Here is a 456,484-nt window from a genome sequence, read left to right on the forward strand (position 1 = left end):
TGCTCTTCTTTGAGTATTTTTGTTCATTGAAAATTGTATTGTGTTTCGACATAACTTTTTGAATGTCTGATAGTGTAAAAATGCTGTTCATTGTGCTCAATTCGGGGGATTAAAGGAAGAAGAGCCAAAATGCTCAATATCTTTTTAGATATTGAGAACTGTTTATGCAATTTATGTGTCTACTGTTTCTATTTGCATGGCTTCTTTTCTTAATAATCCTGTTTCATCCTTTACTACCTTTCTTTTTCACAAGATTGCCAGGCAGTTCTGAGATTCAGGCAGATTTGAGAAATAGATGCTCCTGCTGCATGAGCTTAGGCAACACACAAACACATAAAATTTCCCTGTTGCCTCAATTTTCACATTCGTAAATTCAATTTTTTGAGTTCCTGCTATGTTCCAGCAACTAGGCTTGGATATTCACAAATATCATTTGATTTCATCCTCAAAAGAATTATATAGAATAGTCATTCTTATTTTAATTTTATAGAAGAGAAAACTGGGGCTAACAGGGCTGAAGTTACTTCAAGAACACATGACTAGCAAGTGAAGAATCGGGATAAAAAAAATAGAGCTGCAGGATTCCCAAGCACATGCGTTTGCCACTAAACATACTGCTACCTTTCAGGAAAAATGGTAGTGTGAGTGCTGTCCATAAAACTGACGAAAATGGATAAAAATGAGGAAAAATAAGGAAGCTATTGTTAATCCTGAGTCCAAACAGAGATCCCTGCCTCATGCTACAGACTTCGATTGCTATTATTTATATAAAAAACACCAGTCACCCAAGCTAAAAATTTGGGAGTCATCCCGGTATTCTCCACCTCCCCCACCCCCCATATTCAACGTAGGTGTCTGATGATACATCCCATTTTAAGAAAATTTTATGTACAAGATTCAGTCATACAAAAAAGTTACAGATCCAGAACTGTAATGAACCTTTCCTCCAGTTCAACTGCTTCATTTCTCAGATGAGTAAACTGAAATTCAGGAAGTTTAAATGACCTGCCAAGGTCATCTAACAAGGAACTAGAACAGAGCTTTCCTGATGGTCTATTAGCACTCCTTTCTTTATATCATGCTGTCACCTTTGCAAGGGATGGGATAGTGCTATCAAATGATACAGTCATCAAATATTTACTGAGCACCTATTATGTATCAAGTACTATGACATCATGGTAAGTAAAAGGATGTAGTGGTAAGCAAGACAATCATAATCTCTGTCCTCCTGGGTCTTACAGTTTAGTAGGAGTTAGAGTTATTTATCAAATAGTTACACAAATATATAAGTACATATTATGATAAGTGCTATAAGAAAGTACATGGTGCTCCCATGAGGATGTAGTCAATCTGATCTGACAGGTAGATTAGATTTGTGGGAGCTCAGGTTAAACTTCTCCAAGGATGTGATGTTTGAACTAAAATCTGAGTGGTGGGATCACAGAACAAGGAAAAGCAAAATGTCTTCTACCTGCAGCAACCATGGAGACTTGGTTTTCAAAAGTCTAAAGGATTAACAAAACCAAGTTCAAGCATACAAATCAACTGGTTCAGTCCAGAAACATGGTTCTCCAACCTAGTATATGTTCTGAAAAGTAAAGTTAAAACATCCTGGAATCGAATGCTGAGCAGTTACTTTTGGAAGTTTCACTAATGCCAGAAAGGGTGTTCAAAAGCAGACTGAAGTCAAGCGAGAAAGTATTGAAACACCAAGGTTGTTATAGGTGGCAAAGTTTGATAATAGAGATTCATAAATAATTGTAAAATTGACGAGTGTGCTGCATTTGTTGCTGCCAATTTCGTACCATCACCAGCAGTCCCTTTTAAAGCCTGAGAACTACATTACCCAGAATCCCCTTCTCTGTAAATTTCTGTGTTTGGATTTGCCAATGAAGGAATTTACATGAGATTTGGAAAGCCGAAGCGAAGCAGAAGGTATTATATTTGGAGTATTGTGACAGTCATACATGGCAGGCTTCCAAACTTCTTCTGAAGTTCTTACTTTTAAGTTGCAGACTTTTAATGGTTTGCAGACTTCCCGTAAGTAGCAGGGTTTTTGTTTGTTTTCTCTCTGTTCCACAGCTTTCATCGATGTCACAGTGAAAATTTCTCCAATCCTTCAGCCTCAGCCTGCCAGATATCTCACACTCCCCAGATTTTTCCAATTTGTAAGCTCTAATTTCTATATTAATGTACTTATTTTCATAATATTACTTGTTATGATTTTATTTCCTGACCAAACCCAAACTAATGTAACTTTTGGTATTGAAAGTAGCGTCAGGGACACAGAAACTTGTGGATGGGAGTCTTGTATTGGTTCTCTAACCTGATTAGATTTAAAGGTATTCATAACCTTCATTTTCAGTTGTAATGAATCATTGGTATTTTATGTTATTGGTAGTTTATGACAGGCAGTGACAAAACAGTTACTTAAATTATTACTGTAGTCAGCTGGACTCAAGTACCCATAGCAGTCAAGGCTGTAAGCTGCTGCAATAGAACATTACAATGGAAATTACAATTACAATGTGTATAAGAACTGTCAGATGGATTGGTTGCTTCTAAATGTAATAGATAACTTGGAGTGGAAAAATACATTTAGGGCTCTACATTTCCAGCTCAAGGCTAGATAAATCATGAGATAACTTCTATGACTGTCCTTAAAGAAATCCTATTACCTGTAGCCTCTGAGTTGACATTTCTGACAGCAAAATCCAGTCTTACGCGCTCACATTAATTTTAGAGCATTGACTGGGGAAGAGCAGGACCCTAAAATTGAAATGAGGATATCTGGCCAGATTTTAATTAATGTGAGGACCTGGAATCTCCAAATTCCCCTCAGTCTCCCCTACCAGTAGAAGGAGACTTTCCTTGCCTGTTAGATGCCTCTTGTCTGTAGAACCTGTAATTACCACTCGAGAGATAGTTTCCTTGTAGATGGATGTTGAGACCAACCCCTACCATCTCTATTGATTCTAGTCTTCTAATGTGACTTAACATCCAGTATAACCCAGATGGACAGGTACTGAATGTAAATTGTTACTAATTTGTATCAGCTGAAATTTGGGGATTATGAATAAGAAGAGATCTTCAGGGTGATGGATCAGGGTGGGAGGAATATAATTTTGGGTCAGACTGAATTTATTAATATGGATGCATTAACTAATGATTCTGAATTCAATGTTTGAGCAACTGGGGAGCTAGATTGGTTGACTGAAATTGGTGATCAATAGTGATCTATAATTAATGAAGCTAAGATATCAGAATGCTCTTGGTATAGTGTAGAGCAGGGTTTTTAATTTTGGTACTATTAACATTTAGAATCATGTAATTCTTTGTTGGATGTTAGAAGAGACTGGATTGTAGAATGTTTAACAGTATTCCTAGCCACTACTTAATATTCATAGATGTCAGTAGCACCTCCCACAATTTATGACAACCCAAAATGTCTCTAGATATTGTCAAATGTCTCCGGAAGGAGCAAAATTGGCCCCAGTTGAGAACCATTGCTATAGAGGAAATTATCCTAAGGCTTATGGAGATATAATACTGAATGGATTTATTATGAATGACCTGCTTACCCACCTGCTAGTTATGTCACCTGGGAGGGTCTCAAGGCATTGAGAAATAAATTGGGGAAGGCAGAATTAGCATTCTTGAAGGCTCCATAGTGGCAGTTGTCTGCAAAGAAAGCAAGAGATACTGCCGTGGAAATGGGTTCTCTGAATTTAGTGGGTGATGAGACCCCCAAGTGACAGGATCCAAGAAGTAATCAGAATGATTTGGTCTGTAGAAATCTTTCATGGTGAGTTATTTATCATGGGGTCCCTAGGACCATGGTGAACAACCTACTAAAGTCTTACTTTATTTGTATAAGCAAAACCAATAAACAGGAAAAATAAAACTTGACCTCGTAGCAGAAATCTGAAATTAGTCCATGCAATAGACAGTCATGTACTCTCAACAAATTTCCAGACTTGAGCCAATTCAGAGAGCTAGAGCCTTTTTTAAAGGGGGAGGTTAAGTGTGATAGAAAAAATAATGACCCTCTCCAAAGACATCCACATTCTAATCCCCAGAATTTGTAACTATAGCAAAATGTTACATAGCAAAGAGGAAACTAAAATTGCAGATGGAATTAAGGTTTCTAATAAACTGAATTTTAAAAAAGGAGGTTATCCTGGATTATCTGAGTGGGCCCAATGTAATCACAAGGATCTTTAAAAGATGAAAGAAGGAAGATTCAGAACCAAAGACAAGGCATTGTGAGAAAGATTCCAGTAGTCACTGCTAAATGTGAAGAGATTAGGGGATGATGGGCCAATACAAATAGGCACTAGAATCTGGAAAAGGCAAGAAAACAGACTGTCCCCTAGAGCTTCTAGAAAGGGACATAGCCCTACAAACACCTTAATTTTGGTGCAGCAAGACCCATTTTGGACTTCAGACCTCCAAAACTATAAGTTAATAAATTTGTATTTCTATTTTTTAAAGCCACTGCATTTGTGGTAATTTATTACAGCAGCCATGGGAAACTAATACGCTAGGTCATTCTAAGTAAAGGATCTGCTATACTTATAAAAATTGTACTGTAAATCTCCCTCTCCACCTTTCTCAAGGGACTTGTGTTCATTTGCTGGGGTAAGTATGTACTGAGAAAAGAGAACTAGCCAAACTTTACAAGGATTAACAGAAATTGCCTGTAAACTATGCTCATTCTTGAAGACCCAGATGCCACTGTGGTTCAGTAGTCTAATAGGGACTTTTGCAGGTCAGGTGGTTAATACCGTGTTTCCCCAGGTCTTATATTAATTTCCATTAGGGTTTATTTTCAGGAGATATGATGTCTTATTTTTTTCATGTACAGCAATCTACATTTATTCAATTACAGTCATGTCATCTTCTTCTGGAACATCATCATAACGTACTAAATGTGTCCGTCTGGCTGAGATCTTAACTGGGACTTATTTTTGGGGTAGGTTGTGTTTTCAGGGAAACACAGTAGAGTTTTGGTTCATATCTGTTTCACTGTAAGTCCATTCAGTCTCCAAGCCTCTGGTTCTTTTCCTAGTTCTGGCATGCATAGTTCAAATAGGCATATTCAGGCTTCCTATATTAGTTTCTGGTGCCTCATGGTGAGTTTCCTATGACCAGTTCTTTGACAAAAACAAAGTTTGTTTATAGATGATTCTACACTATATTCTAGTAACAACTGAAAATGAGCACACCACTCAGGTGTGAGCCTAAAGAATGGTAGTGAGGGGAAATCCTCCCAGGAAAAACAACTCTGAGCAATGCACCTTGTTATTCATTTTCCTTGGAGGGAAATATGGGCAGAGGTATGGACCTTGACTGTTGTATGGGCAGTGGTTAAATTTAACTAGATGGTCATGGAGTTGGAAGGTACAAAATTGGAAAATTGTTTACAAGGAGGTCTTGAGAAGAGATAAATGAATATAACTTTCCAAATTGGCACAGAATAGAAGCATGTTTCTGTCCCATGTAAATGCTCACCAAAGAGCTGCCACAGCAGGGGAGACGCTCAGTCATCAGAGGGACAAAATGATCCTGGGTGTAGGTGTCAGTCGGTCTCTTTCTCCAGGTACACCTTGACCAATATGCTTATGATAAAAATGGCCACAGCAGCACCGAGAAAACGGTGCACTCATTAAGGCTGCTGGCTATCTAGCCTTTGCAGAGTGACCAACCTGCCCCAAACAAAGATCCGTACTGACTCCCCCAAATGGCACCATTCACTGGGAGGGCCAGTCAGCTGCCTGGTGGCAGTAATTTGTTCTTACTGAAACAAACATTATTCTGGGTATAGATTTGCCTTCCCTGTCTGTAGTGCTTCAGCTAAAACCATGATCTGTGCACTTACAGAATGTCTTACTCACTGTCAGGTTATTCCACACAGACATTGCTTTTAACCAAGGAAATAACTTCATAGCAGATATAATGTGGCAGTCAACTCTTGCACTCAGAATGCACGTCTCTCACCATATCTCCCATCACCCTGAAGCAGCTGGTCTGATATAACAGTGGCATAGCCTTCTTAAGATATAGAGCTTTAGCTGCTTGACAAACTTTACAAGACTGGAGAAGTATCCTCATGATACTGCAGATGCTCTGAATTAGCAACCAGTATATGATGTTATTTCACCCGGAGCCAGGATGCGTGGATTTAGGAACCACAGGGTGGAAATGGAACTGTCTCCAATCGTTATTACCTTTAATATATGGATACGAGCAGTTTTCTATTCCCATCATTACACCTTGGGCTTTCTGCTTTTAAGATCTTAATTCCTAGAATCAGGGGATACACAATAGTTACGAACTAGAAACTGCAATTGCTCTCTGGCTACTAGGGGTAACTCATGCCACTGAATCAAGAGCAAAGTAGGGTGTGGCTAGAATGGTTGGGGTAATTCATTCTAATTATAAAAGGGGGAAATTAGGTTACTGGTACACAATGTAAGTACAAGGGGTATGAGTAAAACCCAGAATATTCTATGGGGGGTTTCTTAGTACTCCAATGTCCTGTGGCAAAAGATAATAGGAAACTAAAAACCCGATACAGACAGGACTGCTAATGACAGAAATCCTCCAGGAGGGTTTGGATAGTTCCAATGAGCAAAGAAACACAACCAACTGAACCACTTTCAGAAGACAAAGAGACTAAGGAAAGTGTAGTGGAATAAAAAAGACATAAATACCAACTGTGGCCAAATCATCACTTATAGAAATAATGACTGTAGTAATTACACTCATTTTCTTTATTGCTTTGATTTGTTTATATTTAAATACATTAGTGAATATCCTTTTTTCTCTCTCTTCATTGTCATATTATCTAACATTAGGTATTTTAATCATGATTACCTGTCTATTTCAGTACTTATATCACAAGATTTCAAAGGGGTAAGTGTAACCCAGCTAAAGACATCACCTAGAGATTCTTAAAATGACATATTGGATTTGAGTCTCTTCTTTGAGGAGATAGTTTGGTTGTTAAGGAGATTAGTTTGGTTGGTCTTTGGTTGTTAAATGGTGGTTGCATAGTGCTGATTAAAAGAATGATGTTGTGATTTCTTTCTTAATTGAGGAATTAAAGTGTGGTTAAAGGGAATGTGATATAGATGTCAAATTTCCAAAGGGGTCAACTCTGCTAGGTTGTTTCTTAATAGCATCTTGACAATCCCCTTTGAGCCTGGAAAATATGTTTCCTAAAATCTTCCCTATGTGGTTCTGGATTAGAGTTTTTCAATGAGAACAAATTTGTTTAGATTTGGAAAGTAGAAGTGAAGCAAGTGTGGTTTTGGAAAGTCGTTGCAATCCCCTGTGGTAGTCCTCCAGACTTCCTCATGAGCTGTCACCTAGCAGTCATAAAGGTTTGAAAACTTCCCCATAAGTTGTACCTTCCCTTCCCTAGTCTTTTGCTTCAGTCTGACATATGTGGCTCTTGCCTGATTCTCTAGCTTCAGCCCTCCAGATTGATACTCCCCCAGCTCTTTCCACATTTGTGTAAGTCCTGTCTTCATTATTAAACATCAATTAGATGCATTAATACTTGCAGTGTCTCAATTTTCTGACAAAGTCAGGCTGATACAGTGAGTGATCTTCTGTTGCTGCTTTATATTCAATACTCGTGGCCTCTTTAGCAGTTATATCCAGTGATAGAAAACTGCAAGTGGAAGATGGACACCAGGGAAATCGTTTGGTGAAACCAGAAAAGGTGTCAGAGTCCCTGGTAAGCATGTCCTGTGAAGAAGCCAGGAGAAAAACTAAGGGAAAAACTATGTGGAGCAGGATAAAATGATGGAGGGCACTCAGGCATCCAGAGTTCTCCCTCAGCACATGGATACCACCCTGGAAACACAAATGATTCTAGGCTTCACCTGCAATTACAAACGTTCCTTCCAACTTTTGTCAGAGAAGGTTCACAGGAAGTGTGGTTGAAGCTACAACTAAAAGGTATCAGTGGTGCTGAGTCAAAGGGACTGAAAGAGACCTGGTTTGAAAATGGGGTTACAAATACATCCAGGGCTATAGATCAGAACTGGAACGAGGGCAAATCTTATCAACTATAATATTAAGTTAACACACTGAATTATAATCAGTTAATGCCATAATGACATTAGCAACAACTACGTTACTTTGGTTCACAAAGCAAATATATTTCTTATCTCAAATCCATTCCTCAGGTCCACCGTGTACATCCAATTTGGAGTGTAGAGTTTTTCACTTGATAGAATTTATATTCCTGTCACTATTTATCAAGCAACCCTGAAATGGAAAATGATTTATTCAGCAAGACCCTTCTGTTATTTCATTTTATGGGTATAATAATTTGGTTTAATTGTCAACTATAAAAGGGATAAGATTTAGAGAACTTAGTAATTTGTCTTTTTTATGGTAGAAACCTTTCACCATAGTCTATTTCTAGGGAAGTAACTAAATAGGGCACAACCATTTTCTTAAAGAGAGAGACAAAAAAAACACACATTGCATTCAGCATCTCTGGTGTGTGTGTGTGTGTGTGTGTGTGTGTGTGTGTGTGTGTGTGTGTGTAAATCCTAAGCCACTCTCAAACTTTAAAGTCTTCAGTGAAAAAGTTGAATAATTAATATTGTAGCTTGGGTACACATTCATACATTTAAATTAGCAGCCCTCAAACGTTTTTGGTCATATTACTTGACTGTATTGGTGGTAGATTTGGCAATAAGTTAATTTGGATACTGTTCTTATTCCAGACAATAATCACAAAACCCACAATAAGCAACTGGAAATCCAACAATTTTTACTGGACTGTGCACTATGTGAAAACACTGCCCAGTTTCACTGATAAACACTTGCATGTATCTCTGCACACATATACACACACATCACAAAACAGAAAATGAGTCAAACAATGTCATTTACTTCCAGCTGAAAAACCTAAGCAATTTTCAATTCACGTGACAGGACTGATTGTAGCAGAAGCTCCCAAGTCTCCTCCCATTTATGTCTGCTCCCAGCCATGCTCCCCTCTAATGGGATCTTTTGATAAGACATCTCCTGGATGCTTGTTGACAGGGACAAGGAGCTTATGTGTTTTGAATGGAAAGGATTTGCTAAATACAGCTTTAGTCTCTCAATCTCACCCCTTTCCCAGAGGTCAGGGTGCTGAAGTCCTTGGTCGCTACGGAAATTACAAGGTGAACCAGTGAATTTTACATTTTACCGCTTGTTGCTTGACATTGATTCCCAGTTAAACCCAGTTAGGAAATTAAGTCCAAGCAATCATATTTTTAAATGAAAATGCAGAGTGATAAAACTTCTTTTTTACAGCCAGATAATTAGTGGTTTGTGTGCCTCTCTGGTCCATTCATGAAGATTGATGCTCACCTAATCTAAAACTCAACACATCATCCTGGTGAAATTAAGTCCACCAAGAGCCAAGGCTCTTTTTCTTCTGGGAGTAAATTTTATGTGATTCTAGCCCTTTGGCTAATATAACATGTTACATATTCAAATGTCTTTGATTTCTTTTTGATGCCTTCCTTGGGTCTAGCATATGATTTATTTAGATTGTAGCCGATACCAGTGAAAAACATGATTTTAAGGAGAGGATGGCTTTATTTGGGCTTGATTCTTTAAAAGACTGATTTTATCTTTTGAAATTCTGGTTATTGCTCTTACTTCATCGATGTCTTTGAGCTAAGACCTACTGACTTATTTTGGCTAGTGACCTTTAAAGAGAGCTCCAGGTCTCATAGAGCTTTTTCAGAGTAAGTGGTCTTAGATGACTTCACTTCCATTGTCTCTCACTCCCTAATCCACTTTGGGTACCATCTGAATTGGAACTTCTTGGCTTTGTCTTCTGGTTCCAACATTTCATTTGCTTCTTGAATATGGTAACAGGTCTTACTGTTACTGTTGTTGTGTTTTTTTTTGTTGTTTTTTTTTTTTCCCACTTTCAGCACTTCATGCAGTGAGCTGAAGCATTTAGGATTCCTTTGCAAGTGACAGACAGCCAACCTGAATTTGCTTGAGCAACATGGGGAAGTTATTGGTTCCTCTAATCATGGGAAAATCAGAAGCAGAAGGGGGGCAAAAAGAGCTCACAAGCCGATAGGACTGGCTCTCTCTCCCTCTCCCTTCCTGTCACTTTCATGGTCTCCCCCACAGAGGCTTTTTCCTGCAGGTGAAGGACGTGGCTGCCACAGCTTCAGGTTTACATGCTTACAGCTTGAGAACCTAGCAGGAAAAGGTTCCTCACTCACGGGTCTAGTGTCTAGACTTTCAGGGAAGAATTCTAATTGGGCCAGCTTGGGTTGTGACCTGGGAAATAAGGTATTTTACTGGCTCAGCTTGGAGCAGATAGCTCTCCCTTGATCAAACATTGTGGGTAAGAAAGTATAATCATGTTGGGAGATGACCGCAAACAGGTCTTGTTGATGATAGAGTATAGTGGGGAAAAGAAGGTAATTTCTCCCCAAAGGAGGGGCGTTGCGTTACCTGAGGAAAGGAGAAATATTAAACCTCCAAATAATGAATACTCACAGGACAAATTTGTAATCTAATTGCAAGGTCAAATCATAGGCTTTAGAGTCAGACAGAGCTGACTTCCAACACCAGCTCTGACATTTGCTGTTTCCTTGGACATGTCATTTACTACTTTTGAGGCTTTATTTCCTCATATGTAAAATGGGAATAGAATACCCAACTCATAGGTTTGGGGGAAGTACATGAAATAATCGTCACAAAGTAACAGATTACCCTTAGAATGTGCAATAAAACACCGAACGTTTCAAAATGCTAAATAAACTCTGGCTATTATGGTGCTCCGTGGTTTTGGTTTCTGGCTGCTCTAATAACAATACCATTCAACCAGGTCTGGCTTCTGGACCCAATCTGATAAGTAATCTGCTGGGATTATATTCCTACTGGGATTTCCTCAGACCTCTCTGGAGAGATCAAACAAGAAACATTTGTTTTGTCCTCAAATTTCTTCACTCCCAAAGAAATTATGAGAATAAGCAAAACACTATTTCTGTTACTGGATTTATATAACAAAATAAAAATTAATGTATTTGTCTATCAAATAATTATTGAGCACCAAATATGCATCTAGCATTGTGTTATTTGTTGTAGAAAATGTCACAAAAAAATAATAAAAGGTATGGTTCCTTCCTTATGGATTTCTGTTAGGGTGGTGACTTAATTAGAAGATGACTTAAGCTATTTAATCAAAAGCTGATTTAGTACATGCAGTAGGAGTTACGAGAACGAAAGATCCATGTGTTTAGTTTCCTGGAGAGGATTTGGGTTTGAACTTGAAGAAAGGATGACATTTATCAAGAGAAAAGTAGGCCTTCTGGGTTACGTTAGTGCCCGGAGAAAATGGCTACAGCGAATGAAGCAAGTATTGTATTGTGAGGGAAGCATTGCTCTCCAGCTTCCTCCCTCCCACCTTACCATACATATACACAGATTTTACTCCCAAGGCTATGACAACTGGATAAGGAAAATTAGCAGCCCCAGGAGTCACAATATGAAGCAAAAGCGGGTTCAGGCGGTGTTAAGGCACATGTATGGTATGTGGAGGGTGGAGACAGATGGATAAATAGCTTAGGCTGTAGGGAAATATACCATATGAAATATTAAAGATAAACAAAGATGAGGTCCAAAATGTAGCTGTACTTTTAGTGACTAAGACACAACAGAAATTAAGGCCCTTGGAATGGAGAGAGTGAAAGAACTGTGAGATCGGTATGTTGGATCATGGAAGGGACGCTGATGTCACAAATAATGAGGACAAGTGGTGAGATAAAGAGGAGGACTATGATACAATTGCTGAAGTCATAGAGGAAAGTTTGACCTGAAGTTGGTCTTGGGGGGACAAGGCAGGATGAACCCTAGAAGGTATTTTTGGCAATAGCCTAAATAAATGACACAGAAGCTGAAATGGGGAAATAAAAAAATGTCAACCCCTTCTGTTCCCCTACTGAGTTGGGGAAGAAGGGTAGGGCATGGGAAAAGAAGATGGCCTCTAGTAGAGTAGATAGAAGAAAGAGAAAATATGTAATTAAAGGAAAACCAGGACTGAGTATACACAGGTTGATGCTAAAGTTTGATGATAGGTGTTTTTGTCCACCATTGAATAGGAGATCCAGACAGAACACTTAAAAGCTGTCAGTGGAGAAATGGAAGGAGGGGAGAGATGAAGGTGGAGGTAGGGCTGGAAAAGGAGGGATCTGTAAGAGTATCTTAGTTGCCCTTGAAAGAGCAGCTCAAGCTGTACCTCTTCTGGGAAGATTACTTTGCTCCCCTTTACTTCAGGTATCCCTCCTTTGTGCCCTCTTAGCTCTGAACATTTATAAATCTCTATTGTAATTCTTGGTTTGCTCATCTGTCTTCTGTGTTGTATAAGAATCTTGAAAGGGTTATGCCTCTGTCATCTTTGTGTCCCAAAACCTGACACAGTGCCTGAATAGACAATTGTTCACGTGTCACTGTTGGATGAAAAAAATAATGAATATGGGTATGGTAGTGATATCCACCATTAGTACATAACCTCTTAAACTTGCCCACAGCGTTTGTTGGGTTGGTTTTCTGTCAGTATCTAGAAGCAGCGCTATCCAACAGAAATGTAATATGAGCCACAAATATGAACCACATGTGCAAGTGAAAAATTTCAAGTACATGCATTAAAAAGAAACGAGTGAAATTAATAATATAATTTATTTAACCAAATATATGAAAATATCATTTCAACATGTGATTGATATAAATATTATGAATGAGATATTTTAGATTCTCTTTGTCTGGTACTCTCTTTGAAACTGGGTATATACATTTTATACTTACAGCACATATCAATTTGGGCTAAGCACATTTCAAGTGCTAAACAGCCATATGTAGACAGTGACTACCATATTGGACAGTGCAGTTTTAGATTCTATAACATGCCTACTTCTTTCCCCTTTGATGGCCTCTATACTTGGAGTTTACTCTGTTTAAATTATTCTTCCTCTATCTCTTTAAAAATACGAATATATTTGATTATATCATCCATTGGAGAGTATACACACATATAATGTACAAACATGTAAATATTTATACACAAAATGTATATAAATAGTATAAAGATTCACACAAGGAAAGTTTATTTCTTACATATTCAAAGTCTAATGAAGATCAAGTAGCTCTCCACCATTTGGAAGGGAAAATGAGGTATGTATAGTGTATTGGATGTTCATAAATGCCAGGCCTGGAAAATTCCATTGTCTAATTAAGTCATATAATTCCATCCAGATGTAAGGAAGGTCAACAATACAGTCTTCCCATGTATCCAGATAAAGAAAATGATATGTGATGACAACATATTTTATATCTGATACAATTTTATTATCTTTTTCTTCCAAATTTTTTGGCTGGTATCTGTAGAACAGTATTGCATATTAAAGCAATGATGACAAAGGACATTTAAATCTTATTCCTGATTTTAATGAAGATTTTTCTCATTGTGTCTCCATTTAATAAGATGGCAGATTTGGGGAAGAAATGTGTATATTTTATCATACTGAGGAAGTTTTTATGTCTTTCTTTGTTAATAAGATTTTTATTTATTTAATGAGTGATATAAGTTAAATTTATCAGATTTTTTTCAGTAACTATAGGGATAATATAATTTTCTTTTCAATAGCTTAATATTGTGAATATATTTATAGATTTCTTAATGCTGAACTAATTTTTCTTCTAAAACAGCCTAATTTATTATGCTATATAATGTTTTTGAAAAGCTGGATTATGTTTACTGTTATTTTATTTAAAATTTTGCATCAATATTCATAAATGAGACTGAGCTATAGTCTCCTTTTTATTTTTATTATTTTTGACACACTTTGTAATTCATAAAGTGAAGTTTAGCTTTTTCTCTTTCTCTAGTTTTGTGAACTAGAGTTAACTGATTCTTCAAAGAGAAAAAGAATTCCACAGTGTTTGGGCCAGTTATTGTCGTTGTGGGTCTATGCTTTAAGCACAGTGCCACTGGGTCGATGAATGTTTCCTCTTGGCAGTATCCATTATATTCTTGATTACAGCTATAACATTTTAAAAATGTTAATAAAAATGTTTTCAATACTTCCATGCACTTTCTGGCTCTCAGTATGCTTTTTTATCATAGCAGTCTGTTTTTATTTATTGCTGCTACATCCCTGAAATTACTGTATTTTGCCATGTATAATGAGCACTTTTCTGCCCACATTTGTGAGGGAAAAATAAGGATGTGCCTTACACCTGGGTAGTACTAATTCCATAACTATATTAATGTTTTTAATTCTTTTATTTATACTTGTGAGTTAAAAGTGTAACTAACTCTAGAAATCAATAATGATATCTGTATGCAAAATAATACCCTAGAATATGATAATTGGTTTTGTTGAACTTACAACGAACTTGCAACAACAAAGAGTTCTTGACCTTCTGTGAGGTGTAAATTTCGTAAATTTGTTACCACTACATAAAATTTCTTGTACCATAATGTGTTAAAAAATGAATGCTAAAATTCCTTCATAATACAAAAAACAAGTACCTAAATGTAAACAAATAAAAATTTGAATTAAAATATTAAAATGAAAGATTTTCTTTCCCCTGAAAGTTTGGGCCAAAAACGTGGGTGCACATTATACACGAGAGCACATTATACACTGCAAAATGTGGTATATCCAAAGTGAAAAAATAGATTTTTTTTTTTAATGCCTCTCCAGTTTTCTGCATTTCCTCTGCTTTTAGTGAGGATGTTTCCTCTACTTCAGTGAGTTGTAATTTTTTACTTTCTCTTTTGAAATTGCTAATTCTTCTCATGTATTCAGTCTTTATTGCTTATCTTTGTCAGAGTAGGTCTTGATTAAGCAGTACTTCCCAGCTGATATACGTTCCTTCTGCACTTGTGTAGTTCTGGATACGTGGCTCTCTGGGCAGGGATGGACCAATGGGTGGCAAGCATACCCAGGGCATGTCTTATCTTTGGTGTAAGTGGGCTAACAAGTAGGGTCTGCTTCCCCCTTTCCTCCTCCCTTCCCACAGTGAGGAGGAGGATCACTACAGGCTCTGCAAATTTCTCTCTAGTTGTAATGAGTGAGAATATCTAAGTAACCTCTCAGATATGCGGAATGGGATTATTGTGGCACTCTGAGTCCCTCTGCAATCATGAATCCTTTTGTAAGTTTTACCTTAGGTGCACTGAGTAATGTCTAAGTGGTGGATGGCTTTTGTTTCATAGTTTCTCTTCCCACATTTATTCTGGCAATAGCTCCTTCTCTTCCTTTGACAATGTCTTTTCTACCCCTCCAGTTATATTAGGGGGTGCATACTATGGAGGGTTGTTTGTCATAGAAACTTACCTAGCTCCCTCTCTATGTTTAGTCACAATAGTGGGCATGTGACTAAGTCCAATGTAAGTTTTAGTTTAAATAAGGCCATCATGAGACCTCATCAACTAGGACCCATTGATTGGTCCAAAGGGGGAGCAGTGATCCAAGCCAGGTCAATTAGAGTTCTTCCTGGGAAGTATTTTTGTAGTAGATCTGGTATAGTCCAGCTGTGGAGATGTAAGCTTAAAGGGTGCAAATGATCAGCTCTTTGATCACATGGAGAAAAACTTGTAAGAGGAAAGAAGCTGACATGCTAGAAGAAGCAGAGTTCTGAGTACTTGGTTCTGGTATCAAAGTTTCCTGGAGCATTCTGGTTCTTGGTTTCCCTCAGCTGTGTTGTTCTTCAAATAATTCTGCAAGCTACCCAAATAAATCCTGTTTTTGCCCATGTCAGTGTCATTTGTTCTTCATTTTAACTAATAGTATTATGAATAAAGGGTTATATGTATATTTCTCTTTTTAACTATTTTATCCCATAGAAATCTAACTTTTCAATTGGATCCTCTGTTAATTTTCAGGGGGATTGGACAATATTTTCCTTTCTATATTCATTTGAATTGCCTCAGTGGGATTAGCAAGAGGGTTATTGGATGCATTATTTAAACTTCCTCTCTGTGTTAATTTTCTTTCCTTTTCCGTTGTGACTCTGTTTTCATTATTTTTCTTCTCTTCCTCAACTATGAACTGATTTCCTCCCCAAAACATTAAAATTGAGGAATAGTGAGAAAATTCAACTATTACAGTTAGAATCTATTTTTTTAAAAAATCATGTGTAATGGCATCACCATTAGAAACTAATTTTAAATGTCTAGTGACTTTAGCAATTACGTTTTTCGTCTTGATAGTTTCAGGCACTATCTGAGCACCTGGTGTGATCTGGGCACACACTTACAATCCTGAACTACACTCCTAGACAGTTTGGAAACTTTGGTACAAGTTAATAATTTACCCAATCTTTTCCACAGATCTTTGACTTCTACTTAAGGCTTGTGAAAAAATATTCCGTTATTTTAGCAACTAGAACTTGTCCTTTGCACTTGTTCATAAGCAAAAACTGTACTGGGTAGCGATGATATTTGAGCCACAATCTAAAGTATTGTCTTTGTTCCTGAGAAAACCATTTTTTTCCCCAAAACCTATGAAAAGACAAAATTAGGATGTTCAATCTTTTCTGATAACATACTGAAAGCATTTTTTTATTTGAAGCTGGACTTTGTTCATCAGATGTTCTTATCATTGGTAATAGCATCTTCTCAATAAAGTTACACAAAGTTTCGCCATTCTTGGGACTGGCCTTGCCACCTTTAACTACACATCCCTTTGTTGGTCCTTCTCTGGCAATTGTATCTAGACACTTGTTTTTCTTACAAACACTCACTGATCAAAAGAATCTTTGAGCTATATTTCTGTCTCTAGCTAGTTGCCTTGCTGCAATTCTAAAACAAAACTGATGTGTGCTGTATTAAATCTATCTGAAAGGTTTGCTCTAACACACTGTAAAACTTCATGAGGGGAGGGAAGGCACGCAGCCAGGGTTTCTCTGGCTTTCTGACAATGCCTCCTATCCCGGCATCTTGGTACTTGCTCTTACCTCCAGATTTTATATAAACCATTTTTCTTATTTAGAACTCCCTCTCCAAGCCCATTCCAATTTTCTCTGAACTCTAAAATTCCATCTCTGTAAGAGGACCTTCCCTAACCTCATTTGGTTCTAATCGAAATTATCTAGCAGCATCTCAGAATCTCTCCAACATGTTATATCTCCAGATGCATCACCTAGTCTTCCACTAAGTTATTCTCTGTGCATGTCATGTAACTCTCACTTGGCTGTAAACTTCTTTGATGACTCTCGCAGCCCTTTGGTGGTAATAATACTAATATTCAAAAGCAAACATAGAGGGTTTGTTATGCTCCAGGTATAATACTAATTCACTGGCAAGGTATTAGGACTGCTTAGCACATAGTAAGCCATTAATAAAGGTTTGTTGTTAGTACTAGTTATAGCCCTATGAAGCTGGTATTATCTTCATTTCACATATAGGTAAACTGAGGCACAGAGAAGTACATAACTTGGACTGGGTCACATAGCTCATTAAGTGGCAGAGACAGAACTCGCTTCCAGTGTGTTTGGCACCATTAGCTATCCATGTTCTTAACCATTACAAAAATTTTGGCTAAGTACACACCCACCCACCCACCCACCCACACACACACACACACACACACACAGGCACACGCACATCAATCTTTTTTTTTTTTTTTTAAATAATATCCTTGCTGTTTTCAGAGCAGTGTAAGTTGTACTCAAGACAGGTTTTCCTTTGAAATTCTTTTCTCTTTTAAAATACAACTGCCTCATAGATATGAGGAAAAAGACACAAGTATTTGTATCTCCCTGGAGAATTTCACTTTGAAATTTAGAGGACATTGATACATGTGTCTTTAGGGAGAACAATAATTTTTTTTAAAACTTCTAAGTTGTTAAGGAACTGAGTTTTTGTTTTTTAACTGTTAATATGCTACTCCAGTCAGCTTATTTAGCCATATTTTCTTGAGTAGTTCTGGCCACAAATACCTCATATTTGCTCTGGTGGAAAGAACTAGACTGTATGTAAAGGGTTGAGCAATGTTAAATGTTCATGGGTATATTTATACCATACACGATTAATAGTGGTATTAGAGGCTGAATTCTGACCATGTAATGCATCTTACTTCTTAAAGTTATTTCAGCTGATGCTTTCACAATGGCTCTGTGATGAAATGACTTTTTTCCTAGTTACATTGTTAGATCATAGGAGAAATGTCCCCTTATGTTGTTGTCCCATAGGGCTCTAAAGAAGCCTTTCCCTTCCTTCCCATGTCCCTTCCTTCTCCTTTCCCTCCCACATGCCACCTGCCTTCTTAGCCTCCAGAGCCTGCTTGAAAGGAACGGAGGATCGCAGGACCCAGGGGCCTGGGCCCCTCTGAAAGGCTCCCGGGGTCACTGGGGACAAGTCAGGTGACAGATTCTCAAGCCAAGCAGCCCCAGTGCCATAGCCCTTCCCACTTAGGCAGCAGCACGGCATCCAGATCGCATCCCTGGAAGCTGAGGAACCCTGGGCTCCACCCATCTAGCAAGCACAATTGCCTCTCTCTGGATTTCCACTGGGGTGAACCAAGGGGCTTGAAGGCGCTTACAGACGCCAGTGGCGCGATATGAAAAATGTGTCATTTAGAAGAAAGTTGCTTTCCTACCGGGACTGCACTTGGCAGCATCAGCCACATTCCACCTGGAGCAGCCAGGCCACTTGTGAACACAGAGCGGGTAGCGGGGTGGGACGCGTTGGCTGCTGGACTCGAACTCCGAGCGAAGCCGGGCTCCGCGGGGTCTGGTCCGAGGCCGGCTGGCTGCCCAGGTTGCAGTGGGAGGAAGGGCGTGCACAGCTGTCTTCCGTTGGGCTATGGCCACCCCTGCCTGCCTACTCCCCTCTCTCCCGCCTCCCGCCCCAGAAACTATCTCAAGCGTTTCCAGTTTGATTCCAGAGCCCCACTCGGGTGGGTTCTTTTGTTTCTTTGTTTTAATGACAGTTCCCAGCCGTTGGCATGTCATGCGCGATTAATTCTCTGGCTCTCTTGAAGGCAGCTGGGGTGAAATTTCTTCTGCATCATCCTTTTGGGGATAATTGTTTATGATGTGACGTCAGCCGGATTGATTTTGAGAGAGAGAGAGAGAGAGAGAGAGAGAGAGAGAGAGAGAGAGAGAGAGAGAGAGAGAGAGAGGTGTGCGGGGAACAGGGGGACAGAGACTGACATTTGGAATTCCTTCAGGGCAAAAGGAGATGGGAATGGAGCTTAAATGTGTGCAGCTAAGAATTTAGGCTGCACGGAATTAAGAAGTTTCTTTTTTAAAAAAATCCCCTTTGCAGCCAGCCACTTAGGTGAACCTTTCATGCCAGAGTCCCCTGTTAGGGTGGCAGCGTCTAATAATTAATCTGGGTACCCAGCCGCTGCAATAGGTTTAATAAGACGAAGAGGAGGGGCGGGGGAAGTGCGTCACCAGGTGGGGAAGGGGCTGTGCAGTTGTCGACAGGCGGCAGGGGGTGGGGGTGGAGGGGAATGGGAACGGGAAATAGGTTCTGGGAGCTCTCCGGGGGTATTGTGTCAGGAGATGCGGGCTGGCTACCATGTGACGCGGTCCAGAGCTGAAGGGATTGGCGGAGGCAGCGCAGGCGGTGCAGCTCGCCGGCTTGCTGTTCCTCTCCCTTTCTCTCGCAGCATCTTCCTGGGAGCCTGTAGGTGAAGCAGCACCAGCAGCATCCATGGCCTATCTTTGGGGTTAACACTTGTCTCCTTCCTTTGGCTTCAGCAACAGCGGACAGAGCAGATTTCTCTGCAGCGGCAGCAGTGTTATGAGGGCTTAGCTGGAACCTGGAATCGTATCCTCCTGTATTTTTTTCAGACTCCTTGGAATTGAGGAATGCTATTCTGCCACCATGATGGAAGGTAGGATGCTTTCCGCTGTGGTTGTCTGGCTTCAGGCAACGTTTGGGCAAAACAGCGTTGAAGAATGTCTACAGCCTGTTTGTGGCTGGTCTAGAACCTAGTTGCCAGGATTTGCAAGCAGAAATGCTGCAGTTTCCTTGCAGTGGACCAGGACTCAGACTCATGGAATCAAATCACAGGGCTTCTGTTTAGCTCAGAACCTACACAGCTCCCAGCTCTTTTGAGAGAGAAAAACCTAAAGTGCTTGCAGGGAGCTGAGATAGAGCTACTCAAGAGCTTGCAGAGCAAATAAGTTGGGAGAGAAGATAAGGTTGTCTGCTCTGGGTTCCTGGGACTACACTGATTAAACATTTACAATGGAAACTTGTTTTCTGAAATTGACATTAGACAGAAGAGGTCATTGACAGAGTTATCCATGCTGTCATTTTCAATAAACTGTTTAATGTTTTTTAATTCTTCTAAGATATTTATATCTCTTAATGCAATTTGCGTTATTGTTGGGGTGAGAGGTGCAGCAAATTTGGTCCATAAACTATAGTTTTACGGGAATGTCATTGCAACAGAATGAGCAATATAAGGAAAATATCTAGGCCTCTTGGCTCCCGGTTCAGGGTCTTAGCAGGTTTAAAAAAAAAAAAAAAAAAAAAAAAAAAAAAGAATCTCATGCTTCCTAAATGCATTGCCTGTGCAACGGTTCTTAGCCAAGCATCAAATGATTACTTACTGATTACCTTTTTCATTCAATGTAAGTGTAAGGAGGAACTTTTCATGGGGAGATGTTGTTTAAACTATATTTTATTCTACTAAATTACCTTCTCAATTCTGAGAGAGTGACAGCCAAGATTACTTCAAAAAAAGCAGCAAACTGATTAAAAAAGAAACAGGCAGTCCAAACCTGGCTTTGATTTTCTGTGTTCATACTACAGGATGGTGCTAAACTCCTGGCCTTTCCTAAGATGACAGGCAGAAATTTGTCCCCAGCCTGGATTCACAATGCAGAATCGGGTACATAATGGGTCTTAAATCAGCCATAAAAATGGCAGAGAGGCCACCTCTTAAACCAAGGTCTGTCCTACAGATTTTAAACATTCCTTAGAAATTTTCCAAAATGGAATAAGAAGAGGATGGTTTCCAAAAAAACAGCAGTGTAGCCTGTACTTATTTGTCAGAAATGAATTCTTTTTGCTGTCTCTTCCATCATGTCAAATATTATTAATGTGATTTGGGGGAATGAAGGATTGTATCGTCATGGCTCACATATTTTAGAGACTATCTTTAAAAGAGAAATTGGGTATCATTTTTTATGGAGCCAGGTCTTGTTTGCAAAGGGGTCTTAAGCAGTTCTTTAAATACAGGCCTAAATAAACTGAGATTACGAATGCTCTAAGATTAAATCATTTCCATTAATTAAAGATGGATTTAATCTCTGGATAACAAGGTAAGACAAACAGAAAGAGTATTATTGATGTCCTTTTCAATTAAAAGCTCATGTGGGTTACCCTTTTCAGAAAAAAAAAAGAAATCTTGCCTATAGAGGTACTGTAGTTCTCCTGCTAAATCTTATATAGCAATTCTTAAAAATAAATCTGCACACATTCTGATTAAATTTTAATCTTATACAGGGAAGTGGAACATCTTTCATTTTACTTCTTGCCTTGCAAACAACGGAGTTAAAGTGCCTTCTTTGAAGGAAGTAACATTTACTGATGCTCATTAATGATTCTCCTGCTAATATTGTCTATTGTGCCATGCCAGAATGTCATTTCAAAGCCCTGTGATAAGCTTATTTGAGCTGCCTAAACTGAAATGAGAACTGTAACAAAGACTTATGTTGGAGCTGAATTAGCACTATTACTCTGGGTTTGCCAAATGCATCTAATGAAGGGTGATATTTTAGCACTGTTAAGAATTAGAGGTAACACCATAGATGCAGTTACTGTCTGTCAAATCCTTGCAAAAACAATTGGACGGGTGTTACCATTGGCTTAAAAATTTTAATGAAACTAATAATTTTATCTACCCATAGCTCTTACATACTTTTCAAGACTTGTTATCTTAATAGCTCAGTGACCTTAGAAGGGCAGGAAGGAATCTTAACTAGAAATCAATTGGCTTATCAATGGCCTTGCAACTTAGTTGCCAGTTTTTTGGGAAATATATAAACACATGTTTCTGATATTGCATCCTAGAATTTCACTTCTGAATTTCTCTTACTCTGAAGGTGTGGTATAGCAGTTATTATTTTCACTTACATCATTCCTGGTGGGCTCTGAGAATGTGTCACCAAACATCTAGACAGTTAAAATGATGTCTCTTCTCAGCTAGTACATGTATCGTGCACACCACACACACACAGTTACACACACATGCACACTGTTCTAGAAATGGAGAGAACAGTATATATTCTCTCCCATTCTATATATATTTCTATATTCAGTAAAGCGTTTGCGTCTGCTGCTCAGGAAAAGCATGGCCATGGCAACTTTTCAAAGCTGCTTCTCTAGTTTGTGCAAAACAGGAGTAAACAAATGTTCATCAGGATGGCTCATAGTCTGGTTTTGTGTCCTCATTTTGATGGAGCAGCATATAGGTTCCATTAATTTGATGCCTCCTGGAAATCCTTGTCATAGATAAGAAATATTACTACCTCCCCAGTGATCCTACTATCGCAGAAGGCAGTGAACCAATTCTATAGGGACCTCAAGCAAGTTACCAGTAGTTTGTGGCTCCATGGTTTAATTCAAATATTTTTATTTAAAAATATATTTTTAAAGGACTTGATTTGTTGACTCCTGCTTTGTATATTTTTTGAGCAGTGGTTGGTATTGAGTTGTGTCTTTCCTAAAAGAAGGCCACATGATATGGAATGTTATGTAGTATGAATGTGCAGGGAAAGACGATAAGCAAGGCGAATCATGTGCTAACTGTTGTATGTATTGGCTAAGCTTACAATGCAGTCTATGTGATTAGGGCGACTGTTCAAGGAGTCTATTGTTTTTCACATATTGTCATTAAAATTTGAAAATGGTGTTTTAGGTACCCTTCTATGGATGATAAGTGAAACTGAATCAGAGTTTCTTAGCACATCTGTGTATTTGTAAGACAATCTGAGAAGTTTCCCCTTGTCTCTGCAGAACTGCACTGAAAGCACTTGTGTTTTAGTTCCGTATTCAGGGTCTCAGGTATTACACTGGGAAGATAAGTTTTTGGGTGCCAATGGTTCATCTTATGTAACAATTTTTTTTTTCTAATTAACAAGCATATTTTTAAGGGATTACTGGGTGTAATGAATTTCATTATATTTACTATTCACAATAAATAAGTGTATTCTGTATACAGTGTATTATAAATAAGTATATTCTGTATACAGTAGTTTTGTAATACTTTTTCTAAATGGCAAAAATAAAAGATAATACATTGAGGCAGAAATATGGTGGAATGGAATTTGAACCCAAGGTCATTAAACAACAGCACTCATATTTTTTATCCTCATAACAATTTAAATAGGAACTTTTTTTTTTTTTCACTTTGCATCAAGATGGTCATGTTAACCTAATTGAAAAAAGTAGGACTTAGTCTCTTTGGTGGCATATTCTGTCTCTCTTTTGAATATGAGTACTCACAGAACCATGACTTTTAACTCCTACTAGTTAATGCCTTTTATCTCCAAAATCATGATTTAGAAAATTTTGAACAATTCTAGATTGATTGTTGCAATTGACCTTCTAACAGTAAAGGCTCCCTCTTCCTCCTCCTCTTCTTCTTCTTCTTCTTCTTCTTCTTCTTCTTCTTCTTCTTCTTCTTCTTCTTCTTCTTCTTCTTCTTCTTCTTCTTCTTCTTTTCTATCTAGAAATGGAGTTTTATTTACTTGGAAAATTCTTTGATATGAAATTCTTTGAAGCTGGAACTATTCATTTTCTAGTTAGCTAAGAAGTTTTCAAAGGGATGCTTCTAACTGTCCTACCGATGCCCTTCCCAGAAATGATGAAGTTATTTTGAAAAATCTTTTTTTCTTTTTTTTTTTTAAGAAGGTCACAGCTCACAGTGGCCCATGTGGGCATCGAACCAGCAGCCTTGGTGTTATTAGCACCACGCTCTAACCAACTGAGCTAACCGGCCACCCCTTTATTTTGAAAAATCTTAAGCATGCAAACAAGATTCTAATATATGTTGCATCACATATGTGATTTCTCTCCTTCAAGGCTCTGTCAGAAAGAGCCTCCTTATATGTATGTATAAGTTCCCATCCAACTCCAGGGATCAACTCTAAATCTCCAAGAAGAACAGTTAGTCTTTTAAAAAAATTAACTTAGATAAACCATGTTAGAAGACTATGGATAATTCTTTCTGTTGAATTTGGCACATACAACTATCCATGTTTCAAATAAACAAGTTGCGGGAAGTCACCAACTCACAATTTTTGTGTTCCTGAAAGTTTGTTTGTGAATTGCTCTCTTGATACAAGTTTTCCCATAGGAATAGTGATACAAATGGTGGTTAGATTCTAACACAAGTCCATCAAAGGCTATTAAAACCATTACCTATTTGAAATACTAAATATTTGCTATGAAATGTGTCAAGAACAGGACGGTTACTACAGTAATTAGCCAGAAGGGAACAATGGAATTAAATGTGTTTTCAATTTCTAATGTTGCTATTTGAGAGAAAGAAGGTTTAGTCAGAGGACACTGAGGAGATGGAGAGAAAATTTCAAGGGGATTTTTAGGTATATTTTCAGAAATTTTAGAGACTCATGACACTGGGTTTTTCAATTATGTTCAATTTTACTTCCATACTTGTGGTTTACCTTTTCGTGATTTGATTTTATATCTACTGCTGTTGAATTGTGATTACTTTCATTATGTAAAGTGACAAATGGAATTAAGAAAGGTGGAGAGAATTTACTGAGATGAGTGTAAAGGAGTTGGAAGGTTGAAGAAGCTTAAGTGATTATAATGGATTTGGGTTCACGTATCTGAAAAAGTCTCTGAGGAGAAATTAACTGAAAAAGAAGAGGTCATAAGTAAATAGAAGGGAATTGGGGAGCATGTGAAGGGCAGAATCCCTTTGAGAAGAAAGTGGGGTGTGAGGGAGAGGTATTGGGTCCAACTCATTTATATGCTGACTTCCAAATAATTCTATGAGCACAGGATGGCTTGCTTACCAGTAAGAGACCTAGTGGGGAAGGTTTATCTTAGAGAGGAGTGAGTTTTTGGAACAGGTATCAGTTAAGGGCATCTGCAGAATATTATAAACATATTTAGTATTTTATTTGAGTACCTATTTCATGTCACTTCCTTGTTTAACTAAACTTCTGTACCTTCTCATTTCTCTTAAAACCCACAGCATAAAAGAGCCTGCACACTCCAGCCTGCTGTGCCTCTTCAAGCTCATCTAATGCCTCACTTAGACTGACAGCTTTGCTGCCTGTCTCAGAGTGTTTAGGACAAATACTTTCCTGCCTCAGGTCTCTTGCTCTGTCTAGAATGGTCTTTTGGCAACTCACAGAGTAACTGATTTCTCTTGTGGTACTAGCAACACTGCCACCTCTTCAGGAGGCCTTTCCTGTCATCTTTGTCATCCCAAACTCCCAAGCACACACCCTGGGTCACTGAGTCCATCTCAGCCCCCTCTCTCGCCTCAGAGCTGTATTTACCATTCATGGTTATTTAGTGGTATATGGGTTGACTCTTTCATTCAGCGGTAGCTCCTTGAGGGCAGGAATCTGGTCTATCATTGTCACCTCTGTATCCTTAGCTCTCGACACACAGTGAACGCTTAGCATGTTTATTTATTGAATAAATGAGTGAAACCAGTTGCAAATGACTCTGATGACTTTTAAGCTATTGTGGGGTATTATTTTGGGCGTTATGGTGAATATAAAAAAATACATGCTCAGATATATTCTGACTGAAGAAACAAAAGCTATAAACATGAAATAATTAGGGACAAGATAATGTATTATGGAGTGCTAAATTGTGAGATACAGATAATACATTTTGAGAAGCAAAAGAAAAGAAAGTCCATTTCAAAATGTGTACTTGAACTTCAATGATTTTGATGATTAACTCCAAGGAAATGATTTCATAATGGAAAGAGACACGTTATAGCACAGCTAGTCAAAGAAATTTCCAGAAATATCAAAGGCAGTGTTGTCAATATTCTGTACATTTTTTTTTCTTTTGCCTTTCTGCTTGCCTTGTATTTCTGCCTTCACTTTCTCTACTTTTATCATTCTTTCTTCCCACCTTTCCCTTCCTAGTCTCTCTTTCCTTTTGTCTGGTTTATGACCAAATCTGAAAATGGTGGCTTAGAGAACTAGAAAGTTGGACTTGGAATTTGGGAAAGTATTTTTAAATAAATAAATGAATTTAAATGAGTGTAATGTTGTATGCTGTATTTGTGCATACAGTGGCAATGTGATAGTATATGAGATTTTTAAGACACCAAATTATTCCTAATTGGAGAATTTCTTAATCTTAGAAATCCAATACATTTGCTGAATTTATGCAGTTTGGATTTTTTTGATCGAAAGCATGGACCCAGAAGTCAAAGTTAGGTTTGAGTCTAAGTGTTGTGACTGCTTGGCCATATGCCTTGAGAAGGTTACTTTACCTTCCCGGGGTTCTGTTTCCTTGCAAACAAAATGAGAGAATTGATCCTCCATACCTTTGGAACTTCCAGCTCTAAGCGTCTCTAGTACTTGCTGAATAATTTGCATTCCTCATATCTACTCCCTCCAAAGTTTGAATCCAAACGATTGACTCCTCTCCCTCCTACCTCAAAATATATTTGTCTTTGACCTCAAAATAATTCAAATGTATTACCAGCTGCCTAATATTGGTTTAATTTTCCTCTACTGGTCTTTCGCATGTATGCCACAAGTTAGGTTTGCATCTTTGTTGTACTGGAAGACAAAAGTGCATTTATGCAACCTTCCTTTACAGCTTCTAGCATAGAACTGTTTATGTAGTCATCAAAAAACGTATACCGAATGCTTATTAGGTGTTAGGCATGATTCCAGGTGTTAGCAGTTCAATAGTGAACGAAACAGATAAAAATTATTGCCTATATGGCACTTCCTGTTTGGTGCAGGAGAGAGATGATAAAATAAAATAAGATAAAATGCTGAGTACATTAGATGCAGATAAGGACTTTGAATAAGAATCCAGTGGAGGAAGTAGTGGAAGGAGCAGAGTAGATAGGAATGCAGTTGTAAAGAGGGTGGTGATAGAAGGCCTCACTGAGAAAACATTGGAGCACACTTGAGGGACGGGAGGGCGTGAACAGCCATGTGATAATTTGGAGCAAGAGTCTAAAGAGGCAGGGGAAAGAGCAAGTACAAAGGCTCAGAATGTGGGCAGAAAGCATGGAGGCCAGTGCATCTGGTGCAAAAGACAGGAGTGTTCGAGAGAGGGACTCAAAGCTGATATTCAGACAGGCACCTATGAGTCCCTTTCAGTGGTAGGAAAGCCAGTTTCCTTTTGCTGAAGTCAGTCACCATGAGCCTGCGCTATCCATTGTCAAGCAACAAGTGGGCATTCAGCAGCCTGACATTCTGATACTGGTTCTGTCAGGCGACGGTGCTTCTTGGACTCATTCTTCCCGCATATTTAAGTAAATGGATGAATAGCATGCTCTTGCCTTAGCATCTGGTCCCAAGCACAAAGTTGGAGTGGAGAGTTTAGCTACAACTCCAGGCTCGAGCATTTCCATGCAAGAGATATGGCCCCATGATAAGGGTGATTTCAGGATCAGAGTTATACATCAACTCACAAATGTTTTGACTATATACTAAAGACCTTTATTTTTGGTTTTGGTTCATATCAACTTCTGTTATGCCTCAGGACTAGTATTTTTGGATTTTTTTTAAAGGCCACACAGAGAGACTCATGTTACAGATCTTTAACACACAGTATGATAAGGAAACTATTGTGTGACATTTGCACACACTTCAAAGTTTCCAAAATGTTTCATTCATTCAACAGCTACATCTGGAGCTTTTTCCTTTGTCTCAAGTGCTGTTCTCTGCACTGTGAATATGACAGCAAGGAAACGGCAGCTGTGTTCTGTGTCCTCAGAAACTTTGAGTCCAGCATATGTTCTCACACACTCGTGCACATATTTTATTCTCACATCGTTTCTGTGTGATGGAAAGCATAGGTATTACTAACCTACTTTCAAATAGGAGGCAACTAGGGCCCAGTGATGTCAAGTGACTTGTTCAAGTTGACCCCCTTACCACATGGCAGAAACAGCATTTATTATACAAACTTGACTCCTGATCAAGTGCTCTTTATTGGCCTATTAGTATAACTGGGAAGTCCTGCTCATATCTGAAATTGTTTGGCCTGAGTTTCTGGCTGACAAGCAAACAACAGATCATCTAAATTTAACATGGTATTTCAAAAGCCGTCTTCAGAACTAAGCAGGTTAATTTTATTATCAGGTCCTGATTCTTCAGACCAGCCATGAGCCTGAAGAAGGCTATCTAATACAGAAGTGTTTTTATCCCAGTGGGCTCCTTCCAGGGGCATCCACTAGTTTCCTAGAATTTTATGATGAAAAGGGACATGTGATACCACCAGGCCAGTGGACGCTAAACTTTCACAGCTTACATTCTACAAAGCATTTTATCAGCAATCCTGGCTCCCACTATGAACAAAAGCCCTTTCTCCCTGAGAAGGACAGCTAGGTGTTCACTGACATTTGTGAAAGCCTTGGCTATTATCACGAAAACATGATGGTGTGGGCTACCAATCTAGTCCAACCTCATTTTGCAGTTGTGGAAACCAAAGCCAAATGAAATAACTTATCCAAGGATTTTTGTTCTCTCTATAAGAGGACAAGTCAAAGTTTATTTTAGTAATGACTCCAAAAATGTGAATAGACAAAGACTTGGAACTCATGGTGTCTCTAACGTTCAAAGGTGCTGAGGCTGGTTGGGTGACTGCCCAAAGAGGCACAAATGAATGTGTCCCCAGGGTCATCCCTCTACTGCGTACACATACAATGTGGCCATTTATAGCTCTCTCCTGTGTTCCATGGCTTATGCATCTGCTGTCAGTGAGTCAGTACTGTTTGGAGGGAAGGACCTGGACTTGAAGGGTCTGTACCTCCTGAGTAGCTCTGTGACCTTGGGTGAGTTCTGGAACGACTTTGGCTTCAGCTTCCCCATTTGCAAGGTAATAATGCTGGCTCCCTTCCTCATAGAGTTATTGTGAAGATCAGATAAGGTAATAAATACAAAAGCATCTGCAAATGTGGCACAAATGCTACTTATTTTCTCAGATGACTCTCAGTTTGATTGTGGCATGTGGGTTTCTTAGCATCCAGTGGCTAAGCATTATGACTTGCTGTTTTGGTTTTCAAGTACATTATAGCTGCATCTCTTCTGCAGATAGGCCTTACAGATGTCCTACTTCTCTTCATCATACTGTTAATTGCTGGCATATTCTGTCATCCTTATTCCCAATGTCCAGGTGCTACACTGCCCCTTTTTAACCATGGAAGGCATCGCTAATCAATCATAGTTGTCTTTCTCTCTAGCCTTGGCCTCTATCTCAACATTGCATACCAGGCCACCTCTGCCAGTTGATTTAGAGTTAGCACATGAGATAATATCAGTTTGCCTTCCTACCGTGAGCAGTTTCCCAAAGTTGAAATGCAATGAATATAACTAAATCGTAGGTGGTCTAGCTGTGCATCCAGTCTGTACAAATGTCCTTAATGAATCACTGAAAAATAACATTGTGAAAAATTGCTCCCAGTACCAGTTACGGGAGCAATGGTAGTAAACGGTCTGTAAGCCCTGTAGCAGGTAGGACCTTACTCCTGTGCTATTGACTTTAACCATCAAGTTTCTCTCAACCACCTTATGCCTCCAATTCAAAGAATTGTGTCTACCAGCAAAGCCAGACTCAGTGTTTAGTGTTTAGATTCATTCCTGATCCCTCATTCCTTCCTGCTTCACATCAGTAGGTCCTCAGGAGCTATAGATTATCCTTATTAAATAGCTCTTGACTCTGTTCTCTCCATGATATCCCCCCACACCTGGTCAGACCTTGTGGCTTCCACCTTCCAGTCCATTCTCCTCACCGCCATCAAAGAGATCACTTTCCTCTTCTGCCTTTGATTATTCCTCATCCTTTTAAGATAAAGTCCGAATGCTTCAATGTGCTAGGAAACACTTGCACACATGGGCTGCCTTCTACCCTCACAGCCGACCGCCCCAGCCAGACAGGAGCTCCTTGCTTTTCTCCTCCCCTTGCATATGATACTCCTTCCCTTTTCTGTATAGTAACAGTCTGTTTGATGATTCAAAGCCAAACAAAGGTGTGTTTTTTTTTAAAAAGTCTTCCCATATTCCCCCATGTTGAATGAGGTGCTCCTTTTCCTGTGCTTATTTAGCTCTCAATTCTCACCACCCCCCCTTACCCCCAAGGGTGCAAAAGCAGAAGGTTTTAGAGCACTGGCTTTGCAGTCAGATTGACCTGGGTTAAACCCCATCTGTGTGACCTTGGGAAGCTAGTGAACCTTTCCTCCTCTGGAAAGTGAGAGTGATAATCACAGTCTCTTCTTCATGGATAATTTAATAGTGTGAGGTTGTAAGGATTAATCCGAAACTGTACTTGTAGCACTCAGAGATCTCCAGAGATACAGAACCAATAGGGAAGAGGGTCTGAGAGAGAGAGAGAGAGAGAGAGAGAGAGAGAGAGAGAGAGAGAGAGATTTTTAAGAAATTGGTTTACTTGATTGTGGGAACCCACATGGAAAGTCTATAATCTGTAGGGCAGGCAGGCAGGCCGGACACGGAAGTAGGGCTGGATGCTGCCATCTCGAGGCAAAGTGTTAAGCTTTCCATAGATCTTGGCTGCTAGTTCCTGTTCTTCTACCTACTTTGTTCCTCCCTCAAGGACCGAGGACTCTGCCAGAGTAGGGGCCATGTCTTACTCATTTTTGTATTCCTAATGTGTGGCATGTGTGAGTGCTCAATAAATATCCAGTGAATGAATACAATCCTGTTGAGGCATCACATACTTCGGGGGGAATATTCAAGCTGCCCAGTATACGGTTATCATGAGAATTAAATGAATTAATAACATTTAAACAGTATTTGGTCCACAGTAAAGCTTATTAAATGGTACTCTGCTGAGCACATCAAAGGCTCCAGCATAATCCTGGGATGTCAGGCAGGACCCAGGACTGTGCTCTCCCGACTGTCCCCAAAGCACCCTTCTGCTGTGTAGGAACACTCTGGCTGAGAGCCCTCTGCTTCCAGGAGCATGCAGTTAATCTAGCATCTCACACATTCTGCCTGACTCCTTTAATTGTTTTCCTCTCATTTTAAGAGAGACCAGATGTCATCACAGAAAACTTGGAAAATAGGGAACTACAGAGAAGAAATTGAAATCACATTATTATGAAATAACCAACCACTGCTGCGATTTGTTGAGGTAGAACATGGGCTTTGGCGATAGACAATCTGAAGCCCTTTAAGCTTCAGCAATATCATGAGTAAAGTGGGTGAAATAATACCCACCACATCAGATTGTAGGGAAATGAAATAAGACAGTGTATGGACTGCACTTAGCACTTACCTGGCATATTAAGTAAGCACTCGATGAATGCTAGCTCTTAATGCTTTATAGTCAAAATATATATCTGTGTCAAAGAACCCAATTTTATTATAACATAACATGCACATATGTTCATATATGTATAATATATATACATACACACATAACTTTATCACTTTACATTAGATTGTAACCATTATCCTAGGCAAAATGCATATTTATTAAAAGCATGGGATCAGGAGATAAACTTCCTAGATTTAAATCCTGATCTCTCTACCCTGGCCAAACGTGTGAGATTAGACAAGTTATTTAACCCCTTTGTGCCTCAGTTTCTTCTTCTGTATGAGATAATCTCTATCTGAAATTATTATAAGGATTAAAGGAGGTGTTTTTTTTTTCAGTTTTTTATAAACTTTTATTTATTTGAAGTGTGTTTTTCTAGGACCCATCAGCTCCAATCAAGTAGTTGTTTCAATCTAGTTGTGGAGGGCGTAGCTCACAGTGGCTCATGTGGGGATTGAACCTGCAACCTTGTTAAGAGCACCACACTATAACCAACTGAGCTAACCGGCTGCCCCTAAATGAGTTTTAATATGTTATACACATAGTTATTATTTTATTATTATATATTATATATATAATATATAAAATAAAGAAAGAACAGTTCTTGGTACAGAGTAAATAATCAAGAAATGTTAGCTGTCATCATCGTCATGAAACAGTCTCCAAAGCATTATTTTTACTGATTGTATAATATTCCATTACATCTTAATTTGTTTTACTATTCTCCTTTTCAACATTTAGACTGTTGGCTGGAGCTTGATTTATGTGCTGAACTAGAATGGCTCATAATGAGTCACATGGTAGGGTAGGAATTCTCGATTCACATGTAATAAGACAGCTGGGTGAGGTGGTAAGAGTTCCAGGTTTTGGGTTCTAGTCCTGGCACTGCCCCAGCCAACTGAATGACCTTGAACAAGCCATTTTAACATTGGGAAGGGAAAGCAAGATAGTAGATAAAGAAATTGATTTTAATTCAAAAAATCCTAACATCTCTTGGCACTATTCTTTATTAGCTCTTAAGAGAATGAGGCCAAGAGTTTGCCAGGTGGGTAGTAATTGATTTTTATGTCCTCTTTGAAGGCCCGGCTGTGTATCTTGGGCAAGTTACCATCTCTTTATTTTCCCATGTGTAGCATTGTAAATGATGTGAGCTTTCTTGCCTTCTCACTTGGTTGTAAATATCAAAGCACAAAATGTATATGAAAGTATTTTTAAAGCTATAAATATTTCTATAAATGTAATGTAGTATTAGGGCTATTATTATATTTAGCATCTTGGAAACTCTGTTTTCAAGTGAAGGATTAGGTTAGATAATTTTGTAGGTGCTAACTAGTTTTACGATTCTGTAATCTAATCCTAGACTTTTAGGATGCGTCCACAGTACAGTTAACCCCTCTCCCCATACCTTCCACCTTTCATGTCTACAAATGATTTTCCTTGTTTCTGGATACCAGGAGAGAAACACCTTTCCTAATTTGATGAATTATTTATTTGAATGGGGAATGCTATATACATCATTTTGTTCAACTGGAATAAATATTGTTTCAATAATGAACATGTAGTAAGACAATTTTAAAATACACTTTAAAGTGTGTTCAACTGAAACCTATTTTGGCCTAGATTTACAAATCCAAATATAGTTCTTTATACAACTGCAGCAGTACCTAGTCCACTCAATCTAATTGCCGGCTCAAATGATTTAATCTCAATTTCTTCTCTTGAGTTTTCTGCTATCTTCTATCTTCGTAGCAACCCACCTCAAGGTGGCATATTGAAGAATCGAGTTTGTTGTTCTCTTGAGAAAGTTTGACTAAGATACAGAGGAAGATTTTTGTGTGTGTGACAGTAGAATGCAATGAACTAGCTACGGTTCTAGTTATGGGATACAAGTGAGCAGAACACATAGAGTTCTTGCTTTCAGGGAGCTTACATTCTATTATGAGATGACAAAACTAACAAACCAAATAAATAAAAAAGAGTTTCAGATGGTGGTAAAATCAATGAAAAAAATAAATAAAAATCACATGGGAGACAATGAGGAGTGGTGGTGAAAGCTACTTTTGGTGGTCAGGAAAGGCATTTAAGCTGAGACGGCAACACATTGTGACATGGAAAGATCTGGAAACAGTATTTCGGGAGTGAGAATTGCAGAGGTGAGGATTTGGAACTTGGTAAGGTCAAAAAACAAAAGGAAAGCCTGTGTGGCTACAGACCAGTGAAGGAGGAGGAAAGAGACAGGAGAGAAGGAAGGCAGGATTCAAGTTAGGTAGGGTTTTCTGAGCAAAGGAAATGAATCTGGAATTTTTTCAGAGGGAATGGAAAGCCACTGGAAGGGTTTAAGGAGAAGTCATGCTTCCATTTGCATCTTCAAACAATTACTTTAGATGTTGGATGGACTTGAGTAGCTACAGATGGCATTGCTTTATTTTTTCTCCTTTTGTGAGGAGGTTGTCTTGAATCTGTGTTTGAGTAATAAATGCTCTGCTTTTATTTATTTATGTTTATTTTCGGGAAAGCTAAGAAAGATTGGAAAGGATTGTGGTGCCCTTCCCAAAGCCCTTTGGCATTGTCACTACTGAGGTCTGAGGGCTCGAAGTGAAGGTTTAATTCAGCTGTTGAATAAACTCTTTTTCTAACCCAAAGGTACCGATATTATACTTCTTCCAATGCATGTGGACAGGTGAAAAAAAGAGAAGATATTAGAGATCTCAGGATATGTTTTTTTTCCTCATGTATTTGTTTTGAAATGGCTTTGAAGCACTTCAATTCTTTGACAATCATTTTGATACTGAATCAGTTAGTTTATTAGGCTGGCTTTCATCACTAGAGCTCTTTCTCTCTAGTCCAGATCAGAAAGATAGAAGTATGTAGGAGGTCTTGCTGTTGACAGAGGTTGATCTCTCTGTGTTCCATTTTTCTCCCCAAATGTTTCCATTAAACCCTCTTGTGTCCTCTCTGAATTTCATTGACAGAGATCTCTACTGTCTCCTTTCACTAGATGTACCTGTAGCTCCTCTCTTCCCACCTGCAGATGCTGTAACCTGCTCTAAAATGTATTTGTAATCTAGAAGAAAATATATGAGGCTTCTCATAGGTGAGATTTGTTCCTTTTCCAGTCTTCTCTATATCAGGGACTCTGGTTTTCTTTTTTAATTACTCGTGTGAAATAGCAGGTAAGTGCACAGGCTTGAAAGTCAACACAGACCTGGTTTCAAATCCTGCCTCTGCCACTTACTGCTGTATGTATGCCTTTAGGCAGGCCTGAGCTTCTGGGGTTTGTTGTTTGTTTATATGTTTATTTCTTTCTTTGCTTTTTAATCTATTAGAAATTCACAAAATTGTCAGCTAGTATTTATTGAGGCTGCAAACATTGTGCTGGGTACTAGGTGTATATGGTGAGCAAACATCATGAACAACCCCCCTTGTGGAACTAACAGTATGGTGACAAATACAATAAATTAATACAGATAACGAAATGACTATAAGTGAGAAAAGTGCTGTGAAGGAAGCACTGAATGTGATTCTCAAAGAGCTTTTTAAATATGAGACCAAACCTGGTAAGGTGGGGATGTGTCAAAGTGGTGGTGATCATTACATGACACTGTGTTTTGAACATATTTCTTGAGATCTTTGCATTCAATTGATCATCACTGTTCTTATTGTTAGTATTCCCATTGCCATTGTCACTGTTAGAATTCCACACACTTCATGCCCGTGTATACCCTTGCTTCAGGGAGCTTTCCAGAACTTGATACATGGTGCTCCAAAAACGTCTATTGACTATGTTCTTGATTACTTGCCGAGAACTGCCCCCCATCTGTGCTTCCTGACTCCTGGCAGCTTACCTACTTTCTGACCTGGTATCTGAGCAGTTTCTGGGGCTAGCCACTCACATTTTGGGTTCCATCCATATTCTGACTCTCCCAGGTTCCTTAGAAGGCTTCCGATCTTATTGCTCTATTTTCTAGATGAATGTTAACCAAATCCCAACATGACAACTGCCTTGTTGCTACACAGTTCCAGAAGGAAGAAGGAACACTTGAGGAAATTTTCTGAAAGAAAAAGAGAGCGCCTCTCTCTCTGTTTATGCCCTTTTGAAGAACCCATTCCTATACCCACTCTGCACAATAAGCATCTGTTGTGGCTCAATGATGAGCTTGAGGGATATTTCTTCCCACTGTTTTCCAGAGTCTTTCTTATTCACCATTTACCTAGCACCTGGACCATAAATCTAATGCTCAGATTTTTCCATTTCTCTATACCACAGTCTGTAAAAATGTGATTTTAAAATTTTGATATCATCAGTGCATATGTGAAGCATACATCTATGCACAGTGAACTCTTGATTTTCCCAGCTGATTGATGGGAGGAGTAACTCCTTATGGCCAGTCTCTCTGAGTCACCTCTTCTTCTGAGGTTGTTCATAACTGATTTTAATTCTTCCTTCCTTTTCTTCCTCTTCTCTAATTAGACCTTACTAGAAGATAGCTGCCCCAGAACAACCCTAGATCTTTGGATATTGCATACTAAGAAACACTAAGAGTAACATCCCTGAAATGCTCCATCAGTTCTCTTAACAAATTGGTCCGCTATAACCAACCCTGCCCCTCTCCAAGAGGAGGAAATGTTCAAGCAGAGTTCAGATTTATTAACATAAAAGTAGCTACCATTTCCTGAGTTCCTGCTTTGTGCCAGAAACTATTCTTAAATTTTCTATACACATTTATCTCATTTAATCTTCACGACAATTTTATGAGGTTGGTACTATGATAATCATCCCCATTACACAGATGAGAAAACTGAGAATCAGAGAGTTTATGACTTGCCCAAATATGTAGGACTTGAACCTGATCTACCTGACACTCAAACTTACATGTGAACCATTAAGTAATATAGTCTCTCAGTTTTCACCTTTAAGAAATTATATATTTAATATATTCCCACATAGGGGCAACACAGTGACATCATTCACACCACAACATTTATAATATTACAGCATACCTACCTATTTCTTCTCACCAGATAAAAATTAAATTTGGGGAGATTCCAGTCCACTTCCTATAATTCTATGAAACATCCATAATACCTCACATAAAAGTTTCTGGTTAACAAACAAATGAGCAGATGCTTATAGAAGTAGCACAAGTATTCTCCAGAATGTCTTTGTTCTGATTGTTTTTAATCAAATTGATCTGTAGTTTCTCACATTTTACTTTAGAGGTTTCTATGGGCACTGTATTTTAAAACAAACTTTAATAAACTATGTTGGATGTTTCAGAAAAATTTGCAATGTCTTCTAAGCTAGAATGAGAAATCTATTACCCCTTTTTGCTTAACAATCTATTGGACACATCCAGTTTCAGTTATAATAAAAGCTTTATTTTATAGCATTTCAGAGGCAATTCAATCATCAGTTCACTTTTGTTTAACATGAGAAATAAAGTTATTCCGACTGTTTGTTTTGGAAAGTGTTATAGCTTCCAATTGTATATTAATACCTTCATCATAGTTAAGGCTTAACACTGTTTTTGATTTTAATATTCCTACTAGATGCTCAGTCCTCAATAACTGTAATAAAATGTGTATTTTAGAAATGCATCAAAATATGTAGATCCTCTCCAAGCTTATTTATAAACCCAAAATACAGCATTTAGACTATTTACTCTGCAGTAAATAGAAATACAGCCAGCCCTTAGGTTTTGCCTTTTTACCTGCATGCTGCATTTCTCATTCTCATCACAAGTTCTATAGTCAGAGCAGGAAAAAAGCAATATAGATGAACTCTGTATATAAGGCACATGCCCCCAAAGGGTGTAAAAGTACTTTGTAGGTTCTCTGAGGGTGTAATTGATTCATAGAAAGGTGGGCTGCGTTCACTCAGGGTTGGTAGTAATCATTGCCTTTATTATTACTATTTATAATGTGTCAGTGTTCGAGGCTCTGAGTGAGCCACTATATAAATGACATATACCTGTCTCTCGCCATAACCCTATGAGTATTTTTCTGAATCCCATCTGATAAATGAGGGAAAAGGCCCAAGGTCACATGCATAACTAGGAAGTGGCAGAGCAGGAGGGAACCACTTCGTCCCTGATGCTGTGATCTCTGAACCACTGTGTTTTATGACTGCCAACTGTACTCACAGGCTGGTCTGAGGAAGCTGGGATGCTGAGGCTCTTGTCCATTGTCAAGGGCAGTCTAAGACTTCACATGGGACCTCCTTATTCCCACACATCTCCCCAACGGAGCTCTGGAGTGTGCTCGTTTTTTCAGGCCGTGCATTTTAAAGAGCCTGTACTGATTTCGGCAAATTCATTTAGCAACACCATTTGCAGGCTGTGCTAGGCTTGGTTCCTCCACCGAGTCCTGCTTTTCTGCACTGTGTGCTGTTTGCCGCTGTTACACTACTCCCTCTTCTCTCTTCCCTTCTCGTGTTCTCTTACCTGGTTTGCACTGTGCTGCTGCTTCCTGTGTTCCTGTCCCGCGGTCTCTGCCCTTCCTGCCCCCCTCATTCTGTCGGGTTTCGATAACAATAGAGCAGCAGCGTGGATAAGGGAAGCAAGCAGCCTTTTGAGCGAGGCTGCTTGGGTCCAATCCCGACCCCTTCACTTATTAGCTGTGCAATCTCAGCTAATTTACTTCTCTGTGCCTCTGTTTTTTCAGCTTTAAAATCAATATTACTATACCAATCTCCTACAATTATGATGACGAATGAATGAGCTGACACATATAAAGCGCTTAGCTTAATGTCTGGCACAGAGCAATCGCTCACCTAATCAGTTTCTTTTCTAACATTTGCATGATGGCAGGTTATTTATATCAGGAAATCTCATCATTTGGTTCAACCACTACAAGGAAAACCCTTCCCCCAGGAAGAAAACAAAACAAGTTCTCCCTTTAAAGTGCTTCCCATTCCTTCGTTTTCAAGTTCCCCTTGGCCACAAGAAAGCATGTTGGCTGACTGCCACGGGGACCTCAGAGACCAATACATCAGCCAAGTTTTGTTTTTCTCTTAACTCTTGCGTTTCTTGTCTCACCAAAACCCTACCACTCATATTTATAATGCAGGGGGGTGTGGGCAATAGCTCCATTCTTGGCTCATGGTTGACCTGGGTCTTGTGGTCTTAGGAGGCTGGGCAGAAAGCTGAGGGAACAATGGCTTCTGTTCACTTGTCCCACAACAGTCATGCATCAGAGCACATCTGATAGCTTTGTGTGCAGGTGAGGAGGGGTTAGTCTAAAGAAGAATTCAGAATGACCCTTAGAGCCAGCTGTGCCCAGTACTTTTCATAAAGCATTTTGTTTGATGCTTACAGCCTCCTCTTACAGATGGTACTATATTTTCTGTTGTAAAAATGAGATCGTCGACTTGTATGACCAAGAGAGTTAAGTAATTTGACTAAGCTCTACCTGGTTCTAACATCTGTGCTACCAAATCACAGTCCCGTTCCCTTCACTTTGCCATACACCCTCCTTCCTATACTAACCCTCTTCGGTTTACTTGTCTGTAAAAGGATAGGGTTTGGCCCGCCACCTTGGAGTTCCCTTCCTGCTCTGACATTCTGGTTCCCTGGGTCGGCATCTGAGTTTAGAAGCACTATTGTGCTTCTATTTCATGCTCTCTGAGTGTCTATATGAATGTGCACGGACGGACTTCATTTGCTCACTGCTGTGTGGTTTATGCTGCAACTGTCTGTGACTGTCTCTGAATCACATTATAGCTCCCATCATCGTGTGTCCTGTATCCACCACACACACTTTGTTCCACTACTGCTGAGCAAATCCTCTTAGAAACCCAACAGAGCTTCAAGAATTCTCTTCCGGTAGTTGCTGAATATGTTACCTTGATCCATAATTTTACACAATTTCAGGGGGACAAAAAGTGCTCCTAAGAGTTTAAATAAGGTTGTAGTCGAGTGTAGAAGAGAAGGAAGCCAACCACCATGGAACTCTGCTGAGTTAAGTGTCTTTTGCTTTGTTTCCTTAGTTTTGTAAGATTAGGCACTTCCTTCAAAGGCTCAGACAGAATAAGGCTCCATAGCTTGTGCAGAGAATTCAAATCTGAGTCTGTATATATATATATATATATATATATATATATATATATATATATATATTTATTTATTTATTTATTTATTTTTATTTTTTTTTTATTTTTTTTTTACTACTCCACCAAGGGAAAGGTCACAGTATCATTTGATACTATAGGCATCTTCATGGACTATGTAGGTGCCTATATTTTTAAATGACACTGTTACCTTTCCCTTGGTGGAGTGGTCAAAATAGACACAAATAGACACCAGATCAGAAATTTTATTCCAGTTTTGTTGCTAGTTTTCCATGTGCTGTTTTGAGACACTCTTTATTGATAAAATCAATCTATAAAATTGATTTTCTTTAAACTGAGTAATCTTAGGGATTCTATACTTTAAGCCATGTTAATGCTTTAATCTTCTCAACTGGTTAGGAGAACATGGAATCACCTTTTCTTCTTCTTTCTCTTTTATCTCATAGGTTCAATCACCAAGTGCTATCAGCTATTCTTCTCTGTATTCTTCTTTCCTATTTCTGTTCCCCACAGACTGTAAATCTGGACCTTATTTCACTCCTGGAACCCTGAAATAGATTGCAAGCTGTCCATACTCCTAGGCTCTACCCAATTTTATTTTCCCTCCCAGTCTTTCATGAGTGTCATACATACATATATATATATATATATATATATATATATATATATATATATATATATATACATATATATATTTGCTCACCTCTTGCTCTTGTTCAAAACCTCAATTATACCTTGTTTAATGTCTGTGATATCTAGTATTCTAGGCTCCCATAAACAGGCTCCAAAATAAACATTCTGTTCTCTCATGTCCCCATATTTATCTTATCTCTGAAACTTTGTCAAGGCTATTTTTACAACTCTCTTCATAGAACTCTTCAGTCCTTCAAGTTCTAGCCCAAGTACAAAAAAAAAGAACCCTGTGCCTCCTGTTCATCAAGAAGCAAATATCCTGAGCAAAGCACAATGCCAGGCACATAATGAGCACTTAGTAACTATTTTTTGAATTAATGTATGACTGCCACAAAGGTATCCTTGACTACGTCCCACATGCATATCAAGATTCTTTAAATTCCAGGGGCACCAATTTAGCAACTCTATGGTCTTACAGTGTCAGAGAGTTGCTTTGTGTTCATACACTTAAAGAAGAATAAGATCAATGAAATCAAAGAAGGATTTTGAATTGGCCAAAGCCTAGCCCTCTCTCTTATAAACTGGAAGAAGAGGAGATTCTTCCTATGTGTCAGGCCCTGTTCTGAGTGCTCTGTCAATATTTTACTCACTGTACTATTACAATATTGTGAGGTAGATGCTATATTATCCCCATTACATTCATTTGAAAACCCAGGTCCAGAGAGGTTAAGTAAGTTAAGAAAGTTAGAGCATGGTTAAACCAGGATTCAAACCCAGAGACTCTGGCTACAAAGTGTGCAGTCACCAGCTTTATACTATGCTATGTCTCACACCACTGCAAAATATAGGAGAATATTGAATAAATCACCAGACTAAACCTAAAAATAAAAAAAACAACCAAACTCCGAGTCAGACTCTACAGCCAATGCAACACAATATAATCTTATTAGGAATGGATAGCCCTTTAGATTCAGCTCTTGTTGATTCATAATCCCCAGTAAGATGTTCTCCTAGTTGTTTATAAATAACTGTACTCTTGTATTTTGGCATTAAATCATAACAACCTTGCCCTAGCTGGAGCTCTTTTTTTTTCCTCTGAAAGATCTTCTGTGGCCCTCTGAAATGCCACATGGCTAAGGGCAAAATGTGCCTTCTTTAAGGAAGCCACTTCCTGGAGCTGCTCTGGCATGCTGTCCTAGGAAGCTCTGCACTGCAAGCCTCCGATCAGCTGAATAAAAATGAAGTGGGCATTTGTATTTCCCCACTGATTGAGTTGGCTCAACCTGATGTAGGTTCAGATTCACAAAAGCATAGACAGGCTTGCTTCCAGGCTTGCAATGGAGATGGAGGAAGGCAGGCTGTGTGCCCGACTTCTTTGCAAAGCATGGCATTGGATATGTGTCACTGGTACCCTTTAAACCAAGGCTCCAGCGCTCCCCCTCCCCCATCAGTCACAGGATGATTTGTGCAAGATGCCCTACTTCTGATGCCAACTGGACCCAGTTCAAATGAGCTTTGCAGATCAGAAAGCGTTTTTTAAAGGGTGAGTGCATTTATCATGGATAAAATGCTCTCTAACGCAAGATGTCTTAAACTGTCCCCCTCTTGGTTTTTCAAGCTTAATATTTACTCTGCTTGAAAAGATTTCCTCAGAAAAGCTGAGATCTTTATCATGTATGTTCCAGTTGTTTGAGAGAATGTCAACCTTATTAAATTATGTTTTCTGAATCCATGCTTGACCAACAACAATTATAGTAGTACCTTGAAATTTACAAGTTTAACATTCAGGCTTCCGGTATTTATAAAATGCATTTCAGGTTCACAACAAGGCACAATTTGTAGGTTTCCTGACGGGATGAATATGAATTGCTCACTTAGGGATTCAGGGTTTTAGATGGGAGTCAATTAGAAAATATACCTAGCTGAGTGTCCAGCAACTGCGTGACAACATGCACTGTTATTCTCTGGAGTAGTAATTATAATTTAAGAATTCTCGTCCAAAGCTCAAGGGTCAATTCTACACATGAATCAGTGAAATAGCATTAGATTTTTCTACAATTGGTTGTAACATAAGGCTGTTGAATTTCCCATTCCATACTCATGGCCAGTGTTGCTAATCAATCAAGTGTCCTGGCCAAATGCAGCCTGCATCAAATTCCTCTACAAAAGGTTAATTGGATTGGGTGTTTGAAACTGTGGACATTGCTCACTATTTCTGGGCTTTGGAAGGTCTAAAATAAGCTGTCTCTTTTTTTTGTTCTTTCTAATTTGGGCCTGACATTAAATACAGATTTCTCCATTCTCTGCTGCACATGTTTGGGTCTCTTAGTCCTTGCCAAGCCCTCTCCAAGCACATCAGTAAAATGGGTCACTTCATGTGGTCTGCCCATCTCTGCCAATGAGATGGGGGTAGATGTTTTGGGAAGACATGGAAAAGGAAAGGAGGAGTAGGGGCCAGATTTCATGCAGGAGAAAAATAGGTGGGAACACACTAGATAACATTTCTATGTAGGCAAAATGTGCCTCATCTCAACCAGAAACTCACGTATGGTACCCTAGAACAGCCTACTTCTTGGCTTATATGTTTGCCACTCACACAAATAGCTTTTATTAGGAAGGGAACTTTACCAATCTATAGAAACACAGATTTTGTACCTTTGTGATTCAATTTCAAATTCTTAATACTTTTGGATTTTTCCATTATAACTACCTGTGATCTCAGACTATAGGCCTATTTTTTATTATTATTAATTTCAAGTGTCCAAAACAGCATAATGATAACCCCAATAAAGTGATAACCCCAACAAGTCTACTACCCGTCTCACACCATATGTTATAGCTATTACAACACCTGTCAGAATGGCCATCATCAATAAATCAATGAACAGTAAAAGTTGGTAAAGATGTAAAAAAAAGGGAACACTTGTGCACTGTTAGTGAGATTGCAAATTGGTGCAGCCACTATGGAAAACAGTATGGAGATTCTTCAAAAAGTAAAAATATAACCCAACAATTTCACTCCTGGGTATTTATCCAAAGAAATCCAAAACACTAATTTGAAAAAATATATGCACCCCTATGTTTACTACCACACTATTCAGAATAGCCAAAATATGAAAACAACCAAAATGCCCATCAGTAGACAATTGGGTAAAGCAGAAGTGGTGCATTTATATAATGGAGTATTACTCTGCCATAAAAAAGAATGAAATCTTACCATTTGCAACAACATGGATGGACCTAGAGGATATTATGCTAAGTGAAATAAGTCAGACTGAGAAAGACAAATACCTGCAATGCAGGACAGGAACAATTGTGTGACTACAAAATAAGTACCAGATTGATTTTGTTGTTGACTTTACTTGATTGCATGAGCTCCATTAGTAATGTCATCTCACATATATGGAATCTAAAGAGCAGAATAAATGAACAAACAAAACATAAATAGACACATAAACACAGAGAACAAACTGATGGTTGCCAGAAGGAAGGGAAGGGGCTTGGGGAGCTGGGTGAAAAAGGTGAAGGGATTAAGAAATACAAATTGGTAGTTACAAAATAGTCACAGGGATATAAAGTACATAATAGAGAATATAGTCAATAATGTTATAAAAACTATGTGTGGTGCCAGGTGGGTACTAGATTAATCAGGGGGATCACTGCATAAATTATATAAACGTCTAACATATGTTGTGCACCTGAAACTAATACGAAATAATATTGAATGTCAACTGCAACTGAAAAATAATTTAAAAAACAAATCTATATGCAATCTAAAAACAAACAAATAAATAAGTAAAAGCAGTCTGGTTTACCCTATCTTCCTAATACACATACTGACAGAGCCTGGACAAAGTGCCAGCATGCATGCTATGGCTTAGAATGCTTCAAATAAGAGAAGAATCTGATTCAAACTGCCTTAAACAATGAAGAGATTGATTATCTTACACAATTGAAAAAGCAGTGTGTCAAAAACAGACTCCAGGAGCAGTAATGTACATGACTTCATAGTTTCATCCAAGATCCACGCTTTCTTTACTTTCTTCTGCCATCCCGAGTGTGGCAAAATGGCTATGAGGGTTACAGGCATTACTTTCAAATAAAACAAAGTCCAGAGGCAAAAAGAAGCTGTCTCCGGTGTGTCTCTATGTAGAACCCAGATACATTTCCCAGAAGCCCCAAGCAAAAGCCTCACATTTAAGTTCAGGAGTCTATTCCTAACCCAGTGATTTAGCCAGGGAAATGAAATGACTGTGATTGGCTGAGCTTAATCAGGATAATCAGAGTCCACTTGCTGGAGCCAGGGAGGAGGGGTTAGCATTCCTTGAAACACATGGATGCGTGGAGTAGTGGCTATCTGATAAAATCCAGGTTATGTTGGAAAGAGGAAATGTGTTATGACTGGGGAAGGAGGGAATGGGTACTAGGCTGGCAATGAACCAAATGTATACTCACACGCACACTCCCCAACAAAAGGTCCATTCCAAGAAGGGCAATAGGCCATCTCATTGCAGATCTGCAGCAGGGAGCCTGGAGGTCCAAATCATCTTTTTTCCTTCACTGAATTAGCCACCCCTGAAGCTGACCTCTAAATGTTTGGTTTGATTTTAGAAAAATGATTTTAACTGCAGGGTTTTACTGGGCAGCCAATTATTGATGCTTAATTACAATGCAGGACAGGAACAATTGTGTGACTACAAAATAAGTACCAGATTGATTTTGTTGTTGACTTTACTTGATTGCATGAGCTCCATTAGTAATGTCATCCTTGTAGCTTATACACCTAAACAAATAGAAGGGGAACTCTGAAATCCAACACTTTCTTGATCCAGTTGTTGAAGTCTCACGATTTTTGCTAGCATTGTGTAGCATGGTTCTGTTTAGACACTAGATGGATTTTACAGTAAACATTTTCTTTTTAAAAAAGGAAGCAAGAATATACATTGGGATAAAGATAGTTATTCAATAAATGCTGCTGGGAAAACTGAACAGATACTTGAAAAAAATGAAACTGGACCACCTTCTCACTCCCCATACAAGAAAAAACTCAAAATGGATTAAAAAAACAGATTTCTTGATAACATCCCTAGAAGACCTAGTAAACTGCCAAAAAGTACTTCTAAAAGTATGTTAAGAGAATTTGTCCTTGATATAAATTCCTGTAGTTAGAATATGCATTGAATGAAACTTCTGTCCTCATGTATTTATGAATGCTACTAAAAAAAATTAAAAGGCAGAACAACATGTGGATGAAAACATAGACCGGAAGTCCAAATGCCTGAGTTTAATCTTAGTTATGCCACTAACTAGCTGTGTAACCTTAGGCAAGTTATTTAACGCACCTCTTTTTGCTTCGGTTTCCTCATCCATAAAATGAGGATAAGAATAGCACCTACCTCTCTTGGCTGTTGTGAATATTAAATGTGCATAAATAGAAGAGTGCTTGGTATAGAGTAAACCCTCTGTAAATATTAACATATTTACATGTTTTTATACGCCTTCCGTGAGGCCAGCCCTGTATTATACACTTTGTCTCTAATCCTTAAAGAAAAAATTCTAAAAGATTATCTAGTATTGCAAAATAGCTAATAATAGCTAACATTAAACCGAACACCTACTGTGACTATGTATCAGGCACTGTCTGGGGTACCAAACAGGCATTATCTCATTGAAGCGTCACGTGGGCAGCCAATTATAACCCACAGGAATATGATTTTTCCCATTTTACAGGAAATGAAAGCACAGAGAGATCAAGTAGAAAAAATACTTTGGCCTTTCCTAGCTGTGGAAAAGTAGCCTCAGGGCACGGCCAAGGAGAATCTTTAGGAAAAAAAGAGAGAGCTGAATTCCTTTCTAAAATGAAGTTTGAAACACTGTAAATATCTTGGAATTGCCCAGAAGGGGACTTAGAAAGAATGGGAGTGAGCAAGGCTCTCTAAGAGAGTAAAGGGCGTGGGGCAATGAAGAAATTTGGCAGGTGAGAAGTTCTCTGTGATAATACGGACCTGCAATTTTTAAGAATAGAAATATTTACGATTCAGTTTCAAGTCACCCGTTTTGCTGTAATGTAACCCTTCCTTTGTTATTCCCTATGTGTTGTTATTGTTTAAGATTTTTTACTCACTAGTCTTTAATATATGATATTTAGGGGAAATTGGGGGTTGGGGGCAAGGAAGGAAGAAGTCCTGAAATATTGGCATGAAGTACAGAGAAAAATGAAAAATCAGAAAAATAAAAATGTTGGCAATGAAAGGAAAAACACCAGGAATTCAGTGTACATAGATCATCTGAACAAGATATGCCTAAGAGGAATCTAACTCACCTGGTAAACCTTAGACGTACTGAGAGAACGGTTGGTGGGTGTATCATGGTCTACAGGATTGGAGCTTGAGGCCTTTCTACTTCAATACTGCGAAGTATAACACAGGCCAGAGGACTTGCGGCTATCCACTTAGCTGACCACTGGGTTATTTGGAGGAACACACTACCTTGTAGCAAGAAGGGACTTTAGTAACACATACCTAGTCCAGAATCATCCTTTAACAGATTTGGATACCAAGACCAGAGAAGAAAGTGACTTGCTCGATTCCAAATAAGGAGAGGCAGAAGGAAGATCACAATCAGATCCCCTGACTGTGAGTCCGGCGGGCCGTCCATCTGCCGCTGCCTCTTTCACAAGAGATGCTTCTGTGACTTGAGGATGCTTTGGGAGAGTCCTCATGATTTAGAGCTCTCCAGTGGGCTGACTGGCTTAGCATCTGGGAAATTCTGAATCACCTCGGATGGAATGTTTTGTTTACTTCCTCCCCACAGTGCTAAAGGGGAGAAAGGGTTCTTTTTTCCCCTCCAGCTAATTTGCTGGAAGCAGTAAATAAGTTCCCAGTTCATCTGGTCTCGCTTGCAACCAATGTCTTCCTTTAGCCATCTATTTGCTCCTTTTAGAGAAGGAATATTGTTTGAAATATTTTATTTCTTTTCAGAAGTTAGCAAAGAGTTAAAGAAGAGACTTACTTCCTTAATTCCTCTCTTAGTAAATACGCTACACCTACTACCAGTGGCAAACTATACACAGCGGTCCCACGGAAGGCGGTCAGTACAGCCAGGAATGGATGTGCATTCAGAGATTGTTAAACTAGCGATCACCTAGATTGAACTAGCAATCACCTAGTTCAATGGGTCAGAAGCCCCTTTTTAAACCAAATTTAAGTCAACACCCAGTAATAAAACCCAATAAAACTAGAGCTGCCCAAGTCTAAGTTAGGGGTCGAAAACATCTTAATCTCCTCCTTACCCAGGGGTAGCAGTCCCAGAGACCAGTCCCTAAAGAAGTAATCAGATAATTACTAAGCTTGTCCAGTTTATTCACTCTATCAAGTGACTCTCATTTCAGAATGACCTTCACAAGGTCCAGTGGCTAAAGAGTGACATGTGTGGACTTGAACTCATGTCTCTTCAATCTCTGCCCATAGACTCTCCTGTAACTCACTAAGGTGGTAAATGCTCCTTTGACTTCTGCCTCACCTGCAACTAAGATCTCCTTGGAGGCAGCAAGTGTGGGATGAAGCTGGAGGCAATGTGTTACTGTGTCCAGTTAACCAGGGAAAATTCAGTGAGACTGAGTCAGAGGCAGCTATGGTTTGACCCGACTGATCTAATGCATACAAACATCAAAGAAGGCACACAGAAAATTATTTAGTGTAATTCTGAAGAGTCTTGAGACTTTGGTGTCACCTCCCATTTCCTCTTTACATTGGTCCAAATATGGTCCAAGAATGTTTAAAACAACAACAAAAATTCCCCAAAGTCCCGAGGAAAAGATACATGTAGGAAATCAAGCTGTATCGGTCATTTTTGTTGTAAAAATGTGGTGGTGGGAGACACTCTCCAGGCCACACAAGGAAAAGTGCCTTGACTTTGATCCAGTGCCCTCTGACAGTCACACAGTAGGCTAGCTATGGAACCTCACAGCAGTTACTTCATCTCACTACTTCAGTCACCTCCCTCACAAGGAAGGAAGAAGAGGCTAAATGAGCTATTACACATACAGCCCTCAGCACAGTGCTTGGTGTAGTGAGAATGTAATAGTATTGGCAAAGATGATGGTGAGGGGGAGGATATAATTAGCTTAATATTAACACTTCTTGCCATAACCCTGTGGTATTTAGGTATCAAACTCCTCATTTTTCAAATGAAGACACTGAGATCTGGAGAGTTTTAATGCCCTGCCCAAAGTCACACATTAAAAAAGGACAGAAAACGTGACATAAAACCAGGACCACCTGATTCCAATGCCCATTTGCTTTCTATTACAGTGACCCCTGGTAAACTTCTACTTGGGTTTAATTTCTGGCAGGAGGTGGAATGTTTCTGCCAACGCATAGTCATATGACTTGTAATTTAGGGATCTTCCTTTTTGTTTTTATGCTAAAAAAAAAAAAATGGAACCAATTTACTGCCCAAGTATAATTATCTAATTAAATCTGAAATAATCAGTCCCTTCCTTCTGTTTTCATGGACTCTTATTTTCCGTGGACTGGTTTTTATCTATTTTTTTGATTTGAACATCATACTGTATTTCTCTTGGGTGTGTCTTTTAAAAAAATATCCAGGTTATCAGAAACTAATGGAAATTCAGACTTAAGTGTTTGAGGGCTATGTTAGGTTGTAGGGGGTGTGAAAAGGATAAACCTAGGTTTCTGACATCAAGAAACTTACAGTAAAATTGAAGATAATAAGATATGTACATGAAAATGAGGAGGCAGTAAATAAATTCTAAGTGAGCGGGATATGGGCAGACAATATACGATGACTCAGAAGAAGGAGAGAGATTTCTACAATTGAAGGTTACAGTGGGAAGAGCTTTCTGAAATTTGGGCTTAAGGTTCTAGAAAACAAAATCACAGTGGAATTCAAAAGCTGGAAGTTAAATAAATCATTTACTTGCTCATTCATTCAACACAGTTTATTTACTTCCCCTATGCTAGTCTGTGTAGATGCCAGGCAGTGAGTACAATAGGAATGGTCTTTGCTCTTGTAGACTCTAAACTTTAGCTTGTCAAGAAAAACGAATTAGTCCTACCCTGGTGTACTTCTAAGAAAAAACAAAGAGTGGGAGGTACTGAAATGGAATAGTATATTCTGAATTTTAACTATTCATCTAATTTCCATTAGCCAGTGCTTTTTTTATTTAAAAGCAAATTTTATTTCAGGTAAATTATTCTAGGTTGTATGGCTTCAGTTAGGTTCAACCCAGACCAGTCATTACACTGAGGGAAAGTTGTATTCATTTTAACATCTCCCTTTTATTGGGGGGAATTAATTATTCAGCTAGAATATGTTGGAACTTAAAACAGAAACTAAGTAAATATTATTAAAAGGGCACTAGGATGATTTATCTAATGGTAAGCAACCCACCTCAACATACTCTGCCAGCTACTTTTCTGTATGAATCATGAAATCTTTTTAAGATCAATGTGAATAATGAGCAATTGTTGTCCCTTGGGGCCATCAACTTTCTTAGGAGCTGGTTCGTATTCCATTCATCACTTTGATTTCAGAGACATTTGGAATAACAACTGATAATTTGAAAAAAATGAACTTTTATATTTGCCTTCAAAGCTTTTATTTTATCCAGCAAGAAAAAAGTAAACCTTTTTTCTGGGGGGAGAGTTTTTTTATTCATTTTCTGAATAACAAATCCTTTTCCTAGAATGTAGCACAATTTAGTGCAATGGAATAACATCAAGCTAAGAGAGAGAGATCTGAGTTTTATTTTGGTCCTAACCACAGCACTCTGTGGGTTTCAGTTTTTCATCTGTGAGATGGGGATGATAGTGACAACAGGATAACTATGATTGCATACTACGAAGTAGAGAATGTTTTATTGTTTTAGTCATCCTAGAATGCATTTACTCTTTTTCTAGTAAGAGTATGCTGAATGTCCTTTAGGAACTAGTCATTGCTGTTCATGGCACAGAGCATGTGGCACAGACCTGGCCTATCAGAACACTAAATGATGATGCTTATAATAATAAAATTACCACAGTGATTGAATCAAATTTGAATGAAATATCCAAATTGGTTGAATCAGAATGAATTCTGGGAATTATGTGGGAGCTAGTGGGATGTGGTACTTTTCTCTGTTCTTTTGAACTTAAACCTGGGAATATATGAGCCTGAGGCTATAGTCTCTAAATAGTGGAGCTCAAAAGGGAAGTCTCTACAGAGAAAGAAGAATTGGTTGCTAAACATTATGGTGCCCTGATTGTGTGGTTTGAATCCCTGAAACAGACTGTCTGAAGTCAGTGCCGTTCCTGAATTTTCACTTATGTGAACTGATGTATTTTCACTGAAGCATTTTGAATCAGATTTTCTAATTAGGAAAAAAAAAAGGGGGGGATGGGATATTTTTAAAATAAGCATTGGTAAAACATATATGAACCTTTCACTTTTTAAGCCATTGAAAGGTAGCTATTAATGGCAATAAATACTGTCAATTTTGAATATTGTAAGGAACGAGTATGATAATACAAACATTCTTATCTTACTAACAAGAATACCACAAGATGTTTGTAAACATTTAGACAGAAGAGATAGTCATTTGTGGGATAGAAAAATATGTTATTTGAAGAAAGTAAAGGGGAAAATACCACCATCATGTCTGTGAACAAAGACAGTTTTATTTCTTCCTTCACAATCTATATACCTTTTATTTCCTTTTCTTGTCTTACTGCATTAGCTAAGGTTTCCAGTACAATACTGAAAAGCCGTGGTGACAGAGGACATCCTTATCTTGTTCCTAACCTTAGTGGGAAAGTTTCGTGTTTCTCATCAGTAACTTTAATATTAGCTGTAGGTTTTTTGTAGACGTTCTTTATCAAGTACAGAAATTACCCCTCTATTTTTAGTTTCCTGAGAGTTTTGTCATGAATGGGGTGTTGGCTTTTGTCAAGTACTGTTTTCTGCATCTAGTGATATGATTATGTGATTGTTCTTCTTTAGCCTATTGATGTGATTGCATTAATTGATTTTTGAATGTTGAACCAGACTTGCATACCTGGGACAAATCCCACTTGGTCATAGTGTATAATTCTTTACATACATTATTGGATTCAGTTTGCTAATATTTTGTTAAGAATGTTTGCATATATGTTCATGAGACATTGGTCTGTAGTTTTCTTTTTATATAATGTCTTTGTCTGGTTTTGGTATTAGGGTAAATGCTGCCCTCATAGAATGAGTTAAAAAGTATTCCCTCTACTTCTTTCTTCTGGAAAAAAATTATAGAGAATTGGTATAATTTCTTCCTTAAATGTTTGGCAAAATTCACCATTAAACCATCTGAGCCTAATGCTGTTTTGGAAGGTTATTAATTATTGGTTCAAGTTCTTTAACAGATATAGGCCTGTTCGGATTCTCTATTTGTTCTTGTGAGTTTTGGTAGATTGTGCCTTGCAAGAAATTGGTACATTTCATATAGGTTATCAAATTTGTAGGTATAATATTTCTTTATTATTCTTTTAATGTCCAAGAGATCTGTAGTAATGTCCCCTCTTCATTTTTGATATTAGTAATTTGTCTTCTCTCTTTTTTATTAGCTAGCTTAGCTGCAGGTTTATTGATTTTATTGATCTCTTCAAATAATCAGATTTTGGGTTTTTTTCAACATATTATTATTTTTAATGGTCTTGACTTTACCATGTGAAATGCCATCAGTTGGGAATGCATAAATTCTCACATTATCATCATCCTAGGAACTTTCTTAAACTTCTGTATGATTCGAAGCCAAAAAAATCACAATGTTTTTTCTTACTTTCCCATAATCCAGATATGCATTCTAAGGAATAAATTTAGATTCATTTGAGTCTTTCTTTATATCCCTGGGCGTTGCAATTTGAATAAACTTCATAATGTTAAGCCTTTTGGGGGAGGTACTAATAATCCATACACAAATATCCTGAATGCAAGTCAAATTTGAAAGATGTTTCATGTTCTCTCCCCAGCTATTAGTAATAGTGTGAACATCCAACTAGTTTTCTATTTTAGAGGTTTCAGCACCATCTGTGCATCTATCTAACCATCCAACCATACATTCATATATTCATTTAACAAATATTTATTGAACACCTACTGCATGCCAACCACCGTGCTAAGCATTAATGTTTAGTATTGAGCAACATACACGTAGTTCTTCACTGTCATGGGACTTAAATGCTTTTGTCTCACTACTTGCTTACCTGCCCCAATTCTCATCTCCCATTCAAACCTGTAGTAAGTTTCCAATCTTTTAACAATTTTACTTCAGAATTATTTCTTGAATATGGCATTCTCTCTGTTTATCTACTATTTCTCCCTTAGGTCACATCTACTTCATTTCTTCTGTAATATACAATACCTGATCTCCCTGCTACCAAAGTGGTTTCACCATAGTCGATCTTTCCCACAGTACTAGTAAAGTCATCTTCTTGAAAGCAATCTGATCGTGAATCTTAGCATCACAGTGAGTGGAGCACCAGATATTAAGTACCTCTCAATTGGGTACAATATAAAGTATGCAATACCACCTATTATGTACTGTTGCCTTATAAAAGAAAAAAATTGAAGCTGAATATAATTAAGCTTTTCAGAGTAAACTTCCAGTTAAAGGAAACAGGAAAAATACAAGATAAAGGTAAATTATACCAATAAGGAAGCAAACAGATAAATGATATATGTGGGACAGACTGCAGGACATTATATTAGGTTTCTTTGGTAAGTCAATGGCATAGAGATAAATAAGGGTGGGACAAAGAGGAAGTGATCTAAATTAAGATATGTAAGAATCATCACAGTTTATTGCAGCATGGGAAATTAATTGGTGTCCTCATTTGAGCAAACCCACTATAAAAAATATAATTATGAGACAATTAAGGACATTTCAGTTTATAAATGGTTAAATGATGCCAATACAATATTATTAATTCGGTTAGGTGTGAAAATGCATTGTGATTAAGTAAGAACATATCCATACGTAGAGAAGTAGGGGTGAAATGAAATCAGGTGGGGAGCTTGTTTTAAAATCCTTCATTTAAATAAGATAAAGCAAAAGTAGAAAAATCTTGACAATTGTTAAGTACTGATGTGTTTATGGTAATTTTTATATTCTTTGTGTGTGTTTGTGTTGTCATAGAAAAATTCTAAAAATAGTCCAACCATGTAACTGTTTCTTTTTTTTTAAATACGCTAATGCTCTGGTGGCTGAAGGATAAAATCTGAATTCATAAGCTTGCAGTACAGGCTCCTTTATCGATTGAACCCAAACTAATTTTCAACCTACTTCTGCATTCCCTATAAATCTGCCTTGCATAACAACCTTTTTCCTAAACCTTCCGTGCCCTTTCATGACTCCAAATCTTTGTGCTTCCCATTCTCACTACCCAGAATTCCCTTGCTCTCCTTCTCACATAGCAAATGTACTTATCCTTAAAGATCCAAAACAAAGTATTTACCATTGAGTCAGGGAGCTCAGTTAGAATTAGTTATTCTTTCCAAGTTTCCCCTTAATCCATGACTCTTACAGGTCTTACTATATTCTGTGTCTGTATCTCTGTATTCTTAGCACCACCACAGTGCCTGGGAAACAAGGGGTGCTTGATAAGGGTCTATCAAATGAATGCAATGCATGCAGAGTCAATCCTTTCTTTGTGAATGTCCTCCTCATGACCTAAAGAGAGCAAATACAGAAGCAGCATTTTTCTGTCTTCCAGCATTTTTCTCCTGTCTTGTAAATCTTCTTAGAAATTTGACTTCTCTAACATGGACAGGCCATCACAATTCTAAACTTACAGGCTACAGATATATGTTAATATTTCATTTATAAACAGCACCAATAAACTGACTCTGTCATTAAGATTTAATGATTTTTAGACTAGCTGGGATTTATTGTTAGAAAAACATGGAGACTTGATTCCTTTAATGAATTTTTTTTCCTGACCCAGCAATCCTAATTTCTACTTAATTGCTTTGTGTTGATATTAGGTTTAGTTCCTTGGGTTCCTCCCCAAAGTACATCCTCATGGAAGCTGCTGCCAGACAGTGTGGCTGCAATGCATTGTTTTTCCTTTATATTTCTTGAATTAAAAGGTATGAAACCATGTGCTTTCTTCGTATTTATTTCTCTCTTGGGGACTTGGTATGTTATCACTCTAACAGGAGTTTTGAGTCTTGTCAGTGAGTTTAAGTCCAATAAACCATTTTCTGGTAAAAATCTTGATAGTTTTAAACCACAGGACTTAGAATGTGTGTGTGCATCCTCTAGGTAAATGAATCTTTCCTCCAGTATGTTGATAGGATATTTTAAAGGACCTACGGTAAAGTTAAGAAAAGCTTGGTCATGAGGCCTCAACTAATGAATGCACAAGTACAATACGGTCTATCTATACAATGGAATGTTATTCAGCAATAAAAAGAAATGAAATAATGATACATGCTACATGGATGAACCTTGAAAGCACTGTGCTAAGTAAAATGAGCTAGTCACAAAAGGCCATGTATTGTATTATTCCATTTATAGGAAATGTGCAGAACAGGCAAATCTATAGAGACAGAAAGAAATTAGTGGTTGTTTAGGGCTGGAAGGGTTGGAGAGAAATGGGGAGAGACTGCTAAGGGGTATAGGGAATGATTAAAATGTTCTGGAATTTGATAGCAGTAATGGCTGTACAACTCTGTGAACATACTAAAAACCATTGAATTTTAAAGTTATTGTACATAAATTACATCTCAATAAAAACCTTACTTTTCTTGAAAACTTAGGCATGGGAATTTGATGCATTATCTTTAGGGTAATGCTGGCTGGTGTAACAAACAAACACTAGAGTAACTTCACACTAGCAAATTTGTTTTCTCATTCACGTAATAGGTATCCCTGCTAGGTGAGTAGCCTTCCATGCATTCAGAGACTCAGGTACTTTCCATCTTACGTGTCTACCCATCTCTAGGGCCTCAGCGTCCTCTGCATTCAACTGGCAGATGAGGAAAAATCATAATAGAAAGAGGTACATCCATTCCCCTGCTCTCTCAGCTACAAGTATCCACTATTGCGTCTACTCAAGTTCCATTGTGCCACATAGCACAACTAATTGCGAGGGACTCTTGGAAATGTAGTTTAGTTGTTTGTCCAGGAAGAAGAGAAAACTCTTCTTCCTAAACTCTGGTTTAGCAAATGGCTACCCACTCACTGCTTCGGTGTTCCCACTCTTCCCACTCTTCTCTTCCCTTCTCCCATCTCCCCAACTTATTTGTGTTTATCTTTAGTTGTTTGTCATGTTTTATTCATCACCTAATATAATTCTGTATTATATGCATTCTCAAGCTTTAATTAGTCACATGTAATATACATCTATTAGAAAAACTGGATTGTTTTTAATTCTTTGATGGGGAAGGAAAGTATGGTTTGCTTTAAATGCAGCACATGGAAAATTATCAACCTGTCCCTTCACTCCTTAATCCATTATCTTTGTCATCAGACATGTCTTTCTTTAAGAAATCTATTTCTATACTCCTCTTCTGAGAATAGTCAGTGGCTTCCATTGCTTACAGATATGTTTCTCAAATGTCAGTCTATAGATTGCTACTAGGCCATAGTGAAGTGATCAAAATTAAGAATGTAGTGTGTGTGTGTGTGTGTGTGTGTGTGTGTGTGTGTGTGTGTGTGATTTGAGCTTTCCAACTGTCCTTGCTCAACAAATTTATTTGAAGATTATATCCTTTTGATCTTTTTGGATATTAAAATATTTTCTGACATGAAGCCACGGTCCTAGTTGGCTTCTTTTTTAAATGTCCTTTCATGTTAAAATAGATTGAACCTTATAGTATTATACTTTGTCAAAATGCGGGTTTTGAGAGCCACAGAGCTTTTAAAGAAGATGTCTTTTGAGGGAAAAGTTTATAAGAGTTGCCATTCACAGAACATTTGGAAGATATGTCATCATCCTAGTCCTGATGACATGCTTGCTATATGAGTATAATTTTGACCTACCGCTTAGAAGGCTTGTGTCTATACGTGGTTCATGGGGATAAGAGCGAAGGATCTTCCAGGACTTTAGGGAGTGTTGTGAAGAGGGTAGGAGGTCTTATACTACGTCATATATGAATTTCCTGTAAGCCTGATAATGATGGAAGAACAGCGTATGGCCCTAACTGCAGTCTGTAGAGGAGGAAATACTTCCCTCTACCCTCTTAGGCCCTGCAGGTGGCCTAAGAATTAAACTGACACAACACAGATTAATAGGAGAAAAGCATGCGTATTTATTTAATATCTTTATGTGTACACAGTAGTCTTCAAAAGAATAATGAAGACCCTAAGAAGACATTACGCCTAAAGGCTTATGTGCCTTTTTCATAAAGAATAATAAATTATGGGGATGTAACAAGACAAAGCAGCTTGGGATAGTAAACTGTGGGGCAGTGACTGGGAAATATATGGGGGAACCCAATGGAAGATCAGGGTTGTTTTAGTAGGTTTGTTAGTACAGGCTCATTTTGGTGCTGACTCCCAGTCTCTGACAAAAGTGTTCTTCTCTTCCTGGAATAGAGATGGTACCTTTTTCATGGGAAATATTATGACGTGCTTTTAGGTGGAAAAGGAGTGGGAAGAGACCTCTTCCTGCATCTGCTGTTTCTCAAGTGCCCATAGCTCAAAATAATCAATATGCCAAAGTGGCATATTTTGGGGCAGCATGTCGCGAACCCTTTCAAGCCCATAATATGCACTTGAAACACCCATTTCATTTGGCCAACTGTCTCATTCTTAGATTCAAGTTGGCCTTCTATTACTCGTAGACACTGCCCCCCCCCCAATTTTCTGTACTTGCTGTTGTTTTAGAAATGAGCCACTTAAAAATAACAGTCAAAACCCTAAAAATTGGACCCAAGTATCCATAGCAGAAATGTAGTAAATGTCTATTCTATGAAACCCATGTGTGTTGACCTCCTGTACGTGGCTCAGTGTGGGTCCTCATGCAAAGCATGCCAGCCCTTTGGGCCTCAGTTTTCATCAATAGAAAATGAAAGAGTGGGCCAATCTCATTTCTAATTTCTAACACTGTATAAACTGAATTACTCATGCCTGATGCATATGTACTTTGTGGTAAAATCCTATCAAGGGCTTTGCTTTCTGTCCATGGTTAGATTCTGATAAACTTCAAATAAATAAAATACATGTTGTGCGTTTAAAGTTTAAATAGAAACCACCTGTCATTTGGGTGTCTTGGAAAGACAACTAGAGACAGAGTTAGCCTTTGTTATCAGTTACTCATACTCCAAGCAGACCCAGGCTTCTCCTGATGGTGGCAGTTTTATTATTACACCAAGAGCAATGTGCAACTTATTTAGTTTCTAGGACTTTTCTTCCAGGACCATGTGGGCCCTGGAGCTGGGAGTGAAGGTGCAGAGATACAAAGTGGGCCAATATTTAATCATACATTGTAGCAAGAAGTCAAAAAATGACAATTGACAGTAATATGGGGATGAGACTTGGGATTGGGTTCTTCTGGAGCCATAAAGATAAATATTGTGTTAAAGTTGTTGTTAACAAGGAAGGAGGTGCTATGTTAGCATTAGCATGTCTTCTTGAAAAGGAAGTGCTAATGTGTATGTATCAGTTCAGATCACTAAAGATGAGGAGGAATGAGAAAGCCTGTCTTTGTTAGGAGAACTCAAATAATTGTAACCAAGTAGCAGCCCATTGCTGAATGTAAGTGGTTTATCTCATTATAATGTGGGGTGAGGGACATGGGTTTCTGTAGTCAGTAACCTGGGTCCTGTCTGTCTCAGCCACTTAAAATCTGTGCCAGTTATTTACCCTCAAAAACCTCAGTGTCCTCATCTGTAAAATGGACACAAGAGTATAGGGTCGTGGTAAGGATTTAAAGAGATCTGAGCCCAATGTCCATGGTAAGCATTCAAGGGATTGACAACTATTTTTATTATAACACCAACCTTTAATATGTATCCCGAGGTCTCCTTTCTGCTTTCTACCATTTTTGCTCCCCAAATCCATCTGTTTAAATTTTCTGAAACTATTTGTGGTTTTGGATTTTTACTTCTCCCCTCCCCTTCCTCTTTTCTCCTCCTCTTTTGTTGTCCCTCTTCTCTAAGTAGGTAGGAATGGGTAGTGGCCATATGCCAAACTCTTCTTGAAAGAGGACACCTTCACATTAGCCATGTGTCATCTGAAGTTTGGGGTCTGGAAATTATCCTTCAGTGATTACAAACTAGACAAGGAGTGTGTTGTCTTATTTCCCCTCCCACCGCCTCCCCAGGCAGAGCTGCTGCCAGCTCAAGGCTGCAGCCTCAGCTGGGTCGTGCCTGGTGCTTGGCGTGCAGCTGAGCAGTCAGAATGGGGAAAGCCCCATTTTATTTTTTGAGAAGGGCAACTGCCAGTGGGTCAGGACACCCTCGAATGTCCTGGATAACTACTGAGCTGCTATACGCTAGCAGGGTCGGTTTTCTCCCAGATAAAGCTCAAGCTGCCACTGGGACTGCCCTCCTCCCATCTCTGCTTATTAAATGTTTTTCTCATTCTGCAAAGTCCATTGCAAATATGAATTCCTCCATAAAGGCCTTTCTTGGTCTCCCTTCTGGACTTACCCTTTCAGCTCATAACATATGCTTATAGCAGAGACTTGCGTCTTTTAGTCTCCTTGATTGATTTTGTGAAGGATTCCAGGGCCTCCTCACGTCAAGAAACCCTTTAAATAATGCTTGTCATTCCTAAGCAGACCCTAGGATCATGGAAGAAGGCAGACTTCAAATGAGAAGAACTTTAAAGTTATGTATCCAGACCATGGTTCTCAAATTCTTTGCATCTGTCAAGGTACCTATAGAATAAAGTACACACACGAAAGGCTCTTCGTGTTGGGTCGTGCTAACCTCCCAGTCTTACACCTTCTGTTCCAGTCCTAACACACTACTTGTTCTCACAACAGTCTTACTTTCTTATCTGCCTTTCCCTTGGCTCATGGTACCCATTCTGATGGAAATAAGAATCATCGTGTTCATGCTCCCTGAACAACCGTCCCTGACTTTATAATACCTATTCAAGTGTTACTTCTTCCTGCAAAGCCTTTTTTTTTGGCATCACCTCTACTCAGATACAAGTGGCCATTCTCCACTCTTCCCCATCTTAGTAAATGCCGACCTTGTTCTTGTAGTGGGTTTGACCAAAAATTTTGAGTCATCCTGGCTCCTCTCTGTTTTTCACACACCATCTCCAATAAACCAACTATACCATTATCTCTATGGTCAGAATATCTCCCAAATACAATCACTCTTCACCATCTCCAAAGCTTTCACCCTGGTGGAAGCCACAATCTGCTCTCAAATGGTTTACTGTAATAGTCTCCTAATTATCGTCTCTGTTTTAATCTTAGCTTCACTTTTATCTGTCTTCTACATGACAGGGTGATCCCTTTAAAATGGAAGGCAGATCATGTCACCACTCTTTAATATTCCTGAATGGCTTTCCCTCGGACTCAGAAAAGAGCCAAATTCCTAACAGTTGCTTACAAGGCCCTGTGTAATCTAGAGCCCCACTGTATTCCTGACTGCCTTTTCTACCTTTCTTTCTCTGCCACGTTAGGGTCCTTGCTGTTTCCTGTACCTTCAAGCCTGTTCCTGACTCGGAATCTTTGCATTTGTTCTTCCTCCTGCTTAGAACCCACTTCCCCTAATCACTACATGGTACGTTCCTTGACTTCCTTTAGGACTCTGCTTAGTTATTTATTACCTAACCCAAGAGGCCGTTCTTAAGCATACCACATAAAATAGCACTACCATCTCAAAAATCCCTATCACCTGAATCCGCTTTTTCCTATCCATAGTGATTCTCTTCACCCAACACAAGATATATTCTTTTTTTGTTCATTGTCTACCTTTCATTATACAGTGAGATTTTGTTTGTTATTATGTCTTCCATACTTACTATAGTGCTCGGTGCATTTCTTGTGCTCTGCCAGCTCTGACCTGCAGAAAAGCCATCATAGATACCAAAAGCTTAAAAAAAAAAAAAAGTATGGAAAAAAGTGGAGAAACTTTATTCTGTAACTTTTTACTTGTTTTAGTAGCAGGCAAAAACTCAAGACCTTCTCACTATACTAAAACACTCTGCAACATAAGAATAAATGATGAAGCCTCACTACTATAGAAGAATAAAAGTCCAATCTGTTGAAGTTGCCAATTAGTTCATTTAAGGCAGTATAAAATAGTGACTTCAGAGTCAAGGCTCTGGAGTTAGGCTATGTATTTTTAAATTCTAGCTTAGTTACTAGTTGTGTGACCTTGAAAAGATTCTTAACATCTCTGCTTCTGTACATGAATGGGGATAATAATTTATTACCTCATCATGTTACTGAGCAAATTTAATGACATATATCCATAAAACAATAAAAATTGTGCCTTGCAAATAGTAAAAGTTTGATCTTTCCTATTATTATTATAGAACATAGTTTTAATTACTTTTAATTGCATATAATAACTGTCAACATGGTATTTCCTAGTAGATCCTACTGGTCTTAATTCAAAGAATAAATTAAAACTATTTATGATTAACATCCATTCTATAAAAATAATTAAAAAATTATTCTAAAAATAAAAATATGTTAAAATCCATACATTCTCTTAAGTTTAAAATGCTTTGCCTGACACATCCTCAGCTCAACCCAAGCCAAGTTATTATACATTCTTCAGTAAAAAACTCTAAACTAGTGGGGTTTTATTTTGTGTTCTCTGCTGAAGACTAAAGAATGATTGTCTTAGCCATTCATAGCATCAAACGTAAGTTTGGTCCTGATGTAGTTAACACTTTACCATTATAAAAAGAAGATTGGAGACTTTTTACCAAATCTTACTTCAGCAAATGAAGAAAAACACAGGGGATTAATTAGACACAAGAAAGTAGATTATAATTCTGCTAATCCTTTTGTATTGTGATCTTATTTACCTCACAAAGTATCAGTTGCCCACCTATCACGGAGGATCCACATGAGCTCACAAGAGATAACCTCTCATTCAGTGTGTGAGGTGCTGGTAAAGAGATGGGGAACCTGGTGGCCTTGAAGAGCTGCTGCCTTCCCACTATGTCTTAGTAGAAAACAAGGCTAAGTCACCAACTACCTTGACATCAGGAGAATCGCACAAAAAGAAAATAAGAAACATTGAACCATAGCTCAGAGAGGAAGCTGATGAATTCGGAATCTCTCACCTCACAGAAAGGAGAGGGGACTGCCCAGTTAGTGGTGATAACAGGACTGGATTCCATGTCTCCCCAAGTCCATTCAATGCTCCTTCCACTCTGCCATGCTCATAGGCTGTGAGCTATCTAGACATCTGGGAAAAGGTCATCTTTCCTAAAAGGGCTTATACATTCTGAATGAGAATAAGTGGACTAGACTAATAACGTAGCAGTACATGAAACATTACTTATTGTGTAATGTTGCCTTTGAAAGTGAATGGCTTTGCTTTGAGATATTTTTTCTCAGGGGAAGTGGCCATATGAACTGGCAAATGAAGATAGAAGGACTTTACTGTTCATCATCCCTTCCAGGAATACTTTGTATGAAAACGGGTCAGGTCCCAGGCCTACAAATATGAATGGAGAGTCATTGTTCTCTGAGATCCGGGGAAAGGCATCTACCTCTAAGTTTTTTATTAAATGAGGGAAAAACACATTTCACAAGCTGAACATGATTTTTTGTTGTTGCTGTTAAGGGTTTTGCCAATTTATGTCAGTGGAAAAGCAGTTAACTCTTTCCAGTCAAAGACATAGGCAGCGATTAGAGTTATCAGTGCATAAAATAAGCTAAAATGATGATCTACCTTGAATAATATAAGATTATGTTAAAATAAGTTAGCCTCCAGATTCATTCTTAAATCCTCAGCTTTTTGGCTAACAGAGTGGCAATTAGTTGTACTATGCTGGAAAAAAGATTATTAACCTATATGTACATGTTACTTTAAAACAAATCCAACTTAAATTCAGATTTGTGAAAAAATATTATTAGGAATTGATTTTATTGTACATGTATTTTAAAAATTCTTTGCTACATCAAGTCTGTAATGTGTTTGACATTAATTGATTTATAAATATTTGAATTACACATGGCTTTTTACACACTGACTTAAAGTTATTTATCAAGAAGATGAGACAGATTTGCCTATTAAGTACCTCAAATTATATAGGGTTTCTCAAATAAAATACCCAGTTATAATGGTATGCCAGAGAAGTCTAAGTGGTTTTGATGAGATCTGAAGATGGATTTGTGTAAGAGATGACCTATCATCTCTAGAAAGTAGTAGGAAGGTGGGAGTATTCTCAAAGTATAGTCCATGAACTACTTGCACTAGAATTCCCTAACATGCTTATAATAAATTCAAATTGACTCCATTCAACTAAATCTCAGAGAATGGGCCACAGTAACTGCATTCAATGAATCCCTTAGTTTGTTCTAATGTACCCTAAAATATGGCGACCATTGGGACTGACCATTCGCTTAGAGGCTGCGTTTCACCTTTGCAGAAATCGATGCTCCTAATTTGTATTTTAATAAACAAAAATCCAACTTCCTCAGTTTGTGATTAAATGCACATAAGCATAATTCTCTGAGCCCCAGTACCCTTTCACTAGGCAAACTAAAGAGGAAACTCTGTATATCTCAGCTGCATTTTGTTTTACATCCTTGGTTAAAGCACCCCCTCCATTTCCCATCAAATAGAGACTAAAGGTGTCTTTCTTCTGTGTATTCCTTGGTCACATGGTATTACTTTTGTTTACATAGGTAGCTCCTGTCTGCCCCACTATGATCCCCATGAAGGAATAAAATTTTTGCTAAGGGATCAACTTTTATTATCACTAACTAAAGAAAAATGGAATCCTAAATATATATTTGTTCCCTTGAAGCATTAGTTTGAAATAATAAAATAATGTGCAAATTCTATCACTTGCAAGTTGTCCCTGACGCACTATAGTCTCTTAGAAGGTACTTGCCCTCTCTCTCCTTCAGTGTCTTCATGTGTAAAATGTGACAATGTTAGAACATCTCCTACTTCATTTAATTGTTAGAGAGATGTGGAACAATAGTGTTTCAATGTTCTATGAAGGACAGATTTATTAATATGTAGAATTGGTCAATATTTGAGGCCAAGTGATCCAAGGCAGAGAGATATTCAGTCTAATAATATATGGTAATTTGATTTTTACAGTAAAAGAAAAGAAATAAGAATTAATTGAAGAGAGTTCATTTTTCACTGTTTCTAGCTGTTCTTCCTTCCTGTATTTTCCATTTCACTCTAGGCCGTGATTTAGAAAGCTCTCATTTCAGTTAATGGTGCAGTTAACCTACACAGTGTTCCATTCCCATTCTTATTCTTATCTCTCTTTTGATGTCACATTTAATTTGTGTTTTATTCTTTGCAGACCATTAGCAATAGATGCTCAGTTGAACATTTTCTTAGAAGTAACCAAAACACTGTTATTAAATGTCCTTTAAGTTTTTGAAATAAGGGGACTATACTAACTACCTCCTTGGTTCTGGCACTTAAATGAGCAAAATTTGCCAGGAATGTGATAAGAAAAAAGAAATTCTTCTATCTAACACAAGAAACAGAAGCAGAACCCGTGCCTTCTTAATCTTTTTTTCCCAGCAGTAAAACACAGGCCTGCTTTAATCAATTTGAAATCATGTCTTATGTTGTTTAGCATCTAAACGTGCCATCGTTAATCCTCTTCACTAAAATTCCTAAGACCTACTTGGTATTTATTTATTTATTTATTTATTTATTTATTTATTTATTGGATGGGGATGAGGGTAAAGAAAAGGAAACGGTTCAGGGATTTCTCATGACTGGAAGGAAACAGAATGAATTAATTTCATGTTTGCTGAAGAGGCTAAGATCTGCCTATTTTAGACTTTGTTTTCTTAAATCATTTGGATACAAAACTTTCCTCTGTCATTAACCCCAATTTTTCTTCTTTTCTTAAAACAAAACAAAACAAATTTCCTAAACACTGGACTAGAGGGTCAAGCATCCTTAAAGCAAATTTAAACTGTAGGTCATTTTAGGCCATGAATTCCCTGAAGATGAGTTTTCCCAGGAGCTCTTGAGCTTGGGATGGGAGCTGATGCCTTCCCACCATCTAGCTTCCAAAGGATACCTGTGGTGAAAACTCAAATGCCCATGAAAACACTCTCCTGATGCTACGTCCCCTTACGTCTAATGACCCTGCATCCAGAAGACTCAGCAGGTGAGGGTGTTGGACAACAAATTTCTAAAACATGAGCTATAAGTAAAGACTCCTTAAAGAAATGGAAATGGCTGGCTATTTAAACTCTACCTGGCTGTATAAAAATTCTACATCTCCTTCTGAACATCAAGGTCCTACCCAGTCCATATGGCCTTGCTTAAGTCTTATCTTTTCTTTAAAATTATTTCCCAGTGTCTCATAAAATTTCTACTGTGTATATAGACAGAGACACACAATTTGCCCCGTGATGATAGAACACTGTGTACTCTTCTTTGTTTCCTGTGTGTTTTTACCTCCCCATCCTCCCCATCGAGTTTTTAAATTCCTTGGAGACAGAAATTAGATTAATAACTCGAGAGAACCTAGGTACTGAAAAGATCTTGGCATCCCTCTACCACCACATCTAATTTAAAATAAAAATGATGTTATTCAGTCAAATAACGATAAGAAAATTTGACAAATTTCAAAAATTTCTAAACTTATGTGGGGAAATGTCATTAATTAATTTTTTTTTCCATTTTTGGTACCCTAAGCAAATGCATACATGGCCTTTTGAGTAATCCTAATCTGTTTGAAGATAAAAACAAACATTAACCTCCTTGTGTGTTCCTAGGAATATTTCGATTCTGTCAACATCTGTTAGTTTGATTAACAGAATCCTGTAGAAAATCTCTTTAAAATTAGAAAATAATTTTCGTTGGAATTATTGGCTTTAAGTGTGTTCTGTATACCTGATTTTTTTTTAAATAAGAAAGACATTGATTTCTGAAGCCCAGATGTCAACGGCCCACTTGTCTTTCTTTTCAAATTGCCCCATCCAAAAATTCCATTCTCACTAATGCTTCTGTAGTAGCAAGCAGTGTAAAATTTGCTAAATATTTTTATGGCAATGGAGACATTTTAATGACCAGATAAACTTGAACTCTTCTGTGTTCATTGATATTTCTCTAAAATGGAGCATCAACCATACATACTACTTCAGGGAGGGGAAAAGGTCTCTGATACTTTTCTCTGTCCTGCAGCCTCTCTCCACATTCTGAATTTGGTATTCAAGTCCTGAAGCATCTTCTCCAACCATTTTCCAAACAATATTATATTCCTCTTTACAAGTAGTTTTGGCCCAAATTGTTAAGCAATAAAAATTCTTAGATAACTATACCCTGTTAAGGCTAAGAGTGTGATTTTCAGGCCAACATAAACCTGTGAGAATGATAACGTCCAGGTGATAGGCACAGATTCTCCTGCACCCCCATTTTGAAAAAGTCCCTTTCATTGCCAGTTCTACTCATTTTTTTTTTCTGTTTAATAGATCTTATTTTTTAGAGAAGTTTTAGGTTCACAGCAAAATTGAGTGCACAGCACAATTTCCATATCCTACCATCCTGCACACAATTACAGCCTCCCCCATCATCCACATCTCCCAACAGTCTGGTACATTTGTTATCATTGTTGAACCTACACTTGACCCTTCGTTATCACCCAAAGTTCACAGTTTACATTAGGGTTCACGCTCAGTGTTGTACATTCTATGGATCTGGACAAATGCACAATGATATGTATCTATCATTATACTATCTTACGGAGTAGTTTCACTGCCCTAAAAATCCACTGTGTTCCACCTATTCATCCCCCCGAAACCCTGGCAACCACTAATCTTTTTGCTGTCTCCATAGTTTTGCCTTTATCTAGAATGTTATATAGTTGGAATCCTATAGTATGTAGCTTTTCATATTGGTTTCTTTCCCTTAGTAATATGCATTTAAGTTTCCTCCACGTCGTCTTCATACTGTTTCTCCGAAAATAAGACCTAATCGGAAAATAAGCCCTAGCATGGTTTTTCAGAATGACATCCCCTGAACGTAAGCCCTAATGTGTCTTTTGAAGCAAAAATTAATAAAAGACCCAGTCTTATTTTCGGGGAAACACAGTAGCTTGATATGTTATTTCTTTTTAGTACTAAATAGTATTTCATTATCCGGCAATTCCACAGTTTATCCATTTACCTACATCTCGGTTGTTTCCAAGTTTTGGCGATTATGAATAAAGCTGCTCTAAACATCTGTGTACATTTTGTGTGGACATAAGTTTTCAACTCCTTTGTGTAAATACTCAGGAGCTCAGTTGCTAGATCATATGGTAAAAGTATGTTTCATCTTGGAAGAAACTGCCAAACTGGCTGTACCATTGTGCGTTCCCTCCGGCAATGAGTGAGAGTTTCTCTTTCTCCACAGTTGTGTTCACTTTTCACATGCATTGATAGAGTCATTTGGCTCATGACATTTACTACTATATGTGACTGATTAGGCACATGGTTCCTTTATAAGAATGGCTTCTAGTTGAAGAGTATTTGTGGGATGATCTAATGGAAATCAAAACATGTAAAAGAAAAACGTAGAAACATTTTTTTTTTTTTTGCTTAGATGTAAAGGTTTGTACCCAATAAATTCTTAACACTTATTTAGTCCTCAAAATTATTTATTTATCCTCTCTTGTAGGTCTCATTGAGAAATTTGTCCCAATCTTTTAGAACAGTTATTACCATAATTTCTTACTTTGTAGGTGGTAAGAAAATAATGACAGCATTATTTCTCCCCAAATTCTATCATTTATAATGAGATCTGTGTTGTGGTTTGTTAGTGTGATAAGGAAGGGTGTGGCTTGGGAAGGCTGGCACCGGGCTAAACGAAGTGGCTTCAGAAAACTCCCTTGAGTCTCCATTTCCAGGTCCTGTACTTAACCTCGAGGATCCAGGGTTTTGATTTTGCCAGTGCCCAGAAGTGAGCAAGCTTCAGTAATGTGGGAACAATCATGCAGCCCAGACTCACCAGACAATCGTATAATAAGCATAACTCCACTTTATTAATTTATAATAGAAAGAAAAGGTCCAGGGGAAAGAAAGGCAGTGGAGACAGACACCAAATGCCCCCTTTTCCTTGTGTGGATGGGTTATTAAACTTCTCTAAGCCTCAGTCCTCATCTGTAAATGGGAATAATAATAGGACCCAAATTCCCAGGATTGTGTGAGAATGGGAGTAGGTATATAAAATGCATCAGCACCCTGCTTGTCACTTACTAAACACTAAAATATTAAGGAAAGGGAACAGTTTTAGCTCCTTTGGTCAGTGCTTTCTCTCTCAAAACGAGCTATTTCATTGATGTGTATAGAGTTGAAATAAAAAGAAATCAGGCCATTTTAATGAAGGTGTTCCTGGCTTGAACTATCCTTTTCTACTACAGGGATAAATTTGCCAATGAAACCCTGCTTGCTGAGAGCTGCTTGCCTGAACGATGCTAGAGACAAACTGCCTAGATGCGTTTTTCTGACCATTGTTTTTGTATACTTCATGTTGGTCCTTGACCTTTCAGATAATGTGGGCTTTCTTCAGCTGATGACAAACAACTGGCACAGATTTGACAGGATTTTGATCTTCACCCACTAGATTCTGCTCCTGCTGAGCTTGAACTCATCCTCTGAATTCTTCTCCCTTCCCTCCAGACAGCCACTATCAATAGCTCATAGTTTTTACTGGAAGTGAAACCTATCTGCAGTCCTGGAAACAGGCCACAGTGAAGCCACTAGTCCCTGTTTTTAGCTGGAAACACATTATTTCTCATCACTGAGTGCTGTTTTCATTAATTAGATTTTCGTTATGCTAAGGGATACCCCTTCCCAAATGCCTTCTACAACCTCACAAGATATGAGAAGATAAAGATACAATTTATATTGGTGATCTCCTGAGTTCCACCATCAGGTTTTGTGCATGTAAAAGAGTTGGCAGTTTTCACATTTCCATTTGCTGGCTTTCCTAACCTCTTCATAAAATTTATGATGAGGGTAAATGGTGAAACCATTTTATGGAATCCGCATTATAGAATACTACTCAGTGACAAAAGGAATGAACTACTGAGACACACACAAACTGGATGGGTCTCAGGGGAATTACGCTGTGTATTTACGCTGTGTGAAAAGCCAGTCTTGAAAGGTTTTATAATGTATGATCCCATTTGTATGATATTCCTGAAATGACAAAATTATAGAGGTGGAAAAGAGATCAGTGGTTACCAGAGGTCAGGAAGAAGGGAGGGAGGTTGGTGGCTGTGGCTATTAAAGGGTTTAGTGCAAGGGATCCTTGTAATAGAACTGTACTGTACCTTGACAGTGGTGGCAGTTGCAAGAATCTACGTGTTATAAAAGTGCATTAAGAAAACACAAATACACACACACACCCACACACACACGAGTGAATGTAAAACTGGGGAAATCTGAGTTGTTGGGTGGACTGTAGCAATGTCAATTTCTTGGTTTTGATATTGTATAATAGTCATACAAGATTTACCGTCAGAATAGGAAGCTGGGTGAAGAGTACACAGGGTCTCTCTTTATTATTTCTTACAAATGTTTGTGAATCTACAATTATCTCAAAAGACATTTGAAAAACATCTGTGATGGGTATTTTGGGATTGCAACTGTATCTTATAGCAATTAAGTATCAAATAAAGGGAGTTATTCCTTCAGGATACTAGGAGAGAATGATGTTCAGGTGTTCTCTTGACTGCGTCCGTAATATTTCCTAATATTTCTACTTTGGGGACTGTTTCCAAAGATGTATATGCTCCCTCATCTGACCTGAGGCATCTGTATTATAGCAGAAAGCTGTTGATTCTATCAAATGGAGAACTTTATTTAAAACTTGAGAGAGAGTTGCTTTAGAGTTATTTCTTTTCGTTTCTTTTTTTTTTTTAATTTTTTACTTTAAACACTCCCCTCTTGTTTTGGTTATAATTTCTAGATTCTGAAATGACTTCCAAAAGTAAAACAATATGGGTTTTTAATATAAAACAGTAAAACAAGTAAGCATAATGAGATCTGGCCTTTTTCCCCCCTAAAAAGTGGGAGAAAGAACATGTTCTGGAGTTCTACATATTCAGTCATAAATGGCAAACATGTGGCACATATGCAGCCTGTCTCTGCTCCGGAGTGTCTGATAAATATCCCATTTAATTTTTTAAAGAGTCTAAATTTTCCTCAGAATCCTTCTTAACATAATACCTCAGGCAGCCATTAACAGTAAATTGCCACCGACACAAGGTGCAGCCTCGGAGTCAACACTGATGTGCTAATTATCCTTCCCGGAGGATGAATTTTCCAGCTGCTTCTATGCTCTATCCATGCCAAATAAAAAGGATTTTATACATTAACATTTTGCTTCCTCCCCCACCGTGACCTCATCCAAGTGTGACTCACTTTGACGTTTCATAAATAAAAATTCCCCAAATTGAGTATTTTTGCATTTAAATACAACATTCCTTACAAAGTAGTGCCATGTGTATCTGGTAAATTCTCAGCAGAGTTTACTTCCTTTATGGCTCAAGCAGAGAAAGATCACAACTGGCCAGTGTAGGGGAAAGTTAAGTTCTCTTGGGCATGTGTGTATTTTAAAAAAAATATTTGCCCCTTTTTGCAATAATCAATACATACTTGCAACCTTCAGAGTCAAACATTATTGGTATATGGATGCTGACACAAGTAACTTGTTTTGATGCTAAAGGTAACTTTTAATCCAGAAAAAAAGAGGGAAGTGGGAGATTTACATTCATTTTCTTTACATAAACTATCCAGACTAGTACGAGTAAAGTAATAAAAACTAACAAATCATAGAATTATTTACTTGAAGGAGATCATTCAAATGGTTCAGATGTCTCCTTAATACCTACTAGGTGCTAGGGCTGTAGTTCCCAAACTGTGTGCCAAGGCACCCCAGGGTACCATGGGCACCATGGAATACTTTAAATTTTCAAGGGAAACAGTAATATCTGTCAGACACAGAACGAGCTTCAGGTACTTCACACTTTCAACCTTGGACCATGCTATGTTCCTTCAGATGATTTCATATCTTCACAAAGCTGGATTTTAGACAGTTACTGTGATAATAAAGCAAGTGTAGCATTAAAATCATTGTGGAACAGGAAATGAAGGAGGCAGTGTCCTGTGCAGGGCTCAACAAGCACACATATCCCCTTAGTAAGTAATTGTGGTTATTTACAAATACAATAAAATTATTAATTTTTTGTGTGTCAATTTATGTGTATTTTTTTCATACTATTACTAAATTGTTAAGGACAAAACATACGTATCAAGTTATTCGTACCGAACTACTTAATGAGTGAAACTGTTAGGTATTTCTATCTTGTGAAAATATTACTTAGACATCAAATGAGTTTGGGAACCTCTGCCCTAGGGCATTGGGGAACATACTTCATCCATGTTACCTCATTTATTCCTCATGAATTCCCTAAGGTAGGTGTGACCAGCCCAATTTTATACCCAAGTCACAAGTTTTAGTGACTTGTCAAAATCTAAGTCACTGGTAAGTGACTGAGGCTGCAAGGGCGAAGGGACTTGCCTAAAAATTTATAGCAAATAAGAGGCAGAACTGAAACAAAATCCTGGCATCCTGATTCCCTTCCCAGGATGCCTTTTACAAAGCCATGCTTTCTCTCCAAATCCTCGTTTGTCTTCTTTCCCAGTTTGAATTTACAGTAGAAAGAGATGGACTTCCATTCTGTGTATCTTTAACTGCAAGAATATTTGTGCTGACTTAAAATTGTTGACCCTCTTGATTTTGAGTCTGTGAGGAAAATGTACAAGATATAATAGCATGAGGATTTGTGTTCTGTCTGAATAAACACTAAAGCAATATGAAAACAACTTTTGGCTCCTGTAACCGATGAGACCCTGAGGTCTTTCAGAGGACATTGTTCTCTCCTCGGGTTTCCTGTAGTTAAATGGCTGATCCTGTCTTTCAGGGAATTAGACACTTGGGATCTGTTTTCAACTTGCTGAGCTCCAATTTAACACTGAAGAGAGTCTGGATTTCCCATCAGCCTTCACAGAAACAATCCCAGATACCATCTTTTTAGTCCAGAGGGGCAGGTGATATTAAAACCCAAAGTCCAATGAATGCTGATAGAACCTTTATAAGATTTGACACATTGGCCTCTATTGTAACGGGTATTTTACAGCTTTCCGAGCTTCAGTGAGCTCTGGCTTTCCCTTTGTTCAGTGGCATTTAATGTGCAGCCTTAAGAACAGCGCATTAAACAGCCAGTCTTTGTGCCTTTGAGTTCATTTAAATACACAGAAATTTAATTTTTTAAAAAAGATTCATTACAAAGCTGTGTGATTATGACTCACATCTAGACAAAAACTTGTTGGGGAACGTTAATCATTCTTGGATTTAATAGCTTCCATTCAGATACGTATCAAATAGATATTATTTGCCAATCATTCTGCTAGAAACTGGAGATGCAAATGGGGTAGCAAGCAGAGAGGCCCCCTCCTATAAATGTAAGTCATGAAAATGAAAAGTCATACTCATGAGGCAATAAGGAGGTACTAATAATAAGGCCATCCTAAGGCGTTCGGGTCCCGATGGGAGCAGCAAGGAAAGAGGAAGAGCTTTCATCTCGATGGTGCTGCCAAAGCAACCTTGACGGAGGAGGTGATGATTAAGTTTTACCCTGAAGCTGAAGTAGGAGCTGGGTGAACATGTTGAGAAAGGAAATTCAAGGCAGAACAAAAGAGTGTGCTCAGAAACCAGGGGCTGAAATGATGGGTTGTTAGGGAGGATGCACGTAGTTGAGTATTTCTGAGCAGAAGATAAAGCCAGTGAGTAGATGAGATTGTTGTGTCAAATGGTCTTGTATATCATGCAAGGGTATAGATTTATGAGGAAACGAACCTAACGAATTTTAGGCAGGAACATGACATGATCAGATGTGAGGATTTGAAGAGCCACTGTGCCAATAATATAGAGAATAGCTTGGAACAGGTAAGATGCCAAAACCAGGAAGGCCTACTCCAGGATCTTGTTGTCCCTCGTGGGGATAACTGTGAACACCACTTGTCACTGAATAAAACATGAATAACTAGGCTGAATTTATAGGATGGCCTTACTGGAAATTGCATTTTAGAGCAAATCTGTGAATTTAAATGTTATGAAGAATAATTTGTTTCACTGATATGTGGTATACAAAACGGAAAACAGCAAAAGAACAAAACAAACAAATGAAGAAACAAAAACTCATAGACACAGACAATAGTTTAGTGGTTACCAGGAGGTAAAAGGGATCAAATATATGGTGATGGAAAGAAAACTGACTCTGGGTGGTGAACATACAATGTGATATATAGATGATGTATTACAGAATTTTACACCTGAAACCTGCGTAACTTTACTAACAATTGTCACCCCAATAAACTCTAATTTATATAAAAAACACACACACAGTAATTTGTTTTAAGGCATTATGGACTAACTTCACCAGCTTCAACTTGCTCAAGGCTTTATCTTGTTTAGACTTAGTGACCACTTTCTGCATGCCTGGTTCTAATGCCTTCACTATGCTTCACCTGGAAGGCCATAGGTATGGTGCAAAGTGGAAAGGCCGTGGAATTAGAGTCTAGCACTCATTAGCTAGAATACCTTCTATCTGTGTCTTTTTTTTTTTTTTTTCAGTGAGCTTTTTAACTCCCCCAAGCTTTGGTGTCCTCTTCTGCAAAAGGCCAATAATAATTAACCATATTTCATAGAGTGGTGGGAATTATCTGAGATTGTTCGATCTTGTATAGAGTACAATTCCTTAGGTTGAGTCATTGCTCAGCAAGAGTTAGTTCCCTTCTCACATTTTACTGCAAAAGATGTTTCAGATATTATATTAAGAAATCCCGGTGGCCATTGCCATATTTGCAACATTTTCCTTGCAGCGTTCTCCTTTATAGGGCTCCAGAAACATGATCAGTCTTTCAAGGTGGCAGCGCAAATACCATAGCTCTTCCTCCTATGTCCACCTTTCAAGTATCAAGACCCCCCCCCCGCCCAGGGTATAGCTCTTTCCCTGACTGTCTTCTCAAGAGTTACCACAGCATAGTGGGAAGACTTTAGGATGGGAAGTCAGACTTGGAGTAGAGTTCTACTCTGCTACTTACTGTGGGACCTTGGGCAAGTTATTTAACCTCTTTGGGCCTCAGATTTTCTATTTCTTAAATAAAGGTTAGATGGCCTATTTCATGTAGTTGTTGTAAAGACTAACAGGTACTCATTTCGGGATAGGCTCTCATCTACCATGATGGTCCAAGCACAACTAATATTCTGACATTCTTATCCCTGAGCTTCAGAGTGGTATGCCCAAATGCCAACTGGATATTTCCATTTGCATAGCACTCTAGCATTGTGAAAGTTAACCGGTTAACAGTGCAACTCTCTGTTAAACTTAGTCTCCTGTTTTCCTTACTTATTCCACAGCACAATACATGACACCATTATTTTTTTTCTTCTTTCCATTCTTCTTTATTCTGTAAACACCTAGCTACAAGTTGCACAAATCAAAAAATAAAGGCAGAGGACATAGGGAAGATTTTTGTGATGTAGGTAGGGGTGGGAAGGGAGAAAGGCTTGGGAACCAGTCCTCTCCCTCCACACACAGCCCTGGATAAGGGCTATGGCCCCTGCAAGCGGGGGCAAAGATTCAGGGTAGCTGAGGGATGGAGGAGGCCCCTAAACCCAGAGCTTCTCCCCAGAGCCTTCAGTGCATGGCAGGGGTAGAATGCAGAACATAAGGAGGTTGAAAGATGGAGCGACAACATGAAAAATCAAGTTAGCAGATGCAGGAGAAGTGGAGTCATCATGGTAAGGGGATTAGAGAAGGAAAAAGTACGTAAAGGGGCAGTGAAAGGTTCTCCCTGTAACCCCCAAGGAGAGGTGGGGGCCAGCTTGCCTGCTAATTTAATATTAAAGTGGGAGTGGGAGTAGGAGAGGAAAAAAATATTTCAGGGGATGATTTCTCAGCCTCTCAGCCTGTACAAGAGACTTGCACCAGGCACTCTCGGGAGGGGAACGCCTTAGGTCCCTGTATGGCCTGTCCGGGCTGTCCCTCAGACCTTCATCCCCCACCCCCTGAAACCTCATGCACTCCAAATTCCAGAGGACTCTGCTGCTGGACTCGGGGAGTCCCCCTCCGCCACTCATTATCCATTGCTGCAGCCTCACTCTCATCCAGGCTAATACAGTCCTGCTGCTCCTCCTGCTGCATGTGTGGTGGTTTTGGAAGCTCTGGAGCATGTCAGCTGGGTCTCAGATGTGATGCCCAATGGACATCTGCTCTAGTCCACTGTCTGAGTCCTGTAAGGTTCTCTGAGTCTCCCAGATTCTGCCTGGGGCCGAGCATGTCTCTGACGCCTCCTAGTAGACCTTGGAGGCACCTGTGTTGAGTAGGAGATGACAGCGGAGGATCAAAAGGTATGGCAGTTGCCTCCAGTGGTCATAGGTTCCATGTTCCCCATCATGTCATTCATCATCGCAAACATGTCCATGAAGCCACTTGATATTCTCAGCATCCTGTAGGAGGAGACCGCCCCAGGCTGCATCCTGCCGCCGGTGGGCCTGGTCCCTGGCATGTTGCCATCTGTGATACTGAGGAAGGACCCACCCGACAACGTTTGGTTCATATGCTGACACTATAGCAAAGGGATCCATCAGGAATGTGGGATCCTGAGGCTTCACGTCCCTCATGAAGCAGAACATCCCGATTTTAATTCCAGGGGGCCTCAACACAGTGCCCAACTCACGCTCGGGGGCCCATCCGGTCTCACCTTTTGGTGAACTGCAAGATCAGAGCTTGTAGCCCAGGATGTGGGATTGGTCCGAGCTCTTCGAACTTCCGCACCACCTCCTTCCACGACTGCCACCTCTGCAAACCCCTCGGCCCACGGAGCCCGCACCTGTGGCTAGTCCCAGACCCGTGGTGCCATTCTTTATTCTAGTTCCTTAAAATGGAAATCTATAAGTCCATCCTCTGCCTCCATTCAATGAGATCCTGTGAACTTGAGTTGTAATTTTCCTTTTTTATATAATCACTTCATCTCCATTCCAACGATCTTTGTCATCCACTCTCATTCGGATCATTGTAAAGTCCCATCCATTTGGTCTTCAGACCTCTAGTCTTTCCCTCAGTTCCTTCCTCCACAGGGTCACCAGAGCTGCCTATCAAATAACACAGCTGATGATAATCAGTCCCTGCTTCAAACCCTTCAGTGGCTTCCCACTGATTCCAGGATAATATCCAAATTATTTAACAGGTGACATAAAAATGGCTATGACATTAGCCATTTCTTTCAGTCTTATTTCCTGGTTTTCTTTACATGCCAGATGCTTCGACTTGCTTTTAGGCTCCTATACACACCATGCCATTTCTCACCTTCACGTCTGTGTTTATGCTGCCCCCTCTGCCTGGTATGCCCTCTCACCAGTTCTTCATCCCCTCACTAACGTCTATTGATGTACACTACCACCACCACCATCACCCTGGCACACCTGGATGCGGGGGAGATCCTGGACGGATACCTCTAAACATAATACAATGTGACAAGTGTCCTTGTAACTCTCTGTTTGCCTTCTCAAGCCCAGGCAGCAGGGACTCGTCCTCACTAAATGCTTCCTGAACTTTTATACGTCTTTAACAAAACTCATACAGATTTCTCTTTTTTTTACTATTTTTGTCAGTTTTTCTTTTCTTGGGCAGGGAGGGGTGGTTGCTTTTTAATCCTGTGTGTGTGTATGTGTGTGTGTGTGTGTGAGAGAGACAGAGAGAGAGAGAGAGAGAGAGAGAGAGAGAGAGAGAGAGAGAGAGAGAGAATAGAATACTAAAATCTACAAATGGAAGGAAGTCAAATGATCTAGTCCAGTGTTTTTAAAATATTTTTTTTACCCTACCCTGACCCCCACAGTAATATTGGACTCAGACATACACATGTATGTATACATATAGATTAAAAGTAACAGATTTCACAAAAAACAAAAACCAATTCTTCTCTATGAGAGGCACTCTATTTTTTACTCTATTTCATTTTTAAAACGATTGTCAAAACCCAGTAAACTGATTTCCTGACCTACTAATAAGTGATTGCCTATAGTTTGAAAAGTACTGATCTAGTTCAACTTCCATCCTGGTGTAGAAAAGCTTTACTTATAATAGATTGATAATGCAATATTTCTAATTAGTGCACGGATCCCTTTCTCTGTAAAGGGATCCTTCCTGATGCAATGTCCCAAGCATATCTGTGTAATTCCTTTACGTACAGACAGGATTTCCTCATGTCAGGTGAACATACAGGAGATTTGATTGAGCCAATAATCAGAGGTCTGGAGAAACCAGAATCTCAGCATTTCAGATCACAGAGATTCCTACTAGAGGGACTTGACGGTCCAAATAACTCTGAAGGGCTCAAAGCAGGGGTAATGGAAAGAAACTTGCAGTAGGGTTTGAGGGCTCGTAGATTCTGTTCATGTGACCTGAGCTTCCCAGATACTGAGCCATGGACTAGTACATCAGAATCACGTGGGAAACATTTTAATGCATAAATTCCTAAGCCTCAAACCTAGAGTTCTGAGTACTGGAGTGAGGACTCGGAATGTGAACATGTTAAAAGCTCCCTGTGTGACCAAGACTGGAAATCTCTGATTTGGGCTCTATGAACCCTGGTTCTTTTTCCAGAGAATAGCCATGAGGTCTTCCTCCCTGTCATGGTTGTTATGGGGGAACAAATGAAATAGTGTGTAAAAGCCCCCAAAACAGCCAAAAGCCCTCCATGTACCAGGCAATATGAAGGTCTTCCAGTCTTTCCTGCCAATCTGGGCAAATTAGCAATTTGTTTCTGAATTTTGAAATTCCAGAATCAACTGCAATGTTTAAACTGAGCATAATTAATAAACCCAAATAGCCAAAGTGTAGAACAGAAAGTATCATCAATGTGCAAAAAGAGATTCTTTTCATATAATACATTTGAATATTTTGCTTGTGGTAACACCAGAAATTTCCTAGAACTTAAAAAAATTTCACATACATTTTTAGAAGTGTTACATAATTAAACCCTCAATTAAAACTGGCCTCTCTGAAATAAAGTAACATAATGAGCTATAGTTATTTCCTGTGGGGGGGGGAATGATTTGTTTGTGTGTGTACTTGTTTTCTCCCCTTTTACAAATGTATATTTGAAGAAAGAGATGAGAAAATTCACCTATTTTAATTGCAGGTGAAGCCTAAATGAATCGTTCCTAAAATACATAATAAATGTTAAGCTAATGCTATTTGACAATGGCTTGTCTTGGAAAATGAGGTGGGAATAGAGTGTTCAGTCTTTGAGGAGAAGGTATTAAAGATTTTTCAGGCTATTTATGAAAAAACCTTCAGTTATTTTACGGTGCTTCTCAAGTAAAGATTTTTTACTCACTAATATTGGACGTATAATAGGATTTATATATAAAATCATATCCTTTGTGGGATTTATATATTAACTCTGGGTGGGTGAATTCAGAGACTATACTTAGTGGCCCACAAGAGTTAAATTTCCATTTTAAAAAGAAGCAACTCACGCTTTTGCAATGGTTTAAGACATAATAAGGAGATTTTTAAAACTGAAGCTAAAGGAGTGGAATTGGAATGTTTACTTGTATGGCTTCTGATAGAGCATCTGAAGGATAAATCTATGCATGAAAAAAAATAAGAAGAACCAATCACAGACCACACTGTACTGGGGCTATGAAACACATTGAGAGACCTTTTATTAAAAACTCAATATAAATTTTCAGGGTAGAAAAACCTAATCTTTTTAGGCAAAATATTATGGTAGGGTCTAGAAAGGAATGAAAAATGAAATAGAAAAAGAGAACACTATTCAGGTTGGTTAAGAGTATCTCTGGTGGACCTCTACCTAGGTAATTGCTTTCAACTCTCCCCCAATATCTTAATAAGTGGCTATGGAGTTTTGTTTTGTTTTTTCCTATGGCTAGATATAATCAAGACCCAGCTGCCTGAACCTCAGATTAATGTTGGAATGTGCTGATGTGGAGAATATACTCAGAATCAGAAAGGAGTCTGAAGGACATTGACTATAAAGTATTATCCTCCCTTTTATTCCATTTCTAACAAGAGAATAACAACACAGTACTATGTGTTGGGCAATACTTTATTAATCCCCTTTACATGTACTATCTTATTTGACCTTCATGCAAACCTGGTGAGATAGCTAGAACATGGCCCTGGAAACCTATCTCGAAGGTGAGTTAAATATGATGAGATGCATAAGCAAGGCAAGTGCTAGGGAAAGAAGCCACTTTTCTACAAATCAAAGAAATTACTAGGACTATAAAGCTTACTCTTTGGATGTATTCCCAGGGTTCTGAATTTCATCTCACATGTCACAGAATAGTCTGTGAAGATTCTGACATGATGGATGAAGGAAAAACCTGCATTTCTGTCATGGAGATCTTAGAAAATGAAAGTCACCCATTGAAGAACATAGCGTAGTGTTAGGTCTAACCCTATGACGTTGCCAGAATAGTCCAAATGGTCCAATATGGATACTTTGATATGGTATCACTTAAAAAGAAAGATTATTTTCTAGATTTCTAGTGTAAACCTGAGTCTGAGACCTCACTCTACTACTGCCTTTTTATGTGACCTTTACCAAGTCCGTTTAACTTTCCCTGAACCTATTTCCTCATCTGTGACAAAATAATGTGTTTGGTTTTTTTTTTGTTTTTTCCATAGGACAGTTGGGAGGATCAAAATATGTGATGTGATGAATATCCAATTCATAAATGATCACTACTGTGCAATTAAGTGTGAATGATTGCATTCAGTCAGCCATGGGTTAGGTGGTTGTATAGTCTAAGACATTTGAGTTTTCCCTGGTCAACTTTTAGTCCCTTACTTCTAACTATGAGTTATCTTGGGTTCTTCCTACCTCTCAATCCAACATCTAGTCAGTCACTAAATTTTTCCTTCCTTATTTCCTAAATAAATTCTTTAATCCAGTCTTTTTGTCTTCATTCCTATAATCCTGCCCAATTTCAGGCCCCCATCATATCTCTTGACAAGCTTGTTGCAGTGGTTTCTAAAATGGTTTCCTGCTTCTAATCTTTACTTCTCAATCCATCTTCCTCACTGTATACAAATCTAAACAGGCATGTAATGCTTTGCTAAAAGCTTACATTTGCTTCTTAATAATCCAAGAAATGAAATTCTAGTCACTTGGTTTAGGAGAAAGGGCCCCCATGACCTGATCCTTGCCAACCTTTTCAGCCCCATCTCCTGTCACTGTCTCCTTCTTACTTAGTTTTAGTAACAAATAGAAAATTGATTTTAGTTGTCCACAAATGACGTCCATTTCCTCCTTCTGTGTCTATGTTTGTGTGGTTTTCTCAGTCTAGAATGCTCATCCCACATTTCTGTTCCCAACAAAGTAAACTTTACTCATCATTTGAGACTCATATTATACATGTCAGATGGGACTCTTCCCTGAGTCCCTAGGTTGGAATGGATGTCCTTTCCTCTCTGCAGTCATAGACTCTAACTACTGCACATAAGTATAAGCTAATATCATGCTATATTGAAAATTTATATTTATAAATTTCTCTTCCCAACTCAGTAGTGCTCCCCAAAGGCAAAAGCTCTACTTTATCTGTCTCAGTAGTCTAATATCTAGAGTAATGTCCAGCCTATAGTAGGTGCTCAATAAGCATTTGCCAAAAGTTTTCAGGTGGGTTACAGGAGGCAGTCACCAAGGGAGAAACCAGAGTTAGTTCTGAGCATGACTTTGGAAGACATCATCTGGACAGACATTAAAGCCTTTCTTATCTGACTGCAATTGCTTTATGGCAGTAGTTCCCTAGGTGGAACCCCATGAACAGGGTTTTCTGGACCCACAGGCCCCCAGACTGGCTGATAAACTCATCTCAGTGACCTTGTCTAAGAGGTAGAGTATCAAAAGGAGTTATAGAAATGAGAAGCTGTCAAAGAAGGGTGACAAGATGTGACACCTCTAAGACAGCTCCCTAAAGAATTGTAATGTGGCTTCATTTTCAACCAGGATATTTGAATTTAAGGAGACTGGTGCGACGGTCATTATGCCAGACTATGTCATAATAGATGGGGAGGAAGGCGATCAGTCTAGATTGTTACAAAACGACTGTTACCTGGTAATCCCAGAGCTCTTAACAAATGTAGCAAACCAATGACTCATGACTGTTTTACAGCCCCAAACAAGCTGATATGTCTGCCATGACCGTTCATAAAGGCTTTTACTTTTGATCTAGAATGAAATACAGCTGAAGGCTAATTTGGTGTCTGAGGATGAATGGAAAGAAGAGGATATGAAGCGTCACCATTACTGCCTAATACCACTGATTGTCTCTGTGGTTCAATTAGCCACGTGTTGAGAGAAAAGACAGTACAGTAGTTCCCCCTTATCTGCAGTTTCACTTTCCATGGTTTTAAGTTACCCCCAGTCAACCATAGTCTGAAAATACGAAATGAAAAATTCCAGAAATAAACAATTCATAAGTTTTAAATTCCACACCCTTCTGAGTAGCGTGATGAGATCTTGCAGCATCCCGCTCCCTCTCTCCCGTTGTCCAGCATACCCATGATGTATATGCCACCTCTACCTGCCCGCTAGTCACTTAATAGTCATCTGAGTTATCAGAGAGAGAGAGAGATCACAGTCGAGTAACTTTTAGTACAGCATATTGTTATGATCATTTCATTTTATTATTAAGTATTGTTGTTAATCTCTTACTGTGCCTAACTTATCAATTAAGCTTTATGAGGTATGTATGTAAGGAAAAATAATGGTATATATAGTGTTGGGTGCTATCTGTGGGTTCAGGCAGCCAGTAGCGGTCTTGTACCCTATTTCCTGTGGATAAGGGGGACTATCTGAGAAAATTTTGAGGTCTCTCAGACCTACATAATTGCAAGATACTAGGAGCATGGAGTTAGATCTCAAACTTTTTAGTAAGTATTTTTAAAAGCATTATATAGTAGGAAAAGATACTAGACTTGGAGTCAGACACACATATATTTAAATATTAGTGCAATTTATTAACCATGGGGTTTTACAGGAGTCACATAATCTCTTAGAGCCTCTGGCTACCCAAATGTAGAAAGTATATGGATGATAGCTACCCAGCAGAACTGATTTATGGATTAAATGAGATAAAATATGTGACAGGGCCTCACATTGTAATTAACACACAGTAGGAATTATGTTTATTTTTTCTGCCGTTCTTGTTGCTAGTTACCAAGCTTTTTAGTTTCCATTTCTGCTTCTGAAGTAACTCCCCCACCGCCCACCCCCGCTACTCAGTTTTGAAAGCTGCAGGTCCAGCAAAAAGCTGTGGCTGTTTGTAATAGAAACAGATGATGACTAGACTCGCTGGAAGAAAAATAGGGAGGCTCCATGAGCAAGCCGTGACAGAGGACTCGGCTGGTGGACTACAAATTAGAACATCCATCATCAAGGGTCCAGGCACAGATACTATGAATTCTAAGCCTGACTCCGGCTCTGATTCCTTGTGAAGTGTTAAGAAACTCATTTAACTTCCGATGAAGATTCACCATAACACTCAGCAGAGCTGTGTTGTCTCTGCCCAGATCATTTATGACACACTATTTTTACACATTAATGCCAACAAATAATTGAGTTCCTACAGAGGAAGGAACTTAACTAGGGATCTGAGATACATCTAGGTCGTCTATAAACTCCCAAGAATAGTGCACACAGGTTGCTAGATACATCTGAGTGTGAATATTTCATGGGAAAAGGATCCATAGCTTTGATTAGATTCTCAATGGAATCTGTGACCAAAAAGAAGAGCCAGTGCCATATAGTAAAAGACCTAATTTGTTATAGCTGTAGAGACCATTTTCCTGAGTGTGTTTTTCCTGGAATTCTAAAACATATGCCCTGACGAAAACAGGATTGGAGCCATGTATTGTGTTTGTGAAGTGCACTACCTTGTAATGGGGTTTTTACTACATTTGTTTCTCTACAGAATTCAAACAGACATTCCAAGTTTCATTTTGTTTATGAAACATGCTTGAGTTTACAGTCTTCCTCTAACCATGAACTTTCTCTATCACTCTCTCGTATTTCAAAACAAAATACTGTTTGGTTATCTTACATGATAAGTTCTTTTAGGATGAGGGTCTAAGTCTTGGAGATTTATCACACACAGTGGCCGGGTAGCCTAACATCCCTGAATATGCATTACTTATAAATAAAACCTGCTCAATACTGGAGAGCACCCTTAAGTAGATGAGAAACAGCACGCTAATTGTTTCCAGCAGGGCCATACCGTTGGTTATAGCTGAGTGGCCCAGCGTGTACCATAGCAGTGGGGTGGGTTTTGCTGGCAATTGATGGCTGAGAGTATTTGAAATGAAGAAGCTGAAATTACTGTCTCTATCACTAAAATTAAAACTGGTGATTCAGAGCTAGAAATGGTACATTCTTTCCCCCTTGCCTTCTGATTGTGTGGCTGAATTGCTTCTATCATAGGAAAGTCCTGAAAAGCCTAGAGTGATGCCCCCCTTTCCCCAACTAGGGGACACCCTGTCACAAAGATGCCTGTTCAACCTCTTCAATTTCTTCAGAGGTGAGGCCTATTCAAAAGGTTAGGACTTTGTGGCAAAGAAAATATTTCACTCCTACCTGCCAACCACTTATGTAGTTCTTGCTATTGCCTTTGATTTTCCGGAATTTAAACTTTTCTTTTTTTTCCTGTAATAATGCTAGCAAGAGAATGGAGCAGACCACAGAGAGTAGATATTGTCCAGGGTGCTGGGAGAAGAGACTAGGGAAGCATGTGGAGAATCAACTGGAGATCTCATGAGCGAGAGCCGGTACCTGGTCAGGGCACAGTTTGCATGGCCCACTTTCCCCAGCCACTCAGCAGACATGGGCACATGGGCCAAGAACACGTGCCCTGGGTTCCAACAAGCTCTAATGCGACAACTGGCCCACAACTTACTATCCATGCTGTGTTGACAAATTGTGGAGCTTCGTATGTAAAGTGGAGATGATTATACCCATAGCACAGTGTGATGCTATGAATTCTAATGAGATAATGCGTGAAAAGTCCATGGGGGGCATTTAACAAATTCTAGCTTAAGGTCGCCTCGTCTCAGTCCACAGAATTTAATTTTATAAAAAAAAAAAAATATTGTTTTACCTATAATACATGTAAAATGTAATGTGCCTTACATTTTAAAAATATAAAAAGTGAGGTTTTAATATATATTATGCTTATATATTACAGGTATGTATTACTATATATTTAATACATATATATTTACATATATAATATATATTTTGATGTCTCAATATTTTATATTTCTTAAGCAAAGTTCAGCGAACATAATTTAGCCCATTTTTTGATGGTGGAAAATAACATTTTTGTAACTACTTAAAACAAATTAAAAAGTGCTTTTTGTATTTATTATTGTTTAGAACACCAATTAAATGCCAGATGCTGTAATTCAGTTAAGCTATCAGGCACTGTTATCACGCATTGGGCTGGTAGTTGGAAGATAAAAGCCCTCTTTTTCTGAAGAGTGTCATTTTCTCTCCAGCAGCCATCATTACTACTTATGTTTAACTTTGCCTCTGACCTACTCTAATTAGCTCCCGCCCTTCTGGTCTGGAAAAAGAGATGAATAATGTTGTTATCTCTGTCCTTAAAACAAGAGGGAACAGGCAGTGAGAGAGTCTGAGATCCCTTCTGTGTTGTACACACACGTGTTAGTATGCCTTATTTGTGTATACACACTTCTCTAGACAAGTGTGACATCTTTCACCTTTCCTTCTACTTCTTCATTTGCTTTGCTGTCTTTTTAGGATGTTGGCTGTATTTATGATACACGCTCTTGTGTAAGTGAAGATTACAAGTATTTAGTGGGGGTTCTTTTCTCAGTGACAGAAGTCTTAACTTGAAAGCTCTCCGTTTGGTCCTCCCTGCCCCGCCCCGAGCAGGGATGGGGAATCCGGTCAGTTTTGTCTCTTGAGACTTTGCCTGACTTGGAACTTTTTTCTCAGTTCAGTGAATGTTAACTATCTGCTGCATGCAGGGCACTGAATTAGGTTCACTGATGGGGCACAAGATGAATGAGAAGTGAGTCCTCTCCTCAAGCACCTAAATTCTAAAAGAAAAAGACAATGTAAGTTGTAATATGAGGCAAAATTTGATAAGTTCTATCATGAAGTCTTAAGTAAAGTTTGGAAGAAACGAAGAGGGAAAAATTGTGAAGGAAAACCTCCTCCAGGAATGGTGGGTCATTTCTGAGTCAGCTTGAGGATGGGCGGGTTTCCATGGTTCTCAGTTGAAGAGAAGGTCGTGCAAAGACAGTCCTCCAAACAGAAGCTAATACATCAGTCACAAATATGCACGGCTTTTTAGGGAACGAGGAGAATTTTCGTTTGGTTGCAAAGCGAAGTGTTTAAAGAGTAATAGTGACAGATAAAACCAAAGAAATATGATAGATCAGGTCCTAAACGCCACATTAAGTTGGGAGTTTTGTCTTCTGGTAACTTCAGAGCAAATTGAATTTTGTTGAAATCACTGAGAGGGACTCTACAGAAACCAAGTGGCAGACGTGAAGAAGGTGTGTGTATGTGTTTAGGTGACTATAACAGAGAAGGAACTAGAATTAGCTTCAGTTTTCAAAGAAGTTTCAGGGGAGAAATATCTGGGGCAGCTCAACTAGGATGCTAACAAACATTTGAAGTAAGCGTACAACTTCTCTTGTAACTGCGACTGTTCCAGGAAGAACAAAATAGATTTGTGGAAAGTACCACATAATTAGCGTAGTTCAGACTCAGCTATCAGACTCAGGATCTTGATGTTTCTGCTGACCCCATTTCTAATGATTTTTTTTCTGTTTTGTTTTGCTTTTTATCATTATTAAAGTCACCTTTCATTTTCCTTCTGATTTTGAGGTTACAGATTCATAAATTAAAAAGTATTTTTAGAGTACTTAACAGCAAATTTGACCAAAATAGGAAGCCTAACCTCCGCTTAAAAAGATATTTATTAGTGTCACTGGAAATATGATTCAGATTGTTGAAGTGATGCTATTCAGCCAAATAGGGGTTCATGACACATTGTAGACATTTAGAAAGTAGTAAGATATATTCAGCATAGAAGTGGAAACAGAAACCAAACTCAAACCTAAAACTACTTGGTATTCTAGAGCACTACAGGAGATACACAGTTTGTGTTCGCTCTCTCTCTTTCTCATTATATATAGATATTATATATATATTACATATATACACATATATGTGTATATATGTAATATATACACACGCATGTACATATGTGTATATATAATATAGTATATATATTTTTATATTTATCACACACACACGTATATATATGCCCACTCATATTTAATGAAGCAATGTGGTAAACTATATTGGGTTGAAGTAACAGGATCATTTGAGTCCAACTTTCTCTATGATGTTCTGTGTGGCTATGGGCCTATTGCTTTAATCTCCCTGTACTTCTGTTTTGCTCATCTGTTGCCAAACCAGATGTTGATCTCTACCCTGATATTCTGTGATGTAGCTACCTATTAGTTGTGCCTTGTTATTTCCCCTTTTGAGTTCTTATAATGGAGGCTGATTTAAAACCCTTTCCAAAGACAAGAATTTTTTACTTAAGCTGTGATTTTACGGCGGGGGGAGGAACCAAAAATCTCCTAAGTCTTCTTCAACCACTACCTTTAGGAGAAAAAGGTAATTCAGTAAACCAGTAATTCAGACTTTTTAAATTCAACAATTTTAAGAATTTATCCTGGGGTTTTTATATTCAGATTCAATTTCTAGAGAATATTGATTATGATAAGCCATTGATTTTGCTAAGCACATTACATGCATGATCTATTTAGTTTTCGTAGCAATCCTATACGATCCATTTGATGGATGAGAATACTGAGGCTGAGGTATAAATTTATTCACAGTGACACAAGTAGCAGCAAGTGGCAGAACAGTTAATTATGTAGGAGTAGAGCTCAGGGCTGCAGAGACATGATAATGGAAGGTATGCTCATCCACGCAGGGATTAGAAGAGACAGCTAGTTGATTTCCAAAGAGCCAAGCTCCCTTTCCATAGCACTGAGCTGTTGCTAGGAGTGCCTCCACAACTAGGGACTTCATTTTCCAGCATATCTTACATCCAGGTGAGGCCATGTAGTATATAAACCAAATTCCTTCTGGTCTGTTGTATATAAGCAGAACTTTGTTTCTTCCTGGCCGAGGTGGTAAAATATGTGAGGCTCCTTCCATGCCAATTTTAGAGGCCATGTTTTTTTTGTTGTTTGTTTGTTTTCTCTTTTTAAATTGATTGAATTTTTAAAAAATTTATTGGGGTGACATTGGTTAGTAAAATTATATAGGTTTCAAGTGCACTATGTTTTGAAGTTGACAGCTTCATGAAAGAGAAGGAGCCTAAATGAATAGATTGGATGTATATAAGAAAGAGTGCTAACAATACTTCCTGATAGATTGTCTGTGGAGAGGGAGGGAAAGGAGGAGTCAAAGTTGCTCCTTAGGTTCCTGGATGGAGCATCTTCAGGGATGATGGTACCATTTTACCTAGAGATGGAACCTTGGCAAAGGAACTGGCTTGGAAGGGAGTTCAACTTTAGATTATTCATGTCTCATATGAACACTTGTCATTAGCTTTGCAGATTATTAAAAATTAAGCAAGATTTCATAGAATCTTAAAGTTAATATTATTCCACAGAAAAAAATTGGAAAATATACTCTTAGATGGTTTGTGAGAGAAAATATGTTTTCCTCCCCTTTTCATATTAATGAGGAAAGAGAGAAACCTTACTATCTGCACTGGATTGGATACTTTACTTTCATATGATATATACTATTCCAGTTTACTGTTTTTCAACCCTCAATTAAAATGGCAATAATAATAGTACAAATAAATAATGATAATACTTTTTGCTTGGAAAACATTTTATTTTCATATCCAAATCCATTTTCTCATTTAAAACTTGGAATCAGCATGTGAAGCAGGTATTTTACAGTTCAGGAAGATGAATTCTTGAGAGATTAACTGATGTTTTCAACATCACACAGCTGGTTAGTGGTAAAGCTAGAGTCTGATTTTGGGAACTGACTGCAAAGGTAATAGAACTCTATGAAGAGTTTGAGTTCAGGAGTTATGGGTGTTTAAACAGAAAGCTCTTAATTAGTTTGAGTCTCAATTAGGATTGTCCAAATTGACATATTTATATACTATTATAAATGGTAAACTCTTAAGCGGTGAGAAAGGCTTGGGTGTTCAGCTGTTCTAGTAAATTAAATATTTTAGTTAGAGAGCCTTTCTATATGAAACCTAACTCAAGTGTTAGTTTTCAAATATTAGTACAGCATAATACTTTCAACACTAAAACAATATTCAATATAATTTTACCATTTAACGATATAAAAAGAGACAATTTATTTATGTATTTAGCACTTCATAGTGACCATTATAGAAATTAATTACTATTGGCTCTTTCTGGTACTAGTTAATAAATATTGCTGGTGGCAAAAAAAGGTATTCAGATGATGTTACTTTCCTGCTCTGCTGCTTTCAATGACCGCCTATTACATTTAAAATCTAAAGTCCTTAACTTGACCTTCAAGAACTTGCATGATCTGGCCCCTGACATCCTCATATCATGTCACGCTTCACCTCAACACCACACAATGATGTATATATGCCCCATTAATGAGTAAGAAAGGAGAAGCTGAAGTGGGTGACAGCTACTTAATTAAGGGTGGGTGTTTTAGGGTTTTAGTAACTGATCTCTGATCTCACATAATTCAAGGGTAATATTAGATATTGTATCTCTCGCCCAGAAGATGTTCCACTGTTTCCTATTCCATCACCCACTGAATGAGAAGATAAGAAGATCTTCTGATCGTGATCCCAAATACTCAGGAGTTTGCATGACTCTAGACATTGAATAAAAGGCTGGAATTATCTCTCTGCCCAGTATTGAGAGACTGGTGAAAAGAATACTGACCAGTGATGGGAAAAGTTGCCATCTCAGCTTTCTAGGAAAATATGAGGACCTAGAATCAGAGAATCATTAGCGGAGTAACAAACGTGAATTTGAATGTTTCAATTAATTTAAGATCTGTATTAAAGAAAAGGAAAAATAATATGACCATTTAGCCTAAGTAAGTGCTTGAGGAGATGGCTTAATAAATGTGCAAGCCTACTAAGGGGTAGCTTTCCAAGACAGTTGACTTGATATTTTCTACCTCCAATGAGAATAGACTAAAGAAAAGCAGGTTTGTACTGTAACTTGATAGAGTTATATTGTCCAATGGAATAATTTTATGACCATGAACTTTGTGACCTATTGGAATTCATAGCCAAAGGATAGATGGGTGGGTGGGTAGTGAGTGGGTGGGAGGATGGATGGCTGGAGGACAGGTAAACAGACAATCAGCATTATTATTATAAATCTTGCTAACAGGATCAATACACATGCATCCCAGAGGCTTCTAAGGCCTCTCAAAAAAACTTAGAGCAAAAGTCTGTACTTAGCTCCTTTTAAACCTTTATTTTGTGTGTGTTTATCTGATAATTGATCTTCTTTATATATAAAAAAAAAACCCTCCATGTTCATATACTTTTAACTTTTAAGTCATTTCTATTTCATTTTGGAAGTAGACTTCATGGATTCTTACTAAATAAAGTTGGCTAATAGCCCGTTTTGTGTTGGGTCAGGAGTGCCCTGAAAAATCTCCTTTTCCCTTGTTCACTTCTTCACATCCATGTAGTAAGTTAGAATTAAACCAAAAGAATTCTATGTAGGACATGTTCCAGCTTTCTTGTTTAACTCAACACTGAAGAATTTAACTGCCAGCACTAAAAGGTACATGTAATGACAATTTAGAGATTTTTACCACAGGACTTGCTCCTTTCTCTCTGGATGTTATATAAAAAGGCAAGGGCATATGAAATGCATTTCTGCTACCCAGTTTTCTTTCTTTTAGATTTATTTTCTCGTTGAAAATGGGATGTTTTGAAAATGAGATTTGGTGAATTATGATTCAATTGAATTTTACTATTTATGCCTGAAAACCAGAGTCCATCAGAGCAGGATCATTAACTTCAATTCTATCTACACGTCACTGTCAGGCCGAGGAGGGTCTGGAGACGGAGGGGCGAGAAGAGAATCCATGAATGTGGGGAGGGAGAATGACAGAGAGAAATCATTTTATGGAATAATGTTCTCATGGGGCAGGTCTAATTAATGTCACTAGTGTTTAAAGTGTTCTCCAAGCAAGACGATATGTCTCCGCACTAGGATGGGAGCTGGAAACTCCAAATTCTATATACCACCAATTTGAGTAGAAGTATTATAAACTGGCTTCCTTTCCAATCACTCTGTGAAGACCAGCTGATAAAAATTTGTAATAGACTTGCATATAGTAAAGGCTTCATCAGTGCTATGTTTTCCTGCTATAGGAGATTGTTGTGTATCTTACTGAGTCGTAATCCCTGCTTATCTTTTACGGTAGATGTTAGTAAATTGTGCTTCTTGAGACTAAGTCTTGTTTTGGGATTATCACTGTAACCAAGAGAAGCTTGAGATTTTGAAAATGTGATTATATTCAAATTTTGATGTCGTATTTTTATTTCCAAAGGAATAGTACTATGGAGTACTATATGGAGATGCTCTAAGTGCTGAAATCAGGCATTTAGTTGCTCTTAAATAATCAGTTAAAATAGTTGACTTCTAGTTGTTTTATAACCATCAAAACTACAAGAAAGGCAAGAGAAATCTGCATAAAGTGACGCACAATATATTTTAGGTGTTATACAAGGCTTTTATGCCCCTTTAAACTCTACAAAACTTTTTATGATACATAGCTCAGAAAACTGAGATTCGGAGAGGTTATAGGTAACTTGCAGGAGTAACGAATTTGAGATTAGGACCCGTCCTTCAGAGCTCAAAGCTCCTTCTTTCTTTACAGCTAGCGTATTCTTCCCATGGATCTTGCTATGTACTTAAAGCATAACAGAAGTTGTTCATCTGCTTAAAATTCTTCCTAATTCCACTCAGCTGCTTCATTACATTAACATTGGCTTAGCAAACACTAAGAAGAAAACCTGTTCCACAACCATCTTCTCTGACATTTTCTTCCATGTCACCAAAAGGTTAAATATTTCTTTAAAAAAAAAAAAATTACTATTTTTAGCTCTTGACTTTCTTAATTGGCTTCTAGCAATCTCCATTTTATTTAGTGCACTGTCATGCGGAGTGGCCTGCGGGGTCTCTAGTCCCGCTCCCCACATAAGAACGCAGGATATGGTGAGGCCAAAAAGGAACACCCACGGAGCCATAGGTAGGGGAGTCACACCACTATAGTCTTGCTGGTGGCTGGGTTGGAGACACAGGAAGCAGGAGCCCCACATCTGCAACCCGCCATCCACTTCTCTGCCAACCAACCTCACTTGCTAACTGCAATCTGCCTCTCTGCAATCTGCAATCCTCACTCTGCCCCCTGCTAGTTTAGCCACGGCAGTTATATCAGTGGCTAATGGCTAATGGGTAACAGCCAATGGCCAACTAGTCACAGCCGATGACCACCTACTACCTGAGCCAGCACCTTTTCACGTGAGGCTGAGAGCCTGGAAACTGTTCTCTGGGACTCTGTCCCCACATGCACTAACATGAACTCCCGTACATCAAATCTGATCTTCCAGGTGCTGTCTGTATTAGACCCTTTTGCAATTTAGTGCTAATGGAGTGTATCATTATGATGCACATTTCCCTCAATAAGCTTATCTCCTCAGAATGATGGGGTACCAACGTGTAAAAAGGCTTTTTGCTTACTAGATCATCTGGATTTCCTTTGAGTCACATAAATAGGAAGGAATAGCATTCAGACCAAAGAGGACATACCCACCAATTCAGAACAATTTTGGTTAAAATTGCAAATATGGAGAGCAACCAACAAACATTTGTTGCATGACTACCATGTGCCAGGTACTGCTAGACACTGGACTTAACGTTTTGGATTTCCTGTTACTCACCTTTATTAAGCACTTCCCTTATCTTAGCCACTGGAAATCATAAACACCATTTAAAAAAATTAAGGGAGGAACAGGCTTCCATCTTACTTAACTGGTCTTACATCTTTCTGTAAAACCATCTTATGACAATGAATCTGAATTGGATTAGAGTCTCTATATTTAAAACTTAGAGGAAGAGCTGATATGCAAAGCATCTGAATCTTTCCTGCAGAAATACAGTGGACATCATAATGAATAGATATTGTCAGTCTAGAGTTGCTGTCAATATGCAGCATTACGCCCAGGACAATTAAATTTGCCTGGTTTTTTATTACTGAGACCAAATGTTTAGCCTGGGTTCTTGCAGAAAATAAGTAATGCCATTAGATGTGATTCACCTTTGACTAACCCTCCAAGTTGATGAAGACTCTTGCTGAATATTTATATTGATTACAGAAATAATCCATTTAACCAACATTGATTGGGTCTCCTTATGTTCACTGGTCAGCATGAAAAGATTTAAACACACATAACACAGTCTTTGTATTTAAGAAATGTGCAGCCTAATTTTCCTAAAAATGTCTTTCAATTAAAAAAAAATCAAGGTTTTTGTTTTATTTTTCAATAAGAGGGCAACATGAATTGTGATGAGTAACAAAAAGATATTCCACAGACCTGAAGGGCATGGACTCTGGAGTCAGGCAGAGAGGATTCCGAAATGTGGTCTGTCAATTACTACTGGTGTGACCTGGCACAAGTCACACCCCCTGCCACATGGTGTATAATCAATACAATAACAGCTACCACCTCATAAGGTTGTGTTGGGTTAAGATAAGGAAGTTACTGACATATTTCCTGAAATATCTTAAGTAGTACTTAACAAATTACATCTATTAGTTTTTATTTATGATATGTGTTTTGGAATAAATTAAGCTTTCCAATGTGCCATTGTGCACATTCTTCACCTAAAACTAGGGTGAGATCATGGCACACCCCTCCCCCTGGGTCTCTGTTCCCTGTCCTGACTACACCTGTGCTTTCAGCTGGGTCCATACTGTGCAGTTTGGGATGCCTTCTCCTTCCCTAATACTTCTATGTACATTAATAAATATCCCCAAACTGGACATCCATGGAATGTAGATTGCAAACATCAGGAGAAGTCGTTAGTTTTTTTTTTGTTGTTGTTGTTGTTTTAATTGTACTATAAACATTGAGTGGATTTTTAAAAAAATTTGTTAGGTAAACATTAATGGTGTTTCCATGTGTACCAGGCATCGCTCGGGATACTGTAAGTTGCTTAGCTTGGAGCCAAACAGACCCGGCTCCAAAATCTTGGTCCTACCACTTGTTTTAGTGATTTGGAAGAGGAACTTAATCACCTTCAGTCTGTTTCTTAATCCATAAAATAAGGGGTTAGTAATACCTTCTGGGTAATACCTAAGGGTTCGTTTGTCTAACGTGCTTAGCACACATAGTACCTGGCACAGATGAGGTATTCAGTGAACAAGCACGGACTTCCCCTTGCTCTCCAGAGAGAGAGACTGAGGCTGTCCCTCCACACCTCGTCCCTGTGAGAACATGAAGCTTATATTGAAAGTAACGTGGTGCCTCTTCGATTCTCTATCAATGTTGCTGCAAATGACAGTCAGCAAGAGTTGGGATTTGATCTCAGGTCTTTGGATTCCTAAGAAGGCCATGCATTCTGCTCCCTTCCACATGGCTCCTGCTTCTGATTCTTTTCTTCTCTACTCTCTCCCATCTTTTCTCCTTCTGGTCACAGAATAACCTGGCTTGAACTATTCCTTTTTTTTTTTTTTAATTGTGATAAAATGCATCTAACATAAAATGTCCCATTGGGGCCATTTAAAGTACACAATTCAGGGGTATTTAGTACATTGCTAACGTTGCGCAGCCAGGACCACTATCCAGTTCCAGCATTTTTAATCACCCTTGTACCTATTAAGCATTCACTCCCTACTCCCCTCTCCCCAGCCCCTCACAACTCTAATTTTCTTGCTGTATCAATGAAATATCCTACTTTGGACATTTCATATAAGTGAAATCATACAATATGAAGCTTTTGGTATTTGGTTTCTTTCACTCAGCATAATGTTTTCAAGGTTCATTTAAGTCATAGCATGTATCAGTACCTCAGTCCTTTTTATGACTGAATAATATTCCATTGCGTGGGTATATGACCTTTTGTTTATCCATCCATTGGTCAGTGGAGAGCTATTTCATTTTAAGGAAATTTTATTCAGAAAAAAATATTAAACTGAATGATTGGGCATATTATAGTTTTGAATATATATATATATATATATATATATATATATATATATATATATATAATATATATTATATGTATAAAATTAAATGGAGCCTAAAGGCTTTTGAAGAAATCGAATGTCTCTTTGTAGAAGCCTGACTATAAAAAGAAGTACTATATGTTCAGAAGCTCATGAAATAGTACTGGCTCTCACCTACAGATTTATGATTTATCTACATACAGATAACAAATGAAACCATACAAGTGAATGAAATCACCCCCGGGAGAGGTTGTAAAGGAACTTAGAAAAAGTCCTAAAGAACTCTAAGATTTGGGGGAACAGTGGAGGAAGAGGAGCCTCAGTTTCCTCCCTGAGATGATGATAATAAAACCTAACTTAGGTTCATAACTCGAGACAAAAACACCTTCTACTTTGTCACAAGGTTTGTAAGAGAATTAAATGAAACAACATATGCAATACAACTGGTACCCGGCCAATAGGTAGGATCTCAGTAATAATAGCTAGTAGTATTATAATAATGAGACTTCTTCGTACTGTGTGTGTGTGTGTGTGTGTGTGTGTGTGTGTGTGTGTGTGTGTGTGAGAGAGAGAGAGAGAGAGAGAGAGAGAGAGAGAGAGACATTGCTGTTGTCAGTTTCTATATTTGTTGCTTTATTTCATTATCTTGTAGCATCATATCCAGGACTGCCTATTTTGAAATAAGCTTTCCTACCCTCTTAAAAATCATTCTATTTTTAATTTTGTTGTGGTTGTCGTTCCCAGACATGACTAGCTTCTCCCATAATACCAAAGGAAGCTACAAGAATATAAATTAGGTGAAGAGAAGCTAAAGGCACAGGCGAAACTTCCTGTGTTACTGATCTAAAACGCCAGTTCTGGATGCATACAGGAAGATGTTCTCAATTCCACAGCTTGGGAGCAAACTGTTTTAATCACAGATCTTCAGGACAATAAAACTCTTTCCCTTTAAGGCTCCCTATTTTGATATTGGCAAGGGAAAAGTCACTTCATTTCTCAAAAACACTTAATTTTTCCCCCCTCCCATTTTGGGTAAAAAATAGTTGACAAAAATTCATAACACAGTTCAGAAACAGTTACACTATAAAAATTGACTCTAAAATTTTCATGGAACTCTGGAGTCAGAAGTGGGAAATCATTAAATATACTGTTTTTTTAAGTTTATCAGATTATCAGATATAGTATATTCAACTTGTTATTCCTATAAGATTTTTGACTATCATTGATTTTTGAAGAATTTCTCTGAATTTTCTAAATAAACTCTCAAAAGATATGACCACACCTTTCCATTCACTTTAAATTTTTTTAATTTTTTAATCATAGTTGACAACAATATTATATAGAATTGTACACTTGAAACCTATGCAATTTTGTTGACCATTGTCACTCCAATAATTTTAATGAAAAAATATTATATCAGTTTCAGGTATACAACATAGTGATTAGATATTTATATAAGTTATGAAATGATCACCCTGATAAGTCTGGTACCCATCTGACACCATATATAGTTATTACAATATTATTGACTATATTCCCTATGCTGTACTTTACATCCTCATAACTGTTTTTACAGCTAGTAATTTGTACATCTTAATTCTTTCCCCTTTTTCACCCTTCATTCACTTTTAACAGTTGGTATAATTGTTTCTTCTTGCATCTTCTTAAAGAGCTACTAAGATATGAATAACTTTTACATTTCATAACTTTGTTTGCTTCAGTCTTTCAGAGTTTTCTTCACATTTTCCTAAACTTCTCAAATCTTTCCACCTTTTAAGGAGGAAAAAGTTTTCAATGATTTTTTTTTCTTATTCAATAATTGCATTAGTTTTTATTTTCTAGAATGTCACATCTTTGGTGCATTTCTGTATACATTTCATGTATGGCTGTGTTCTATGTATGGGAAATACGACTTTCAATGAAACTGAAGCTATGGATTAGCATAACATTTTGTGAACATGTGCATGTTCTTTCCTTTATTATTGGCTGATTTGTTATAGACTAAGAGATCAAAATACAAAAAGAATATAACTTGGACTCAGCTATACAATTAAAAATGATACTTGGAATGGATTCTGTCTCCTGAATCCTGATCCAGTGCACTTTTCACTGGCAAATGGACAACTTACGACGTTCATGACCCAGCTCATATTGACTGTTGTCCAAATTTGGTGGTCAAAAACAGGACAGTCTATGGAAAACTACTATTGCCTGATCTGTTACTAATTTAATACAAAATTACTGAAATTTGCATGTATTCTCTTATCTATTTGGTAGGGCATAATATTTCTTAATCATGGGCAAGTTGCAGAAAATAAAGTGATTTGAAAACATAAGACAATAATAGCATTTGTTTTATGGTCCTATAAAAACCGGTAGTGATTGATGAATATAGCATTCCTGGTGAACCCAAAGCTAAATTAGAAGCATGGAGAAGCCAATTAAGAGACTTGAAGCCCAAGGAAAATTATAGGGAGAAAATGATTTTAACTCACTTTTTCGTCCCTATAAGGAGATAAGGCAATTAGAGGTGAGAAGGAAGAAAGTTTTTAACAATCAAAGTTAAAAATGAATGAAGGGAAGGTGTTCCTAAATATTATGAGTGGGTAGTGTTTTAAATGTCAGGAAGTTTGTTTTCCTGTAAACTCAGGTGGAGAGAAATGGAGAATCGTTTTACATGGGAGGAGTTTTTGTTTTTCAAACAAACATTGACATTTTGAAGACTTAAATGTCTTAAATGGAATGACTATGAAAATGCAAAATTAGACTGAACAGAAGCATTTTGGAGAGTATATCTGAGTAGTACCCTAAGAGCCAAATAACGAATGACTCAGATAATCTGAGCAGTTTGAGCTGACTCACATGTTTTGGAAGATGGTGTCATCAAATCATTGATTCTGTCAGTGTTTTCCCCTTTGTTCCACCTGGTAGTGCCAAACAAATCATGAAACTCAGTGACATTTCCACTCCAATTTGTGAAGAAGACTTTCCAAACCACCAGTAAAAAGTCTTAAGGTTTTGAATATATAGGCGTTTAGCATGTTTGAATAATACGAACATAAGAAGCACAAGTCACAGATATAACTATGGGACATGCAGGAAATAGGAATCTCAAACAAAGTCTTTACAGGAGAATGGAAGAATCAAGACTGGGTTTGGTTTTGTCCAGGAAGGAAGAAAAGCGACTTCTTACCCCCAGTGCTGCCTGAATGATGCTTCCTGGAAGATATTTTAAATCAACATATATTATCTGGTACTTGTACTAGGTATATGTCCCAAATGCAGGATCCTTGGCCTCTGTCCTAGAAAAGTTGACAGCCAATCAGAGAAACTGACATAAGAACTACTAAGTGGAAGAGTTGATATATTACAACACATATAAAAGCAACATTTTGGGGAATCAAAGAATAGTTGGTTTCTTACACCACTAGGACAGACACCTTCACTGAAGAGGTGGCTAAGTACATTTGGCTAAGTAGGCCTTGAAAAATGAATTAAAATTCTAAGTATCATCAAAATAGGAAAAGCATTTTAACCAGAGATAAGGATCACATAAAAAAGAATAGTGAGACACCGGAATACAGATGTTGAAGTATGTCCAGGAATTGGTTAATAATCCATTTGAGCCACAGACCTGAGGAAGTAGGAAAAGATGAGATGGGAATATGGGATAAAAAGATGACTCAGGTCACTGTAGGTCTCTTGGTATGGTTTACATAATCTGTGTCTCAGAATTATCCAATTCTCAAGAACATAGAAATTATTATTCTTCTAATTCCATAATTTGGGTTGTTTTATTTTTGGCAGAGTGCCAATTTGGGTAATGAATAACAATATTCTAAATTTTCAATTTTTTTTTATACCTGGCCCCCATCTCTTTTCCATTCTTTTACATTCTTATGTTGCTTATGATACTAAGAACTTAAATAGTGCTGACTCTTTGATAAACATTTGTTAAAAAAATGTAAAAGTGAATCATATGTGCATATACACACAACTGGGGAAATTTTCTTTGCTGTTTGAACATTCAAATTTAAGTGATGTGTTGCAACTTTAAAAATATGTTCACTTAAATGTTGCCAAGAACATTCAAACAGAAAATAGATTTCTTTGACCCTTGTCGTTTTCCCACAGGATTGAAAAAACGTACAAGGAAGGCCTTTGGAATACGGAAGAAAGAAAAGGACACTGATTCTACGTATGTATTTTAAAAGTTTGACTCCATAAGAGCTGCTGTTGTCATTGTCATTTTTAGAGCACACAGAGTTTTCTTGGACATTGTGTATTCTGTTATTCTTCTTTTGTCTGGGTAAACTGCAGTTGTTTGGCATAAACAGTTCACAGATTTATACTAAAAAGATGAAGACTTTTCATCGCATGTTCAATTTTTCATCATGTGTTATTATTACTTTATAACCTGATAACCACATTTCCCAGAAGTCCTGGGAGGCAGGAAATGTGACTGTTACATTTGTGGGAACTAAAACTAGTCATTTCCACCTCTGGGACTGCCTGAGTAACTGAAATGAAGAAGCAAACACCTGTTTAAGTAGATTAGACCTAGCCAGCCAAAAACAGAAATCAGTCTAGATAACATCCCAAAGCTGTTACTTGAGATGCCAAGATTTTGAACAAGCAGAACTGCAAATCAACCAATAGAATTTACAGGAACGATAGGCTATTTGGCTGTGAATAACAAACCAATGCCAGAAACCACCCTGTGGATACTTTTACATGTTTAAATGATCATACACAAGATAATCAATTGCCCACAGACACTAATAAACTCTTCTTGGAAATGTGTCGCCACGCAGCAGCTTAACCATTTTGTTTCCTTCTACCTGCCCCCAAAGAAAGGAGAGTCTGTAAGACGGATCCTTTCAGGGACTTTGCTAAACCTTTGTGTTTGCACCTTATGCCTCCCTGTTTGGTCCCAGAAAGATGATGGACAGTCAATGACGAGTAAGATTCCTCACGGGAGGAACAACTCAAGCCAGACGCAGTAGCTTGGGGACCAACAGGAGAACCCATGGGGTTCACAGGTGGGCACAGCCCCCCACTTTCCTCAGGCTAAGGAAAGCCTCAGCCTCTGTGGCTGCAGTCCTTCCAAAAATCTGCAAGGGAAGTGATTCAATGAGGTGCTCTCCTTCTATTCATATGCATATAGGTTTTGTACCTTGGGGAAGTTGAAACTTAGGGTCCAGCTGTCTGCAGGCAAGGGTGATTGACTTGAATCAGTTTTCTATTATGATGTATGAGATTCACAGATCTTGAGATTGACAAGCTTTATCTGCTTTACTTCCCCACCGAACTAATAAAAGCTGATGTAAGGCTCAATTCGGGGCTTCCAGTCCTTGAGATTGGGGGTCCCTTGGTCTGCTTAAACTCTATTCATGACTACTGTCTTTTCTTAACCCTGCTCCACCCTCCTCGCTCCCCACAACTCTCGTGGCGCGGGGATGCAACAGAAATGTCCAGCGATGTAAGTTTTATCCCATTTATTTGATCATTTTAAATTCTCTTTCAGAGTCATTATCTCTGACGCAAAATCTCAGGTGGCTTTTTGAGCCAGGCAGATAAATTACATATGGGAAGTCAGGTGGCCAGGAACTCAGAACTCCACTCCAAGACCAGTACAAGGAGAGCACCACTATTCTGCTGCCCCTACCTGTGACCCTGGAGAAATGCAGACCTGATGTGATCTATCAGTTATATATCAGAACAATGAGCCCATTAAACCCATCGTTTGGCTAGAATCCCTGAAAGAAAGTTAGAAAACGGGAGAATCGATAGTTGTATGGGCACAGGTGCAAATGAAGAAGCTACATTTATTTCTCACCTTTAGCTTTTCATTCTGTACATTTTTGTCATGCATGTTTTAGCACAAGGTGCTGAGCATTGCCCTGTCCTTGTCCTCCAAGACTTTATAATTCTTAGGATAAAATATCTACTATGCAAGTTAAAATACCTTTCGTATAACAAAATGAGATAAAACATTTGAAATGACTAGTATACTTTCTAGTACTTAGTAAATGCTCAGTAAATGGCAGCAGCCACTACTCTTACTATTACTTATACAAACTGATGTGTGGTAAGTTCCCTCTGGGCAATTAAAAATCGTATTTCATGGGAATTTGAGGGAAAGCTCGCATGTGGACAGCTGATCAGTGAAGCTTTAAAGAGGGAGGAAGTTTGAGTTTGTTTTTCAAGAAGATGAGGACAGGCGTTTCATGCAGAAGGAAAAATAACAGCCAGAGAAGAGCAGTAGAGAAGTCAAGCAGGTATTCAGGACAAGATAAATAGAGCAGTTTGTCTACCTGTTAGCGACAGGTAAAGCTGATAATGGGAGGCAAGACTGGAAAGGAGGTCAGAGCCAGACAGGAAGTGCCAGGTTGCAGTGGGCTTTCTTCCCTAGGCAGCGGGCAACCTTGATACCGTGGAGGCTTTTAAGCCTGCGAGTATAAAGGATTGGGGGTGGGGAGAGGGAATGAAAGGTAACATTTAACTAGATACAAATATTAAGTTACCAGGTCTTGCATTTTATTTGGGATTGTTTATTTATTTATTTATTTATTTATTTATTTATTTATTTATTTAGGTTAAATAATTATTTCATGGAAATTACTCTAGTCTTGCAAATTGTTCTAAATGATTGAATTAGGACTATTTTTCTGAGGACCACATAATTACCATTATTTCGTAAGAAACTGTCATTTTCTACACATTCACCACCTGGAACAAGTGATGGATGCTTCTTTCACTGGAGTCAGAAGACCTGGGCTTTAGCGCCAGCATTGCCAGCATTCCCACAGCCTTTTTCCCACTTTCCTTTTCTGGGCCTCAGTGTACACTAGATGGAAACTGATTCCCCTAAAGAGCCAGACACTAGACCAGTCAGTCTGTCAGCAACATCTATTGTCACCTACAATATGCCACGAGTCATGCAGGACACTATTAGACACATCACAGGAAAACATCATTAGCAGAAACCAAATCTATTTTTCTTTGAAGACAGAGTCTCTGTAACTAACCATACATAATCTCTGGTGTGTGAAGAAAATTAAAGAGGTCCCTCAAAAGGGAAAAGAAGTCAAACAACCTCCTCAGAACAGGCTGAGCTAGTTTAGTTCGCATGTGGCCAAAGCGCTGCTCATCCATCACCATTTCTAAAGGTATGAAAATAAGGAAGTTTTCCTCACAGCTTTGGGTAGATGCTCAATATCTCTCTGAAGTACTCCGATAAGACATTTGCTTGTAGAATCCCAAGCATCTCTCCTTAACTTCTTATCATTGGCGTGCCCCAGAATAGTTACATGACAGCAAATTAGTCATAAATTCATTCCACCGGCAATGATGGTCAAAGGACCAGCCTTTGCTGTTCATGAACCTCTGCTCTCTAATTGGGTCAATATCATTCTTGCAAAAGTTTGCAAAAATGCTCTGGCAATTTAGCTTTAGGTAATGATTATGTTAGTCTGCCATCATTGAAGCCCTTGTTGATGCAAACTGTTTCCAGGGCTGTTGCCATTCCCTCCAGGTTGCCAAGCCATTTGCTACTATAGCCACCAGCCCCAACTGCAGCTGACTGAACCTCGTTAGATAGCAAGTGGGGCGAGGATAGAACTTCCCGATTTAACTATCCATATAGAGGAAAGGAGAGAGCTTGTGCCAAGTGTCAGGCCCTCTGCAGGTACTGATATCCTTTTTTTATCATCACAGTAATTCAATAAGGTTAGAAGCCATGTCTCAATTTTAGAGATGAGAAATCAGTTCCAAAAGGGGTTAGGGAACTGACTGCAGGTTACCCAGAAAATAAGGCTTGAAGCCAGTGTTCTAGTCCAGGATCAAGTGCCTCAGCCTTTATCGCCCAGAAGAATAGGTAGGCAAAATTAGAATCAAGACCAACCGGAGGGTAACAGAAATGGCAGTACTTGCTAGAGGTAACTGGCACTTTTTAAAATAGAGGCAAAGGGTCCATGATAGATGATTAATTTTAAAATAGAAATCAGTAAATACAATGGGTCTACTGTTAAAACATTTTTTTTAAATCATTTAAAAATAAAATGGAAAACTTCATAAGAAGAGGTTAGGAGATGAATTGAGAACACATGCCCAAGTGTCTGGGCCTGCTAAAAGCTCTCTACTTGCCATCGTAGGTCAGATTATATAATCATTATATTCTAGATAACATTAAATGAGTATATACTATGTTCTAGGCGCTACTCCAAGTTCTTCACTTCTGTTAACTCGTTGAATCCTCTAATTGTCCTACGAGGTGTATGCTATTATCATGGCCATTTTGTAGATGAGGAAACTGAGGCACAAAGGGATGAAGTGACTTGCCCAAGATTATGCAGCTAGGAAACCCAGGTAGTCTGGCACTATAGCCAGTGCTCTTAACTGCCATGCTTGCTGCCACCACACTAGCAACCACCAGCCCATTTCTGTTAATGGATTAAGACAAAGGATTGGAATAGGACAACAACACTGCTATGTATGATTACAGGTTTTTTAATTAAAATTTTTGAAATGCCATCCCTATAGCTGTAATATGCATGCGATCAAGTGGCCTCTCTTTTAATATTCCTCTCTACGTATGTCCTTATATCAGGACCAGTGGTGGGAAATACCACAGCCAGGCCTATCTCCAGAGCCTGGTCTTCTCCACGCCATTACTTGCTGTCCCCAAAGACATTCCCATAAGGATCAGTGCCTGGATATACCCTACACAAAAGTTCATAAAATTACCTCTCTCTCAATTCCATTAGCAGAGGCTGAAATCCTAGTAAGAAATGCTCATTTTTTGCAATGTATAGATGTGAAAAGGAAAGTTGGTTTTGATGAGTGTGGGTTGGTACCTTTCCCCTATGCCAACCTGGGCTTATTGTGGCCATGATAATTCACTGGATTTATTTGCCTTTCTCATTGTCCCTATGATAAGCCTGTCTTCATTACTTTTTATCCCCATATCCTAGCGTAGTGCCTGTCCCATAATAAGCACTCACTATTTGTTCAATGAATTATAACTTTTATCAGCTAAGACTCTTCCTATACTTCTATTTTAGATGAAATTCCTTTAAACCAACGAATTCCTATAGCCAGGGAATGTCCAAAGACCCTAAGATTTCTGTTAACTCCCGTGGTCTTTCAGGATCACGGTCTTCTCTGCTTCCAGCCGTGGTATCACTGATTCACCCTCCATCCATGTGGATGCAGAACTGGTTATGAAAAATGATGTACCCTCCTCAAGTATTTTGTAATCCAAGTAGTATATTCTACGCTAATTTTGAAGTGGTGTGTTATTGGGGAAAGGGAGTCACATCTTGGAGTCCAGAAGATGTCCCACAACGCTCTGCATTTCTCTCTCTGCCCCACCCTATGAAGAAATTACCCGGCCCCACCTCCTAAAGAACAGTTCCAACCACACCAAACAAGATTTCACAGTCCACCCCAAGCACTTTTTATCTTCCAAATAATACTAGTCCCCATCTAAGCATAATTTGGTCTCTATGTCAATAGAATAACATTTTCCTAGTTCCTGACGGAGTGAGTTAAAATAGAAAGTTATAATGTGGCAGTGACTGCCCTCCTGCCTCTCCCATCCTTTGGCTCCACCAGTTCACTTTTCCAAACTAACAATAATACCCTTCCTTTATCGCTACAAAGTCTAATGTGGCTCCAAGTGGGCATGTTTGTGTTCCTAGTGAAGAGACATCATGGAAGAGAAAAAAAATAACAAACGTGTTTCAACGATTATACTATGTCAGGAACTAGTATAAATTCTTTATAGAGATTATCTTCTTTAAATTGGCTTACAGAGCTTAAGTAATGTGTTCAAGGTCACCGACCTAATAAGTGGTGGAGCCTGGACACTCAGATTTGTCCTCTTCTAAAGCCGTTACCCCTAAGCACTGGGGTATAGTGCCACAGTGGATTAACTGTGCTGGACTCTAGTCCCCAGGGGGAGCCCTTGGCAAACGTTACCCTCCATTTCCTGCTTTCCTATAATCAGAGGAGCAGTAAATATAGAAATGTGGAAGAAAAATACGTTGTAAAATACCATAAAAGTTCCCTCTGATAGAGGAACTATAATTCACGACCACTCACAGGGGAGAAGATAAGAGAGCAAATCGGTTTCCATTCGTTGTGGTAGTTTGACGTGGAGCCAGCTAGACTGGGACAGACGCTTAATAAGCTCTCCTCTCAAAAGTGGACCCAGCAACTGGTGCCTTTTGGACTTCAGGTGTTCATGACAATCTCCCTCCCACACACCGGCACACACACCCCGCACTCAAATATCACTTGACCAATTTGTTTTGGTTTAGTTTTCATTAGCTGGGTTTATTGGGATTGGGAACCAGGGAGAAGGGGAGAGTGGTGGGTAATGTTTCTTCTTATTATACTTTAGTCTATGTAGCAAGAATTATTCATTTTCCTAATAGCTACCTATTTCTTTTTGTTACAGAGGTTCACCTGATAGAGATGGAATTGTAAGTATTTAAATGACCATTTTTACTAGTAGGTTTGCACACCAGGATATGCTATGTTTAACTTTCTTAAAGCCCCTCATTTTTTTTTTTTTCCATACGGGAAAAAAATAGCTTAAATGACTTTTCAGCCTTCTCACTGTTAAACTTTTCTGTAGTAATTCCATGGGACATAAATGCAGTCTTGGTCAAGTTAAACTTCTTTATAGCGTTCACCTAAAACCCTGTCCCAGATTAGTCAAGCAAACTAGTTATCAATATGGTGGGTCAAAAGCCAGACAGGGGCTGCTACCATCAACTGTTATTTCATTTCCAATTTAATGATATATAAAGCTCATTATGTGAGAATGTTTTTCTCCAACAGAGGCCACAAAGTCATAATGGAGCTGAGATCCAATAAAATTGAAAAAAGCTTTTCCCTTTTCACAGTTGAGCTGCAGATACATTTTCTATATTAAATTCACAAGTAGGGAATGGTCTTAAAACTACTTATGTCTGAATTTACAGCCTGAAGGAAGAAAATGTGTCCACTGGGTTTAGATTTAACAGTAACTCTGTCTCCTTGCTAGTCGCCAGATTTCTTGATTTTTAAAGAAGTCTGTGGTGCACTGGCTTGGATTTATCCGAGTTGTACTTACGGGAGTCTGCACCAATTTCTAAAATGACTTCCTTCAAACCTAAATCAGATGCCTATTCAGAAGGTTCAAAAGAACAGCTGTTACTGAAAAAAAACAAAAACTGACATTAGGCTCATTGGGCTGGAGTGGGAACTAAAATAAATCTGGTGGTTGAAAATACTTTTTTTGAAAAATCACCCTTTATAATATTATACCTAAATTGGGGTGTTAATTGCAGCTATAGCAGGAGTTTTTCTCCCACACTTGATTCAAGGTTTTAGCTTTCGGGTGCCTTTTGCATTCAGGTAGTTCTCGCCATGAAATGTTAAGAAAGTAGACTGAAATTTATCAGACATTGGGTAACACTATAATCAAGGCTCTATTCAGCAGGGGAAAAAAAAGACCCAGAAGACTCAGCTTCTCCTCACCTCTTGCTTCTGGCTCAGAGCCCTCTCGTTAACTCTGTCTCAGGTACTCTCTGCTTCTGTGTCTTCTCTTTGCTTCTGTCTGGGTCCCCCTCCCTGGGTTGTCTTATTCCCTCCATTCTGACCTCTGCAGGGCTCTGTGAGCTAGTCTTTGCTTTCTCTCCCTGCTGCTTCCAGGCTGGATTGCTGTTTCTTGCTTCTTTCCCTCTGCCACCCTCAGTCTTGTCCTTTTTCCTTTTTCTAAAGCCCCTCCCACCCACCCACTCATTGTCCGTGAGGCCTTATTGCTACCTCCGTGTTCTCTGCTCTCCTAGGGACCACCCGTTTAAATCTCTGGTAGAATATGCATCCACGTGCCTGGTATGGTGCTGGCATGGAGCAGGCAGCTCTCTGTACGTGCTGTGTGGAGCCTAGCCGTGATTCTGCAGATTTGTCCTCTCTGGCTCAGGGCTATATACCCGAGTTGCCTGAGTCCTCTTTTACCACCACCATCCCAAGTCATATAAAGTTATTGATTAGTAGTTATGCCCTCTTTGTTCTTAATGGGAAGTGCCATAAATATCACTGGTCATGATTATTAGGAAACGGGAATTATTTCGTTTCATTTTCTCAGGAACTAACGCAGACCTGAAAAAGGCTACATTCAAAATAAATGCATGTTGTCAGAAACAGGGTGTACAGCTTTGTAGGTTATTGGAAATTATTATCCAGCTGCTAGTTCCCTGAGTTTCCCCCACTAACTGTGCTCACTGAATATGAGAACTCATAGAGGTCCAACTTTCTGTTTGCATCCAGTCCTTAGAGATCTCAACCCAATTTTCTTTCAAATTCACACTGATTTCTTTAAGGCCTTGTGTCTGTAGACCCCGTCCACATTTACATGGCTGATTTAGCTTCCAAATCATTGTCTTTTGAAATTTATGGTTTCACTAAAGTAGTTATACAAAGTATAGGTGGTTTGTAATACTTATAAATGACTTTGTCAACACAGGACCTACATAATAGGCTTAATGTACTGATGCTTATTTAATTTCAGTTTCTCAAAATCCAATGAAGTCCACTTCTGGGGACAATTCTTTTGAAATTAGTCTACAGAGCCTTCGTGGCAGGGCTCCATGTATGAAAGTGGGCTTGCATTGCTCCCCACTTGGCTCCCCATCCTCTGCAGAGCTGTCTGTCTTGGTGTCTGAGACTTTAGGCAGCTGTGTGTGATGATGCCTTCTAACCCAGGGACAAACTCTAATTCATGCAGGATACACTTGAACTTTTCCCTAAGCAGTTCAGATTTCCCTCTCCGCGTAGACTGGGGGCATTGTCTCTGCTCATCCTGAACAGTGGTGCAGGAAAGATCCCAGGTGTGGAGCTGTCAGCTACGTGCACTGTGTGTATCGATCCCCAGCAAGGCTTTGATCCAGAGAACTACACTGTTCATACTGCCATTAGAAATGCAACCATTTTTTTCAGTCTCTCTTAGACACCAGTCCTGGTGTCTGTTCTCCTGTAAATTAAGTGTTGGCTGAATGAGGACTGGATCCACATAATGCCTAATGCCTGGGATGTAGCTTCCTCCTTCTTCCTTCTTCGCCTGACCTGGCTACACTGGCCTGCTGAATAGAGCCTCATTATGGGCCCCAAGTCCACTCTTTATTTCATGAACCCTGCCGAGATTGGTAGGCCCTGCAATTTGGCCTAGAAATGGTTTCTTCTATGGTATGTTTGCTGACTCCATGTGATTCTTTATATGTGTCTTGAAGAACAAACAGATTCTTTAACAACTTTTTCTACATGAAAACAATCAATTCCAGCAGCGCAGCCCACATGAACCACCCTACAATAACAAAGCAGAGTGCGCGCGTGAAGGAGGAAAAAAAGTTTCGGTAAGGAAACAGATTTGAGTTTAAAATTTCCAAGGGGTTGTAGAAACAGTGAGTAAAATCCCAATCTGCAACTTGAAAAAACAAAAACAGTAGCATTTATTTATGCCATTTAAGAAGACTTTTTTCTTAGGTATTTTCAAATTACTTTTTGAACACCTGGGACCAATTTTTAAATCAACCATGTAGACTCTATATATTGATGTCTGAATACACTTTTAAAGAGTGATCAGGCAAAAAAGATGTGTGTTTCCTTTGTCTTAGACAAAGGAAAGGTATTCAGATTTTAAAAAGAATCTGCTGTTTGTAAGAGCTCTTTGGCTGTAATATCAGCTTTGAGCCAAATCATTTGTTAGGATAAGCATTATCTCAGTAACATCAGGAATATGGCAGGACCTTGGCTTGTACTGTACTTGACCAAAGGATGTCACGTCAGGGATGCTGATTTCGGCCCAGACTATGCAACAACTCCAACTGTGTTGTTCAATATGGTAGCCACATGTGGCTATTTAAAATCCAGTTTCTCAGTCACACGGCCACATTTCAAGTATTCCATAGTCACTTGTGGCTACCACATGGGACAGCACACGCAGGACCATTTCCATCTTCACGGTCAGTCATATTAGACAGCGCTATTCTATAGGATTATTTACAAAGTGAGTCAAATCTACCTTAGTGGCAAAAATACATGTAGGCAGTACATCCTGTGTCTTTAACACTTCTCACCTGACGATCACTAAGTGGTTAGTGGCTGACCTTGGAAAACAGGAGTTTTCCCAGTCAAAATTGACTACTTTGATAAATGTATAATTAAACACAATTGCCACGACATTTATTGATTTAGCCCATCATATGGTATAAGAACAGATAATAATCCTGACCAAAGTGAAATACCTATTAAAATAAGATTAACATTTCCATGAGCCTCGGTTATCTTTCAACAACAATCATATATTCAAGTTATAAAAGTTACTTATACAAAATGTAGAATTTTGGAAAACACAGAAAAGATAAAAGTAAATAATGTATAACTCCAACTCCAAGGGAAAAATCATTGTTTATGTGTTGGTGAATAGCCAATATTGCTTGTACTATTAAGCTTAGCTTTTAAATGATAGTTTCCCACTTAACTTCTTCCCTGCTTCTTCAAAGTTTTCCAGCTGAAAATCAGTAGAGGCATTCATTCCTTTCACTATTACCACTATGAGCACCTTGCTTAAGTGGTTAAACCAGAAGAATTTCTTTCTTGGGCTTTGACCAGAAGAATGTCAGCCAGGCTCTGGTTAGCTTCAACTTGATAATTTCCACTGGTGAGACCAAATATATTTGTAAGAATTCACTAGTGTGAATGAGGCCAAATTGCCAATTCCTCTAATAAAGCTCTCTGTGGGTGTGTGTATACATGTATGTGTTTTGAATATCTGCCCAAAAGAATGTATTGTTATGATTTGTTGTTTGTGTTTAGTATTTGTGTTTCTATTTCAAATGTTCCTATTTTAAAATAAAATGTCTTTGTATAGGTTTTGCTTTCTCTTTATTTCCATCTTCCATTGATTTCCATATAAACTGGGAAGTTTTCACTTAGCCTAGATCTAGAAAATTCAGGAAATTTTTTTTATCCGTGATGTTAGATATACGTTGTCGGGAAAGAAACACACACATACACATTTGTTCAGCTGTAATTTATTGTATATATGCTTTCTAAGAAGGATTTGGAGAATTGTACAAAGAAGACTTATGCAAACAGATTGAAAAAGTGAGAATTAAAATAGCAAGCAAACATGACAAAAAAAAAAAGTAGGAATCATGCCCTTTCCCCATGGAAGAGATTTTTTTGTTATTAGCTGGCACATTATTTAACGGATCATGTCCTCAACAGTAGCCCATGCAAGAGTTGCTATGACAGATGTTTTTAAACAACCTTTGTTCAAAGTAGAAAGGATATTAGTGAAGCACTAATTCAATGAAGATAATTACGTGAAAACGTTAGAATGATGTAGTCTGAGTATATAATCTTTGTCAGGAGCAAGAAAAAGAGGAAGAGAGACACAGGACCTCTGTTTCTGGGTGTTGGTCTGTGGAGGCATTAGCTTGCTCTTGCATTTATAAATTCCAGGGCAGTGGTAGCGGCTAGGAAGAGAGAGGCCGTGAACGTATTATCTATTCCTTACATACTATTCACCCTTACTAAGCTGTTGTTAGTTCTATAGACTGCCCAGTCAACATGCAGTATGCATTTTTCAGCAAGATGGTTACTGGGTTATCTCTAATTTGGTTATCTAGTGGTCCTACGTGCATATGTGAGAAAGCTTACGTCTCGTACCCATTTGTCAAATTGAATGTTAGCTGTTCCCATTGTAGTTCAAGTGGCCTTCATTGTGACTGCACAATTAGAGGTCCTATCCTCAAGCCTCATGCGTCACCATTTGATATGTGTTGTTCTGAGACCTACTAGTGCTCAGTGACGTACCATTGCTATATGTGCTACATACAGGAATGCCGTTGGATGAATCCTGTATCACCAGTTTAATTTGTGTGTTTGTCCTTTGCTCCTAGTAATGTCTCTTTGAATGATGCCACATCCTTGCTCAAGTGCTTGTGGCCAAATATCATGGTTGTATTAGAAGCCAAAACAGAACTTGAAGTTAACCTAGACAGAGTAATGCTGATATCCACCCTGTCATCTTGCAGTGCTATGTGCTCATGGAAGCATAGGACACGTGGATAACAGAAATCCATGATTAATCCTCAGGCTTGACTCCAATAATTTGCTAAGAAAAGCCACTTGAAAAGACTATCAATACTATTTTTAATACCTAGAAGCCGAATTCTTTCATTTGGAGCTGATTCCCTTTACAGTCTATCAAGGGGTTGGTTAGGAAAAAATAGAGCCAGTGTTAGAAAACCTAAAACATGAGTTAACTATCAGGCTGAATATGCTTTGGATATGTTGGAACTAATTTTATACAAGAGCAACATGGAAGTCAAAGTGTTCCCATTTAAATTCATATATATACATTTGATTTTATCCCCTGACGGTATAGAAGATTAAATTAACATGTAAGTGCTTCTAATTCTTCAGTAATTGAATAACATTTGAACAGCTAGTTATTAATATCCTTATGCTTACGTATCCTACAGTCTTTTGTGAAATCAGTAAACTCCATCATGCAGGGTCATGGCAGCTCAATTTCCCACTCAGTTACACCAGTGCAGTTGCTTACCAGGCTGCTCTAATTTGTCTTTTCAGTCCTGGATTTTGATAGCTCTTGCTAAATACAGATAAGAGTTAAATGTTCTTTGTTCCTTCTTTTTCATTCAAATATTTCTCTTCTGAATTTATTTTCAAATTTATTACAGAAGAAAAGCAATGGGGCGCCAAATGGATTTTATGCAGAAATTGATTGGGAAAGATACGTGAGTATCAGAAGATTGTTTTTTCTTTATTAAGTATTTCAGAACTTGAGCATGCGTTGAGGCATTCCTCTATGTAAAATAGGACGTAGAAATAAGTGATACACTCCATTTCATGAGGATGTGTCTGCCACGGTTAACATAGCATGGAAGGTTAAGAGCACTAGAGTCTGTTAGGTCTGGGTTCAAGAACTAGCCCCTTCACATATCAGCTGTGCGTGGCTTTGGGATAGTTATTTGCTGAGTAGCAAAAATGAAGTTAGTCATTACACTGTAGCATTGTTGCAAGGATTCAGTGAGCTAATTATTTGCAGAATATTTCAGCAGAGTGCCTAGCCTGTCATATGTGTTCAAAAATGTTTTTATAAAATATTAACTCCAGATGATTCAGTCCTGGTTCTCTTTCTAAGCTGCTTTGAAAATGGAGGCAATTCAATTAACATCTAGGCCTTGGTTTCATAATGTCTTCGTCCCTTTGGGCTGCTACAATAAAAATACCACAAACTGAGTGGCTTGTGAACCACCAACATTTATTTCTAACAGTACTGGCAGCTGGGATGTCTGAGGTCACGATGCCCACAGGTTGGGGGTCTGGTGTGTGTAGCTGAGGGCCACTTTCTTATTCGCAGACACACTTCTAGCTGTAACCTCACTGGGGCTCTTCTAGAAGGGCACTAATCCCAATCGCGAGGGTTCCTTCCTCATGACTTACTCACCTCCCACAGGCCCCACCTCCTGATACCGTCACCTGGAGGTTAGGATTCCAACATATGAATTTTGGAGGAACACAAACATTCAGACCATAGCACCTAACAATTATTATAGCCTCATGGTACGGATTTTTCCCAGATCAAATGACAATCACTTGTTATTTCTAAAAGAGTGAGGGTGAGTCCCCTCATAACTCTCCTGATAATTTCCCCAGAAATGGATTATCATCATCACCACACACTTCACCAACCACAACAGAATGGCCACAATCACTCTTAAATTTCTAATCATATTAAACATGTAGACCATATATACATTAAAAAAATCACGTCTATTGCATAGGCAGTGCCCAAATTCACAATCCCTACAAAATGCCTTTGCACTTATCCTTTAGGTGACTATCTGGCCCAACTTCCCTTTCATAAAAGTTAAGCTTGATGTTACAACTTTTGCATATTTGTTAAACTGAAGAATTTCATTTTTATAATAAATAATATTATCATGTATTGAATATTCTCTCAGTCATAATATTAAATTTTATTGGCTCTTTACTACCTTAAAAGGTCAATACTACATTATCTGCAGAAAAGAGATTAAATTCTTCACGCTTCCCACCGCTACGCCATGTCACTCTGCCGACTTTATTACCTGGTCCTCTCTTATATCTGTTTTTGAGATCTCTTTGATATTTTCAGCAGTTCAGTTCCCTGGAATCTATGAAAGCCTCTGTGTTACTCTAAATACAAATTGCTAATAAATAATGTTATAAGGGCAGCTACTGGATATTAAGAAAGGATGATTTTAGGAAATTAATTCTTTTTTGCCTAGAAAGACTTTTGTGACATTTTCTAGGATTCTTAAATATGAATTCATGTGATAATTTAAGCAAACAAGAAGTATGATCATTAAAATACCAAATGACTCATCAAGTACTACTTACTACCCTCCACCGAGCACATAAAGCTTAAACTCTAGTGCTGTCCCTGGCTAGCATGCACATGCTTAAATGAATCGTAATTTTCCTCAAATTTGTTTAGTCCTAAAAACTAATCAGGTCACATGGGAATTGCTATTGTAATTCTATATTAGACACCACTTTGTCTAAGTACTAATAAGACAGGTTTTATCATCTAATTGGGCAAGGACCGGGTAAGAGCCTGGAAGCCTCAGGGAGGATATGAGCTTTAAGGAAAGCCCTAAAGTATGAGTAGGGGTTAACCGGCTGAACGTTTGAGGGAAGAGAATTCTAGGCAGAGAGAAGGGCATTTATGAGGGCTCTGAAATGGGAAAGAACTCACTCACAGCATTCAAATCATAAAAGTTAACGATGGGAAGACGGCCTTAAGGCTGAGGGTGTTCAGGAAAGAGAATCTCAGGCCTGAGGCTAAAGAGAGGGCTGAGCCCAGTCAAGCGGGAACTTATGGGCTACACAGATGCCTGGGCTGTTATTCTAAGTGCAGGGAGAAGCCAGGGACAGGATTTTAACAGGGAAGTGACCTTAATACACTTGCATTTTTTTTAAAAGTAAGTTTGAGTCCTGAAGAAGGACAAGAAGGAGACAATACATGCTCAATAAATGATGGTTTTCCCAGGGCATTCAGGCCCTCTTCTCCCCCCATGGTCACGGCACTTTTACTGCTTTAGTGACTCAAAAATGTATCACTCCACTCCCACTCTGTCCTATCTGACTTCCAGACCTATAACCTCAACTTCAAAAGGACTACCCTTGAACTCCTCACCTTCTTCCCCTCTGCAGGGTGTAGTCTCAAATACCTGGGGTCAAGGTGCAGGTCTGCCTCTTGCTGGGTGGGTTTCCATGAGAAATAGCACTGGATTTCTCTTAGTTTCCTCCTTGGTGAATGGGATAATTCTTTCCACAAATGATTGTTATGAAGGTTCAGTGAAATAAAGGGTGGGTCACTGTGCTTACCATATAATAGCAACAAAAATATTATAACTAATTCCAATTATGCAAATTGTCTTTTATCTTTCCCATCTTTTCCTAAAAATGTTAGTTGTCTGCTGTTTCCATTAGTTCAGCCAGGAGTACCAGCAGTCACCCAGGATTTGAGGGTACAAATCTTAGCATTTTCCTGATGCTTTCCCTCTCCTTTTTCTCCCAAGATAAATCTGTTACTGAGAACTAACAATTTGTCCTTCCAAAGGTCCTTAATTCATCCCTTCCCACCACCAACAATTTAGTCCATATTCTTAGTACAACTTACCTGAATTATGCAATTATTTTGAATTAGTTTTCCTTTCTCCATTTCCTTTTGCCCCCAATCTATCCTGAAGCATACTTCCAAAACAGCATGTCCAACCCTAATTGGGAAGCTTCGGTAGCTATATCAAGTCTGAACTCCACTCCCAGTATGCTGGCCCCCATGGTCTTAGCTCCCATGCTCTCCCACTGTACAGTTTCCTTTCCAGTCATGTCATCTTCAGTGTGATTTTCTCTTTCCCCACCTGAATGATACTGTCCATTTCTGCCTTGGGGTGTCAATATAGGTTCTGTCCTCCCCATCTATCCCAAAAAGCACGTGCAGATCCCCGGTTCTTTCAAACCTCACTAACTTCCTCTTCCATCAAACTCCTATCACTGATGTCTTGTGTTTTTCAGTTTGGTGAGGTTTTATTTTTGTTTTTTTTCCTACCAAAATACATTTGAATTTTCCGAAGGACAAATAATTTTCATTTTGTATCCCCACCCCATGTTGCTTAGCACAGTGCTTGGCTTACAGAAAATGCATGATAAATTCTCTTTGAATGTTTTTTTTTCATTGACAGTTGTTGACCCCTACTTTGTTTTCCCAATAGAAAGACTCCCCAAGTCTCCTTGAGTAAATATCTAAGTATGTTCTGCTCGGCATTCACTTCCAAAAGTTAAAATCCTCGCCTTCAAAAATGAGAAACATGTTTATATCCTTAAGTAAAAGGCTCTAGAAGGAAAGTGAATAATTCCTTGATTATTGTCAGGATACTAATTGCATCATGGGCCCTTGTATTTTATAGAACTCACCTGAGCTGGATGAAGAAGGCTACAGCATCAGACCCGAGGAACCTGGCTATATCCTTTCTTTATTTTTTTTATTTTAATGTTTATTTTCTCTCATAAAACAGTATGATCCATTCAGGTTTTGAAAAGGTGCTGAAATAACCCAAGCTTCCTAAGTCCTCTTGTCCCTAATATTAGAGATGAATAAACAGCCCAAAGAACACCCTGATCACTAACAAGCAGGCATTCTGCCTTGATCTATCTATTCATAGACAAGAGAGACGAGAAAGAGGAAATGGGCTGAAAAACAATTGCACGAATTGTGGGTACTGGGTTGTCTGCTAAAACCTGATATGACAATGTCACCATCATGACTGGAAAATAGCTGTTTCTTGTGCTCTCCCCACCAATCATCTCTGGGCAGAACAGGTCACGCTCTGAAGCACTTAAACTTCATCACAAAATCGTCCACTGGAATGGTCTTCCTCTCTCCATAGACAAGTAAGCTCATGTGGGCCCATCAGTGTGTGTACTGAGTGTGACACACCACATGGCCAATGCAGCCAAAATGTAGGACGTTACCACTCTTGCTCCCTGATATTCACCATCCTTAATCATGTTCCAAGGAAAGGTGATTGCATGCTCACCCTTTCCTGATTCACTCCTTTATTTGTTTGTTTTGCTTTGGCTTTTTTTGCCATCTTAAGGATACTTTTGCTGCCTCTATGTGTAATCACTCTGGTCTTAAACTCATCATTGCCTCCCAGTAGAAAAAAAGAGTTATGTATCTTTAACTGTGTTCTACCTACCAAAGGAAAGCACTTTTATTCTTCAAGTGAGTCAGAAGAGGAAGAAGAATCACACAAGAAATTTAATATCAAGATTAAGCCATTGCAATCTAAAGACATTCTTAAGAATACTGCAACTGTAGATGAACTGAAGGCATCGATAGGCAACATTGCACTTTCCCCATCACCGGTGGTGAGTGGTTTTTCTATGTCAAGCTTGAGTGGGGTTGGACAGAGAGCTGTGTTCTACCCATCCCCATTAAGTACAGCAGAAACTCCTTAAACGGAAGGCTACATATAGTCACCATTTTATGAACGCTATACACCTTAAGCAGCTCATTCTAGCTTTAGAAAGTTATGTTCACTGTATATTGCAGCTCTTGTGCTTTTCAAAATAGTAAAAGTGCATAGGACCACATTTCATTTTTCACTTACTTTCATGCAAGCATTTTCAAAAGAAAAAAACAATAACAAAAAAATTATCTAGACTTACTTCTGAAGCAATTAAAAACAATATGAAATTTACAGACTTACTAACAATAATTTTTTAAACATATCTTAGTGTCCTATTTTATGATACAACACATAGAAACTCATGTGTTGTATCCTTTTTAAGAAAATTTCTTTAAAAAAAAAACTTTTTTATTGCTATGCTCCAAAAAATATATTAATCTAATATCATAAATCATAGTTTAAAACTCATAATCTTCATTATATTTTATTATGAAATTGTCTTAAATGCTCTTATCTTTTAGGCACCTCAAATACAGGTATGCCTTATTTATATTATTCAAATCGGTATTTTTCCACACACAGTTTGTAATTCCTCCAATTCCCATCTACTAAATTTCTTTAGCTGTTGAATTTTAAGTTCCAACATTTACAGTATTTTCTCTGGGTGTGTGATAAATGCTACAATTGTTTTCTATAAACAGCTGTGAAGAGCAGATGAAGGCTCTCAAACTAGCAGCTAATATGTTCTTGGCATCTTCTTCAGAGAGATGTGATCTCCCTACAGCATTCCCCCTAAATGAAGTAGTTAATAAATGCTGACCTGCTTTTGAGATGCTTCTGGAAATATCTCAACTAACCATTCTAAGGAGTTGTAATCATCTGTCCTTTGATAGACGCCTGCCTGGCATGAATAGAGTCTATAATGATGACTTCTTTAGTGTTTACTGCTTATAATGGCCTTTATCACTACTGTTAGTGACAGCTAAAATGATTGCTAATAGTAATCGACCACCGCAAATGATATTTCAGGTAATTTTAAATCATATATTTACTTGTTATCTTAAGATGTCTTCCTGAAAAGGGAGACATGAAATATATTAGTTTTCTTTTCCTTCTGCAATGGAAGGTACAGGTTTTAAACTCACGTATTGGTCTGTAATAATACTCACATATTGGTCTGCAGTACTAGTGATTTCTAGTAATGGGGGCATTGTAAATGCACTTGCTTTCACTTTGCAGTTGGCATCTTTCAAATAATTTCTCACTTCTGAATCTTTTTTTTTAACCAATTGTAAAAATTCGTTTAAATACCTGGAACCAGTTTGTATCCACTTCTCTGTAGAATGTAATAAGCTTAGTGGGCATTTTAAAACTACTTGGGATAAGTGTAAGGATGTAAGTTCACGGGATTAAATGAACAAATTTATATGAAAGAAAACTCACTAGAACATCCAAGCACATGATAGATATTTGCTGAAAACTGGTTGGGTCTAGGTAAAAAGAAATGCTCTTTATCAAAAAGAATATGTATGCTCGGGTCTTCTGGTAGTTATTCCTCCAGCCAGATATGCTGCTGGGAATGCAGCAAGAAAAGTGATTGTTTACTCTGAGCTCTTCCCAACTCCTATTCTTAAGGTGTTATATTGACATGATATGGTTAAGACTCTCATAAAAAGATATTAGGGAAAGCAATGTGAAAACAAGATGGAGACACTCAGAAAAAGTAATCACAGAGTTAGGCTGTTTCTGCACTGCCTCTTAGCAACACCACAAAGCAAAAAGATCCTGCGGACCGGTCCCCCTGCCACCACCATCCCCACTCCCCCAGCTTGTTCCCTCTAATGTGAAAAGCTGACTCTGCCATTACTATGATTTACAAATGTTTCTGATTTTTTATATTTAGTATAGGAAAGTGAGCTCTTAATGCTACTTTAGGGAAAGGTAAGCACTTCTGGATATAGATAAGTATAAAGACAAATTGTAACTGAAAGCATATTCTTGGCTTTAGCGTCCTTATTCTCTTCAAGATAGCCTATATGTACCTATATTTCACAAATTATGTATCCATTACATTATGTCCGAGACGTGTAGAAATAACCTTCTGAAATCCAGTTCGTACCATGATAAAAATAACAAATGATTTGTACAACTTTAGATGTTCCCAGCCAAACAGTCAGACATTTATATATTTATAATTAATTCAGGTATAAAAATAGAAATAAAGCCTACGCCAGTTAATGATAGATTAGAATATTTCATTTAGGCTATGGTTCTTATGCTACAAAAGCATCAATCATTATACTAAGAGAAATAGAGGAGATTCCATATGGTAAGTTATTCATAACAATAGCTTATGTTGGATTTATAATTTCTATTTCTTTTGAAGAATGTTAAGGTAAACTCACAGGTAAAGGAGGTTAATTTCTATTCTTATCATGCTGGTAGGAATGACCATCACCCAGGTTTTACTTGTTGATTTGGCATTTGTACGAGTGAGAATATTGGTAGAGCTGTTTTAACTGAGACCAAAACGGTAATAGCTTACGCAAAATAGGTGTTTTACTTTCTCCCATATAAAAGTCAAAATTGTAGACAAATCCAGATAAGTAATAGAGTCCTACTCTAGGCGTTGTGCAAGAATCCAGGGACTTTCTGTATTACTGCTCCACCTTTCCTAGGATGCTGCTGCCTTACCACCATCAATCAACTCCATGTCCGAGCCGTGACATGGAGGGACTAGAAAATAAAAGGCGATAGGTTTCCTTTAAGGGTTTAACTCAGAGATTGCACACAACACTACCACTTAGATCCCATCAGCCATAATTTAGTCACATGGTCACATTAGCTGGAAGGAAGTCTGGGAAATGTAGTCTTTGTCTGGATAGACATGTAACCAGCTAAAATTCTGGGTTCTGTTCTAAAAGTCAAAGGAAAGAATGGATATTGGTGGATATTGATAGTTTCTGCCTTGATGTCTTAAATAATCTCAAATTACTTTGAGGAGCTCATTAGGAAATGGAATTATTTTCCCATTTACTTTCAAATTGTTCCCAGAACCTATTGCATCTAGGAAGTTTTCTTTAAATTTTTTTCTCATTATTAATATCTAAATAACAGTGATTCTGTGCTGTATGCTAGCCAGCAGCAGGATGAACAGAAACAAATTTAATTAAACTGCCAAATTTTTTGGTTAATAAATTGCCCTTCCAACAGTAATAGTGCTCCCTCTGTCTTACAAAGTTTACTGCTTTTTGAGGCAGGCTGTTTCATTTTTGAAAGAAAATTATTAAACCCACATTAAACTCAAATGCTGCCTCTGTGTAAATTTTGTCCTTGGTTGTAGTTGTGCTCCTTAGAGGATAAGCAAAGGACAAAGCCCTCCTTTCCCCAGTGGGTTTTCCATGAAGTAGACTGATTTCAACTCCAACTTTAAGATCAGTGTGCAAAATGTTTTTTAAGGAGTGACCTTGTACTCGACATCTAGGGGTAGGGTGAGCAGAAGGAGAAGTTAAGTTGTTTTGCATGTCTGACAACAGCATGAGCTGACCACATGGGGCCCTCTAAAGATGGAATGACCCTTCAGAGCTAGTCCTGAGATGAATAACCTTTATACCGCTGTATCAACCCATACTTCAACATGGACGGGCCAAAAGGAGGTGTGACCTCGGGTGAGGTGGCTCGCTGCTGCTGAGGCAGATACTGAAATACTGACAGCTGAAGGCTGTCTTTCAGTAGCAGTCTCAGCAACTGGAGTGAGAAGCCCTTCTGAAGAGAAATCTACATGGTACATTTTGGTGTCCCCCACAAATCCCTTGGGCCTGACATAGGGTCTTTTATAAGTGCACAGTGGAAAGTTCACGAACTTAATTGTCCGACCTTTTCATATATCATCACCATTCAATAAATGCTTGTGTGTGTGAGTGAATGAGTGAGTTAAGTGAGTGAGTGAACAAATATGTGAATGGGACCTGGCCAAGGATAGAGCACTGTGGCATGTCACCACCACCTAGTTTTATATCCATCTATCGATAACCTACCTCAGCTTCTCTTGTTTGCCCTATGAAGATTCACTCATCTCTGCCCTCATCCTGGCCATATATTTCCATTTTGTTCAAACACACCAGTGATGAAAATGTGATTAAACACAATGCTGAATTTGAGAGACATGGAATGGCTATAGCTTTACCTGGATCTATCAGATCAGAAGCCCCATGAGATTGATGGATTTAGTTTGACTATATCTTTGCTGTGGCACCTAGGGTTACTACCCTCTTTTCCCAGTGCTTTGAGGCCATATGCTTAAATAATTTGATCTAGAATTTTGGGTTAATAGGAAGCAGCTGTGTAGTAACAGAAAGAGCATAACACAAAAATTCAGACAGACCTGGGCACCCAGCCCAGATTTACCATGTTCTATCTGTGTATCCTTGCATAAGCCCTATTACTGTTCTGAGTATCTGTTTCTTCTTCCCTAACGTGAGGACATAATGATTCTTATGGACTTTTTGTGCAGTTACTTTTGGTCTCCGGCAGGGTCAAATCTTTGACTTTTGTCTCTTGTGATTAGCTTAGCACAGTGCACGGTACATATTAGGCATTCAGATTGTTATTCAATAACTGACTGAATAAATAAAGCATGCAGAAGATTCTACTAACAGTACTTGATGCATAATTGGTGCTTTGAAGCTGTTCATTTTTTCGTTGCTAGTTACATTAGTGTTTTTCAGAGAAACTGAACAAAACAGAGGGTGCCAAAAAATGTATACATATTTTAAGAAAGGAAAAAAACTATTAAAATTATAATACTCAATATATGCCAATAACAGAAGATGAATACAAGTCACATTTGACTTCTGCAATTGTAAGAGGTGCTCAAAGTGGTTACCATCAGCGTCCAGACACTTCTGATTACAGCGAGCTACTGCTTAAGCAACACTGCCCAAAGTGTCCACTTGTATACATAGTTTTGGCACCCCCGGTACATCAAGAGCTGTGTTATGAAAAATTGGCTCACAGGATTATGGAGGCTGAGAAGCCCCCCACTCTGTCATCTGCAAACAGGAGACCCATAAAAGCTGGTGGTGTAATTCAGTTTGAGTCCAAAAGCCTGAGAAACAGGGTGGCTGAGGGTGTAAATCCCAGTCTGAGGACAGGAGATGAGATGGCCCATCTCAAATAGTCAGGCAGGAAAAGGGGGTAAATTCCTCCTTCCTCTGCCTTTTGTTCTATTAAGACCCTCAATAGATTTGGATAATGCTCACCCAAATATGGGAGGCAATTTACTTTAAAGAGTCCACCAAATCAAATGCTGATCTCATCAGAAAACACCCTCACAGACACAAGCAGAAATATTTAATTTGAGTACCACGTGGCCAGTCAAGTCAACAGGAAAAATGAACTATCACAATAACATATATATGTATATATATATTAATATATATAAAATGTATATTTAAAAAAAACTTTTTTGTCCATATTGAGTTATAGCTTTGCTTCCCCATTTCCAACCTCCTGCCCTGAAAACATTCTGTGTTTTTGTGTCCTGAATTATAATACATCTTCATCTCAAGGTTTGAATGCGGTTAAAGGAGTTTGGGCTCTCTTGCTATCTTAGACTTTAATTCTGAACCAAATCTGATCCACCTTTTAGGTGAACTATTTTTAAGTCAGTTTTTTATTTTATACTGGACATTTGTAATGATATTTCTTTAAGCAAATAGAAACTTTGTGTTTATCCACTGTAAGAACTGGTGTATAGTGGGAAAGATGTTGGAATCAAGTTTCTTAAATGTATTTGAGTCTCCGAATCTTCATATCTAAAACGGGAATAACAAGCACTTACCTGCCTTACAAGGTGGTTGTTGGGATGTCCATCTCTTTCTGTGAGTACAGTGTAAAGATCATTTCACCTAAAGAAGAAAATAAAACCGGAGACATGAGCTGAGTGCTTCTGCCACTTGCTTCTCTTTGTAGCACATTCCCTCCATAAAGAGTAGAAGAAAACCTCCCTTACAACTTCCAACAATGCCTTTATTCTTGAAAAGTAAATTTATTTTCTGAAATGGGCTAAATAAAATAATGGTATAAGACTGAACTATAAGGAAATATGCCCTTACAAAAACAACAAAATGAGAATTTGACATACAATTGAATATAATTCCATTTAAGATAATTTGAGGGAGGGGCGGCTGGATGGCTCAGTTGGTTAGAGCACGAGCTCTCAACAGCAAGGTTGCTGGTTCAATTCCCCCATGGGATGGTGGGCTGTGTCCCCTGCAACTAAATATTGAAAATGGCAACTGGACTTGGAGCAGAGCTGCGCCCTCCACAACTATATTAAAGGACAACTACTTGGAGCTGATGGGCCCTGGAGAAACACACTGTTCCCCAATATTCCCCAATAAAATAAAATAAAAAAAGATAATTTGAGGGAGATGGAGATGGAAATAGACACTTATTCCAATGATGTCACGATTACCCAAACAACTGGGTTCTACCTCTTAACTGGGTTGCCTAGGGCAAGTTACAAAACCTATGTCATGGTTTCTTCATCTATAAATCAAGATAATCCCCATAGCTACTTCATAGGGCTATTGTAAAGATTGAGTTTATATTATATATATATATATATATATATATATATATATATATATATATATATATATATATAATACTTATTATCAATACTGCATTTGGAGATTATTTTATTGTTATTGTTAGAATTATCTGCAAAGCCTAAGGTAGATTTTAAAGAATATCATTAATAGTGATAAATGAGAAAATCCAGATAGCCAGAACTCATTTAGAGCCAAGACCAGTAATTATCCTGAGCATGAAACTGGGAAAATTAATAAAATAACATTTTTTGTGTGATGCCTATGAACTGGTTTTGGAGATAATTCCAGAAGTATTCCTAAATTTTTCTGAGTAACATTAAAATTCCCTGAACAAATATGGAGACTGTATTGAAGGTTAAAAGTCACAGTGGGATACTGCATTGTGTGTCCCCCACTAAATATATTGCATTGAGAACTGACATCGTTTCTCACTGCTGCTCCCCCCACCCCCCACCAAATCAATTTACCAGATATTTGTTAAGCACCTTCCGTGTAGCAGGTACTGACAGCTAATATCAGAAATTGGATAGATTTTGTCCAACCTTCTTGCTAACACTGTCTACAAATTTATCAGAAAACAACATATAACAAACAACATTGCTAGCAGCACGCAGAAGCTGAAATTCCCCTTGTGGTCCAAACTTCTGCCTGTCTTCAGTTTCCTGATTAAAAATATGGTGGTCTGTGCTCAGCTTCCCCTCTGGCCTCTATTTCAGTCTCCTGGTTTCCTCACCTCCCACGCCTGCCCAGGGTGTCCGACATAGACATCTCCATTTCTCCAGACCCACAGGGAGCCCAGTCTCTGACACATCTTTAGCCATGTGTTTTGCTCACTAGGCACCTTGAAACTTGTGCTCCCTTAGCTTTCATGGAAATGAGAAAACAAATGCTATGATTTAATTCTTGATGCAATATCCTTTTCTCATGTACTGCCATTGATTCAATTACTTTTGTTTTTTGGTGAGCCAAGACTCACTGCTGACTTACCCTGAGAAGTTGTCCTTGACAACAAGTGTTTAGTTCTGTACTCAATAAATTTTTTTTTGTTCTGGAGCAAGTCAGAACTAAGTTTGCATTCTGGCTCTGCATTCATTATCCATGTGACTGTGGGTAAGTTACTTAAGCCTCAGTCAAGGCTTAATCAAGTGTAAAATGAGGCTAATAATACTACCTAATTCACAGGATCCTTGTAAGAATTAAGGAAGCGAAGCATGTGAAGTGCTTAGTACTTTGTAAGTTTATGTAAGTAGGGCCCAAAGGAGGTGCTTAGTAAATGATAGCTGTTGTTAATCAGAACAATGGAGTATCTCATGGTGAATACACCCAAGCATCCTTGAAGATCATGGACCACTTCAAGAATTTATGATGATGTTGGTGGTGGCAGCTGTGAAAATTTGTGTGCTGTGTGTCAGATACTTCATGTGTATTAAGTCATTTATCTTCACAACCCTATGAGATAGGTATTATTAATTTCCCCATTTTACAGATGGGAAAGTTGAGGCATAGAATGATTAATTAGCTCACCTAAGGTGCCACAGCTACCATCTTTCCCCATAAATAAGATCTATCCGGACAATCAGCTCTAATGCATCTTTTGGAGCAAAAATTAATATAAGAACCGGTCTTAGGGTCTTATAATATAATATATAATATAGTATAATATAGTATAGTATAATATAATATAATATAATATAATATAATATAATATAATATAATATAATATAATATAATATAATATAATATAATATAATATAAATACTGGGAATACTATAATATAATACCCGGTCTTATGTTAATTTTTGCTCCAAAAGACGCTTTATAGCTGATTGTCCAGCTAGGTCTTATTTTCGGGCAAACAGGGTAGTAAGTGAAGTTCCTGAGATTTAAACTCAGAAGGTCTAATTGCTAACTTGGAACGCTTAACCACTATATTACACTACTTTTAATGAAAGCTATTGGCTCTCTCTTCAGAGGAAAAAAACAAAAAGCTTATTAGCTCATTCAAAACATTTTACATATAATTTCTGAATACTCACAATTTCTGAAGGCTATCACTGTGATGATACCTACAGGGCCCAAGATCCCAGATGGGAAGCCCACCTCCCAAGCTTTCTTCCCACTCAATCTATAGATACTCCTTTCTATGGCATTTCACGTGTCATTTCATGTGACACGTGATAGCAAGGCTGAGCTGAGGTCAGTCAGGCTTAATTGCTGCTGTGTCATATGTGATTTCTAGTTTATTAAAATTCTCTCATTTTATATTAAGACTTCATGAACCTTTGCTTTAAATGTTGAGGAATGACACCTCATTTTTACATGACTCATCTATTTCAGTTTCCCTAATCAGTCAATCAGCAAGTATTTTTTGTATCAACCGTGCATTATAATACTGGCTTACATGTTATAAATAACCTCATGACCAGAAAGATGACATGAGCAGCAGCACTATCAAGCATGGACTGAGGTGATGATCACCCCACTTTAGAGAAGAAACCAACTCAGAAAGATCCAGAGGCTGCTGCTGCAGGTTCAAAGGGCCAGGACTCCAGTATCTGCCTCCTTTCTGCCAAGCCAAACATAGTCTGTTTTCTCATCTCCAAATGTAAGGGTCCATGATTCAGTTATCTTTAAAATTCCTCTCAGCTTTAATACTCAGCTGTGCATTCTAGTCTAAGGCTTTGTGGGAAGTCCTCTGATTTAGAGGCAGGTTGGGGATAGAGCAAAGGGGCTAAGAAAGAGAATGTTTCCTTGAAGCACACTGGTCAAGTAGGAAGAACACAGGCTTGTGAGTCTGTATCTTATTAATGTGGATCCTCAGATCCCAAGTCTGTAAAATGGGAACAAGAATATCTACCTTCTCGGGACTGATGTAAAGATAACACGACATAATGTTGTAAAATGCCCAGTTTGGTGCCTGTCACTCAGGAGAGGTTCTAGAAGTATCAGTTCTCAAGGAAAGGGGTTCTGTTGCCTGTTTCCTTGAGTTAAGAGACCTGTGGGAGGAAGAGGGAAAAAAAAAAATTGCCAGGGAAGACTTGCTCAAAGTCAAGGAGAAGACAGATGATAGAAATGATGTGAGAGTAGGTGTCGCCCTACCCTGGCTTGTATGCTAATGTCTCCTCTCTTCCCCCGTAAAATTCAGTAATACAAAGAACGAAAGAATTTGACATGGTGTTATGAAGGACCAATTAGTTTCCTCTTGTTCCTGGAGATTTGCAATCCATAACAGAGTTATTTCATCCAAAAATGTGAGGAGGGGGAGATAGCTTCGAACCAGAGACAATCTGGTGCTCCTTTCTATTCCAGGTGGCCCACCCAGCCTCCCACCCCCCAAATTAGCCTGCCAGAGAGTAAAATCCATGAATTTGTTGCTGCTTGGTAACACCACCCCCTTTCCTTTCTACTCTTGGCAGAAGGTTCAGCACCCCATTGAGTTTTGTAAAAGCCGAGTCATCAGAGGGGGAGGAGAGCTCCAGTCTCCTACACACTGGCTTTTGCTCCTGGTAGGAAGGCTGCGTGGTACAAAGGGAAGCTAAAGACGGTGTGCATTCTGATGCTAAGTGCTCAGCCAAGACCTCAAGTGCAGTGAGTTGGAGGGAAGAGGCTCCGCTTGGGTTCTGCTCATCCACAAGAGCTTCACAGGGCACACCGAATTTGGGTTGGGTCTAGACCCAGGATATCAGTCGTGAGGCATATACGCCGCCATTGCCCCTTTCAAAGCCTCAGCAGACATTGCGACTTCATTCCAGGTTCTGGATGTAGTTTGAGAAGCCCCCTCGAGACAGAGCTGCAGGCAGCCTGACCAAAATCATCCGGACTTGGCACATGAGATGTAACTCTTTTTTCCCGGGCCTTACAGAGAAACAGATGGGGAAATGGATGGGACCTAATGTTTTCAAAATATATTGTTCTCTTTCCTCTATTATAACAAGCCATGGGCTATCGGCAGAAGAATTAGTTTCATATCTGATATGTTTGTTCTTTCCTTCATTACTAATTATTTTGTCCTAGGGAATTCTCTGTTGCTTCTGTTTTCTGACCTTTAAAATAAAAATATCATTTTTTCCAAACTCTTTATGCCCACCCTACTCTGGTAAGAAGAAATTCTGAGTTGTTGTATGTTTTGATCTCCTTAAATTTGGCAGAATATGAATTCGATCTGGATTGCCTTTGTCTTACTTCCCCAATTAATGTTGGTTGTACCCTCTGCGTATAGGGTATTTTGCTTCCTTTGTGACGTGTAAGAGTTAGAATTTCCTTGCATAACTCCAAATTGTTTAATTATGTTCTGCTGTCCCAGACACCCTGCTCTGACACATGATCAACCAGGGTTAGAGACTTCAAACCCTCAATCTCTGTTACCAACTTCAAATCTAATTGGCTGAGACAACACACCCACCATACTGAAACAAAATGTTAGGATGTCCTCAACCAGCGGAAGCAAATATAAGAATTGCATGCTTTTAATTACAATGCTAATTACAATCGAGGCTAATTTTTATATATCTTTAGCATCTCCTGTCTTGATTGTGTTAGTCCTACTGGTGTAGAGTTTAGAATTTAAAACTAGTTTTATTAGCTAATGTCCATAATGAGGGTATAATGAGTTCTATAAAGAAGCAGTCGATTTTGAAAATAAGTTTGTAATACGAGTAGAAGCATCATTTGTGAACAATTCAGGAAGGGTGTGTTTATGACAACTAATCCTGTGTGCAGAAGTTGCAGTTCTTACTCCTTCCTTAATGAGGCCTTTCCTCGAGAGCCTACAACACCGAATGACACACAGTAGGTACTTAGAAAATATTTGTTGGTTGGTTAGACTGATGGATGCTCTTCACTGTGGGAAATTTTATGGAACTTGGTGATTCACTGCAATATAATGTAACTTATATCCCTCACATTATTTTATAGAGAGAACAAATTGATGGTTCTCAATTTCTTTGGTCTTTTCCCCTTCAAGTCAACTGAGTTTTTCTCCATTTTTAGATGGATGAACAATATGAATAATAACTCCATTTCTTCTCTTAGAGTTTGCACAGTTTTTTGAAGTTTATTAATGTGTTTTCTTTCTGTGAGTGCTAGCTTTCTGTCACAATTCTCTTCCAAGTGAGATGTCTGTTTTCTCATTTAAAGTCTCAGGTTTCAGTCAGTGGTCCTTAACCCTGAGGATAACTTGATTATCTTTCTTATCCTATTATATTTATTTTTATACTAAGGAGTTTCTATAAATGCATTAATAATAGTATAAAAGTAAGTATAACAGCATAAGAAAAAAAAGTGTCCCTTTGTCCTTTGAAGGAGAATTTTTTTTAGTGCCAGAAATAATCTCCAGCAATGAATGTATTTTTTAATTGTTTTAGAAAAAACAGTCTTAGAATGTGAATCACTCACATGAATTATGTCAGAAAATGTTTCCTCAGCGACTGGGGGAAATGTAATTTTTAAACAGAATAAAGGCGAGATTTTTTTCTGTCTAAAGAATAGCCACTCACTGCCCGTGGACCTAAGGAACTACCATTTGGAATCAGCTACCAGCACAGCCGTGGTACAGAGCCATGCATGCCATCTGAGCCCCTTATCCTGAAGTGACCAACAGAGGGAAGGCAAGGTGGACTGGCCTCACTCCATTTTGCCAAATTGAAACTCCCTTTCCACCTCCTAACCTATTTTAATCCCATCTCTATTTTATTTTTTAAACGTGGTGCTTGAGGAATCAAAATCAGCTCCAAAGAGAAACGAAAAACGACAGTGTATGTCACATCCAGGCATTGTCTGATGTTGTTTCATCCATGCCTCTTCTCAGCAACCGAGCTTACTGACCAGCCACAGCTGAGAACTCCTGATAGGTAACAGCCATAAGCTGCACTGGAACAGAGAGGAGCCAAACCTTTACAGTGGCCTTCAAGCGCCGCAGGATGGAAACACCCTCAACCTCCAGGCTCACACCTGCCACTCCCACTCCTCCAGGACTCCCTGGCCATGCCCTGTCCCCCCAGCCTGCTGCACTGTGACTTCCTTCTCAACTGCAAGAGTTTGCTCAAGTCACTTTCTCACCATGGCCTACCTTGACCACCTTATTTAAAATTGCAAAACTCTCTATCTTGGCATTCCCAAACCCTCTTTATTTGCTCTACTTTTGAAAACTGCATTTGTCTCAAATACTTTGCATATTTATGATATTTCTTATCTGTCTCCTTCCTCTACTCCCCAAAATAAGCTCTATTGTTTCTATTGTTTTGTTCACTCATATGCCTAGAATAGTTAGCTGGTCTTTATTAGTGCTCAGTAAATATCTGTTAATGGTTTAATAAATTAATAAATAATCCTTTTGCTCCTCATTGTGACTAGTCATAAATAACAGATAGGAAATGTTTATATTTAAAACAACATTTCATTAATTAAAATATAGTCATCCTATTTTTAAAGCTAACCAATTATAGACTCTTAAAAGACTTATAGATTAGACCTGGCTTTTTATTTCTTGATCCCACTCTAGAAAGCTGGATGCCAAAAATTCCCATGGCAGCTCAGTTCCTTGTTAAGATTCAGGAATGTATTTAGAGCACAAAACTTCCATGTAAGGATCATTGCAACTCTGGTGTATATTTTCTCCATTCACCTGTTAGCTTTGGCTCTAATTCAGTTTTAAATGTTGCTGATTTCTAGCCTCTCATACAGAAATGTAGACTTCAACAAGACCTAACGAATGACTCCTGTCATTAGCAAGTGACTAGAGGTCATCACAGCCAGAGAGAGAGTCTCCATCTGCAGAGGCAGGGGCTACGTATTCCTTGGAATCTTGATTATAAGGATGAGCTGCCTTTCAACAAGGCTTGCAAATTAGAGGCTTATACTTTCTCAGGCCATGGGATGAGAAAATCCCTTCACTTAGAGATGATTCACTGGTTATATTTTAGGTACGTGTTTTGTCCAGCCCAAAAATTCACTTACTCTAAGTACAAGTGCACCTGGGGGTTACATGTTTTTCCGGTGCTCTTATTATCTTTTCCATAATTAAAAGTCAACTCTGATACTATTAGCTCTAAAAAAAAAAAAAAGAGAGTTATCTTATCATGATCTTTTATTTGTTTTATTTGAAGAAAAAAAAAAGGCTGAGACATTTACCTTAAAATCAGAGTTTAATTCCAAGATCTGAAAGCATGCCTAGAAACACAAGTTCACTCTCTAAAAAGCTCATTCTTTGAGACCTGCTAGGATGGACGGCCTTGATCTTATATTTAACTCTTTCCACTGGAAAGATCCAAGATTATTTTCCAGGCCCTGTGATCTGGGAGCTTTTTAGCTCTGTTGTTTCTAGACCTCCACAATGATAAGGGCCTGAAAGCAAATTCAATCTGTTTAGGGTACTTGGGCTGTGCCACAAGCCCAACCTTGCCCAGGCTCTCTGGAGTTAGACAACCTGGATTCTAGTCCCAACTCTTCTCTTTTGTAACCATGTGACCTAGGAACTCATCTGAGCCTCCTTTTCCTCATTGGTAAATTAGAGATAATAATGACACCTGCCACATAAGGTAAAACAGTAACAGAAAGTTCTCAATAAATTTTGGTTGTCAGTATCATCCTTTTACTCCTCACCACAATTCTGCAAGGTAATAATCATCTTTGCTCTACAAATTATGGAATTGAGGCCCAGTGTAACTTGCTCAGAGTCTTTCAGAAAATAGTGGTTAAGCTAATTTGAATATGTAAAAGTGCATGTTCTTCCTTCTACCAAGACAACCCCTTTGAAACTGTTTGATGTTAACCCCAAAATGACTTTGGTCTGTAGATGGAGAACCTGAACCTTAATAATTTTTCATTTCTCTGTGCTACTTACCAAGAATCTGGCTCTGAAAGCAGCACCCAGGCTGTGGTCCCTATCTTGACCCTCCGTCATTCCGAGAGCATTCGTTTTTGCTATCGGAAAAAATTCCATCCTAGAGATCTGATCACATAGCACAACACTACTGTTTGTGCAAAGCTGTGCCATTTCCTTGGAGCCTTTGTAACCTGTGCTAGCACCTGAGGTCACTACTGGGTAGAGAGATCAACGGCTCAGTGGGAGCTAAGTAAAACATTTATGGGATCTGGTGAAGGAACCATTACAACTGGGGCCACATCTCTTGGTCCATCTATGATTCAGTTTTATTTCAGAGAGCAATTCATCTCTCCCTGTTTTAAAAGACACCATGCTTCAAACATTTTATAGTGTTTTAATGGCCCCCCAAAAGGGAGTTCCTAAACATATTTTGAGTGCCTACTATGTGTCTAGCATTATGCTTGGAGCTACAGAGAGTCATTCATAACCATTACTGTGAGCTAATAATCAAGTGGAAATATCTAAATAACACGGAACAAAATAAGAACTGCAAAAAAATATACTCCCAATGTGTACCTTTGTTTTCCTTGAGGCAATGAAATGCCAGGCAAATAGAAAGGCCTTCAATATGGGTTTATTATTTTGAAGAAAACAATGTGCTGTGATGAAATAAAAGAAGGGAAAAATTTATTCTGACCGGGAGGCTCAGGGTAGGCCATGGGGAAGAAATGTTACTGGCCTTGAAGAATGAATGTGAATGTAATAAAAGGAGAAGGAGAAGGCCTTGAAGGTGGAAGAAGCAGCTTGAGTACAGGCTGGGAAGTGTGTGTGCTACACTTTCAGATGTCAAGGAGAGTCTGCCACTAAGTGCAGGTTTCCCACAGATAATAGTGGAAGATGAGGGCGTGAAGGTAAGCTGGAGCCCATCCCAAAGGCATGAAATGACAAAATGGAGTTTGCATTCTATTTCCTGAATAATAGGCAGGTTGATAAAGAGTGGAGTAATATATTCACTTCACTATTTTTGGAAATTATTCTGAGGATAGTGCAAAGGATGAATTTAGGAGATGAAACTGAAAAGAGGACCATAAGCTAGGAAGCACATACAGGAAGCTCATGGCATATTACTGTCAGCAAGAAATGAGGCCCTCACTTAAGACAGTTGCTGAGAAAATAAAAGAGCATTCCAGGGAACCAGGGACCACTCCCCAGGAAAATCATTTGTAACTGTTCACAGGGAGTGGGCGGGACTAAAAGATGGGATGAAAGAACTGATTGATGCAGCCAGGTATCTTGGGAGAAGATGATAGGTACCTGATTCCCTGACAAGACTGAAGTTCTAGAAAATCTCATGTTTCAGTTTCATGACCATGCCTGGCTGCAATGCATTAATGGTATTTTCCAACTCCTTTCAGTATTACAAAGCATGATTCTCTATTTTCAAGGCACTAATCTATTTGATGAAAGTGAACCATTCAAAAGAGAGCTTAGAATGTGCTCAAACAGAGTCCACACCTATGCCCTCCATAGCTTGAATTTATAGGGAAGGCAAAATTTTACCACCACCTGTCTTAGGTTTTCAGTTGGACCTCAAACAAAATGACAAATTAACAAGAAAAAAAGCACACAGAAGTTTATTAATATGTATACTTCATGTGAGTACGGGAGACATCCAGGAAAAGTAAGTAACTCAAAGAGGTAGCTTTAGAATTCAGGATTAAATACCATTTTTATAGCAAGGTGGAGGGGATGGAGGCCTTTTAGGGAAGAGTACATGATTTTTAGGAAAGATGAATGGTCCCTTAGAAGAATAGATGGGAGGTGTGAGAGTCTGTGACACAGTTTGTCTGGGTATGGTATGGACTTCTGGTCTCTCCTATGATGAAACTCCTAGGAAGGTACTTAATGACAAGTGGGTTCCTTATGGAGGATTTATCTTTAGGCAGATTAGTGAGTTCAGAGAAAGTCTCTTGGTACATTTGTTGTTTTCACGGGCCTACAGCTCAAAACAGTCAATATGCCAAAGTGGCATACTTTGGGTTGGTCTATTCTGCAGCCCTTAAAACTAAAGCCAGCAGCCTAAGAATGACCATCTCAGACAGTCATAGGAAGTATTTATAGGATCAGTGCCTTGGGGAGCTGCTTTAAGTAAGGTTATTCTGCACCTTGAACTTTTTCTTCATGAAAATACATTTTACCTCTCTCATCTCTTTCTTTTTCCTCCCCATGCTTACGCTTTTAGAGGAAAAGTCCGGTAAGAAATAACAATTCCTTTCCATTTTGGCCAAACATTATTTATTCTGTTCATTTTCATTATCTGCATATTTAATGACTGACTGTGTTTAACATCTAAACAAGATTTTGAATTTTAAAAACAAACCTTTGTGAATCAAGACAAGGCCTAATTATGCCGTTTGGGGAAAAAGGAAGTTGGTTGCTAAGTGATTTCACCAGCCTGTTATTAAGGGACATGGGGTAATTTTTGCAAAGATTCATCTCTGCCTCAATCACAGGCATATGACCAAATATTTTAGGTACTGAGTTTCATTTATTGTAGCTTCCACTTGAATTAGTCAAGCTACATGTAGATAGCATGAACGAGGCAAACAATTTTTTAAGTTCTTTTTTTTTAATCTACAACATGAGAGCATCCATCCTGAATGAATTCTTATGAAGCTTGCCTAGAAAAAGGAAGTTGTCTCTTTTAATTTTTTCAGTTAATCAGAAAAATATTTCCTGGAGTTGTCAGTGTCAGAAAAAGCGGATCTTCATAAAGTGTAAATCACCTCTAATATGCTACTTTTTAGTACAAGTGGGTGATTTTTAGTGGCAGCCCAAATCCGACATGATGTACCTACATTTTTTTTTTTTTTTAAGTAAAATTGAAAAAGAATTTATTCTGAGAATTATTTTCTTCAGAAAAGAAAAAAAAAAATAGAATCAATGTTCTCTTCTCGGCTGTCTGGCTTATTGGGAACATGTTCCCAAAGATGCTGATGTGAGGCTGACACAGGTGACCTCACCACTGGAAAATATAAAAATATTGTATTTCCATGTTAACAAGCACCAGAAGTGGTTGCTTGGTTTTATTTAACTCACCTCAGCGTATGATGCAATGAGTGCTAAAACCTCTTATCCTACCCATTGACCCAAACCCAGAAGTCTCTGTACCACGCACAAGATAGCACTTATAGCAAGTCCATGATAGGAGGGAGGAGGAACAAAAGACACAGAAAAACAAAAAAAAATGGGATAAAAATATTACTTTGTCAAAATATGAGCCCAATGTCTTTTTGTTTCCCCAAATAAAATAAACACCTATTATTAGTATTATTACTAACAACTGATTATTAATTACTGATAAACTAAATGTCCCACTTCTGAGTAGAGTCAACTATGTATCACATGCTATGCAGCATACATCATTGGTGCACTTTAGTAGCCTTTTTTATATTTTGCCAATTTCACTTATTCTCCTTGACCCTGAATCTTTCTCTGAATCATCCACATTTGGCCACTTCAAATATTGACAAGACCGTGTGACCTGAAGTTGACCCAAGGTGCTTCAAAAATTCTGTTTCTCATTGGTTTTCCTCTTGTTGTCCTTACAGCAATTCTAACCACAAGTACAAGTACGCCTTTTCATTTTCAGTTGTGTGTCATTAAGAATGAGTCTTAAAAAAAAAAAAAAAAAGAAAAGAAAAGAATGAGTCTTCTTCTTCCCACTCCCTTGCCTCCTTTTTCTTTGGAAATGTCATCTTGATTGGGCAACCTGGTCCACTCTTAATAATAACTTGGTTAGTAACAGGCTCTCTGCTTCTCTTGCCAAATGGAATTTCAGATCATCCCAACCAAGGCCTATTGGACATGACAGGTATTCACCGTCATCTGACTTGTAACAGATATACAAATTTAAATATAGACAAACACCAACCATGGGGGTGGGGGGGTGGCAAATGGGTGCTTGCCAGATAGTTTGTTTTCACCCTAAAGCATTAAAAATAAATAGGAATATCGGTTAGGATCAAAATAATAAACATAATGATCATATATCCTAATTCTTTCCTAGGAAATTCTCTAACATGGATCACTGAATGTGCTATGACTAGAGAGTATAAAAATACCTGTTTGGTGCTTTATAGCCTTTCCTGGATTTTTCCCTGTTCCTATAGCACTGAATTTAGCAAATAAGTGTGTTGTAAAGCTTCAAAACCTGAGGCTAGTTATTTAGTGATTTTGATGAACATACAGATTATATTTGGTTACTTTCTTTTTTAAAAATATCCTAAAACACTTACTTGCATTGGCTAAGACTAAGATATCCCAGTGAACTGAATTTAAATTCCTCCTTTCGTGCAAAAAATAACAAAACAAAGCAGGTGTGGAGTAAAAACCCTGTGTGGACTGCAAGGATATGGATAGACTCAAGTATTTTCTTTAGGGAGGCATATTCATGGGGCAAATTTAAGAAATATAAATGCACAAATACAAATATATCCAAGATCTTCATTCTAGTGACCAAATCGTAAATTAGTAGTACCATGTTTCCCCAAAAATAAGACCTAGTCAGACCATCAGCTCTACTGCGTCTTTTGGATCAAAAATTAATATAAGACCCATTATTATATTACATTATACTATACTATATTATATTATACTATGTTATACTATATGACTCAGTCTTATAGTAAACTAAGACCGGATCTTATATTAATTTTTGTTTCAAAAGACACATTGGAACTGATGGTCTGGCTAGGTCTTATTTTCAGGGAAACATGGTATTTACCTACGTTGAAAACAGCCTCAAAACACAAAGAATTGTCTCCAAGTTCAACACCAAGATAAAAGCGGAGGGAAAAATAAAATGTTTTCAAACATCCCAAATTCATCAGAAGATCAAGAGAAATCTAGGAACGGAACAATTAATGTTTCATTAGGAATGCAGGAAATTGAATGTTCAGAAAGTGAGTAGACCCATTGCAAAGTCCCTGTTTGAGTAATCAGGTGGAGTAATAACAACAGCAGCTAAAACTTACCGAGAGCGTATTTTATGTGATACAAATGCCTGCCATCAGAGACAAATTGGCCACCTGCAGATTCGAGCAACTGCATAAGTGTTTTGTTTGGTAGTGCAGTAAAAAACAATTTTAATCTGCATTGAAACACCAGATCGTTTGAAATTTTAAAAAAATCAGATAAGGCATCTTTTTTTCAACAACTCTGAAGATCTGGCAGCACGAGGCCCATATTTTTTCAGGGCAGGCACAGGTGCGTGCACCTGAGTAGTGGCCAGTTCACCAAAGCTTGGTGAAACACACATGCCCTTATACCTGGCACGCCTGCTCCTGGCCCTGCACACATTTGAGTTTGCAGCCCCACACTTAGAGAGTGCAGCTTATAGAATATATCCACACCACATCCTGAATGGGTTTCCTTCCACCTTTGAAGCCAATGTATTGGCAGAACGAAGACAGAATGCTAAGGGCTTCAAAGGTAATGGGAAATGAAGGGAGAAAGAGTAAAATAAAACTTTCAACAGGGAACGCCTCCTCCTCTTTGGCTGATAATGACTTTGCTGTCCAGTTTGTGCTCCTTCATGGTGATAATTAAGAGAGATAAAGCCCTTCCATTGACTTCTGGAGTTCGTCTTTCTAAGGTTTCAGATTGCTCTTCCTTATGGACCTTGAGACTTTCTGGGCCTGACCTTTCTACAGCTTCTAGTGGGTCTTCTGGGTTCTGGTTAATGAACTTATGACTACACGAACTTAGCTGTTCCTTGGTGAAGGCAATCAATATAGGGTCTATTGATTAAAATTTAGTGGTTTTTTTTTTAACTCACTGGAAATTAAGATACGATTTAAGTTAGGTGGATTAACATATTGAAATTATTTTGAAAAGTATTCTTTATAATCTTATATTAATAAAATTTCTTGAATTTGAGTTTCTGTTTCTGTATGGCTACAATCTGCATTTTACATTGCATTATTTCTCATAATTTCATCTTGGGGATACTTGTGTCACTTTTCATCCCCTCTTCACTGTATTTTATGACACTTTTAAGAATGAATTGTTTGCCATATAAGTGAAGCTAAAATCATAAATTGCCACATTTCTTTCTTTGGAAGAGTCTGGTCATTAAAGAATTATAAAGCCTAAATCTTCTTATAAAATAGTATTTGAACTTCCCTCAAAACACAGTGTGAGTTAATAAAAGAATTTAAGCCCAGAAATACATATTCATCAGTGTCCTTTTTTCTAATTTTACTTCAATTGCATCCATGCACATAGACAGACTTATAAGAAAGATGGGATCTGTATGGAGCAGTGCCTGGAAAATAAGGCAAATGATAAAGTTTAAGTTATTACAAGTAAAATTGACTGGAGCAAATATATCTAAAGTCCTGGCTACTTACAAAACTCATCTGAGAAGAAACCGTTCCCGCATATTAACCACACATGTTCTTTGCTTAGGAGTGCGACAATGTCACACTTGGTGTCCTAGAAAGAACATGAGAATAAGAGACCAGAGATCTCAAATCTCTCTAACTCTACCCATTTACTAGGTATGTGTCTCAGAGCCTCACGTTCCCCTTTCTTATAAAGGCAGCTGGACTAGATAGTCATGGAGGCCTCCCAGATATGAAAGACTATAGGTTTCCATTTCCTGGCTATGTTCTGGAGAGTAGAACCATCCTCTTTCTTTGAACAACTTTCTAGTTACCTTTGTGTCTGTGCTCCTGGCCTGGATTTGGGGATTTGGCCAATACTTGGTCCCAGCAGCCTTTGGTGAATTCATGGGTTAGCCCATAGCCTAAAAGTGAGACTCTGAGCAACATCTCTTTTCCCACTCACATCATAGTCATGCTTGTTACCGCAGGAAAAAATCCTAAAAAGGGAGTGCCATCAAAGATTATTGACGGGTAAATTGATAACAGCCATAATCCTGGTTTGAGGAGTGCAAGAGAAAAGTCGTATATCTGCTTGTGTTTTTCCAGACATCATCTGGTCTTCTATTGGTATCCTATTGGTGCCGGACAGTTTCATTATTCCCAACTGTGTTTGGCAGGGGCAGCTCATCTTCCCCATCACATTCCTACCTAGAGATAGAGGCTGTGCAAATCACCAGGCCAAAAAAAAGATACTTGCAAAATAACGTTCTCATCAGCACTCATTCCACAGAACACTAAAGAGAACAGCCAGGTAAAGAAGAGGTCGCTCTAATTCTGGTCTCTGGTTTTTGGAGGCTCCAATTTAGGCCCTCATTATGTGGGAAATGCATGATGCCGATGATGTTTGCTAACACCCTATTGTTGGGGAAACAGTTTTCCCTGTATTGCCTGTTATCTCAAAATCTCCCCTCCCCAAATAATTCAAAGAAAACTCCTTGTGACAAGACATTAACAGCTGTCAGTAAAGTTTCTTGTACATTTCTGCTTTGTTCTATGTATACATAACTGAAACCAGTATATCCCCAGGAGCAAAGCTATACCAAACAATGGATAAATTCTCTTTAGTGTTCTCCAAAGCCTCCTAATGGTTTAAATAAGCCGCAAACATGATGCCTGCCTGTCTTCCTTTGGCTGATAACGATGGGTTGGCTGGTTATGAAGTCTTCTATTACCCAGGCCTGTTGACTGATCCATCATTCTCTGACTAGGTGTCTGTTCTCTCTTCCTTTTTGCTGATCACAGAGGCGCAGCCCGGTAAGAACTCTCAACATTTTTACCTTAAACGTGTGTAGAGAAAATTGTTGCCAAGGCCAGGTGACCAGGTTGGCTTCTCATTAAATTTATGATAACCCAGTATAAATGAGGTGGACGAATTAGGTTTACTGGTTGGAAATCTCTGATCCCATAAGTGTCAAGAGCATATTTTAGGATTATCAGAGCATTTTTCCATAACAAACTAAATGCATATATAGGTATCCCAATGCCTAGTACTAAATTTCAAAAGTGTGTGTGTGTATGTGAGTGTGTGTGTGTGGGGGGGGGCGCGCAAGATCTGGAGATTGGCCAGAAAGCATCATAGAAGCTTATAACAAAGTGATAATGAAGAATAAGAAAACCATAAGGAAATTAAAGAAGCAATATTTAAATCACATAATTTTTAAGCCTGAATTTAAAATAAATCCCTGGACCATTAGTTACGTTGGTTAGTATATGCTAATACATAATAATACATAATTATAGTTTCCATCTTGGAGAAGATATGCTTTCAAGTCAATATGCCTCAGCTGTCACATGATTCTATATTTCAAGACAAATCAGCATTAATTTTAGTGTTCAAAGTGAAATTTCAGGCATTTTCCTCAGGTTGAAGAGTGTAATGAATTTAAAGCAACAAAAAGAAGGGTCTTTGCTATGTTTGAAGTGATCCCCCATCTATCTGGTCAGCCCCTGGACAGAAGAACTGGAACTGAAAACAATGCCCTCTAAAATATCCCTAGCACTATGCCAAGTCTATTGATCCGTTATTATTTGAGGCAAATATTCTGCCCCAGCTGACAAGCTGGTAGTCCTCTGTTTAAACCACTTGGCTGAGGATCAAAGATCGCAGTGCAGGGATTGCTATTCAGGTGTGGATGATTCCAACCCAGTGGTTAGGTGACATCTCAGAGTTTGGCAAATTACTCTTTTTTTTAAAGGGGGGGCGGGGAGGGTGCTTTAACGAATCCAAAATGAAGAAAATTTATTCACAACCTACGTACAAGAGTAATCATTGAAAGGAGAAAAACATGGTCACTTGGTGAAGAGAAGGTTTTTTTCATTCAACAGGCTTTTCTCCTGAATACAATTTGTGTGGTCAACATCATCTCAACCTTGTTCTATTAGATTAGTGCAAAAGTAATCGCGGTTTTTGCAATTATTTTTCACCTTTTAAACCGCGATTACTTTTACTTTTGCACCAACCTAATTGATTTACCATGCTGCGACGTGAAGGCCATCAAAATCTGTGTGCTGGAGCCAGCTAACAAAGAGACTTTTCTGTTGTTGCTGATTTGCTGCTGCTCATTCAAATATCTGTTCCTTTCTAAATTCATATTATTTTATTCTTTCTAATTCCTAAACAACAGCATTTGCTACAATATTTCTGCCGTGTCTTGCTTGCACTTAGCTGGTGATTGTTCATTCATGAGGAGTATAGAATAAAAATGTTACAGGGGCTTCTTGTTCAGTGCCTCCTCCCAACAGTAACTATGTATTGAATGAATTGGTACACCAGGAATCAATGAATACAAAAGAAACTTTGTACTTTTCGTGGTTTCATAAATATTACATTTTTAATAAAAGGGGTAAGACAGACCAAAAGGTCTTCAATACAGCCTTTGGGTCCCCTAACTCCTGGATTTCAGGTCTCCTAATACTGGGGGCCGGGGGTCCCATTCCCTCAATGCCAATCTTGCAATTGACTGCTTGAAACTAGAGCCCCTGTGTCTCTTCTTCAGACCTTATTAATAAAAATCTGACTAGCTGAGCCTCCATAACCTAGAAAAACATTTCAATTTAACTCCATTTAAACAATTTGTTCTCTTATTATTTTTGTCGCCAATCTGATTTTCCAAAAGCCAACCTGTATCCAAACTCCCATACAGAGGTAGCTAATTTAAATTACCATATTTATTTAAAATGTTTATTTATACATTTAAATATGTGTTCATGTAATTAAATATATTAACTTAAAATGTTTATTGAAACAAATAAATATTTATTTTTAAAGTTTTTACTAATAACGTAAAAATTCTCTATATGACACACACAGAGATTGCATTATTAGGCAAAACAAAACAGAAAATATAGTTTGAGGGATTGCGCCACCCACTAGAAAGCACCTAGTGGATCTTTGTTCAGATTGAAACTGCTTCTCTATCGTAAATGAGTTCAAAATGAGACAAAAAATTCTGAGAACTCCCTAGGAAAGAGGGAAAGAAGCTTCTCACAGTGCTATATCTTGTCCTGAGTTATTAGTGTTATCAATTGAGAGAAGAAAACATATGTGATCACTAAGTTGAACTTTCCCCAAAGTAGGAAAGTAGAAAAAAATGTATGTTTGGTGACACCCACCAAGCTCGTGGTCACACCCTTTATAATACCTTCCTATACTTCCACTTCCCTCACCCCAGCTCTGCCCTGTCATTCTCCTAACAGCCCTGACAAGCCAAGCCCCACCCATGGTGCCACCCTTCCAGTGGTCTACTTTTCTAGAAGCACCTCATGCTAAGAATCTTTTACAGTGGTTTTGAATAGAAGCTTTTATCTAATCAATCTTTCTGTTATCAAAATATGTTTCTCTTAGGGCATTATAAAAACTAGAAATGGCCTTCTCAGATTATTCCTGCCAGGGCTATTTGCATTCCAAAGGAATGACTCCCAAGTGGTGGGTCAGGTAGCAAGCAAGGGGGAGAAATTGGGGTAGGAGGCCTGGTGGGGAGGATGGAATTCTCTGGCTCCCTGAATAAAACAGCCCATCCCATGGCAATGCTTCCAAGTTTTCCTTCTCTTTAACATTTGCCACTTACATCTTTTAAAATAGCATTAGTAAACTAATTACAACTGTTTTTACCAACAACTTATGGACCCCATCTGATAAAAGCAGACAATACTCCTAATACAGGCTAAGATTTTCAAACATCAAATGTAAGTTTAACTTGGATTTAGTTTCTTGTCTGCTAGACTTCGGAGTTGTTTTGTTTTTGTTTGTTTGTTTGTTTTTAAGAGACTATTCAATAGTTGCTTTAATGTACCAAATCTACCCAGGTAAGGGAGTTTTCTGGTTCAGAATACTTATGATTTAACTTGTCTTCCTCTCTATAACCTTTGAGTAAAATGAAAAACTGATTTATATGTGTGTCAACAATTTCTAACTTAAATGCCATTGTGAGAAAAATTGCATTTTTCCCCATCTGCATTTCTTTGAGTTTAGTTTAATTGCAATGACAAAAATATACATATTGTACATAACATATATGTGGTCTTAAACCTTATAGTTTCTATTTCTAATTCTAGGGTGCAATTAAAAGGAACTTATCCAGTAAGTATATCTTAGCTACCAGAAATAGAGTGCAATTTAAAAGAAGGAATAGTTCCTTGGATCTAGCATATATGCATTTGACTTATATACTTTTGGGCTTGATTTTTAAGGTTACAAATGTCTTACTTTTACAGCAAAGAAATCTTGTAATAATAAAAGGGCTTGGTAGGATCTGAATGGTTAATGTTTAAATTCTGAAAGTGAATGTATTTTTGAAAAAACATTGCTATTTTCTTTCTAAATTTGTCAACTCTTGCTGTATCATTTGACTTTAGACATTAGGTTAATCAAGTATGTGCTTGGTGTTGGGGGTGGGGAGAGGAGGACTGAAAGTAGGTGGAACTCACTCGTTCTTGTGTTATTCAATATTAAAATTTTAGTCAACCAAAGTGATACGAAATAGGTTATAATATACATAAAGCATGGCTCTCCCTTGCTGTGGATAGCACATTCTAGGGAATTCTAAATTCATGGTTGCTAGTTAAAGGTATAACATTTTCTTGGCATTTCAAGAAAAGAACAGGCAGAGAATGCTGGATTCATGTACTATGTACATATGGGCTGGTTTAATCTTCTCTTATGGTAATTGGGAAGCAGAACAGATCAAGGCAGCAGACATTCGAAGAATGGTATGTTATTCCACTAGCTCTGCAGTTTACAAGTCTTCTATTCAATGTCGTATCATAGTAGTTCCTGGTTAATTAGGTTTTACAAATGCCAGAGAAAAATGTTACCACATATGCTTAATATATGACTGTTGCATTGCCAGGGGAGGGGATTTGTTTTCAGGGTTTGTTTTGCAAAGTTTTCATATTGAGTTGCTTATTGACGGAACTTACATCTCTAAGTGTTTCCAAACATAGCTCATAAGACACACAAGTAAGGAATAGCAAAAGTATGCCTTAAAAGTTCCTCTGTCCTGTGCATCAGGTGAAGAAGTGGCCAGACCCAGGCGTTCCACACCAACCCCAGAACTTATAAGGTGAGTGTGAAAGACATTGGTTGTGTTTTAGGCAAAGTACCACCATCGTTAACAATTAAGCAAGTCTCCTTTGAGCTAAACTCTCAGTTCCTGTTAACAAAGGGCCTGCCCATATGTTTACATCCATAGCATGGTTCAAATATGTTATCATTTCTCATAGTACCCGAAGCCTGAGGGAGACCTTCATGGAAGTACTCTGTGGTCATCTACAGCAGCTGTCTCTCAGGATGTACAATCCCCTCATTAATGGGAGAGTCGAAGGTCTATACGAAAAGGTCTTTTGGGGTCTGCAATGCTAATCTGAAATATGATGATACTATCCGACGAAGAGTACCCTATTTAGTTGGATACAGTCTCATGATACATTTCGTCTGCTGTACACCAAAGGAATCTTCTGTTTTGGTTTTGGTTTTGGCAAAATATTGTATTTTACACTGTGTATTCATTGGATTCAGCAAGTATTGTACAAATGGGTCTTGTTTTCCAAAAAGACTCCTATTTCTATTTAAAAACTGAATCTTTTTAATTTCCCCCCTTCTCTAACCCTTCCGCTCTCCTCTTCATCTCTCACCTCCCACTGCACACACAGAACCCATTAGGATCAAGAGGGAATCAGGTCTGGGAAAGAAATGGAGAAGATTTACACTATCTTTTGTTAATCAGTTTAAGCATAATTGGGAGAAAGGATGAGAGTTTAACTTATCACCCTCCTTTCCCCCCTGATTTTTCAGTACTCATTTTCTCTTTCTGAGATGTGCTGTACTGAGTTATTTGGAGGCTAGAACTAGTCTACTGGGTGGGCGGGAAGGATGGAATTAGAAGCCGGTAGACCCAGTTTCTTATTCAAACTTCCTGGGTGGCTTATCATTTAGCCTCCCTATGCCTGACTTTCATGAATTATAAACCATATTAACTATAACACAGAGATGTGGTGAAGACAAATATCAATGGTTTTTGAGATCTTCAGAGAGCAAGGGGCTTTGCAATAAACTATTACCTCTAGTGTTATCCTTTTTAGAGAATCAGGATGCTTTGAAAGAGTTTCTCTCCTTCAACATATTGAACGAGCACCTTGGTCCCTCATTGAGAAGCAGGGATCTTGTCTCCTACCAATTCTTTTGTCCACAATATTCGTACATTTGACATCCTTATATGTACTTTCCAGCCCTACAGAAGTTTATGTAAATGCATACATGCGTACATATGTATACAAGTGCACACACAAACATCTGCCTTACTGTGAAAAATATTTGAAAACTTGTGTATCTTTTTTAGCATTAATAATCCCTTTCTCTATGTTTTGCTTTAATGCATGTGATTTAGCAAAAAACCTCCAGATGACACTATGGCCCTAGCTCCCCTCTTTGGACCACCATTAGAATCAGCTTTTGATGAACAGAAGACAGAAGGTAGGAAAAATGTGTATATCTGTAGATTTGTTTTCACTGAAGTGTAACTTACATGGTATAAATATATGTTTTGAGACACGCATATTTCTAATGTATCATCAGATCTGCAGTAGCTGTTTTTGATAATATAAAATGCTTTTATAAAAATGATGTAATTTAAGAGTACAATGGTATATGTATAATAAAATGTTATTTTTCTAGGATCCATTGGTGAAGGGAATAAATGTAAATGTTAAGGACGACAAAACTTGAAAGCATAATGAGGACACTAAGTTACAGTAACAAAGTAGAGTGAACGCAACAAGATAGAATTTTATTTCTGTTTCACCTTAACAGTCTCAAAGTAAACAATATACGTAGGACTGGTAGGGTGGTGCTTCTATTCTCAACATGTGGCCTTCATCTCTGGGTCCAAGGGGGCTGCCCCAGCTCTCATCACCTCCCAGTCAGAAGAAAGAGGGATGGGGGTGGAGAAGGAACAATGGACCTTACTGCCAATTCTTGAAAAAGCAAAATCTGGAAGAGACACCATCACTTCCAACCAGAGCCATCAGAGAGCATTTAGTGCCATGTAGCTAGCTAAAACTCTTTAACTATGAAGAAATGGAGAATGTGCTAGAAGGCAGGCTAGCAGTCAGCCACCTCTGAATATTTTTTCAATGATTTAGTTAGGAAAGTGTACACAGAGCATCCCTAAATGCTCCTGCAGTGATTTGTCTGCAATTGAAGTCCTGCAGTGAGGTTATCAGTTGTTTTATTAACTGATCTGCGATCACATTTAAGACATAATTGTGCAGTCACTGAAGGTGGGATTTGTGTCATTTGAATCTACCTATTAAAGGAATTCCGTACCTGTATAGAAAGCTGATATACAAAATAGAAAAGAGTTCTTAAAAATCAAGATGGTGCCCCACATGGAGTCTATGATAAAAAAAAAAAAAAAAAAAAAAAAAAAATGCTGCTTCACATCTTTAAAAAAAAGGTTGCTGTGATGTTCAAACACAACAGAAATAAGACCATCTTTGAGGTTTGTGATGAAGAGGACTTGTCAGTGAGCCTGGCTTGCTTGTTCTTTAGGTGGTGTTAGCCCCTGAAGTTCTGTGAAGTTCCACATATGCACCAAGAACACTGATTCTTCCACTGCCCACACTTACGTGTCATGTCTACATACTCTCACTTCTTTTGATTGAGTTTTTTATCTCTAGTTTAAAAAGCTTGGGGAAAAACTATGTATTTTGGACTCAGATATGCATTCCTGGGATCAGCTCTGAGGTCCTGTTCTTTCACTATGTCTGCTCTTGGGCAAGGTATTTAATCACTCTAATCTTTGGTTTCCTCTCCTGAAAATGGTACTAATATCAACCACATGGTGGTGAAGTAAGGATTAAATACATATAATAACAGCTATGGGCCTTGTAATAAGTGTCTTATACACATTTTTTCTTATATATATTTTATTTACATTTTTCATGTATGTATTATATTTATATCATCCTTTAATTCTTTTAGTACCTCTCTGAGATTGCCCTTATTATTCCTGCTTTACACTGAAGGAAGGGAAGCTCAGAGCTTAAATGCCTTGCCCGAGGTCCTATGGTAAGTGCGAAGGCTGGATTCAAATTTCATATTTAACTAGCTTCCCAGCTTGTTTTACAGCCTAATGAATTACAAGCATTATGCACATAGACCCTGGCACATGATAGGTGCTGGGCAGAGCTAGTTATTTACATCATTACCATAGTAATAAAAAACATCAAAAAGGGGAGATAAAAGAAATAGAAGACACCTTAGAGTCAATGTCCTTAGGTTCAATACCTAATTGCCCTGATTTACTTTAGATGTCTAAGCACTTATTTATTTTTCTGGTTCTCTTAAGATATTCACCACACATTTTTAGAATAATCTAATTTCTCTATATGAAGCTGTAAAAGGTTTATCTAAAGACCCTATAAGATCCTTTAAAGATACGAACCACTGTGCACAACCAGGCATTTTCATTTCTGAAGCATATGCACAACAAACTTTAAATAAGCCAATTTAAAGCAAATGTCAAGTGGGTACCAGAAATTCACCCAGCACGTGTACTGACATTCAGAATGTCCTGAAGTGACCACGCAGGAAGAAAACGCAGTTTTTATTTAGCTATATGTAAACACACAGACAGCCCGTGGCACACACACACAAACGCATACCCAGTCCTATTCCCATTCTCTGCTTGAAAAGAAGGAGGCAGCAGCGCATTTGTAAATTCATCTGCTGGTACTGAGTCAACGGGGAAATGATTTTGTGAAGCTCAACTTTAAATTGAAATGTTAAGTTCTAAAATCCAGGGGCGTTTCTTTTTTGAACTCACTCTGGAAAATTTTTTCTTTTCTTTTATGTTTCCAGTTCTTTTAGATCAGCCTGAGATATGGGGTTCAGGCCAACCAATTAATCCAAGTATCGAGTCGCCAAAGTTAACAAGACCTTTTCCCACTGGAAGTAAGTTATGTGCCTGGTCTGTCTGGAAAAATAAGTGACTCATTTTACTGTCTGTCTGCACAGTGAAATTAGGCAACTCGTAGAAAGTCTACGTAAGCAACATTTGGACTGTATAATATTCAGAAGAGATGTTATTCTAACAGGATTTAGAGTTAAAGGAACCTAGGACACATTGTAAAAGCAGGAATAGCATAAAGTAAAATTATTAACTTTGAATCATAGTCTCTTCTGACATCCCACAGGCTTACTCATTCGTTCGTTCGTTCGTTCGTTCGTTCGTTCGTTCGTTCATTACCTATATGTAAGAGTGAGAAGCAAATGAGCTAAAGAACCTACTACACTCTGGGCATGGGCTATTGCACAACACAGAGGTGACCAAATCAGATATAGTCACCTCTGCTAGTCCTACAAAACAACTGAGGCTACACATGATACAAAGGACACGTTGAGAGGAAAGAATGATGATTGGAGAGCAAGAGACATGATGGTATATGGTAGAGAGAAGCTGAGATGAGAGATCAGGGCAAATGTACCTCAAAGCTGGGCCATCCACTCCAGGTGGCTGGGGAAGGAAGTCCTAAAGATCTTTATAGTCATTCACCTGCCGGTGGGTTGCTATTTGGACTGAATGAATTTCTCATTCTGTCAAGCCACCTGGTAGATGAATACACTGAGTTCTCATTTCAGTAGACTTCCCATAGCCGATGTGCATGTGGAAAGCACTCCTTAAAATGCCCATGGAAGGAAGATTGGATCTCAGATAAAGGTGTTGGGGGTGGGGGGTGATGCAGAGGGTATTGTCATTCTGTGAGGCTCACATACAGACCAATTAATACCTTTTCCAGTTCAGCATCCCCAGGGCTCTGCTTTTTGGTGCCTAAAAATAATCATAGGAATTAATCAAGAGGACTCCTAATTAAAGGCCCATGAAATTATTTGTTGGGAATATTGCTATAAAGCTATGTGATCCAGTCTTTTCAAGACTATTTCCTTTATAAAAATAGGATAGGAAAAAACATCAACACCTTTTTTTATAACTTCTGAACATTCAAAAATGTGTTTTGAAAGGATTAGAACCCCAGTGGCATGATTTTGAATATTTCTCCATGCTACTGTGAAACAAAGCCAGTTGAAAAGCTCTAACTTCCTTGGAAAGCTTTCTTTAGAGACCTGATCTGTCCAGATTATTCCTAGAAAACACTTCCCATATGCTAAGAAAGTAAACAAGTTATATGTTTATGTAGCTAACATACTGATTTTTAAGTCCAACTATTGGTATTTTATAGTTGTATGAGTTTTATGTGCTGGGGTTATGCCCAGCACAAGAGATATTATTGTATACTTGATGTGTAGTATATAATCCTGCTTATTTCATGATTACAGCATAAATTTGCTCTTTTAAGTTATTAGGCTTTTATGGTATTTTATTTTGTTTTATGATATTTTGTAGATTGTGACCTGAATTTTTGCAGAGATCCTTAATAAGAAATAGAGCCCCTGGTTGACTCTTAACTTCTATGGGAAAACGAGATCCCTTTGAGGTGTCGTTTTCAGAAGCTCATCCCTAAGATTAGGAACCACATATTCCCGGGCTTTAGGATGACAGGTGCTGTCAGGCCCATTGTGTGGAAGGATGGGATGCTCTCTAAAAATGAATCATTAAACTTGGTTGGGGAGGAATGACAGAAGGGGGCTCTTTCTAATGCACGCAGGTAGAGGCGACTGGCAAGGGCTCTCCAGTGAGCAGCCAGCCGGCCCTCTCGTCTTTTAGCTTATGAAAGACTGGGCCACATTCAGATTCACAAATGAATCTTGGGGCTGGTTTATGAGAATAGCTGGTTTATGAACTCGTGATATACCAAATATGGCCAGTGAATAGAAAACATTCATTTCAAAGAAGAATAAGGGGGGAAATGTACCTGTTGAAACAGTAATTCCTAACTTTGTCTATAAAATGACAAGTCCAGTTCAGAAGGGTGAATCTCTGGGTTGGGGCCATAGTACAATACTTGTTCTATTTTAGGGGGTTTTTTAGCCATAATTTTTATCTAAAGAATCTGTTCATTCTTCCTTGATGCAAATTATTTTGCCTTAGACTTTCAAAAATATACTACAATTTAAGACATATAACTTAGAGAAATCTTTCTAGACTCAATCCAGATAAAGCCATGTAATCCAGTCTTTCAAAGACTGACTGTATTAAAAATCCCTCACCTGAGTCCCCACCCAGCTGTTCTCAGAGTGCCTCTATCACTCTCTGGATTGAAACGGTGTGTTAACATGATTCTCAATCATTCAGTCATAAATTCCTTGAAGGCAGAAGCTTCTTTTATTCAACCCTGTGTTCCTAGTTCCTAATAGAGGACATAGGGGGTTTGTCTAATAAAGAAATGAATGAGTAAAATGATGATATTATTATGGTTATTATCTGACATTCTTTTGGCAAATTCTTATTATCACAAAGCAGAAAGTCTGAATGGGTCCTGCATTAGTCCCTTCATTTTGAACTTAAAAAAAAAAATTAGACCATTCATGGGCTATTCCATTAATAGCAGGAATATGGAGGAAAGCCAAAACCTTGCTTATCTACAGAATATTGTGTAACTTAGGGAGAAAGTAATCAATAATGCTTTGCATCTCATCTTTTTGCAGCACCTCCACCACTGCCTCCAAAAAATATACCAGCCACTCCACCCCGAACAAGCTCCCCCCTCACAGTTGGACCAGGTAAGCTTACTTTTTTCTGTTCGGGGATGATGTGGCAGTCAGAACAGTGGCCCTACACCTCAACCTGCCCTTGATGTATTGAAAGCCTTAGACTAGACTAAACATGAAAATGTTTGTATTTAGTTTTGCTTCCATTACTATGAAGACTTATTTTTTTAAAAAATCACTCTCGGGTTTCACAAAACGGTTCACTTTCTCAATTAATTTTTCCTCTGTATATTGTTGCTAAATGAGGGCCACATTTACTTGTAAAATGAAGGGGGGAATATCTCAATATCCTGAATTGACACCTCACTTCATAGGATCTTGTTTAAATGATTTACAAATTAGTAGTCTCAAGGTACAATTTGTATTTTTCCAAAATGGGTAAAATTTTTGCTAGAATTAAAACCGTTTAGTCTATAAAGACATAAAATGGTTCCCAGGGTGTACACCATACTGGTAAGCATGGGTGATGGGGAATTTTTTCCCAGTAGTCATAAAAGTATTTAGTATCCATCCTATCGCAAAAAGGTGTAAAAGATGTAAAGATGATGAAATATGGCAAGGAATGGCTGCATGCCTTTAGACAGATCATTTCTAAGGCACATCTTTATCTTCTAGTAAAATCTATACTACGTATTCATACAATTTATAATCTACCTAATCTTATTCGGCTAGCAAATCAAAAGCAGTAATAGTTATTTTATGTGTCTGGGCCTTTAGAATGTGGTTCTTTATCACCTTTGGAATTCTATTGCAGCTTCATCCTTTGTTACTTATGCAGCCAGGTGAATTAGATAGTTACAGAGGGGGATATTTATCAATAAGAGCAAAATGCAAGACATAGTCACTCATGAAATTTATATTGACTCAGATCCAAAAGGGAGTCATCCAGAGTGTCTGTCACAGGTAAAGGTGTTTGCAAGTTCAAATCATTTTGGCCCCTTGTATTTCCATAAATATGTTAGCTATAAATAAATCTACCAGCAACAAAATTATAAATATTGTGGGCCATACAAAATGCTACCCCATTTATTGGTAGCCTTGGAACCTTGAATGTTAACTCCTTTCAAATGTGAAATATGGATGTACTAAGCTGGTTCCTGTAGCCAAAGGGTTATTAAAAGGTAAAGGGCCTTTTTCTCATGCCTTGTAATTATTTAGGTATCAGTTTCTAATTTGAATAACCTCAGTTTTTAAAAAGTACACTTCCTCACATTGTAGTTATGAAATATTTCCTGCCAAGCTGTAGAAGATAGTTTTAATTTTTTTCTCACATTACTAACAAGAATTTGAAAGAATAGCTGATGCTACTTTTTAAGCAAGAAAGAGACTTTTCTGTTTCATGATTTCAGATAGATTATATATCACAGTTACGCCTACAATGTTAACAGGTTAGAGACTTGACGAGAAAAGAAATTATAAAGATATTTTTTATAATTTTCTTCACTATTAAACAAGTATATATGTAAAAGTTCTAATCAGTAGTAAATATCTTCTCTATAACCTATGTGTATGTTGTTTGTGGGGTGTATATGTGTGTGTTTGTAAATATACATGTGGGGATATCCCTTTAAATAATCTTTGTACTGTGTTTCTGGTGTATTTAAGGTGGATGACATACAGCCAATTACGATGTGCTATTTTTTTAAACTAACAGATATTTTAATTAGTTTCACCAAACATTTCATTTAATACGCTAGAGTAGATAATCTTTATCAAATATGAGGGTGATTTTCAGCTATCATTTTTTTTTTTTCTGTTGTGTTGTATACATTTCAGTAGGCCACATTTTCACAAGGGACCTCCCTTGTGGAATTTGCAGTTCCTGAGCTTGTACGTCTCTGTGAACTTACCTGTGCCTTTTCAATGTGATCACACTTTTCACTCTTGTGAGCAGGCTTTGGAGAGCGCTGAGCATCAAAAGCGTGCTCAGCGTTTTTCATGACGGTAAAAATAGCTAACCGGGGTCACCCTGCAAAAGGGTAAATAAGCGCATAAAAAGATGACGCTCACATTCTGGTGGCAGGAAACTCTCTCCTCCCCCTTCTGCTCTGATCACAGTATTTTTACATCATGAAATATGCCTACTGAGGCACCTCACAAGGCAATCTATTTACCAGGCTTTGCCTTACCCTTCACGTCCTGCCTGCCCCCGAGACAAATAATACTCAAAAAGTCAATTAAAGTTTAAAATCAACTACTTTAACTACAGGAAATGACCAGTCAGCCACAGAGGTCAAAACTGAAAAACCACCATCAATCAATGACATGGACAGCATTTTTGGCCCAGTGTTGTCCCCCAAGTCTGTTGCTGTTAATGCTGAAGAAAAGTGGGTCCATTTTTCTGATACATCCCCGGAACATGTTACTCCAGAGTTGACTCCAAGGGAAAAGGTGGTGTCCCCACCAGCTACACCAGACAACCCAGCTGACTCCCCAGCTCTGGGCCCCCCAGGCCCCCCTGGCCCCCCAGGACCCCCTCCAGGGCCCCCTGGTCCTCCTCGCAATGTACCGTCGCCGCTTAATTTAGAAGAAGTCCAGAAGAAAGCCGCTGAGCAGACCTTCGTTAAAGACGATTACTTAGAAACAGTCTCATCTCCTAAAGATTTTGGGTTGGGCCAGAGAGCAACTCCGCCTCCCCCACCACCACCCACCTACAGGACTGTGGTTTCGTCCCCCGGACCTGGCTCGGGCAGTGGTACGGGGACCACCAGTGGTACGTCTTACTGTTTGAGTGTGCTCGTGTGACCCGGAATGGCCATAGCTGCTGCAGTGTGAGCAACGCCTTCCTCCTGCTTGGCAGTTGGCTTTAGAGCTGTCATCCCTCCTTTGGTTTGGGTGTCCTGTGGCCGCGTGGCATGTCTTAGTCCATCAAATGCTCGCAGTCATAATGCAAGTCTGTGGATGTGAGCCGCCCCGCGCTCCCAGCCCTTAGGAGTGCCCTCCCTTACACCCTGCCGTTAGGAAGTGTATGTATTTTTAAAGAAAGCTGTAATGTCATTGTTCAGATTCAGGAAAGTTCTAGAAAGACAGATGTCATAGCCAATGAGTTTCATGTTAAATGTCTGATTTCCTCCTCAGGTGCCTCCACAAGGGCCCTAGTTTGTTAGTTTGTTTTGTTTTCAGCTTTATTGGGGTATAATTGACAAAGAAAATTGTAAGATATTTAAACTGCACAACATAATGATTTGACATACGTACGCATTGTGAAAGGATTCCTTACATTGAGCTAATTAACACATCCATCACTTCACAGGTTTATCGTTTTTTGGGTTTTTTTTTTATGAGAACATTGAAGTTCTACTCTTTTAGCAAATTTAAATTACACAATGCCGTGTTATCGACTATACAATATAGTTACCATGTTATAGATTAGGTCCTCAGACTATATTCCTATAACTGAGAGTTTGTATTTCTTTTTCCCAAGGGTCATAGTTTTTATAAGTCAATGTGATTTTTTTTTCTTCTTCTATTTTCCCCCCCTTTCTTTTGTTGTGGAGGAAGAACCATGTTAACCCCCCTAATTTACTTCAGAAAAAAAGGAGTTTGAAAAGGAGATCTTAGGGGAAAGCAAAAAGAAGATGCCTTTTTGCACCTCAATCCAATCAAGCTGCCATTAAGTATTCTTGATTTCATTTTGACATGCTCATCAGCCTATGAAGTTCACTCTAAGTATGGTGACGGGTGATGGGAAAGACTATCAGAAATGTACTTTTTGAAATGATAAATACAAATGTTGACATTGAATCTGTTTTTTGTTTTCCTTATTTGAAGCTTCATTTTGTATTCTCTAATTTTGAAAGGATGGGAACACCTGCCAAGCATACCAAAAAATAATAATAATAATAATATTTTGCTAATGTATCTTCTTCCGTATCATTTATTCCACTGGTGCTCACATTTGTCTGGCAAGACCCTCTAGTGCCTTCCCTTCTGTACCTGTGGGTTCAGTTTAGGCATTTTCCTGAGGGTGTCATGAATTAAGTTGGTGCAAAAGTAATTGCGGTTTTTGCAATTATTTTTAACCTTTTAAATTGCAATTACTTTTGCACCAACCTAATACTATTTGTTTTTCATTTGCTTTGAAAGAGGATACCAAGTTTAAGTTATTTAATCTAGTAAGAGACAGAAAGGAAAGGCATTACCTTTATTAGTCAGTCATCAGTGCTGTCTTTTCAATAGAGTATCTTCCATGCTTGCTCTATGTATGCAAATCCCTCTGTGCTGTAAAGTTAGAGCATCCAGGCTGATCAAGGAGAGGGCTGTACTGCGCAAAAAACTGATGTTATGGATCCTTAGGTGTGCCCTCTGTCCCCTCCTCCACCAAAAAAAGAAAAGTATTCAATACTCAAATAAGTTTAGGGAACATTGTGTTAAAAGAAAATCAGCAGATTTCTTTACCATAGGACTTTTGAGAGCCTTTGTTTTGCTAATAATAACAACTATGGTTTCTTGACTTGGCACCATGCTGTGCTTTATGTACATTCCTTTATCCTCACAACAACACATATGGTAGATGTTCTTATTTCCCCCATTTTACGGATGGGAAAACTGAGGCTCAGAGATGTCCAGTAATTTGCCCAACTTTACAGAGCTACAGGTGATAGACTTGGGTCTGTCTAATCCTAAACTTGTATTCCTAACCACTGCTATCTGCAGGCCCTCTTGTAAGGTTTAGTTACAAAATCTCCAAACTTACTTGATGACTGACACCCACCTATACTGCACTGTTTCAACAAGATCACCGAAGTTTTCCGAAAACCTGCTCCTCAGTGCTACTCTCTATACTTCTAGAAGTTTAGAGCACCCATCTCCATCCCCTGTTGCTTCTTTAGGTCTTTTTGGGGATATAAGCTCCTTACTTCTCTGTAAAGATAATACGATAAGGGCCTCTAAGTAAAGCCTTCGCTTCAGACCTCAAACCCAAAGAAGCGGGCTGTTCATTGTCAAAGATGGGCGTGTTTCCGCTGTCTTCCACAAGGAGGCTCTCTTTCCTGAGCCCGGCTCTCAGTCTTTCGAAAGGACTTTTCAAGGAATAATGCCCTCTCGCGAAGCTCTCATGGTGAAAGCGAAGGGCAGGACAGCTTTGTTATTCATCTGTGTTTCTTCCATCACCTTCCACAAAGCTCTGGGAGATGTCTGTTTAATTGAATTAACCAATGATCTAATGAGTAGAGAGAGGAGCTTTGGCTTTCTTTCTGGAATCTTGGGGAGTTCTGTTGTTTTTCTGTTTAGCTTCCATGCCCTTATTTGAAAGTACTTTAAAAATGTTACCAGTAAAGACTATTGATTCTTAATAATTGAGCCGGAAAAAAGAAAATACTTTGCTGGTATTAAAGGATTGAATTTCTAAGTGGAAGATTGAACTGGGCCAATGAAGCTCATGAATAAATAAAACTTTGCACCATTAACTCCTTAATTAAGTCCCAGTTTATTTGCTGTTTAATGTTTTATTGATGGAATATACACAGACTGGCAGAAATGTAAATTTAGGATTACAGCGATTGGATATGTCCTCATGTTTTAAAGATTAGCAATGCTTCTCACTCCCTGCTTTTTATAACCCTTGCCTGATGAGACTTTCTGTACTTCTCCAACTCTATTAAATTGGATACCATTAAGCTCACTTTTAAAATTTCATTCACAGCAAGGTGTCACCCACCAACTTTAGACAGTGCTTACAGCTTTGTAAATCAAAAGAGTTACCTGATATTCAAACACAGTTGGAAGTTAAGAATTTGCTCCAAGAACTTTAATTTCCTCATGGAAAAAGTTAAAAATACCTAGTTTAGCCAAAACATTGCTTTCCTGGAAGGCAGACTCTGATTCTTGGCAGAGGCTATCTCTTCTCCTGTGTGGGTTGTGTGACAAGAGATGGGAAGGAAAAAGAGTTTTATTGGCCTGCAGCAAGTTTGGAAGCCAGGGAAAGAGAGGTGTTAGTAAAGGTAGAATGTTTGGTGCAACATTTTCCAACTTGGAATATTAGAATAATCTTAAAAGATGTTAGACATGGATACACACACACACCTACACGCATACACATCCATAAATGAGTGAGCTTGAGTTACCTGGGATTGAATTAACAAAATATATTTCCTAACTGCAGATCTTTTTAGAGCGACAATGTTCAATATGGGAGCCATTAGCCTCATGTGGCTATTTTAATCTTCATTGTAATTAATTAAAGTTAAAAATAACTTCTTTAGAGGCAGTAGCCATAATTCAAGTGCTCACAGGCCACATGTGTCTATCTCATTCTAGGACATTTTCATCACGGCAGAAAGCTCTATTGGACAGTACTGTTTTAGGGCTTATAATGTGCTGGCCGCCAAAAAAGAAACATAGGCTCTATAACCATTCCCACACATATTTAATACTTTCTTCAAAGAAATGGTGAAATTGTGTTCTAAGAAACACAATTGGGAAAGGCTACTTAGTTCCTTACATGTTTCGAAGTGCTTTTTTTTTTTTTTTCACTTGATTCTCCCCACCGCATTGTGGTGTACTAGCGCCATTTTACAGATAGGACACAGAAGCTCAAAGATGGAACTTGGCCATAGTCACAAAGCTAATAAGCAGCAGAGCCAGAATCTGAGCTCAGATCTGTTGGATTCCATTTACCACTTCTCCCCAGCGGCCCACACAAACAAAAAGAGAGATGAAAGTTGAAGCTACAGTTACGCTGTGTCAGGGGTTACCAAAGAAACTATGATGAAACTTCAGGGTGAGAGCAGCACATGGATTGAGCATATGTTAATGATTGCCAATTTTTTTTGAACTCATGAAACTCAAATAATGTATGCGTGATTTTTAAAGTTAAACCTTAACTGGTGATGTTATCCAATTATTTTCCAGCATTGCTCTTGGAAATAAACACTGCTTGAAGGGAAAATGAAAGTACAATTAAACATCGAAGAATGATAGAGATGTACAAATAATAACCTTCTACTCTCCTATAATACGAAACAATTGTGTAATCACACAAAAGCATGTGAAGCCTTACTTTTGTTGTGAAATGTCCCCTCAGGCCCTGAATATCCTCTGCTGAACCTCAGGGGTCTGTCAAGTAGGTTTTGGTTCTTAAACACTCCTTTAGTGTCTTCCAACTGCACAACAAATCAATTAAATCAATTCAGTAAGGAAAAAAATGAGTTAAATCACGTGTCCATAAAGGAAAAGGAAAACAGTCAACTAGACACTTTTTTCTTTGTTTTTAGTTCTAACTGTATCAAAAGACACATCTTAACCATCAGCATCAACATCTATTGATTGCCTTTCATTTTTGTAGCATATTATAGTTTAGTAAAACACCTTCATAAGCATTTTCCATTTTGATTGTTACAACTACCTTGTAAGGTAGAAACAATTCTCATTTTTAAAAAACAGGAAACTGATAAGAGGCTGGCAGAGCCAGAACTCAGATCATCTGACTTTTCATCCAGTTTTTTCAGTATTCTACACTGCCTTGATGATGGATAACCTATTACTACTTTCCTAAGCACTACTGAAACTGGTTTTTAAAATTTCCCCTCTGGAACATGTAGGAAAAGGATAAGCAGCTGACCTTTACCTGAGATTGATTCAGAAGAGTAATTCTTGGAAATAGACCCATGGATACACATTTTGAAGTACTCCTATGGCATGATTTTCCAATGAACTAGAACCCCCCAAAAAGCCCCAGGAAACTTCCTGATAAAGACTGTTGTTTGAAAGCTTATTTCCAATCTCTGTGCTGTCACTTTTGTTTACTGAACACATCCTGTATGTAAATCTATTGACTTGAAATAAAACTTTGTTGTGGGACCTGTCCAAACATACCCCATTTTTTTTTGTTCAAGAGAAGATTTGCCAAAAAACTAAGAATATTTATACTGAGAAAGGTATTTGCAAGCTGTCCTTGCAAAAATACAACCAAGCTCTACGCAAAATGTGGAACTCTACCTAAAACTATAAGTCCATCTTAAACTATGAGACACTGCATTTGAGCTTGGGTTTTGGAGTTAAGTAGATCATTTGTGCTGTGTGACTTTGAGAAAGTTACTGAACAGCTCTGAGCTTTAATTTCCACTGAGATAGTAAGAGCACCTTCCTCTGAAGCTTACTGTGGAGATAAAATAAGATAATGCATGTAAAGTACCTAGGATAGATTCTGGTCCAAAAAAAAATAAAAAGTAAGAATACAGTAAAAAAGTGGTAGTGATAGAGAGGAGGTGGAGGTAGGGATGGAGGTGGCGGTAATAATTAGTAGGGTTTCCCACTAATGAAATTACACTTAGAATAAACAGCAGAGAGAAACACAACATACTCAAGATTGCAAGATGTTTAAACAAGAGTAGCAAGGTTTAGCCCCACGGACTCTCCTAAGATGAGAGCAGATGCTGAGATGATGGGTTTGCTGCTCTACTTCTTCGAGAATCTGAAAATCTGGAGACAGCTGCTGCTCTAGGGTTCTCCAGGAAACAGTGTTGTGTTGGTTGGGTGGGGGAGGGGCAGGTATTTTCCTTGGGCAGGATTTCTTAAAATTTTCTTGGAATGATTTGATACCTATGCTTCAAAGTGACAAAACATCTGGAGTAGTTGAAACTTTTCTGAACAAGAACTATTTGGAATGTTAATTTGACTTTCCTAAGGATTTTGGCCAAGTAGTTTACCCATGTATCCGAGACATGTAACTGCCAATAGGCAGACCCCTGAGTCTAGAGACCCCACTGGTGTGCTGATTGGTGTGCATGCCAGCCTCTGTGTGTCTTCTGTGTTTCACATGCTTGTCATTGACAGCCAGAAAAGTAAATCCAGGAGGCTCTTTTAAAAATCATCACAAAAATCATCATGGGCAAACCACGTACAACAGATTCCTTCAAAACATAAAATCCTCTAAACTCCATGTGTTCCTGTTATCAAGATTCTAAACACAAAGTATTTATGCAACATTGAATTTACCTTCTTATAGTTTGTCCTTGGCTTACCAGCAAATGTTTGCTTACATTTATAAAGTCAGCACTCATATTTTGAAGCATAGTAAAAAGGGAAAGCTACTCTCCACTCAGCCAAGAGTCTTAAGAACATATTTTCTGTCACAGAGACTAATAAAAGGATTTACCTTTCACTGGGTGTCACATGACAACAAAGACAATGAGCTTCAGCTTTTGCCATCAACCATAGTTCAACTGAGTGATTTTTTTTTCTTAAGTGAAAAACAAAGAAACAAAAAACACCACGTGCTACAGCATTGAATATACTAACTGCGGAGGTGACAAAAAGTGTCCAGGACTGGCATTGCACTGTGAGGGAATGGGGAAGGAGGGTTTAAGTGATGATTGCGCTTTGGCCACCTGTGCTTACAGCCATTTTTTTTCCCCTCAGATACCCTGTTTTTTAACACCAGCTTGTTTTTCAGGTGCATCATCCCCTGCTCGGCCTGCCACTCCCTTGGGTCCCGGCAGCAGCACGACCCCACCGCCACCTCCTCCCCGGCCTCCATCTCGGCCAAAGCTACCTCCAGGAAAACCTGGACTCGGAGATGTGGTATGTTCCCTTCTGCTTTGGCTTGCTCAGAAACTCACAGTGAGAATGACAAACAGAAGTCAAAAGCCTTAACACAGACTATCTCAACTTCAGGTCTAAGCCTTAGATCACTTATACAAATGGCTCTGACAGGTAGCATTCAAAAGACGGTCACTGCAGTATGGGTGTACATTTCAACCCTCCTCAAATCTCTACCATCTTTCAAGCCAGGATCTAAAATAGGGATGCTGGGGCCCTCAGTTCTGCTACAGGGGGTTTGATGCAAAGTAAGACAGTCATACTCAGTTATGCTAAATCTTTTAGAAAGGGAGGCATTTCTTTTCATTATATTTATCTGGTTTTGAAAGACCCCAAGAGAGGGCAAGTCCTGATTTCTGTCCCCAGACTGCACAGAGAAGTTATTGGTGATAGGCATAGTATGTAGATATAAAGGAGAGTGGTGGCCTGATGAATTTGTTCTGGAAGTTTCTTACATTGTGTTTTAAGGGTAAGGGGTAGAGAACATTCTGTGTGAAAAATAAAGAGACTTCTGGCAGAGGTAAATTCTTTTGGCATCCACACACAGGAGCGACAAACTGGTGATGTTCATAATATTTAGTTTGGCTAGTACAGCCTACTGTTTTGCATGTAAATTGCATTAAACGGGGTTAAGCTCTCATATTATATTAGCTGCTTAGTCCCTGAAGGCATGTGAGTTCCCAGTTCTGAAACCACTGACCGCATCACAGATCTCAGCTTCTCTAACTCAGATGTACCTAGTGAGTGTAGCACACTGTGGTTTATGGTTCTTCTAGCTCCATCCACAAGTTTCTGTATAGATACAATCAATTTCAGTATACAAGTGGTGTCACCTATACTCTCTAAGAACCTGAATTGTTAGAGCTTGGGCTGGGAGACATTTAAAATATGGAAAAAAAGTGTTATGGCCTGTGTATCTAACTTTCCATGTCTTTTCTTCTCCCCACAGCCCAGACCTTTCAGCCCTCCCATACATTCCTCCAGCCCTCCTCCGATAGCACCCCTAGCCCGGGCTGAAAGCACTTCGTCAATATCGTCTACCAATTCCTTGAGTGCAGCCACCACTCCCACAGTTGGTAAAAATTATCTCCTCTCTTTTCATCCATTTGTGGTTTTGACTGGCTATTTTTATGATCTGAAACCCCCGAGGCCCAATTTCTGGTCAAAATTGTTTTGCTGTGTGTTTTGCTACTATCCTCTGACTCTTCTTTTAAAAGCACCTTCTCAGCAAAGCAGGCAAAGTGCTTTAAAAGCAAATAAACAAATAAAAGAATATTAACACCTGTGTTTTGCAGGAATTTTCTTATGCTATTCTATACAGAGCTATTTATAGAGTCAAGGAATAAATGGTCAAATAAGGTTTTGTGATTTAGATATTATTTCTTAAAATCAAAATAGTCTCCTTTGAGGGGGAATGTTTATTTAAATTCCAACCATGTACCACATCAGAAATCACAAATTTACAACTTTTACTTTCTTGAAGCTTTCGTTTCTTCATCACTTTTGGTTGTTCTTATGTTGAGAGGTGGTATACACATTGGCACTGTGGGACTTGAGCAAACTTTCTGACATTTTTTACTAGTGCTTTTCAGTGATATGTGGCCAATTTTCCCCGAGAAATAAGTCATTGCTGGCATTTTCAGTAAATGTCTTTGTGCCTCTTTCCTTATGGTGTGATGAAAGTGAAGAGTTGAGAATGGATGCTCAACTGGATGGTTTTCCCAGGTTTAAATGCCTCATTTTGCCTGGAGCATCTTCCCTCTTCCCACGGCTGGTCTCTCTCTATACCTCTTCACCCGTCTTTCATAGGCTCCTGCCGCCTCTGTCATATTTGCATGGTGTCTCTGACCTGGAGCTTTCCCATTCCATTTTTCCCCCCATTGTCTTCCTTTATTGTCAGAACTCCCCTCCAAGTCTGCCATATTATAAACCAGCTGGCCATCGTGCATTGCTTCGGATACTCATTAACCAAAGCTAAATAAATTACTGCTACTTACCAAGAGCACACTACAGAGTTGCTTGTGTGAGAAGTAGAGTTTGATCAAAACCTAAAGCTCATCTGGAAAAGAACTCCATGTTTTCCAGGGGAATAAGGTGTGTCTCTTAGGGTTCCCAAAGAGAAGTTCAGCACAGTTCATGTACTCTATGTTATTAATTAGACCAGCCCCAAAGAATCCTTCAAATTTGGTGAAAATATAGCCAGCTATCCAATTTTATATGATGCTGTAACGGACAGATATTTAACATTATATATGTATAGCCAAGTCTATTCTTTATCTGCATCATCAATTGGGGCAGTTTGGGGCTTTCTATTTTTATATACCTATTAGTTCATTTCTTTTTGGCTTTTTTTGATTGTTTGTTTGTTTGTTCTGTAACATCCCAACTTTATTTTTGAACTCTCTTTAATACTCTTGATTGCTACAGCCATTCCCCCCACTCCTGCTCTGGTTTTTTGTTCTTTGTTTTTCTGAATATCATAAGTACCACCCACTCCATATTACTTTCCTGGTTTGTCAAAGAGGAAAAGTAAGAATAAACTGACACTCGGAAAGCAATCCTCAAGTGACCTCAGATGACTGTCTAACAAGTTCTTTCAACTCACTGAGACTCACAGAGAAAATCGCACACACGGGGAATTTGAGCTGTGTCCATGTTTTGTATGATGTGTTTTTCTACTCCCTGCCGCAGAAATCTCAAATACTGGCCAGTGACTCTGATTCTTAACAAAGCTAGTATGCATTCTTTCAAGATGAACCACAGAGGGTTTTTTTAACAAAACCACCTGAGAGGATGGTCACATTGCTTCATTGATGAGGAACATTCTGATTTAATCTGTTTGGTTTTGTTCATTTTAATTTTATTTCCATCTTCTCCCTACATTCCTCACTGTCCTGTTCTTTATTTCCTGCTGCTGGAGGTCACCTGACAACCACTTCTCACTGAAGTAAATACATTGTCAAATGACAGACTGCCCAGCAGCTTCTGGTGTATTGCTGTTTATCTCTTTTTGGAGAAGATGTGCTTTGGCTGCTTGGTTACCAAAGGGCTGACTATTCAATGACTGACTTGGAATGTCAACTTAATGGAGTCAAATGGCTCAGGAAACTAGCAAATTTCAGCAACAAATTCTCTGAAGTTGGTGCCTCAACATTTCCCTTGCACCACCATAGTATTTTTTGACATTTCCTATGTAACTTGGGCCAAATTTGGGGCAAGTGTGGTGAGAATAAATAAGCAAAGTTTAATGTAATTCAAAGACTAAATTTTTTAAGAGCATACTTAGTCTTCCTACATGACAATTCATATAAGAAAATGCCCCTCTAAGACTTTGGACATAAACTCTTTCATGAGAGCTGTGATTATAAAGTAGTAAATCTGATGCCACATCTGAGAATAGGACTTTCTGTACATCGTCACACTCGAATGAAGAGCTTCTAGGCAACAGTACTTCACCAAATTTAAGACACCCTCAATTAGAAGATTCACTATTGTTTCATATATGACTAAGAAAGAGAGGGGAAAGCTGCCAACTGAGCGAAGATACAATGCTTTCTTATCACAGTGATTTTCAGACACATCCCAATTTCAGAGAGATTAAAGTGTGGTGAACAAGTGCACATTTTACAATTAATGAAATGCAATAAACTCCTTTTGTATTCGATAAAGCTCACTGGAACTTCACTGTATGATTTTGGGGGGAAATCTATTAATATGGTAATATAGAAAGTGTTTAAAGTTATTATATTCTAAGAGACAAAATCCTAGACATTTAGAGACAGAGATAAATATGGAATGATCTCTAATTGTAAATATCCATTTTTATTACGTTTTCTTATTTCTATGGATGGTTATCAGTTTTTTTTAGTTTTTTTTAGATGTTTACAGAATCTTCCTTTCGGACCCTAATGCAAAAAGACCACCATAAAGACAATTTTTGTTCATTGTTAAATTTACTGTTAATTATATTCCTTCACTGTTAATTATGCATTTTCAATTGCTTTTTTAACATCCCAGGAATCTGTAATGAATGAAAAGTAATCATTAATGGGCACCACAGGAAGCATCACCTGGACGTTGATGTTTCCTTTGGTGTAGTACTTTGAGCAAAAGTGATTGGTATGCAATACTGGAATGTTAACCATAGCATCTAAAACTTCAAATAGTCCCTCCAAGCCTTTGTCTCTTAACGCTGAGAGGTAATTCTGAACTGGATAAGCTTTCTTTGAAAAATACCTGTATTAATGTCAATTATTCTGCACAAAAAGAAAGACATTTGGAGGTGGATATACTTGATCCTAATTAAAAATTCCCACATATAATTTCAGTCTTTTTTTTTTTTTTGAAAAGCCTATCTCCATTACTGGCTTCCCCCTCCCAGATCAATTTGAGGCAATTTCCATGGTTCTCAAAGGAAATTTTTTCTTCTGTATTTAATTTGAATGTTGCCCTTATTTAAATGAAGTACAGAGCTATCCAATAACTCATTTTTTTAAGTGCTTTGATTTATTTAGGATATTTTCTTCTAAGCCTTCAATGTCCACAACCACTATAAAACATACACACACACACACACACGCGCGCGCGCGCACGAGCTATTCAACCCTTATGAACTACTCTTTTGTTAACTTCAGCTCAAAGAACAAATGGCAATATTGGAATCTCCTCATTTTGAGGAGATTGTGAATAGCAAATAAGTTCTTTAAAAGACAGGACTATCCTCCATTATTTCCCACTATTAGGTATAAAAAGGCACTGATACATTCAGTTTACTGCCAATGTAACTGTTTTTCTTCCTATTTTTTCTAGATACTATGGAGTGTCCTCCTTAGGGCCAGTTCCATTCGTCCTGTTTCTCTCCCATAGATATTACAGGAGTTGCATTAGCTTGTTCTAGCCACCAAGGAAGCCACATGTATAATAAAAACTGATTGACAGGTGATATCCTAGAACCTTAAGAATTGACAAAGAAATAGTTTCCCTGCCTTACTCCCTAAATCTAGGAGGCAAGCTAGTAGAATATTTTGCAAGAAACATTGTTTATGGACTAATTTTACTACCCTCATTCATTTCCTTATCTTCTCTATATTGTAGAAAAGATTCTCCTTTACTGGTCTTTGTATAGATTTTATTCAATTTTCTGTTAAAGTTGTAATAATACCCTTAGGACCTGTGGCATTAGGTACTTTTTTTTTTAATCACATAGAGTAAAATTCCAATTACCTGCATTTGTTAGTTGGTGATAAGGGAGACCATGTGCAAAGATCTGGAACGGTTGGAGTCCAGAGCCAACTGTTGAGACCAATTTACAAAGACATTTGGCCATAGCTGGATACTATAGCCAAAGATGGAATTACAGTAATGCTGTTCAAAATTAACAGTCCATAACTACCAAAGACAGGTGCAAGGCAATTGAATTTGGATTTTGATGAAGGTGAAATGGGATACTTCATTCATGGACCTCAGATTTAGATGGTTTCTTTTTTATGGTCTCCTTAAAAGCTTCCTCTTTCCCCTGGTGGAGGGGAGGGGAGGTGCATGCTGGGTGATTCTGTTGAGCTGTCAGTGATGTCAGGAGGTTCTATTGATAGACATATGTCTGGCCACTTGAGAATTGTGTCTGAGTGAACTAGGCTTACGTGAGTCAATTATTAATGGTAGAGCCTTTAACAACTCCCTGAAAAGGTGGGGGCGTGATTTCTTCCATGAAACTGACTTCAGCCAAATTCACAGATGCTAACACCTGTCACTTTTAAAATTTTAATTTCTTGTTGGAATCATCATGAAATCAGCACATCATTTTTTTCACATCCTAGTCATAATCCCAGTTTCTTAGGTTTTGTTTCCTTTTTCCATTAAAATCATTCCTGTGTTTTGATCAGTAAAGTGTGCTGCTTAATTTTATTTGAGATTTGTATCTGTGTTTTTGTTTTCCATTCCTTTATATTTCTTTGGTTCGTAGTGTCAGAAGATGATGTTTTTTATGACAAACTGCCCTCATTTGAAAGGCGCTGTGAAACCCCTGCAGGTATGGTGCTAGCCAAGTGACCTCTAGATACCTAGACTTTAAAATCCAAGCCATTATGCCATCTGAATGCTATGAACTTCATGGACTTGCTACTCACCTCATGAGTGTCCAGTGCCTCTCAGATACACCCTGTCTATTGACTGTTCATTGTGGAACTCATGCCATTGAAAAATGTTTAAGTAAACCTATGAAAAAGCAGCAGGTTGCATGACAGTTTCTCAGTGAAAAGGTTCGAAAAAGGTGAGCTGCTATTGCTTTGTGAATTCACAAAGGAAGGAATAATTTAACTGCTCAGAATTACATGTCCAGGGACTGTTTTTTAATGAAAGGAAAAAAAAAAAGAGAGCACCATTAGTAATCTTGTTTTCTCTTTGGCACGTAGGTAAAGGGTGTTTTGTGTCTGGATGCCTAAGGTGATTCCAAGGGAGGGGATGGAAGATATATGATGTCTTCCAAGAACGTTAAATTGATGTGCAATGCTATTGTCATTTAAAACCTAAGCTAAGTTTCTATAGCCCATTAACTCCGAGTATCTCTTTTTTGAAAGTATAGAAGGGGATGGCATTGAAGATGAAATGGTTACAGCAATTGCTGAATGACAGTTTGCCCAAACTAGCGCAGTTAAAATATGCTGACGCCCCCTGCATGGCCAGGAAGACTTCCGCTCCATGCGCCCACGCACCGAGTATCAAGCTACCAAACACACGCCCATCCCTTTAGGCCTCCATAGCTTTGCTTTGCTTTCTGTTTCCTGAACTAAAATAAATAAATAAATAAACAAAAACCCCGTAGATTGCCAGCCTTCCCTTTTTCCTGCACGATAATGGCATGCAGTGCCTCTGCCCTCCCCTCATAGTGAGATTAATGACCTGCTCTGTAACTCATACTGTGTCCTTCTCTCTCCCTCTCCTTAACCTTTCCCATCCCGCTTCAACTCCTGGCCATACAGAGAATGAACAGCCTTCCCTCGTTTGGTTTGACAGAGGAAAGTTTTATTTGACTTTTGAAGGTAAGTAGTACATAGCATACCAGATTCTGATTTATACTCCCCTCATCCTTTATCTCCATCTGCATTTCAAAATCCCAGTTCTCTTCAAAAGACCTGGTCTTTCTCTATAAAGATGCTATGGCTACTTAGAAAATATTAAATACTAAAGAAATACCACATGAATTTGGTTTGTATGGGATCTTCAATTTTTCATATTCAAAAATTAAAGCTAATTTGCAGTTAATATTGGTTACTTAATTAACTGTTAAATTGAAAAAAGAAAAAAAAACAAAACATTTTTTTGGCCAAGGAACTTAACTCTGTCAACCAGGGCTCTTTCCTAACTCTATTGCAAATGCAATGCAACAAATATAAGGACATTTTTGGTTGGAATTGGCATTTAACTGATTTGGATAATTAATATTTCAGCTATAACATCCATTATTGTGTAATGTAAATATGCGTATATATTCTTATGACAAGGAATGCTGCATAGGAGATCAGAAAAATGAGGAAAAGTAAAAAGTATTGAAGTAAGTTCTAGTTACATCTGAAATTGCAACTGGAATGACTATAGTAAAATGGACAACTATCACTGGACTTGCCATTTTAGAAGATGAAGAAAAATATACATAAATATAATGTCAGGTATCTAACCTCAGTGTTGGATAACTGGTTATATTTTGCATTAAGGATTAGCATTCTTATGTTTTATATTAAACTGTAAATCATTTTAATAGTCCAATTTGATAAAATGGCCCATTTAAATTAAGTGGCAGAGGAAATTTAAGTCCTTTAAACTAATTAATGGGCCATCTTACACATAAATATTTATCACTCAAGCCCCAACTTTCTATGATTTTAAATAGCTGCATTTATCCTGGGATCAAAAGTTGGCCAAATAATATTATACTCTAGAACTGAGTCTAAATATTAAACTTGTCTTTGTGTTTCGTGATAACAAAAAGACCTTTCCAAACTTGAATGTGTGTTTTAACACAATTTTTAAAATCATAATGAGTAATACAGATTTTTAAGTAGTTCGTGTGGTGTGGCTTTTTTCTCTCAACAGTGAATTTTCCTTGTGAGATGGTTCTAGACATGGGAGTCCTTAGCTTGGAGTAGTTTGGAGTGCAGCAGAAAATATTGTCTAATTTAAAACTTTCCAAATACCTGATATCTTGTCCTGGCTCACATAGAGGACAGGTAGATGGGCAGTTTTCAGGAGAGGGTCCATATTTTCTACATCATGTCGGAAGCTTTCATTGTTTCAGGTCATTAATTTTGTAATAACCAAGATGCAAAGTCCACAGACTTACAATCTTCTATACTTTCTCTTTGAATCAGATGGAATTAAAAAGTGCCCAGGTGTCCTTTTACTGATCAGCACATCTCAATAGGAGAAGTTGTGATTGAATAGGTTGGTAATCCTGAAGTACAGCAAAGCAAATACATACCTCTGTGAAGGCCCTTTCTTGGCTTCAGTCTGGCCACAGCAGGAGCTGTAGTGTGCCCTGTTTTAACCAGGAAATTAAGCCGTCAGTATAACCCTCGGTAACTGTCTGGAGCTCCAAAAAGAAAAAAAAAACGAAATAAAACAAAACACTTTGGCAAGGTTTTGTTGTTGCAGTTTGCTTTGGCTTCAGACTGTCTATTGGCTCCTTCGCTTGTATTTTAGCTTCGTTGTCTCTTTAAACAGAGAGAGATCATGTTTTTTTGAAGATACCAATCTAAAGACAATTTTTGGTTGTTGGTTTGTCTTTAAAAAAAACATATATGTATATATATATATATATATATATATATATATATATATATATACATATATATATATATTATCAATCAAATATAAGTGTTAATAAATGTGTGGAATAACATAATGTGAACCACATTTTTTGTGTGTGTTAGGAAAATATATTTGTTAGTAGATTTCTGGATATCTAAACGTGGTAACTGGCATTCTAATTAGTAAGAGCCAAATTCTTTAAGCACCTCAATTTGGGCCGAGAGGAGTTATGCAAGAAAGAGTTGTAATAGACATTATTTGGAATCTCTGGTACTGTTATCTTGGACTTTGCACAAGTCTGGGAAGTACAGATAAGGCTTCCCAAGGGACTGTGGAGCAGCCATATAATGCATGTGTGTCTCTCCTTATATCATCAAGAAATGCTTATGGAGATAAAAGAACATTAAAATCAGTTTCAAGGGACAACTTAGGAGAAGCTAAAAATGACACCTTGCCACCTGAGCAAGAATGGCTTTGTTTTAAGAAAGTATTTTTAGTTAGTACAACCTGAAAGGAGTTTTTTTTTTTTTAATTTTCTGCTGTGATGACATAGAAATAGTGACATGTTAAATTGCTTTGAGAACAGTGCTCCTACTCTACTTTTTATAATTCAAAAAGTCTGTCATTCACCGTTTTATTAAATAGAACTTCTAGAATATTCTTCTAATGCACTCTGGTTTTACCCACATTTGTTACTATGAATATTGATTATCATTAGCTTCAGTTCTTCATTCAGGGAATGTAGAAGAGGAGAAAGAGTCCCATGTCAAAATATTAATTGTTTTACATATTTTTAAATTATTATATTGACATCTAAATAGTGTTTTTATAGTTCAAAACTTTACCCTGTCTTATTCATTACTTTGTTCTTATAGTGCTTTAGGCATCATAGTCACTCAGTAAGTGTTTGAGCCACTGACTGACCAACTAACTAAATAATGAACATTGGCTTATGAGTTTCTTCGGAGATAACATGAGGTGCGTCACACTTCCAAATTGAATTTAACTAGAGACATAAGAAAGTTAGACAGTGGTTCTAATTCACAAGAGTTCCAAAGCATTTCCTAGTGTTTTACTTTTATAAAAAATGTCACTGAAATCTTAACCTATTTAAATTGAGCTAATAAAAAAAGTAAAGGTTACAAAAGGTAAGAACTTTTTCAATTCATTTACCCAAGAGTATTCTTCTGAGATGGCAGAAAGGGAAAGATATTTCTATGACAAGTAGAAGATGTGACTGTTAGATATTTGAACAGTTCCCTAGAGCATTTTAACATCAGAATGTTTCCAGAAATATTGCTGTCCCTCTCGTTGGTTAACTTATTTAACTACAGAATCATCTTGTATCTGGTACTGGGGGGAAAAAACAAACAAACCTACAACCATACATTCTTGAGTGTCCTTGTGTCTGAATATCATCTCTATGTTCTGTGCATACAGCCTCTTGCACATTCATCTCTGGACTGGTCTGTGCTCCTGTTTACTGCTCTTACTCTCATCCTGCATTCGGGAATTTCACCTCCTTAGCAATACCCTTCTCTACATTCTAGGACTCTGTGCCAAACTCGCCCACCTGTTTCCATAACTGAATCCCATCTCTTCCCAGGGACCATTTCTTCTCCTGTGGCACTCTCCGTGGAAAGCTCTTCAATCCTGTGGGTCATATGTCATGGGACTAGGAGACAATGTTTGAATCCTCCCAACTCCCTATTGCCACTTCCAAGCTACCCCCCTACAACCCCGCAAATATGAAAAACCGCCACCTGATAATGTCACCTTCTACCACTCCTTATTGCTATCCACTACTGTCCTGCAGCACTTTCTCCTCTGTGTTAATCTATGGCCTTAGAGATGCTGGCAGCTGCTTTTCATCCTCTTCTCTACCTCACTTCCTAGCTTCATCCTGTGACATGGACTTGATATGGATGACCCATCCAATACACTGGCCCCAGGACCTCTCTGACTTCTTCAGCTCCCACAAACTTCCCTCCCTTCTACTCAGTAACCCCCACTTTTGGCCATATCTTGGAAATGATCCCCACTGGCAAGGGTCATTTTGGCCATTTCATAATTAACAATTTTTTACCCATCCTATACAAAGACAACATTAGGCAATGATTCTTTCATTCAGCAAATATTTATTGTATTGAGTACTATTGTATGCTAGCACTGCCCTAGGCACTCCCCAGTAATGACCAGAACAGAAAACATTTCCTGTTGCCATGGAGCTTACCTTCTAATGTAGAGAGTCAAACCTAAGAATATGAATCAGTAAAATATATAGCATGAAGATGGTTATAAGTTCTATAGGAAAAAATAAAATAGAAAAGTAGAATGGAGCATACTGGGGTTGCAATTTTAAATAGGGAACCTGAGATAATACGAGCAATGAATTATAATAAGATCTTAGTGTTTACTAGTGCAAAATACATCACATGTGTTATCTCATTGAATCTGCACAACTCACTAATGAAGAAATTAAGATTCAGATAATGGAAGTAACTTTTGTAGATCACTCAGCCAGGAAGAGGCCGAGTACAAACTTAAAGTCACGCCGCCTATGTGGAGATTAAGACGATGCTGTGTTCCACATACATGATCTCGTTCAGTCTTTGCAACAGCCTCTTGAGGCAGGTGGTGCTGGTGGTTTTCCCTAATCTCCTATCCTTGTACTTCTCCAATCCCTGATTATACCTTATCTTGAACCTCACTGGGACCTATATCCATCCCATTCTCATTCAGCCCTCTATGTAACCTCATGGAGGAAAAAAAGTATGGACTTTAATCATCTATACAATGGGAGTTACATTTTCCTCTTTGGAATTATGTTGTCTACTGTGTTTCCCCAAAAATAAGACCTAGCCGGACCATCAGCTTTAATGAGTCCTTTGGAGCCAAAATTAATATAAGACCCGGTATTATATTATATTATATTATATTATATTATATTATATTATATTATACCTGCTCTTATATTATATAAGACTGGGTCTTATATTATAGTAAAATAAGACTGGGTCTTATATTAATTTTTGCTCCAAAAGACTCATTAGAGTTGATGGTCCAGCTAGGTCTTACTTTCAGGGAAACATGGTATGCCCAAGAATTAACTCTTGGGCATTTTAAACTTCTGACCTCTTTCAGCAGCTTATTAAATATCCCTATTTAGTAAATGGTAAGACACAATCACAGTCATGAACCACTGAACTGTCCATATTACTATGCCAGGGCATAGTAATAACATCCTGTAAAAAGTAAACAGGTCCAATTCTTTACATGTAGCCAGAAAGATATTAATTAGTTCATTACCAGAGAGTCACTAGAGAATGGAAAATTGGAAGGTGTGACGAATTTTCGGGGAAGAAACTGTTTTACTAAATTCACAATATTTTTCAAGTGGAAAGTGTCCACTAATTGTACCGACCCCACTGTAGGCCCTTATCAATCAATCACACAGAAAGTTATTCAGTACGCACTCTGTAAATCACAGAGTTAAGTACAACCAGGTTTGGAAAAATATATAGAAATGTAGAAAGCAGTTATGATACAAGACTGTCTTTGCTAACATTAAAATCATACTTCCTAGTTATTCCTGATTTTTATATGTGAACTATATTATAAATATAAAATGTAAAATCCTTTTTATTAAAACAACTGAAGGTCACAGATAGTTTGTTTTTTGGGGGGTTTTTTTGTGTGTTTTTTTAATAGCCTAAACCCATTAAGAAGATTCAAGTGGAGTGGAACCTGAAAAGTATTCTACCAGGCAGACCTACTGAGGGTTTTAGAATTCACTTTGATTTTTCATAAGAAATGAGTTGCCTCGCTCTGAAATCTTTGGCATTGACCAACATGCTGATATTTCACTTGGTTTCCTGCTCTTTGAAGCAGTTGCCCTGTTTCAGTCATGTTTACTGGGTGACTGTCACGATGTGATAGAACAGAAAGCCAGTAAAAGAGAAACCCTTTTTCTCTATACTACTCAAAACACTTCTGACAATGAAATGTGTGGATTTCCCCCCTATATTAAACAATTCTGACACTATCTGAAGTTAGCACAGACCCCACAGATTAAGGGCTCAATCCCACAAGACTTCCCCCTCGCCCCATGTCTGACACTAATCACAAGTCCTAGGTTGTCACCTGTACTTCTGATTGACCAGCTCTGGGTTCCCACAACCCCCATCTTGGGTCTAATAATTTGCTAAAATGGCTCACAGAACTCAGGAAAGTCCTTTACTTTCTACTGCCTATTTATTATAAAGGCTACAACTCAGGAACAGCCAAATGAGATGCGTAGAGCAAGGTATGGGGGAAGGAACACGAGTTTCCATGCACTCTCTCGATATGCCACTTTTCCAATACCTTGATGCTCACCAACCTAGATGCTCTCCAAATCCCATTCTTTAGGGTTTCTGTAGAGGTCCATTACATAGGTATGATTGATTCAATCATTGACCTTTGGTGAATAAATCAACCTCCCCTTCTCAAAGGTCTGGGGATGGGACAGAAAGTTCCAGGGTTCTAATCACAAAGTTGGTTCCTCTGGGAACCAGCTCCCATCCTCCAAGAGTCACCTCATTAGTATAAAGTCAGGGATGGTTGAAAGAGGCTGATTATGAGTAACAAAAGACTCCCCTCTTACCTTTATCACGCAGGAAATTATAAGAGTTTTGGGAGCTCTCTGCCAGGAACTAAGGATAGAGACCAAATATATACTTCTTATTATCATAGTCAGCAAGGTGCTCCCTGTTTCTGGCCTCTATCTAGGCCAGATTGTGTGAATGGGCTGCTAGGGAGGGCATGACATAGAATTCATATCAGAATTCTATCTAATTAAATGTTTGTGGGAAAGCGTAAGAGTAGGTGGCAGCTTCTATCCTGAATCACCAAGCAAGGGGTAGGTACCTGGTTACTGAAAAGATCATTTTTATTTGGATTCAGCATATCCAGGTGCTAAAGCTAACACTAATACTTCTTATGCAATGTCACTGAAGAGCTCTTACCATCGGCCACATTCTGTGCTATTTACTCTATATCCACAAGCTCACGTAATCCACAAAGCAACTGTGTGAAGCGGGCTCTACTATCATTCACATTTTACAGATATGTAGAGGCTTTGAGAATTTAGGTTAATTTCACAAGATAACACAGATCATCAGTGGGTAAGTTAGTGTTACGTGATAGAACTGATGATGTCCCTAACCACTATAATATTCAAATCTGCCTGTGCCACTCAATAATCATATGATCTTGAGAATTTAATGTCTCTGAGTCTCTGTCTTATCATCTTTAAAGTGGAAGGTGTAATACCCATCTGACAGGATCATTAGGAAAATCAAATTAGATTTTCTTTTGTTTATTAACGTTCTACACAACATGAAAGGTTTTTTTGTTTTTGTCTTGTTTTTAGTAAGACTATGTTTTTCAGAGCAGACTATGTTTTTAGAGCATATAATTGAGGGGAAGGTACAGAGATTTCCCCTTTACCCCTGCCCCACACATGCATAACCTCTCCCATTATTAACATCCTCCACCAGAGGGGTGCATTTGTTACAACTGATGAGCCTACACTGACACATCATAATCACCCAAAGTTTGTAGTTGACATTAGGGTTCGCTCTTGGTGTTGTATATTCTATGGGTTTGGGCAAATGTATAATAACATGTATCCACCTTTAAAGTATCATATAGAGTATGATATGCTCTAAAAATCCTCTGTGCTCTGCCTTTTCACCCCTCCCCAACCTTCAACTCCTGGCAACAACTGATCTTTTTACTGGCTCCATAGTTTTGCCCTTTCCAGAATTCCATACAGTTGGAATTATATAATATGTAGCCTTTCAGATTGACTTCTTTCACCTAGTAATATGCATTTAAGAATACTCCATATCTTTTCATGACTTGATAGCGCTGAAAGGATTTTTTTATTCATACTTTGAGGTTGCATCCAAACTGAAAGAGGAGACTTGAGAGAAGGGACCAAGAAAGTGCTGTACCCAAGATGCATTTGTTTCTTATTTCTGGTATCTTTCCTGGCCTCTGAAGTCTCTGGTAGTTATTAAACCCAGGAGCTTCTTCTTATATCTCTATCAGACTCGCTGATGGTATATTTTCTTCCTTTATGGCCATAACAGTCCAAAATATATAATTGTGTCCAAATGTGTCCCTCACTCAAAAGAAAAAGAGCACAGTTCATCAACTTTAAAATACATAAATGTTGGACAGCTTTTGCTTTGCTCAAGATGGAAGCTTTTACTCCCCAGCAAAGGAGATGAAACCTGAGTTTGAGTCCCATTTGCCTGAGTGCAAAAGTCGAATATAAAACAGTCTTTCTCATCTGACTGGAGCTACCAAATGGAGAACTAACAAGAATAGCACAAAGCCTTAAGCTCTGAAAAACAGGGTTGTTTTGTGTAGACAATTTCAAAACCCGAAACATAAGCGAAATAGTTCCCTCAAGCCAGAAAAGGGAATGAGGGTCATTATGAATAGAATAGAAAAGTTAAAGAATATTCACTCATTTATTTCTTTATTCAGTGATTCACAAGCATTCCATGAGCTCCACTTAGCTATAAGCCCCTGTGTAGGAATTATGAATGTGGAATGGTATGGCTTCTGCCTTTTAGGAATTCACAAGAAATAGAAGAGATAGGCATTTCCTATCAAAGACCTGCTGTAGTAAAGGCCACGACAGAATTGTAAGCACCTGCTGGAAAACTATGAACAATGGATAGATTTTTCATTGGGAAGAATTTGGAGAACTTCTTGGAGGTATAGGGACTTGAGCTGAGTGACAGAGGCAAAGAGGATTTCAGACAGCTAAGAGTGTTCCAATTGGAATAAATAACTTGAACACAAAGGGTGAGTGGTATCTAGGCTGTATGCAGGGACGGTAAACACTGGGAGAGGCAAGGAATGTTTTAAGGATGATTTGGAAAAGGAAGTAGAGATTATATTCTAAAGGGCTTTAAATACAGAGAGAAGAAATTGGAATTACAATCCCTATGCACAGTGGAATTTTGAGAAGTTTTTGAGACAGGAAGTGGTATAATCATCTTTGGTTTTTAGGATTAGAGGCAGAGAGAAATTTGGGAATTTACTAAAGCAGTTTGAGAGAAGTAGTAAGGGGCTGGCAGTACCATTTTCATCTGGAGATTTGAATCACACTACTGAGAGGGAAACATTTGACATCTAATAAGGTGTGGTAAGGAGTGAAATCTTCCATCCTGAGACGCAGGGAGAAGGGTGCTGTTGTCAACCAGGGAAAGGGAGTCCCCAATAGTATTAGATTTGGTCAGGACAAATGAGTCACGGTTGAGACTTCTCAGCTTTGAGGTCCTGCATGCTATGCCGGTAGTATGTGTCTAGGAGTTAACAGACTGTGGAAATTTGGGAGTCATTTGCTTAGAGATAAGGGCTGCATCAATGCAGGTCAGGGTTTAACCTTGGGGCATGCCTGCATTCAGGAGCCAGACTGGAAAAAAAATGCATTATGACTTAGAACTTGCTCCATTGTATTTTTTTCTTTAAATAACCATATAAATATTAGTGCTTAATTTTGAATGCATGATATTCGATGGATATGTTTTTGTGGACTATATTAAGTATAATTTTAAAATAAATCACATGTATATAAACATAGAAACATTAGATATCCTTTGCTGCTCTGTTGTCTCTCAGTTGTTCATGCCTGGGGGAATGTTTAACTGGTTAACCCAGTTACGCTCTGAGTATGACTCTTAACCTAGGTACCAGATAGGAAAGTGGCAGACATCAAGCCTAGAAGAAAAGTACTAGCTTCTCTATAGCTACTACTGCAAATACCAATTAACATAGAGATAATGCCCTATCTCTTTTCCCTAAGCGCTGCCTGTCAAAGCCTTTCATCCTCTCAGGTGTGTGTCCTTCTTTCCTGTCTTGCAATCTTTTATTTCTTTCTCCTTTTTCTTCCTTCTGGCACATAAATATAAGCACGAAAAACTGAACGTAATGTAAGACTGAAGGGATTTTTAGTGTTTGTACATCAAATAAAAATGAAATGACTTGTATAAATCTTAAAAATAATTGAGGAATAAATTTTGTATTTCTTTGCTTTGGAATAGAAAGAAAATTGTGTTTTTTTATAGGACACTTCATTTTTCTTCTTTTCACGCAGTAGTAGCTCTTGAGAAAGACTGTAAAGTTACCTACCTACACCTGCAGTAAACTTCTAGACACATAAGTTATGTTCAAAAGAAGGAATTTGTTGTCCATTATGATATTATAGAGTTTGACTTGAAATATTCCTCATGGTAGCTTCAATATGCATATGCCTAGATATAGTCATAGTTAATATTCTTTAGAAGTCAAAACTATCTCTCTTTCTATATATATACATATATATACAAAATTAATTATGATGGATGCACAGTAAAATGATAAGGTTTTCCACATTTACCAATTCTCCAATAGGTAGGTATCTGATAGGAAAAACAGTGAACACATTCGTAGAATAAGGCCTTGATAATATTGCTATAAAGACAGATATTGTTATGACTGTATTCATTCAATCAGCAAGTATTTGTTGAGTGCCTACTATGTGCATGGTACTATGGAAGATATTGGGGTTACAGTAGTGAATAAGAGAGGCATGTTCCTGTCTTCATGGAGCATAGAAGCCAGATATTAAACAATTATTCACAATAATACTAAAGCAGGTTATAATTCAGGAGATGAGGTGCTTTGAAGGCATCCAACAGGGAAACCTAACTTGTCCTAGAAGTTAGGGATAGTTTCCAAAGAAAGAGATGGGAGTGACATTTAAACCTACAGAGTCTGCTTTGAAGAAATTTAAAATGTTGCTAAGTTAGAGATCTAATATAAATACTTACGTGTATGTAATGTGTAAATGTTAACCTAAAGGTATATTGGGTATTATTTTATATATTAGCAATAAAGAGTCACCAATTAATTTATATCAGTTTACTGTCAGTATACACACACGCACACATACATACTACATATAGATAGAAAGATATGGAATATATATATATATATACACACACATATATACACACACACACACATAGATATGAAAGAGGAAAAGTGTGTGTGTGTGTGTGTGTGTGTGCATTTTGGCTCCGGAATTAGCCTTTTGGGTCTGAATTGTAGCCCTAGCACGATGTGTGACATTAGGTAAATTATTTATTTAACCTCTCTAAGTCTTAGTTTCATCCTCTGGAAACTGGAATAGTGGCACCTATTTCACAAGATCATAGTCAAGGTTAAATAGTTAACTACTGAGATCCGAGCACGCAAGGAGCTCCATAACAATTATCTATTACCACTATAGTCCAACTTCACCCCCCCTTACTTGTAACATGGCTGTGTTTTATTTAAGTTGTTGCCTGCTTTGGAGAAGGTTGGGTTGTAGCATTCTAGTCTTTTTCCACATAAAACATCTGGCAACTTGATCTGCTGCTGTGAGTTGCTACATGGCCTCTCTGCTTGTCATCAGGGACACAGAGCCATCTTTTCTTGGCTGCTTGTGGAGCAGAATGATTTGGAAGCAGAATGCCTCCTCTCTGCCGTACACTCCCACCTCCAAGGGAGTCTATCATTAAAGCTGACTTGTTGAGACTAATGATCTGCCTGGTGATACTTTCCTTGGGGTGGGCTGTATTAAGGCTGATGGGAGATGTGGCAAAATCTTTTATTAAAGGATTTGTAAATCGTGGCATTTCAGCAGATTTGACAAGGAATTTCAAACTTCCTGAGAAAAGAATGGAGAAGCTGAGGATCACAGTAGTGGGGGGGGGGGGGGGGGGGAGGCTGCTTTACCTTTTGCGTGGTTGTGAGCCTTCCTCATGCAATAGCTTTTTATTATGTGCTTTCTAAGAAAAGCTGTCCACAGACAGAGGCTGTCCATTCCATTGCCCTGTTGACTCTGACTACCTCACACAGAGAGGAGAACCTCTGACTCTGTCAGAACCCTTCATAGGAGAACTGACATAATGGATAAAGAAGAAGTGATTCAAAGAGGTGATGTGAAGACTCAGGAGAATCTCCCATTCCTAAGCCCTTTTAATGTGTGTGGGATGGATATATATTAATCAATACCATATATACCCCTAACAGATTTTAATCAGTTACTTGTGAAAGGCCTCTGTAAACTATAAAGCACTATACAAATGTAATTATTTCCTAAAGTAATCATTATCATTAATAAATACTTAATATGTGGTAAGAATTTTATATTCATTGCTTCACGTATTAAATCAAAGATAGATTTGGGGTCATCAAGAGATGGCATTTAAGATAAGACATTAAGATAAGTCCTGGCCCTTAAGATTTTAACCCTTTTGTGTCTTCAACTATTTTGCAATATGCATGTGGTAATAATTTCTGTTAGAGCATGGATTTTTAGCAGACAGGTTTTCATGGACTTTTTCTTCTTCTGCGGGCACTGCTGTACTAAGTCACCAGGACATGAGTGTATATCGCTTGGGGCTTCATTTCCTGCTGGGACACATTCGCACAGACAGGGTGTGCTATTTATAATTGTGATTCCTGGTTTATATTCAGAATAATTAGAGCATGGCTTCCCTAAGATCTGATTTAGATGTTTGAAATAGCCTCTGAGAAAACATAAAAGGTTATTCTGGAGAAGTGTTGCAAGGAGCAAGGGCAATGCTAATTTTTCAAGGATGTTTTGGTGACTTTCACGAGTTGCAGACGCCATTGTAAAGGGGACGTGCAGGAAGAGGCAGAATGACTATTTAATGTTGATTACTCCTCTCCTTAGACTTTGCCTTTTTTTGGACTGTGCTCACAGCTCAAATCCCCATGAAACTGACAGCTCAAATAGCAGGTTTCAGGCAGTCAGACCACAACAGACAACGTTCTTCATGAATAGAGATTCATGAATCTCAGCCCCTCGGGTAATAACTTTCAGTAGTGTTGAATATTGCCGGCGTCCACTTTTTAACTGTAAGAACAGGAACCATTCAAGAAATAAATAAAGGAAAAATGTAGAAACCTCCATGTTATTAAGATCCCAAGATAGCTCCCAATTTCTATTTATAATATTCTGTGCCACGATATCAAAATATCATGCATGCTCATTATAGAAAATTTAGAAAAAGAGAAAAATTTAAAGACAATGAAATAACCTATTACCTAATAACCAGATAATCACTATTATCATTTTGGTGTATTTCATGTCTAAGATTTATCATGTGTATGTAACCGTGTGTGTGTGTGTGTGGTTTATATTTTCATACGGTATATAATTATGCATTCTTTTATGATACTGTCCCCCATGCCATTAAAACATATTTAAAAATAGCTCATAGTTTGCTGTCTTCTGATCATGAAATTGATTTAAGCATATTACTTTTAAAAATTCAAACAATATGGGAAAATAGAGATTAAAGGGTAAATACAGAGAAAACAGGAAATCCTGCCACGTGCGACAACATGGATGGATCTTGAGGGCATCATACAAAGTGAAATTAGCCAGAGAGAGAAAGACAAATATTGCATAAGTGATATAAGTGATATGGAGCATCTATAAAAGTAAAACAAAACATACGAGTCTACCTCATAGAAACAGAGAGTAGAAAAGTGGTTGCTAGGGGCTAAAGGGTGGGGGGAATAGGGAGAGTTGGTAAAGGGTACAGACTTTCAGCTATAAGATGGATAAGGTCTGAGGATCTAATGTATAATGTGGTGACCATAGTTATTGTACAATTGAAATTTGCTAAGAGAGCAGAACTTTAATGTTCTCACAAAAACAATGGAAAATTAAAATAAGTGAGGTGACAGATGTGTTAACTAAATGGGAGGAATCCTTTCCCAATGTATATGTATATCAAATCATCACAATGAAAAAGAGAGTAAATATAAGCCTGAAATCACACTGTTGAGAGATTAGTTGAGATAACATTTTTAACATTTGGTGAAAAATCTTGAAGAAAATTCTCTCTTTATACGTGTATATCTATACACACACACACACACACACACACACACACACACACACACACACTACATTTATTTGATTCCAAGAAGTCACGCACTGAAATATGCCCCTTTGGCTTAATAACAACTTTTCAGGTGCAAAATAAACTACATTAAATATAGAAAAGCATTTCTTTTCTGACCAACAATAACAGACAAAAACACATGCCACTATCTTCAGTATAACTATCAGAAATGGAGTCTAAACCTATTTCATATTCAGAAATATAGAACTAAATCACTTCTGGCCATCAGCAGTTTTCTTTAGTATCACAGTGACTTGATGCTTTTTATTCCACATATTCATAATCTTGACCTCTTTATTCTTTTTGACATTGATAGTTTAATCTTGAAAGTCAGTTAGAAGTTTTTGACAGACAGAGTTTTAGCACCTGAGTTATATATTCTTTCATGATGCATAATTCAGTCATAACCTACTTATCTCATCTTTCAAAATTTTGTGGTTTAGGTTTCAGAGAATGTGGCAGTTTCTCCTGCCTGAGGTTGCACAGCCTGGCATGTGACAGTTTATCTTCTGTGTAAAAATAACTTCTCACTTTATTACTGCATCAGATGGAATCTTTTAAAAAACATTTTAAGAAATAAGTGTCCTCCAAATATAAGTTAAAATTCAATCAGATGAGAGGCTATCAATTCAAGTAACTAAACTCAACTGAGGAGACCATGAGATGAGCTGATAACTGTACTAGTGGTTACATTCCCACAAGTACAAAGACAACAGTGGAACCTGCTCTGTTAGCAGCTGCCAGGTTTCTTTTGACATTGGTTACAAGATGCATCTCAATTTCAGAAATGTTCAAATGTTTTCAAAAGTATGTTTCTTATAATCAAGGAAATAGGTTATGTACAATTTTCTGCAAATAGCATATATAGTCTGTTCTGTAACAGTCAGTAGTAGTCATTTAAATTTAGTATATGCTGTGTGTGTGCATATATACATTGCATTTATATAACCATGTTAATGTTTCCATAGTGTTATATTATATGCGTATACCTATCTTTTATTAAAGGATATTTAGATTTGTACCCTTTTTTGCTATTAGGTAAAATGGTGCAATGAGCAACCTCATGTACTTGTCTGAATTTATCCTAAAAATAGAATTGCTATGCCAAAGAGAATGCACATTTTGAATATTACTACATATTACCAAATGTCTCTCCCAAAAGTTCATACCAACAATATGATTTACAATTTTTCCATGCTCTTATGAACACTGAGTTATGTTAATTGTTTTTACCTTTTCCAATCTAATAGGGAAAATGTGATATGCAATTGTTTTTAGCTCCGTTTTAAATTACTGAGAACTTATAAATATCTACATAACATTTCCTTCTGTCATGAATCATGATTTCTTTCCACTTCAATTATTAGGTATTTAAATTGCTCCAAGTTGTCCCACATACAATGAATGTCTTTTCACATAATTTTTTGGCCTTAAGATATTTTCTTAGAATAGACTCTTAAAATTGAAATTATGAGCTAAAATTATGAAACTTTTAAAGGTTCAAGGTACACAGTGGCCAGCAGTTTTCTAAAAAGATTACATCAATTTTTACTTCCACCAGCATTATATTACAGTGTCTATTTTATTATATGCTCACAAGCATGAAGTACTGGTGTTTTTTTTCAGATCTTTTCTAATCTGAAAAGTTAAAAAATCCAGTCTCTCTTCCTGTTGCATTTCTTGGATTACTAGTGAGGCTGAACTTGTTTTCATACATTTTTAGTCATTTATGGTTCTTCAGTGGATATTTTATTCCTTTTTAAAAGTCTTTATTTCTCCCACTTGGACTTGAGAAAGACTCTAACCAGCTAGTAACATGCTAGTGTTGTCAACTCCAAGGCTATCTATATCTTCAAGTAGCAGGCACTTCTCTGAAAACATACACCAGACTTTTCACAGAAAAGCATACTCCACCTGCCCACCTTGCTTGGATTCTTTTTTGGAACCTCAATTCTCCCCATTCCTTAAACAGACTCCTTGTTCCTTCTCTTAGTGCTCTTGGACCCATGCCACTGTCCCCTACCGTTGTATTCTGCCCTTACGCCTGTTTCGTTTTAAACCTCACCCAGTCTCTCTCTAGCTTCTCTGACTATATCGAATCCTCTGGCCATATTCTCCTCTCTCCTGCCTCAGCTCAGGGTCTGCCCATGTGGCTCATGGGAGAAGACCTGTCCTGGCTGGAGCAAGCTCTCGAGCTTCCCTTCCCTTTCCAGTACTCTGTTCCTTTGGATGGGCCGTACTAGATATTTTCCCAAGTATCATGATTAGATCACCTGTAATTATGGAACCACAGATAGTACTCACTCAGTGTAAGTTTGAAGAAAGAAAAACTATTATCCTTCAGCAAAAGCAGTGCCTTAAAATTTTTTTCTAAGAGTTGTGTGAGGTGTGTGACGTCATTCACAACCATGGCCCTTTAAAACTATAAACCAGTGCTTCTCAAACTTTTTTTCTTTTATCCATCCTCTGTTACCCAGGAAGCCTTTTTTAGACCTACATGTTCCTATAATTGCTCCCCAGAATTTTAATATCACAGATGTACTATACATCTGGTTATGTACTATATGTATGTATCGGTGTTCTTTATATGTAAACAAGTAAGATTTCTTTCACCTTCCCCCAAGAACCAATTCTCAACTCCTTTGAAGGTGACACTGTCCACTGACTGCATCCAGGTGTACGTTGGAGCAAAGCTTGCTAACATGAATGGGCAAACATTGATAATACAGGGCAAGGCTTGAGAATACAATTGAAGATAGATGGTTTTCAGCCCTTCTACTTACTGCAGAGCAAGTTTCCTTGAGCAAATTATTTAATTACACTAAACTTCAATTTCCTCACTGGTAAAATGTACATAATATTGGTTTGTACCTCGAAGACATGTCTTGAGAGTAGAAGACGTAATGCATATAAAGTATTCAGTACAGGGGCCACCACATATAAGTGTTCTACATAAATCTTGATACCGTTATTCATATTCTTTGTGGCTCCATGTTCTATCTGGCCCCGCTTCAAATGCTTGATGAAAAATGCTCAGTGCTGTCTATATGAAATTGTCTAGGACTTGGTCATGTGAGTCCTCGCACCAACGACATTTCATTATGGCTTTTTCTCCTCCCTTATGTTCATTTTTAATAATAGTCCTTGTGTTGAATATGTTTGATGTGACTTTTTGATCAAAGCAAAGTATAATTTTCCCATTTTCTGAGTCAAACATTATTTTCGGATGTTAATTGGTGCATTAATTTTGGATAATGGTTTCGAAACTATAGGCAAAGACCCAGTTTGAAGAAAATTCTTTGTAAACCACAATAAAAATCTCAGCTGATCATGTTTCTGGACAGAGTGGAATTTGAAAAGCAAGAAATATATGCCCATGAAATACATATATATATATATATATATATATATATATATATATATATATATATATATATAGAGAGAGAGAGAGAGAGAGAGAGAGAGAGAGAACAGGAAAGCAGGGACTTATGAAGAGGAAGACCAAAAATAACTCTAATCCTATTTACATACTCAAAAATTCAGTATCCTTAATTTTACTTTATGATAATTGACTTTCTTAAGTGTTCCACCCTCCTTTCCATGAAGGCCAATGTCTTGCTCACTGAAAAGCATGTAACAAGTCTACCTCACCCAGTGCCACAGTGGGTCGAGGTGGGACCTAAGCTGCTCCTTGTGGAAAGAGCAGAGTTAAGTGGACCTACATTTGAATCCAGACTTCAGCACTTACTATCGGTGAGGATGTGCGCAAATGACTATCTTTCAGACTTCGTTTCTTGATCTGTACTTGTCAGTTGAGGATTTAGCAGAAATAAAATATTAATAAATGAAGAAGAAGGAAAAAAAGAAAGCTTACATCATGGCCACCTCAAAGAAAATCAAGAAATTGAGAGGCCCTTAGGAAAATTTGTAAAACTCTCAATTAGTTCTGCAACAATGGCTTGCCTTATGATCATGAATCAAAGCCAAATCTGAGCCTAGATTGGTGTGTAGAGCTACCGTAGAATTCTATCAGAAAAATATGCCCTTCCTCAAAATGTCAACACAAGTCATTTTTGTTCATTCTAAAACCCCATTAATTATTTGATTGCGTGTTAATAAAATATTATTTTTCACTAATGTAGTTAATAAGAATTTAGAGTCCCAAATCAAGCCTTTTATCACTACATACTATGAAATTTTAGGAACCATTTAAACACATTTATTTTTAGGTGACTTTTTCCCCAATATTGACTATTCTCTGATAACAAGAATATCCCATATATCATCATATTTAATCCTCACAATATCTGTAGAAAGTACTATCTTCATTTTACAAAATGATGAATCTGAACTTCAGAGAGATTAAGTAATTTGCCCAAGGTCACACAGTAAGTGATAAAGTCAGGATTCAAATTTAATTCAATCTGACTTATTTGTCTTTATCACTGCATTATACAGAATGTACTCTATAAATTATCATTGAATATATATATTTTTTTACTAATTCCAACTAATATGATCTGCTTCTTTTAGAAAAAGCTAACCCAAATTCCACTCTCTGCTGCTTCATACAGCTTCTGTAATTTCTGCTCTCTTCTTTTGTGCATGCTGAGACTTTCTGTTGCTTCCATCTGCTTGTTTCATCTCCTGCACTCTCGTTCCTGGAGGCGCAGGTCATTTTCCACCTTGATTAGATGCTTCAATTCTATGCAAACCAGCAATGGTGAGAGATGGGACATCTCTGTTGAACGCAGGATGCAAACATTCGTTCATTTGTAAACTTTCTTGTACTTTTACTCAATTTCTGTACCTGAGTATTTTGCTTCCTTTTTACATTGTTTTGGTATCTTTCCCTTTGTCTTTTAAAATCTCACTCTCCCTTCCCCTTTTTCCTTTAACCTTTTATGTACACAGTCTATACTTCATACCCATATTCATGTTTCAATTAACTACTCAGGAAATACTTTCACAAATTAAGGACCTTATCTTTTAAAGATGTCATACTAAAAATTTTTTTAACCTTAAGGGGTGTGTGTATGTGTGTGTGTGTGTGTCCCCTTGATTGGTAATAAGAGTAAAACCGCCTTTCAGAAAACATCATCATGCCCTGGTGACCTCGGTGTGCCTTTTTTCATTTCTCAGAACTCCCTAAGTGTGTGTGCCAATGGCTTTTCAGGACTCTGGAATTACTATTTTGTCATAACTCCACAAGCTGATGGCAGCAACTTGTCCTGGGCTACGTACCACAAATGTGTCATCAGATGCCTAACATAATTTTGTTCTGACTTCTATGCTCCTAGAGCAGAGTAGGGAAGCGTGTGGGATGCAGATCAGGCAGTCCTATTCAGAATTTGCATCCCAGTTCTGTTCTTACTGCTTACTAACTGGGTGACTATGGGCAAGGCTACTAATGACTCGCAACCGCAGTTTGCGCATCTGTAAAACAGGGGTAATAATGGTAGTTTCCTGATAGAGGTATTATCTGGATTAAGAGTTAATATAAGTAAAGCCCCTTGAATAGTTCTTGGTATACAGTAAGAACTGCAGGAGTCTTCGTTGTTGCTACCACTGCTTTTGTTAGAGTCAGGAGACCTAAGATTGAATTTCAGCTTTACCACCTATTAGCAAAGTGACCTTGAGCTAATGAAATAGAGATAATTATAGTGAACCTCTGTATTCTTTCAATGTATACAGAACATGAAGCCATATTAGTGTTTGATATTTTATTTTATTGGACATACATAATAAATACTGTGTCTACCTTGAATTCTGTAAAAATGATCATTAATAGTAATACAAAAATTATAATCTTAAACTATTTTCTAACTTTATGTAGTGCTTTGTCTTTCATTTGTATCTAATATTATGGCTCCCTCCCATACTATAAGCTCTGCGAAGGGAGGGGCATGTCTTTATGCTTTTCTGTGTATCCTTCAGCATCTAGTACAATATCTATTGCAAAAACTCACGTTCGAATAAATCAAGACAAACATGCACTTAACCAACTTTTATCTCCTCTTAGTCTAAGAGTTACATCAAGCAACTTAAGCAGATATAATTGCCACCTAGGTAATGCAAAAAATGAAGCATGCATACACAGAATTCACTGTTCTTATGAGAACAGAGCTTTAGTGATGGAAGGAACCTGAAGATTCTGGTCTATCTTCATGCTCAACGAAGAATACCATTTGGGGTATCATTTCCCTTCAATTTTTTGCTGAAATAACTACTCAGCTTCAAAGAACCAACTCTAATTCAACAACCTGAGTAAAGCTCACCCTGACAAAATAGCAGCAACACACACAAACAATACTAATATGTTTTTCGAGTACGATGCCATGCTTAGGACTTCATAAGTATTATTCCATTTGATGTTTACCACAAGCCTTTAACGTAGATATTATTATTATCTATTCTATTTTAAAGATAAGGAAACTAAGTCGCGGAGATTAAATAACTTGCCCCTGTTCATGCAGATTAAGTGGAGGAGGCAAGACTCACCTTCAAGTCTGTATGACTCTAGAGCCCAGGCTTCCTTTTGTTGAATCATGGAACAGTACCCCTGTACTGCTTATTTGGCCATTAGTCTTGCAACGAAATGATCTCATAGTTCCTTCACTTTATTATCTTCAGTGCTTGTTTGCATATGTTATTGTTACTAAGTTTTCCATGTGTTCATGTCTTATTTCCTGAGAGGTTACATATTTATGTCTCCACAGCTTATTTTCCTATTAGAAAGTTGTTCCCACTGTTTAAAAATTTGTAAATACCTTAAACAACTTGAAATCATAGAATTCTAGCACAGAGGTATCATGTGTTCTATCGCCTTCATTTTATAGTTAAGAAAACCTAAAGTGAATTGACTTGCCCAAGGTCACAAAGCTATGAACTTGCAGGTCCACGAGCATGAACTCTGGTCCCGTGCGTCAATGTCTGGTAATATTACTTCAGATATTTGGAAATAGTTTCCAGGACACTCTTAGTCCTCGTAGGCTATGAGGTTTGAGTTTTTCACCATTTTAGACACTCTTCTGGTTTTAACCAGTTTTCCAATAATCGCGTTAACAAAGATTCTCTAAGGTACTGCAGGAGAACAGAAATGTTCATTTATTACTGATGGCATTTTCACTGAGTATAATCTTTATGTAAAATAATCTGGCATTCTTAGCAGTCAGAAATTTATATGCCTTATGGTTTGGTTACCCACTTTGTAATAATAAAACTATATCTTAAATAAATAATTAGAAAGGAAAAGAAATTATACAAAGATGGATTTAAAATAGTTACTATCTAGAAATGGCTGTACATTTGGAGAATGTTTGTAGAATAATATATACTTATCAAAATGATATGTCAACCAGATAAAAATAAAGAAAATTATGTAATAAATGAAAAAATAAAATAAACATGACATATTAATTGCACTGTATAGGAATAAGAAATAAGAATTATAAATTGTGGCTCCTTTAAGGTAAAAAAAGTTCTTGTTAAAGTTTTGATATTATTGATTAAAACTACTTTCCTTTCCTGATATTATTGATTAAAACTACTAAAAGGACCATAGCGCCCAGAGGTGAACATAGCTAGAGTATAGGGTCATTGGAGGGAGTGGGAAGAGATGTGTCATAAAGGATAGATGTCTTAGTCCATTCTGGCTGCTATAAAAAATACCACAAACTGGGTGGCTTATAAGCAACACAACTGTATTTCTCACAGTTCTGGAGGTTATAGATTCAAGGTCAGGATGCCAGCACGGTCGCATTCTGGCGAAAGCCCTCTTCCAGGTTGCAGCCTGCCAAAGTCTAGATGTGTCCTCACATCGTGGAAGGGACAAGCTAGTTCTCTGGGGCTTCTTTTGTAAGGACACTAATCCCATTCATGAGTGCTCTTGCTTCGTGAGCTAATCACCTCCCAAAGACCCCACTGCCTAATACCATCACCCTGGGCATTAGGTTTTCAACATAGGAATTTCGGAGGTATGTAAACATTCAAGCTATAACAATGCAGATGGTCTTATACATCATTACACTGAGGAGTTTGGTCTTTAGCTTGTGCATAAGTGTTTTGATTGCCATCTGATGAGCTTTAAAACAAAGCACACCAACAAGAAGCAGTAAAACCATCATTTCTAGTGATCTATTACTCATCCACTGATGTAGCCCAATCAGCAAAATATTTGGACCCCAACAATAGAACTTTGAGTATCAACTAAACCCCAAAATATTTTTTCACCTGTTCTTCCACCAAACTGGTTTTCCCCACACCACAGTTGTATGATAACATTTTAATCTTGATACATAACAATTTCACATTTGTTTTTGCTGATTTTTCTTGTCAATTCCAACCCAGAGTGCTAAAATTTTGAGATAATTTTGAGCACTTTCAATGAGTCCGTCATTATTTAAGGTAACTTCTGTAGTATCTTAAATTGTGATAATAATCATAAAAAGTAGCTAACCATTGGTAAGTGCTTACTATGAACCAAGCACTGGGCTAAATACTTTACCTCATTTTGTCCTCAGAACAGGCCTACAAAGTGGGCGTTATTACACCATCCCTGCCTAAGATCATATAGATTAAAAGGGTCAGAAACAGGACTCAGTCCCGGGTATTTCTGATGCCAAATACATGCTCCCAGCCATTACAATGTACCATTTCTGAGAATCTTTTCCAGTCTTATCCAAGGCACGGAAGGACCCAGACTAAGATCTCTGAGATGGTATGTTAGAGACTTCCTTCCCCGTGCATGTTAAACCTCTGATTCATGTTCATTGGATGTTGTGACTTATCTAATTGTCAATTCACTTGATAAGACTATTGCCTACCCAATTTCACTATTTTATCCACAAGACTCTCGTGGATGACTATTAAATGCTTTGCAGAACTGAAAAATATTGCACCTGACATTCCCTTTATCTACTAACATCTGCATTTCTTACCAATTTTATCTTTTTCTTTCTAAGAGGTCTTCTCACCTACATTATTGTCTCCCTCACTAAATTATACACTACACTATAGCTAGAGTGATCTACGCATAAACGCAAGTCACATTATAATTGCCCTATTTAGAATACATCCAAGTCCTCTCATCTTACACAGAGTGTTCTTAACTTCAGTTCCAGCACCCCCAAGGACTTCAAGAAATTTATAATTGTGTTTCAATATGTATATGCACTCTGCTCTGAAAAGCATCCATAGTTTTGTATTAGATGATCAAAACGCAATTATGATTTTAGTGCTTATAAATTACTTATAAAATAAAGACAAATTTTCCTAAAGACCTATACAAACGTTTTCATGACCTAATTCCTACCCCTGCAGCTTCATCTCCTTTCATGTCTTACCTTTCAATACCCACCTCATCATCACACACACACACACACACACACACACAATGCCAGCCATGCTTCCTGTGGTTTCTCCAAACACCTTGTGCTCGCCCCGCTCCACGCCTGTGTACATGCCGGGCCATTTCCCTTCTCCCCATCCTGAGGTCCTATTCATCGTCAAACCTCAGCTACCATATCACCTTCTCCATGAAACCTTCCCTGACCTATCTAAGCAGCATGAAGTGCTTCCCTAAAGCTTTGTCCGTACCATTCTTAAAACATGTATCAAATTGTCTAATTATTTGATTACAGATCTAGCTATTCCTTCACAACTCAAGTTCCAGTCATATGGTGACTAGATATGATCTTGATATAATGGTGAGAGGCCAGACCTCTCACCCAGTTTTAACTAACAGTTAGGGAACCTGTTCTACTTCAGGAGAGTGGCCTAGCAGGTGTTCAAGAAATATGCGAACTAATGAGTGAACAAATAAAGAGAGCAACACTGTTATGAAATAATGGCCTTTGTTTAGTGTGCCTTTATTTATAAATATGCATAAACTTTACCTTTTTAAGATACAAAAATGGATAATTCAACATGTATTTAAGAAAGGTCAATGTAATTCTGGCTCTGTTTTAATGACTATGGAGGTCCCATAAAAGAATTTCATGTCATAGTTTCTTCTTTCTAAATGTTGAGAGTCTTCTGGGCAGCAAAGTCTTAGGCGTGCTCCATCTTAAGACTCATTGTTGGTACTTTAATTATTTACTTGCCCTCCCATGGTGCTGTAATTCACTATTATGGCAGCAAAATAATATAGTCCTCAGAGGCTAAACTTTGAACTGATACACACCTGAGTACCAATCTTAAATATTCTGTGTACCAGCTGTGCAAGATTGAGCAAGTTGTATAAACTCTGGGCCTTGGATCTATCATCTACAACATGAAGATAAGGCTTACTTCATGTTTACATAGCTAACATGCAACACGTGTAGTGAGTATGCAGAAGTAAGAGTGATGCAGGTAATGCTGGTAGTGAAAGCTGATGATGTTGATGCTGACGATATTAGCATGTTGAACTGTACCTCCATGAGGACAAGGATTATGTTTAATTTACCTTTGAATCCCCAGCACCTACCACAGCACATGTTACGTAGCAGATGGTAAGCAGATGCTTGTTAATGATCAGTTACCAAGTACTAGATGTTGAATGCCAGGAAAGACAAAGAAGAGACTAGCGCGAACTAGAATTACCAAGAAAAACTTTACGGAGGACAGAGATAGACAAAGGGTAGATTTATTTTTTCATAGCCAGAGAAGAGGACAGAAGGTACTGAAGGTAAAAGAAAAGAAACATGACATGTGATCTGTGGTGGGGTAGGAAAGAGCAAGTGTTTTTGTTTGATAGTAACAGAAGCAGTGAGCATGGGACATAATCAAGTACTTTGTGATGAATCTTTGAAACTTTAAAGCTTTACTGTTCAGTACCAGGCTCAGGAATGAATAACAAAGACAGCAATCCTAAATCTTGCTTTTTTTGGAAACCTCAAGTTATATAAAAACCATACAAGAAAATGTTTCATTTAAACAAACCGTAGTATATCATAGGAAAAACTTGAAGTTTATAGGGTGGCAAATCTAGGTTTGAATTTTATCTTTGCCACTTAACTAACTGTATTGTCTTGGACAAGTCACTTACCTCTTTGAGCTTCAGTTTTCTCTCCTGTAAAATGGGAATACTAATGCTTATCCCACAGAGCTGACGTGGGGTTGAATGAGATCATTCTTGTAAGGTATCCAGTGAAGCAGCAGGTGTTCAATAAGATGAGAACTGCTGCTGTTTTTAATAGCGTGCTGTGATGCATTTATGTGTTTCTGCCAAGTTGAGGTGTACGTTTTGGTTGTGTATTTTTTGGACATGTAAGCTTGAGCCTACTCAATCTGAGTGTAATTGGGAAATTATCCAGAATTGTTGAAATGGAAATAATCCAGGAAAGGACAATGTGTGACATAGTACCCCATGGCTGTTTGTCTCTTTAAAATGAAGAAACGATAAACATTTTATGGACAATTGTATAGGGTGGATGCTCAAATAGGAAGCTGATGATTTTCTTTATTAAACTACCTGCTATACAAACTGTCATGCAAATACTGCCTTATGCTTTATACAAAATCATGAAAACCCCTGTGACTTTATTCTTCTGCTTGGATTTTTTTTTTCTGTGGTAAAATACATAGTTGAATTAATTTCAGTTGTGTTTGTCTGTAAACCAGCCAAATATTTCTTTTTAAATACTTGAGCTCTATGTTGAATATACAGTTATTGTTCTGAGCATATTTTTATTTTCAGTAATAGATTTCATTCTTTAATCCTTTAGTATAATTCCACATATGCTAAAATGTCTTTTATGCCCATAATAAATGAAAGTTCTCCATTTCGTGCAGGTTCTTCCCGGGGACCCAGCCCCCTAACCATGGGAGCCCAGGACACCCTCCCTGTTGCAGCAGCATTTACAGAAACGGTCAATGCCTACTTCAAAGGAGCAGATCCAAGCAAGTAAGCCTGGGGGTTGGTCCACTGTATTCTCCAAGCTCTATCTTATTCAGTGGAGGACACCCTAAATATAATTATTTCATTCTGTACCCTAAAACCAAAAAAAGTCCAGCTAACAATAACAAGTGTCATTCCTAGAATGGAGGAGAAGTTTTAATTAGGAGTACTAATTCACTGCTTTTTTAAAAAACTGTACCAAAATATCCAATAATCTGGGTAGTATCTTACTACCCAGAATCTCTGGTTCAGTTTTGGTTGCAAGTGACAGAAAACCCTGACTCAACTATGTCAACAGTGAGAAAATGTATTATCTCACAAAAGTAAATGTCCAAATCATGTCTTTTACTGTCTTCGTCTTTCCTGAATGGGAATCACCTACATATAAACTGAAACAATGAGCATTGGAATAAGAATGTGGGGAAAATAATCTTCCCATAACACTCAGATTAGTAAAAGGACAAGTTATATGTCATCCTCACTAAGGGAGAACTGGCCCCCCCAAAAAAAAAAATTATAATCACAACAAATTAAACATTCTAGGTAAAAAAATGTGCTACTCTCTATTTACAAGAACTTGATTTCACTTATATCAGTACAAACTGACAATGGACTTGACATGAATGTATATGTAATATGATTAAACATTTTGCCTCTCTATGTGGAGTTCCATGGAAAGGATTCAAGAAACGGATTCCCTGAAATTATATTGTATATCTTTTGTGTGTGTGTGTGTGTGTGTGTGTGTGTGTGTGTGTGCGCGCGCGCGCGCATATGTGCACTTATCCATAGAAAGGGTCTACAATATTCATCAGTTTCACAAAAGGGTTCATCACACACACACACACACACACACACACACACACACACACGTTAAAAGTGATTTTTGGTCTACACTAAAAACTGAATACCTAAGTCAAACTGGGTTTCATGTATATAAGTTCACGTCTGAGTTTGATGGGTAAACAATAAAAGATAAACCTAGGTGAGAAAAGAATTGCTCTTTGTTTTTTACTTGCAAGGCATAGGGCTTAGAAAACCATAGTATCTATAGAAATAATAATGAGAGAAAAAATGTGCATATAGAACACTAGGCTATTTTATAAAAGTTTTTGAAATAGTGACAAGTGTAATTAGAACTTAAATTCCCACATATATTTTAAGTGGGAATCTGTATGACTAATCATGAATTCTCTTTACACTTCAGAAACACTAGTTTTTAAAAGTCTAAAGCTAACAATATTTTGCTGGGAAACTGATATAATTAGTAACTCCACCTTTAAGTGTCCTACCCAGCCCCTGGGATCTATCAGCCATCCTAAGTGTCATGTCCTTTTAAATGTCTATGTTTTATTCTAAGCCCGGAGATTTGTAGAGAAACAAACACTGTGGACTGTGGTGTCTTAGTCCACTTGGGCTGCTGTAATAGAATACCATAGACTGAGTAGCTTGTTTCTCAGAGTTCTGGAGGTTAGGAAGCCCAGGGAGCTGGTAGATTCAGTGTCTGATGACAGCTGGCTTCCTGTTTCATAGACAGCCTTTTACCATGTAACTTCACATGGTAGGTGGAGCTAGGGAGCTGCGTGGGGTCTCTTTATAAGGGCACTAATCTCATTTTTGAGGGCTCCACCCTCATGATCTAATCACCTCCCAAAGGCCCCACCTCCAAATACCATCACATTGGGGATTAGGTTTCAATCTATAGCACTCAGGTTTATCCCATGTCCTTTATCTTTCATCTTCAGGACAGGAAGTGCATTTGCCACATCCACATGTCAATAGACATCAAAAGCTACCTAGTACAGAGGTATGAGTTTGAACTGTTAGAGCAAATAACCACCATGAGCTTAGGTTGTACATATACTACGTGGTATAAACCATAATGCTATAAACTGAATATTTGTGTCCCCTCCCCTCTCTTTCTCAGTTCCTATATTGGCGCTTGAGCCAAATTAATATTAGTGCTGTTCCAATGCCTTTCCAAATTAACTGAGGCTTTGACTTGTGGATGCCTGCATATATTGAGTCTGTTTTCAGTTATACTGCCATAAACAGTTGACGTATATACTGTCTTGGTAGACAGGAGATTCAATATATTTCATTGAAATTATGAGATCTAAAATTTATGAACAGATCATGAAGTGACAGTCTTCTAAATTTAATTTCACCTCCAGGCAGTGAATCATTTGATTGCTGTTCCTTTGTTATTCACTTTCAAGGAAAGAACTCAAGTACAAAAGTTCAATCATGGGGTGAGGAAGGAAGGAGGAGGATAAAGTCAAACACACAGCACCACATAGAGAAATAATGCGGAAAAGGCGTGTGGATGGAGTTGCTTTTGCCAGTGGTTCCCTCTCATCCTGGCTTCCCCATTTGTGTTCAGACGACGCATTGGAAAGAGAAATCTATTACTCCAATTATTTTGCACTATGATATATAATCCATTCAACTATAGGTATATTTTTCCCTTCAGTATTCAGACACCTGTAACCAGTGTCTGTAGGCCCTTTGAAGCCAGGGGTTGTGTTGCTCATTTTTTAATTGCCTTCCCACTCAAATAAAACAATTTACATAGTTAGGAGTCAGTAAATGTTTATTGACTTGAGAAATACCACCTCCTCCCCTTGCTGACTTGCTTTCAAAAGAGAAACTCTATCTCCCACCAAAATACCACTTAGATCTCATTTTGAGCAACCTGGAAAAGAAACTGAGCAGATTCCCTCCCAATTAAAAAGAGAGAGCCAACATTGCTAACAATGTGCAGAGTGATGGTACATACTGAAGTCTAATTAACAACTGCACTAATTGTTTTCTTCTAGAGTTGTCAAATAATATTCTGCATATCCACATATTGAAAAACATGAAGCGTAGACTCAGCTTGAGGGGAAATCCAGACTCAGCACCAGTTCAGCACTAGTAAATCAAGCAAGGTTTATGGATCTAAAAGATAGAGGAGGAAAACTGGGAGATGAGCAACATTCTTCAGAAGAGATAGAGGTGCAAACTTCCAGAAACCAAAATTCCATTCAGAGCAGTGCAGAGTTATGGATAACAAATCTGAGGGGAAGAGGGAGCATATGGCAACTTTAGGAAGCTCACCTGCCTCCAGCTCTATCCCAAGCCAGCTTTATACATACAAGCCTATAGCAGTTCTTCACATAAACTACTTTGAATGTGTACCCAAGACCATCTCACCTGAGCCACATGGCCCTCATTAACCACAGTTACATAGTCTACAAGGTGCTGTGGGGCAAAGAGAGTTCCCTATGCTCAGACGTGAGCAACATTTTCATTTATTAACCTCAGTTTCCTCAGAATGTGCAAAACTGAACTTAAAGTTGTAGAACTAGTACAAGGGTCAGTTATCGAGATGAATGGAGAAGTCATAAAGAGGTTCACTCATTTTAAATATATACTGTTTCCCAAAGAAGATTCCTTTTGCGATTTCTGCTTCTGGCCAAAGTGGAGTGACAGGGACTTATTGACCCCTGCACCTGAAAACTCCTCAAAAGCTGACAAAATATAGGAAATAATGATTTGCAAGACACTGGACCTCGGGTGAAGGACAGTGACCCTGAGAGGTCAGGTGTGCCATATGATCGCCCCAGCTTACTTTCTTGAGAGTTGCCACACCGTGGCGTGGGGAGAGCCCAGCAGACTACCAGCTGTTCGTGGGGAGGTGTCTCCCCGAGGCACACTCCACTACAAAACTGGCTGAGGGGGTGTCAAAGGAAGCTCGTGGCCGGTAGGTACTTCTGTACACTGTGCACTGCAGAAGCTGGCTGTGGAGAAGGTGAGCACATGGCAGGAGCTGGAAAACGTATATGCATTGCAGGATCGAGGCGCTGGGGCAGCCCAGCCACATGCACTGCAGGAGCCAGATGCTAGGGAAGCTCCTGTGCTTCTGGGAACTAGCAAAGCCACATGGGCTGCAATGCCCACATACTGAGAGTGCCACATGCACTGCAGGAGCTACCGTGTTTCCCTGAAAACAAGACCTAGCCAGACCCTCAGCTCTAATGCATCTTTTGGAGCAAAAATTAATATAAGACCTGGTATTATATTATATTATATTATATTATATTATACCCAGTCTTATAGTAAAATAAGATAGGGTCTTATATTAATTTTTGCTCCAAAAGACGCATAAGAGCTGATGGTCTGGCTAGGTCTTGTTTTCGGGGAAACACGGCAGCTACACACAAGCTTGGAGCCTGCCTGGCAAGCACATTGGAACCAGAAAGGAAAATGCCTTCTTCCCACAGTGTCTTCTAGCGCCCTCTACTGGCAAAGCTTAATATGGTTCCTGTTACCAAAGGGAAAAAATATATAAGGGGCCCATTATTAATTTTCTCAGAGCAGGCAGTAAAGGGTGAAGTGGAGTTACACTGATGTTATGTAAAAATTGATACAGTGGTTCTAAATTTCATATGGAAATGCAAAGGCCCTACAATAGTCAAAACAACTTTGAAAAGGGACAACATTGATGGACTAGTACTACTTGATTTCAGAACTATTATAAAGCTTGATTTATAAAGCAATAAATCAAGATAGTGTGGTATTGGTGTAAAGACAGACAAAATAGATGAATGGAACAGAACAGAGAATCCAGAAATAGATCCACACATATATGGACAACTGAATTTCAACAAAATTGCCAAGTGGAGAAAGAACAGTCTTTTTCTCAACAAATGGTGCTACAGCAATTAGCTATCCATACCCACACACTAAAAAAAATGAACGGGGATCCGTACCTCACACCCAATACAAAAATTAACTAAAACATAGATCATAAAGCTAAATGTAAAACTAAAAATAGAAAACTTCTAGAAGAACATATAGGTGAAATTTCTGTGACCTTGGGTTTGTCAAAGATTTCTTAGATAGGATTCCAAAAGAATAAATTGATTAGATACAACCCATAAAAAATAAATGGATGAATTAAAAACTTATGCTCTTCAAAAATACTCTGAAGACAAAGGAGTAAAACCGAGACACAGACTGGAGAAAAAATCTTGGCAAAGCATGTATCTGATAAATGATTTGTGTCCAGAATATATGAAGAACTCTCAAAACCCAATAAGAAAACAGAAAACTCAATTTAAAAACTTGGCAGAAAATTTGAGCAGACACTTCACCAAGGTAGATAACTGATGACAAATAAGCTCATGAAAAGATGCTTAAGATCATTAGCCATTAGGGAAATTAAAACAACAGGGAGATACTACTGCTCACCTGTTAGAATGGCCAAAGTTAAAAAGACAAATCCTACCAAATGTGGCCAAGGATGTGGAAGAACTGAAACTCTCATACACAGCTATTTTTTCCACTTTAGAAAACAGTCTGACGGTCTCTTAAAAAGTTAAAGATGCATCTACCATGTGATCCAGTGACTCCACTGCTGTACATTTATCCAAGAGAAATGAGAGCCTATGTCCATACAATGACTTGGTCACTCATATTCATCACAGATTTATTTGTAATAGGCAAAATAGGCAAAATCTGGAAAGAATTCAAATGTTCTCCAACAGGTGCATGAACTTAAAAAAAAAAAAAAAAAAAAAAACCTATGGTATATCCATGTGCTACCCAGCAATAAAAAGATATGAACTATTATTGATGCTCATACTACATGAATGACTCTGAAAATAATTACGCTAAGTGAAAGAAGCCAGACTCCTCACCCACAGCACATACTTTCTGCTTCGTTTTATGTAAAATTCTAGGAAGTACAAACTAATGCATAGTGTTGGAAAGCATATTAGCAATTGCCTAGGGATGGGCAGTAGAAAGAGGGATTACAGAGACCCAGGAGGAAATATTTAGGGATGCTGGGTATGTTCATAATCTTGAATGTGTGATGGTTTTACAGGTGTATGCTATGTCAAAACTCATGGAATTTTATACTATAAATAAGTGTCATTTATTGTATGTCAATTATACCTCAATATAGGCCTTTTTTAAAGAAAGGATTATTCTTGCTTCCAAATTATCACCCTATTGTGTTGCCTTATGTGTTAACTGATTTTACGATTTCAACCAAATAGACAAGTTAATGGAATGAAGATCTAGTTAAGAGGGAAGCAAGAAATTTGCCTCAGGGGTACATAAAAGAACATGCTCCAGGCATCACTCAGAAAACTAAAATAAGTCCCAGTGAATAGTGTGATAACATTGTGCAATTTAATACCTTCAAATATGTTGCCCAAATTCAGAAATCAAAGAGAGAGAGAGAGAACCATCAGAATAGATGATTCTGTTTGTGAGCTGAACATACAGACTTTTCTACAGAAAGAGAAAAGCTGCACTTTTCTTCTTGTAGTTCAAAAACACGTTCAACAAAATAGCTGCTTTTTTGGGATGTGTTGAACCATTGAGTCTAAGAAATGATTTAGTAGTTGAAAGCATCTCTTCTGCTGTGTGATACTGTTACGTAAATCTTTTCTTTTCCACAGCTGTTTTGATTCACAGCATACTGACCTGGGCTTCCTCTCTTTCCTCTCATGTGTTTTGATATGCCAGATGTATCGTGAAGATTACTGGAGAAATGGTGTTGTCCTTTCCTGCTGGCATCACCAGACACTTTGCCAACAACCCATCGCCAGCTGCCCTGACTTTCCGGGTGATAAATTTCAGCAGGTTAGAACACGTCCTGCCAAATCCCCAACTTCTCTGCTGGTAAATATATTTTGCACAAATTTTTTAGAATAGTGTTTAGCTTAGCACTTTATGTTTAGATGAGGGAGGGATATACCTTAGCAAGGGAGTAGCGCTATAGAGAAATTACCGCTGCTCAGATAGGTGGGTAGATTCAAACCCAGAACTTTGATCATCTGTCCAAGATTTTTGTGGGTGATTGTATGTGGCTAACTATCTCAAGTGACTAAAGAGACATTTAGAGCAATAAAATCTGTATTAGTGACAATTTATTTATTGTTTGCTTTACTTATCAGTAGACAATGGAAGAGAATGGTGGGAAGTGAGCCCATAAAAGGAATAAAATTCATTTGTTGTATTAGCATCTTTTAAAGGCAAATGATATGTAAACTGCGAGTTACTCTTCGTATAAGCTTGAAAATCTTTTCTGTGAAACACATAATTTTATTGTAATGGTAATTGCTTTGATAGAACTTTACGTATGTGACATCAAAGAAGCTTTTGATTTATGTAATTTTACTTCACATTTTCTGTTAAATCTGAATATGATGTTTTTATCATACATATGTACATGTATGTTCACACAAACATACACATATGCATGCTATTAAAAATGATCAACTGTACAAGTTAATTATTAGCAATGGATGAAACTAAAGGAGTTACTTGTTTTGTTTGTTCATTCATTGTTTTATTTAGAATCCACATATAAATGAGATCATATGGTATTTGTCTTTCTCAGTCTGACTTATTTCACTTAGCATAATACACTCTATGTCCACCCATGTTGTCACAAATCATAAGATTACATTCTTTTTAATGGCTGAATAATATTCCATTGTATGTATGTACCACTTCTTTATCCAATTGTCTGTTGATGGGCACTTAGGTCGCTTCCATATCTTGGCTATTGTAAATAATGCTGCAGTGAACATAGGGGTGCACATATCTTTTCAAATTAATGCTTTAGATTTCTTCAGATAAATACCCAAAAGTATTTGTTAGGTCATGTGGTAGTTCTATTTTTAATTTTTTAAGGAGCCTCCAAACTGTTTTCCATAGTTGCTGCACCAATTCGCAATCCCACCACCAGTGCATGAGGGTTCCTTTTTCTCCACATCCTCGCCAACACTTGTTTGTTGATGTATTGATGATAGTCATCCTGACAGAAGTGAGGTGATATCTCATTGAAGTTTTAATTTTCGTTCTCTGATGATTAATGATGTTGAGCATCTTGCCATATGTCTATTGACCACCTGTATGTCCCCTTTGGAGAAATGTCTATTTAGATCCTCTGCCCATTTTTAAATGGGATTGTTTGTTTTCTTGGTGTTAATTTGTATGAATTCTTTATAAATTTTGAATATTAACCCTTTATTAGATGCCTCATTGGTGAATATCTTCTCCCATTCAGTAGGCTGTCCTTTTGTTTTGTTGATGGTTTACCTTGATGTGCAAAAACTTTTTAGTTTGATGTAGTCCCATTTGTTTTTCTTTTGTTTCCCTTGTCTAAGAAGATAGATAAATATATATATAACTAACAGCAATGTCAGAGAGTTTACTGCCTATGTTTTCTTCTAAGTGTTTCATGGTTTTGCGTCTTACGTCCAAGTCTTTAGTCCATTTTGAGTTTATTAATGTATATGGCATTAGAAGGGGTCTGGTTTCATTTTTTGCATGTATTTCTCCAGTTTTTTCGACACCATTATTGAATAGACTGTCTTTACCCCATTGTATATTCTTGCCTCCTTTGTCAGATTAAATGACCATCTAGGCATGGGTTTATTTCTGTATTCAGTTCCATTGATCTATGTGTCTGTTTTTAGGCCAATACAATACTGCTTTTATTACTACAGCCTTGTAGTACAGCTTGATATCAAACCGTGTGATACTTCTAACTTTGTTCTTCTTTCTGAAGATTGCTGTGGCTATTCAGGGTCTTTTGTGGTTCCATCTAAACTTTAAGATTACTTGTTCTAGTTCTGTGAAAAATGTCATTGGTATTTTGATAGAGATTTCATTGAATCTATAGATTGCTTTGGATAGTATGGACATTGTAATGATGTTAATTCTTCCTATCAAAAGAAGTCACTCTTGACAGCTTTCTCTCCATCATCAAGTCCTAGCATTCCATTTAAAAGTTCTTGTCTAAAGTGGCTGCTTTTTACCTTTATCGTGACCTTCCTTGTCCAAGTGATCTCTGGGCCACTGCAATTGCTTTCCTCCTTCCTATCCTGCATGCAATCTTGCCCCACTACTACATTTTTCACACAGCAGCTGAATGACCTTTTAGGAGGTAAATCAGGTTATCCTTGCTCATCACTTTCTGGTGGCTCCACAATGCATCTGTAGCAGAATCCAAACTTGTTACCATTGCCTTTGAGTTTCTGTGTCATCCACCCTTGCCTGTTTCTCTGTCCTCATCTCCCACCATCTTGCATCAGAATCCTTATAGCTTCCGCCAGACCTACCAGTCTCAGACTGAGTCCTTTCCCACAAAAAGGCTTTGTGTGCTTGTTTCCTCTGCCTCCAGTACTTTTTCCACCCTTCTTCCCCTGAATCCTACTCATCCTTCAGATCTCAACTCCGCTCAGCTTCCTCCAACCATCCCACTCTCCTCCCCACCACCCACCATTCCTAAATTAAATCATGTCCCCTTGTTATTCTTTCTCCAGGTACCTTTTGTCACACTTACTAAAATTAACAATTATATATCTATTTGTGTTTCTTCACTCATTCATCTCCCCTACTAGACTGTAAAACCCATGAGGGAATGGAATACAACTATTAGTTCACCACTGTATCTTCAGTACCTTCCTCTGTGCCTGGCATCTAATAAGGACTTGAGTAATATTTGTTGAATGAATGAACAACTCAACCATAACTTAAATAATTTAGTCAAGCCGGATATTTATTCAGAATAACTGAAGGTTCTTGGTATTTGGAATTTGAGGACCTATATAGTCACTCACTTTCTTGACTGAGTGGGACTTTCATTCCAGTGGTGAACAAAACAGGTCTTTCAGGAGATTACCAGGATTATTTTCTCCTCTTTGGTCCTTGCATTGGCTTAACTGGCAAACTTGATTCCAGGTTTAAAAGTGTAACAGAAACAATCACTCATTAAATGAAAAATAAATATGAAATGATCCAGATTGGAAATCAGAAACTTCTTATTTCAGTTTCCCTTCATGTTTTTAGTGTGCACATTAAGCCAGTAGATTTAATGAAATAGTTCATAATGTATCTAACAGAGTGGCTAGCACAGAACAAGTGCTCAAAAAATTATAGCTACTATGATAGTATTTATATGGGATATACTGAAAGTGAAATGTCAGTAAACGAGTTATGTGTCAAGTTACCGAATTACTTCCATTCTCAGTTCCCTCATTATGTGGGAAGTAAGCAGATGTTTTTCACACTCTTGCCTGATTCTTTTTGTCACTGAGATGAGTATTTTCAAGATACATTGAGTGAGTGGCCTGTGGACAGGCCTTTTGAGCAAAGCTAACACCTCTTATAAATTACAAAACTCCTTAGTTCGTTAAAGTTGTACTTGTCAGTTGTAACTACCATGATCATTATCATTTAAATTCCAGGGTCATCTTGTAAGAGAAGTGACTTTTTTATGATTTAGATGCTCTTAGATGAAATATTGTAGCATGAAATACTGTCCCTACCTAAAAAGGTAATTTTAGTCTTGCCCTTTTCTCCTCAATTGGAGATCAAGGCCATGTTTACATTTGGCCAAATATTGAACTCAGTAATTTCTGAGAAACTATTGTTCATGTCAGTACAAAAGAAAAAAATGTACTCAGCTCCTTGATTGCATTAACTAAGAGGAAACGGTGCTGATGTAGAAAGAGCTATTCCATTTGGGTTAATAAATAATTAATTCTTTAAAGTAACAAATTATCATCATGATTGGTTAATACCTCTAGGTACTCACTGAGATTTATAACAATACAATAATGCATCCCTATGGGTATTAGTCTATTAATACCATTCAGAAGTGCAATTGTACTAAAACCATACTACTGTTAGTCATATAATCTCTACAAATTGTGAAAGATGAATATAGAAATCAGATGACAATTTGCTAAGATGCCTCTTTGTGTGGTTTATATTTGTAACCAGATGCTACTCAATCATTTTTCTTCCCAATTGAATAGCGATAATTCCCAAAATGATGCCAATACAAAGGAATTCTGGGTAAACATGCCAAATTTGATGACTCACCTAAAGAAAGTGTCGGAACAAAAACCCCAGGCTACATATTATAACGTGGACATGCTCAAATATCAGGTAAGCCTATTTATATGGTCAGGGTACCTCTTTCACATTACAAATATTCTAATGTAACTAACATTAAATAAAAGTAAATAAAGTAACATTTCTTGTAATATTATTTAAAAGCTACAAGTTATAAGAAAACTGAAATTTTAAAAGACTAGTTGGGGACTTAGTGACAAGAATATTCATACATATCCTTATTAGTTTAAACTTACAAGTAAAATATTTTATTTAAAAATTAGAGAAACATACCACAAAAATAAAGTCGAGAAACTTACATCAATTAAGTTTATAAATATTGATAAACTTCTTCACTGTAATTTTGTTAATAACATTAGTGTACTAAAAAAAAAAAAAACCTCTCATTTTCAGTTATTAAATATAAGTAATCTGGTGTTTTTTTCTGAATGTGATAGTCCTCTGAAATAAATTCTAATAAATGATTTCTTATGTTAAGTATAATTTAATGTTAAAAGAATGTTTGGCACAACACAATGTAGTACATGAGAAATTTCTTTTTTTATCTAAGGCTGTCCTTACCCCAAATAAGGATTCTATAGAGCCCTGAGTATCTTACTGATTCCCAGCCACTTAATCGACTAGGTTATTTTCAACGCATTGTAATTTTTGTGATTAAATATGTTCAAATTATTTTTCTTAAGATAAGGAAAAAAATTATATTTTAAAGTTGGACTTTACTAAAAATCAATGCATCTCAAACATGACTATACTTTACAGTTACCAGGAAACTTGTAAACAAATGCTAGTTCTGAACTAGTGCTAATTGTAGATAGATAGAGATAGATACCTATGTTAAAATCTATTTACAGATAGATATGGACAAAGGTACAGGTACAGGTATAAAAACCGATACCTGCTGGGCCTGAAACTCCCAGAGATTTTGACATAATTGGTTCTGGATAAGACCCAGTATGTATATTTATTACAAGTCCTCCAACTGATTATAATACACCCTACGGGTTGAAAACTACTTATTTATATTGTTATAAGAAAACCATTGAAGGTGAAGTATCTATATGATGGTACATTTTATAAAAATGAAATTAAACAGAATGTTTTTCCTGAAAGAATAGTATCATCAAAGCTTTGGACATTACCGATAATACTGAACAAACACATGATATGACAGAAATTCATCACTTTCATAATTAAAATACAACAGAAAAACGCATTTTTATTTAACGGTTATTTTTTCCCAAAAAAACATTTAAACACATTTAGTGATTGCTTTAAGCTTCTGAGAGAAATGAAATGGGGTAAGAAAAAGAAACTCCAGTGCAATATTTCCCTGAGTGAGAAGTTAAATTTCGGGGCACATGCATGGTTCTTATGCCCAAAAGGGTAAAACTAAAACTGTAGTTGTTTTCTTTCATGAAATTTCATTAGAAACCCTGTATCTATATTTTCACTTCAGATTACAATTTTCTTTGAAATTTTAAATCCTGTGAGATTTTTTTTTAGTCTCCGCATTTGTCATTAAGTGAACCTAGAAAGTAGAAAGAACTCACCTATCACTATATGAGCTTGGTGTAAAGTATTAAAGTGTAGGCAAGAGACTGAACTCTGGAATTAAGTCAGCTTCCTACCCGCCACTGACCTCGGGCACTTCATCTCCCTAAACCTCAGTTTCCTCAGCTGCAAATAAGGATAACAATGATTCCTACCTAGATATTTTATAGGTTATTGTGAGGAGCTAGTAGCCCAATATATTTCGCAGTACTTTGTAAAATGTAAGTAGGCCTGTCATTCTGTGTTTAAGTGTGCTCCGCGGACTGTCTTTTGCCTGTTTCGTGGTGGTGGTGTTTTTCAACAATATAAGAAACTAGTATTTTTTGGGATTGCCCTCAAATCTCAGCATGTTAGTTTCTGGCCACGAGCAGCATCCCCCAGTAATCAGGACAACCAAAAACACACCCTCACATATCCCCTCGCTGGGTAAGACAGCTCCTATCAAGTTATGAACTCCTGCTGAGGATATGGTGCAGAAAGGAGAGGGCGGACTAGACTGCTCTGCCTTTGATCTACCTTCAATAATAGATTTCCAAATAAAAGTTCCTTGCAGAGGACTGTGCTGCTAATATTTAAAGTTTAAAAACTATTATAATGGTTATCTAACTAAAATTGTCATCAAAAGCCACGTCTGTCATTTTATAAAAGAACCCATTACTGGGCTTGTTCCTGCAGCAGCCATTCCTGCCTTGTGAGCTCAGCCTGCCCTCAGGCCCCCACCCTGTGGTGTCCATATGTGCAGACATTGCTCGGCCAATAGAGAGCTGTTTATATTCTTCAACACCAGCAAGACTCATACTCCATGAATAAAATTGCAAAGGCATAAACACCACCTACACAGCCCCTGCAGTGTGCATTATCACAGTGAACAATCGAGAAATAATTTTTTACTGTGGACCCAGCACTCAAGTTGATATCATTGTCTTTAGATAAGATATGTTTTTATTGCTTCTTCAGTCCTGGCTTTTTCTTGGACAAACTCACAGTTGATTCTAACTAGAATGGACAGTAGACAGTTGAACACAGCACTTCCAGTTAGAAGACCTTGAGTTGAGCTCTTACTTTGGCAAATCCCAAAAGAGTAACAATAACCTGCTCTGTTTAATTAACTGGTTTGTTGTAAAGAGAAGTATGATCAGAATATGAATAAGTAGCATGGATTTATATGTTAATTCCTTCTTATGTGCTAAGCAGTATGCTGAGTGTTTCGCATAAAACATCTCCTTCAATCTGCCTGACAACTCTACGGGTAAATATTGTTCTTATAATTCCCATTTGGCAGATGAGGAAATAGTGAGTCTCAAACAGATTGAGTGCCTGGTCCAAGATGACTCAGCTTGTAAGTGACAATCAGAACTCACACCCAGGACTGTCTAACTCCTTGGCCTCAGCTCCTAACCAGTGTGCTACCACCTCTTGATTGTAAACTCGAATGTGCTAGGGAGATATTAGTCATTGATTGTATGTTTTTAACCTGCAACAATTTACCCGAAGCACCAGCTCTCTCTCACATGGCCCCCGTCCTGGTGATTTTCACTGAGCGCTCCTCAGTGAGCAGCACCAACAACATAAAGACGTTTCGATATCTAAGAACATTCCTATGGGAGATACTCACAGCCGCTGGTTTTGTTTCAGATTAACAGTCGAGCCTTAAATATTGTCTTTCCTGTCGTTTGGCAAGGTGTCTGCCCAGGGCATTCAGTCCACGCCTCTGAACCTGGCAGTGAACTGGCGGTGTGAGCCAGCAAGCACGGACCTGCGCATTGACTACAAATACAATACGGATGCAATGACAACCGCTGTAGCCCTCAACAACGTGCAGTTCCTGGTCCCCATAGACGGAGGAGTAACCAAGCTCCAAGCTGTGCTCCCCCCAGCAGTCTGGTAAGTAGCCCTAGTCCCCATCTGCTTCCCCAAAGAGCTCCTTCTGGGCAAGGGCATCACAGAATTAGCGCTTGTGTTTCCTACCAGAGGAGATCACAGCAGGCCTACGTGTCAGGGTTCAGGGCAGGAAACAGAAACCACTTAAGCAGAAATTGATTTAACACAGATTTAGCTGCTCACACAATGGTAGACGTGCTAGAAGAACAAGCTTTAGCCTGTATCTCCAAGAATGTTTCTCAGAAGACCATAGAACTGGCTGACCAGAGGAGCTGCTACCTCTGCCTTAACCAAGAAGAAACATTAGAAGGCTGCTTGTGGGGCCATTGAATTCAAGAACTCACCACTGTCACACTGATTCAAGGATGACAAAGCTATGACTGCCACTGCCTTAACTGCTTCTCAACACCCACAAAACTGGAGACTGGATTGGCGCACTCCTGTTAGAAGATTCCCACATCTCAATTATGTTGCTGGGAGCAGAAAATAGCCAAGAATGCAACAGAACAATGGCCTCTCCCTCCCTCCTATCCTCCAAATCTCACGGAGTGTATGTAATTGGTGCGTCTAATTTTCATCTAGGGCTCTAAGTGCAGGGGACTCTAAGAAGTGTAGGTTTTAATTGTGTAGCCTCTGGATTATAAAAAAAGCACACTAGAGAAGTTATGGTAAGAGATATTGAATAGACACCAAGTACAATAGCAGCTGCTAAAAAGAACTTATTTTCTTAGAAAAAAATACTCTAGTTTTCCCATATGATTGTCAGAAGCAAAAAAAAAATAGAACATTAAAAAAAAAAAGAATGTCAGCCATTTGACAGCTCCAGTTTAAATTACCTGAATTAGCGGGTGGCTGGTTGGCACAATTGGTCTGAGTATGGTGCTGATAACACCAACGTTGCCAGTTTGATCCATGCATGGGCCACTGTGAGCTGTGCCTTCCTTAAAAAATAGAAAAAAATAAATTAATAAAAAACAAATTACCTGAATTAGGAGAGATCCAACATGGCAGAGTAGATAAACACTGTGCTTGCCTCCTCCCATGAGCACATTACATTTACAACTAAATTATAGAACAATCAACCTGGAAAACCATCTGAAGTCAGGCTGAGCAGAAGTTTTATAACTAATGTTATAAAGAAGAAGCCACGTTGACACTGGTAGAAGGGGCAGAGATGCGAAGCGGGGTTGGCCCCAAACCTCCGTTTGGCAGTTGAGAATCAGGAGGGATATCTTGGCCATGGAGTTTCCCCCCCAGAGGTGCTAGGAACCCCAGCCCAGAGTAGCGGTGCCTGGAAGAGATGCCCAAAATCTGGCTGTGAAAAACAGTGGGGATTCTGACCATTGGGTGAGATGGAAGGCTGTGGGAAACCCAGACATCCTCATAAATGGCCCACACACAGACTCACTGGCTTGCAGACACCCACCCTGGGCTCTAGTGGAGGGTGAATGAGGGACGGGGGGGCATCAGAGGCATTCAGAGGTCAGGCTGAGGTATGTGTGGCTTCAAGGCAAAGCCTGAAGGGATAGTCACCATTTTCCCTATGTGGGGTCCTTGTCCCATGAATCCAGCAGGCAGTCACCATCTTTCCTATTTTGAGCCTTCCCCCTACACTTATGGCCAAATCTGAATCTGATTGGCCTGGTGACCTCTACTGCTTCACCCTGCTGACTCACTGGGATCCCACCTTACCCAATTCCCCCATCATAAGAGGCACTTTCTCTAGAGCAGCCAGCCCCACCCACATTGCATTTTCTTGGAAAACTTATCAGAGTCCATGGGCCCCAGGTGAATGGTGACTGGCCTCGGTGTGCTCTGAGACGTTTGCTGATTAGCTGCAGGCTCATCACTGGCACAAACCAGAATTAACATTAAACTGCTGATCACAACTCTTCCACTCTAGTGACTCCCTGAGACCCTGCCTTTCACACCCAACTTATGTACTGCACGAGGCTTTATCAGCGGCTGAACCTTACAGGAGCCAGCAGGTGGCAGCAGACCTTAGGGTTTCCTGGCTTTTTGCAAAGCTATCCCTGGTACTGGTGGCAGCCACCCTCGGTGCACAGCATGGCCTCTCCCACATGTTTCCAACTTTAGCACAGGCAGCAAACAACCATGGGTCACTTGATAGTTCCTACCAGGTAGTCACTGGGCTGGTTACAAGCAGTGGACGACCTGGCCTCCCCTGGAGTCCCTCCCAATTGGCCCCAGAACCAAAATACTTGGAGGTTGGCTTCAGACCATAGCAGAGCACTGCACAATTAACCCTACAAGTGGCACACACAAAGGATGGTCTCAACAGGTGCAGAGCCCACTGGGGTGAATCCCACTCAGTGGGGTAATTTCCCCTGCACAGCAGTCTATAAGTTGTGGACATGGCCAAACCCCACAGCCAGTAAGCCTGAGGGTCAATCCCACCTACTGGTATGCCAATAGCAATCAAGGTTCAACTCTAAAAGGAGGGCACACACAACCCACACAAGAGACACTCCTGGAGCACCCAAAGCAGGTGACCTTGGAGATTGCTCCATGCGTCCACACAGGATAATTGCTGCATAAGTCCACCTGGCCAAGACTGGGAGACATAGGAGCCCTATTAATACATAGAAACAAACACAGAGAGGTAGCCAAAACAAAGAGACAAAGAAACATGTCCCATATGAAAGAACAGGAGAAAACTCCCCCGAAAAACTAAACGAAATGGAGGCAAGCAATCTACCAGATGCAGAGTTCAAAACATTGGTTGTAAGGATGCTCAAGAAACTTAGTGAGAATCTCAACAAAAAGATAGAAAGCATTAAAAAGGACATAGAAACCATAAAAGAGAACTAATCGGAAATGAAAAATACAATAACTGAAATAAAGGATGCACTAGAAGGAATCATCAGCAGACTAGATGAAGCAGAGAATCGAATCAGCAATTTAGAAGACAAGGTAGCAGAAAAAAAACCAATCAGAACAGCAAAAAGAAAAAAGAGTTTTTAAAAATTGAGGATAGCTTAAATCTCTGGGACAACATCAAGTGCACCAACATTCGCATCGTAGGGGTACCAGCAGGAGAAGAGAGAAAACAAGGGATTGAGGACCTAATTGAGGAAATAATGACTGAAAACTTCCCTAACCCAGTGAAGGAAATAGACATACAAGCCCAGCAAGTGCAGAGAGTCCCAAACAAGATGAACCCAAACAGACCCACACCAAGATACATCATAATTAAAATGGCAAAGATTAGAGACAAAGAGAGAATCCTAAAAGCAGCAAAAGAAAAGCAACTAGTAACTTATAAGAGAGCTCCCATAAGATTGTCAGCTGACTTCTCAACAGAAACTTTAAAGGCCAGAAGGAATTGGCATGAAATATGCAAAGTGATGAAAAGCAAGAACTTATAACTAAGATTAAGGCTACCATTTAAAACTGAAGGACGGATAAAGAGCTTCCCAGACAAGAAAAAGCTAAAGGAGCTCATCACCACCAAACGAGTACTACAAGAAATGTTAGAGGTAATTCTTGACAGAGAAAGAGTAGGAGAAGAAGGAGAAAAGATCAAAAATATGAATAATAAAATGACAATAGCTACATATCTATCAACAATTGCAGTCAAACTAAATGTATTAAATGCTCCAATCAAAAGACATAGAGTGGCTGAATGAATAAGAAAACAAAACCCTTACATACGAGTATGCTGCCTACAAGAGACTCACTTCAGATCGAAAGACACACACAGATTGAAAGTGAAGGGATGGGAAAAGATATTTCATGAAAATGGAAACAAACAAAAAAGCTGGGGTAGCAATACTTATACAAGACAAAATACACTTTAAAACAAAGGTTATAACAAGAGACAAAGAAAGACCCAGTAATCCCACTTCTGGGGATTTAGCTGAAGAAACCTACAATGCTATTTCGAGGGGACATGTATATCTATATGTTCATTACAGCATTGTTTACAAAGGCCAAGATGTGGGGGTGTCCATCAATGGAAGAATGAATAAAGAGGAGGTGGTACATATATACAATGGAACATTGCCTGCCATGGGAAAAAAAATGGATTTTTGCCATCTTGGCAGCATGGTTGGGCCTGGAGGGTATTGTGCTGAGTGCAGAATGTCAGACAGAGAAAGACAGATGCAATGTGATTTCACTTATATGTGGAATCTAAAGAACAAAATGTACAAATAAAACACAAACAAACTCATAGATACAGAGAACAGTTTGATGGTTGCCACATGGGAGGGGGGTTGAGGGAGAGGGTAAAAAAGGGAAGGGATTAAGAAGTACAAATGGATTGTTACAAAGTAGTCATGGGGACGTAGGGTATAGCAGAAGGAATATAATCAGTAATATTGTAATAACTATGTATGGTGTCAGATGGATACTAGATTTATCAGGGTGATACATGGGATGGGAGGTGGGCGTTGGGTGAAAAAAGTGAAGGGATTAAAAATACAAGTCGGTAGTTACAAAACAGTCATTGGTATGTAAAGTAAAGCATAGGGAATATAGTCAGTAATATGGTAATAGCTATGTGTAGTGCCAGGTGGGGGATCATTTCTTAAATTATGTAAATGTCTAACCACTATGCTGTACACATGAAAATAAGATAAAGCAATATTGAATGTCAACTGTAATTGAAAATTTGAAAAGTGGGCAGAAGGTGAAGGGAAATATGAGGTCCAAATTTCCAGGCATAAAACAAATAAGTCATGGGATGTAGTGCACAGCATACGGAATATAGTCAATACTGTGACAGCAGGGACGGTATCAGGTGGTTGCTGGACTTAATCATGTGATCAGTTCTTTAGGTATATAAATATTGAGTAACTATGGTGTACCCCTGAAAGTAATATAAAATTGTGTTAGCTATATTTTTAATAAAAATCTTTTTAAAAATAAATTACCAGAATTAATTAATACTTCCCATCTATTCTTCTCAGTGGATGTGTTTTTTAAAAATTAGCTGCATTGTCCTCTAAATATTTATCTATCTAGTAGTGTTGTGGCTAGTTACAATAAAGAACAGGAAAGGAGAGAACTTATGTACGTATGCATGGATGAATGGATAGATGATAGCTAGCTAGCTAGATAAATAGATAGATAGATAGATAGATAGATAGATAGATAGATAGATAGATAATGCTTAAATTGTAGCTATCAGGATCCCTTTTTATTTTAATTAACACTATCTGGAAAATATGACATCCATTAAACCAAAAACCTTGTGTACACAAAGATCTTTTACCTATTTTATTTTTAGGAATGCTGAACAACAAAGAATATTGTGGAAGATTCCTGATATTTCTCAGAAGTCAGAAAATGGAGGTAATGTAATCATAGGCTTACTTTGTTTGGCTGAGATAGCTTTCGGGTATCAGGCAACTATTAACCCAAAGATACTTAAGCACTAAAAGCAAGCAAAATATTTCACTTTGTTTTGACATATACTTACTTCAGTCAATAAAAGCAAATAATTCTTCAATGACTCCTCCACTTCCCCTTTTCTGCCCAAGGCCCCACATCAAACAGATAATACTTTAAGCAGAGAAGAGATTTCAATGAGGCACGTTTCCACTCTGTATCAGATCTCACACTCTTTGATAGTTTAGACGTTTTTCACTTTGCTCTGATAATAATGATAGGTTTAGAAAATACATTGCCTTCTAAGTAGCATGCTCCCAAAGTACCATCTGGCTAAATTACACTTGCATCAGTGTGCAAAAGGAGTCATTCATAATATTTAATGATACTAAATTTTATTCATCACCATTTTGTCACTGAAACGTCTACTATTTTCTAAGTTAGATTTTTGTATGTTAACTTTGGAATGCAATTTCTAAAATTATCTCCAGAATGTTGTGTTATTATCTTGTAATACATAATACTCTTTTTATAGGGGTGGGTTCTTTATTGGCAAGATTTCAGTTATCTGAGGGCCCAAGCAAACCTTCCCCATTGGTTGTGCAGTTCACAAGTGAAGGAAGCACCCTTTCTGGCTGTGACATTGAACTTGTGGGAGCAGGCTATCGATTTTCACTCATCAAGAAAAGGTTTGCTGCAGGTAAGTGTGTATCTTTTGAATTTCATTTGCAAAAACAATGTTGCTTTAGCTACTCTTCCTTAAGAAGCAATAGGCTGTGATTTTCTTATCTTCTTCGTCCTCCTCTTCCCCGCTCCCAACCCCCATTTCCCATCCCAATTAGAAAGCAAACCAATTGTCGAATGAAGTAAAACTAGGACAGTGACCTGGAAATCAGGAATTAGGAAAGCCCTGACTACTTATTATGGCTCTGGCTCTGTTCCTTAGATGGGGCTGACCTGTCATTCCCATTATGTAGATGTGAACACTAAGGTTAATGGAATAAATCCTACTTTATTATATTGACTAAGAAGATAAATGTTATTTGCCTTTGAATTTATCTTTTACCTGAAAACTTTTGTTCTCCAACAGGACTTTATAGATTTTAGACTTCTCTGACTTAGCTGAGATCTAAAAGGATCCATCTTTCACTTTAATAGCAACCTTAAAGAATCTAGGCCAAAGATTGGAACGGGTTGTCCGTGAACTGAATGTAGCCACGAGTCAGGTTTTTCTGGCACACACAATCATTTGTAGGTGGGGGATTCCCCAATACTAGGATGATCATACTTGTCAATGATTTGTTGGGATAAGCCCTGGCTTTTATGCTGCTGTATGATGTAATTATTCATCATACTCCTTTCACTCTCAGAATTGACCCATATTGCCAAGTAATTATATGACCACTCTTCCTAAAATAAGTTGGATTCTCACATCCAGGAACAAATCTCCCTATTCTGGTCAAAATCCAAACCTCTGCAAAATGTTTATATATGGAAATGTGAAAAGGCAACTTGCAGGTCTGGAAAATTGAAAACTCGAAATACATTATGTGCTTTATATGAGTAGTGCATCCCTCCAGTATGCAGTATTTGGCACCTAAGGGTAAGGCAGGAGGAATAGAAATGTTAGTCATTTAATAATCACATTGTCGAATTAGCAGGTCATCTGTTGATATGTTGTTTTGTTTTGCAGGAAAATATTTGGCAGATAACTAATATAATCTTATGCAAGGATTTGGAGGAAACATATAATGAAGAACTGTTGTATGAGAAACAGGTTTCAATTTGGGTTTGATAAAAGCAAATCAAAATCTGCACTTGGGACCTATCTGCTGGAAATGCCTATGACTTTTCAGCAATGATTTCCCTCACACAATACCATGATGACCAGTCCTACAGTATTTACTTCTAGGTGTAATATTGTTATGGTTTTAAAATGTAATTATTGTATTTGTAAATTGTACTCATTCCAGTAAGGCGGTTAGACACTTGAGTTTTAGTATTTTACCATTCCTGAAATGGATGTAATTTAAACTGTGGTATGTAAATTTAATAGTAGTACTGTTGAATGGCACAGTGCTTACAGAGGTAGATTGCATTTTGTCAATATATAAAATTTAAATATAATATTGATAGGTATCATAAAGGGGGTGCCACATACAAAGAAAATTAAGTGGAACCAGAAAAAACACTGTTTTTTTCTTCATTCCTTAGTATGTTTTACTCTAGTGCTAAATAAAAATTCTATCTTCAAATGGTTAGTGGGTTAAATTCAGAAACTATTTCAGAAAATAGAATTCTAAGGTTACAGCATATTCAAAGAAAAGCATTAATTACCACTTTTTAAAAAGCTTTTTTTTCAAACTGCAATTTCATAAAAATGCAAACTGTGTAAACAGGGCCTCTTATTTTTATAACTTGTGTAAAAAGGGAAAGCAATTCATATTTAAAGTTTAAGTATATGAAATTATAATCAAGAGTAAAGAAGATGTTGAAGTCTTAACTACTTCCCCCTCTCTACAGTTTAGCAAATGTAAAGATTACTGAACAGTCAGTCAGACTAAAACCAAAACAGTGATTTTAAAATTTCAAGACTTTCTATAGTCAAACTGGTTAACAACTTATGCACAATTACTCTAAACAGAGAGTTTCTCCCATCTAGCATGGAGAATGGCTCCATGTATGTTCCTCTTTACCCGCAGGAATCAAAATACTGGTACTGAAAATCTCAGAAAAAAATATTTCAGTTCCCAGTTTAAATCCTAAAGGAAATTTTAATTGTCATCATTTATATCATTTGGGAAGGAGAAAAATAAGCTTTATAAATTAAATTCTATCCATATAATTGTGCAATAAATTTCCTTTTAGATAAGATTCATTCTACATAGCCATAAATCTTTGCCATTCTCGGGGAATCAAAAAGAAAAGTTATCAAAAATTTGTCACGATTTCATTGTTGCAACATGTAGTAAAAACTTTAATTACTCAGTCTGGCCTCACGAATTGGGAATTCAGAATAGAGAAGCACTTCTTCAGGGATCTCAGTTGTAAAACCTTCCTCCGTTATGATCTGAAAACATGAATCTTTCTTTAAGTCATAGAACTTATTTTAAACGTAAGCAAATTTTTATTCTAGTTTATATTGTTAAATAACTAATTATTAAGTTGTTCTGTTTATCATGAGTTGCTAAATTTTATTTTACATTCACTCATATGACAAAGAATCTTTAGCCCCTTTAAATTTTAGAATCAAATTAAATTTTGTAAGTCTTATTCTTAAAATGAGATTGTGACTGGCAGTTGTTTATAGTGGAACTTTTTAAATTAATATTTGTACTTCTCAATCAGTGCTAGAACAGAAAATGTTCAAAATGATCTGTTTTACCTTAGAAGAATTCTTACTATTCAAACAAAATCTCGATTGGCTCCCAATCTTGTGTTGAAGTTTTTTGAACAAATAATTAATGTACTCATTTGAAGTAAAGATATTCAATTTGATTTTGAAACCAAAATAGAAAATAAAAACTTTTAAATCCGATGAAACGTGGGGAAATTTCAAACACTGAAATCAATCGAAAGTAAGCAGCTGAAAATTGGGAATTATCCAGCATATGAATATAAAACTGTGTTTTTAAATAATCAATTCATGAAAATGTATTGAATATTAACAGAAAGTATATTAAAATGTGTAAATATTACTGTTCTCATGTTTTTCTCTTTATATTTTATTTTATATGGTTCTGGAGTGAATTGGTAATTACACATAAGGATGTTTTTGTCAAAGAATAATTTTGTTGATATTGTAAAAATGTAATTTAAAACATAGATTACAACAGTCCCTAATGTATGTTACTCAAATGTTTCTAGGAACTAAAATTTGAAACTATGAAAATATACTATGATCCCTTAATTGGTCTTTGTGAAACAGAATTGAAGTCAGTGATTTCAAAAATTACTAAACTTTGAATAACCAGATCCTCAATAAAGAATATATCACTCTTCCTTTCAGAAAATAGGTCACAATAAACTCATATCAGGGCGATTAGGGGTTTGTTTTTTCTTTAATCTTGTAGTTTATAATCTGTTACACTCGTACCCACATAACTGTGCAATAAGAATTCATGTTAGAAAAAATGATTCCAGACCAATGCAAGAGTCTCAGTATAGAAGAAACATTAAGTCAGGTTCATTATCAATTCCTAAAACAGAACAAAATGTACATTTTAAGATTTTCAAAACTAGGGGTTAATATAAAAAGAAAGGGGTCTCATTAACCAGAACACCATTTCCTGAGCATTATGGTTAAAAAAGGTTCTGTTCCAATAGATAGAAATTATGAATGATACTGCTTTATTTTGGCAACATGAAAAGTATGTTTTCAAATAAATTCCATATTTTCATGATATTTTTTTAGAAATAAATTCTTATTACAAATTAGTCTGAATTTTATCATAATTGGAATTTATAATTTCTTAGAATTAAATTTTTAATTATTTTTAAAGCTCTATTCTTTGCTACAACTACAGCCAAAATGAAAATTCACCATATGGCATTTGGGAGTATAGCTCATCTGTAAAGAAAGAATGTCCACATTTCAAATGGTTTCAAGTGAATGGAAAAGAACAGCCCAGAAAGTCAAACTACAGATATTTTATTTTTGGTTTATGTATTTTTACTCCCTCTCAATCTGTAAAGTGGTTGGGGCCACAATTAAACATGTTTTTATTTCTTCTTTCCAAAGAAGCCTGGTAACTACCCTAACTCTTGCTGTATGACCTTAGGCAAATCACTGACCTTTTCATTTTCTCACCTTTAGAATGAGGGTTTGGGATTGCCAGTGGTTTTCGAGCTTTTCTTAACAGCAGGACTTTCTTCTACTAGAATTGCACATGGAATCCTGTTAGGCAAAACAGCTCAAAGCAATGAAGGAGTTCCTCCAGCAGTTTAAATCTGGGGACTCCCCGACCCCAGGGAACTGTTTCAACACCATAATAATACATCAAAGATCTATAAAGTTTCTTCCACCTCTGAAGTTACGTGATTCTACTTGACTTGGATAGATACACCATTGGGGGCTTTAAAAGCAAACTTTTACAATCTGACTGATATACAATAAAAATTGACATTTTCTTCAGTGCTTACCATGTAACAGTCACTTTAGATATTAGCTCATTTAAGAATGGTGACACTGAGGGTTAGGTTAATTAATTTGCTCAGTGACACAGCAGCTTGAAGTAACCCAGTTATCTTGACTGCAGAGGGAGCCCCTGACCTGTTTTGCTTGTTCATATTGGGCATAAACCCTTCTGTTTTATTTTACTATGCATACTCTATTTGAATACCAAGGTAATGGTGCTATGAAAAATTAGTATCAAAATAAGGATTATTCCAATTGCAAAATTGTTGGGAAAAAATATGTTTCTCAAAGTATGATACATGGATCACTTGTATTATCATTTATTTTTTTTAATTTTTTGTATTATCATTTATTTTAAAAGTGCAATGATTTTGGCTTAGTCACAACTATATCCCTAGAGCCTAGAAGATGGCAGGCATCAATAAATTTATATTGAAGGAATAAATCTCTAGAAAGGGAGCTTAGGAATATGTATTTTGATAAGCCCCCAAAATTTGAGAATCACTGCCCTAGTATATCTCTCAGATCCTTCTTAGTTCTGATATTATACCAGATTTTAAACATTAAATTTTAAGTTGAATGCCATTTTTCTAGCAAATTAATTTTTTTCATTCAGACCTTTTAACTTCCTCCAATCGAGAGAGAGAGAGAGAGGGAGAGAGAGAGAGAGAGAGCTATTTTTCTAGAAAAATCCCAATCTTTTCCTTAGAGTTTTCCTGTTGTGCTATCTCAGTATCAAAGTGGCCTGAAATTCATTCTCTCATTTTCATGTTTCTATCCTTTTCATCAATGTCTTAAAAGATTAAAAGAAGCAGTAGGGGTGATACTACACGCTGTGGTTCATCCCAAACACAAAGTCCTAATAAATGTCTCCCTCCTTCCAAGGGACACGCAGATATTGAACTTGTGAGTTGACCCTATTTACTTTGTAGGCCTTTGAATTACATGCTTTATAAGCATGGACTAGTGTCATTCCAGAAGAGTTTTACCAATTTTTTTTTTGCATTTTTTTCTCCAAAATAATTACAGGCTGTCAATTAAAGTTGAACGACACAGTAAAATATGCAGATATCTAAGGAGATGAGTTTGTGGGGTTTTTTTTTTAAGCTTTCTTTTTTTCCCCAAAAGATTATGCATTTGAGCAAAATCCCATTCAGTCTAAATGTACTCATTTTGTGCATAATTTCTGATATCAATTTTTTAAATGGAAGCATAACTTAGATAATAACAAAATGAGGGTGATCTCTAGATAGTGCTTTAAAAGTTAATATAAATATGAAGTTTCCTTGAAATAAGTCAAGTTAAATTGTTGATCTGAATGAACAAATCAATTCATGTTACACTGATTAAAGAGATTGTTCTGATGACGCACCCTTCCCATTTTATTGTGTGCACTTCTCTTGAATCTTTATTGTATCTTCCTGCTACTTTTCTTTCTTTTTTCTTTTTTAATTTGGCAAACATTTAAATGATATTTGCTCACTCATGAATTAAGCATGGATACCATTACATTACTTTTTCTGCGGAATATATCAAGGCAAAATGAGATAGGAGTACCATGTTTAAGTCTCCAAATATTAAAAACAAACAACAACAAAAAACCCCTGACCTCTCTCCTGTGTCATTGCTTTGATGTTCTGTCTTCTGTAGGCTACAGTTGCGTTTTTAATATCTAATTGAAATCTAAATATCCTTCTTGAAGGAATGTCAAATTTTAGGATCCATTGAGTTGACCATGATCAGACCTCTTGATTGTCCCTTGTGTTTAACATCTGATTTCTATCCTAAATGAGTATTTCTATGAGAGAAATCCACGTCCTTATTGAATTCACCATGGGTATAATAATTTATTCTTTAAGTTTGACTTCTAAGGTTATTTTTCTTTTGATTTATAGTATTTCTGATTGCCTCTTTCTATCCCTACGGTAATACATTGTCTGTTCTAGGTATATCTTTAATCTTATAAGAAAAGATGTTTCAATGAAAAGCAAATATATTTTTATGTGTTCCTTAATGACTAAAAGAAAATAAGTAAAAGATACTTCTACTGCATTCAGCTATATTCCAGTATTTTCCAAATCATGTTCAGGTCTACTGGTTCTGGCAAATGCTCACTGTGGTCTGAGAATAAACGATCCTCTACCATAAGTGCTCCTTGAGCACTGATAATAAATGTTAGTGTTTTAATGAAGCTTAAAAAAGTTATTGGAGCAGGAAAACTCTTTTCTTCCTTAACACACCTTGAAGAAATTTAGAAAAGTTTTACCACCAGTTTATGTATTTTTCAACAACTGCAAATAATATAACCAGCAACTCTTTGAAAAGATGCTGTTTTTTTTGTTTTGTTTTGTTTTAACTTTAAGGATAATTCCTGCCATTTCAAATGAATTAGTATCTACTTTAAATTTCATTAGTACATCTTAGTGAATGTAACTTTATCATATCAAATATTTAAAACAAAACAATGAAATTGTTTTAATATTTTCAGTATTATTTTTAAGATATGTACCTATGACCTCCACATCAGACCACTATCTGTTACAAATGGTCCAATTCTTTTGGAGAGTGGAATTAATGCGAGTGAGCAATCTTTGGTAATATTTTATTAAACAGCTTTAAGAAATTGAATCATGATAGATCAATGCTGACAGCATTTTTAATATCTTGTAAAATTATATAAAATTTTATGAAAAACGTTTTAGTTAAAGCTAAGAGGAATGCACTATGCATCATAGATTTTGCAGGACTCTACACTCTATTAATGAGCATTGCACAGTTCTTTTATGCTTTGCTTTATTTTTCAAATCAATCGTTTCTACACAAAATAATCAACAAAGTTCCTTTAAAAAATTCCTGAATAAACTATCAGACTGAAAAGAATAAACCAGAATAACTACACTTCTCTAAATATAGTTCAATTTTTAACTCAGTTTGTGAATCAGCTTGATAGATCGCAAGCCATTTATCATTTTTAAATATTTCATTGAATGAGTAATTATGCAAATGTTAATTCCATCTCACTTGTTCAGTTGTGTATTATTTCACTGACACTTCCTTTTCATTCTTTCGTTCTTTTTTTTTTTGCAAACAAATGCTTAGTGTTATTCATACATTATTATTTCAAACTACTTTAAATAGTATCCCCAATGACGATCACTGGGATCCATGTCCCAAAGTCCAAAGCCAGATTTTTTTCTTTTCCTGTGAGACATTAGGATGATAATTCTTATAGCTCTGTCGATTTTGCAGGTCAGTAGTTAGTTCTTGCTTTCTTAAATGGATAAATATGAAACAGATTGGTTCCTGTCTAATCTCTCGCTCTCTCTCAATCTAACCAAGTTGGAAAATTGCTGCTGAATAATTTTTCGTGAAAAAGCCAAGTGACATTATGATGATATGCGAATCATTTCTACGAGGAGGGTTTCACTACAGGCAAAGCAGGAATTCATAGAGCTGTATTTTTAAACTGTTTGAATATTACTGGGTTTCAATATACAAAGAATTTTAATTTTTCACTCTGTGTAGAAAAAGGTCGCTATAAATGAAATGATCAAATTTTAGTTTTCATGCCTATGAAGTGGCAATGTAAGGCATGAGTTGTTTTTTTTTTAAAAAAAAACAGTAAGAGAAACTAGGAAAGGAATCTCAGAGAAATTGTGCTGTGCTTATAAAGGTAATAAAATTCAGTGAATTGTCTTTCTTAAGGAAAATGCTGTTAGCGTATACTACAATTTGAGTTGGTGGTAGCCTTTATTTAGAGTTCCCCAGGATCTTTGTAGTAAACATAAACTGAATTTATGATCTTGTTATGGAGTATATAATTTCACAAAATGCTTTAGGCATAAAATATTTATAAAAGGAATTCTGAGTTAAAATACTCAAATATACTTTTTAAACTTAGTTAAAATGTGGGTGCCTGGCTCTTTTTCCTACTTGTATTATTCAACAGAGAATACTTGATTCTCGTAGCCTTTACCGCTTTGTCTGTGATGAAAGCTTTACTGCTTCTGTGCTGTGCTCAAGAGAAAACCAGCAAAAGAAGCGACTGCTTGTTCCTTCACAGAACTGCAGCAAAGCTCTCTGTGGAGCAATGGTGATATGAAGTGGTAGCACTGACTTATTGAAAATAATCATGAGAACATTTGAATGTTATTTGCCTTATAAGTTAAAAAACGTATGGACATCATTTTTTTTGTAAATAGTGATTTTTACAAGTGTTTTTTTTTTCCTTTATAATTTTCCCAACCACCCATTTCAGAAAATCCTGAATATGCAATGATTTATCATGGCACATTACTGCAAATAGGATTCCCATTTCAGAACAAAGTTTAATTACACGTGAGAGCAAGATGAAATATCTGAGTAAGTGGTTATTTAAATGTGATTTTTTTTCTGGAAAATAAATGAAAAACATAAAAATAAATTCAGTTGTGAATCTCTTTTTTTACCAGCCTCCTAAAATTTTACCCACATTTCTGGAAAAATTTATTGCATGTTTAGGGTGGGCAAGATGGGAAAAAGGTCTGGCACAGTTCAAGCGCTATGGAGTGGGACAAATCCCAGCTCTGTAATTTAACTATAGACTTGAGCATGTTACTCAACTATTCTTCATTTCCTTATCTTTAAAACAATGGTGTTACTAATGCCCCCTTATCATAGGGACATTGAACAGATTAAATGAGATAATATTTATCAGTCACCTAACCATTCTTACTAGTACATAGTAGATAGTCAATAAACAATCCTTTCCTATTCTTATTTTTCTGTGAATAAGGATTGAGATGGTCCAGAAAACTTGAATGCTCTTTCTCCAACACTATCATAACCCTTACGGGTTCTACTGTTTCCCCAAAAGTACTGCTATTGTCGCTAATGCTAATTACATCCAGGGACAGGTGCCAAGCTAGGTAAGTAGAAGTATTATCCTATGTCTACTTCCAATGATCTCACCCACTACACGAGGCTCTCTTCCGGGTTTGGTTTTGTTTGTTCTTCATTGGCAGACGGGCTCCAGGATAGGACACGGGTAGATAGTTAGGAGTCTGTCAGTTAAGGAGGAAAGGGCCTGACCATTATGTCAGGTAAGTCCTCAACCCCAAACAGCCTTCATTTCAAAGCTTCTTAAACATTAAGGGGCTCGGAGGAGTGGCCTGAAGGAGACGGTTTGGTACTCACAAGAGATAAGCCCATGTTTCCCAGGGGCCCTGGGCATATTGTTCAATATCTTAGCATCTCAATTTTCTAAATCTGTAAATGGAAAACAACCCTTTCTTGACAGAGTTGTTGAGAAGACGAAATAAATCTAAAACTGTTTGCCAGTATCTGGTAAATTAAAGCTCTTGATAAATTACCCCTATTATCAACCATCTGTGTCTTGGAGGCGTGTGGGCAGTGTCAGGGGTCCGAAAGGGAAGGGATTGCTTTACTTTCTCTATGTGCCTCGGATTTCCTGTCCTAGGAAACCCCAGCATTTCCCGCTCCTGTCCCTGACATCTGCAGGCAAAGGAACTGGATGAGGACTCTTCGTGGCTGCATCTTGAGTTGCAGATATCCTCCTCACTATATATATATATATATATATATATATATATATATATATATGACAAACCGGTTCCCCTCCAGCTTGCGGCCACTCCCAGGCGCAGCCGGGCTCAGGGTGGCCCCCCCTGGACAGTGATGATGAGCTCCTTCACATCCTTAGGGCGGCTCAGAGGACCAGGGGCGGGCCTAGGGCTCTGTTTGAGGAGGTCACCCTGGAGACAGGCTGCAGAGTCGCGGGGAGTGCCAGGGCGGCGGCGGGAAGAGGGAAGCCTCGCCCCGCGCATATCCCTGCGGTGCACAAGTCGGAGGTCTGGGAGGCCCCCGCCAGCCTAGCCCGCAGCTCCAGCCCTGCTGTAGGTAAGTGCGACCTTTGTGCAGCGCGCCTGGGCGGGAGCGGAGAAGAAAGACTACTACAAGTTGGAGCACGGCAGGAACTAAGGAGGGAGGGCCTTGTGGTGAGAAATGGCCGGTCTGCCTTGGCTGTGACCTCCCTGATGCCTTACTCCTCCTTCCCCCAATAAGAAAAAGTGGCCCCAAATTTGGGAATAGGAAGTGGGTCCTGGCCTTTGGACACCTGCTCACCTGAGCTGGCCAGCCCGAGATCTGCTCCAGGGGCACAGAGTCCTAAGCAGTCTTCCTGAGGCCCGCCTGGCAAACTCCAGGCAGCTGCAACCCCTCCGGACCTCTGGGTTCCAACTCTGGCCTTTGGGGCCGCTTTGCAAACAGGTGAGCAGACCGAAGTCCCTCTGTGCTACTTTGGATCGGAACCTGTATGACCCCTTGAATCAGTCTCAGTGTGTCCTGTCCACACACTTGGACACATTCACACACTCACACTCATATACACAGCTACACACACAGACACACTCATACACACAAGCACACACACACACACACACAGATGCTCACACACAGGGCCATACACACATTTAGTACATAGACACATCACACACAAAGGTGCACGCACACACTCCCAAAGGCACACATTCAGTCAGGTACACGCATAATCACTCATTCACACAGAGGCTCACACAGAGAGATGTTCACAGGTACCACACACACACTTACATTCATGTACATAGACACTCACTCATACAGCCTTACATACTCATGGGGACACACTCGTGCTCGCACACAGGCACACACCCTCAGAGAGACACACTCAGAGGCACACCCTCTCACAGAGATGCTCACATTCATGGGCACACACTCACAACGGGTACACACTCACACACACACACACTGCCCTGCCTCCCTTCCCAGCACACAGTAGCTCTGCCGTATCTGTGTGCCCTTCAGTAGCCTGTGCCTCTCTCTGCCCTGACACTGATCACACTGAGGTTTTACAGCTGTGTTCTTGTCTGCACCACCCATTCATCTGTCAGCCCCATGAAGGCAGCGACTCTGTTTTAGTTCTGTGTTAGTGTCTACCAACCGTGCCTCCTTATTAGGGCTTTCAGATTTACAGATCATAAAAGAATTTAAATGAATATCTAAATTTGTATGTAGGCAAGAGAGCAGTAGAGTTATATATAGTCTATGTTTGGGGAAGTCCATTCCTATTACCAGCTTTTTAACAAGCATTTGTGAGAAGAAGGTAGGTTTTCCAACAAATGACTTCGTTGAAAGTTAAGTTCTGTTTGCTCTTTACAAAGTAAATCATGGTTGCTTGAGGAAAAAAAAACCCTTTGGGGAAAACAATTAATTTTAATTTTTTTAAAGTAACAGCAACGACAACAAATAAAGTTTTACCAAGAATAAGTGGTGGGGGAGAGCAATAAAAATATTGCTTTCTGGTGTGGGATAATATCTTGCTTATACACATGACTATCTTTTTTCGGTGACTTTAACCTCTTCTGCAACAATTTTTGTTGCAGTTTACTATCGGCTTATGTGAAGTAAGTATACTATTGCATAAATAAAAGCTATCAGAGTTATCATATTTCCATTTATGCTGACCAGAATAACAACATATGCTAAAACTCTTAAGGAAATCCCACTTCCCCATTTAAAATACGTAGAAAAAAATATCTGTACCTTATTTAAAATGAATTTCTGTATCATACTAACTTAAATGTGTTTAGATCTTTCGTCTGCTATTTTACAAATGTTTTCTTCCAGAGGTTACGATGATGTCAGATGTTGCTAAAGACAAAACGGCCCATTCAGTGAAGAAAAAGGGGAGTGTGTCTCCTGTAAGTTGTCATGAATTCAGACGGAGGGAACTTCATGGGCGCATCAAAGAGTGAGTACTGAATATCTAATAACTTCAATTTAATTACTGAATAAACTGGTTCATAAAGCTTATCAGGAGAGAAAAAGACATTTCCTTTGGGACATAAAAAGAGAGAAAATGGACAAGTACCAGGTCCTAGTCATCTTTTGGGGACACATGTTTAAAAGAGAGAGAACCAAAGTGAGAAAACATAAGTGATGTGTTGATTCCAGCAGTATTTTTTACTACTTCAAAGACTGCCCCCAAACTTCCTCTTCTCAAAAGAAACACCATATGCAGTGTAGACCGGACACTTCTTACATGTCTCCTGAATTCCTCTCTTCAACATTACATAAATACATCGTTTTTGCATTTCTATAATCAATATATACAAATATGATGCATTTAGCATTATTTTACACAAATTATATAATGTATTTTAATAACTATTGCTCATGTCCTTTTAAATGGCTGCATAATATTTTGTCAGTTTATAATTTTGGGTTAGCTAACCATTCCTCAATTATTGAGCATTTTAAGTTTGTTTCCATGTTTTTTTTCTTTTTTACTATATAATATCTCTGCTTGTTTTCTTCCCAGAAGTATAATTTGTGAGTCAAAGGATATTAAGTACTGTTTTTTTTCTTTTTGCTCTTGCTGCATATTGCCTTGGCTCTCTTAAAGAGATGAATCAGTTTTTAATATTTTCATCGCGTTTCTTTTTGACTGCCATTGGGAAGAAAACAAAACAAATTATTCAATGCAGAGGCCAACTAACTTATATAATAGACTTTTCTTCTTAATAGTTTCCACAGGATTGAAGGATGTGGTGTACTAATCCCCGTGGTTGGGAAGTAGGAACTGATGTGTCCTATGGAACTGAGACCAGAACTAGAATATATTTACTTTAGAATTCTGAAACCAAATCTTCCTACTCTCGGAGTGTATTAATGCACTTATTTAAAATTCCTCTTTCTATCCCTGGATATTTGTGGATTACAAGTACAATCTCTCTATTTAACAGGTAGAAAATACAAAAGAGTAGCAATCCTAGCATGTAGAAGTAAAGCTGGGTGAATAATCTCTGTAACTTTTGCTTTTGACTCTAAGCCATTTTGGCTCCTATTTCTAGTATTTAAGCGTAAGAGTTCTTTTGAGAATTATTTTAAAATAGTTGTTAGCTTAAATTTAACTCTTTTCAAGAAAAAAATTTATAATAATAATCTGACATAAATCATGTTCCCATGATTTAAAAAGAAAATCTGCTCTCACCCAAACACTAAATTATCGTCTGTATTTACATAATTTTCATTTACCTTTTCCCTTTCATAGCAAATAAGAAAGTCACATAGAATCAGGACATGGCCAAATTTGAAGAATTAGAGATCGCTCTTTTTTTACTGCTGAAGTACAAATACCAACTAAAAGTGATAATACAAAAATAGTTTTATCAACACGTTAGCATAGATTTTTCACTAACAAATACAGTTCAGTAATAATTATTCTGATATATTTGAAAGTAGAAATTTGGACTCTCAAACCAAACATTCAGAATGGGTCCTCTAGTTGTGCTTTCTTTTTTTTCTTAAATAGCAAATGAACAGTTTCCCCCACCCTTGCCAATGCAAAGGCCATTCAGGAGGCTGCCCCAACCCTAGCTCCTGAGTACTTTCCACTGTCTTAGACCAGACTGCATGGGTGATTCTCTTTCATGAAATCAGTCTGCAGCTAGTAGAAAATTCTGAAAGCTTAGAGGCTATCAAATGCAGGTATTGTTTTGAAATTGCATTGTTTAATGGAAAAGCATATACCTTTCTTTTGAAAGTTGTTGCAAAACAAATTTTTAATAGACCAATTTCAGTAGCATAAAATATATCCTGAAGTATACTGATGACCTAATACGCTACCTCTCTTAATCTCCCCAACATTAATTTTACGAGGTGGGCATCATTCTTACCATTTTACTGTGAAATAACTGAGGCTTACAAGTCAGATGTTGATTTAATGACTAGGATACAATCTTAAATCATGAGTATGGCATATAGAGTCTACAAACCTTTGTCTCCTTCTCAAGCACCATCTTTTCCACTATCTTGCTAGCATCTACTCTATGGCAATACTCAACTCCCATATTTACAATCCCTCCGTGTTCTGTCTTGCCTCCAGCCATTGCCTTGTGTTCCTTTCCCATGGGGTACGCTTACTGTAATACTCTTCTTACACTCTGGTTCCCTTCTCCTCTTCCTTCAGAATTTAGCTCCATCCTTATCTCTCCAAAAATCTCTCTCTAACAACCCAACTACAACCATTTCCCCTTCCGGATGGGTTGGACGCTCTTCCTTTCCACTTCTGCTGCTTTCCTCTTCTACATAGTATCATGTTGGGCTGTTTTTTGTATCATTCTCTAATTAGAGTATGGACTTATTTGCCTTGATAGCAGTAAAGACACCGATGAGGAGGGCAAAGAAGAGTAGACTGTAGACCTACTTGGAAAGCAGCTTCTTGGGTATGCACAGATTCAACACTACAATCATGGATTCTGTGTGTACAGTCTTCTCCAGTAGTAACTGATGCTTACTATTGTTCCCTGGGCATAATGGATGTCCAAAGTACCTTCTGAATTGTGAAATGAAGATTGAATTTATATACAATATAATTCTTGTTAATTGTTTTTAGGGCTGGGTGTTTTTATTTAAATTATGTTTTCATTATAATGTGATTTTTATGTTTTTAAAAAGAAACATTTTAGGCTGGATCTTACTATCTCAATATCATAACTGTTGGCAAGTTGGCATATTTCTTTCTACACATACCTACGTGGTTGTCATCATCACACTCATCTGTAATTTTGAATTCTGTTTATATTTCACTTAAATAATAATAGCAACAAGGGCTCAACATTTATTGAGCCCTCACTATGATCTCATTTAAGTCTCACAGAAGCTCTATAACAGAGGGTGGCAAACTATGGTCCAAGGGCCAAGTTCCACCTGTGAACTGTTTTTGTATGGTTCCCTAGCTAAGCATGGTGATTACATGGTTGGAAAAAGTCAAAAGGAGAATAATTTTTTGTCATGTAAAATTATAAGAAACTCAAATTTCAGTATCCAAAAATAAATTTTTATTGGAACACATCCATGCCTATTTCTGTATGTATTGCCTCTGTCTGCTTCCACACTATAACTACAGAGTTGAGTAGTTGCGATAGAAACCATAGGTCTCACAAAGTTTAAAAAAAAAATAAAAATAAATGCTATGTGGAATTTTACAGAAATGTTTGCCAAACCCTGCTCTATAAGATAGATGCTATTATCATCTCTGTTTTACAAATGAAGAAACAGATGCTTAGAGAGGCAGAGCCTTCAAAGCCACAGAATTAAGAAGTGGCAAAATGGGCTTTTGTTTATAGTCAAGTATTCTCATTCTCTAAAAATTGGCTATCGATGCGTAGCTTGCATTAACGAAACTCTTGTATGTATTCACTAGAACCTTCTGGTCCCCATCCATGGGTAAGAGCAGGTATTTGCAATGACATCTTTCTTGTTGGAAGCTCAGCCTTTGGCAGCCTTCAAACAGTATTTGAACAGATGTGCTACTCTCATGTTCTTAGAATGGAAATAGAAGCCTGAGGTTAAGTTACTTTCCAAACGATAATGTGACATGATATCCATGCTTATTATGTCTGAGTCCAGTAGTTCATCTAGTAGGCTAGCCCTAAGGTCGGTAGCTAAAGAGTTTCTCTTTTGCCTCAAACCAAAATTACACTAATGTCATGTTATAAGAGCTTTGAATATGGATCCCACAGCTCTCTACTTGAACCCACTGGTGGCATCAAACACACTGTATTCTTTCACTTATTCATTTATTCAAGGTTTCTTGAGCCTTTACTGTGTGCAAATTAACGTGCCACATATTAGACAGATAAAGGTGACTTACTATAGGGTTCTAGTCTGGAGAAGTTCATTTTTCAAGTAAACTAAAAGCCACCTGGTAATTTTGTTTCTACAAAAATGGAAAAGATCGTATTTATTACTTCATTTGAAATAAATTTAATTGACCAGCCAGTACATTCCAGGTACTATGCTAGGTGATGGACCACACACGAATAATCCCTGCTCTCATGGTTTATAATCTGGTAGGAAAGGCAGTGAACAGATAATTTTAAATGTGATTAATGTATTCCATGATTCCTATGCCACTGTGAGCTGTTTATGTGCGGTTAAAAATGATGTTGCTTGGCCTGTTTCCTCATTTTGATAAGTTCTATTCCCATCTAAACCAAACTAAAGGCCCCAACAAGATCTGGATGAGATATAGCTTCCCCACCAAAGAGAGAGAAACTTAAGAAAACTGAAATGGCCGTGTTCCAAAATGAAATCACAATAATAACTAATAGTATGTTGTACTTATTCAGCCGTTTCACATACAATATCCATCTGATTCTTATAAAAACCCTGTGGGTTACGTAGAGAAGGCACTTTTATTATCTCCATTTTTCTCATTTATTATCTTATTTATCTCAGGAATATATTTGAGTGGAAAATATTCCTCATTTCATAGCACATTGTCATCGTCAATATGGGCGAGAGCACTCGTGTTTACCTAATTGTCCCTCTTCTTCCCCATTCTCACTCCCACTCTTGTCTCCCAATGGGTACCCACTCCAATACTACACATATAATATTATAATATACACATCTAAGTGCTGTTTCATATATATATATATATATATATATATATATATATATACACACACATATATGTTACACAATGGTACACGCACATATATATGGAGAGAGAAAGAGAGAGAAAGGTATATATAGATATATAGATACATATTGTGTGTGAGTGTGTGTGTGTGTGTGTGTGTGTGTGTGTGTGTGTATTATGATGTTTTGACATCTTAAAAATCCTTTCCGAATGTGAGAACACTGCCTTCCCTTCCAGGTTGAGCGAATTCTTAAAGATAGCCAAGGTTTCAGCAGGGAAGATGCTTTATGTCTTTGATATGCAAACTAACAAACCCAGAGCAAGCAATCCTCTCTCTGCAGCCCTCAACCTCACAACCCAGGAGACAGTTTCCTACGCCTTAATCAACCCAGAGCCAATTTCCAGGCGCCTAGGGGCCTCCCCTACAGCTTAGAGCTTGCAGAAATTATTCAGACCAGCCAGTCCTGAACTTTCCCTTTCCCTCCGAAACCCCAGTAAAGTCTCTAGCCCCAGCTCTTCATTGCTCATGTCATGCATCTTCGTCACCCTGCCATTTTCACACATGGCCCTACATGGCAAGGCATGTCTCTTGTCTCTAGAATTTATTAGTATAATGTTTAACTGAGCCCCTCTAGTCTCCTTTTCTGGCCACACCTGACTGACCATCTCATAAAAGAATGCCGCATAAGTACTTATCAAAGAGATGCGTTTTTCACTTACATAAATGGTGTTGTGCTATAGATTTCATTTTGTTTTCTCGATCTCATATATCTTATTCAACGTGTTTATTTTCTATATTTACTTATGGAACTATGGCTATCTATCTCATTGCTTCTTACTGCTGCATAGTAGTCCTTGATATCTATCCATCATGTATGTTCTTATCTGTATCCTTGGGATGAACACCCAGAGTAGCGTTCACTTCTTGCCAAGGTGCGCAGTGCCATAGGGAACATCTTTGCACATAATCCTTCATTGGCATCTTTGTGAAAACTGCCCTGAGAATGTTGGATGTTTTTGATAGGTTGTGTTGGGAGAAAACTCGCTCACTCTATGAAGGAAAATGAAGCTGCATTCTTACCTCATACCATTTGCATAGTAGACTCCAGATGGAGGGCTGAAATGTGGGAAGCTATAAAGCTCATAGAATAAAGTATAGGAGAATATCTTTGTGTTCTACGGGAAGGGAAGAGTTCTTAAATAAGATGCCAGCATGAAAAAGCAGGTAGAGGCATTCACGTTAAGGAAGTTTTGAATTGGAGAAATAATCTATAGATGAAAGTGCTTAACGCAATAACATATCAATGTTTCTCAAATCAATCTACAAGGTCAATATATCTCAATCAAAATTCATTTGTACTTTTTTGAGAAACTCAAACAATTTTAAAATTTATAAATAAGGAAAGAATTCTGAGTAATTAAGTTAGCTTTGCAGAGTGAGCATAGAGGAAGGATTTTCCCTATTGGATGTTAAGAGTACCACAAAGTTATGGTAAGTAAAAATGATAACTAATGCAGGAATAGACAAATAGATCAATGGTATACACAGAAATTTCTGAAGTAGACCCATGAATATATGGAAGCATAATGTATAAAAAGCAGTGGGGAAATGTTGGATGTTTTTGATAGGTTGTGTCGGGAGAAAACTGGCTCACTCTATGGAGGAAAATGAAGCCGCATTCTTACCTCATACTATTTGCATAGTAGACTCCAGATGGAGGGCTGAAATGTGGGAAGCTCTAAAGCTCATAGAAGAAAGTATAGGAGAATATCTTTGTGTTCTACGGGAAGGGAAGATTTCTTAAATAAGATCCCAGCATGAAAAAGCAAAACCACAAACCAAAAAAAAAAAAAAAAACCTTGATAAATATAATTACAATAAAACTTAGCATTTCTGTTCAACAGAGAATACACTGTTAGACACAATTAATAAGCCAGCGGAAGATATTTTTTTTTAATTATGCACATTAACAATAAAAAATGAAAACCATTTTTTAAATAGTCAAAGGAAATAAATAGCAATTTACAGAAGCAAAGTCTAAGTGGTTAAGCAGGATTGAGATGCTTGAACTCACTTGGAATGAGGAAAATGGAAATTAAAACAAGGTACCAGTTTGCACCGATTCAAATGGCAAAACATAGGAAGGGAGAATAATACCAAATGTTGGCAAGGCAACTGAGAATAAAAACTGATATAGTCATTCAGTAAAGACGTCTAACAGTATTTAGAAAAAATGAGTTTGTGCACGTCCTATTATCTCATACATTAAGGAAACTGAGGCTTGGTATGGTAAAATGATTTGCCCGGTAAAATGATTATCACAGCTAATAATCCGCGGTTCTCTAACCCTAGAATTTAGAGACATCACAAAAGTGTTTGTATTGTTATGAACTGAATTGAGTGCCTCTCCCAACTTCCCCCAAATTTATATGTTGAAGTCCTATTCTTCAGTACTTCAGAATATGACCTAATTTGAAAATAGGGTCTTTAAAAAGATCATTAAGTTTACACGAGTTCATATGGGTGGATTCTAATCCAATATGACTGATGTCCTTATAAGAAAAGGAAACTTGGACATAGACATGCACAGAGGGAGACAAGGTAAAGAGACAGAGGGAGGAGATTGCCACCTGCAAACCAAGGAGAGGGGCCTGGAACAGATCCTTCCCTGACAGCTCTCTCAAGGAACCAACCCAGCCAACACCCTTGTTCTCAGACTTCCAACCTCCAGAACTGTGAGATGATAAATGTCTGTTGTCTAAGCCACCCAGTCTGTGGTACTTTGTGATGGCAGCCCGAGCTCACTAACGTAGCATTTCTAAAGGAGTGAGTGCAATAGCAGCAGCGTGGTCAGGGAGCAGAATGGAGTGAGTGGCTCAGAGGCCTGCTCTGTGGTGCAGACTAGTTGGGGCAAGTTCCAGCCTGAGTACCAATAAACTGCTGATCTTGCATAAATTATTAAGCCCTCTTTATACAATGGGATAAAAGCAGGAATTGTCATTTCTAGATGTGGTGAGAATTTATTAAAACAATACACAGAAACACCTGAAATGATTCTTGGCACATCAAAGTACAGAGCAAGTACAGTATTAACTACTATTATTACATAGAACTTTGGAATCAAACGAGGCCTGAGATTGCATCCCAGATCTGCTGCTTCACTAGCGACTATCTAATATCATTTTAGTCTTAATATAGCATCGATACAATGAGAATATTAATGACTTCATCATGGAGTCATTGTGTTTAGTCATTGGACAAATGTTTGTTGCCTATGTTATAGGCATTGTGTTAGGTGCTAAAGATACAGTGGTGAACAAAACAGGCTATCCCTGAATGTGTGATACTGCTCTTGTCAAGATCATAATGGCTTTCACGTTGCTGACCAAGTGGTGAGTCCTCGCCTTACTTGCCCTCTCAACATTTGACACTGTCGACCATTCCTTTCTCCTGGAAACACTTTCTGGACTTGGCTTCTGGACATACGTTTCGTATTTTCCTTCTTCCTGACTGGTCCTTCTTCCTTAGACTTCTTCACCAGTCCATCTTTTTCTCCCCAGTTTCTTAACGTAGGAGTACCTCAGGGAGCAGTCAGTCCTTTGTCTTCTTCTCCTCTTGTCCTCTACTTATCCCCTCAGGAATCTCCTCCACTCTAGTGACTGAGACATGGTGTTATGCCCCCAAATGTACATCTTCAGACCACGCATCTCTCCCAAACCTCAGGCTCATTTATCTGCCTACTGACCTTTCACTTCAAGACTTACTAGACATCTCAAACTCAACATTCTCAGAACTTAACAGTTTATCTAACTACCCTCCTTCCTATTTATCAAGAAATTCTATCAGATCAACTTTATAAATACATCCAGAACCCAACTACTTACCGCTACCCACACCTGCTGCCATCTTGGTCTGAACCACTGTATTAGTCAGCTTGAGTTGCCATAACAAAATACCATAGATTGAGTAGCTTGAACAATAGGAATTTGTTTTCTCACCATTCTGGAGGCTGGAAATCTGAAATCAGGATGCCATCATGGTCAGAATACCTCTTCCTGGCTTGCATATGGCCACCTTTTCACTGTGTCCTCACGTGGCAGAGAGAAAGCCCTGCTGTCTCTTCATTTTTTATAAGGACCCCAGTTCTATCTGCTCAGGGTTTTACTTTTATGACCTTATTTAAGATTAATCACTCCTTAAAGGCCACATCTCCAATATAGTCACATGAGGGGTTTAGCGTCAACATATGAATTTTGGGTAGACACTATTTAGTCCCTTGCAGTTACTGTCCTCTCTAAACTGGATCACCATTAAAGCTTTTGAACTGGTCACCCTGTTGTAACCCCTGCCAACCTGCAGTCTACTCTCAACACCACAGTTGGAGTGATCATTGTAAAATATAAAGTGGACCTTGCTATTCCTGTGCTCAAACTTCTCTATAGGATCCCGCTTTATCAGAGTAAAAGCCAAAGCTCTGCATGATCTAGTTCCCCGAAACCTTTGTAACCTCATCCTTTTCCAGCCTCCTGTTCGCTCCCTCTATTTCAGCTACGCTAGGCTTTCTTTATGCATTTCTTCAAATATACCAGGCAACCTCCTGTCTCAAAGCCTGTGCATGTGCTTCTCTCTCCCTGACACATTCTTCCCTCAGACATTCACAGGGCTCATTTCCTCACCTTCAATTCTTTGCTCATGGAGGCCTGTCTTCGCCATTCTATTTAATATTGCAAACAGCACCTTCTTCCTCCTCTACTTCCACACTCTCTTAACGAAGCTCTCCTTTTCTCTGCGGCATGTATTATTTTCTAACATAATATATAATTTATTTGTTTAGTCTATTGTCTGTCTCTTCTCACTCAGTTCCATGAGTGCAGAGATCTTAGTTTGTGTTTTTCATTATTATATGCTAAGGACCTGGAAGAGTGCCTGACATATAGCAGTCACTCAATTAATATTTTTTGATCGTTGACTAATTATTACATCATACTAATTCCTGAACAAGCAAGTTCTTTTCTCACAAATAGGTTAGGTTCACAGGTTCAATATGTGTTAAGTCCCAGGTAAGCAATGGCTTTCATCTTGCAGACGGAAGATGCATTTACAACAAACAGAAAAGTGCTCCGTTCAAATGTTTTAAACAAGATATCCTTTTACCTCCTTGCTGAAACATTCCGTGTGCATCTAATAACAACAACAAAGGAACATTTTCATTTGTGTTGAAATTCTGTTGAGATAGACCACACTCCTCCTTAATGATCTCCGTAGCATGGTAGAAGTAATTATGGCATCCACACTCTCAGCCTCACCTCTCTGATAATCGCCAGGGGTAATGCAACATTGAGACTGTGTTCATCCAGGAGCTGCAAGAGAAGTTTCGTCAGCTGCCTCTGACCTTAACCCCACCATATCTTGGATGAACATTAGCTCAATGGACTTCAGACAGTAACTCCGATTTTCCATCCATACATTAAAATTGTTCTATTTTGTTAACTGCCTTTCCTGGATTATCTTCAATCACCACAGAGCCAGACTTTCCAGAGGTTGAATGGTTCGTTCTTTATCCTTCAGAATCATTCTTCCTCTTGAAAATTATTCCACAACAACACATATCATGTCATTTTCTCTCCTCTTTCATTTCTGAAAATATATCTTGACTTTTGTTCCCATTATAATCTTCCTGTTACTAGCAATATGGGGCTAATAACGCAAATAAAATATCACAAAACTACATATAATTCCGGCAAACTTGCTATAAACTAAATGGCCACACAACTAAATTACCTTACCAGACAACTCTCACCTTTTAGTGATGGGGGAAGAGTTGGTATGCTGTTAAGCCTAACATACATAAAAACATCTAGAATGTTTGAGGTGCAAATTTCCCAAATGAATTTCTATACATATTTTATCTTGTTTTCTACATCTTGATTCTGGAACAAAGGGACTCTTAAGTTTTCTTTGTATTATCAGTACTTTCTTCTTTGCCTGCCACATTGTGGGCAATAAAGATTTGTAGAAAGAATGAAGAAATAAACAAACAAAAATAATGTGCAAATTTTATACCCTGAAGCCTTCTTTTCTCTGTGCGCTCTGAAATGTCTCCACTGGGAGGCAGCATATAACTTTAATAACAGATTAAGCACTGGGGGAGTTACGCTTAAATGATACCATTCAAAATATGGTAGTTCCAAGCATTTCACGGCGACAGATAGTAGAAAGAGATGATATTTTGACCTTCCTAATCTACTAAATTAATGGCTCCAAGACTGGTTATGCGTTCAAATATTATCTCTTACTGAAGCTTCAAAACATCTAATAATGGCAGTGAAAACGTCTGGAAATGAATTCGCAATGATAATTAGATGGTATTGTGGCTGGTGAGATTTAATTGAAATTATTGTTTTTATCTCTAACAGTCATAACAATAAGATATGCCTTGAATTTATTCTGTGTGATTCAAGGAATGGTCAGCAAGCCAATCTGCAAGATGTTTTCAAGAAAGAATAAATATGTTCAAACTCCTCAGCTATATATTTTTTATTTTTTGCCTCTTTTCTGCATAATCAGAACACAGGTTGTTGGATTAGCATGGGACATTTCCAGTGTCAATTGGGTACAATACAGAAGGGTTACTTTTCTTATTGGGGAACCAATTTTATGCAGCTGTTACTGCACTCAGGTCAATTCAAAGTCTGTCCTCAGCAATAGCACATACGATTCCAAGTATTAGCTGAAATTTGCATTGGATTACAAATTGTTACTCATTTCTCTATAATAATATTAGTTGATTTGTTCAGTGTTATTACCAGTAGTTTATGCCAGATTTTCCATTTTCCTGCATTTACTTTTGATCTACTTCCCATCTTAAAACTTTACAATTCTCTTGTACACATTTTGCCAATTGAAATGTTTTCTTTACAAATGCCAAGAAGCTGATGAGAAAACACATCGACAGCAAGAACATGTTTCACATTTAAAAAAATAAATCAACTACAACATTCTCTTTGCAATGAGATTATGTATCTAGAAGAGGTAGTATTATAAACTAGGGAAAGTCTGGTTATAGACAATTGTAATTCATCCACTTGCAATATTGTGACATATATCAAATAAATTTACTTTGCTGTGTATACAGAGCTAGTAATTAAAATAAATTTTCTCTTTGAGCACCTCACATTTTTATCTTCAAAATTTTCCAAGGGCTTGAGTAAAGTTGTTTATCAATAGAAAATAGATGTAAGTTTTTCTAAGTCAGTATTGTGAACTGATATTGGGAATTCCCAATTTTCAAATATAAGATCGCTTTTATTTCTAAAAATTTACCAAGTTTATATTCTGGTTTAATGTTATTTGCCCAGAATGCAATTATTTTAAAAATATTTTATGTCTTCCTTTTGTCTTTTTTGAAGGAATAAATATCTTATTTTTCTGTTCACCTTATTCTTCTCTTTTCTGTCTCCCTTTGTTCAACCCACCTGATTCTAGTGTTGGAAGTATCAAATCTCAATTTCAAAAAATACCATGAACAGAGTGTTTTTAAAAGTATAATTTTTCATGAATTTATAGCCTTGGTTTATACATAGTCAGCCTTCCAAGGTACAGAAATCAATATACTAACCAAATATTTTCCTTCTGCATGATAAGGGATTCCAGGTTTCGAGCAAAATATCTGAAACCCCAGAGCCCTATCTCCTCCATAAAACTAACTATAAGTTTTGTGCCCTATTAACTTGCAGGATCCCACTTTCAAGAAGCAAACTCTGTATCAGTTAGAATTTGTATCAGTTATAGCTAATACTTCATATTATAATATTTATAAAAACAACAGTGGCTTAAACAAAGCAGAAATATATTTTTCTGTTACATAAGCAGTCTAGAGGGAAGCAGTTCAGAGACGTACTTGTCTATCTTTCTGATCTGTTATCCATAAGATCATCTCAAGACCTAAGATAGCTGCTGAGCTCTTGCCATCATATCCACATTCCAGTTATCAAAGAGGGCATAAACAGGCTCCTCTTGGTTGAATTATTTCTTTTAAAGGAAGCTCTCTTAGAATTTCCACCCAAAACTTCCACTTACATCTTACTAGCTCACAAGCCACATGGCCCCAATAACACCAAAGGAATCCAAGAATTTGTCTTTAATTTGGAGAGAAATATTAACAAAACCTAAGAGTTCTGTTACCAAGGAAGAAGGCAAGAACAAAACTGGAATGCAAATGCCACTCCCTGCCACAATGATCATTATAGTTTTCTTTATAATAGTGGAAGAATGGAAACAACCTAAATGGCCTGAAGAATAAATGGTTAAATAAAATGCAGTGTGTTCAGATATTAAATACTGTCTTGATATTTACAATGTTGATGTAGAGTACTATTTTTGACATAGAAAGTTACCTACAATACATTTCTGAGTGGGGAAAAAGAACCCAGTATTTATAATGTGATCCCATATGTAAAATTATGCCTGAAAAGATTGTTTTTTATTATAAACAATGGCTAGATAACCACCAGGGTTAGAAATTTTTTGTGTAATTTTACTTTGTTTTTTATACTTTTCTATATGTTTTGAACTTTTTACAATGACCATACACTTTTTACATGAATACTGTGGAAATGAAAAGACACTGAACTAAATCACCATCAGTAAATCAAAACAGTCACTCTGCAAAACTTTCTATTTGTACACCAACCTGCAGCCAGTGGGGTTTTTAAGCTGCCCTTGTGACACTTCCCAATTTCATATTGATAATATTATAAACTGCACTAAATATCAATTTTTTAGTAACATGACAATAACAAAGAAATAGTGAGGACTGTTTGTAAAACTCCTTGTTTGCTTGGTTGTCTTAAACTTCTAACTTCTGCTAATATGAGCTTTGTACCAACTCTACTTCTTTTTTCTATAAGTTTTTAATATGGTGTTCGGTAGAAAAGAAATAGGGTCTTTATTAATACTTCCTTATGTTTGTGCAAGCAAGTTTTAATTGCAGTAATTAATTTTTTGAGGCAGTCATTGCCCTTATTTTCATTTTTTCAGATATGATCATATGTGAGACTTCGTCACTAAGAAGTAAATAAATAAGATATTTAAAAATCTAAGACTGTCGTTCCTATATGTATGACAGTAAGCCCTTTGCTTCACTCCCTATATCTCTGAAATGGGTGGAATAAGGATTCTTTTACTTACTTGAAAGGGTATTGTGAAAGTAAGAGGAGATCATTGATGGAAAATGTTTTGCAAAGTTAAAAGTAGCATTTATAATATTGGGACAGGCTGGCTTATCTTAGAACCAAGGGGCTTATGCCACGTTGGGTTTTCTAAGCCGAAGCTGTTGTCTTTGGTACTGCCCACAACACCTGCAACCTATGTGGTCCAACAGGTTGGATGTTACTTCAAAGGGCAGCAGAAAATTGAGGACAGCAGGTGTTACAAGAAAGAAGACTAAGTCTCTAATCCAGAAATCCATCGTGAAAAAGCAGCCATAATTTCTTGCATCACGTTCTTGGGCTGAGTGGGTAAACCTTAAAACTTATTGTGGAAATTGTACTGTATTAAATGATTTTTTAAAATAGATTATCCATGATTTTCTTTAAATATCACTTTACAAGAAGCTCACTAATTCTAAACAGCTGAGAGCTAAGAATTTTAAACTCATTACAGACAAAAAAAATCCCAAAAGATTAAGAAAAAATATCTCTTTGTCATTTAAAAGCAAAAACATAGCCTGCTTATAAAAGTGGTCACTCTGAAAATGAACACACACACACACACACTATGATATCATTTCCTCTGAAATGACATCTGGCTTAACCTCCATTTTCACAGGTGTAGAGAATTGGGGTATCACATTGTGAGACTGCCATTAGTGACAGTTTAATTTCCTCTGATCAAGTTGAATTAAGTAGCGCTAGAGGGACATTAGGGGCTCTTCTAGTTTGGGTCTCCTGTTCAGCACCTGGATAAACTAATATCGCCTTGGTTACCAACCCACACCCTTTCTTAACGTTGAAAAGAGTGGTTGATGCTCATTGATTTATGATACTTTGGAAGAATTGTGGTTTCTCTCACCATATAGATTAGTTTCATTTTTCTTTGCTCTTACTAACAGAATTTGTGAGGTACATATAATAGTAAACTCTTTATAACCCCTATGTATATAGAGCTGTTTCCTAACATTTTAAGCTTTCTCATATATCCCCCAGTCCCTTTTGTGAGCTTTGTCAGCTTTGAGGAAAGCCTTTGTATCTGTGGTAGAGACGTGATTGGCAATGGATGTTTGAAATATGTATTCTGTTACCCCTCACACAGAACCAACCCATGAACACTTTCTTGATAATCAGATGCCCCTAGCTCTACTCTGGGCTTTAACCACTATACTGAGACCTGCTCCAAGAAACTTCTTACACCTTAATGTTTCCATCTTTCAAATGTTTCAGACTTTAAGTATGTCACTGGGATATTTATATGGGACTTGCTTGAAATTTTCTTAAAGGAAATTGTACCTTTGTAACATTTTTGCTGAAGGCAACATTGTGCTTTGTTATTATTATAATAACCATTGAAATTTGTTTTCTGCCTTGCTTTCAGCTGTTTGAGTACTGTGTCTTATATGGATGAACCTAGCCTGCGGGATGATGCCTCTCGCCATACAGTACAAATGGAAAACACCTATCAGCTAGGTGTGTTATTTCATCACTCCTATTTTAAACTTCTAATTTTTGTGAATGATAGTTACTTAAAATAATATCTGATAACATGGCATTATCTTCATTGCTAGCACAATATATGGGATCTGAATTAACTGAGTGATGTGATGCTTCTTTAATTTCTTCCTCTACAAAATGGGAATAACACCCATTGTGTACTTTTGTTTATCAGTGTTTCCTAAATACGAGGCAATTCACTGGATAGCACTGATACGTATTGTGTTTTACTGAATTAAGAAGTTTGCTGAGGAGAAAAGAGATCTAAGATGGCAGAGTAGATAAACACTGTGTCTGCTTTCTTCCAAGAACACGTTAAATTTATAACTAAATTATAGAACACAATCAACCTGGGGAACCATCTGAAGTCTGGCTGAACACAAGTTTTAGAACTGAGGATATTAGGAATAAGCTGCATCAAGACTGGTAGGAAGGGTGGAGACCCGAAATGGCTGGCTCCAAACCGCTGCATGGCAGTTGAGAACCAGAAGGGATATCTTGGCCACAGAGGTTCCCCCTGGAGGAGTGAGAGACCCCAGCCCCACACCAGCCTTCCCAGCCCAGAGTACTGGTGCTGGGAAGAGGAGCCCAACAGCATCTGGCTGTGAAAAATAGTGGGGATTCTGACCATCCAGTTTGGACAGAAGGCTGCAGGAAACTGAGACAGCCTCTTAAACAGCCCATGCACAGACTCTCTCTTTCCAGGACACTCACCTTGGGCTCCAGCGAAGGGACACAGGGGGCATCGGAGTGAGGGCTGGAGGACAGTGGGCCATCTTTCCTGTGAGGGAGCCTCCTCCCTTGCAGCCAGCAGGTGGGCGCCACGCCATCTTTCCTGTGTTGAACCCTCCCCCACAGGCTAAATCTGAATCTGATTGGTCTGGCAAGCTCCACCCAGCTGACTCACTGGGAAACTGCCCTACCTAACAACCCTTACACCGAGGGCATTTTCTCTGCAAGCAGCCAGCCCTGCCCACATTGCACTCTTTTTTGGAAAGCTTACCTGAATCCACAGGCCCCAGGTGGGCAGCAATTGGTCTCGGTGTGCTCTGAGATTTTTGCTGGATAGTTCCAGGTTCAGCACTGACACCAGACCAGAATCTACATTAACCTTTTTGCCATGATGGTCAGATGTATCCTAATGAATATTTCCATCTCCTGACTGAAGATGAAAACTTCCAGAAAGGGAATTTAGGAAAGCAGATGTATATTTTTCTATATTTTTGTGTTTTTTAAGAATAAATGACAATAGGAATTTTTTTTTTATTGGGGAAGGCGTACAGGACTTCATTGGAACAGTGTGTACTTCCAGAACTTTTTTCCAAGTCAAGTTGTTGTCCTTTCAATCTTAGTTGCGGAGGGTGCCATTCAGCTTCAAGTTGTTGTCCTTTCCGTCTTAGTTGTGGAGGGCGCAGCTCAGCTCCAGGTCCAGTTGCCGTTGCTAGTTGCAGGGGGCACAGCCCACCATCCCTTGTGGGAGTTGAACCGGCAATCTTGTGGTTAAGAGGACACACTCCAACCAACTGAGCCATCCGGGAGCTCAGTGGCAGCTCAGCTCAAAGTGCCGTGTTCAATCTTAGTTGCAGGGGGCACTGCCCACCATCCCTTGGGGGACTTGAGGAATTGAACTGACAACCTTGTGGTTGAGAGCTCGTGCTCCAACCAACTGAGCCATCCGGGAGGCAGCTCAGCTCAAGGTGCTGTGTTCAATTTTAGTTGCAGGGGGCAGAGCCCACCATCCCTTGCGGGACTCGAGGAATTGAACTGGCAACCTTGTGGTTGAGAGCCCACTGGCACATGTGGGAATTGAACTGGCAGCCTTCAGAGTTAGGAGCATGGAGCTCTAACCGCCTAAGCCACTGGGCCGGCCCCGACAATAGGAAATTTTTATACATAAAAATGTCATTTACATACAAAGCAGCTCAAATTGTTATTTTTAAATGCATAAAATAGTCAAAATATCAACTTTTTTTGTGTGTGGATTTCTGACACATTTTGGGAAAAAAATTTGAAATCAATTAACACAGCAGAAGAGTTAACACGGTGACCACAACTCTTCCCACTCTAGTGACTCCCTAAGACCCTGCCTCACCCAACTTGCTTACTGCTTGAGGCTCTATCAGTGGCTGAACGTTAAGGGAGCCAGCAGGTGGCAGCAGGCTACAGGGTGTCCTGGCTTTTTGTTGAGCTACCCCAGGCCCAATACTGGTGACAGACATCCTTAGTTCACAGTGTGGCCTCTCCCAACCACCTCCAGGTTTAGCACAGGTAGTGAACAACCGTGGGTCACTTTGTAGTTCCTACCAGGTAGTGTCTGGCCACTCACAGGCGGTGGGTGACCTGCGCCTGCACCAGAGCCCCTCCTAAGAGGCCCCAGAACCAACATATTTGGAGGTGGCTTCAGACTACAGCAGACCACCACCCAATTAGCCCCACATGTGGCACACCCAAAGGGCAGTCGCAACAGGCACCAGAGCCTACGGGGTGAACCCCATTCAGTGGGGTAACCCTTCTGCACAGCAGCCCATAATCTGTGGATGTGGCCAAACCCCACAGCGAGTCAGCCTAAGGGTCAATCCCACCCACTCATGTTCCAATAGCAATCAAGGCTTGACTATAACAGGATGGCACACACACAGCCACACAAGGGACACTCCTGGAGCACCCAGAGCAGGTGACCAGGGAGACTGTGCCAGGGCCCCATAGGGCACTTACTACGTAAGGCCACCTGGCAGAGACTGGGAGGCATAGCAGATCTACCTAATAGATAGAAACAAACACAGAGCCAGCCAAATTCAGAAACAAAGAAATATGTCCCAAATTAAAGAACAGGAGAAAAATACAGAAAAAGAACTGAGTGAAATGGAGGCAAGTAACCTACCAGATACAGAATTCAAAACAATGGTTATAAGGATGCTCAAGGAACTTAGTGAGAACTTCAACAAAGAAATAGCGAGCATAAAAAAGGACATAGAAACTGTAAAAAAAAAAAAAAAAAGAACCAGTCAGAAGTGAAGAATACAATAACTGAAATGAAGAATGCACTAGATGGAATGACCAGACAACTAGATGAAGCAGGGGATCGAATCAGCGATTTGGAAGACCAGAAAGGACAAAACACCCAATCAGGACAGGGAAAAAAAAAAAAATGAAGACAGTTCAAGAGACCTCTGGGACAACATGGAGCGTCCCAACATTCGCATCATAGGGGTACCAGCAGGAGAAGAGAGAAAGCAAAGGATTGAGAACCTATTTGAAGAAACAATGACTGAAAACTTTTTTAACCTAGTGAAGGAAATAGACACACAAGTCCAGAAAGCTCAGAGAGTCCCAAACAACATGAACCCAAACAGGCCCACATCGAAACACATTATATTAGGTTGGTGCAAAAGTCATTGCGGGTTTTGCAATTATTGTTAACCTTTTAAACCGCAATTACTTTTGCACCTAACTAATGATTAAAACGGCAGAGGTCAAAGACAGAGACTCCTAAAAGCAGCAAGAGAAAGGCAACTAGTAGCTTATAAGAGAGTTGCCATAAAGTTGTCAGTTGATTTCTCAAAAAAACTTTGCAGGCCAGAAAGGCCTGGCACAAAATATTCAATGTGATAAAAAGCAGGATCTATAACCAAGACGACTCTACACACAAGGCTATCATTGAAAATCAAAGGATAGATACAGAGCTTCCCAGACAAGAAAAAGCTGAAGGAGTTTATCACCATCAAACTGGTATTACATGGACTGTTAGAGGGACTTCATTAAGATGGAAAAAAAAAGTCAAAATTATGAGTAATAAAATGGCAATAGCTCCACATCTATCAGCAATTACTTTCAATGGTAATGGAGTAAATGCTCCAATAAAAAGACATCTGAGGGCTGAATGGATAAGAAAACGAAAACCTTACATTTGCTGCCTACAAGAGAATCACTTCAGATCGAAAGACACATGGAGGTGGAAAGTAAAAGGACTGAAAAAGATATTTCATGAAAATAAACACCAAAAAAAAGCTGGGGTGGCAATACTTACAGCAGATAAAATAGACTTTAAAACAAAGGCTATAACAAGAGACAAAGAAGGACCCAATAATCCCACTTCTGAGTATTTACCTGAAGAAACCCAAATGCTACTTTGAGAGGTCATGTGCATCCATATGTTCACTCCAGCATTGTTTACAATGGCCAAAATGTGGAGACAGCCAGGGTGTCTGTCAATGGAAGAATGGATAAAGAAGAGGTGGTACATACATACAGTGCAATATTGCTCAGCCATGGAAAGGAATGGGTTCTTGCCATCTGTGGGGGTATGGGTTGACCTGGAGGGTACTGTGCTGAGTGTAGTATGTCAGACAGGGAAAGACGCAATGTGATTTTGCTCATATGTGGAATCTAAAGAAAAAATAAACAAACAAAACAGGAAGAAACTCATAGATACAGAAAGTATTTTGATGATTGACAAATGGGAGGGGGGTTGGGAGTGTGGGTGAAAGAATGGGAACGGGTTAAGAAGTACAAATTGGTTGTTACACAGTAGTCATTGGGATGTAAGGTATGTAGGATATAGCATAAGGAATATAGTCAATAATATTGTAATAACTATGTATGGTGTCAGATGGGTACTAGATTTGTTTGGGTGATAGATGGAAGAGGTGTGGAGTCAAGGTAAAAAAGGTGAAGGGAATAAAAGTGCAAACTGGTAGTTACAACATAGTCATGGGGATGTAAAGTAAAGCATAGGAAATATAGTCAGTATATGGCAATAACTATGTAGAGTGCCAGGTGGGTACTAGACTAGTCAGGGGGATCATTTCTTAAATTATATAAATATCTAACCACCTTGCTGTACACCTGAAATTAAGATAAAATGATATTGAATGTAAAATAAAAGTTCATTGAGCATTTTGGGGTTATCTTGTGGAGTTATTTTATATGTACTTGAGTTAAATGAAAGAGATATGCATTAAAATTTTATCCAACAAAACCCACCAATGCCGTTGATATGTGGAGAAAAAAAGCCTTCAAGGCAAAGGCAAATGATTTCTGGTCCCCTGTTGACCAGAATTTTATCCCTCTGTGTGAAGAGATGTTTATCCCTTCACACAGAGGTTTTAGATATTTGAAAACAAAGATCTTCGCACCTGTCCCTATACTCCCAGGTGAGGTCCACAGTGAATATCTTTTCCCATTCATGTTTCCTCATAGACCTACTTGTTTTCTCTAAATGTGTACCTGCCCACTATTATCCGAATCCATTTATAATTACTGCTATATAGAAATTCCACAGAGATTTACCAATGACCAAAGGAAGACTCTATGGGCCAGAGTGGTTCCATCTGTGCTAGTTAACCTCAAGAAAATTATAGACCGTCAGAATATCCCATTAGGCCTTGTAGCGTTTTCTACAATAATCCCCAAGACTATCTGGATTACAAGGCTCCATAATTAGTCAGTCTACCGGTATTTTCACAGTGCTGTGGTAGACAACTAATATTCCTGCCATCCAATATACTTTTATACTTCTTCTGGTAACCTTACCTACTTTCCTTTGGGGAAGCCCCACCACTGCTTTCGTTACCACTTTGGGTCCACAACATTCTGCTGAAGCTGATACTAGTCTCAGAGATGTAACTAGGACTGATTCTGAGATGGCATAAAACACTATGATTGGTCAAACCAATCAAAGCCTTGATATTCAATTCAGAAAATGTTGTTTGAGCTATTGAAGAAGCAAGATCTGGCCCTGAAATCTGAAACAGTCTAGGAGCTAATGGCAGCTCACATGCCCTCTTGCCCTCACATGAACCCTGAGACCAATAGAGAACTAAATCCTAATGTCATCATTTGTGTCCTAAACCCAAAGTACTCTTAGATTTTTCAGTTAGGAAAGCTAAGTTTGGGTTAGATTTCCCCCCACTTACAACTAAAAGATCTGTAGCTATTCGGTACATATGACTTTGGGCTCTGTGTGCTGAAAAGGTATGAATCAGATTCACCCTAGAGATTTATTGGAAGATTATATATGGTAATAAATATAAAATGCTTATCACAGTGCCATATATGTAGAAAATGCTCAGTAAAAGTGGCCATGATCTGTACTATGATTATCTATCAATGTTGAATTCTACTTGAATTCAGAAATCATATATTAAACATTTATTATGCCTTTAACATTGTATTAGACTCTGAAAGGTTATAATCTGATCTAGCATCATATTTCACTTGGGAGAAAGATAGGTATGCCTCAGCTGTTAGGTGGATTAGGAGCCAGAATAACAGTGGGTTCCCAGTGTATGGGGAGGAATACAGAGAACAGAGGGTTGATTTTTACCTGAGGAGAGGAGGAAGGCTACCTGGAGAACAAGATGTTTGAGCTGGCCTTGAAACATGAGTGGATATTTCTCAGATGAACAAGATGGGGAAGGGGTGTTCCATTTAAAAACAAGAGCAATTGCAAATGTACAAGCATCCTTTAAAGAGAGATGAGTCCGTAAGATGGAGCAGCATCCATGTAGAGAACTGTGATGGTGGGAGAAGAGGCTATAGGTTGGGTAAGAGCTGAACATTAGACCTTGCTGAGGGGCATAGCACGGCACAGTAAGATCTGATAGACTGGAAGGGGAGGTAGACTGGAGGGGGAGAAATAGTAGTTAGGGGACCAGTGAAAAAGATGTTGAAACTTTGAAGTAAGTCACTAATAGTAAGAACTGGGAAGGAGGATGCTTTCTACGTCAAACCTCAATGGTATCGAACACACTCTGTAGATAGTCTGGTAAACGGATGAGTCCATTGTCTTCTTATCCTCTGCCAGAGAACCTGACTGGAAGCTTAATTAGGACTACTTTTTTCCTTTAATAGAGGCCACTCGGGAGATCAAGTGTCTCTCCATGTTTCAGTATTCTTGATTAGCCTATGCAGTGGGGGGATATGACTTGAAATGATTTCTTAGAAAGAAATTTGTCTATATTTTCAGGTCCTACCAAACAATTTCCTGTGGTCATTGTCAATCATATTCTGAAAGATGTGTTAACTAACTATCTACAAGAAGAACAATACGAACCAGAGCTCTGCAGACAGATGACTAAAACAATTTCTGAGGTAATGTGCCATTTGCCCAAAGTGTTAACTGTAACTAGAGTATTTGCTGAAAGCACAATTCCCTAAATTTGATGAAGGCAGTTAATTTTCAGTAGCAATACAAATGCTTATTTATATTTTATTTTATTAAAATATTTATTAGGTCATATTCTGTGTGTGTGTGTGTACGTGTGTGTGTGTGTAAAAAAGCCTTTGTCTAAAACAATCATTATATGCATCATTTGCATGTATTTTGTTTTAAAAATATATAAAACTGCCCCATTTATTTAAAAAAATTCATTGAAAAAGATAAAACATTTAAAAATCATTTTGTCTTCCCCAAGGCAGCTTTAACTGCCATCAAATACAGACATTGTGGCCTTTAAATACATTTAAATACATTTCTATTTTTATCAGCTAAAGTCCTGGCACTCCATCAGGTTTTCTCTACTTTCCTTTTTATAACAAAATCTTTACTAAAGATGCATGATTAGTCATATCACAGGAGACTCCAGATGTATGGTCCCTTAATTAGACATGAACAAAATGGTAGCGCTCTAATGCCAACATTCTTTGAAGGGAAGCCATCTTAACATAGATTTTCAAAGAATGTAATAAATCAATTAAATTCTGTTTTCTGGATTACAGCTTTTCCATGTGCTTTAGCAAATGTAGATTTATTGCTGGTGCTATCGTTTGGTCTTTAAATGTCTATCTCATGAGGACAGTGCTTGGAGGAAATCATAGTTACGGTTCTACAACAATTACTGAAGATATCTACAATGCATCATGCCATCTTCTTAATTTAAATCCACCATATTTGTAACAAAGGTTAAGACTCTTAAGTTTCAATATGGCTAAGTGGGAACTTTTCTTTTCCTTTTAATTTCTAGGTTATTAAAGCCCAGGTCAAGGACCTGATGATTCCACGGTATAAGCTAATTGTGATTGTTCACATTGGACAACTGAATAGTCAGAGCATACTTATTGGAAGTAGATGCCTCTGGAATCCCAAAAGTGATACATTTTCATCTTATGTTTTCAGAAACTCTTCCCTCTTTGCTCTTGCAAATGTCTATGCAGTTTACTTTGAGTGATTGAAAATGAGAAATCTAGTACGTAACTGTTTTTAAATCAAGAAATAGGCTGTATCTATGTACACCAAAGTTTTATTGCCTAAAACCTTGAGAAGGAAACAACATCAATATTCAAACGACTGGAAGTTGGGGGCCTTTTTCATACTCTTGTAAAGATTGAGGGAGGGAAGGGTGGCATAGGAAAAGAATCTTGTTTATTCCAAGAAGGAACTAAGTCTTGGTTCTTTTGGATTTTTTGTTCATACACATAGATTCTTAGTAAGTATTACTTTTCATACTAATTATTTTAATTACCCTGTAATTAGAGAGTTAGAATTTCCTGCATTTTTTTTTAATGAAGAAAAATTTCAAAAAAAAAATATGGCTCTATACCCTGAACAATAAATGACAGTAGAATATTCAACATGGTATACACAAATGATAAATGTTAATATGTCTCAGTGCTGCATATAAAAGAATACTGGCTTTCATTTTGTACTTAATAAATTGAGCAGCATTCATTAACTGCAATTATTGTTACATGTACCTGACAGTTGAAACTGCTGAGGTAGAATTAATGATTTCATAACAATTATCATAGTCCCACAGGGCTTCTAGCTAAAACTAGAAGCTCTTGTGGGTTGCCTGCACTTTATAATATTGTGGGAGAACTGAATGTTGGCTCTTCAATAATGGAAACTATAACGTGAACAAAGGCTTTTTAAGGCACTGAAGTAAACGCTATGATATTAAATATACATGAGGCTTAATAGTAAATGTATCTGTAACACATAAAATCATGTCTTGGAAAGAGATACTGCTCTTAAATATACACTGCCTGATGTGACATTGAATAGATTTTCCTAGGCTAACAAATTTTTACACAAAATATATAGCTGGCAGCTTAACAAATAAAACATGTGTATTTACTGTTTTGTTCCTATGAATTTAGTACTAAAGTGACCCAGTGAGGTTTTGAATGGATGGCACTAAAATTTACAGGGCTGAAATAGCTTATTATTCTGCTGGTTAATGCAGCTTGCACCATGGATCATTTATTTTTATGGAGCTTTCAGCCCTTTGTGTGTATGTAAAATGAGGCCGTGGCATTGTTCTTGGATAGTAAGTGGACTGCCTAGAGGACATTCGTTAAAGGTCAAAGACAAATTGTACGCATATGGAGAAAATTAGCAATGCTATAGTCCTAAGGAAAAAAAATGATGTGTAATTCATACCAAAAAGAATTTAACAAGTGGGAAAACAGTCAGTGCTTTATAGTTTTAAAATGTATTGATGTCTTATTTTTCCCCAAAACAACGTCTAGAAAAAAAAAAAAGTACACTTTTTAAGTTCCTTTCCTTCTGTTTGTTCTAGCTTTTAAGGTAGCTTTTCAAAATAAATTAGTCAATTTGCATTATTTTTTTCTCTTAGTGCCTTAGTGGGAATATGTCTGTGTAATAATTTATCACAACCAATATTTGTCAATCTCCATAGGCCAATTTTGAGTCTGGATAATATCTTAAATACAATAAGTAAATGAGCTTCGTAGTTTCATTACACATTTGTGAACATCTCACATCTTAGAACAATAGCAGGGGCAATCATAGGGCAATTTGGCATGAATAAATCAGAATGAAGAAAATTCTTTAGTAGGAAGAAAGTACGTTAGAAAAATGGCTTTTTGTTTAGAGTTTTAAAATCTCATCCATGAGATCTTAGAAAAATGGCTTTTTGTTTAGAGTTTTATAATCTCATCCATGAGATCTTCCTACCATCAGTTCCAGGCTGTGTTAAGAATCAAACACCAAAACATTATGGCTGTTAAAAATAAAAAAGGAAGCAGTTTGCCAGCAGATTGCCATGTCCTGTAATTCAGATCATCAATGATGAATTCTAGCAATTATATGGCAGTATGAGAATGTATGGTAAAAACTCAGTAATTGTGACTAACTTGGAAGAATGCTGTTTATCACAAAAAGCCTTGTGATAGGAAATTTTGATGCATGTGTTAGCTAACACCACGGCGGTCAGCGTATTACAATCATAAAAGTATCAAATCAACATGTCGTATGTGTTAAACTTACACAATGTTATATCAATTATATAACCATTTTAAAAATTAAACATTAAAAAATAAAAAACACCGTAAGTTTGAGGGAATTGTTTTACTTTGAAACACCCTGAATGTTCCTGGTGTTTTTCCTTCTCAATAGATGTTCCTAAAATGCCACCCTTCCTCCCAGACCTGTTATGCCCATCTCAGCTTTCACTCATGATTTTTCCTTCCACTTACAGCAACTTTCTTCACTTTTCAGCATTAAACGCAGGTCTCATCTTTTCTCTAAATGTTTCTCTACCCATTCCTTCCCTCCTGTTCTCTCTCTTCTTTCATCATTCTCATAGTTAAGCTCCTGATTGTTCTCTAGCTAATTACTGAATAATAGTCTTATTTCCCTTACCAGATTGAAAACATCTTGAATACCTGGACCATGTATCTTGACAGCCCCTAACATGAAATTTAATACATTTTAACTTTTCAACCAAGAATCATTGATTGTACTATGCTATGTAACTACCAACTACAAAGATCCCAGTAGCACAGTTTAACCCTAGAAGAACTAGGATCCCATAGGGAGGATAAATACACAAGTGACCACAGTACAGGCTAGAATATGTTTTCATCAGAGAAGTCCAGAATATTTTTATCTGATTAAGGGAATCATTGAAAGAAATAGCACTTATCTAAGCTATGAAGGTGAAAGTAGAATTTTCACAGACAGAGAAGTTCACAGTACAGGAAGACGTCTAGACTGGGTGGGACACAGTGTTCTTGAAGATAAGTGGTCAGAACTAAGCACAGATGGTGGGTGGCCTGACTGTCTGGGTAAGAAAATGACACACCATGCGGAGTTATCCAAGGCTTGTCATTCAGCTAATAGTATACATGAAGTGACTGCTTAAGATGAACCTGTTGGTAAAGAGCAGAAGGACCACTTAGCACAAGTGAGAGGTAATGAGAGGCAGAATAAGTGGTGCATTGAAATGGAAAAGAGAAGACAGCTGCATGAGACTGTAGGAACAAAGTCTTCATGAGCAGGCACAGGTGGACGAGGCATTAGAGGCCACTGACTCTAAGACAACATAACAAGGTGGCTGACAGTTTTGAGCTCTGGATGATTGCAGTCTCAGGTCTGAATCCTGCTGTTCCAGTCATTAGTTAAGTGATCTTAAATGAATTACTAACCTGACTAACACACAGCTTCCCCCAGTTAAAGTAATGCTAATGCTGGTACCTACCTCACATTAGCTGGCAGTGAGGCTGAGGGTGGGGAAAGGGGATGCTGTCAGATCCAGCCCCATGAGACAGAACACTTACTCAAAGAGGGTTGGAAGGGGCATGGGGTACAGTCTCTGCTTGAGAAAATACAAAAATACGTTTGCTAAGCTCTTAACGGTACAATGCCTAATGCCTCATAAGCTCTTGCTCCTATGATTGCAGTTGAAAGTTTGAGTCTAGGCAACTAGATCAATGATCATGTTAGCAGAAATAAGGAAGTTGGCAGGAAGAATTCCAGGACTGAAATACTAAGTTTGAGTTTGCACTTGTTGAATTTAAGTTAGTAATGGGACATTCAGATGGAGATAGCCTCAGGCAGCTGAGAAAGGGAGACTGCAGCTGAGCTACAACATTAAGGTGAGAAATTTAGACTTGGCAGTCATCTAAATTGAGACTGAACATCTTCCTGCTTTATAAAATATTAATTAGCAGCAACTTCAGCAGCACAGTCAGTATTAATAGCAAATTACAGAAAATTCAGTTAACTCTGGGAATGTCAGCGGGAAACCCTCCCCCAAAATCAATAGGGAAATTTCCCCCAAAACCAAATAAATGAGGCCTTCCTTTTCATCTTCACTTTTAAAAAATTCCTGTATGACTCATTTCTGTTTTCAGACATCATATGAAATGTAAAGTTTCTCTCAAAAAATACATGAGCATCTTGAATCATGCAGTATCATGCTGTCATCTGTTGTCATTGTTAATAGAGGGACTTTGAAGAAAGCAGACTAGGAGGCCCTTATGACAGAGTCCGGTAGATTATACGCTGGGAAATTAAACACTACTTCAGTTCATCGATTTTTTAAAAAAAACCTTGGGAATTATCCAGTATAAAGGAGTGATTTGAAAAAAAACAAAACAAAAAAAAAAACAGTTGAGAGATTAGAACTTTTACGTCTAGAATTTTAGAGAACGAAATGGTTCCTTATTGGGACCATTACTTGACCTGTCTTTCTAAGTATTATCAAAAATGCATTAAGAAAACACAATATGAAATAGTTATTGATCATTTACTATGCTTTTTTTGCTCCCGAAATTCTTAAGAAGGTGGCCTGCCCCCACTACCTCTGATCTTCTTTGCTACTCCCACTTTCACCTCCTGCAGTCTGGTTTTCATCCGCACCAATGCGTGGTTTGTTTTCACCAACAGCTGAAGTGCTTCCTCAGGCCAAATCTGGCAAATATTCTATGGCTGCATTCCACCTCAGCTCTCTTCTGAATTCATTTCTTTTAAGCAGCCATGTGATCTAGGTTTTTGTTTTTTGGTTTGTTTTGTTTTGTTGTTTTAAAATACACATTTGACAAACATCTCGTTTTAGCTTCGAACCCTTACTAGCTGTGTGACTGTGGCCAAAGTGGCCAGTGTCCTGGGCTTCCGTATCCTCAGAGGCAAAAATGATCATAACAATGACCGTTACTTATCACTAATAATGATCAGTGGTCACCACTTATGTTCTTGCCATGAAGAGTGAAAGGGAAAGTCCATAAAATGTCTGGCTCATTGTAGAAGCTTGCTCTTAATCTCCAATTTCTTCCTGTAAAACCTGTTTTCCTAAGGAATTAAGCACATATTTCAGCAATTTCTGCTCACCACCATAATGTAATTCCCTAGATTACTTGTTTTTTTCTTTTCAAAATTTTAATCATATGCTACCTCCATCTTTGAATGACAAATAATATCTCAAGTCAGTATTTATTTAAAAATCCTATTCACCCCCCAGTTTAGCCTCTTTTTGCTAATCTTTGCCAGTTTTTATACTTCTTCCAATCAGATGTCTTGCCTCCCACTTCAGTACTTTCTTAGTTCTTCTCAATATTTTTGCTTACTGCCACTTATGTTTTTCCTTTCTTACTGTCCATTTGAATTTATATGTTCTCTTCTCTTCTCCACATGCATGGACACATACTACTAGAAGGTTGATTGAGGCTTAAATATGTTAGGTATTAGATTAAAGTTTCCTCTAATCTCTCCTCAGTTTTTTTCCTCACTAGTTTAACTATGGTACACACTTTTTATTTTTTATTTTAGTGCAGGACATAACTTGAAACTTGTGGTTCCCCACCCACCCACTAGGCTATTTTTCCCTACTTAGCAAAGCAAGAAACCAGTATAACCAGTATGGGAGCACGAAGCCTCACTTTCAATTTGTAATCAAAAAATGAAAGGTTGTTGCTTCCCACAGACAGGGATGAGAGTGAATCATCTAACTATCAAAAGGAGAGAAAACCCAGCCTGATTTGTGCAGGGGGTGCTGGGAAATTATTTTTAAATTCATACAAAAAATATTAAGATCAGAGAGTCATTATTTCATTTTGAAACTAAAGAAAAATGAACTAAGTGTTGTTAGGTAATTATAAAAATGCATTATGTTTATATTTTCCTTTAAGGAAATTTATTCTATAAGAAATTTACTTTGGTAGGACAGCTAAAATTTTTGAAAAAGAGCAAAATGGCTCATTTGCATTCCAGTTCTTAAACACAAGTAAAAGCCTTCTAAGCACCCACTCTAGAGAAGTAGGTCAACCTGAAGAAATTAGAGTGTTTGTAAGCACAGGTCGGCAAAATGCAAAGGGCCAGGTAATAACTATTTCCATCTCTGTAGACTGTGAGGTCTCCGTCACAATTTCTCAGCTCTGCTGTGGAGGCACAAAAGCAGCCATGGACAATAAGTAACCAAATAAGTGTAGCCATGTTCCAATAAAACTTAAAAGTTATGCACTTGATTACATGCATTGTACTGCAGTGAATTTCTTAAAGCCACCAGGTAAAAGATATTATTATCGCTTTCCCCCCCCAAATTTCTAAAGAATAGGTAATGCCTTCATTTTATAAAGTTAAACTAATCTTGATTGCCAAAGAGAGATCAATTTTACTTATGAATACAGATATGAAAATTCTCAATAAAATATTAACAATTCAGTCCTGAATATTAAAAAACTATTACACTATGATCAAATAGATTTATTCCGAGAATGCAGAGAAATTTCAACATAAAGAAGGCTATCAACACAATTCTTCACCTTAACAAAAGAAAAAGTACCATATGATGAAGTTAAATAGGTATTTGATAAATTTAGAAGCCATTTATAACAAAATAAGTCCTTAAGCAATATATAATAGAATAAAACTCTTTAGATGATCAAGAGTAAAGATTATTTTATTTTCTTATTTTATTTATTTATTTATTTATTTATTTATTTATTTATTTATTTATATTTTCACCAGCAAACAACATGTTAGTACCCACCCATGATTTTGTAATATCATGCATTGATCATTTGGAAAATATTGGTTCGCTAAGTTATGTAGATCTTCCAAATGTTGATATATTTCATTATACAATATCAAAAATTCATTAATATCACCACTAATGCTCATGGTAGTGAATGAGAGTTTTGCAAAATTGCGTGTTTGAATTTTATCATCAGCAACAAATACTGTCAGTTGTTTTTCCTGAAGTTAGTTACAGACTCATTTTCAAATGTTGTTCATTTTCGAATCTTGTTTCATTTAATTTCAAATACTCCAATCTGAATAACCACAATTTTTCAGTCTTTCTTTAAAAATACATGGTGCTTCATGGAAAAAGCAGCTAGTTTGAAGCTCACAATTCAATCCCAAAAGTGCTTTTCCTGACACAACCATCACAGAATTGCTTCATGTGCTCTTCCCATTTCACCACCCTGAATATTCAAAAGGGATGTGCTCAATGTTTGAGATTTAATATTAATTTTACTGCCTTATCAAAGGACATTCTTCAGTGAAACCAACTTAAAACCAAACAAGCAGGGAGTATCTGGTGGTAAAGAATATCTTGACTATCAGTACAGTTTAATGTGACTGTTTTGATTCATGCCAAGCAGCCTGACTTTGAATCCAGTAACACCACCTCCTTAGCTCTGTGACATTTGCTTAATTTCTCTGAGCCTCAGTTTCTTTATCTGCAAAACAATGGTAAAGTATTATCCCACCCTTACAGGTTTCCTGCAACAAACTGTTTAATTACCATGCACAATGCCTTGGCACATTTTAAGTGTCCAATATATAGTACATGTAGTAGAAGGATTTCAAATACACAGACTGTAGTATTAATAAGAATAGTACTCCAAATAAACAGAGTCTGACTATTGCTACAACCCACAGGGGAGTTGGCTGTCAGAATTAGAAATGAAAACAGTTTTGTGATATCCTTACTTCGTGTATTTATTTGTGAAGACATCCAATTGTGTCACAATGACTTGGCTATCTCTGTTTAGTTTCTTCCAGGATGAGAATAGAATGTCCTTTTATCTCAGCAATAGGGAGACAAAACCAAGGTTGTCCAGACAATAGGAAAGAGCTTATTACTCAAATATTTTCTGGGTTTGAGCTGTTTATGGGACCTGATACACATATGCCCCCAGCTATTTTCAAATAGAATGTTGAAGAGCAGCATAATATTATGAAATATTTATTGATCACTTTAAGGGTCTTCGAGAAAAACTCGTGTTTAGATTCTTATTCTTAACCAGGAATCAGTGTTTAAATTTTCAGTAATAATATACAGTAAATGAAAAGTTGAATGGATAGTTATTTCTAGGTGATGAGGCAACAGTTGATTTTTTGTTTCTTTTTATGCTTATTTTTTAGGTTTTTCTACCATCAGTATTTTTTATTTACTGTTTTAACATGATTTAAATTTTTTTAAAAGGGAAAAAAATCACAGTGAGCTTGGTTTATGGCATTTTTATTGCAATTTTGCACAGCATCTGAAATTTCAAAGGATTAGTTAAAATTTGAAAAGAACAGTGCAGTCATCTTGGCAAAGGAAGAAAATAGACTTTATTGTGGTATTCATCTACAACCATTCATCTACAACTTTTAGGAAAAAATATGTATTGCCTTCCCAAAAGCCATTATTTTAATCATACAATATAAGTGTACTGGGCAATAAAGCACTGTAATTAAACACGTGCTAAAGCTCTGCCACTCATTGGGTATCTGCTCGTCTCAACAAAGAGCACTCAAATCAGCCATGGAACAGCCATTAGTGCAGCACAAAGTTTGTAAGTCTCGTCTTGATATCACTGAATGCTTCTTTGACCCCCAAAGCTCTTGAGTGGGCGGCTGTCCATGCTGAAGACTTTCCTCCCCTGTGGAATCCACCTTCAGAAGGTTTTGTACTGTGTTTTCCTCAGAAACCTCATGTTCATTTGGAAGCTGGAAGTAGTTTCCTCTCTCATCTGTATGGAAAATGAAAAAATACTTTCTTAGAGGACCCTGAGACAGAAGAAAGCAACTAAATTCTACTACTGGGGAAATGCATTGGATTTCTGAAAGGAAATTGAATCTTACACATCACCTTTTTAAAAATGTTGGTCTGGTTTCAGAGATTAGACAGTTTCAGAAGAACTCAATCATCTCCAGCCTCCCCATTTTATGGAGGAGGAAACATGAGTGCAGAAAGGAATAGTGACAAAACAAGTGTCACTCTGCTAAATAGTAACAGGGAAAGGCTTAACTTCTGTTGTACTGGCTACCTCTGCTCCATGACCAGCAGCTTCCAAACGTGTTAGTTATATGCTATACACAAAAACACAAACAAAAACAACCCTGTGTATGTCCTGCAAAGCTGATCAGACAGGAAGAAAGTAGAGATTTAAACCTCTATGCCTAAAAATAAAAAGTAGGCCCCAATGTTTTTATCAGAATGTTGTTCCCAAAGTCTTCTCTCACTTTAACTTTAGTCAGACTTACTTATCAGTAACTTATCATGCTGGGAACACCAAGAAAACTTATAGGAATGAATGCTGATTGGTAAAACAATAATTATTCAACTAATATATGGGAAAATAAATAATATATGGGAAAATACTCTGAAAACCTGTGAAAGGTTAAATAAACAGTATTATGTCAATGGTGTTAAAAAGAGATAGCCTTGATTTCCAGTCAAGATGACAGAGTAGGTAAATGCTGTACTTGCCTCCTCTCACGACCACATCAAAATTACAACAAATCTACAGAACAACCATCATTGAGAATTGCCTGAAGTCTAGATAAACAGAAGTCCTACGACTAAGGACATACATAAGAAGCCACTTCGAGAATGGTAGAGGGGGCAGAGACATAGAACAGGTTGGTCTCACACCTGTGTGTGGCGGTTAAAATTGGGAAGGATATCTTGGCTGTTGAGGTCCCCTCAGAGGAGCAAGGGGTCCCAGCCTCACACCAGGCTCCCCATCCCAGGGTTCCAATACTGAGAAGAGAAGTCCTCACAACTTCTGGCTGTGAAAACTAGCAAAGATGATGGCTGAGTTAGACTGAAGGCTGCTGGAGTCCAGGCATTACTCTTAAAGGACCCATGCATGGACTTACTCGCTGAAAAACTCACTCTGAGCTTCAGCTCTGGGACAGCAGCTCAAAAGGTATGAGGGAAATACAGGAAGGAACTGAATTGTCTGGCTTCAGAGTGAGAGCTGGAGGGGCAGCTTTCTCCTGGATAGAGGAGCTGATGGAAGCCATTGTTTCTTTGTTGAGCCCTCCCGCTTCCCCATGTGCAGACACAGGCAGCTGCCATATCTGAGTCTCCATCAACCTGGCTAACACTGTTCACCTCACCTTGGTGTTTTCCTGAGGTCCCACACCATCCAAATGGCCACCCCACCCAAATATCTTCCAGTGGCTTTTCCATACAAATGGTATGTCTTGTCTCATGTTGTAGTTTCCTAAAATCTCTCAAAGGTTCACAAAAACCAAATAACAGCATCTGGCTTCAGCATGCTCCATACTTCTTGCTGATCGCAGCATTATTGGTAGGCAGACTCAATTCACAGCTTGGCTTGTCCCAGGCACCTCCAAGCCCAGCACCTCCAAGATGGCTGCCATCTGCGGATCAATCTATGGTTCATGCCAGGTAGCTCTGGGAAGACCACATGCTGCAGGCTGAACTTGCCCTGCAGTGAGACCCCTCCCATGAGGCCCTGGGCCTGCATGCCTGATGGTTGGCTTTGGACCCAGCTAGAGTACCACCCAGCTGCCTCTGCAGAGTGGGCAGGCACTAGAGCCTTGCTAAAATGAATCCTGCTCCATAGAATCAGCCACTGCACAACAGTTCCTCCACTGTAGTCATGGCCAGTCCTCATAACCAATCAGCTCAAGGGTCAATTCCTTTCATTGATGTGAAAACAGCATCCAAGGCTCAACTACAAAGGGAGGGCATACACACCTACACAAGGGACACACCTGGAGGGATTGGCAGGAAATATTCAAAGTGAAGGAAAGCAAGGACCTATAACCATGATTACACTACCCAGCAAGGCTATCATTTAGGTGACCAAGAAGACTGTACCACTGATTCCCACAGCACACCTACTACATAAGGCCACTCTACTAACACTGAGAGACATAGCAGCCCTACCTAATACATAGAAACAAACACAGGGAGGTAGCCAAAATGGGGAGACAAAGAAACATGTCCCAAATAAAAGAACAAAGCTCCAGAAAAGGAACTAAATAAAATGGAGACAAGCAATCTACCAGACTCAGAGGTAAAAATACTGGTTATAAGGATCAATGAACTTAGGGAAAGAGTAGATGAATTCAGAGAGAACTTTAAAATATAGGAAACATAAAAATGGAGATAGAAAACATAAAAAAGAACCAGTTAGAAATCAAGAATACAATAACTGAAGTGAAGAGTACATTACAGGGACACAACAGTAGATTAGAGAAAGCAGAGGGTTGAATCAGCAATTTAGAAGTTAAGGTAGCAGAAAACACCCAGTCAGAAGGTAAAAAGAAAAAAAGAATCCAAAAAATTCAGCAGCTTAAAGGGCTTTTTGGACAACATCAATCATACCAACATTTCTCATCATAAGGGTACAGAATGAGAAGAAAATAATTGAACACCTATTTAGAAAAATAATGACTGAAAACTTCCCTATCCTGGCGAAGGAAGTAGACATACAAGTCCAGGAAGTACAGAGAGTCCCAAACAAGATGAACCCAAAGAGGCCTACACCGAGACACATCATAGTTAAAATGGCAAAGCTTAAAGACAAAGAGAGAATCTTAAAAGCAGCAAGAGAAGGTAGTTAGTTACCTACAAGGTAGCTCCCATAAGACTGTCAGATGATTTCTCAAGAGAAACTTTGTAGACTAGAAGGGATTGGCAGGAAATATTCAAAGTGATGGAAAGCAAAGATCTATAACCAAGGTTACTCTACCCAGCAAGGCTATCATTTAGATTTGAAGGAAGGACAGATAAAGAGCTTTCCAGACAAGAAAAGGCTAAAGGAATTCATCACTACCAAACCAGTATTATATGAAATCTTAGAGGTCATTCTTTAAGAAGAAGAAGAGGGAAAAACAGAACATAAATATGAATAACAAAATGGTAATAACTATGTACCTACCAATAATCACTTTAAATGTAAATGGATTAAATGCTCCAATCAAAAGACATAGAGTAGCTGAATGGATAAGAAGACAAGATGCATACATATGCTATAAGATACTCACTTCAGATGGAAAGACACACAGACGGAAAATAAAGGGGAGAAAGATATTTCATGCAAATGGGAATGAAAAAAAGCTGGGGTAGCAATACTTATATTAGATAAAATAGAGTTTAAACAGAGGCTATAGCAAGAGACAAAGACCCAGTAATCCCACTTCCGGATATTTATCTGAAGAAATCTAAAACACTGCTTCAAAGGAACATGTGCATCTATGTGTTTATTGCAGGATTATTTACAATAGCCAAGATATGGAGGCAACCTGGGTGTCCATGAATGGATAAATGGATAAACAAGAGATGGTACATATATACAATGGAATATTACTCAGCCATAAAAAAGAATGTTATCTTGCCATCTGCAACAACATGAATGGACCTAGGGGGTATTGCGCCGAGTGGAGTAAATCAGACAGAGAAAGAAAAATGTCATATGATTTCATTATATGTGGAATTTAAAGAACAAAATAAACAAACAAAGCAGAAACAAACTCATAGATACAGAGAACATTTTGATGATTGCCATCTGGGAGGGGGATTGTTGGTGTGTGGATGCAAAATGGGAAGGGATTAAGAAGTACAAAATTGGTACTTACAAAATAGTCATGGGGATATAAACTATATAGATATAGATATAGATATAGATATAGATATAGATATAGATATTATAAGGAATATAGTGAATAATATTGTAATAACTATGTATGGTATCAGATGAGTAACTAGATTTATTGGGGTGATCACTTTGTAAGTTATATAAACATCTAATCACTTTGTTATACACCTGAAACTAATATTATGTGTCAACTGTAATTGAAAAATAAAACAGTTAAAAATAAAAAGAGATAGCCTTATACAGACTTCCATTCCACTGCCCCATGTGTTTCATAGATATTCCAAATGTGTTTTTTGTAGCGTATTTTGATTTGGTAATCCAGAGATTGATAAATTATGGTAATTTTGGTAAATTATGCTTACTCTCTTGAGATTAAAAACCCTTATTATTTCTGTTAACATCTAGTAATTCTGACTATCTCAATATTAAAGTGGAGTGATAAGTTCATAATTTGTCAAGAAATTAGCCCACCAAAATATGAAAACTGTGGGTCATCTTTAAAAATATTTTTGTTTATCAAAGTCATTTTAAACCAAATTGAAACCTTGACTTATCATATATCTGGTTGCAACATTTATTAGGTAATTATTTATTTTTAATCTTTTTATTGTAACAATAACAAATACAATTGATTATTAAAATAGAATCTTAAATAAATTCTGCCACACACTTTAATGTAAGATTAGCAGGAAGAAATCCAGTCCAACTTCTAAATTACTTGAACTGAAAAAAATGAAGAAATGCAGTGAAGTCAGTCCCCTCACTATTTCTGAATCATATTGGGTTCATTCCCACCTTCAAAATTTTGATCAGACAATTCCTACTGCTGGAATTCCCATTAGAATTCCACTTCACCACTCCTCGTAACTCCTCAAATCCTACATATCTTTTAGGGCCTTGGTCAAACTCCAGTGCCTCTACAATGCTGTCCTTTGTTACAGCACCCACCATCTTTTTCCCACTTGAGACACAGTGTAGAATCAACAAAGACCTCAGTTCTTAAAGCAGACAGACCTGGTTTGCTCCCTAGCCACATTGCTTACTAGCTGGGTGAACAATTTTGTCCTTTGTATAGTAAATGGCAATAATATTACTTACATCACAGGATGCTTTTCAGAAGTCTGAATGAAATATTGCGCATGAAACTACCTGGCACTTAATAAGTGCTTAATTATAGATTTCTTCCTTCCTTCCTTCCTTCAGCATCTGCCTGAATTCCAACTTATTATATTCTATAATTATTCATGTGTAAAAATCTTGATACTCCACCATGCTTTAAATCACGTGCTTCTCTCTGTCCCCTATAGCTCCTGCCATAGATATTGAGCTTATTGAAGTAGCTGTGCAATGAAATGATTTCAAGATGGAGACAAAAGAAAATAAGGTCCATATTTTTTTAAAGGTAGTAAGCTCACCTCTTTCCCAAACCACATTGTTTATTTGATAATTAACCCCCTAAATTGATGTAGAAGTGACTTACCCATAATTAGAGAAACAGGTACTAAAACAAGCCTGAAAAAATAAAATAAATGAAGCAGTCACATAAGTTAATGTTACCTTGCTGACCTAGAGGGATCCCTTCCAGGTGCCTTCTCCATCTGGAGGTAGCACATATGTAGATGACTCTTCTTATGTACTCTCGCCCGCAGAGCTTCAGAGACTTCTCACTCCTCACTTCTAAGGCAGCAAGTAGGACAGAGAATAGAAATAAAGCAAAAATGGAGCCCTTCATTTTGCTGAGAATTGAATGAGAATCTGTTACGGTGAATAAGGCCAAATCAAGTTTTGAAGTTATTCTCATACTCTTGTCCAATTTATACTAACTTTCCTGATATTCTATTGGTTGGAACCTCATTTTTACAATATTTGCTAAGCACATAGCAAATATTAGGTTACACCATGAAGTTTTGATAATGTGTTTTTATGATTATTGCTAGTTATTCAGTCACTTCTGAACATTGTCATTTACCATTAGCTGCATCCATGAGACAATAAACAGAATACCATCTTGGAAGACATCATGGAAAATACGTAAGCTTTGGAAGTAGCCAAGCATGAGTTTCAGTGTCAGCCTAGCTACTTACTGAGTGACACAGGGCAAGTTTTAAACTCTTTAAACCTCCATAATGATATCTCTAGAATAGGGAAACCTGTCTCAAAAGGGTTTTGTGGGTATTGAAAGCAACATTTATGTCAAAACAACGAGAAAGAAAACTTAAGAATTATGTTCTTATGTTTTGCATTTGAATCTTGGTTTCCCACTTATCAGATCTACAATCTTAATCAAGACATTTAACCTTCCCAAAACACTTCTATGTAAAATTGTGCTAATTATAGTAACTACCTCATAGAGCTAATGAGATAATATGTGTCCTGCTTGACAAAATAAAGTCAATAAATGTTGATTATTTCTTCCCCCATGATTGAGATGGACTTGAAAATATAAATTTCCTTTAGAATGTAGGAGAATTTCTCTGACTAGAATTTTCCTTCTTGTCCTTCATCCTATGACTTAGGTATGCTTTTATCAACACACATTTTTATAATGGAAAGCTGAATACATAACTCCCAAAATGCTAAGTAATGACATTTCTCTCTGGGAAACATTCTAAAGGCATTAGTTCTAATGGAGGTCTTACCTAAACTGAGAATACTGGAGTTCGAGATTTTAAAGACTTGTTGGCGCGCTTTGTAGCAAATTGAACAAACAGTTTTTTAGTTGAGTTTCTTGATTACTTGTCTGTGATCTCTCATTGGGAATATATATATTATAGAAAGGGACCAAAGGAGCAGGAAAGATTTTGACATTAGATGGAGCAACCTTATCTTGATGGGTCAAAATTGCAGGTGGATCTGTGTCATTTATCAACTCCAAGGGGCATCAGCATGACAAAGTCTAGCACATTTACATCAGCAATTTATTGTTCAGCCACTCACTTCAAACTTCCTCCCTTCTTTGGAGACCTTTTCTGCCTATCTTGATAATGACAGTATATCATAGTAGCACCGCTGTAAAGCTGTGATCAGTGGCTATACGCTGGGCTTCTGCACAATCCAAGAGAGAACTATTCAGACAAGGGGTGATCACTATCCTGGATGTGAGATATACTCTATTACCTCTGAGTTCTGCTATCACACCCCTCAACTCAAAATGGTTCCCTCTTCTGCCAACTCTTAAGACCTCATCAGGGCTCACGTTAATTTGAGATGCAGATGAGAAACCAGTAAGACGTGAGTCCAGCCTGTGAGTAAATGGAGGCAAGCTAATCAGCCAGGTTAGTTACCCAGATAAAAAGCTAGTGCCAATAATGGAAGTCCTAGCTGTGAAGCCTTACATTTGGGAGATTTATTTCCCCTATTTGTGAACTGAAAGAGTTGGACTGAATTACTTAAGGGGTCCTTTTAACTTGAAATTCTAAGTCTTGCTAGTTGTCTGATATCTGTTACTCCCACCTCAAAAACTTTCAGTGGCTCAGCGTTACCTGGAGAATAAAATCCAAACAACATCGTACTTAAGGTTCTCCACTCAAGCCCCCAAATATCACCCCTTCCACATATCTCAAGGTCGAACCAGAGACAATAACCTAAATGAAAATTAATCTTTCCATCTCTTGATCAACAATTATTTGCTGCTTGTACCTTTAACTGTAGTACTTAATCCTTTTTGTTTAGAGGTTGACATGACTTTTCGTCCTCATCTAGTCTGTAACTCAGTTTACTATCTGTGTGGCTTAGAAGGTGTAATTGTCTTCTCCAAGATTTAAGTTTCCTCATGTGAGGAGATAATAATCTGCATTTTTATGTTGTTGTGAAGATGGAATGAGTTAACATAAGTAAAGCACCTAGCATAATATATGATGCTTAATAAATACTGAATAAATTAACAATGTGCTATGCAAGAGATTAAAAAATGTAATTTTTGGTTGTGACAAGGTAATGTGGATGGCTTTTATTTGTAACTCTCAGTGTAAAAACTATCCATAAATTTGCACTGCTCTAGTTTTTTTCCCTTTCCTTCCTTCTTTCCCTTCTTATTTCCTTTCCTCTTTCCACAAATAAGTTCTAAAAAGGTAGAGACTTAGAATGCTGTTTCTTACAGTGTTTTCTTCAGGACATGAATCTTTGCAGACGATCTTTGAAGAAGAAAGTATCCCATAGTAATATTCCTTACTCAAAAATTAATAATGCATATTAATACAGTAAGGGCTGAGATAAGACTTGTAGTAAGGACATTTGTTTAACTTTGTTTAATTTGATGTTTCCCAGAGCTATTTGACCCCAGACACTCCTTCACCATGAAATTGGTTAATATCCAGTATAGTCATAAATTTCTAAAGTATATATATTTCTAGATCTCTTCCTTCCTGGCACATGATAGGATTATATTTCTCTGCTCTTTAAGTTGGACATGGCCATGTGACATATTTTAGCAAATAAAATATTAGTTGAAGTGACATCTGTCACTTCTACCTGGCATTTAAGGACTGGTGCATGACTTCCAAGTTTTCCCTCTCTCCTACCTTGGTGACCAACAACATTCCTGATGATGGAATTTGGCCTCTGAGTCAAAACAACATGGAGCAGGGCTGTCTGCTGACCTGTAATGAACATGTAATGTGAATGAGAAATAGATCCTTATCATTTAAAGCCACTGAGATTTGCCGATTATTGATTATAGCAACATAACCTGACCTATCTTGACTAGTATAACAAATTTAAAGTTATTTACATCTTACAAACATAGAGAATGTTTATAAGATGTAAGTTTTTAGATCAAAGATGAGTTAAATTGGAATTAATTACTACATGCTCAATATGATTGTTTATATGAAGGTCTACATACCTGTATGAACCAAAATTCCAAATTAACAACCAGACAATGGGTTCAATAAACATATCTTTCACCTCTATACCGCTTGTCAAGGAACTGTGGCTACAGATGGCTGACAGATGGTATTTGGGGGCAGATTGGCATAAGATTTGTAAATAATGTCTGTGGCTTCAGATATGAAAAATCAGATCTCAGTTCTTGGATTTAATATCGATGTGACCTTAAGAGATACTTAATGCCACTAAATCCCAGTTTTTTCATTTGTAAAATGAAGATAATAATACTGACTTCATTAGGGTGGTTATCAGGATTAAATGATGTGAAGAGTGCTGCTCAGCGTCTCTAGCACAAAGGGAACTTTCAATAGATTGATCATTGATGGTATTGATAATGGTTATAATTCTACCAAATATGACCCTGTGTCATAGTATTCTTAGTGGTAGAATGCTAGAGATTTAGTATTGCTACTCTAGTTTCTAGACAAGAGAGCTTGAGACAGTAATTTAACCTGTAATTTGATTTCTAATTTGTAACAGAAATATATCACAGGATCAAATGAGGTACTGTTAATTATAGCACGGATAAATTATACAGCATACTACATATAGTTATTTTACAATAATGATGATTATGAAATCACTATATAAATTTGTTAGCAAACACTAGTTTATTTTTATTATTTCCTAACACAGCACTGCTCATCCTTGGCTAACATTCATATTTACTGCTTCTAGAGGGTGTTTTCATCATCTGGCACCACCATTCACCCAGTTCTTCCTGGGAGTCATTCACAACTCCTCTCTGTCCCTACTCCTTCATTAACTAAAGCCTCTTCCATACACACATCTGCTAAATCACCAAGACTTACGGGTTCTACCGTCTAACTTTCTTTGTGACCCACCCACTGTTCTGTATCCCCTCTGCCATGATCTCAGCCTTCATTTGAATTGCTGCAATGGTCTCTCAATTGGCCCTCTATCTTCCATCTCTCCGTTCTCCACACTGCTGCCAGGCTGATATTTTTAACACGTGATTATTTTATTACTAACCTTGAAAATTCTTCAATGGTTTCCCATTTTCTTCAAGAAAAACTTAGCATGGCCTATAAGACCTCTCATGATCTGGTCTCTGTCCACTTGTATAGGTTTTAGGTGCTCTCAAACTATAAGTGGTCAAGCTATGACAAATACCTCTCAGGTTTTTGAAAGCCCACTTTCTCACTCCCTAATAGGCCTTTGCACATGCTGTTTTCTTCACCTGAAACTCCTTTTTACAACTGGTTAAAACTGGTTAACTTCTGGTTAACCAGTTAAATATCTACAGAATAGGTATTGAAATACCACTGTGTTTCCCCAAAAATAAGACCTAGCTGGACCATCAGCTCTAATGCATCTTTTGGAGCAAAAATTAATATAAGACCCAGTCTTATTTTAATATACTATAAGACTACATCTTATATAATATAAGACTGGATCTAATATAATATAACATAACATAATATAACATAACATAATGTAACATAAAACATAACAATAATATAATGTAATATAATACTGGGTATTACGTTAATTTTTGCTCCAAAAGATGCATTAGAGCTGATGGTCTGGCTAGGTCTTATTTTTGAGAAAACATGGCATTTATCTAGATAACTTTTTGCATAGTTTTATGGATACAACTTTTTACTACTCACTTTAGTGATTTCTTAAATGCCCTGTCAGTAAGAATTAAAACAAGCAGCTAAATTTTTTTTTTTTAACTAATCTTAGAAAGCAATGATATTTAAAGCTTCATTTTGTATGGACAGAGAAGCTGTTTTCTTTTTATGTTTTGGTTGTTATTTGGGGCTTTTCAAAATTAGTAAAATAATAAGTAATCAAAATATGTATAATAATTTGGAAAATTCAGTAAAATTATTATCAGTGAGTTATGATGTGAGATCCCTAAAATATCCTGGGATGTTTTGTTCTTCCTGGTATTACAGCACCATGTCTTTCAAATAATTGAGTTATTCTAAACAAATACGGACAAGGTGAGTTGTTCTGGATGTTACATAAATAGCTCATCAATTTCAAAAAACAGTGCTCATTTTTATAAGATTCATAACCATGTTTTATATGTTCCAACTTAATGGACATGTCCTGCTTTATATTTAACCCAGGAGTCAGTTTCATGTAAACTGTTAGCCTTTTAGTTTTATCACCAACTGAGTATGCCAACCTAAGCAAATGAAGGTTAACAGCCTAGTAAATGTTCTATGAATTTAAGAGTGGATTTGAACATTGTAGTAACTCCTTAACAAACAAGACACTAGGCCCAAATGTTGTGTAAAAGAACAAATGAAGTCATTAGCACTATCTCCTGCGGAAGAGTGGGGCCTCGGCAAGGACCCAGTCAGCTGCAGAGGTAAAAGGGTTCTCAGGCCAAGAAGCGGGGAAGAGAGCTAGGATAATCTGAATGAGAACTACCATCTTCGAGCTCCTATGTCATGCCAGGCATTTTGGTAAGTGCTTTATGTTGGAATTAAACTGTGCCCCAAATGGTCAGTGAGAACACAAACTCACAAAGCAACAGCAATACTCACCTAAAGAAAATGATCATAGATTTGTGTTTAATTTTTGTCTTGAGGGGGAAATTGATTTCATATTGTTGCAAAACAAAAAAAGCTAAAACCTATGTTTAGCAACTTTCAAAGCTGACTTCATGTTCTATATATTTTCCACAGATAAGATGTTTTACCTTCTGTGACATTAAGATATTTTGTTAGGATACTGAGGAAATAATACTTAAAATATTAGATCATGTTACAATATGGAGCAAGCATGAAACCATCACTTCTTCTATTAATTCAATCATTCATTCAGTCAACAAATATGAATATTTGTTGCAATAATTCCTCTGCTCTAGGTGATGGATATACCGTGGTGAGCACAACACCCAGTCCCTACCCTCCAGGAGCCTACAGTCTTGGGGAAGAGGCTGGTGCTAAACAAACAACAACACAAATATTTAGCACAGCAAGTATGCATCTCAATTCAGAAACTCAGGCATCCAAAAAATACATTTTCTATAGTTCGGTTTCTAATTTCTCTCCACCCAGTTGGCAGTAACAAACAATATGCAAAAATGGTTAATGCCAGTCTCTCTCTCAGAATTGTTTTTTTTTTTCCCTTCCCCAGAACATATTTCTAGCATCTTACTCTGTGCCAAGACCCTTTTATCATTAGAGTTGCTTCTTGCTGGGTCATTATCATCTTCAGCTGCCTGGCTTTCTCAGTTCTAGTGGTTCTTTGCTACTTCCACACATCACTCATTGCATGGAGTATGGTTTTCTGAGGATGACCGTGGTCCCTCCTAGGTTTTACTACTTCCAGAACAAAGCTATTTAGAAGCAGGACATAGATCTGTCATATGGGTCCACAGGCCTCTCTCTTTTCTTCGCTCCCCACCTCCTCCAGCCCTGCAGAAACTTCACGTTTCCCTTCATTTTTGAGATACTTGGAGCAAATTTATACTGGCTGGGTGGTAGGTCCTGTAGGAGGGAGCTCAGAAAGGGCTCTTTGAGAAGTTGGGATATGAACTGAGATTGGAAGGGTGAGTGAAGAGTTACCATGTTGAAAGAGAGAGAAGAGTTGGGAGGAAAGTTTTCCCAGCAGAGGGAATATATGTGGCAAGATCTAATGGCAGGACAAAAACTGAGAAAAACTAAGTTACAAGCATTACCATTTATGAACAAAACTGTAATTACAAAAGACTACATACTCTTGTATTTTTGTTTATGAGACCTATACAGACATTAACTCTTACTACACAGTAGTGGAAAATGTATAAGAAACATAAAGCCTTGGGCTTGAGTCCAAGCCTGACCAGTTACCAGATATATGGTCTCTGGTAAGTTATATCACCTCTTTAAGCCTTAATTGCATCATTTGGAAAATAGAGATTATGGTAACATAACTACTTGCCCCACCTGTCGTACAGGATTGCTGTAAGGGTATAACAGGATAATGGACATGGAAGTGTTTTACAAACTGTAAAAAACTTTAACATGTACTTTATTACTAGTCTATTCACAGTGCAATTCAACATTTTCTTTTAGAGACTTTTATTGAGACAAAGTGGCAAATACTGAGTGTTCTACTTCTCATTTACAATTGTGCGTATCTACATACAGGTGAACTAAATGGACACGCTAAATATGACACACAATTATGTAGTAGTGAATACAATCTTCCCTACAGCAGTAGGAAGAACAGCTAACAATGTACTCTCAGACAATAATAATTTAAGTTCTATATGAGAGCTACCTGGTAGTAAATGACCAAATGAAGTAATGACTACCTAGGACAAAATAGGAGCCTAAAGTCAGCGAGTCATCACTCCCTCCTTAGGCCCTTCACTAGCCCATTGGTATTCATTAAGGATAAAATGAGATGGCTGACAGCTGAGGAGACGTCTCATTCAATTCTTAAAATTTTATGGCAAAATCCACATCATATGTCATCAGGGAAATGCAAAGTAACAACAGTGAGCTACCACTGCACACCTATTAGAACGGCCAAAATTCAGAACCCTGGCAAAACCAAAACTGACGAGGATGTGGCATAACAGGAACTCTCATTCATTGAAGATGGAGATGAAAAATGGTGCAGCCACTTTGGAAGACAGTTTGGGGATTTCTTACAAAACTAAACATAGCCTTACCATATGACCCAGCAACCATGCTCCTTGGTATTTTCTCAAAGGAGTGGAAAACTTATTCCACACAAAACCATGTACATGGTGGGTTGTAATGCAGGGTCTCAGCTCCTGCTCCCTGCGCCAGAACACAGGATATGATGAGGCCAAAAAGGAACACCCACAGAGCCATAGATAGGGGAGTCATACCACTATATTCTCGCTGGCGGCTGGGTTGGAGATACAGGAAGCAGGAGCCACAATCTGCCGTCCGCTTCTCTGCCAACCAACCAACCCCCTAGTGTAGCCACAGCAATTATATTAGTGGCTAAGCCACAGCAGATGGCCATCTGATTACAGCTGATAGCCATCTAATAACCGAGCCAACACCTTTCCACCTACGGCCAAGAGCCTGGAAACTGCTCTCTGGGACTCTGTCCCCACAGAGTTCCCCCTGAAGGAACAAAGCATTTCAGCACCAGACCAGGCTCCCCAGCCCAGGGTTCCAGTGCCAGGGAGAGAAGTCCCCATATCTTATTGTTGTGAAAACCAGTGGAGATTGTGGTGGAGTGAGATGGAGGCTGGAGTCCCAGGTGCTCTTAAAGGGACAGTTTACAAACTTACACACCAACAGAATCACTGGCTCTGAGCTCCAGTGCTGGGGTTCAGCTGGAAAGCTGACAGGACCATATGGGAGGTTTGGGGAGGGAAACTGAGTTGTCTGGCTTCGGAACGAGGGCTGGAGGGACAGCTTTCTCCTAGACAGAGGAGCTGGCAGAGGTCATTGTTTCTTGGTTGAGACCTCCCCTTTCCTGGTGTACAGACGCTGGCAGATGCCATATCTGAGTCTCCTTCAAGCTAACAGCATTCATTTGACATGCCCCGGTGATTCTAAGACCCCAACCCACCCAACTTTTGGGCACACTGAAGCCACTTCCAGTGGCTTTTGTGTACAAACTGCCTTCCTTGGCTCATGCTGCAGACTTTCCTGGGGTCTCTCAAAAGTTCATGGAACCCAGACAAGCAGTATCTGTCTTGAACATGTCCTAGACCTCTGGCTGAGCAGTCCTAAGCCTGGCACTAACAGCAGCTGGCCTTGGTTCATGGCTTGGACTTTCGAGTCACCTCCAACCACAGTGCAGGTGGCAGCCATCTCTGGATTGCTGTGTGGCTCCTGCCAGGTGGCCCTGGGTGGAGCACGGGTTGTGGCTGAACTTGACCTGAAGTGGGTCCCCTCCCAGGTGGCCCTGGGGCTGGTGCACTTAGAGACCAGCTTCAAAACAAGCTGGAGCATCACCCAGCCGCATCCAAGGATGACACAGCCAAGGGGCGGATTGGGCAGGCACCAGCACCCTGCTGAGGCAGATCCTGCTCTGTAGGGTCAGCTCCTGCACACACGCTAAACAAAATCTGCACATGGATGGTCACTGCTTTATTCATAATTGCCAAAACTGGGAAGCAAGCAGTACGTCCTTCAGTAGGTGAATGATAATTAACTGTGGTGCATTCAGACAATGGAGTATTATTCAGCTCTAAAAAGGCATGAGCCAAGAACAGACATGGAAGAACCTTAAATTCATGTTATTAAGTGAAAGAAGTCAATCTGAAAAGGGTACATACTGTATGATTCTAATTATATGACATTCTGGAAAAGGAAAAACTATTGAGACAGTAAAAGATCAGTGGTTGCTGGATGGGGGCGTTTAAAGATGAACAGGCAGAGCACAGACGATTTTAGGAGAGTGAAACTATTCTATATAATACTGTAATGATGGATGCATGTCATTATACATTTGTCCAGGCCCATAGAATACACAACACTCAGAGTGAACCCTAATGTAAACTATGAACTTTTGGCGATTATGTCTGTGTAGGTTCATTGATTACAACAAATGCACCACTCTGGTGAGTGACGTTGATAAGTGGGGAAGCTATGCACATGTCAGGGCTGGGGATATATGAAAAATCTCTGTACCTCCCTTTCAATTGTATGATAAACTTAAAACTGCTCGGAAAAAAAAGTCTTAATTTTTTTTTTTCATTTTATAGTAAATAGAATTTACTAGTGAGAATCCAAAGCCAGCCTAGAAAGCCAGCAAATAATGCTTTCTGTAACTCTCCGGTGAAATATCTTAAAAATTTGATGCTAACCTGAAAGTATAGGAGAGTTTACAAGATCAGGGGTGTGAAAGGTAGAATGGAATAGGTTTAGTGCATCAGGGTCAGTTTCCCAGGCTCCAAAACGTATAAAATGGCTCAATTTTTCATGAGGCTTGATGAGCAAGGAGAGCAAAATAGTGAAAATATTTTAAAGATCAAAAATACCTAATGAAAAGAAACACATTTTTTCAATTAAATCAAGTTTTTATTTTGTTGCTCCGTTATGGAAAGACCAGCCTTTCAGAAAGACAAAGAATCACAATGACTTATGACTCACACACCAGTAGAAAATTTTTAATCTGTATAACCTGATGTAAGCTCTCAGTTCACCTAAAAGTTGCCTTGCCTTTTTTTTTTTTTTTTTTTTAAAGATGGTTCCAAAGAAATAGAGATTGTGAAAAAGTGGACACTTGTAAAAGGTACTTCCCACTACTGCTCTGATTTCATTCGCAGTTTCTAATATATATGTGGTTGTTGTTTTTCAGAGAGTTTAGTGAGTTTTAAATGCTTTATCTTCTCCTCTCCACTTAGAATGCTTTATAAGCCATACAGCCTCAGTTTATAGGCTCTACATCCTCAGTTAACAAAATCCAGGACTTGTTAAAACAAACAGCATGGAACAGATTGCTAGCAATCTATATTTGGAGGAGTTGCTGCCTCCCACTCCTTCTATTTCCACAAGCATGCCCTAGAACCCATTATAAAATAACACCCTGATAGGAACTATAGATCAGGGACTTTTTACTTTCTCTCTGGGTCCACTTAAATCTGGGCTTAAAACCCAGAGCAGATTCTGGGCGTGCAGAGAACGATGCACTGATATGCCCCAGACTAACTCTTTCCACTGAATTGAGTGTATATACGATGCCTGCTGGCCAAACAGTGCAGTTCAGACATTTGCTGTCAAGTCTTTTGCTTGTCAAACAGTCTAACAAAGTGCTATAGCTTCAGCACTCATATCTAAGAGGATAAAATTTGATTTCAAGTTGTGTATGAGACTTCAATATTGTCATCATACTAACACCTCCATAATTCACAAATCCTGGAAAACACAGTTTGGAAAGCAAAAAATTTAGAAGTGTATGAAACTTTGTCTTAATAAAGATTTTTGTTTGTTTAAGTAATTCTAATAATTTCCAAGTTTTTCTTCTAAAGAAATAATAATTTTCTAACAGATTTAGACATTTTATAAGTATGTATATATACTTGGAATATGATTAAGAAACAGAGTAGGAATATCTTTCAAAAATTAAGAAAATCCCAACGAAACTCTTACAATTAGCTTAGATTACAAACTAATCACACATCTCTGAAATAAAAGTTCACTAAATTTACATTAATTTAAGTGGAAGTTATACATTCTTTTTTTTTTTTCTAAAATCCAAATCCCAGCTTACTGCATACAAATCGATCTATTGGATATTAAACGGTGTTTCTTTTTCTTTAAACAATAACAAAAAAGACATCGTAATGAAGAATTATCCTGGTTGGTTTGGCCTGAGTCCAAGCAAAGTATCTATCATATCTCTCTGAAAAGAAAAGAAATCATACAATTACAATGCAATAAAATACAAATTAAGAGGCAAAGTGGTCTTTAAAATGCCATTTAAAATTTATAAGTTAGTGATACACATATAAAGGGCATTAAGTAAGATTGTAAAAAGGAAACAAACAAAGGTAAATTTAAATAGTAACAGTTACTTCCTAGTATAAACCTGATCTTTCCTATGAAAGACTCTTTTAATAAAGTTTGATAAACAGTTTTATAAAGAGATTCAGTAAAGGGACAATTTTGGCAGCTCCTGTTTAGTCTTAATGTATAAACCTGAATTTTGTCATCTGTAAAATAACTTTTAATCTTAGTGATATCTTAGGTTCTTTCCTGATCTATAGTATTTGACTTAGACAGACAAGAATGTCTAAATTTCTGTATGGATTTTGTATTTCATTTAATAATAATTATCTTTATACTAAAGGGGTAAAATGATCAGATGTAAGAGGATGAAACCAAAGATGGTAGGTGAGAAAAGAAAGATATTGTGAAAAGATGGGAACTAGAAGCAGAAGACTGAAGTTTTCTCTATCACATAGTGAAGTAATCTTTAAGAAAATCACTGATATCTGGGAATCTTAGTTTCATTGAATGTATAATGGAAATATTAACATCCACTTCTAAACACTGTTATGAGTTGATCGAGCTAATGTATGTGAAAGTGTTTATAAACTCTATTAAGTGTTCTAAACAGCTTAGATAATATTGTGTAAGTCAGTTCCTGTACTTTTCGCCTGGCATTTACCCATTCTTCAAGCCCTGATACCCCAAATCAGTTGCAAGTTGCTTCTCAAACCCATCTGTTTCTAGTTGTCTCACTTGGACAAATGTAATCACTACGGTAATTTGTTCCCTGTTATATTCATAGTACCTAAAATAGAACCTGTCACAATGCACACTCGATAAGTATTTCTTGAATGAACGGTCTATTTCTTCTGCCTTCAAGTGTCTCTCAGCAATATATATATATATATATATATATATATATATATATATATATATATATATATATATATATATAATATATATATATAATCAGATTTCTGTTTCTAAAGCTCCATTTTGAACGTCTCACTTATCTTTTTTTTTCTTTAATTTGGAAAAAAAAAGATGGGAAGCATTTGTATGCTGAAACGTAAGAGTAGAAATAGTATCCAAGAGTGATTCTCAACAGGCTGCCTCCAGAAAAGGACTTGGTTGCTTTGAACAATGGCTCATTGAAATTGGCTTCTGCCAAGTGCTTAAACCATAATTCGGTTCAATGCAAGATTTAGGCCCCCAGCAACCAACCCTCATAAATAAGGCCAGGGAAAAAATCGGTGCTTCCACAAACAATAAATGCTAATGTGATGCTAGCTACATCACAGTTACAATTGCAAGGCTTGAACCCCAGGCTCCTGTTCGTGCCAGGCACTCTGGGGGGGGGGGGGGGTATGCAGCAGTCATGTTACCCCTAACCACAAACCTTGAGTTGATAGGATAGGGCTGGAGCCCATGCTCTGCCATGTCATGTCACAATATTATTCTGGTTTTTGATCACATCAGGGAGGGGTCAGATTTTCAGATATCAGGATACTTAAAACTTATGCAGCCCAAGAATCAAAGTCCTCCTGCTGTGCAGACTACAGAGGGTGACAGGCAATGCAGAGATGAGGGGAGTAGTGGTCCTAAAGCTGCTTTTGAACCTTTCTCCGTGGGTTCCCCCCCCCCAAAGGACCCTGCTCCAGCACACCTGGTGCCTTGTAAAACACATATCCACTCCAAACCAACAAATGCCATCTTTGCCTTGGGTACTTTTTAATAAAAAAAAATAAAACCTTACTGATAAAGTGGAAGTTCCCTTTGTACCCCTCCCCAATCCTGTTCTTTCTTCATCCTTCACTTCAGAAGCAGGCTTTATCATAAATTTGGTGCACATCTTTCTTATAGAATGAAATCATAGGCCATGCAAAATTTTGATTCACTCTTGGTAAAAATTAGTGGAGAAATTATAGGTCATAATGTCACTTGATAAGATATCTTGATAGAAAATCATGGCTTGACATTAATTACTTTGAGATTTCAAATTACTGTTACATTTATAATTCTTCTCTGAAAAGCTAACAAAGAGGTATATCAATTAAGCTTGTGTTTGGCTATAAGTAACATAAAAACTGATCAATAGTGTTTTGTTTAATCTCCTAGAAATATAACCCTGAACCTTTAAAATGTTATAACCAAAAGCATGAAAAACATATTTGTATTAGTAAACTATTTATTTACTAAAGTATGGAATATATTTGTTATAAGAAACTTTTGCTCACCAGCATTAGCTCACACACACACACACACACACACACACACACACACACACAGTTTGTCAAAAATGTTCACACTCTTGAGTTTAGCCTTCTTTCTGCTTGCAGATCACACTGCTCAAAATAAAAGATGTCTCTAATTGTTTCAAACAAAAAAAGAAACATTTTTCTTCCACATTCAAGTCTATACCTTTACTTACCATAAATATGTCCAATAAGAGCACAGTTTTAAGTTTTGTGTTTAAATATTACATAAATCATAACATATGGTACTTACTTTCCTGCAATTTGCTTTTATCACTCAACACTGTCATTTTTAAGATTCCTTCAAAATTTGTCATATTGATACATCAAAATATATATCACTTAAACGTCTGTATTGTAGTCACGCATGTGAATGCGCCACATTTTATTTATCCAGTTCATTGATGATCATCTCGTTGTTTCCAATTTATCAATATAGAAACAAGGCTGTTATAAACATTCTTTTCTCATTAGCTTGTCTTTTAGACCACTACCAATGAATTAAACAAAGCCCTGGGAGATGTAAAGAATCCAAACTGACATCACATGAACATCTATGAGGACCGTAGTCCTACCAGATAGGAAAACTGTAGTAATTTAGAATTAATGACACAGTAAACCAGTGAATAGAAATCAATCAAGTGATGTAGCCATATGTGCAAGGCTGCAGATCTCCATGAGAAGAATGGAGAACGTGACATGCATGGACTTTGAGACCATTCTGTATGGAGGACACTGACAAATCCTCCTGGCAGCCAACGTAGTTAGGAAAATCCCCTTAAATGTCCACAGTCGATATGCATCTCAGCCAGTAGAGAAAATAATCTCCAAAACTACTTAACATGTTTCTTTTTTTTTTATTGGGAAAACATATTTTTACCTTGAGAAGAATAAGAATCACGTATAGAAATAATGCAGCAAATCAAACAGAGATAATTTTAATATTTTTTGTATTAAAGAATCTGTTGGTATTTTAAATATTCATTACATATAATAAATTTGCCATATTAAATTTTCTGACAAAAAATTTTGTGATTCTAATTTAAATGTGGAATTGGGTAATTGATTTAGACTTATAATCATAGGTTAAAATATTAATTTGTGAAGAGCTATGGAACATTTAAGAAAATTTAAAATTCATTACATTCATCTTAAATTTATTAAATTAATAAGAATCCCTTAAGTATTTGAGATTCATTTGCCCATATGCAACTGAAGTACTTAAAAATCCAATATATTAAATTTATAAGGGGAATTGAAAAGATGTAAGGAAATTTGATTATTACAAAAGCTTACTTAAAAGTATGTATTAAAATTTGCTAGACTTATAAACAGAATAATAAAATACATAGTCTAAATGTAAGAGCTTACAGTGAACTTAGTTTTTTTAAATTTTGTAACATATTTGAATGTGAACATTTTAAGTGAAAGTAGTCGAAGTAATCATCTCTATGTACAAAAGAAACATGAGGGAGGGAGGGAGGGAGGGAGGGAGGGAGGGAGGGAGGGAGGGAGGGAGGGAGGAAGAAAGGAAGGAAGGAAGGAAGGAAGGAAGGAAGGAAGGAAGGAAGGAAGGAAGGGAGGAAGGAAGGAAGAAAACAAAAAACCTCACATTGATAACTTAGATGTGTCTCCTGGTACTCATGTGCAAGAGATTCTCTATGATATCACTGGCTTGAATAGTTTCTGAATTTTCAGTTTTATTGAATTACTCTCCAAAGAGGATACACTAATTCATATTCGCACGACCCTTGCATGAGTTCCTAACTCCCCACATCTTTGCTAATACTTGATATTGGCTATTGTTTTAATTTTTGTAAATCCAACCAGTGTGAACTGGTATCTTGTATAATTTTAACTGCTTATTTCCTCATTACTAGTGAAGACGAATATTGTTTCATAAATTTATTTGCTATTTCAGTTTCCTCTCCTGTGAATTAATATCTTATACATTTACCCATTTGAAAAATTGGATTGTACTTATTGTTCTGTAGGAGTTCTTTATATACACTGAATATTAAATGTCTTTTATATATCTTGGTAATGTCTTCTTCTAGTCTATTTCTTTTCATTTGGCATATGGAATCCTGAAGAGAAAAATTTTAATTTTGACATAATAATCATACAAAGAATAATTGAGCTTTATTGTGAGCTTACTATGTACCGGTTCTAACCACTTTGTACCTATTAATTCATTTAATCTGTCTAACAACATGTGATATTGGTACCAATATTATACCCATTTTTCAAATAAGAAAACATGATAAAATTGAAAAAGGAGATTTTTTTCAGTCTTTTTCAAAACATCAATCCTTGTTCTTAGGTCATTAAGACATTATCTTACATTTTCTTCTAGTAGTTTTATTTTTCACAAAGTCTTTAATCCATTTGGAGTTTACCATGGTACAAAATATGAGATAAGGACCTAATTTAACTTTTTTTCCCCATCTCACTTCTAGAATTGTAAACCTTAAACGGCTTTCCATTTTCTGTAGAATAAAGATCAAACTCCTCATCATGGCAGTCATGCATTTTCTGGTCCTAAATGACCCAACTGGTCTGTTAGCTGTTTTTCTCTCAAGTAAAATCTTTTCCAGTCAAAAAAATCTACTCACCATTTCCTTAAAATGCCATGGACCTTTTCCAATTTTATACGTTTGCTCAAGCCTTTCCCTCAGTTTGGAATAACAGTTAAACTTTCTTGTCTGCAAGGGAAAATTCTAATCCTCCAAATCACAGTTGAGAAGTAATCTCCTGTGTGAACACCTTCCCCAAAGCATTCTTTTTCTTCCCATTCTTCCCTTTTCTTCTTCCCATTCTTTTTTCAAAAGTCAAATTATTTTCCAGCTCTGTGCTTTCTACATTTTTAAAAAATTATTTTGATCTTTATGACTTTATTATATATCCTGAGCATGTATTGTTACTTTCTTAGAAACCATATGCCTTTTGTTTGTACGTTTGTTCATTCAGACATCTATTCAACATTTGCTGAATGCCTATTATGTGCTAGATACTTGAATATACAAATTTCCAAGCAGGCCAAATTATTAAGAAAGACTTATATACAAAATATTATAATTTACATTAATAAATTATTGTAGTACTTGATAGGTACTGTAGATATAAATGTGTGATGAAAAGAATCAATATGTTAATGCTCACAGATTTCTCTTCTACTGCTACCCCAACATACACTAACAAGAATTTTAAAACAACTCAACCCCCCGTCCTCATGGATCCATGTTCAGAATTTGTGGACAAGTTCTTAGACCGCTTGTGGGATAGAACTGAAAGAATCACAGAGACAAAAAGGGATGGGTTTAGGCCTTGAGGCTACATTTAGGATTTCAGGAATAGGAACAAAAGAAGAAAAAGGGTTACTATGAACTATATATTTGGATCCATTTAAAATCTTATGAGAGACTTGAATAAAAAAATGGAATTCTCTTTTAATTTCTTTGGCTGTTGAAGTGTGTATCTTAAACAAGGTTTAGTGTGGGCACAAATACCCCAGTACCTATTAAAACATCTTGTACTTAATGAATTTGTGAAAAATTAAAAATATTAAAATGTTTTGTGTTATGAAAAAATTAAACCATTAGGGTTGCATTCCTCAGAGCAGACTAAAATTATTGTATAAGTAGACCAATGAATTTTGGGGAAAAAAAATTATGTAGTGTAGTGATTTGAAAAACAGATAACTAAAATGAAAGACTAAAATTTATCCCAGGTCCTAGCCCTAAGAAGAATACTTCTAATATGTTGAATTATTCCTCTAGTTTTTAATGCATACTTATGCAACAAACATTTATTGGGTAACTACTACAAGCTAGACACTATGCTAGGTCATAACGATACAGTCTAGAACAAAAGAGACAAAATTCACTGTTTATATGGAGCTTACATTCTAAATGTAGGAGACAAGAAATTAACAAAATAAATCAATAAAGAATATGGTGTACTGAAAGATAAATGTTATTAGGGAAAATAAATCATGGAAGAATATTGAATAGGAGGTGTGGGGGACAGCAGAGGTTGCAATTTTAATAAGGTGGCTAGGGAAAACCACTGAAAAAGTGACATTTGAGCAAAGACTTAAGTAGGTAGAGGAAAAAACCTTGTGGATTTTAGGTAGACAGAATGACAAGTACGAAGTCCCAGGCACTTACTTACTTATTTATGTAATATTTACAGTGAAATAAATGGTTATGGTTGGGGAAGAACTTCACTTTCTACATGTGACCCAAATCTAATCAACACATCTAATTTCCCTGGCCATATTTCCCTGTGATTGGATATTTAAGTTGTTTCCTTCTTCTTTTTTTGTTTCTTTTCTTTTCTTATCCTACCACAAATTATGCTGTAATTAATTTTTTTGATTGCCTTTATAAATATTTCTATAGGATAGAGTCCTAGAAGTGGACAGCCTTGGTTCATATTGCTAAATTGCTTCCAAAGAAATTATACCAATTTCTATTTCAATGATCAGTATAAGAGAGAACCTATTTCATCAAATGTCTGCCAATACTGAGTAGTCCCATTAAAAAAAAATTAATTTGATATATGAGAATGCAAGCACATTTTAATTTAAGTAATAAAACTTTATTTAATTATTAGTGAGGTTGAATTTTAAAATATATTGACTAGTCCTTTTTTGCGAATGAATTGTTTCTAACACTCTTCTATTGGGGTCTTAGTATTTTATTTTCTTACTGATCTGTGAGTATTTTAACCATGTTTATTATATTAATTATAATGTTTGCCAGATTACTCCTTAAAGTAGCAATTTAAATATAAGAAACAGAAAAATATGAAAAGCTATCTTAAAAATAATGGACATCTAGTAATATTGATTTACTAAGTTTTATAACAACTTTTGATATTTGAAGATTAGAGTAAGGGAATAGGATAATGCTAAACTAACAGAAACAAATGCCTATTTCAGGAACATTGGATAATATCTAAAAATATTATTTCATATAGAAGCTTGAATATTTGCAGGAAACTTCTGCAGCTATACTACTTAACAATTATTAAGCCCCAACCACATATTGGGCTCAATTTTAAGTTATTCCACATAACATTTATAATTATTATGCTTAACAACATTAGTATTCTCATTTTACAGATAAAGAACATGAGGCTAAAGAAAATAAGCCTAGTAGGTACCTATGCCTAGTAGCAGCAACTCTTGGGACTTACGTTCTTTCTACTGCATTACACTTAAGATATTTAAGAAATGTAAATCTCTTGCATTAAATAATAGTTGAATATTTCAACTGAACGGAAGCATAAAATGACACAAAATTTTGACTTACCCGGCCAGAATCTGAAACAGTGGGCATATTTCTTAATTCATACACAGTAACCTGCCCATCACTGTCTCCCACTAGAAGGCAATCTGTATGTTTGGCGAAGAGAACAGTTGTGAACTTGATTCCAGGGTTAGCAACATTCACAATCAGAGGGTCCAAACTGCAATGAATATTTTATTTGTAATTTCAGTTGTTGTTAATATGTTCTTTTCATATACAAACTAAGTCTGAAATAATTTTTGTGATTTCATACAACAAAAACCAAGTTTCTTTAAGAGTTTCCAAAATCAAAATAACTGCTTGATACTCCTTATTCAGTCAAAATGTTCATTTTTTAATGAACTAATTTCAACTAGATAAAGCAATTCACAAGTAACATATGAATTCATATGTTAAACTCCTGTGGTGGTTAATTTTATGTATTAACTTGGCTAGGCTATGGTACCCAGTTATTTGATCAAATGCCAAACTATACTTTGCTGTGAAGATGGTTTTTTGGGGTTTTTTTTAGATATGACTAACATTTAAATCAGTAGAATTTGAATAAAGCAGATTACTCTCCATAATGTGAGTAAATTAATCCAATTTGTTGAAGGCCTTAAGAGAAAAGACTGAGTTACCCGAAGTGAAATAAAATTCTGCCTCTAGACCGCCTTTGGAGTCAGGACTGCAACATGAATGGATTCCTGATGGAAATTCCAGCTTGCCAGCCTCTCTTGCAGACGTGGGTCTTGCCAGGCCCTACAATCATGTGAGCTAGTTCCTTAAAATAAATCTCTTTCTCTCTCTTTATTGGTTCTGTTTCTCTGGAGACCCTGACTAATACAACTCTTTAAATATTATAATATGTCTTTTAATAGAAGGATGTTTTGATCCAAATGAACCTCTGAAACATAAAATAATATTTCGAACAAGAACTTTTCCTACTCTTGTTGTTCATCCAAAGCAATCCACTGATGCGCTTAAGAAACAAACAGAAGCAGTAACTTGCATATTTTTTTCTGAAGAAATGCTTTCCAAGAAACTATAGTTTCACCAGAAAAATTAAAATCAGAGATGGGATTATTTAAGTAGCCATTTTATACGTCGGTCATCTCATACTCAAAAATAATTGCTTTGTGATGTAATCCTTGATTTTTGATTCAAACTGTTTTATAGAACAAGCCATGACAAAATTTTAAAGTTACTGAATTATTAACTTTTTGGAAAAAGTTTTCCATTAAGAATAAACGCACTGAATTTTACATTCTTTATTTTAAACAAGAATGCATTTCCCTGTTCTTTCTATTAATAACTAGCATGAAGATCTACAGTATTTTCCAAATGAAGAAGTAGAATCATTAAACACTGTTCAGGCATTGCACTAACTCTCATATTAAAAAGATAGATGGGTCTAGAGGACACTCTAATAATTTTGATGTAACACCTGAAATCAATGTAAAAATTTTGTAGGGTGTCGATGAGCACTTGTCTTATTAGAGACCACTTCATGGACTGTGCAAGATGCCTGACCCCTGCACTGTACACCCGAAGCTGAAGCTGAATAATACTGAATGTCAACTATAATTTCATACATACATATATATATATATATATATATATATATATATATATATATATATACTCACAGGATGAGGAATACAGCACAGGAAATAGAGTCAATGGAATTGTAACAGCTATATACGATGTCAGAGGGGTAGATTGGGGGAGGAAGGTTATCACTTTGTGAGGAGTGTAAATGTCTAACTATTACATTATTTTGTTCACCTGAAACTAATTTAAAAAATTAATTAAATTCATGCCCTTTTGAATGTGTTTTGAAATAAGGTAAGAGAATAAGTAAATATTTTTTAAAATAATTATTTTGTGCCTTTTATCTTATTGTAAAAAATCTTCAGTTAAGAACAATCAGCTGCCTCTGCATTCTTCTATAAACCAGGCAATGAAAAAGAATTCAAGTAGTTATGATATCCTATAGCAGCCTGTAATAGTTTGAGGAGATGAGTAGTGTAACCTATTTTCATTCAAATATTTTAAAAACTACATCTGGTGTAAGTAATTAACATTAATATAGTATTCTGGCATATTTTTATTATTCTTAAATAACTCTCACAAATTGAACATTACCTATTTTAAAGTAACTACAATTCTAACTGATGTCAAAACTATGAGGTATCATTTAGTTTGAACTGCTTCTACTAGAAATATCCCCAAGAAAAATATTAACAATTACGTGCTGATGCGAAGGTCCCAGATCTCCACTCTGCTCTCATTTGCAGCTGCAAATATGTAGGATGATTTTGGAGACCAGGCAATATCATAAACAACGTAAGTAGTTGGATAAAAACTCAAAAATGGCTTGAGAGTCTCCTGTTGCCATATAATAACACCCCAATCTGCAGAACAGCTTAAGAATACATCATGACAAAATGGATTCCATGCTATTTTATACACTGGACCCTAGAATTAAAAAAAATAAATTAAAATACATATGTAAACAGTATTTAATATCTTATACTTTAAACTTGACCAATAAAGGAAAATTGCTAATATTTCTAGAAGATTAATGCACCATGTATTATTATGTGTGTATTATTTTAGCTGAGAGTAAGGTCATAAATTGAATCTTCCCTAAGGTAGACCATACAGAAATATAAAAATATAGTCCATACCAATTTTCACTAAATATTAACACATATTATACTTATTTCCTTTAAAAAATATAAGGAGTATTAAGAAAAACCAGAAATGGAGAAAATGAAGAAAACACAGACGGAACAATCATAACAGAGATGGAGAATAGGTATATATGCCACAGACAATTTTACTTTGGGATCAGCATGTTATAAGCAAAATTTTTCAAAAACAAATAAAAATTGTGACTTCCACAACTTGCAAGAAGAAATCAAGCCTATCTAGAAGCCAAATAAAGTGTCCCACACATTATTGGTGGTTTCCATCCAAGAAAGCCCTTATTTTTAATTGGCAGGTTTAACTCTGAAGCTGTTAATTTATTACATATTAAAAATACTGTATATAACAATACTATTGTTTCAGAAATATGACAAGACAAATTTTCCATACATACTATAATTAAACCAACCTTATGTCCTCTGTAGGTATCTAGATATTGTTCATTATATGAACAAGAACATTTGTGAATATGACCTTCCTCAGTGCCAGCCAAATAGATATTTGTGTCCTACAACACACACAATAAAATCAAAATATGTATATTTTAAATCTGCTAAATATAAGATTATCCCATTCAAGATCTATTAAAAGCAATTCAAGAACCAAAACTAGAAATGCTATCTTAAAGATAGTTGTCTGGTGTCTTTTCCTTTCTATCATAATTTTACAATAATCAAACTACTGTGCAAAGAAAATATAGGCATTTTTTGCTGCAATAGAGGGTAGAACTTAGTATCCTATACTACATGGGCACACACTGGCTTTAAATGAGGAAAACACGTTCTAAAACTTGGAACTAGCAGTTCAGGGAAATAGCAAGTGTTTTTTCATTAGGACTAGTCAAAGAGAAGACAGGTGACTTAACAACTACCTATTTATGGATATAATGCTGAAAAAATCATTCTTGTTAGGAATGAGAAATGAAACTAGATCATGTCTCAGACATCTTTAACCCAAAATGCATGTACTAAAAGAGGATTTTAAAGGTATTTCCGATAGTGAAGTCATAGTCAAAAAATCGGAAAGTCGGTGTTCCACATCCTGGCTGGCTCTGTGTCAGTACCACCTGGGAGCGTTTAGGGCTGCAGCATCTCAGGCTTACCCCAGACCCACTGAATCAGAATGTGCACTTTAACAAGATTTCCAAGTAATTTACATGCACACTAAAATTTGAGGCACACTGCTCTAGTGTATATCAGTACTTAAGAACGCAACCACTAGAGCATGGGATGTATGCAGTTTTAAATTACACGATAAAGTACATTTTTCCCCCACAGTAGTATTACTAATTTACATTCAGCAGTAAATAAAAGTTCCATTTGACCCACATTTTCTCCAACAGTTGGTTATATCAGAAATCTTAAATTTTGCCATCTATTAAGTGTAAAATTATACCTAATGGTTTTCAGTTCCATTCGTCTGAATATTAACAAAGTTGAGCACGTTTTATGTTTATTAGCCATTTATACTTTCTCTTCTGTTCATACCTCTTGACCATTTCACTAATCTGTCCTTTCCAGATTCATTTGTGTAAAGTTTTTATATATTCTATTACATATGCTTTATCTATTACATATGTTGCAAATATCTTCTCCCAGTGTATGTTTTTCACTTTCTTTGATGTCTTTTGGCAAGCAATAGTTCTCATTTCAATGTAGCTGGTATTATATCTTATATTGTTGGCATTTTTTTGTGCTTTGTTTAAGAAGTTTTTCCTACTTTGAGGTCATGGAGATATTCTCCTACATTTCCTTCTAAAAAATTTTTTGTGTGTATGATGGGGTAGGGATCTAATTCCATTTATTTATATGGATAACGATTATCTCAACACCATTTACAAGTAGGTCATCGTTCTCTAGAGGTCACTGTCTAAAGTTGGGTTCCTCGGTATATAAACTCTGCTACTCTGAGATTTCATGCAAGAGATGTACTGGGGAGATCTCTCAAGAACGCTTGGAGGGAAACAGGAATGGGCAGAGATTTAAGTTGAATTATGATATTTAAACCAGACAAAGTCATTACAAGAAAACTATAGACCAATACCCCTTACAGACAAAGATGTAAAAATTCTAAACAAAATTTTTGCATATTAAATCCAACAGTATATTAAAAGGATTAATCATGACAAAGTGGGGTTTATTCCAGGAACAAACAAACAAAAAAATCAATCAGTATACTTCACCATATTGACAAACTTTAAAAGAAAAACTATATAATCATGTCAAAATAGGTGAAGAGAAGCATTTGATAAAAACCCAACACCCATTCCTGATAAAAACTCTCAACAAATAGCAATGTAATGAGACTTTCTCAACCCGATTGATTCCATCTACAAAAAACTTTGAGCTTACATCATACTTAATAGTAAAAGACTGAATGCTTTCTTCCTAAGATCAAGAAGAAGACAGGGATGTCTGTTTTCACCACTTCTATTCATTCTTGTGCTGGAGGTTCTAACCAGTGCAATCAGTCAATTAAAAAAAAAAAAAAGGTAACCAGATTAGAAAGGAAAAAGTAAAACTCTATATTTACAGACTACACTATCATCTCAAATTCCTCACAGCAGGGACATTTCTAGGACACCAGACTAGAGTTTCTCAACCCAGCACTACTGACATTTTGGGCTAGCTAATTCTTTGTTGGGGACTGGGGGAGGGTGCGGTGCTTGTCTTATGCATCACAGGACGTTTAGCAGCATCCCTGGACTCTGCTCACTAGATGCCAATAGCACTCTTCCCCATACCCCACCTTCTACAGCTGCAACAACCAAGAATTTCTTAAGACCCTGTGAAATGTTCCCTGGTGGGAAAATAACCCCCTTTCTGTTCACATTGAGAACCACTGTTCTAGAGTTAAGGTAAAAAGTCGATTACAGGAATTTGACAATGAAGGCAGTTAGAATACGACAGTAGTGTTATAAAAATGAAACATAATAAAGGCCCGAACCACATTAGTAGTGTAATAGTAAGCTTGGACTGGAAGGAGTGGACAATAGGACTTAAATATTATTTGAATGACAGGTTAGAACAGAGTAGGAGCTCAAGCTTAGGTGTGCAGTGGATCATGGTGTCCCTAAGGACATGACCATATTACATATGACAGAAACTACACAGGATATGTTTTCTCAAAAGTGTGTCCTAATGGCTGACATTTCTGTTTCCAAAGAATTTGCAAAAGTAGAACTTCCTTCACTGTTCTTTATTTAATTCTGGTCTTAGTAAGTAGGGACGCAAGTGGTCTCTCTGATCCTCAGAATCATGAGTTACCAGTCACATTGAAGATAGAGAGGTCTATTGAGTGCATTTGGTTTCTCTCATTATGACAGAGCAGCAGAGCACACAACACGGGCAAGGAGGGGCACTCAAGTTAAACATGCAGTTGTAATGATGATCCTGTCATAGTTCCTCAGAAATAAAGGCCTTTCCTCTAGGAAACAGATAAAGACAGAGTGTAGTCCGCGGGAATGTGCCATTCTGCCTTAGGTGGGCAGCTGTTTGTTATTTTTTTACTTACAAGGCACAATATTAATTACGGTGGGAATCTTTTGTCTTGCGTGATATATTAATACACTTCAATTACTTTAAGTCATTATATGCGGTAGTAAATAATGGACTGAAATAGTTTACCTTGGGATGAAAAGCAAAACACATTCCAGGAGCCTGTCGCGATATCAAAGCTTCACCTTTCTTTTCCCTTTCCCCTCCTTTTTTGTTGCTGCTGGCAGTAGTTCGCCTCAAACGCATCAAATCTTTATTTAAAGAAAAAAATGTGTATCTTATTTACCACATGAAAAAAGTATTGTATTGTGGATATAGTGTGTGTCCCTCCGCGAACAATACTATGATTTCTGCCATCTTTGGCACGTGATTAGGTTAAAATTAGCAAATGCCAGAACTAGATCCTTACAAAAACAATAACCAAGCCCAGTTTTTTTTCTTATTTAGCAAAACCAAAATTTGTCACCTCTTACACATGGTATACTAGGAATTTTTAATTCAGCACAAAACAGGAGAAAGATAATTTTATATATATATATATATATATATATATATATATATATATATATATATACACACACACACACACACATATATATATGGATATACATTTTTTACCATGACAATCCAGTCCTTTCCGTATAACCCATTTGGAGATTCTTCCATCTGCTGATATAGAAACGAGTATTTCTCTTTTGTCATCACCTGTTGTTCCTCGATCTTGTTCTATCCACTGTAGCTGCCATACAGGTCCCAAATGTTTTTGAGGTGATTCACTGAAACAGGGAAAGTTACTAAATATAGAATCATTATAATACTTTTTTTAAAAAGCCTTTGAGTATAAGTGATCAGGACAGCTCTGGAGAGCACCATGACCTACTTATAGAATGATGCTTTTATTGTTCAAAACCGGACCTTTACTTTAAATATTTCACACAGCAGGAAAAATAATCACTTTTCCACCTAACACTCACATTTTCTTTCTTATTTCTTGCAAAAGAAAATTTGTACTGCCTTTATATTAGGTGTCATAACAGCAAACAAGAGCAAATATTTCCCTTCTTTAAAAAATCTGTTTCTTTTACTTTATTTATTAACTTTCCCTAGTTAAGTTGTGTACATTTAGTTTATTTTAGACACATTGAATATAAGTATCTTCATCTTTATAAGGATTTTTTGCATACCTTAAATGAATAAGTTCTTTAAGTTTTATTCACTTCTCAGTGAATTTTAAAATCATGTCTCAGATTGCTGACTGTTTTCCTATCAGATTAATGGACTTCTCTGTTCCTAGTACTGACTCTCTTGATTTTGTTATGCAAACCCTCCAAAACAATAGTTCTGAATCTTTTCAAAATCATAGATATTTATGATTATTTGGTAAACGTTATGGATCCTCCTGGAAATAAACAGAAAGGCCCACACTTACAAAACTATACAAATAATTTCAAAATTAAGTTTAAGAACCCCTGCTTCAATGCCTACTTTCATCCAGTTCTAGCTAAGTTTATTCAAACACTAATATGCCAGCTCATTTTTGCCCCCTTGGTATCTAGTCTATTACAGAAACCTAATATATTCAATATCTTTTCCCTTTAACTGTTTTATTTTCTCAATATGACTTGTTCATGTATTCATTCCTATTAATATATCTATTGTTTACATACTGAAGATACAAAGGTAAGTAAGAATCCTTGCCCTCGAGGAGCTTAAAGCCTCCTCACATATAAACACCATGATACTTGCTGTGATGAAGGTATGTAAGGTAGGTACAGGATGCACAAAAGAAAGGAATGGGAATGTTTCTTGGAGGAGGTGAAACTGAAGCAATAAAGGGTACAAAGTGTCAGTTGTAAGATTAGTAAGTTCTGGAGATCTAATGTACACCATGGTGGTTACAGTTAATAATACTGTATTGTATACTTGAAATTTGCTGAGAGTGTTCTCACCACAAAAAAAGGAAAAAAGGTAACTATGTGAGGCGATGGATGTGTTAATTTGATTGTGGTAATCATTTCACAATGTATACCTATGAGTATATTTAATCAACACATTGTAACCTTTAAAAATCACACTATGTGACCTAATCATAAAATTTTTGTCAATTTTTACACCTCAGTAAAGCTGGAAAAACTTCAAGTTTTTAAGAAAAAAAAAGAATACACATAAACTGTCAAGCCAGCGGAAGTTTGTCGGTGAAGTGGGCAGAGAAGATGATGAAGGAACTATTAGGATGAAGCATTCCAGTGGGAGAGACAGGATGAGGATTATTAAATAATGGTGTGAAAAATAATGGTATCACTCTCACCAACAACATCAACACTCACTCAAAACCAAATACCTTGAGTAAATTTGTACTTCTCCCTAAGAAAGTATGTATCTCATACGTTTATCTAATTCGTGGATTCTCACCTACTATCCAGAACTGGAATGTTACTGGTGCTCTGTACGTTATAAACTGCAATGGTGCCATTGTAATAGCCGACTGCTAAAAGATTAGGTGCTCCAATTGAAAAATCCACAGCAGTAACTCCGTATGGACTCTGATACATACGTTCTGGCCACTAAATAAGATCATAATTGCATTACATTTTAAACTTGGTTTTGTAGACCACAGTACCGTAGGGTATGATGATGGCTGAACTCTAGTCTGGTGGCAAAGGGGGGGGTGAGAAGAGTGAGTCTACATTCAGTTACTCTTCTCTTCCGAACCTCCAGTCCGAGGAGGTTTCTCCAGATGAGAAAAATAAACCTCAGTCATTTCCTTTACTTTGATGACTCTTAAGAGCTCAATAATTATAAGAAACACGTACAGGATGGGCTTTTACAATAATTGTCATATTTTGGTAATCTTTCATCTGGATTTGTAGGATCAGCACAGGTCTAACCTTCTTAAAGAAACAAATAATGAGCTCCAAATTACCTAGCATATATTCCTATCTTCCAGGATCTGTTTCAGATGTTAGGATTATCCAATCATTTCTAAACAATGAATAGAAGAAGCTCTAAAACTCTCTGAGGTACTCTTTTCTGCAACTCTATCAAGAGTTTTATTGTTTTGTTTTGTTTTAATGTTTAATCTCAATCCTTTCTTGTTTTTTAACACCCTACATGGAGAAAAAGACATCCTACTGATGATGGATCTTGTATCAGTCCTTCTAGGTGTTTAAAATTGCTTCTTCCTTTCCTTTATGCTATATTAACCCAGCTTTCTACGAAACTGGGGCTATTTGTAAAAACTCTTATTTTTGTGTGCTCTTCTGATCCTTTCTAAGTTTTCCACTTTACATTTCAGTTGTAATTAAAACTAAATGTAAAGCTATAAAGTAACACATTGACTAGAGCTATTTAGCAAAACACATGACTGATTTGCATTTATTCTCTTTGAAATATTCGTGGCAATAAGATGCTTGTATTAATCTATTTTATATCCATTAAAGATGGTAGAAATCTATGTTATAAGGTGATAAGGAGTCATTCATATATTAATAAACAACCCAGTATTAAATTACTACTGTATTATGAATGTAAATTCCAAAGGATTTTCATTTATAAATTCATTCTTCTATAATTAGCTGTGATAAACAATAATGGTTCAGCTCTGGATCATCAAATCTAACAGCACATAGTAGATGTTCAATAAATATGTATTGAATGAATTTATAAATGAATTTGCTTTATTCTGTATCAACAAAAATAAGTTTTAATTGTTACGTATTCAAACCAAAGAAAATAAAGTCTTACTTGAAAAAATGTTCTTGACTTTGTTCAATTATCACATACAACTATCTACTTTATGAGAATTATGCCAACATTTAATTAAATAAAAATAAGTCTTATTTCTGTTTGGGTTACCATAGGATTCTTTATGGACCAGCAGCAAGCCAATCCTTTTTTCTGCTCTTTAAATCCAAAATGCCCATAGCCAACAGCCAAAAGGTCCTGAAAACCAGAAAAAATACATTTAAAATAAGACAGACTGTCATACAAATATTGGCAAATGTATAAAGATGCATATTAATGAATTGTGTTAAAAATTGTGATAAGGCATTTCAACTTTGAGAAAAAATACCAGTATACTACCTATTTTTACTTTATAGCTCCATCTTTCTAAACAAAACTATAATAATCACATTTTCAGACTAAAGAATACCCAAAAAGAACCAATTGCTAACCAAGTTCTTTTACATATTAATATAACCCTCCAAGATTGTATTATTACATTATAGTATCTTATGGGTTTTTGAGAATGACCTAATCATTTCAAATGTACAATAAAAGACATTTAAGTTAAAGATGGGTGCTATGGACTGAATTGTGTTTCCTTCCTCAAAATTCATACATTTAAGTTCTAATCCCCAATGTGATTATATTTGAGGATAGGGTTTTTACGAAGTAATTAAGATTAAATGAGGTAATAAGGGTGGTGTCCCAATCTCATAGGGTCAGTGGCGTTATAAAGAGGGGAAGAGATACCAAAGGTGTCGTCCACCATGAGGACACAGGGATGGCCCCCATCTGCAAGCCAGGGAGAGCACTTTCACCAGGAACCAAATCAGCTGGCACCTTGATCCTGGATTTCCCAGAATACATTTCTATTGTTTAAGCCCCTCCGTCTATGGTATTTTTGTTATGGCAGCACAAACTGATTAATGCAGCAGGTCATTTTAAGAAATGCTTATGTAAGTACATATAGACAAAAGTTTAAAAACAGCATCTTCTTTGTAATCAGAATACCTTTATAAAAATATATATTCTTATATTTTCTTGACATCATCCTACTTTCAAACCAACATCTTCTCTCCACAATTCCCTCTGCCTTAAAACACTCTTCACTGCCACCCTTTATCTCCTGGCATTGACAAATTCCTACCCATCTTTTCTGGACTCAGCATGGGCGCCACTTCCTCTAAGAAGCATTCAGGAGCCCCTCGTATGTGCTCCCACAGCACTATTGATTTTCCTTATTAAAGCATATAGAAAACCGTTATGTGGGCACGGTCTTTGTGTGACAAAATTACTACTGTATCTCTCATGTCTTCACAGAGTTCTTGGCACAGAGTAAATGTTCAATAAATACTTGTAGAATGAATTAATATTATTGATGCCATCTGTCATATATTTTTTAGCTTCATTTACAAGTATTTAATTTTAATCTCAATAGCAATATGTTAATTTTTAAATGCTAGTATATTCAGTTTTTAAATGATTCATCTGTCTTTATTACAGTCATTATTGATTTATTAAACCTCCCATATCTACATGATAGTCTCAAATAGTTTTATAAAGATAAGTCCATACAGAAAGTATTTTATTTTATTAAAAATATAAAATACATAATTTAAATAATGTGTTATTTAGGTTTCAACAAAAATAATTATAGACATCTGCTTTTTAATCACCATAACAATTACCATGTTTGCACCTTATTGGTGTGGCAATAAAATAAGAAGACTAATTCTTAAATATATATAGTACAATACACAGTTTAATTAGTTTTGACTATTTTAAAAATACACTAAATCACTAAATATTTATTCCAAAGATACTGCTGTTACACAAAAGTGGTTCGGAATCCCTAGTTGAGAATCATGTCTTCAGAACCAGTTTATAAACCACCGGAGAAAATAAATCTCATTACTTTGTAATCATCTGTGTTTTACAAGGAAACATCCCTGGCTTGATGATTCATCTAATTTATCTCAAGATGATTTTTAGCAGTGTAGTAGTTAAGAGCAAGAAAACTGGAGGCAGATGGCTGGGTTTGAATTCTACCTGTTTTACTTACCAATTGTGTAACTTTGGGCGTGTTATTTATCCTTTCTGAGCTTCAGTTTTCTCATCAACATAATGAGGAAATGAACACCTAACTCACAGTTTTTGTGTTAATACAAGTAAAATGTTTATAGTAGTGCCTGGCACATAATAAGTGCTATTTATTTGCTATTAGTAGTAGTAATAGTATTTTAAGGAATCTCAAAATTATTTCGCACATTTTCAGGGTCACTGAATGAAGTACGAGTACATATTTCTGAATATAATTAATTTAAGGAGCATACAAATTTGGGTACATGTGTTTGGTATATTTTAAAATAAGTCAATTATATACTGTCTTCCAGTTCATTTCTCAATATCTGATGCAGATTCAAAGAATGTCATGTCCCAAGTACATCTCCTAAAATAAAAATGGTAATGATTAAAAATGTAAATGTAAAAAAAACCATTTTTTGTAACTATTTGCATGTTCCCCTTTTTGAAACATGAACTTGTTTTAGGGGCATTTTAAAACTAGGGGTTATGTCCATTTAAAGACCTTGCCTAATATCTGAGGGTAAAAAAATCTTCATTAGTACTTGACAATTGCCCTTAAATGCTAGAGGTGAAATTGTTAAAATATTTGATAACTTTGTTGCTTTATAAAGGAACAAGACAAACAAATAAAGAAACAAAAACTCATAGACACAGACAATAGTTTAGTGGTTAGCAGAGGGGAAAGGAGGAGAGGGGTGGTAGATGAGGGTTAAGGGGATCAAATATATGGTGATGGAAGGAGAACTGACTCTGGGTGGTGAATACACAGTGTGATATAAAGATGATGTATTACAGAATTGTACACTTGAAATCTATATAACTTTACTAACCATTGTCACCCCAATAAACTTTAGTTAAAAAAATATATTCGATAACTTACTGGATTTGCTTTATTCCAGGCAAGGCTGCTCACATTAAGGCCTTTGGTTAAGTCACAGGAAAAGGACCAAAGTCGTTCCAAATTGGCTGGTATTGTTGATTGTTGTGCACCTATTTCTATTTCTTCTTCCTCTTCCTTCTTAACCACTTTTTCTACCTCTTCAAGATTTTCACCTTCTAAAAAGTCTTCAGGATTTTTAGGTTCCAGTTCTAAAGTTGAATCAAATAAAAATAGTATTGTCCTCTCCACCTATAGCAGCCTGCTGAAGGCTCCAAACAGCATCTCTACCTACTATTGACGCTTTCAGCACCATTAGACCTTTTGGATGTTATGGCCCAAGGGACAAAGCACCCTGAACAGCCACCTGACCTGTTGCAGCATTTTCTATTGTTCTGGGCCCCACTCAACAAATGGGCCAGAGTAGCACAGCCAAATAAGGAATATGTTGCCTCGGAATTGTGAAGAGGTCCACTAGGCATTGTTTCTCTTTTTTCACTGTAAGAGGGGCCAGATGCAACAATTTAATCTTTCACTTCAGGAGATATGTCTTGACATATTCCGCATTGCTGGACAACTGGAAATTTCACTGAGGTGAAAGGCCCTTGAAATTTTGTCAGATTTATTACTCACCCTCTGACATGTAAATGTCTTACCAATAAGTCTGCTTCTTGTTCACTAGATCTAGTCAGCATAATGTTATCAATGAAACAGACGTCTTGTGATGTCTTACTGAGGGAAAAGTTCCCTCCAGACTAAATTATAACACAAAGATGAAGAGTTGATACACCTGAGGCAAGACAGTGAAGGTGTATTGTTGGCCTGGCCAGCTGGAAGCAGATGGCTTCTGGTGGTTTTTATCAACAGTTATTGAAAAAGAAACGCATTCATTGTATCAATAGCTACACACCCTACACATCAATACCTACAATCCCTACACTAGGGAATGTGTTAATTTGCTCAGGCAATGAAACCCAATCTGGAACAGCAGCTGCAATTGGAGGCACCACCTGGTTAAGTTTATAATAATCCAGTTATTCTCAAGATCCACGTGTTTTCTATACAAGCCAAATAGATAGGTTGAATGGGGGATGTGGTGGGAATCAATACTCCTGTACCCTTCAAGTCCTTGACAGTAAAATTAATCTCTAAAATCCCTCCAGAAATGTGATACTCCTTTGGTTTACTATTTTCATAGGCACAGGCAGCTCTCGTGGCTTCCACTTAGCTATTTCCTCCCATAATAACCCTCACTCCACAGGTCAAGGATGAAAAGTGGGGATTCTGCTGGATATTTCTCTTCCAAGTATCCATTCTGAAACAGGGGAAATAACCACAGGATGGGCTCAGTGACCCATTGGACCCACTGTGAGATGGACCTGAGCTAAAACTCCATCGATCACCTGATCTCTCTAAGTCCTTACTCTCTGACTAGTGGACCCCAGTGATGTTTTGGGTCTCCTAGAATAAGTAGCAGTTCAGAGTCAGTGTCCAGTCATCCCTGAAATTCCTGATTATTTCCTTTTCCCCAAGGCACAGTCACTCTAACAAAAGGCTATAGGTTCTTTTGGAAAAAAATATTAACAGTATACACTTTTGGCAGTCTAGTGGGATACCTTCTCAAACGGACCCAGCCTCCTCTTCATTCAAGGAGTTCTGGGTGTCTAAACTGGCTCAAGTCTAGGAATTGGTTGAGGGGTTATGACTTTGTTTTGGTGTTGCAAGTTAGATTTATGTTCACATGACCTAGAACTCTTCTGCTCATACTGGTCAAGTAAGAAGTTAGGAAAAGACTGCCTTTTATGGGCTGAATTGTGTCTCCCTAAAATTCATATACTGAAACCCTAGCCCCCAGAACCTCAGAATGTAATGGTATTTGGAGACAGGACTTTAAAGAGGTGATTAAGTTACTATAAGGCCATTAGTGTGGGTCCTAATCCAATATGACCGGTATCCTTTAAGAAGAGAAAATGTAGACATACTGAGAGACACAGGAGATGCACACAAACAAAGACCATGTAAAGACGCAGCCAGGCAGTGGCTTTTTGCAAGCCAAGAAGAAAAGCCTCAGAGGAAAACAACGATGCCGGCACCTTGATCTACGACTTCCTGCCTCCAGAACTGTGAGAAAGTAAATGTATATTGTTTAAGCCACCCAGTTTGTGGTGTTTTGCTACGACAAAGCCCTAACAAAGTAATACACCACCCACCTATTTCTCTTCTGGGGACATCATGGTCAACAAGCCTGTGCCGCGGGTCTCTGAGAGTCAGACTCTTCAGGTTACTGCTTTGTCCATTATAGTAACCATACCTACTTTTTCTTGGTGAGTAAGTGCTGCCGCTTAGCACCTGCCATTCCAGGATCCAATTATCCTTATTGTATTAAGGATCCCAGTTCAGTGGCAGCAGGTCCCACTGTAATTTTTGATCTACAGAGAAGAGTGACCACAGAGCTCATCAAGAATTTTGGGGCTCCCTCTCACAAACTTATTCCCTACAATTGTGGTGAAAAGTGTGTTATCTGGACCCTCCCGGAGTGGGTGATCAGGTCATCATGATAAATCCACTCTAACATTCCAATGTCCCTAAACCTTTCAATACCTTTCTCTTTAGCATACTATGGTAGTTCTGACATTTCAGCCTCATTTAGTGAAGACCACATTTTGACCCATCATTAGCAAACAAACAAAAAAAATCTTATTAGAGCCGTTTCCAATCCCTTGAGCTACAACATTGAATCCAGAATCTCTGCTTAGTGGACCCATGTCAATAAATGTGGCCTAATCTGACTTTATATTCCTTCCATCATTATCCTATACCTTAATACCAATTTCCACTTATATTCCCCAGGTTTCTTTCTGCCTGTATAAATTGGAAAATGCATCAGTCAATTCCCCAAGAAGTCATAACAACCCAAAATGTGTACGTACTTAACAACCTCAAAATATATAAAACAAAAAACAATAGATCTGAAAGGAGAAATAAATCCACAATTATAGTTGGAGATTTCAACACTCCTCTCTCAACAACTGATAGAACAAATAGGTAGAAAATCAGGAAGGATACAGATGACCTGAACATCACTATCAATCAATTGGACCTAAATGACTTTTATAAAACACTCCATCCAAAAACAACAGAATACATACTCTTCTGAAGTGCCATCGCATATTCTTTAAGATAGACCATATTATGGACATAAAATAACTTTAACAGTTATGTAAAAGAATAGAAATCATGCAAAATATACTCTCAGACCACAATGCAATGAAATTAGAAATGAATAACAAAAAGATAGCTAGAAAGTCCCGAAATATTTGAATATTAAACAACACATTTATAAATAACACATGGGTCAATGAAGAAGTCTCAAGAGAAATTTAAAAATACTTTAATTAAATGAAAATACAACATCAAATTTTATGAGATTCAGCTAAAGCAGTGCTTAGATGGCATATATTAGAAAAGAAGAAAGTTAAATATATATCTGACATATGATCCACCTGTTCCACTGTTAGGTACTGACCAAGAGAAATGAAAGCAAATGCCCATACAAAGACTTGTACATGAATGTTCAAATCAACTTTATTTGTAAATGGCCCCAAATTGGAAACAAATATCAATCAACAGGTGAAATCATAAACATAGTGTAGGATATTCACACAATGGAATACTAGTCAGTAATAAAAAAGGAGTGAACTATTGATACATGCAACAAGATGAGTGGACCTGAAAATAATTTTGCTGAGTGAGAAGAAGACAGCTAAAACACAGCAAGTACTTAATGTAAAATATATATAATTCTAGAAAATGCAAGCTAATCCAGATAGGGATGCAAAGCAAATTGGTGGTTTCATAAGTACAGGGAGGGGTGAGGAGGAACAGGGATAAAAAGGATTATATAGAATCTGAAGAAACAATGGAGGATGATGAATACATTCATTATCATTAGATATAATTTATATACTCATTGATTGTGGTGATGTGTCAAAGCTTATCGTATACTTTAAATATGCAAAGTTTATTGCATGTCACTTATACATCAATAAAGCTGTTAAAAAATAACAATGGTATATCACTCTTTAAATGAATCCAAAACAATATAAACACCACAGCATTTTTTAATTTGGGGGAAATTTACATTTATTGATACGCATAGATTTTAGCTATACCGTTTGATAAGTTTTGGTAAATGTACACTGATATAACCAACACCCCAATCAAGACAGAGAACATATCTATCAACCATAAAAGTTTCTTCGTGCTACTTTCCAGTCAAACCCTATCCACCATTGGCAGGTACTGGTTGGATTTCTATCACCTCAGATTAGTTTTTTCTGTGATAGGCTATCAGATAAATGGGTTTGTTGTATGTATTCTTTTGCATCTGGCTTCTTCCACCTGACAATGTTTTTGAGATCTATCAAAGTTAATGTGTACGTAAGGAGCTCATTCATTTCTACTGCGAGTAGTGCCCCATTATTTGTTTATGCATTGATTGACCTGTTAATAGCTATCTGGGCTGTTTTCCAGTTTTGGGCTGTTACGAATAAGGCTGCTATGAATATTCTTATCCAAGTATTCTTTGTGGACTTATGTTTTCTTTTGTGGGGGTACATATTCAGGAACAGGATTATTATGTCATTGGATGGATCTATGATTAACATTTTTAAAATGTCCCAAAAGACTTCCAACATGGTTGTACAACTTTATATTCTCTTAGCAATATATGAAAGACCCAGTTAGTCCATATTCTTGCTAACACTTGTGTTGTCAGTCTTTTTAATTTTAGCCATTCCAGTTAGTGTACATTTTGTCATGGCTTTAACTTGCATTTCCTTGATGACTAATTATGTTCAGTACCTTGTTAGGTGTCCACTGGCCAATCATGTATGATTTTGCTGAGCTTTCTATTTAAACCTTTTACCTATTTACTATTATGCTGTTTATCTTCTTTTTATTAAACTGTTTATCTTCTTTTTATTATATTCCAAATACAAGTCTTTAGTCAGATGCATGTATTGCAAACATATTCTTCTAGTCTATTTTTTGCATTTTCCCCCTCAATAGTGTTATTCAAAGAGCAGACATTTTAACTATCTCAAAAGTCATCAATTTTTTTTCTTTTATGTCTTGGAATTTTTGTGTATTAAGTAATCTTTTCTTATGATAAGAACACAAACATTTTCTCTTTCACCTTCTTCTAGGACTTTATAGTTTAAAATTTTACATTTAAATTTGTGGTTCATTCTGAGTTAATTTATATATGAGATATGGGTTAAGGTTCATTTTCTTACCCCATATAGACATCCAATTTTTTCAGCATCATTTATTTTTTAAAAATCAGGCTTTTTTTCACTTAATCACCTCAGCATATTTGTTAAAAAATCAGTTGATCATGTAGGCCTGTGTTTATTTATGGACATACCACTCCATTTCAGTCATCCATCCGTACCTCTATCCTTAGACAAAAACCACACTGCCTTGATTGCCATCTCTTTAAAGTTAAGTCATTTGTTATCAAGTAGGGTAAGTCCTACAACTTCATTCTTCTGTTTCAAAATTGATGTGGTTATTCTAGGTCCTTTGCTTTGCCATAGAAAACTTAGAACCATCTTGTCAATTGAATTATCTTTAAAGAAATTTAAATTGGTGGGAAATGTCTCTTACCTTTACTCACATTTTCCAATTCTAGCACTCTTCACAGAGTAGATCCTAATTTCAGTTATTATTTTCCATCAGCCTGAAGAACTTCCTGTTACATGTCTTGCAATGCTGGTTTGCTGGTGACAAAGTATCTCAGCTTTTGCATGTCTGAACATCTTTTTATTTCACCTTGATTTCTGAAGAACATTTTGTCTAGGTGTAGAATTTTTCAGCACAGTAAAAATGTCATTGCTTTGTCTTCTGGCTTCTGATGAGAAATAAGGGGATTATTCACTTTCTTCCCCGAAAGTAATGTCTTTTTTGGGGCAACTTTTATGATTTTTTGACATATTACTTATGATGTGCCTTAGTGCAGTTCTTATTGTGTTTATCTTGTTTTGTTTTCATTGAACTTCCTGTAATTGTTGGTTAAAAGATTTTTAAAGTATGAAAAATTTTAATCTATTCTTTCTTCAAATATTTTCCTGCTTCCCCTCCTCTCTTTTCTACTATAATACTACAATTCCAATTATATATATGAGGTCGGACAATTAAATTCGCGAACTCATCCTAGAAAAAGTGCTACATACCTCATTGCTGAACATCACTAGGGTTAACTTCAAAGTACTCCCCTTGGGAAGCTATGCACTGATGCCTGTACCTAGTACACCCTTCAAAGCAATTTGGAAACTTTTTTCTGGAATGTCCATCAGAGCTGTCATCATGTTAGCCTTGATGTCCTGAATGTCATCAAAATGTCTTCCTTTCAATACTTCCTTTATCTTCAGGTAAAGAAAGAAGTCACTGGGGGCCAGATCAGGTGAGTAGGGAGGGTGTTCCAATACAGTTATTTGTTTACTGGCTAAAAACTCCCTCACAGACAGCACCGTGTGAGCTGGTGCATTGTCATGATGCAAGCGCCATGAATTGTTGGCAAAAAGTTCAGGTCGTCTAACTTTTTCACGCAGCCTTTTCAGCATTTCCAAATAGTAAACTTGGTTAACTATTTGTCCACTTGGTACAAATTCATAATGAATAATCCCTCGATATCAAAAAAGGTTAGCAACATCATTGCAGCAAGTTTGCAAACTTAATTGTCACATCACATGTGTCTATAATATAATAACACTGATACAAAAACCCATCAAGGACTAGGCTTTTTGGCATGATCTAGTTACAAAAAATCTTAACAGAGTATTAGAAAGTCGAATTCACCAGTATATAGAAAAAATAAAACAACATAACCAAATGTGGTTTAACTAGAGGGATTCAGTTTGTTTTAACATTTGAAAATCAAGCAATAAAATTGGCCACATTTACAGGTTAAAGAAGAAAAACTGAATGATCATTTTAATAGATGTAGAAAAAGTTTTGAACAAAATTCAACACTCATTTATCTTTTAAAAGGTCTAGCAAACTAGAGAGAGAAGAAAATTTCCTCAAATCAATAAAATACATCTAAAAAAACTACATATAACATCATATTTAACAGTGAAAAATTGAATGCTTTCACACTAAGTTCAGGAACAGGACAAAGATATTTGCAACATTGGGGCAGGAAAAGATTTCTTAGAGAGGACATGGAAAGCACTAACTACAAAAGAAAAAGCTGATAGGTAAGGCTTCATCAAAATTAAAACTTCTGTTCATCAAAAGACAAATATATTGGCAAGCCATTGACTTAGAGAAGATAGTTGCAATGTAACTTTCAAAGGGCTTATATCCAGAATACATAAAAATAAGCTCCTACAACTTGGTTAAAAAAAAAAAAAAACACAACTCAATTTTAAAATAGGCAAAGGAATTGACCAAACATTACACAAAAAAAGATATACAAATTACAAAAAGAAAGCACATAAATAAGTACTCAACATGATTAGTTTTTAGGACATTAAAAATGTTGCCAGCATCAGGTGTTATCAAGAGTGTGGAGCAACTAGTACTCTTCTACATTGCTTGTGGGATTGTAAAATGGTACAAGTACATTTGGAAGGGTATTTTGCAGTTTATATTAGGTTGGTGCAAAAGTAATTGTGGTATAAAAAAGTTAAACATACATCTACCCAATGACCCAATAATTCCATTTCCAGATATTTACCCAAGAGAAATTAAAATATATGTCCACAAAAAGACACACAAAAATGATCATAGCAAGATTTGTTTCTAATAGTCCCAAACTGGAGACAGTCCAGGTAGCCATCAACAGGTGAATTAATACTATACAAATCATTACAGTATATTCATAAAATGGAACACCACTCAGGAAAAAAAATGAACTACTTATATTCACATCAAGCTAGTAGAATCTCAAAAACATTATGTTGAGTGAAAGAAGCCAGACACAAAAGAATACTTACTATATGAATGCACTTACATGATATACCAAAGCAGTTAATCTATGGTGAGAGAAATCAGGTTAACGCCTTCTATGCGGGGTAAGGTTCAAATGGAAAACAGCACAAAAGAAAGTTTGGGATTGATGGATATATTCTCTATTTCAATTAGGGTATTAGTTACACAGGCTTATATTTTTTAAAATGTATCAAACTATACAGTTAAAATATCTGTATTCCATTTTATGTAAATCTTACCTCCTCAAAATTTTTTCTATGGTATTTCCATTTCTTAGATACATTTAAAGAAGTGATCTACCAATAGTTTTGTTTTTAAAATATCAAAATGCACAATATTTAGTAAATTTCAACCTATAACTCGGAATAGACACTTCTCCCAAGAAGACATAAAAACAGCCAACAGATATATGAAAAGATGCTTAACTTCACTATCTATTAGGGAAATGCAAATCGAAACCACAATGAGATACTACCTCACACCTGTCAGAATGGCTATTATTAACAAGACAAGTAATAACAGGTATTGGAGAGGCTGTGGAGAAAAAGGAACCCTCATATACCGCTGGTGGAAATGTAAACTGGTATAGCCACTATGGGAAACAGTATGAAGGTTCCTCAAAAAATTGAGAATAGAATTCCATACAACCCAGAAATCCCTCTTTTGGATAGATACCCCCAAAATCTGAAAACATTCATCTATAAAGATATATGTACCCCTATGTTCATTGCAGCATTATTCACAGCAGCCAAGATATGGAAACAACTGAAATGTCCTTTGATAGATATTTGCATAAAGAAGATATGGTACATATATAAAATGGAATGTTACTCAGCCATAAGAAAAGATGAAATACTGCTATTTGTGACAACATGGATGGATCTTGAGCTTATCATGCTGAGCGAAATAAATCAGACAGAAGAAGTCGAGAACCATATGATTTCACTCATATGTGGGATACAAAACTGAAAGCAGCAAATGAACAAGACAAACAAACAAACAAAAATGCATAGACACAGACAACAGTTTAGAGGTTACCAAAGAGTAAAGGGGTAGGGAGGTGGTAGAAGAGGGTAAAGGGGGTCAAATATATGGTGATGGAAGGAGAATTGATTTTGGGTGGTAAATGCACAATGAAATATATAGATGATGTACTATAGAATTGTACACTTGAAACCCATATAATTTTACTAACCAATGTCACCCCCAATGAGGGTAAACAGGGTCAAAAATATACTGATGGAAGGAGAGCTGACTCTAGGTGGTGAACATACAATGTGATATATAGATGTATATTACAGAATTGTACACTTGAAACCTATGTAATTTTACTAACCATTGTCACCCCAATAAATTTTAATTAAATAAATAAATAAATAATGAAAAGTTTACATACATGATGAAAAATTTTAAATATCAACCTAATATGAGAGAAGGAGCATAGCGTTTCATTGTTCTCTATTTTATTTTATAACCCAATTTTTGCTATAGGCATGCAGAAGTTCAATTTTGACTTGAAGGATCAAGTAAGATTTCTTGAAGCAGTTTTCCCTTATCCATACATGAAAACTGGGAATACCGTAGGGAAAGATGGGATGGGTACAAGGGTAGACTGTCAAGCATATTCTAACCAAAGGTACTAAGGCAGGAACGTTTAGGTTCTTTGTGGGAATTATCAAGTAAATCTAATGTAGCTAACTTTTAGTTGTCTCTCAAGTAATACAATGAGATAAAGCAGTCTGTGGACAGATTGCAGGTACCTTTGTATGATACATATGAAGTTTGTAATTTATTCTAGGCAATGGGAAGGTACTGAAGGGTTTTTTTAACAGTTAAATGCCATATTCAAACCTGTGTTCATGATATATCAGCATGTCAGGATGGCAGAGAAGAAAAAGAACTGGAATGGGATCAAAAGACCTTGGTTGAATGTCTAGCTTTGTCATAGTCTACGTAACCTTAGAAAGTTTCTAGAGCCTTCATTTTTTTTCATTCAAATATTGAAAGGTTGAATTAGATAATCTCTAGAATCCTTCAAAAAATACTGAGAGTATATGAGATGGGATTTGCAGCAATGAGAACGAGAAGAATGACCCTGCAATAAAATCAGGGAGATGTAACAAAAGCCAGAATCTGGAAAGTGTCAATGGAATGGAAAAGAAAGTTTGAATATGAAAGAACAACTTAATGCAGAAATAAGAAAATCATAGATGCTTACAAAGTTTTGAATCTCATTGACTACCTCTTGCTGTGAGCTCTCTAGTCGAGACTCTAGTGCTACTCACATGTTTAGTGCTGAAAGCTATATAAATGTGTCTTCTGGTAAGTGATAACCCAGTCTGAAGATTACATTTAGAAATAATTAAAAACACCATTTAATTTTTTTAATTATTTAGGTTTGTTTAAATGTGATTTTTAAAAAATACCTTTTAAAACAGGAAGCTGACGATAAGCTGCAAGTTTTGGCTGAAATACATTTTCCATTAGAACTCGTTCCATAAAAAATAAGTCCTGATGAAACTTTTCAGATTTGAATATTGCCTCTGAGTGGTCTTCTTCATCATCATGCATTTTAGCCAGAATTACATTTTCTATATCCATTAGAGAACTAGCTTCGCTATCTGTAAAATACAAAACAAGGCAATGATAAAATAATCCAAATAATATTAGATGACTCACATATTCTAAATATCTAAAAATGACATTTTGTCATTACTATTTGTTTTTTTCCAGTATTCAACAATTTAAGTAGACACTTATTGAATATATTTTATGTACCAAGCACATACAAACTACTACAACTTATTCAATATAATATAATTTCAAATTTAAGGAAATTGAATTTGTAACTGTAAAAACTCCCTCCCAAAAAATCTCCAGGAGCAGATGGTTTACTGGAGAATTCTACCAGACATTTAAAGAAGAATCAACACCAGTTCTACATAATCTCTTCCAGAAAACAGAAGCTGAAGGAAAACCTTCTAATTCAATTTATGAAGTTCCTATTTGAAAACCAGACAAAAAAAGTACAAAAGGAGATATAGACCAATATCCCTCATGAACATAAACACAAAAATTCTTAATAAAATCCCTCATGAATATAGACACAAAAATATTTCTCATGTTCCACCAGAAATATTGTAATTGCTAAAACAGAATTTATTAAAAATGTCATGTGAAAATCTCATGAAAAAATAGAAATAAATGAAATTTTACTTTTTTCTATAGTACTTGCTGGCCCTCTTTGGTCCCGATCTTTAGAAGGTACGCTTGCTCTACTACTTGAATCAACTATAGACCGTTTTACTGGTACAGACAAAAGCTCCAGGGCATTGTAAGAATCATACAAATCCCAAGTAGTAGACATTATGCCTAAATAAAGAGACATAAAGGTAAAAATTACTTTACACCAAATTCTAATATTTTAGTTTATAGATAACTAAAGTCACAGCAAATCTAAGATAAGAATATCTACTGTCTCAAAAAAAGTATTATTGTTTTACAATGGTAAGAAGTGGATAAAAATGAAAAAGAAATACATCATTAAGACACCTTAAAAGATCCTCAGCCATCACAAGTTTAGCACCTACAAATACCTTAGTGTTTTAGTGATAATTTCAAATGATCTTCACCATCCTTTCTGATCCCCACACCTCCCCTCTAGCCCAAGCTGGTACAGCAAGATCTCCTCAATCTGTCAATACAGGGCTGCTTTGATATGGACTAAAACAGCCATATTCCTTTACTTATGGTTAACATATAACATGTTCTATTCTACAAAACTTTTATTTATAATCATCTAATTCCATTTTTATCAAGAAAAATTTCCTATGTACTTATGTGAAAAGATCGTACATGTTGGGAAAATGATAGACTCTATTCTCAAAAAAACCTTGTAGAGTAGTATGGTTACTAACTTCTCTTAAATTTTTTGTTTATCTGTATTTATTCAAATGAACAAATATAACAATGATCGCTAAACAAAAATTGGATAAACGTTATTTATCTCCAAATTGAAAAAAAAAAAAAAGCTCCCATCTCTTCATTGCTGATATAACAATGAAAGGCTTATATAATAATTATTTTATCAGTGACCACATATCAGTTACATGCTAAACTTACTAAACTTTCAGTTAAGGTCAGTGATTTAGTAAACTATTCTTTTTCCTAAAAATGAAAAGAGGGTCTGAATCTAATAAATGCAACTACTTTATTGTTAGAACTTTTATTTTCATAATGTAAAATGAAGGATCTCTGGTGTTCAACAAGGTTTTCAATTAGTAGGAAGGAATGTTAACTCACATTTCATAATAACATGTCTATCTTATTGAACTTAATAGTGTCTAGCAAAGTCATACACAAAATAAATACCTCAATACTTTGCTGAATTGAAAAGGGTATAATTTCCATGTTCATGAAGTAAAAGACCATAAAAGTTATGTCTTCGAATATTGAATTACCTAACCTTGTTTTTCTTCCTTTAACTGAAAGTTTAGTAAGTTGAGCATATAGGAATACATTGTTACATAGCACTAATCACATAATTGCTACATAAATAAATACACATGTTATAAATGAGAGGTCTAAAATGTTAGGGTGATTTCAAGTTATTTCTTCTTTGAAGATAAATAACATTAGTAATTTTACTTGGGGTACATCATTACATTTGTTCATTTGAATAAATTAATCTAAGAAATAGAAAACCTCAAACCACATTCCATAATATCTTGTACAAGATGGAATAATAAATAATGAATTATTTCAACGTCCCAATTTTATACTGTTATATACTATTAAAGAAAGCTATTTTAACTAGTATCAAAAAAGTATTCCCACCTATACCTGTGTTTTGAGCATTTTTGAGTCTAAGATATGCCTAAATAGCTTTTGTAAGTTTTAAAACATTGTTTCTATCTGCTAGTTTAATTCAAGAGTAACAATTGGCTACATAATATTTACAGAAAATAATTTTACTTTTTAGCTAAGTAAAAAGACATAATCACTATTTAAAGAAAAGGTAAATAGGACTTGTAGTTCCATCAACCAAAGAAAATAACTGCTAACATTTTGGTGTATGCCCTTCCATATTCACATATACATATGTACTTAAATACATATGTATATTTTTTAATTAAAGAGCTCATATTACACATACTTTTATTAAAAACTTTTTATTGTAGTATAATATACATAGAAAACAAACTGGCTTTATGAAATCTACAAAGTATTTATTACTTGTTAACTTATTTGTCAAATTCTGAAAGCTGTAGATCACAGTACCCAGGTACTGTTGTGACTTGGCCAAATTATTTCTATTTTTGCTTTATATAGTTCAACATTTACTTGCTAATTGACAGACTCAAAAATGTATATTAAAACATGGTAGTTTATCAAGCAGAATAAAACAGAAATTACCTTTGTCTTCCTTTATGACTCTGTCACATTGAACATCTTTATTCTTTGGTGCTCCATTAATAGTTTGCATCATCTTTTCAACATACAAGTCATTGCCTAATCTATTTCTACAAAGGCTCTCATAATCCTTGTTTCTCCGGCTATTACAAAACATAGTATACACAACTCATTAATAAAAATTACTACCACATATATCATATCTTTATACTCTGCCTTTTCTTAAAATTACTTTCCTTAATGTGTATTGCACCAAAAAGTGAGTTCAAAAAGCTCCTTAGGAGGGGACTGCTTTAAACTACCACCGAAGGACTTTTTTATACTATACCTTCCAACATCCCTACTCTAATACTTTCAGTGCCCAACAATATGCTAGGACTGTCTCCATGGAGATTTTATAAAATTTGATATTTACACTTAACGCTGTAAATTTCCCTCAAAGGACTTATTTTTGGTAAGTATGTATTGTTTTCATAATTGTTTAGTTCTGAGTATTTTTAAATTTCCATTATGACTTATTCTTTGATTCATAAAGAATTTAGAAAATGTGCTTGCTAACTTCCAAGTGTGTATGTGAACGTGTGTCAATGTTTAAGGTCAAGATTTATGTTATTTTTATCTTCACTCCACTGTGATTATAGAACTTAGTTTTCATGATACCACGTCTTTGAAATTTTTGAAACTTGGTTTCATGGCCTCTTGCATGGATGATTTTTATAAATATTCCATGTGTGCTTAAAAAGAGTGTATGTTCTCCTATTGTGGAACGCAGAGTTCTATGTACAATAATTAAATTACATTTTTGGTTCAAATTTTCTACATTTACACTAATTTATTTCTGGTAATTAAGAGAGGTATGTTTAAAACTCTTACTTTAATAGGATACTTACGAAGTTTCCAATTTTTGCTTCATATATTTGGAGGTGATTTTATTAGAGAAATTCAAGTTTAGGATTATTATACCTTCCTATCATTATGAAGTGACTTTCTTTATCCCTAATAATGCTGTCAATTTGTTTTTCTGTAGATGGTACGTTCTTCCTTTTTTTTCTTCTGTTTAAAAAATCTTCTCTTAATATTTGATATTCTGGGGTATCAGTACAATGCACTGAGCTCTTTTCTTTTTTTTTTTTTGTAGATTTCTTTTATTTATTCCTATTTCTGAAGAATTGTATCTTTAAATACTTTGGGAAAGTTCTGACCCACTCTCTTTGAATAGTATCTCTCTTGCATTCTTTTTATTCTACCCTTTTGGAACTGACTAGATGTATGTCAGACCTTTATTCCATTGTCAATATCTTTTTAAACATCTTTTTCATACTTTATATCCCATTTTTCTCTCCAAACTTTATTTTGTATAATTTATCTAGATCTACGTTTGTATGGTATTCAGATCCAATTTATTAAATCTCTATTCAATTATGTCTTGTTTAAATTTAAAATTTACTTTTTAATTTCAAGAACTAAGTCAATGTTTACTTTTTAATTTGAACAATTATATAAACATACTTTATTTTAAAGTTTTTTTTAGATGTTTTTCCAAATAGGTCATCATTTTTATAGTTTCTTAATGTTAATGATGTTTTAACCCTATTTTTTATTTAAATATTTCACATATATTTTATATTCTACATCTGATAATATCCATAGTCGTCAGGGTATAGATTTAGGGTTTGTCATTTCTTTTAATTCTTATTCATAATGGCTTTTTTTCTTTATGGGTTGTGGTGTAGTTTTATCAAAGTCAATCTAAGGGAATCTTAAGAGCTTAAATGGGTATGTTTTCCTCCAGAGAATACTTGTGTTTGCTTGTCATAGTATCTAGGAGTCCCTTCTGACGTGGGACCAGTTGAGATAATTGAGATCCTTTTAAGGGTCTTGGCTTAATAAAAGTATCTCTCTTTCAGCTTTTTCAATTTGTGGGGAATCCTACTGGTAGACTCTAGATCCATGAGCTAACGTAGCATTTGCTTCTAGCATCTTTCCTTCTCTGATTTTGGACCACTTATATATCCCTTTCCTTTTCCTTTTTATGGTTCTAGGAGTTTTCCCTTATGTCTTATGAGCTTTAAAAAGTATGTTATTTGGGATCTAATTGTAATATATTTTATAGTGCAAACAATTCTACAGTATTTTATATTTGGATAAGAATAATACCCTAAAAACTATTTTAGTGGATTTTTTAGTACTATGCATTTTATTCAAATTATATTTGAAGCTAAATAATCTGAATGAGTACATTAATATTGATTTATAATAGCTATATTAATTTCTGACAGAGCAGACTTCAGAACAGGGAAAACTGTCAGTGTAAGAGCAGTATACATAACGATAAAGGGGTCAATTCTTCAAAAAGACAACAGTCCTTAATGTGGTTCACCAGAGGTTCAAAATACATGAGGCAAAAACTAATAATCTATTTATATTCATTAGTAAAGAGAAATTGAAAATCTACTCTCATATTGTAAATTCAGTTACTTTCCATATCTTCCCTTCTTAAGTTCAGAATATAAAAAATATCAGTCTTTTCCTTTTAAACTCAAAATAATTTATACAAGCATAAAAATCATTAAAACCTATATTGATACTTGGAAGTTTTCTTTATTTCTTTTATTATTTAACTTAGTGGTTCTCCTACTTTTTAAAGGATATGGTAAAGCTATGTCCTTTAGAAAAAAATACATACAATATAAATATATACAATTTCACAGGGCACATATATAATTTTACATATAATTTCACTAGGCACATACACCACAGTATATATCCAGGAATCCCCAAGGACAGAAAGAAAAGAACCTCTGTCTTAGCATTTAAATTACAGAAGAAGCAATGTGGATAGTTGAACAATACATACCTTACTTTCTCAGCTTCTTCAGATTCTACCGAAACCATGACTGCTGGTAAGTTAAAAAGTCTCAGTGTTTCTGTCTCTGTGAGTATTATCTCTATAGTCTTCTCCAGCTCTTCTTTTGTTACAGTTTTTCCAGGTGTTGCCCTCATAACTCGTAAATCTAAAATACACGACTTAATAAAAATCATTTACTAATGCTATTTTAAATGTTCATTTCACCAAGATAGCATGATGGGTCATACATTGCAGGTAGCTCTATATGGTCAAGAAACAGGCCATATCATTAGATGTAGTCTACTTGATCCCTCTGAAGCCAAACTGGATCGTATAGCCCATAAACAGTGTCTGTTCCTGACATATCAAGCCTATGCCAGTCTCATAGTCATAACTCCAAGGGCATCCCATTATATCTATCCCATGATATTAACAGGGAGACTGGGGTATGTGACTGTTGTTACTACTTAAAAAGAATATGGGCAAGTATATTTTGGGAACATAATATGCAACCCTTCCCTGAGTCCTTAATTTCTAGTCTGTACCTACAACAACCTTTTACTTTTTGTTTGGCCTTCTTATCAGTTGTCTCTGATTTAGATTACAGCCCACCTCTACTCATCTTCACTAGGAGCTAAGAAGATTCTCCAATCTTCTAAGAAGATTCTCCAACCAGTCAAAGTTCTGATTAAATGTAGGAAGAAAATAGGCTCAATACCCATGCAAGTAATACATTGAACAGGGTTAGTTAGCCTCACCCTTAGGTTACTCAGAGGTCCAAGGTCCTTGAAAAATTTCATTCAGGGCTGGGGGAGTTTGGAGTGTGGATAATAATAAAGCAAATAATGAGAAGGTATGTAGGTCAGAATTCAATGTTTTTTGTTAAAAACAGGGTGTGAAGCAGGGGTCCACGAGGCTTTGGGAAGGGTAAAGGTTGAACAGCTTTATGAAAACAAGACTTAAGAGTATATACTTTCCAGATGCTGAGAAAAACACCTTCTTTATAACCTAAAAACAAATACAAGTTACTAATTCCACAAACCAATAATCAACATTTGAAATGGTTAAATAAATTGTAGTATACTTATCTGTGACTATCAAACAGTAATTAAATGTAATAAAAACCTATGAAAATATATTTGTGATAAAATGTTAAGTGACAAGACAATCCAGAACAGAATGTATGGTTATAACAATGTGAAATACTAATGCATATGAACAAGGTCAGGAAGAGAAAATTTTAAATTGTTTATTTATTTATTTGTTTTTAATTGGGGAATACTGGGGAACAGTGTGTTTCTCCAGGGCCCATCGGCTCCAAGTCATTGTCCTTCAGTCTAGTTGTGGAGGGCGCAGCTCAGCTCCAAGTCCAGTGACCATTTTCAATCTTTAGTCACCAGAGGCACAGCCCACCATCCCATGTGGGAATTGAAGCAGCACCTTGTTGTTGAGAGCTTGCGCTCTAACCAACTGAGCCATCCTGCACCCCAAATTGTTTATTTTTATAGTATTGGATGATTCTTCTTTTTAAAAATATTTTTTAATTTTTATTATTTCTGCAATAAATTAAATATGAGGGAGAAATACGAATTATGTAAGTCAATCTGGCCAAATTACATATAGAATAAGTGAAAAAGTAAGTGAATTATTCACATGGACACAATTTGAGGTATATACTGTTCATTTTATCAATGAAGAAAATGAGAAAAAGAGAGGTCAAGTGAGAAGTCTAAGGCAACTCAGGAATACTGGCAGTTTTGAGACTAGAAATTTAGGTTCTTGATTGTCTAAACTTTCTTTTAGACCACCAGATCTTCATTAATGATTTAGTTATATATATTTCAAAGTAGCATTGTGGCACAGAAATACCAATTATAAAAACAAATTATCTTACATTAGATATATCACATATGTAACCTAATATAATAATATCTCACTTATCTATTATAGTTGAGGAAAGTAATAGTCTAGTCGATCTACTTACTGGCAGAGGAACTACCATTCATAGACAAAGCCCTAGGTTGGCAAATAGGATTTTTGCCTAGATTTCTGTATCAACTGTCTTCTGAATGTTCCTTAAGTTTTATACATATTGTGAAGTTGTTTAAAACTCCCCCATATACCTATAGAAGCTGTCTATTTCATAGGTCAGATCCTAACTCTAAACTGGCCTTACAACCAGATCTTGACTACATATCCCCCTAGACCAGGAAAAGCATCACAAATTCATTAATCTGTCCACTCCAGATGGTTCTTCCAGAAGGAGGGAGCTCTAGTACCACAATCTTGTTTCCTCTCCACACATTTACTCATGATACCCTTTTAAAAGGGTTGAGGTGGGCCTGAGATGGTCTAGATCCTTTAATGAATGGGTGGGTAAGTCTGTCAAATTTGGGAGTTTAACAGTAGGCTGTTCTCTATAACGCCATATTTTGACTCCAACCTATCATATCTACCCTTACTATACTTTTCAATTCAGAACTGTGTGGGAAAAAGTCATTATTTGGCTATCTTCAGAGACCTCAATAGACAGCAACCTATAAAGCCTTTCTTGACCCCTACTTAGGCTAAAATGGTTGTGATATAATTATAATACAATTGACTCACAACAGCATTTTATTCTTATCCTCCTCATGAATGGATTATACTACAAATCAAGATACTTTATGAGTTTATGCAAAAGGTATCTATTATTTATTCATTTATTCACTGAGACCATTCAGAGACCATCTGTGTAAGATGTTGTTTGGTCCCTACCTATAAATTAAAATCAAACTTTTCTCACCACAAGCTTCCTTTGGATTATACAGTAAAGCAATGATTCTCAAACTTGAGCATGCATCAGAATCAACTGGAGGGCATATTAAAGATTGCTGGGACTCACCCCTAGACTTTTTTTTTTAACATTTAATAAACTTCTTATTCTAGAATAGTATTACATATCAGAAAATTTACAACAATATTACAAAGAGTTTCTATATACTTCGAACCCAATTTTTCCTATGGTTAACATTACTACAGTATATTTATCACAACTAATAAACCAATACTGATATTTTATTATCAAAACCCCAAACTTTATCCCAATTTTCTTAGTTTTTAAATAATGTCCTTTTTCTTTTCCAGGATCTCATCCAAGATATATTACATGTAGTCATCATATCTCCTTAGGACTCCCTAGACTGTGACAGTTTCCCAGACTTCCTTTGTTTTGGATGACCTTGAGATTTGATGAGCACTCATAAGAGCTGCGCCTATCTCAGGACAGGTAGGTTTTTCTTTCCTGATAAATGACGGAGACATGACTGATGTTACTGCTTGTCTCCTTCTTTCTGCCCTTAATGTGGATATAATACCCAGCGCTGGGTGTAGATATTTTGAAACCATGAGGCAAAAAGCAAGAAGAAAAGGCTTAAGGACAGAAAGTATCAGAGCTGTCAATCCAGAGTCTGGCATAATTAAGCCACAAAATCAAAGCCAAAAAGCTATCTACCTCTTAACTTCTTCTAATGTGAGAAAAAAATAAGCCTTATTTGTTTAAGCTAATGGTGGTTAGGTCTTTTGTTACTTGTCAGAAACATTCCTATTTCACCAAAAAAAAAGTTCATCTCCAAAAAGAAGAGTCCATCAAGCACTCTGCCAACCGTATCAATATTTTCACTAATCTTTCTTTATCATCTTAGAGGAAAAGACATCTTTACTGAACTCCAAGGAAAATGCCCCTTAAGTATGTATCCATTTCTTCTAGCACTTTTGATCAACCATTATTTCCTCATTTTTTTTTAACTTCACTTTCATAATCTTTTGCATTACCTCATGTTTTGCCTTCTACCTCTCTTTGTAGAGGTAGATCTTTGTAGAGGAATTAGCCTCTCTTTGTTCTCCTGACAAATTACTATTATCTTTAAAAACCCAATTCAAAAGTCAATTATGTTCTCTGTGAACATTCTTTTATTTCACATCAGAGGAGTTAATCTTTCCTTTCTAAGTGCTCCGATCACATTCTGCATACCATGTTTCCCTGAAAATAAGACCTAGCTGGACAATCAGCTCTAATGTGTCTTTTGGAGCAAAAATTAATATAAGACCCGGTTTTATTTTACTATAATATAAGACTGGATCTTATATAATATAATAGAAGACTGGGTCTTATATAATATAAGACCAGGTATAATATAATATAATATAATATAATATAATATAATATAATATAATATAATATAATATAATGTAATACCGGGTCTTATATTAATTTTTGCTCCAAAAGACGCGTTAGAGCTTATTGTCTGGCTAGGTCAGGTAAACACGTTATGTTTTCAGGGAAACAAGGTATGTCTTATTACGACATTGATCACAATTTATCAGATTTATTTTATTTGTCTCCTGAGTTAGAAGCCGAGCTGTTTTAAAATAGGATCTATGATTCCTTAGGTTGGTGGTACAAAACCGTGGGAACCTTTAAATATATATGCATAGTTACTACCCTGGTAATTTTCATGTAGCTACTGCATAGGCCAGCATTTGGGAATCATTACCACAGTTCTTTTATCTCAAGTACCCAAAATATAATGAACATATTTGCTGAAGAAATAATGGACTGTTACCGAAATAAACAATTGTATTTTCATTACCTGTAAAACTAGCCAACCTTTCCCGTTTATAGGATAGTTCTTCTAGGTCTTCTGTTATTGATTCAGTAGTAGATACACTTGACTTAGAAATTGTACTGCTTCCTAAAGCTGACCTTTAATAATGAATAACAACATTATTCATTTATTTAGATGTTCTTATGGACAATTAAATATATAAATGAAAACATTATTAGACTGAGAAATAAAACATATTATAATCATATAAGCAAAATTGCTAAAAATTAGTTCCTTAAACATCGAGTTGATTTTTAATATTCTTTAAGTAAAAAGTCATTTTAAGTATATTTTAGAGAAAACACACGCTGAAATTATGCCTAAAATCCTTCAATGGGTTCACAATATACTTAGGGTAAAAACCCAAAATACAGCCTACATAGTAGCTGGACTCTCCCTCTTCATTATCACTCTTCCCTACCCACTTTCTTTTCTTTATTTTTTTAAGTTTCTCAGTCTTGTGGAGTTCTCTTATTTCAGAGCCTCAGCCTAGAACACTCTTCTTTTCCTTTTTCACCAGGTTTCTGATCATCATTCAAATCCCATCTTAAATGTGATTTACTCAATTTGATACATGTCGTCTCAGGCTATACTTAAAAGAAAATCTCTGTACTTAGTGGGAAATCAATACATTAAAGAATTCCATCATAAGTTCCTTAAATATATGAACGTTATATTACTCCATGATTACAGTTTGTTTGTTTCCCTTTCTTATAGGCCCAAGAGCTCTCCAAAAGGGTGGGTCCAGTTTACTGGAATATCCTTTGTTTTACTGAACATGCCCATGGCTTCTGAAAGCAAATTTGGAGGCTTAATTGGATGGGGAACTTTTAATTTATCAGATTGAAAGTCACACACTCAATTATTTCCCCATAATCTTTACATTGTTTTAGGATATACTGTTTTATTGTTGTAAAGACTATGAACTTCTCTACTACAAGCATTAAAAAATTTCAAGTGTATATTAGTATCTACATAATAAATGCATAACATTTCATTTATTAAAAAAATTATAAAACAAAAGAGAAATCAAACCCTAGGAGAAATGTGATTTGCATGGGAGACTAGGGGAAAAGAGGAAAGCTACTTCTTTCCATCAATTGCAGCATAAAAGAAACTGATGGAAACTGAAGAAATTAAAAAAATATGTCTGTGGGTATTTGATGCTAGCCCCGTTTTGGTTCCTCAGGAAAACTTGAATAAAATCTATGTATTTTTTCGCAACTGTTTTGGTGTGAGTGTAAGAGAACTTAAGACATGCAAAGCTCCACATCTAATTAAAACATGAGAGGAACATGGTGATGGCACCTTAGGGTGATAGAGTGGGACTGGGAGACAGGAGACAATGGACATCTAAGTTACATATACGCTACTTAAATGAAAAAATAATATATATGAGATAGAAAGAGAAGTATAGGATAGTATACTCTACCTTGTAAGCTGCCCTAACATAGTAGGATGTAGTGTATTTTGAAAAAGGCTGTAGGAAATGACATATTCTGATCCAAGTGATCCTTCTTGTGATGCCAATAGTCTAGTTGGCTTTGCTGTTCCATGTTCTAGACGGCAAAGAGGTCGAGGGGTAACATCAACTCCGTTTACATCAAACACCTATGAAAAATGGGAATAGAAAATGAAATGAATAAAAAAGACAAGGTTTCTAAATAATAGGTCCTAGAAAATAGAAATAAACGGAGTAGAAAAAAGCTAAGAATTTAGGATAGGATAAACATGTAAAATTTAAAGATAAAAGATTTTATGCTTAAAAAGTTTCTTAACTAGACATCCACTTTTTAAGTCTTATGTTTTACCTATATACAAACAATATGTGTTAATTTTGAGAACACTCAGAAACATAGAAAGATAATTCATCCAGATTGTTAATATTTTTGTATTTTAATTTTTATGTATAACTTTAAAAACACGATTTTTCACTTAACATTTTATCAATAAACATTTCCAGACTTATTACATATTGTTGGTTTATCTGTTTGGGGCTAATTTTTAATCTTTCCAATTATGAAATTTAACACATACAGAAATGTAATTAAAACAAAACCACATAAGTAAATAATATAAAGCAAATGTTCTAATAATCACAACTGAAAAATTAGAACATTGATATCACCTATAGAAGACTTTGCCTCCCCTGATCACAGATAACACCCTTGGCCTCTGCCCCTTCTGGATCACAGCCATCCCCTCCTCCCAGTGGGAATCATTAACTTAATTTTAGTAATCATTTCCTTTGTTCTTCTTATAATTTTATTAAGTATACATTCCTAAACAATAGCACGTACTTCTTATATATGTATTCAAGTAAAATATGCATACAGAAAATGCACAGAGAGATGTACAGCTTAATAAATTTTCACAAACTGAACACACCCATGTACCCAGCATTCAGATTTACAAACAGAAAATTACCAGCATCCATAAAGTTCCTTTCATGAGACACTGTCTTCCACCAAAGGTAACAATTATCATGACACCATGGATTAGTCTTGTCTGTTTTTGAATTTTCTTTAGATGGAATCATACAGCATGTACTCTTTGGTATCTGGTCTCTTTTGTTCAATATTGTATTTGTGAGATTCATTCATATTATTAAATACAGTTGTAGATGGTTCATTGTCATTGTTGTACAATATTCCATTGTGTGAATATGTCACAGTTTTATTTATTCTATTGTTCATAGATGTTTCTGTAGTTTCCAATTTTTTGGCTATTACAAATGGTGCTATGAATATTATTGTATGTCTATTTTGCTTAATATGTTGTATGAATTTATGCTGGGTATGTACTTAAGAGTAGAATTTCTAGGTAATGAACATATACATATATGTTTACCTATAACAGATACTGCTAACATTTTCCAAAGTGGTTCTCACCAACAACGTATGAGAGTTCTGGTTGTTCCAGATTTTTGCCAGCACTTAGTATTTACCATGTTTATCAATGTAATTTAGTTTTGCCTGTTTTTAAAATTTATATTAATAGTCATATGTTATGACTGACATGTCTGTCATCTTTTGTTCAACAATGTTTTTGTATTTCTCCATGTAGCACATACAGTAGTTTGTTCATTTACTGATGACTGTAGTCTGTTGGATTAGTACATCATATATTATTTTTCCATTTTACTTTTAATAGACATTGTTCCCAGTTTTTAAGCATCATGAAAACTGTTTCAATAAACATTTATGTATAAGTATACTGGCATACATGAGAATGCAATTCTGTAGGGGATATATAGATGTGTATTTGACAGGTCAACTTGATTAGATAACACCAAACTGTTCACCAAATTGGTCGTAAAAATTTTTATGATTACCAGCATTGTGTGACAGTTGCTGTTACTCTACATTCTTACCAACAACTGGCACTGTCAGATCTATAAATTTAAGCCAGTCTAGTATGGGTATGCAGGTATCTCATTTTGATTTTAATGTCCATAAAGTTGAGTTTGTTTTCATATAATTATTCACATTTTGATTTCCTTTTTTGGAGGAGAATGTCCCATTCAAGTCCTTCATACACTTTTCTACTGAGTTCTTTTTTAAAAACTGATAACAAGGGTCATTAAATAGTCCAAATATGAATTCTTTCCGTTTTATGTGTTGCAAATGTCTTCTTTTAGTCTGTGGCTTCATTTTCTTTGTGATATCATAATGAATAGAAGTTCTTAATCTTAATGTAGTCAAATTTATCATGCTTTCCTTTATGGTTTATGTTTTAGAAGCCTCATTCAAAAAACCATTCCCAATCCTGAAGTTATGAAGACATTTTTCTTATCTTTTCATATTTATATTTACAATGTACCTAGAATTGAGTTTTGTGTATAGTATGAGGAAGGAAGCCAATATATTTTTATTCCACATGAATAGCCAATTTTCTCAGGAACTTTAGAAAATTCTGTCATTTCCCCATTATTCTGTACATTTATTATAAAACAAGTGTTTATATGTCCTTGAGTCACTTGTAGGCTCTGAGTCCATCCCGTTGCTAATGTTACACTTGTTATTAAACTGGATATCTGGGAGAGCAAGTCTTTCTACCAAGTTCTGAATCAAGAGTATCTTGACTATTCTTAGGCTTTAGCAGTTTTATACAAATTTTAGAATTACCTTGAAAAGTTGCTTCCACCAAACAACTATTACAACTGATAAATGAATTCAGTAAAGTAGCATGATACAAAATTAACATTCAGAAATCAGTTGCATTTTTTATACACCGTTAATTAACTATAAGAAAAGGAAATTAAGAAAATCGCATTTATAATTGCATAAAAAAAAAAAAAACAACTAAAAAAAAAAACACCTAGGAATAAACTTAATCAAGGAGTTGAAAGACTTGTACTAAGAAAACTACAAGATTCTGAAGAAAGGAATTGGAGAAGATACAAATAAATGGAAGCATAAACCATGCTCATGGATAGGAAGAATTCGTATTGTTAAAATGTCCATACTACCCAAAGCAATCTATAGAGTCAATGTAATCCCTATTAAAATACCAATGGCATTTTTCACAGAACTAGAACAAATAATCTTAAAATATATATGGAACTAAAAAAGACCCCAAATAGCCATAGCAATCTTGAGAAAGAAGAACAAAATGGGAGGTATCACATTACCACATATCAAACCATACCACAAGGCTTTAGTAATAAAAACAGTATGGTACTGGCATAACAACAGACACACAGATCAGTGGAACAGAATAGAAGGCCCAGAAATAAACACACACCTATATGATCATTTAATCTGCGACAAAGGAGGCAAGAATATACAATGGGGTAAAAACAAGTCTATTTTGGACACAAGTACTTTACTAGTTATATGTATGCTTAATAATTTTTCCCATTGTACAGCTTTTCTTTCCATTGTCTTAGCAGTGTCTTTCAAAGACTAGAAAGTTTAATTTTGATGAAGTCGTTTACCAATTTTATCTTTAATGAACTGTAATTTTTGGTGTCATATCATATCTAAAACAATCATTGCTTAGCCCATTCAGGTTTATACATTATATAATTCTCTGTATATGCTATATTTTGATTAAAAGTTTTAAAAAGCCAATTCTTAATTATAAGTTCTCTAATGAGATAAGATTTTATGACAATTCATTTTATGATATTTTCCAGAGTACATTGCAAAGAAGAGTAGATGATAACTGTACTCTCTCTACTATAGCTGGATTAGTTATAATCAACTAGTTCTTAAGTTCATGAGCAGATTTTTCTCATTCCACTCTAATAGTCTTATTACCAATAATGAATCATAGGAGCCAATTTGCCAATATTATAAAGCCTCTAATAAAATCAATATTAGAAGTATTTCCAAGCTGCATATTTTCTACCTTTAACATTTCATCAACTTCTTCAAGGTGCCATTTTCAAATAAACTCAGAATTCTTAAGAATATTACCTGTGTGATTCCCTTTATGTTGGAAATACTCATTTTTTCTGATGTTTTTACATCAGGTAGAGCTGCCGAGGATTTTGACATAGCCATTCTGCTTTGGGTTGCACTAACAGATCCTTTCATTTGAGCTCCTTTTCCTGGGCCAATAAAGCTAATAGACTTCCCTGGCTGTGTGCCACTGCTCCTATATCAGGAAAAGAAAACATAATACAGAGGATCCACAATTGAAAAAATTAACCAACAATTAAAAAAAAAGAAACCAAACAACAGATTTTCATTTAGAAACATGGAAACAATATAAACATATAAACAAGAAATAATAGCTACTTAACAGCTCATTATGTGTAAGCATGGTCCTAGAATGTTTACATGCATTATGTCAGTTTTTCTACACAAGTCTAAGAGGTACTATTAATACTATTTTACTTGAAACCACAGAGCTTTAGAGGGAAACATTTCTACTAGAGTTGAAATGTAAACCCAGGCAGTCAGATCCAAAGTCGACACTGATTTCTCTGGATCTGTTTCCTTATCTGTATGATGGAGACAGTAACAGTACTTAACTCATAGGTTATTTCAGGATTGAAAGAATTAATTTACATATTATGGTTAGGAAGTACCTGACACATAGTATGAACAAATGAATATAAAGTGCAGTTACACAGATTGAAGCATGAGTATAAATCTGGTAAAGAATAGCATGTTTCTGCCTGAATAATTATGTACTAATTTTTAGTAAAAAGAGAAGTTATAATCAAAATGTTTGTATCCTGGAGAAAAAAATATGATTTCACTTTTGGATACACTCTGTAAATTCCCTAAGACAAAAACCTACCTATCATTCATTCATTCTAGTACTGTGGGTTTCTATAAAATAGGGATGATCTTCCCTTAGGTTACAAAAAGGAAATATATATTCCAAAGAAAACATTTTAAACAGTACTTTTACTTTTCAAATCATAAAAGATGAGACAAGAATATTTTTAAATGACATCAATCTACTTTTCTTGTTTTATTTTTGTTCATAGCATTTATTACTACTTGACACTTTGCTGTTGTCCACTCCCCTTTTGGAATACAAGCATGTTTAAGGCAAGAACTTTGTCTTGTTCATGGCTATATCCCTAGCGCCCAGGACAGTGCCCAACATATTGTGGGCACAAAATTAAGTATTTTCTAAAGAAATGAATAAAGGAATTCCATTCATGTGCTATTTCAAATTTACATTCTTTTTAAGTATTCCACTCTATCCTTCCTCCTTCAGTCTCAAATGACTTTGCCTCTAACGTCTCTAAGAAAATTAAAATGTTCAATCCGGTAAAAAATCCTTAAATTATTTCTCCACCTTTATTATATTCTTCTTCCACCTCTTACAAACTTATCTAAATCCATCTTTATTTCATTCTTCCTCTTTCAGTAGAAATGTTGCCATTCTTATCTAAGGCTAGTCTTTCTACCTGTGCTTTGGAATCTGTCTCTTACTACTTTCTCGGGGACTCTTCTCCATCAATAATTTTGTCTCCTATCTTATTTCCTATCTTTTCCCCTTGAGTGTATAATTATTCTCCGTCATCCCATCAACTTAAAGTCTTTCCTTTGGCTGTCTTCCTCTATTACTATATCTCTTCTTCCTTTCAGTCCAACTTCTTAAAATACTAGACAATAATCCTGGCTTCTTACTCCTCTTATTTGCTCCATAATTCACTACAATCTCATTCCACCCTCTCCTCTCCAACTACATAGACTGCTTTCAGTAAAATTACATAATCCTTCAAACTGTCAAGTCCAAGGGACTTTTCCGTACTTTTTTTGCAGCCTCTGACAGTTGACCATTCCCCCTTCTTAAAATTAACGTCTCATATTGGTTTCTAGATACCACTGTCTTTTATTCTTCAACTTCCTCTAATCACCTGACACATTTTCTACCAGTTACTACCTTTTAGGTTTCTCTTCTTTGTCTATTTAATCCAGAATGCACAATTCATCAATTGACTCACTCTTTTAATATTACCTTCCACTCTTATTTTCTTTCTCCTTGACATTTTGCCCTCCTATCCTTACAAAATCCAGTCTTCCCATTCTATTTTTCCTCTGTTTTCTGTTTTGAGGATTAACTTAGACTCAGATCTGTTTTCACACTGTATACACTATCCTTGAACAAAATTAACAAAACCCAGGGTTTCAATGACTACTTATATTCCACTTCCTTATGGTAGTCTACTGTCATCATCACCAGTTCCTTTCTCGAATCCCCTGAAGATTTTATATCCCAAATTACTGGCTGTCTCCCATTCCTGGGTATTTCAATATCTATGAAGGTAATCCTTCTAATATTATACTATGGTCTTAGCTCCTTGATGTCTTCTCACATAAATGATCTTGTCCTCTTTGCTACATCAGCTACTTATTCCCATGGTCATACATTTGACCTTGTCTTTAGCAAGGTCAACCATCACTTACTATTTTTCCAGCTTATATGCTCCAATTTCAAACTTCCTTCAACTCTATTATGACCTTCATGCCCTTGATTCTACCACATTTTACTCCCTTACCTACCCTTCTCATGCAGTCTCTACTCTCTTGAGCTTAAGGTTAATTAATATAATCCACAGCTTATTATAATCATTCCTTACTTACACTCTCACCCCCCTTTCTTCTTTAAATTTACTATGCCTGTTGGCAAAACAAAAACCTTCAGCAATTCCAATTATCTTTTTACTTTGAGTCTGCACCTGTGTATCAAGCATGTTTCCAGCTTCTGTAAACTCGATGCTTTAACATCTGCCCTATATGCACTGGCCCAAAATGCCTTGTTCTGGATAACCTGATATGGCCAAGTCACCTCGCCTTGGCTTCCTGCCTCACTTGCCCGCCCCCCTTCCCCCCGCCCCGCCCCGCCCCGCCCCCAGAGACACGATTTTCCAATACAAACTAACTGATCCAGAGCCCACGTCTCCAACCACCTCCTTTATCAGGCTCTCACACTCGGGGCCACTATATACCTTCCTAATAATCCTATAGCCAGGTACCCGATAACTAGGAAAGGTCCCTATGCCCCAGAACTCACGTAAATTATTCAAACTAGCCAATCTTAAGCCTGCTTACTCTTCCTCACCTATTTCTTCCCACCAAAACCACGATAAAGACTCTTGCCCACAGTTTGCCTCCTCCCTCAGGCTGGTGGCCCACCCCAGTTCTTCTCCATGTGGCAATGTCCCCTGTGGCATTGTGGACTCCCTCCTCTTGGGAACTATGAGTAAAAAACACACACAAAAAAACAAACAAGAAAATTTTTTCGATGGTGATTGTTTCCTGATCTTTCTCTGTTTTCATACTCAAATGTTTACCAGCCCACTGGGTAGATCCTGCTAAATGTCTACCAGACATCTTAAACTGAATAAATGCATGACATCCTTTCACATTTACTCATAAACCAATTCTTCCTCTTTTATTCCCTCTAGGAACCCAAACAGAAATGAATTAGTGAATGTTACATTTATCAATCAGGTAGTTACTAGAATCTTATGAGAGCATTATCAGTGATCCCCACAAAATCTTCAGACTGCAAATGTTATGGGAAGGATCAATGTTTATTATGTGCATCATTACAGCCCCAACAATTAGCACTCTGCCTGACAGATTGAGAAATTAGACAAAAAGCACAGACTTTTAAAAAAAAGTTGAAAGAAGTATCTTTAGCCAATTATGTTAGAAATTTATGGCACTTATCTAGCTATGTTAGAAAACAGATGTTTTCAAAAGAGGCAAATTAGTGGGCAATAAAAGATGATTTCAGGAGGAGTTAACCACTTTGAAAATGACTTTGCCTAAAGAAATGACTTTGCCTAAAGAACAGAGTCATGATACAAGAGGTCAGGTAGCCATACATTCTGGAGTTTCATAAAGCAGAGACCTAATTTGCTTTGTTCACTCCTATGTCTTCAATATCCAAGGTAGTAACTGGAAAATATAAAATATTCAACTGGTATCTGTAGAACGTTACCTGATATTCACTTCTATGGAAAGAGACAAATGATACTAAAAGCATGCTATACATACATAAATCTCACTATGAAATAAACAACAAGAGAAAAAGTAGGAGTGACTTAAGAAAAAGTTCTGTATTTGCCCCTGATTTTAATGGATAAAGATAATTCCAATTTAAACTAAGTATTTCCTTCCATTCAACAGTTATTTATAAACTGTATATAGGCTTACTGTATATAGGCTCTGTGCTACATGCTGGCATGGATAAAGTACAAATCAGATATGGACCCTAAGAAGTTTACAACCTAACAAAAATGATAAAACGTATATGTGATTATAATGCTAGTACAAAATTATATTTGCCTCAAAAGAGATACACACAAGATGAAATGAGAGTTGTGATAAAGATTACTTTGGGTGAGAGGAATGAGCAGAGAAATCAGGAAAGTGACATCTGAATCAGGCCGTGAATGTAGGTCGAATTCAAAAATGTATGGGGTATGCATGTGTGTTTGTTCGCTGCAGGTGGAGGTAAGGGAGGATGGTTATTGGAGCAGGGCAGGAAATGCACCTTCAGCAGATCATTATGAACAATAAAAGTAGAAAATCATGTGATGTGTATGTACAGGGAATCCTAAATGATTCAATTTGATACATGAAAGAAAACTAAGTTAAGCTTTGAAAAAAATGAAACAGCCAGGCTAAGTCTTTGGAATTTATTACACAAGGAAGAGAGGGCCTTTTTGAAGGTTTCTGAGCAGAAGAGTAAAGTGATCAAAATTATGCTTCAGAAAAATGTAGCTGTATATAGGACACACCAGAAGTAAGGAGACCATTAGTTAATGGTCTAGACTATTGGAATAGTCTAGGTAAGAAGTAATCAAGACGACCTGGGGTGCCAAATGTAGAAATAAAACAAATGCAAGATACAGCATATATTAAGCATGTGTTTTTATTTTCTTAATTTTGATGCTTTGACATATAGGAACTGGCTGACCCTGGAAGGACTGCCCTGCCAAAGCTAATCAATTCTTATACATGGTAAGGGACTCACCCACAGCACACTTTTCATACACGAACCAAACATCCAGAGCCCATACCCCCAACTACATCCTTTATCAGGCTCTCACAGAGATCTCCCTCTTTGGACCACTGCCCACCTGCCCTAATCACCCCAGAGACAAGAACCAGACAACTAGGGATAGTCCTTATATCTAGAGCCTTTCAACATTATTCAAACAAACTAATCCTACACCTGCTTATTCTGCTTTGCCTGTTCCTCCCCCTGGAAACCACAATAAAGGTTCTTGCCCATGTTTTTGGCTTGTTTGTTCTACCTCCTGACTGGTCCTGGTGCTTCCCCACGTGATTCTCCACGTTCTGCCATACCTATTTCTGGAAACCTATAAGTGCTAAAAAAAAAAAAATCTTCCTTCACGATAGTCATTTCCATGTCGGTGTCTTATCATGCCTCATTAAAACATATCCCACGAACCCTTAAAACATAGCAGATACAGAATTGCCAGGAGTTGGTAACTGATAACAACAATGCCACTTTAAATTTCAAGTAACTTCCACCTATATTTTCTAATTCAATTCTTATGAGATATTCAGCAGCCATGTTCTATAAGTGAGAAAACTTACACTCAAAGAGATCAATTTAAATGCCCAAATTCTCTAATAATTCATAGGCTGTATTTCCTTATACAAGTATGTAAATTAAGGTTAGTAATACTATCTCAGAGTTAGGGTGATGATTGAATTAGCCTTTACTTTGAAAGCACGATGAGTTAAATTGTAGACGTGTTCAATTTTAGATATCAGAGTGACATCCTGGTGAAGCTGTCTGGTAGCAGTTAAAAATGCCATAAGTGAAGTGAATTTCAAGAAACAAAAGATAGCTGGAGATTCCAATTTGAGATCTTTGCACTGAGATAATAGATGAACTGAGTCCCAAAATAAAAACCTAAAGATACAAAGTGAAGGTATTACGGTCAAAGAGAGAAAATGGAGGTAGAAGAAAGAGGCATTTAGGCCAGTAATAACTACACCAGTAAAGTTAGGGTTAAGAAGGGGAAGATCAATATGGTCAAAAGCTGCAGAGAGGTAAAAAAGACTGCCCATTGATTTGGTGGCTTTTGAAACCTTTATGTTACTTATTATTGACCTTTGAGTAGTTTCTGTACAGCAATGGAGACAACAGATTGCAAGAATTAAAAAGTGAACACAGACACTTCTAATGTTTGGTCAAACATGTAAAGGCCATGAAAGTCATCAGTTCTATCCTCACAAGAAGAAGAAGGCTGAGCAAACTGAAAATCAACAGGTCTTCTTTGATCCGTCAGAGAACTAAGGTAACAGGCAAACCACCGCCCCAAAAATTGGAGAGGCAAGAGGAAACAGAATCACAACTCATGGGGAGTAGGAACTGCCCCTGGTGCCAGCAAGTGGCAGCAAAACGTAAAGGGTAATTGACTAATTGCTGGAGACTGAGTGTAGACTAATTTGAAAGAGGAAATCTCTTGGGGGCCCAGCCTTAGAGCAGCCTCCACAGTTTTGTGAATTTCACTTCCATGAGCCCCTCCAGCATGAAGATCCAAGAAAAACTTCTTGGTAGTTCCAGGACAGGAAGTAACCATTTTGAAATATACCGAGAAGGTTTGGTTCTACTAAACAAAGACGGGCCAGCAAGGAAAAGTAGTTTATCAGAGCCCAGCCAATGTGGGGGAAGGGAAATACCCAACTCCAAGTCCCTGTAGCCTTCTTGTTCCATTTAAGGAGAAAATAAAAAATCTGAAAATCACTTATGAAGGTCACAGCCTAGGGACAAAGGCCCACTAAAAGGCTAAGATCTAATCATAAGATTATGGGGTACTTTTTCTCTCCCCGCATCTTACCACCACATCAACAGGGCTCCTGTATAATAACGGGGTTGCAATGGGAAGAACTGCAAGGCTCACACTCTATTTAAAAAGTAGTCTCTAGGGAAACCTAAAATACAAGAACACAAGAGGACACAAGAACAAGAACACTAGAGGAAATGGAAGCCTCAGAAACCTACAGCTACAGCAAACAGTAAACACAACATAATTCCTAGCCAGATAAACATAAACTCTCACACTAAAGGCTTACCAGCTCATATTATCTGATATATCTTTAGCCTTCAACAATAAATTACAAGGCATACCAAAGGGCAAAACACAGTGTGAAGAAATAAAGCTAGCATTAGAGCCAGATATGGCAGAGATTTTGGAATTGTAAGACTGGAAATTTAAACTAATTATGATTAACATGGTAAGGACTCTAATGGAAAATGTGGATAACATGCAAGAACAAATGAAAATTCTAAGAAAGAATCAAAAGGAAACGAAGACATAAGGAAGTAGATAGAGAAATTGAGCAGAGAAATGGTATAAATCATTGAAGAGTTGGTGCTGGTTTTTACTATAATGGGAGATTGTCCAATATTGTTAAGTCAATGGGAACGACCCAAAAGAAGAAAAATTGGAGAAAGTGGAAAATTGATAAATACATGTTTCATGGGATCCTTTCCGAGATCAGGATTAAGTCCTAAAAGGAGGAAGATGAGACGTAACGTTAGGTCAAACCAATGGTTGTAAATTTTAGCGTCTGTGAAATTAGATAACAAGGCTAACTCAATAAGTTAACGTTATACTACCTCCCATCTCCCACCCCATTCTTTCCTTAATAGGTAACCTATGAATTTGCCATTATTTAAGAAATTCCCAAGGGAATTTTTCTTCCTAACACTCTTCGCTACTATGAGTTGTATGACTTTTTAGAAATGTACATGAATTCAACTTAATGTTACCTTGAGACTTCCATACTGACATGTAAAAAACACGAGACAAGATGAGAGTAACCAGTCACTGCAGGACCAAACTCATTCATTCATTGTTAAGTCAACAAATATTTCTTGAGTGCCTTCGTCATTCTAGGCAATAGCAGTGAACGAAACAAAAATCTCTGTCCTTACGGACAAACAAGTATATAATATACCAAATAGGGATAAGTTTTATGGAGAAAAATAAAGCAATGTGGAGCAATTGGAAGTGCTAGGAGGGAGTATTATTATTTTATGTAGTGGTTAGAGGAGGATTCTTCGATGACATCTAAAGGAAATTAGTGAGTTTTGAGATTACCTGGGGGTACAGTATTCCAAAAGACAGCAATTATGCACACCTTGAAGTGGGAAAATAATGTGCCTGATAGTGTTGTGGAACAATACTGAGTGTAATTAGTCAAAGGGAAGAGTTTAAGGTGAGACACTGTACGGTCATGTAAGCATGTGAGCTTTTATTGAGTGAAATGAGAAAAATTAGAAGAGGGTTTTGAGAAGAGCCACAGTGATTGAGGGTGTTGGCAAAACCATTTAGGTGGCTACTGCAACGTTACAGTGGCTTACATCGGAGTGGTAGCCCAGATTTATTTTGCAGGCAGAAATGGTAGAATCTGCTGATGGAGTGGGATATTAGAGAAGTCAAGGGTAACTCCAGGCTTTTTCACTGATTAACTGGATGAATGGAAATTGCCATTTTACTGCAGAGTAGGTTAGAAAAGTAAGTTCAGTTTTGGATATGAATTTTGAGATGTCGGGGGTGGGGGGTGGGAGATGAGGGTAAGGGGGATCAAATATATGGTGATGGAAGGAGAACTGACTCTGGGATTCATAGATGATGTAATACAGAATTGTACACCTGAAATCTATGTAATTTTACTAACAATTGTCACCCCAATAACTTTAAAAAATAAATTAAAAAATTTTTGAGATGTCTATTAACTTCTAAGTGCAGATGTTTGATTTTTTTTTTTTTTAGTCTGTTTTCTTAGGAGAGGTGTTGGCTAGATATAAACTTGTGAAGCATCAATACAGGTGATTTTTAAAAGGAAGAATAGTGAAGTAAAGAGGTTTAAAGACTGACCCCAGCAACACTCCAATTATTTGGATATGGGAGAGATGAAGAAGTACCAGCAAAGAAGTATTTTGAAAACTAGCTATAAAGCAAGGGGAAAACTATCAAAACTCATGAAGCGCTAAACTAGAACAAACCTGCTGATGGGTGAGTTAAGAACGAAACTGATATATGACTGCTGCGTTTAGCTGGACGGTTACTGGTGACCTTTACGAAAGCTATTTTGCTGGAGTGGTAGGCGGGGCAAAAACCTGAGTACCATATTCCAGGGAGAACGGAAGGTTCTCTCCCGAGAACTTTCAACAAGCTTTGCTGAAGGAAAATCAGCTGAGAGGGAGAAGATTGGAGAGATGTTCAAAGTCTGAGAAGAGGGAACAAAAGGAATCTCAAGTGTGGGAGAGTGAATAAATTTGGGAAATTTAGCGGCATTGCTGGGCAGCACTAAGGAACCATTGAAGTTGCTAAGTGAGACAAGTCCGTAGAGCTGTGTGCTTTTCTCCAGCCTCCCGTTCAACTGTTTCAGGAATGAGTTTTAAGACAGGATGGTAGGAGGAGGAGGCAGAAAAGATACCTCGACTACAGAACATAGTAATCTTCAGTTTGGTGGCTAATGAAGGTGAGAGGACTGAACATCTAGGCATAGCAAGGAGGGAACCAGCTTGAGACTGCAGACCGAATGAAACGGAGGAGTGCAATGAGGAAGGGTGGTTTTAAACAAACTAGGTCTTCTCATACAGCAAGCACAGTAGGGGGGTTGAACAAGGCTGTAATAGGGCAAGCAAGGAGACATAGCCTCCTGGAAATTTCGAGGGCTGCTGATTGAACCCAGATGCAGCAAGAAATAGGATCTAAAAGAGCTCCCTCCGAGACCCAGGGGGATGGACTTAGGTTTTAGCGCCGGAACTTACAATCCAAGGCTCGGTTCCTTGCGGATGTTTACCGGGGACGTGGGCATGGTGGCGTCTGGCTGGGGGAGTGGTTGACCACCCCGTCCCTGTCTGCTTCTGGAGTCCCTGTACCCCAACCCCCGACGTTAGTGGCTCCGGCTGAAGCACCGGAATGTTTGCCGGGCGTCATGGAGACGGTAGAGCCCAGGCTTAACAAGCGGCCGCGCGGTTGGCTGGCGGCTGGAGGCCGAGGAGGAGGGCGGAGGCGGAGGGGAGGGCAGAGGGTTGGTGGAGCAAGAGGAAGCTCGGGACGACGACTAGAAGAAGGAGGCGGGCGGCCCCGGCCCCAGGCCCCTCCCAGGCTCTGAGTCTCCCCGGCTGCAGGCGGATGGATGGGGCTTCTTCAGGCGGTGGCGGCAGCAGCGAAGGTGGCGGCGGCAGCAGCGGCAGCGGCTGTAAGTGCAGCCTCCGTAAATCACCTCTCCTCTCCTAGTCCTTTTTGGGATGAGAGACTCCTGAGGTGTCCTCGGTACCCTTTCTCCCCTTCCCCTCCCCCACCGCATAGTACCGCCCGGAAGACCCTTAACTTCCGGGGAGGGGCTGCGAGAGAACGCGCCCGTCTCGATTCCCCTCGGGGAGTGGCGCTGGCCGTCCAAGGCGCATGCGTAGCTCCCTGTCGCCGCCCCCCTGCCCCGACCCACCCCCTGCAAAGCCTGGTCCTTTGCTTTGGCGGTGGCTGCGGAGCCGATCTTCTCCGGCGTCTGCAGCGCGCTGGGAATCCGCAGCGGAGTGAGTTAGCCTAGCCCAGTTCGCCTCCGCCGCTTTTTCCTGTCGGCCCCGCATCGTGATCGGGGTGGGGCTAAGCTGACCACCCCCTGTGGCTCCGCCTCTTTTCTCCTGTTATCTCTGGGTTCTGGTCCCAGCCCGGAGGAAGCGTCCTGCTTGTATTGCAGCCCTGTGGTGAGCAGGATGCTTGGCAAACCGACCCTATTCAGAGGGAGTGAGGGAGGGAAGGAGAGCCTTGAAGTGGGCATCATTGTGAGGGAACGAGGTCCTCCCGATCGGTGGGGGGATCCCTGGGGACAGATGCCTCCCCCGCCTTTGAATGGGCTTGCTCCAGCTTTTAGTAAAAGATCTCTGACCTAGAACCCAAATCTGGTCCTCCCTTGCTGTGTGACCTTGAGCGAGTCACTACCACTCTCTCCTCTCTGGGCCCCCGTTATCCTTAAAGCTTCCTCCAACGCTAAAATTCTTTAATTTTGCAGAAAAGCTTATGCAGTGACAAGACTGGCCGGTCTCCTGAGGCCGCTTAGCCGAGATAACCTGGACTTTACTGAACCTTCTTTCTTTATTCATGGGTGGAATGAGATAACCTATTTATTGGAACTCTTTTATTTCTTTACTATTGGTTATAAATTGCATGACTCAAGATTCATTAATGTTTTTCCAAAATTGTCATGGGATCCTTGCTCTAATTCGTGGCCATCTTTTTAAAAATTACAGACAAGGTGAATGGTGAGTTTGCTGTATCACCATCTCTGGTCTAGTTACTACTGAGGCTTTCTTTCCTTTGATCCAGATGGTGTGGTGGCTCGATTCTCCCAGTGCCTGGCTGAGTTTCGGACGTGGTTAAGAACCAACTGGTTGAGGTTCAATGCAGACAAGACGGATGTGATGCTGGTAGGCAGGGGCACACTTGGAGATTAAGGGAGGGAAAATCCAAACTCCCTCAAGTAATATAAATATTATATTACTGTTCTTATATGTTCCAGTATTTGAGAACTGATGGGCCAATAATTTCCAGAGTTTGGGTGAGATAAAAATAACATGTCAACAATATATGAACTATAAAAATGTAAGTTTGTGATAATCTGATAAAATAGGGCCACTGGCTAAAACTCTATGTGAAAATTGTGAAAAGAAAACTCTAAACTGTTCTTTGAAGAACCAGAAGGCTATATAAGTGTTTTGAGCTGGCATTAATAATAAAAATCAAACTAACAAAAAGATGATGTTGATTGTTGCATAGATGAGGGGCTTCCAAATGTAATGCATTACTGCTTTGTAACCTGCATCCTGCCTACTAAAGGTAAACTCAATTTATCTAAAATGTCATTTAAAAACATTGGTGAACTTTCTTGATATTTAGGTATTTTCAACCAAATTAGTAGTTATCCATAAATTTTTACTTGCACGTCATGCGTAGGCTGTCACTTTTAAACAAAAATTTTAAGAAATACTTTACAAAATAATCTCAAAAGGGACTCATGGTCTCTGAAAATTGTTATAGAATTTGTTTTTAGGGTTTTGAATGTGCTGTATTAATCTATTTCATTCAGATGGCCCCAGTGTATAAATTGCTACAAGTATTTTTTTGGTGCATTTTGTGAGGTACCTTTTTGAGTCACATAACAGATATGTTTGTATAATATGGGTATATGTTACTTATATTTGAATCAGGTGTTGGTACTGAATAAAAGGTTATATTTCTTAGGATATGTAAATTGCCAAAGACGTTTATTTATTTGTCAGTTTAAAGTACTGGTTGAAGTAAAATTGTGACCCTAAAATGCTTTTGTTAACAGCAAAATAATAACTCTGAGGGGTTCTTGTATGTGTGTGTGTATTACAGCCCTTATAAAATTGTTTAATAACTTTTTAATGGAGTATCCAGTAAAGTGCTTAAAAAGAATTTCCCAATATAATAGCAGTTTTGAGTAGTTTCATGTGATAAAAGTTAATGTCAGTGTCCCTGAAAATAAGGAAGCCTTTAGGTGGAGAATGAGAGCTAGAGGCATTTATTCAGGCTTTGTCTAGTGATTTCTCGTTTTGTTTTGGGACACTAGCCATACATCTCACATAAAATTAGAATTAACCACACTTTTTAGTTTAACTTTAAAATATTACTACTATTAACAGAACTACCATTTTGGATGTCACATTAATATTATAAGCTAATAATTTTTAACAGCTGATAGGTAATGGTGAATTCCCTGAGGCCTTCAACTCTGTCATGTCCTGTTTTCAGCTCTTCTAGTATCAATAGGCTTTAAACATTTATTTTTTGTTTACCCAGGTATAAATATTGACTGTTTTCATTTGAATACAAAGAAGATATCTATTGTGTTCATCCAAAGTGCTGAAGAACTCAGGGTAGTGGAAGGAAGTAAAAAGGAGGGAGCTTCTGGTTTAATAAAAACAGTGTTGCAAAGAGCTTTTTTTGAAAAGCTCTTCATGACAGTTAAGTCATTAGAGGTGTTTAAGCATAGGCAGAAAAGCCTGGATGTGAGTGGGGAAACATAGTAAGAGATTCCTAGCTAGATAGGGTAGAAATTGACTAAAGACCTTTAAGGTCGTATCCAACACTAACTCTCTATGGCTAATGAATAGTTAATTTTTACATATTTGATACTGAAGAGGTAATCAAGCGTTTGGAGAAAGACTTTGGTTTCCTTCAGGTGGCTCCTAAAATTTAAGATAAGTATATCACTAGAATAAAGTGGGAGTAGAACTGTTGAGTTCAGTAGTAATGTGTTACTGATGACTTACAATATTGGAGCTGTTTTCTCTTTAGTTTTAGAATCTCTGAACCTAAAAAAAAAATCACTGAACCCATGTTTATAAAAATGGAAGGAGAAAAATGTAGAGGGGATTTTTTTTCCTCTATACAATGCCACTTAAAATTAGTAAAATTGATACATAGTATTAATAAACTTAAAGGTAATTTAGCAGTAAGATGGCTACCCATTCAAAGATTTCTTAGAACTTGATTTTCCTGAATTTCAGAATTCATTCAGTACCTTAAAGGACCATGATCCCCAGCTTTTTATCATACTTGGGATTTTTTGTTGATGGTTTTAATGAAGAATCAAAGATTAAATGGGCTTATTTAGCAAGTAAGTTATTCCTATATCTTGCATTTTTGACACTTTTTAATTTTCCTTTTGGTAACCATCTAAATAAATTTCACATATTAGCTTTTGTATTTAAATAGAAAATCCTCCTTCATTCCCATGGTATCATAAAGCCTGAGTTTCTACCTCTAAGCCCCTTATTCTTTTTATCTTTACCCTCCTTAAGTCTATACACATCCATTGTTCTTTGCCTTTAGCTATTTCCATCAAGCATATCAAAGTGAAAACTATGTGAAAATAAACTGACTTTTTAAAAAGTCATTTTTATATGGAGTCCTAAGGGCTAAGGTAATTCAACAGGGTAACACTCAGAAACTATATACCTATGATAAAATATTCCCCCAAGGAATCCTGAAAAACACTTTTATATAAGTATTCTAAAAAATAAAATGAAAATACTATACAGTACAGTTAATGGTAAAAATTGTTTGTAGATTTGGGAACCTTAAAGTTTTCCTTTCTCTTCTTTCCCTTGCTTTTCTTTCAGTAGAAAATGTGCATCAGATGTTTATGTTTAATTGGTTTACAGACTGTCTGTGGACTCTTTTCCTGTCAAATTACCAGGTAATGTCCTTTCACTTAGCAGCTACTTCATATACCTGTAAATGCACAAATTATTATTGGACATAAGAATTTCAAGTTAATGTTGAATCTTTGGAAATAGGAAACTGTTTAATAGAGTTTAGATTTTAAGGAAATACAAATACTTTAAGAAAACAGCCTCCCCCATATTACATTGCAAGTTAAGTATTAAAGAAAAATTATGTATGTGCAGATTTATGCAATATATTGTAGCACTGGCATCACATTTGGAGGGAATGAATAATTTTCATATTTAACTGGTTGATTTCGGTAGTCATTTTTAAAACTGCATTAAGAGTAACCCTTGGACATTTGGGAAAAAACAGTCTTTTTAAAATAAGACTTTTAAACTCCTAGTTTAGTAAAATGTGTTTGTACACGTTTTAATACTACCTTTGTAGTAGGCAGTATCTGCCTTAGTAATGGAAGTGAAATATGTTTGTTATTTTGCAGTTATTGGCTCTGGCAATCATCAGAATTGGCATGAACGCGAATTGGCAGTTCTAGGCCAATACATTACAATAAACTTTCAAATTGCAGGCATTTTGAAAAGGCATTGCAAATAAGCAAGTTCTCCCTCCATACAGTCAAGTCGGAGATTAGTTATGTTCATCAAAGAGCAGCTTTTCGGTATTTCACATTTAAAAATTTTCTCTAGTGCAAAATTCAACCATTGTACAGTTAGGTTGCTACTGGCATCTCAGAAGGGTTGTGAGGAAAAGCAAATGAAATATGAAGATAGCAGACTAACACAATCCCTTAATCTCGGCTCTGACTGCTAAAATTTGGAGATACGGAATTTTACATTTCATGTCGGGAATCAACCGACTGGAATATTTGTCAAGGGATAACCGCTTTCAAAGCGCACTACTTGCCGTTGTTGCATCACAGCAACATCCGTTTTCCAGAAAATGCACTTCAAAATAAGGCCTACATGTAAAATATAACGTATCTTTTTCCCTGCGATGTGAATGCTGGACGTGGTTCCTTTGGCACCTTTCTTTGACTTCTCTAGTCCCTAGATGCTTCTTCCCCCCAGCTAGAGTCGCGGATCCGCTAGGGCCAGGGAGGCACTCCTCGCTGAGATACCCACCTCCCCTCGATACCCACCTTGACTCCGCCCCCTCCGCGCTGCTCGGGGAAGGGCTACCGCGGGGCCGCGCGCGCGTCCCTGCTCCCGCGCGCGCGCCCCGGCCTTTTCCCTCCAGTCCAGCTCAGCCGGGTCGCCGCGAGGGGGCGGAGTGGGGTGTGGTGGGCGCGCTCCGGCGGCTCCTGCGCGTTCCCGCCAAGGCAGTGGCGGCGGGAGCGGCAGAGACGGCGGCAGTGGCGATTAGAGTCCCGTTGCCGAGTCTCACATCCGGGTTCTGGCCGTGACCCAGCTGCGGCCGCCGCGGAGATGTGACCCGTCAGTACGGCAAACATGGCGGAGGTAAGGGAGCTCGCTCCCCCTCCCCGTCCCGGAGCCGGGCGCCCCTGGGCCCTGGCCGGGGAGGAGTGGAGTGGGCCTGGCTAGGAGAGGCCCAGCCCTGCTGGCGCCACTGCCCACCTGTTGTCCGGAACAGGCCGCGCTCTGGGCGGGAGCTTTCCCGGGAACTTAGTTGGGATGGGTCCGGGGGTAAGAGGAAGCGGAGGCGTAGTTGGACTTCGGGGACAGTTTGAAGGGTCTAGTGCTGCGTAGTACTGCGTGCGGAGAGGGGCCGGAGGCGGGGGGTGGCGCCCGCCGGGCAGGGGCGCCTGTGGCGCAACTTCGCCGGCCGGTGTTAGGGGCCAAGAGAGGAGCTGCTGCTTCCTCTTCTTGCGAAGTTTCTTCCCTCCCTAACCGAGATGCTGTTGCGCCCTTCCGCGTCACCCCCATCCGTTTGCTACTGACATCAGTCTGTGCTGGTGGGGAAAACGTAAGACAGAACGGCCTTTGATTAATTTTTCTGATGGTGATAAAATAAGCGTGGAGAAGTGAACCTGGCCTTTTGTAATCCAGCCGTCCAGGTTGGGGGAATCTCCCCATATCTCCAAACAGTTCCACCGAACCCCTCACCCCCAAAGTAGAACCTCTTTTTCTCTACGTTTTAGAAGAGTTGCTTTCTACCTTCCCCTTCTTCACTTTCCAGGCATCCCCACCATTCCAAATATAGTCGATCTTCTAAATTTTTTCTCCCCTTGGGAAAAAAATATTTTTTTTGCCACCTTTTTTGTAATTAGACGAGCATCCCAAAGTCCCCTTTCTTCGATGGTAGTTTTACATGTTTGGGCCTCAGATCGGTGGGCAACCATTGTTTTGATTAATTCGAACTTAGTAAATGCTACTGGAGATTTAAGTTTTTGTCTCTGCTTTAAACCTTAAACATTTGACTTTTTTAGAAAAAACTTTTTTTTCTTACCCTCGGAAGAATTTTGTTATTCTTTACGTTCTGGACTTCTTCAAGAGGTTATATATTTAGATTTTTTTTTTATTTTTTTATTTTTTGTCTTTTTTGAGTAGAGCCCCCCTTAATGATTGAATGATTGACAAAGCATTTCTCTTGTGTCAATTACCATTTTCATGCTCTCAGGCACCCAAAATCAGATTCAGGAAGTAGGTAATTCTTTTTTACCATCAGTCCTCAAGTTTTGTCTTCTTTATTTGTTGGATGAAGTCAGTGGTACTTTCATCAATCCCATAATATCACCGTTGTAAACCTTGGAATACAGAAACATGATTAGATTATGGGAAACTATTAATTTGGAATTCTTTTCATATACCTGTTGAGTGGAGGGACCTACTGTTAACTGTTTACTGGTGTGGTACTTAGGTTGCTCCGTCTGTTTGCTTTATGGAAACTGGCTTTAAATGCATGTCCTGGAGTATTTGCTATTAAAGGAGGACACGATTTTACTGTAGCAGGACTGTTTGCTGCCAGTATTCTTTTTAAAACATTTCATATTTCTGATGTAAAATTAAATTTAGATCTTATATTAGTTCCATTTCTTTGCTCTTTGTGGTTCAAGAATTGTTCAAGGCACATGAATTGCACAAAACATAATACTTTGTATTTTACTTAAATGTGACTGGATTTATTCTACTCAGCTGAAAGAATTTTAGTCCTGGTGAGGATTGTTTCTTTTCTTCATATATAAAAAGAGGGAGGGGTTGTAAGTAGCTGGATTTACATATATTTTATCAAATAGTCGTTAGTGGATCTCCCTTTCAGTGAATGCCCAATGGGTGATGTAGTTTCTTCCCTAGTAGTGCTGCTCACAATGGTTTGAGCATTAAGTTATGTAGTCATATTTTAAAGCAACAAGATATTATTTAAGAAAAATTACTTAGTATGTGAAAATGTGAAATTTAAGTTTAAAAAATCTCACCCAGAAATTTGAACTGCTAGCACATTGAAAACTTAATATGTAAATGGAGGTTGATTAACATTTTATTTCTTGTTTTAGAAATTAAAAATGGGTGCCTTAAGAGGAAAAGCAGTGTTTTAGTCACTAATCATTTCCTAATATTTTCAAGTGTATATTCAGTTTTCTTAAAAATTACATCACTTGGAGAATGAAACTTATTCTGTAGGAACACATGGATGGTTCAATTTCAAGAAGAAAAATCCTGAATTTTGTTTTCAGTGCATTTATTTAGAGACCTGGTATCTTTTAACAAGCTCATATTTTATATTCTTCAATTATTTGTAGTTGGTTTCCTTTATAATGAATTTGGAAGAAGAGTGGAATAACCTTCATCTGTGTCTTATAAAAAAATTAGAACAGGTGAAGAGATAAAAAGTAAAATTAATTTAAAATTTTTTGATTTCAGTATTTTAATTGGGATGGTTTTAGAAAGTAGTCATTTAAAAAATTAGATGGAGGAGAAATGCGTGGTTTATAAAGTGCTTTTACTTGGTTTTATGTCAGCTTTCAGGAGATTCATTCTTTATGCTGCCAATGTAAACCATGTGGTAAAACAATTCATATGCTGTGCTGTTGCACCTACTTTGGTTAAGTAGACTTGAGCTAACTGGTGAAATAACACTAAGTGCAAAGCAGCAATATATTTTTATTTGATAAATCTGAGGGGAAAACAGATTATTGAAGATGCACGTCTCCAGAGAAAAATACAGGCATTATGCTTCTGGGTTTTTTTGTTGTCTCCTATATAGGAGAATGACCCTGACCTTGTTTTTTTAGGAAAAAATATTTAATTCTTGAATACAAATTACTTTAGATGCGAATAGAATATACTTGGTTTCATATAGTCTGATCATCTCAATCCATAATAGGAAGTATGTATTTAGCAGTTTTTCAAATTGTGGTAACATTAAAAACATATTTAATATGCTTAGAAGAAATGGCATCTGCTATTTTTCTTAATTTTTTTTGTAATATTTTTCATTGCGTTTTATCCCTTGAAGTTATTTATTCATCTTCTAAAAGGAGGCCAACTTAGAGGAAGGAAATTACAGGGTAGTCACAGTTTTACAAAGCAGTGAGAAAGAAAGAATAAGAGGAAGAAATAGTTGATCCTTTGGGTTTTATAAGGAATGTGGTGTAGGGACCTTAGGGAAGGAACAATTTGTCTTTTATTTCAGAGTTTGTAAACACATAAGGGACTTTCTTCTCAAGGGAAAAAAAAGCCACAGCATAGTGCAAGACCAATCTTTTCACCTAGGCCATATTGCTGTCATAAAAAGAGAAGAAAATGTAATGGACTTGCTTTTCTGTGTTAGTTTTAAGTATTTTAATGTTTCTAGAAATGATACAGAATCTGTTTATTCACTGTCACATCTATTCATTTCTCTTAAAAACAGACTTTTTGCTTAGCATTTTTTGGAGTATATTTAGATTTTGTTTTTTAAGGAAATAGGATCATCTTGACTGCTATTCTTGATAGTGCTTTCTACTCTAAACAAAACTTGTTTCACTACAATGACTTTAGACCTTAAATAATTCTCTATACTGGTAATGAAATTTTTTTTTTTTAATATTTATACGTCAGAGCTATTAAGGATTTATTCAAAGGAATCAAGAACACCAATGCACGAGATTCCCCAAATGCTTAATTCAGGAGAAGTAATAGTCAAAGTGCTTGATAAGGTAGGAAAGGTTGATGGGGGATATATAGAAGTAAATTACTTTCAGAGAATTCTTGTGAGACTTAATTAGTTTCCCAGATAATTCAGAAATAAAACACTGCCATTGAAACTTCAGCATGTCTTTATGAAAAGTAATGTTATATAGAAATTTCTTGCTTGAAGTTCAGATCTAGTCCCTGTATATTTCAAAAGATTTGCAAATGGTTTCAAAATTCATTGCAGTGATTAAACTGTTCAAGTACCAGTCGTTGCTTGGGGCCCATTCTGTTTGACTTATTCCACTGAATGAAGAATGACTGTTATAATTATGCTTATGTAGATGTGAAATTCATAAAGTAGTACCCCCAGAAAACTTTTTGCAGATTGAGATCCTCTTACCAATAGTCCTAGATTCTAAAAAAAAAAAAAATTTCAGAAGTTTGTTAAATACCCCATCCATTTAGCTAAGTACTCCTTAGTAGTGTTCTGTCTTTTGAACAATTCATAATAAAAGTAAAGAACTTACAGCTGAAAGGAATTTGAACTAAACTTGAAGAAATCTAAATCTTATCTTAGAGAAAATGAAACTGAGCAGTTTATGTAATTTGTTCTAGGTCGTGCAGTTAGTCTGTGGCACAATTAAGACTAGACAAGTCTTCTGAATTCCTGATGCTTAATAATAGCAATTCATCCTCTAAGTTATTACTAGTGTAGTAAGTTTGCTAATTTTTCCTCAAAGACAACCTTTTTTATGCCCTAGAATTCCTCAGGATAACAGCAAAGTTAAGTGATTGAATTTTGTATGGAGGAAGAAGGATGGTGAGCCCTTGGCATAGTTCCCCTGCTTTCCCTGTGCTGGAATAGGGTCCTTAACTCCTTCCTGGCTTCTAGCTTCATGCCCGTTGCTGTGAGAATCTCCACTTTAGTGTTTACCTTACTAAATAGGTGACATAGCTCTTGAAGAAATGGTGGTAGAATTGGTTTGAGGGGAAAAACTAGTTCAGTTAGTTATACTCACTGAAAATGGGTTTTGGTTGCCTGGAATTAAACAGTCTGATAATTACTTTGTGTCTTTAGTGCCTTATTTATTTATTTTTTTAATAATGGTAGTCTTCTAGTTAATTGATCTTTTACTCTCAGTTTAATAGTTTTCTGGTGTATGGGATATTTCTCACTGTATTCTAGAAAAATACTGAAGAAACATTTGAACAAATCTGAGGCATTGAGTAGTTGTACCACTATTAGCAACGTGATCAATTAAGTCATATACTATATGGGTCAAGGTATGAAAATTGCTAGTTCAGTTAGTTATACTGAAGAGTTAATAGAGTTTATTTTTTAAAATTTGATTTAGCCTGCTCATACTATGTCTGTCTAGTGTTATGTTACCCATCTCAGATAAAAGAATTGTGTATGTACTTAAAACAAAACTAGGTTATTTTTCAAAATTATAGACTTATTAAAGAAAATTAGTGGGGAGTATTAGATTTTCTTAAAAATCTGAAAGTAACGGAAGTAAATGAAAATGTCTCATAATTCCACAGGATGATCTCTACTGACTTTCTTTTTAAAAATCATGGAGTAATACTTGCAAGTAGTTAGAAATTCCAGCAGTACAAAAAGGTATAAAATGAAAGAAGCCTTCTCTCCCCAACCCATTCCCTAGTGGTAACGATTGTTAACAGATTCTTGTGTATATTCTTTTGGGAAAAGCATTTATGTATGTTCCCCCCCAATTTACTCCCTTCGCTACACATTTCTTTTTACATACACACACACACACACACACTTTTTTCTCAATCAATACAGACAAATCTCATTCTTTTTAATGGATTAGTAGTGTTCAACTGTTTGGAGGAACTGTATTTCATTTCTAACTATTAATAGTTAAATGATGGACTTTGAATTTTTTCCCAACTTTTTGCTATGAACAACTTGGTGGTAATGAACATTATTCATATATCTTGGTGTGCTTTTTTAGGCGTTACCAGTAGCGTAAATTCATGTCGGCAAAATCATCTCCAGAACAGTTAAACCAACTCGTACTCCTACCAATAATGTATGAGTGCATTTTAAATACATTTTAATTCCCAGTGTAAAATCATCTTTACTGCTTATATTTTATAGTTAGGTATTGTTATGAGTGAGTACCTATATGGCTTTAGTTTTATTTTTTTTTGCCCTCCTTCCCTCTTTCCAATTTACTGTAGTCTTTAATGGTAGATTGTTGCAGTTTTCTTGGAGGGTATTGTTAGACTAGTTCCTAACATGACTGGTTCCTAATATATCCTTCAGAGAATAGTCTGAAATAACAGGCGATAACTTGCAGTCACATTTGAAACCTTTGAACAGATGAAAACCGTTTTAAAAAGAAAAAGAAAGTAAGGGTAAAGGAGGAAGGAGATGAAGAGAAATTTTTTTATGAGTTGTTTCCCTGGGAGGTATAGAAGGAATCAGGCCCTAGGCTTTTAGTTCCACCTTCTTCACCTACCATGAAACCTTAATCAAGTCACTTTACTTCCCTGGGTTTGCTAATACATAAAGTGAGGTAGGCAGGGAAGATATTATTGCCAGGATTATGGTTATAATCAAGTAACTTTATGCATTTGAAAATATATAGTACTGCATTAACACATGCTGGTTGTGCTGTTTCAAATACCTAAATAAATGCCCTCATTCCACACTGAAATACCAGTATTATGACACTAAACTCTTACTTTGAAAGATAATTATTTTGTTTGTTGGTTGGGCAAAAGTAATGTTTACGGTATGAACTATTTTCAAATGCCAGTTTTCCAGAAGCTTCTCTTTGATAATTAACTTCAAGAAACTGATGTCACTCCCTCCCTAAACCAACACAATAGAATTTTATTTTGAATATGGAATACTAAAATGTATATGTATAGGCAGACTATCCCTGCATCCCCTCCCCCGTCCTAACCTAGATATACCATCAATCAAATCACGATTTTTGGAACATTCCAATATGTCTAACATAATATGATCATTAATTTTATCTTTGAACACTGGGTGTTCTACTTAATGTCAGCTATATTTACAAATGCTATACCAGCCCTCAAAGCATTTGATATCTTAACGAATGGAAAATATTTGTGGCCTTTTCCAGAGCTTTAAACTGGTTAACTATTCACCAGTAAAACAACAATCAGTATGGTATTTATTGTCATTTAGTGCTATTTGAGGCCTTTTACAAACTAAAGTATGAGTATACAGATGCCATTCACAATTCGCTATCTCTGTTACTGCCAATGTCTAACATCAGTGAAAATGTACCATTCTTCAGTAGAATAATTTATTTTTAATCAGAAAGCCTTTTTTATCAGAAGACTGTTAAATTGAATAATTATTGGGGTGTTCAAAAAGAATTAAATGCTTAAAGAACCATTTCTTTAAAGCTCCTAAGTTGAAAAAAAAATACTGGTTTTTCTTCTTCATGCCAAGCAAACCTGTCTCAAATTTACTAAGAAGGAGGAACAGCCTTGTAAGGCTACTCCATGAACAGTGAACCTTGGACCAGATGAAGATAGTCATGAATGGTGCTGTAGCCTTGGACAGAGGTTGTGGTTAAACTTGGGAAATTAAAGTATAATTACATTAAATAAAAGCAGGTTCTTTTTTTTTTTAAATATTGATTTGTTGTGTAATAACTTGTGTGGTGGATAAATTTGGTGTGAGCCAGAAATGCATAGTCCTGCCTGAAAGGTGTTAAGCAAACTAGAAACCACTTTTATGTTACATCATTCATTCTATTCTCTCACCCTACTCTTCAGCTTCCCATTAGAGGAACCAAATTAAAAAGTGGTGCTGTTTTGATTATTGTGGCAGAGTAACTTAAAGAAAGATGCTGACACTTGAAAATATCCAATACCGAATACTGTCAGTCTTTTGTTATAATAGGACAATGCTATAGGCAAGGGCCATTCTCGTGTAAGAATTAAACCGGGGGAAAAATAGGACCCTTGAAAAAGTATGCCTCGCGAGAGCCTAAGTCACCACATGGAATTTGGAATGTCATACTACGGTAGTATACTGTGGACAGTTTTCAAAATGGAGTTTTACAACCTTGTAAGAATTTGTCTTAGATGCCTAGCTTTTGAAAAATTGGGCACTTTGCTTATTTCTATTTTGTTCTTGCCTCTCTGCTCCATTATGAGGCAGAAAGAAGGAAAATGCACTAAAATATCCCCCCTCTCTTTTGCTTTTGGCCCTCCAGCATCTCTGACTTCTTTTGTGCATGGAATAAATAGCACTGAATGAATAGGCACAGTTTTAGTTATAAAGTTGAAGTCATTTGAAGCATCTTTTGAGGTTTTGTTGTTGAGTTTGTTATTAATATATTTTTATATAGGAGTTTATGTTTGTAGATGACTTGATTAAAATGGTGAGTTAAGATAAAACACAGCCACAAACTGTCAGGTGGTGATATTACTAAAATAAGTTGCTAACAATTTTATCTTTTAAGTTTTCCAGATGCTTGTGGTTAAATGTATGAGAAAGAGAGTAGTACAGTAGAAGGAGCTTTATAATTGGGAGTCTTTGTGATCTTCCATCAGCTAACTTAACCTCTCTAGATTTAGCATGAAAGGTTGCTAATTTTGTGATAATCTGCAAGTATGTTTGTTAGTAAAGTTAACCTGATGTACTGTTTGGTGCTTAAGTAACATTTTAACTTCCTTGCGCTTGCTTGCAACATAATTTTTAGTTAAAATAATGTCTTAGATTGTTTCCACCTTTCTTCTGCAACACATTTTAAGCCCTAGATCAGCTTGACAGCAAACCTTGTTCCTAGTTTTTCTGCATTGGTTGGAGGGAGTATTCAGGATCAAGATCTAAAATCGTATCTCTTAAACCACATGTGTTACGGGACCCATATTTGCCTTTAAAATCTGAATCAATTCCATATTATTGTCTTTGTTTCTAGATTCAGGAGTGTTTTGAGTTTTTATTTATGTTTAAATAATTATGTCAAAGAAAGGATTATACGGAAGTTTTAGTTTGTCGTAAACAGTTCAGATACAAAATTTGCTGTAGTATTTGTTGTCATATTAATCATTGAATAATTTCTGTAATGTCTGTAAAGATTACTGAACAAAGATGTTAATTTTTCTTCCTTTCTCCCCCTGCCCCTTCCCCACCAGCCATCTGTTGAGTCTTCAAGTCCAGGTAAGTATTTTCTATATTTATTCTAATCTCTATTTTGAGTAATATTTGACCTGTTAGTTGCATAAAGGCCAGAGGAGTTAGACTGTCACCTGACTTGCTTTTCTTCTGAATTGTTTCTTTTCTCTGGGGAAAAAGAAATGGATGAAATATTTGACTGCCCATGAAAGTACAGGTGAGGCTGCTGTGAGTTCAACCTCATGACTATTTGTGGATGAATCTCCACATGTATTTCTTAGAGTTTTTAATTACTCTTTGACTGAAGTATATATGAAATGTACTTTTAAAAAAGGAATCACGAACTGCTTAGAAATGCTTGTATAGGAAATTCAAAGTATTTATTTGAGAAAAAAATTGTTAAAGCATTTACTGGAGGGAAAAATAAAACAAGCAAAACATTCAACAAATGAACATTTAATGTTGTAAATTAAAGAAGTTATTTTTAGATTTGAATAGGATCAAGTTGTAGCCTCTGACCATATATGAGTATCTTTGGATTTCTGTATTCTCCAAATACAATACAGATTCATTTTTTTTCCTGACTTAGAGGTTGCAAGTGTGTGATCTTTGATCCAAATCTGGGCCACAAATAAACGTTTTTTTTTGCTTGGCCATGGTAGTGATCTTAAAAAATACAACTATTTTATGTAAAAATATGCATGTGGGTTTCTTATAATTAATCAGAAGTTCTGGCTCCACTGGGTACAGCATTCCTATGTGGCATCAATTGGTTGGAGCTAAAGAGCAGTCAAGGAAGAGTCTCGTATTAGTCTTTCTGGCTCAGTGTTCCAGGGACTTTACCAAGAGAGAGGCCCGCCTTCTGCAATGGGTACTTGGATTAAGGGACAGCCTAATGTAGGACGAGAGAGAAAGGGCGCTCTTTGAGGCATTGTAATAATTTATTTGAAAACATCTCACATTTATCAAATGTTTAGGTATGATGTATTACTAAATTTTCCAAATATTGAAGCAATCACCTTCCTGTGTTTTAAATTTTAGAAAGAAAGTTTGTCAAGATGGTTAACATAGTGTAAGCCTTTTTTTAAATGGATCCAGGATCCTTTTCGTGAATACATATCATTGTGCTCTGTGTAGTACAATGTATCAGGTGGGGTCAGGGGCTAGAATTCCTCCAGATCCCTTCTAAATGACTATTGTGCTAAATCGACAGTTGATTCTGTCTATTTCAGCCGGAAATGTCTTACTTTTTCTAATGCTTGGAAGTAAAGTACATTAGACTTTGTGACATTTCTGAAACTCAAGGATTTTTTTTTAATTTCCTGGTTTATAAATATGTTCTGGATGGTTGAGGTTGGAAGTATTCTGAGCTCAGATAAATATTAGATTACCATGTCCTTTTTAAGATATGGAATTCTTCATAATTCCTTTTTCTTTTTTTTTGAACCAATAATTTCTTTTTCTTTCAAACACATAAATTGTTTTCATTGGAAAAATGGGTTCTGGTTGTTTTTTGTTAATGTTGTAACCTTGCAAATAGACTGAGTTTAGGGATTTTTTTAAAATGAATTTTTGAGACATTCATCAGGTAATACATAGGTACACAAAAATAATTTCTCCAAAAAAATGATATTAATGAATGACTTTCTCAGTTTCCATTGCATTTGAATCAGTCCAGGCTGAACTGGAAGAATAGTGGAGCTTGAAGAATACAAATGTCTTTGATGGCTTTTACTGCTTCTTGAATGCTTATACAAACAGATTGAGTGTTTTGTGTTTGTTTTGATTACTTGTTTTGAGTTCACCTATCTTAGTAAAATAGGCTCTCTTCAAGTATTCTTTGAGGCAGGATCCTACTATTTCTGAAACTGTGACTTACAGGAGGCTTGGAGTACAGTAAAGCACAGGCCTTGAACTAAACAGGCCCAGGATTTAAATTCCATCTTTGCCACCTACTGTACTGGCTCTATGAGTTTACAGGCTACTGAAACTTTAAACTCTCTGAGCCTGAAGTTTTTCTTTTTGTTCTTCATAGGATTATTTGAAAATTAACTGAAGTAACATATGTGCAGTACTTAAGCATAGTATTTGGCACCTTGTAAGCACTCAGAAAATGGTGGTGGTTCTAAAAATTGTGGGAGGTTGTAAGAACCCAGAGTTTTAGGCTTCCCCTTATTCCTAACAGTCTGTATTTGAAGAAATCAGCCTCTACATCGGTTTGTTTTACTTAATGGTGCTTTTACTGGAGTGAAATAGAAATGTAGTACATCAATTAGTAAAACCTCTAATGAGTTAAACTTATAAAAGAAATTGCTAATTGATTTTCTTAATGTTAACTCATTTGTTTATTAGTAAACAATGCTTTTGCAAACTTAAGTCCATGTTTGGCAATAGCTAAATGTGGGGATAGTTTTCAGAATATGTATGCCCAGCATTTGTAATCTACTGTTACAAGCGTTGACCCTATTGAGAACAGCAATATTCCCCAGCCATCTGGCTAAAAATAGATTAGCTTACACATCAGTTACCTACTAGGTTATTTTTAATAGCTTTCGTCAGAGTTCTGTATGCAATTTTAATACATTTTGCTTTTATATTTTATCTTTGTGTTATTTCAGATCAAAATCAAGTAAGGATAACTTTCTATATATTGGAGTAAATTTTCATGGAAGTGCTGATAGAATAATATTTGAGTGTAGCTGTATTTTCACTAGACTATATTCAGATGACTATATATTCTCAGGGGCCACAGGGGTTCATACTCATTGAGTCTATTAACTATTAATCAAATAACAAGAATTGTGAATTTTCCCACACAAAAGATTATTCTTATTTGATATGACCATTCTTTACAACTCAAATTTCATGTTTAGAAGATTACAATACTCTAAATGCTCTACACATTTTTTAAAGCTATACCCCTCCTCCTAGTTTTGTAGTTGTAACTGTGTGTATAGAACTGAGACAAGACAAAAAAAATCCCTTAAATTCCTTAGAGAAAAATTTTTTTGAAGCAGGTTATGAATAAGGGCAAGAATTTCAGAAAACAGTAAATACTTGCTGTCATAGCTTTTTCCTGCTATTTTTTGTTTTACTTAATATCCAGCTTCACATAACATACATTAAGTTAATATTAATAAAATACACTTAATTTGGTTTACCAAACTTTTTAAAATATTCTTTACCAGGAGGTTCAGCAACATCAGATGACCATGAATTTGATCCATCAGCTGACATGCTGGTTCATGATTTTGATGATGAACGAACATTAGAAGAAGAAGAAATGATGGAAGGAGACACAAACTTCAGTTCTGAAATAGAGGATCTTGCAAGGGTAAATAACAAAAGCTAGAGGGTGAAGCAGTTATAACTTGTGGAGAGAGGAACCACTTGCAATTTTGGTTCTCTACGTTTGTTTTGGGGGAAAGTGATGTTACATATAATCAGTAAAAAATGTATGAGTTCATAGGTGGGATGTTTAAAATTTGAAGTGAAAGGCTTTTTTTTTTTTTTTTTTAAATAATTTTACTATGTGAAATAGAATTCAAATAGTTACTTTTGTAAAACATGACAGGTATCGGGCCAAAAGTGGACTATATAAGGATCCTAAATTTCTTTTTACGTACCTTCTGTCCTCTCCCAATTTCTGCATCTTTTATTTACTTCCCTTCAGGAGCTAAAATTTAAGAGTTGTCATCATCTTCCTCATTTCGCATTTACTCTGTAAAGTGCTGTAAATTGTCTCTGCCCCTTCCTGTGAAGATGACCGATGAATTTATTACTATATCCATTGGTCGCTTTTCTCTCTACTCTCAGTGGTATTTGACCCAATTTACCACTCCTTTTACTTGAATTCTGGAATACCCTACTGTCCAGTTTTTCCTATTTTGTTCCTGTTTAGTATCCTTTGCAGACTTGACTTCTTTTACCCAGGGTTTAAGTTTGGAATTTCCCAGTTCTGTTCTGGACTTTCTTCTATCTCTAGATCATTGCTTCTCAAAATGTAGTGAGGGTCAGCTGCTTCAGAAGCACTCTTGGACTCACTAAGAAATGCAGATTCCTATGCAGAATCTCGGGTGCAGAGGATGTGGGGCTCAAATGTATATTTTTATTAAATATGTACATCAAATTTGAAAATTACTAAAGTATTAGGTGGTTTGATCCAATCTATTCCCATGGTGTCTGTACGCTCAGTACCTCAGTTTATTTTTCTAGCATTAACAGTCCCTGTCTCCAGTTTTGTTTTATCTAATCACCTGCTTGACATTTCTGCTTGGATATCTCAATAGATCTCTTTAAATTTTAAATGTTCAAAACAGGACTATTGATTGATGTTCTCCTTCTCTATCTTTTCTTTCCCTGCCTTCTCCATCTCAGTTAAACAAACAGACAAACAAAAAACAACACTACTACTTACTTTATTGCCTAAGTCAGAAACCAGGGAGTGATCGTCTTCCATTCCTGATACCCATTCCCAAATAAGCCTATCATTTCTAGCCACAAAAATATTTCTTAATTCTTTATTTTTTTTAATTTTTTTATTGGGGATTATTGGGGAATAGTGTGTTTTTCCAGGGCCCATCAGCTCCAAGTGAAATTGTTGTCCTTCAGTCTAGTTGTGGAGGGCGCAGCTCGGCTCCAAGTCCATTTGCCATTTTCAATCTGTAGTTGCAGGGAACACAGTCTACCATCCCATGCGGGAATTGAACCGGCAACCTTGTTGGAGCTCTTACCAACTAAGCCATCCGGCCACCCCACCAGCAGCTCAGTGGCAGCTCATTGTCTTCAATCTAGTGGAGGGTGCAGCTCACTGGCCCATGTGGGAATTGAACCGGCCACCCTGTTGTTAAGAGCTCACGCTCTAATCAACTGAGCCATCCAGCCGCCCCATAAATATATTTCTTACCTTACTCCATTTCTGCTGCCACTCTCTAGCCCAGGTAACCATTTCTAGCCTAGACTATTGCAGTAGCTTCCTAAATGGTTTCTCCATTTCCTCTATTGCCCCTCTTCCCTCTAATAAGGGTGCCCCAAAAAAAGGTATACACATTTGAAGAAAGGAAAAAACTTAAAATTGTAATACTCAATATGTACCGATAACAAAAGATGAATATAAGTCATGTATATACATTTTTTGGCACCCCCGGTATTTCCACAGCACCCACGATGATCTTTTCAAAATATAAATCAGTTTATGTCAACCTCCAGTTTAAAACTTTTTAATGGCTTCCTGTTACACCAAAAGAAAATCCAGACTCTTTGAACTGGACAGCAAGACCTCCTACGTGATATGGTCCTTCATCCATGTATTACACTGCCTCGTCATGCTCTTCTGTAGCCATACCTGCTGCTTTCGTTCTTTGATGTGCTGGTTTCTTCCTGCTTCCAGACTTTTCGGCTCATTCCCACTCTGCTCTGTGCTTTCTGAGCCTGGCTCCTTATCCTCTTACGTCTGGACTTAATGTTGCCTCTTCAGAAATGCCTTTCTTGTCCCCTAATTAGTTTTTTTTAACCACTGTACGCAGTTCAGTGCTTTCTTTATACCTAATACAATTTGTAATTGTGTTTGTTTAATTTATTGTCTGTATCCTTCTTTAGTTCCATGAGAGGAAGGACCATGTCTGTTTTAGTCAGCAATGTATTTCATGGTAATTAGCAAGAGTGGGCACTCAAAATTTTGAATTAATGGATAAATCAAGCTGGTATGCTATAATTAAAATTTATTACATATATAATCTGCTGTATTCCATGATAGAAAGATGTAAGAAATAAATAGGACATAGTGCCAGCTTTTAAGTATTTGTAGTACATCATGGAAAAACTGAATTCTTACACATTTACAGTAATAAAGACTAATCTGTTTCAGGATTTTAGTTTGGACCTTTTTAAAATGTACATTTAAAAGTCTAGAAAAGGAGTCCTGTTAACAGAGTCAGATCTGGTTAAGTGTTCCCATTTTGCATCATTTAGTGATTAAAGCTGGCCTAATCCACAATGCCAAAGCAATTTAATATTTTCTTATTTTAAGCCAGAGAACAGAATTGGTCTTAGTGGCAATGATTTACATGGTCAGACTCCACTTAATGACAGGGATATTTTCTGAGAAATATGTTGTTAGGTGATTTCATCGTTGTGCAAACATCATAGAGTGCACTTACACAAACCTAGATGGTACTCCAAGGTGTGGAGTAGCACCTGGGCTGTGTGGTATGCCACCGTCATATATGCAGTCCTCTGTTGACCAAAATGTTGTATGTAGTGCATGACTGTAGTTGTTATGAAAGCTTTTCAAGAATGGGTTAAAAAGTACACGAACCTGGAGTCAGAACTATAGAAGAGACGGGTAATTTGCTTCGATGATTCAGAACCTAGGTGAACATCACAAGAAATGAATGGTTTAATAGTTTCAATCACAGTCACTTCATATAGTCATGAAATGGAAAGGCAATCATTTTCAATTACTTGCCTGTATGTCAGGAATTTCTGTCACTTTAGATATGTTATCCTGTTTCTGAATAACCCATCAATGGGATAAAGGGAGGAAAATCTTATATTTTCCATCTTTTCACATTCTGTGTTACCCAAGTAATTAAGTAATTATTCAAGAGGAGATAATTAAGTACAGGTTATAATAGGTTATTAGATACAATGATTATTGTTTTCTCTTTCAGAAAATGGGCTATTACATTTAATTACTACAAAATTACTAATGGGCTTTGCTAAAATTTTGGACATGTTATTGTCTTTTCCTATCTCTCCTTTACCTCCTTCCCCAGTCCCTTACAGCCCCCCAAAATTTGTTTTCAAATGACCCCTCCTTAGGAAAAAGTAATGAAAATATAGTTGTTTATAGAGTACATAGGAAGAGAAAGACAAGGGAACTAAAGTTTTATCATTCTTTTCAACCACAGTCCTATACCTTCTCAGATACTTCTGACTTTTCCCAGAATACTTACGGCTTAGATTTAAGTGGCACATAATCACCAATGCTTTATTCTGTAACACAGCTAAACTAGTTCAAAGCCAGTGTGTTGGATTTACTATAATTATTAACTCTTCAGCTATGGACTAAACCAGACTGGTTTTTGTTTTTATTAAAATAAGCTAGATTTTCTCATTTATTACTGATTTGCTTTCATAGAAAGAAAACATAGTTATGTCAGGAATTGGTAAGGTGGTTTTTACCTGGCACTATGGTTGCATGAAATGGACTTTTGATGTAACTGGCAGGATTCTGACAGTTGATTCATTCAGGAGTAATTAGTAACTGCATAGCCTGTGGTTTTAAGTTCATTCAATTTGAATTCCAAATTTTATTATTATTATTATTTATTGGTTTCAGGTGCACAAGACAAAGTAATACTTAGACGTTTATCATTTATATCCCTCACACTTTGTGAACCCCCCTCCCCCCATCCACTACCCCCTGACATCGCACAGAGCCATTACATTTCCACTGTCTCTATTCCTAATGCTGTACTCCGCTTCTTTTTTTTATTGAATTCTAAAATTTTAAGTGAAAAGTAGCTTTTCATAGAGGAAACTTTGATGTGTGTTGTTACATTTACATGCATGAATCTTACCAGTATAAAAGGTATTTTAGTTGTATAAGTTTAGCATTTAAATGTTTTAATAGAATTAGATACACAGGTTAGAATTTATTTTGGTGATCTTAATAGGGGTTTCAGAATCATTCCCAGAGTAAAGAGACTTATTTGCTAGGAATAGCAATATGCAGGTACAACTGTTTTTCGAATGCACTCTTAAACACATAGTTTCATTTTGAATAACACAATTGTAGTGCTTATTTAGGAGATCAGGATCAGCCATATATTTATGTATTTATCTGTATTTTTGAAAAATCACGTTATAACAATATTAATACTTAAAATTCACTTCAAAGTGCTAAACATGTTCCATCTGGTTGAATCTCCAGAGCTAGAGAATTAAAGATTAAAATGTGAGAAATGGAGTATTTTTTTAACTATACACACCACGTGAATTATATAGAGAAAAAAGGAACCCCAGCATGAGGATTATGAAAAGAGTTTGCTGCGTCCATTGCTTCATATTTTATCTTGTATTCAAGCCCCCACTCCAAGAGGTTGGTTACCTTAGGAACTGTGTCTCTGGTCCAGTCTGGATATAGTGCCGTAATCAACCTCTTTCTTTCCTTCTTCCTCCCTTCTTCATAAGCATTTATTGGTAAGTCCGTTTTGGTACAACAGGTAAAAGAAGAGTATTGAGTCCATCCACCAAATGGCCCTTGAACAGCTAGCATCTGCTGCCACACACAGTCATTTCTAAATGATGTGGAAGAGGAAGCCACCTCCTCTGCATCCAGGAGATGGATCCCACTCCAACCTTACAATATTACTGTTGGTGCTTGGTAACTTCACCCTACTCTTTTGAAGTTAAAGGACAGATTTAATTTCAGATACGTTTGTCTTTTCAAGTCTCCTTTTCCTACCTGCAGCTAGCCTCCCTTTAGCTTACACAGATGATATTGCCCTCTTTTTATTATAGTGTGCAGGTAGCTTATTTCTTAGAGCACAATATGCAGGGATAGTCCACATGCCTGTATTTTTATTCATTTTGTACTGTGTCCATTTTCCTTATTTCTTACAGTCTATCAACCCAGCACATCCTATTTCACACTCCGTCAGGGATGTAGGCTTAACCTAGGGTTGCGTTTCCAGGAAGGCAGTGCATATGCACATGTAAGGAAGGGCGCTGTAAAGCAGTGAGTCAGACCCCTGCTTCAGAACTCAGCTGCTACCGCATTCATTGTATGGCAAGTTACTTAATGTCATTAAGCTTCAGTATTATTACAGGGATGATCTATGTGAAAAGAAAGAGCTCAACGTCTGGCACATGATAATCACTCAATAAATCTTAGTTTTCTCATTCATAAAATTCTCAAAGAGATTTATAACCCCAACACTGTACATGACATTTTCTCTTTCACTTTGTTCCCCCCCCCATATCTATACTCTTAACCACCTGTATGAATGGGAATGACACAATGTGAGACTTTATTATGATGTTTCAACTTAAGTTGAAGAAAGCCCCTTAGTACCCGGTAGAACACAGAGTTGGATAATATAAGCCAATGAGAGAGTCTCTGGTACAGGTGACTGACAAGTAGCATAATGTACTGTCAGCTTTTATGTTGTGTGCAGCTTTAAGTCTTTTTCAGAGGGAAATAAAGAGCATTTGCTTTACAGGCTATCATTACTGTTTATCTCAGAATATTTGGGGGCAAATAACAGAAATCCATCTTGAATAGCTTAGATAAAATGAAGAATTTGGTGTAAAGGTTGTAATTTCATTAAGGGCAAGGGAATATCTAGATCTCAGGGACTCAAGTGCCACTAAAACATGTTTTCTATTTCTACTTTTCTACATGGTAATGTTCTTTTTCAGATCAGCTTTCTTATGCTACCATGTTTCCCCGAAAATAAGACCTAACCAGAAAATAAGCCCTAGCGTGATTTTTCAGGATGCCATCCCCTGAACATAAGCGGTCACGCGTCTTTTGGAGCAAGAATGAACATAAGACCCAGTCTTATTTTCGGGGAAACATGGTATCAGTTCCCAGGTCTCCCAGATTTACTACTTGAGACAATCTATGTTTCTTTAGTTGGCTATTGGTAGAAATCTAGAAACACATATAACCAAATTTCGATCATGTGCCCATTCCAAACCTATGGCTAAAGAATGGAGTGATTCCAATTGGGTCAGATGCTGTGTGGTCCAGGAGGTGAGCTTTCAATCAAAATAAGTGCTTGGAATGGGGAAAAGAACATTTCCTGGAAGAAGATGAGTATAGAAGTAGAAAGGATTGGGGGCAGACAACAATAAATGATTCTTACATGATACTTGCTAAATCTTTTAAGTACCTCAGCACATAGTAGGAACACAGTAATGCTACTTGAATTTGAAACTGATGATTCCCCAGCAAAATTGATTTTGGTTTTTATTGTAGTTGTAGTCTGTCCAGTGCGGGCTGCAAGATCTTCAATTTATACCTTAGATTAAGTAAGATATTTTTCGTACTACTGTTAGCCTCGGTTGTATTCCTCAGTGGCTCATAATTGTTCCTTATTAACTTGGTATTGGGTGACAAAGGTTAAAATAAACTGATATATTTTTTTAGAACTTTATTGTTTTTATTACTTTTTAGACATCATATGAATATGTACTTGGGTCCAAGAAATGTCTGGAACAAGAGATTCAGTGTCACCAGAAACGTTTTGATCACTCTTAGCCCATGGTTAAATCCTGTTGAATTCTTCTGCAGGGTCTCTTGAGTTTTTTCTTTACCCACAGCCACTCATTTAGTTTAGGTTCTGATCATACTACATATGACTTAAAGGAGTGGATTCCAACTTAGCTTAGTCTCCTTGGCAAACTGAATCTCCCCCTGCCTAAGTCCATCTTGAACATTTTTGTATGTATGATTCTCCCTGGGCCCTGCCATAGTGTCAATCACTGCTTAACAGCTACTCTCAAACTGAGTCAAAAATATAGTATGACAGATCCTTTTAGAAACTAAGTAAAACTAGAGAAAATAGTTAAAAGTACCAGCCCTAACTTTCTTTTTTTCATTACTACAAATATCCTCAGAGTAACCTGTTTATTCATTTCTGTTTTTATACTTAACATAGTTATTTCTTCTGACTTGAATGACTTTTTTCTATCTGCCATTTTTGCTGTTTTCAAATTGAAGCAGTTCTCCAAATGCACTGTAATCAACTGGTTTTGACTCTCCTCTGTACTTTGCCTAGTCAATATTGGAGGTTTTGCTAAATTTTTCTTTGTGAAATGCATTTTTATAAAGTGAGTCACACTTGTCAAATGTGTATCCAAGGGGGAAAAAATCTTGACCTAAGATAGATGTCACACTGTCCACATTCCTAATAATGGTTTTAAAAATAAAAATTTCCATGCAGTTAGTGTGTCACCTGTCCTTTTGACACATAACTGAGCTAGATGTCAGTTGTTAGTGATAAGCTGTATTAAAGTTAATGATCAAACTTAGTTACCTCCCACTAGGAAGACTGATTTGCAGGTATTTTATCTTAGAACTGGGAAATAAGTGGCTCTTTATGCTGGTCTCATACCAGCAGCATCTGTATCACCTGGAACTTAGGAAAAAATGCACATACTCAGGCCCCACCTCAGCTTTACTGTTACAGATCAGAAACTTCGGGGTGAGACTCAGCAATCAGTTTAAGCTCTCAGAGTGATTCTGTTGCCCGTGAATAAGACAGACCAAAGGGTAGAGAGCCTGAGGACATTTATTTAATCTACCTATTTTGTGTGTGCTCTCAAAGTATCAGTTAACTCAGTTGTAAAAATTAGAGGTAATAATAGCATATATAAAGGTAGTTTTAAAAATGAAATAAATATGAAACAACCTCTTGAAGAATTCTTAAGGTCCATGTAAATGGTAGTTGCAAACTTAAACACACTAAAGTGTTTTTCCTTATTGGGCATTTGTTCATACTAGTCATTTCAGTGGCTCTTATTCATAGTAGTGGCTTCAGTTGTTGAACTTTCTTCTAATTTATGGTGCAGAATGAGTTTATAGTAAGTGTGAGCTGGGATTAGGACGTCTGGAAATTATAGTAAAGTCTCTGCCAGTGCATCGTGTTTCTTTCTGGTTGATTTTCTTATTTATAAATAAAGGTAGCAAACGCTTCCATCTGATATTTCTAAAGATCTAATGAAAAAGCAGAGAACCATGTGATTTCACTGATATGTGGTATATAAACCAAAAACAACAAAAGAACAAGACAAACAAATAAGAAACAGAAACTCATAGACACAGACAATAGTTTAGTGGTTACCAGAGGGTAAGGGGGATGTGGGGTGGGGGGTGGGAGATGAGGGTAAGGGGGATCGAATATATGGTGATGGAAGGAGAACTGACTGTGGGTGGTGAACACACAATGGGATTTATAGATGATGTAATACAGAATTGTACACCTGAAGTCTATGTAATTTTACTAACCATTGTCACCCCAATAAATTTGAAAAAAAAAAGATCTAATGAGATTGTGCTTTGGTATTTTTGTCCATGAAATGCCTGGCACATAGAAGACACTTTATGGCAGCTATTTGTTATTCTTGTATATACAACCAGCCTTTTCTGTCTTCCTTTTAATTCTAGTTTTTTCTTGAAATTCTGTTTTAGTTCTTAAATCCTTACTCCTAATTCCCAAATTTCTGTGTCCTGTACCAGATCCTTGGTACATGGACCAGATATCTGCAAGGACAAGATCTTTGAACACCTTAAACACTGTATTATTGCACTTGGAGAATCATAATATGAGGGGCCAGTTAAGTGTGCCAGCTGGGCATTCAGCTGGAGTGGTACTACCTTGCCAGGTAGAGTTACCACTTTGCAGGTTGTGGCTGCTGCCAGTCACTAGTGAGGGCTCTCAGAATTGATTTCTCTTTCAGAAACAGTTTCACAAACGGACATAACGAGAATATCCATTTATGATGTGAAGTAGAAATGTTAAGCAGCATTTTCTTTTCCATTTCTGTAAGAAATTTTTTTTAAAAAACTATATATAATCATTAGTTGCCTCTTGCACATGAATTCTGAATTATGGAGTTAATTGTAAGATCTAAGTCGTTAGTGTCATCAGGTTGTATCATCCAGTGGGGTGTACCCCTCTTCTCTGCAGCAATGCATTTACCCATTTCTACTGCAATAATGCATTTACCCGTCTGCACTGCAGCAATGTATTTACCTATCTCTACTGCAACAATGTATTTAACACTCGGGGCACAAAACTATTTCTGTCAATTTGAATAAGCTACAAGACTGCTGGAGAAACAAAACATGTCCTGTTTCACGATTATCCTTTTGCTAGGTCTAAGCTCTTTCTGGTAAGGTTTTCCATGTGTGTGATATGTTCAGGTGATCTGGGTTAAATTGTCTTTTTGTAATCAGAATTCTGTCATGTTTTCCTGATTCTTATGTCAGTAATCATATTGATTACTGATTAGAGTGAATACCTTCTATAGGAAACTGGTTTCATTTTACTGTGTATGGATATTTCTTCATTTTGCCCTCAGGGTCTGTTTTTTGTGGGGTTTGAGGGAGGTCCCTGGCTGGGGCAGCATGGTGTACTAATAAAGAGTCTGGACTTTTGGAATTAGATTTGAAATCTTGCTCCACTATTTGTAACTTGTGTGATTTGGGAAGAAATGATTTAGCCAGTTAGCTTCAGTTTTCTCATCTATAAAATGAAGATACTGTAACAATTTTGTAAGATAAATAATGAGGATTGCATGACATTATTTTATATGCAATTATAAATTACCCTAGAAAAAAATAGATGGCTAACGCAGTCCTGTATCATCCCTGTACTATACCATTGCTGTTTTCTTTTCATGTATTTGGTGTGACTGAATTTCATCTCCCTTTCTGGGTTTGTTAACTTAGTTTACAGTCTGTATTTTCTAATTCTATTTTCCCACTCGCAAATTAGGTATGGTGCTATTAAGTGTAAGCATCCATGCATAGCATCAACTGATGTTGTACAATAACTGAATTGATTGCACAGAAAAATAGTTCTAAACCATTATTATACTTCAAGATTTTGTTGTTAGCAATTTGAGTTGGTCAGTCTTTTATAGAAATTCTTAAAGACTAGCATTTTCTTAGCTTTCAGAATTATTTTCAGTTTTCACTTTTTATGATTTAAGAATTCTTGATACAGTTCTAAGATTATTCTGTACGGAATGAATACTTTATAGATTTGGGAATTATAAGAATATGAAATACCACTTACTCAGAAAGTAACTTTATTTTGGTCTACTTAGGAAGGCGACATGCCAATTCATGAACTTCTCAGCCTTTATGGGTATGACAGTGCTATCCGACTGCCTGAAGAAGATGAGGAGGAGGATGAGGAGGAAGAAGAAGGTGAAGAGGATGACGATGCTGATAATGATGATAACAGTGGCTGTAGTGGGGAAAATAAAGTAAGGTTATACACGTACATTTTTAAAATTGTAGTCTTTATTCTTGGAGTTACAATTTATGAGTACATTCATTTTGACTGCTTATTTTTATAATCTGTCTTTATTCTTTCTGATTTTAAAAGTAAAAAGTAAGATATAGAAATATGTAATAAAAATTGGAAGTCCCTATAATCCACTCCTGAGAGTTAATAGTTTCGGCTGTATCATTCAGATTTCTTTTCAATGCCTATTCTAAATAAATTTGTACCAACTTTTAAAAAATACTATTGTTTTTAAGTAATAAAGGCTAATTGGCAGTTCTCTCTTCATTTTTCTTATTTCGTTTTGAAATAATTTTACATTTACAGAAGAGATTCTAGGATAGTACAGAGACTTTTTATAAGCTCTTCATCCACCTTCCCCTAATGTTCACATCTTAGGTAACCATGGTATATTTATCAAAACTAAGAAATCAACACTGGTACCATAGTATTAATTGAACTATATACAATTCAGATTTCACTAGTTTTTCCACTAATGTCCTTTTTACTGTACCAGAAACCAACCCAAGATGCTATGTTATAATTAGTGTATTTATTTTTGTCTTCTAGTTGTATTTGGAATACTATGACCTTTTATCTCCAACAGTTTTATTTATAAATATTTAATTTATGATTCCACAGGAAGAGAATATAAAGGATTCATCAGGTCAAGAGGATGAAACTCAGTCTTCCAATGATGATCCATCACAATCTGTGGCTTCTCAAGATGCCCAGGAAATAATTCGCCCACGTCGATGTAAATATTTTGACACAAGTAAGTGTTATTGCTTGCTATAGTTTGGACATAATTTTTACTATTTAACATATGGCCTAAAATTCTAGTGTTTTGTTTTTTTTGTTTGTTTGTTTTTCACTGCTCTGTTTGAATTTACTCTGAAATCTCGCTGAACAACATGAGATTTTGTTTTAGGTTATTAGTTAGCAATGCTGGGCCCAATTGTTAATGGATATACTACAGGAATTGTGTCACTGTACTACTTGGTTTTGAGTGTGTTCCTGCCCTCATGCCCCCATTTTAAAATTTTGTTTCCCAGTCGTCTTTTTTTATTTTTCCTAGTCTTTCAGTTAGTTTTCATTTTCTACATTCTTTGCCTCTTTAGATAATATTGCCTTTTTTAGATATATTCATAAGCATTGCTTTCTCTAATCAATGGCTCCCAGGTCTAAAGAAGTTATTGACTCTTGAGATAGGAATACGTTACACATAGAAAGAAGTCTACTAATTTTTCTAGTTACGATCTAGTCAGAGATGACTAGTAGTCGAGACAACATTTAATGTATCTATCTTGAGTATTTGCATGCTTCATCTCCACAATGTTTTATTCTAAACAAGAATCATTCATTACACTAGAAGGCAGCTCTTTGATAAGAAAAACTCAGCCATTAGTGTTAATAGTTTAAATTCGTGGTCTAAATTTCTGTACTTTAAAAGGAAGAAAAACAGTCGAACAAGAATAACCTCGTAAAATGTAGTCATGTAGTAACTGCTTAAACATGGCTGCTGCTTTGTATGAATGATTTCTGTTACAGATTTAGTTTAGAAGTGAATATAGTGCTGCTAATAATAATTTTATTGTGTTTTGATCAAATATATGGTCTAATTGAAAAGTGTACCAAAGCAAAGAGAGAGTTTCTAAAATAATTCTGTCAATTTTAAGTTTGGGGGAAAGGTAGTATTAATACCTTAAACAGAGAGCCAGATCCATTGCCAAAGTGGGATGCTAAGTGACTACCTCTTGAAACAATATTTATTTCATATTTATAATCTGATATTTCAGTTGTGATGTGTGCATGGAAGCTGTACGTAGACTGCCTTTCTTAGTTTTTCCTAGGAAGAATTAATTTCTATATGTAATGTTGCCCTTTTCGACTTTGTGTGACATTTTTGAGTTGGGAAGATGCTGAGAACCTAATAGTTTTCAGATTTCCCACCCTTTTTTATAAATACGTTCTTACTCCAAAATGTAAACAAATAGCTTACCTGCTCTAAATAAAATGGAGGTTGGGGAGAATGGAGGTCTTCATACTTAACCCTCCCTTCATGTGCTTTCCCCCAAAATGATGCTATAAAGTTCTCAGTGTTTCAAGGAGCACTGTTTGCAAACCACTGTTTTGTCTAAATTCTCATTCTGTAAGGAAGAAATTGAAATCATGTAATTCTGCCCCCAGGCTGCTGATAGCAGAATTAGGTTTAGAACCAGATTATTTTGATTCTAAATCAATTTTCTTTCCTGAAGATTTTATAGGAAATTATTTCATGAGAATATAGTTGTCTAATATTAGGACTGTCCTAGAAGGTTTATGGGATTTTTGTTTGTTTTTTCTTTTTTTAACTGATAGGGTATTCTTTGATTAGAAATATCTTGGCCTAACTGCTAATACCTTTGGGCATATTTACATATTTTGAAGATAGATGTAAAAGTAAAATACAAATAATACAGGTGTTGACAGGATAAGCAATCATTTTACAATATTATTGTCTTATTTATTCTAGATAGTGAAATAGAAGAAGAATCTGAAGAAGATGAAGATTATATTCCATCAGAAGACTGGAAAAAGGTAGTTAGAGCCATATTTTCCAAAAACTTAGATAAATTAATATTTAAAAAGCCAAGCATAATTATTCTTTTACTGACTATGTATGTTGATAAAGTTGAGGTAAGCCCTTTTTGTGACATTTAAATGTTGGGTAGATGTTCGTATTTCCCCTAATACATTCAGATACGGAAAGTATCTTTTTATAAAATAATATAATGGTACAGAGATAATTGGCCTTTGTGGAGCAAGTTGGTACTGAAACCAAGATTAGAAATCCAAATTTCTGAACTAGTGCTGAATTAGAATTTTGTGCACTGTAAAAAGTATCAAATGTGATTTTTTTTTAAATACTTGGGAAAGCAATTGTGGAGGCTTTGGCACTTGTTAAGTAAATTTTGTGTAATAATTTAAATAAACATTTTTCTATCCTATATTAATGTTGATATTTACAACTCCAAGTGTATTGTGTGAAGAGATGGATTTGGGCTTCTCTAAAACTACACAATTAATTTCTAAAATGAATCTAAAGATATTATATTGACATAAGTTTTAAATTATAAAATTGTGTAACATTTAATGAGATGAATTAACTTTAAGCTGTTAACTTTAAGCAAAGCAGTTGACTTATGAAAATGTATCAAAATGTCTTATAAAATTGTTTAAAACTAATCATTTATATAGAATAAATTATATCATTCTTGTTGAGATAGATCACCTGATTTTCCTCTTAAAAACGCCATTGAGTTTTTTGTTGTTCTTTTTAACAAAAAGGTCTGATTTTAAATTGTGAGCATAAACAATCATTTCTTTGAAAGCAGAATAGCCCAGAACATCAAATTGTGTGGCTTTCTGCATTTCTTTAAGTCAAGATTGTTTACTTATTTAGTTAATGCTTTTGAGCTTACCCTGTTGTTTTGTTTGTTCTTTTGCCTTTTTCTTTTTTTTTAAGTTGGTTTAATGTTGTCTGATTTGAGATTCCTGGGGTAAACTTAAAAAAGAGCTGACCCCTTGCTGATTAATATAAAGGAACATCATATTTAGAGTTTCTATTAGGAAGAATGAAGTATGAAAATAAAACTTGGACTGGGCTACCCAAGGATTCTTCAGCTAGAATTGATCTAGTTAATGGGTTTCAAAAGAAATGTTTAGTAGAGAGACACATGAGTTTGGGTTAGAATGGTAAAGGAAAGTTAGCCTAGTATAGAAAGTGTTAATTTGAGTGGTGAATGAGTAATGGGACTGAAAACAGAAAACAAAGATCACAGAAGTTACTTCTTGACATTTTGGGGCAAAGGGTTTTTTGTTTTGTTTTTCTGATTTTTATACCGTGCAGAAATTAAGATGATAAAATCTAGAAACCTTGGGAGTCATCTTAAACTGATATTGGCCACCACACATTCAAATTTATATATCTTTTCTCTTAACATAAATTGATTGTTTTGTATTTGGAGTGTTCAATATAGTGTTTAAACATTATTATTATTTTTTAAATGGAACAAAAAGCTCAGAGGAGGAAGAACAGAGTAAAGGTGAAGCCTTCCTGTTGGGGAATATTAGTTGCTTCCTCAGGAAAAGTATGTAATAAAGCAGGCCATGGTAAATCCAGATTGTTTTATGTTAGTGTGATTTTGTTGCAGTAAAAAATTGTCCAGATGTAGAGATTCATCTTATAAGGCTTGTAAGATAAAATTGAATTTGTATAGAAACGGGGGTAGAGGAAACGGCTTTAAAATCAAATCTGAGTTCAAGTTACACTAATACTGTGTTCTCGAGGAAATTGAGGTTTTTGAGGTTCATCTCTTCACATGCAATGTGGGAATAACAATTTCAGCCTTGCCAAAGTTGGTGAGGAGTTAATGAAAATTACATATTAGATACTTGGTGCATAAATGCTACTAAATGCTATTTCCCTTCCCTTTCCTACCGAACAGATTAGCAGGCGAAAACATGCATTCTGAACTCAATGTGGAAAAGGAGGTGTCTTAACCTTTATACTAGTTCAGAAGTTCTCAACCCTGGCTTTATGTTAGAATTACTTGGAGGACTTTTAAATATTGATTACCAGAGTCTTCATCCAGAGATTGTAATTTAATTGGTCTGCAGTAGATCCAGGCAACGAGATTTTTTAAAGTGCCGCAAGCCAGGGTTGATAACGTGACTATCTATTCTCTGATAAGCATAGGTGAGTAAAGTTAAAAGAGGCTCAAGAAAGGACAGTGAAGTGCTCTTTTTTATACTGAAAAACAAAGAAAATCCCTGTATAACAGTAGAGAAAATTTGTGTGTGATGCTGTTTTTAGGAAACTGACTGGTTTTCCTGTACAGGTGCAGCAATAACTTTATTACATAGAGGATGTCTTTGAATTTATACTAGATAAAATGAGATCCTAACATCATTGGGGGTAACAGTAACTGGAGAGAGGAACTTTTCAAATCCTAAGAGTTATTTAAACTTACTACACCATGATTTGTACCTTTCTTTCCTATGTCTTCATTTTGAAAATGCAGTAAATTTTTTTTACCATTTAGCCACCCGACAAAAAAGGGTCTGTGTAATCTTGGTCCCTGTGTGTTGTAAAATCTCATCAGTTGTGATCTCCAGTGTCTGTCTGTCGTTCTGAACAGCCAGGTTCCCCTAATCTGTGATTTGACTATATGTTTTTGATGACCAGATTTCCTAAAAGAAGATTTAATTACGTTTTAAGGAGGCTGCTTTTTCATTCTGTATTGTTCTCATGAAAGTTAGACACTAACCTGCTTATCCATTTGGTTTGGAGTTCATCCATTTGACCCCTGCTGAGCTTTATACAAATCCTTGTGTTACTTCCTTTATCTTAAAGCTCTGGTTCTCAGACCCAAGTGTGTGTCAGAATCACCTGGACAGCTTGTTCAATTCTGGTTCAGTAGGTCTGGGGAGGACCTGAGCATTTATTTGCATGTCTGTCAATTTCCCAGGTGACGCTGATGCTGCCGATCCAGGGACCAGAGTTTAGAGTGTAGATACCCTGAAAATACCTGAATTTGACTTTCTAATTTTCAGTGTTTGCACTTCTTAGTAAGAATTCATTTTTCTTTTTCTGCATATTTTGAAGTAAAGTTTATGTTCATTGTCTCTATTGCATTATTATTACTAATATTTTCATCCAGTCATATCCAAGCTCCTATTATTAACTCATTCATCCTCATAATACTTCTCTGAGGTAGTTAATTGGTTTTATCTGTACTTTATGACAGAGAAACCAGGAACAGTTTACCCAAGAGGATGGTAATGCTAGAAAATTGATACAAAATCTGTTATAGATCTTACTAATGTTTTATGTTATTTTTAAAATAGGAGATTATGGTGGGCTCCATGTTCCAAGCAGAGATTCCAGTTGGCATTTGTAGATACAAAGAAAATGAAAAAGGTGGGTTATTAGTAAAGTTAATGGTTGAATTCATGCTTTTGAATCGAACTTTTGTTTTATAATGGGATAAGAACATGACAGTTTGTGTTACCCCATTGACTTATGAAAGAAGACCCTACATTATTTCTATTAAGAAGAAATATGTTTTCTGTTTTTCCAGTTTTGTCTATACAAGTCTAGTGAAAAAAGGGAAATTTTTTTTGGTGTTAGTGACTTAAAACATCGCAACTTTTTTTTCTTTCCATATTTAAATACACTGAATATACCCTTTCATAGCCTATATAGTTTAGATTTTAAAAGTTATTTTATTTCAGTGGAAGCTGTTGGACAGGTTTAAAAAGACACTTGAGTAAACCACTGATATAAAAAGCTTATTTGCTTCTGAAACTTAATATTACCTACTAAAGTTGAGTACTTTGATATTTGTGTATTTAAAATAATTTGGGAAAACAACTTATATACTTAAATTTTACATGATTGTTTTCATCATTTTATCTAGAAGTCCAGAGGTAAGGCATAAATACTTAAACTTCCACTAACAAAATACTTGAGGAGTTCAAGTATTTACTTGAACTCAGTGAAATACACATACACCCAGATTATTCACTTGGGTGAGTTCCAGAAAGACTGTTGTGTGTGTGTGTTTGGGTGTATGTGTATTTCAATGAGTTCGTGTGCAGTGTGACATCACTCAGTGCTAGGAATCTTACATTTTTTTAATTTCACTTTTTTCACCCAGATTTCAAATTACGTATACAGAGCCTCTTGGAGTTGTAGAAGTCTTTTGTTGTTTTGTTTTCTTTTTAGCATTCCCTCCAAAAATTTATTTTGTGTCCTAAGTGCGCACCTGCTTTCAAAGCAAGCAGCAGGTCAGAGGCAATTAAGGCAACATCTCAGGCCTATAAATTCTAATGACAGCAAAAATGTTTTAATACGGCAGTAACAGCTTATACTCACTTTGAAGTTAATTTCTGCAACATATAGGAACATTGAAGGTATCAATATGGAGTGACCTTGTTAAATATTGAAGTTTTGTGAATGCATTGTAATTGTGTGCAAAAATAAATAGTCCATTAGATTTTGTATTTATTTTTGTAATTGTGGGTGTTATGATTTACTTACATGTTATATAATGGTTAGTACATGCTCAACATTGAGTTCTTTCTCTTCAAATGAACTGAAAGTTAGACAGTTGTTCCATTTTGTTAAATTTCTTTATTAAAGAAACTATTTCAAACTTACTAAATTTTGACTGTGGAATATAACAGTGACTGTCTTTGAAAATTGTGTGTTTTGTAGGTGGGTAGGAAAACATCTTAGTTTTATATGTAGCGAGTTAATATTATGTCTAAGGATAGTTTTAATTACCTCAATATGTTCTTTTTTTATTTGAACATGTTTGTATTGTCAGGTAACAGTGAATACATGATCACAATTTCTAATTTTAAATGTTTTAAATTTTGGTTTAATGTTTTCAGATTTAACAGTTTTAGAAAGCAGTTATACTTAAGTTTTTTCAGGAAAAGCAATAAGTTATGAAGCTCTCTCACTTTGAGAATTGAAGCGCATTACATTGTGTGAGGATCAGACCAGATTTAGCGAGGTGATACTGCCTTGGAGGGGTCACTGTGGTAGCCTCTCCTCAGCTGTGTAGTTCCGGGAATTCACACTTTGGTCATGATACCCAGAATTCGCTTCCACTTGGTACCCAGTTCATACAAGCCAAACTCATGTGAAACTGTTATGTAATCCATGCTGTTAGAAATAAAGCTATCAAAGGGATAGTGCTAATTAAACTAGTGCATTCTTACAGAGAAAAAATTACAAGGTGTTTTTTCCTTGGTTTGGTGAGCACACATTCAAAAGGGAGCATTTGGTTTGGACGATTTGGATAAAAGTGCCATAAAGCTGAGATATCCTGATATTTTTACTGTAGGAATTATTTGACAGATGGATTTGAATTTTTTCATTGATATAAGGAAACCCAATTATTGCGTATCCTGGAGAGACATTGATTTTTTTTTCTGTGATACCTAATTTTTTTTCACTAGATTCTATGCAGATTATATATTGCTCATCAGTTATGATTCCTAATTCAAACAATTATTAAATTAAGATTTATTAGTTATACAGTCACATTCGAGGCATGTTCCTTTGAACCTGTATCTATTTTGGTTATAAAACTTCAACTACACATTAACATTTTCTTAAATTTATGTAAATTATCATTTATTCTAAACACAGTATACTGTAATCATTTGTTTCTTCATATTTGTATTCTTTTTTTTTTCATATTTGTATTCTTAATACCTAGGATAATCCTTGTCACATAGGTACTTAGTAAACATTTGTTAGCTGAGTTATTAGGTGCGTGCAGAACTGATACAGAGTTCGTAATCATACTCGTAGTATCTGGCACATAGCAAGTGCTTAGTAAGTGGCATTAATCTAGCTGATTAATCTTATCCATTATATTTAGGTTTTCTTATTAAGATTTTCAGAAAACATCAGTTTATGGTCTTTTGCTTGCAAGTGACGAAAACCCAGTTCAGTTTAGCTTCCCCCAAAAAAAGAACTTACCTGATTTCTTTACTGGAATGTCTGGCTTCGAATATAACTTGATTTAGGAGTGCTTATGCTATCAAGTGTCCATTCCTTCTTTGTCTTTCCTTTATTGTCAGACAAGATAAGATGGCTACTGGGAGCTCCTGGCTTATACTTTATACTGTCCTAATAGCTAGAGAACCAGCAAAAATGAGAATTTCCCCACCCCCCTTTGTGACCAGAAAGATGAGTACTTTGGCTTGCCCTGGCTCATTTATCTGTTCTTGGGGCTCCCAGGGGTGGTATCGGCCCCACTCAGACCGATAGAAAGGTTTTAATTCCCAAAGAAGTGCTGAACAGATAACAATGTATAATTTTTCAAAGTTATGTGTGTTTTATAATCACTGTCATGTACAAAACTAAGTAAACACTGCAACTTTGTGATAAGACTGAATAATTTGAATGCTAATAAAAGTCGTAGTGCACAGGATTGCACGTCCCCGTCCCCCCACCACTAAGAATTACCTGGCCAAAATGTCAGTAGTGCCAAGGTTGAGAACCCTGGACTAAATAAGTTAACTGAGCATTAGAGGGGCTATTTAGGAAAAAAGGAAAGTTGTGGTTCAAGGGAGGATTCCCAGCCAAACTTTCATGCTTACATGGCATAAGTTTTAGAGTAAGTAAATGGTGCTTAGAAATTAGGAGCAGTGAAGAGCAAAGGACAATGTGAACTGTTGTTCTAGTGAACATCTGACAGATTGATTCTTAAGTTACTGAAAACAACACATGCATTACCCTTAGTGATAATAGTAATAATACTGTTGAAACAAGCATTTCATTTAACCCATACAGGTTTCCCTCGCTATCCAAAAGTAAAGCGTTCCAGTGAAACCTTTCCTGAGCTGAAATGGCGTAAAACCAAGAAGCAATGATAGTAGTGTTACCCCCTTATTCATGGGTGATACATTCCAAGATCACCCTTGCAGTAAAACCATGGATAGTTCCAAATCATGTATATACTATGTTTTTTCTTATATGTGCATACCTATGATAAAGCTTAATTTATAAATTTGGTGCAGTAAGAGATTAACAACAATAATGAATAATAAAATTTTCATTTTTAACAGTTATAACAATAGACTAATAAAAATTGTGAATGTAGGCTTTCTTAAAATATCTTATTCTCTGTTCACTCTTGTTGTGATGATGTGAGATGATGCAATGACTGTGTGGTGAGATGAAGTGAGGTAAATGCTGTGGATATCTTCAGACCACGGTTGACCGCAGGTAACTAAAACCACAGAAAGCAAAACCGTGTATAAGGGGGAACTAAAACTGTGTATAATTTTTTAAGAGCTCCCAGATCCAAAAAATAACCTGCCTACCAAATTATACCAAGTAAACATAAAGCCTAAAATAACATTAACATATAGTAAAAGCAGGAATGATAGGAGGCTTTTCTGAACCTTAGAGCACACTTTGCAAACGGATGCACAAAGTAAGTCGAAATAAAGCACAGATGAGCACATGGCTCAGAGCTATCGATGGTGGCTTGATGCTGAGTGTCGTTCCCAGGGCAGAAGCGTGGCTGTGCTACTCTTGCTCAGGTGCACTGTCTCCATAATGACTCACTGCAAGCACACACTGAACTCCATTTTCACTTTTTGCCTGTTTTCATAAAAGTGAAAATTCTCCTCGTATCTTTTGGTTAGCAAAAATAGGTACTAATGTAGGTCTTTCGTAAAAGGGAAGTGGTATAACTGTAACAATGGAAAAGCTGGGCCTATCTATACATTAATCACAGAGTGACCTTTTAAGAATGGAAATGTCTGTCATAAGCCTCATTACTCAGTAATGCTAGTTATGGATCACCATTGTCATCCTTATAATATATATTGATTAGATAGAATTTTTACTTAGGTATTAAAAATGGAATAACACTTTAAAAAAAAAACCTAAACCTGGAGGTTAATATACATTTATTCATTGAGAATTAATTTCCCAGATTGCAGAAGTTTGTTTGTGGTTTGGTGATGGTTTCTCAACTTTCTACATTAGTTCCCCCCACTCACACACACATATAATGAACTTTGTTAAATTATTTTGACAACTCATTTTGCTTATCTGGCAAGCTTAATTTATTATTTAAAATGCCATAAGAAGCACTTCCCCAGCTAACCTGTGTTAATGTACTAGGTGTGTTCCTGCCTTCTGAACTCTTTCATATAATCATGTAAATTATATATTCCAGTAATATGAGGTATAGTTGGTTTTTAAAAGTTAGAATAGTTAGGTTTGGTAATTCATTTAGAGTGATAGTTTTAGAAGATGCCGTTACAGTTCACTGATTATGATCTTTCAAAACCCAGCATGTTCATGTCACTTTATGTAATTACCATAAAGAGCATTTTTTTCTTTGTTGCTATTAAAGAGTTTCTTTCCTTCATATCATATTTATAGACATTATTTCCCCTCAGCATTGTACTGTATTTTATCATAGTAGTGGAGTTCTGAATTTATGATCTAGTTGTTCTACCACAGACATTTAATAAGTATCAACTGTGTTGCCTGTTTTATTTAGATCAGAGTCAAAAGTCATTTTATTGAGAATGTAAACTTGCCTGGAAAATAATTGGGTGGGTTTTTGGAAATGTAGTGTGGTTTTATTGTCTGAAAATGCTACTTGTTCTTACTACATGGTCATTTTGTAGCATATTGTAATTGCATAAGAAGAAGTGTCACATTCTCAGGGCTCCCCTATCTGGCTATGGAGTCACAGTTCTAGAGATCTGGCTTGTCATTTGGTGCCATCTGGTGATGCTTGTGTATTCAGCTTAAATAAGGACATCTCTGTGTCCTGTGGTTCCCTGGAACTTCCAGAATGATTTCAGAAGTATCTCCCAGGAAGTTTGTTCTTACTTCATAAGCTTTATATGGGGGTATCTAACTGGGAGAACACGGGGGACTCGGGGACCCACCCTCCATCTTCCTCATCTGGAATCAGGGTTTACTTGTAAGGCCTTATCCACCCCTTACCCATTACTATAAGAATATAATTGGTAGTCTATTGGCTTTGGGGAACAGCGGCTGAGCAGAAGACAGAAATCAGTAGTAGTGTATCCAACTTCACTTTATCATAGGAGTTTGATTTATTTACAATTTACAGTCACTAGGACTATACCAGATTAAAAAAGGAATGAGATTTAGGAAGGAAAAGTTTCTAGAGATTATCCTTTGAGTTGTATTTTAAAGAAGAGTATAAATTTTGGGAAACAGGTAGAACAACATTTTAAAGTATACGTGTGTGGTGGGCAGTGGGGAGCGGCCAGGGCATTTGTATGAAAACACTTAACATAGTGCCTGGTACATAGGAAATGTTTAATTAGCTGTGTTAATTTCTTTTTTATAACAAAGCCTGTGACCATCAGTTATCCTTTGTCTCGTAGATTCAAAATCTTTCTAGAGCTGGCCCTTTCCTATTGGCATTTAAATGGTTATGTCTCCTATCTTTAAAAATCAGCAAATACCACCAAAATCTGTTCAGTTATACTTCCTCTTTCGTTCCTGCCCTATCTCCTCCCTCACGACCAACTTTTCAAGAGTTTTCTACTTTATTTCTTCACCTTCCATTTACTCTACAGTCCTCGCCAGTATGGCTTTGGCTTCCATCTCTGCCCAAAATGTTCTTGAAACATTACCCTCCTTGTTAGTAAATCCAGCATACCTTTTACAATTTCCAGCCTGGTCATTTTACAGTATTTAACCAGTCTATTTACTCCTTGAAACATTTTACTCCCCTAGCCGCTGTGGTGCCACACTTTTGGTATTCTATCTTTGTGATTGTTCCTTAATTTTGTCTATGCTTTCATCTTCCTGTCGTTTAGAATTCCACAGGCTTTCATCTCAGGTTCTCCTTTTCGGTTTTTAAATTTTTGATGAGATTTGGGCTTTAATCTTATTATAATGAAAATTCTGTTGAAACCTAAATGCATGTTAAAAAACATCGTGACTTTTGTTAGGAAAATGATTTATACTCATTATAATAGATTTTCAAGCATCATAGGAAAATTCAAGGAGAAAAAATTGCCCCAAATCCACCACCAATATTGGGTGAGCAATCTTTTTGACACCCCTTTTCAAAAATAATGACTATCCATTGAATCTTAATATATGCCAGAATTGTTTTAAAGTGCTTTAAATCCTTTCAACCTTACGTGCCAGGGTAGTTATTCCCATTTCAGGAATGAGGCAGAGAGAAGGGAAGTTAGCTTGCCATGGGTAGTAAGTGGTTATCGTGCTATTCAAACCTAGAGAGCTTGAAATTTGGAAAACTCAAGTCAGACTGGATTTCAAAAGGGGCATAAAGTGGTACTTCTCTTTTTAGATTGCTTACTTACTTAGGCTATGAATATTACCCAAGAACGAAGTCAAGCAACTAGTAGGACCACAGTTCCATCTCTTAGCTCGTAACATTTTGGATCTAAGGATGAGTTACTTGTTTAGTGGTATGTTTTAATACAGACTGTCAGTTTTTGGCATTTAAAAAAATATTATGTTTTACTAATTTAGTATATGAAAATGATGATCAGCTCCTGTGGGACCCTGAGTACTTACCAGAAGATAAAGTGATTGTATTTCTTAAGGATGCATCTAGAAGAACAGGTGATGAGAAAGGTGTAGAAGCAATTCCTGAAGGATCACACATAAAAGACAACGAACAGGTACATGAATAAGAAATAACTAACAATTTCCCCAAAGTAAATTAACCATATACATTTTTTTTAAATGTAAATGCTGTCACATTCAGTGTTGTTATTCTATCCACCAAAATTCCTATATGTTTTCAACAGAATCTGAGGTTGTAGTCATTATAAGATATGTAGTAGTAACACACACTTCATTGGTATGATTTCAACTCAAGTAAACAAAAATCTTGATATTTCAGTTTGCCTGTATGCATTGTTTATTAGGCTTTCTGAAGTTCCTTTGGATATCCCTGAGAATCTGGATATCATCGTTGGGAGTACACATCTGGTATAATGTTATGCACATCAGTGCCTACCATGAATCTAATGACAGCACTATATTTCTTTACCTTTTTTAATCAATGTTTTCTGATTTGTTTAAAATTATCTTAGCATAGGAACCCCAGAATGCCAAAAGGGAGGAGTCAGGGTTGTTACCTTTATAAAATAATTCTATTTATAAAAATTCCTGGGATACTGTGGCTGCCAAGTTAAGAGTATTTGCTTATCCTATTTTCTACATATTTAGAGGCATTTATAATTATCAGGATTGAATTTATGTTGGTTTTTCCTTAGTGTTCTATGTGTTTCATATACTAGAATTATTTGTCCTCCAGAAAGGATGAAAAAAAACACTGGATGCTAGAAAAAAGCCTTTACTCTCTTAAGAAATTGTAGTTTCAAACTGTTCGTCGTCCAGGTCTCATATTGAAGCTCTTTATTTTTCTAGGCATTATATGAATTGGTTAAATGCAATTTTGACACAGAAGAAGCATTAAGAAGATTAAGATTTAATGTTAAAGCAGCTAGAGGTAAGCATAAATGTTAAATTTTATTTGTTTTCATGACATAGCAGAAATTTAAAACTTTAACTCTTCAATCTCTGTAGCTATATCCTAGGTTTAATAATACTGATCTTTCTGAATTCAGTAAATATTTGCTGAATAACAAAGAACTTGTTAAATAACTTGTGTATAACACAAGTATTTTACAAGGCATTATGGGGAATGGGATTAAGGCTGTCCCTTTTTTAGAGAAAATACGTAGGCCATTTAAGTAAAAACACATAATGCCTTTGAATTTCAACACATTTTTAACAGTATTTTCTCATTTGATCTTGGTAATAGCCCTATGAGCTAAGTAATATGACAGATGTTACCTTCACTTTAAAATTGGTAAGACTGAGGTCTGAACTGAAGTAACTTAGCCGAGGCAAACATAATTCATAAGTAATGAAGTCATAACTAAAATCCAAGTTTTGGGTTTTTTTTTTTAACTCTAAACTGGCTCCCACCCTGCTTCACTAAGAGTACTGTTTATATATTATTATGTAACAAATGAAAGATACTCATTCCTCCAACAGAACTTAGAGGGCCTACTGAGTTCTAAGTTCATAACTATCAACAAAGTCCCTGCCCTCATGGTGCTTGGAGCCTAGGCGTTCTTAACAGAGAATTAGACTGCAGTTCAGACTTACTGCAGTGTCTTAACCTAGTGGGGGGATGGGGAGGGGGGGAGGCTGTCAAGGAAAGCTGCTAGAACTAAGTGATACTTTTGCCCGGATGTAAACAAATCAGCTAGGTGAAAGGGAAGTGAGGCAGAGGACGCAGGAAATAATTCTAGGCAAAAGGAACAGCATGCACAAAATCTAAAGAAAGAACATGGCAAATTTAAAGACTTGAAAGGTGACTAGTGTAGTGAGATCATAAAGTATAAAGGAGAAACTGGCCCTAGTTAAGGTCGGAGAGTTAGGAACCATGTAATCCTAAATTTTATTAATAAGGAATTTTTGTCACTTCCTCTTTTGTAGCCATCAATAATAGAGCTCAGGATAAAATACTTCCCTCGTTGTAACCAGAAGTTACATTTTTATTTGCAGTTTGTTTGTTATATACAACATTTGGGGGAATATTGCTTAACCGTTTTTTTCCCCCATTTTGTCAGAGGAATTATCTGTTTGGACAGAGGAAGAGTGTAGAAATTTTGAACAAGGGCTGAAGGCCTATGGAAAGGATTTTCATTTGATTCAGGCTAATAAAGTAAGTAATTATGTATGTTCTCTCTTTTATAGAAAGAAATTTAGTTAACAACCCAGATCATCTTATATCTTATTTTCTAATGTTAAAAGTTCTATAATGAATATTTTAATACATTGATTTTTTTTTTTAGGGAATTATTAAAAGCACGCCTAGACTTCCTGGCATACATTTGCCAAATGACTGTTTTCATGTGTGATATTAGAAGCCTTTAAGAATTGGGCTCCTTTATCAATATGTTCATCCACTTTGGGGTGGGATGTTTGCATGCACTGTAATTATTTAAAGCTATTTTCCAGAACCTGCTGACAGATGTTTTTAGGAGGGTCTTTAAAATAATTTTGCAGCTTTAAAGCATTTTTTAATATGACATTAATTACAATTAAAATATTTTTTATATTTGCTTAAGTCCTTCGTGATCTAAAATCAGATATTTAGTATTTCATATGGTTTTAATTAAAATTTAATTTTCCAGAAAAATATCTCAGTAAGTCAACTGTGTTATACATTATTATAATTTTATAATTTGACAATTGTATGTAACATGATCATCATTCCATATTGGTAATATCAGTCATACAATGTCAGTGTATACCCAAAAGGAATTCATAATTACTTGCAGATTTATTTTTATGTTTAATTCTCTTGCAGCTGAAATCAGGTAAGATTTTTAACAGTAACTACATAATTATATAGATTGGGAAAATGTGTTATTCCTCTGGGAAATTAAGATAGGCAAAATTAAAATCTCAGTTTAAATGTAGGAAATTAAGTAATTTCTAAGCTTATAAATATCACATTTTTAAGACTATAAATAACAAGGAGCTTGGCTTTACATGTTTCCTTAAAGATAGCATCTCAGTCTTGTGTGATGGTTTATCTAGGATGATTTTGAAAGTATCTGGGTTTATGTATGGTTATGTCTGAAGGTCTAATCTGGCACCACATTTTCCTTTTTTATACCTCTGGATGTGATTGGGTCATGTCTATTTGATTTGTTTCAGTACATATTTAACAGTATCTATTTTATGTTTCATAAATAAAGTAGTTGCTTACAAATCCCATGAGTTTGTTTTTCTTAATTTTCTTGTGCATTAACTAGTTAACTTTTGGTTATCTTGGTGCATTTTAGTACCATGTTGCCCCGAAAATAAGACCGAGCCGGACCATCAGCTCTTATACGTCTTTTGGAGCAAAAATAATATAAGACCCAGTCTTATTTTAATATAAGACCCGGTCTTGTATAATACAATAATATAATATAATATAAATAATATAAATATGATATAATACCAGGTCTTATATTAATTTTTGCTCCAAGAGACGCATTAGAGCTGATGGTCCGGCTAGGTCTTACTTTTGGGGCAACATGGTATATGACATCGGATATAATTAATAAGAGAAATTTTGAGTCTTAGCGTTGTTGTCAGAAATGTATCTATACCACATAATGTTGTGTCCAAATCAATATCCAACATAGTGAATAATATATTCTATGAAAAGAGTGCTTCATACTAATGACTTGATCATGTATATTTCTGATTATAAAAAAAAACAATATGTTGTTTCATGATTGAACAGTGTTTTGGATAACAGTTTTCTGGCACTCCTGCTTGAATTCAAACACTATTGACCAAACCATGCTGGATTACCAATGGAGGAGACCCTTGGACTGATAAGCAGATACAACTAGAGGCAGCAACACTCCCCTCCCCCCAGAAATCCCATTTTATTTTTTAAGGAATAAGAACTTATTAGGTGATTTGAAACTACTAGCCAAAAACATCTTAATGTAATATTGAAAATAAGACCTTGATTTATTTATAAATATTTGGGATGGTGATATTTTGAATGTTACAGAAGTCGGATCTATACCTAATATGCTCTTATAGTTGTTCTAGTGAACAAAGGGAAGATAGTAATTCTTTAAATAAGAGGGAGAAGAATGATCCAGTGAAAATATTAAGACTGTTTTTACACCTGGTTTTGAAGTTTGGATCTTAATTTTAACTTTTATTATAAAGGCTTATTTTTTTGAGGATTTTTCATAATTTTATTAACTTTGCAAGCCTCAAAATGTCTTTTCAATTTTTACTTTAGAAAAGTACAATTGACTTAGCTTGTGTCTATCTAAAAATAAGATTCTAAAGGAGGCAAAAAAGATCTTTAGATGATTGGGGTTTTTTTAGAGCCCTGATAGATTTCAGTCTTAGAGCAACATAGTCCAAAGTTGTAAAGTGCAAGCACAGGGGAAGAAAGGAAACTATGTCAGGTAACAAAAAATGTCTTTAAAATGACCTTAGGTGCAATCAATCCCACAAGATACCTACCTCAAGATAGAAATTTAAGGGTTAAATAATATCATCTTACATCCCAAACACTCATGCAGATACCTTTTTTCATTTTAAAAGTCCCAGTGTTTTATTATATACATCAACCCTATGAGCTTGCCAAACCAAGTAGCTAAAAGGAATTTTGTCAACATCATTTGCCAATCGCAGATACAGGTGTTGAACATTATGTAGGGGGAGCCCATTTAGTTACACAAATAGGGATAGCCCAGTAATCACTGAAGTAACTTAGTAAGCAGAGCATTAGCATTATTATAACAGCTTTTAACTCACTTGGGAATATTCTCAGCCTTTATTCTCAGTAAAATAACTGAGTCTGGATCACTATCGGGAAAGTATTTGTAGACTGTTTATAACATTAATTTTTACTCAAAGCTACTTACAGTCATTTTCAATAGAGGAGTGCTTGTTTTTATAGTAAATTAAGATGATAGCCTTTTAAAAGTGCAATGTTTAACATCTGAAGAGCTGGTTTACTACTACTGTATTATTTCTCTTAATGGGACTTTAGATAGAATAGTTTTTAACACAACTGCTGAAGTGTTGTACGCCTAATTTATACATAGTACATATTACATATGATTTAAGGACCAACTAAATTTGTTTTCAAATTTCAGACATTTTTCATGAAGTAACTGCTTTTAGGGAGGAGATAATTCTTAAAAAGAAGTACTTGTTTCTTATAGGTTCGAACAAGGTCAGTTGGTGAATGTGTAGCATTCTATTATATGTGGAAAAAATCTGAACGTTACGATTTCTTCGCTCAGCAAACACGATTTGGAAAAAAGAAATATAATCTTCATCCTGGTGTAACGTGAGTTTATTTTTATTTTCCAGTCATATTTTTGATAAACTTTCCTAAATTTTTCTTGAGAAAATTGTAATTTTTTTAAGAGTTTACATTAGTTTAAATTCCATTATTGACGTATCTGTATAGGACATTTAGACTTCAGTGTCTTATAAAACATTGTAAACTACAGTTCATATTATTTGAGACAACAAATATATCAAAGCAAATGTTAGTGTATGTTTTCAGTAGTATTCCTGAGAGGAAATGGATCAGAACAACTATGAAAGCAGGTTTCTGTTAAATTCCATTCCATTCAGTATAAGCACATACAGTTTTAATCTGGTAACACTGAGAGCAGTGAGAATAGAAAAGAGAAGCTATCTTTTCTAAAACTGTAGGGCCGTATGCCTAATAGAGGTACTTTAAAGAGAAAGGGAAATTAATATTTTTCCTTGTCTAATCTACTTTTGATCCATGGAACCAAAATAAGATTTGAGTATAGATAATATGAAACAGGAAAGACAGAGAGATATAATAAATTAGGTCAAAATGTATTTTCTTTTTTGTTACAAAGTTTTTTATAGAGGAAAGGACATGTGCATGATGACTTACCTTTTCCTAGGTTTCCTGACACTTTTCCTCTACAGAAATAATTGTAATAACTAGAAATGCAACTTTAGCTTACTCCTAGTGATACAGGAAGTGTGGGTTATTAGAGCCACTCTTCATGCAAAATGCCTTATGTGTCTGATCCAGTCCTCAGGCACCAAATTCTCTCAGCCTCATTCAGTGAGCTTTGGAATGAAACCGTGTTCCCACTAGCCTCAGTCATTCTAGTTTTGGAATGAAACACTGTCCCCACTGCCCCTAGTAATTTGTTACTTAAAGTGTATAGAGTATTGAGCTTTTCCTTTCACATGAGTTGCTCTAAAATGTTGATGAATTGTTACAGTGGAATTAACTTTACCATATTATCCCTGATTATTCCCTAATGTTTATGGAATAAAAATATAAAGTTGTGACTTCATTTGGGCAGTGGGCACCAGTAAAGTTCTTAAGGCTAGCCAAATAACTGCCTTTGAAACATGTGCTTTTATGCTATTTGATTGTGCTTTTTAAATTCCTAGGGTGGACTCTTTCTTGGTCATGTTCATTTACAGGTATCTCTGCTGGTCACGTCCTTGGAGAATCAAACACTCTAAAATCAAAAGCAAAATTAGCTAAAAGGGAATTATATTGGGTATGATTGCCCCGTGGAAATCATGGGACATTGGACTACATGTCTCATCCCCCATTATTTAAAGCTCAGGATGGCAAAAGGGAAATTTCATAATAACAGTATTCCACATTTTATCTGATTATTTAATGTCATAAATTATAGTTAATTTTTTTCTGGATTTGTTAGTAGTGCTGAGGCATAATGATGTAGAACTAGATATAGCTATTTAGTCTTCAAAAATGTAGCTTAAAATAGTCACATTTTTCAAGCTATTCTATAGGGAAAGAGGAATAGTAACATCTTTCATTTTTTTCACCCATTTCAGAAATAATGTTCACACACGAACTACAGGCAATCTGTCGTCATCAGCAGTAAGAACCTAAGAATTGCCATGATGGGTCAGACCCATGGTTCATCCAGTTTTCTCTTTCAGAAAGCATCACCAAGGGAAGTGTTGTGGGGCTGGCTTAGTTGGTCCTCTGTGATGTCAAGCTCAACAGGTTAGGTAGGGATGTGCCAAACATTTCAGTTTCTCTATTCTCTCCATAGCTTCTGAAAACTTTTTGAAGATCCTTGTATCTGTAACCTTGATTCCTCTTAAGTATTCTGTAGGATTCTGCAAGTGGAGTAGCCATAGTTTAAAGTAATCCCATTCTTCTCCTTTCTCAGGCTTGAAGAGTTAATAGTGGTCCCCTGGTGTAATGGTATGAAGTGAACAAATGTTTTCCCCCTTAGGCAAGAATATTATGGTTTTGTAGGCTTCAATTATGTCCTTTTTGGGTCTTTCTTAAAAATGTTTTTTTAATTGAACTATAATTTTTTAATCACACTCATCTGTTACATCTTCTATAAAAGCCATGACCAGACTGTACATTATTTTCCAGATGGGGAGCAATTGTGGTTTCCTGTAAGCATGGAGATCTTTTTCAAGTTTGCTTCCAAACTTATTTTTCTAGTTTGCTTTCTGTTAATAGTTGCACTTTAAGTGACTGCACAAAAGGCATTAAGTTAATGCCTTTAGACAAAAATTTAAATTTTTTCCATCTTCCTTTTTAGTCAAAATCTATAGTTAGAGCAGTTATCCTGAAAGTGATTTCTTCATTTTTCTGTTGACATTGTTACCTTGCATTTGTTCAACAGAATGAAATGCATTTTGTTCTATAAATAGCCTTTGAAAGGTTCTAACACAGATTTTTCTCTTCACTACCTGAAAGAATTGGTAGCCATGTGCAAATTGGAGATTTTGCTATTATCTGCTTATTTATCTGCATATAATTTCTTTTTAAAAAACTGAAAAATAACTCAGCATAACTGGTTATCTGAGTGCTGCTCCACCCACCTGGATGGTGTGCTTGATACTCTTTTCCTTCCTTAAGCATTCTGGATGCCATTAGTCGATAGGAAATAACAACGACAACAATAATTCTTTCATAATATCATTGCTATATTCCAAAATTTAAAATAATTTTGATATCTAGTCAATTCTAGTTTCCTTTGGCTTTTAACATCCCCCATTATCCATTCCCACAATACCAAATTTATTTCCAACAATTGCTCCTCATGCATCATCTGTTCCTGTTACCCTTAGCTTCTGAAGTCCCTTTGGCTTTCATCACGCTCATTTCTGTCTCCGTGTGCTTCCCATTTTTTACATAATGGTTCTGTAATTATGATGAATGGCATAAAGCTGAAGAGGTCTTAAAGACCGTTAAATTTAATTCCCTCCATTTATAGATGAGGAAATTCGGCCCAGAATGTTAAATTGACTAGCTCATTGTTACATGTTTCTTTGATATGTGTTAGTTTTGTACCTCAGACTGTTGGAAGCTTCTTGAGGTCAGGTCCTTACTATATCCCCATGACCCAAGGGACATTGTGATCTTGTAGTTTGAGGTTGTAATTGCAGTTGATAGTCATTTTATGGACTGTTAACATAGTCGTAAAGTCCCGAGCCCATCCACTTCTCCCTTCTTATCCAAATTCTTCTTCTGCTCACAAAATTCTAAAACATTCAACTTAATATTTCTATTATACTTCGGGAATTTTAAAATACATAATGTATTTAAGTTATTATTGAGCTTTTACTCTGCCGTGCAAAACAGACTAAAACCCCTGCCTTCGGGAAGTTATTTCAGTGCAGGTGTTGGCAGACTTTTTCTGTAAAGAGCTAGAGAGTAAATATTTCAGGCTTTGCAGGCCTTAAGTTTTCCTGAAACTGCTCTCTCTGCTGTTGTTGTGCAGAAGCAGTCATAGACACTGTAAATGAAAGAGTGTTGCTGTGTTCCAGTAAAATAGTCACAAAAGCAGGTGGCCCGCACACAGGTCATAGTTTGCTGACCTTTATTCTTGTGACTTGATAGCACTTTTTAGTTTACAGCAGACTTTCTATATATATCTAATACAACAACCCTATAAGGTAAATAGGTCATGTATGGTGACATGTGTTTTAGAGGTAAAGACACTATCTCAGAGAGAAGTATTTAGCCCAGATCTTTTAACTCCAAACCGATGCAACTTACACAGCTATGTTCTCAGGAATGACTTGAGAAGGAAGTCAGCTCACCTCTAATGATAACTGGCAGATCAAGCCAGCAGGTAAGCCCAGGAATTCAGTGAACTTATCATAGCTCAGACCTCGCAGAAAGGTAAGATAGAAGGTAGCCAGGAAGGTTTAGGGAGGCAGTTCATTGTTAGGACCTAATTCATCTTTCAGGCCTTGCCACAGCTGTCAGATAGTCCTTAGGAGCGTTACAATGCCAAGAACCCAGACATTCTTTTGTACGCCTTCTGGTTGACGTCATCCCTCTCTCTTCACTTACAGCTCCTCTGATTTTAGTTGGAGCACTTGCCTACAATTTTAAATTGCCTGTGTGTAGGTCTCTAAAATTAGCCAGTTTAAAAGCTCTTGTACATTTTTCCTACAAACATGTAACCAAAAGAAGCTTTCTATTTAAATTCACATGCTGGTGTACTAGATGAGGCACTTTAATGAATGTAAGTGAAAATTAGGGTGCATTTGTTAATAAAGCCTTCTAAATTTAAACTTACCTAATTTTAATTTTCAGCTTTTTTTAATATAAGAAAATAACTTTATTTTACTTATTTTTAAGGGATTACATGGATCGTCTTCTAGATGAAAGTGAAAGTGCTGCTTCTAGTCGAGCACCATCGCCTCCGCCGACTGCTTCAAACAGTAGTAACAGCCAGTCTGAAAAGGAAGACGGCACTATGAATAATAGTAATCAAAACGGTAAGCAAGCAAAGAAACACATTTGTTTCTTTCAGTAACCTGGAGTGTTCATTTTTGGTTTCTATTTCCAAAGCAGAAGTTAAAGTAATAATTGTAAATACCAGATGAAACATACATAATATTAGCATACATACAAACACACACAGAATACAAATTAATTAGCAAGAAGTCCCATTGACATCACTAAAAAGTAAGTTTAATAAAATATACTATCAACAATGACCATGTCTTTTAAGAAATTTATTTTTTGAGTAGCATCTTTTTTCTTATCCGATTGAGATACCTGAATATAAGTATCCCTGTTAACTCTTAGACCAAAACTACAGCCATTTCACATCAGAAACACATAGATATTTTTTTTAATACTTTAAGAGCTTATAACACTTTATCAGGAAGGTACATTAATCATACAGATGAAAAGGAGTAGATAACAAAGGCACAGTTTTGAATATTTTTCTCTTTGATATTATCCCTTTAAGCATAATAACCTAAAAGGATAAGAAAAGATACAGCTGGTATCAGCCTGTGCATTAATATTCTACAGAAACATTTGTTTTTTTCTCTATGAAAGAGAAGCAGATGGCATACAAATATGATTGAGGTTCAGATAATGTTCTTGTTTTGAAAAATAGACAGTGGACCAAAGATCACTGTGTGATCAGTGAGACCTAGTCAGAGAATTGTTTTGACTTCTAATTTAATTATAATGGTCTTCCTAAGTAAGAGAGTTGCCAAGCGGAAAGTGGTAAGCCCTTCACTCCTTTTCAGGAAGAAAATGGTGAATTAGAGATAGATAAGCTCTGCCCACCTACATTCTGATCTAACAGCCTTAGGGGAGGGCCAGTGGAGAGCTAATCTCTGATTGACAGAAACTGAAAGAAACACTGAGAACGATTTGACCCTTGTTCTGACCTTTGATTTTACACTGGCACTGTTGTAGTAGTGAATATACTGTACTTTGTTCATTTGATGACCCCTCTCTATTCCCTCATTATTTCCCTTCTAAGGACAAGCCAAACAAACAAAAATTAGGGCCCAGCAACCATTTCCTGGTCCAAAAGTTTCATTAACATGACACCTAATGCTAGCCGTATCCATCCTGAAGTAGAATAAGAAGCTGAGGCTCTGACCTCGGGGCTAAGGGTAGAAACTTAGCGAGGCAGACAGTCGGTACTACACTGTCTTTTTCTGTTTGCTCATAGTAGCAAATCACTTCATTTTCTTTTTTATCCACTTGATGAGAATGTGCAGTTAGCCTAGGAGAGTTTCATAAGTTACCTATAAATTACTCAGTAGCCCAGAAGCCATTCACATCATGTACCTACAATCAAATTTCTCAAGATAAGGAAGGAACTTTCCAACCCAATTTATTTCTTTTGTAAGGGACTTGAATTAGTGTCTTGAAATCTTAGGTTTTTTGACTTAATCACAGTGTCACCAACTTTTTGGGCTTACCACGACGAAATTGTTCCTTCAGTATCATGCAGTTCCCCTGTGCATTCATGTTTTGATTTACTTTTGAGTTGAGGGAAATAGAATATTTTCTTTGACCAGAATGTAATATTTGAGGCTTATCCTTTATACTGTATATTTTAATTAAATTTGATTATATTTAGTGGCACATTCTTTATTTTTATTTTGACTATCCCCAAAATTTCTATTCCATTTTGCAGTCAGCTCAAACATGACCTTTTTACTGTTGCTTGCTTTTATTAGAATAATTAGGCTCTCTCACCTATTATGGGGGTATTTGTGTTAACTTTTAGTATTTTCAAGTGTATGCTTGGACAGTGCAACCATTAATTTTTTAACATGACAGATTATTTAAATCCGTATAAATGAACGTAGTAGTGTATCTTTACCCTTACAGCATGTAAAAGCCATAGATTTACATTAAAAATACAGTCATGTTGTCTTGATTTTATATAACAGTAGAAAAATCAAGCTTCTAAAGAGAATATAATTTTTTTCTATATGTTTTTAGAAAGTTATAGCCGTTTTGTTAAACTTGAAAAATTTATGCATATCTTTGCTTTAATTCATCTTACTTAGACTACTGGATCCATTGCTTATTTGTTGTCACATAATACCAACATGCTTTTAATATATACCAAATTCTGTTCTTAATTCTTTACATCTATTATTTAATCTTCATAATAACCCTGTAAGGTAAATTATTACCTTCATTGTATATGTGATGAAACTGAGGTACAGAGAGTATAAGTAACTTGCCTACAGTCACACAGCTACTATGGAAATAGAGCCAGAATTCAGAACACACAGATTTGATACCTCGCTTCCTTGATGAAAAGCTATTTTACAGTAGCTGTCTTATAGTCATTTACAAATTTAACTTTTTATTCGCATTTTCATTTATGTTTCTTCCAACTTAGGGGTGTCATCTAATGGACCAGGTGAAATATTAAACAAAGAAGAAGTAAAAGTTGAAGGGTTACACATTAATGGACCAACAGGTGGAAATAAGAAACCACTTCATGCAGATATGGATAGTAATGGTTATGAAACAGATAACCTTACCACTGACCCAAAACTTGCCCATATGACAGCAAAAAATGAAAGTGATTTTGATGAAAAAAGTGAGAGACCTGCCAAAAGGCGAAGGGTAAACAGCAATGGAAAAGAAAGTCCAGGTTCTTCTGAATTTTTCCAAGAAGCAATTTCACACGGAAAATTTGAAGAACTTGAAAACGCAGATGATTGAATTTTAGACTTATTTTACTTTCTTTGGAGTAAATTCTAGTGTGACTAAAATTTTCAGGGTTGATGGGTTACCTTAAAAAGTTGATTTCCTTGAAGCAATTGGTGAAAATTTGAAAATTTGAATTGAGCCCTAACTTTGGTAAATAAGATTTCATAACTCTGCCTTTTATAGACTTTATATTTTAAAATTATAAAGACTCTTTTAAGGATATAACAAATGGTTTAGTAAATTTGAATGAAGATAATCTGTACTTTCTCATTTCATGTATTGATCCTAAAATGTTACTACAAGGTATTTTTTGCTTAATTTGATGGCAGAGAAGAAAACACCAAGTTCAAATTTCTGCTTATTATTAAGGAAACCCTTATGAATCCTGAAAGTTATGCTAGCATGATTTTTTTATATATAGAAATTTAAAAATAAACCAAGTCAGGTTTGTATATGTAAAATTGTTGACATCAATGATGTCTTTCCATATTCTTATCTGGGCTTAAGAAATACATTCTGTATTTTTCCAGATTCTTTGTAGCCTTTGAAAGATTTTTACAGTACATATGTCTTGACTGAGCTGTCCTTTCTTAATACAAAAGCTTGTATAATTTTCTTAACTTGTACAGTTGGTAAACTTTTATGAGAGGAATTGATATTCTGAGTCTGTCAGCTTTCATTTTATTTTGCTAAGGTTTTTCTAATGAATTTTTAAGTGTTTGTGTAGTAACTAAGTCATGTTTCTTATCCAGGTGGTAAAAGCATTCATAAAGGATTGTGAAAATTTGTTTTTTAAATTTCTACTTAAGGACAAATAGTTTGCGAATTCTGAAATTAAGCATGATACTTAGATTGCATAGGTTGTTTTGCATTGCTATAATTTTCAAAATTATTTTTGAAGCAAGACAAAAGTTTAATGTTGGCTTAAGTGCTTAAATGTATCATGCTGACCAGAATCCTGTTCAGTTATTTTTATATGCATTATGAAATTTCCCATTTTTGCATTAAATAAACTAGGGAAAAGGTCAAGTGATATTTAGATAATTGGCACAACAAGGAGTTGGCAGGCAGCAATCTTGATTTTATGAGGAAAAAGTGATGAAGTTACAAAAGTTTTTGGACTTTTCCAGTTACAATCCAGCTTTCCAGATTTGATAGCATATTTCCAAAATGAAAATAAGACATGCAGTAACCTTTGCTCTGTGTGATTACAAATAGGATCATCTATTTGCATAGCCTTGCAAGAGTGCCATTTTATTTTTAGTGCAAAATTCTTGTTAAAAAATGTAGTTTTATACATACAGCTGATAGACCAACCTATATCCAAACTTTTGTAAAAGATTATTAACTATTCTTGTTTTTATCACACAGGCATACCCCAAATGCTTCTGCCAGTTTATTTTCAGCCATCAGTTCAAGAGCCAATGCCTTTTTTAAATAAATCTTCTGTGGTCTTGTTTTTAATGGCTCAACTGTCTAATGCAATTGAGTAGAGGTTTGCACTGAGATATTATGGTTTAGGCCTTACCCCCATGAAGTATTACTATTAACAGTTTTAGACTGCTTCCCTCCACCAATGTGAACAACGTTTTCCCCCAAACAGTGTTAAAAGCCACTTTGCAACACTTGACTTCATATAATTTACTTTCACTGTTATTACATACATATTCAAGTAAATCAAAGTTTTGGGTGGAAGTGTTGAGAAGCATGAATTTTGTTGTTGTTTTTGTTTTGTTTTGTTTTACCTAGAACATTAATTTATCCAGAATGGCAGCTTTAACCGATGGTCACAATCCATTTTCCAAATCAGATTTTATTAAACGAATCCAAAGTATCCTAGCTTTTATCAAAGATGGTCTGTAGAAATGTTTCAAATGAATAGTGATGCTGTACTTTTTAAGTTGTTGCAATATTAGAGACACCATTTTCACCTTTTCTAAAAGACGCATTTTGTTTCTGAAGTTCTTGTAAAAATATTGCAGGAACATTTTTAGTAAATTCTCAGGCATGTTTGCAAATACGGCACATGTATACATGTTAGGAAATCTTTTCTTAATCTTATCTTTTTAAAGTATGCCTAACAAAAGACATTCCACTATTATAATACATAATGCTCAGCTTTTCATAAAGAAATATTTAATTGTATTTTGTGTTTATACAGGTATTTCACACAGTACTTTGCTCTTTGCTCTTCATAATGCAGCCATTATAACTTGATAAGTCATTGCACTAAAATTTTTAGTAATATCATGAATTTAATTTGCTTAATATTTAGTACATTTCATAACTCTTGAACTCTTGACAAATTGCATTGGGAAAAGAAGCCTTTGTTAATAGTTACTTAGTCTCCCTCACCCCCAGCAAAGCATTTATCATTTTCGTTTGGAATGGTATTGTTTTACGATGTGTTTTCAAATAGAGTTCAGAATCTGCTACTCAGTTCAACACAAATCTGTTGAGCTTTAAAATGTATTTGAAATAATATTTAAATAGGCATTTAAAATTATGAATTAGATGTTTTTAAATTTATGCATAGTAATTTTGCACTGTAAAATAATTCCCTTCCCCATTCCCTGTCTGCCATTCTGAATATGCTTATTAAAATATTTTTTTAAACATATTTGCCTACATAGTGCTGTGAATGATTGTCACTAGATCACTTCACTAGGTTTTAATTATAAGTTTTAAATTTGTGTGATGCACATTGTTTGCAGTGCAAAATACATATAGTCTCTGCCCCTTCTGCTCCTATGCGTCGCATGAACTAGCGTCTCAGGGACTCCTGGTCCTTCTGGCCTTATCTTGGGTAATACATTCTTGTCTTTTCCTTTCCTTCTCCAGAGAGAGCCTTTGGTCTATAGACCTCTATTCACCTGTTTCTCTTCCTCTGAACTATATAATTAAAAATATTTGTTCCCTTCTTTTGCTCTTAATGGAAAAGTAAGAGTGGGCACTTTGAATCAGTGAGGGTTTGTGAATTTCTATAGGCAAGGTGTGTGCTGACGACACTAGGGCTGTGTACCTAGCTCTCTATCACTGGTAAACACCAAATTAGAAAAAAAGTTTTTCCCAACTAGTATATAGTCCATACTCATAAAAATGTCAATGTGGAAAACCATGTAACATTATGGGGAAAAACAAGGAATTCCCAAATTTTAACCTTTTATTCTGTCATCTCCCTAAAAATAATCTTTCTTTCTATATATCACATGATTCTATAGATTTAAATTTGTATCATAAAATCATCACTGCTCTTTAATAATCAAGTTAATCCTTTGCATAATCTTAAAGAGTCATCCCTCCAAGTTATCAGCTGACTACATATTTAAATATTTGGATTAGCCTCTATTTTCTAATGTCAATTTTCCATAACCTCATTTACTATGTACCATTAGTATTGTGCTGGCATTTTTTGACATCTCTATGTACATAGAGAGTTTCCTCTTCTGAACATGATTATTTTTTATCTTAGCTCCTATGATTTAGGATGTCTATTATACTTAAAATGTCATTTTGCTTGCTCTAAGTAAGAAGTAGATTTGAACACATTTTTAAAGGATACCTGCTCTGTGAAGAACATTGAAGAATTGCCATATAAACTGGAACTGAACTCTAACTCTCCTTTGTCCAAATGGATGCTAAATGCATCACATTTAAATGTCAGTGGTGACAAGTTTCCATCCAGTTTCCATATACCCTGTACAAGCATAGGCCCAAATACTATCCAGCAAATATTTGGGCCTGTGCTTATGCCAGCTATTGTGCTTGGCATGTGGATTCAGAGATGTGGCATGTTCTCTTTGAGAAGACGTTAACGGTAAGTGCTGTGATAATGATAGTGTGTGCTGAGTACAGAGAGGTCAGAAGGAAAGGAAAATTAGGCACTATCTCAGAAAGAGTTTACTAGAGTCTTTGCCATATAGTTCTAGCTAAATAATATTTTCCTCCAACTTAATATTTCTGTTGGAAATTAAGCCAACATGAAATAAATGTACGATTCCCCTAAGACCATTTATTTTTAACATTTACTGTAGGGCTGATTATATCGTAACAGCTGTGGATTATTCAGGACTCACCCCTTTCTCTTGTCATTCACTGTCTGGTGGGGAATCTCGTGATTTCCTAAAGGTTAGAGGTGAGGCCTAATGTAAATTTAGTCTGGTTATTATATTCATTTTTTGCTATTCTCATCATTGGTAACATAAATGGTTGACTGAATGTAGAGTAGGCTAAATGTGTCTTTCTGCATACCAACTAGAACTTGTTTGTAGAAAGTTCAGTAATTCTAAAATGGTTTGTTCTTTTCTCAAAGAAAATGGACTTTGGATAAATATGAGGAATATACACTTAAACTTTTTTTTTTTTTTTTTTTAAAGTCAATCTGGACCTGAATTAGTGGGGGGTTTTTTTCAGAACTGAAAGAGATCAAGCAGAGAATGGCATCAGACTAACCTGAGCCACTTTAAATTCGTGACCAGAAAAAAAATCTAGATTTAGGGAAAGAGCTTGCTCCAAAGAGGGGCTTTTCCATGCCGTAGGTTACCCTTGTCACCAGTTGTGCTTTAGCTCAGTGAACAGAAACCAGTTCTTGCTAGGAGCTAATAATGGTACCAGTCATTCTTAGGATGACGACTCCATTAATCTCCCATGAGCACATAATTGTAGATGGTGGGAATTTATTTAGAAGGCTGATGGTTGTGAGCTTTCAAACAGCCCGAAATGAGCTTCATGACGTGTTTTGCCAGTGGCCTGTTCACTACGTTGCTGTCTGCATTTGCCTCCAGTGTCCAGCAGGTGTTTGTGTTTTCAAAACATACTATAAACACATTTGGGCTAGGTCTACAAATTTCATAAGTGGCTAGAGCTAGTACTGAGCCCAAAAGAATAAAATAGCTCACCTAGGATTGTGGCAGATGAGAGCTGTATCAGAAACCTTTAAGTGAAAAGAGCAAATGACACCAATTTTGTTAAAGGGCTATATTTCATATATATGTGTGGTTAGGAAAATATGGCAAAAACAATAACTTTTTTAGTGGTGGAATTACGATGGTCAGACTCACTATTAAAGACAACTCTTCTATGTAGCACTTCCCACAGGTGCCATTTTGCTTTTGCATGATTTTTTTGTTTTGTCAGATTGGGAAATGTATTAGTATAATTTATAATGTTATACTACTCTCAGGTGTACAATATAGCAATTTGACACATATATGCCTTACAGTGTGATAACACTATAGTAATCATATGTGATCTTGCAAACTTAACCACAAAATTATTGACTGTATTCCCCTTCACCTTTTTTACCCATCCCCCACCTCCCTCCCCTCTGGCAGCCATCAGTTGGATCTCTGTTTTTGACTGGGTTTTTTATTTTTTTCTAGATTCCACATATAAGTGAAACTTACATGTCTTTCTCTGATTATTTCACTTAGCGTAATGCTCTCTAGGTCCATCCATGTGTCGCAGATGGCAAGATTTCATTTTTTTTATTAGTTTCAGGTGTACAAAGCAACGTAATAGACATTTAAACCTCTCTAATAAAGTGATAACCCACCCTCCCAAGCTACTGTTCCTCTGTTATACCATCTACTCTCTTCCCTATGCTGTACTCCACGTCCCGTGACACATATATGTACCTATATGTTTAGTTATAGTTGACATTCAATATTATTCTACTTCAGCTCTTCAGGTATAAAGCGCATTGGTCAGGCATCTACACAGTCTATCACGTGATCCCCCTGATAAGTCCAGGGCCCATCTGGCACCTTACGTGATCTTTACAACATTGTTGATTATATTCCCCATACTGTATTAACTATCAATTTGTATTTCTTAATGCCTTCCCCTTTTTCACCCTGCCCCCAATCCTGTTCCCATCTATCACCTGATAGATCTAGTACCTATCTGGCACCATACCTAGTTACTATAATATTGTTGACTATATTCCTTATGCTATAATCTACATCCCCATGACTACTAGGTAACAACTAATTTGTTCTTCTTAATCCCTTCCCCTTTCACCCATCCTTAACTCCCTCCCCCCATCTTAAGTCCTAAGATTCCTTGTAATACTAGTTTGGTGGTGATGAACTCCTTCATCTTTTTCTTGTCTGGGAACCCCTTATCTATCCTTTAATTCTAAATGACAGACTTGCTGGGTAGAGCAATCTTGGTTGTATGTCGTTACTTTTCATCACTTGGAATATTTCCTGCCACTGCCTTCTTGCCTTCAAAGTTTCTGTTGAGAAATCAGCTGACAGTCGTATGGGGGCTCCCTTGTAGGTAACTAACTGCTTTTCTCTTGCTGCTTTTAAGATTCTCTCTTTGTATTTAACCTTTGGCATTTTAAATTATGTGTCTCGGTGTTGGCCTTTTTGGGTTGATCTTGTTTGGGACTCTGTGTGATTCCTGGGCTTGAATGTCTATTTCCTTCACCAGGCTAGGAAGTTTTCTGTCATTATTTTTTCAAATAGGTTTTCAATTCCTTGCTTTCTCTCCTCCCTGGTACCCCTATAATGTGAATGTTGGTACGCTTGATATTGCCCCAGAGGCCCCTTAAACTCTCAATTTTATGGATTCTTTTTTTCTTTTTGCTGTTCTCTAGTTGGGTGTTTTCTGCTACCTTCTACATTGCTGTTTGGATCCTCTGCTTCATCTAATCTATTGTTGATTCCCTGTAACATTCATTTCCGTTATTGTATCCTTTATTTCTGACTCGTTCTTTTTTATAGTTTTCGTCTCCATTTCTATTCTTCCTCTCTCTGTTGAAGTACTCCCTGAGATCATTGAGCATTCTTATAACCAGTGTTTGGAACTCGGCATGTGATAGATTCCTTATCTCCGTATCACTTAGTTCGTTTTCTAGAGCTTTGTTCTATTCTGTTATTTGAGACATATTTCTTTGTCTCTCCATTTTGGCTGCCTCCCTGTGTTTGTTCCTGTGTATTAGTTAGCTCTGTGTCTTCCAGTCTTAGTAGAGTTGCCTTACGTAGTAGGTGTGCTGTGAGGTTCAGTGGCACAGTCTTTATGGTCACCTGAGCCACACGCTCCAGGTGTGTCCCTAGAGGTTGTGTGTGCCCTCTTGCAGTGGAGCCTTGGTTGATAATTGCACATCAAGGGGAGGGACTGACTTGGGCTCACTGGGTGCTTATGCTATAACCTTGACTGCAGTGGAGGAGTTGTGCAGGGGCTGATCCTACAGAGCAGGATCATTTCTAGTTTTCTATCTTTGAACTTGATAATTCTCTCTTCCATCTGGTCTACTCTATTTCCAATGCTTTCTAATGCATTCTTCATCTCATTTATAAGCTCTAGACCTTCTGTTTGGTTCTTTTTTATAGTTTCAATCTCTTTGGTAAAGTACTCCTTTTTTTCATTCCTGAGCTCATTGAGCTGCCTTTCTGAGTTTTCTCGTGTCTTGTTGACTTTCTTCATGACTGCAACCTTGAATTCTCTGTCATTTAAATCAGCCTTCCATAACTTTGACTTCTGGAGACTTGTCATTTTCTTTCTGTGTTACCATGTTACCTGGGTCATGCATGGTAGTTGGTGGATTGTTCTTCTGCCTGCACTTTTGAGGTTGTGAAGTATTTTCTTGTTTTGATCTTAACAATTCAGCAGATAATTAGAGGTCTTTCTTTTGTTTTTGTGGTGGGGGATGTCCCTTTTGAGGTGAAAATTACCTTCCTCGTGCCTGGGGTAGTGGGTTTCCTGTGTCCAAGTCGCCTCAGTCTCTGGGTGGGGCACCACCACCACGGTGGGAGGATGTGGCAGGTGGGAAAAGCCGGGTCTGTGAGCCTGCCACAATGCCGCCTCATTCCCAGTGGCTGCCAGACTGCTGTGCTGTAGCTAGGGGCCTGTAGACATTTCTCTGCATCTGCTACCATGTTCTGCCGCCATGGGGAGGGGAAGCCGGCTTCTTGAGCATTGAGGCTGCTTCTGCCCTTACCCTCTGCCAGGCTGTAGTGTGGGGGTCGCACCGGTACTGTTAGCTTGGGCTGTGGCAGCTCAGACTGCGTCTGCAGACCCCGTCCCTGTCCTTCCCCCGTCCCTGTCCTTCCCCCATCCCGCTGCCTCTGTGCATTCCAATGCAGCCACCTTCAGATGTACTGATGATGGCTCGCTCAGGCATGCTTGTGTGGGAAGCAGAGGGACCTTTGTTGGATTAGACATGTCTGCCTTGTAAATTTAAGGGGAGATGCAAAGGGGCCTTTTCACTCCACCGTGATGCTAACCTGCCTTGCTCTTTTATGAGTTCTGACTCCAGGAATTTTGAAACTTTTCTTTCCTCAAAAGGTCTCTGATTAATTGATGAAACAGCATCTCCCATTGCTTTTGTGTAATTTTATACCTCAACAGTCTCCCTCTCCCTAAGCCCTGGGCGGGAGGAGAAGAAACATTTAACATGGATGTGCATGACTACATTGCTAGCCAGTCACCCTCTGGGTTCCACAGAGGGCCTAAGTCCGTTTTTGCGGCTTGAATACTAGCAGTCACAGTCCTTTATTTCCTTCTTTAATTGAATTTGAGGCGAGATTAAGTTTGCTGCTGAAAAATCAACTCATCATCTATAGTTGCAAACTTCAGAAGCATTTCTGAACCAGCGTCACATTATACCCATGCTGGTATTTACAAGGTACAAATGTATTAATCTAATGTTTGGAGCCACATGAATGGTTCTCAGTGCTTCTCAATACTTCATTTCAGAACAAATAGCTCAGGTGCCCTTGCACTTAGCTCTGACTACACCTCATACTGTACTTCCATCTCAGCCAAGGACAGTCTAAAATACGCACTTTATTCAGAATCCTGTCCAAAACACAGCCTTTTTATATCATTCCACCTCTGTCCATCCCACTCATCCATATTCAGCCATATTTCAAGGTTTCTCCTCTTGATTTGGCCACTACTTTGTAATCGTGTGATAAACAAAACACCTAAACTGCCCATCTATAAAATAAGAACGAACCCACTTGTGCTGGTATCACAAGGCTGTTGGGATTATAAAATAACACGTAAGAAAAATGTTATTTCTAGAGAGCACTCGATGAAAAGACTCAGGAGTAGTACATACAGGTCTACAATACCTTATCGAAAAATCCTTGTTTGTGGCCAGAAGTTTTCAGATACAGAGAGGTAAATATATTTTGAAACTCATCCACAGCAGGATCTTGAATCTACGGTAAAAACACTTACGTCCATAATAAGATGTGTTCATACGCACACAAATTTCAGGTCAGATATTGCTGCCAAATGAATTTGGAAACAAACGCAAGGAAAAAACTTGGTTTTCGGAGCACCGTGGATTTCAGATCGCAAACTTGTAGCGGCCTTCACATTTTTGCCAGCACTCGGCCGTTGATTTCGATTTCCTTTATTTTGTTATGTAACTGGCAAAGACACGAGGAAACAGGAAGCCAGAAGTAAACTCACAAGGTACAGTTTGATGTGCACAGCAGCTACAGCAGAACCCTGCACACTCAGCCTCCTGCAGAGCCAACAAGAAGCCTGTCAGTGAAGTAACCGGGAGAAAGGAACCTGCCAAAGCCCAGATGTGGCCTTCCTGGAGCCTCCCATTCAGTCCTCATTTTACAAAAGGGAAAACCTAAGGACCAGAATGGAAAACTGACTTGTCCCAAGTTCAACAACATTAGACTGAGCCTCTTAGACAAGGTCAGATCCCTCTGTCCTTTTCCTTCATAGCATTCACTAGTTTATGTCTAGAGTCATGGGGCTTAACTCTTGGCCTATCAGTAGTCCCCATGGCCAGGGAAGTAAAGTACTATTAGCCACCCTTTAGCCAGCCATCACTGTGGCTGGCAGGTGGTTCTCATAAAGCGGCAGCTCCTTTTGGATTCATTTGGCTACAAGAGTTGGGGAAGAGGCAATCCCTCCAAAGGAGCATGTGCTGGTCACCGAAAAAGGGTCATTAGGCAGCTAGAACAAACCTATTGCAAGGAAAATCATGTACCATTATTCACTGCTGTTATATGCTCTGTGCTAAATACTCATTGTAAACCAATCCTCACAACATTATTTCCCCCAATTTACAAATGGGGAAACTGAACCACCAGGAGAAGTTGAAAGACTGTTTCCAATGATCTGGATTTTGTTCACCTATTTTCTTAAGTTAGACCTTTGCACTCAGGGAAGATGTGCCCAGGGAAGAAAGCAGATGATATTTGCAAATAACATATTCTAGCCTTTTTCCCACAAGTCTGAGTTCTGGAAAGGAGAAAGTCCCCCAGATGGGAAAGAAGGTGGTCAGCAGGTTCTGAAAACAGCTGGAATGCAAGTCTCGTTCTCGAGCAAGACATCAGAGGAAAAGCTGCATGGGATGTAAGACAGGCTGGATTCTAGGAACTGGTACTTCTAATAGTAGAAACAATTACCATGCGAAAGTTTGGAGTCTGTGATGCCACCTGCCTTCAATGGACACCTCAGAATTAGTCACTGATGCTCACTTGGGACCATGAAAGGTTGAATGCAGCTATTTCCCAGGCACTAGGCAAGTCCCTTGACTCTTGTGTAACTTGAGAGAAGGATGGGGATTGAATATACTGCTAGGTGGCAAGATGGGGGACTACTCCAATCTGATTTAAAATAAGCAATTTCTTCCACATTCAAACATTATACCATTCTGCCTATTCTAGGCAGCTCCGTGAACTCAGAGCAAAAGGTAGGCCTTACAGGAAGGCAGATTTACATTCTGTAAAGCAAAGACTTTTCTCAGTCACCACTCAGTCCAATAGTGGAGCCCTCCTGTGCCTGTTTCCTCACCACTAAAATAAGGACAATAATAGGATTTACTTTAAAGAATTGTTTGGAGTATTAAAATGTATCAATATGTAAGGGGCTAAGAAAAAAATGCCTAACTCCCATGTAGCAAGTGCTCAGTAAATGGATTTTTACTGTGGTATACAACAGGTACTCTATTCCATTGCTACCCTTCAGATACTACCGTTTGGGGAAACACTTGGAAACCTAAGTTAAATACCTTTAAAAATGTTCATGTTTGGTCTCCTGAAATTCAAAGGGGCTCCTGAAGACATTCGATATAGGCAAAAAAGACATTCCTCACAGCTTTACTGATAAATGAAAAATAGAAAACATTTTAGTTTCACCTGTTAATGCTACCTCCTGAAATAAGTCAAATCTTGTTTCTTTTCTGTGCTTTTTCACAGCACTGTAGGATCCCATCACTTCATCACTTCTCAGCAGGCCTGTTAGTTACAGTAACCTTCTCCATCACTGTACTTACCTTACAGTCCTGCCCTTCTTTCACCCCCACCCACATGGCATCCCCACGTGATCCTGTTACCGTGCAAACCTGATGGACAGCAGTTCAATTTCGACACATGGTGGTCACTGGGCCAAATCTAGCTGGTCGATTTTTTTTTATTTAGTTTTAATTTATATACGTTTAAGCAGGTAGGTACCATAAGCCCTACCACTTACTAGGTATTTTGTGTGTTGCTTTTATTCATTCAGACTCATACTTTTTACCTGCCTGGCCTCTATAAGATTTGGATTTGTCAACACCTGACCTACAGTATATAATTCAAATCATGTAGCTGGCCTGCTCGTTCTCCAATGAAGATGAGGTTGTTTCTCCCTTGCTATTCGCAAAAACGATAACTATTCATTGGCTGCTTTCTGTCTAAATGGATTCATTCAGGAAATAGTTATTGTGTACCTACTGTGTACCTTGGCACTGTTCTTTGTGCCAAGGGACACAGCAAACAGCAGACCAACATCTCCCTTCATAAAGCTTACATTTGATTAGAAGAGGAAAGCACTATGGGAATAAAGTCTGGGAGGGGACCAGAAAGTGTGGTGGGGTGCCAGTTCAGATAGGCTGGTCAGGGAAGGCCCACAGAGATGAGGGCATGTGATAAAGACATCAAAGGGGGATGCAATGCATTCTAGGCAAGCAGATGCAGTGGTCCTGGAATGCTAGAGGGTTGTCCCCTCCGGTATCTTGGGTGAGTCCTCGTTGTTCTTCAAGGATCAGCTCAATTGCCATTTTCCCAAGGACGTTTCCATTACCATTCCCAGGCAGAATGACAGTCTTCCTCCCATGCATTCTTACACCTATCTCAGCTCTGTGAATCTGTCATCGTGTGTCCATATTGTCCTCAAAAATACGCATTTTAAAAAGTAAATTTCCTGAAGCAAAAGCAGACGTGAGGAGGCATTCCTGATGAAGCTTGTTCTCCTACTGCATTCTCCTAATACAGGGACGTTATCTGGATTCTTTGGAAAGAAAAGTTTTTGGAACCAAAGTACAGGTTTAAATTTACCAGCTAAGGAGGCTGGAGAAAGCCCTTAGCTTTGCTTAAGCCACCATTTATACAGTGGTAAAGTATTGTAACCCAAAACGGCATGATAAAGGCCTAACTCCGCGAAAGCACATAGTAGGAACTCAATAAATAGGGCTTTGTTCTTGGAAAGCAAATGCTTTCCATCATTTACCCCCGTGACAGCTGTTACCACAAGAGGGCACTATCAGCACAGCTGGAAAGGCAAAGCTGCTTTGCCTTCTCAGATTCCAGGGGCCACCAGATCATGCCTCAACCTGAAATCTGTGGTGTGTGAACTTGGAATGAAGACTGGCACTTGACACGCATATGTGGTGATGAGCCTGGCACACCGAGTCTACTGTAAGCAGACCAGGAGAAACAAGAACCTAGTCTGGTGGTGAAGAGCAAAGGTCTTTTGAGTCAGACTGATGAGGGTTTGAATATGGCCCCACAACCACGTTAGACGATTGTATCTCACTGAGCGTATCTGTAAAACATGGTGGTTCCAGGCCTTTGCTAGAGGTGGGTGCTAGCCCCAGTGAGCACTGTCTGGCTTGACCGATGCATGAGCAAATAGATGTGACAAGACCTGCGGGGAAGAAGTCCTGGGGGGACCTGTAACTGCTCACCTACTGTGAGCCCACAGGCTCTGTGCTCTGCTCCCCTCAGCAGGGACTCTTCTGTGTCACTCCCCAATACTGACAGCCTGTGCGAAAACCAGGCGAGACAAGACGAGCAAAGGCCTGAGTGAAAGCATATATATCACCAATTAGGGGAAAAAAGAAAAGTCAAAGTAAGAGCACTTTTAAAAGCTGATGAAAACACATGCCTTAAGGACAGTCCTTCAACAAATGATGTCAGGAAAACTTATATTCACATGCACATGAAGGGAGTGGGACCCGTATACCATATACAAAAACTAGCTAAAAACAGATCCAAGATCTAAATGTAAGACTTAAAATTATGAAACTCTTAGAAGAAAACATAGGGGGAAAGCTTCATGACAATAGATATAGCAATTTCTTGGATATGACACCAAAAGCACAGTCAACCAAAGTAAAACTAGATAAAACTGCATTACACCAAATTAAAACTGGGAATCAAAGGGAACAAGAATGAAAAGGCAACCCACAGAATGGGAGAAAATATTTGCAAATAATATATTTGATAAGGGGCTAAACCTCAGAATATATAAAGTACTCTTAACAACTCAACAACAACAACAAAATCCAATAAAAAATGTGCTTGAATAGACAGTTCTCCAAAGAAAGTATATAAATCACCAAGAAGCATATGAAAAGATGCTCAACACCACTAATCATTAGGAAAATACAAATCAAAACCACAAATAAGGTATTACCTCATACCCACTAGGATGCTATTATCAAAGCAGAAAATAACATATAGGAAGGTCTGAAAATAAACATTTCTAACTAAGAGCTGGCCACAGAAGGCAGTCACATCCTAGGCCTGCAGTTGCCTTTACAAAGATCAATCTTTACCTTAAGTGAACCTATTTTTTCAAACTAAGATAGCATACCTTGGAAATGTCAGAAGAATCTCCTTTTCTGGACCCCAAAAGGCACACTACAAATGGCACAGGGCAGACCACAGAACCCCCTCATTGCTCTCTTGTTCCCCAAATACCATCTCTATACGCTGTAAACGTTAATTATTAAGTATCCCGTACCCACCAATGTAAAATAACTATGTGTCTGCTTTACTTTTTTATCCAATCCCAGGGATTTCCCCACTTTGCTTTCTCCTGCCCCCTTAATCTACCACCAATGGATTTCATGTAACCCTTCTAATGTCTCCTTTTATTTGAATGTATAAAATAAGCTGCAAAACTGCCATTCTCAGAAGCATTTTTTCAATCCATTGAGATTTTGCTTCCCGGCAATTGTCAGTTTGGCTCAAATAAACTCATAAAAATGCTCTACATGTTTGGACATCTTTTGACACTGCCAAGCAAACCTGCAACACCAGTGCATGTACCGCAGTTCAGTTCTGACACTACATGGAGTTAGCACCAGACCTCAGATGAATGTCTCCGTTCCCAAAGACCACCCCGCACCCTCACTTCCAATGCAAATAACAAGTCCTGGTTGTTACCTGTACTACTGACTGACTACTTACTAGTGATTTATTGTAAAAGGTATAACTCAGGAACAGCTAGAAAGAAGGGATGCACAGGGCAAGGTACGTGGGAAAGGGCCTGGCACTTCCATGCCTTTTTCAGGCGTATTACTTTCCCAGCACCTCCATGTGTTCAGCAACCCAGAAGCCATCTGAACCTCAGTTGGGGGTTTTTATGGAGGCTTATGTTGTTGACATGACTGATAAAATCATTGGCCATAAGTGACTGATTTAACCTCTCCCCTTCACCTAGGGAGGTGGGCAGTGGACTGAAAGTTTCAACACAAATCACAGTGGTTCGCTCCCCCAGCAACCAGCTCCATCCTGGGGGGGGGGGGAGGGGCTTTCCAAGACTCACCTCATTACCATAAACTCCAGAGTGCTTTAAAGACGGGCTCATTATGAATAACAAAAGACACTCATTTCACTTTTATGGCTCTGGACCTGTTGCAGGAACTGGGAACAAAAATTTAACAGAAGATGTTCCTATAGCTCTTACGTAGGAAATTGTAAGGGTTTCAGGAGCTATATACCAGGAACAGGGACAAAAACCAAATACATATTTATCATAAATCACATCATCACAATGCTAAACAGTATTTTCTCTATTACTGGGTCTAAATCAACTCACTGGATGCCATTCTCTTAAATGTGGGCAGACTTAATGGTTCTTGATTGTCTTTGTGTGCATTTAAAGGAATTTTAATAATTGTGTTCAGGAAAAAGTATTTATTTGACACCTTTACAAAAATATTTAGGCACATAATTTTCATGTTTATGTCAACCCTCAGTACCCCTTAAAAACCCTAAAATGGTCATCTGGTAAATAGAATCTGTGTTAAAAAAATATTGTGATAGGACATTTGAAGACAAAAATCAGTTGATCATCAGCATGAGAAAGAAAACATTTATGACCAAAATAATTTCTAAAAACATTTTTGTGAGACAACAAATCTAACCAGTAGATTTCTTTTAAAAAGTATTTTCAAACAAGAAAGCTTGAAAAAAGACCCATCATAGAACATCTCTTCTTACCACGATGGAGTGGCACCCTAACATTAAGAACTAGAAGACAGGTTTAGAAAACAGGGATGGTGCCAGAGGCTCACAAACACCCACAACTGAGATGAACCCAGAGGCAGAGGCGTCCGCCATGCGTTTAATTCAGAGAAAGGAAGACTGAATGAGCAGGCTGCGCAGGAATTACCGTAAGATGACAAACTGGAAAAGCTTTAACTGAATTACCATTCTGAAGAGTAATTATCTTCTTCCAAGATAATTTTTTCGTTTTTGAAATTTACTATCAACATATGACAGTACTTTCATTTTTTAAAAACAGGTGGACTCACCTGCATCTCACACAATGGCCACAATTATATCCAGTAGGTATTTTTAAAAAGACCATGAACAGGAACGAAGCAAATGCAGTAAAAGGTCACATTTTTCAACAAATACACGTGTTGCCCAGGCCTCTCACATTTATGGAGGGTGGATTAAGAATCTTGTTTCGTCTACAGTCTCACCATAAAATGACAGTAACAAAATCTGCCAAGTGCACACTGCTTACTGGACAGCGTGCTGAGCAGTTTCACATCCATTATGTCATTTATTCTGATTATGATTTTTCTCTCAGAGAAGGAAAAATCACAGCTTTGTTGATAGGGAACCAATAACACAAAGTTATGGGGAAGCAAGAATTCATGCAGCAGAGGGAGGAGAGATCCAGGCTATTCACGGAATTCTAACGCCTGGCACATCTCAAGAGCTATGCCGAGTATGAGTTATCGAAGTCCTCTTGGATGAAAAAACTGCTTCAGCTCTAGGGGTTGGGGCACCCCTAACCAGTGATACTGGTAACCACAGGCAGCGCGTATGGGCGAATCACTCCTTTCATCGGTTTTTCTCAGGATTATGCATTACTTAAGAGCAAGAGTCGTGTCCCATTCATCGCAGCTTCCCCAGAGCTTAGTGCTGTGTATTGGTTTGATAATGATTTCAGATCCACTTGTTTTGGACAAAAATGAAGTTGTTTTAAGAGTAAAGTTGTTTTGATGAAGAGTGAAGATGTGTCATGATGACCTCATCTCAACTGTTGTCACAAGGAGCTCAGCAGCTGAGGGGAGCGCGTGCGGGCTTATCAATAAAAAACATCTGAAGATGTGACTACGGCAAGGGGACATTTAGACTAGAAGGAGTCTAAATGTTTGCGAAGAGAGTTTAGGAGGACTACTCAAGTGTTCTGTTTGGGCAAAGCCAACCTTTCTGATCTGAACAGCTAGCTCTCTGCAGACCTTTGGGCCAGCAGCTCGTGTATCATCAGCAGTGGCGAGAGGCTGCAGCAGCCCCTCAGAGAACATCTTGCCCACCAGCTCTGGTGCTGTCATTCCCTAGTAATGTGCTCCAGCAATAAGGGTTTTTCGTTTTTGCACCAGCAGCTGGAAGTCAGCCATCTGCTGGTTACGCTGTCTCTCCTGAGAACCAACCTTGTAGAAAAGGTACAACTCAACTAAACTTGGACTTCTTTCGTCTCCCCTTGCATGGAACCATAGGGTAATTAATCTATCATTGCTTTGGAGTATGTTCTTTGTTATTGGCTTATGAAGAGACATTATTCTCTATACTATTGGCTTATGAAATATTACAATTTCCCACAATGTGTGTTAAATACTGGTGAAACAATCTCAGTCTCTGAGCATAATTTGCCACCCAAAACACTTACCATCATGCCTGGTATAAAATAGATGCTTGGTAAATCTTTACTCACTGAATGAGGCCACAGTAACAAGAACAATGCCAGGCCCCAAATCCTGGCCACTATTCCAAACCAGTCATGTAAAACTCTGCTATTCTTTCCATGAAGATCCTTTATCAGCTTTACTGACCTGAACTTCCCATGGATTCTTGATATAACAGGACTATGGAACACTTGCAAATGCACTTTTTTTTAACCTACATGCAAGCTGGATCCTACAACTGATGGACTCACAAAGTCAGCAGCCATATGAGGTAATTAAAAATCACCTGACATGTTGGCCCACCAGGGTTACTTGAATGAATCTGGCACTGACAGCAGACTGGCCAAAGAAGACTTCACAGTCACTAACTCAAAAAGGGGAGCCAGTAGTTGTAGAATTTGGCTTTCAAAATTCTTACCACAGCTCATCTGTCTCAGGGCAAATTAAAGATTTAACTCGATGCTGCCTCTTTTTCATCCCAGGAGGAAGTTAATAGGTCAAAGAATTTTTTACCTGGTAAGATATCAACCTTGGGGCAAAACCCAGACATCTGGGCAGTGTAGAGTACTAGATAAATCTCTAGAGTATATAACCAAGCCTGCGCATAACAAACGAACTCCAAAATAGCTGGCCAGCTTATTTAATCTCCAACTTCCCCAGACTGCTTTCTCTTACTTGAAATGTTGGTGGCAGTTGACTGGGGCATCCAGGAATCAGAACATGGACAGGCAGAAGCTATAAGTTGTTCTATTGCATGTGGTCAGTCAGAAAGCTCAGCAGAGGCCAGGGGCCCTGAGGTCATTTGCATTCTGCGGGGGTTCTAGTTCAACACCTCTAAACACATCCAAAGGCCTTTCATGATGAGAAGTTCTATAATGCAAATTATTTCTAAAGTCAAAGTTCCTTCCTTCTTGTGGCTAATACAAGGAACAGAAATGCTAAAATTAGCTCTCACAATGGCTTTCCACTGTACCCACATAAAACTAGGCAATGCCAGGCAACAGTCACAGCCAGAAGTGCGAATCACAAGAGGCCAGCCTGGAAGTCAGATAAAAGCTCTGGTTTACAGAGGGACCCATCATTCTTCCTAATTTATAAGGCCTATTCCTCTGACCCCAAATTCAATCGACTGCTTGCCTCCTTGAAAGAGCTCAAGCTAACTCAGCTAGCATTCCCATTTCCTCACTCCCACAGAGGACAGTTAATCAATGGCAGCATGATTCAATGGAAAAAATATAAATTTTGACTTATCAGCTAATCACCTACTTTCTTTGAGTCTTGTTTTCTCATAAGTAAAACAGAGATAGTAAGAACCACCTTACACAAGATAAGTTCCTAGTTTCCCACTGGAATTTTCTCAGATCAGATGATACTGGAACAAAGTGAGCCTTAGGACCTCTTACATAGAGCTTATAACTTGGAAGTTGGTCGTGAGGCTAATTCTAGACATCCAGCACCACTGGCCAGGCTTTAATAAAGATAAACCAAAATAAGAGAAAAGCATTAATATGAAAATATCCTCAATATAATTCTTCAAAAATAAATTCAAAACCTACCAGGGCTCCTGATGAGGCACCAAAATATTAACTGTTCAGGTCAAAGGAGCCCAGTGGATTCTAAACCCAGTGAAACAAAAGGTCGTGTGTGCACCAGCAAGGTACCCAGTCTCTTGTATACTCACTGCACAACTGGCCTGAGCAAACACTCATCCCCAAAGTCAACAGATGTCTCAAGTCACAGGACTGTGTCTGAGTGAACACCCACCCCACCCAAAGAGACAATTCATACAATGTCCATTCACAGCTGCTCCCCACTGGTCTTGAGAGAAGCTGCCATGCTCATCAAGTGAGCCAAACTACATGGGATGTAGGCGGCAATATCCAAAGGAGAGAGGTATACTCATGCTATTTCAGGAGAAAGCAAGGTAACAGCTCTAACACTGACACTGCCAGAGCTAGCACAAGCCTTGACACTACAGAAACATCTAGCCAGCCTTTCCCCCTCCAACCAATATATTCAGAAATGCAAGAGCTACTCATACTGATTCAAAAAAGAGTAAAAAGAGTGGCAACTAAACCCAGAAAAGGGAAGCATGGGGAAATAGCTGGTGGCCACCTTGCCCGCCTGCCATTCTCACTCAGAGAAAGGTTGAGCTGCATGGTTTACAAAATGCAGCTCTTCACATGCATGACCTCATACTGTAGCGTTTGCTTTCACACCGTTGTGGGGTAGGTAGGGCAGGTGCTTTTAACCCCCTTTACAGATTTGCAGGTTCTGAGAACTGAGAAACGTCTGTGACTTGTTCATAGTCACAATGTCTTCTGAATGGACTGACACAGCTAAGTTCTCTGTCTTACTCTTGATCACTATAGCAGGAGTGAGATCACTTAACTACTTCCACAAACATCTCTGTACCTCCAGCACTTAGTACAGTGCCTGGCACATATTAGGTACTCAATACATTTTAGTTGAATGAATGAAGCAGATGGATGAATAAAGGACTTAAAGACCTACTTCTTCCATCCCTTCATTATCCCCATCCAACACAACAAAGAGGGAATGGCACATTTTCAAGGAATGTACTGTGTTCATTCCACGAGACCTCAGGAAAGCCAACACGGAAAGCCATACACTTCAAAGCCCCATGTATTTTTTTAGTGCCAAAGTTGTCATCTTTGGCAAATGCGGTGACGGTATCCTTGTGAAGAAAATGCAATCGTTACGAAATCTAATTCAAAGAAGAGAAGTTTCAGATACTTGGCTGCATTTCCAGAAGGAAGCAGGCTAAAAACTGCCTTGAGACGCAGCAACGATTTGAACGATGAGGCTGCAGCTGGAGCACTTTCCATATGCAGCTCTCAGGGACACCTGGATAGCAAACTAGGAAATAAAGTATTTTCAAAACACTGATGTTTCACTGTCGGTACAAAAGAAAAATAAATTAAAAAGCCCGGTGCATTTTCCAGTCTGATATAAATTAATTCAAATGGCATATTTAAAATAGAGTCAATTATAAGTTTCTCTCATAAAATAGTAAAAGGCAGCAATCAATCCTCAGATTGTGTAAGTGCAAAGGAATGGTATCTTTCTCTATAATCAAGACCCCTCAGTATCTGTAAGAACTGCCAGTGTCCGAGTTGATCAAACACGTGGGCCTCCATCGTCCAAGCAATCCTCTGGTCATACGGCTCCTTTCCCCTTAATGTCCAGCTTGTTACTGGCCTCTGACTGTTTGCTCAGCTGCTCTTCAGAGAAAGTGATGTAGGAATACACCAGGCTCCCAGCAATGCTGCAAAACAGAAGACCACCATCAGGGAGGAAAGGAGGAATGGCAAACGTAAGGGGGGCGGGTGTGAGGGGGGAGCTGCCTCTATAAATTAACAGCACATACAATTAAAATAGATACAGAAGTTTCATCTGCCATACTAGAGACATGCCTTTATCATGGCACTATCCACTGTTGTCGATGCTTTGGGAAAACGTCTGCACATAGTAGCCCACAGGAGTGCCAATTTTTACAACCTTTCTGGAAGACAATTTGTTGAAATAAAAAACTTTAAAATTCTGCTTATCCTTTGACCTAGCAATCTACTTCATTGATGAATTGTGTACATCTTCATAGACTTACCAACAAAGTATTTACCACAAAATTTATAATACCAGAAAATTAGATAAAGGGTAAATGTCTCACAGTGGGGAATTATATAAATTCATACAATAGAATACCATGCATCCATTAAAATGATATAAAATAAAAACAGGCAATGACATCTTAAGTGAAAAAATAATCTCACAAAACATTAAGTATTATCTCATCCCATTTTATTTAAATGAACATGAGTATGTACAGTGCTATGTATCAGAATGAAGTCTGGAAGGAACACAACAAGAATATTAAGAATGGTTACATCTGGATGGTCAGATTATAGGTGATTTCTTTTTTATTTGTATTTTCTACATTTTCAAAAATAATGATTCCATACAAAGAAATGTTCTTTTTAATAAGTATGAAAATCATCCCAATAAGTAAACATGCAAACCCTGGGAGATTCACAGAGTAGGTTTCTCTTTGACTATAATCCAATTCACAGTAGAGAACCTATCGTCTGAGCCCTCTGACTCTGAGTTGATTGCTGGTACCCCTCACGTGTGCACCACACCTGCCACCAGGAGGCTTCATTCTTTTGGGACACTGATTACTCTTATCTGTTCCCTGTGGGGACCTCAAACCTACCTGGGATACACAGCTTCCTGCTCCAATCACTAAACAGAAAGTAAGGTGGAGGAGCTCAGAAAGCCGATACCACCAGGCTGCCCTGACCTGCTCTCCCACTGAGCTTGCCACCCAGGACTCCCTTGGGCATCCAGTTGGCAGCCTGGGCTCTGCTTTCAGACGCCTCTGCCCTGGGTTTGGCCCCTACCTTCTGCTTGACCACTTGACTTGGAAACTTGCTGCTTATTAGAAATTAGTTCTACTTTCCTCTGGGATGTGGAGTCCCAGCCCCAGACCAGCTACAGCAGAGTGAGAGATGCTGAACTCCCACAAATAAGGAAGCGAGATCAGGCACTCACAGCACTAAATAATCAAATTGTGACCATTTATTAAAGTCTACTATGTGCCAAGTATTTTACATACATCTCCTGCTATTGCAGTATCTCTGCAAGGTGCTCATTTAGAGACGAAGAATCTGAGTCCCAGAGTAATAAGGTAACTTGCTCAGGGTCACAAAGCATCCCAGTAATGGACCAGAAGGAAACCTAGGTCAGTCTGATTTTCTCTACTGAAGTGGCTTGCTCCACTATGGCCCCTGCTCCACTTGATATTGCAGTTGCCTGTCCTTATTTTGTCCCCATCAGCCTATAAAGTTCCCAACGCCTTACTCTTAGCTCTACAGAGTCCCAGTACAGGCCTGGCATTTTGCAGCACAGCACAGAAAATAACAGCTAAGCTGAATATCCACGGTGGCCCCATTCAAAGAAAGGATCCGCGTTAATGCAATCCTTGTGCCAGTTCTCACAGTTTCGTCTTCTTCATCTGGTAGCTTTATTCCATTTATTTTATTTTAATTTTTTAGAATTTGATCTCTCTGACTCTTCTGGAAACTTTTTCCAGTGTATCAAGTAGATGATTTCCCCTGGTAGCTGGGCTAGAACCTAAGGAGGTGGCTTCTGTAACCTTCCTGTCTGAAGCTAGAAACTCTTTGAGTTTCCCGTGTACATCTACGTGACAGTAAGTTTCTCTTTGCCTCCAACCCCACCCCAGCCCACAAGGTAGAAGGACTGCTCCCCTTTCTGTCATCCTATCCTGCTCTAGTTCCGCCTCCCATGACAACCTAAAACAGCAATGCTCTCTTTTTTTGCTGTCAAGATAATCTTTAATGGACAGAAATAACGGAGTGACGCAGGATCCAAGAAGACAAGGAATGCCCTAGGACCTACTCCAGGCCTGGTCCTTACGGTGATGCTGGACCCTACACTCGTGTGTATGCAGTTAGTGTAACGAAAAACCATGGACGCTGGAGTTAGGTGTTGGTTCAAATCTTCAATATAATGCTACTCCTGTGCCCCCAGGCAAATGATTCATTTCTCTGAGATACTACTTCTGTATAAATAAAATAAGAATAATACTATCCATCTAGGCTTGAGGATTAAGGAAGAAGCTGGCCCTACTTCTGGCACGTATTAAGCAATCAGGAAATACTTACTCCCTTCTCCCTGCTTCTCTGTCAGCTCTGATACTTACCAGCTAGAGGCGAGATGTACTGTTAACAAAAGGCAGGGTAGTATAATAAGATTTAACCTGATGCAAGAGGACACACTGTTGCCACATAACCAGAGCAAAACCAAAACACAGAGACTACTGTTCTAGACTCTGGAGAATAAAGAGCACAGACTTTCAGATTCTCACAAGTTCCAACATAAAAAAGTCTTTCATCTCATCTTTATTCCTGACTTGATGGTCATCCCTGAATCACCTGAAGAGAACTGAATATTCATCGACAAGGGTACCATGTGCCAAGCAGTGAGGAGTTCATGCTTTGGAAAGGAATATACAGTTGGCAGGGGTTAGGGGCACCGACCCCTCAAGCAGTTGAAAATCCATACATTAACTTTTGATTCCCTCAAAACATGTCTACTAGTAGCCAAGTACTGACTGGAAGTCCCACTGATAACACAGTCGAGTAACACATATTTTGTATATGTATTATATATTATATTCTTACAATAAACTAACGTCGAGAAAAGAAAATGTTATTTAAAAAATTATAAGAAAAAATACTTTTACAGTATTGTATTAGGTTGGTGCAAAAGTAATTGTGGTTTTTGCAATTATTTTACCTTTTAAATCACAATTACTTTTGCACCCACCTAACACGTAAGTGGACCCGCACAGTTCAAACCTGTGCTATTCAATTGCTTCCTAGCAGTTTTGGGAATGCAGGGAAACTGAGAACAGGATGGAAAAAAGAAAGAAAGAACCCAGAGTTTTTTCTTTTCTTCTTTTTTTATTTGAGGGGAGAACCTGTATCTGAATTTTTATATATCACTACCAAATGATTAAGAACTTGCTATTACTTCAAAAAAATGAACTTCTCATTAATCTACGGGCTCCATACACGTTCACACTAAAGTTGATGACGTCTGGTACTCTGGAATTGGTATTTATATATTCGACCATCTTAAATATTCATTTCTTAAAATATCAAGCAATTCTCCATCTGCCTAATATTCAGATCCCAGTACTACCAACTATTAATTCACTGAGACCTGCTGTGGCAGACACAGCCAGGAGATACACAGACGAGAAAGACAAACCTCCAGTGCCCTGCAGACGGGCCTAGCTAGAATACTGCGAGACTGAGGGGAAAGTACTAAGCAGTGCTGCTTCCTCTGCTGTGATCCACTTCTGACCTCCCAAAGCTGTGCAAACACAACCTACCTCCTCGGCCTACAACCATGCACATGATTTACCAGCTGCACACAATGAGACAGCCATTCTACACACACATACTAAAAATGCCTTCGATAGAGCAACTTCGTGGCCAGGAAGCAAGAGTCCCAAGGTCCAGGCTGTCTCTATCTCTCCTGGTAGCTGACATGTTTGTTCCTGTATCTAGCCAGGTAGCTCTGCCTCTTAGACTAGACCCTACCTTCTCTATGCCGTATGTAAAATATGTCAGTCCACTCCAAAACCTATGAAGCAAGACAGTTTGGCTTCTGCTATTTCCTAATACACACATTTCTTGCCACATAATTGAAGACGGGCTTCTGGGTACATTCTTCCAACAGTGACCAGGGACACTCATTCTTAACTCCTAAGCAGCCTTTTCTCATCTTTCTCACCAGCCAAATAAAGCAGGGCTGTGTTGCCTCTGTATTTATCACCACCCGGAGCTTTCTAATCTGAATACAGAGAAACACAGAGGCGACACAGGGACGAGTAAAAAGCATGTAACTGAGGACTCTGACATTTACAAAGCTCTGTGATGTGGGACAATTTACTTAACCTGTCAAAGCTTTAGTTCCCTCATTTGTCAATAGTGATTAGAATACCACTCTTACAGCACTGAAGTGAGAATTAAATTATATAATTTATTTATATAGCAAAATATTATATAATTATGATAAATTATATATTGTAACTAAATTACAGTATATATACTTAATTACACTATATACACTTAAATTACATAACAGGTTAACTGGAATACAGTAGACAATCAAAAGGTTAATTAGAATACAGTATATATCCAATAGGGATAAAAGTCAAAACACCAAGGCACACCAGGGCTAACACTGCCAAAAAGCAAGCAGAAGAAAAGGGTTTGGGCAGCTGCTGCTTCCCCTCATCTTCACGGCCGTACACCCATTCACCCAGAAAATCCAGGGGTCCTAAGTGTAGTAAGGCCTTTCCAACTGGGCCTTATCTGCATTGTAAGCCTGACCTCACCTCCACTCTCTGTAGTTTATTAGTAATTCTCAGAGTTTTCCTACTCAGTTATCAGTTCTCCTCTGTTATGAGATATTAGAGACCCCTCACAGTCGGGCACCAGGTCAGCTTTTCCAGTATTAGCCTTGGGAAATCCTTCGTACTCTAATCGTACTGGGTACCTCCTGCTCATCCATCTAACGTCTACATTTCCAGCTCCACAGTTTTGCTCACGCAGAACCCAGTGAATGGAACGCAGTGCCTACCGTTCTCTTTTCCACCTCTCCGGATCCTACTTACTGCTCAAGGCCCTTTCCTCTAGGAAGCCTCCCAAGCAACTCTCTGTGTGCCTTTACTTCCGACACTATCACAACCTGTATAACTGGGGCCAGTCTGGATAGCTACTTTGTGACTTTGATAACAGCTGTTGCAAGCTCTTTTGAGAGCATGTATAAAAAAGTGCCTCATCATTGCTATTATTAATGCCACATAAATGCTTGTTATTATAAATGCTACATGATCCTTATATAAATGAAAGCCATTACTATTAACATAATGCTTTCACACTTCCCCTCCTCCTTCAGTCTAATCTCAACACAGTGGCCAGAGTGATCCTGTTACAACAAAATCAGATTATGTCACTCCTCTATTCAAAATCCTCCATATCTCTTAAAAGTAATCCCTAACGTGCCCTCCATCCCATCTCATTTCACTCAGTCCACTCCGGCCACACTGGCCTCCTTGTTTGTTGAATACCCGGCACACTCCCAGTTCAGGACCTTTTCACTTGCCCTTCCCTCCAGAAATCAATGTGGCTCCCTCCCTCCAGTTCTTAGGTCTTCACACAACGTGTAACCTCAGTAAGTGCTCTCACTCCCTGCTCTCACTCTCTGTATACCCCCTGCCTTGCTTTAGTTTTCTCCAGCACTATTTGTCACAGCTAACATTATCACCAGCAAATAATTCCTTCATTGATCTCTTCACTCATTTTCTGTTTCCTCTACTAGAAAGAAAACTCCACAAAGGGCAAGGGTTTTTGATCAGTTTTGAGAGCAGCTCTGTCTCCATTGCCTAAAACAATGTTTGCTACCTGGCAGGTACCTACCATGCATTTGTTTCTGAATCAATGAATCTTCCCAGCTAGATAATAAATTTCCTAAAGATAAAAATTAGTCTATGGCTTTGCATGCACTAAGTAGTCATCCTTTAATAAAGTACAGAAAGGGTCAACAATTCTGATTCTTACCGTGCGTGCAAAGGGAGACAGGAGAATAAAGAAAAATCAGTGGTGAGGCAGGAAGTAAGCGAGGAGACTTTGGAAATATTCAAAACAAAGAGGGGTCATTTTAATCTCTCACAGGGCTAAATCAGGGAGCATATGTTTATAGTCAGATTAGGGTTAGAATCTCAACTCTGATTCTTACTATGGTAGCTGTGTGACTTTGGGCAAGTGATTTCACCTCTCTGAATCTCAATTTCATTAACATGTGAACTAGGCGATGATTAAATGAGATTACACTATAAAGGCAGCCATCGTTTACTAGGTACTCAACAAACATTAACTTTCTGTTGCCTTCACAGATACCTATTTATGTCCTTTCTATAATCAGGTAAGTGTTGGTCTGTGCACAGACTTTAAAAATAGAAGTGCCTTAGTCACCGAAGTCTAGCCAGGATGGGAACCATTTTATCTGCCTAGAAGTTTCAGGATAACCTCAATGGTACAGACACTTTTGAAAACAGTTTGGAAATTTCTTATAAACATACACTTACAACACAACCCAGGAATTCCACTCCTAGGTATTTAGCCCAAGTAAAATGAAAACCTACATTCACATAAAAACTTCTAAGCAAATGTTTTAGTAGCTAATTAAAAAAAAAAAAAAAATCCAGCTGAAAACTGGAAACTACCCAAATGTCTTTCATCTGGTGAATGGATACACAAACTGTGATATATCCATAATGGAATAATACTTAGCAATAAAAAGGTACAAATTACTGACACATGCAACAATATAAAATCTCAAATGCAACATGGAAGCTCAAATGTAATATGTTAAGTGAAGGAAGTCAGACCAAAAGCTACATAATACTATGTATTATTATATGATATTTTGGGTACTATATGGATAGAAAACAGATACTTATTAGGGGCAGAGGATAGGGGAAGAGGTTCAATGAAAAGGGATAGGGGAGATATTTTTTGGGGGGGTAAAACAATTTTTTATATCTTGAATGTGGTGTGATAGTTGTATGGCTGTATGCATTTGTCAAAACTCAAAAAACTGTACATTAAAAGGGCTGAATTGTACAGTACTTAAAACTATATTATTATTTTTTTAAATGGAAGAATAAAAAAGAATCAAAGATAAGGATGAGTTCGGGAGATTCTGAGAATTCCAGCCTGGGCAGTTACGAGGATGGTAATATCATTTTATCTGGAAAGGCAACATTTCTCAGGTCAAAGCCATAGGCCAGAGCCCATCACTAACAGAAGTACAGACGCATGTTCCGTCACGACCCTTTACTATATTCCCCACCATCTCTGTTGCTTTTTGGGGCTTGGATGAGCACTCCAGAGAATAGCCACTGGAAAAAGGCATTTAGCGGAGTTGGAGACAAGCAGGCTCTCAACAGAGCCCTACTGAAAAAAGAGCCTCCTTATATCACAGAATCAAATTTGAATGGAACTGAGAAGCTACCAACGCAAACCTCCTGCTTCTTGCACTTGAATCATACCAGACAGAGGGCTATTTAAACTTTTCTGAAAACCGCAAAGAAACTAGGCAGGATGGAGGGGAGCTAGATATATCTGGGTTTAATCATAGAATCCTTTAAGAATACAGTTCACTTAGTGATTTCCTTCAAAAACAAAAGTCAGTCAAGATGGAATGACACCATTTCTAATCAAAGTAAAATCTAGTAAATAGCCACTTTAAGTTTGGTTTTACATTAAAAAAAAGTAATGTGCACAACCTATGAGTCTGCTTACTAACTAGTGGAAGATAAGTCAAGAAAATGTAAACAATAAAACCATAATTTTCATTTTAAAGAGAAAAAGTGAAAAAAAATCAGACTATATGTATTTTCCTTTACAAAAGCTGAAAAGCACATGGAAATAGTATTTGAACAGAAGGTCACCTGGATTCTAATCCCAAAGCTGCAAATAATTTAAATGCTGACTGGCTGACTAAATACATCACTTATTCAGCACAGCCTTATAATAAAACAGGGATTAAAGAGATATGGCATGTAAATTTTATTACAATAAAATGTGAAAGCAATTAGGAATTATTAAAAGTATTACACTGGGACAATTTTCAAGATGTTGGTGTGAGACATGTTAGGTTAACATAGGTTGTAACATTCCAACATACTCAGGCACTTTAAAAATTATTTTAAATAGCTTTCAAAGTGAAAAAAGATACCTAACCTTTCTTATAAGATACTATGTTATAAGAGATTTGAGCTGCAGAGATTTGAAAATGCAAACAGAAGCTTTTACTTCGTCTTGGCTATTGGGTTATTTATTTGAAGGGGACAAAAAGAAAATCAAGGCATCTTTGAGTCAGGTCTATATAGTGTCATAATGATTCTTTAATCCAGATTTTTAGAAATGAATGAAACTCAGGCGACATCCAAAGTCAGAACTGGTTCACCATGTTGCTCCTTATATCTTGGCTCTTTCTCATAAATATTTATGAAAGAAACAGATATTTACTAAGCATAGATGTCAAGCAGTGAATTAGGTACTTTACACTCAGTAAATCATTTCCTTCTAACAACTGTAAAGAGATAGGCATTTTCATCTCCAACACATAGGAACACTGAAGCTCAGAAAAGATAAACAACTAAATCAAAGTCTTACAGATGGCAAGCATCACCCCTGCAACTCCAAACAAGGTCTGAGACTCCACTACTCATCTTCCTTCTATAATATGCAATTCTAACGTATACGTATACACATATACTCACCCTCCTACCAACTCCTACCTCCACAAATAACAAATGACTTTTCCTCTAAAAGACAAACAACAATAGATGTCAAGGAAGGGGCAACAATGAATTATTAACCTATTAATATTAGTGTTAAATTCTCACATTGATCCATAAGGAAGGTAGAATAGGTATTATCATTTATTTACATTTGAAGAAATAAAAGTTCAGAGAGGTTATGTAGTTTGCTGCAAATTAGAAAAATACTACTACCATATTCTAGTACAGAGCTATGCTTCCAAAGTGCTCTTTTACAAATCCATGTACAATTCATCAAGCAAATATTTATTGAGCATCTACCAGGATTCATTCTAGGAGCTTGGGAAACTTGAGTGAACAATATAGACAACGATCCCTACCCTCATGGAAGTTACATTCTAGCAGGGGGGACAGAAAACAGGCAATACATATAAATAAGCAAATTATATAGTATATTAGAAAGTGCTCTGGAAAAGATAAACACAAAAGCAAAATAAGAGTGTTTGGGAGTATTAGAAATGGAAGAACAGGCTGCAATTTTAAATATGGTGGTCAGGGTAGACTTCCTTGAGAGTAACCCTGGAGCACAAGTATACAGGCATAAAGGAATCGGTCATGTAAGTATCTGGCAATACAGTGTTCCAGGTAGAGAAAATCATCTGTCCCAAGGCCCTGAAGTGAGAACACGCCCAGTATTCTAAAAGAACAGCAAGGAGGTCTGTGTGGATGAAGTCGAGTGAGGGAGAAGAGAAGCAGGAGCTGAAACTGGAGAGCCATGGGGTGGGAGTGCAGGGTAAAAAGAAGAGTGACGTGTTCTGACTTACCTTCTACATGGAATACACTGCCTACTCTGTTGAGAATTGCTTGGGGGTGGAGGTGGGAATGAGTTAAGTCAAGGACAAGTATAGAAGACAAGGCAGTAATCTAGGCAAGAGATGCTGGTGGCTTAGATGAAGATGGGAGTAATGCAGACAGTGAGAAGGGATCCTTTCCTGGATCTATTCTGAAGGTAGAGCCAATAGAATTTGCTAACACCATGGATATTGGATATTAAGACTAAAGAGTCTAGGATGAGTGCAAGGTTTTTAAATGGAAAGGCTGGAGTCTCCATCAATTGAGATGCAGAGGCTTTGGATGGAACAGACTTTGGGGGAAATAAAAGGAGATCAGTTTTGGACATGACATTTGGGTGTCAAGTGGTCTCTTCCATATACAAATCTGAATTCAGGACAGAGGTCTAGCCCAAATATAAATTTGAGAATTTGTAAGCATATAAATAATATTTAAAACCATGATATTCAAAATTCTTGAACTAAAGAAGATCTTCTGTACAAGTCACTTTCATCATTGATGAAGATAAAGTCTAAAGAAATGCAGTGATATGTCCAAGGTCAGACACATATAAAGCATTTCTAACAGAGCTGGTACTCTTTAACTCTGAATTTTCTTGAGAACTATACTGCCATCTAAGATAATAAATAAAGGATTATTCTTTGAAGGCTAAGTAAAAGAACTTCCAGCAAAGATTCCCCAAATATTGTAGATAAAATATGGAACCATTTTTTTAAAAAAGCATTACCTAAAGTTGTTAAATACAGTACATGGTAGGCACTCCATAAATGTTTAATAAATGAACAAAGTTGCCATTAAATAGCCCAACCTTACTGTGACATAATTTGAGTATCCAAATCCCACTGGTCATTACATTTAAATATGTTTACTTACCTGATATTTAAGCCAATGAAGTTTGTCCATGTGAAAATATAATCTCCACCAAAGACCATTCCAATATAAGTTATTAATATATTCTACAAAAAAAGGCAATACATTGTTACATAGGTTTAAGTAAGCTTTTTCAATATCCATATAACCATTCACACTATGACCCAAATTCCTATCCTTAGGAAACAAAAACCAACAGACAATAACAAAGACCCACCAATCCTAAAATGAGTGCAGTATGAGCAAGAACACTAATAAGGAAACAATGACATTAGCCTCTTTCCAGTCTCTCTCTCAAGAAGCTAAATGCTTTCACCACTATTGAAAAATACTAAAAAGATATCAAACTTCCTCTGTCCCATGGTATGGGCTGACATGAGAAACCTAAATAGAGAAACACTGCAGTTACTACAGGTAGGAAACATGAAGGCACAATTAGCAATCTTAGAAAAGAATGCTTTTTCCTCCCATTAAGGTAATTGTAGACTTGTGAGGGGAGAGTGAAGGAAAGCCAGCTTATATGCAAGGATCTTTCCCTCTATTTTGAAAAATGGGGAGTTTACCAACATGAAGACAGTTTTTAGAGGAATCTTCCTTAGTATCTTAAAAAAAAAAAAGCACATGGGAAGTCATCTCAAAGGAGTATACCTAAAATCACCTCTCCTGACTCCCTTTAACTCCAAGGTGTACACATCTGCTTATCTGGCTCCCTTTTAATTATTCTCAGACCACAAAGGTGACATAACATTTTTCAAAGTTTAAACTGTTATTCAGTTCTTCCAGTACTTCCCTTCTTTCACATTCATAAGTCATTGCCTTCCTCTCTGCTTTTACAACTGCCATAAATGGTAAATGCCACAAACATTGTTAGTACCTGGGCTCTCCTAGATTAGGCCTGTGAAGCAGAAAATAAGGTGCTCTAGTGTTTCAAAAACAAACTTCAAAATTATTTTTATAATGGAGTGCCCTTTGAGCATTCAAAATTATGTCAGCCTCTTCTAAGTCTACAGATAGAGAGCGCAAATTACCTTAGAGCAGATCTTTTTTATTACTTGAGGGGGAAAAAATAAAATCAAGTACCACATAACAGAAAGCAACCTGGGAAAATGTGTAGCAGGACCTCAGAGATCCAGGGTGAAAGTGGATTAATTCGCACAAATTGCCCAAGGAACTTCAGAAGGGGAAAGGAAGGACAGAGAACCCAATCCCTATTGAGCAAAACCCATCAAAAGCTAGCAAAAGTGTAAGTATACATTAGGGCATTCTAACCAAGGTTTGCTATCAGGAAAAGATACCAATGCCCCCAAAGCAGAAGCAACCAGGAAGCACAGAAGAGTCTCTGTTGGTAGCTCAAAACTAAGACTGCAATTCTTAAACTTGACTATCCCTGAGTATCACCTGGAAACCTTGTTAAAAACGATCATTTCCAGGCTGTACTTTAGAGGTTCTGATTCAGTATATCTAGCTGGGCCTAGGAACTTCCATTTTTAACCAGTTATCCTAAGTAATTTTCACAAAGAATGCCAACCCAAGGGTTTGTGGGGTTAGGATCCTCAAGCACAGACGGAAGCCTAAAGCCCCTGTAGGAACAATACCTTGGAGGCTAAGGAAAGACGCTCCCCTGTGGCCTGTGAGGCCCCAAAACAGCAAGTGCATCAGTGTACCCACATCTGTCAGAAGGTAGGACCCTCAACAGTGATGCCAATGACAGTGAGAAGCAGCAGCGCCTATAAACTAATCAGACAACCCAGTTTCTTGCCTCTCTCTACAAGTAAAACGTATCGCTTTGATCTAAGTCCATAGGGCTCTATGTGAAGGAGGAAATATCAAAAGACTTTTGCACTGAACTTTACGTTAATGAGAACAGGACTGTATTTGTACCCCATGCTGATGATGATAAAGAAAGTACACTAAGAAATTCTAAGCAAACAGATTTAGTTACTAAAATGAAACATAGGCCTTCCTGTTGCACTATCCTCCTTCTTGGCCAAATGGCACCAACTGCCTGGTCTCTCACGTTCTTGCTGTTCTTACTCTGAAGAGGTAAGCATCTCCTTTGCTCTTAAAGCATTTACTTTACAAAACTGAAACAGAGCTGAGAGCTATTTTGGGAGGCTAAATCAGTCTCAGCCAGTCCAGGCCTTTCAATTCAGAGAGGGAATTGACACAACTGACTTGTTATAGCTTAATTTAGAATTCTATTCCCACTAAACACTCAAATTCCATGATCCGAAGTCACAGACCTTCTGAAGTTTAAACCCAAATATACAGAGGGTGCCAAAAAAATGTATACACATTTTAAGAAAGGAAGAAACTATTAAAATTGTAATACAATGAATGAGACTACCATTGATTTAATTAACGCCATCTTTTGAGCGAACATCATACTACACATTGCTACCGCAATTCAATTCAACTTCAAAAAGTAATACATAGATAACATCTCTTAAAATATGTATATTTTTTTGGCAACCCTGGCAGTTTTAGTTTCTAAAATAAGGTCGGGTGGACACCACTCCATTGGGGGTGCAATGGGAAACATAGGAGAGCAATAAAAACTTCACCTCTGCAACCCCTTCCCTCACTACCGTGTTTCCCCGAAAATAAGACCTAGCCGGACCATCAGCTCCAATGCGTCTTTTGGAGCAAAAATTAGTATAAGACCCAGTCTTATTTTATTATAAGACCAGGTATAATATAATATAATACCAGGTCTTACAAAATAAAATATACTGGGTATAATATAATATACTGGGTATAATATCAAACTGGGTATAATATTATATAATATAAGACTGGGTCTTATATAATATATTGGGTATAATATAATAATATAATATAAGACCAGGTCTTACATAATATAATATATATTACATAATATAAGACCGGGTATAATGTAATATAATAATACAATATAATATAATACCGGGTTTTACATAATATAATATACTGGGTATAATAATATACTGGGTATAATATAAAACTGGGTATAATATAATACAATATAAGACCGGGTCTTACATAATATAATAGAAAACCGGGTATAATGTAATACCGGATCTTATACTAATTTTTGCTCCAAAAGATGCATTAGAGCTGATGGTCTGGCTAGGTCTTATTTTCGGGGAAACATGGTAGTGACAAATGGGACATCAGAAAGGAAGTTCCAAGGGCAACTGTACTCTTTTCCCCAAATGATTGAGGACCTACCTCTCTGTTTTACGGGTGTTAGAAAGCCAGCCTACCTTGCTAATTCATTTGGAATTCAGTCATGCTGTGGCCTCTTGGATCTCAAAGCACTAGAATCATAAAGTCAGATGAAAGAGGCCTCAGGCTTAAAGCCACTAACTTCAGTCCAATATTCAAGTCAACTTGGCTCTTCTGGCGGAAGACAAACCATCCTCCCTCAAATAAAATGGATCAGGAGGAAATGACATCACTGGAAATGTCAGACACAGCTTTTAAAAGTGGGCCATTTAAGGTTTGGCTCAGGCATAGGAAAACTCTCTTGATTAGTTTCTGGCAGGCATCCTTCCCCTGCAAAACAGCCAGAATTCCGTGAAGCAGAGAACAGTTCTCATTAGGGGTTAAAGGGACAGGCCTCTGGCTACTGAGCTAGTCATCTGCCCTATCAGAAACAGGCCTAGTTCTTCCTCTACTCTTAGATGACATATTCTCCTATTTCCATACTTCTCGGAACTAAGTTGCCTGAAAGTAGATTGTGCCCTCCCTGAGTTCTTAAAGATTGTTTCAGAAACCATCACAATTTGTCAAAAGAATATGTGAGGAAATATGGATTATGGGGCTTAAGGCTATAACCAGACTTATTTTAGAGGAACAATTTTCAAATAAAGCAGGTACCCAAAAGATAACAGTATTTTCTCAGCTCACCTTAATACAGCCAACTATTGTAGTTGTCAGAGCAGAATTATACTGAGTGCAGAGTACCGTGGCATACATTAAGATAAACCTGGAATGGAGACGGAAAAGATATCTTGTAAGCAAGATTCAGTTGCTTACTTTATAATAATCTCTAGCCAAGAGAAACAATCAGTTTTGGCCATTCTGTAGCACATTCTACCCTGTATCCCTGAAAATAAGACCTAGCCGGACCATCAGTTCTAATGCGTCTTTTGGAGCAAAAATTAATGTAAGACCCGGTATTATATTATATTTATATTATTTATATTATATTAAAGACCCGGTCTTATAGTAAAATAAAACCAGGTCTTATATTAATTTTTGCTCCAAAAGATGCATTAGCGCTGATGGTCTGGCTAGGTCTTATTTTCAGGGAAACACAATAGTCACTGAGTTTTCGCTACGTTACTGCTGCTTTCACTGCAGCTTCAGACTTGCAAAAAATCATTAAAAAGAAACATATGTCCATTTACTGACCAGGCATTTTTCCCAGTTACCTTCACCGACACCTTGAAACAATCATTCATAATCATGAGTATTCTGTTTGGATCATATTCCTGCTAATTCACCTAATCCAGACAAAAAGCTCTGTGCTCACAGACCCTGGTTCAGGTGTGTACCTCCTATTAGGACCATATGACCTCTGGACCAGGGTGAAGGCAAGAGAGATTCTTAAGGATGGAAGAAAAACAAATTAGAACTACTTTAAGAGGCTCACTTAATAACTAAGTGGCAGCAGGTGGAACTCCCAGATTTACAACGAGGCTTCTGAGTACTAAGTACTCAGTACTAAGGTGCCATGTCAACTTAATTTTGAAGCACCCACTCACTATGTACCTAGCATGAGTAAGATCCTGTCATAAATATCAACTGAACTGACTGGTTGGGGAAAAAAATGCATTAGGGAAATATGGAGGTGCAGAGAAGAGGCACATTTGCAGGTACCCTCTAGCCTTCTCCATATACTCTTCTAAAAGACAGACACCTGGTAGTGGGGAGTCAACCAGCCCCAAATTCAAGGGCTGCTACTACCATCTACCAATTGTGCAAACCTAGACAATTTACTTTAGTTCTGATCCTGCTTTCTCATAGGTAAAGGGACAACAATATCTGCCAACTGGTCAATGTAGAAATAAAATAAAATAATGCATGAAACATAATGGTGAAAAATAATGTTGAAATATAATGGCGCTTATCACATACTAGGTTAATGGATAAATATTCGTTTTTCTCCATCCTTCTAAGCAAGACTTTGGTATCAGTTTAGTTGCCCTGAGGGCACATTCCCAGGGGCTATCGAACCACCTGAATCTGAAGGTTTAATTATCTTAAATTGATAACACTCAAGAGACAGAACAGGATACTGAGGAATGAGGCAAAAGGACCCTAGAACACATTTCTCTAGGAAAACTATCCGCTAATATGGCGGCAAAGGCTTACCCCATCACACAAGAGAGGGTGAACTGCAGAAGAAAGAGGGTGTCAGCCCAGCCTTCAAAATCCATTGCCTGTAATACATGAGAAAGCATTCGATTTTAGAGCAGGCCCTCATACATACGCATACATACCTTTCCCCGCATCACTCAGAGATAGAGATGTTCAAGAATTTCATATATATATATATATATATATATATATATATATATATATATATATATATATATATATATATATATATGGTGTTGAACCGATAAGCAGTTTCAGAAGGTTGTCTCCTTTCGATAAAGTAATGTGAGGGAGATTTTGTACTTCTCCCTGTTGATACAAAGAAACTGGTATTTGCTTGAGGGCACAAGCCACATCCGGCAAACCTCAGCAGTTCTCCCAGAGACTAGGATTAAAGGCTTCCTAAAACATTAAAACATATTTCCTCACTGTAACATGTGAAATCTCAAGTACCGCCTTAGTGACACGAATTCAGCTGAGGTCTGTCTAGGAAGAACTACTCTTTTAAAATAGCTGATTGTAAAAGCAAGGTTTTTGTTGTTGTTTTGTTTTTAAGCCCAAAGCAAAGGAATGGGGGGACCTGAATGAGCATGTTGGTCATCTCATCTCTTACCCAAAAAGGAGAGTTTCCCTCTCAAGTCCGTATTTTTTCTTATACTATGAGTTTGATAAGTAAATCCAAGAAACATTCCACCTTTTGCCTCTCTGCCAACTTGTCCAGCTTCAACTCTTGCCACTTTGACATGAATCTCACAACTCCAGGCTCTGGCAGTACTGGGCTCCTTGCAGTTTGCAAAACATAACATGCAGTTTCATACTCACATGCCTTTGCCTGCAATGCCCTTCTCTTCACCATTTATCTTACTCGCGTTCACCCATCAAACTAAAGGTCGAGCAGCTCCTTTGTGGGGCTTTCCCTGATCAAGAACTCCTTCCTTTGTGCCTCAGCAGATACACTTCTCTACAAGGCTCTTCTCTCTGGGAACTGTAAGTCTTTCTACGCCGTGTCTACAGGGTGGGAGTTTACTGGGGGGAGGACCAACATCATGTTTATCTAGTCATATTCCTAGTACTTGACAGGCGGTAGACATTGTTTATTCATGGCTATTTCTTTGTTGAGGTATAATATATCAAAAATAAAGTTCACCAATTTTAATTGTATAATTCAATGAGTTTTGACAAATGTATATAGTCACGTAATCACCATTATAATCATGATAAAGAAATTTCGGCCTAAAACCATAAAACTCCTAGAAGAAAACAGGGAAAACATGACATTGGTCTTGACAACATTTTTTCTGGATATGACACCAAAAACACAAACAACAAAAGCAAAAATAAATAAGAAGGAATACATCAAACTAAATAGTTTCTGCACAGTAAAAGAAACAATACACAAAATAAGAAGGCAACTTAATGAATGGGAAAAAATATTTGCAAACCACATATCTGACAAAGGATTAATATCCAAAATTTGTAAGAAACTCACATAACTCAACATCAAAAAAACAAACAACCTGATTAAAAAAGTGGACAGAGGAACTGATCATTTTTCTAAAGATATACAAATGGACAACAGGTACATGAAAAGGTGCTCAACATTACTAATCATCAGGGAAATGCAAATCAAAAGCGCAATAAGATATCACTTTACACCTGTTAGAATGACTATTGTCAAAAAGGCAAGAGATAACAAGTACTGGCAAGGTACAAGGGAACCCTCATACACTGCTGGTAGGTGTACATTGTTACAGCCGCTATGGAAAAACAGTATGGAGGATCCTCAAAAAATTAAAAATAGAACTACTATATGATCCAGGAATTCTACTTTGGTTATATAGCCAAAGGAAATGAAATCAGGATCTCAAAAAGACACTGCACTTCCATGCTCATTAAGGCATTATTTACAATAGCCAAAATAATGGAAACATCCTAGGAGTCCATCCAAGAATGAATAAAGATGTTACACACACACCCAGGAATATTATTTAGCCGTAAGAAAAAAGGATTTTTTTCTACAAATTCTTCCGGCAATTTGTAATAGCAAGAATGGACCTTGAAGGCATTATGCAAAGTGACACAAGTCAGACAGAGAAAGACAAATACTTTATGATCTCACCTATATGTGGAATCTAAAAAAGTAAAACTCAGAGAAACAGAGAGTAGAATGAATTGTGGTTGTCAGGGGCTGAGGGATGGGAAGATGTTAGTCAAAGGCTACATACACACTTCCAGTTACAAAATAAGTAAGTTCCGAGGATTTAATGTATAGCATAATATTATAGTTAACAATACTGTACTGTATACTTGAAAGATCCTGAGAGTAGACCTGGAGTGTTCATACCACAAAAAAGAAATGGCAATTATGTGATGTGATGGAAGTATTAACTAACGCTACCATGGCAATCATTTTGCACTATATAAGTGTATCAAATCTATGTTGTACACTTTAAACTTACACAATATATGTCAATTATATCTCATTAAAGCTGGGGGAAAAACATTTACCACCCTAAAAATTTCCTCCTGCTCCTTTACAGTCAATCCCCTCCCCTCATTTATAGCCCCTGGCAATCTTATATCTACTTTACTTGTATGTCACCAAAGTTTTGCTATTCAACAATTTCACATACATGGGATTGCATACTATATACTCTTTTACGTCTGGCTTCTTTCATACAGCATAATGCTTGAGAGATTCATTCATGCTGTTGTATCAGTAATTCACTCATCTTTATTCCTGATTAGTATTCCATCTTATGGCTCTACGACAATCACCAGTCAATAGACATTTATCTGGGTTGTTTCCATGACTACTTGTTATGAATAAAGCTGTACTGAACCTTTGAATACAAGTCTCTCTGTGGACATGTTTTTATTTATCTTGGGTAAATACCTAGAAAATGGGATGGCTGGTTCTTTTAGTAAATATATCTTTAGCATTATAAGAAACTTAAACTGTTTTCCAAAGTAGCTGGACTTTGTATTCCCACCAACACTGTATGCGAGTTCCCACTGCCCTACGTTCTAACACTTGGAACTACTGGGGGTGCCAAAAAAATGTATACACGTGACTTGTATTCATCTTTTGTTATCAGTTTATATTGAGTATTACAATTTTAATACAGTTTTTTCCTTTCTTAAAATGTGTATACATTTTTTTGGCACCCTCTGTGTTTGAGACAACTCTAGTAAATAAATGATATCTCACTGTTAATTTTAATTTGCATTTCTCTAATGACCAATGAGGTGGAACATCTTTTAATGTGCTTATTTGCCATCAGCATTGCTTCTTTGGTGAAATGCTGCCCAATTTTTTTCCAAATTTTATTCAAGTTATTTGTCTTCTTATTACTGAGTTGTAAAAGCATTTTTAAAAATATATATATTCTGGATTCAAGTCCTTAATCAAATACATATGATTATGCAAGTATTTTCTCCCAGTCTGTGGCTTGCCTTTTCATTTTCCCAACAGTGCCTTTTGAAAAAAAAATAATTTTGATTGTAGTCTAATTTATCAATTTTGTCTTTTATAATTCTTCCTTTTATGACTTTTCTATGAAACCTGGTTCTAACCCAAAGTCACAAAGACTTTCTCCTAGTTTTAATAGCTTTAGCTCTATGCTAAGGTCTATGGTCCTTTCTGTATTAACTGCAAGGGATGCTATAACAAAGTACCGCAAACTGAGTGACTTAAACACCAGAAATGAAATTCCTTAGTTACAGATGCTAGAAGTCCCAGATCAAGGTGTTAGCACGGTTGATTCCTTCTGAGAGCTGTGAGAGAATCTGTTCTAGGCCTCTCCCCTAGCTTCTGGTGAGTTGCTGGCAATCTCTGGTGTTCCTTAGCTCCTGGAGGCATCACCCTAATGTCTGACTTCATGTTCACATGGCAGTCTCCCTATGTGACTGTCTGTGTACAAATTTCTCCTTTTTATAAAGATATCAGTGATATTGGATTAGGGGTCGACCCAACTACAGTATGATTTCATCGTAACTAATTATATCCGCAATGACCATATTTCCAAACACGGTAACGTTCCGAGGTACTGGCTGTAGGGTTTCCAGCATATGAATGGGAAGGAGATACAACGTAACTCATAATACTTTCCAAGTTAATTTTTGTGTATTTCTTGAGGTAAGGGTCAAGGTTAAATTTTTTTGTACATAGATGTCAAATTGTTCCAGCACCATTTGTTGAAGAGATTATCCTTTCCTCACTGATTTACTGTGGTACCTTTGACAAAAACAATTGACCACATGCTCTGTTTCTATTTCTTGATTCTCTGCTCTGTTCCACTGATCGGTATCTACCCTTAACCCAATACCTACACTGTCTGGATTATTGTAGCTTTATAAAAAGTCTTGCAATCAAGTAGGATAAATCCTCCAACATTGTTCTTTTTCAAAACTGACTTGACTATGCTAAGTCCTTTGCAATTCCATACAAATTTTAAAATCAGCTTATCAATTTCTACAAAAAATCCTGCTATGGGATTGGGACTGTGTTGAATCTATAGATCAATTTGAGATGAATTGAGTAACAATATCAGTCTTTCAATTCATAAACATAAAATTCAATTCAATTCATAAATATAAAAATAATTTAGGCGTTTTAAAAGTTTTTTCAGTACTATTTTGTAGTTTGTTTTCAGTGTATGGTTATCAAAATATTTTGTTGAATTTTTCCCTGAGTATTTCATAATTTTGAAGCTATTATAAATGCTATTATTTACCTAGTTTCCAAGTGTTCATTTCTGGTGTACTGGAAGTACATTTGATTTTTATATACTGACCCTGTGTCTTACAACTTTCCTACACTAATTAGTTCTAATTACTCTTTTCTAGAGTCTTTAGGATTTTCTACATATGTGATCATGTTTTTTATAAACACATTTTTACTTCTTCCTTTCTAATCTATGACTTTAAACTCATTCTTACCTTACTGCACTGACGAGGTCCTCTAGTATAATGTTGACTAGAGCACTATATAAGGGCAGACATCCCCACCTTATTCTCAATCTTAATGAAGAGATATTCGGTCTTCCAACATTATGTTAACAATAAATTTTTTTTTGGTGTACGTCCTTTATTAGATTGAGAAAGCTCCCTTTTTTTCCTAGTTTGCTGAGAATTTTAAACTCATATATAAATGGGTATCAAGTTTTGACAAATATGTTTTCTCCATATATTGACACGGTTATGTTTTACTCTTGTTAATATGGTGAATTGCACTGACTGATTTTCAAGTATTGTTATTAAAATAACCTTAATTCCTGAGATAAACACCACTTAGTCATGGCATAGTATCTTTTTAATATTGCTGGAATTTTTTGGGGGGGACTATAGTTTATTTTTTCCCCCTGTAATTTTTTTGTCAGCTATTGGTAGAGAGTATGCTGGCCTCATAAAAATCAATTGGGAAATGTTCTGTCCTTTTCTATGTCCTGGAAGAATTTATATAGAATTGGCATTATTTCTTCCTTAAACATCTTGTAGAGTTCGCCAGTGAAGTGATCAGGGTCTGGAATTTTCTTTTTGGGAAAGTTTTTAACTACAAATTTAATTTCTTTAATAGAAATAGGACTAAACAGCCCTATTAATTAGGGCTTTTAATTTCTTTGAATAGCAATTTAATTATTTAATAGAATAAGGCTACCCATGCTATGTATTTCTTCTTGAGTGAAATTTGGTAGCTTGTCTTTTTTAAGAATTTCATCTCAGTTACAATAAAAAGAATTCATGCACACAGTCTCATGCTATGGTCTTTCATACCTGTAAAAACAACCTCTTCTCTGATGGAAAAACATTAAAGCGCAATAAAGCACAGACCTAGGACTCAGGACACCAGACTATAAATTCTGTGAGAGCAGGGACTATGTCATATGTCATTTCTGCACAGCTCCAAGCACTTGGAAGTGTTAGGCACAAAACTGAGGTGGATTAAACATCCATGATCTGTGGCTCAGCATCATTTTCTACAGCAGATGAGTCAAACTTTTCTCTTTAATAGACCCACATACCTACTTTTATCTGCTACTAAATAGATTTCCTATTTCACATTAAATCTGTGTGCCATATTTTGCCGTGTATGATGTACACCCATATTTTTGGCCCAAACTTTCAGGGAAAAAAATATTTTGTTTTAATTCAAATTTTTATTTGTTTATATTTAGGTACTTGTTTTTTGAATTTTAAAGGAATTTTAGCATTTATTTTTAAACATATATGGTACAAGAAATTTTATGTAACAAATAATTACAAAACACAAGAATAGATACAAGGTACAAAAAATTTTATGTACCGGTAACAAATTTATGTTATTTACGCATCACTGAAGGCCAAGAACTCTTCGTGGCTCTAAGTTTGTTGTAAGTTAAACAAAACCGATGATCGTATTCCAGGGTATTATTTTGCATAGGGATATGATTATTGATTTTGAAAGTTACACTTTTAACTCACGAGCATAAATAAAATAACTGAAAACATTTATATTGATACGGAATTAGTACTACCCACGTATAATACGCATCCCTATTTTTCCCTCACAAATTTGGGCAAAAAAAGTACACATTATACATAGCAAAATACGGTAATTTAAAATTCTCTTATAATGGTCAAAGATCATTTTACCAGCATACAATTCATCAGTTTTTGCACTAAGCTTAATTTTTTTTTCCTTTGAAGAGACAAGACATAACCCAGCAAACCATCAAGTGGACACTGGAAGTATCTTCAGGAGGATTACCAGTGCCCTGCCAGAAAAGCCACTGTACTTAAAAAAAACAGTGCACCGGGATTCAGGAGCCCAGTATCTTGGGCCACGTCACCACTGCTTCATTGTGCCAGACTTAGCTTCTGTGAGGGAGGTTATATGGATGCATATTAAGGCTTCTTCCAGTTCTATGAGTGACAGATCAGCCTGATAAGCAGAGACATTATTTCACTCAAGCTGGATCACATAAAAGAAATCTCAGACCTAAGAATTTTCCTCAACTCTAAATTATCTTCCTTCCCTGGATAAGCTACTCTTTTACCCCAAAGTCATTAATAAGCTGGTGTGTTGGACCATGATGATTCTCTGAACATTAGTTTCCACATATATAAAAAGAGGAATAATAAGTCTTATGTTGCAGGGTTATCAGAATTAAAAACAACATGGATACAATGCCTGACATGAAGGAGGTCTAGTTCAACAAACCATGTCAATTATTTCATATACACTTTTAAAAATTACTTATAATTTTTGTTTATCAGTGAACTAGGAGTGGAAAGTAAGCAGTTATTTGGCAAAGACCCAAATAAACCTCTCCATACACCTGAGCTCCTTCCCTCCTCTAGCTCTAAATATCTTCTCTAATCTAAATATACAATTTGACATTTACCAAGTCCCAACCACGTGCCAGGCCCATGACAGGCCTCGGTGAAGGCACCAAGCTGAAGATGGTTTAGTTGGGTTTGCTAATAATGAAGGAACAAACTGTGGCAATTAAGAAGTACTGCCTTATGTTTGTGGAATGCTTTATAATTTACAAAGTGCTTCTGCATACATCATGTCATTTGATTGCCACGACAAGCCTGTGAGGTGGAAAGGCCAAGACTTGTTATCCCCAGAAGACAATGAGTGACTTACTTTAGGTAACACAGCTAATACAAAATGGACTTGAGTCTGTATCTCCAAGCCCAAGATTCTATACACTGAGCATTACATGTTATTCAGAAAAATTCCTCAAATATATACTGCACAGTCCCCTTTGGACCATAATAACTATATCTGTATAATATTAAAATGAATCTCATGGACATGATTCCATTTACATAAAATTGAAAAACAGAAAAATAATTCTCTTTCCTATGTACTCGGCCTGCCTCTGGAGAAAGCCAGCCTATAGCATAAACAGCCTATTGCATTCCTCTGCTTTGCCACAGGAATGGATCTCTGGCTGCAACAGAACAAGCAGGAATCATCTGAAAGTATAGGATAAATATGACCCTAACAGTACAATGAGTCCACTCTCCCTACCATAAAAAAAAAATAAAAAAAAGTGAAAGCTATTGCTATTTGTTTTATTAGTTTCAGGTATATAAAACAATGTACTAGTTAGACATTTACACCACTCACAAAGTGATAATCCCCCTCCCCTAATCTACTACCCTCTGACATCGTATGTACTTGTTACAATTCCATTGACTCTATTCCCTATGCTGAACTCCACATCCTGTGACTATATATATTAAATTATAGTTGACATTCAGTATTATTCAGCTTCAGCTTCAGGGGTGCAGTGCAGTGGTCGGGTATCTACACGGCCCACGAAGTGGTCTCCCTAATAAGACAAGTGCCCATCTGACACCCTACAAAATCTTTATGACATTATTGATTATATTCCCCCAAAAGCTATTGCTTATTAAGTGCCTATTATGTTTCAGGCTCAGAAATGTTAAGTAACTTTCACACAATTATCCAGCTAGTCAGTGCCCATTTAGCTCCATAACCTATCATCTTTCTATCTGTACTGGGGAAAACCAAAGGCAAGGCAGTATGTTCTGAATTTTTCCTCCTAGATCGCTCCACGTGGTTGTTTTTAATTGGATCACTGAGTCAAAAAGTGGGAGTTCTAATTCTAATTCTTCCCTTAATTGTCTGTGACGCCATCATAGACTTTTAACCTCTCTAAGCCTCTACCTGTATTTCAATTATAGAAAAGTGAGAACCAAAAGAGAGAATGAAATGCAGACACTTTAAATGTATACAAAATGTACATATTTTGTATTGAAGAGATTATTGTTCACTTAAACTTCCACCACTGTTATCGCTCAATCATAAGATTTGCAAATGAATTTTTCTTTTCCCTAAGGTAAAAGGCACAGTGAACAGGAAAAAAAAAACACAATTAAAAACAAAACAAAACTTCTGCCTCTAGAGAAAGCTAATAGTCACTGTGAAGAAAACTATGTGCTTGGTCATTCTGTGTCACACAGAACTAGATGGGCTGTCACAGGCCTGCAATCTTCAATCTTGGCTGAGTGGTAGCTGTGCTTGCAGACTGAACATACAAAGATGCTTGCTTAGGCTTTCCTTCTGTTTTGAATAAAGTCTCTGGTTCTATAGGTGCCGGTGGTGTAATGTAATGCCACAGGCTAATACCACCACAGGCATGAAAAGAATGTGGCATAATCAGTGGACAAATGGGTTAGATGGGCTTCCTAACACTAGGCATTTGGTTTGAATAAGACTTATTTAAGTAAAAATAGTTGGGAAAAAAAAGTTTAATGCAAAAAATGTGTTCCTTAGTTGCTTTGATTAAGGACATTAAGAGAGAAAGGGAGTATCTAAGTAAGATTAGGCACTAACACGGCATAATCAATAACACAATCAATAAAATCTAGTTCAGGAACACAATCAGATTTGTCTTATGTACCGGCTGTCATTGACCGATTGTGGCTGTCTGGATACTGTCTTGGTGAACAGTCTGAGCTATGTCTAGGCTTAGCTACAAAGTGGTGTGACTACTTGGCAATACTGCAATGAGCACAGTATAATATCAGCATCAATTCACCACCCCTAATGCAGTGAGAAGCATGGAGTAATTTCAATGTGCACTTGAGTCTTTGATGCAACCATTCTCACCCCCAAGAAAATCTGCTAAGCAGAGTTGACTATTTACTTGAGATTTGAAATAAAATTCAAATCATGACTGAGACATTTTCTTACGTATTTTTGATACCTCCCTACTGAGTAGAAAGTCTAAAAATAAACAAACCACTTGGTCTTTGGACTTCCTGGTAAAGAAAAAGGTTGATACAATTCTAGTTTGAAAATTATTTCCCCCAAAAAAACTATGTAGAAAAAACTGAATCCTTATCTGAGAAAGTAAACTGCTAGGAAAGTTGCTAAAGTAGAAGATAATGTCAGTGGTGCAAAGGATCTGCATGGCTCCCTTCGTAGCTTGGGAAAGTTAGACAAGTTCATGGACCCAGCGGTCCTGGGTTACCCACCCTATTCTCTGCAGTACCGACTGTAACCATTTGCCACAACTCCTGCTCTGCCTCTGGGCCCTCGCTCAGACAAGGAATCAGAACCCAGATATGCTCACTACCTCTGCTCACTAGGCTCTGCCACCTATGGAAAACCTATGTATCACAACAAAACTACACACTCCAGTTTACCAACAGGTCACTTACTCTTATTTGGAAAAGGCATATCATCAAAGGGGAGAATGGTTAAAAACATTACTTTGTCAAACAATATACAGGCCAAGAGAAAGAGCTAGTCATTCATAAGTAAAAAATAAGTGACCCAACCTTCTTGTTTTACGTATGGGAATACCAAGGACCAGAAAGCAGAAGGGACCCATCTCTGTGTGGAAAGAATAATTCAGGGTTTGAGAAATCAGTCTGTTTGGTCCACAGTGTCACCCAGAAATGATGAAGAACTCTAGACAGGCAAAACCCGCAGCCTAAAAATTCCTCATTATTTACTCAGCAATGCTTAGTAAGAAACACCTCCAAGTAGATGATTTGTACAGCAACTTTTCCTGTAAAACTCATCTGAGCCATGTAATTTAACCAGTGATATAATGAAGACATTATACAATGTACCACTGCCTACACTACTGGCCTTGTGAGACCTACAGCAAGGGGTCTGTTCTTCTACCCCTACAGGAGAACACCTAGCAGGGTGTGCTGTCAGAAAGCCAGGGTCCAATTCCCGTGACTCTGAATCACTAGCTTTGTGCTGCAAACATTCCCTTTTGGAAGCAGCAACTAACAAGTTTAAACAAACACAGTCTGTCCTAACTGACACTGGAAAGTCATTAGTCATCTGATGCTTGCGTGGCCTTTATCTATGTTAACTAGATATCTTTTATTAAAAGTAAGCTGGCTTTCACATGATACAGCGCTTTTTTAAGAAGGGAGAATCTTTTAAAGTTAGAAAACATGTTTGTTTTTTTTAAATGTTGAAATATCAGTTCCTTGGTTTCTAGTAAACCCAGGACTTTGAGAACCTTGAATAACCTTGTTAAAAAATCAGAGAGAGAGAGAGAGAGATTTGGTTTCTCAGAATGCTTTGCCAATGACTTGTATTATGCGTTCAGTGGAATGAGTTGTTCAGTTGGATCCTCTCTTTCAATTTTTATGGTAATTTAGATTTTTCTTCCTTGGCCTTCAATTCTTGCTTAAAGGCAGTGTCAGCCTCATCAACTGCTCTGTGTAACTCCTGCCTCCCTGGGAGCTGACCTTTCAGAGCCCTCTTATTGGATTCCTGTCTAACAAAGGAAGTTTTCCCTCCGCTGTCTACTAAGGTTAACAGTGGGATTTGGAGAAAAATAATTTGGATCTGATTTTGCTTCAATTTGCATCCTGGGTCAAGAGTCTTCAACTCCAAATAATGAGAACAAATTAATTTGTCCCACCTTCCCCAGTTATTTTAAAATCTAGGATTCATTGCAAGATAATCATTATTTATAGAAAAACTTTATCTTTTTCTTATTCCTTTTATAAAATATAATTTAAAATACATTCACATACTTCTACAATCGAAGAAATGTAAGAAGATAAATAGTGAAAAGTCTCCCTCCCATTCCTGTTAGACTTGCAGGGGTTCAAAACGAGTCACCCCAAGATGTGCCTCTGTGGTACGCAGATTATTCACACTAAAGGCAACAGAGACCCTGCACTCAATAAATAAATAATAAGCACTCAATAAATAAATATTCAATGAATGAAAGAAATATTTGTATTTGTAACAATTAAGTAATAACAAGGGTTGCTCTGTACGAAAGCCCTGTGTGAGTCCCAAACAGGGTGAAAATATAAGTCAGGGAGGCAGCAAATGGCTTTGGGAGATAGATGTAATCAGGCAAACAACAAGGGCTCTATCTAGAGTCAGATAGACAGGTTCTAGTTCTAAATTCTGCCATTGTGCAAGCTTAACATGTCCTGAACCTCCTCTATAGACAACAACCTACCTCACAGGTATACAATGAGTATCCGAAAAAATAATTTATGTCAAAGCACCTTGTCAGGTACAAGGCATCATACCCTACAGGCAGTGTATTACTAAAGGCCAGAAGTAGGCCCACATTGTTAATATGGAAAAGCTTTATTTAAATAAAAACTGTCACATAAAAAGGTATCCACTATTTTTTAAAATACATGCACATACATGAGTGTCCACTTATGGGTATACATATTTTGGAGAAAAAGCGCAAGTCTAAAAGGCACACTGAAAATGAACCTGACTTACTAGAAAACTCTTACCTGAAATCCTGCCACATACCCTGCCCTGTAATGTGAACCCTTTTTGCCAAGACTTAAAACAGCCCACTGACTACTAACTATGAAAGTGACTTTTCCAGTGGAATAAATAAACGGCAATCTCTTGTAGAATACCTCTTGAACACGTTATGCTGTCTGTGGCTTCCAACCATTGTTTCTATGCTGGTTTATAAAAGCAAACCACTCAACCACCTTTCTAAGTTGTATCTCAACAACAATACCTAGAACAGGTTAGCATTACTTGCTACATTTGGTGGATAAAGTTGCCAAGCCCTATCTCCTCTCAAAAGCCAATCTTGATATTCAACCCACATCCATTTCTTCCTAACTTAAACACTTATGGTACTGATTGGTGGGCATGCAATTTGGTGTTCAATCTTACACCATCTCTGTAGCGAGAAAAATGTCTTCCTTCTGTGGCAGGGACTATGTCACATTTCTCATGTATTCCCCAGAGAACTTAACACAGGGCTTTCTTTGCACTAGGAAGATGCTCAGAAATACTAATCAGAATTGAACTTAAAATGAAATTGTAGTGAAATGTCGCACACAAGGAATTTAGGAACAGAGTCAAACTTAGAATTCTCACTTCCTCAGTTTCAAATTTAATTCATAACCTACCAAAACAACATTGATTATTCATATCACTTATATTTTAATTTCGTGTGTAGGCAAAGCTCAGTAAGACATTCCATCTCCAACAAGGAGACAGACCTGACCCACTTCCCATTTTGTATCCCACAATGCATCCAAAGTATTTCTCCCACAAAACCTGTAATAGTTTATTGCTCTGATGTTGACAGGTGTGCGCCCCAAGAACACTGTATGGCCCTCAAGGGCAAAAATAACCACCTGATTAATCTTTTTTCTTATCACGTGAGCCTAACACTGTGAGACACACAATTGTACTTAGTAACTAACCATGTGAGAATGTTAGAGGGAGAGCATGTTAAGGAGAGTGGTAAGAAAAGGAGCATGAGACTGTGATACTGCCAGTTAACATGCCCATGTATACCCCAATAACGTTATAAAAACCAAACTAATTAATAGTAAGAGTGAGAATGAACAAACATTTGAAACCCGAAATACTGATGGGGTTTGATTACAAAACAATGAGTCCAGTTTCCATAATTAGTTTATCATCCCACTTAAAAGTATTTAGATGAACTAAAAAATATCATACTTCCAAAATAAACCTTTCTTGACCTTTGCCTGGCATTTTCATTGGAAAAGAAAAAAGATTACTCAAATTTCACTCATCTGCTTAAAAAAAAAGAGTAAGAGGAAAATTTAAATCTCATTCTAATATAGGTGGTAAAGTAATTTTTCCACAATGAGTAAACATTCTTAATTATACTGAAGCATTTCAAATTGAATGTGTGTTACGGAACTTTTAAATATGCATGAATTATGCTACGTACAACCTGGCAGGTAACTTCCAGTTAAATGATAGTCACTCTGGAATGAAATTTCTCCTTTGGTACAATTTTTTTCAAGTAGCTACTAGTAAAAGTTTCAAGTTAATGAAAATTCCATGTTTGCCAAGTCTGTAGAATAACCTATCCATATTAATTCTTCTAACTTTCTCCTGTACAGATTGGCCTCAATATTTGGAATCATCTGCGCTGCCATGAGGGCCCTGGTTACTTTATATTATATTCTTGCCCCAAAGCTAAAGAGTGAGGGGTGCTTCTGTTAGAGACTGTCTGCTAGAGAGAGGCAAAACACTGTGGAAAGACTATGGCCTTTGGAGTCAGGCTTGGGTTTAAATTCTGACTCTACTATCCATCGACAGTGTGATGTTGGGCTAGTTACTTAGTTTCTCTGAACCTCTATCTCTATTTCCACACTGGCAAAATAGAGATAATTCAAACTTTCTAGAGCTGTTACGGGGACTATATTACACAGATAAAGTGACTAGCACATAATAGGGAGTCAATAAGTGTTAGTTTCTTTTCCCACTTTTTTCACAGCCACAAAATACTTATTCAACACTCTATTAGTAAGAGCAATAGGTCCATTTCCTACTTTGGTGTCATTTTTAGACTGGCTGGCAGCCAGGTCACAGTTCACTAAAACATTTACACACATTCAAGATGATCTATGCCAGTTTTTTAAATGAAAATTCTTGGGAGGGGGGAAAAACCAGCTTTATAAACAATCAGCCTTCTTCTACCTTTGATTCAACTTTTTAACAGTCTAACTACTTCCAAAAACCTGTTCTTTATTTCAGATCCCACTGATTTGTGGGAATTGTCACTGTTATTAGAATAAATAACCAACATATTTATTCTGAAGAAACCACTAGCCAAGGGAATCATTAGAAGAATCGATTTCTTGGTACAGAAATCCTTGGGAAAAGTCTAGATTTCCACTTACGTAGTTGACAAAATTTTGTGAATTCTAACAAAACGGTACCCATTTTTCCCTATGAACATCGACTTGTTTCAGAGAACAATTCTCGTCCGAATTTATTTTGTTACTCTATTCTGGATTTATTTAGCTAAACATTTGCAGAAAATGAGTAAACTATTATATTGTTTACATGGTTAAGTCACCACATAGTGCAAAATATCTCCTGAGGGAAAAAACCAGCTTGGGATTTAAAACGAGGATTACAACTGTACACCAAAACAGAGAGCTTCTAGAGATGCCTAGCATTTTGGTTAAGTTTGAAGAATTCTACTATTTCAGGACTTTTTGTTTCTCAGAGATAGTTTGCTATGATTCCTATTTTGTAGTTTAGTAGTAATGTAAAAATTCCCTTCCTCCACCCTTCTGGCACATAAGAGAAAGGCACTAGTTGGCATGCACTATTTTTATGTTGACAGCAAGAGGTAGTTTAAGCCATTTTAGTACTATCCAATACATATGCAAGAACAAAGGTAGCATATTAGCAACCTAAAAAGTAAATGCTCATGTTTTGGTCACTTAATAAGCATATTACTTAACAACCCTATAGTTTATCTCTTGGTTATAAATACTAATACAATTCAAAAACATAAGCCATTAAACCATAGGTAGAAAATCCTACCTTTTGTGCATCTCCTGTAAAATATGCAATGGCCAGGGTGGGCAGAATCATGAACAGTGCATTGTAATAGAGCAGACCATATTTTCCCAGCTCCTAGGATAGTAAATGATTAGGTGTTTCATTTGATTCTAGCAGAGAGATATACACAACCCTATGCAAAATACCACCCCATTACACACACACACACACACACACACACACAAAACCTCCCCCACAATATACACAGCAAATTAGTCAAGTCAGAAGTTTTCAAACATAAAAAAATAATCTAAGCTTTCAAAAGAAAAAAAAGCAAACCTATAAATTTTTAAATTTATTTCAAATAAATTCCTTGAATGCTTAAGATCAGAGAAATAAAAGTGACATCAACCAGTTGCCTCAAAATAGTAACTAGAAAAGAGGTTATATTTAACACATATGCACATTTCTATAAACACATCAGTGAAGCCCTTTCCTTTCCAGAATTTAATCAAAAGTCATCAAGCTAGTCTTGGGCTTTTTATAACCATAACAGAGTGAGTGCCATTTAAGAGATGGATGGACAGACCCAGACACACAGACTCACACCTAGACCAACACAGACAGACATAACTTCCCAGTGAAGTTATTTCTGAAAATGTATATGTGAAGTACATTGAAAAGTAAGATTACTATATCTACAACTCCCAAAACATACTGTGTCTAGTTGTAACCACGTGTTCTATGGTTCTTTCCAGAGAAGGCAAAGTTCCTCGCTAAGACGATACAAATTCAATACGAATATTACTATCAAGTAGGTAGGGCATTTGCACTTATAATCTGAACTTCAAAAAAGGACCTGAAGTAGTTTCAGAAATACTGTACATATAATACAGCAGACTCAAAATTAAGCAAAGTCATTTGACTGAAGAGAAAACGTGGGTAGGAAAATAGATAAAGCCATGTCAGTTACAAGATTTAGTTAAAAGATAAAAATACACCAGCTCCTCAGGAAAAACTATGGTGACATCTATGATAAATACCTCATATGGGTCCTCAGATAGGATACATTATGAGAGAAAGGACAACTCCTTCAAAAACAAATCTATGACCTGTAAAGCTGAGTTCCACATAGCTTCTTCTTAAAATAATGCAATCTTATACAGTATTGTATTAAAGCAATGTGGCTCAAATACTCAGCTTTCTGATGACCTGGCTTGATCTAAAAATAAAATTTAGTGTGTCCATGTCAAAGTATATAGCAGACAAACTAACAAAAACTATCTTTAAAGCCTTTGTGTGCATGCTGCAGGTTGAGAGAAAAGAGCTGGGTATATAAAGCTCATGTGTATGAGATCTAGGCCAGGGAATTCAATGCTGCTCCTGACAGAGACAGATCCTAATGCTCCCTAAAGTTTCCCATAATTTGTAGCACTTTAGGGAGTGAAGTCCCCAAATACGTGAAGTTCATTCTTCTTCTGCAGCCCCTTTGCACACTCACTTCTCAAATCTGTCCCAGGGCTTCCAGATATTTCTGTTTTATCCAGGTCCTACCACGTCCTCTAGCACATAGCCATGATGAACATTTATGATACTCTTCTCTACCCTCAGAGATCCCGTTTCTTTCCCATCCCCCCAAGTATTTTTCTTTATTCCCTACTTTTTCCCTGATGAATTGACATTATCATTCCCAACATCAGTAACATCTCTTAAGGAAGCTTAAGATTGTTACCTACCTTGGAATCTAATTTTTGTTTCACGTATGCACCATTTGCTGCTGTCAGGACATCGTTTATCAGAATAAAAACATATCCTTCCAGATCAAATGCCAAGTCAGAGCTGCAAAACATAAGCAACGCTTTAGTAACAAATTACATTTAAAGAACATGCATTTAATTTTAAGTAGGTCTGAACTACAGTATTTGCAAGAGCATATTCTCGTCTAGGTTACTGAACATTGGGCATTTTGTCAACTATTAGTATTTCTTGATTCTGGGTTATAAATTGCAATTTTATACTCAATAATGAGAATCTTCAGAAATGAGAAGCACTACACTTAAACAAAATCAATAGTAATAAACAATCATATCAGTTAATAGCATACTGCTCTGAACTCACAGTCAAGCAACAAGAAGAAGCAACCAAATTCACAAAAGCAAGCAGAAGGCATCAGAGCTCAATTTCCCAGGTAAGGAAATCAAAAGGATGAGTTGTTAACAAGTCTTTTTCCAAAGATTACACAACATTTAGGACTATCTTGCACAGGTGGTTGGGCCATTAGGTGGAATGTCCGGAGTGTGGATCACGGTTAGTTCTGAGATCAAGCTACAACAGTATCCAAGCGCACAGCAGGAACCCAGATACTTAAATAATTGCTTAATGCCCCTATAAGGTATAACTAGTGGGATTACGGAAACTGATGTTTCCCAGTATTTAGTAGAGATAACAATTTATTAAATTGAATATAATAAATGAAAATCTAAGAAAAGTATGGCTTCATCATACTTTAGCACCATAGCTAAATAGTAGTCCCACATTCTGTGCTTTTGCAAAGATACTACATATTTGTATCTAAACTACTACATGGAACGAGGCTTTGAGGAACTCTAGGCCACTGCGATTTTAGGTGCAACTACACTAACGCACACCCATTTTTCCAAGCAGCCTGACAACCCCCTAACTCCAGACTTCCTCCCTCCCAATCTCTTTCCCAAGGTAAAGGTTCTAATTAGATAAGGCTGGTCCAGACAGCAATCTTCCTTAGAAACTTTCTGCAGGCCAGAGTTAGCCCTGAGAAACCTGTTGTTTGGTTCAATTTTGGATCCCACCAGCTTCAAGGAAATGCTTCAAGACCAGCAGGGCACCTCAAAAAGAAAGGTAGGATGCTCACATAGAATTTTTCTCCTAGGAGGCAATAATGCCTAGAGGGAAAAGCAGTCAGCTATATAACGAAATTCTAGTAACCAATTACTCTCATTCCCTCCTTTTTTGAAAAATGAAATTTCACTTGGAGATTTAGGGTGGAAATGAAATTTGACTTATATTCCCTCCCCGCACTCACCCCTATCTATACCACGAGAATATAATGAAGATAAATGAGTCAATCCAAGAGGCACACTGGACTTCCCAAATGGAAAATACATGTCAGGCAGAATTTGTGGCACTAGCAAACCCACATATACATGCCCTGGGCTGAGTGATACATTGTAGAAGGCTTCTAGCCATCATTTTAATTTTCTGAGTCTTAGGGTATATATTTTCTTCATCCACTTGAAAAGTAAAGCTTAAGAACAATGGAAAAAGCTTTAATATTTAATAGACTATCTAAGTTATGGCATTTGTGATATATCTTAAGTGAACCCAAAGAAAGCAATTCTATTATTTATTATTCTGCAAGGCAAATAATTCATGATCATTTGCCTTTTCTGATACACTATTTTCTTTTGCAGTATGCTAAGTAAAAGAATGCCACATGGTTTATAAAAGCACTTAGGCTCTGGAATCAGGCACAGATTCAAATTCTAGCGCCAGCTCTGCTGTTTACTAGCTGTGTGACCTTCAAGATGTTATTGAACTGAGGTTTTAGTTTCCTCAACTATAAAATAGGAAAATTATATTCATACCTTTCTGAGTTGTGAATACATAACTAATAATGTGTAAAATGTCAAACATATTGTGTGGCACACAGTCTGTGCTCAGTAAGTAGAAGATAGCATAGTAAATTCTAAATTACATGAATTTAACTTTTTAGAATTCCAAGAATCAGATTTTGCCAGTCTTGATCTTAACACACTCAAAAAGATTTAACTTTTTGAAGTCTTTTGAATGCTTTTCTAAGACATGATTCTTATTCAGCCTATAAAAAAAAAAATTACCTTTATTGGTTAGTGATCATTCTTTATCAACAATTATTGATAATTTCTAATGTATTCATAGGTTTATACAGGCCCACATCTTACCTGGCAGCTACAAAGGCTCCAATAATCATTGCAAATACAGTCATCTTAATACCCCAAGAAAAAGTCTTCCTACAAAAAAAAAATTTTTTTTTTAATACATACATGTGGTTTTATTCACACTTATATCACAGACCAAAAAAAAAAGATGTTTTCTTTGGAAAAAAGCTATAAACAACCATATTTTAAATGTTTCCAAGGAACTGGATATTTAAAAGAACCCCACTGATGAAGCAAAAACTTATTTTTTATATAAATAAGTATACTCATTTTTTTCCTTATTCTTATCATTTGTTACTATTATTGAGTTTGAACTTTAACAAATCGGAATTTCTTTAGATCGAAAAGGGTCACACATATTTGCAGTAAAAGTAGCCAAGACAGGAACACTGTTTAAAACCTATACTGATGGTTCTGACATGGCTTTTCACCCAGTGGCAGCCATAGGTACAGAAATTCTTGAAAGAATATCTCATGTTCAAACAGGTTTCTAATTCTAATTCATAACTTTCCCAACTACTTCTCCCATAAATTATCTGGGAGAAAGTTGCTTAAACTTTCCAAAAAATAAAGTAGAAGACAAAAAATGTTAACATTATTATTAAACTATTATGATGGGTGCCTTTCCTAGGTGATTCAAGTAAAAGACTAGATATATTAGAAATTTAGCTCACTTGAGTAAAACTCCTTCAGCAAACATTGTAAACAGGATGGAGAACCTTCTCAGAACTGTAAACATTGGCAAGCTGCAAAAAACAACAACAAAAAAACAAACAAACTAAGATAATTAGGTAAAATAAAGTTTAACAATTTATTTTTTAACTGCTTTGAAAGATTCTCCAAATTAGTATTTTAAAATAATGCTAATCTTTTCCTTCCATTATGGAAATCCCATACTGGTTAATCTGTGGTTAAATTAAACTCTTATTTCAGAAATACTTCTTATTTGAAAGCCTGACAGGGTTGCTTTTTCAAAACTACTAGAAGTGAGAAACACCAAACTAACTACTATAAAATGGTAGAAATCATACATGTATTATCAGAGACTAACAGCCACCTTTTATAAAATTTTACCCTGCCTATTATGCAAACACCCTGAAGAGTAACATTAGTCTTTAAAAGACCTCTTTCTCCTTTCTTTACTGACCTCCCTTCCCACCCACAATCTTCCAAATAATATCTATAATCTTACCCCATGAAACATTCCTTCATTGTCCTTTTGTGGAAGTAATTGTGTCTTCCTCTAAATTCCTAGAGCATTTTGCTTGCACTATTCTAACATATGGCCACTTGCAATATAGTTATGAATATATCTCATCTCACTGCAAAGTGCTTTCTATTTAGCTGGGAATCAAAGATAGGGTGTGGATGGATGGATGAATGGATGGATGAAAAAAGAGCAAACTCTATATAAGCAGCACTTTGCAGCATTTCTTTCCAAATGGATAATGAGGTAGAAAAGGATGCCCGACCCATGATAAATTTAATTCCAACCCAGAGATATTATCATGGTCATTATGTCAGGTTTTTTGGGTCTGAAGAAAGAGGAAATGAAAAACACTTTGTCTCTGATCCTCACTCCATCTTACAGTCATCCAGCATGCCAGGAGTTTCCTGTGTGTGGAAGTGGTGAAGCCATAAGTTAAATGGCTTTCTTATGTGTATAACTGTAATATCACATACACCCAATAAATACTACACTCCTTAAGTGGAGAAGCCAAGAACTGGGAGGTTAGAGGATAACAAGACAGTGTTGTCATGGAATAGAGAGCTATCACTTCTTTCTAAAAGTGAATACGCTGTCTCTACAGTTATACAGCCATGGGTAAAATATTAATCATATTTCAACCAAGGTTCCATCTGATGTTATTTTAACTACCTCATGTTAAAAGAAAAACTGTGAAAGTTCTCATATCCACCCTCTTATTTTGCTTGTGGAATTTGCCAAAAATGTAATATTTATTAATTATATTAAAGAATTTAAATCACAAAAAACCTGGCATATATCCTTCACAACTATAGGTCTGGAAAAATAATGGAAAACTCCTATCAGCATATTGTAACATTTTAAGGCTTCTATCATTAAACGGAGGGATAAAAACCCCAAACATACAAAACTCCTCTTTCTCTTTAAACTTAAAGAGCTTAAACTAAAACCTTTAGTGTAATCATTATTTAGTAACAGAAGCTTTCTGGTCATTTCTTTCCCCCCCCCCCAATCAATAATAATCTGTTAAATATTTGACATTCAAGTATAATTTCAATACATTATATCAACCTCACTAGTAAAATAAAGTTATCCATACTTCAGTTTCTTTGTGCTGAACAGTCCCGTGATTTGGTTCCCAAAATATAGTAGAGGTAGTGGAAACGTCTAGAAAATTTAAAAAGGGATAACAAAACTCAATAATAAAGATAGCTAACAAGGTTTTTTCAAACAGAAACAGTTTTGTTTATATGGTCAAATTCTTTCCCCTTAAAATATAAGATTAGTTTTCATACATAATTTTGGCCCCCATAAAGTACCCAAACATTATTCTTGGATAAACAACATTACTATGGCAGAAAGAGAGAAGCATGGAGGGAGAAAAAAGAAATAAAAACATGAATATGACCAAACCATGTGGGACAGACAAATCATTTGCTTTAAAATATGATAATGTGCTAGCCCATAGCTTTAATGTCAGCAGAAAAAGGGAAAGCACTTCATCTTCATGTGAAGTCGGACTGCTGCAGACAGAATAAGAAAATAAACCCAAAGAATAACGACTTCAGAATACACTGGCTAGATTAGATGGATGTACAAAATGTAAAATGGTTGTACTCCCCAAAACTGTTCATTAATTAAAACTGAACACATGATTTCTTGAGGCTTTTTTCTTTACCTTTATTATACCCACTGGACTGGTTAACATCAAGGCTGTAATTTTGAAAAATGCCAGGCACTGATAATCAAATATACATATATAGTGACTTCTTTTCAGAAAATAAGGTGTTACTTTATTTAGTATTACTTTGTTTGTTTGTTTATTTATTTACCTTCCGAGGTACATTACTGTCAAGGTCAGGAAACTTGACTACTCTGAGCGCCTTTCCCACCCAGAGAACTGCCACTGTAGCCACCATCTGTAAACAGAGAACACAGATTCACTGTTCTACATATAAAGACACACACAGAAGTTCTAACGACATAAACCACGCAATGCTGAAGATTCCAACTAACCTGGCCAAGTCCAACACAGAGCGAGGAGGGAAATCTACAAAACCGTAAGAGAAAAAAAAAAAGAGGGGGAGGTTAGAAAAACCCAAACGTGGCTCTGTGAATTCAATTTGCATATTGGCAACCTTAAAATGCATTTTGCTAGAAAACACACCAGCGTCAGCCCCTTGTCCAAATGAAAATCGGTGAGAAAAGTCCCTGCGAGTTGTCAGGGCAACCCTGACAACTGATTTTGTAGCTTCGGGCGGTCACTTGCCTCAGCTTGTCCAATTCTACAATTTCAGTCTGCAGCGTGCAATGTATTTCTGAAGGAAGTGAAGATACGGTTTCACACCTTTAAAGCAGAACTGCTTCTGCCTCGGAATCCCAGTGACAGCATCAGGATCATTTTAAATGGTCTTGAGGCTGCGCACGTCCCCAGAGACTGTCAGCGAATTCGGGGTACCCTGAAGCCCCGGCCCAGGCTGTGGGGAACAGCGGGCATCCCTCACGCTGCTCCCTGTCTGGCAGGCGCCGGGGCCAACAAGTCACGGAGCAACTTCGCTCCAGCGCTCGGAAGAGCAGGGTTTCTAGGGCGCTGCACAGCGAGCACCGCAGACAGGCGCTTTCCAAACGCGGCCCCGAACGCGCGCCGAGCCGCCCCGAGCTCCGCGTAGGAGCCGGACCCCCACCCCAGGCCGGCGCGCCCAGCCGACCCCACCGCCCGGGCCGCGTGTCAGCCTCCCGCTCTCCCCAGCTCCAGCCCAACTTTGTTCAGCTCTAACTTTGGCAGCCAAGTCCAGGGAGCAGGCGTCCCGCGCCTCCGCTCGCCCGTCCCGGCGGCCTCGGCCGCCGCCGCCTCAGCCCTACCTGTAATTGGTGAGCACGCTCTTGTTGACCACCACGATGAGAAAGGAGCTCACGCCGTAAAAGCAGGCGGCCAGCAGCTTCAGAAACACGGTCAGCGTTTCGGCCGACGCCATCCCCAGCTCCTCCTCATGTCTGTGTGTGGAGGATTTCGCGGGGGCTTCTCCTTTAACCCGGGCATGCTGACGTCTATGAACTTCCGCCATGGCTGCGGCGGCGGCCTGTGAGGGGAGCAGCGGGCGGGCCTGGCGGCGGCGCTGAGCAGCGCGGGGACTTGCGGCACCAGTTCCTGGGGGCCTTGCGGGGCTCGGGCCGGTGGACTGGGTCGGCTGCGCGCTCACCACCTCGGCTTCCCGCAAGGCCGCCGCCCGTCCCCGCCCAGGGGCAGGAACGCCGGGGTTCACACCCCCGTGGACTTTGCTCGGGCATGGTGCAACGCGGGGTCACAGGGTCGGGGCCGCGCCGGGCTTGGCCTGGGCAGGGAGTGGAGAGGGCCTGGAGAAGGGGCAGCGGCGACCCAGGGTACGGGGCGAGTGGGACAAGAAGCCAAGGGGGAAAACACTCGGGGACACAGGAGCGCCAGGCGGGGAAGCACAGCCTCCGAGAAACGTCGCCACCTCGCGCCTGCGCGCCAGCCGCGCGGGGTCTCCGCGGACGCGCACCTGGGATGGGGGAAGCGAGCGGCCGGGAGGCTCACAGCCGTATTCTCCAGATAACGACCGCAACAAAGTACAGACCGTCCTCCATTCGGCAACATGTGGCTGGCTGAGGACGTGGTTCGCAGGTTGTGAGCGTCTTGCCTCATTTTGAAGGTTCTTTTGGTCTCTCTTGCAGAAGGTAATAGCCCTTCAAAAATACGTATCAGATTTGGATCAAAAGTAAACACTCAACATTTAATTCTGTATTGCCTCAACTTTTTACATTCTCTGAACTCAGAAAACAACGAATGCATTCTTTGCAGATCAAGGGAGAATTTTTTTAATAAAAGTGTTGACATATCCAAAAAAGTAGCAAGATGATAATCAAGCACCTTGTGGACTGCTGAAAGAGCAGGGTGTTGGGGGCTGAGTTCCAATTCTAGGTTTCCTAGAAATGCCACCAAACTAGCTGAGTGCTCTTGGGACCATTAGTTGAGCTCTCTGAGACTGCATCTCTTCATCTCTATGGATATAAAGCTAGCACAGAGCTAGTTTTCAGTAAGTGGTAGCCATTATTATGTAACAGAAACAAATCATTATCAACTTAAGCAAAGAGATAACATCTAATTTTAATGTCAAGGGAAAAAAACAGTGTTGAATTATTTCCCTATATTATCTACATTTTTTAATGTATTTTTAAATTGTGGTCAATATAACAAAATTTACCAATTTAGCCTGTTTCTTTTATTATGGTAAAATATGCATAATAAAATTTATTGTTTTAACACTTTTTGAGTGTAAATTCAGTGATATTAAGTTCATTGACATTGTGTGAAACTCTCAGCACTACCCATCTCCAGAAATTTTTCATCATCTCAAACTGAAATTATGTAACAACTGAAGAGTAACTGCCCTCCCCATCCTCTAGTAACCTCTATTCTACTTTCTGTCTCTATGAATATGACTATCCTAGGTACCACATATAAGTGGAATTGTACAGTATTTTTCATTTTGTGTGTGACTTATTTCATTCAGCACACTTTCAAGTTCATCCACACGTATCATGTGTCAGAATGTCCTTCATTTTCAAGGCTGGATAATATTCCATTGTATGTATATGTTTTGATCTGTATCTTTCGACTTATGCTGGGAACACCCGTGTTCTTTGAATGCTCCTTAGGAATAACTGGCACACAAGATGAAGTTCTTACTATGGCCCACAGGGCTTGGGTAACGTGGCTCCTGCCCACATCTCCGGAGACACACCTCACCTTTCTTTCCGTAAGCTGCAGCTAAGTCAAACTACACCCAGTCCCGGGAAGAACAATGTGGGTTCCAGTGTCTTTACTTAGGTGTCTTTACTCCCATTATGCCCTCCATCGACGCTTTTTCTATCTTCCCTCTCCCGTCTCCTGAAGAACTCTTACTTTTCCTTCAATGTTTAAGCAAAACATTACCTTCTCTCTGGGAGCCTTCCTTCTTATTGCTCTTACAGAACTGACGTCTCTCCTTTGTGCCGCTCCCACCCCATCTTTGTGCACCCCCTTTATACAGGGTCTGGAATTATTAATACATGTTTGCTTGTCAGTCTAGTCTGTTCCACTGGACAGTGAAATTCTTGAGGACAGGGACAGGCAGGGATGTCTAGGACCGTTTAGATGTTTTTGCTGAGTGAAACAATGAATGGTAAGACATTTTACCAATGAGGAAAAGAGCCCAAATTTCTTCTTTAACTGCTAGCAGAAGAAGAAAAATAACTAGAAAGTTACATTTTGAGAAACATCCCCTGTGAAAAAAAATATTGTAAAAATATTAATGTCGCTCATACCAAAAGCAAACAAGCAAAAAAGGCTTGTATCACGTAAGTATCTTCCCCTCTTCTTCTCCCATCCCAACCCACTCTTTAGAGAAAGCAACTGCTAACAGTTTGGAGACTATGCTTAGAGCCATTTTCTGTGCACATACGAATACATATACATACATATGCGTATACCTACACACACATATTTTATACATTGTTTACCTACATGGAAAGAACTAGGTAAGAACATTGACCCTCAAGCCAGACACTGCCTCTGACACTAATTTTGTGACCTTGGGCAAGTTACTTGACATTATTGTACATCAGGTTTCTCATCTGTAAAATGGGGATAACCCATTTTACCCTCCTCAGGGTGGTGGTGAGAATTAAATGGATTAATAACGGTGAAGTGCTTAATACAGTACACATTTCACAATTGTTTATAATAATAATTACTACTATTGTTTTTCAACCTTTCTCTTTTCACTTAGTATTCCTTGAAGACCTTTCTGTGGCAATACAGAAACTTTACCTCATTCTTTTTTTAAAAAATGACTGCAGAGAATTCCATCAGCTAGATGCATCATAATTCATGCAACCCTTCCTATGGACATTTAGGTTTTTGCCAGTTTTTCAGTTTATAAACAACACAGCCTTGATTACCCTTGTCTACTCAACTTTGTACAGGTATAAGTTTCTAGAAGTTTAATCGGTCAATTAAAGGCTACATTTGTTTCTTTTTGATTCATAGACTTAACAAATTGATCTCCAAAGAGGGTGTACCAATTTTATATTCCCACTAACACTATGAAAATAAAACCCTCTTTTATAAAGTCACAGGGCAACAATGGAGATCACCGAAAAGGGCCAGATAATAGTTCAAGTGCTACCCCATGGAGTATGAAATGCGAGGTTTAAATTTCTGCAATAAATCAATTGCAATTACACAAAATGAAATGAAAATAAATCTCAATTACAATTACACAAAATGAAATAAAAATAAATTCTACAGTACTAATCCAAACAATTGCTGTTGTTTTTCTCAGCGTGATTACATTATTTGTTAATAAATATTAGAGATCTACCATAGACAGGCCAAGAACTGTGTTGGATTTTCTCAGCACCAGTAATGATTTGTGGACCTTCAGAAACATGCTATTAACTCTAATGGAGTCAATCACTCTCATTAGGTGGCCACAAAGATAAGACAGTTTCACATACCATAGTAAGGGTTCTGATCATAGATGTTTAGACCTTTAGGTACTTTTAGGTACTCAGACCTGTTTCCTAACCTCAGTAATATTAATCACAGAATTATATGTGGGAGATTTATAAATTATTTGATAAAAGTGAGTAGAGACTGAACGATATCCAAAAAAGTATAAAATTTGAAAGGCTGGATTTAATTGATCTCATTGGTACACATCTATTTGGAAATGTCAACATTGTAGGTCAATATATGTTATATCTTGCTGAGTGGAATTACTAGCAGAAAAATCTAATTAAATCATGTCTTTTTATCTTTTGTGCGTTAGCCATCATGTTTCTCCATGAGGGAAATTGATTCTGTACACTACTTGTTAACATGACTCATATTATTTCTTTTCCCTACACTTCTCATTTTCCCTTGGCTCACTTGCTCTTCTTATACCAGAATTTGTGTAGGCCTTTCTTGTTCATCTTCACTCACCAATTTCTGTTTCATTGCCAAGCTAGATCATACCCAGTGCCCTGCTGTGTTGCCCCACTGATTACATTATAGCCAGGGAACAAAAGTTATATGTGTTTTCTATTTGAACCATGCTTTAAATATTCTGAGAACCAAAGAGCACAGAAGGAACTTCTCTGCAGTGCCTCATACTTCTCTACGTTGGGCTAGAAGGAATGAATTTATGACCATTGATAGTGTGGGGACAGAGCCCCAGAGAGTAGTTTACAGGCTCTCGGCCTCACGTGGAAGGGTGCTGGCTTGGGTGGTGAATGGCCGTCGGCTGTGGCTGATTGGCCGTCGGCTGTGGCCGGTTAACCGATTGGCCGCTGGTATAACTGCTACGGCTACGAAGGATTGCCGAGGATTGCCGAGGAGCCAAGCACAGCCGAAGAGAGCGGAAGAGGAGGGCCGAGGAGAGCAGAAGAGGAGAGCCGAGAGAGAGGAACAGAGTGGAGAGAGTGGAGGAGAGTCGTTAGTCGGTCGGTTGGCGGAAAGGCAGACGGCAGGTCACGCATCTGGTGGGCCCAGCCTCCACTGAGACCATAGTGGTATGACTCCCCTACCTATGGCTCCGTGGGTGTTCCTTTTCGGCCTCACCATATCCTGCATTCTTGTGTGGGGAGCGGGAGCAGAAACCCCGCAGGCCGCCCCGCCTGAAAGATGGCGCTGCGAGAAGGCCTCCGCGCACGACAAATGGCGCTGTGAGCAGGAACGCCCGCTCGACAGATGGTAAGCCTAACAATGTGCTACAATTTAAATTCATTGTCTCATTTCGTCCTTACCAATCTAGAGAGTATGTATGGTGAAACCACTAATCAACAGGAAAACAAGGGCCAAGAGGCAGTATTAGGTGTAACCTGTGTCCCACAGCTCTAAGTGACTGCACAGATTTGGCCTCAGTCTGTGCTCCTCCATGAGACAATCCTGCCACATTTGGGGTAGGTGGACATACTTGCTTTTATAAGATGTTCTGGCAATGCCATTACCTCCTTCAATTACCAAGGTTAGTGTTTATCTACCGTATGAAGGAGAAAAACCAGGATATAGGAACCATAATCTATTGAAGTCATAATGAGTCGTGACCCATTCACAAATACTACCATACCAGATATCACATTAGGCATTGAAGATACAAAGACATTTCAAACTCAATATGTTTACAACTGAACTTCATATAGATCTATCTTATGTCAGCTGTTTTGAATCTTCTCTCTCTACGAATTGGCCTCGCCATCTACCTATTCACCCTGGCTCTGCCCTCCATCACTCTTCAACCCACACCAAACTACTAGTTTTATCCCTTCCACTACACTGAAGCTGCTCATCCCTAAGTTACCAACGACCTCCATGGAAATACACCCCGAAGACAGTCTCAGTCCTTCTCTTGCTTGGCCACTCTATAGCATTTACACTGCTGATCCTCTGCCTTCCTTTAGATACACTCTCTTTCCTTAACTCCTGGGACTCCACACTCTGTACAACCTCTCCTGGTTCTCTGGGTGCCCCTTCTCATTCTGCTTTGCTGGCTCCTCTTTATTCTATATTAGCTCCATCAGCAGAAACGGATTCAACTTTTATGAAACCTGAAGCTTTCATGAGCCCTCTTTTAAAAAAATGCAAAATTAAGACTGTAAAATGAGGTACAAAAATGGGTATCTATTTAATATAGGCAAAGAAATCAGAATGAACAAACATTTTACATATGACAAATGTAATATTTTGATATTTTTGTTAATATCTTTATTAAGTGCCTGTGGGGACAGAGCCCCAGAAAGTAGTTTCCAGGTTCTCAAGCCTCACATAGACAGGTGCTGGCTCAGGTAGTAAATGGCCATCAACTGTGATTGCATGGCCATCAGCTATGGCTGGTTGGCCGTCAGCTGTAACCAGTGAGCCATTGGCCACTAATATAACTGCTGTGGCTACACTAGCAGAGAGAGAAAAAAATGGGGCCTAGCAAGAAGATGGTGGCTGAGCTAGCAAGAATGGATTGCAGAGAGGCGGATGCTGCCAGCGAGAATATAGTGGTATGACTCCCCCATCTATGGCTCCGTGGGTGTTCCTTTTTGGCCTCACCATGTCCTGTGTTCTTATGTGGGGAGCGGGACCAGAGACCCGGCCGGACTCCCTGCACGACAAATGGCGCAGCGAGCAGGGTCTCCCACACAACAGTGCCTGTCACCTTTCTATATTTTTTTCCCTATATTTTGGCTGCATATTTCTTTGACTGCTTCTACTTATGATAACAATTTTGTAATATGTTTTTAATAGCGATAATAGAAAAATAAGTCAGTCTTTCTTCTAGCAGTTTGACCAGTTTGTTTATACTACTGATAAATGGAATTTATAAAACATGCATCCACATACCCAAACTTGCTGTAGTACTGCTACAAATGTGCCCTACAAACACAGAAAGAAATTCTAAATTCTATTTTGCATGATTCCCATCAAAACAGAAAAAAAAATTGTGTAGTGCATTTACAACACTATACACTATGTTATTATTTGCCAATAAGAGAGATGTTCTGTTTTGATTAAGTATTGATGAGACCCAAATTCTCTGTTAATAATTGTGTTTGATGATTGGAGGAAGGTATTATGTATAGCTTCAGACTGTATGTTTCAGATCTTGTTTCTCTTCATCTAGCCACAAACTTTTGAAACTAGCCACTGTAGGACACATTTTATTTCATAATATGTCTTCTGGACCTGTAGCTTTAGGTCACATGGTAAAGTAGACAGTGGGAGTATTCTTGGAAGCCATTCCTATATTAAAACAACTACATAACTTTATACAGAAGTGACTGTATACCATCTATATACAGCCTACTAAACTCAGACTAGATATATTCCTAACTTAATTCTTGGGAGTTTCAAAATACCTTCTGACACTCAAATGTCATCTGATATGAGGGGAAGGATGATGGTAGAAAAATTGGAGTGGAAAGAGACTGTATTCTTAGCCAATTGCAGCTAAAATATCTTACATCTGCAAATTTTATAAAACGTATTTCATATATATAAACCAGGTGTAAGAACCAAGTTCTTACACAAGTCAGGGTCATGAAACTTAAGTTTCATTAGCTCCATGGTCCATGTCCATAAGAGAAGAGGACTTTTTGTTGTTGCTGTTCACAGCTATATTCTTGGTACCTAGAACAGTGGCTGATATAAAGTAGGCCTATAATACACATATATTAAAAGATAGGAAGGAAGGGAGGGGGGGGAGGTGGAGTTGCTCTTTACATAATTTGGATTACAGAAGCATAATATGTCTCCGCCATACTTGGCAGAAAATAACTATTTTTAGAGTTATTTCCAAGGAAAGACAATGCATTGGGCCAAATGAGGTTGTCTAGAATCCTAAACCACTCCATATATTAAGATAACATGTCAATACAAGGAGGTGATGGGCCTATTTGGACTCGGAGGTAGGCAGAACTATGAGATGGCCCAGGAGAGGGAAGTCCTGGGTAGAAACTTGGGTAGAGTTAAAAGAAGAAACTAAAGTTAAGATGGAGGGTTTACATCGATATATACATCCAAGCAGGCATCACTAAAAAATGTCGGGGTACCACAGTCTTCTCCTGAAGACTCTGAAAAGGCCAATATTGTTGATAAATTAACACAGCTGTGTGTCTATATTGTCTCATCAATTTTACTTAGGGTTTATAGTCAGTAGCAACACACAAGTATGGCCACTCTGTAGTTAGAATATAGGAATATTTCTATAAGTTCTGGTAAACAGTAACATCCCCTGGTCCTCTAAGACTTGATTTATTGCCATGGTCACCCTCTCCCCTCCTCTGGAATCCCCTAGACCTCCCCACAAGTGAGCAACCAAAGGAGTAAGTCTAGGAATGATATCCTGCTTCTGTTATAAATTTGATCGGCCAATGCCTATATGTGCTCATTATTAAATCTTTTGCATATAATCCCTGCTTCTACTAAGCAGTCAACATAGCTACAGGAGAGAAATCATGAACTGGGAGGAGGCCTAGTCTCACCCTCCTGATACCTACGGGTTAACCTAAGAATAGAGCAATACAACTTGATGGCTTAGATTGATTGTTCTCCCTAGAGCTGAGTTTTCCAAGCGTGGCGCATTGGACAGGTAATCAGCTTCCCCATCCAATCACATGAGGGCATAAGCTAAGTCTGTTCTAGCCACTCTTCCATTACCAGCCACTAGCACAGTGATGGCACATAGTATTCAACCAACATTTTTTGATCAAAAGTTCAACAGTAAAGAAGAGGTAGAACCTTAAAAGTTTAGACCTGGAAAGATCATCTAAAATCTTGAGAGAAAAAAAAATCATTAAAAATTTTCTATGATATGCAGCTGGGAATCTGAGGTTAGACAGGTTGAAAGTCTTGCCCAATCAACCATATAAGTTAATAGAACTGGTTGTAGAACCCTAGCCTCTTGTATTCCCATCCAATGTCCTTTTCACTCTACTGAGCTCCCTCTGTTAGATCCAAGGAGACAAGTAACCCCACTTTGCATTCCTCACAGCATGGAGAAATCAGAGATGATCAGTACTGCCACCCACATGGGAACTGGAAACTTTAAGTAAACTCCAGGATTACATGAGGAAGTCATCTCATATTACATCTACAATTGGTTTTTCTTTCCTTCTATTCTTGGAACTGGGGGGCAGGGTAAAGTCATGAGTTTAAGCAGCGTGGGAGAGTTTGGAATGGCCACCATGGAATATGCAAAAGGAAGTCAACAGGACATAAATAAGAAGATTACTGAGAGCTCAGAGAATGAGAATGACTGCATGAACATACTCAGCATGGATCAATTTTCTTAGCAATATTGACAACCCAAAATGTCAATAGTGCTGAGTTTGAGAAATCCTGCCCTACAAACATTTTAAGTGTTTAATGGCCACATGTGGCTAGCAGTTACTGTATTGAACAATACAAATATAGAAGATTTCCATCATTGTAGAACATTTTACTTGACAGCTCTGGCCTAGATTTTCAAGATCCTTTTTAACTCTGAGGTCCTAAGCAAATCAACGAAAGAAAAGAGTAAGATAGTAGGGATGCTGGGGGAATAAAAGATAAAAGAATGAAATATAATTGTCTTTAGAGGCATTAATTATCAATTATTGTCACTCAACACCTGTAGTTCATATCTGAAACAGAGCCCAATAATGAGTGTCTGGTTCAACCAGAAGTCTACACTTCTGTTTGGATCAAATTAACTACTAAAATAAATTAGGCATGTTGACAAACTAAATGCCACTTTGCAATCTACATTGTGACTACTTGTCTGACCTGCTCTTTGTCTCTTTCTTGTTATCCCACTGCTATAGCTATGAATGCAGTGTCCTACCTCTTTTCTGGGCAGAGAACATATACATTGAAGGTTTTCTTTAGAGTGAAATAGGCAGTAAATAGGATTTACATTTAATAATATCCCCTCAACTTTGATAATGACTGGTTTTGATTCTCTATTTGGGAATGAAATAAAATACCGTTCTGCTCATATCACACCTGTGTGTAATCCTGGGCACTTGACTCCTAGAAATAAATGAGACGTCTCTGATGTCTTGAAATACCTGAATGGCTTCCAAGCAGAGGAGAAAAGTTTTTTAAAATTATCTAACAGTATTTAGAAATAAGAAAGGTGATTTTTTTTTTTTACGTAATGTCCTTTCAGTAGAATGCTGGGAATTGACAGATGCATTAATTAATTCTATCAGGGCGTGCACTTTTGCTTGGCTTTCTATTTAGGTTAACTTGTAGAAAACCAATTGTAATGCAAATTCAAATAAATTTTATCTGTAGTGATATATTTCCCTCTGGTAGACAAGACAACCCTATAGTTTTAAATTTATTGCCTTATAAGATATTAACCAGCTTTGCATTGATTAGCATATTCACTTAACACTCTTGATCGACTTGACTTACATAAATCTGTCTTCATCTTTTTTTTGAATTTTTTTAACATCTTACTCTTTACTCATTAATCAATAGATTGAATAAAAACTTTGACATGTGTTCACTTTATATTTCTATGAGAGTCATGCTTTTTAACTTTTTGAAAATTATACTTAGAAGAAGCCTAATTTAGTTAGGTGATGCTCTTGGATCAAGTGCAGAAGATCAGGTGGGCTCAGTGGAAGCCACAGATTTTTAAATTACTATAATGAAGAACTTTCTGATAGAGTGGGCTGAATATCTTCCAGATGATTCTCAAGTTTACTCACCAACCCAGTTCTGTGCCCTGAGAGTTGATTTCTATGGGTTACATCAATGGAGTCTCTTAACCCAGGGTTGGGACTAGAGTAAGGCAAGAGAGACACCTAGGGCATGACATTTAAGAAGGCACTCACTCTTACCCCGCATTGCACGGCTCTGACAGTATGTGCCTCCTTAGACTCCTATATAGTCCCAGCCCTGTCTTAACCCTGGACTTTCGGTTGATTTTAGCTAATGGGAGACAATATAGGCACAAGAGGGCAAAAGGAAGTGAGGTTTCAGGGCATGTGTCATTACCCCAGCTTCCTCCCTAGGCTGTTACCATGGGCTGGCATCACATCCTCTCTCTATCACCATTTCTCTAACCCCTCCTTCCCTTCAACTAATATTGAAGGACAACTTGACTTGGAGCTGATGGGTCCTGGGAAAAACATACTGTTCCCCAATAAAGTCCTGGAAATACACACTGTTCCCTTTCTCCAATAAAATCTTAAAAAAAAAAAAAAATCAATTCCCTAGGCTTACAGTTTTTTTAATAGGTTAGTCCTATCCAGTCAAGAAACTTGAGCTAATTGTTACTATCCCTAATGAAGCTTCTCACGCCACCTCATGGTGAAAAGTGAGTAATGGGTGGGGCAAGAGACCATGAGTGTTACCATAGAGAAGTCCCTCTTGCCACAGGGAAACAAGAGGAGTGGGGAAATAATGTTTTTCCCTCACTTTCCCTTGCTTTTTGAATGTAATCATTAAGTTTATGGTCAACCATGGGTGTGTCTAGCACTCTCTGGAGAGGAGATTAGCAGCTATCCGGGAAGTTCTGCTCCTGCCTTTATGAGAGTGCTCCAACACTGTGCCTTTTGGGATTCTACAGGCATGGGGGTCAATAAGGTTAATTTTGCATCCAGAAGGCTCAAAATAGACATTAATTATTATATTAATTAAGTTAATTCAAAGACCATGGAATGTCAAGGTAAAAATTTCATTTATTATTTTATTTCCCATCTCATATAATGGCCAGCCTATTGCCCAGTATGCATCATTGGAAGTTCTGTTATGAGATTAACACTCCAATAATAAAATGCTAACAACATAGAGATGCCTGATTTTGAATAAAACTCCTCTCACTATAAAATTCCTGTGAGAAATTAAATTCAAAAGTCAGAGTCCCCCTAAAATTGTTTTAGTTTGTCCTTGTTATAGAAACAATTCCATTGTCTTAGTGACTTACAAAATCAAAAAATTATTTCTTGATCATGTTACATGAGGGCCATGAGTTGGTTGAGACTCTTCTGGGCTTTGCAGGACTCAGCTGGCCTCGGCTCCAGTGTCTTATACTGGCTCCCAGGCTCAAGGACTGGCCACTACCTGAGACATGCTATTCTTATGGAGGAGGACAGGAGCAAGAGGAGCAAAGGTAAATCATGCAAGTCATGTCTGCTCACATTCTATTGGCTAAAGTAAGTCACATGACCAAGTCCCAGTAAATGGAATAAGGAAATACATATGCTCCAGCTATGCAGAAGCATGGCAAAGGCAGGGAGGAAATGAGTAATTGTGAACAAACTGGAAATATTGTAAACAAGTGTTCAAAAATTTGCCCTTAGTCTCCAACTTCCACTTCTACTCCCTCTTTCTTACTTCCTTTCCTGCCACATCTCTCTTACTTCCGCATTCTTCTTCTTCTAGGGGATCATGTGATTACCCTAGATCCCCTAGAAGCAGAAGAATAGGCCCACCAATAATTCAGAATAATCTGCATTTTTTAAGGTCAGATAGCTAGTAACCTTAAATCCATCTGCAAAGTCCTTTCACAGCAGTAGCTAGATTAGTGTTTGATTGAATAACAAGGGGTGGGAATCTTGGGGAGACATCTTTGAAATTCTGCCTACCACACTGGCTTCAATGATAAAGTAAGAAAAATTACTTGTGAACATCTAGACATGTTACTTGTCTTCTAGAAAATTGGTCTACTCCAAATATCCATTCCTAGGGGTCAATTTTGATCATTTCCTTTTTGATAGGAAATCACCCACTTTACTTTTTAAAAATTTGTTGGCATAAATTTGCATGTAATATTTCTTACGATTCTTTTACTCTCTCTTGTATCTATGGTTCTTTTCTCATTCCTAACCTTATACTCATTTTTACTCCTCTCCTTTAAATCAGACTTGAGAAGGGCTAATCCATGTTAGTGTATTTTAAAAACAAACACACAAAACAACAACTTTTGCTTTTATTTATCCTTTTATACTATATTTTTATTTCTACTTAAGTATTTTTAGTGTTTATCTGTATTAATTTCCTATTGATAATTCTTTTGATTTATTTTATTATTTCTTTTTTCAAGATGAGAACTTTCAGATCCTTTTCATTATGGAAAAGGAGGAGAAGAGGAGGAAGAAAGAGGGGTGGGAGGGGGGACATGGGGAGAGAAAAATGAAAACTATAAACTTTCTTTTGAATCAAGTTGCTGTTGTACCATTAAGTTTTGGAATTGAGTCATTTCCTTTTCATTATTTTCTACTTTGTAATTTAAGTTTTGATTTCTTTCTAATCCTTTCATTTTTCCAATAGTAAATATATTTGGATTTTGCTTTATTTTTATTCCTAATTTTATTGGATTATTTTTAAAAGTCTTTACATTTATTTATTTTTTTTAAAGATTAGGTGTTTTTGTGTAGCTTAGAACATAATCTATTTTCTAGGGACAAACTACAAAATTTATTTTCTCTGTTTCAAAGAAACAACTGTCTATATCCATTATATCAATTTTACTAATTGCATTTTATAATTACTCTGTATCCATACTTTTATTTTATTTTATCTGTTTAACTCTGAAAGAGACGAATTAAGGTCCTTCGCTATCATTTATTTTTACTATATTCTTCTGGGATTTCTAATAGTCTGCTTTACATAATTAGCCACTTTGTTTGAGATAATACATACAAAGTACACCAAAGGTGTTGTGCATTGTATGTTATACTGCTGAGAACTGTCTCCAGCTGGATCCCTTTAGATGGGTTGCTATTTTCCTTCGCTGGCTCAGGAAGCTGAGGTCTGCCTATTGCAGTATCTAGTGAGCACAGTCATGGAAATGGTAAAGTCTTGCCTGTTATGGACAAGAATCTAGTAGACCACAGTTCCCTGGTTAGGCAACTGAAGGAAAGTTCATGGATCTCTGACTTCTAGTTTTCTTACAGGTTTAGTGCCTCCTGGGGCCCAATGAGACC

The 456,484-nt window shown here is 37.2% G+C and overlaps 6 protein-coding genes and 1 pseudogene across 45 annotated transcripts; 3 read left to right on the plus strand and 4 right to left on the minus strand.

Moving 5' to 3' along the window:
- Nucleotides 1-19,534: 19,534 nt before the first annotated feature.
- SGIP1 (SH3GL interacting endocytic adaptor 1) lies at nt 19,535-214,378 on the plus strand. 28 transcript variants are annotated; one of them, XM_019731952.3, is made up of 25 exons: nt 19,535-19,898; nt 97,904-97,967; nt 104,235-104,259; nt 105,261-105,344; nt 107,104-107,175; nt 110,533-110,589; nt 114,310-114,364; nt 115,098-115,273; nt 140,757-140,781; nt 141,712-141,763; nt 143,087-143,172; nt 145,561-145,653; nt 148,306-148,380; nt 150,578-151,081; nt 157,763-157,890; nt 158,858-158,984; nt 163,871-163,936; nt 164,886-164,945; nt 190,515-190,626; nt 197,143-197,298; nt 201,450-201,582; nt 204,782-204,984; nt 210,236-210,300; nt 210,872-211,036; nt 212,030-214,378. In XM_019731952.3, exons 1-25 carry the CDS (start codon nt 19,889-19,891, stop codon nt 212,050-212,052), a joined length of 2,616 nt encoding a protein of 871 aa, XP_019587511.2. In that variant the 5' UTR covers nt 19,535-19,888; the 3' UTR covers nt 212,053-214,378. The 28 variants fall into 28 exon arrangements, with proteins under 28 accessions (XP_019587511.2, XP_074190989.1, XP_074190990.1 ...); XM_074334888.2 differs by having other exon boundaries at nt 107,107-107,175; XM_074334889.2 differs by lacking the exon at nt 164,886-164,945.
- On the minus strand, nt 74,374-75,104 carry LOC109447601 (myeloid leukemia factor 2 pseudogene; annotated as a pseudogene).
- Nucleotides 214,379-221,160: 6,782 nt separating the features above from the next.
- On the plus strand, nt 221,161-248,942 carry DYNLT5 (dynein light chain Tctex-type family member 5). The gene is made up of 5 exons (XM_019731077.3): nt 221,161-221,371; nt 223,136-223,259; nt 238,531-238,622; nt 245,614-245,738; nt 246,611-248,942. The coding sequence occupies exons 2-5, from the start codon at nt 223,144-223,146 to the stop codon at nt 246,812-246,814; spliced, it is 537 nt and encodes a 178-aa protein (XP_019586636.3). The 5' UTR covers nt 221,161-221,371; nt 223,136-223,143; the 3' UTR covers nt 246,815-248,942.
- Nucleotides 248,943-254,946: 6,004 nt separating this feature from the next.
- INSL5 (insulin like 5) lies at nt 254,947-261,081 on the minus strand. Its single transcript, XM_019731090.3, has 2 exons — nt 260,799-261,081; nt 254,947-255,353 (listed from the first exon to the last, which is right to left on the minus strand). The coding sequence occupies exons 1-2, from the start codon at nt 261,040-261,042 to the stop codon at nt 255,121-255,123; spliced, it is 477 nt and encodes a 158-aa protein (XP_019586649.3). The 5' UTR covers nt 261,043-261,081; the 3' UTR covers nt 254,947-255,120.
- A 9,852-nt stretch (nt 261,082-270,933) lies between these two features.
- DNAI4 (dynein axonemal intermediate chain 4) lies at nt 270,934-329,265 on the minus strand. 2 transcript variants are annotated; one of them, XM_019732114.3, is made up of 17 exons: nt 329,127-329,188; nt 319,301-319,481; nt 315,310-315,488; nt 313,863-313,975; nt 309,241-309,397; nt 306,387-306,526; nt 304,188-304,343; nt 303,398-303,592; nt 292,977-293,185; nt 290,141-290,227; nt 288,698-288,849; nt 286,904-287,061; nt 286,415-286,536; nt 283,198-283,296; nt 282,328-282,554; nt 280,098-280,254; nt 270,934-272,435 (listed from the first exon to the last, which is right to left on the minus strand). In XM_019732114.3, the coding sequence occupies exons 1-17, from the start codon at nt 329,171-329,173 to the stop codon at nt 272,385-272,387; spliced, it is 2,430 nt and encodes an 809-aa protein (XP_019587673.3). In that variant the 5' UTR covers nt 329,174-329,188; the 3' UTR covers nt 270,934-272,384. The 2 variants fall into 2 exon arrangements, with proteins under 2 accessions (XP_019587673.3, XP_088647317.1); XM_088791191.1 differs by lacking the exon at nt 283,198-283,296 and having other exon boundaries at nt 270,935-272,435; nt 329,127-329,265.
- A 155-nt stretch (nt 329,266-329,420) lies between these two features.
- On the plus strand, nt 329,421-386,042 carry MIER1 (MIER1 transcriptional regulator). Of its 12 annotated transcripts, none has more exons than XM_074334918.2 (16): nt 329,427-329,560; nt 330,685-330,785; nt 333,510-333,583; nt 343,806-343,830; nt 343,966-344,002; nt 346,974-347,119; nt 357,631-357,792; nt 358,455-358,587; nt 360,328-360,392; nt 363,705-363,777; nt 370,891-371,042; nt 371,797-371,878; nt 373,011-373,105; nt 376,140-376,267; nt 380,573-380,712; nt 383,106-386,042. In XM_074334918.2, the coding sequence occupies exons 1-16, from the start codon at nt 329,494-329,496 to the stop codon at nt 383,432-383,434; spliced, it is 1,809 nt and encodes a 602-aa protein (XP_074191019.1). In that variant the 5' UTR covers nt 329,427-329,493; the 3' UTR covers nt 383,435-386,042. The 12 variants fall into 12 exon arrangements, with proteins under 12 accessions (XP_019587724.2, XP_074191019.1, XP_019587688.2 ...); XM_019732147.3 differs by lacking the exons at nt 329,427-329,560; nt 343,966-344,002 and adding exons at nt 329,785-329,894; nt 332,892-333,001 and having other exon boundaries at nt 333,507-333,583; XM_019732138.3 differs by lacking the exons at nt 329,427-329,560; nt 343,966-344,002 and adding exons at nt 329,927-330,065; nt 332,892-333,001 and having other exon boundaries at nt 333,507-333,583.
- A 12,530-nt stretch (nt 386,043-398,572) lies between these two features.
- SLC35D1 (solute carrier family 35 member D1) lies at nt 398,573-443,582 on the minus strand. The gene is made up of 12 exons (XM_019732211.3): nt 442,892-443,582; nt 442,046-442,079; nt 441,862-441,948; nt 441,129-441,196; nt 439,497-439,568; nt 438,826-438,894; nt 436,603-436,705; nt 434,909-435,001; nt 419,587-419,654; nt 418,117-418,195; nt 414,229-414,311; nt 398,573-403,887 (listed from the first exon to the last, which is right to left on the minus strand). The coding sequence occupies exons 1-12, from the start codon at nt 443,092-443,094 to the stop codon at nt 403,779-403,781; spliced, it is 1,068 nt and encodes a 355-aa protein (XP_019587770.3). The 5' UTR covers nt 443,095-443,582; the 3' UTR covers nt 398,573-403,778.
- Nucleotides 443,583-456,484: the final 12,902 nt, after the last annotated feature.

The sequence above is a fragment of the Rhinolophus sinicus genome, chromosome 14 (assembly GCF_057876585.1).
Source record: "Rhinolophus sinicus isolate RSI-liver-muscle chromosome 14, RSI-T2T, whole genome shotgun sequence".
NCBI lineage: Eukaryota > Metazoa > Chordata > Mammalia > Chiroptera > Rhinolophidae > Rhinolophus > Rhinolophus sinicus.

Coding starts and splice junctions, on each gene's coding strand:
- SGIP1 (XM_019731952.3), top strand. Junction 104,260..105,260: donor CACCTGATAGAGATGGAATT/GTAAGTATTTAA, acceptor GGCTCTATTCAG/CAGGGGAAAAAAAAGACCCA. Junction 210,301..210,871: donor TCAGAAGTCAGAAAATGGAG/GTAATGTAATCA, acceptor CTCTTTTTATAG/GGGTGGGTTCTTTATTGGCA.
- SLC35D1 (XM_019732211.3), bottom strand. CDS start 443,094: ATGGCGGAAGTTCATAGACGTCAGCATGCCCGGGTTAAAGGAGAAGCC. Junction 441,949..442,045: donor TCTGTGTTGGACTTGGCCAG/GTTAGTTGGAAT, acceptor CTCTGTTTACAG/ATGGTGGCTACAGTGGCAGT. Junction 435,002..436,602: donor AACAAAAATTAGATTCCAAG/GTAGGTAACAAT, acceptor TTACTATCCTAG/GAGCTGGGAAAATATGGTCT.
- DYNLT5 (XM_019731077.3), top strand. CDS start 223,144: ATGATGTCAGATGTTGCTAAAGACAAAACGGCCCATTCAGTGAAGAAA. Junction 223,260..238,530: donor CTTCATGGGCGCATCAAAGA/GTGAGTACTGAA, acceptor CCTTGCTTTCAG/CTGTTTGAGTACTGTGTCTT. Junction 245,739..246,610: donor TGACTAAAACAATTTCTGAG/GTAATGTGCCAT, acceptor TTTAATTTCTAG/GTTATTAAAGCCCAGGTCAA.
- DNAI4 (XM_019732114.3), bottom strand. CDS start 329,173: ATGCCCACGTCCCCGGTAAACATCCGCAAGGAACCGAGCCTTGGATT. Junction 304,344..306,386: donor AGTCATAAAGGAAGACAAAG/GTAATTTCTGTT, acceptor CTCTTTATTTAG/GCATAATGTCTACTACTTGG. Junction 283,297..286,414: donor GTTTTGCTTTTCATCCCAAG/GTAAACTATTTC, acceptor TGTGTGTTGTAG/GACACAAATATCTATTTGGC.
- MIER1 (XM_074334918.2), top strand. CDS start 329,494: ATGGATGGGGCTTCTTCAGGCGGTGGCGGCAGCAGCGAAGGTGGCGGC. Junction 358,588..360,327: donor ATGTAAATATTTTGACACAA/GTAAGTGTTATT, acceptor TATTTATTCTAG/ATAGTGAAATAGAAGAAGAA. Junction 380,713..383,105: donor GAATAATAGTAATCAAAACG/GTAAGCAAGCAA, acceptor CTTCCAACTTAG/GGGTGTCATCTAATGGACCA.
- INSL5 (XM_019731090.3), bottom strand. CDS start 261,042: ATGAGAATAACTTCAAAACTTGATTTGGCCTTATTCACCGTAACAGAT. Junction 255,354..260,798: donor GATCCCTCTAGGTCAGCAAG/GTAACATTAACT, acceptor TTTTCCATACAG/ATGAGAGAGGAAACTACTTC.